The sequence below is a fragment of the Colius striatus genome, chromosome 10 (assembly GCF_028858725.1).
Source record: "Colius striatus isolate bColStr4 chromosome 10, bColStr4.1.hap1, whole genome shotgun sequence".
Lineage (NCBI taxonomy): Eukaryota > Metazoa > Chordata > Aves > Coliiformes > Coliidae > Colius > Colius striatus.
This window is the reverse complement of record NC_084768.1, coordinates 30254408-30817588: the sequence shown is the minus strand read 5'-3', so window position 1 is coordinate 30817588 and position 563181 is coordinate 30254408. Positions and strand designations below refer to the sequence as shown.

The following is a 563181-nucleotide window of genomic DNA, read 5'->3' as shown; positions in this document are numbered from 1 at the left end:
ACACGTGTGTATGGGATAGCCTATCCAGGTGGGAGGTGCATATTAACCCCAGCCTTTGGGTTTCCCCCTTTCACCCCTAGAGCTGGAGGGGCCGGACAGGACGGGGCAGGGAAGGCCGGCGGGCAGGCGGGGAGATGGCGACAGGCGCGGATGTGCGGGACATCCTGGAGCTGGGCGGTGTGGAGTCGGAGAACACGGGCACCATCAACAAAAAGGATATCATCAACTCGGATAAGGTGAGCTGCACTGCCCTGAGGGGCTGCTGCGTGTTTGCTAGGCGCTGCTTGACCTTGCCTGTGGTGTCTGGGATGAATGTTGTGGGAAAAGATGGAGTGAAGTGTGTTCCTGCTGTAGTCTGTTCATTTTTGAGCCTCCTGGGAGCATCAGGAAATGCCTGGAGGGCCAAACTCCTGGGTTCCTGGTGTTCTTGGATAAGTGCACTGTGGCATTTGAGGCAGTATCTGAGCTGGAGATACCGTCCTGGTAGCTGGGCCTGTCACAGGACACTTTCAGCTGTCTCTGAAATTCTCATTTTGTGGAATAAGCGTGAAGTGTGTTTACCATGTAGCCCCTAAACAGATAGCAATCATAGAACACAGTCTGCTTTTAGAAGGAAAAAAGCATTATCTGGCTTGATGGAATGGTAAATGTTTTCAAGGGAGCATTCCTCCTGTAGGGAAGGTGTTGGCTGGGGTTTGAGATGTGTTGCATAGAGGAGCGTGGGGCAAATTAGTAAGCTCTGTTAAGGACGTAGACTATCATTGGCATTCTGGGATGCATCAAGAAGAGCGTGGTCAGCAGGTCGAGGGAGGCTCTGCTCCCCCTCTACTGTCCCACTCAGCTCAAGAGGGACAGGGAACTGCTGGAGAAAGTCCAGCACAGGACCACCAAGATGATCAGGGGATTGGAGCATCTTCCTTTTGAGGAAAGGCTGTGTGAACTGGGGCTCTTTAGTCTGGAGGAGACTGAGAGGGGAATCTCATTAATATTTACAAGGGTGTAAAAGGTGGATATCAGGAGGCTGGGGCATCCCTTTTTTCTGTTGTACCTAGTGACAGGACAGGGGGTAATGGAAAGAAGCTGGAACACAGATAGTTCCATTTAAATATAAGAAAAAACTATTTTACTGTTGAAGTGAAGGACCCCTGGCACAGGCTGCTCAGGGAGGATGTAGAGGCTACATCTCTGGAGATCTTCCAGACCCCCCTGAATGCATTTCTGTGTGACCTGATCTGGGTGGGACCTGCTTTTGCAGGGGTTTTGGACTAGATGATCTCTAAAGGTCCCTTCCAATCCCTGTGTCCCATTCGGTGATTCTATGATCTGCTGTGTCCTGTGTGGTAATATGCTAAGGTGTGTGTTGTTGCCTTCTGTGTTTTATATTTGGGCAAGGTCTTGGCTGTCCTGTGCTTTGCAAGGTGTTTGGAAGGACAATTCACGAGTAGTGATGAGATGTGCAGGTGCTTGGAAATATGCTGCAGGAGGTGAAATTCCCAGGAGCTCTCTGGTACAGAAATAGTCTGATTTGAAATAAAGCCTGTGTATTTATTTGGGAAACAAAACCCAAAACAAACCCAAACATATGCAACCACCCTACCCCTGAAAGTACTTCTGGAATGTGTTTGTCTCTGAAGAGCAGCACAGTGGCTTTATGTCTACCTTGCTGGGGATGGGAAACACAGTATAATTGGTGTAATGGAAAACTGATGAGTTAATTTAAAGGCTGCAATGTTAAAATCCCCAGTTGTCAGCTGTGTTGGTGAATAACGTGTCTGGTGAGCAGCTCCTCGGCTGGATTAGGCCTGCGATGTTGTGCTGCAGAGTGTTGGAGCTGCAAGTTCTTTGACTCAGATGTGTTTGTCTGTTAGCTAGCAGACAGCTGAAGGAGTACTGGTGGCTGCCTTTCGCTATTTTGGAGCAGACAATAAAATGGGTTTCTCCTAAAATGTAATGGAAAGGGAGAGGTGCAGTGAGAGGTTCTGGGAGAAGAGCAGAAATGAGTGAAACGTTGAATTTCTGCAAAGTACAGAAACCAAGTCAAACCAAAGGTATAAGCCATTATCACGTGGAGAGAGCAAAATTGCTAATAACAGTGCAGCTCTTGCTCAGGAAATAGATCTGGTCTCAATTAGGAAAGAATCAGATTGATGTCTTTAAATCACAAGAGAACTGTGAAGTACTTTCCACTCCATTAGTGAGAGAGAATGTTAAAAGAAAAATTACTAGGCATAGAAACATTTAAATCAGCAGGACAAAGTCATTTGTTCTCAAGTCCTAAAATAGCTGGCTGAGCTGATCTCTGGTCTGCTGATATTAACTTTTCATAAATCTGGGAACTTTGGGGGAATTCCAGGAGCCTGTGTTCAAACAGGGTGTGTGGTGACCTGGGGGTAACTGCCTCAGTTGGCTCCCGGGCACAGCGATGGATGTGCTGGGAGAAAGGTGTTTGATTAGGAGTGAAAAGGTGCTGATGTAATTAATGTCTGTCATCAAGTTTTATGGAAAGCAGTTGTAGTCTAAGATGATGTTAGGGCATCACTTTTTTTTGTATCTAATGACAGGACAGGGGGTAATGGAAAGAAGCTGGAACACAAAAAGTTCCACTTAAACAGAAGAAAAAACTTACTTGCTGTTGAGGTGAGGGAGCCCTGGCACAGGCTGCTCAGGGAGGGTGTGGAGGCTCCTTCTCTGGAGGTTTCCATACCTGCCTAGATGTGTTCCTGAGTGACCTGATCTAGGTGGGCCTGCTTTAGCAAGAGGTTGGACTGTATGATCTCTAAAGGTCCCTTCCAACCCGCACCGTTCAGTGTTTCTATGACGGATGTTTGATTTTGTTCTTCAATGGGAATTTTGAATTTACTTGATAAAGGTGGCTAGATTTAATACAATTTATGGTACAGTGTTGTTTTTGTTACTGCCACATAATGTGATTAAAAAGTTGATAGCAATATGGTAAACAAGTACTCTAAAGTAGTGACATGGCTAGTATGTATAAAGATGACACATTGGAGCAAAGGCTCCACATAATAAGTTTGGCCCCCATAAATAAAGTGTCCCTTGATAACATAGCTGTTCCTGTATCTACCTGAATCCAAAGCTCATTACTTTATAAACTTGTATATGTGATATGAGGTGTACTCTTGTCTCAGAAGCCATCAGTTATGACAAGACTTTAGGGGCCTCTGCCTGCACTGATTTCCTAGTGTGAAGAAACTGCATCAAGAAAATTCTTTGCTGTATAAATGGGAGAGTGGAGGTAGGAACAGGGCTTTATTTTTGTAGGTGGTGCCGGTAGTTTTGACATGGGACTTGGTCACAACTGACAACAACTGAAATTGCTGCAGAAAAAAGTGACAAAACCTAAGAGAGGGTGGGAAGACATTTCTTATTATCCTCTCCAAAAGGTAGAGGATTGCTTAATTACATACATTGATCCCTTCACGTGAGGACAGTGCTTACCTAGTTAAAAAAAAAAGGCTTAGTGAACCAGCCCCTGAAAACTACAGCCAGATGTTCAACAACTTGGAATTTATGTGTGTGTTATCAGCAGCAACAAGTGTCTGAGTACTGGTGAGTGCTATCGCTGAAAGTAGGAACATTTTGTCTGTCAGTGTCTTCCACCAGGAACAGGCACTTTCCAGGAGAAATTCAAGGTGTCTAAAAGCAGATAAAAGTGAAAGCCATCACAGGGTGCCAGGTTGTTGTGTAGCTTCATGTTCCCTCGGGGACTGCTACTTCTGAATCTAAAATGCAATTCTTTTGTTTCAGAAAAAATCCAAGAAATCTTCAGAGACATTGACATTTAAGAGGCCAGAAGGAATGCACCGAGAAGTTTATGCACTCCTCTACTCTGACAAAAAGTAAGAGCTTATGGTCATCTGTGCAGGTTGTGGGATAGCCTGGGCTTTTGTGGCAGGGCAGCATCCTCGTGAAACCACGGGCAGTCTTCCCTCCCAGACTGATTCCCTGTTGTCCTTGGCCCATGCTTGTGCCCTTCTCTCTTAGACACTCATGGGCAGTGTCTGTCTTCTCTCGTGTAAAATTGAGGAGCTTGCTCTATGTGGGAGATGAATTGGGTGCAGGCACAATAATCTAGTGCAATCAAGGCAGTGTTCTTACCCTTCTGTGTGTGATTCTTTTATTTGTCACTGGGATTAGCACCTACTTTTATTTCTGCAAAGAGTTCTGCTATAGCCTGTATTTAGCTCGTTATGGAACATGCCCTTGCCTCAGAGGTCTGTTGCACACTTTGCTTTCCAGATGGTTCTGCTCAAACCCATCCGTGCTGTGTGTTCTGCCCTCTGGTGTGGCAAGCATTGCAGTCTGGGAAGGGCAAAACCTGTGACAGAGCTTAGATTCAGGTTTTCCCACCTCAACATTGTGGCAGCAGATGCCACTCCGAATCTGAAATGTCTTTGAGTTTGTCCCAGGCTACTTCTTCCTTCTGTTCAGCCAGTGCTTTTGTCCACCACAGGGATGCACCTCCGCTGCTGCCAAGTGATACAACTCAGGGTTATCGAACAGTCAAAGCAAAACTGGGGTCCAAGAAAGTTCGGCCTTGGAAGTGGATGCCTTTCACCAACCCAGCAAGAAAAGATGGAGCCATGTTTTACCACTGGAGGAGAGCAGCAGAGGAAGGGAAGGACTACCCTTTTGCCAGGTTCAATAAAGTAAGTGGGAGCACTTTCAAGCAAAAGCCTATAAATAGCATCTGGAAAATACCCTTGGGTCAGCTTCTTGAATGTCCAGACAGGAAGTTGGTTCTTTCAACAACTGAAGGCTGAGTTAATTTGGCAATTGCATTTTAACTTGCAGCATGGCCATGTGACCACAGAGTGTGATGTCTCCAAATCATTCAAGCTCAGTGGGCTCAGTATGTGGTCAGAGCTTTGCCAGAACTCCCATGTTTCAGGTGTGCAGTTGCTGATTTGGTGAGGAGGCACTCTGCTGTCTGATTCAGTTCCTAACCGACATCCTCCCACTGATTACAGGCTCTGGGTGGTAAAAGAGTGAGACATTAAAGTCATAAGTCTTGTTATTTTGCTCAATATGAAAAAGATGGCTTGAGCTTGGTGGCCAAAAAGCTGTCTTGCAGCCCCTTGGCCAGATTCCAGCCCAGAGGCTGAGTTACATTGCGCTCCCTCTGAAATTGCTCCTGTGGTATCAGTGCGGTGCAGAACCCTGTTCTTTGCATCTTACAATTGCCACAACGTGTTGTTGTAATCTCCTGCTGTCTTTTGTCCCAGATGTATCTGCTTTGAGTGGTTGGGGCTTTCATGTCTATACACAAAGAAAACTACATCAAGATTTATACTTCAAAGTCAGAACCTCCAAAGTTAGGAAGGAGCAGAGTTAGGGTGCCTCTGTAATGTAATTTAGCCTCCTTCATGATGCAAATCCGAAGAGGGGGAGAAAAGTGTGTGCTGACATGATTCCACAAAAGCTCTGCTTGCGTAGCACTGTGTACAAATTTAAAGTGTTGTAACCCACAGAGCATCAGCTCTAACAAAGCCTGGCTTCCTGCAGAGTTAAGTGGTCGGTTGACCTTATATGTTAGAAGGCTCAAGCTCTGACTGATGCTTTTCCTCTTGCTGGGACATTGGTAAGAGCCTCCTGTGGTATCTCTTCTCTGATGTCTAGGGTGGAAGTCTGAAGCATGACTCACTTAGTCAAGGCACCTACCTAACTGTGAAACTTTGGGAGTGTAATTGTCTCAAAGACTCTACTGCTGTAACAGTTTTTGACTGAGTTCAACCGAGTTTATCAGAGGTGGCCACGCATGGGTGTTGTAATTATACGATTCTCGTTTCCTTAACTTTATCATGTGCCGTGAACTGACAGACAGGAGAGCCTTGAGCGAGGCTGCAACCTTTAGATAGTGGTACAGACCTCTACCATCTGCACAGGCACAATTAAATACTAGTTGGAACAAGTTGTGACCCTTGTGGATCCATGGTTGAGAGGGAAGAAGGCACCAATGAGGAGTTTTGCAGATAATTGTTGAATCAGAGGCTTTTACTTACTTTTCCAGGCTCTTCTGTGAGTCCCTTCTCTCATACTCAATACCTCTGCCCTAGTCTCTTGTTCCCCTTTTCCTCTGCATTCTGTGCTATTGATCTCTCAAGCTCTTTAATCTGATTCCTGCGTCTCTGCCCAGTTGTTTTGCCTTTTCTCTGTGCTTCCAGCCTCCAAAACAAATTCCTTCTCCTCACTGTGAGATCCAAAATGTAAATGTAGGTTTCACAGTGTACACCGAGCCTCAGTCAAGAGTGTGAAATAGGAACATAAAAGCAGGTCCACTGGTGTCAGAGCAAAGGCCTCTCTCAGCCAATATTCTCTTTCTGGCTGCTGTTAGTAAAAGCTTAGAGAAAGAGCACGAGAATGGGGCAAATACAGAATGCATTTTCCTAGTTTTTGGTGGGCTTTGGCTTCAGGATTTCTTAGCTTGGAGTTTGTCTTTAGTAATTCTTGATAAGTATGTTCAGAACAGGAAGCTGCTCTGTGAATACCCCATGGTAATGAGTTCTTCAGATTAATTTTGTGTGATGTGCAAAGGTGCTTTCTTCTGTTCCTTTTAAATTGATGCCTTGGGGTTTCCTTTGGTGCCTCTCAGATCCTGTGTTACATAAGGTAGTAAATTGTCTTTGCTGTGTACTGTGCTTTCCATAATTTGACACACATCTGCTCTTCTGTGCTCTGTCTCACCCTTGTTGTTCCCAAATATCCTTTCTTTTGAAGTGGGTAGACTAGGAGGGAGTGTTTCACTTATGGAAGCATGGCAGGTTTGTACCTTGCCCGTGTTTCTCTTTATTTCCATGATGATTTTTACTACTCAGTTTGTCTTTTCAGCACTACTAGGCATTGTGCTGATGTTTTCACAAAACTGCCTCATGGCTTCAGGATCTTTCCAGAGCAGTTTCAGTTAATTTAAGGCCCATCATTGTGTGTGTTTATGGTGTGAAACGGACTGAGAGGGGTTTTCTGGGCCATTGAATCCTCTTCGTGACCCTTTCAGGTCTTGGACCATCCAGTTGCTTTCATAAACTGATCAAGTTCCATTTAAAAAGCACTTGGATTTTTTTGCCCCTGTGCTTCCTTGGGAGGCTCTTCCAGACTGTCTCTGCTCCATTTCTCATTTCCAGGTTAAATTTTCCATGTTAAATTGGCATTTCTTTGCAAGCTGACTTCTTTGTCCTTATTTCAGTTGTTCTTTTGTTCCTGTGGGTACTCCTCTCACTCCATCTAGCATACTTGAAGCCTGCAGTCAGAATCCCTTTCAGATTTCCTTTCCTTCCAGTCTGCTGTGGGAAGAAAAGCTCCCCACCCCATTACTCATCCTCAGTGCTCTTCTCTGTACTTGTTCTCATTTCAGTTCATCTTTCTTGAGCAGGGGTTAGTAGAATCGTAGTTGGTGTTCCTGCCAAGGTCTTGTTGTGCAACTGAAACCTTGCCAGTGCCTGCTGGAAATCCCTCTCTGAGGGGCATATTTGCATTTTCATGGCTATGTTGCCTTTGCACTATAACGTTTGGCTCAAACTTTCCATCTGATGAGTTCCCACCTTTGTGCCTCTCAGCAGTTCTCACCTGAGCAGCCAGGAGTAGGGCTGAGGATGTTTTGGGAACTGCTCCTTGGGCATCTGCTACCTTTGCTTCCATCCACTGCAGAGGGCTCTGCTGGCTCTTTTCCATATGTGTCTGCCACTCTAGAAAATACCTTTTGTTCATGATGTATGTACCTGGGACATCCTTGCAGTGTCTAGTAGGGTGGCTTTTCTGCTGGTGGGAGTGGTACTTGAAGGTTGAGGTGCAGTGCATCCCCAAGAGATACTCTTCACCTTTAAGCTTCTGTGTCTAAGTGATGGAAGAAGGCCAGGAGACCTAAAGAGGCTGTTATATGGTGGCTCAGAAGTGCTCCTCTGAGCTGTATGGAGTTCATGAGCATGACTTTTCTGGTGTAGGGCTCAGGAAGGCACAGAGGTATTGAAGCATGGGTGCTCCTCACAGGCACAGTTTTCTTGTGGGGACAGGACCTCCTCAGGCTGAGCAAAGTTCCCCTGCAGGAGCGATGGGAGGGGATAAGGGAGGAAAGCACAAGCTTGTTTGCACTTTTGCTTTACCATGTGCTAGGACTTTCCCTAATACACTAAATATTTTTACTGTTCCTTTAGTCCTCATGTGACACACTTGTGTTCTGGATAGAGCCCTTGGCAGTTCCAGGCTTGGGACTGTGGTGTGGGTTTGGCCTTTTAGGCACCTCTGATGATTCAACTGGCTTTTGGCTCTGTGGCTTTGCCAGAGAAAGAGTGGATGAGGAAGGGAGGGACAAAGTTATTATCCAAGTTCATGGCCCTCAATTGTACAGCACCCAGTCTTTCAGATCTTCATGGCACTGTCTGCAGCAGACATGAAAGAAGTGGGCTGTGTACCAAAGCAGAGGCGTGCTGAAGGCTGGGAACTACCACTCCTTGTCTTTCCCGTTCTTCCCATACAGGCAAATGTGTCCCAACCCAAGTGAAGAGTTGACTGTCAGAGCAGTTTATGTCTAGATCCTGGTGCCATCCTATGGGAGGAGTGCAGGGGAGCTGCCTCAGCCTCGGTTTTGCTGTCATATTAGCCTGATAATTTTGAAACCTCTAAGTCAGGATGTGGGTTGCTGACCTCCACTCCTGTCAGCTGCCTGAAACACACTTCGGCCTCCGAGGCAGTAGTTCCTGGTAGGCTCCCAGAACATCACATTTGTGGCCCTGAGATCACACGTTGCTCCTTATCAAGTGCTCTCCCTCCTCCTCATCTTTTCGACTGGGACCCATTCACTGCTCAGGGTCCTGGCAGCCCCCTCCTGTCAGTGTGCTGCCCTTGTTCTCACCTCGGGCATCTCAGCCCCTCCCGCCTGGAGAGAAGGGCATTGCTGCAGGAGAGCTGCCACTGTTTTCTCTGCTTTTTCTCTGCACAGACAGTGCAGGTACCTGTCTACTCAGAGCAGGAGTACCAGATGTATCTCCACGACGACGCGTGGACCAAGGCCGAGACAGACCACCTCTTTGACCTGGCGCGGCGCTTTGATCTGCGCTTCGTGGTGATTCATGACCGCTACGATCACCAGCAGTTCAAGGTGAGTCCCCAGGGCCAAGCTGCTGCCAGCAACCCCCCTGCTACGGCACTGCAAAGACCAAATTACCCTTTATATCAACTTAATTAGGGGAAAATAATGAATTATTGGCAGCAAGGAATATTGAATTTCCAGCACAGGGCGTTGCTGCTTGCTTTGTTTGTAATGAAATCCACTGTGACTTGTGCTCATTCCCTGTTGTGTTTTATTAGCAAGTTACAAGCTTTGACCCTGCCAGGAGAGCAGCTGATTGCTCCTTGAAGATAAGGCAGCTGGGAAGTTTGTTTAGCTGAGTAGGATAGGTGTCCTGGAATCCAGTCTAGGCTCTGGGAGAAGAGTCTGCCAGCAGTCCTTGGGAATTGTGATTTTTCTCTGGTGCTGCTCCTGACCTGTGGTCTGACCTGGTGCAGATTTCTCTCTATTGTGAAGGAGGAACCGTCAGTGGTCTGGAAATCCAGCCTTGGTGTTCTGATCATAAATCTCGTGTAACTGCTGGTTCTACTGCTCCTGGTGACAAGGGTAAATGATATGACTCCTATAGAACAGCTGAGTGCTGGAGGTTTCTGTTGCCTTCTGAAATGTTCACCTGAAGAGCCTGTAGCAAAGTGAAATAACAAGAATCTTCTCATCTGGGCAGCCCAAACACCTTTGGAATCAGGGAGCACAGCTCAGACTCTATATAACGATGGGCAATGAATAGTTGCAGTTGATGCCTCCTTGGTTATGGTTGGAATGGCCATTGTTTGGAGCAGCTCAGGTATGAGGCCTCCTGTGTTTCCTGTTGACAGAGTTTCCTGTTGACAGGTTTTCTCTTCCTATGAGGAGCAGCTGAGGGAGCTGGGGATGTTTAGCCTAGAGCAGAGGAGGCTGAGAGAGGAGACATGATCACTCTCTACCACTAGTGGGGTAGGGGTCGATCTTTTTCCAGTAATGAGTGACAGGACAGGAGGAAATGGGGTCAGGTTGCAATAGGAGAGGTTTAGGTAGGAGATTAGGAAGAACTTTTTTACTGAAAGGGTTATTAGGCATTGGAATGGGCTGCCCAGGAAGGTGGTGGAGTCACCATCCCTTGACATATTTAAAAGACATGCAGCTGAGGTGCTGAGGGACATGGTTTAGTTTAGTGATGGGCCTGGCAGTGTGAAGTTAGTGGCTGGACTCGATGACTTTGAAGGTCTTTTCCAGCTGTAATGATTCTGTGATTCTAATTATCCTTGTATCTGGGAGTGCTTCACTGCTGTATTGTCTCTAACCCTTGGCTCTGTTGTTGGACCCTTTGGTGGCTGTTTTTAAAGCAGTAGCTGTGAACCCATGTTGGTTAATTCATGTGGTTCACTGAGAAACTCCCTCTTCCCTGAGGTTCCACCTGGACTGGCAAAGCTCCCTTCTGATATTCCTCCTGGGCACTGTGTCTTGTACCCTGTTTGACATCCTTCAGCCAGTGGTCCTTAGCTTGCTTCTGTACAAGGTTTTGTTTGGTTCTTCCATAATGATGTTCTCCTGTGATGTCTTCCACAGAAAAGATCAGTGGAGGACTTGAAAGAAAGATACTATCACATCTGTGCCAAGCTGGCTAATGTTCGTGCTGCTCCAGGCACAGACCTGAAAATCCCAGTCTTTGATGCTGGCCATGAGAGGCGAAGGAAGGAACAGCTGGAAAGGCTCTACAATAGGACACCAGAGCAGGTAACTTGGGGAAGAAAGCATCACTGCACCAAAAGATTGATTTATGATAAGTTGAATCAGGAGATGAATTAAATAGGCCAGAGAGTGGAGAAGGGAAAGACTGGACAAGAAAAGAGCAACTCGTAGTTGAGTTGATGACATTTTAAGGGATATAAAAGGAGAATAACTGAGAAATCTGGCCACATAGGAGAGAGGTCTAGGTGAGCAGTTGTGGTCTCTGGTGACTGCCAACACCTCTTTGAGAAGTACAACCCTCTGAATAGAAACAAGCTCTCAGGTAGCTGTCCTTATGAGAGTCCCTGAGTCCCATGGGAAGATGGTTCTGTGAGAGTAAAAATCTTGCCAGAAAATATCAAGGACTGTAAATCTGCATGTTTAGTTTTCATTGAAGTTGTGTAACAGTCTCAGGATACAGAGGTTAAGAAACTGTGTGTGCCCCAAAGGCTGGGGGAGAGCATCCTTTTCTGTTGGTGATTCCCTCTAATGACAGCTTCATACCTGTAGTGACTCTGTGCTTCCCATGTTGACAGCTGTGCAGATACCAGGCATAGTCACTCTAGGTTCTACATGCTATGTCTAGGGGGAGAACTAGCTTTTCACAGCACTGCATTCGTAACTAGAGTGGATTTGGCCTTTTTTACCCCAATCTATCCCCTTGGTCTCTTTGTCTGGACGTGAGATTAATCATTTATGGATTCTGCTGAAGGATGCATCGTGAATGTTGTAATTCAGTACCTGCCAGTTTATAGACTGGCATTGCCATGCGTTCAGGGTAAGACTATAGAGCATAAAGAGCTCTGCAGATCCAAGATATTGGGCAGGGGAGTTTGAAGTCTCTCCTTGCCCAGAGCAGACCTTTTAGCAGTAGATGGCCCTCTTGCCTTGCTCGGCCGCCTCCGCAGCTCTGATTGCCTTTGCGTGCTCTGGTCTGCAGGTGGCAGAAGAAGAATACCTCATCCAAGAGCTCCGCAAGATCGAAACCAGGAAGAAAGAGAGAGAAAAGAGAACCCAAGACCTGCAGAAGCTCATCACAGCTGCTGACACCACCACTGAGCAGAGACGTGCCGAGCGCAAGGCTCCCAAGAAGAAGCTGCCGCAGAAGAAGGAGACAGAGAAGCCTGTAAACATTTGTCTTTTATTTCCTTTCTTTTTCCTTTCCCCCAAGTATGCTCTGGCTGGGTAACACATTTCCTTCAGCAGTCCTACTGGGATCAGGCCACCAGCTCTGTCTGGGCAGAGTAGCTGTTGGCTGCTTTCTGGCAGATGCTTTTTTACATCTTCTGGAAGGCAGATTGATCGAAAGCAGTCATTGTCACAGTCTCTTGTCAGAGTCTCCTGGTGTGCTCTCTGTCTCTCTCCCATTTGAAAAATGATGGTTTAAGTCCTGTTTCCCTTTCCCTACCTGAGAAACGGGATGAAATGTTGCCAGCTATTCATACCTCATGGCAGGGAGAAGCATCTGTCTGTGTCCCTGCTTCTCCCAAGGATATTCTGGTACTGCTGTGCAGAGTTGTCCTACAAACTCATTCTCTTTCACCTACCTTCTTTTTCTAGTCCATGTTTCCCTTTCCTTCCCCACTCCTGGGTCTCAGCAGTATCTCCCCAAGCTCAGTGAATGCCTCTCTCCTGATCCTTACCTGTGATTAGATAAGGATCTGTGGGATCAGATCTGTGGGACTCTTGTGTTCTGAGAGCTATTACTTCTTATTTCTTCCCAAGGTGAGCTAAAGTGTGAGCCCAGAACACCCCTTTCAATTCCCATTTAATGTCACGTCAGTTTCCCTTTCTGCAGGGAGGACAAAGTGCACTGAACTAAATTCAGCACCTTGAGTAGGAAAGGGCTGTTACAAAATCTCAGATGTTTCCAGTGAGTCCCTGGGAATTCCTGTGCCTCCACCCTGTGAACAGAGAACACTTGTGCCATTGTCCTCTGAAAGAAAGGGTTTGTGCAGGGAAGGGAAAGAGGCAGTGAGTGCTGGACAGTTGCTGCTTCATGAAGTGTGCCTAGTGGCCAGCACTTCCTTAAAACATTGTTTTGGCTTCCCCCTTGCCCCTCTATGTAATTAATAGCACTGGACACCTTTTGCATGTGGTAAAGCTCAGCCATGGCTGGCATATCTCGCTCTAAAGAGAGCAGCTTCTCATTCGTGGTGGTGATGGAGAATGGGGCTGGAAAGATGCTGAGGGTGCCAAGGTGAGGAGTCCAGCCCTATATATTACCTGTTGGCTGGTGCCTGTGTGCAGGCACAGAGGGGATAGGCACGCCAGGGTGGGCAGAGAAGCAGTTTCTGTTGTTGCACTGGCGTCATTTCAACCATGACAGAGTCCATTAGGAGTCAATTACCAACTATAGCCGGGAAATGTTAAGAAAAAAATTGCATTTTAACTAAGAATTTGAATCAGGAGCTGCATCAGCATCATTTCAACAAAGGAAAATCATTTACCAAAGAGTCAATTGAGGTTGAAGCGTTTACAGCATGTACAGGCACGCGAGGCAAAAGGACCCATTTAATTGCTTCTGTGCCGAGCGCAGTCGCAGGTATCTCAGCCGAGCCAGTGGTGCTGGTTTACCCTCCTGGCTGTGTCAGGGTGTTCAGTGACAGGCTGGGGGGCAGAACTGGGGCAGTCTGAAAGGCAGCCTTAATCCAAAGGAAATGGAGAGATTGGGTTTTGATTGCAGCCTTCTTTGTCTCTAATAATCCAAGCAGGGAGGCCACGTTCTACCAAAGATCAAAGTGATCCCTACAAGTTCACGAGCCCTGGTGATAGGTTGGTACAGAATAATTTTTCCACCATGGTCCAATTTAGAAATCTCTTCCTGGGACTTTTGTTTATTGGACTTAGCACAGGTAACTGAAAAACAAATGTAGGCCTGGCCATGCAAAGCAGTTTGCAAGGTGCAGCCTCAAAACCGAGAGGTAGGGAAAGCTGGTAGAGATGTGAGAGTCACTGGCAGGGAACTTGAGGAATTGAGTCACTGTCCTTCAGCATCTCTTATGATCTTGTGGCAGCCCAGGTAGTCTCAGCTCTGTCTGTAACAAACGAAGAGCAAGCTGCAGAGGCTCTGCAGAGAAATGTGGGAGCAGCAATGCAAATGCTGTCTCCAGAGAAATGGGGAGGTTTGAGGTGACTCTTCTTTTGGGGAAAAGCATGATTAAGTATCTGTTTTGTAAAGGTTGTGGCGATTCTGAGACTGAACCATGAGTATCACTGACCCCTTCAGGGGACTGTTGAGTGCACAGAGCCACAGCCAGCCTGCTTTAATAATTTAAGAGTTTGCTCACCTTGTGCTTTGCTCAGCGACACAGATTTTTAAGGGATTGCATTTTTTCCCCCCACTTATTGCTCTGCTTAAAATGTGAAGTGGGAAGAAGAAAACCTGTCTAATGTGGACAAATGACAAAACATGTATAAACAGCAGGCCTTCCTGGAGGGGTGCAGTCCTTACATCCTCATTAGTGGGCTCATGCCTGGACAGATGAGAGCTTTCTCAGCTCATTCTTTAGAGGAATTACAGTCAAAAGCCAAGATTTAGGGAAGTCCTGGGCTGTTTTGATCATTGAAATGTGCCTAAGTTAGATAAGGATCATACTGTGCAAATGTGGCTGTGTTAGTGTAGGCAGTACCATTTAGGGTTAGGGTTTATCCTTGTGTGGATGAGTGTAAGGCTCTGTGCAGAGCAGTGCATTTCAGCCAACCAACCAGAAATGTTTGGGCCTCTCAAAGATACTTTGAACTGGGGTATTTTTCTCTCAGTGAATTGCTTGGGATTTTCCCATTGAATGCCATTGCTTGGGATTTTCCTCTTGCCTCAGCTCCGACATGTGGCTGTGGCAGGTGGTTCTCTGTCATAGGAAACAGAGTTTCCCCTTCAGATAGCCTCTGTATGAAATCTTGTGGGTTTTGTGTTTCCTCCATCAACACATCCTGTTTCAATCTCTTTCAGGCTGTTCCTGAGACTGCTGGCATCAAGTTTCCTGACTTCAAATCTGCAGGTGTCACGCTTCGAAGCCAGAGGGTGAGCTGTTGTCCTGGTCCCTTGGGACTACTGTTAATGTCTTTCTGTCTGCCTGCCTGTCTCCTCATTTGTTCTCCTTTTATAGCTAAAGAAAGTCAAGTTCTTGCCTCTAAAATAAGAAAGGAATTCCATAAATGTGGAGACTCAGAAACCTGGAATGCTGGCTCTGTGAAAGCCAGCTCATCTCCTTGCAGGGACACCTGAACTCGCTGGGGTTTGTTACTGATGTGCTTGCTCTGCTCTTAAACACACGGGACAGACCTAATTGGGGCTGTTTAGTCCAAACAGAGCTCCTAGCCAAACCTAAGAGCCCTCAGCGAGCACCCATGTTTGTAGATGAGAGATGCTTTTATGTTGGGATTGTGTCTTGGATAAAAAAAGAGACACACAGAAACTCACACAATTTTTAGCCCTCCAATTTCCATTATCTTCAGAAAATATGCTTGGGAAAAGCCCCTTTGTTCATCCTGTTGCACAGATGCCTGAGAAAAGAACTTTCTTGCTGTTTTATCAGCAAGACTTGACGCCTGTCTCCTACTGACCGGTTTTGGGGTACTAAGTTAAGCTTGCCTGACCTACTGAATGCTTTCAGAGGGGTTTGGACCCTCTGGGCAGTTCCTTGCCCAGCACCTTCACTTGGCATGGTCGTTTTCTAGCTTGCTTTTAAAGGCTGTCTTATGGGATGTTCTTTTGATGTCAGAATAGTTTGAGATCATGCTGGAAACACCCCGGGCCTGTTAACAGGAATGTGTTAGGGATTATGCTGCTTCAAGGCATGCTGTATGTACCCCTGAGTGTCGATGTGCCTCAGCAAGGTCACTGCCGGGGATCCTCTTTACTCTGCCAGTGCCACCATCTGCAGGCAGGTTACCTGTTTGAGTGGGCTACAGCTTTGGGGAACTCACAGGCAAGACCGCAGTGTGTCTGTAAAGATTTAGTGAGACCTTGCAGATGTGTTCTCTGGCACCAAGGTAAATAGAATAACTTGTGGAGATCGATTTGGATTTTGAAAAATAGATGGTTGATATTTTCTCGGGTTTTTACCCGCTCTGGAAGAGAAGCTGGGCAATAACCTATCAGTGATGGAACCATCTGGCAAAGACAGCAGCCTTTTCATGTCCATAATGGGCAGTTCAAGTCCCAGCCTTTGTGAAGATGGGTGTGAAGATGCTTCTCCCTGTTCTCTTTAATGCTCACAAAATGAAATGATAAGCTGAGTCTGATTCAGCAACTTTCAGCCTGCAGTATCCAAGCTCCTGGGATGGCCTAGAGCAACTTTCAATTCTCTGCTTGAAATTTTTAAGGAGATAAATGCTATTGTTAGAAGTACCAGTGCTTTGTGAATTGAAACAGATTGGAAAACACTGATCTAGGTTTAAAAAAACCAACACCTTGTTGCTTGGAAATGTGAAACCTGCCTCCAACCCAGCAAAATGAATTCATTTGTGGCCTTTAGCCAGTCACCTGGCTTCCTTATTCAAGTTTTTAAATCAGGAGCTAATAGGCTCACTTGCTTTGCATATGGGTGATGGGGACAATTAGTGCGTGCTAAGTGGTACAGAGTTGACAATTCATGCTAATCAGAATTGTTTTACCTGTGGGATTTATGTGGCAAATATGCACAACAGTGTTGTGGAATCCATAGGGTGGGAGCCGACAAGGACTAAGTGAGGAACTGGGATGCTGTGTTGGAAACTCATATTCTGGCAATATCCAGCATAAGATGTTTTGCCCTGGGCACATTGGAAAATGATTTCTAAAGGCTTGTGACTTCCAAGCAGTAGTTTCTGTTGCCTGAGGACCTATAGGGTTCCTCACCTAAAGGCTTTTATTGTCCTCCTTTAGTTTGTACTTTACTACCCTGCTTTATGACTTGGTGGTTAGGCAGAGTTGGATTTTTGCACTGAGATCAGGGACTCAACCTCTGTCACATGTGAAAAATGTACCATATCATTCCCCTGGATAATAGCACTTACTCTCTGATTAGAGATAATTTTTTTCCCTAAGGATTTACCATTTAGTCTGAAAACTTGAGTTATTTTTTAGCAATAAGTCCTTGAAGAAAAGTTAGCAACCTGTATTCAACTTAATTTGCTCCCAGTAGTTTTTATGACAACAGTCCTGGCTTTTCAAATTTGCCCCATTGTTAAAGCTTACAAAATCTTTATGCACAGGCTGAATTTGGAGACTTTTCTTCCCCCTTCCCTTCCCACAAGGATTAATGGTCACTTATGGCCATTATTCTTCATAACTGAAAGTTTCTCCTTCGGCAGACACTGAAGAGTAATCTTCTCCAGAGAGTTCCACAAGCTGCCTTCTATCACAATGGCTTCAGTCTCCCATTGTTCTCCCTGGGACTGTGGCCACAGGCAAAGAAGGCCACAGCCTCCCCCTGTCCTTGCTCTGCATGGGGTTTCCCCTCTGCCTCCTGACAGCACAGACTGGGAGTTTCTCTAAGGCAGTAGGAAGCTGGGTATTATAGAGAGCTGCTGCTTAATTCAAGGCAACGTATTGCCTTGGTGCCACTGAGAACAGGAGGCAGCAGCAGATGTTTTGAAGCGGGGGGAGAAAGCCTTTCGTGGGTTTCTTGAAAAGGATTTTTAGCCCTTTGCCTTTGCTGTTAGTGTTATGAAAATAACACCAGAAACCTATTATTAATCCTAAGCATTGCTTCTGGAAAACTTCCTGTTACAGCAGGTCTGCTCAGCTGGGAGGGCAGACAGCCAGAAGCCAGAGGAAATGAGAGATGGGCAAGGAATTTGCACAGGGAAAGGAGAGGAAGAGACTAAAGGGAAAGCAGGAGCTATGAGGCAGGAAAGCTTTACTCATGATCTGCCTGAAGGAAAGGAAAATGGGAGCTGTTGAATCTTTTCCAGGACCCAGACAAACCCACAACAACCACAGTTTGTGATCTAGGCATCATGTTGCTTCTGTAAGGCAGAGCTGAGTTTGGTTTGAATTCACCACAATGTTTCTGTACCGTGTCATCTTCAGCCTTCTTTTCATTTTAACCTTTGTCTCTGACTTGATTGTGTTCAGGGCACTTGACTTTGGCATACTTGAGATCTCTTCAGTGTGTTTTAAGTTGTGGTTATCTTCTCTCTCAGCCTTATCTGCGAATTTTAGCTTAGGATTTCATTAATGTTCTTGAATTGCTGCAACAGTGCTTTTTAAGAAGAAAACTGATGGATGGAAAAGGGTGGATGTTTATCCTAAGTGTTGAGGTAGAAATCTGTGTCCTTGCTCTGTTGTCATCCCTTTGGAAACAAAGGAAGATAATCGATTGTTTCTCATCTGGAAACAAACCAAAACTCTGGGGTGAAAAGGAATTTATAGAGATCTCAGTCTGCAGAAAGGACTTGAGGGGTGCTCCAGCTTCCTTATTCAAAGCTGGCCACCTTCCCTCAGAAAAGGCTTCCAGCCAGCAGCCTGACTCCATCTGCTAACTGGGATCTCCTCGACAGTTTGCCAGTCGGACCAATTAAAAAGGTAGAGGAAGGAAAATTACAAGTACAGCTTTAGTGCTCATTGATTCAAATATTCACACTCACCAGCTTTTAAATATTTACTAGCTTGCTGAGCTTTTTTTTAGCATTGATTAATGAGCAGGAATTTACTGTGGTTGTGGGAGGAATGTGTGTGTTTGTGTGTGTTTTCTGCCCTTATTTTTTTCTTGGAGGGGTGTCAGAGTGCTTTCTACAGCCCAAAGGTGAATGATATTTCTAGAGGAAGATGGGGTTGTGTGGATGTGTTTGGATGTGTTTATTCTCCATATTTGATCTGACCCACAATTAAATGGCCAAGCACGCTGCCTGTTTACTCTGCATCGGAGGCTGTTGGCTCTGTTCCTTCCCCGTCATTAATGCAAACCCAGACCTCCTTGTCTGTGAACATGTGAAACATCTGTCTGTCCTCCTGTGATCAATAGTGTCCCTTCAGAGGTTCGGCTCTGGAATCAGTTCCATAAAATATCAGTTATTTTTATTTGGATTTGATAAATGTAATTACTTGGAGCAATTAATAATTTATTTGTATTGTATTGATTGCGCTCCAAGGCATCCTGACATCAATCTGATGAAGATCAGCACACTCTTATTAGGTAGGAAAGTTTATGTTTCCAGATCTGAGCATCCCATGGTTTAGGTAGCTGAGATGTGCTTGGTGCTTCTGCTAGCAATTTTTCATTAGCAAACTTGTGTCTTTTGCACTCTAGAAGAGAGTGGATGAGAGTAATTTCCATGGGGAGCTTGACAGAGGTGTGGAAGGAAGGAAAGCAGTAGCTTCATTTCTCTGAATAAAAGTTAAAATGATGCAGGCTGGGTGGAATTCATGTTGTGGCACTGCCATCCATTAGTTTCATCACATGCCCGTTCATTAGGGCCAAGAGATTGCTGCTGTGTTTCCTAATCAAAGTCCCTCCTGTAGAGAATGAAATAAGATGAAAATATTGGAGTATTTATTTTTTAAGAGAACAGCAAAGGATGCAAAATCTTGAATGGACTAGAGGTGTCCACAACACTTTCTCTTCCTTGCTTCTCATCCTTAGCTAAACTGAAGGGCAGGTAATGTAAAGTTGCTGAAAGAAAGTAGATCTGTCACCTTTCCCCTGGAGCTGTTGGGTGTGGGAGAACATCTAGACCAAAGCCTTAGTAGGCTCTTGGGTATAAAGAGAGCACTCTGGGTACAGTAATGGAGTCTTTTAAAATAAGTTGTAGTTCTGGAGAGGACAACTCTGTGTTGCTGCTTCTGTTGAATCATCAGGTACCAAATAGTGTCTGTGCAGTACAAGGCCTTGGAGACCTTTTTCTGTCAGTCCTGGACAGATTTGAGAGGCCTTTCCTACCTTTGTGTGCTCACAGTGACACAGTCTTAGGTGTTATTCATCAGGTAATCTAATTGTATGTAACTTGTGCAGAGCACCATAGATATTACTCGTTTCTTTCGTGTGTGTAACCAACGTAATGCTCAGAGTGTGATTTGTCACTGGGGGATTTTGTGTAAGTCCAGTTTCAGTTCAATTATTTAAGAGAAAGGCAACATCCATTCAAGACTAGATGCATGTTTTGCTATAGTTTGTTGGATTTGTGTCTGATCTGAAAGTTTACATAATGTTCTTGTGAAACTGCCCTTTGGAGTTCCCCCTCCTGTGGCCTGTGTTAGGCCTGTGATCACAGCACACTCCTCTGTGCTCTCCTGTTGTTTCAGTCAGATGCAGCTCAGAGGCTGCAGCCGTTCCCTGCAGTCACCTCTCCAGGTCCCCAGCTTGCTTTCTGTGAGAGGCAGGGGTAGGACTACCTGGGAACCTGCAGGTCTCCTAAAGCAGAACACCATAGTGTCACACTGGTAATGTGCTTTAACAGAAAACACCCACCAGTAAAAACGTCCTGTGTGATTCTTTCTTCTGCACCATGTCTGTTTTTCCCTACACAAACACTTCCTTTTGCGTTCATTTTACAGGCCTGTACTATACTTAAAGCCAAATGTATTTAAGGGCAAGAAAACCTCAAGATTGGTAAGTGGTAGATAAACATTTCTCTCCAGAAGACGACTGTCTTCTAAATAGCAGGCAGTCCTGGCAAGGTGTGAATTCTTCTTGCCTTCTCAGGTGTCTCCTTTCTTGTCATAACCTGTATGTCAAAGTGAGAGAGAAAGATAGCTCTTATCAGCCATGCTTTGTGTGGATTCCAAGTCATTCTCATTTTAGGCCACTTGTGCTGGATCAAGCAAACTGTACTCCTTTCCTAGGGGGAAAAGGGTGTGAGACCTTGAAGACCTTGTTACCTCCACTGGTCAAAACCCATTATGCTGATGGGCCCTTGAGGCCTTTGGCTGCTTTGGACAGTATCTCTTAGCTTTTTATTCTTATCTCTATAGCTTGAGTCAGTGCTAGAACTGCATAACGAGGCATTAATGTTTATAAGAGCTGCCACTTTGCTGGCTGCCTGAGCACACTATTCTTCAGGATCTCTCGCCTCCCTCATCCTTGACAAAGCTTTCATGAGGTACATTCCTCTAGTAAATAAAACTGGTTTCATTTACTAGCAGGATCCAAGTACAGAATTTATCGCTTTGCACAATCAGTTTGAGAGTTTGTGAGGTATGTCTTAACTTCAGCCCAAAGGATCCCTGAAATCACCATGTACATAAGTGCCTATAGAAATGTTTTCCTCTTAAAGGACTGGCTTATTTAGCATTATGTCTCATTGATGGAGCAAGCTGATGGTCATCTGCCATCCCAGAGTGCTCACTGTGTTACATACCATAGCAGAGAGGCAGTATGACTCCTTGTTTTTATCCATCCTGAATCTTAGTCTGGCAGATCAGCAGGGACTGACGTAAGATGTGGGGTCCATGGCTGGAAGCTGAGGCAGGGGGAAGGAAGCATGTGTATTGGTTGAAGCAGAGAATGCCTGTGCAATTTCAAACTGTTGTGACTTTTGCATATACCCAGTGCAGTTGTCCCTCTGCCTTCCATTCATTGAAGCACTTTAATTGTGAGCACTTGAGCGCTTCACATTGCCAGAAATGTGCACGTTCGTATCTGAAATTGAATTTCTCTGTTGGGGTTTTTTAAATTCCAGAGATCTAAGGCTGAAGTACTTAACATGGCTCTTTCCTTCCTTGAGTCTTAAAACTGTTCAGGAGTGGAGGCTCCCTGCTCCTGCAGAGTAGAGCCATGCAGGCGGGGGAAGGTTGACCTTCTTTCCCCATCTTAAGCCAGAAAATGCAAAAAAACATTATTCATCTGAAACTTTAGCACTCCTTCCTGGAAACCTGCTAAGCAATTCAGTACTCTAAAGAAGAAAGTGCCTAATGAGAAAGTTTTCTTTGCTGCTGAAATCCACAGAGAAGGTGGTTTTCAATGTCAGTGAGCTGCGTTATGATGCCAAACAACAGCGTTGGTGCATATACTCAGTTTATAGCCTTAAGGACACAGGCCAGATGTGTGGAGTTTTTAGGATTAATGCTTTTAGGACAGTAGTATTGTTTAGGGTTGGGGAAGGTTGAGTTTCACCAGAAGGTTGTCTCAAAATGGAATTAAAATGAGGTGCAGCATGGGGGAGGGCACACGTGGAATACCCAAATAAACAGTGATTCCTTTTAAAGCCCTTGTGTTTTGGTGACAGACCAAACAAAAGGTTTCAGCACAAAAGGGGGATTATTTTTCTTTTTAGAAGTTGTGGACACGAGAAATAGAGCATTTATGAAGAAAAGGATCAATTGAGAGCGGGACATTTAAGATGAGCACGTAGATGTAATCACACAGGGGATGTAGCTGAATCTGTAGGTCCTGCAGACCTCTTCTGTTCCTACTGCAGATCCCCTTAACAGTCTCTACTTGCCAGGTGGTGCTGCTGTAAGACATAACAGGAGACTGTGTTACAAGCTCAGCTATTACTTAGGCTTCATTACTCCTCCAGAATATACTCAAAAACATTTACAACTACGCTTAAAAGTATTAGCATAAATCATGAAAAGCGGATGGCACACAAAAATAAATGAACCGAGCCTGTTTGAGCAGTCTGTATCTTCAGCTATTTCTCACCATGTTTGTTCATTTAATGAATTTTGCCAATTAGCAATTAATTTGCAGTAGGTCTCCTAGTCATTAGTGTAAATTAGCAAGGTTTTGTTGGTGGAATTTAAATAAAAATCCCGTATCTTTCCAAACCTCGAGGGCACTCTGCGGTGAAACCCTCTGTAGAACTGCTTGGGGCTACCCCCAGTCTCTCAGCTCCTCCTGTGAAAGTGCAGTGGATGTTTTGCCCAACTTGGCCAGTCTGTGTGGCCCAACTCCAGAGCAATGCCCTGCTCCTTCAGGGCAGAGCAGAGGGGTTTACTGCTGGTGTGCTCCGTGCCTGTCAGCCAGGTGCATCCCAGGATCAGGCAAGGCTCCTCTCTCCATAGGTAGGCTCTCGTCCTGTGGCTTCATGGTGTTGATTCACACAATTTTCTGTAGCTCTTTATTTATTTTTCTCTTGGTACACACAGTTCATGTGTTTAATGCAGGTTGTTTATAGCAAGGACAAAGGATTACAGTCCTTAAATCAAAAGCGACGTTGGTGTAATTATAAGCGCGGGCTGGTGTTGCAAAGAGGGCTGCAGGGAGAGGCTGTCAGAGGAGAAGAGCATCCAAAATATAGTAACCTCAAAAATCCCAGCTAATCAGTTTTCTGACTGGAGCAATCTGTTTCCCAGGTGTTATTATTATATGGGGACTTTAAAGATAATAAATAACAATAATAGTCTGGTGTAAGGAAGGAAAGAAAAGGGCAAATGCCATTCACCTCGGAAGCCGTGGTGGCTCACTGGTGTTCTCTGAGGAGCATAATTTTCCTCAGGCCCTGCAGATGACTGGATCCATGACAACACCAAGAGCATCCCAGGAGCTGGGGTGTGAGCAGCGAGGTTGTCCTGAGTGTGATGTTACTAATGCAGAGACAGGGCCTGCAGAAAGCACGCAGCCCAGCACACGGGGCTCAGCTGGAGAGCTGCTCTCTGTGCCGTTGGATGGGACCCACGGTCTCTGCTTCATTCCTCAGGGAAAAGGGCAGGTGATACACCACTTCCAGCATTCTGGAGTGTTCTGAACATCTGCTTAAAAGACTGAAACAAAGAAGAGCTTGCTGAAATAAGTTTGGGCTTATGAGAACTGTGGAAGGCATGAAGGCTCCTCTCCCGCAACAAGGCAGCCCGGCTAACGGACCCTGGCTAACAGATTATCAGCAGCATTTGAGTAATAGACTGCTCATTTAGTTTTAATACATTTTGCATAGAGAGCAATCAGCCTTCATCAGTCTTAGAGATGAATTGGCTTAGCCAGCTAAATTCTAAAGATATTAGTCCGACAGCAGCCACATAAATCATAACATTTTCTTAATGATGGTAAAATTAAAATATACTCTTGCTTTGAGAAACCAATGAAGCCTTCCTCTTCGCAGGCCAGATCCTCCTGCCTGAATTAAAAGGAAGCTTAATTGATGTGTTTTTAAACTCTCAGCCCCACTCCTCCAGAGCATCTCCAGTGTTCCTTTCTTTGAAGTTAAAGTGATTTGTCATGCCTCTGCCTGCTCCATCTTCTAATCTTCAGGAGTATCAGTGAAAGCCTTGGCTTGGCATTCATTGACCAGACTCCTGTGGGATGCCAGCAGGACATACTCAACACCAAAGTTGAAGGCTTCGCCAGGTTAATTGTTTGTGTTGCCAGTAGTTCCTTGAGCTAGTGGAAGACTCCCATGAGAAAAGCTTGTGCTCTTCCTCTAAGGAGCAACCCAGTGCCTCCTATCTGTCCACCTAGCCTAGGCATGCATCAGCTTTTCCTGTTTCTTGTCCTTTGTTCCTGAAGCTGGTGTAAAGTCCAGCAGGCTTTTGCCACTGATGTTTAACAGGGAGGGAATCCTGCTGTGTCCCCACACAGGAGGTGCTGGGCTCTTTTAACTCTTTGTGTCTGAAAGTTAAGGATAGCAAAGTCTGACTGGGTCAGCCTACACATCCCCCATCTCAGACAGAGCTGGATACTTCGCCCAATTTGGGTGTTCTGTGCAGAACAGTGCTCTGGACCAAGGCCTCTTGCTCTCAGGAATGTCTTCCCGATGCTTCAGGCCTAACCATTCTGTGTCCTGTGCCAAGTGACCTTTCCTTCCTTGGCATCCCGCTGCTAGCTGCAGCATGGCACCCACCAAACAAATGGAACCATCTCCTGTCCCAGTGCTCTGGGCTGCCTTACCTTAGGGCTCTGCCTTCTCCTGCTGGTTTTCAGCAGGGTGTATGCAGGTAGTCTGTGCAGCAGAGCTCCTGGGAAAACCTACTTCCAGTAAGGTTCTGTTCAAGTTCAGAATCTGGACCAAAGACTTGACTGAAATCCAAATGTCTGATACCTTTGGCAGCCTTTCTTCTGCAAAAACAATCATTTTGGGGTCAACTGTAAAGATTCAGTCTCTGAAGTGTGCAATTCACTGCTTTGCAGAAACCCCAGTTCTAAGCCAAGACCTTCAGGGCATGAAAAGGGATAGAGGTGTCCTCTAGTCCTTGGTGCTGGCTGTGTGCATGAGAGTGGGTTTTCCTTTTTCCCTAGTGTGCCTTTTGGATCCTCTACATCAGATTGGTTTCTTAGAAGTCCTCCCCTGATAGTCCCCTTGATCCCTTGCTGGAGTCTCAGTTGTGCTGGTAACATCTAGCAAAAGGAGTGGGTGCTTCTTAGCGTGTACTGTGGAAGGCCTGCACCTCTGGGGTGCTCAGTGGCATCCCTGCTCTGGTCTCTTGGCTGAAATGATGTGGTGGAGAAGGCAGCTTTTCCCAGCAGGTCCTGCACTGGAGCTGCTGGTGGGACACCTTCAGCCCTGGCAAAGTTAAGGTTAAGGCTTCCACCACTGGGGTATGTCTGTGCAATGCTCCTGCTATCAGAGGAGTTAAGAAGTTCCAGGTGATGTCTCATGTTGTCATTTTTATGTTGGGGCAGTGAACACTGTGAAGGAGACGAGCCTGATTTGGGAGACTGACACTGAGCTGGCTGTTTAGGGGAATTTTAAGCTGTGGCTTGTGGGAAGGTAACCGTGGGACCCTCTGGTGAGCTCACCTCAGAGCCCAGTTTTAAGGGAGTAAGGAATGTCTTTTCCTTTTGGGTTGTTCCCAGCCCAGTGTTGGTTTGGCCCAGGCTGGGGGCCCTGATCAGAGTAGTCTGCAGGATGGCTGCTCTCCTCTCTTAGCTGTTCAGTGGCTTGCTGGGCAGCCTGGGCTGGGGATAGCAATTCCCTGTGAGAGCTGGGCTGGATATGGAGGGACAGCCTGCGACCTTGTGCAGTGAGGTGTTTGCTGCTGCCCCTGCTGAGAATCATTTCTTTCCTGGTCTTGTCTTGTGGCACCGCTGAGGATTGAAAATGTTTTCACTCCTTCTTGGATACACCTGCAGGGCTTGGAAACCTGTTCTTCCTGCCATGTTGTGCCAGCTGTATTTGTGCTGCTTGGAATCTAATAAACGCTTGGTCTGAGCAGCTAGCACTCCTGCTAGAGCCCAAATGAATGCAGAGGAAGGACCCTGCTAAGTGTATGCATTCTTCCTCTCCTGGCTAGCTCCTGTTCCCTTTCATAGCTCACATCTGATGCTTCCTCTCTCACCTAGCCCCTTAGCTCCGATGTAAATGTGTGTTCACACTTCCGCCAGTCAAGTAACTGTGCTCTCTCTGTCTCTCCCCTTTGTTATAAAGCCTGCTCTGTAAATGAATCCCACAGGTCTGGGGCTCAGCAGGTAAAAGGAGAAGTGAGTCTGTTAGCGCATGAGTCTAATCAGGCCGGCTAAAGCGAATAAAGTAGGGCAGCATTGCACATTAGCCGCTGTGTAAATGAGCCCTTTGATGGGCTGGGCACCGCGGGAGAGGGTTTGAAGCCAAGAAGAACTTTTGTTGTTAATTCAGTGACACATGGAAACTGTAAAACAGCGTGTCTTGCACACACACGAGAGAGAAAATAAAAGCCCTCATGACCGGGCTTTTCAATACCTGCCCTCGGACCTAGTCTGAAAACTTTCAGCCCTTGTCTCCCTCTCTTACCACTTGATTTTCCTTTCTCTCCCTTTCTTTTTTTGTTCCCCCTGCACTATAAAAAGAAAAGCTCTCTTGCCTTTTGAACTAGACGGCTGTGAGTGAGGGCTATCTCTGAGCTGTGTGGCTCTGTTACCTTTGTGTTCCAGATGAAACTGCCAAGCTCGGTGGGACAGAAGAAGATTAAAGCCCTGGAGCAGATGCTGATGGAACTCGGAGTAGGTGAGTAAAGGGGGCACGCAAGAGAGAGAGAGAGAGAAAGAGACACACAGAGCTCGCCTTTGTTCTCGAGATGGGCTATTTTTTCCCCTAGTAATACAGCCAGTTTCTTGAATAACAGTATGTGAATGGTTTTTAAAATATTTTATGTGTTTAAAAAAAAGGAGGAGAGACAGAGGGTAAAAGGCAGAACAAGATGCACAGGGGTGGGTTTTTTTTTTTCCCTCCCAGTAGAAAAAAAAACTGTTTTAAAAGAGCCTTTGTTTCTCTCTTGTTTGGGCCTTTTTAACCATCAAGAGAGGCAGCACAGTATTAGGAAGGCAAATCTCAGCCTTGCCGGGAGAGGTACTTCTGAGCGCGTTGGTGACCACGGCACGCGCATTGTTCGGGGCTGCCCTGGCTCCCTTTCAACCTTCCTTTCCTCTTAATTTACTGCTCACCGTGGCAAGTCCAAAATGCGTCTGGGACTGTTCGTCACCCCCCCCTTTATAGGTTGCATGCTGGGTGAAAATCTGGAGCATCTCCGCTGAAAGGCGAGTAAACACACAGCCCTCACTCTTGAACTCCAGTGTCTTAGCAGCAGAAAGAAGGGTTCACTTCACATCTACAATACCCGCTCGTAGGCAGAGGAGAAGTGCAGTCCATGGCTGGCTGCTGCCCTCCGGGCACTGGCTGTGGTTTGCAGGTACTACAGGTCCCAGCACGTAGTGCCCCTTGATTAGACACCTGATGATCCCCTTTCCCCCCACTGTGGCTGGGGGGACTTTTAAAAATAGGAAAAAAAGAAGGAGGAGGGGGAAAAAAAAAAGTGCCTTATTGGTGATTTACAAGAGATTACTGAGCCTGCTCCCAGCACTGACTGCTGTTAACTCTTGGTAGGTTTTTTTGGACCTGTTGGTTTATAGCTTGACGTGTTGTCTCAGAGACTGTGCAGTGCTGGAAGCCTCCTGTGGCTGGTGAAAGTGGCTCAACTGGGGTGGCTTCCTCTTTCTGCTTTAAAACTGATGGAGTTACCATCTTTGCTTGCCAGGGAAGCCTTAGGGAAGTGAGTGATTCTTAGAGCTCACTTTCCACAGGGATAGGGAGGGGTTCCTGACTCCCCGCTCACATGCATCTCGAGGGCTTCCTGGTGCTCCAGCCCTGCGGTGCCTTAGAGTGCAGAAGCACACCTGGGCTTTGTGTCGGTGAACACAGGGAGAGGTCACCTGGGCATCCCTGCGTGCAGGGAGACACTGCTCTATTGTCAGGACAAACATGCAGAGCTTCATCCTTTTGTTCTCCAGAACACGCAGCTCTTCCTGGCTCTGCGTGATGGGCTGCAGCAGAATGCATGGTGTGGGATGTGATCTGCCAGCCCCAGCCACAAGCAGTTCAAGTCTGCATGAAAACGTGTCCGTAACACAGCGGGAGAGCAATTCTCTGCCTCTCCTACCCTGGGAAGAGTAACAGGAGAGGCAAGGGAGCTTGGCCTGTTCACCCCTTGTTGGTGAAAGCGTAGGGAGCAGCAGGAGCTCTTTTGCCCTCTGGAGCAGCGTGGGAGGACTTGTTGCCGAGGCTGAGAGCTCTTTGTGTGACCTGATGGGGTGGCAAGGTTGAGCCATCTGGTCTGAGCTGCATCTCCCACCATCCTTCACTTGATGAGCGCTGGACTTTGCAGGTTCACCCTTAGTCCTTGGCCAGAGGCAAAGGACGGCCTGGAAATGCTGGTCTAAAGTCCTTAGGGATGCTGTTAGCTAATGGTCCATGTGAGGTGAGTCCCAGCGTGTCTGTGGGAGCGGATGGACAGCCGGGACCTCTCCAAGGATCTTCCAGTTGTCCCGTTGTGAGCCTGGGTGTTTAACAGAACCTCCTTTTCCTCCATAGATCTCAACCCTATGCCCACAGAGGAGATTGTGCAGATGTTCAACGAGCTGCGGAGCGACCTGGTGCTGCTGTATGAGCTGAAGCAGGCCTTTGCCAACTGCGAGTACGAGCTGCAGATGTTACGGCACCGCTACGAAGCCCTGGCCAAAGCTGGGAGCATCGGCCCCCTCAGTGCCGAGGGCACTCACCCGGATGGCCAGGCAGGGCTCGGCATCGAGGAGGGCAAGGGAGATGCCAAGGACCAGATCATTGATGTAGTAGGAGCACCACTGACCCCCAACTCGGTGAGAAGGAAGGTTGGGGGGGCAGAACAGGGAGCGCTCAGGTCTCCGACGCAGCTGCCCTGACAGGCGCTGGGGATGCTGCCCTGCTCTCCTCCAGGCGTGCGGTCCGAGGGAGCACAGCACGCCCGTCCCCCCCAGGGCCCAGTGCTGCTCTCTGGGCTTGTCTCCTGTGCTGGACAGTGTTCTTGGTGCTACAGGTGGGGTCAGCAGGGCTTTCTACATCCTGCATGCAGGCAGATGGCTTGACGTGGGTGCCACCATGGACCAAAGCAGCGAGGCTTTGGGTGACGAGAGCTTGCGCTAGGGCAGCAACAGCCACACGCCAGTGCAGCTGCAGGCCTGAGGCATTTTCCTTCTAGAACGCAGCCCCGTAAGGGTCGCTCAGCGGAGGGAAGCGAGTGGGGAAAGCAGCCTTGGGATGACGAGCCGTGACCTGCCCTGAGTCCCTGGCGTCAAGCAGTAGCCCTGCCTGGAGCGGGAGGCTCGGGAAGGGGAGAGGTGTTGAAGAGCAAAGAGGTGGTTTTATGACCCTACTTCCAGTGCCGAGAAAGGCAAGGCGGGCCTAGGGGTTCTTCCACTGCGAGCCCTAGGACAACGTCCTGTGCAGGATGTGCATCACCAGCCTCTCCTCCCCCCACCTCCAGGAGGGCAGGCTGCCCAGCCGAGGGCACGCGCGGGGCTCTGCTGAGGCTGCTTTCCCCTCTGCGCAGTCCCCTGGCACAGCTGAGCTGAGCTGCCTGGTAAAAGCTGCCCCGTCTGCACACCGTGGCATCCCCGACGCCTCAGACATACTGCCCCTGGTAGCGGCACAGACCTTCACTTTCTAAAATGTACAATGTATTGCAGGATATTGAGAACACCTTGTCTGTCAACGGCAGAGGCGACGCGTTAATCTGGACTTGAGTAATGTCCTGTTTGATTGTGACAATATGGAGTCGTAAGGAAGCGTTCCGCTGAGACAGGTTCATGTTTGCAAAGAAGTCTTCTGAATTGTTTTCTTAAAACCCTCCTGCATTATTCAGTCTGAAATCTCACCCCTTCCCTGCGCTCCTTTTCGGGCTGATTCACCCAACGCTCGCTGCTCCTCGAGACTTTGCTTGTTGGGAAGGTGGGAGAGGTGGCGGTGGCGATGGCGGTGGTGGAGGCGGCTGTGGCTGCAGGAAGAGGGAGCCCATGCGTGTTGTTTCTGACCCCATTGTTCCTCAGTGCCACCTCCTGGAGCTGGAAACAAAGGGGTGGGCCCAGGCAGTGCAGAGAGGGTTAAACTGACCTGGTCTCTGACATATTTGAGAGAAATATAATCAAGTTAATTCACTGCAAGGCAAATTCAGTACCTAAAGGGCCCCCATGTTAAATACAGCACTGACCTTTACCGGCTGATTACACAAAGACGACACAATTAGATTAGTCCAAGACAAAAGGTCAAGCACATTCACACTGTGACCATTTTATGCTACCTTTCGAGGGGGGAAGAATTACATCCCAGCTGGAGGGGTATCTTGGAGAGGAGGGGAATGGGACCGCTGTACCACGTTCAGCCTGGCTCAGGTATGTTGGGAGGGTCAGGCAGGGCCCTGCACTGTGCTTGTCCTCAACCTTTCCTATGGCTGTGGGTGAGGTGATGGAGAGAAAGCAGCCTGTGGCCCACAGCCAGCTTTTCCACAGATGGGCCGAGCTGAGTGCGGGCCAGGTGTTGGTGGTGCTCCCTGCCCTGCTCAGTGTGGTGGCCTCTGGAAGACGAGGGGGCTGGGGTTAGCGCTGAGAAGGGGGTGGCTGGGCACTCGCAGTGGGCCCAGGACATAGTGCTGAGGAAGCAACCTGCCTTGGCAAGTGCCCTGCTCTTCCCCCACCCTGCAGCAGCAGAGGTGGCAATATTGACAGTGCAGGTGCTTGGAAGTGGCCTTTCCCTCCCTCCTGCAGCCCTGGCCCTGGGTGCTTCTGGGTGACCCCTTGCCTCTGCCCCTCCCTTGCCGAGGTCCGTCAGCGGTTCAGCCCTGCTGTGCCAGCCTCGCACTCCCCAGTTCAAGTGTGTGCTTTGCCACCGAGATGCTGGAGGCCCTTGGGGGAATCATTTAATCTCCCTGCTTCAAATTCCTCCAAGCTGGAGAATCCCTTTGTGCTGTCTGGCAGTGCTTGTCCATGGCACTCCACACATTGGATTAAGGACGGATTAGTTCAGCTTCCAAACCAGCTGCTCCCCTGAAGCCAGGTTTGTTTCCCTGGAGAGAAGTATCTTGCTCCAGATGTTGGAAGGGGTGAGTGGCAAAGCCAGGAATGAGTCCTGCCTCTTGAGCCCTGTCCTGGGTGCCTGGATTCCTCTCCAGGGATTGGAGCAGATGGGTAAAAGGGACACCAGGGTCCTGAGACACTGTGGTACCATCCCCCTCGGCCAGCAGTGGGGTGGGGGGCACCTCAACCAGGGTGTTTTTGCCCAGGTTAGGAGGGGTGAGAGCCCATGGGGCAGTGGGAAGCCGCCTCATCCTGCCCTGGCTGCCCACCTGCCCTCTCCTCGGGGCCGCAGTGCCCGTCCTGCCCCTGGCAGCCGAGCTGGGATCCCCCCGGTGCCGGCTGCCGCTGACCCCGGGAGGGACTTTACTCAGGGCCTTCGGGAGGTGAAAGGTGAGCCCAACTCGGAACAAATTAGTTCCAAGCAGAAGTTCAGCCAGTTACTCCAGATTGGATCCTTTGATTTCCGCAACTCAGACTCCACTCAGTGATCTGTAATGAGTGACTCTCAGAAATCCTCACATTGCAGCACTTTGTTCCCGAGCTCACAAGTCAGCCCATTAATGGGTAAAGGAAAGGACCTCGAGTCTAAGAAGTCTCGGGTTCAGAGTCAGAATTATTTGACTTTTAAGCTTCCTTTATCTGAACTCCTGCTGACTTCTTGTTTTCTGAGCCTGTTTGAAAGCTAGAAGTTAACATTGTTAAGATCAAACGTTCTCTCTTTCCAGATGGAGTTACAATATCTGTCTTTTATATATATATATTTTAATATATATATAGTGTATATATACCAGGGTGTATATATATTCCTCTCTCTCTTTTTTTTTAATCGTTCTTTCCATTAAAAGAAACTAGACTTGTAGGCTCTTGTAAATTATAATGTAAAACATTTTTTTTAACCAGACAGTCCCCAGTTTTGCCCAAGGCAACTGGAATAGCTGCGCCACGGAAGGCAATAGGAAGGTGATTAATATGAATTTGTGACATACTTGAAAGATGGGTCTTTTGCCATATAAAGATTATCAAACACATGTGCTCTTCCCCATTAATTCCCCAGCCCTCCCAGGAAAGCCACAAAACCCAGCTCCTTTGTTTCCAGGGTGGGGTTTGGGGTGTTTTTTAAACGTACCTTTCGGTTCCCCCTGATTACCACGGGTTGGGTTTTTATAGGGCGTGTGTTGGCGCTGCTGCCTGGCTCCTCTGGCCCTTTTATTTCCCCGTTAATCGCACCCCGCGCAGGCGGCCGTGCCAGGGCCTCTGACAGGATCCGTGTGTGCCTTGTGTTTAACTGTTAGCCCTGCAAATTCCAGCCTGTGTTTGCCCGTGTGCCCGGCGGGACGTGAAGCCGCCTTCCCCGGGGAGGCAGCGGGCAGCGCCGGGCAGGGCGAGCCCTGCCTCCTGCCAGAGAGCTGTCAGCGCTGCCTCCTCCAGCCCCTGCGTGCTTGCAGGCTGGGGCAGCGGCTCTGCAGGCCTCTGGGGACAGGGCAGGGACCTGCCTGCAGTCACCGTGCCGGGGCAGCGTGTCCTGCAGCCACAGGGCTGGGGTGATGCTCCCTGTTTGGTGTGAGTGGCCCTGTCTTTCCTCCAGCTTGATTCAGCTCTGGAACCTCCTTTGTGGAGGGTGAAGGTCTGCAAGGCCTGCTCCTTTAGCTCATGTATATTGGGGTGCGCTGCCCAGGAGAGTGTGGGCAGCAGGTCAAGGGAGGTTCTGCTCTCCCTCTGCTCTGCCCTGGTGAGGCCTCCTCTGGAGTCCTGTGTCCAGTTCTGGGCTCTTCAGCTCAAGAGGGACAGGGAACTGCTGGAGAGAGGCCAGTGCAGGGCCACCAAGATGATCAGGGGGCTGGAGCATCTTCCTGATGAGGAAAGGCTGCAGGAACTGGGGCTGTTTAGTCTGGAGGAGACTGAGGGGGGAACTCAGTGACACTTATAAGTACCTAAAGGATTGATGTCAGGGGGATGGGGGGACACTTTTTTTCTGTAGTGCCCAGTGACAGGACTGGGGGATAATGGACAGGAGCTGGAACACAACAAGTTCCACTTAAACACAAGGAGAAACTGGTTTGGCAGGTGTGTTTTCCATGAGACCTGAGTGCTCCCACCTGCTGTCCCTAGAGAAAGTGAAGGGAGCCGGCCTCCAGCTCCTCCTCTCAACGTGCAGAACCCATGAGGCTCCTGTGCTGAGCGAGGAGGGGGAGCAGAGCTGTTTCCAAGCAGAGCAGTGGGAGCCAGCCCCTGCCCTGCATGGCCCCCAGGCGCCTGCAGCCGGTGCTGGAGAGTGGCCGCGGGGCTGCTTGTGGCTCTGTCCACGGCCATGGCTGCCCCATGCTGCTGCCTACTGTTGGTTCTGCTGGGTTTGGGGTGGCAGAGTCGATTTTTTTAGGGTCCCTCTGATAGAGAAGTTGTGCTGGAGCTGTTGTTAGCCCTGCTGAGCCTGTGTGGAGCGAGGGTGATGGTGTGAGCTGTGTCACCTCCACCCTGGGCACACCAGCTGCTGCTTCCCATCCTGGGAGCCCTTGGTGCCAGTGGCTCTCTCTGAGCCCCCCAGTCACAGAGCAGCAGTGGGATTTGCTGCAACCTTGCTACTTTTGGCGCCACCAGGCCCTACTCTGGGCTGCGAAGCTCCCTCCAGCATCCCACAAGCCCAGCCTCCTGTAACTGCTCTCCTGTGTGCCCCACGTGCCTCGCCAAGGTGCGGGGACATCCCTGCCAGGAAACACTCATCTCACTCACTGTCAGGCCCTGTTCCTCCAGCTGCCCTGCCTCGGGCAGGCAGACACCTCTGGCTTCAGCCCGTAGGGAGAGGGCTCCCTGAGCCCTGCACTCCATATTTTGCATGGCCCCAGAGAGGCTGCGGCGTGGCTGCAGCCAGTGATGCAGCCTGGTTCACGTGCTGCCCGTGTGGGCACCTCTGCCGCTGGCTGTGTGCCCGCTGCCCACCGCAGCCCCTCCACCTGCCTTTCAAGTGTAACGGGCGATCAATCTGCCGTGACAACGTCCTCGAGAGCCGCCTTCTCGCCTGCAGGAGTAAAGGGCAAAGGCCAAGTTCTTAGTTTTCATAGAAAACTAATTGGACGACTCCATTGAAAATAGGTCAATAAAGCTGATCGGGGGCCGCACAGAGGGAACCATTAAACACTCCCCTGACCTTTGCTTGGAGCAAGTGGGCTGGGGCTGCCCCTTCCCTCTGGGAGTTGCCCACTCTGTGCCAGCTGGACGTTGTGTCCCCATCACCCGGCGGCACCAGAGCCGCCCTTTAGTGGTGGCTCCTGCAGGGCTGGGCATGGTTGCTGTGGGGCACTGCCATGCAGGGATGCTCTCACTGCCCTCCGGCGTGCCAAAAGCCACTGGGACACGGTGGTGGCTGTCACCCTGCAGCAGGGAACCCGCACCTCCACCGCCAAAACTGGCCTTTTTGGGGAGCACGGACAGGACATGCTGGGAGGCTGTTCCCTAGGGAGGGCAGCTTGCTGGGAGAGCCTCCTGCTCCATGTATCCAGGCAGCACAGCCCCACCTCTGCCCCCCGGACACACTCACACACGCACGGGCACAGCCCGGGCTCCTTTACCCCCAAACTTTATTCATGTGGCACATTTACAGCAAGGATTGGAATAACTAGACAATGAAAATGCTGGGTTTGCATTATCGGTTGGTTTAACTGGAACACCACACACCATGCAGTCATGTACCGCCAAGTTCAGTGCCTGTATTGCCCTTCTGGCTGCCGTCACCGGCTTCGCTCCAGGCCATGCACGCACGGGCCCGGGCTGCAGCCTCCCTGCAGGTCAGCGCCCGGACCAGGGCTCCATTCAGCAGGGCCCTGGGGCCGGGTGACTCTGTGGGGGGGGGTGGGACACGTGTGCCCTCAGCCCGCCCCACGGCTGCCCCCCAACTGCCCACCCAGCCGGAGGGGATGTGCTCGGCAACTCTCTCAGGCAACAAGCCAGCTGCTGCTGAGCGTCCGCGGGGACCTGCGAGGGGCACGGCCCGGCACACGGCCCGGCACACGGCCCGCGGGCGCCCGGGCGGCCGAGCCTCAGCCGGACGGGGCCGGAGGGGAGCTGGGGGCAGGGGCCTGGGGCGTTTTGCAGCTCCCCTGCTTGGGTTCCTGTGGGCCGGGGGGGCCAGCGCGCGCTGGCACGTCCACCGCCGGCAACGGACGCGGGGCTGCGGGCCGGCCTGTCCCCACGGGAGCTAGAACCGGGGGGCCGGGGCAGGGCTGGGCAGCCCACCCAGCCCCGCATGAGGCACGAGCAGACGGGACGGGGACGGACGGGGCTCCGCACGGACGCTGTCACCTCCCTCCTGCCGCCCGCCCGCCCGCCGGGCCCCCACCCCGCTGAAGGGAGCCCTCGGGGGCCCCGCAGCCCGCGCTGGGGCTGCCAGGGGCTCTGCAGCGGAGAATACAGGCACTTCACCTTGAACATAAAGAGACGGATTGCGTTTGTCACATACAGGAGTCAGAGAGGGGTTAGTGTTTGACTCAAAAAAGGGGAAAAGGCGCTGGGGGGAGAGGCGGAGGGGGCTGGCGGGGAGGGCGAGGGGCCGTCTCGACACTGCTGAGCCTCCGTGAGCGCTGCCCAGGCGCCGGCAACGTGCCAGCCTCGCTGCAGCAGCCGTCGAGGCCTAAAAACATAAAACCAGAGAAAAGAAAGAAGAAGAAGAAGGGAAGGCGGGGACGGCCCATGCCGGGGAGGAGATGAGGGATGCTCTGGCTACAGGGCAGGAGAGGGAGGGATGAGGGCTGGGGGGGGGGAAGGAGGGACACGGGAAATCAGGGAGCCAAAGAAAAAGAACAAACTACGAGTCTAAAATGTGGTGCAAGCGCCCTACGCGGCTGTCCGCTAGCATGGCATAATGTCCGGAGCAGCCCGGAGAGGGAGTCACATCAGGTCTACACAGATTTGCCTTCCCATATATACAACCTCTACTGGAGTTAACAGCTGAAATTGACTTCTTTTTTTTCCTTTCTTTCTTTTTTTTTTTGTTTTCTTAATTATTTTGTGTGTGTGTGTGTGTGTGTGTGTGTGTGTTTTGTGTCGGTTCCTCTGGGCCTCAGTCGCCGTAATTATTTATGATTACTTTTTTTAACGCTGGAGCCCGTCCTCCCCCGCCTCGCCGGCGCCGGGCGCATGCAGCCCTTGCCTGGCTTGCCTTGGGGATCAAAAGGGTTTGGAGGTCTGCTTGAAGATGAAGCCTCTATGGGCCAGTGTCTTCATGATGTTGGCGATGTTCTTACAGTCATCTGTGGAGAGAGCACAGAGATGGCGGGTTAGAGCCATGATCTGGCTGGGATGAGTTGGCCCAGGCTGTGCCTGGAGCTGCACGGCCCCCACGTCCTCATCAGCCCAGACACACTGTCCCAAATGCCTTGCAGGCTCGGGCTGGTGTTATTTACCTGCAACTAAACTCAAGGCACCGTTTGCTAAAATAGAAGCCCGGCTTAAATTGATTCCCGGTGTCTATATTTCATGTTGAAAATTGGCTTGTAAATCCATGTTTTGATCTATGAGGGCCGTCTCCTTAAGAAAAAGCAAGAGTAAATGTGTAATTTCTCCCTTGACAGCACACGGCGCAGAGGCGATCCTTCTTCCCGCTCCCCTCCGTTTCGGGACAGCTCCACTCGTTCCGATTACCACTCTTTCTTCCTCGCCCCACGCCTTGATGTCTCCATTTCATTACCGCCCGCCCATTTATCAAGCTGTTACCGTAAGGGTGACTTTGCCCACTTGCGTGTGGCAGCGGGGCCCGGCTGATCACGGGGAGAGGGTGCCCCGGGAAGGGGACACACACACACACACAGACACACACACGCAAGGCAGTGCCCCCCTCTCCCCGCCGCTGCTGGATGGATGTTGTGGTGGAGGGAAGGCTGCATCATTACTGATGTGTAAATGATAAAGAAGCCTCCACATCCATCTCCCAACTGTAAATCCAGGGAGTGCTTTATAATCAAGCTACAGCGATAATAATGTGAAATTAGGTCTCTCTATCAACGGGAGGAGGCCTTTTAATCACGGCTTAAAGGGTGCAAACGCTGTTTATCATAATTGAACTGTATCCGGGCTAATTGTGGCCATATTTCACTGTCTAGGAGACAGCGGGCTGCCTGCTGACGGTGCCGCGTGCTGGAGTGAGGGCCCCGCGCAGGCGGGCGGCACTGCCCTGCTGCCAGGCGCTGCCTGCGGGCAGGGGGCTGCCGGGCCACCCGCCGCTCTCTGCCAGCCCGGCCTGGCCCTGCGGCGCCCGCTGACCCCCGTGGCAAAGCCGTCACCCAGCGCCCGGCGTCACAGGGGGCTTCCCCCCCATGCGCGGCTCCCCGGCTGATGGCTGGCAGTGGGGGGGGTAACGTCCCCGTCAGAGCCGTGTGACCCACCAGTGCCCCCTCAGCTCCTCTCATGGCAACCCTTCCCCCCGCCCCTGTGCCAGGCTGGGGGAGGGAGGTGGGCAGGAGGAACAGCCTGGTGAAGCAGAGGTGGCCCCGGCCCCCCTGGCCTGCACAGGGACAGAGCTGAGCCCATCTGTGCCTCTGTCCTCTTGGCCGGCCCAGGCAGCAGCCATGGCTCTGGAAGGGCCCTGGGGATGATGCTGTCCTGCCTGGCCAAGCCACGGTGCCAGCTCCCGGGAAAACAGCGTGGGGCCTGCCCCTGGAGCCAGCTTCCAGCAGGACCTAGCAGGGAAACTGACTCAAAAGCCAGGGAGACCGAGGCAGAGGGTATGCAACTGCCTGCGGCCAAAGTACCTCCACCTCACATCCAGCCCTGACCCATTCCCCCCTAAAAAGCAACAGCAAAGCAAACCCTGGCCTCTGAGCTGATCTGAAACCTCAGTCCCAGCCACTCTCCTTCATCACTCCCTAGTACCCGCTGCCCACCTCCCTGCTGCATCGCCATGGGCTGGAGTGGCCACTGGGACTTGGCTATTGCCCCATGTCACCACAGAGAGCCCTCAGGAGTGGCCAAACCGGCCCTGACACCCCATGGCACCTCCTGGGACTCCCGAGCCGATCCTCGAGAAGACCCTCTGAGACCACCACCTGCATCTTGAACCCCACCAGCCATCTCTCCAAAGCCCTGCCGTGCTCTGGCATCGAGTGCCAGCGCTGGGAGCAGCCCTGGGTGCCAAGTTGCCACCTTACACAAGCGGTGGGAGCCCAGTGGGTGGGTGCCACCCATCCACAACATCCACCTCACCATCCCAAACGCTCCCCCTGGCAGCCGGAGCACCGAGCCCGTCGTAAGTCATTTAGTGAGACTCATTCCAAATCAGCGCTAAGGTAAACACGCTTATTATAATTATCCATGTACAAAAAAAATCAACAACAGCAGAACAACTTTCTAATATGCAATTACAGCCATCTATTGATTTTACAATGTAATCCGCTCCGATTGATTTAATAACACAATTATAGGCTGGCTCTCGGGATATTAGAGTGGGAGATTTTCATAAACTCCAAAGCAAAAAACTAAGCGGCTTTTAAAACAACACAGTCAGATGGCTGTTTGGGGAATTATTAGCAATATGAAATCCTCTAAATCTGGCCGTCGTTACCTTGTGAAAGGAATTTCTATTACCAAAATGGCAATTGGCAGCCTACGAGAGCGCAAACAAACGGGATTGCTCTGCTGCTCTGCCCGTGCTTCATCCATCGCAAAGGCGACCACGGGGCAGGGGGCGAGCGGGGTCTGAGGCAGACGGGGGGCGGCCGGGGGAAGCTCTGCCCGCCCCGTGCCCCCGTCCCGGCTCTGCCTGGGGGCCACACAGCCATGGCGGGGCTGCTCTGGCACCCACCAGCCCTGCCCGTCCCACCTGAGCGACCCTGCAGGGGCTGTGGAGGCTGGCAGGGTGCAGAGCCTCCCCATCACCCCGAGCCCGGCTTGCCTCGGTCGCACACACCTCCAGGGGCCGTGGGGGTGGTCCCCAGCCTGGGCAGGGGCTGGTGTGCCAGTGGTGGCCCCATGCCGGCTCGGCTGGGCTCGGCGGGTGCCGCACGCAGGCGCGCCCCGCTCTCCCTGCGCTCGCTCCCTCCATGTATTCCCGACTTTATGGGCACATTTTTCTTGTCAAGCTGACAGGGTTGCTAAGTGGATTTCTCCCTGATATGCGGACGGATTATCACATTACTCCAATGTCCTACACAAACATATTACTTTATATTCAATAGCCCTAATGAATATAAACTGCTTTTTCTTTTTTGGGGGTGGGGGGTAATCTATAGATTTTTAATGAGGGCACTATTAACTCCCTCCTCTTTAAAACAGACTTAGGTGCAGCCTCTCAGTAGAAAATCAATGGTGTTATTGTAGGAATATTGTATATTGATATTGTAATAATAAGATGCAATTGATTTAGGGGTGTTGTGCGGTGTGTGTGAAAGGGGTCAGCCCGGGGTTATCCTGCCTCCTGCAAACGGAGCTCTGCCCTGTCTCCCTGCCCCTCGCCTCGTCCTGCTGCTTCCCAGCAGCGGCCCGTGGCCCAGCAGCAGCCCTGGGATGGCCGGGGTTGAGCTCACCCTGAAGTCTAGGGTCCAACTGCCTCTGGGACCCTCCTCAGCCAAGCTGCCAGCGCAGCAGGAGCCACGTGCTGCCCCGGCTTCCCCTCGCCTCAGCTGCCTGTGCCTCGCTGGGTTTTAACCCTTCTACCCACAGTTTTAGCATCGCTGCAGCATGCCCCAGCCTCTGCCTTTTGCCAAGCTCTCACGGCAGCGACAGCCAAGGATGGCAGCATGTGCGGACACGTGGGGCGGCGGGAGCTCCCTTTTAATTAGGGCTGGAGTTTGCTGCAGTTCGGCACTGCTGCCTGCCCTTGGCCTCCAAGAGGAACGCATGTCCCCAGCGGGCTCCTCCTCTGCCAGGACAGAGGCAGAAAGCCCCCAGCCCACAGTGCCGGGCTCTCCGCCTGGCATGCTCCCTCCCTCCAGCCGCCACTGTGAACGCAGGACAAGCTCAAGGGTTTTGTCAGCAGGATGATGTGCCCATGCTGCAAGAGTGGGCTGGCAGGAGGAGCGGCGCTCGCTCGGGGACAGCATCGCCTCCTCACCTGCTCCAGGCACCGCTGAGGAGGGAAGGGGCCACGTCCCCACGCCGCTGCCCTGATGGCATTTCCCCACTTCCCCACGGGCACGCCGGGCCCCCCTCAATGTGCTCATTTGGAGGCAGCCCCGACGCACCTGTGCTACGGCCGGGAAGACGGATCACCCCCGGCCCGAGCTGAGCAGGTCCATATTTAAACTGTCCCCATGCTTTATGGGCTGTACAAGAACTGATGCTCAGGCGACGAGGGGCCATTTGTCAATGTTCTAATGGCAGATTACTGTTAATGAATAATATCACTGCTGCCTTTGTATAACAGCTCCTTGCAAAGCAGAAACAGGCCCGCGTGGCCACCGCCGCCCTCTGCCTCCCCGCTGCCCACCGGCGGGAGCCCTGCGCAGCCCGGCACCGTGCCGGCGTCCCTGGCAATGGCAAAGGGGAGCACTGGGTGCTGTGTCCCTCCTCGGGAGACTGTGCTGCTCCCTCTCAGTGGGCATGTCAGGAGGGGACAAAGCTGTCACAGGCAAGGAGTGACAGCCCTGTCCCGGCACGTGCAGCCAGGTTCTCGTGGCCACTCGGAGCCGGCAGGGAGCTGTGTCCAGTCCGCGCCCATCCCCACCACGACGCGCCAGGAGAGATGCCTGTCTGCAGCGACAGGGCACAACACATTGCTCCCAGCCCAAAGGGAGCAGTGGGGATGCTGGGGATGGTCCTGCCGGGCTGCTCCCAAACGAATGGCCTCATAATGCAGCGCGGGGCGAGCGGGGGGCTCGGCGTGCCCCGCACAGCCGGCAGGTATATTAGGTGGAGCTGACAGCGACACGCGGAATATTAAGAATAACTTACCTCATTATCTGCAATTACGTTACTGCCACACACCTCATTTCTTCACGAAGAAAGGAAAATTAGTTTTATATTGACTTCATCCCAGTGCCTCCCCTGCCTGCCCCACCGCCGAGCACCCGCACGGGCTCTAGAGAGGGTTTGCACACAGCTCGTACGTGTCCTCCCCCCTACCTGTTGCTGTCCTGGGGGGACGGGATGCTCTGCTCATCCCTCCCCCTGCCCACCGGGCTCAGTGAGGCCTCCCAAATCCAGCTCGTCCTTGCAGGGACGCTGGGGCTGGGAGGCCCTGTCTCCAGCAGCTGCCAGCTCTGCAGGGAGGTGACACTTGCCAGGTGGTTCCAGGAGGCAGCCAGGCAGAGGAGGCGACCTGTCCTGGCACCCAACCCGATGCCCAGGCACCTGCCTCCTCCTGCCTAGGCTGGCCACTGTCACCAATGGGACAGAGGATGCTTCCTCCTGCCCCCTGCGCTGGGCACCGCGCCTCCCTCGCCATGCCCACAGGCAGCCGGACGGGCTGGCACTAGCGATGCTGCGCGGTGGCACCCCGAGACCAGGGCCAGCCCCGCTGCAGCCGGTGGCAGCTGAGGCCGAGCTCTCTCACACCATCCCCAGCAGCTCCCGGAGCCCCAGAGGGTGGCACAGCGTGGCCCTGCTGGCACCCTCGGTTGCTCACCGGCCCCGAGCGACGGGGGAGCCAGCGGCACGCTCGGCATTACGGGGGGAAAAAGCCAATTTCATCTTTATTAGAAGGAGATTTCTCTTTTAGTAATAAGCACACTTCAAATAATTAGCGTGTTTTACGTAATAATGAAATTATGGAAATGCAGGCCACTTATTCAAACAAGTCACCATTACCATATTTTTAAATATTAGACTTAATTAGAGTTTATCACTTCAGAGGAGTACGAGGAGTGGAGATTTTTTTTTCCCCTTTACAGAAAAAAAAAAAATCCTCATAAAGTGTTTATTAAGAGCGGGTAAGAAGGGGATAATGATCTGTTTGGAAATTAAGGCAATCAAACATTTAATGCTCTGCACTCCTGTAGGCAAAAGCATTCAAATGAGTCAATTATACATCCATTATCCAGGCACGATTAAACAAGGCAGGACGGGGAATTTGTCCTCCGCATCATGCGATTGTCGTGAGGACTTATGTCCACTTAAAGGCAGCTAATAAAACACTAAACTTGGGGAAGAAGAGGAAGGGAAGGACTGAGGAAGACAAGGGAAGAGCGGCGGCGGGTCAGCGGGACCGCAGAGGGGCCGAGGGTGGGAGGTGGGGAAGGATGGAGCCGTGTCTGCATCCCAGCCCTTCATAAATCAAAGTAATTAAGTTAACATGAAAATCAACTTCACCATCCCGTTAAATTACAGCATTTGCATATTAGGACTCAAATGAAGTAGGTTGCGGGCGAGGGGGGGGCGGGAGAGGAGGAGGGAGTGGGAGGGGACCAGGGGAGGAGGATGGAGGGGGGACGCACACCAAAAAGGGAACCATTTATTACGGTGAATAACTAATTTCAGAATTTATAGCGCTGGGTTTTCGTTCCCGTGCCATTTATATTACAGACGGAAATTAAGGGGCGGGCAGGAGGCTGGCTGGACATCTTTCTGCGTTATTGCTTGTCTGCCATTTGCAAATCATTATTAATTGTGGCCCGTGTCGCTGGTGCAGCAGGGCAGGGTGCCTGGACAGCCGGAGCAGACACACATATCTCTTCATCAGGACCCCAGCCGCTAGCCCTGGAGAGCCAATTACCCCTCCCTGATTGGTATCAGATAAGGAGGGAATTTTTACAAATTAGGGAATAAATAGAATTTCCACACGTGGAGCAGGGAGGGCTTGAGAGGCAGTAATGAAAAACGATACATCACCATCAGCCAGACAACCCTATTCATACGCCGATGCATTACGCTCACTACTCATAATCCCGGGGAGTGACAGACAGCCGCCGAGCCGAGGGGAGCGCGTCCCGCCGCGGCCCCGCTCCGGGCACGGCCGCCGCACCGCGCCGCTCGCCGGCACGGCTCGGCTCAGCCTGGCACGGCACGGCACGGCACGGCACGGCTCGGCTCAGCTCGAGTCGGCTCGGGTCAGGTCAGCTCGGCTCAGCTCGGCTCGGCTTGGGTCAGCCTGGCACGGCACGGCACGGCACGGCTCGGCTCGGCTCGGGTCAGGTCAGCTCGGCTCGGCTCGGCTCGGCTCGGGTCAGGTCAGCTTGGCTCGGCTCAGCTCTGCCTGGCACAGCACGGCTCGGCTCAGCTCGACTCGGCTCGGGTCAGGTCAGCTCGGCTCGGCTCGGCTCTGCGCAGCGGACAGACCTCCCCCGGCAGCCCTGATGCCCCGGGAGCCCTCCCTGCTCCTTTGGCTATCCCAGTAGGATGAGCCTCCGAACTCGGCTCCGAGGTTCAAGCTGCACCCAGCCTCTGACCCACCTCCTTCAGCCCTGTGGTTAAAACGCCTCTTCCCCTGAAGTATCCAGCCCAAACCGTGCCCCCCAGAAGAGCCTCTCCTCTCTTGGTGGCTCATGGCAGTATCCAGCGATTACAAGATTACCTAACCCCTGGCAAGGATTTGCCTTCTTGTATTCATCCTCGTGGCTCTCAGCTCCACTGCTCTGCCAGCCCTGGGCACTCTCACCTTGTGTCAGGAAGAAGGAGGCAATGCCAGGTCCCACTAGCCACAGGAGCAAAGGATGCTCCTGCACGGCCTTTGGGAATAGGCTGGATGGGGGCACCTCCACCCTGCCAGCAGCCCAGGGCAGACCCCAGAGCCTCCAGGCCGGGGCGGCCACTTTCACAGACCCCAGCGGCTCCCTGTGGCAGAAGAGTCCTTTGCCCTGGGCTGTGTGGAGCTGGCACCCAGCTAGGGGAGCCTGGCACAAGCAAAGAGCAACTCCTGGCAGCGCGGGGACTCGGGAGCGCACTTTGCGCCGCTCTCCCGGGCGCCTCTGTGCCCGTAATTAGCTCTCCCTTATGACAAGCACGTCACCAAACAAAATGCTCGGCAGGAGATCAATCTCGCCTCTAAGTCACGCAGCCTTTAATTTATTCAGCATACAATGTCGCTCCAGCGCTGCCTGCCTGTAATTTATACCGTACACTGTCGTGTATTATTTAACTCGCCCGAGTGTTTTACAGCGCCTCAAAGTCGCCGTGCAAAAGAAAGTCACGGCGGGGCACTGCTGAGGTGCAGGGAGGGTGCCAGATGTCCCCGTGCTCCAGGGCTGCTATGGGACCCTTGGCCTGGCCTGGTGACAAGGTGACGGTGACAAGTTCCTGAAGAAGTTGGTGGCTCGGGAACCCCCTCTCCAGAGCTCTGGGTGGGAATGGGAATGAGAATGGAATGGAGCGGCAGGTGGGTCCCCACAGGAGCCCAGTCAAGGGTAGGCCCCAATGCTGGTGCTTCTGTAGAGGAGGAAAGGATGGCAGCAGTGGGGAGAGGGCAGTAGAAGTGCTGCCTGCTGGGGTTGGGGTGCCCAGGGAGACTCAGTTGGACTGGAGACAGGGCAGAGCTGCTCTCCGTATTCCTGGCTGTGCTGGATGCCAGGGATGGCCAAGCTGGTGCCTGCTCCTGTCTGCAGCATAGATGGGTGGAGGGTCGCTGCCCACCAGCACAGAGGAGCCAGAGCAAAGAGTTTTGAGGGAGGAGGCTGGGAGCCCCAACAAGGTGACTCAGCAGATGCACCAACCTCATCTCATGGACTGAGAGGTCTAGGGGACAGGTGGGAGCCTGGACACTGCTGCAGCCACGCTGCCCAGCCCACAGCCCATCGCCACCACAGCTCTGCCTTTGCCCTGCCACACAGCCAGTACTGTTCCTGACACTGGAGCGGGTCCCTGGGGATCCCAGGGGCCCTGCTGGGAGCAGACAGCTCTGCCAGGGTTCTGAGGCTTCATCCCACAGGCAGGGCACGGGGTCTGCCCCATCTGCCCTTTTCCTGCTGCACGCCCCGGAGCGGGAGGAGGGCCAGAGGGCTGGCAGCTTGCACCGGAACGGATCCTTCCTGGGCTCCCCAGAGGGGCAGATGGCAACAGCAGCCAGACCCTGAGAGCAGGACGGAGTACCTGCCCCAAAACTGGAGTAAGGCCTGGGGCTGGGCTGGGCTGAGCTGATTGCTGCCTATCAGCCGGTGCAGGCACTCTGAGCAGCTCACCTAGAGCTTGCCTTTGGCCGTGCAGCTGGATGGAAGCAGGCAGTGATGTAGAGCTGGATAGCCTCCGCAGGGAAGGTTAAAACCTCTGTTCAGTGTAAAGTTGCCATATCTAAGCACTTATGATCATGATATTTATGGCTAGTTTATTCCAGGCTGTTAAAGGCAGCAGTAGTTATCCACAGATAAAGGGAATTTGGCTCCCCTGACACCTTTTCCCCCCGTGGTGAAGGCATGCCTGGCCGGAGCCCAGCGCTCGTGCTGTGCAGCTCACCCCACAGTCCCTGCCAGAGCCAGTGCTGGGCCAGAAAACATGGCAGGAACGGTGTCTGCCTGGGAGCTGCAGGGACAGATGTGGGAGATGCTTTCTTCCCATCCTTGACTGATGCTGTGAGGGACCGGGAGGTCCCTGGGCTGCAATTCAGCCTTCAGGCCTTCCCGCTGGTCCTCTGCATGCTGCCATGCCTCTGCCAAGCCCTGCTCACAGGGAGAGCTTCTGTAAGGAAGGACAAACCTCTCTGGGGTTTTGCAGGGCATTCTGAGCCCCACCACCCCCACCACCCGGCTGTCAGCTCCGCTCTCTGTCCAGCTCCTGACACCCAGACTCACCACTGGAATTGGGACCCTAATTAGGGAGAGATTTCAAGGGAGAAATGAGAGAGTTGATAAAGCTGAGCTTCTCCTGCCTGTGAGTGACACGAGATGTCAGAGAAAGGAAATAAAAGGCAAGGATGCAATTCCAGTGCCATCGAGAGTGTGTGGCGAGTCCTAATGGAAAGTTCTCCTGCTCTTTAAAGCTTGGTCAGATGGCCTAGTTATTGCTTTAAAAGGACCCAGAATCAAACCGCGGCGCCGCACTCGAAGCCTTCAAATAAAGCGAGCTGTGTTTCTGCAGGTCCAGCGAGGCAGAGGCAGGCGATTACACAGACAAGGGCAGGTCTCTTTATCTTGGAGGGAGACCTACCTATTTTTAAACATTAGCTCCAAATCAGCAGCTCACTTCTTTGTCTCACACAAACCCTCTCTCGCCTTCTGGAGGAGAGATCAAACGCCAGCCCTGCTGCCATTGTTTCTCTCCCAGCGAGATGGATGCGGGACTGTAATCTTCCCACAAAGCCACACGCTTCAAAGGCATCAAAAGTGCTTATTAAAAGTCCTAGGAAACTAATTTAATAACATCCCAAAGGGCTGGAAAAATCAGCACTGGCAGCTCAAAATATAACCCGGTGAGGGAGACAGGCCCCCGTTTGACACGACTGGGTCTGCGGGCAGCCTTGTGCGGAGCCGGGGTGCTCTGGCACGGAGAGCACAGCTGCCCCCTGCCCCACGGTGTGACCACCCAGCCCTGCCCGCCCTGCTGTCCCAGGTACCCTGCCCCACGGCACCACGGCACAGCTTGCCATGGCGGAGGCCACGCCAGAGGCAGCCTCATGGGGTGTGGACTGAGTGCATCTGTCCACCCCGGCTCGGCTCCCCTCGTGGAGCCCAACAGCCCTGCGCTGGCCCAGAGGCAGCATTTCAGGCTGGAAGTAAAAAGCACCAGGCAGCCTTTGCTGGCTGCTGGAGCAGCGGCTCTGTGCATGAGAGGCAGACACACGCCTGACATGGGGCTGACCTGTGGGAGAGCAGCTCAAGGAGAGGGACCTGGGAGTGCTGATTGGTAACAAACCATGAGCCAGCAATGTGCCCTTGTGGCCAAGGCCAATGGCATCCTGAGAAGCATTAAGAAGAGTGTGGGCAGCAGGTCAAGGGACGTTCTCCTCCCCCTTTAGTCTGCCCTAGTGAGGCCACAACTGGAGTCCTGTGTCCAGTTCTGGGCTTCTCAGCTCAAGAGGGACAGGGAACCGCTGGAAAGAGGCCAGTGCAGGGCCACCAAGATGATCAGGGGACTGGAACATCTTTCATATGAGGAAAGGCTGCGGGAACTGGGGCTGTTTAGTCTGGAGGAGGCTGAGGGGGAAACTCAGTGACACTTATAAGTACCTAAAGGGTGGATGTCAGGGGGATGGGGACACTTTTTTCTGTAGTGCCCAGTGACAGGACTGGGTGTAATGGACAGGAGCTGGAACACAACAAGTTCCACCTAAACACAAGGAGAAACTTGTTTGGTGCTGAGGTGAGGGAGCCCTGGCCCAGGCTGCACAGGGAGAGTGTGGAGGCTCCTTCTCTGGAGGTTTCCAAACCCACCTGGGACATGTTCCTGTGTGACCTGATGGAGGGGAATCTGCTTCTGCAGGGGGTTGGACTGGTTGATCCCTAGAGGTCCCGACCATTCTGTGACTCTATGACCCTGTGCTGGGCCTGTGCATGGCACAGATAGGGCTGTCAGCCAGACTGGAAAGCCCTGTCAGAGACACTGGTGTGCTCTGTGTGAGACAGACCTGCACAGGGCCCGCAGGGCTGTGTGCTGACACGTGCCTTTCCACTCACAGACACATGCTCAGAGCTGCAGCAGCACGAGGACCGGGCTTCCCTGAGGCCCCCGAGCCGGGCTCTGCTCCCACCCATGCTGGGCAGCGCGTGGGGCCCTGGGGCCACGTCCTGTCTGAGCGGGACAGGCTCCCACAGAAAGGGGCCTGGGACAGAAATTAACGCTCCAGCCTCCGTCTCCTCCTGCCCATTAGCGGGGCTGTTTTACTCCGGATCATTAAATATGTATATCTTATTACACGCCTTGTTACAGTATTGAGCTCTATTGACTGATAATAAATTCCAAGCATCATCCTGGTCATAAATTTATCTGGAGATGATGAAGACTCAATAATCTAGTCATGCAGATAATATGATAGGGCCTTAAAAAAGATCATTACATTATATGCCAAAATTAAAAGTGAAATACACTTTATTAACACTGTTTCCACACTCGGGGCCATTACTTGTTATATCCCCTCCTGCCCTCCCACCCACCCGCACGCTGTCCCTTGGGTGAGCCAAGGGAGGCGAGACGAGGCAGAGCTCTGCCCTGGCAGAAGGGTACAGGGGGCTTGCAGGCAGCACAGAGGGTCACACGGGGACTTTCTAGCTCGTCCCCAGGGATGTGAGGCCCTGCCTGGCGCAGCACCGCTGCCCTGCCCCTGGGGCAATGGCCTCTCAGCATCTCCAGATGTCTCGACAAGCTCCTGAGCCTGGTGCCTCTCGCTGCCCACAGGCAGCCCTCGGCAGGTCCTGGCCATGGCCATCAGGACTAAGGGCAGCCCTGTCCCCAAAATGCAGAAGGAAGAAGCCACCCCCTGCAGCTTCAGGTCCCCTGGGAAAGCTGCCCGTGCATCAGGGTTAAGCCATCAGCTCCCACCCAGCAGCACCTCTCCTCCCAGTCCCAGCAAGCTGCAGGGTCAGGCTAGGGGGGTCCTGGCTCGTGCCTGGCCATGCTGCAGTGTGGCACAGACAGCTGGAGAGCAGAAATGGGGACACGGGTGTCCCCCCTGAGGCAGGAGAGCTCCTGGCAGCCTCTCAGGGCACCCGTGCCAGTGTCACCCAGCTGCAGCTCAGCGGGACAGTGAGGGCCGGGCAGCTCCCAGACACTGTCCCGGGCGACCGGGGCTCAGCTCCCTCCTCTCGCCGGCCCTTCCAAGCCATTCCTCTCCTTTAATAAGAAGGTCACAGCCATTTAAACTCCTCTGATGAGGGCAGGCGGCTGGTGCCCCTCCTGGATGGCGGGGCCCAGCCTGGCCACGCTCCGGCCTGTGGATCAATGGCACGTGGCAAGTTTAAAGCATCCCCCGGGCCCCCCTTCCCTCCCTCTGCCACTCTCCTCTCCAGACAAGGTGAGGAGCGCCGGGGGGGCCGCGGATCGATGCCGCGACACGGATCGGCTGCCGGGGGGAAAAACCAATCGCGGATCGGATGGAAACCGACTTCTTCTTGTATCTGCCCGGCTCTCGCTGGGATAGATTGGCTGGAGAAATCTGATGGCGAGAGGAGACAAAGGGGGAGGCGATGGGGAGAGGAGGAAAGGGCTGATAATGCTCCTGCCGCGGCTGCTCTAATCTGTGACAGCCTGAGGATTTGCTGAAAACCATTATCACATCGCTCTCCCTTCTCTTGTCCCTGATAAAGCCCCGGCTAATCTGTTTGTTGCAGGTATTGAGCGAATGCATTTAGCGGAGCAAGAGGTGTGTGCTCGCCTCCCCGCCCGCCCGCGCCGAGCAAACGCCTCTCCCCGCACCTCCAGCTCGCCTCTCCCCGCACCTCCAGCTCGCCTCTCCCCGCACCTCCAGCTCGGCTGGCAGCCAAAGGGAGAGCAGAGAGGACAGGGGTGGGTTTGGGTGCAGCCCCGCTGCGGGTGCAGGCTCTGGGCCGTGCCGTGGGCAGAGATGCTGTGCCTGGCATGGGGGAAACATCACCGACCATCCCTGGGGGGGAAGTTCTGGGGAGCTTTTCCCTAGGCATGGCATTTCATCTTCATAACGCAATGGGTGGCGGGCAGAGCGCTGGGGCCAGTGGGCGATGCCGCGGTGCCCCGGCGCATCCCGGCCCGGAGGATCACCGCAGCCACCGGCGCCTGGCCACGATGCCGCGGGCAGCTGGGGGTCTGTGCCACAGGAACTGCTCCCGGAGCCCCCATCCGCCCAAGCCTGTCTGTGCCAGTGCCCTCCCCTTGCGAGAGGCTCTTTCTCTGGGGAGGAGAGATAATTCAGTGGCTGTGAAAGCCCAGACCTGGGGCTCCCGCAGCCGCCTGTTACAAACAGTTCTAGTGGAACATTAATTATAGTAATTTAGCTGTGGAACACTAACTGCAGCCAGTGCAATAGCATTCAGTACATTAGTGGCTATAACCCACTCCTTAAAAAAGACATTTGGCTACTGACAGCTGATAAAATGAGTTGTGAAGCATAACCAAAGGGGGAAAGAAAAGAATTAGAAGCGTGCTGGGAACGAGCTGTGAGGTTGGGAGGGCAAGGGGCAGCACCCCACGGGTGTCAGGGGGCACAGGGGGTGCAGGTGGAGGGGCAGGGGGGCTACAGCAGGCACCGTCCTGGCCGGTGCACGGCACACGGGCCAGTGGGCTCCCCACGCCGCGGGCAGGGCTCGGCGCCTCGGCAGTATGTCAAACAGAAGGACATTTTCTTCTATCTCCCAGCCGCCGCCCCAGGGCACAATCCACCTACATTCAATCTTTACTCCACTACACATGTTTCCTTTCCAGCCTCGGATTATTTTTTATCATCAAATTACCGTGGCGATAAGATGGAGTAGATGTGATAGCGAGCAGAGCGATCGCCCTCCCCTCTTCCCCCTGCTTCCCCGGCATCCCTCCTCCCTCTGCCACCCCCAGCCTCCCAGCTCTGAGCAGGCAGGGGGTTATCCAAATGTCAGGGGGTGAGGAGAGACCCCCCCTGGCAGCTGGATTTGCTGCCTGGGACCAAACCGTGGCTGCCAGGGAGCGCCTGGGTGCAGGCAGGCTGCTAGGTGCCCATCGAGCTGGGCCGGGAGACCTTGCGGGGTGCTCTGCTGCATCATGGACCCCAACAGCAGCTGTGCCACAGCAGCGCTGGAGCCCTGCAGCACTCGGGCTCCCACTGCCCACGATGCCCTGGCTGGGCATGGGAGGTGCCACAGGGAGAGAAGCCAGGGAGAAGTCCTGGCGCAGGGTGGTCAGGCTCCCCTGGCCGTGCCTCCACAATCCCGAGCAGCGCCGCGGGGCCCTGCGCTGATGAATCCTCCCCATCTCCTTGTTTACTCCAGCCTGCAACAAATGAGTCCCTGCCGGTGTGGGGATAGCTCATCCGGAGGAATGCTCTTTCAGGCCTCTCCCTCTAATCCCTATTAATTTAAATAATGCTCGGCCACTCTTCCCAAACTATTTATTATTTATCAGGTTTGTTTATTTGTAGCTAACAGGTAGCGCTCAGCATGCGTCCCCGGCGCACGGACAGGGGCTGTTCATCACACCCGCTCCCCCGCCATCCACCATCCGTCAATTACTCCTGCTTCCTTTAATTAGTAATGAGGACTAATATCTCTGCCTGGGATGGTGGCTGGAGCGGAACTTCCCTCCGGTGCCATCCGAGTAGCACAAGGGAGGGGATGAAAAATAAATACCCTCGCCAGGCTGCTGCTGCCGCTGCTCCCGGAGAAGCAGGGGTGCTTGCCAGCCCCCCATGCACCCCTTCCCAGGCTGGAGGTCTGGTCCCCAGAGTCTCCCCAAGTGCCTCTATACACCAGAGGTTCCCACCCAGCGGGGCAGGAGGGCGATGCCAGCCAGGTCCCAATCCATGGGTGCCCTTTAGCTGTCCGAAACCCCACCGAGCCCAACCTGCTGAGCTCAGGATACAGGCGAGGGGAAGCCTAAATTAAATGCCCATTAGAGCCTCTGGCCTCGCCTGGCAGTCCCGGGGAGCTCTGTATCAGAACATGCCATCCAGAGGCAGCCTAATAGCGAAGGCAGCACATGATATAAATGGAGCCCCTTTGATTTATTGACTGGGAGAAGTTTTTACACGATAGCCCATTAAGACGGACGGCTCTGTTTACAGCCAGGCCATCTAGCTATGGGGACCCTGAACTGGATGGTGTGTTTTGCTATTGCTCTTCAGGCAGACATCTCATTAAGGGGAACAGCATATGGAGCTCTCTGGATCTATACTTCACGAGTCCTGAGGGAGGCTTTTACCATTTTTAATAAGCGGGTAAGGTTAGCAAACCTGCGACGCGGTGACCTCCCCTCCCCGTGCGATGGATCTCCCTGAAACACTGAGTGCTGGACTCACCGGGTGCGCACGGGACTCCATAAATCACCTCCCCGCTGCCGGGCAGGGAAACGGCCTGGGGAGGGCAGCACGGGGGGGCCCGAGCAGCCAACGCCTTCCCCAAACCCGGGTTACAGCATGTGGCTGCGGTGAAGGTGCACGTCGGCCGATGGGGTGCCGGGCAGCACGTGGGTGGCTCAGCCGGCAAAGGTGCTTTGAGGAGACAGCGTTAACACGATAGCCACAGTGCAAGAAACAAAACCCTTGGCTGGCTGTCGAGGGAAGATGATTCTGTATTCAGTAACACGGCTGTTTAGGAGAACAAGTAATCTGTGGCAAAGACCTCTGGCTCTTCTCCAATCTGATAAAGCCGTGCAGCCTACAGGCAAGCTGGCCCCAGAGGGGCTGCTGAGCACGGGGCTGCTGGGGCCAGAGGACGAGCAGGGAGGCATGAACATGGAGCCAGTCACCGAAGGATGGGGCAAGAACACTACAAGAAGCTTGCCTGGGACATCAAAAAAGCAAAAGGGCTTGAGCAAGTTTTAGATGCTCCTGCTCCCGCACCACTCACATCCCCGGGGACAGACACACAGCCTCAAGGGGTAACACGTGCTGTGGGCAGAGCTCCCACCAGCTCCTCCTGGCCTGGGTACGCAGCTGCGTGCCCACCCACTCCCCAACAGCAGCAACCTGGCTCTTGCCCATCAGCCAGCCCTTCAATCGCTGTTTTTCCCTCCTGTGGTACCAGCCAAGCACTGTATCCATCACCAATCATTGCCTTTCAACTTACACACCTGAAATTCACACCACGGCAAAAAACCTGCCAGAAGAACAGGAGACTGAAAACGTGATTGTTTCATCTCTGAGTCCCTGACCCGGCTCTGGTTGGCAAAGAGGGGAGGCAGAAGAGGACAAACAGACAAGCACAGTGGCATATTTGGGTGTCTTTCCAGCAATTCTCTCACAAACAGTCTGAGCATCTTTGAAATGAAATTTTGTAGGCGATTAGCTCACAATGTGAACTTAATTGCTTTTGGTATTTAAAAATCCCCATTAAATTAAATGGCCGAGATATTGAAGCTTCAGCAATGGCTGCTTCCGATGCACAGTAACTACCAGCCTCATTACTGGGAGGCCAATTCCAGCGGCGGGAGGCACAGACCCATGCGACGTGACCGCCGCCGCTCTCCCACTCCCTCCCAGCTCCCAGCCCCTGCGCCACAGGATCATCCACAGCAGTGACAGCGTGGCCCAGGGCACGGCTGGAGCAGCAGCCCAACAGCCTGCTGGGCTTCTGGTTCCCCAAAGCATCCTTGCTGGACCAGACAAGCCCCGTAAGGAGTAATGGAGCAACTTTGGCTTGACAAGAGGAGGGGCTGGAGTGGGACAGTCCTGTGCTGCAGGGCATCCGAGTGACCTCCCTCAAACCGCTTTGGTCCCTGCTCCTTGGGGATCCCGCAGTGCTGGCACTGAGCTCAGTGGGTGTGCAGCTCCTGGGAGTGCCTATTAGGCGATGGGAGCTCAGCTGGTACTATTTCTTATCCCCAGGCAAGTTGCCAAAGCTGGTACCTCCCTGCAACTCGACGCCAGTGCCTCGCTGCCTTCAGTGCCCTGATACAACAAAGCAGCCAGGGCATCGCATTCACCTTACTTTACTTGTTTGTTTAAATTATTTACACTCCTCAGATGCACGGTTGCTCTCCAAAAGGAGCATCCTTTTGGCTGCTGCAGCTTTAAAATGACTTGCATCCATCACTCAATCGCTTTCAGGTCAAACACACGCTCCCAACTTAATGACCACATTTCCGCAGCAACAAATCTGTCACTGCTGTTTGTTTAAAGCCAACAATCTGTAGGAGCACTGTGTGCAAGGATTGAATTAACTCAGCATCTGAATGACTGCAGTGCCAGATCATTCAAATTGCACCTTTCTTAAGATCTTCCAGCTATGTTAATTAATGTTCCTTGGGTGATATGCACCACGCTGCAATGCACAGGGCTGCTGGAGAGAGCAAAGCCTGATCCCTGTGGGGCTGGGGCCGTGGGAGCTGGGTTCCTACCTGTCCCTGCCTCCTGGAGAGGGGAATGTATGTGTTTATGTGTTAGGAGAAGAGAGGGACTGGTGGTTCCCTCTTGCTCTGACACAACCTACCCTGATTTTCCCCCAGGTTTAGTTATTTGGCTGAGATATTCCATGCTGGATGTCTGACTTAAGCTGAGTTTCTTCCCCTGGAAATTCCAGCCTGGACCATTAATACCATCAACAAGAATGAAAACGATGTGGCTATTTCCCTGAAATTGCAGCTACTTCTGTTTGTGGGGTTTGGGCTTTTTTTTAGTGTGCATGCCCAGATGTTTTGAAACAAAGCCTTGAAGTCTGTTGGGAAGTTGATTTTGGGGACAGGGAACGTTTTGGATTTCCCATCAGAATCTCACCAACCTTGGGCAAAGGCAGCTCAGCCTGCAGCCCTGGGGTGGCTCCTGCTCCAGCTGCTGCGAGCCCCTGGCACCCGCTCCAGGCACCTGCACGGATAGCACAGAGCCGGCTCTCCGAGCGCTCGATGACTTCCCCAGGAAGCAGGAGGGAGGAAACTGCTTCATTGAAATGCCTGTGCCAACAAGAGCTGGAGTCGGGGGCAGGAGGAAACGGTGACGTAGGGCTGGTGGTGGTGGAGAGCTGAGATGATGCCAGACAAATAGGGGAAGGGACTGGGACAAGGAAACGAGGACAAAGAGCTGGGACAGACATGGGGAGGCAGACTCAGTCTGACAACATATGCAGAGGAGGAAGAAGGGAGTGGGATCCAGTCCAAAACCAGACCATCCAGGCTGCCATCAGCAGCCTCTGGCTGCTCCAGTCCTTGCCCACCAGCAAGTGCTCAGCCCAATGTCCCTCAACCCAAGCCCCTGGCCACGGTCCCTGTTTGCCAGGGGCATTCACATCTCCATGGAGCAGAACTGGGGTCTGCTGGGGGTCCTAACATGGAGAGCTAGAGCCCTCCCTCAGCCTCCCCTCAGCTCCCTGCAGTTAACTGGGGCACTGCTCTAATCTCTACCTGCCATTGATTTCCATTCAGCTCCAATTTTCTTCTTTGACCTTCTCTCCTCCAGACCCTGGTTGCAAACAGAACACTAATCCTCAAACAGCCCCTTCATTTCTCCCTGTGATATTCCAGCGTGGCCCAGCCCTGGGCTGGGGAAGGCGATGACCAGTGTCAATTGGAGCCTTTATGCTGGTGCACTGGGACAGACACAGCACTGCCTGCGACAGTCTCCACAGGGCACGCTCACCCCAGCTCCAGCATAGACAGGGAAGCAGCCATGCTCTGACACCATCTGAACCACAAGATAAAGGGACTTCAAGGTGGTTTCCTTCAGGACAGTTGCCTTTTTTTTCTAGGAGCCTGTGGGTCCCAGGGAAATGTGGGAGCGCTCCTGACTGTGCCTGAGTCTGGGCTGCACCCATCCTGCTGGAGGGATCTTCTGCCTGCATGAAAACTGATCCCTCTGTGCTGAGCCCCAGCCCTGTGTGGGCTGGGATGCTCCAAAGGCAAGTGGAAGGAGATCAGCTGGCCATGAGCCAGGGGAAGATCTCTCCTTTGCTGTGTCCCTGGGGCCATGGGTTGGGCACAGAGACTGGCAGCGCCTGTCCCCAGCTCCCTGATGCCACTGATGCCCTGTGCCATGATCTGGAAGCGGAGCCAGCCACTCAGAAGCAGTTAAGATCAGGCTGCAGTGTGCTGGTGCAGACAAGAAGAGGAGAGGAGGGTCCTAGGCAGTGCCTGGGAGATGACCCCTGGTGAGAGATGCTACCAGCATGGAGGGGAAGGAGGGAGAAGCTGTCAGGGGGGCATGGGAAAGTCATCATCCCTTAACACCCATTCCTTCCTGGCATCCCAAAATGGGTGGGGAATCTCTGCCAATGTTCCTTTCTCAAGAAAGCCTGGATGCCAGAATTTCAGCCCTCCTGGGTCCCTTCCTTTCCTGGCAGCAATTCACTATGTAAAGAGGCTGGATATTTAAAATTATGCTCAAAGTGGCCACTTTGAAAATCTATATGTCTCTAGGCTCCCTGTACATCATAATGTCAAGCCTGTGAATGGAGGCATCCATCAGAGGCCTCACATCACAGACCTTGGAGCTGTGATAAACACTTGGGAAATGCTCACTGAACCCTGTGTCCCACCACTGCCTTTTGGGGAAGAGATCTGGCCTTTGGGGGGTCCCTGGGGGGGCTCCTCCAGGAGGGGCATCCCTGGCTGGTCAGGAGTCTCTGACCAGAAACAGGGATGGCAGCAGGGTCTGGGTTCTTCCAGTCAGAACCATCCTTGATGATCTTTGCTGTTCCCTAGGAAGGGGAGCTTTCCTCCATCTGGGACTATCCAAAGCATCACCCCATTTCCACACCGGGGAGCTGGCAGCCCCAGATGAGAAAGACCTGGTGCCAGGAGGGTGGTGAGCTGCAGGGACAGGAAGCACCCTTTGAACATCCTCTTGACTCTCAGTCGTCAAATCCTCCTCCCGTGACCTTGTCAGCCCCAGGATCTCCTGTGTTGGAATGACAAAGACCAGCTCAGCATCACAGCAGGGATATTCCCAGCAGGGAAACCAAGGCAGGGAGATGAAACGTCTTCTCCAAGACAGTCAACATCAGAGCTAACAGCCCGCTGGCCCTCGTGCTCGTGGGGGGTTTGCACCACACCCCTCCCAGTGTGGGAACACGAAGCCCCCCACTCTGTGTCACCTCCTGGTGCAGTGGGGCAGGCGCCAAGACGGCCGTGTGAGCCGCGTGAGGCTCTCCCTCCGGCAGCAGCGTGGCGAGAGGACACGCAGGCGCCGCCGCCTCGCCCGGCCTGTTCTTAAAAATTTATTACTCTGTTGCAACATGAAAAATAAGACAGAGAAGTAATCATTAGTATAACTATAACTCCCCCTGCAATAGTCCCACTTGTAAATTGAGATTTACGATTGCAGCTGCCGATATTTGCGAGGCCGGTGCAGGCGGCGGCGGCGCAGCCCAGCCACGGCTGCCCCCACGCACTCACACTTTATCACAATCTGCACAGATTATTGCAATGAATAATACACAACGGGCTGGCAGTGAAGAACTAGTCACGATCAAACGCTTCTGTAAACAACTGAATAAATAATATTGCTCAGCCCCTCTTTAGAGCCCTCGGAGGCCCGGGGAAATCTCACATTACTCAGCAGGAGAGGTAGCGGAGGGCTGGCAGATGCCATGAGGGAGGGACATGGTGACAGATGCCATGAGGGAGGGACTGGTACTTAGCAAGCAGATGGCTCACCCTGCCATGCTTTGGAAAAGAAAAAAAAAAGCCCAAAAAACAGGCTGAGACATTGAAAAGACCTGCTCGTGGTCTCACAGCTTTATGTGCAGCCAAGGAACAACCTGCTCTGACAGACAGACAGATGCAAGCCCAGACACACAGGTATTGCTGTCCCCTCTTCTGCCTAGGAAGGCTTTTCTTCACTTCCAATAGTGAGTTGGCAGCAGGTAAAGAGCAGGTTCAGGCCTGCAGGCAGCCAGTCCCTGTCTGTGGCAGGGATGGGGTGCTTGGGGCTGAGCCCACTGGCAGTAGGACTCCACATGCTCCCTGAAATGTCAATAAGTAATGCAACATGATTGGGGCTGTGCATCAGCAGCTGTAGAAAGGGCATTTCTCACACAGCTTGAAAGGATAAAGTTCATCGCCAGGATGCCTCAAGTTCCCCACTGCTACCACACTGTGCAGCCACAGCCACCAGGTCTGCAGAGACCCCTGCCCAGAGGGCAAGCTAGGGGATCCACCCCTTCTCCAACACACATCAAGCAGAGGTGCTTTATTTACTCTCCAAATGTCTATGCTCAAAATACAGTCAGCAGAGGAGGAGCTAAGGAAGTGTTATAACCCTCCTCAGGCTACAAACCAGCCCTGCAGCAGCTCTCCAACTTTCAGAGCATCATGCTCTCCGTGGGGTGGATTCCAATGCGCCTCTGCCTAGACACCTGCAGGCTGGGAGCATCCCCCTGCACTTGCATCCTGCCTGCTCCAGGACCAGCTCCCAGGGCTCTTCCTTGCTTGCTGCAGACTCTCCCTACAGCCAGGTCCCCAGGAAAGGTGAGAGAAGCAAAGCAGGAAAGTTTGCATCCCTGCATCGGCTTCTCTGCAGCGCCTGGATGTGCAGGAATCAGCTCCAGTTAATCCCCCTTCAGCTTGGCCCGCCCGCTTCATTACCTCCCCTTGATGAGAACCATCAGTGGGGCCTGTATGATTTTGCTAATTAGCCTCACTTCGTTTATCATTTCCATTTTCTCCCAGAGACGCTCGGCTTGCTGGGCGACAGCTTCATCTCCCGCTGAAACAATGCGGCCCCTTCTGTGCCTGTCTCACTTAGCGCTGTCACCGCAGCCATTATGAAATTGGGGTTTCATTTACACACTAATTAAACATTACAGCTTGTTCACAATTACAACATGGGGATGAGGAGGTAACTAATTACTTAAGAAATGAGCTAACATTTATCTGTGATTCCTCCCCCCCAGCCCACCGCCCTCCTCTCCAATCAAGGTTAGAAATTGTTGTTGGCGGGCAGCAGCCCAGCAGGCCCCTGCCCGCCTCTGCCTGGGGGCTGGGCTCAGACCCTGGCTCAAGGACAATCCATCAACCCCTAGTTGAAGCTGGGATGATGGGGGGCCACGGCACTGTGCCCAACGGGACGAGCCATGGTGTTTAGGGACGTATCTGTCCTGGCCAGCTCTGCCTGTCGCTGCGGGCCCAGGGACGGCCCAGCTGGGCTGGTGGCAGGGGCGAGGGGGTCCCTGGGCATCACAGCCCCCTGCACCTCCTGGGATCCTGCTCATTGAGTTAATGCCTGGCTCTGCACAGAGGCCAAGGATGCCAGCGCACCCTCCATGTCCCTGCTGGTGGTCAGCTCGTTCTCTTCTTCAGGGAGGAATTAACACTTAAAGCTGAGAACCATTATAGTAAATAAAGCCGGCCCTTGCCTGGATCAAAAGGCAATGCAAAGTGTGGGCTTGGGACAGACATGTGAGTGAGGAGGTGGGCCCTGGGGAGTAAGTGCTCCCTGAGAGAAAGGGGCAGGGACCCCTTTGTTCATCCCTCGGGGTGGAGTGGCCAGCATGGGCATGCTGGCAGGGCTGGGTGCTGCTGCTGAGCGAGCAACAGCCTCCTTACACAGGGCTGTGGGCCTGGCCTCGCTGCAGCACAGGTACCCAGAGCAGTGGGTGGGCAGCAGAATGAGGAGAAGGGTGACAGCAACCAGGACTGTCTTGGGATGGAGGAGATGATGCATGGTAGCCTTCAAGGCAGCAAGCTGGCTGGTGGGAGAGAGGCTACAGATGCTGGGAATAGTGGTGTGGTGCCTGGACATCGCTGCAGTGCCTGGACATGAGTGTGGTCATTGGACACCGCTGCAGTGCCTGGACACTCGTGTGGTCCCTGGACACTGGTGTGGTGCCTGGACATGGCTGTGGTGCCTGGACACTGCTGCAGGCTCTGGGAAAAGGCAGTGCTGCTGCAAGGCTTCTGAAACGCAAGAGATTCCCCCCATAAACAGCCCTAAGCACTGGAAATGCACTCAGGAAAAAAATGTCTAGTTCAGCACCAGACAATTAAGGTCCTTTTGCAACTCTTAACCTGTGATTTTTGAGACAAAGAATTTGGCCTTGGCATAATTTGAACTGCTAATTGCCTTCCTGATCCCAAGTCAGAGAACTGAGGCAAAGCTGGGTACAGAAAAAAAATCACCTTCCCCGTCTGGGAGAAAATTCAGAGCCGCTCTCCAGGGGAAAGGGGATGCTCTCTGCTTCCCTCTGAGCAGCTTACAAAATAATGATCAGGAAACAGTTAAGCAAAAGGGGGGGTGAACTGGTGGTTTAAAAAAAAAACCCACCCAACCCTCACACCACTTTATAATAATAGTAACAACTCATTGCCATAGTTTTTATCCTTCCTGTCTTTAGCCCACAAAAAAAAAAAGAAACCCTGAGCTAAACTACTGACACTGGCTGGGAGCTTAGAACTGCCGCATCAAACACAGCCCTTGAATCTCCTGAACATAATTGTGCTGCCCTCTAACCTCAACCTTCAATCAGTGCAGTGTAACTATCTCATTTTAGCCTACAGGACACACCCCTCTGCTAACTAGCAGCCATATTCTTCTCATTAGGAGACTGCTCTGGACGGGAGCGTGGAGGCAAAGCCGTTGTCTCTCTTTTTCTCTCCCTCTCTCGGCTGTTCTGTGTGTACTTCTGGAGGGGGAGAGCACTAGCAGAGGGCTTTGTGGGTGCTGGAGATGGTCCAGCTGCCAAGCTCTGAGTACCCTGGGCATGCAAATAAAGCCAACTCGCTGGTTCTGGGTTGGAAAGCGAGACCCCAGGGAAGAGTCCTGAGGTGGCAGTGCCAGGATATGGGTCCCCAGCCCACTGGGGCCAAGCTGAGGGGCGGTGGGCAGGTGGGCTTGTGTGTCTTAGCAACTATGGGCAACCAGCAGCAGCACTGCCATGGTGTGCCATGGAGCTGGCAGGAAAGCGGGGTCAACGTGGGGCTGGGGGCAGCGGGGGGGGTCTGCACAGAGGCAGGCCCTCCCCTGCACATTACAGGCCTATGTGTAGTTAATAGTGAGGCTAGCTCCAGCAGGAGAACTTACCCAGGGCTGGTGGATGTGCTCTCTCACTGGGAGGTTTGCATCATCATAGAATCATAGAATGGTAGGGTTGGAAGGCACCTTTAGAGATCATCTAGTCCAAACTCCCCTGCATGTCACTGGGTAGGGGTTTTCCCATGGCTAAGGATCAGCTTGGTGCCACTGGGGAACGATGCAGGATGGTCCTGTGGCCCATCAGCACATCAGCCCACCCTACTGCCTCTCTGGGCCACCACCTGACCAACAACTACTCTTGAGCTCGTGCTTCACGCCATCCCCTCACAGAGCTGCGAGCATGCAGGGCAGACGTGTCAGACCACAGCACTGGACACAACCTCTGTCCCAGTGGTGTGGACCAGCACACTCGCCTTTAGCAGTGACCATGGACCCTCTCTTCCTGCCTCCTCTGCACATCCTGCACACCTCCAGCACCCAGTTTGGGGCCCGGGATGGGAGTGGCTGCTTGGGCTCCCACTCGGTTTGAAGAACCCCGCTTCCAAGCTGGAGCAGGATCGCTCAGGACTCTCGGGGGCAGAGGGAAACACTGCTGTCCCAGAGCAGTGCCTGCTGTGGGGCTCTGCCATGGGACGGGGAACCAGCCAGATCTCGGGTGGTTAATGGCACAGGCGCCTCTGGGAAGAACCTCACGCCATGGGAGAGAAGAGCAGATCCCCTCCAGGCCCACTGCAGCAACACCACGCTGGGAAAGGGCAGCAGTTTGGCACCCTCCTGCCAGAGACCTTTGCCTTAGGATTTTAAGCTGATAGAGGGGGAACTGCACTGGTTTGTGTAGGGACACAGCACTGGACAGACTTTGGATGTCTCGGTGCCCATGTTCTCCACCCAGCAGCATCCTCCCCAGCCAGGCCTTGTCCCTAGATCCTGAGTTATACCAGCTATTAACACATTCAGAGTTCGTTATCTTAAACAGGCCGCTCAGGACACGGGGCAGCGATCCTTAAACCAATTAATGTGATCCTTTGATTTCAGGGGAGAATGAAGAGGGGACTGTCAGCGCGGCTGCGAGGCAGGAGTCACGGGTCAGAGCCTACCAGCACAGAGGTGCCCGTTAGCTCTTAGGAAGAGGTGGGGGGCGGTGGGCAGCTGCCAGACCTGGCTTCTGTCAGAGCCTTTCTCTGCATCGGCAGCCCTGCCCCAGCGCCGCTTCCCAGGCCCCCGGCAGGGCGAAGGAAAGCAGCACCACGGCACGTGACGGCAGCCTGGGTGCCAAAAAAGCTTCTGCTGTCCCGTGCCCAGCTCGAGGCTGCCAAGAGAGGAGCGGTGATGGCACTGCATCACAGCATTCGTCCCAGCAGAGCAGGCACGTGGTGTGGAGGGGGATCCCCTCTGCTGTGTCAGGGATGGCCACGGTGCCAGCAGTGCTCGGCCTGACGGCCCTGGGCACGCCGGGGTGCCAGGGTCACCATCACCCTGAAGCCAAAAACTTTCTTTCTTTCTTTGCTTGGCCATTTTTTAAAGCAGAAGTTCTCTCAGCAAAGTCTTTCGGGGGAGGTGGAGAGAGAGTAGGAAGCCAAAGAGAACCGTCTTGCTAGTCAAAGCCTTTAACTATTTTTAATATCAGGCAGAGGAGCAGGATTTTGAAATGAAACAGTCGGTGCCTCTTTGATGGGCAAGCTACAGATCTTGAAACAAGGTCCATTCCCTCCTCCTTCACTAACTAACAGCCATATTTCTCTCATTAAAGACAATCTGGACGTATTTTCAAACTTCTTAACAAGGCGATCACCGTAATTTGAGATTTCTATTATCCCTGCTCCTATTACAGCACTCTTTCAAGCACATAGCTTTTTTTTCCCCTTGCTTTCTTTCCCTGACTTTGTCTCTCCCCTCAAACTGCCATCAGTGGTAATGACGTGCAGGAAAAGAATGCCGAGAACCATCACTTCCCCCCTTTCCCCCCTTCTTTTTGGTACTAGGTTGTGTGGGGGTAGCAATGAGGAATAAAATCATAAAGCAAAATGAAGTTTGGTTATCTCTCATCTGGAGTTTGGGTTTTAATCCTCCCAGGAGCGCAAACCAAGCCGACATGGGACCTTATCTCCCCTGTCGATCGTGGATCCCCTCCCCAAAGACCCCCAGCTCCTTCCCCTTCCCAAAGGCTCCTGGCCACAGCCCCCTCCCTGCCCCATTAGTCCTTCACTGGGCTCTGCCAGATGGATGCAATTTGCATAATATCACCGGTGGAGGCTGGCAGATCAACCGGGGTCAGGCTCTGACATCTCCAGCACAGTCTATCTCCAAGTGCTAATTTGGACTGCATTGATCTCTCTTTCTGATTTCTTTGTCATTTACGTCTGCAACGGTTTGACAGGAGATACAGAGACAGACAAGGGGGGGGGGGGGAAGAAGGGGAAGGGGGGGCAAGGAGAGGAGAGAAACAAAGATTGTAGTTACAGATGTCTTTAAGGGAAAAAACAGATTAATCCAAGGACTCCTCTGAGGGTCGCAGCTTTGAAACATCCTAATTATCCTATTCTTATGAATTCCTGTACAGACTTAGAGGGGGGTCTTGTCAGGGAACTCGGGGAATGGAAACTTGTTAAATGATGGTGGAGTCTCTCCGGCTGGCTGCTGCCCCTTCCCTCCTGCACCTTGCAAGGGTCTCTCACCAGGTGAAGCAGGGCAGCTTTAAGTCTGGCATCCCTTGCTGACCCTCCACACCTCTGCCACCGCTCTCCTTAAAGGCAGATCTTCAGTAAAACTTGGGCAGGAGTCTCTCCTCCTCGTAGAAGGGGGCCCACGGTGCTCGCAGCCCCCAGCCCTGTGCTGGTGGGGAGGCCAGAGCTGGGATAACACGGAGACAAGGGCTAACCTGAGAGAGACAGCAGCATCCCTGTGATCCCCTGAGGAGGCAGGTGTGGAAGGGCAGGTTTCGGCACACATTTATGACATTAAAAGACACCTTCCACCAGAGTCTGATGCAGAGCAGGGAAAGCAATCCATGCTCTTAATGTTTATGTTCATCAACAGGAAACTCTTCCCCTCCTCACAGGTAAGGGAAGACATGCTACCGTTGGGCCTCGTCTGGGACACATCATGTGAGACACCAAGGCACCAAAAGAAAATACAGGGAAGTCGAACTGGACAGTGGTTTGCATTGCTGCTTCACACAGAAAAAGCTCTCTAGAAAGTTAATGCTAAGGCCTCTCATCTAACCCACACCTCGCTGTGTCGGAGGATGCATCAGGGTGCATGGGAAGTGCCACTTGTTACAGTGGCAGAACAAGTGCCAGCAAAGATGTTTTACCTGCCCAGCACAAAGTGGGACAGGGCTTGGTCAGTGCAAAGGTTGTTCCAGCGGTGTGGGAGGGGGGATATTTTGCAAGGCTCAGCCACAGGACTGGACAAATAGTGAACAGTGGGATGGGTCAGAGGCAGTGCAAGAGTCTCTAGAGTACTGTTAAGTTCATGTCTGCCTGCTCCTGGGTTTCAGGCTGGATGATTGGTAAGGCATATAGAGCACAAACTATCAGCCTCTCCCCGTGCTTGCAGTATGCCACCAGCAGTTTAGAGTGTATATGAAAAACACATTTAGAAGTTTCTCAAATTGGGCCAGGTGTTGGGCTATCACAGCTAGCCTGGGGGGAAGGGAGGGAAGGACAGCATATCTGCTCTTTTCACCACGAGAGATGGTTCCCACTGCTGGTCCTAAAGCTGGAAGCTGGATGCAAAGGGGTACAGCAGCAGCGGTGTCCAAAGGGTGGCTCCAGGACCACAGCAGCGTTATCCTGCTGGGGGTGAGCCAGGTCTGAGGCTTGAGACAGACCTGCCCTGATCTGCAGCTTGGGCCTCCCAGGCATCACAGCACAGCAAACAGCAAATAATCCAGAAACCCCTCTCCAGTCTTCAGTGTGACATCAGTGCTGCAAACGTAACTGCTTCGAGCCAGAAGAGAGGGGCTCCTGCCTGCCTTCCAGTACAGCCCCGGGGGCGAGTGCTGCACCACATTGCCGCTGCCTGCCCCAGGGCTGGGAGGAGTGTGCTGGCATCCTGACTTTTCTCAGGCAGCTGAAACCCCACAGCCCATCTCACCCTTTCTCAGGGGACCACGAGCCCTCTGGTGAGGGGCAAAGCCTGATGAGCCCATCTCACCCTCCTGGCAGGCAGCGGGGTCGGGCGAGCGCACGTGCCCCCACCCCAGCGGGCGCGCGACCAACTTTAGGCAGGGTAGGACGGAGGGGTGAGTGCAGTCAACACAAACACTCAATCATCCTTCCTTTCTTTCTTCTGTGCCTCCTTTGTTAACTGCAGGAAACAGCTGAAAGACCTTGAGTTTCCCATTGTAGCACGGACGGGAACAGAGCTGCAGTGATCAGAACATACCCCCCGCTGCTCTCAGGAAAAAGGGAGAGCAGAATCCTTTCTAAAAAGGGTTTACGATTAGAAGAGTGTTCTGTCACTCTGGCGCAGTAATCCACTGCGCCACCAAGTCCCTTCAGAGAGATGTCGAAAACTTAAATGACTGAAAGCAAAAGAGCCCTGGCTCAGGTTCCCAGGCAGCCAGACATCCTAATTATCTTTAGATCCACTCCCACATGGAGGGGAGAGAGAACACAAGAGTGGGGGGGGGGGAAAGGAAAAGAAAAGAAAAAGAAAAGAGGGAGGGGGGAAAAAAAGACTGTCACATTGCTTTTTTCTTTTTTTAAAAGCTTGTCTCTGCTCACTGCTTTTCCAGCTGTGACACCTCTCACGGTAGTTAATTAGAATCATGTCACCGCGTTAATGTGCTCTGACTGGACTCTGACAGACGCGCGTCCTCTAACCGGCCGCCCTGGCTGGCCCTGCCTCCCTCCCCACCCCTCCTCGGGGACGTGGGGCCTGCTGCTGGCGTGGGGCCCTGTCCCCGTGGCCCTGAGCCCATCCCCGTGCCCATCCCCTGGTCCTGTGCCCGTCCCCGTGCCGCCCTGGGTGCGGGGCCGCGCTGCTTTGGCCGCGACACCCGGCACGCAGCCGCTCCACCTGTTTGGGATCCGCCTGACCTTTACGAGCGCTAATTCAAAATGACACTGCTCATTTGATGACATTTCTGTTGATTTTTACTTAAGTCTCTTTTAATTATTTAACTCGGAGTCTTTCCCCTTCTGCTTGGGGCTGCTGTGTGTGGGGCAGCGGCCCCGAGGCAGCCCCTGCCCTGCTCTGCAGCAGGGAGCCCAGTGCCCGGCATCCCTTGGCAGAAGGATGGTGTGGTGCAAAAGGCTGTGCTCCTGGGCACAGCATCAGCTGCATGCCACCTCTGCTGAGAAACAAAGAGCCCAAAACGGGGGGTTGCCTGCTCTGGGGGAGCGTGGGTTTCTCCAAGGTGTCTCTCATCCCCTGGGAGGGACAGGGAGGGTGGACCAGTTCAGCCTGCCAGGGCTATGAGTGGAAAAAAACGGAGAGTTGTTTGACAAAATGCTGTCCCCGTGCCCTTGCCCACTTTGCAGAAGAGGCAGGTTGGGCCCCAGAGGTGACTGGGGATCTCACAGATGTCGGAGGGCTGCAGGTTTCCCTGCACCCCCAGGACAGACAGTAAAACTAAAGAGCGGAAAGGAAAGCCAGGAAGAATGAGAGGAAGCTGAAATAAAGCCAGCCAGCTGCCAGGATCATAAGCTGCCAGGACCAAATGCTCCCAACACGTTGCAGTAGGAGGCAAAGCCTCAGCAGCCCCTGCCAAGCTCCCCCAAGGGAAAGCGCCGTCGCTGACAGGCAAAGCCACCCATGATGCCACTGCACTCTGCGAGCGCAGCCCTCACTGCCCTCTCCTTCAATGTCAGTGAGAGGCCTGGGAAGGCAGAGGAGAGGGGAGAGGAGAGGGGAGAGGAGAGGGTGCGGGGAGAGGGCCGTCTCCGCTGGGCATGAGGCACCTCGGCAGCACCGGCCTGGCTCCCTGTGGCGGTGGCAGCTCGAGGTAGTTAATTAGAATCGTGTCACTAAGTAAATGCGCTCTGACTGGACTCTGACAGACGCTCACCTATGACACGGGGGGCCAGGAGACAATCCACATCAAACTACTGCAGTGTGACCCTTTTAACACAAAGAGTAAACTCACTGCGCATCGAGTTGAAGCTCATTAAAACTGTCTACTCTGCGAGCATCCCATTAACCTCACTGTTAAAAACACGCAATTCCTCTTCTTCTTTCTGAGGCCTAATTAATGCTCTGGATCAGGAACAATATCACACGCTAACCTTCCGAGATTTCCAATCAGTAAATGAAAAGAGAGAGACAGAAGCGGGAAGGCTGGCTGGGCTGCTCCCCACACGGGCTGCTGCCCTGCCTGGGCAGGTAGAGCTTTGCCATTTGGCACGGCAGAGCCTTGGCCGGGGAGACTGTGGGCACGGGGAAGCCCCATGCAAAGGCTCACCACTTAGGGGACTTGGTGTGAAACAGCCCAGTGAAGGCAGTGTGTGAAGATAGGCGCTGCTGTAGGACCAGATCTCCTGGTTGCCTGGGGTAGGTGCTGCAGGTTTACTTGCAAGAGACACACTTAACCTCTTTCCTCTCCAAAAAGGAAGAAAAAAAACACCTCAAACCCAGACATTTAGAACTGAATCTAAAATCATCATAACCTGTGTTCTAAAGCCTAAACTTTAAAGATTCAATTAAATTCAATCAGATTCAAAGCAGACGAGTAGCATGGGGTAAGGTGATGTTTTAAAGACAGGCAATGCACTGCAGGTGGAAACAGAGCTGACAAACAAGGAACAAACTTTCCCAGCAGCAGCTGCTGCTTCCCCAGATTTGGAAATTTTTTACTTGTTTGTGTGCATTTTCAGTTCAATAAATGGCTTGTCCAGAGCTGAGAAACAACACAAAACCAAGAAGGTGTTCCTTTTTTCTGTAATCAGGGAAACAAACAAGGACAAGTGCAGAGTCCTGCATCTGGGAAGGAACAACCCCCTGCACCAGCACAGGCTGGGGGTCGAACTGCTGAAGAGCAGCTCTGCAGAGAGAGACCTGGGAGTCCTGATTGATAATAAACTGAACATAAGCCAGCAATGTGCCCTCGTGGCCAAGAGGGCCAATGGCATCCTGGGGGCATCAAGAAGAGTGTGGCCAGCAGGTCAAGGGAGGTTCTTTCCCCCTCTACTCTGCCCTGGTGAGGCCTCATCTGGAGTCCTGTGTCCAGTTCTGGGCTCCTCAGCTCCAGAGGGACAGGGAACTGCTGGAGAGAGTCCAGCACAGGGCCACCAAGATGATCAGGGGGCTGGAACATCTTTCATACAAGTAAAGGCTGCAGGAACTGGGGCTGTTTAGTCTGGAGAAGAGAAGACTGAGGGGTGATCTTATTAACATGTATAAATATCTACATGGTGGCTGTCAGGAGGTTGGGACATCCCTTTTTTCTATAGTAGCCAGCAACAGGACAAGGAGTTAATGGGATGAAGCTGGAATACAAAAAGTTCCACTTCAATATAAGAAGAAACAACTCTTTCCCTGTTCAGGTGAGGGAGCCCTGGCACAGGCTGCCCAGAAGGGTTGTGGAGGCTCTTTCCTTGGAGGCCTTCAAGACCCACCTGGACATGTTCCTATGTGACCTGATCTAGGTGACCCTGCTTCTGCAGGGGGTTTGGACTGGATGATCTCTAAAGGTCCCTTCCAACTCTACCATCCTATGACCCTACAAAACCAACAAACTGAGGTGGGAGAGGATGAGATGTGCTAACTCTAAGGGTGGTTTCCAGAAACACCGCTTCGACTCGCCAATGACTTCTTGTGTTGTTTCCATGCACCAGATGTTTTTAACTAAAAAGTATTCTGAAATGTACTTTGCCTTCTGTATTGAGTACATGAAAAGGAAACAGGATTTTACTAATAAACCCAAATGACTGCTGGGGTGCTTTGGCCTGGCATCTCAGTTTTCATCCGAGAGCATCACAACTCAAATCACGAGTAATAACATATCACCAGCTCCTCGATAACAAATAGTAATCCCCCATTTTTCTAATGCAATAAGTAGCTAAAAAATTAGGCTATGGGTGTAATCATGTTACATAATTAATGAAACTACATGTAGCAAATACATGATGACTAAAAGAACTGAACAGAGTAAACAACTGGGCAGTGGTAAGGAGAACTGCACCTGGCTTGATTGGCGCTGGTCAGAAGAACTTCACCTGTTTAAGGAAAACAGGTGAAAACCAAGAGCAAAAACAGAAAGAAACCATCAGTGACTGAATCCAGGTGTCCTGCTGGCTGATTTACATCCCAGCCACAGACTGGGATCTTGATCTTTCTGATTTGTATCAGTCTTTGAAACTCAGCAGCGACCCCAGCACAAGAACTCGGCTGCAGTAGTGTGGAGCCTGCAAACACTGCTCTTGGTTTGCGAGTGCCAGGACTCTCAATACAAGCTGCAGCTCTGTTTTGTCAAGCAGCACCTCAAACACATGTTTTAAGAACTGTGACATGCACATGTCTGTAAGATGATAACTTCTTGGCAAGACTCAACTTCGTTTTGCTGAGGGCTAAGAAAACAGCAGACAAAATGAAGTTCCTCACCCCAAGACCCTACGGCCCATGCTAGGGTTGACACCCATTTAATCCACGTCTGTGGAGAGAGAGAAGCTGAAGAAAGTTCTCTTTGGTCCTCAGAGCCATATTTACCAACCCAAGAAATGGCAGGAAAGAACAGATTTCACTCCCCCTTTGCTCCTTTCCAATCTCCCAAAGATCTTCTGCATCCACAGTCTCTGAAGTGGCACTTTCCCACCTCTTTATACTGCTTAGCACTTCTCAACAAGCTGAAATATTGACATCTCCTCTCTTTGCTTTTTCCTTCCCAAGAAAACAAGCTCAACAGACTCTTACCCATCCAGGGCAGCTGTATTTGCAATGTATGCAAACACACTTGGCTGCATTTGGTGACACAAACTGCTTTGGTGACACAAACCACTTTACTAACCCCTTGACAAGATTTGCAGCTTGCTTGCTCGTGAGCAGAAACCAGATGAAAGGGGGAATGCCAGCCCTGGCAGCAGCTCACTGCTGCGTGTGCCCAGCTGGATGTCTCAGGGGATGTGGGCCAAGACTGCACCGTGCTCCACCACAGCCCCTCCTGCCCCCAAGCACCAGATGCTCACTCAAGGTGAGGTTCCCACCCAGAGCCCAGCCTTGGCCCTGTAGGGTTTCCAGCACCCTGCACTCCTGGATTTTGAATGAGATGGAGGAGAGGAGATGAACCATGGAGCAGGACTGGACCCAGAGCATGCCAAGGGCAAGGTTTTGGGACAGATATCTGCTGAGCTAGTGAATCAGAGAGCGATTTGAGAACAAAGCAATACGCCCATCAGCAACATTCCTTGCAAAGACAAGTGGCCATCCACTGCAATTCTTCTGTCAGATTTGAAGAGAAACATCCACGTTGCACATCCCTGTGTGAGTGAGCTGAGGGACTGCCAGCATCCTCCCAGAGCACTCCCCACACTGCTGGGAAAGGGGCCGTGTGGGGGTCTCCTGCACGGCATGAAACTGCTGTGGCTGACAAACATGTCGCTTTGCTGCTCCCTCCTCAGCCCTCTTCGGTTTGTGAACTTCTGGATGTCAGTGACCCATAAGGGCCATAAAAATCAGAGGCTGACACTGGTTATATCCAGCCCTGGATATCCCCCTCTCAGCTCCCCAACATCCTTCGACCCTGCTGCACCCCTGGACTGACCATGAACGAGAAGGGAGGCTCTAGACCGCCTGGGAGCACTCCCGGAGCCACAGTCAGTCCTGTCTCACAGCAGGCAGTGAGGTGGGCAGGCAGCATGCTCCACTCTTCTCCACTCTCTCCTTCCAGCAGCAGTCTTTGAGAAGGGGGCACTTATTTGACAGAGTGAGCAGGGCTTTGGCAGCACCAGGGCCTCTTACAGCCAGGGAGAGGAGAGGGCAGCCCCAGGGCAGAGAAAGGGATGGCTCCTCCCAGTCCCGAAGCAGAAGTAGTTGAGGGCAGGAGGAGAAGAGTGGCAAGGACTGCTGGGGTCACAGGGTGACTGTCAGCAATTGGGATGACTGGGCCCAGTCCCAGTGGTCAATACAGAAGGCTGTGGAGGACCAACACTTGTTCCAGGCCACAGAAACAAAGCTGGACCTAAGGAAGCCAGGCCACATATTCAGTGAGGAGCCTCTCCTCAGCCCTTGGCCTGAGGACCTCTTGGGCTGTGACCACAGCCAACACTTGATCCATGCCTAGGACCTGATCAGCCTGGGAAACAAAGTGGCCAGAAGGCCAGGAAGCTGGTGGCCTGAAAACAAGCCAGGCAAGGCACATCTCCAAACACCAGCATCTCCCTGAGCTTTCTCCCAGGAAGGACACTGGGCTACCAAGCCCCAAAGCCAGCAGTCCTGACACCATGGGCAGCAGTTGTGCCTGGATCTAAGCTGGCTGGGAGGAGAAGTTGTTCTGCCCAGCTGTCGTTCAATGAGCTGTGCCTCCAGCTCATTCCTGAGGGCTCAGCCTTGGGTAAAGCTGGGTGCAGCAGGCAGAAGATCCCAGATGCCCAGAGCAGAGCTGTTCTGGACCCAGCCCAAACGGAGCAGCCAGCAGGGCAATACACAGGGCACGTGTGTGCCATTGGCAGTGCCAAGGAGATGAAGACTGTCACACTGCTGGCACGGCATCCTACACAGCACCCTCATAAAACCTCTCAGAAACTGTGTGAGGGGCAGATTTGCCACTGTGACAGAGTGCTGCAAGAAGGGAGCTCAGCTGCTGGCTCTTCCTTCTCCATGAGCAATCTGCTGGTGGCTCACCCTGTGCTAGGGGGAGCTGGGAGTGCTCCTCCACAGAGGGAGCTTGGCAGAAATGAAGAAGTAAAACCCTTCTAAAGGACTGGAATGGGGAGGGACGTGAACAGCTTCTCTCTGAACTCCATCAGACACCTGCACAAGACAACAGCACAGGCAGAAACCAATGGCAGAGAGATGATACTCCAGAGCAGGGGATGCTTTATCAGAGTAAGAGATGACAGCAACAGAGAGCTCTTGCCATAAATAAATGAGGAAAGACGAGGCACAAACTGACTCTGCATCCCCCAGGAGACCCAAGGAAATGCCCAAGCCCCCAGAGCAGGATATGCACACACAACTCCTGCAGTCCCTGCTCCCTCCCTGTGATCCCCCCAACATGGCACACAAGCAAGGCAAATCTGCTTCCAGGCAAGAAAGCAAATTTTAATGCTACCTCTGTCAATAATGCAACCAGATCCATAGTTCAAAAGGAGCTTGCTAATTAAAAGCTGGTGAGCTTTAAATAATTCATCTCCTTAACTTGGATTGATTGGATAGTTTAATGGTTAGAGTCTTGAAACAATATTAAACAGTCTCCTCAAGGCCCAGGTAGCCAGTGACTTTTACAAGTAAATCTTATCTCCTTGCAAACTTTAATGCTCACAAGTCATCATGGATAAAAGGCTGGAAGGCAGAGGGAATACTTGACTGTTGGTCTTCAAGAGGTGACCCAACACCCCAAGAGACAAACAAGACAGGCAAGAACCACACAGCCCTGAGTTGCAGCCCTCCCTACAGCCCAGTAAATCTGAGCTCTTGCCCATCCTGCAACCTGCTGCTGTCCCAGCTCTGTGCTCTCAGTGTTAAGCAGCAGGCACATACACGGCCTCAGTGCCCCGGGCCAGGTCTCTCTCCTCATATCACTTTGATCCCTGGTGTGGAGGAGCTAGGGGCAACATGGAGCTCTGCCACAGTCCATGGGAGTGTCAGTTGTTTTATCTTGGAGCAGGCTGCAGGACCATGAAACTCATCACACGTGTGAGCAAATGGGAGGATGATACAGTTCTCCAGCTGGGACCACACATCTTCACTCTGCAGCGTGTCTCCAGCCAGCTCCCGAGGCTGTGCCGCCTGCCAGAGTCTCCTCTCCAAGGATGAAGGCAGCATCCAGAGCAGCTGGAGGCCTGATCCTTCAGGGCTAGCATCCTGCCCAGCCCAGGGACCCCTGCCCTGCGCCCCAGGCGCCGTGCAAGCCCTGGAGCTGCCCACATATCCCCCCAGCCCCAGCACTGCCAGAGTGGCCGAGGACGGGAGTGGCTCCCCAGCCAGAGGGACAGGCAGGTGTGTTTGGCACACTGGGATGGAGAGCTCATCCTGTGTGCCCATCCTGCCTTGACACATTCTGGTCCTTACCACCAGCCTGAGACTCTGCAGCCCCTTGGCTGTCTCTCAGCAGCCCAGGCTGCAGCAGCCCCGGAGGCGAGGCACGTCCCGCCTGGAGCAGCAGCGGGAAGGGCGCGGGGCGGCATCACTCACCTATCCCGCTGTGAGGCCTCCCTATGTGCTGTAGGTTCAGTCCTTTGTTCATGTCTAAGAGCCCGTTCTTTGGCCAACTCCCCATGGCAAAGCTGTACGCCTGGAAGAGAGAAGCAGAGGGTCAGAATGCTGCACAGCTCACCTGCAGACACAGTTTTGGGAGCACCTCACTGCTGCAGCCAGCCACGCTCGCCCAGGCCTGGCTGCTCCCTGGGTCTGTGTTTGCAGGTCTGCATTTGCTGTCATTGGTGCAGAGTGGTGCATCACCTTTGTAGCAATGCTCCCGGAGCCACCTGCACAAAGCACCCTCACCCTGGCCTGTCCCATCTGATGCTCCCCAGGGCAGAGGTGTCCAGGGCCTGTCCTGAGCCTCAGATAGGTGGCAACCCTTACAAGGTTTATTGGGCACTGTGCTGGGTTGGCATTACTCACGGCCACTCTTGCTGTGCTGGGGTGAGCCAGGGACTGTGACTTCATCCCAAGTGTCTCTGGGTTGCTCCAACATCATCCCCCCGTTCCTGCTTCAGCAAGGATGGGATTGGCAGCAGGACTTACGGGATTTGGAAAGGGGTGACGATGCACAGACTGGCCTGGCCAGCAGTCCCCTTCCCCACTGGCAAGCACAGCCCTCCCTGCCTCCCCTCTCTTGTCCATTCCCAGAGCCCAAATTGCCTTGGGGCTCTCCAGAAACCCTGCTGGTAGCCAGAACTGCTCTTGTCACTGCACAGAGCCCCCAGCCTGGCCGGAGGAAGGCTGCTCCATCCCCACCACATCCCCTGGCAGGGCTCCCAGCAGGAGCGAGGCAGCTGGGAGCCTGAGCAGCACAAAACCCCACCGGACAAGGCAAACGTGAAAGCAGCCGGGCCCGTGTGTCACACACACGGCTGTAATTACAGCCTGACAGCCACGTATCTTCTTCATCTGGAGGAATTAAGCTCAGTGCCGCATTGTGAGCAGTAAGAAGGGCGCATGGGCTTAGCGTCGCTCACGCCGGTGCTATCTCTGCTGCCGTGAGGGCCATTGTCCTCAGATGAGATCAGGTCAATCCAGCAGCCCCTATCTCCCTCCTGCAGCGGGGATCACGGCTAACGGCAGCCGTGACACCCTCCGTGGGCTGCAGACGCTGGGGGAGACGCTCCCTGCAGCAGGAATGAGGCTGAACTGGGAGAGCGGAGCTGAGTGTGCCCCCCTGACCAGCCCACCACCCACCTGCCAGCCACAGGGACCTGCTGCCAGTCCCTCTGCCCCTGCTACCTGCTGCTCTGCCAAGCGTGGGCAGGGCTGGCCCTGCACAGCCCCTGCTGCCAGCAGCCCCCTGGGACCTACAAGGCTTGGGGGAGTTAATTTATTACTGGCCTGCACAACCATTCATGCTGCTTTGTTACTCCTGCCTTAGCAAAACAGAGGGCTCCACAGATAATTAATAGACAGCATTGCTAATCCTGTTGGGAGATGATTAGCAATTAAAACTCCTAATTAAGTCTATGCATAATTCACTGAAATTACACTTTGTGTACACAACAGGGAGGTTTCCTTTGCCTTCAACAAACATGCTCTTGTATCTTCATTGCTGTGGCTGGGATGTGGGCTCGACGGCCGTGGGAAGCTGGGGCTCAGGGTGCAGGATGGGACCCAGCCACCCACCTGCCCCTTGGCCCCGGGGGACAGCTGCAGTGGCTCCCTCTCCTGGGCTCTGTCCAAAAAAGCAAGCCCAGGCACAGCACAGGAAGATCCCGACACTCAGCACCAGCGGGTCCAGGCCCTGGGTTGCCGGCAGTGGGGGACATCCCTGGGGATGGGGTGTCCCGACACGCTTCAAGAGAGGACACATGGGACAGGGAGGGAGCAGAGACAGGCACAAGGCAGGCTCAGAGCACCAGCAGGGCCCAGCAGTGTGTGTCCCAGCCCCAGGGTCTGTACCGGACCCAGCTTCCATCGCCCTTCGCTTCCCTCAGCAAGGTCACTCGGAACAGCCTCGGTACCTGAGCAAACTAGCTAAGCAGCCGGGGTGGAAGTTGGCCTGACCACTGAAGGTCAAGTGTGCACTTATGCATATTCAAAGCTGCCTGCAGGATCGATCGGGTTTTAATTGTTTTTCCTGGGGTTTTGGAAGGAAGTGCCGGGGGCATTGATCAGTCCCAGACGAGGCTGCTCACACTTCGGGGCTGGCAGGGACCGTGGCTTTGCTGCAGGTAGAGGGGAACGCAGGCAGAGATGAAGGCAAGCCAGGGGAGAGGTCGGCCAGCCCTGGCTGGGAGGAGGAGCCGTTGCTGGGCTGTGTTGGAAAAGAAAAGTTTTTTAATTAAAATTGGCGATTCCGAGCCGCCTGCCGGCAGCAGCCACACAATCACAGCCAGGAGCTTTGCTCTTTAATATTTAAAGACAACGTTTAATCTTTAAACAGGAAAGTTCTGCTTCTGACTGTTAAAGCAAGGCAGAAAGTGCTGGGGGCTCCCCGACACGGGGCTCCTCAGCCCGCCGGGGTGGCCCAGCCACCGCTGCTCCCCTGCGACTCTGCCGCTGCTCCAGCCCTGCAGAGCCACAAGCTGCGGCACAGAGCCCGGCCCCTGCAGCACTTAGCCCTGTGATAAAGTCCAAGATGCCCCTGATACACTTGAAAGCCAAAGGATTTTTTAAAAATGCCACAAAATCCTTTCTTGTCCTCTCTGGTTCAATCCTGGGACTGGGTTGCTCCCTTCTGGGTCAGACACTGAAGCAGGGCCAGGACCTCAGGGCATTTTATCTACATTTTAATTGATAAAAAATGTAGGCATCTTTCAAAACAGCCATTTTTAAATGGTTTTGGTCAAAGCTCTGAGTTAGAGACAAACTCCACGCCTCTGATCCGCTAAAACCCACCCAAACAACGCCCAAACACAGTTATTTTCATTCATACCAGCTCCTAGAAAGGTCTCCCTTTTCTCCTGATTTTGTTTGTAATTCTATGAAGGCTACATTTACCTCCCTGCCAATGCTGCTCTGAAGTCAGATGATTATTAATTATATTTATTTACTTATACAATCCCATAGGCATACGCAGCAGTTCACAGACAAATACTGCCCTGGGTCCCTGGTGCAGGGATCTCGAATCAAAGGTAAGCAGATACTCCTGTGATAAATGTGAGCTAACAACAGCAGGAGGTTAGGAACATAATGTGTTTCCATGCATAGAGCCAGCACCATGGATAATCCCCATCTTGTTAAAGGTGCCAGTACGGGGAGGTAAGTCCTCAGCTAACCCATACCTCACATAACCTGCTGAAATCCGAAAACCAGATGTGGGGGAAGACCTGGGGGCAGGGAGATGCTGCGTGTGCAGAATCACAGCATCTGGGGCTGGCTTTATAATAAAGCAAAGAGGGTCAGAGATCATCCTCCTGTTGTAGCAGGTCACCAAACTTCCCAGTGCCCGTGCTGCATCCACCTTGGTTTGAAAAGATCCTGAAACAAGAGCTTCACCTCTTGGTAGTGCTGCGGGTTAAAGACGGTCCGGGAGCGCAGCGAGGGCACGGCAGGGAGGCTGGGCAGTGCCATGGCGCTGCTTGCAGGGGAAGAACATGGGCAGCATTTGCCCAGTTCTTGCAAAAACACCGCCCAGCTTGGCACTGAGTTCATCCCAGCTGCCCTTGCTGCAGTCCCAGTGCAAACCAGTCCCTGTCCCCAGCAACGTCTGGGCTGGTGAGGCGGCAGCATCCACACAGCCGGCTCCCGATGCTCCTCTCCCCGGAGCCTGTTTGGGCTGCACATCGCGGTCTATAAGCAGCACAGCTGCAGAGAAAATGTTCCAGGGGGTCAGAAAATTCCCAGAACTGGAACTTGTCAAGCTGATGTATTGATCTAAGTGGACTGAATAATGCTTCATCATTTATTTATGGGGAAGTGCCCGGCACACTTCACAAAAACTGGTGTTCGGCGGTCACATTAAGGCAAGATTTAACGTCCCACATCATGCAAACAGGGCACCTGGGCAGAGGTCAGGATGCTCACTTCCACGGGGAGCCCCACAAATCCTTCCCGCAGGCGCAGGGGGGGACGGGGCTGGTTCTCACGGAGCTGCTGGAGCTCTGCTAGGGGAAGCTGCCGATGCCGACAGAGCCAGCTCCATTCCCTCCACACACACACCCTTCCACTCGTCCAGCCAGCCCCCAGCCCCTCTGCCATCCACCACAGCTGCTGGCTTTGCACCATCCTGGATGCTTTAGCTGAAGGGCAGGAGGGAAGCGGGGCTGTGTGTTTTGCAACAGCACAAGTGGGTCCACAAACCACGGCAGCAAGATGTACCAGGACCAGCACAGAGCCTCCTGCCCTGCTCAGTCCAGCAACCCTGTCGCTTTTTCAGCTCCCATTGAGAGGATTGAAATGTTTCACTCACTAATTGTAATTTTGATACAGACATCTTTCAGGCAGGGAGGAAGCATCTCCTTTTGGAAAAACCCTCTCAGGAGCCAAGGGGCTCCGTGGTGTGAGAAGATGCTGAAGGGTGGTTACTAAGGGATAAAGAAAGAGTGAGTTTTGCTGAAAGTTGATGTTAAGAGTTTCAAAAAGAAAACGTGTTTTTAAACAGAGAGAAAGCAGCCACGAGATCTCCCCAGCTGCCCTCAGACTGGGCATCAGCTGTGCTCCCCCAGGACCAAGCTGGGCACAGCAACCTGCTGGCTGCAGCTCACCCCCCTGACATTTTGGGAATGGAGGAAACGGCTTCACGGCACCAAACACGCCCTCTTCCCCTTGTCATGTCAGCATCTGCCCAAAACAAGCTTTTTCCTCTGACTCCCCTCATTCTGCTGCTGCCACAATGAGGTGTCAAGGTTTTATATTACTTTGTACTGGGGGAAGAAAAAAAGAGGTCGTGTCTAAGACTAAGGGGGGTTTTAAACACAGCTTGAAATGTTTCCAGTGACACCACTAACGGTAAGGTTTTGGGGCTGGGGGTGTGTTGGAACAGCACCCAAGACACTGGGGACTACAGGGTGGTCCCTTGACATCCCATTTTAACTGCCTGCCACTTCAGGGATGGAAGGTGGATGTTTCCTGCTGGGATTTTTTGCCATGCAAAGTGACATATGGTGAATTTAACACCACTGAGAGCCTGACCCCACTGCCAAATCATGCAATAGCCAGGCTGCTGGATGGGGGCTGGCTGCAAAAAACAGGCAGGTAAGGAATAAGCAGCTTGTCAAGCCTCAGCTGCCAAGGGCAGAGCTCCTGTGCTGCAGGGAAGGCCCAGAGGAAAGGTGGTCGGGCAGGACTGGAGCCGGGAGGGCTCAGCCCCTGCAGTGCTGGAGCCCCACTGCCCTCGAGGGCTGGCGGGAGGCAGGAGCTAAACCAGGTGTAAAACGTGGCCCTTTTAAGCAGTTTAGTCAGAAGTGCTGCAGCATTCACAGCTTTTCAAGTGTTTTTAAATCACTTACAAAAGCAGGATTAAACGATCAGGAATTCCATTTAATAGGACAAATAAAGAAATAACAATCTACTCCATCAGCCCTGTGAAAGGCAGGTTTGATTTAAGGAAAAAAATAAAAAAATAAGTACAAAAGAGGGAGAGAAAAAAGGAAAGGGGGTGGGAAAAAAAAAAGGATAATGTGTGTTTACTCAAGCAAAGAAAAAAATATTTAAGTGATGTAGGGGAGAAGATTGCGGTAACTAGTGAAGAATAACATCGTCTGCTTTGCTGTCAAATCACACAAGAATTTCAGTAATAGATTCTCATTCTGACACTCAATTCAATTCGAAGGTGATCCTGCTTTATCCCAACACATCAAATATTAAACACTCGTATTAGCCAGGGTGCCGTCGCCTTTCCCGGCTTAGAGGCGGCAGGAAGCTTTTCCCCCTACTTTCTCTCACTCGCTATAATATTCTCAATGTTATCTAAACATGCCTTCATACACTGGGGTTCCTTATCAATCCCATTTGGGGAGGGGGGGGGGTTGTACTTAAAACGGTATTAGTTTGGGGGGCTTTTATTATTATTATTTCCAAAAGCTTTTCAATTTGCTGTGGAAAAAGCTTAGGGGGAAAAAAAAAGGCAGAGGGAGGGGAGGCGGTGAGAGAGGGAGCAGGGGAAGTGTAAGAAAGGGAAAAGCAGCCAGCAGCTCTTGTTTGACTGATGCCTTTCAACAAGGGCAGTCTAGCTTGTCAAAGCCCGGGCTCGAGATGAATTGGCATATCTATTCAGCCTGCCTCTGGATGTCATGCAATACAGTTTCATATTCCCAGATAAGGCATGATAAGCAATTGCTGCCCTGACACCAACTCCATCCATCCCTGCCTTTCTGTCCGCGCGTATTACAGACCTGTGCTGTGCCGTTAATAAGAGGCATTTAATTTCTGCAAATGCAGTGGCAAGAGGGGCCTCAAGACTGACCAGGTGCAGCACTGACCCCACTCACGTTTAATTACTCTTTCCTCAGTGAACTGAGCCCCTCAAACACTCCTGAGGAGTGGCACCGGGTGCATGGAAACAACCTCTGCCCAATGCGGCACCCGCTGAAGCCTCGGATTAAACACTTGTGCTAATGATCAAAGGGGTGGGGGGATGAGAACAGAGGGTGTTTGTCCTCTGCCAAAGAAAGCAGCTACTGAGCAGGAGGTGGTTTGGCTGAGGTTTGGACACGGGAGGATGCAGGAGAAGATGCAACCAGTGCCCTTTCCCAGGAACGTCCCTCTTTAGAGCACAAATGCCCCCGAGAGCTGCAGGGGGAAGGAGAGGGGTTGACACACCAAACGTGGGGACCCTATGAACGGGCCTGGTCCTGCTTGGGTGGAAGCAGCTGCTGCCCCTGGAAATTCTTGCCCTTGCCAGCATCCTGCGGTGGGAGGATGAGATCTGGACACAATCCTGCCACGTTGCTGAAAAGGTGCTGGGATCCTGCCTGGAGTTCTGCCCTCTTCACACCAAGGGCATTCGAAGGTGTCTCAGAGAACAGTGCCACACAGCCAGCTTCCCCCGTGTCCTGGATGAGCAGGGAGCCCTCAGCACATGAGCTCCCTCGCCAGCCCTACCCGACCTTGCTGAGCAACCTTTGGCAAGTCCAGCTGGTGCCCACTTCAGTTCGTTTGCTCGTCTCACATCAGACAGTAAATTAAACAAATGGAAAGATGCAGAGTCTATTTTTGGAAAGGTGAGTGCTGGGCACGTGGGAGCTGCCTGGCTCTGCCCACCTCTGGGAAGTGCTTCACAGGGGTGAGGTGCCCCCAGTCCATGGGAGGAGGACAGGGCAAGCATATGGTGTCAGGTAAGACGTAGAGGATGCACCATAACTGCACATGCTTTCTCCATATTCAAATGAGCAGCCCATACCATCAGACCTCTGCCCACAGGAGCAACGCAAAAGGGAAACTGAGGCACATAGTGATCTCATGCCTGGCCCTTCTTCCCACCCAGACACACATCTGAGAAGCTTCGGCCCGCCCTTGTCCTCACAGTACCCCAACTCAAAACACAGCCGTGCAAATTCACTGGCAAAACTCCTCTTACATTCAGGAGGGACAGGATGGACCTTGCAGCCAACCAACAGTCCCTCTCCAGGGTGCACTTGGAGGCCGTGGCCCTGTCGTGCAGCAGGGGAGTGGCCTTGCTGCTGTGCAGGATTAGCACGTGCCCTGGCTTAGACTGCGATAGAAACACGCCAGCGTGCCTGACTCCAGAGTGTCAAAGTGCCAAGCGGTTTAGGCTTCACATTTCCCTGTGTTTGAACAAGAACAGGCTCTGCCTTGCTCCCAGGCTAGGGATTATCCTGGATAAAATGTTCTCGACTGCTGTGTGCTCTGTGGCTGGCGACTCACTGGGTTAATGCTGTGGAGACCTGGGTCCGAGCTCTAGGTTTGGTCACAAGCAAAACAAAGCTACAGGTCTGGGTCCCTGAAGATAGATAGGTCCCTGGGAAATAGAGCTGGGGTGTGGACAAGCCAGCACTGGCCCAAGAGAGGGGACAAGCAGAGCCATAAACTGGCAAGAAAGCAGTGCAGGGATGAGGGGTGCTGGCAGAGACAGAGAGTCTAGGCTTGGGGTCAGGTGGCCGAGCAAAACATTGCAGCAGGAATCCAGAGGTGGAGGCAAAGGGCTGGAGGACACATGCCCAGTACCTTTCCAGGTCTGGCACAAGGGGCTTTGCCTTTGGGCCAGAGGTCATGTCTGTTTGAACAGGGCTGCCTTCTCATGGTGTCCCAGCGTTTCTGGCAGTGCCAGGGCAGGTTACACTGGTGTATGCAATCAGCTTCCAACCAGGCAGACAGCTACAGGGGTGTATCCACACAGTTGATTTACCCCTCCAGCCCTGGAAAGGATGCGCTCACATCCCGTGGTGCTGTCCTCCAGGCACTGCCCCAGCCCTTGTAGGGCCAATTCAAGCAGGGAAGTGGTGCTAAGCCTTTCCCCACCACACAGCAGAGCGGTGGAGCTGGCTACACCACCAAGGAAAGCCTGCAAACACCCTTCACGGATGATTCACCACAGCCACGGCCGCCTCTCCACTCAGGCAAGAACGGACCCGTCCGATTCTGGCTGCTCCTGGGGAAACTGGGAGTTCGGGAACGAGATGCCTCCAACAGTGCTGGAAAACAGGCAAACGCTGGCACTGCCCCAAAACCAGACCCACTGTTGGCCTCTGCATACACAAGGACAAAAGATGCACCACGCTGTAGAGCTGAGCAGTCGGGGCAGCAGTGAGGGGGACACCTCTAGCCCCCCTTGCATTTAGCTGCAGATTAACACTCACCAAAGAGAGCTCCAGGTTTGCCACGTTACATGAGGGTGGGCAACCGTACCCACCCACCACCCCCTTCTCCTCTTTGTACAAACAATGGGTGCAGTGCTCAGACGCTCCCCACAGGCCCCCAAACACGCACCCTTTAATCCAATCCCACGCCTTTCCCGAGCAAAGCCAGCCCAGGCTCACTGTCAGAACCTTCAAGGGGGCATTTTCCCCCCTCAGTTTCTATTTTTACACACGCACACGCTCGCCTCTCCCTCGCTCGCTGTTTAATTTCCGTGTGAGAGGGAAGCAGGTGCCCGTGCTCCCGTGAGCTCTCCCTTCTCTGGGTTTTTTTTTTCCCTTCTTGGATCCTGCCCCATTAGTTTAGTGCCCAGCCATCTGCGACGTCTCCTGTAATGCTGTCCCCCTTGTGTACCAGGGAGCTTTTCCATTAGCGCCTTTAATATTCTGACACCTTAGCACAGGCTGCTATTACATTCAAACACTGATCGCCCTGTGAAATTACATCGCAGGGCTTGCTAAAATGGAATTGTGTATAATCAGGCTCCTCCATGCACTGTCAGTCCCATCACAAATACAACGTAAAGCAGGCTTATGGATGGGCTTAGCAGCTGCTACAAGTGTATTTTTTTTTAATAGATGAAGTATCCCTTATTTAAAGCATTTCCTTAAGAAAAAAAAAAGCCCCACAACACTGAAAGACAAATCAACAGCTGCTGCACTATGTTAACCATACCGCTGGTCTCTTAAAAACATGTTATTTACTAAGGTGGCTATCTGTTTATCTATAACTGTATCAAACAGAGAAGGAGAGCGAGATAAAGATAGTTAAACAGACAACTGAGGAGATATCTGCCACTGGGAAATAATAGCTAAATAAAAAGCACCGTTATTTACTCCAGAGAGGGGAGGAGGGAGAGACAGTGCTGCACGGGCAGCGACACACGGCACAGGGCTGCCGTGGGAGCCTCAGCTGGTATGGGCAGTCCATGGGAGCCCCGGCTGGTATGGGCAGCCCATGGGAGCCCCGGCTGGTATGGGCAGCCCATGGGAGCCCCGGCTTACCCAGCTCCAGCCCGCTCGTGTCTCCGAGATAAATCTAGGGGGAAGTCAAGATAAATCTAGGGGAAAATAAAAAACAGCTTAGGACCCAAGTACTGCACCTTTCTGGGGAGGCTGTGATGCAGGGAAGGTGACAGAGGGCATGAGGGTCATGCTGCTGCCAGGGGCTGGCTTGGCAGGCCAGCTCCCCACCTCCACACGGGCTGAGAGTAGCTTGAGTGAAGGCAGAATTGGCCATGTTGAAGGGTCTGGGTGCATCCCTGCAGGGAAGGATGGTTTCTGCGTGGCCAGCACACAAGGGATCAACTCCCCAGCTCTTCTTTTTAATTCCAGCTAAGGAAGTGACGGACTAGGACAAAGGTATTTCAGGGGGCTGCAGGAAGCAGCAGGGACATGGGCGATGTGTCAGAGAAACGAGCTCCACAGCTCTCCTGCTCTCCTGCTCGGAGTTCAAAACGCTGCCTCTTACCATGCCCTAAAGGTTATTCTGTCTGTCTGCTGTGAAATGCACAGCGCCTGAAGGGAGATTTCCAGAGGCACTGTGACCCTTCCGCTATCTCCTCCGAGGAGCCTCCGCAGGAATGATGAGATTGTAGCTCATTTCCACACACCTTGAAAGAGCCGGGCTGGATCAAACGTGCTGGAAGCAGAAGCAGCACGTCCCTGGGACTCATCCTCGTCTCCTGGCAGGGAGCACGCTCTTGCTGTAACGGGCTGGGAAACCACGTCCACCCCATTGAAACACTGATGCTCTGACATTGCCTTTCATCCTAAACTAGGACAGAAAAAGCCAAAATATTGTCTTGTTTCACTGTGTGGGAACAGTTCTGCTTGGGAACCACAAAGTAAAACGCAGCGACCGAACCGCTGCCCTTTGGAAAGGAGCAATCTATTCCTGTGCGAAACACTCATGTGACATTTTGACTCCAGTTTTCCCAGTGCAAAACAAAGCCATTTGTCCAGAGCAGACACACTGCTCCTTTGCACCGTGCACGGCATGTCTGAGCACACGGTGCCTGGGACATTTTTGGAACTATCTGGGGATGGTTTGTGCTGTGCACAGACGTGTGAGACAGGGGGAGGATGGGACCACGGAGAGTGGAGACCCACAGACAGTTTACCAAGAGAAGAGCATAGGGTAAGTGGTGTACAATTGCATGTGTTCACACTGTAGGTGTAAGACAAGGCAATTCAACCCTCTGGTTCTCACTACCTGGCAGCGTTAAGGTCAGACAACAGCAAAGTGGCAATAAAAGAGGGGTGCTGGGCAGCCAGCAGTTTCATAATCTGTTCCTAAAACCCAGGCCCTGAAGCATGGGAAAGAAACCACTGAGAGATCCTGCAGGACCTGCTCACCACTTCTATGCACTTGCTTGCACATCTCATCACATACATCTCTCCCTCTGCTCATATCCTACAACTCCTTCCACACTCTCCACCTCTACCACACCTTCCTGGGACAAAGCCATGACCTTCCCCAAAACTCACATCTTGGCACGATGCAGAGAAACTGGCCCATACAAGACAGACCAGAGAGAAACATGTGCCCTGCTCCCTCTTACCTCCTTCTCCCAGACAGCAGACTCTCAGGAGCAAACCTCAATCTTTCATATTTGGCCAGCCCAGCAGAGCTGTTGGGGCCTCTGAGTGTTACTGCCCTGCAAGAATCGAATAAAACAAGAGTTTCTCCTCAGCACTGTCACAAGATGTAAAGCTGCTCGGTAAAGCAGCTGGAAAAGCAAGAGAAAGGCAAGAGAATGAAATTGCATGAGGCATCAGGGAGAAGATCAATAAAGATTACGAGGGCAGTGGCCAGGTCCCTTGCCCGCATCAGAGGCTCTCACGGCTGCAGCGAGGGACCACCAAGGAAAGTTAACAAGGCACTGCTGCGCCGCTGCCTGGGGATGATACCTGTCTAATCAAAGGGAGAGTTTACACTGGATCATCTCAGCAGCAGCTCTTCCTCACCATTGTTGACTCAGGCCAGGGTTAAGACGGAGGAGGTTAAAGCAGAGGCGCCTCTAAGAGCTCTGATGGATGCAAACAGCAGTTGAGCAGCAGCGCGGGCCGGCCTGGGCAGCACAGCCCGCCGGGGCTGCAGGACCCAGGCTGCCTGGGCTCCATGGAAGAGCAAACACAAGGAGGTGGTCTGAGGGGCTGGGCAGCATGCCATGAGAGGATCAGTTTGGAGGGGGGTCAGGAAAGCAGGGAATAAAGGGACCTGAGAGGAGGAATGGAAAGATCCTGAGAAGAGATTATTAAAAGAAGCATGGGGGGGATGAACTGCAGCAGCTATGGCCAGGTGGGAGTGGGGGGCAGGGCTGGATACATGGACTGGGAAAGGGAGACCAGCACTGCATTAAGGTGCTGAGAAAGGGACAGAGGAAATCATAATATGGTTGATAAAAATAAAGGGCTTTGGTTCCCCGAGGCTTCAACTCACATCTCCCAGGGGAGCAAAAGACACTTCTGTTGCTCTTTGGTGCCATACTTCACTGACTGAAGCCAGGTTGGGCTCCAGCAAGGACATAGGCAGTGGCCACCTTGTCTTGCAACCAGGCAGCCAAGCTCTCCTTACTGGGCAAGCTGGGATGCTCTGGTTATGGCCTTGAGCTGTGCCCAGTATGGAGAGCCTGGCTGCCTGGTTGCAAGACAGGGTGGTCACTGCCTGTGTCCTTGCTGGAGCCCATCCTTGCTGCAACCACATGGACGTCCCTGGGCCCCACTCCTTGTAGAAGGAGCCATCCTTGCCCTGAGCTGCCAAGGGCCCCATTCAGTGTCTTGGCTGGCCATTCCCTGCCAGTGCACCTGGGAAACACTATTAGGGTTTGCCTAGCTGCTTCCTGCTGTTGACAATACAAGACCTGAGGAGCAGATCCCAGAAGCGTGTGCCCGACATTCAGTGTGGGTAGCAGAGGGACAGCCCCTATGCAGCCACAGCACAGGGACAGAGCTGTGGGGTCATGTAATGCTCATGCCAATCCTCTCAGCATCCTTCAGCTGCCCCGTGAGCCCACATCTGCTGTCTCAGCTCTGCCTATGACTGGTGGGAACAGTAAGGAAGAAATGTCCCCCAGAGAAGTGCTGGTCTGCAGAAGAGGGCTGATGTGTGACGAGGAGGTTCATGGGCTGTCTAAAAAGCACTTAGCCACGGGCTGCCTGGCTTTCCCGTGAGCAGAGCCGTGCCAGGCAGCCCGGCCGCCTCCTCCTGCCAACGTGCCAGCAAAGAAGCGAGCGGCTGGTATGGAACAAGGTGTCCCAATTAGCTCTCCCCTGATCTAATTAGATCTCGGCAGGGAGGATTGAAGCTGGAGAGATGACACGGCTGCCTCCTTGACCAGCCTCTCAACCTTCCCCGCCTGCAGCATTTCATTTTGCAGGTTTTCAGACTCACGGTACCTTTTCTGCCCGGCTCAGCAGAACCCGCCCCGCCTCGAGTCCTGCCGCAGCAAACAGCAATTACGTGTGCACACAAACAGGCGCCCGCCGACCGCGGGCGGCACCCGAGCTCTCTGCTCCCGCGTCGTGTCGGGGACCAGTTGCTAGGGCTGCAAATCGGAGGCGTTTAAGGAGAGAGACGAGGGGCAGCGGGAGGCAGAGCTGCCCAGGAGGCCACGGCAGAGCACGGCGGGTCCCGCTCCCTCCCCGCGCCACCCCAGAGAGCTGGCAAACGAGCTTCAAACCAGCCCGCTCCTTGTAATCGCAGTCAGTGTGTGTGTGTGTTACGCTTGAGTTGATGGCTGGTGTTAAATTCAATGCCTTGAGTATCGATTTCCTCGCACATCCCGGACTTTGTTAAAGGGTTAGCTGTGAACCGAGATCAAAGCGAGGTTAACTCGTTTCTCCTAAGTGGTAAAGCAGACCGCTAGCAAAACCGGGCGCCGGGCCTCCTCCGCAGAGGATGCTCAGTGCGTGTTGTTAGCTACCCCAATTGCCTCGAAAGCCACATCAAGCCACAAAGCTGCATCTAAACTGGGAGGAAAAACGATTCCAACAACTTGCCACGGACCCCCAGGCTATGACGTGCGTGCAATGGGGATGGGAACCGGAGCGCTCCTCCTCCCTGGCCCCTATCCACACCATGGGGAGCTGCTCCCCTCGCCTGGCCACAGGAAAAGTGGGGGAGAGCGAGTCTTTGCCAGCTGCACCCCAAAGAGGCTGACCCCGAGAGGCTCGAGAGAGGGGGAGAGCCTTCCCCAGGAAGACTAGGGTGTCCTGGAGCTACGGGCAGGAGAGGAAGAAAGGACAGGGCTGCTCCCTGAAGGATCACGTGGCAGGGACACAGCTCCCTCACTACTATGACCAGGTGGAGAGGGCACCTTCACTTGAGCTGACACTGTCATCAACACCATCTCAACATGTGTGGCACCTGCTTGGTCCACCTTACTTCCTTCTTGGCTTTCCCTGCCCCACACAAAGCAATTCTGGCACTGATAGCACCAAGATCTGCTGGTTTTGTGAAGGCAGTAAGAGTTAAGTGCACGAATAACATGATGCTAACTGGGTTTTGGCTTTACCTTTGTGATTTTTAAGGGATGGAGGCATGGTAAGAGGTGCAGGAGACAATCTGGAATTGTTACCACTAGTATTAATGAGTGCCTGGAGGCACTGAGCATGAGGCATCCATTTCAGATGAACATCTGTCAACAACAAGAGGTAAAATATCAAAAGTAGCTAAGGTACTTCAGAGTCTAGATTGCACCAGCTTCCCAGGAGGGAAGATGTCACTTTTAAAAACAGGACACTTGGCCTTTAAGTGATCAGGGCACCAGCACTATTTTTCAGCCCGTCTCCTCTACACCAAGAACTATGTAAAGCACAGTCCAGCTTTCCAGCAGCCACGTTGTTCTTCAGCCAGATTCACTCGGTTTCAATGGCACTGTATCTTCCACCCTGGGGTGACAACATGACCGATGCCCATCTCTCTCAGGAGCCAGGCAGTTTCAGCTTTGGCAAATACAGCACACTTTGCCCCTCCACCCATAAAAAACCCCAAAGCAAAGCAACCCAGCAATGCTGGAGGTGTAATCCCCCCTGTCCTGCAGCATGGGTAGGGAAAAGGGTCCCATCACAGTCCGTCTTGGGGGTGCAACCCTCTGTGGGAGCTTTATTCCTGAGCACCTATAGTCACGTTTGACCATGAAATCCTCCTTGTGCTAAACAGGTACTCCCTGACATCTTTTCCCCTCTCCCAAACTCTGCTCTCCCCAGGCAGATGATTTGTTTTAAGTGAAAGGTTTATACCAATGTGCTTAGGGAATATCTGCTCAGTGCCCAGCATACCAAGTGCAGAAGATTTCACTTAAACTCTCAGCATCTGTGTATCTCAACTAAATTAAGCTATTTGCTATAAAAGAGCACAATGACAGTAATGGAATAATAACAGCATTAATAAAACACAACAATCCTCGAATGAGAAGCGGACGCATCAGCTAGCTTCAACCAAGAGAAGAAGGCTATTTTAAAATCACACACAAAAACCATCTGGGGGTGGAGAAAACCAACAAAAGCTCTGAAACTCAGAGGTCAGACTGAAATTATGTTTTTAACCTCAAAAGAAAGATGCTTGCCCAGAGCCTTCCCAGCCAGAGCGCTCCCGCACCAGCTCGAGATGAATTTCCACAGCTCCCAGCAAAACAAGGGCTAATAATGGGCATGCTGGCTCCACAAAGGAGGGGTGGGAGCTCTCTTAGCAGGGAGGACACAGACTCAAAAGCCTAAAACAGCAATGAGCCCTGAAGCATCAGCAAGGTTTGTAACCCAGCTCCTGGGATAGATGCGCTGGAGCAGGGGGTGGTGCTGAGCCAAACGCGTGAGTGCCGAGGCAGCGGCGCAGGGCCAGGTGCTGGCACATTGTTATGCAAACACCCAGATGTCTCAAGCTCACCACGTTGCTATTCCCTTCCTGGATGGAAAAGTTGCCTTCACTCCAGTCACAAATTCTTCCTTGTTCCTTTTGTCTTGGATGAGGTTAAACCGAGCACCTTCAGTTTCAGTCACCTACACACTGTCTTACAGCAATAAAAGAATGCTGGGGACCTGCAGTAGGGTTGGGGACAGGCATATCTTAAGTCCTAATCACACATCTCCTCGTTCCCTCCCTGGAGACTTGGCTCTTGGCGATGATGAGGGCAATAAATGTGCATTAAACATGTCATGCTGTATCCCCAAGGTCTCTACAGCTCTGTCCCGTCCAGGGCAACACCTCAAACTGTCGCTTGCCTTGGGGGGCACTAGGGAGGTAAGTGATGGTTGTTGCCCTGGAAAAGGAGATGGAGGAAAAGGAGACCTCTGTGTTCACCATCAGCTTCTTGCTCACCAGCATGTTGTGAAGGACCAGGAGCACGTTTGTGCCAGCAGCAGGCAGGGTCTCTGTGCTTCTCCTGCAGCACGTTTCTCTAGTCCAAGCCTTGCCCCAGCCCCACAGGCAGGGCGAACAGAGTCCTTTCCCCACCCAGGCTCCGTCTGAGTTGGCTGCCTCTGCAGAGGGTACGTGATAGCTGCCTCCTCTCCTGGCCCTACCTGCCCAGAGCCCACGTGCAGATCCTCCTGAGGATAACACAGCAGAGACAGATGTCACCTCACTGCCATGGAAGGAATCATGACTGGGCAGCTGTCCTGCAGACAAGCTCACTGCTGCCTCCCTGCCCTCCGTGGCACAGCCTGAGCCAAACAAAGGCAGCTCAGCAATCCTTGACTCCAAGAAAGGCGGAATTAGGCAGAAGGTGGGGAGCAGCTGGATGGCTTTCCCACAGCACAATGGGTAACATCTTTGGGTCTACTTGCCTTTTAAAAAGGAGCCAAGAGGGACTAGCAGGTCAGTGGTACAGTGTCCACAGTGCCCAGGCTCACGTGCTGCAAGATGGCTGCAAACCTTCTGGGCTCAGGTCTGTAACACAAGTCCTCCTGCTTGTGCCCTGAACAGACAGTTTCAACTTGGCTGGCCTATCTCCTCCAGTTGATCCACAAGACAGAGCTCCCAACTTGTACTTTTCTAAATTCCTATGGAGAAAAAGCCAAAGCAGCAGTTGCCCCAGAGCTGGACAGGCTGCAGGTCTCTTTGTTTTCATTACAATTTCCAATCCTGATGCCTTTCTTCTTTTTTTTCTTCTTTTTTAGCCATTTCTGCTTGGCCCCCTGGAGGTGCTGCTGTGATTGAATGAAACACGACCCCAGGCTCCAATAAGTGTATTTCAATTACATCTGTCACCATGTGACAATGTAATGATATATCATGTGATATTAAATCCATGGTAATCATATCAGCCATTTTTTTTAATAGTGCACTAATCGCATTATTACATCTCAATAATTAACAACAGAAGGCCTAAAACACCTAGATACAAAGCAGAAAGCTCAGAGGGTCCCCAGCTCCTGCCTGGGAGAAGCCCAGAGGAAAGCAGGACAAGGAGGTGCTGCCAGGTGAGTATGGCAGGATAAGGAGCAAGGGCACAGGGGTCTGACACCAGCGGGGCAGTGTGGAACAGCCAGGCAAGACCAGTCCCAGACTAAAGGAGAAGTGGGTATTTTGGAGCTGGGAAGAGACGCTTTGGTGCATCCTGTCTTGACTAGCATTGCTCCTTTCTCCTCTGCTGCTCCTGCACTGACACTTTTCCTCCAGCAGACCAACTCCTCAGCTCTGAGAAGTGCCTTGCAAAGGTGCTATCCTGCTGCAGACAAGCCCTGCTCATGGCCCAGTGCAGAGGGACGGAGGGTGTCCTGAAAGGGAAGGCCCAGTCCTACCAACACATCCCTACCAGGCTGCTGGAAGAATGACATGACCCCCCTTTTCTCCTTGTACTAGCTAGAGACTAAGTTAAGAGAGCACCTCACCTCACAGAGCTACTGCAAGGCTTGAAGTGACATCAATTTTTGCAGCAAACCAAATCTATCAGCTTAAAACTGAAAACCAGTGAGGATCTTTCAGCAGGAAGGGGCCTCTCTGGGCTGCTGCCTGGGCCCCAAGCTCCCGTCTGCACGCTGGGAGCAAACTGGGGCTGTACTCCAGGGCCTGGCTGACGTACAGCCCAGTCACCCAGTTTGGTGCAAGCAGGCTGCTCCTCCCAGCTCCCAGGTGGATTTTACTCCTTGTAGGATAGGGGTGAAGGTGTCAGGGAGTTCTGGGCAGCAGCAGAGTGCTGGGGTGTGGGTAGTCCCACACCACACCGCCCCTGGCTGTGACAGAGCTTTCTTCCAGTTGCAGCCTGGTCAATCTAGCAGTTTCCACATCACAAGCTGATCTGAAGAGAGCCTCATTACCTGCCTGAAAGTTCCAGCCAAGCACTTAGCTCTTAAAGACAAGATTTAAGAAATATTTGACTGATCATTTCTCTCCTCATTTAGTTTGGCTGCTCTGAACCAATTCAACCTGTGAAGTTGAAATAGCGAGAACGGGAGGGAATGTGTGTGCAGGCAGTCACACCACGCACCACATGCAATGCCCCAGCTCTACCAGCTCTTCCCAAGGTGCCAGATCCTGGCTCAGCCTGATCCACACAGCCTCTCCTGTGCCAGGAGTGCCTTGGGGCACTTCTCAACGCCAGAGGGGAGCCATCTCTTCCTTCTCCCTGTGTGACAGGCATTTAAGGGACCATTAGCTCCCTGGCACCCAGGCAGTACCTTTATGTACGCTTGGAAATGCCAAAAGCAGCATCCTACACATGGGAGTAAAAGACGGAGAGAAGGATGGGCCAGCCAGGATTGACAGCACCACCATCTTCAAGCAAGCCAGGACAGGACAGTCTCATATCCTTCACCTCCTTGCACACCTTCTGCCTGTTCCACTTGCCAGCTCCGCTGTCCCCACAGCCATGCCCTCCCGCCACTTGCCACTCTCCTGTGTGCCCAGTGCTGCCCTGCTCCCTCACCTTGGGGACCAGAGCCTGAGGAGGTGCTGGAGGGGCCTCAGGGAGAAGAAGAAGCTCCCAGGGCTCCCAGGGCCAAAAGGGAGCTGCAGCAGTGAGCAAAGAGATCCTGCTAGTCATTGATGGGTGATGCTGCGCGGTGCAGGCTGGCTGGGTGCCTTGCTGGCCAAGGCAGTGACTGCACTTGGACTTTCCTTCCCCCATCCTTTTTTCTTTTCCTTTCTCTTTTTTTATCCCTTTTAATTTTGCCTCGGAAGCCACGATCCTTTAAAGATGTGCACGTCTCATTAGCTCTACCTTGACAATCATTACCGTTCCTGCAAAGGCAGGAGGAGAGCTCAGCCCGAGCGTGGGGGAGTCCATTACCTTGTAGTTAAAGGGACATTGACAACTCTGAGTTGCCCGTGGTCTGACTACCCCCTCAAAGCAGGGTCCCTCACACACACCACTGTTTCCCCTTCTCTACCAAGAAACATCTCCTGCTCAGCCCAAGCAAGATGCAGCTTTTGTGGTGGCAGATCCTGCACCCACTACCAGACACTTGGTGCTCCCCTGGATGGGCTGTAGAGACAAGTCCCTGCCAGCAGCCCCTGGGGTGAGGGACACTGAAGCACCCAAACCATCTCAACATGTTCACAGCCTTCAAGAAACCACATCTCTCTCTTAAGCAAATGCACACTCCTGGGCTGGACCACAAGATCCAAACCTAGCCATGACAGCAAGCAGCCAGCCTGAAATGCCCACAGCAGAAGCCATAACACAGAGTAGGGTAGGGACCACAGAAGGGCCCTAGGACAGAAGGGCACAGTCCCCATGGAGGCACAACTGCAACAGAAAAGTGAGCTCTGTGACCATGAAACAGCCTCAAAGTGCAATGTAACCTACACCTACAAGCATGGCTCTAGCTTTTCTGGCACTGTAGGGTGCACCATGGATCACCACAGACCCAAGGGTGGGGATGAGGAAGGGTTCAAGCCAGTGAGTGTGCAGTGCAGTGATCCCAGCAAAGGACCTTGCTCAACTAAAGACACTGGTCCAATCAGTCCTGCTTTGCCCATAGCTGGGGGCTGTTACTCTGCCTGGCTGTCCCCAAAGCCTGATTGCTCCTCCTAGGCTTGAAAACAAGGGACTCGACTGAGGTTATGCAAGGGCAGAGACCCCAAAGCAACTTTTGTTGAAACACCTCCTGCCTTCTCCCAGCCCCACAGCGATTTGAAGCAATCCTCAAGGAGGCAAACTTAGCACGGTGCAGTCCTACAGAGACAATCCTGCTCCTCTGTGCCTGGCAGGACGGGAGCTCTGCTGCAGCCACGCTGACTCCTCAGGGCTCCCCGCGAAGGCGCGCCAGGAGGCGCGGATGCACGGAAGGATCCTACCTCCACACAAGGCTGTCCAAGAACTTGACAGGCCTCCGTTTGAAAAAGATGTTGAAAGAAATGATCTCTTTAAGTGCAATGGGAGATATTTGTCTCTGATTTACCCTTGGCTTTTTGCTCTGGTTCAGGTAGGAGCGGTGTGGGATGGCTGGCAGATCTGAGAGCATGGCACGCCCCAGCGGGCAAAGCGAGCAGTGCGGAGGAAGGCGCGAGTCAGTTTGGAGTGCTCCCCATTTATCAAACTCACGCAGCCCGCCAGCAGAGCGAGTCTTTCTATCATTACAGCTCTCAAAATCCGATTCATACCACTAATCCTGCCTTCATTCTCCCAGATTAATAACATCTCTTTCAACCTTCACAGTGTGATAAATAGACAAAGAGAGAACAAAAGGAGAAACAGAAGTGAGAGAAAGAGCCAGAGCAACTCCACATAATAAAGAGAACCAAGAAAGGGGAAAGGGAAAAAAAAAAAGGGAAAAGAAAAGGGAAAGAAAGGAGCCAGCACACTTGACTCTGCCATTTACTTTAGCAGATTCTCCCCAAGAGCTCCCTGCGATCTTTAAAGAATGTAAAACATTGCTCAAAGGAAAGGCTCGTTAGCAACCTTGACCAGCCCAGGTTTGCTGGAAATCTTTTTACTTCCAGCCTCTGCTCAGGTCAGTACTGAAAATGAGTTTGTTGGTTTCTCATCCTGCTCCTCCCCAGCCTCCTGCAGAAGCAAAGCCTCCAGCACACCTTTGCTCTCTCCTTTACTTACACCAGCTTCTCAGAGGGAAACAGGGGGTCTCAGCTGGTGTATGCTCCAGGGGTGCCCTGGCAGCTCAGCAAGCTCAAGATACACTGGCAGAGCAGCAGCAGGCTGGCACAGCAAGAGCTGTCCCAGAAGCCAGGACCATGCACTGAGTTTGGGATGGGAGTGAAGACCAAAACCATGATGGCATCAGAGCAAATGCAGTGCCTCGCACCATCAGTCTGGCCAGAGGGCACCCACGGGGCCAGAGGAAAGAGAAAGCCTGTGTGGACACATGAGTACTGCAATGGGGGTATCCTAAGACCTGGCTTCCCCTCTCGGTCTCCTGCCTTGTCCCCTAGCAGGGAGCTCCCATCCCTGCCCACGTCACACAGCCCAGACCCCCACTTGGGCCACCTGAGTTCTTCTGGTGATGGTTGAGGCTGGAGCCCCCCTGTATACTCATGCAGTGCAGCCGTGCCTGCTCCAAGCAAGGAGGTGGCAGGCACAGGCACCCCCTCCCCAGCACTCCTCTGCTCTGGTTCATTTGGAAACAACTGAGCCCCAGGGAAAGCTGATCCCAAAGCCCAGGATCCCACAAAGCCAATGACACTGGCTCAGGGGTGCATGGATGGAGACATTTAGCCATCTCCCTCCCACAGGCTGTTCAGTGCTGTTCAGCTTCTTTGCTCTGCCACACCGTATTGAACACTCTGTGCAACCTCTGAGTTATTTTGATAATTAAATGTTTACTGGCACATTTTCCCATCCTGCTTCCAGACTTGCCTGATTTCCTTTCCACTGAGTGCCTTCCCTTGGTTCAGTCCTTCCATTGCACACACATCTGCAAAAGGTTTCCTCTGCTCACTCCCGCAACAGGCAACCCCCCTTGCAGCCCATCCCTGTGGGTTCCTGGCAGGTGCTGTGCACCCCAAACAGAACCATGCTAAGCCCAGAGGAACTGTCAGAGTACTGGGCTTTCTGGCCAGGACGATGCTCTATTATGGCTCTGCATTCACAGCCCCTGTGCAGAGGCTGGGCTAGGTTGTGTTTTTTTTCTCTCCTCTTTTACACTGTTCCATATTACTCCAGGCTTTGAAGTACAGAGAAAAGCAACACTCAATGTGTCTATTTTTTTTTTAAAGCTACCTTTATCATAGCAAATCTTTTCCTTCTCTGCTGTGTCGTTGGAGATAGGTATCAAGCAAAAAGAAAGTCTCTTCTTCTAACAATGGATTTCCCTTCCCTTCTGAACTTCAAATAGAAAACTCTTATCTACAGCCACAGTTGACCAGAAGAAGAAAAGAAAAGAAAACAGACATATGAACTGAACCCAGGCTCACTTTCTATTCACTTAAAAAGGCTGTGCTGGGTTCTTCACACGGAGATGCTCTGAACATGTTTATAGCACCTATTTACTCACTTCACTAGCTATCCCCCCACCACAGAAACCCACCTTTTCTCCAGAACAACTCTCCTCTGCTCCATGGATCCTCTGCAATCTTTTCCTTGCTTAGCAAGCTCTGTGTACCTGGGCCATCCAGCAAAACAAAGCCTACACCTGAAGCTAGGGACAGCAAGAGTTCTTCAAACTCAGCTAAAGGTAACAGCAGTGATGCCCCTGGCTCACATAGAGCATCACTTCCCTACAGTGTAAGTATGGGCAGACCTTGCTGGCTGTACTTGCACAAGATGCCTTGCACAGCCCTGGCTGAGACCAAGCTGCCTCAGCTGCCCATGGCCTACCCACACACACACCCTGTACGTTGCCCATGTCATGCTGCTGGTGCCAGGTGGCTCCTCTGGGTGTTTTACGGTCTCCTTTTGAGCCCTCCTCTTGCCTTTGACAGAGCTGTTCCAAGGAGAAGTAACAGAATCATGAAACGACTTCTCCACTTTAGTCCCTGGACACAGCCCTCTCCTGCCCTGGCTTCCTTCCCTCCAGCTGCCTTATGTCTGGAGAGGCACCACCAGGTCCCAGCTCCTGTGACTCACTGAGGTCTAGCTGCTGTCAAACCACCCTCACTGCCTGCCTGGGTAACAGAAATTAACGTGAGCACTGTGCTTACCAGGTCATCTGTCTCCCAAAATCACAATGCCAGGACCAACATATACATAGTAAGAAACCCAAGGAAGCAGACACTACTGCTTTCCCCACCTCCCAGTGTGATGTGTGCTTCTTGAATCATTCTTGCTTTCAGTCTTGACAGACCTGGTCACACAAGCCTTGAGGAGCCTGGCCTTACAGCCCTGGAGCACCTCGTGGCCACAGCCACGGAGCCTCTTTTCTTCCTTACCTTCTCAAACTCATCTTGAGCACAGGCACCAATTTATTCCCAGGAGGCTGCTAGACAGACAAACTGTCCTCCTCACCACACATGGCCTCGTGGGCTGTGCCACCAGAGATGGATACAGCTATTACCACGTGCTGTCCCCCAGCCTGCACGTCAAAGAGACTTGTTGCTGGAACTGGAGCCCGAGTCTCAAATCAATCAGGGTAAAAAGGGCTGGAACCTTTCCAAGTCATTTTCCATTAGAAATAAGTTTCCTTCATCAAAAGCCAAATATTATTCTCATTAGGAGAATCTGGAGCTCCTGGCCAAAGGGAGGATGAATTCCCACCTGAGACACAGCCAGGAATCTTCCCTCTGCAGTCACACATGCAGACAATGTGCAAGCCTGAGCTCTGCCTCATTCAGACCAAACACAGTTTTGGTAACTCTACCTGGCTCCAAAGCAGCCCTCAAGCAGGAGAGCCCAGCCTGCAGCTCCAGCTGTCAAGAGGGCTCTTCTGTGGCCTTCCACAGATCTTTCCAGGCAGCAGCAGCAGCATTCCCTTCATGTTAAACTCCAGAAAAGATCCCAGGGCAATTCCTTCAGGGCAGTCCTGGTGTTGCAGAAGGCTCCTCCCTGTAGAGCTACAATGGGAAGATCCATCAGACAAAGCACCTTCTCTTCGAGCTGTCTGATGACAGATGTTCAGCCAACGGAGCGGTGGGATTGGCAGAGCACCGCAGAAGTGCTTTATAATTCCTGCTCCTCTCCTCCTTCCTCAGCATCTCCCAGGAGAGACACGATGATGGACGGTGACATAACTGACTGTTCCCAATCAAGGTAATGTAAGTAATGACAGCTGACGTGATTCCTGGAACGTGCAGGCGCTGCTGGCCCACGTGCCCTGCCCACCAGCACTGCCACAGCTCCTGGAGGGAGAGGAGACCAAAGCACAGAGGCCTGGCTAGGGGACAGGGGAGCAAGACTCCCAAAACACAGAGGCTGACTCCAGACTAGCTACAAATAACCCACTCCATCAGCCTGCAAACCAAGCAGGAGCCAAGGAGAGGTAGGTGGCATCTATCTCATGGAGCAAACCCCTCCTGGGCTGTGTATGGCACCTGTGCCAGACCTGGACACCACTGTGTCTCCCCCTAGTGTCACCTGGGACTGCAGTACCCCTATTCCTTAGGAAGTGGTTCACGGGGGTCTTCCCTGGCCCCTCAAGTTTTGTCAAGGCTTTTACTCCTCTGGCCTTGCCCCTGCTCCCCACCCCCATCAGCAACTACCTGGAAACAGAATATTAAGTTGATAACCCGGAGCTCACCTCCCCAGGCGGCTGGCACACAGGCAGCACCACGTCACCTGAACCCAAGGCAAGGAGGGTGCAGCAGCCCCAGGTCACACACACAGCTGTACGGTGACTCATGCAGGGAAAGCACTGTGCAAGCTCATAGCTGCAGCCCTCTTCCACAGCCTCCAAATTAGTAGGCAAATTTAACATGCAGAGAAGAGACCGATTAATAACCCAGCATTGACTTAAGAAGACCTTGAATAATACATAGTGCTTGTACATGGAAGGGGAAAAAGTCAAGTCCTTCTGCTTGTCAAGTGCATCCGCCTCCCAAGCACTGACACTCGATGAGAAACCTCCCTGCCAGCCAGACAGAGCTTTAAGCAGCTCTTCAGAAATGCCTTTTGCTAAGATGAATGGCAGGACTTTGTGCCAATTCAGATTGGCATTTGGACAGGTCCAAGGATGGTGTTTTAAATGTGATCAGCACTGCCTGTTAATAAAGTCCCTTTAAACCTGCCAAGCAGAAGAAGTAGTCAAGCATTTGTGGCCCACAATGACGATCCATGCAGATGCCCTGTGTTGGCTACACTGCTGGGTGAGAGAGAGGATTCTGCCACGACGCTGCCCCAACCTCTCCTCCACTCTGTCTGCACTGCAGTCTTCCCAGCAGCTTGGCCATACCCAGGAAAAACAGAGGAAACATTGGCAGAAGCTCAGCTACAGGTGCTGGGCTTCACTGCACAATCATCACAGCAGATGAAGCTATGAACAGACCATTCCCTTCCATGACCTGATTCTGGCTTCTGTGGTTTAATGCTGGTTTTGGTGTGAGACACTGAGCAGTGGTATCAGCATCCCTGTGTGGTGCTGTCTACTTTCCTAAATAAGGATGGCTGGAGAAAAATTCGCTCCCTTTTGGGAATATTCCAAGACAGAACTAGCAGAAAAATGGTGTTTACCTTGACAATAGGCACTATTTTTGTAGAGGAGCTACACACACAATGCCCATTGTGAGAGGGGTGGAGTGCTGCAAAGCACCAGGGATTTGTTTACCATTGGTGGAATATTGTGAGTCTGCAAGGCTTTAATTTTTGAGATGTGGAGAAAAACTGAAGGGCAGAGGCTCCCAACAGCTGGTTGTTCTGACTCCTGTGGCTGAGTGACCCTCTTGTGCAGCCAGCCCCCGAGGATGCTGCACGGGTTTAATGCCTGCAAAGCAACTTGGAAGTGGAAAGCCTCGCCAACAAGTCTTGTGGCTGAAGTCCAGAAGCAGGAAAGATGAGACCTAATTTCTATTCCAATCTCTGATGCAGATTCACAGGAAAATCTTCCAATCTCCCCGTGCCTCAGTCTCCCCACAATAATATCTATTGAGCAATATGAGCCTAAATTAATTCATGTCTTTGAAGAGCTTTATCCATCAAAGGACCATCACTACACAGAACATAAGCTGTGTACAACACAAGGTCAGAAGGCATTTAAGAAAGCAGCCACCCAGTGCAAAACACGAGGGATAACATTTGAGCAGGAAACAAGATTTGTCTTCTTCAGGCATAAATGAGTGCCAGCTAGCAGCAGAGCTCCAAAGGCATACGTTTGAACACCAAAAAGTCTTTCTACAAAGAGAACCAAGAAAAAAAAGAGTGATAAACAGGCTCAATTCTTCAGAGTTTTCCAGAACAGTAAGCCTGGAAACTAAGCCCAAAGAAAAGATCTGTATTATCAACCAAATCCAATCATTCTGATAATAAAGAAGAGACATCCAGACCAGTGCAGAACTATTTCCAGAAAGAAGTTTGTCTCCCTGTCCCTTTCACGCCCTGCAGTGGCTCAATGGAAGAATACTTAAGAAGTTGCAAGTTTGGTCATAATGTGTAAAAAGCCCCTGAAATGCGACATCATTTACTCTTCTGTGGTATTGCTCAGCAGAGCTAATAAATCTTGCATGAGCAGAGCTGATTCTAATTTTCTAATATGAAAAGGCATTTGGATTGAGAGAGAGGGGAAGATAAAAGTGATTGAATCTCCAATAGCCCAGCGTCAGTGACAAGAAACATCCTGCCACGGACCCCAAGGAAGAATGGCTCCCCCTCCTCCCCGAGCCACAGGCACACTCGCCCGCTCGCACATCCAATTCTCCCTGCTTTCTGCTCGCCACGTCTCAGTCTCCCCTATTGACAGGACGTGGTTTTAAACACAGTTACACAAGTTATCATTTCTGCCTTTTGATCAATCTGAATTTTCAGGACAATTACCCTCTTAATCAATGATTGCTATCAGCAGCCCCTTGGATTCTTCACCAAGGCAATCGTGCCGCCGGGGCAGACGGCATGTGCATATGCAATGAAGCTGTGGGGAGGTGCAAGTCCATCTTCCCCTGACGTAGTGGGCAGCTGAAAGGGTGGAGAGCTGTGAAGGCCACTTCAAGGAACACCTGACGTAAAAAATAAGTGGAGGCAATTAAAAGGGACGTTGTGTGAGGTATCTGTGGCACAGGCAGGCTGGGGGGAATCAGGGACCTGCTGAAAACAGCATCGAGTTGAAAAATAAGCCAACGAAAACAACACATTTGCCATCCACTCAGACCATATATTTAAGAGCTATCTATAGCTAACTGCTCCTAATGAGGCTAATGAAGTCCACTTCCAATTAGAGACTGAAACTATTGGAAGGAGGAAAGGTGGAGAGGCAGCTTTTAACAGCCCCTGAAGATGTGGGGCTTGGATGTGGCTTTTCAGTAGTATTTTTTCCATCAGAAATGATTTAAACCCACCACAATGTCCCTAGCATTTACACACACAAAGCAAGCTTCCCACTGCTCCTCCCTGGCAGGAGAATGTGTGCTGGTAATTGATGTTTGCACAGAACCTCTGTTCTTGGAGGATGTGGCTCCTCTGAGGCATCTCTCCCCACCACAGAAACACAGCTCCGGATGTTTAGATGCCACAAGAAACTCCAAAGCACGTGAAGCCCAATGACAGAGGTCGTGGCTTGGCTGGGGGATGAGGCTCAGCATCCCTGCTCTTGCAAGAGTACCACCAGGCCATTGGCAGGTTCCTGCTGCTTGACTTGTGCTTTTGTCACTCCATACGAGGTAGCGTGAAGGAGCACAGGGTTCCCACTTGCACATTGCTCTGTGCTGCTCCCTTGACTACCTTACAGGCTTCCCCTGGGCAGGAGACTCCTTGACATCTCATTTTGTCCAAAAAATAGCCAGATCCAGACACTGTTGTGTCTTTCTGAATAGCTCCAGCAGGCAGAGAGGTTGAGTCCTCCCCCACTCCCTTGGGTGCTGTGTGGGCAGGAGGGGCCTTTGGGACCTGGATGGCAGTGGGGAGATGCTGCTGGAAGGCAGGTGAGCTCCCTCAGGGAAGGCTGTGTGGTGGCAGTGTGGTGGCTTCACCATGCTGACCACCCTGGCAGCAGGCAGCAGTGGCAGTGCCGGGTGAGGATGGTGGGCCAGATGCCTTTGCAGGCTGCTGGCTGGAGGAGCTCTCTGAAAGGCACAGCATTGCACCAGCTATTTGACATGGAGAATTGCTGATCAAAGATATCCCCACTGTGTACTCCAGAGCAATAAAAATAAAAAAAACCCCACAAGAAGAATTCTTTAGGCGGGTAATGGGCATTTTATTCCTTTTTATGACACTAAACATAGGCAGCTGGCATAATTACACCACAATAAAGGCATAATGTGCACCTAGCAGAACAAACTCATACTTTTGATAATTAGGCAGAGCAAACACAGTCTGGGATTCAGTCACACAGCTTCACTGTCTCCTGGATTTGCTGGAGCCCCTGTTCCCACAGCTGGATTTAGCTGGGCCCCGTGGGGAAGGTTGAGCAAGCAGGGCATCACGAGAGCTCTCCTGCACCAAGAGGAACGGCCACGCAGCTCTGCTGGTTAGAGCAGGGTGTAAGGCAGGGAGGCACAGGATGGGTCCATGTGCAGCTCCTGAGAGGCAGCTACAGGATGTCAGTCTCCTCCTGATTGGCACTGATTGACTCCACAGATGAGGCTGCAGCAGAACCAACCCCACGTGGCCTCATGATACATGCCAAAATAGCAAAGGGTGATGCAAGGCACAGGAGACATGCAAAGCTCTTTTGTGTTTGGCAGCTCTGCTGAGGCCAGCTCCAGGAACTGGAAGGGCTTAGTAGAGGCATCGGGACACCTTTCCACAGCATGGACCTTGGCCAAGTGCGGTGGTGGGAGAATGTCCAGAGGGGAGTTGGCTCCTTTACCAAAAAGCAAAGACAGAAGGGAATGTCCCAGGGAGGCTAAAAGATCCCCACCTACAGAAAGGGCTAGCTCCCATAAAGGCTTTATGCTCCCATTACTACTGGTGACCCTGTTAACCTGCAGACCTGCCTCCTCCCAAATACATGGGCAGGCAGCAAGAACGCTCCTCTGGCAGCTGCAGGCATCCAGGCAGGACAGCTCTTCGCTGAGCGAGGAGCACAGCCAAAGTGGAGATCCTAAATGATCTCTAAAATATTAATAGCATCAATCAGAGCCAGGCTGACAGAGGTTACAACACTGGGGGAGTGCAGAGAGCAGGCTTTCCTGAAATTGGCACGAGACTAAACATCCAGAGTTTGTTTAAAAATGCATCTGCAGGACACGTGCAGGAGCAGTGCTGGCAGAACGGCACGCTGAGCTTCCATCTCTGCACCACTGAAACCCGCCGGGGATGCCGAGCACTGCTCGCAGGAGAGAGACCAGCTCAGCCACACTCCCTCCTACGTGGCTTAGTGGAAATTGGTGGCTTTAAGGTATACTGAATGCAGTGCAAAAATGCTGGAGTATCTTGTTTCAAAAAAAGATGAGGGAGGTGGAGGTGATCATCAGCCATGAGTGAGACCTGCATACTCATCTGTGAGTAGGATGCAGAGGAAAATATCCAACAATGTCATCGTGAGCTTCTTCAACACAAGATTCAACAGGGAAGATGCATGTTATCAGAAAATATAAGCACCTTGCCTCCATACCTACTGAGAATGGCACTGCTGAGAACTGGATGGGCACTGAGGAAGCTTGGGAAGGCTGCAGTGCAGTAATCTCGACCATGACTTCAGGAAGGCCGTTTGCTCAAGAGCTTTGATGCCCTATAGAGCTGGCAGCAACATTCCTGTCACAGCAACCAAGGAGAAGATGGTTCTGGTCTGTAGAAGATTCTGCCCAGGCAACTGGGAAAACCAGCCACTGTGAGATAGCCCCTGACTGGGCTCATGCTTAGGAGTGATCAGAGCTGCCCTCCCTAGTAGGCTACAAAATAACTTTATGCCCAGACAGAAAGGACAAAAGATGGGTTGTTTCCTAAACAAAATTAGGTTGTATCTGCAGACTTTCCAGACAGTTCTTAGCAAGCCACTGTGATATACCCAGTCTATAGGCTGCAGGCAAAGAGCTCAAGTAAGAAAACCTGCAAGTGGAGACAGCAAAAGTCAGCATGGGGGAAGGGCAGCAGGAGACTTTTAATCCCAACTCTGAAATCGACTTGCTTGGTAGCCTTGGGGTTCTGAGGGATTTAATTAATTAATTTAATGAGCATGAAGGACTGTAAGTTATTAATATACAAATTCCACTACAGTATCTCCCAGTTCAGCATCTCTTGCTGCTTTATACAGTGCCCATGAGAAGCAAAACCCAAGCCATGGTACGGCCCTGGGCAACAGGGCAGAGGCTGCACATCCACAGCTTCCCAGCTGAGACAGAAGTAGCCAAATCTTATCCCTTTCAGCAGGATAGTGCATCACGCTCAGCTCAGGACACCAGGAACATCTCATAGAAGAAAAGCTCCTGTCACGTGCTGGCAGGCCAACTGCTATCATAAAGCAGCCTGCTGCTGCTGGTGGAGGTGGCAGGCAGTCACTCTTCCTCTTGTAGCCGTGCTGGCTTGGTAGGACGAGGACTAAACCAGTTTATGTTTTAATCCTCAAGACTAGAAAATCTGATTAACCCCTCATCCCTCCCTGGAGAATTACACAGGTCCATTTTCATGCTCCTACATGGAGCTCTCATCTTTTAAACGCAGAGAAAAGAGGACACAGCTCCTGCCCCAGGCACTAGGCAGCTGTGCTGGCACCCACGTAAAGCTCCAGTTGAAGGGCTGGGATGCAGAGATGCTGTGCCCTTCACCTGACCCCCAGGGCTCTGGGCAAGGCCACCTTTCACGCACTGTGCCTTCACCTCCCAGCTCCTCCTGGCCTGGAATGCAGCACACGTTGCAAGATTATTGTAAAACATGCCCTGCCTCTAATCCCTTCTTCTCTTGCCTTGCTCTGGTATTGACTGCAGGGAGCTGTGTCAGGCCTGGGGTCAGGCTCCCCTCTCACAAAACCAGGACACACAGAAGGCTCCAGCCTCTCAGGCTGACCACAGGATGCAGGAGGCATGGGACAACACAGGCTGCCCCACACTTTCACGTAAGCAGGCATGTGAGATTGGAAGCCTCCAGCTTCTGCCAACAGTGCTGGTGTCCTGCAGGCACAGTCCCAGTCCTGTGTGCAGCTGAAATGCCAGACCTGTGCCAGACAGACGCCCGCTTGCTGGGATAGCGAGGGTCTAATTCTGACCATCCTTATGGTTTCCCTGGTTTGCCCCTGGGCTGTCATGCCAAGGGCATTACAAGGCAGGTCTAGATGCAAGCGTGTGGCACATCAGCCATACCGTGGTCATAGTGCATGTACTGTTACTCCCAGCTACAGCAAAGCACCCAGCCAGCAGGTCGCAGTCACACCACAACCAGCCCCACAGCAACTCCTTGCCTGTCCAGACCCCACCGTGGGGACCATCAGGCCACTTCAGCCAGCATAACCTTGACATTGCAGAAAGATTTCTTATCAAAAGCACCAGTTGCTTCGATTGCATTGAGGAACATTTTGCTTGCTTTCAGATGCTCTTTCCAAAGCTTCGTCTTTGACACCTACAGCACACTGCCCCACACCCAGGCAGGACCAGGACAGACAGTGGGGCTCCTTCCCCACCCTGCCAGCAGCGATCAGACGGATGGTGCAGAGGTCTGAGCAGCATGTTTAACCTCAGCAGCAGCAGCACAAGCAGCCAGATGGGAACCAGGAGGCTCCTTGGTGCAGGGGACAGATGTTCAAACCCCCCAGCGAGGGGACCATGGGCACAGCGAGGTGCAGCCGAGCAATATGGCACTCAGCAGGAAGAGCAGCACGCGAAGGCTGAGCAGCTGCCTCTCCGCCTTTCCCCTGCAGGCTGTGGCAATGTGCACGTAGAAGAACCACAAATGCCAACCTGCCTCCAACCACTTGCACAGACAAGGATGTTTTCAGTTAAAAAAAGCACAAAAGCAGCAAATCCTACTCTCTGCTTTGTGTGGTACCTGTAGGCTGCGTGAGGCCAAGGAAGATAATGGTGTTTCTCACTTTCTCTTGAATCGTCACCTTCCTGCCTTATCCAAGAACCCTTTGTACTGTGTGTGGCACCAGGAGGCCCTGGTCTTTGCTGGAGCATGAAGGCACTGCCAAGTAATAAAGGCTGCCTTGGGATTTTCTCAGTACAAACATCCTGATCTAGGCAGAGAGCATCAGAAGAGTGGAGACTCTAAGTGGCACCCAAGGCAGTCCACCATCCCTTCTCATTCTGAGTTGCAGCAATGTGTCCCAAGGAAAGCAGACAGCCTACGTCCAAGTGTAAGGGAGCAGGCAATGTCACAGCAAACCAGGCAGGAAGGGAGAAGTGATGATCCACACTGCCAAGGCAGGATCAGATCCACCCATACCATCCCCACCATATTCTAAACTTTGAAAATCTCAAGAGTTGAAGGTCCCACATCCCTGCCCCCATCCACAGAGACTGCACAGTAACATCCTTGCAGCTGCAGGTACGGATATGACCAAGAGCCATCCACCTCCCCCAAACACCCAGAATCAACTTTTCCATTTCTCTGAGCAGTTTAATTCCTCCAAAAACATTTTCTGCTTAGTCTTCTCTAAGCTGAACATCCCAGATTTCTCAGTCTATTCTTGGAGGTCATATCTTCCAGCTCGGGCTCTTCTTCTTGTTCCCTTCTAGGCTTTCTCCACCTGCCCCAAGTCCTCCCTGAGTGCAGTATGCAAAACTGGTTTGTTCCAAAGACAAAAACTAGGTTCCAAAACACCTTGCCTAGGAGAAGAGGTGAGATTTAACATGGACCTAGCACAATTTCAATATGCATTAGCAAAAGAGTGTAGGAGGAGAATCCCTGATGGTAAAGAAGTGAATCCATGTGCGAGATGCCATGAGAGGAACACGTGCAGGATAGATCCGGGAAGGAAGGACAGAAGGATGGCAGGAAGTTCCAGGAGGAGCTTGCTGTTAACAGGGCCAAAATACTGATATGTGCCCTGTGCATTGGAGTAGCTCTAAATGTCTTCCACACAAGATGACATTGCCACAGGTTGTCTTTACCTACCCAGTAGAGTCTAAACAGCAGTGAGTGAGGAACAGGCGGTGTGTGCCCAGCCCACAGCCTTCTATCAGCTTGGCATGAGTTTGGCAGCAAGAAGGGTGCTCTTCACACAGGTGTGGATTTTATGGCCCAAACAAATTACTACAGTGAAACCAGGAAACTTGGTTACTTTCTGGTGAACCAAGACCAACCCACTGTGGACCACATCTTTCCTGTCTGCTCCCAGAACACACATAAGCTGCACAAAAAACCTGCTCCTATGCTTTTAGGATGCAATAAAACAAAACCTCACCAAAAGCCAAAGGAGAGAGAAACACACAAAACTCTTTGATTTAGGCTAAGATGGACACTGCTCATTTCTGCCCTCCTGGGATGTACATGTATGTTATTGCTCAAGTCATCCAAAACCAGTGAAGCCTCCAGGCTGCATCTAGAGCACCTCTCAGCTGTAGCAAGAGCAGCTCCTGAGACTGCAAGAAAAGGAAATGAAATGCGAGGCTGGGATCATTACTTTGAAACTATAAGCTCGTGCCAGTGAGCCAAAGCCTGTTATATGGACATGGGTTTGTGTCACCCCAGCAGCAGACATCATTCTCCGTCTCCGCTTGCTCAGCTCCCCTCCTCCCAGGACAGCTGGCAGCACAGTCCTCCACAATACTCTGCAAAGCCTAGCCACAGAAAAACTCCCAGGGCCTTGCCCAGCAGGGGAAAGTCATAGGGCTGAGCTACTGCAGAGCAAAATGGACCCTGCTGACTGCTCCACTGGCAAAGCACAAAGTGCCACTTGCAGGGGAGCAAATAGCAGGAGCCCCAAGTTTTCTTCTCTGGGGCACAGAGCCCAGAGGGGAGTGTTGCCTCTTAAAGCCTCCAGTATTCAAAAGGCACTGAATTTTTACCTCGGCTGTCACACAAGATGCTCCTGCACTGCCACCAGCCTGGGCAGCAGCCCCGAGGGAGGCAGACAATCCTGTCTGCCAGCTACTCCCAGGCTTAGGAGGAGGTGGAGGGCAGTGCCCTGAACAACTAGTGACCATGCAGCCCATACATGGTGCCTTTGCTTTATGTGAAAGAGGATACTGAAATCAACCCTGGTGGGTAGTTACTCCACCTTGCATGTACATATTGCAAACTCTCCACACAATTGGTCCATCTGGTTGTAATTTCTAGGAAAACTGAAGCCCATCCTGTATCCCCTTCTAATGAGTCCAGGAGGAGGAAAGGGAAAAGACTGTGAAGAACTTGCAGGCTCTTAGCCTCTCTTCCCAGCACAAGCGTCTCATGTGTCGGTTTTCCTTGGAAATATGGCTTTTTCCTTGTTAAATAAGTAAGGGAGGACAGGTCCCTCTGCAGCAGGACGGAGAGGGCTTGCTCCTTTAAGGCTTCTCCTGGATGCCCTTTCCCTTTGAGACAACTGTCCTCGACTCCCTCCTCATCTCCCTCCCTTTGATTTAAGAGTTCCTCTCCTGGCCCTGACAGTAAGGTATTTCTGTCCCACAGATTATAACTCACTCTGGGCTATTATTCAACTCCCAAGCCCTGGCCCTGCTGCATTTAGTCCAAACATAATATCCTTCATGCATATATTATCTGTCTCCCTATTATCTGGAATCATTTCGGAATTAAATTTCAGTCCTGCAATATTGGCTTGAAGAGCGGCTCGCTTTATGGGCTAGTCAAAGGTTAGAATACCAATCAAAATAACACTGCCGATGCAGAGAGACATTTTAATATTCCAAAACCCGGTAATTGTAAAAGGACATAATATTTTTTCCCTGATTACCCCAAAGGCAACACATGTTAACAAGGCGAGGGAGAGAGTGAAAGAAATCTCAGAGTTCAGACAGCTGCGCGACAGATTTAAAGGAGAAGCGGTGGGCGGCCGCGGCGCCCCAGCCCCCGGCGCAGCAGGGCTGCCCTGCCCGTGCCAGCCGTGCCATCCCTCCTGTCCCCAGCCCCATGGCATCCACACCGCCGAGGGCCAGGAGCCTTGCAGGGTGCTCTCACCACGAGGCAGCCGAGAGGGCAGAGCTGCGCCGAGGCGGGCGGTCAGCAATTATCACAGCAGAGCCAGTGCTGCGATGGGCTGGTCTGACCCGCACAGGCCATGGGGCTGCTACAAAGTCATTCCTGTTTGAACAACACCTGATCTTTTTAGGAAAGAATCTTCCCTTCTGAGCTGGAGAATCCACCATAGCCTTTGGTAAGTGGTTCCAATGGTTAATTAGCCTCACTGTAGAAATCTGCACCTGAATTACCTCGCTTCGGCTTGCAGGCACTACAACTGCTTATGCTGTTGTCTACTAGACCACAACAGCTTCCCAACGTGTTTTGGCTCTCTCATTAGCTGCTTAGGGACTACAGCTGAGTCTCCCTTACCCTTCTCTCTAAATGGCTCCTAGGGTCTTTACAGCAAGTGTTTTCTGTGGGTCTTGCCGTTCTCATCCAGTCTTCCAGAATCCTTTCCAATGCACAGATAGGACTCAGCATCCCATGCCAGTCAAACTGGTCCCAAAGAAAGAAATGATCCCGTCCCTCTGCTCTTACTTACCATCACCTGTTTATAATCCAACAGCAGCTGCCTCCTGGATGCACCACCTGCACACTTTATCAAAAATTACTTATATGCTTTCTTTCAGGGCACTGATAAAAGTGTTAAATGCAAGAGGCCTGAGAAATAGATCCCTGTGGGACCCCAGTAGGAAGACATGCACTCCATGATGATTACCCATTTACAATTAAATGCTAGGAGCTGTCAGTTTGCTCGTTCTTAATCAATGTAATGTGTGCCATGTTGATTTTGTATCACTCTTGTTTCTTAATCAAAATGTCATAAGGTACCAAGTCAAATGCCTTCCAGAAGTATATTACATTGACATGGTTACCTTTATCAACCAAACATGTAGTCTCATAAAAAAAATATCAAGTTAGTTTGAAAAAGATCTAGTTTCCATAAATCCACATTGATTGGCATTATATTACCCTCTTTTCATTCTTTATTAATCAACTATGATATCTGGCTTTTCATTACTTTTTCCAGAATTAATGTCAAGCTGATAGGGCCATAATTACTTCATCGGTCATCCCATTTGCCCTTCTAAATTACTGGTATAACATTAGCTTTCTTCCAGTCCTCCAGAACTTCCCCCATGTTCAAAGACTTATTAACAGTCCAGGGCTTCTCAGTCAGCTCTTTACAACTATGCAAAATGCCAACTGGAAGCTACCACTTTATCAGAAAATTGTGTTGGAACAGCAAACCTCTTGCTCAGCGATATGGCATCCTCTGCCTGTCTGTAAATACAGAGCAAAGTATTTATTAAACACGGTCATTTTGCTGTTACAAGCAATTCTTCCATTTCTTTCCAACTATGAACCAATTGCATTTGCACAGGCACTTCTCTTTCCCAGTCTCCATGGAAAAGATACCTCACTCCTCTGAACCCTAGAGTGACACTTCTTTTGTTTCCTTTCACAACCTCTCCCATTCCTGCCTTCTGAAAGAGACCTTCCAAAGCTGACAGCTCAGGCTTAAGGAGCCCAGGAACACACAGGTCCCACTGAAGGAAGGTGTGATGGGGTCTCACAGCATTCATTCATGCTGCAAATCAGCAAAGCACTGAGCGACTCTTTGCTGTTAGGTGGCAACATCTACCCACGTGCATGATGCTTTTGGCTGCAAGCACTCTGCCTGACAAGTCCTCCATCATTTCTAACCTTACTGGGCATTCAAAATTCCTTACAGGTAATAATAAACAGGCAATTGAGTACAATCACATTAAGTCCTCAAGAAGCTAGAGCTTACTTAAGCAACTTACTTACAAAAGCAACTTCTAGGCGTATGGGTCCAAAATGAAACTATTTCTCAGTTGCATCAATTTCAACATTCTTTGTCAAAAGCACTCAAGATACTTCAGCACCAAGTGCTCCTCCTCCCTCCCCGAAGGCTGAAGGAATTGTTAATTCAGAGGAGAGGCAAAAAGCTGTTAGCAAATCTTTGTTTGTTTAGGATGTGTTTATTTCTAGTTGCCAAATATTAACAAAAACGTCCTATTACATGCTTCCTCTGTCAGATTTCACAATGTGAGTAGGTGACCTTAAAACATTTGTGCATGTGTATTAACAGTTTGCTTCCAGCTAGGAGTATCTACAGATCAATAAAGGCTGGGCCTGGAAAAGGTTGGCTCTGCACACAGTCATGGCACCCCCAGCATGATCATGGTGTGCTCCCCAAGGCTTCGTCAGCTCTGTTTAGTGATGCCCAGAGAAGGAAAGTCTCATCCATCCACACACACCATTCAACTCTTGCCTTGCATATAAACTCTCCCAGACTTCAGGAGGATGTCAAACTCAGGTCAGTTTTCTGTCACTTCTAAAGACATGCTGCCCACAGTGAACAGAAATCCAAGATGGTCACACATGCCAGGAGAGCTGTCCTGAGAAGGGGGAAGCTCTGTGATGGGCATGAAGATTGCATTTTAAAAACAAATTAAATAGAATATCATTTGAAAACCAAAACCTTAGTGGTTACATAAAACACCCCTCTGTTATCTTTTAACTGCATTAACATCTAGAGGAGAAATGGAAGATGGGGATAGTGCATATGGTGGTAAAAATAGCTTCCACAATCCAGTTCTAGAGTCACAAAGCCCTCAAGTGCCTTTCTGCCAGCCCTCTGATGAGTTACGCTGAGCTGGAAGAGGGAACTAAGCAAAGGTATGGCAGAGGTGTTGAGCCAAGAATAACAAAAGGAAGAAGAACTGGAAACACTTATTTGTTCTTTCACACAATGCAAGACCTAGGCCCCTCTGACAGCAGGTTCCAAAACAAAAAGCAAGACCTGCACCTTCACACAACATACGAATAAACACAGTATAATTAATGCAAAATTAAACAGCAAAACTCACTTCTGCAGGATGCTGTAGAAACCTAGAGCACGAGCAGATTCAGACAAGAACATACAAGTTCCTGGTAAACAGACATAGTAAAAACAGTCCCTGGAGGGTGAAGATCCAGCAAGGGACGGACCATTCCGCTACCTCAAGCAGGACCTGGAACAATAAGCCAGAGAGGCTCCTGAAAGAGCAAAGGAGCACAAATGAGAGCTGAGCTTTCTGTTAAAACAAGCACTAATGAATGTAGCCAGGCTACTTGAGGATAGTCTTGGGGCAACAGCTTGGCTGTAGGTCGTTAGCTGCAGCAGTTTTCCTTTTCACATGAATCTTGACCCACAGCCTCCCGTTTTCTGCACGTTTTGGGGTGTTTTTTCCACTGGTGCCCTTCACTCCTGACATGAAGCACTCTGCTATTTATGTCCTGAGCATCCAGCTCCAACGATGTAGCTCAGGTTCTGCACCTCGATCTTAACCCCACAGGGCCTCTGTGGATCAACACGACAGGCACGTAAGGAGAACTGGCAGACGGGATGGTGGCTCTCTATCGAGATGGTTTAGGGGGATAACTCAAATGTTGCAACATTCAAAGCAAGCCTCCTCTGCTTTCTGCTGCCCTCCCACAAGGCTGAGCTAATCGAAGTGAAGAACATGATAAACTCTCTGCCCCAAGTCAGCTCTACACTGACAGTTCACCAGAGATACAAGATCGCTCAGTGACATTAAAAATGTCAGCAAACACGGATCAGGCTTGACGGGAGGGATGCGCTAACAGGCTGGGGGTGCACAGGGCAAGGCAGAACTCCAGCAAACGCGCTCAAGTGCACAGGCAGCTTTTCTCCCTTTGTCCTCCAAACAAAGGTTTTTCACTGTGGCCACCATTGCAGCAGTCAAATGTGGAGCTCAGCACCACCTGCATGGCCAGAGCAGTCCAAAAAGGTTTCCTAGGGCAACATAACAATTAGCAGGGGCTGATTCTCATCTTCAGCTTGCCCAAGAGACAAGTCTTGGATACTCTTGAGGCCTAGAGGCCCAGGGTGCTCACCTCAACTGCTCCTGCAGGACACAACAACAGAAGGAATTTATTGGAGAATGAACTCTGGGAAAGACTGTCTCACCACCTCAGGAAGAGGGACTGAAGAGTTCTGGAGCATCCTGTGCTTCAGCAGGGGCAGCACAGACAAGGACTGTTTTTTCAGGTGATACAAAAGAGGGACAAACGGGAGATGAAGCTGTTTTTGAATGGACAGAAGGAATCTGGAACATACTTTGTTGCTACTGCACAGCACAAAGGTAAACAAACATGTCTGACCCATGCACACACCATTCCATACGTAATCCCACTCTTTGCCTTGTATTTGTACCAGCAGTTCCCTCACTCAGTAGGGTCCAGACAGACAGCCCCTAACAGGGTAGGACAAACAACAGATGCAGGTGGGACCAGTCCTGCAGGAAACTGCTCTGAGTCACACATGCCATTTACACTCACATGAACTGTTTTCTTGACATCTGAAATATCCAAGTCTCTACATTATGCATGACCTAGAAATTAGCACTTTCACACCACCCCCTCCTCAACACCTTCACTTCATGGATCATGTCAGAGGCAGACTCAACCTAGCAGGTATTTCTAAGTCAGAAGGGTGCTGGAGGGAGGGGAAAAGAGGCCACCTGAAGTATGCTTGGGGAAGAGCAGAGGGGTAAGATGCTTATCCAACCTTATTTATCTCATAATGGGAGCTCACTCAAAAGATACTGAGGTCCCATGGGGTCCTGCTGCTTGGCCAGAATTACTTCTCTATATTGGAAATCCTCTCCTGTGAAAGTACACAGGTAGTTCTCCCATGAGCATCCCCAGAGATCGGAACAGGGAATGGCATGGAAAGATCCTCACCTTGAGGTAAGCCCAAGGGGAGACAGCTCTTCAGCCACTGGACAGGACAGGTTCCTCTCTTAAACCTGGGTCACTTCCCAGAGGTGCACAAAGGCCCTGAAACCATCCTGTGTCACAGGGCATCAGACATTAAAGAGTCAGAAAAACTTCAGATTTTTCAGGGATCAGAGGGATTGAAGGAAGATGGACGTTTCTCATCCACATTCCCTCCCCACTTGATATGAAGGGAACTGGAACCTCACTTTCTGAGTAACACATCTGTGGAGGGGAACGAGAAGACACAGGCTCCAACCCACATACTCTCATCCTACGTGCACAGCCTGCAACAGTCCCTCCAGAGAGCTGGCACACGAGTACCTTCCTCTTCCCTTTAGCCCTGTGCTCAGTACTTCACAACCCTCAACTTAGTATCGCAAGATTTGCTGAAGCTCAACACACAAAGACCTGAAGAACAGCCACTTGCCTGGATGGCCACGTTAAGATGAATCCCAGCTCCTAACACACTAAATCCAAGAGCCTTGAACTATGGGAAAGAGCCATAAATCAGTCATCCTGAGACCCAGAGTGGGAGTATGGATAGATCAACCTACTTCTTAGGGAACATCATGGAACACAGAGATTTTAAATGTATGTGTTTATTTTTTAAGACCCCATTATCAATCTGCAGCCATCAACCTGCTGGTTATGTAGCTGCTACCCACTCACTGGAAGTTTAGTGAACTTCAAACGGCGATCATTAATGGTCACTGAACTGCAGAATGCCCCAATGTGCTTTCAGATTTCATTTACCAAGGACCAGCAATCAGCCAAAAGATTTGCTCTGACAGCAGGGAAATACAAGCCCCTTTGACAAGTTCAGCCGGGAATGTGCTGCCAGCATCCCTTGTTAAGTTCATGTTCTACCCTATTTGACGGAACAGATCATGCAAATTGTCCTTCTGCGGCCGCTTCAGCCTGTCACTCACGCTTCCATTTAAAACAACAAACAAATAAAGGAACAAGAGAAAAGCCCACAAGTACAACGAGCTGTTTACAGGCAAATTCCACTTTCTGAGACCCCCTAATTATCAGGAGAAAGTGCAGAAACCCAAATAAAACATTAAATTGGATGGGGGAAGGGAATGTTACTCATCCAAAGGTTTAACCAAGAGAGCCACCCCAGTTTCTCTTGGGAACAGACCCCAGCCTCCCCCTTTCACCCTGCTACTGCTTGTAATCACACTTGTTCTTTTCTTTGCGCTTTGTTTTGTGGCTTATGGCATCACCACACTTTCCTGTGCAGATGGATGCACAGCAGGCTGCTCTTTAACCACCCAGCGAAGGCGTGGAGCAACACGAGGCACCGGCCGGCAAAGTCCAAGGTATTTTGCTTTGCAAACTGACCGCTGGTTTCTTAGGTGGATGTGCTGCTGAGCCAGCTCCCCTTCCCCACAGCACAAAGAGAAATACTGATTTTTATTTGGGATCATTTCCACATGTTTATCAACCAGAATCTGTTCTGAAGGGAACCGAGCTCCTAGGAGCCTTCTACGGCTGCAAAACAAAACAGAGTCAGCAACGCTGGGGCCAAGACAACCTTCAGTGAAGAGGGGCCTCACTGTGTCCCACTATTATGTGGTGACACTGCACTGTGCCTGCCACAATGGGATTCTCCCCAGCTGCAGAACACATCCCATCAAGTACAGTAAGACTCTATTAGAGGAGATACAATAGGGAGCCGGAGGACTTGCTCAGCCCAGATTCCGAGAAAATAACTCATTTCAATGCAAAATAGCTGTAGTTATTAGACACCTCCTTAAAGAGGAAAGGAGAAGGACAAGGGGAGGGGGGCAGAGAGGGAGATGGGGACCATGGCAGTTTGCACAAAAGTACCTTTTTCAGATTAATCCACTGTTTGAAGTAATCAGCAACCGGCAGCCCTAAGTACTGGCATTGTCCTGGTAACCTGTAAGAGAGAAGAGAGAGCAGGGTTGATTCAATCAGTGTCCTGACAACACAAATTCTGTTTTCTTAAGTGCATTTCGTTCTGAGATGGAAGAGACCCTCAAGTCTGCTGTAACATGCTGCACATCAGAAGGACCGCAGCTCTCGGCAAAAAAAATCTTATGAGAGCACAGCTTGGCTGAAGACTTACACACATCCAGCCACATCCAGGCTGCTGGCACCTCTCAGACTGAACATTCTGAACAGGAGCTGTGTGCAAGTGCAGCATGCAGCATTTCACCCACAGTGGCTAGCACAAAAACATGTCTGGAGGACCTGGGCAGTCTTTAGCTAAGCGAAGTCATCACAAACCCTGGCAAAACTATTCTGCTCAGCCAGCAGCTCACAGGGCAGACAGAAAGGGTGACAATTCACCTTTTGAATTTGGCCTTTATGGTTAAAGCACTGAATGAGACATAAGAGAGGGAAGGAGGTACCAGTGCATTCATTTTTTGGGTAGTAGTGCTGCAGGACCAACATTTTAGGGCTAAGAAAGCAGAGGCTGTTTTCCCAGCTGAGCACCAGCAGCCAGAGCTGTGAGCACGTGTGTTTAACCTCTTCCTACAGCGAGCCCCCAGAACAGAGCTCGTGAAAACCAAATGGCACTGGTGAGGGGGACAGCGGGAGCTCAGCATTTGGAAAGCTGTTTCTCCCATGCTGTGCTGACCCCAGTGTGCTGGCAGGGGAGCTGGGATGTGCCCCTCAGACGGGGAGGGCTGAGTGGCAAAGCTGTGCGGCCCCAGCCGAGCCTGTGCAGGGAGATGAGTTATGTGAGTCTTCCCCGGCCAGTTTCATCTGATCAAGAGTAATTGATGGATCTTGTTCATTCACATACTGCTGAGCACGCCTGGGGCACTGGTCACAGGATCTTTAACTGAAGCAAAGGAACATCCCAAATAAATATGTCAACTAAATAAATGACTAAATTAGAGCTGTTTGTGCATGTTAAAAGCCACAACCCCTGAAATCGGCTTTTGCAAACACATGGGGGTTGGGAATCTCACAACTTCCTCAGGCACTTGGGGGCTATAGGAGGAGGTTGTAGGGGAGGAGGGAAGTGCTGCAAGTGCCAGCATCAGCTGCTCAAGCATCCCAACAGACCAGGTCCAGAACAAAGTCTTCTCCTGCTCTCCCTAGAGGAATGGGTGAATAATCCAGACTGGACTTCAGGAGCAAACTCTAGTCAGATGTGTATACACTACTTGGATTTGGGGTGCACCATCAGCACACCATACAAGTACCTGAGTACTCAGCCCAGTTCCAAACCCTTGGTGAACAGGGCACCAGCACCTACAAGCAGTTTCCAAAGTGAAGAGATGAAGGAGGGACACGGATAATCCACTTCCAGATAATATAAGACACAGGGTAGTGCAGTATCAGAGTGGTTTGGTCTCAGTACTGCCTCCATTTCTATGGGAAGAAAAGCAAGGAAGCTGTCAAACATATCCAGGGGAATCTCCTGGGAATGTGTGGCCAGAAGAGCCAGCAAACACCAGGCCCCACCAGTGTACTGGCTTTGTCAACCCTGCTTAGGCTAAGAAAGGGACTTCCTGTGCCAAAACCAAACGACTAGTCCTGAAAAGATGCACATGTCATCATTTAGGAGCTATAATTTAAGTTGTACAAACACGTTTGAATAAGGAGGTCCAGAGGAATTTCTCTGAAAGCAGGAAACCTGTCAAAAGAATGAGCTTGCAAGCAGCAGGGCTGTGGCGATTTGCAGGGTAAGCAATGGGAGTTGACAGCACGGTCTCATCTCAGGCTAATGCCATCGTGCTGAAATAAACCACCTGGAGTCACTCCTTGCAATTGCACAGCCATCACATAAATAGCAGCCTGGGCCAGGCATTTTACAGCCATTACACATATGTCCATGACATCCCGTGCTCACAGACCCAGTCAGCCTCAACTAGCCTGGTAAGAAAGGTCTTTCTCCAGGAAAGCTGCTTTCTACTGGTGTCTAAATCAAAGACATCAGGAAAAGGAACCATCTAAAATAAACGACCAGTCTAAATGTAGACACATGATCAGCTCAGCCTCTCTTACACTGCTCACATGTAGCTAGAGAGGATGATAACAACAGTTAGCAAAAGGTGCGTTACTAAAAGCTGATCTTCTCTCCACCCAAGAGGTTTTTTAACACAGGTCTCAGTCTAGCTCCAGTTAGAGGAATAATTATGAATTCACCTAACATTTGGACAGGGCCCAGAAACAGTGAGTACAGCATTGTTGATGCCAGTCACAGGAACTGACAACTAACCATGCAAGTGCAATGAATGACACCTAAAGTGCTTCCAGCCTTTTGGGACAAAAAGGCCCAGCAAACTAGACAGTCTGGTCCTACACTCACCCTGAGACTGATGGCAGTACGTCCTGGGCACTGGGCAGTGGGTCTTTCATTGGAGAAAATGCTTCAAATAAATGTGTCAACTAAGTAAGTGATGCATTTTTGCAGACAAGTAACAATCCTAGAATCTGCCTGTGAAGCTATCTGACCTCAGGACATTCCCACTTGTGCTCCCCTCATTTTATGTTAGCACCTGAGAGATTTCACCAAGTTTTTCAAGCTCTATAAGACCTCTGTTCATGCTATAACCTGGGTGAGTTGTCAGCAGCACAGACCAAAGCATCAGTCTACACCTCAAGCTGGAAAGTGCAGTCCTGGTGTCCCCAGGCCCTCAGGGATACAGTCACTAAATGTGCTCATCTGTAGCTAAGGATTGCCATATGGTCTAGTCTAGTCTGGGTATGCTAGTGGTCCTAGCACGAGGAGCCAGGTAGCTATGGGAAGGAAAACACTCCTGCAATATCTTTTCCCCAGTTGCAGTGGTCCCTTCATTCATCAAGTCTAGAGACCAGGCAGGAGTTTCTCCAGTATGTTCTCCAGGTTGCAGTGAACAAGGCACATCTGTAGCTGTCTTGGGGAACAGAAGTGCCAGGGCCTGTTTAGCAGGGCCACCACTGAGCAGCTCTTTTAGTATCCATGCTCTTACGCCCAGCACAGCTTCTTGCTCTTGCAAGAGTCAACCTTGCTCACTGGGGGCAGCTTTGCTTGAACAAAAGGCTCAGGATTCAGTCTCCATCCAGCACAGGAGAAGAGAAATGATGCCACATTTCACTGCATGCAACATCCCATGATCCTTCTAGTTTCTGAATGAGGTCTCCCTGCCTGCTCAAACACTGAAGCTCTTTCTCCTTGGGTAGGAATTCAGTTCTAAGAACCACCCTGTCAGCCAAACTCCGTGGCATCGGGTATAACTGCATTTGATAAGGAGAAACTTGAAAATGGCCGTAGGATTTTCCAGCCCCCAACACAGCTCTGGTAAAGTCTGTCCTCACAGCAGCACAGATGAGAGCACACAATCTTTGCCAAAATGCTGGATCCCTCTGGGCAGAAGAGCAAGTGACATCAGGTAGCACACTCTCCTCCACCAGCCAAGCCAGTCCAACTCCTCCTCGAGCTTCGGTCAGCAGTGGCTGCTTTGCACTGTTTTGTCACCCCAAGCTCTGACTTCCATCCACCCCTGCTCCTCCAGTCGGGAGGGTAGATGAGATCTGGTGATGAACAGGATGCAAACAGGAGGCGAGGTGACATGGCTGCATCTCTGCCATTGAAGCTGCCTCTCTCTGAGGCAGCAAGAAGCACACAGCTCGGCGGTGATAAACGGCCTTGCTTTAGTTATCACTTTCCTTAAGTTAAGGAGAGCAGCCTAGTGATGGATGGGCTGGAATTCGGTTATCAGGGAAGGCTGTCAGCCAGAGTTGCCTATCTCCACACACATTTAGCAGGGCGTCATTATGCGATGGCATGGAGTTAAAATATGACCAAGGGTATTGAAAGAAAAAGAACAGGATTAAAAAAAAAAAAAGAAGGCAAATTGAGCAACAATAAAGGAGCACGAGGCAAGAACGTTATCGTTGCACTGACACCTTTTATCTCGGTCTGGTTAGCTAGAGCAGGGCACAAATTGGTCCTTCCTCCACTATTGTATCCTCTTGTACAAACAGAGGCAGATAAAATGTGTCACCAGTGCGATAGCATATCAATTTAACCCTAATTATCTAGGGGGTCAAACTAAGAAATAGGGGTTTCTAATTTCAACAGGTTCCTCCATTCCTGCTCAGAGCCACCACATTAATATGGAAGGGGGAGGGGCGGCTGTAATTGATTTCCGTCACTCAGGTGGTCCTGGCGTATAAAAAATTAATGCTTGATTCTCCCAACTAATCAGAGCTGGTTAACGTCCATCTGCTTCTGGGTTCAGGATGTCAGGAGACAAAGAAATTGGGCCACTTTCTACACACTGGGTGTATTGATATTGAGACAGTTAAAAGAACAAGTCCCTCTACGGGAAAGATAAAGGGACATTAAATCTTGGGTTTTATAGACCTGATCTCAACCTTCCAAAAAATCCATGTCCTGGAGATCTTGTGTTGTGAGAGATGCAGAACATTTTAATTGTGTCCTGGCCAACCCCACTGCGCTGGGCTGCAAAGGAGAAGGCGAGCAGGCAGGCTCCTACCCTGGAAATCCTTTGCTGAAGGAGGGCTGGAAAGCCTGAAGGCAGCTGCCTGGATGCTGCAACACACAACAGCAAGGTGAGAGCTCAAAGAGAGGAGCTGTCATCTCAGCCTTGCAAGGCTGATCAAGGCATCGCTCTAGACCCTGCAGGACAGAGGTGCTGCTCTCTTTTGATGGGGAGTGGGGAGGTGTCTGCCAGGCCAAGAGGAAAGTTTGGGTGCCCTCTGCATCAGAGAAAGCTAGCAAGGTACTAACATGCCTGCTAAAGGACCTGAGATGTTTAAGCAGAGAAACAGCACCATGGCAGGCAAAGCCATATCTGTCTGCTCTGAACCTTGTGTGAGCTGGAGGTGAGCTGGGAATTTAAAGCAGTTTAGGTAAAACCACATCTTTTCAAAGAGGCAGCCCCAGGTTGATACAAGCTTGTTTAAAACATCCCAGTCAATGGGGTTAAATGGCCTGGGGATGCAAAGGGGTGAGATCCTGCTCCAAAGCACTGAGGCTACAAGAGCATACCAGAGAGAGGCAGAAAGTCTGGGTGGTCTTTGTCAAAAACACTGTGCTGGACCAGGAGGGCTCTGACAGTGCAATGACACAATGTCACTATGCCACTCAGCACAAGGAGGCAAGAGCTGAGCAAGCCTCTCTGCATGCTTCTGTCCAAAGTGAAGGACAGAGAGGGATACACCCCCTGCCAGCCCTCTGGCAACTCACTCACATGCTCTTCAGCCCCACAGATCTTCCAAGGAGCCAGGGGAACCTGTTTGTCCTTGCTTCTTGCTGGATGAGCCCTCCCCAGATGACTGCACCCTGCTCTCATCAAGCACACCCATGGCAACATCCCTCTCTGCCCCCATCAGTGCAGGACAAACCACCCCAATATGGCTGTACTTAAATTCAAAAGCAGTAGCTGTGGAAAGACAATACATTTGGAGAGGGTCTGAAAAGCCCAGGGCTTTCACAGAAACAAACCCTGAGACAGGTCCCATCTCCCTCCCTCTTTGCTTTCCTCCACCCTCTCAGTTCTCTCAGCCACCCCCAAACTTGTCACAGCGCAACAAGCCTACAAGCCTCACATCAGCTTTAAATATCAGCATGCGTGAAGCAGGGACAAGAGAGCAGGGAAGTGGGAACAGACAGAGCAAGCCTCCATCGCCTGTCAGGAAACACTAATGAATTTCAACACCAGCAGCCATTGCCTCAGACGGGCTGGCGAGAGGAGGAGATGGAGTTACAGCGAGAAGCCTTTGCAGGAGCAGTCTGCCTTTTTTCAAAGGCCCCTCTGTTAATAAATGTCACTGCCAAGCAGGCTGCAGCAGTCCTTGAGTCGGGATGGGGTGCGTTGAGGGAGAGACAGGCAACTGACAGTGCTCAGGATGCCTGGGCAGCGCAGCCCTTGCTGCTGCTGCTGTGTCCCCAGATAGAAGCCAGGAAAAGGAAGCAGACAGGACATGGCTGTTGGCATGAGGCTGTCTTCCACTAAGGCCCAGTAACCACATTAACAACCTTCACACCTAACACTCTCCCATCCCGTTCACTGGGATGGATGGGGGTTCTACAGGGGTCAGTCCTTGGGATGGGCAGAGGGATGCAGAGATATCCAGAGACACTGCCTGTGTTCCCAGCAGCAGCAAAGGGTTACAGAGCAGCCTTTGCTAACACAAATGCATTCCTGAGGCAGCGCAAGAAGAAGCATCCAGCACAGGGCACCGCATGGCAACCGCACCGATGCACAACATGAAGGTCAATGCAAGTCTTCTTTACAAATGTCAACCTGTCATCTCTGGATATTAATGAGGGCTGACCAGCAGCTAAAATGCATCCATGCTCCATTAGTAATAAGAGAGACACGACGCAGGAGAAGAGCACACACCACGGCATGTAGAGGCACCAGTGGGTCTGCAGGGCCCGGGGAGGTGTGCTGATGCACAAGATAAGTAGGGCCACCCCAGTTGCCCACGAAGGAAAGCAGTAACCACCACACAAACCCCTTCACTGGAGTGTGTGTTATCTTTTTCCATCAATCTTTAATTGGATTAGTGTAATGAGGCCAAAAAACCCAGGCTAAGCATCGAGGCTAATACCTGGCACTTTCAGACCTTCCTTTCTTTTTGTGTGATAGACATTCTGGACACTGTTGCTTTCTCTCTCTACCAGGCATATTCCTGCCTAGGAAGCCTCAAAGGCCAGCTGCAAGCCTTAGCACTTGGGACTCACAGCAACACTGGGTGAAATGCCTCAACACCCATCACCCACTGTATGCTGACAGCTGGATCTCTCTGCTCTCAATTTTTGGTGAGTACTAAGAAATCGTGGAGCATTGGGAGCATCCCCACGCACGCTTTCCAAGCAGCTAGCATGTGAATGGAAAAGGCTGTTACCCCAGCCTGCAACCAGAGCAATGTACACACTAGGAAAATAATTCTGCCACAAAAAAACACACACACAGGGCAAGTGGCTCATTGTGACTTTCCTATCCTGCAAAGCACTGTGTGCCTTCCATTGCCATCAACCTTAATGAAACATGAAGGCATTTAACACCATGTGAGATCTGGCCCTTTTATGGGTATCTGTGTGTCAGTGAGATGCTGGCAGAGATGCTATCTCAACATTAAAAGCAACGCTGTAACACAGCAGGTATTCAGCCTCCAACAGAAGATGTTCATCAACAATTGCACACACATGATGCTACAATAAATCTATGTGCTACTGCTTAACAGCTTCTCTTAAAAAGATTCATAGCTCTATTTACTGGGCCTGATTCTGCTGCTATGCATGTAGGAGTAAATCTGGAGTAACTCTACTTGGAGTTAGCAAGTTGCCAGTGAGAGCAGGATCAGAATTGAGCCCTTTGATTTTTAAATAACTACTTAATTACCATGCAGGAAACCAGAGCTCTCTGACTCCGTGGTTCAGCTGAGGTTAGGAGTGCTGCAGACAGAAGCTTTGCATTCCTCCACACTGAGTCCTCCAGATCACTGAAGGGGTAGAGCAAATGCTCTCACTGGCCCTTCCAGGCAGGGAGGATGACTGAGCAGACTTCTCTTTGACATCAGAAAGGCATGATGCTGCTCCCAAGGAAAGGGAAACTGGCCTCCCCAGTCTTGGGAACCTGACACTGTGGAAAACCCTTAAAACCACATTTCTACACACAGTTTTGCTGTGACAGTCCATCTGCCCACTAAATATGACATATAGCATCGTATGAAGAGAAGCGTACACAGCATCCAATTTGGTACATCTACCACACACATGCTCTCAGTGAAAGTCACTCGTCATGACCAGAGGCTGCAGCAGGTGAGCTTCCAATCTGTCATCAGGAAGAACTCTTCACTGTACAGGTAATAAAGCACTGGAACAGATTAGTGGTGGAATCTCACCCCCTGGAGACATTTAAACTCATCTGGAGAAGACTCTGAGCAACTTGATCTAAGCCTGTAAGTTCTGCTTTGCACAGGGGGATGGATTAGAGATCTCTATTTAAATCATTGCAATCCTCACTGCAGCCAGAGCCTGATTACACAGAGGGCATCCTTTTTCCAGCTGTAGGGCCTCTCAGGAGTCCTTCATACAGACACTAATTTAGTAATCACCTGGCCCTCTGCATACTAGCTGTTTTAAGAGGGAGCTTTCAGACTCCCGCTGAATAGTGTAATTACTAAGGGAATATATCTGATGCAATGGATGCCCCCACAATGTATCATGTCTAAGCCCCCTCGAAACTAAAACATGCAAAAAAACTAGGCTAAAATTAAACATGCTTCTCCTCCCACTGCACAACTCCCATAGCAGAAGTACTTCTCCCCAGGAAACTGGAGCACACCAAGACCTAGAGCAAGGCACTGCTCTAGGTTTGCAAAGACATGTCCTGTCCCCAGTCCTTCCTCAGAGCTGCCATGCGACAGGCAGGAGGAAACCTCGCCTCTTCCATGCCTTGCCTGTCCAGATCATTTAGTGTATAAACTATTCAGGACAAGGGCTTCTCTGCTATGAGTCATAAACTGTTTAGTGCCTAATGGTAAAGCCTATAGACGCTTAACATAATGCAATCATGTCACTTAAGGGCCATTAGTCTCCAGTCTAAACAGCACTTTTCTAGTCACAAAGGGGACCTGCCAAGTCAGGAAGGTAGGATAAGGGATATGGGTGGCCAGTTGGGTCACTGGACTTGCAGACATCCGACGTGAAGCCCCAAGCAGGACGGAGCCCAGACAAACAGCATAGTGTGAGGAAACCATGGCAGCTCTAGCAATCAAAGAGCTTTGTCTTTTGGGATTTCTTGAGCCAGTTGAATCAGCTGAAAGCCCCTGCCTGACAGGTGAAAACCTCTCCATCTCCAGCCACACTGTACTGCCTGCAAGGGGGGTAGGAGCCCCTCACCCACACAGAGGGTCTCCAGCCTCCTGCATCACCTCTCTTCCCACTCACTGAAGCGGATCATTTATGTACAAGAAAATATGTCATCCTGTCTTGCTATGTTGTTTGAATTGCTTTTCTTTCCTGGCACTGTCTCTGCCCTTCTCTGGCATCACATCATCCAGGTCTACCCTCTCAAATGACTTCTGTGATTGCCCCTCCCCACTAAAGTGAAGAGAAAAATCCTATAAGGAGCCAGTGGGACAGAGCTTCAACCCCTCTGATGAGAACACAGCCCAAAACTGCACACACAACAGCTCCCCAGGCTCTCAGCACAGCTCCGCAGCAGCAGGGAGCCTGGCACATTGCATAACAGGGTCTGAGCACAGGTTTCTGTGCAGCTGCAAATTGCATCTGCATGAGGGGAAACAAGTTTGTCTTTTTGTTGTGGGGATGAGACTGCTCCCCACCTCCAAAGTACGAGCTGCCATTAGTATTTGCTTTGCTGGAAAGAAGGAGCAGCGAATTCTCCAGAGCAAAGGACAAGTGCAGCAATTAGGATGCAGGGGCTGCGGGAGCTGTTTAACAGCACGACCTGGAGGTCAGTGCAGCCAACTCCCAGCCCTGCATAAATATTGTATGAGTGGGGGAGAGGGGTTGCTACAGCCACCCTCAGCGCCAGCCCTCCCCCCTCCATCACACTCTGCATCTAGCCAGATACGCCAGCCACATTATTTACAGATGTGACAGTCGGGGAAAATCACTTGAGTAAATAGGGGAATGGGAAAGAGAGAGGGCTGCTCTGTGGAGCAAGTGCATGTGGGCTCCTACCCACACCTTCTGCTCCCCCTCACAGGGTGCTCCTCTGCACGGGTAACTGCCAGGCAGCATGGCCCGTTCTCAAACCCAAGGAAGAAACACCACCAGGAACAAGGAGGGGAAGCTGTGAGCTCCCCTCTCAAAGGTTGCCGAGGGGGTTGATTATCAGTGCTGCTGAAGGACACTGCAGCCAGCAGCTGCCTTCCAGTTTACTATCAGTACCTCTGCTAGACCCTGCCTTTGGAGGGAGCTTTATAGCAATATAATGAGAGGCTGTAGAGAGAGCTTCCTTTCAGACTTTGTGTAGCTCTGCAGAAAGGTCCAACACAGCCACAGCAGAGACTCCCCCCAGCTGCTTTTTTTTTGTCACCAGTCACCTTCTTCACCCATGACCTTTATTCTCAGACCTTTAGTCTGCTCTTTATTCTCTGAAGGATCATCTTCACTTGCAACTCCAGCGACACTGACTGGCATCATCCCATTACATCCTGGAAGGACCTGTCATCCCTCTGCCCATTTTCTTGCTGGAGATGGCCATTGCCTGCACACTTGCCATGATGCTCTACACAAATACAAACCTAGACACTGAAGGCTCACAAAGATAAGAACACAGGCCATTCTTCAACTGTACGAGCAGCCCGTGGATTGCTAAGGACACACAGTTAATAAAAACTACTGCCCTGAGCAGCACACAAGGGCTGCAAGACAGGGAACAGCTTGGATGTGCTTCTGCCCATGACATCCCTCCAGAAATTCCTCTGCTGCTGCTCTGTGGCTGGTTGCTGCATCCAGGGAAGGCAAACGCCTGGTTTTACCACTCTCAGCTTTCCTGAACTTACCATGCAATTAATGGGCTTAATTATTGATGGCAAAGGCAGGGAAAGGAGGAAAGAAAGAAAAAGCCAACAAGAAGGGAATGATGTGGGGGTGGCGGGCGCCAAAGGTCTCCAAAGATCTTCCCTCAGCCTAGAGCAGAGAAGGAGCCCGTAGCTGCTCTGCCGCTCCCACGGCCCTGCTCTAATGCTCCCTGACATGCCTCTGAAGACAGCGAGCTGTTTGCAGTCACCACCGTGATTTGTTAGTAATTATTTTCACAGTGTCACATTGCTGTCACTCTCTTAACAAAGAGACAGGCAGCCTGAGGCTGCCTGCGAGAAAGAACCAGCAGAGAAAAGGAATTGTCAGGCACCCAGGGATCCTCTTTGCTTCCTGGGTTTCACAACCACAGTCCTTACCAGCTTCTGAAGAAACTTCTGAGGAGAAGTGGCAAGTCAGAATCATCTCCCATCCTGGTCACAGCAAGAGGAATTAATTACTTAGCCCCCTCCTAATTTCACCTTACCTGTAAATCCAGTGCAAGACCCAAGTACTTAGAGCCCCTTAAGCCAGCAATTTGCTTCAGGCCTGCAGCAAATGCAAAGAAACTTTGGCAATTGACTTTGAGTGCTCTTCTTGTAAGCTCCTATTTCTTTTCACATGGTCTTGCCCTTAGACTGTGCTTTCCAAGCAAGACAACCCTGGTGACAACCCCCTGCCTAAATCCATCACACTAACACACATTAACCCTCCAGACCAGCCACGTGTGTTCTTGCTACACCAGCCTCGTCAATTCTGACACACTGCTGTGCTCCATGCAACAGTAACATTTCACTTGGCATTTTGCAGTGCCAGGGGACCTGGGCAGTTTCCTCATACCTGAAACACCTGTCTAATGGCTTGCCCTCTCTATTTTCTCACACACAGCATGGTGACTTGACAAGAACCTCTCCTTGAACCACCTTCCATCCATCCATCTCCCACCTGCTGTGCAACCACAGCCACCCACCCCTCAGCTGCCTTGTCAGTCCAAAGGAATCACTCCTTTCCCAGGAAGTGTGAAGCCTGTTTGGGCCCCTAAGGAATAGAAGCTATTTTGGGACCTCAAGTATCACACAATATAAGGATATGGAAATGAAAGACTGGGACACCTGGTCAGCCAGCTCTTACAGTATCCTTGATCTCTACGCAGAAAGCAAGTGGACTTCCTCCAGAGCAATCCCAAGTTTGAACTACTCCCAGTAGCAGTGTTCTTTCTCTGCCTGCTTACTGATGGTGCATGAGGGTCATTCCCTGCAGCTGTGGGGAGACTTGGGTATTAATTCTCTCCCTTGGCATAGGGAGAGTTTGGAAATATTTAAGCCTCATAGTCCAAGCAAAACCCTCCTGCAATTAACTGCATGGAAGAGCACTGACTCAGAGGACAGTTCCTTTTCAGGGGTCCTTTTAATAACCAAGAAATGGCACATACATGCTGTGAAGAATTAGGATCACCATCGGGAAGCTAAATGGTCCATAAAATGTAACAGTTCTCTTTAGAGCTGGGAGCACAGTGAGCTGGAGGAGAGGTCTTGGCAACCTCCCATCAGCTTCCTCCCTCCACCCGGTTTGCAGGGGACACATGTGACTCCAGGCAGGGACAAGGAGATGAACTCAGCCAGTGCCCAGGCACCTCTGGCACACTGGCCAATGGTCAGTGCCAAGACCTGGCTCAACACCAGATGGAAAAACTATAGCAGGGAATTAGAGACAACCAAGAGGCACCTATGGAAGGAAAAGAAAGTGTCCCACAGCATGGGTGCTGAGCAGAAGGGAGGAGAAAGTCCTGCTCAAAGAGAAACAAACTAAGCTGGTGGGACCAAGGTGGGATGAAGTCCTGGGAAGTATGAGCTTCCAACACACAGCCCTGCAAGCACATCACACTGATTCCTCCCTCTTCTTCCCCCAAACTCCTCTATTATGCTCTTTCTTCTAGTACCACCTCCACGTGCCTCATGTAATTACTAACACCTGGTCCAGAGCAATCTCCGAGCACAAGACACCATCTTTGGGGTGCCAGGCTGAAAGCAGAACCCTGGCTAAACACATAGAATAAGGCAACTCCAACATGGAATGGACTCAGCTGAAAAACTCAGTCTGCAGCTCTGGTGTCCTCCTGGGAGTCCTGCACACACCTAGACATCCACTCCTCAGGATACAGAGTCACTGGACAAGGCTCATGAGAATATGCTGGAGGGAAAATACCAGGGATGACCTCAAGATGGCCCAGTAGGTCTTTGCCAGCCAGGAGCTTCAGGAGGAGAGGGACTGAACCCATTCAGGAAAATGGCTCCCAACAGGAAACAAACATGCAAACAAAATAAAATGCTTTCCAGAAAGCTACTGATTCATACAAGGCTTGAATAAAGCAAGTGAAAAGAGAAGGATGCAGCTCCCAGGCTGGCAGTATTTTTCAAGCAGGGCTCTCTAAGCAGAGAAGCCATGAGAGAATCACTCCCAGCCAAGCCACTGGGAGAGCAGCACTGGTGCCAACACACAACTGCTTTGCTTCAGCTGGGAAGCAAGAAGAGCTGGGATCTAAAGAGAGACAGCTGACATTTTAATCTCAACATGAAACACTACAGCTGTCTAACGCTAGAAAAATTAAGCTTTTTGAAGTGATAAAGAAAATTCACCCTTTGAGAAGCTAATCCTAGTTTTCATAGGTGCCACAGAAAGCAAATTTCAGATGCAAAAAGCCCTCCAGTGGTTCATCCTCTGCAGTCCTCAAGTCAGCCAGCTCTTCAGTTCCCCAGGGCACAGGACACTCACGGTGTTCTGTTCAGTTGCTATTCGAGGACTCTCTCGCACAGACCAGGGTGTGCTTTTTACCAAACATCCATTGTAGATCCAATGATTTTGAAACTGTTCTGCCTGAATTCTCTACAGCCCTGGACACAGAATTCACCTGAGAGATTCTTGCTGCAGAAGGAATTACGGTTCCTTACTCTCTGAGCAGATGACACTGAGAGCAATGGCTTGCGTTCAGTTTGGTGTGACTGTTTCCAAACACAGCTTAACAGCTTAAGTTACCCAGGGATGGAAAATCCACCTCCTCCCTTCATTACCCCATCCCAATAGTTCAGTGCTGGAAACAAAGTATTTGATGCAATGTCTCTCTCTCCTTCCCCCTACACTGTCAATTTATTTCAAGTTTCTCCCCTCCTTTTCACACTGTTTCCAAATTCTTTGGTCCTAATTCCCAGGCAGCAGAATCTGTGCTCCCAAGAGTGCATCAGGCATCACAGCTCAATAAATCTGTGGCCACTACAGCCCTGACTATGACAAATGTCTTTGCTATGACATGCCAGACAAGTAGCAGACCTAAAGGTGATAGTCCATTGCACGGTGATCCCTATGCAAAGATTTCGTGTCCAAAGCATAACCCAAAGGCATTCCCAGAGTCACACACACACACAATGTAACTTGCAGAATCTCATGCAACCAACGGATTTCAAACAAAGGCAAGAAAAGGAGACAGCCAGGGGAGCCACTGTAGAAGGATAACAACAGTCAAGTGTTCTATATTCATTTAAAATAAGAGTATACAGAGGGAGAATCTTAAAATCTCGAATTTATTTTGGGTTAAGTGATAGCATTTCCTTTAAAAACAAAAAGCTGGACTGTGGGGTCACAGAAGTGAATGGGGTCAGTGCTACTCCCTGTAAGTACCAGAGAAGAGCATGCTCACAACGCTCCCTTGCTTAGCTTCAGCAAAGCACTTTTGGATGTAATTACATGAACGACTCCATCAGCAAAGCTGACTTGAAAGGTTCCTGACCCTGGATACTCAGTCCTGTCCCTGCATTGCAGTTCACACCACCCTATTCCTTCAGCCAATGTAACACTGTGAAGAGATACACCATAGGCTTGGTCAGCAAAATGATACCCACTAAAAGCAACAAGAAGAAGATAATGCAAAGATCGTCATTGGAAAGGAATTACTTCATTATTTTTAATTACAGACATTATGTTATCTTTCAGTTACCAGCTCTCTCTTGTCACCCTCTGAACATACCTCCTGTCCTGCTGCTGCCCAACCAGCCCTCCCTGTGTCTTCTCCTGCCTTTCCCCATGCCTACTCAAGTGGTCCCACTCACGCCATTCAGTGGCTGTCTGCAATCTTTCTCCCAGGCAGAGGCTACCAATCCCTTCCTGGTCCTGTGATAATGAACAGCACACGCAACGGACACAAACACCACCAAACCTTCTTTGGTCATGCCCCTAAGGCTGATCTCAAATCAAGCCTCCAAGACAGAAAGCTGGAAAGAGCAACTCATGGACACTCACAGTCAGTCTGAGAAGGCAAGCATCTTCCCAGCCTGTGCAACTTGCAAAGAAAGAATTAAAACAGTAAGATAAAATTAAGCAGTGGTATAATTTACTGCTCAGAATTTACTAATATGCAACCTAGGAAGAGCACCAAGGGCTATAAACATTTCAAGGCATTTCCCTGTGTTTTATCACTACATTAGAGAGTACTCGTCTTTTAACACTTATTTAAGAAAATAAAAAACTTGTGAGCAGTAGCTTCCTATAAAGACATAAATTAGCATGTTCTGATCAGCCACAGTAAGTGCAGTACAAGCATCTTCATGTCAAAGATATACAGATCAAAGCCTACGTGTATTTTTTTTGCCTGTATCTTCAATGCATTTGCAGAACGATCCAAAACTGGAAGGAAAAGGATGAAGTGATGCTCTTGACGTTAAGGTGCAGGTCTGAGATTTGGCATGTGTGGCCTCAGCTCCTTCCCCTGCCTCTGCCTGCTGGCACAACCACAGGCACATCACTTAACCTCACTGTATCTCAGCTCTGGAGCTATGAACACACAAGGAAAATGCTCCTTCGGTTGCCAAGAGGAGTTCCCATGGTGCTTAAGAGCAGGCAAACCAGTTCCATACACAGAGGGAGGCAATTTGACATTTCAGAGGAGATAAACCCCACTAAAGAGCTTACAAGGGCTCAGCAGACACCAACTACCCCTTTTTCCACTACACCCCCTCCTTCAGTCAGCAGCTCCCTCAGCCCTTCAGAGGCACATTACCCTCACCACCCAATGCCACATCAATGCAATTTGCTTAATGACTACTGGCAGTTCCAGCCTAGGTACAGGATGAGGACCACGCACTAAAGCAGACTAAGCCAGGTACCTGAACTCATCCCTGGAGCTGTTAAACTTGGAGGACAGCTCCTTGCAACAGGCTATAGGAATCCTCCCACTGAGCGCTCGAAGGTCCGAGGACCGTGTGCCTAACGAGGCTGTATCCCCACTCATATTTTAGCTTGGCAGGTCTGGTGCTCCTTTCATCTTGTGCTTCAGGTAGCTCTCTTTAATTAACAACATTTCTGTGTCGACACAGGGAACTTTCCACCCAGAATGAATGGCCCTCTCTCATTAGAACCACGACTTGTCATGATGTATTCAAGAGCAGGAGTGTGATTCATTCCCTTGTCTGGGAACGAGGGGTGTTGCTGGGGGGTGGGAGGGGGAGAAGAGTCTCTGTAATGAGTGACTGATATTTGCTGAAGTTGATATGCGACTCTGTCGGCTCGAACTGCCTTGTCAGGACAAGCTTTCAGAAAGGTGATGTTCCTACTCAAGAGGTTTTCCTCATTAAAGAAATTGCATCTATAACAAGAGGGAAGGGGAGGGGTGGCAGGAAAGCTGCTGTCTCTCTGACTCCAGCCTGGTTCAGACACACCAAGCACTGAAAGTCAGTTGATCCAACCACAGCCAGTAGAGGATCAGCGCTCTGTTTCTAAGTCCTCTTGCACAATGGGCTCTCTCCAGTGGCAACCAAACCCCTCTGGCAGGGACTCTCCTCCTGACAGTGCATCACACCCATGACAAAGACATGGGTGGCATGGCTGAGGACCTTGACTCATGCTGACCTTTCCTGGGCCCTTCCCAGATGCTTGGTGTCCTTTTCTGGGCGCTCAGCTCTTTGTGACTAGTGCTCCCTTGTCACAAGGACGCCAAACAATTCTATGATCTTCCAAGAACGCTCAAGAGAAATCAAGTCTGTAGCCACCCAGTGCCTCCCTCATTCCCTGAAGAATCCTAAGCCATGCAAAAGCTTTGCAGGTCCTTTAGCAGCTGAGTTTCCACCTTGAATGCTGCAGACTCAGATACTGCTACACACCACGAGCAGACAGCAGTACACTGACGATCACTGTTCCTCTGCTGCTTTTCTTTGAGCTAGGAGTGATACACATACTGCAGCTCCTGGCTTTGACAGGGCTATTTCTCCATCTTGACCTCATATCCACTGTTTATAGGCTGGTAGATTGCTCCTCTTTGTTCCAGTCACTCCCTGCCATCCAGCTTGTTCACCCCACTGTGCCTCCCAGTGCCCTGGCACCTACTAGAAGCTCTCACAGTAGACAGGCCTGTCCAGAAGACACCATGCCCGAGCTCTTCAACAGCACATGCAGACAGAAGCCAAACCAAACGGAACAAGGTTGCATGGTTTCCTACCAAACAGCCAAGCTAAGGACAATGGAGGACTGGAATTCCAAACCACAAGAGACAGTGGGGAAGATGATTGTGGCTTGCTTCACAGGCAGCTGTACAAGCAGCTGTCATTACTAAGGAAGCTGAGAAAAGGAGCAGCAGAGTTAGGAGAGGACCTGCCCCGAATCGCTTGCTCCCTAAGCTAGGAAACACTGCGCTCACCTCATTGTCCTGAATTCCTCTGGAACCCAGAGAGGTTTCTACCAATACCAAGTGTGGACAAGCAGCATCTCCTCCCTTCCCACTGCTCCAGTGACTTCTGTGCCCAGCACGTGGTCTCGTCACAGTGCCAAAGGGCAGCAGCTACAAGGCAAGCCTAGGGAAGCAGAGGGTGTTCTCTGAGGTTCTATCTGCCTGGCTGAGCGGCCTTGTTTCAGCTCTCTGCCTTCCCTCTGTAAAAAGAGATGCTCAGTTCTGCTTTGCTAAACCCTATTTGGCAATGTGTCTAAACACACGCAAACTTAATTAGTTCAGGAGGGAGACTCGGCATTTGCGGTGACGGATAAAAGTAATGGGAAATGAGACAAGTCAGAGCTGGCAGGGACTCCTCACTCAGGCCCCATTCACTGGCACGGAGCTAATCAGATGTGACGCCACACGCTGCGGCACCCAATCGGTGACGGAGCGGAGCGGCGCGATGCGCTGCTCACCGAGCGGCTGCAGCCGGCCTCCCACCACCCATGTGGCTGAAAACACAAAACCTATTTTCTGCTTTGCCCTGGAGATGCTCTGGGATTGAATTCTGGAGTTAAATGGTTTAAAAAAAAATGCTTTTAAAAGGAAGAAGGAGAACTGAACCACTCGCTGCAAACTCGTGGCCAGGAGTGGAGTCTTTGTTTCCAGCTGACTGGTGAGGCACAACCCATGCGAGAGACCACTGCAAATGGCCAGCTGAGTATCTCTGCTCCAGAACTGCATGTCCTGCTGAGGCAGCTCACCCCACAACCCCTACGGCTCACCAGCAACGAGGCTGAGCTTGACTTCTGTTTGCCCACTGCAGAGGGCAGATATCCCCTCGGAGATGTTTAAAACACATGTAGATGATGCGCTGAGGGGCGTGGTTTAGTTTAGAGATGGGCTTGGCAGTGTGAGGTTAGTGGTTGGACACCATCTTAAAGGTTTTTTCCAACCATAATGAGTCTATGAAAAAAACCCACATCCAGAAGGTTGCCCACCCCACATGGACACCAGGTTAGGATGTTATCTGGGAACCTTGTGAAAGCAATGGAAAGATGGGCTTTGAGCAAAGATAACTTTTCTTCACAACCAACATCAGTAGACTGGGCTCTCAGAACAGCAATACAAGAGTAAAGAGCTGAGAAAAGGGAACAGATGAGAAACAGAAGTTTAGCATATCCCTGCAGCTGTCTTTGTGCTGGTCACTAATAAAAGTTTAATTAATGTCTAAAGAGAAATAAGCCTCACTCTTAAAATAAACCAGTAACACAGGAATTGGCAATATATACCAGGTCCAGACGTGGCCCCAGCAGAGGCACAGATTCTGACTCAAAAGCTCACACACCACACCGCTGTCTGGAGCATGGCAAATTTCTCATCTCCACTAGCATTTGTGCTGCTGCTTCGGCCCTCATATCTCATGTCTCACTAATCACACCAAGAAGAGGCAAAGAGCTGCCACTCTACAAAGACCACTCTGCAGGGAAGAACTGATGCTGATTGCTCCCAGGCTGTGCAGTTTATTTAGGCTTCCAACTTGGGGAAACCAATGTCACAGTGAAAACCGAGTAACACTACTAACGAGTTGTGGATGTCAGTTTAGCATTGGATGTGTCAAGCCCATGCTTTACTGGTGTGATAACAACAGGAGTCTTCATCCAGTACTCTGAGGAAACGAAAGGCTGAAGTGAGATTACAGGAATTCAAGTGAATTCGGCACAATGTGACACTGATCTGCAAACACCTTGTCTTAAATGTCTAATTCTTAGAGCTAAATGTCTAATTCTTAGACATTTAGCTCCATTTTTTAAAGCAACATTTTTAGGTTGGTGGTCTAGCTGTTTTCATAACCAAATATGCACATTTATACCGACACTTGCAGATCTCAGTGCAGGTCCCCACCAGATGATGATGATGACCTTAATGTTACTAAAAGTGATGAAGCAAGCCAGACTTGGCTTGGAGTCTCTTTCCAAACATTACTTGGTGATTCACATCCAGTTAATGTGCCAAGATGACAAAGTGTTGCATGTGGAAGTCAGGCAGGGACCATTGCTGGATTTGGGTGTATGGAAACAGAGTTCCATGTATGGGTTCAGAAATATCCCATCTCTTTGGAAAGTGTATTGGATAAAAGGGAGAACATCACAAAACTCCAGTTTAAATCTTTCCTGGGGTTCTGAAAGGATTTGTTCTCTATAGGGAATATCTTAGGCAGTGATCTTGCACTATGCCCAGCACTCACCTGTCTTCTTAAACAACTTTCCACTCCCAATTATGCATAGCAAACAATGATTTCCCTAAGAAACAAAGGCTAGGGACAGTCAGAGGCTCGTAAGGACAAAGACGCACGCACTCCAGGCAACCATGGAGCAATAAAGCCCAGAAAAATCTCCCTCCCCTTCCATACTCACATCACTTTCAAATCCCAGTCTCCACAGGTCACAAAAATGGACTTGACGCTGGGATCTAAGAGGCCTTCCTTCGCCATCCACTCGTCAACCCTCTGAAAAGAAGGCAAGAAAAGAGGATGAGTTTTGCAGAGACAGGCCGAGGCACAACAGTTAAACTCAGATAAGCTGCTTGCAATCAAGAGAGAAGAAAATTGTGATCTTATCCACCCTCTCCCTCTCTCTCTTCTCTCTTTGCTTGCAATCTCAACAACAGCACGTTTGGACCTTTGAAGATTTCTGATAGAAGGCATCAGGCAACCAGAGCAGAGATGATCTTATCAGACACCACAGCCGCTCTGCTCATGGAGGGGTGGAAGTTGTGCAGCGTTAACGGGACGATGGAACTGCACTGTTACCTGGCATTCCTCTTCCACTTTCCCTCTCCCTGTACCGAATGGGCTTGTAGTGAGTTTGTGTCCCATCCAGAAAGGAGAAAACATAGACATCCTGGGGTAGCATTCCTCACCTACAGCATTCCTCCCACGTTCCGACTCATACAGCTCCAACAGGATACAGGAGAGAGGGAGAAATGGAAGAGCTGGGCTCACACAGGCACCATGCAGCAGTAACAAGCAGACACACATCCCTCTCCTCTCTAGGCTGGGAGTCTCTGTCCTCCTTACTGAGGAGGTGCTTTTTCAGGGTACAGTGTGGATTTAAAGTGAATCCACTATTCCTCATCACTTCCCATAGGGACAGACGTTCTGGATCCACTTCAGAAATGGGCCACATTCATCCGAACGATGAACACTCACCTTGAGGATTAAACAGGAGGTACTAACCTAGACTAAAGCCCCTGCAGAGATGCTTATTCCAGACAGAACTAGCAAACGACATGCCCAAAATCTTCTGGTGGCAGGTGACAGGCAATCAGCTGCTATTAACACAGCCTTACTAGCAGCACTTCCAGTGCTTCAGCAAGAGAAATCCCTCCTCTTTTCCCCTGCTTGACACCTTCTGCTCCTGAACAAACCAGCATGCCCCTGAAGCTGCCTGACTCCCAATCTCATTTTCACCCAGAAACATGCTGCTGTACGGACATCTTTTCAGTCAAAAAACCCCACATCTACAGAAATGTTTCCTCACTTTAAGTAGCTCCTGTAGAAACAGAACAAACCATTTCCTGTAATACTCCAACAGCAATGTACATCCACCCATCCAAAGCGGGCTCTCCCTCCTGGGGAAGAAGGCACAGGCATTTGTGTGCTTACAGACATGCACACAGCTACAAGCTCTCTGGAGAGCACCAGGGAGAGCTAGGGGTTTGCATGGATGCAAGACACGGTCACCTTGGCAGAGCACCAGCCTGGGCTCTGTGGCATTGCTGCAGACTCTTTGGCAGAGGATGGCACTTCTTTCTGCAACTCACTGTACAACAGCCCCCTGGAGTAAAGCTTCCCCCAAAGCAGCATCCAGCCTCCCAGCCACACTTCTTCCTCCCTCGGGCTGCCAGGATCTCCCAGCCAGCCCCACACGAGACTCCCAAAGTAGCGTCCAGTCTCCCAGTCACACTTCTGCCTCCCTTGGGCTGCCAGGATCTCCCAGTCAGCCCCACACGAAGTTCCCTGGAATGAGGGACACCAGTGGTAACCTTTCTAAACATCCTGATGTGAGTGCCCATGAAGCACTGTCTCCATGGAGGATTTTAAAGCCTTTAATTTGATTTCCTCAGATAAGCAATTGTTGCAATTATTCTGATTAGGAACAATTAGGTAACACAGCAGTGGAAATCCTGACAGAGACAATGCATCGAACACCAGCCTGCAGCCCAAGCAGGCTCCGCTTGAGGAGGTTTCCTTCACTATTTGACTACCAACAAAAGCTATTGATGGAGAAATACTTCCAAGCTAATTAAGCCCTAAATGCTGTAGGAATACAACATCAAGCAGATGGCATTATTAGGGCTATATCTGCACTTGCATATCCTCTAGATTAGATTGTAGAGGCTTTCTTTTTCTATATTACATGTATTATTGAGTATTTAAATAGGTAGGAAAAAATCATTTCATAAAGTACTGAGGGAGGGGAAAGAAAACGAAGGCAGAAGCTCTTGGAGCAGTGGGCTCCAGCAATGTCTTGGTGCTTTAAAACTGGCTCAAGCAAGAATCGCCTCTTCTCCTGTCTACTGGCAGGAGTTTGGATATCTTGTCAGCACCCTTGACATGAACAGCTGGAGATGACAGATCAATGGTTCAATACTCTCAGCAGCGTGTCAGCAACGTGACAGCAAATGTTATTCTAATGAAGCTGTAATCATAGTCAAATTACGCGGTTCGATTCTCAGCAAGGGGAGGGTGCAGGCAAAGAGATGAAGAGGGGACGGCAGGACCAGAGGTCAGAGTTCAGGAACTAAAGGTTACTCTGCTTACCTCAAGCACTTGCTGGAGGCTTGGCTGCCCATCCACCATGCCTTGAATAATCCCAGTCAGCTGAAATGAGAGACAAACAGAAAGCAGGCATCAGAGTAGCACTCAAAAGATCATTAGAGAGGTCTCCTCTCCTGTCCATCTCGCTGCAACCAAAACGTGCTCCTGTGACCCATATGGATGGACAAGGCTGAGGACCCAGCCACAGCAGAGTGACCCTGGCACCTCCCCAGCCACAGGCAAGGGCACAGCTTCGTCCCAAACACAGAAATGTAGCAGGGCTCCTACCCACACAACAAACCAGGAAATGCTCAGCAGGGCAGGATCCACTGGGGAAGCAGTGGTACCCTCTGTTTCTTGTATTGCCTGATGCTCAAAATGCTGCCCTTTTTCAACATGTATTTCATCAGTTTTGGTGTCTGAGTTACCCAGGCAGTGGGAACTACCAGAGTCTCTAGTCATTTCCATGCTGTCATGGTGAAACCAAAATTGCACAGTGTTAGATGAACAGAATAGGCCACTATTGGTGAGACCCAGAGCCGACCCAGTTGTCCTCCTCTGCACTGGGCAGCCAGCACACAGCTACCCCAGAGTCCATCAGTTTTGAAACTGCATTTAAAACAAACTCAAGGAAACCTGCAGAAGGCTATGTTCCTCCAGAAGCCTGGTCTACTCTGGTTTTCAGGAGTTTCCTTAGGACTGGGTCCTGCCAGCAGATAGTGCTACTGACTGCACCCGGACTGTTTGGCTGCTTAAAGCTAGATACACCCATAAAAAGATGCAGTCCCATGGGCTTCTGCCTGTGTCTGCCCAGGATAGCTTAAGGCACAGAGAAAACAGATCATTTTTCTGTCTGCCTTCCAACTGACAAAACTGTCTTTTAACATATTGAATATTGGAGGTCAGTAGCTTGCCATCAATGCACCCAAGTAATTAAAAAAATCATTATTAAAACAAGTGCACACTACAGGATTTCACTTCATATGGCACTTTCCTGAAGCCACACATCTCACACGTTTTCATAAACCAAAGGTCAGACACAGCCTGGGAGCATGCCCTGCTGCCTGCACACACATCCAAGCCATCAGAAGCCACAGCGTCCAGGGAAGAGGTACTGACAGCCCCCCACCACCCAGGAGTAACTCTTCCACGCAAACCAGCTCAACCTACTCATAAAACATTAGTCCTCTCACAAACCACAGGGCTTTGCTTTATTACATGTGTGGCAACTGAAAGGAGCTCAATGGTTTCCACCTCTCTGTTTCTTTGGCTGCTTGGCTTACAGCCCTGAACTCAGAGAAAGGGGGAGGAAAAAAAAAGAGATTAAACTCCAATTAAACTGTAATTACATTTAATGAATACCAAATACCTGACTCACTGAATAAGCTGTAAGTGGAAAGATTATTTTCTCACAGTAACTTCCATGGAATGGTAATATATACCTTTTAGGGGAAAGTATTTTAATTTTAAGAATGCAGTGTTCCTCTAGGTGAGTTTCTCAAGTTCATCAAGCCATTATGAGGTGGTATTTTAAGGAAGCAGAGGGACACAGACACTCTTTTATATTCCAGAAATAGTTTTTACATTAATCAGTATTTTAGTTAGGTAACAGCTGCTACCTACAGACTTTCCATACTCAGAGAGGCAAATACACACAATTGAGAGATTAACACACATCTCTTCAGAGCAGTTTTAAAGCACACTGGTTTGTCTCTTGCTTTTCCTGCTGTCTTTCTCTCCATGCATTGCCTGGCAGAGGTGGACAGCTCAGCTCACCTAGCGCAAAATACTGGCTCAGCCTCTCAGTGAGCAGCTCAAACCTCTGGAAGTGGCTGAAAGATAAACTTTTCTGAAAGGATCACAGAATCACAGCATAGTTTGGGTTGGAAGAGACCTTTAAAGATCACCCAATACAACATCCCTGCCATAGGCAAGGAAATCTTCCACTAGAATGGGTTACTCAGAGCCCTGTCCAACCTGGCCTTGAATATTTTCAGGGATTGGGCATCTACCACCTCTCCAGGGAACCTGTTCCAGTGTTTAACCACCCTCTTCTTCCTTATATTTAGTCTCAAGTTACCCTCTTAGATTAAAACCATCACCCCTTGTCCTGTCACAACAGCCTCTACAAAAAAGTCTGAACCTCTCTTTCTTATGAGCCCCCTTTAAGTACTGAAAGGCTGCAATAAGGTTTCCCAACCCCAACTCTCAGTTTCTCCTCACAGGAAAGGTGTTCCATTCCCCTGATCATTCTTGTGGCCCTCCTCTGGGCCCACTCCAATAGATCTATGTCTTTCCTGTATTAAGGATGACAGTCAGCTTTTTGGTATCATGGCCAACACTGATGGCAAATGGCTTCTACTGCTGGGCATCTTCAGGTCTGCACCTGCTCAGGGTCGCACCCCTGATGGCCATGGGAAAACAGGGTGAAATGGTCCCACTCACACATTTCCCATCAAGAGGGGATAGAGATAGGTGAGGATGTCCCACCGAGAAGTCACTGCTTGATATTGCCCAAGGCTCCTTTCCCAGCCAGGCCAAACAAAGCACCAACTCATAACACGTAGTCAAGCACACACGCACACGCAAGATTCATGCTGCAGAAATCACACACATGAACGCAAATACCTGCTCCACGGATACACTTCAACACAAGTCAGAGAGTGCTCAGAAGGGACCAGACTCCTACTCTCCCTCCTTTCTGTTACTGGTTTCATTCACCTGTAACACGCAACCTAGTGCCTTGGGTCTCTGCAGCATTATCTGGTCATGCAGCTTTGATAAAGTATAAAAACATAAAACTGCACAATTGTAAAGTTTCACTGGTGATCCCAAGAAGCACACGGTGCTTGGGAACATAAAGAAGCTATAAGGCATTTATCTTTTTGTACTTTTATTGTCTGTTCCTTCAGGAAAAAAAAAATCAATAAAAATTAATCATAAAGAGAGAGCAAAGTACCATGAAAAAGCCTGTACAAGCACCTTCTGTGTAGAGGGAACCTTTCACTTAAACTCCTGGCATGAACTTTCTTGTGCAGACAAACCAGTTGTGTCTTCCAAAAGGGCACAATTAGCTTTATAAACCTAATGACAGCTTTTAACCACTTCCAAGCACTTTCCACCTTCTCTGTCTAAACATTCAGCACACCCCTCACCCCAACTAAGCCTTGTGACTTCTTGTTTTATAGAAACAGGTCAAGAGAAAGGGGACCAGATGAGGACTACAGAGTGGGCCAGCACTGGAAGACGTGCTCCTGGCCACTGGTATGGGGCGTCAGAGGAACCTCCTGTAGCCAGGAGAGAGCAAAGATACAACAAAAGCTAATCAAAGGGAGCTCTTCACTCCTGCAAACACTCCTCCTATACTGTGCTGTCATCAAGAAGGAAGAGGGATGTGAAGGGTACTCCAGACCCAAGGAGTAACATCAAGCACCCCAGTAATCCTCCCACACACAGTCTATACCCAGCAGTCCTACTGCTTCCCAGCAAAGGCAGTGTGTGGAGGGGAGAGGGGAAAGCAGCAGCACAGAAGACAGGCTCCCCTGTAATGTCAACACCACTGCTTTTCCTACAGAGTTTATCTGGGAAACCATCTGTATTTCTACTCCAAGACAGCTTGCTGATTACCTAAGCACTTGTCTCTGGTGTACAATCTGATAATCAGGCCTGGTCTTTCTTTGTAGACAAAGAGGCCAATAAATCTCACCCTTTGTAAGTAGAGGTGCCGAGACAAAGCCCTTTACTGGCATTTAGCAAAATAGGTATTTTTCAGAAAACATAAACCAGCTGAAAGCTGATGGCAGCAGCAATGCAGGAGCTGGACACACAGCACAGCCTACCTGTGTCCCCAGGGTCTCAGGGGAACCTACACCAGCAGCACAGGCCTGACCCTTGTGCCTGCCTAGCAGGAGCCACCAAGCCACAGATCTTTATGTGTCCACTAATGACACCATGAAAAAATGTCTGCAAATACAAAAGGATATTTTTGCAATTGTTTAGTAAGGTCCTAAGTACAACCAACTCACCTGTGGCTCTTAGGGCAGGGTATCAAAGTCAGTCCCAGATGAAGGGCCCAAGGACAAGCCCACTTATCCCTTGTCCTGTTTTCAGATGAGATAGAGCTAATTTTCTCCTAGTAGCTGGTGTGGTGCTGTGTTTTGGATTTAATATAGTGATAACACTGATGTTTTAGTTGCTGTTGAGTAGTGTTTATGCTATATCAAAGACTTTTCAGTTTCACAGGCTTGGACATCAAGGAGGGTCAAAAGCTGCTGGGAGAAAACATGACCAGGACAACCGACCCAAACTAGCCAAAGGGCTATTCCAGACCATAGGATGTCATGCCCAGTACATAAACTGGGAGGATTGGCAGGGAAGGACAGATTGCTGCTCGGGCATCAGTCAGTGAGTGGTGAGCAATCACACTGTGCATCACTTAGTTTCTTTTTTCCTTGGCTTTTACTTCTCTCTCTGTCTCTCTCTTTGTTATATTACTTTTCCATCATAATTATTATTATAATCATATCTTATTTCATTGTAGTTATGAAACTGTTCTTATTTCAACCCATGAGTTTTACTTTTTTCTGATTCTCCTCCCTACCAGCACCATCTCACTCCCTGGACTTCATGGCAGCCCCTGCAACAGGCAGGAGGACTGCCAAGTCAGCAGGCACAAGGGCCATACTCTGCACCAAGCAGCATGGACCAACACAGTGGGAGATCTCCCAGGAGCTGATGGCTTTCAGGCTAGGTTTAAAACCAGCTCCCTAATACACACTGTTAATAACAGAGAACTTGCCAAACCTGGCAAGTTGGACCACTTTGCACCACTGCATTTTACACTATTCATTTTTACTCAACTCTGGACACGAGACATCAGACAGGTCAACAGCAGAGTCTGCAGCACAATACTGCAGCTGGGACACCCATGCCCATCCTGTGGACTCTTGCATGTGCACACCCAGCACACACGGCTTTGCTTGCTTGAGGGCTCCACACAGGAGACACAAACCCACAGAGACACAAAACAGCTGCTCCAGGGTCCTGAGAGCAAGAGAACACAGAGAAACTGTCACTGCCATGCAGGAGCATTAGATGAGCTCAGGATCCAGAGAATCTCAATGTCCTCACAGTGCAGCAGGCTGGAGGCTCCACTTGGCTCAGACAGCTACACCAAGCAAGTCATGCAGACTCTTGTGCAAGAATAGAGCTGCAACCTTTAGCAGTGAGGGGAAGGAAACAAAAGAGCAATTTCCAGAAAAAGGAATGGGAGTTAATGAGTGAGATGACTTGTCTCTAGAATTTACATGACTTGCAAAATGGACATTTTGGGCTCTACTCTAGAAGATGATGTTGATTTTAGCAAACATCAGGTGCAAGCGGTGAGATTTATCACCTTTGTATAAGCATATGACCAGCAGGTCTCTTGGGGATCAGGACAGCCAAAGTAGTCATCCAGCTTTCTAGCATTAAGGTTACAAACCCATTTCCCCTATAACCCTGTGTTTTCACACAGTTATAGCTTTCTGAAAGCCCCTCTCCTGGGAATATTGTTTCTGTGTTTCGTCTTTTTTTGTTGTTGTTAAGTTTAAATAAAATACCCTCAGATGGCTTTGAGTTACAAACGAATTTTTTGAAAGTATTTGCTTTTACAACATGGAAATATGGAAGGGGCTGGTTGGTCCTGGAGGGAACTCCACTTAACATTTTTCATCAAGTTAGTACACACAGGACAAGCACTTCAAGGGCTTAAACCCGCAGTCACGGAGATTGGGGAAAACACAGCATGGTGCTGGTGATCCCAGGGGGAAACAGGGACAGAAGGAAGAATTTGGATACACTGATTCCCACAGTCAGTACTTTAGTCACCGAGATGGACAACATCAAACTAGTGGAGTGACAGGGAAAAAAACCCCAAAGCAAAAGGAATTTAAACTTTGTTTTGATGGTCACAGCAGGGAGGAAGAATGCACTTGCAGAAACAGTTAACTTTCTCTGTTGATAAAAACCTCCAAACTAACCAAACCCCGTCCCCCTTTTCCTTTGAACCCTGAGGGATCACACTTACTGTCTTCATCCTCCCGTCTGTATCTGGGGAAAGGCAGTGACAGGTCGACAGAACCTTCCTCGGCAATGAGAGTAACCAAAGTAACACAAGAGGCCATTTCTTTAGCAACCATTTCAAGTGCCCCACAAGCACAACATCAAAAAGAAAGTCTTAAAAATACAGACATGGGATTCCTACCATTCTGAAGGACTCATCAGATCCCAACAGCCAGGCCCATGGAAGAGTCATTTAGAGCCTCTGAACCATGCAGCCATACACACTTTCTTGCCTTGGACCATGCTCTCTTTGACCTTCCCCACCACAGAACAGCACAGCAAAACCATGAAGAGCTCACAGACAGCCTACAGGATTTTGAGCACTAGCTACCATGACTGCCTTATTTTGTGGTGATCCAGTTAGATGTTCATTAGTCATAAATATACCTTAGTTAACAAATCATAGCTAGATTTAATCCAAAGTGAGGTCTTTATATGCTACTGCAACGACAAAAATGTGATTCCCTGTGTCCTTAACCAAAGACTGGCATGACACATTGCCTGGCAGCCACATTGTGAAGAGGCGACCCCAACCCCTGGTGCAATGGAAACCTGCTTCCCAGGAAGACTCTTGGAGCACCAGGGAACCTTTGCACTTTACCTCTGTACAGAAGGGCGTAAGCTGGGGATGCACCACAGGCTGAACATACATGTGAAAGGTGGATTCGATCTCCATCGTCCTGCCATTCAGCTTCAGGATAGGGAATTCGATGATTTCCTGAATAGGGCAAAAAGAAGAGCAGCTGTTCATTTAAAACAAACAAAAAATGAAGCTCAAAATGATCCTGCCTAGCAAGCTGGCTGTGAAAAGAGGGGCCTCATAGTCCCAAACAAAAACAAGCCCAACACAATGCTCTATGATGCAAGTGGGAGAGTGGTGCTGGAGCACAGAGAAGGATGATGCTGATGCTCACTGCAGCCAGGTCAGGCAGCAAGGAGGTCTCTGTGCTCAGCACTGCAATTGCACACATCACTGCCTAAGTTGAACCTAAGGAAGATGGTCTGGCACCACTGGCACACACTACCCTGGGAACATGGAGAGGTACTTGCAATGGGCTTAGGTCTGCTTAGCAGTGACATCCCAGGGGCTGTGCCCTTCCCAAAATCTGTCCCATCCACTCCACCTTGCCATCCTTTTGGTGGACACCACCAGACAGACAACAGGCACTACTGCATGAAGCACCTCTGCCCAGGAGAGGCTGAGGAGCATTGCTGGTAGCCCCTCCCAAATCCATCCCTATGGGATACAGCACAGCTTCATTTTCCTCTTTGTAGCAAATTTATGCTGATAGGGAAATAAAAACGTTCCTTCATCAGAAGAATGTTGAATTACTTGAATAATCAGCAATCAAAAATTTACATGGACCTGTTAATAAAAAGTTTAACCAAAGCCAGTCACGATGGATTTCTCAATTATTTAAAAATATACATGAAATTAAAAAAGCCAGTCACTGAATAAAAGCGATAAAATCCTTTGTGTTCACCCTTCTCCTTCTCCACTCCCTTTTCTCCTTCCAGTTTAATGTAAGAAGAGAAGTGACAATTTGTTTGGTGTCTTTAAAGAATAATTTGTCTATGTTATTTAATAGAGATGCATGGCACCAAGGTTCTGGAGTGCAAATGAGCCCGCTGAGTGATATCCATGCAACAAGCCTCTCAAATCACTTCTGGAGAGAAACAGAGAGAGGGAGAGAGAATAAAAAAAAATATTGCTTTTTAATATTCAAAAACAGTTTGCAAAATTTAATCAAAGCAGAGCAAAAGCTAACATTTTTACCACTTTGACATTTTTATTAGTGCTTTCATAAATTTTTAAAACATGAATGGAATTAGTTTAACAACAACAAAAAAATGCCTGAAAACATCTGGAAGAGACAAATAAGAAATAATAAAAAAGGAAACGACAAAAAAAAATCTAACTCCTGTGAGTAAAATTAGCATGTGGAAAATGCAGCCACTGCAGAGGAACTAACAGTTTTTGGACCCTGGTTGCAACCTTCACGACCCACAGGCGGAAATTATCTTGAGGTCATCCATATGAGCTGATGACATCACCGCCCAGGCAGAGGGAGGGCAAGAAGCTCGGTGGGTAAATGGAAACAACAAATAATTTAAATAGCCAGGCAAAACCCCCAACTTCCATGGTGGACAGAGGCCATGGCAGCAGCAGAGCAGCTCCCCGGAGCAGCAGGCACAGAGCCCAGAGCTGGGCACGTGGGGAGCACGTGCCGCCGAGATGGAAAGTTAGAAAGAAAACATTAAAATAAAACACAAGTGTTAACAGTGCTGAAGTGCCCAGGTGTAGACACCAAGCACTCAAGCTGCAGAGGACACAGAGCTTAATAATTTCCCCACAGTCAGCTGTGCCACACTCTGCACGTGCTGCGCAGACAAAGGCAGAGCAGAGCAGTGGGTTATATTCTTCCCCACAGCCAAACCACTCCACTGGGAATCACAAAGTTTCCCCAGGAAAGAGACAAAACTCAACCCATGGGCTGGAAGGGGAGGACAGCGAGGCAAAACACCTGAGCATTGCTCAGATTGCCTGTTACGGTGCAGCCAACCTCACCAGCTTCAGCCACCCAGAAGGACCCATGAAAACATGAGAAGCTCAACGTGAGTAACACTGGACACAGCTGATCCTCCCTTCAAAAGAGCTGCCACAGATAGGCTCTGAAAGCAGCAAATTTGTAATCAGGGGGAAAACAGACACAAAGTTTGAAGCTAATGGACTGTGTGTTGTAACAGTGTCAGGCTTAACCCTAGGAAAACACCACCCCATCCTTCAACCCAAGGCTGAGGCAGCCCGTTGCTCCTTAGGTATGCATCCCACCCAGGGAGTGACCATGGGGGCAGAGAAAGAGAAGCATTCCCCCTCCCAGAGAGGGACATGCACCGTCTGGATTTCACAGCAGGGCTGTGTTGCACCGCCCAAGATTGCTCCTAAGGGACCAGAAACGTCCTCAGGGGCCATCAAGTGGCTGGATGCAAAGCCAGACTGAAAGACAGCCCTGCCGCTGATCTGATACACAAAGGCGTCGCTCACTTTCCAGAACCAAAGGCAAAACCACACTTCCAGGAGGGTCGGAACAAGTCAGAGGAAATAAAAAGCTGTATTAAAAAAAAAATGTGGAAAATTTAACAATAGCCAGAATTACTACAGGTCTGTGGGAAGTGAGTGGCCAGGAGCAGAGGTGGAACCCCAGGAGTGACTCGAGCATCTTGAGAGAACGCACAACCACTCTTTTGGGCTTATTTGGTCAGTTTCAGCAAGTGGTAAAGGACTTTTCCCAAAAGGCTGTTTATCTGCATGCTTCCTATAGCAGAGATTTTTCCAGTCTCTGGCAGTGTTTGCTCCACTGGTATCTAAGGCAACAGATACCAGCCCCATGAAATCAGCCCCACTCCTCACTAACGACGTTAGCCAGTCCTGCAATGAAATTTAACCTGTGACACTGCTGTACTTTTCATTTAAACTTTCATTTGGAGAGAAGCAGTGTTTGGAGACCCTGCAGTTTGTCCTGCTAATAAAGACAAGTGTTGGGACCTTTAAAGGTGCCATTCATCTTTTGCCTTTATTAAATTCAATTTTCTTAAGCCCATGATACATCATGAAATTAAGAGTTGACATTCCTGCAGAAACAAAAATATCTATCAAACATAAACAGAAGAGGGGGGAAGAGGCCTCTATTACCAAGAATTTATGGCTTAAAGTTGATCTGCTTCCACTTTTTTTTCTCTCTCTTTTTTTTTTTTACAAGCATATGGTTTGTTTTAGGTATCCAAAATGCTATTACAGATCTAGAATTTCATTAGTAATTATTATGAAATGGTGAGCACTTAGACACACACACACACAACCCCCCAACAGACCGTGATGCAGGAAAGCAGCCGGGCGCTCTCTCATGTTTCACAGCAGCCCAGTGAGCTCAACACATTCAGCTCCATCTCCACTACCAACAACCCTCACTGCTTCTTCCCAGGTGGGAAAGGTGGAGGAGAGCAGCACAAGGGAAGTAAAAGGAGAGGTTCATTGATGCTTTCTTTATCAGAGCCTGATCATCCATAAGCATTACCTTGAGACCCTCACCCATTCCCACTTCCAACACTGCATACACGTTCCAACTTTGGCTGTGATTTGTACCAGAAGCACTTGGGGCTTCTAAGTCTTTTTTTTTCTTTACCCCTCCTCCTCCAGCTTTTCCTTATAGCACAACCAGAAGTTATGGACGTGCTGAAATAATGCTGAGGGTGTCCAGAGGCTGCAAACAGCCGCGAGCTACCAGAAGAACAAATGTACCCATTTGAATTTTGCGAGCATTGCAATTAGGTATTTTATTTAGCACTGCAAAGTAACTTGAAAGGAAATCCAGGATTCGAACCACCAGCAATAAATAAGCAGCATTTTATTTTCCTTTCATTGTCATGAAAAGTTGAACATGTTTTCTGTTGAGAAATTCTGCACGCTGCTCCCAATTACAGGCATTTGCATTTATATTGTTGGAACACAGAGCTTCTAAAATCAATATTAACACGCTTAAAGAAAAAGACATTGGCACCCTGTCCCTCCCCTCAGCTGTGCCCCCAAACACAGTAACAATAGGAATCCACAGAGCCGGAGGCTTACACGGATCCATTACCGGGTCCACTGTCTTCATAACAATCCTGTGTTTATGATTTCACAGTACTTCAAGCAAACATATGTGACAGCTTGTTCAGAATTTTTGCCTCTACCCCTGCCCCTTTCCCCAAAAAAATATTTCCCTCCCCAGAATAGAGGTTCCAGGTGGAAGCTTCCCGTGTGACCTGGCTGTCCCAAGGCGGAGGGCTGAGCAGCAGCAGGAGGCTGCAGGGTAACTGGACTGGCTAGGGACTTCCTTTTAAGGGGGATTTGAAAAATTCATAAGGGCATGTGAAAGCACTGCTATAAACCCAGCCTTTCCTTACCCAATTGTCCTACACAGAACTCCCCTACCTTTAATGTCTGAGTGGGGATGCACAAATTCAGCTGTCTTGATGATCCCGCTAATAAAAGAAACGAAAAAGCACATGACTACACACGCTAAATAATTTCCTGTCAGGGACATATCTCTCCAGTCTGGGGAAGAAAGCACTTGAAGTTACACTAATTCCCACAGAGAAATGTTTTTGCTTACGCTTCTGGATCTGGAGAGCACTAACATCATTACATGAAAAGAATACAGTGTCCAGCAAGAACTTCCTGGCTCTCAAAACCTTTTAATCCAGAAGCCCAAGTACAAAGTGGACCCGGCAGGCTTCAGGACATCGAGTCGTATATTTGAGGAAGACAGTGTGGCCTGTTTGGTTCAAACACTATCAGAGAATAATTTATCCCTTACTCCCACCCCCACGTGAAGAAGTTTAATAAACACAAGAATAAAAGATGCCCATAAAAATCAGAGCTGACTGTTCAAAATGCAATAAAAACAAGCAGAGGCTGTTGAGGGAAAGGGATTTTTTTTTTTTCTGATAAGGAAAAGCATAAAACTTCCTTCCAAAAGACCCTTTTACACCTTCAAAAAACATAAGGGCAGAAGAAGCAAGGGAGTCTCCGTGGAGGGACAGAGCCTTGGCACCAGCTCATTTTGTTCAGGGATGCTTCCCCCCATTGCTCTTAAAAGAAAATAAAAAAAGTCATTTTATGCACAAGGAGCTTATTTCTTAAACAAACACTCGTGTTTTTGATTTACACCACGGGCTGCTCCTAAATAATTTATGGCGGGTTAAATTTATTGCACAGCCCTGGCCGGCTGCAAATTCGAATTGCCAAATAATTAGATTTTAGGGCAATGCTTATAAATTATCCGCCGATTTGTCCGGACTTGTTTGTCAGTTGCTTTGTGCTTCGGGTCATCTTTGGCATTTCACTGTTTGTGTTTTAATTGCTGATTTACACTTTGACAGATGAGAGTTGATGCCTCCAAGACCGGGGAGGGGGCGGGGGGTTGAAGAGCAGGAAGAATCAGAGCTTTTAAAGCCTTGTGATTTTCCTTTTTTTTCCAAGGCAATTAAAATCGAAAAGGGACATAGTAAGGACAGCACTGGCCTACCAGAGCTGCCTCCCCAGTTTCTATCCTCTGCCTTAATTATTATTTTAACCAAAGCCGTTTCCAAGTGAGCAGCCTTGCACTGGCCCTCAGGGGCCGTAACCGAGATGACCTCATAGGTCTTTTCCACACTTCTAAATTTTGATTAAACTAACCAAAACAAGCACTAGAAAGGCAACACCTCTGCAGTGGGGGACAGCAGGACTTCTGCTGACTCAGGGCTATGCTGACTTTCCATAGGATGCCTACCTGTATTTACAATGAGGAGTCTCTCAGTTCTTCTGTCCTGGGCAGGTTACTCTGTGTGCTGATTAACCCTGTCAAAATGTCTTTGGGGAAACAGCTGACCCTGAAATTTCTTTTTCCATCATTGCCTGGCTTCAAGTACACATATGCACACAGTCAAAAATTTCATACATTTAAACAGCTGCCACATCCTGGAAAAACATCCTGGAAGGGAAATACACATCAAAATCAAACCACAAGAGAACTGTCAGGAACATGGGTAAGATGATGTGAAGACAAATTCTGCTGCCTGATCATTGAATATCCAAGGCCTCTTCCTTTCCCTTGCTCTTAGGTGAACCTCACTACCTACCTGCAACACTCAGGCACCGGAGCCCACTGCCAAGGCTGGATTTCCTCAAAGATAACATTTGAGTTGCATTCTGGGTTCTGCACCAGCATCAAATCCAGCTCCTATTTCCCAGTGCTCCCTTACAACTGTGAGGGTGAGGGACCATTTCTCTTTCTTTAATAGAAGCTGAAATTCCCACCTAATCACATGCCTCCAGGAGCCTGAGCTTTAAGAGAGACATCTAGTCCATGCACCTGCCTGAGGGCAGCATCACCTCCCCCTAAATAATTTCTGACTTTGTCTAGGCTGTTTTTACAGACTCCAATAAGAGAGACTCACATGCTCCCCAGGCACTCTATCCTCCTGTTTCATTAGTCTTATCATTGGGAAGTTTTTCCTAATGTCTAATCAGAATTTCCCCTGCTGTTGTTTAAATTCATGACTGCTCTTCCTACCCACAGTGGACTCAGACCAGAACATTGTCTTTCTCATTTTTGCAACAGAAGACCTCACCATACATACCCTTCTCATCACTGCACTGAACACTATCCCACTGCCATGCTGTCTGCACCTGGAGCTGCATTTTGCAGATCCCTGGTCACAGTCACTGTTTCTATTTGGCCCCTCAACAAAATTCTTGATAGCCATTTGCTCCCAGTGTGGTTCCTGCCTCTCACCATCAACAACATCTCACCTTCCAAAACCTACAAAACTATTTTGATCTTTCCAGCTACACCTAGACATCAAGAATGAGGCAGAAGCTTCTTTCTCTTTCCACATCTGGGATGAGTAATATAGACTAGGAGACATCAACACTTCAACTTCTTTCCTCAAGCGCTACTGACAGATACTTAACCACCCAGAAAACGTCCAATGACACAGCCAACAACAATTTAGCTTGACAGTTTGGGAAAAGTTTAGTACTCAAATCAGGTTGAAAACAGTACACATGCATTTCCAAATATTACCTTTCCACTGCAAGATATCTACACAATATCCTTTTTCACATCCACTCCTTTCTAACGTGGGCAACCAGCTGTACAGTCCCTGTTGCAGAATTACCAAATCATTTCAAGACCCAACCTCTTAACCTGATATTGAGCAGCACAAATGATCAATGTCCGCAGCAACACTAAAACATCTGGGATGGGTAGAAAGGGTATGTTACCGTCTGTAAATGAACACCCAGGGTTTTACAGACATCCCAGCTTAGCTGCTGGTGGCAGTGCATTTCTGCCTGGTAGAGAGGAACTAAGTAATGTAAGGAAGGGCTTTTTTTGCCAGCTGACAAGTGCATAGACCAACAAAGACAATGTAGGGATGGCTGCACAGTCAGCTTGGCATAAAGGGGAAGAAAAGCACAAGACTTAGGCATATCCTGTGCTCTACTCACCAAAAGAGCCAAGCTGCACTTTATCAAGAAGGTTTTGTTGGAAATTAAGACAAGACAATCCTAATAAAACAAAGACCATTCCTCAGGAACTACAGCAGCCCGAAGAGCAGTGTCCCCGTGCAGCACTAGACAGATGCCACAGCATGGAACAACGCTGCCTGTTTGTAAAACACCATTCTGGGAGGGATGTGAAATACCCCTCTACCTCAGAGACTGCAAAAGAACAGCAAGCGCAGACTTGACCAACAACCATAGAGGGCCAGACACGTGGCAGGATAAGGGCAGTGAATGTACAAACCTCTAGCACCTGTTCCCTTCCTTTCCCTTCACGTGGGGTGAGCATTTCCAGCGGCACACATTACCCTTGGCAGCAGCTTTACAGAGAGGTGAACCTTTCCGCATCATACAGCACACTTGCACACTCCCGAGCCAGCCTGGATCTTTTCTTTTCAGGGTGACTGCCGCTCAACTACTTTCTGCTGTAACAACAAGTCTACTTAACTTTGCAACTTGTCACCTAAACGATGTGTAATGTTTGCACAGTTAAGGATACAGTGTTCAAACAGCACAGGTGGGGAATTGCACGCCGGGATGCATAACTGATGCGGGGTCTGCGCACGCTGAGAGGGAAAGGGCAACATGACTGATTGCTTTAAAGTAGTCATCTCATCGGCCTGTCAATAACCAGATGAAAGCTAAGCAGGTTGGGTCAGGTTAGGACTGCAGCCACCTGAGTGACTTGGTATTTTAGGCTTGTTGCTATAATAACGCTGGGTTAATAACTTTAAAGAAGAAGCTGCTTTGATTTTATTCTCTTTCTTTTCTTCACACATCAGACGCCTTCCCTGGTGGTCTCATAGTTGTGCTCTCCAGGAAAGTTGGGTTCAGTAACTGTTCATATTCTCTAGCTCATTGAGTTTTAAATAAATACAGCTAATTCTTTTGCCTGAAGCCATAACCCACCCTGTCAGATTCTTACGGGTCACAGCAAGGTTTTCCCCACTTACCGGGAGAATCAGTGAGGTCTCCGAGGCAAAATGCTGTGGAGAATGTAGCTTTTGAGGGTTACACTGCACCTGGTGTCTCAGACCCTGCAGAAGCCCTTCTGAAACACTGCTCTTCTCTCTAAATCCTTTAAAATAAAGCCATTATTCCCCATATTGGTCAAAATCAAGACTTTGCAATAGTCCAATGGAATTACAACGAAGCACATGACACATGGAAAATGTGACTAAAAAGAGAAAGGCATCTCTTTAACTGCAGATGCACCTTGTAGGATGCTAAGCTATGGATATTCACCTGCTCTTCACAAAAGTTTTGTTAGGAGGAACTAGCTACAAGGCCTCAAAAAGCTGTTTCAAAAGACTGTTCAAAAAAACTAACACAAACGAGAAAACTAATCTGAAACAGCTTTTAAATGAAATATTTCTTGCCACTCCAGGAATTTAAAGCATTCTGACATACGAATGGTGTAACAGCCATAATTGCCAAAGAGATGAGAAACATCTATTTTTACTTACTTTTAGCAAAAAAGAAGAGGGGGAAAAAAAGACTTTAAGCCACTCTTACATACAGTTTTTATGGCATTCCTCTAGAAACAACATTGTAAGAAGCTGAACTGAGAACTATGTGTCTAAAACTACACTCCAGCCTAAGCTGCATGAAGACAGGTAATTGCAGATTAATATTCCACTGTAATACTTAGACACAAGAGTACTGAGTTAAAGTTGCCATGGGAAACAAGCCTGAATTTCTTCATTTTTCAGCGATTCACCATCATCCTTAATAAAGGTTTTGGCAGGTGATTTCTAATGCACTGAGCTTAACAGCCACACACACAAACCATGCAAGAAGAAAAGCTGCTACGCAAGGATGTCTAGATAGAATAGGCAGGCACAGGCATATCTCCATTATCCGCCTCTGGGTAGGGTTGTGACAATCTCTGTTACTGTGTGAGCTACCTTCTGCATTCCCATCCTGGCCTTCAGCTAGGATTGCCTTGATACAGACTTCACAGAGCACTTGTTGAAAAGTACACGGAAGATGCCTCACAGCCTGCTTCCGAGCACACCAGTGGTCCCTCCAGAACCTTCTCCTGCCACAGGTTTGTGATTTCAGGGACATATTCCCCCTAGAAAGTCCTCTGAGCCCCCCATGCTGCTCCCAAGGCAGCTTGCCTATACTCTATCTGCTCACCCTGAGTAGGGAGCTCAGCAGGGTCTGCACATCTGTTGCTGCCGCCTAAATTTGGTGGAAATCAACATCCATTCTCATTACAAGGCCAGTCTATAAATCACAGCATCTCAGGAGGAGAGACACAATGAGTTGTCTCTGCCATGGGAACAAAACCACGGCTAGAGCAGTGCAGGAGGAAGAGAGGCAGTGATCATTTCAGCCACTCCAGCTGCACCTGCCTGCGACTCTGAGCCACAACCACAAGACTGATGTTCAGGGGAAAAATGCCTTTAATGCTCTTTTACACTAGCACTCAAGGAAACACAGCCTGAACCTAGTTTAACCTTGTCATGCATGTGTACTTAATATTATCCTACAGGCTCCTGTTTGTTAATGTGCTTTTGCCAGACAGGTAATGTACTATGATCATCCAGACTTGTTTGTACACTTGAAAAACAAATTAGTAACTCAACATATGCTTATTCACAGTCTCAATGTTTACGTTGAAAATGTAAGTGATGTGCTTATTAAGTGATATATTTATTAGTATGTCCAGTTTCATTTGACAGCAAACATAATTAAAGACTTTCCCCAAATATCAAAATGCAGGATAAACAGACTGGAAGTATGTAGGACACAGTAAAGAAAAATACAAAGATATTTTTGTACTTCCAATGTGCTGCTTAAGAAAACAAGAAGAGTGTTGTCTGCAAACAATCTATTCTTCTGTCTTCAACAGTTCACAGAATCACCAAATCTCAAGGGCTGGAAGAGACCTCAAAAGATCATCCAGTCCAACCCCCTGCCAGAGCAGGACCACCCAGAGTAGGACACACAGGAACTTGTCCAGGTGGGTTTTGAATGACCCCAGAGAAGGAGACTCCACAACCTACCTGGGCAGCCTGTTCCAGTGCTTCCTCACCTGAACAGTGAAGAAATTCTTCCTTGTGTTTCTTTGGAACCTCTTCTGTTCCAGCTTGTACCTGTTGCTCCTTGTTCTATCATTGGACATCATTGACAACAGCCCGGCTCCATCCTCCTGACACCTGCCCTTTATGTATTTGTAAACAATGATGAGATCACCCCTCAGTCTCCTCCAAGCTAAAGAGCCCCAGCTCCTTCAGCCTTTCATTATAAGGGAGATGCTCCACTCCCTGAATCATCTCTGTGGCCTGGTGCTGAACTCTCTCCAGCAGCTCCGCGTCCTTCTGGAACTGAGGGGCCAAAAACTCGACACAATATTCCAGGTGTGGTCTCACAAGGGCAGAACAGAGGGGGAGGAGAACCTCTCTGACCTACTGCCCACACCCCTTCTAGTACACCCCAGGATGCCATTGGCCTTCTTGGCCATGAGGGCACATAGTTGGCTCATGCTCATCCTGCTGTTTACCAAGACCCCCAGGTCCCTTTCCCTACACTATTCTCTAACAGTTCATTCCCCAGCCTGTACTGGTACATGGGGATATTCTTTCGCAGATTCTTTACACTTGCCCTGGTTGAATTTCCTCTGAACATTTCATACCTTTCCTTACAGAGAGTTTGGAGGAGGCTAATTTCTAATTCACAACCCGTCATCACATTTGAGTGAATGTGACACTAAAGTCAAGTACCTGAAAACACTGACATGAAAAAAAGCAACTTTATCATTACGAAAATCTCATTTAGCAGGTGTCCTGGCTTCAGATGGGGCAGAGTTAATCTCCCTAGTAGCTGGTACAGTGCTGTGTTTGGGATTTACTGTGAGAGCAATGTTGGTAACACACTGAGGTTTTAGCTGTTGCTCAGCACTGCTTATCCTAAGTCAAGGACTTCCCAGCTTCTTGTGTTCTACTAGCAAGGAGGTGTACAAAGAGCTGGGAGGGAGCATGGCCAGGACAGTTGACTCAAACTAGCCAAAGGGCCATTCCACACTATATGAGATGTCATGCTCAGTATGTAAATTGGGGATAGGGGAGGTGTGTGGGGGGTGGCCAGTGGAAGAGGGGGCCATGGGGTGGGGGGAAAGAAAAAAAATCACTGCTTGGGCATCAGTCTGGGGCTGCTGAGCAATTGCACTGTGCACTACTTGGCTTTCTTGTGTTTTACTTTACTTCCTTGTTATCTTCCTTTTCCTTATTGTTATTACAATTTCATTTTGTGTTTCCATTACTAAACTGCTCTTATCTCAATCCATATGTTTTAATTGTTTTGGTTCTCCTCTCCATCCCACTAGAGGCAGGGAGTGAACGAGCTGCTGCTGGTACTTAAGTCACTGGCTGAGGTTAAACCACACCACAGCATAGCACCTCCTAGGTCCAGCTCCTTCTGCCAGGTCAAGTGTCTCATACTCTCTGAGACCTGCAGGCAGCAGATATGCAAAGCTTGAATTGTATTTGGTTTTCATTTAAGGGGCTTTAACAGATTACAGGAGAGATGAACTTCTTTTGCAGAAGCTTAACTTCAAATTCAGCTTTGAACAGACCTGATCTCTACCTTCAGAATTTTTACATTTAAAAAAATGATTGTTTTTCATCCACTCTGCTGAAGTTCAAGGCAAGGTACTTGGCTTACTGACTGAAAGAGACACAGAGGCACACCCACTCACTGCATTAATAAAATAAGGTTACAGGCAGCCACGGATCTGAGCCTGGGGAGCTCCTTAACACAGTCACTGAAAGCACTGCCCACCATAAACACTGGTATATACAAGGACAACAAGACAAAAGAGCAAGGCTCCCACTTATTAATGCATCTTCTCTTATGTAGCTAAAGCACCATATGTACCTGTTTGTACTGGCTAACACCATATAAAAGAAGCAGGTGCTTACAAACTCTTAGCAGACAGTAAAGGGAAAAAAAGTCAGTGCTAGAGCTGAAAACCAAAGCACACTATCACTGTTGTGGTCCAAGGTCCATCACCTTCCAGGGAATGACAGCTCCCACCTGACCCCACTGGGCTTTGGATCAAATTCCAAAAGCACAAAGTAAGCTTTAAAGAGATGAGGCTGGTCAGCCATAAACATCCCTTACTGCCAACCCCTATGGACCTTTGGTTGGCTAAAATACTACATGACACAACCCGTGCCTCTACTCTTTCAGGTTTTCCCATCTATCCCATCCAGGGCAATGTAGTTAAATCCCCACATTCTTTTCTCTCTGGGACAGTCTCATTATTTATAAATGTATCCAAAAAGCCCATAAAGCTAAGTTGCTGCTTTGTGCACATAGACATGCACTTTGACTTTGGGGCACATCTGATAAAAGCCATCAGAAGCCAGCACTGCAAAGATATTCCTTCTGTGGGTGTAGGGCAGGGAACATGAAAGACCGCACTCAACCCAGAGGTGGTAAAGCAAAAGGCAGCGGCCATGAGGTACTTAGCCAGCAGTGCCAGACACTGCAGGCACGACATGGACAGCTTCCCAGGGGAATACCAGTCCTTGACCCTCCTTGATCCCCATTACAGAGGCCATACCATGAGACCTCGGAGAGAGATCAGGCAGCATGAAAGGGAATGGAAATGAAGGAGTCTTCAGGGCTACCGAATGATCATGAAGGACGTTCCCTGGGATAAAGCCAGTGAGGCTGCCAGTTGCAGAAAGGCACAAGTAAATACAGTGGGAGGGGGAGCAGATGTAGCAGTCCCACACCTTAGTGTGGATAAAAAGATATCTCTTTTCATAATTTCTGATAAGAAGCCAGAATATTTTGAAGAGCAGTTAGTGAGACACGTGAAGTGTACAGCACAGTGGCAAGTGCACTCTATAGGACTTTTAGGCTGAGCTGCCTAAATTTACAACATTGTCAACCCACTTAAAGTAATCTGGATCTCAGCTTAGCTCTGCATGTGCAGCCTCCTTGTCAAAACCCAATGAATTTGAACTTCATTGTGTCTAGACTTCTGTTTTGCAGGTACTGAAGAAAAAAAGATTAGGATTACAGTGAAGAGCAGCATCTGACCATTCCTAGCTCCCAGGTCTGTGCTCAGACAAAACCTCCCAAACCTGTTTGCTATTGCTCTAGTGAAATACCTTGCCCCTAAAAGCTTGCACAAGATATCGCCGAAATACACAGCATAGTTTGCTCATAGTGTCATACAGCCCAGCAGTGAAGAGGACAAAAGCCATGCTGGTCAGCAAAAAGCTATGATGTTGGGGTATCAACTGAAGCCTCATTTTATGAAAGTTACCCAGTTGTAGCAGGCACCTTCAGCTTTTCCAGATACACCGATTCCCATGTAGCAAGAGCCATTTCTTTACTCGTCAAACTAATTTGTTGGCAAAGACATTGAGAGACTGACAGCTCTTTCCACACACAATATGATGCAGACAGACACTGAACACAGCAGACTGGAAAAACAATAGTGAAGAACATCTCCACCTTAAAGGTGCTATCTCACCAACAAAATATATAGCAGATCTGCATTGGCCCAGACCATTACTTTCCTTGGCAAGGACTTGGGGACAAAGCTCCTTAAAACAGTAGTAATCGTATTCCACTCATGCTCCTTTTTACTGCCAGCTGTAAACTAGCACCACATGCATCATGGTTTTGCATCAAAATGTGCACAGACCAAACCCATATCCAAAGGGACAAGGTAGATCCAATTTACAGCTTTGACAGGTCTGTGTACCCGAGGCAGAGCGTGCACAAAATAGCCCAACACCTCACTTGGAGAGCAGTTAAGACCCTGCAAGCAGAACTGGATGCAGAGCCACAGCAGCCTCCCACAAAGAACCAGCAAAAGAGCAAGGAATTTGCTGTCCATTTCTCAAGTAACAGGAGAAGCAGGTGGCACTCACCAAGGCACTCCTGGGGAAAAGGAGTCAAGTTTCATCCTAACTTGCAGCATCCCTTTGACAGGACATACATAAGGGAAACCACTGCTGCACTGGGAGATGAACACTGTACCAAGGGACTTCAGTAATGAGGTACCATGCTGAAAACTACTTTGCCTTTAGCATATTTGAGACAAAGCAAAAGGAAGTTCTTCTGACCCAACGTATATTTTACCCACAAGACCTGTAAGAGGCCAACTGCTTGGCAGAGGAGGGTGAGAAGTCCAAGTTCGATTTAGAGACTCAGAAATTCTGTTGATTACCAATCCAATGTTGGGTTGTTTTCTTCCTTTTTAGCACGGTTTTCTAATTTAAATGGAAAACTTAGGCCCATTCTGCCAACAACTGAAAATGTATTTACTAATATGCTCTATGTTACTATGGAAGAACCGTGCAGAAATACTTCTGTATTTCATCTGGATCTCTGTATGCCTCAAGTGGCAGGGCACTGCAAAAATCTATCTGAAGCTCAACTCTTCTTGTAACATTACACTCCATAGTTAACACACAGGCAAGATAACTTCAGCAACATCGACAGCTCCAAACTACTGTTCCTCTCGACTTGGAAGCATCATTATGTTGCACATATTCAGATCATTCAATTCTTTTCTTAAAGCTGTTGGCTACCAACAGCCTTTTTCCCTGCAGAATGAAAAACAAGGTTGCCACGAGTACTCTGCTAATGCAGGTTGCCAGACAACTATTTTTAGACTCAGGCAGATGACAAGCAAACATGACTTAAAGATGTTTTCAGTAACACACGAATTGTCACTTCTTTTCATTTAATTCCCACTAAGGGTCCTGGCACTGCTCCTGAGAAAGCAAATGACTGGCAAGAGCCCTCGAGGATCAGTAACAGAGAGGTGGGACAAACCAGAGAAATGAAGTAAGCCACCACTGTGCTTTTTCTTCCATCTCTTGGTACCGCAGTAACAATTTGCAAGGAGATAATTAACTGTATCGTCTATTTACCTGAGGATGAATCTGTGGTTTATCACACGTAGCCTCAAAATCCAGCACTAAGAAGTAGTGATATCTCTGTGGAGGGAAGGATGACATTGCTGCCATGGAAGCTCCAAAGCCGTGGGACGCCAGTTTCCTGCTTACGATGGAGCTGTACCCTTTGAGAACACCAGCTGGGAAGAGGGAGCACACAGCTTGTCTTGCCCTTGGAAGTAAGTTTTGGGGAAAATGTGTTGCTCCAGTATGGAAGAGCGCTAGCATTGAACATCCAGAGGCATCTGAAACTGAAGAGAAACTCACGTTACTCATGCACACACACATCTCACCCTTGCTGGTTCTCTTCACTGCCCTCCTCTGACAGGGATTTCCTCTGTGCTTCCCGGTGGAGGTTCCAGCATCACAAACCTGAAATAACACAGTAACCTGCTCTAACCACAACAAATGACATTTGGACTGAGCTCTGGGTGTCCAGAATCACAGGCAACTAGAAATTAACCTCTGCAAACAGCATTAAATTAAGAACTGAGAGACACACAGCAGCCATGGCTCCAGGCACCAGATCACATCCCCCTGCTGAACCTTATCACCGTGGAACACAACACAAACCACTTAAAACACAGCAAATCTGATCTAAAACCCCATTGACATTTCTGAGGAGGCCTTTCATCTTTTCATACACAATGCAACTTCTGATACATGGTAGGAATTAAATACAGCAATACAGATGTCAAAACTACAACCCATCCAAACAGCCTGGCCCTGAAACACCTGTCAGTTGCACTGAAACTTCTCACTTCCGTAACAAATCCACACATCTGGTGGCTGGAAGGAGATTCCCCAGAGAAGTTCTCATTTGTTGCATGTACAATGTTTCTTAGAGATGCAATTCTATTGCTACACTTGATTTCTTACTTCAGGGATCCCTCAGAGGAGTGTATCTGTTCAACAACGAACCCACAGGTGAACTGCAGGGACTGCAGGAACTGTAAAATGCAAGCAGGACTCTACAGGTTACAGCCTCCCTCCCAAAGATTCACATAGCCATCACCTTCTGATGCTTCTTTTTAACAAACAGTGTTTAATACATTACATTGTCCATGCAAGATTACTTGGATTTTCCTCCCTACCCTTTTTCTTTTAAAAGATTGCAGGAAGATCTTGACAGGATTGTTACTGCTCAGTGCAGGTCAGCCTTGGGGTTAACAGATTTATTGAGATGACAGTTCAAGCACAACTCATAGAGGTGTTACATAGCTGAGTACACTGACTCATAGCAAAACAGACCAACAGCAATAACACAATCCTCTTGAACATGGATAAAAGTATCCCCTCTAACTGTCACATGCACACACCTCGCTATGTAGGTGTTTAAATCCATCTCCAAGGTTGGTCCCGCTGTTCATGGATCCGGGCAAGAGCTCCATTGTGCCACACATCACCCACCCACCCACAAGGTCTCTGGGCTCGGCCTCCCCACACTCATGCTCGCTTTCCACTCTGTGGTGGGGGGCTGGAAACACCCAGCATCACACACGGGGTCGACACAGGTGAGGCCAAACAGGGGACCGGTTGCCCACGAACAAAGTTGCTGTTTGCACACAATATGGCATTTGCTCTCTCCTATTTGTTAGTCCGTCAGGTAAATAACGCACGTGCCAAAACACACACTTAATGAGGTAAATAATATGCCTTGAGTAACGGCTAAATCTGTATTTACCTGTGAGACCAGAGAAACTCGGAAGGACCAGATTAGGAGATAATTGCGATTGAGCAGGTTGTGTACTTGGAGTAAACATGCATTTGGTAACCTTCCCTTTCCAAGGCTGTGAGTGAAAAGCAAAAATCAAAGCAGTTGAGATGTTTAAGACGGAGCCAGTGTCCATGCTGTCAATCTCATGGCGTAAATGCATTCCTACTTTGTGACTTTCAGGTTTTGGGGGGGGCTGTTTGCTTTCATAAAGCAGTGTGCCAGGCAGCAGGTACCCAGAAAACTGAAACCTCAAGTTACAAAACTCTAACAAAGAGCCCAACATTGCATTTTTCCTGAAGAGGCTCAGTTCTACCTATTGCTTTTCCATCTACAGCTTTTACTGTCATTAATAAATGCATTACAGCCAAATAGAAGTTAGTTATATTCACTTCTAACCTGCCCCAGATAAGATATATTTAAGGTATACGTGCTTTAAATCTTCAAGCTACCAGCTATGAATCTAAAGGCCTACCACAGCAAATATAATATCTCAGAATAAAGCAGCTTGCAAGTTAGTTGCAGTAAAACCTGGTCTCTAGTCTACTGCATAAAGTAAAATATACAGTTGGAGTGGGGGAGGCAGGCAGGCAGGCTCCAACCCCTATATCAAACACATGCAATAAAACATACATTATCCACCCACACAGAGCAAGATCAGTACCTCTCTAATGTATCTTAACTGGCAAGACTAGGGCATCAGACATGATCTCCACCAATCTTCAGGCTGGCCTGCATCAGGCACGGTGGTGCAGAGGTTCCCAAGGCACCAAGTCCACATGGCAAAGGCAAATTGGCCATCTCAGCAGGGTTCAGGCACGTCACCACCGCTTCAGACCCCAGCAGGTCTGTGTTACACAGGTACTGTGGGACATCAGCACAGGGAATAACAGCCAACATCTAGTGCCTGTTTACACTAACAACTTCTGCAGGTGGTCCATGTCTAATGACAGGATCAGGCTCCCCATCCTAAAAACAGCCTTCCTCCCCATTTTCCCATGTAGCAGAGGGAGGGATGCTCTGAACAAAGGGGCAGGGGTGGGGTACTGCATGTTGATTCACCTACACAGATGGCATACAAATAAGAGCAACCCCACTGCAAAACTGCATCTTCAGCCAAATGAAGTTTTAACTGCATGTTTACCCAGCCACTGCTCTAGGTGCCCTGGGAAGACCTCACATCATCTTCTTTGGCAAGGTCAGAGTGCCTCAGAGCACAAGATAGCTGGTGAGCAAACACACTTTATTAGAAGTCATGTAAAGCATTTATAACAGCTATGACAATGCAAAGCACTAGTAATTATCTCTTTTTTTCCCCCCCAACTGACAACAAGGCAAGCAACACAGCTTCAAAAACGAGAAACCTGCCTCTAACCATATAAATCCACATGTTCAGTGATTCTGTTTCCAAAGCTATGTAAAACACCACAGATATATATTTCTTATGCACACAGGGTCAGATTATAATCTCAGACAGTGCAAGCTGTCACATCTGGCATTCAACCCTACCAGGTTAATATTTCATATTGCACAGCTCCAACTCCTTACACAGATACACATGAAATGTAATGGGACCACAAACTGAGGCTGGACCTCGGGAATTATTTTGACAGATTGTATACAGAGCTAGGAAATGTGATAGCATTTTGCATTTGTAACACCCAATAACAGGGGAAATGGCCACACGTGTGGTGGGTTTGGGCTGGAAGACAAAGTCCACGTTGTGTGACACGTGACATCACTAGCTATAATCAGCAAGGACATCAGCTGCAGGTAACAAGCTCAGGCCAGCCATAGCTCTTGCTTGTTAATTGTCCAAGCACACCATACAGTTTGATCACTAGCAAGTACAGAAAGCCAGGAGAAAGGCAAGTGCCAGTCATGGCCAGCAGCTTGCCATGGACCTCAATGAGCACAAAGCAGAGGAGCTGCACTGGCAGCTCTCTTGCACCCCAGGCTTCCCACTGGGTAAGCTGCTCAGGGGCAACTATGAGCAGGAAGGAACAAAGTGGGCAACTCCTGCCACATGAATAACACCAGTGACAAAAGCGAGCAGGGCATTTCAAGTACTCTCCAGCCTGCAGGACAGCCTCAAAGCCACATACAGAGACGTGCACCACGTGGGCTGCAGAGGATCCACGTTCATCAATGGTGAGACCAATTCACCTACAAACTCGAGCTTAAAGGGCTCTTTGCAGATAACATTAACATTTTTACAAACATATCAAATTAAAAATCACCTGGCAGCAAGAGAAGGTATAACTTCAACAGCTTGCCTTTAAATCAAAACCATTCCCCTTCGCTGTCTGGTTTGATGAGGTGAAGTAAGGAGGGGGCAAGGCAACAGGTCAGGTTGGAAGGGTGATCTAAGAAATGGTATGTTTTACAGAGCCTCCATTTCCACGTTGATGACTTTGTTATGAGGATATGTCCCTCCACTGTGTTAAAAAAAAAATTCAACCACACAAAAAATCCCTACAGTAAAGAACAAGACACTTAAAACTAAAAAATACAAGTTGTTTTTGGGAGTCACACACTTCAGCTTATTCCCTGTGCAAAGCCTGGCCAGGCACAACTGGCCTCCCAACACACAACTGAACTCAAGCCTAGAACAACCAAAACCAATCCAAAATGTAAGTCAGGTTTGTCTTATTTTATTATAGTGTCTTATTTTATTAAATCATAAATATAAAGAGTAAAAAGGCAGGGTAATAAAGATGCTTTTTGTGGAACAGAACTGCATACATTTAGCAACACCTGGAACAGAGTATAACAAAAAATGTGGGACTTCCATTTTGGTAGCTGTTCAAATGCACACTCAGAGGTCAAATGTGAGCCCATATTTCAGCTGTGTGAAGATATAACTGAAGAAAAATAGAGATAACTTTTTTTTTTTTAAGTCAGCCTCAACCTAAACTCAAATATTTCATTGGACAAGCTACAGCCCAAAAATGACAGCACCTGGACACAGTCTGCGAGGCAGGAAACAACACTGAACAAAGCCAGCTTATCCACAGTCACCATCCAAACTTGCAAAAGAAAAAAGAAGTACATGAAGTAAAACAAACAACAAAACACAAAGCTTTTAGAACCATTTTAATAATGTCACATCATTTTAGACAGGTAAACGTGCATCTTCCATTTGTTAACCTCACAGGATCATCCCTTGAGCATGAATCCATTATGCTTCCATGGTTGTACTCACTTCACTTTTGGCAGGGTTTGGCTTCAGCACTGCTAGACAACCAAGCCTGAGTTTCAGCTTTCCCAAAGCATTGCCACAGGATGCCTATATGCTGTCCCACCATTACTCAGCTCAGATACAACTTGGCATCCATTGTTTTGTTTTTACAGCACTCTGCAATCGCACCCAGTCTCTTCCTACTATAGATGAAAAAGTCCCTGTTCTCAAGAACTTACAGTCTAAAATTAGATGCAGTCCAACAAATGAGGGTAACAGCAGAGAAGAATGAGGGTTACAGGAGCAAAGTCAGGAAACTGCTCATCCAGGAGATATGTATGTCTCAGTAGTTCAATTTAAAAAAGAATGATTCACTCTCTATAGGCAGCAGCTTCCCTCTATATGGCCATTGTGGAAGAAAGAAGCAAACATGGAAAGGGTTGACTAAAGAATGGAAGACACTCTTGGGTTAAGGAAGGTTTCTCCTGTTTCTTGAGCTCATTCTTCCTGCTGCGTTCCTTGGCTGATATGTCAAAGGCACCACCAGATATGTCAGAGCACCAGAATCTCTTCCATTGTGACTCCACAGACGCGATGGCTTGTGAGATCACAATGAGCGAGGCCGAAGGCGCTGATTACTTAGGGAAGTGCTTGCTGGGGCTATCGCACCCTACGAGGCTGGGAAACAAACACAGCTCAGTTCACTTGGCAGCACAGTGAAACCAACACAAGACTCCACACTGGCAGGATATGAACCCATCTGAACAGATCGCCCAGAAGCCATCCCAAAGATGAGCAGTATAATTCCACTCCAGTTTTATTAGGCCACCTCCACTAGGCAACCCACTTTCGTCAGCTCCTTGACTGGTCTCCTACGACAGGCTTTGCTGTGTATTTTTAAACCTTCTCCAAGAGTAGCTGTGAAAAAGCAACAGGTCTAAGCTGGAGTCTGAAGAAGTTCCACACAGTAAAGGAGTGGTCACTTTAGAGGAAGCGTAGAGGGAGGAAACAAGAATTAAAACAAAGAAGCAACAACAGAGATGGATACAGCAAAAGGTGGGAAAGCCACAGCCTAAGAGAGGTTCGGTATTAAGGAAAAGTTGCAGATGATCTGACCCAGAATCCTCTAGTCCAGTCTCCCGTCTCTGTGTGGGAGTCGTTTAGAAAATGCACCAGGGGAACACATACAAAATGGAGTTAACCAAGCCAATAGTTCTGGGAGGACAAAGGAGGCAGGCCTGTCCTTCCTGCTCCGTCCTTGCTCTCCTGATGATTACCTTATACCGGCTCCTGAGCTTGTCTGGCCCTTCTATGAGCCAATTCAACCACAGGAACCTATAAAAGGACTAACATAGCAAGACAAAAACACAAAGCAAGCTAGTTTCCTGCTGGTTTAGCTCATGAATCAGCTCAGGGGTAGGCTGTGTGAGGACCAAAGCTCAAAGGAGAGGATGGGCCCACACTGGCAGAAGCAGGAGGGAAATGAGCCACTGGAAGCTGTAGATGGGCTCAGTTGCTCACCAGTTGGACTGGCACAGTGCACCGCAGGATGGGAGAAGGGACCCTGGCAATGGCAGCACAAACACGTAAACTTGAAGTCAGAAAGTCCATTGCACCATCCTGTCTGAACCTCAGGTAATGCTGGCTATAAAGTTTCCACTTCATTACTCCTGAATTGAGCCCAAAGACTTGACCATCTTACAGAAAAGTTTCTGGCCTTTGAATGGCAGCATCAAGTCTGGAGGCTCCTCACTACCTGCAGAGAGCTCATCCCAACGGTCACTCCATTCGCTGGCAAAAAATAACACATCGTAGCTTTCAGGCTTTCTCAGCCCTGGTCTTCAGAGCAAGTTCTGAAATGTATGGCATTTCTAATCAAACCACAGCAGAGCTCCCAGTGCCAGAAGTAAGAGACTTGTAGCTACTACACTTCTAGTCAGTAACAGCTACTGTTGCATATTGGGCTAATTTAGTGGAAAGGAGAAATAGCAGGCCACCCTTTGTTTAATGGAATCTAGCACGCATAATTACTTGATTCTCACACACATGAATGCCACAGTTGTTCCAATCATTTATACAGCTGCACACCTTCGTTATCTGAAAAATGAACTTGAAGGTTAACGCCTGAGAGTGCCAAATGGATCTCAGATGGGATTCAAGGAGACAACACTTGCATTGCTCAACACACTGGTCACTTTTGATCTTCAAATGAACTCCTGAGTGTTAAAAGAAAGTCTGTACTCTGCCAAGCTCTGCCCTAGTAGACAGGCGAATACTCCAAACAGGGCATGGTTTCCACTGGTCTCAGCAAGCCCAGAAAACCAGCCAAGGAAGATGCTGACCCTAATATTCAACCACAGAAAAAAATAACAACTGTAACGAGTACAGCTGAAACTAAAAACAGAACAAAAATAAAAGCTTTTTTTGTTGTTGGGAGTGAAGTATCTTTACCTGCTCAATGTATCTGGAATAAATACAAATTCTCAGTTGGCATTTTGCCAGCAGAGGTGACTTCTCTTTGGGGAGAGAAAAGTTGACAAACAGTACCTAGCAGCAACAGCCAGCATCTCTGCTCTAGGTTACACATCCAGAGCCACAACTAGTCCTCTCCTGGTATATTAGCTGATGTAGAGATATATATATACACACACCATGCTGGTATATGACACTGACACTGTGTGTCTCTGTGATGACAGTTTCCAGCAACAACAAGTGCTTCAGATCCAAGGACAGACTTGTGACAAATGCAGAGCTGCTCAACAGCCTTCATTGTTCCCCTGTGAGTGCAGCCACAGTGGCCTGTCCCACACCATTAACCTAAACTTAACCAGCCCTGCACTCCACAGTCTCATGGCCCTTACTGGAGGTGGCTCCTGGATCCATACAGGGGCGGAGTCAAGTCCAAAAACTTCATGCCTATAACTCTCTTCCAGAACTCCATTTCCAAAATTTAAGGGAGGGGAGGAGGAAATATAGTAACAAAAACTAAAAATCAAGGCCTACCAAAGTTAACAAAGTCAAAACAAGGCAAGTACCAAAACAGCCCTAATCAGGCCTCCTAAAGGAATCAAACTCAAGTTAAGTACCTCTCAATTGCAGAGTGGAAACTTCAGGTCATGTCAGTGTATACTCAATCCAAGGACTTCTTAATTTAGCAGCAAGCATACAAGAATTTTCTTTTTAATGCTGTAATAGGTTTTTTTCTTTTGGATTGTGGTAACACTGAAATCTGCCTGGCTGTATGCACTCACTCTTTGAAAAACAAACCAACCAACCACAAAACTCCCTCCAACACCATCGATGGAGAGCAACCCAAGGTTTGAGATTAACAAGGACCAAAAAAGGGTCACTCTTTGAAACAAGACAAAGCATTTAGTCCCCACTGTAGATTAACAAGAAAACTCGGTTGCAAAGGCCAGAATTCGGTACTTGAAAAGGGAAACAAACGTTTCAAGTTAATTTTCCCCAGCCCACACACTGAAGAGTAGCCAACTGGACATTAACACATCACTGATTTTAATAGTAATTCATTCTTGGAAATAAAAGTTCCAATGCCAACTTTAACAAGTAATGAGCTGCTACAACGTTGCAAAGAGCAACTAAAGGATAAAATAAATTCCAGTTACTGTTAAAAAAAAGATTAAAATCCTCAAACTGTCTAACAGCATCTGATGGGACAAGTACCTTTGAGCTGTACCTGGCCAGAGTCCTGCATACCTCACCCTTCCTGACGCACAGCGCAAGCATTAATCTACCAGAAAAATTGTTGGTTCCTTGCACTGCAGTTAAAAGAATACTGAGTTCTGACTAAGCAGCAGGTGTCAATCCACTCATTTCTGAAACCAAAAGCTCAATAAGGAAAAGAGATAGGTAAAAAAAGTAGTAAAACAAGTGTCAGGCTTCTTAGCAAACAGGCCAGAAACGACCACGTAAACCCACTAGACACAGGACTTGTAAATGACAGAACATAAGGAGTAAATGACAACATCTTTTCATACATCTCAGTTCAGAAGAAACACCTGTAACAGTACAGAGCAAGAAAAGAACCGGAGAAGAAATTCCTGCTGCCAGTCAGGAAACAAGTAAACGGATCTTGCACTTCTAAGCCTTCTTAAGTTTACTTCAGTCTCAAGATCTGAGACAAGTGACCAGTTCAGTATTACAGGAGTTTAAAATAAAATAATAAACCAAACCACTTACTCCCCTATCACCTCCATCTACGAACCTCTGCAACCCAAAAGGTACACGGCCAACCCTTGCTGCTGCCCCTCGCTCACAACCCCTACTCCCCAGGTGGGCAAGTTCTTCTCCCTCCTCCCAACAGCAACTGATTCTACTCCGGCTGGGACCTGGGGGACCGCTGCCACCGCCACCCTCAAGACTTCCACCCCAGGCTGAGCCCAGGGAGCGTCGGGCCCGGTAGCCCCGAGCTCGAGTAGAGTGGAGCCGGGGCTCGGCGTCGAGCAGGCGAGGCGCTGCCACGCAGCCCCAAGCCCTCCCTCCGGCCCGGGGCCACCCCCCTCGCTGTCCTCAACGGCCTCCCCACACCCCCGCCGCCGCCTCGGCCCTGCTCGCAGCCCGGCTCGCCGCCCCGCACCCCCGGGTGGCCAGCCGCCGCCCCTGCGCAGGCCCCGCTGCCGCGGGGGGCCAGGCCGCGCCCCCCCCCCTCTTCTCCAGACCAGGCCTCCACCCCCCGCCCCGGGCCACGGCGGCCCCACGCCTCCGCCAGGCCTGCCGGGCCCCCGCGCCGGCCGGGCCCCGCCGCGGCCGTGCCGCCGCCCGCTGCCCGGCGGCGCCGCGTCCCCCCCCCGCGGCGGAGGCCGCCCGGGCCCGGCCGTCCCCCCCCCCGCCCCGCACACACTCCGCACCACGAGTCCCCAACACCGCCACTCACCTCCGCGCACTCTGACCCCTGACCCCGCTCTGAGCGGCAGCGCCGCCGGCCAACCGCAGCGCCGCCTGCCGCCGCCGGGGGCGGGGCTTCCTCCGCGCCGCGCCCCCTCGCGCAGGCGCGCACGGCGCGGGGCACGCTGGGAGTTGTAGTTAGGCGGTGGCGCCCCGCCTCTGCCCCCCCCCTTCCCCCGCCGCCGCTCTGTGCCCGCGCTTCGCCGCCGCCGCCCCGCCTCGGCTCCAGGCGCCGCCCCGCGCGGGCCCCTCGCTCCGCAGAAGCTCACCTCCCCCCGTCCTCGCAACCCCGTGTGTCTCCTCACACGGGCCATCCCATCGCACCCCCGCTACCACCTGTGCCTCTTCCCCGAAGCCTCCCCTCACAGTGCTCTGCCCGGGCCTCAGCAGATCCTGCCTTTGGCAAACGCGGCCTCAGCTGTACATGTACTGTCGCGCTGGTGCGGAGCTCACGTTGGCTTCACCTGAGGGACACCGCGTCCCCTGTGCGGTGCCAGTGCTGCCTGTGCGGCTGGGCCTCACGCAGGACCCCTGTGTGGGGCCTCCCCTCGCCCCCAGCCCTGGAGAGCTTGATGTTATCCTGCCAGAGGCTCTTCCAGGGACTTTCACCGACAGGAGTTTCACAAAGTCAGGAGTTAGAACTTGATTTATCAGAATTGATCAGGGAACTGAAACATCCTTCTAATGAGGAAAGGCTGCAGGACCTGGGGATGTTCAGCCTGGAGAAGGAGAAAAGACTGAGGGGGGACCTCATTGACACTTGTAAGTACCTAAAGGGTGGGTGTCAGGAGGATGGGGCAACGCTTTTTGTCTTTTGTGCCCAGGACTGGGGGGTAATGGCCATAAGCTGGAACACAAAAAGTTCCACTTAAACACAAGGAAGAACTTGTTTGGTGTGGAGGTGAGAGAGCCCTGGCCCAGGCTGCACAGGGAGGGTGTGGAGGCTTCTTACCTGGAGGTTTCCAAACCCACCTGGACACGTTCCTGTGTGACCTGAGGGAGGGGAATCTGCTTTAGCAGGGGGTTGGACTGGATGATCCCTAGAGGTCCCTTCCAACCCCCAACGTTCTGTGATTCTGTGACAGATAGAACAGATCCAATATCACCATTGATAAATACACTTACTGCAGTAGCACTAATATGTGATAAAAAGGGCAGCAATGCTTATCCTGAGGACTCCTCACCACAAAGCAAAGCAGCACAATCCTTACCAAGAAGGCATTCCTGACTTGGTAGAGAAGGAGGAGGAGGAGGACAGCTCATCAACTGTCTCACCTTGGTCTTCAGTCTCTTTCTCCCTGCTGTGTCTCTCTAAATTAACTTAAGAAGTGATGCAAAAACATTCAAAAGGCTAAAAAGCTCAAAAGCTCTATTTGCCTCTCCTTGGAGACATTTATACCCCAAACTTCTCTGCCCTCTTGTTTCACATGATTTGGGTGGAGAGTTAAAGAACAGCCATATGTTTAGCATGTACCTCTTTTTGCTCATTATCATACTTAGGGATGTCAAAGGGCTGTTAACTTTAACATTAATGTCACGGTTAATGAAGCAATTATCTCAGTCTGGGCACCGTGGCCTTGCTGAAACTGTTCTGAAGTTGGTTTTCTGCTTGATCCTGGGATTTATAGCCAAAGCAGGACTGTCTTGCCTCCACAAGGCTTCCTCCCTTGACTGCTTCTCATGCTGATGTCTCAGTCCTCCACTCAGGTCTGCACAAGAGATAAGCGGGCACTGACGCTTTTAACCCTTCATGTGTGATTCTCACATCATGGCACCACTTCACGTCACTCCTGATCGGGTCAATGCTGTCAGTGCTGATAAGTCCATGTCAGTCTTAACTGTTCCCTGGCAGGGCTGCACCCATAACTGCAGCTGATGCTGACCACTGGTTCCCCCCTCTGTTTGATTTGGATTAAGACAAGGTCAATCCCTTGGGAAAACTGAGACTGTCCTTCCTCCTTCTCACTTGGATAACAGACAGAAGCTTCCAGTTCTTCTATGTTCATGCAGCTCTCTGATCCTAAACGTGTGTCTGGACATTACCCAGCCTCCTCTAGACACCTCTAAACTGTGGCATCTCCACCTCACACATATGGCTGGCACCCTCAGCCAGGATGCTCACATCCTACCTGCAATTATACCTAATCTTTAACCCACTGCCGCGTCCACTACCCTGGGAAAGTAAAGCTGCAATAACAAGCGGACTAGCTGGTGCCATTCTCTGCTTTGCTTCCTTCCTTGCCCCTCACATTAACCCTCAGCTCCGCATTTCAAACCAGCAGCTCCTTTGCACAATCCCTGACACTCCACATGTGTGCAAAGGGCAAACTCAGAGTCACCAACTCTCACAAATAGGGCTGCAAGGGATCCTAGAGATGACCTCACTCGTCCTTTACCCACAGGCAGAAGCAGTCATACCGGTCTGTCATCTTGCTGTCCTCTTCAAATCATCTCTTACACCTTTCTCTGGCTCTGTGCCTTAAAAGATTAGGCAAAGGTAAAGTGCCAGAGTGCAGAGATGGCTGACTACCCCTCCCTGCAAGGCAGGCTGCTTGCGTGTTCCCAGCTGCCTGGCCAGATCTGCCTGCTGCCCCTGCCTTTTAATTGCCTTGCCAATTTTTCAGGCTGGATTTCTCTTTTTGCTCTGTTTGTAAGCAGCCTTGAACTTTGGAGGCCTGAATCATGAAAGTAGCATGTCAGAACTATAAAAATACCAACAGCAAACCATTTAATAATAGAAAGGGTTCCTTTAAGCCCTCTTAGATTTGGCATCTCTCAGCCTCCCACCCACATAAGCAAGGATAATGTGAAGTTTTACTTCTAAGCTTAGCTGTATCACTGTGATTTGTCGAGCCTTTGGTGACTGATGTATGGTTTGCCAGGGGGCCCAGGAGTGTGAATTGAGGGCCTTTGTGCCGCAGTGTTCCTTGAGCAATCTGTCCCTGCCCCTCCTTATCGGGGATGGAAACTGGCTGAGATGTGCTTGAAATTACACTGCAACCCCCAAACCTTGAAATTTCGGGCTCACAACCTGCCTGTGTTTCTAGGAGGATGAAAGACAGAGGAGGCCTTTTCACTGCTGACCTCTGCATCTCACAGTACAAAATATTTTTCTCAGTCTAGACAAACAATGAATGGCTCACAGATGAGCACATGTCCTTTTTTCATTAGCCAAGCCTCGTGCTGTTTCCCAGGTTGTCAGGCAGCACAGCAGGCAGCAGATTTCCTCCTGCCCATTTTTTTGGGGGGGGAGTGGTGTTGTTCAACTCCAGGCAGCAACTAAGCACCGTGCAGCCACTCACTAGCTCCTCACTCATTCCTTTCCTCTGCCCTCAGTGGGATGAGGGAGAACCAAAACCAAGTGAAACTTGTGGGTGGAAATAAGGACAGTTTAATAATTTAAATACAAAATTAAATATAGTAATGATAGTAATAGTGATGGAAATGAAGATAACAGAGAGAGAAATAAAACCCAAGAAAGACAGTTGATGCACAATGCAATTGGTCACTGTGCACTGACTGATGCTCAGCCAGTCCCCAAGCAGCGATTCACCCTTCACAGCCAATTCTCCCCAGTTTATGTACTGGTCATGATGTCATATGGTATGGAATAGCCCTTTGGCCAGTTCAGGTCAGCTGTCCTGGCCATGCTCTCTCCCAGCTCCCTGTGGAAACTGAGAAGTCCTTGACTCAGGATAAACACTATTTAGCAACTAGTAAAACATCAGCGTGTTACCAATATTATATTCATACTAAATCCAAAACACAGCAGTGCACTAGCTACCAAGGAGAGATTTAACTCTGTCCCATCTGAAACCAGGATAGGGGAGGACCTTTTTTTGCATCTGAGCATCTGCAATAACCAGTGACCACATCTTGGCTTCTGCCGGTCTCCATGACCCTTTGTCATAATTGAAGCCAAACCATCAATGAAGCCCCACGCAGCTGCTCACTCCCTCTCTCTTCCCTCTCCTCCCATGGGATGAGGAGGGGAATTGGGAAAGAAAATCAGAACTATAAGAACAAGTGTCATAATTAAACTAAAATATCATAAGAATAATAAAGTATAATTCTTCAGTTAAGGTCTTTATTCTCCAGTAAGAAAAATTAAGTCTAATAACAGTAATTAAGAGAAATGAAACTGAAGAAGGTCAAGTGATGCCCAATGCAGTTGTTCACTACCTGCTGACTGATGGCCGAGAAGTGATCTGCCCCTTATGGCCAACTTCTCCCAGTTTATATACTGGGCATGGTGTGCTACGGTATGGAATAGCCCTTTGGCTAGTTTGGGACAGCTGTCCTGGCCCAGCTTTTTGTGCACACATCAGCTTCCCCCTACCCTGGGTCCACTCACTGTCAGGGCAGGGTGAGAAGCAGAAATGGCCTTGATGCTGTGTGAGCACTGCTCTACAATAACCAAAACACCTCTGTCTTACCAGCATTCTCTTCAGCATAAACCCAAAATATAGCTCTGTAGCAGCTACTAGGAAGAAAATTAACTCTATCTCAGCTGAAACCGTTGTGAGATCCATACAGGTTGTCCTTGCAAGACTGCAGCGTGATAGCCTTCAGCAACTGCACTTTCAAAAAGGTCCTTTTTTCTGTCACAGCTATCAAATGCTGAAGAAGGCACCCAAACCATTTTGAGAAGAGACATGTTTCCTTAAATATTGCCACAGTTTCTGTAGTGTTCATATCTGAGCCTGTCTTAGGTGAGTGTGCATGTCTCAAATGAACACTACAGGCCACTGAAAACGTCACCTACAGATTAATCTGGCTCACTCCAGGCTTCTGGAAAAATGGACGAGGGAGATCAATAGATACTCTGTGGCCTGCCTATCAATGCACATGGCTCTTGTAGCATCTTCACTGGGAACAACTCCTCTCCCCAAGGGACTCAGTCAGTGGCAGAGCTAGGAAATGCAAAGGTGGACAACTGCCACGGGGCCCTGGGCAAGCAACACTGAGAAAATGGCTCATGCAAATAAGGAAAAGTAGCAGAAAGGGCTGATAGTTGCTGATCAGGGTCACCTTATTTATTCCTGGTAGCACAGCCCGTGCCTGCCCTGCTATTCCATTGCCTTAGGATCAATAGAATCAGCCCTCTGTCAGTCCAAGAGAAAGTGAGTGTGCTTCAAGAGCAGCTGTGGTGTCTTAATTGCTTGTCCTACTTTAGAGATTTTGGGATGACTAGAAGCAGCTCAGTGGAAACAGGGTCCATGCTGAGGCCATGTCTGGGCTGTCCTGATTTACACAAAGGGCTATCTCCAAACACTGGCTGGAAAGGGTAGCTCAGAACTTCTATCTCTGCCTTCCTCTCCTTACGTATGGATTCCCTGTGCTGCTGCCAGCAGATGCAGCTGTTTGGTCTGCAATTACCTGTAAGTTTTGTTTGGTTTAAAATACCAATAGTTTCTTAACAAAGCATCATTTCTTTGGGCACAGATGTGCAGCCACCTCTGTGCTGGTGGATGGATGGGGCTTTACAAGAAAGCAGCAAACCAGTGGGGCAGGTAAAGGCAGAAAATACAGAATAAACCCCTCCAACCCCGCAGGGCAGCTCCAGGAGATCCTCTGTATCAATAAAGGGCAGAGCCCATCCTAGCCCAAGGTGAAGTATCTGGGTCAACAGAGAGGAGAAGGGAGGAGAGTCCTAGACACTGCCTGCCTCCCCAGCCCTGCTCCCTGTGCCTCTTTCCCAAGGGCCCGAGGCACAGCTCCTTTAAAAGCAATGGGATTTTTACAGGATTCTGGCACAAAGGAACGTCACCTCGTTTTAAAGGCGACTCCTTTAGTTCTGTTCAGCTGCTTTTGCTGAATGCAACTTTTAAATGTCTTATAATACACATGACAAGTAGCCTTGTATCACTGTTTTCTACTTAACAAGTTAATAACGTGCCAACCCAAATCCTTCAGTTCCTAACGCCACCGGTGGGACTCATTAACCAACGGGAACACATATTTAAGGGAATACTAATATTCACAATGTACATTTTTATATTCACGTTGTCATTCTTGAAACCACAGCTCAGTTCATGTATTCTGTTGAAACATTTGTTTGCAGGGGATTTCTCTGTCCCTTCTCCTCTAAACACACGCACAATCACCAGAGAATCATTCTGGTGAATGATACTAATGACAGCTTGTCATCACGGGAAGCTATTCCTAGCTGTCAATTAAAGGGTGTTTTGAAAGAAAGCAGCTCATTCAACACTGGTGGGAGCAAGTGTGTCTCCTTGTTTGACAGTAACCCCCTTGATGAATTTGGGAGCAGTGGCCGCAGCAGCTCTGTGAGGCCAGGAAGTTTGCAGATGCAGCACAAGGTTCTTTGGTGATGACAGCAGAATGTAAAGGTGCTGATGTCCTCAGCAAAGGAAAGGCAAAAGAGGATTTCAGATCTTGAAAGCAATCCACATGCAGGTGTATAGGTGAGGAAGGCCAGGAAAGGATTCCCATGTGTACTGAGCTGTTCCTCTCCCTCTTGTTATAGAATTTCCCATCCAACATCCCAATACATTTATCAACCTCCATCTTCAAGTATGTTTGTTTACTTGCCCATACTAACATGAACAGAAGGCCTTCTTTGGGTCTTCTCTGCCTGATAGATGGGAAATTTCTTCTAATTCCTTGATTAAATGTATTCACAGTTAGTTCTCACTCCGGCAAAATGGTCCTTTGCTTTAACTTCAATGCTTTTCCTTCCCCCCGATGCACCTATAGGCAGCTCTCAGATCCCAGTCATCTTCATCTTCTTTGTTTTGCTGGGCTAAACCAACCACATTATTCTCACATCTCCTCAACACCTTGGCTTTCCATCTCTCACACCATCTTAGTGGCCCTCTTCTGCACCTGCCCCAGTTTCAATTAAATTGTCTTGAGCACGAGTGCCCAGGCTGGTATGTGATATTCCTGAGCTGGGCTCCAAGGCCTTGTACAATATTTGTCACTTGACCCTATAAATATCATTCATATAAACATGCTTGATTTCTGTATTTCCCCCTTCAACAGGGTGGTCCACTCTCAGGGCTTTCTTGTTTCTTTTATTTTCCTAAGCACTCCTTTCACAGTAATAAAAATGTACAGACTCAGTGGGGATCTGTTTTAACTTCAAATGTGCTGATTCAGTTCAAAAACCATTAATTCAGCCGGAATCGGGGCCGTGGGGTGGAAATCCTTTTCCAGTTAAAACAGAGGTGGGAAGGACAGCCTTTGGCAGGCCAGAAAATAAAGTGCCTTATACAAACGTAGCAGGAGATCAGAAGCTGCCTCTTGACTGGGCTCTGATAACAGAGGACCAGGGAGCAGATCAGGATGGAATGTCTCTGTAGGAGATCTGCTGTAGCTTGGATTTGAGCAAAGCTCTGGAGTTTGATGCACGGGAGCATTTTCTTTCTCTAACCTGTGCTTTGCTGGGTTGGACACGATGGTGCCTGCCCAGACCTCACATTGACTGAACGCTCAAGGTGCTGTACAAAGCTGACCAAACAGGCTGGTCTTGTCTCGAAAAATACCTCTGGTATTCAAGAGCAGAAGAGGATGCAATGAAATGCAAAGCAAACACAAACAGCTGTGCAGCTCGGGCTGCACGCCGCCACAGCTCCCCTCTGCATGGGACTGGTGCAACTGTCCCAGGCACATGGGACTTGGTGCTGGACGTGAAGTTGTCACCAATGTATGTGCTTCAGAAAGCAGAACCACACCTGGGTATGTTGCTTGGGTAAGGAGGGAGGATGGAAAGTGCTCAGTGAACCCAGATTTGCCCCTTACTCCCGCTTTGTGTGTGGGATGAGCAGGAAAAGTACCTCCATGTGTCAGGAAGGTGTCAGCACCAAAGCACCAAATGAAATGACCACTCACCACAGCATTTCCACAAGATGTTTCACAGAAGGAAAACATAGGCTGAACATCAGGAGAAATTTCCTGAGGCTACAAGGCATTGAATTGTGGGACTGCCTTCCAAGAGGAACGGAGGGAACCATGAAAGCACCATAAAACATCCCATCAGTGCCAACCTGATTCCGGTTCAAGGGAGCTGCACTGAATCATCTACCATGCCTTTTCCAGCTCTCACTCCTAAAACTCAGACCCAAGAAGTACAAAGAAAGAAGGACAAATGGTGATGTCAATTTTGCTAAAGAAATACAACCCTTCTCACATCATTGTGTGTCATAAAACCCTTGTGCTCACACTGCAGATTTAATCTTGATATTCCAATGCCATCCGCAAAAAAACTCAGTTTTAACCCTCACAGTTTATATTGTCACTATAAACGCTGGTAAAAAAATATTGTACAGTTGGGTGCAGTTTATTTTTGATATTTTAATGGCTACAGCAAAGCTCCATTGCTAACTAGTAAAAAAAGAAGGTAAAGGAGGAAAAAGTTGCACGTGTTTTACAGCTCTGTCGTCATGGGAAAGCTGGATTTCAAAGGGAGGGCACCAACAGCAGTGCAATGGGACATTTTGAAACATTTTAACCCTTCTTAATGAGACATTTAAAAAAGACCAACCCCAACCCACTTCACCAAAATGTCTTTGCCAGTGTTTTAGCTGAAAGGGTTGCAGTGCATAAAGGGAGGGTTCTGACGCCTGCACAGGCCACCCAACACTTGAGCCGCTGCTCGAGTGTCTTGAACTCAAAGTGTAAATGGAAAAAACATCTAAAATTAAGCGTTTCTCCTGGAGGGACAAATAGCTGATAAAGCAAATCTCCCCATAGGACAAGCACACCTGCTGGAAGGTAGAGACACGTTTTTATGTGTGGGATTTTAACGTGAGATAAAATACTTTTCACGGGCAGTCATATGGAAGACAGCTGGCCAAAAATAATAATAAAGGAATTTGTGTCCCTTGGGAAATTCTGAGCTTTCAAAAAAGAAGCCGTTTGACCTAAGCTGGGACAAAAAGTTTAGCTCTCTGATTTTTGTCATTTAATGACATGTTCCTAAATACAAATAGGGTATTTTTTTCCCACTTTACCACTTTTCCTTTGTTATTACATGATTCTAGAGGTCCAAAGCACCCATTACACCACACTGTTATGTTTCCTTAGGCCGTACATTACATCGACAGGCGTAATCTCCACCCTTTTTTAAGATCCCTGTTAAACCAGCTCAGTTTCTTCATGAAACTGAATATCTGGAAGCACCGAGATCCCTGCCCCAAGCCAGGGAATTGATGGGTTTTGACAGCTTTTTCAAATGTCCTTTTAAAAGATGAATGTAAGAGACCAGAGCAGCTGAGAAGTGCCCAGCACATTCCAAACAAGCCCAGGGAACGTGACTGAAAAACCTGCACTAGCTCTCGAGCTGATGGCTGGCAGGAAAATGGCCTGGCACAAGCCCCATCACCACTAGCAGTTTGATTCTTGCTGTGGGCAGGGAAGCAAAACTTTGCAAAGGAAAATATATTGTACCCAGGGAATGCCTGGCTCTTCCTCACCTCAGGAGACCCCATTTTTTTTGGCCAAACGCTTGAACCAAAAGGGGTAGAGATGTGTAACACAGAAGTAAAACAATACTGTCAGAAGGAAGTGAGGAAAATCCTCATATGAACATTTTGGCCAGTTTCTCAGCAAAAGCTTGGATAACGTTGATACATCCTAGGAAGAGTTTCCAGTTATTCCAATCAGCATTTTCTGGTAGAGAACTGGTCTGCTGGAAAAAAAATTGACCCATTCTACCATGAAATCACTTGTGTCCATTATTTACTTGGACTCAACCGTGATGCTCAGTGCTATACAAAACTTCCTGGATCCCAAAATCCTCTAAACTGCCCTGTAGAAACTAACTAATTACCTGGCTAGCACTAGCTGCTGCTGTTCCAAGTGCCCAGGGGTCAGGTGTTTAGAGTATTTCCTCAATTCCTGGCCAAAGTGTCTCTTTTTACCAACCTTAAGGTCTAAGGTCTTGCCTCTCTCACCAGAAACATGCACCTCCGAAGGACAGCTAAATTCACCAGGAGAGAGGTTCATAGGGTATAGGGGGCTGAGAGTCAGACCCTTGCTCTGACATATCTTCTATCTACACTGCTTTAATTTCCCCATTGTCTCCCCTTCTGTTTATTCTATCTTCTGTCTCTTTCCTCTCCAGTGTTTGGAGACCTTCTTTCCTTTTCCAGCCTCTCTCTTCCTCCCATCGTGCTCCCCACCTCACTCCTTCCTTCCTTCCTTTCTTTCTGCTTTCCTTCCTTCTCAGCTCTCTCCTTGGAATTTCTATTCTCTCTTCCCTTCTCAGTGTTGTCCACCAGGACTTCCCCTTTGTGTCACCAGAGGCACCTAGTTTGCTTAGAGGCAGGGAGGAGAAGGACATGCCATGTTCAGACAAACCTGAGGCGCAGACATCCCCCTTGCCTGGGGACCGGTCAAAGGTCCTGCATCTCCCACTGCTTTAAGGTGCCCACAGGTATTGCCTGTGTGGATTGCTGAGTAAGGATGAGAACACCTAAATGGCTCTGGGAGAAAGCACAAATGGGTCCAAAGGCTGGACACCTTGACCTCTATGCTTACAGGTGTCCCTTCAAACCCCAGAGAAAGAGCCTGTAATAGTGAGCAGAGCAGCCTCATCCAGACCACCTCCTCCTCTGTTGCAGCCCTCAAGGAGCTGAGCTTTGAAACATCAACATTTCCTTTCCCCACCTGCAAAATATGTTGTCTGCCATCAAAAAGCACAACTGAGACCATCAAAATTCATCACATCTGTGAGCCATACTGAAGTTAGAGGCAGCTCCTCCAGCTGAAGAGGCCACTGTAGTAATGTGCTACCTTATCTCTAGTGTCACTGACTTCGGTCTATTTAATTTTCTCGTTGATTTTAATATAGATTTATTGAAAACAACAGTTATCAAAACAAACTGCACTGGCAAATTGGTGTTCGTCTGTAGCTGTACAAGCACCTATAAAGCTGCCAGTGTATGAAATAAATGGTGCTATATGGGAGGTCAGTTATTGCAATAGAAGTTCCCCAAGGATTTGCACTGGGCAGTTTAATATTTTTCTTATTACCCTCTTTTCTTTTCTACTATTTATGCCTCTCTGTTTAAATTTAAAGCATGCAGCCATCTGCCAAGACAAGGCTCTCTGATAAAATAATCTCTGGTAGACCTTTTCACGACTGGGCTTCCCTCAGACTAGCAGCAAATACTGATGTACCCTGTTCAAAAGGCAGCCAAATGGGGACGGGGGGGGGGGGGCAAGTTTTCTTTCCAAAAGGCTTTACTACCTAGGCCAGCTCTCTTTTTCTCCCAGCTTTTGAAAGGGTTTGTCCTTACTTCATGCTCCTTGAAAAAAACCTCACTGATTAAAACCCTGCTTCTTGCTGCATCGTTAAACCTCCATTCAGATTCTGTGTCGGTATCCCCCCTTACACAAAATCATACCTGATGTCTCTGGGCTCATCCCTACACATGGTTCTAAAAAAAAATCAAATCCAATCATAGTCTAAACCCGTTCACCAGAAGAGATAAAAGGGTTTTTGTGCTGATCTCCACATCAGGAGAACACAAATCAAATACCGTAACTGTCAAATGAAGAGACGAGGTGTTTAAATGCCTATAGAAATAGGAGCTCTAATTAGGGAAACATCTATAATGTAACTAATATTATTTACATTAGAGCAATGCTAATCCAGATGAGGGTTAATGTCCCTGCTCCTAAAACATTGCAGTTTAAATAGACAAGAGACAGTGAGAGGATGGAGGGGAGCATCAGCATGCTCATGCCTGCTTGAAGACAAGGGGTGGAGGAGGTAGAGTGAGGCAAAACATACAATAACGAAGATGAGTTTCAATGCAGGCAGAGAAAGCCAGCTACTTGCTCAGCCTCACACAAACTGCCTGGGGGTGGGGTGGTAGAAAATGAATAGAACCCATGGATGACTTGTATGAGTCTTTTACTCACAAAAACATCGCTTGTCAGTGGGCAGTGCTTGAATCTCCCCAAGTCTTGCACTGCACTCTGCAAACATCCAGTTCACTGGGTATGAGCTCTTATTGCTGCTCCACAAAGCCAAGCTGGAAGGTTTTCAGATCAGGCTGTGTCAGGTGGACCTTTGTCTCCATGTAAGAGACAGCAGCCATCATTTAGGGGCTGCAGGGAACAAAGCATCTTGCTTTGGTTGACAGAGAAAGAGTTGAGCTGATAGAGAGCAAGCCAAGCCCTTCTTCCTCTCTATCTCTGGATTGATTCACTGCTCAGCCCATCAACGTGCACTCCAATGCTTAGAATTGAACCTTCTGGCCGTAAAGTCTACTCTCTGGAGGACCTCATCCAGCTTCCCCAGGCCAAAAGCCTCCTCCTTTGTATAAGTTTGTACAAACGGTGGACAAAACATGAACGCAAGTGCTTTGTCCTTTGTCTGCTGTGGTCTCCAGCTCTGGCAGCTGTTTTGCAGCTTCACAGAGGATAAATAAGAGGACATATTCTCCTTCTCCATCCTGCCTACTGTCTCCATCTTGCTGTCTTCTCTGTGTGAAAAGTCAACACTTGTATCTACCAGTCCTTTAGAGACTACCTGAGGTCTTTCCCGCCTGGCCCAGCTACCCCAATACAACGTGGGGTTGGATATGACCTGTTTAAGACCATCTGGCCCAGCTACCCCAATACAACGTGGGGTTGGATATGACCTGTTTAAGACCATCTTCCACTTGGTGTGTATCGCTGAGGTGAACACAGAAAGAGTGTGAGCTTCTATGGCTAAAGCTATTGCAATATCGAATATAGCTCTGATCTCTTCTTAAGGGATCTCAAACAGTTCTCAGCTGCTTCAGAAACTCCCTGTAAAGAATAACAGTCCCACACACCTAAAATGAAACCAAAATCTTCTGCATTTGGAGGGAAAGGATCCACACAGTTTGGCACTGGAGCCAGCAAATTTTCCAAAGCTCTAGTAACAGTTTAGCACAAAGGGAAAGCCAGCAGACAAGAAGCAGAGCAATGACACGTGAATGACACGTGCAGCCCGATTGTCTCCTCTGCTGACAATTGATGCCACCCCTATTACTGGGAAAACACCGTTCCAAAGCGCTCTGCAGCTTATTGCTACAGATAGCCAGTGTTTCTTGCCATGGCTCATGGCTTTTGTGAGCTGGTGTAAAAGGGTTTGCCGGTCCTATGCCCAAGTTTACCGGTGGAGATGGCTGATGCACAGCCACAGCGTGCCTCTCCAAGCTTCTTGTACACTTGGGGATTCTGCAAAGTAGCTACTGTATTATAAATACTCCTCTGGCACAGCTAAAGAGACAATCTTGACTAGAGGAGCTCACTGTTAAACCTCTCCGTTGAAGATGAAATACAGGACAAGAGGGAGTCCCCCAAAAAAAGAGATCTTCTGAACTTGTGCAAGGAGAGCTCGAGGATCCCTGCAGATGCTCCTGTACCATTGAGGAGCCCAAGGCTGAGGTATTTGAGTTAGACAATTTAATCTCACCCTCTCACCAGCACTAGAAGAAGAGCAAGTGGGAAGTCCAGGGAGAGCAGCCCCTGGGCAGTGAGGAGGCGCAGGTGAACACCTCTCAGAGCCTTGGGGCAGACAGGAGAGCACTGAAGCAGTGAATCCAGGCAGGGACCATGAGCAATTCTCTCAAGTAAGGCTCTGCTACAAAAACGTTTGAGAAACAGTCTTAGAGTACTGCCCTTGATTTTGTTAATATTCTTTCTTCACCCTCACTCTCTATTTCCTTTTCTTTTACTCCTGAAGCCAGTCATAAAGAAAGACAAGCAGTTTGCCTCTCCTGGCACTGGAGATGCAACACAGGTATGTGGTTTCACATCTTCCCATTCCTCTTACATCCTCCATCTAGAGTCAAAAGTTCCCTGTAAGGAAACAGCTATGGTGGGTAGGCAGAGCAGGGGATGGGGGGAGAGGAAGGAACAAGAAGAATCGGAGGCTGAGGCAGAGCATCGCCGTGAATCACAGCAATTTCCTCTGATCCTGTTTTATCATTGGGGGTGGGAATGTAAGAGATGCAGAACCTGTGTGAACAAGGTCAAATTAAATCACATTTCCAGGCTGGGGAAATTACTTTTGCCTGCAGCAAGAGAGGTGCACAACACGAATGAAGGAGGGGAGGTTCATGCCACCAGGCATGCTGTATCCAGCTAATGCAAGACAGAGGGAATTTATAATTAGCCCACTGAAACATATCCCTTCAGGATTTCAGTGGAGGGAGGTGGTCACACCAATTGAACATGTAAGAGAATGACCAGCTAAGATCTGATTTCAAATCTATTGCTCCTTATGGAAGACAGCTCATCCTTATCTCAGTGGACATGTGTTTCTCCCTAATGAGATGACATTACTCAACAGGGTCAACTACCTACACACTCTGAAGACATAAGAGAGAGATCCTGAACATCTCCAGGTCAATTCAAACCTGACTCAGCTTCAAGAACATCAATGGGAGAAAGACCTGGATTACTGCTGAAGCTCAAGATTTGCTACAGGAGCAGACAATTTTTTTAGGTCTATTTAACATCTTTTAGACAAGCCCAATGATTGTTTGTCACTGGCACAGCCTTAAGGGAAGGAGAGCTCTGGTATGTATAGGTGGCTTGATGGACTGATGGAAGGGTAGATCAAAAAGAGTCTCCTGAAAACCAGCCTGAGAACCCAGGACTGCAAGAAGTGACCTTTCACACGCTTCATATACAAAAGGGAGGACTCAATAGAGATTGCCACACAGCCTCACTAGCTGTGCATGATGCATTGCAGGCACATGGAAATTGGTGTGTCTGCCATAGCTAACTCACTGTCTCAGTGCCAACAAGGGAAAGTGGGTGAGATGATGTGTGCAGGTGATGGCTCTCAATTCTGAGGTGCCTAATTGGGGGTGTTGTCACTGAATGTTTGTATCCTGAGTATCCCTCATTCTCTTCAATTTTGACTAGGGTAAAAAACATGGGAGTTTAAAGATGGACCAGACCTAGAGCTCACCTAATCCCTGTCTGGGCCCTGCTGGCAGGGACACTGCCAGAAGGTACAGCAGGTGTGCAAGAAACCTTGCAAGGGGAAATGATACTGGCAGGACGAGCCATTCCCTGGACGAGTTTCTTCTTCAAGCTTGCTACTGGTCCATCCTGTAGTGTAAGGATTTATGGCCATCCCAAGGTTTACTGGGTTTATTTGCTGTTAAAATTCAAGCTGTTCTTGTTATCTGAATCATTTTGTGAATTCCAGTAAGTTCTGCCTAATTGATCCCTTGGGGAGGTTGAGGTCCACATGAAAACTGCAGGTGCAATGAGATGTTCCTCCAACAATGGAGACAGGCACCTGGAGGGCTGTGAGATGTGTGGCACTGGGACTAGATGATGGGATGTGGGGCATTGAGACTGGATGGCAGAAAAAGCTAGCTAAAGATGAAGCTGGGCCAAGATAAAGAAGTTTTGAGTGTATCAGTTTCTGAGCAGACTTGAGTCTGACAGAAAGAGAGCTTGTTGCACGCATTTGCCAGCTTTAAATAATTTACTGCCAGAGTAATGTGAGCAGGATTAAAGGACAAGAGAGGAGCCAGAAAAAGGAATGGCAGATGCAGGTGAGAAGTGATTCATGAAAAAGACAAGTAGAAAGAAGACATGTGTTTCTCAGAGGAAGATGGGTGATTTCCCAAGAGGGGAACAGTGAGAACCAGGTGCAAGCTCCTGGGAATCAGCAGCAGGAACCTCTCTCAGCCAGAAACCAAACATTTTCCAAGGTTTTAAGAAGAGATTGTGAAGAAAGTCTCTGAAGCCACATTTGGTGGCTGAGTTAAGGAAGAGCTGGAGCTCTAGAGCACACCACCCTCTCAGAAAGAGAAGAGAGGATCCTGAGGAGGAGTGAGGGTTGGTTGGGTCCATAGCAGCATCCTCCCTTCTGTGAGTACCCCAATGGGTATGTTGGATCCCAAAATCTCTGCTGGAGCACCAGATGTGGCAGAGCAGGGCAGAAGGCAGGCTGCAGGGCATGCATGTGCAGCATGGCAGCAACAGGGACAGGCTTTCCTTGTGCCATGACTGCCGGTGCCATGCTGCTGTGGGACCAGGATGGGAAAGCTCAGCCTGGGAGACCCTGACCTGACCCAAATCCCCTGGGAGAGGCTGAGTAGGCTCTCTCCCCTGCCCTGATGTAGGAGGAGTTTGCTTCACTGGAGAGGAGGTTTTGCACAAAGTCTTCTGTAAAGGGCAGTGGGGAGAGAGAGAGAGAGAGAGATTTCACTCTGCTCTGAACAGAGGTTGGTTTGTTACTTCAGCCTGGATTTTCCCTGCTTCACATCTAACCTCCAACTCCTCTTAAACAGACAGATCAGTCTAGGAGAAGAAGATATTTATTTCTTTGGTTACTGTTATTTTTCCTAGGGAGGAATACCATCTGGTTGGCATGACAACGCTGCTGTGGCCCACCATAAACGCTGGATCGTTAGCACCAAGGCACTGGGCTGTTATGTAGGCCTGGCCATCAGCACAGCTAAGGTGTGTGGGTTTATGGTGCAATCCCATTCGTATGGGAATTACCACAGCAGTCACAGTAGTGAGCACTACAGCTGGTGCTGAGGTCCAGCCTTACACAGGGCTGACTGCAGCCTTTGAAAGAAGGCAGGCACAAAGCATAGGCCTTAAGTCACCTGTGGTGTGTGAGATGGTTAATATCTAATACAGCTTCTTCCCCACAAACATCATAGTAACTCAGCACTTTGAACTCCTAACCAACATCCCTCTGTGTTATGTGGTATCATGAGGAAATGTGTGTGGTACAAGGCACCAGTCTATTTTCTCCTAAGAAAGGCCAGTTCCTATTACTACAGAGCAAGGTGCTCAGCATGGCTCTGAATTAGATCCATGACCTGTATGTTCTTGGGAAACAGCAACTTCTCTTTCTTTTTACTGTAAAGCCCCATTTCAGCTTATATATCTGTAGCAGATATTAATAACAATCATGCTGCACTTGGCTGCTGCAAACTCTGAGTGATGGGAGCAGCCCTAACTCACACAAGTTTCCAATTGATTTTATCTCATGTTAGGCTCTAACTAATCACACCACAGGGCTGCCTTAAAAGCTCACTAGATCTGTCCTGCTCAGGTTTGCTTGTCTGGTTAAAAGGAAAGGTGAGGATTGTTTCCAATGTCCTGCTGAACTGGGGTTCCCCTCCGAGCAGAGGAGCTTCACGTCCCAGGTAGGTGCAGTCCAGTGTCTCTCCAGGCTGTGGCACTGAGTCGGGCTGTGCAGCCTGTGTGGGTCTCAAAAGCAAACTCAAAGCAAACCTCTCTGAAGTACAGTCACAGAAAACACAAAGAAGGAAACGAGAAGAGGAAAATGTTGCCCACCCATGCACTCTCCATGGGCCAAAGCAAGAGCTACGTCTCTGAACTGCTCCAGGACGTGACTCCGGCTTCCCCTGGCTTTTGAAGCACAGTTCAATAGCTTTGCCTTAGTTTTACTTGATCCCATTAATGACAGAAATGACAAACACATATGCTTTGCCTTTATAGCTATTTCACGCTTTGACATGATCCCAGGCAAGTTACCTGTGCTGTCAGTGTGATGGATGGTGCACAGAAGGGGGGTTCGACAGGTGTAGCTCTTGTCACAGGGAAATATTTTTCCACACCATTAGCCTGTGGAACTCCTGGCAACGGGATATTGCTCAGAGAGGGATTCAAAAACCCCTGAAAAATAGAGTGAATGCTTGTGCAGAAAACAAGTGTCCAGTGCTGTAACAGCAAACACTGGAAATAATCAATAGGAGAGGACGTTGCGTGCTGGATGGGTTTAAATCACAAAGCCTCGGCTACGGAGTTTTGGAGAGAAGTTTCCTCAGCAGCAAAGGGTTCCAAAAGTGCCTCGTTTAGGCCTGTGACAATGTGGGTAATGTCACACGTGAGCAGCGATTCTGAAACGGTTGATGACAGTTGCTTGTCAGGCATTTGCCATCTAGTCTACAGCCTCCTTTTTGGAGAGGAACTTCACAAGAAGAGGGTCACACAGGAAACAGCATCACAGGACAATGGTTTATAAAGAATCTCTAGCATTCCTGTGCAAAATCCAGGGCATGGTCTCCACTCTGCTGTAATGATTTGGTGATGAGGAAGATTTAAAGTTATGGCAGTGTCTTGCAGCATGCCCTGAGAAGAAGAACCAGAAGGTTCTCCTTGCTCTCCTGGGTTAGCCAGCAGACTTTGGAAAGGATCTGGGTGATGGTGATGACAATGGTGAAGAAGGGACACATTTATCTGTGGGCCTCAGCAAATTTTTCTAAGCTGAAGAAAATTTTCTCACTACTAGTCCTATGAGTCAGTGAGTCATTTAAAGGACCCTTTTCTCATTCTGGGAGGACTAGTCACTGAGAGGAAGCCAGCTTTAAATTTCAAACTTCTGGCAGATAGTATGATTTCAACCCTGGCCCTGCCAAATTCTTCCTCTGCTAGACAGGGGACTGGCAGCGGGCAGTCACAGATGGCTCGGAAGACGAAGAGTTCCCATATTATCTCCCCTGAGCTATGGGACAAATCTTACCCCGATCACTGGTATGAAGCCCAGATCAGCTGCTAAGACCAGGATAATGCTCCAAAACTCACAAGTCAATCCTCATCTCAGATGTCCTCACTAACAGCATGAGAGAGTGAGACACGGCTGACTGCGGAGGCTTCAAGCTCCTGTCCTCCTGGAGCATAGCCGCCCGCTTATCGACGCTTAAACCAGGGCCACAGCTCTCATAAAACCAGGGGCCAAAGCCGTTTGGCCAGCAGGGACTGTGGCAACTGGTAGCACTTCCCAGGGTCTTCTCCCAGGAGGGGCTGAGGGGTCCTTCTCTCAGCTGCGAGGGCAGGGTGGTAGTGGCACGCTGCTGAGACGCTGGCTGTAGCCAGCAGAGGGCATGGAGATTACACTCGCCAGCAGCCACCCACGCCTCGTGGGAAGCCAGAGCCGCTCGCAAGCCTAATTACGATTAAAAGTTTGGGTTTATCTACTTAATTAACCGTTTCAACTGCTTTCCCCTCCTCCTCTCTTAGCGCGGATAAAAGGCCACAAGGGATGGGCTGGGGCTAGGGGAGGAGGTGAAGGTGCCGGTGACTTCAGGAGGTGGGCTCAGACCTGCAGAATTTCAGCACTTTCTCGGGGTGTCCCTTTTTGGGGAACCAGGAATCACAACAGCCCAGTTCCCAGCCGAGGCAACGCACTGTCAGGGGATGCTGGAGTGCTGCTGGTACACGGGCCATACAGTTTTGCCCCACGCATTCTCTAGTTGCTCTTGTGATTGATCATATTTCTCCATCTTATTTTATGAAACAGCAGCTAGAAGACGTAAGGATGAGGGAGAGGGTCTCTTGTTTTAAGACTCGAGTGTAAGAACCCAGCAGGCTTCCCGTCGAGGCCCTGCTCGTGGTAGAATTTACATGTACGCTCGACTTTATGTATTATTGGTAATCCTATTGAAATCTGTATGCATAAAGTTAAGTGCATCTAATCAACTCTGTCGGCTGAGGATTGTATATATTAATTTAATTTAGACTTCAGTATTGGGAACAGCATTTGCAATGAGAAGGTACAGCCCTGTGATAACCCATAACAATCTCACATTTTGTTTTAATGTTAAGTGAAAAAGGGAGAAAAGAAATGGAGGTGTCCCCTATTGCTCTTCGAGACGAGCAGCACGAGCAAAGTTAAATCAGATGTTCAAAGGTATTTTAGGGTTCAAATTATCCGGGTAGAATATATTTCAGTGGAAATTTTTCCTATGGGCCTCTGTGCGTGTCACAGCTCCACAGTGGTGCAGGAGTCCATGTTTATGGATCCATTTTCAGGATCAAAACCCTCATTACTAATACAGATTAATGGTAATTACAAATATAAATAACTTGAGTGTATCTTCTCATTTTCCTCCGAAGACATTGCTCACAGAAGCTAGCTAAACGCCAGGCTTGTTCCCTGAGTCCAAACTGTATTAAGTTCTTGTGCAATGGTGCAGTAACATAAAGTTAAATAAAGCTGCATTAATGTTTTTTAGAGCCTCAAAACATGGCGCTTGATTCTCAGCTCGCATAAATCGGTCACCGGCACGGGATTCAAACCCTTTCCCTTCCATCCTAAGGAAATGAAATCAGAAAAAAACCCCCATTCGATTGCTTTTTGACTAAGAACAAAAGGAAGATGTTTAAATCTGAGGGATGGTTTTTCACCGTGCTGTAAGCACTGAAAATACGGCCTCATTGTAACAGCACTTTCTTAACCAGAATGGTGCAAATGTGACTGTGAAGCTGGAGCAGAATTGGGCTGTGCCTGTTCACAGGCTGAGTGTTTTCCCCAAGATCCCTGGGAGATAAGGGCTGGTTTTTAATGTGGCTTCCTGAAGTGTGTCAAAGCTCTGATGTTATTTAAAATCTGGCTCATCTAGACAAACCTACAGATTATTTACCAAAGTCCTCAACTGGCTGGTCCCGTCTATGTGGAGCACGCTGCAGAATGAGTGTCTTGGGTATGTGTGTGCTGCCAATGAATTCAGCATCCCCAGGACTCGTGGGTCAGGCCATGTCTGTAAGTGCAGCTGTTTCCAATGAGCTGTGAGAGATGATCAACCCCAAAAATCATACCTCTGGTTAATCAAGAGGTAACTGCAAGACGTTATTCAGGAGCAGAATATATGCACAGTACTGTTTGCCCACAGCTGTGGGAGATTTTTACCTGGAGTATCTAAATACCAGCTTTTACACAAATCTGAAAAGCAGCTCAGGAATGTGAGTCCACATTTACCATTGTGCCACAGCTGCCTGCCTGCCCTGCCAGTCTCCTCACTCACACACAAGGTGTACAGGAAAGCAGCAGTGGAGCAGCTGCCTCGAAGGGGAAGCGTGCTTTTTTGGTTGAGTACCACCAGCCTCTGCATGGCTGAGATGCAGGTCAGAGCAGGAAGTGGAGCTGCTGATGGTTATGTAAAGGGAGAACGAGAAGCTCCTTCACCCAGGTGCTTTCCTGAGTTTAGGAGCTTGATATTCTTTGTTTTATTTTTAAATTGAAGTGTGAAAATAAGAAAGCCTCTTGGTTTTCTTTTTTTTTCCTCATGCTTTTACTACCAAAGACTTTTCCATTCCTGAGGCATGCCATCCTGACTGCACAAGGCCTGTCCCTGAGGTGGTGCAGGCCTTCAGAGACGGGTGACCTTCAGCCTAGCAGAGAAACAGACCCTTTATGGTCTGTACAATGCACCCAATTAAGGCCTGGGGCTATGTTTCTCCCTGTTCCTGTGAACACTTTTATAGGAGCTGGCTCATTCAGCGATCCCATGGACTAACAGACAGAACCAGCCCACACAGTTGAGTGATGCTTACACAAAAGTTGTTGGGTGACACAAGTACATAATCCCTCTTACGCTCTCACACACACATAGAATATAGCTCAAGTGGTTGATGATGCTGATGGAGAGGACTTCTTTTTTCAGTGTATGCCATACAGCATGGTCTTATTTTGAGAAAGCCAGTGCAGAGTTATATGAGAGCCACAAAATGCTGCCCATACTCTGTTTTTTTAAGAACAACCTGAAATTATTCATCAGTTCAAGGAAAAAAACCAAACCAGTTCCCTCTTGGGTGTAATAAATGTCTCTTATCTCAATGCCTGATGCACTTCACCAGAAACAATGAGACAAGTGTTTCATCTGAGCCCCCATCTACAATTGGCTCTTCCATTCCCTACGAGTGGCGATTTTTGGTCGGGACAATCCCAGGGCTGGCTGGGGAGTCGCCTGCAGCCGCGTGCGGATGTGGGAAGGGTCATACAGAGCCGCAACGAGCATCCAGGAAACACGAAATTAGTGATGTGCGTGGAGTAACCCTGGGACTGTGGAGCCCCTAATTTGCTCTCTGACTCTGCTGAGGCTGTCCGAGGCTAATTTAGGGATGTTTATTAGATCTGCCCATTCCTGAGCACCCCTGGGTGCCAGCTGACACAGCGTGGGGTGTGTGGGGGAAGGCTGTTTGCCCGTGGGCATCCCGAAGGGCACGGATGGGATACGGGGCTGCCCCGGGGGGCTGCTGCCGCCCCGGAGACCTCGTTGCAATTCGGGAGGGACCTGCGCGATGGAAAATATGATCTGTACCAGAAGCTAACGGTGGGTGGGTGACTCCGGTGCGGAGGGGCTGGGGGAGAAGCGGCGCCCCGGGAAGGGGAGCAACCCCCTGACGCCCCATTTGGGCAAACTCCGGGGGCTGTGCGGGGTGAGAGCCCGGTCCTGGACTGCATTTCCCATACTGCCCGAGTGCCCTAATGTATGCAGTGCTCAGCCGGGCTCCGTGTGCGAGTGTGTGTGTGTGCGTGTGTGTGTGTGTGTGTGCATGTGTGTGTGCAGCCAGGAGTCCCTCGGAGAGTGGAGGCTCATTCACTGATGAGAGCCGGCACTGAGAGGCAGCACTGCTCCTTCCCTCGCACCCCCGCCGCCTCCCGCTCTGCTACATGCGAGCCGCGGGCGCGCAGCGGGGCCAGCACGCCCGGGACTCCCCTGCTCCCCGCTCACCGCCAGCTCCGCGCAGCCCCCGCCGGCAGCCGCACCGTGAGTACCGGCCACCGGGGCTGCCCGGCCACACGCAAACTTTGCAGGGCAAGTTTCTCTCCCTCCCTCCCCCGCTTCCCTTCCTCCTCCAACCCCCGTGCCCTTTCCCCCTTCCCCCTTCTGCCTCCCCAGCGCCGGGGAAGCCGGGCGGCTCGGCGGCGGCCGGGAGCCGCGCCGGCTGCGGGGAGGGCCGGGTGGGTGGGGATCGGCATGGTAATGCCGAGGGCAAAGGCAGATAAAAGCGGGGGGGGGGGGGGGGGGCCCGCACCCTCGGTGAGCCCTAAGCTGCCCGGATCAACCCCCCCATTGCTTTCCGGGGGACCGGTAGCCACCCGGAGGATCAGGTGCCGGGGACAGCCGCTGCAGCCCGGCTGGGGACGGCGCACGGCGGGGGGGGACCCGGCCGGACCCACAGACCGGCACAGATCCCTCGCTCCGACAGAGATACTATTTTTTAACTATTTTTCTTTTTTGTTGTTGTTTGTTTGCTTGTTTCTTCCCTTGATTGTTTTGGTGGGGCAAGCCGCGGAGTTATTTCCTCGCTGCCCTCCGCTGCGCCCAGGACCTCGCTCCCTCCACGGCCGCTCCGGGCAGCGACAATTTCATTTCCCAGCGGCTGCAAAACAAAAACTTTTTTCTTTTTTTTCAAAGGAAACAAGCAGATCCACACACCCACTCACCCAGGGCTTGCTTCTGTTTGTTTGCTTGTTGTTTGGGGTTTTTTTTCCCCCCCTCAAATACATAAACTAAGGCTTTTATTTTGCAATAAAAGTATCTGCAAAAAAAAACCCGCCCAAAACCAACCCAAACCCGCGAGGGTTTCTGTGCGCTCAACAAACACCGAACAGCCAGTAATTTTATTTACTCCGGAGCTTTCATTTTTGCAGGCGCGCGGTCCCCGCGTGAACTTGAGTTTTAAGCCGTGCCAAAAATGTTCTATCCCCGCTCGAAGACCGAATTATTCTTTAGCTCGTTTTATTGTTGTGTTTAGGTTTGGGGGGTTTTTTTGAAACACCCGTTGTTAAGCCGCCACTTAGCTTAATTGCGGACGAAGCTGAAGTTTGCTCAGCCTCCTGTCCCCTCCTCGGGTCCTTCAGCCCCCAAGGCTCGCCGCCCTTGCCCCCGACCGCTCTCAGGTAGGAGCCCCCCGCCTGGGGCTCACACGCGGCTTCGTTCTGGTTTTATTATTGCAGGGAAAACAAAGGTAGAGAGGCGCTTTAACTTGTCAGCGTTACTCAACGAATGAGCTAAAATTACTCCACGTGTGAACGGCGTAGCTCGGAAAGCCAGAAGAGGTGAAAGCAATTATCCTTGTTTTCGCTTTAGGTCCTTTAGAAAACTTTCTGGATCATCCAGCGATGCGATCGAGAAATCGCAGGATTTTCTTTCTTGTAACCAACAACCCCACAGCTCTAGACCAGGGAAGTCTGTAAATAGGTTGGAAGCATGGAAAATAATTCTTCACCTTCAGATCTAAATACATAAAAACCATCTGGTTGACCACAATGAAATCATTAGGAACTGTCTACTTAGAGAGTTGTGTTGAATGCTTAGCCTTCCACACAGGAAACGTGTATGGTAAGTGATTGTTGCAATAAATCCAAACAACTCCGGTCATCCTCGCGGCTGATGAGCGCCGTGACTTGCGTTTCAGGAGGAGGAAAAAGTGGGGGGAACAAGGCGACCTAAGGGGCTGTGCGGAGCGGGCCGGCGGAGCCCGCTTCTCCCCCTCCCTGCCGGTCAATCGTTCCCGGGGAGGCAGGAGAAGAGCAGCCCCGGCTGCGCCTCAATCACCGCTTCTCGGCGGGACAGCTGGGCCGAGCCGAGCCGAGCCCCGCCGGGCCACAAAACACCTGTTTAATTTGCCGGCGGGGAGCGCGGAGCGGCGGGGCTCGGTGTTAGCGGTAGGCTCTATACCTCGGGGTTCGCCCCCTTCTTGTTTTACTTCGTTTGATTTCGGTTTATCTGACACATTCCCCTCACTTCCAGGCGGGGGAGAGGAACGGGGAGCGGGAAGTGAGGAGCCCGGCGGGTGGCAGCCCCGCTGGTTTCCCTCGCCGGGGCGGGCGCGGCGGCGGGGCCGGGGCCGCCGAGGGGCCCGTGCCCGCCCTGCCCGGGCGAGCCGGGCTTCCCCCGGGGCCGCCGAGGGGCCAGTGCCCGCCCTGCCCGGGCGAGCCGGGCTTCCCCCGGGGCCGCCGAGGGGCTGGTGCCCGCCCTGCCCGGGCGAGCCGGGCTTCCCCCGGGGCCACGCCGGCCGCTATTTTCGTTCGGATTCAAGTTGGGAGCGGGCCCGGGGCGAACCGGCCGGCAGCCCCTTGGTACGTTGTGGTGCTTGGTTTTTTTTCCTTCCCTCGTTTATTTTCCCCCTCTCGCCAAAGCCCCGCCGCTCTCTCCCTCCCTCCCGCCGCTGCGGTGATCACACTCCGCGCCCGGGGGCTTTTATTCTCCCTTTTTCCCCCCCTCTCATTTTCATTTTTTTTTCTTTTCTTTTCTTTTTTTTTTGAATTAAAACCCCACAATTTTTTAACCAGAAGTTTACAGCACAACAAAAGCGGGAGCGCGGTGCGGGGCGAGGGGCCGGGGCCGGGCCGCCCTGCCCGGCGGAGCCGCCCGGGGCCGGAGCCGGTGCTGACCGCTCCGGACGGCTCCTCCGCTCCCCTCTCTCTCCTATTTTTACTGTTTTTCTTTCTTTTCTTTCTTTTCCTTCTCCCCTCAAACCGCTCTGCCCAGCAGCTGCCCGGGTGTGCGGCTGCCGTTGGCATATTTCACGGGTTGGAAAGAGAAAATAAAATTAACAGTTTTTCCTTTGTATCTTAATCCAGTGATGAGAGCTCTCCTTTGTTGGCTTTCGAGCTTGCATTTGTTTTATTTATTATAAGGAAATCCAGTTTGGTTCAAATATATAATCCATTTGAGCACTTAAATCCCCAAACAGCTGGCATTATTTTGTTTTATAATCTTTGGCTTTTCTGCACAGAGCATATTTCTAAATTCCTACTTGACATTTATGGGGAAAAAACTTTTTAATGTAAATGGATATTGTGATTTTTTTTTTTCCTTGGGTATTTCCTAATTTACATGCATCATCAATTTTCCCGGATTTCCTATTGTTTTAATCTTGTGGGGTTTTTTTCCTCCCCATAGCCTGTTAATTAATTTTTTTTTTCCCCCAAGAAAACTTTGTTTCTGGAGGGAAAAAAATGTTAATTTGCCCCATTATTTTAATCTCTGGCATTTGGAAATGGTTGAGAGACCACAAAAATGCAACCTGTTGTAGAAACTGGAGTGGTGTGTTTTATTTATTTTAATCGATAGCAGAGAGTCATAGGAACTCCGAGTAATATTTTTAGTAAGAGGTTTACAGATCTCCTGGCTGTGTATGGGATGTGCATGTGCTCGCCTGTGTGTGTGTGTGTGTGTGTGTTTCAGTGCAGGCTGACTAGCAAGTGGCTTTTACGCTTCTAACCGGTGGTCACTGCTGTTTTCTCCACTTGCTGGGTGTTTGTGATGCCTGCTAAATCCAGCTCTGTCATGGCTTCTCCTACTTTGATCAGACTTTCCTCTTAACTAATTCAGCACAGTGCTACAGCCTCCGTAAGCAGAGAAATCAGACCCGAGCCAGAGATAACTGATTACAACTTGTGCCTTGGTGAGAGATTCTTTTTTCTTTTATGGTTCAGGGCTAGAAGCTGTTGATTCAATTTGTCTTGGTTGGGGCGTGTGGAGCCTTGTTATTAGTACCATACACGATTACACAGGTAATTTGTGTGCACTTTAAGCAGGGTAGCTCTACAACCCAATAGTTATGCACATAGGTAGCCATGAAAAAAATAATGATCAGGAAAATAGAGTTTGTGTTCAGTCTGTCCCTCTAACCTTCATACTTGGTAGACAGTTTATGCAGCTTCCCAGATTGATCTTCACCCCCCCTCCCTCTACTCCTTGTTTAGTTAATTCAACAAAGACTTTTTGCAATCTGTTTGGAGTTTGTCTGATGCCGTGGAAAAGTAGCTGCTGATTTATTTGGTTGCTTTTCGATTTCTGTCTCTAGCCCGTCTTTTCTCCTCCTTTCAGCGGGGATGTCAGCTGTTATTACTTCCTATTGATCCCTTTGCAAAGTGAGAAGTGAACTAAAATTAATGTCAATTCCACTGCTCGGATCAATAGCTGGAGTTATTTTAATCTGGATTTGCACGAGGTGCTAAATTAAAAAAAATCAGCATAGAGGCAGAAAAGTAGCAGTTGCTCACCCCACCTGTGCCCACCGCCTTCCCAGCACCCAGACCTTCCCTTCAGCTCCTTACCCCCACAATCCATATTTTTTTAATTAAGAAGGCCAGTTAGTTTTCTTATTTTTGGGTTCTGTATTTAAACCTGTGACACTTTGACATTGGGAGTGTATTAACGATAGATTTTCATAATGACTGGCCCCGCCGCAGCCTGATCTGTCCGTGTTGCTGGGGGTGGGGAGGTGCTGGGCAAGAAGGGAGCAAGCAAGAACGAAAAAGGAAGTGGGAGCTGAGGGGGGGAAAAAAAAAAAGAAACCACCTGAAATTTGGCTGGCTGAGATATTGTAACATGTTGATTTATTCCCGGCGTAATGAAGTTTGCAAACGAATAAACGGCCGTGGTGATTCACAGGATCCTCCAGGAGCGTCAAGTGTTGCGGCCAGATTACTAATTTATGAAATACGTTTAACGTAATGGGGTGATAGCACAAGTAAGAATGGAAAAGGAGGCTGAGGTGGTTGGGTGGGGTTTTTTTTTCCCTAGAAATCCGTGTTCTCCTGTGATTGCTCAGCTTCGCTCCCCTGTTAATGATTGTTTATTTCTGCGGGCGCTGACTTATTCGCCTGCTTCTCTGTAGATACGTAACCGTGTGTGTCTGTGTGTATGTATTTACATGATTGCATAAACCTCTAGCAGCTCCAAGTTTGCCTGTGGCTGCAGTTTTTAGACCTCCAGCTCTTGACCAGCCTCGTGTGGAGCAGTGGGGTGAGAGTACCAGGGACTGCAGCGCTGACCAGGATGCCCTTGGCATCCCTCCTTTCTCCCTCTTCCCCTCACTCTCAGTGGTGAGAACTCGATGGGAAAGTTATTTAACAGATTTGCTCTCTTCCAAATTTTAATGTGAGATACATAATCTGATAATTTAGCAATGATGTCTGTAAGGATGGGCGCCAAATGAGGAAGCAGAGAGATGATGTCCACTCGTCTTCACAGTTAATACCAGTCAGTGGAGAGGCTGGGTACAGGATGGCAGAGAGGAAACGTTGTCACTGTGAGCTGCATTAAAGCCACAGACTGAATTTCATACACTTTGTTAACCTAGGCTCCCTCATTCACGGAGTACAAAAGGCACTCCATTAGGGAGACACTCTTTCACTAAGTTTTATTTGAGATGTTTGACCCTCTGGATTTAAGAGGCACAATTTGTAACAGCTTTTTATTATTATATGATTTTTCTGGCCCTTTGAGCTCCAGCAGCTAGTATATTGTTTCAAAGTTATAGTCCTTGTATTTTAAGCTGGGTTGTGGGGCCTGAATGGCAGGCAGCGGAAGCTTAAAAGAAAAGACATGAGATTGATTGGGGGAGAAAATCACACCACAAAAAGCCAGAGTGAAATGGGGGAGATACGAAAAGGAGTGTCTTCCCTTCTTTCAGCCTGGGAGGAGGTTGTGGCCGGCTGGGTGGCTGCAGCCAACCTAGGAGACTCAGCAAGATGCGAGGCAGAAATTTTGTTAACATTTTCCTCTAAATGTTAATGGCACATCCAGGGCAGTTTACAAATCTACTTAAGAGTGAGTGCATTAGGAACTAAAATTACTGATCCATTCTCTCTTGTCCCCGACACGAAAGGCAGACTCTTGCAGAGATCAGATGGCAGAAGCACCCATTATGATTTTAAACATCGTTGGAGACGCCAGGCACTTTACTGGGGGAAGTCTCTTTGGCTAACAGGACCGTGTGTGCACGCGTGGGTGTTTGTGTGTTACAGACAGGCGTCCCTATGCAGCCACGTTCCCACATTCCAACGGGGTGTGTGTAAAAGTATCCGATGGTATCGAGCACTGTGTGTGCAAGAACTCATCTAGCTATACGTACACTGTAAGAATGAGAGAAAGGGCATGTCTGTTGCGTGCGTCGCAGGCATCGTGTACAGTGTAACTGTGTAGGGTGGCTCATTTGGGTAACTATGCACAATAGATATTTCACTGTTGCACCACCCCAAGCGAATGGCAGCGTGCGTCTGCGTGGGCTTGCTGAAGTTGATGGTGATTATATGTGTTTGCCTCTTTTGTCACATAAAATTCCAATTATAATTTGGAGTTGCTATTTTAATTTCAGAGCGAACCTTGTTTATTAGTGGGTTATTAAATTTGCACATTATTACGTTTGGTTTGCCTTTCATTCATCTGTACTGGATGACACCCTTTAACCTGGAGGGCCAGAGCTCATTCCAGTAGTGTGTGAAGTTGTCTATTGATTTTCTTGAATGAGAACAGCGGTGCGGCTCCGGCCGGTGGGTTGTAACACAAGTGGCCACCCTGCTGCTGGAGCGTTCCAGGGAGATGAGCACAGAAACTTAACTAGTTGTCTTTCCTTTTTCTGTTTCTTTGCAGTGTTTGGAGGGTGATGATGCCCCAGTAATTCTCCCCTCTCCGTCCCCCGGCATCGCTTCGCTTTCCTTCCAGGGAAGATCGTTCCGCCTGTGATCCTGCTGAGGAAAGAGACTCCGATGGACTTACACCGGGCAGCGTTCAAGATGGAGAACTCACCCTATCTCCCCAACCCGCTGGCCTCCCCAGCGCTGATGGTTCTCGCCTCCACCGCTGAAGCCAGCCGTGATGCTTCCATTCCCTGCCAGCAGCCGAGGCCTTTTGGTGTCCCCGTGTCAGCAGACAAGGACGTGCATATTCCCTTTACCAATGGCTCATATACTTTTGCCTCCATGTATCACCGGCAAGGCGCGGTGCCGGGAGCCTTCGCCAACCGTGAATTTCCTCCCTCTTTGCTTCACCTCCACCCCCAGTTTGCACCCCCCAACCTGGACTGCACCCCGATCAGCATGTTGAATCACAGTGGCGTTGGGGCTTTCCGCCCCTTTGCGTCTACCGAAGACCGGGAGAGCTACCAGTCAGCCTTTACCCCGGCCAAGCGCCTGAAAAACTGCCATGACACTGACTCACCCCATCTGCGCTTCTCGGACGCTGATGGGAAGGAGTATGAGTTTGGCACGCAGCTCCCCTCCAGCTCCCCCGGCTCACTCAAAGTTGACGATACGGGGAAGAAGATCTTTGCTGTTTCTGGCCTCATTTCTGACCGGGAGACGTCGTCCAGTCCCGAAGACCGAAGTGACAGATGTAAGTACCTCCATTTACTTGTTGGTTCTTCTTTAGTTGCGCCCGGTTGAGATATTCAACAGGTGATTGTCCCACGGTGCTGTGGCTCTTGCTGAAGGCAGAGGAAAACCAGCCTTTCCTGCCTGCTAAGCTCAGCCACGCACTATTGCCTTGTCTCTTCTGAGTGGACACAGATTTTGGGGCAAGATGCTCTTGAAGGAAGTTTGTCTTCCAGCACACAGCTGGAGAGACAATGTTGACTGTACAGAAAGCTGTCTGTGCTCCGGTGTGAGGCTATAGATGCTGGTACATACACGTGTGTAAACAGGGATGCAGCTGGAGTGTGTAGCCAGAAACTTTTCACAGAGCTTGCAGCAAACACGTATCCCCTGCTTCTTCAGGCATTTCTTTCTGACCTTTTCTTCATGCACACTGTTCTTGTAGCAAATGCATCACCTTCAGGAATCGTGCCTCAGGTTAGGATAAAAGTACCTTTTCCTCTGGTTAACTTGCAAATGTTTCTGTCCACCAAGCTCCCTCTTTGAGACATAAATCAGTTCAGTAAGCTGTTGTACCATGTGCTGTCTCTGAACGCCTTCCCCTCTTTGGTGCCTGTTGAAAGGTGATGTGCTCTTTTGAACATTGGTGGTTGGAAACACGCGCTCGTGACTCTTGACTACTTGCTTCCCCCCCATCCCCCCAACCCCTTGGGGTGTTGCCCACGTGGAGGGGCAGAGCTGTCCTCTGGGAAGGGCAGACTTCCACATTTGCTGAGATGGGAGGTGACCCCCGACGGGGAGTGGTCTGGGGACAGCAGAGTGTGGTACCTCGAAGAAGAGCGACAACTTATGATTAGAGTTTTACCTAAAACCCTGATGTGTAGACCAAAGAGCGAGTGGTTTGCTTTTCACGTGGACTCCTTTGTTCTGTTGAATTTTCTTCCTGGAAAGCAATCTTATTATTGTTGTTATTATCATTGATATATATTTTTTCCAACAAAAACCTTCTGCACTGTTTCCTCCTCTCCCTTTCAGACGTGATTTTTCTTCTCCCCTTTATGATGCCGAGGAGAGTAATAGAGACATTGTGGCTCGCTCTCCCCTGTCGGCACTGCTTCCTCAGGCTGTCTCCTTGAATTAGGCACTGTGCTAACTTACCGGTGCTAAAAGGCATCTGCCTAAACCCAGCGTACCTTTTCAATAAAAGTCATCATAAAACCAACCTGCCTTGTAAATCCATCGCTCTTTGGTTTTGAAATATGCTGCGAGTGTCTTTTATGCCGGCGTTTGCGAGGGTAGGATGATTCCCACCAAAGGCAGAAGCCGTGTATTCTTTGCACTACGAAGGCGATCTCTTTATCTGTCTCCCCCCTCTCCTTCTGATCCACCCCTGACTGTGCTACTTTTTTGTGCCATAAAAGCTCCTTCCGTTGTTTAGCATCTCCTCTCCCTTCTTTTTTGGGTCTGTAGAGGAAAGGGCTGTAGGTAGGAGCGCGTATGGATGTGTAAGGATAATTCTAATTATCCTGCAGGGGGGGAGAGGCAGGTGAGACAGCAAAGCTTAGAGACGTCTTTGTCGATGCTCTTTCCCTTATCGATATAACCTGTCTGTGGAAATGAAGCTTGCTCGAAAGCACGCTCCGGGAGATAGCGGCGGAGGAGCAGGTCCGCTGGCTAAATGAATTTAGAGCGTGTCAGCTGCTATGGATCTCACTAGCAAAATCCTGTCAGATACCCCAGTCAAAGAAGTAAATCTGTTAAATGAATTAGACCGTGTGTAGCGCAGCTGCGGACAGACAGACGTGTCCACATCCACCGCCGTGCCTTGCCTTTGCCTTCAGCTGGATGAGGGGCTTCTGCTTCCTGGGAGCAGTCGGGGCTCCCTGTGCTGCCAGCACTGTGGTGGAGGACTTGGGGAATGGAAGCAGAATAAAAACTTTGAGGGCAGCTTGGCAAACTTGGGCAGGAGTGGAAAGCGTTTTGGTTTATTGTTTGTCTTACTCATATTGTTAATTTCTTTAAGATGCTTCAGCTACACGGCAAATGCAGCATCCCTGGTATTTAATCAGCATTCAAATTCTTCTGTAACTCCCAGGACTGTGTACATTAAAGGTGTCTGTGGGCTCTGTATCATATTCCCATCACATATAGATCCTGCACCATGGAAACTTCGCTCCATTAACGCAGCGAGTTTATTTGACGTGTGCACACACACGCATGGGTGTGTTTGCTGGAGGCTGGGAGAGCGGGTGGCGCAGCTTTTTAGAGGATCCTTATGATCTTTGATGATGACCATTAAAAAAGAAAGTCTTCCTCGATGAGGAATTCCAGAGATCACAGTTTGCTGTAGACCCGTGATCCTGCATTGACACTTGCTTGCATCTATTTGGAGCTTCTATATAAATGCATAGTTTTTTGAGGGGGGAGGTTGTCTCTTGTTATTGGCCCCTGAGGAGTTTTGTGGATTCCTCGTGTAACTGACAGATATAAATAACCCTTTGTAAAAGCTGCCTGCTTGAGCTCCTGATGGAGATTCTGTTGCAGGTAGGTGGCTGTAGATTCTAGGCAAAAACGCAATCAGGCTTTTGTACAAGAGTGAGCAAAAACTGTATCATTTCCTTAGATCAGCAACACCTTTATGTGCCTAACGGGTGCTTTTCAGATTCACAGAGCTCAATCTTTCAGTTGTGTTTTTTTTGGATTCCTGGAAGGGTTTGTGTTATATGGAAAGTGAATTATTGTGATTGCACTGCAAATTCTTCTGTACCACTGCACAAGAACCTTTGGTTTTTTTGAATAGCTCATTAAAATGTTTATTTTATCCCAAAGCTTAAATGGAGATGTTCTAAGAAATGTGCTTTGTTTAAAAAAAAAAAAGAGAGAGAACAGAATTAAATGTCTTAGTTTTAATTTTCCTGAAAAATAGGTTTACACTTGAGAGACTTTGCAGCAGAATGAGCATCCCAAGTCATGCATTTTCAACTCAAGGAGTGTTTGGAGGTTGCTTTATTTAGACCAAAGTCTCATCCTCTTTGCACCATTGAAGGAGACTCACAGAAATCAGTGAAACTACTTGGGATCCGTGCTGATGTGACCCAGACTAGCACCTGGCCCTGTAAGATACACTTCTGTGCAGAGATGACGTTGGAGTTTTGGGGTTTTTCCTTACTTTTAAAACAGAGTGTTGCTTGCCAGTGGTGCCTCTACCTGTGCAGCCCATGAAGGGTGAGCATCTCCTTTGGAGTGCATCTGATTGGGATTGTGCTCCTTGTAACTCAGCAAATTGGGCTGAGGTGTCTGTGTTTGGCCAAGTTGTCTCTTGCTGTAAAATGCAGGTACTCAGGACACGTGGAACGAGGGAGCGTACAGAGAGCACGCAGGAAAGCAAAGCCTTTCCATGGAGAAGCAGACGTCATGTGTACTGGATGGGCCTGTTCTCTTAGGTGCTTGCTGAGAAAAACAATGTCATTTGTTAGAGTTTGGGGGCTTCTTGTAAAGCATGTGTTAAAGACACTGGGAGACATATTTTACGGGTTTCCTTTAATAAGCGTACAATAGTTGAGATTCTTAGAAGGAGTGGAAATAAATGGCACGTTCCTTTCTGCAAAAGACATCTATAGCCCTGTTTTAAAATCAGAAAAAAACCAAAAGATCCCTGGTTTTCCTCTATTCTTCTAAGAAAATCTGTCCCAGTTGCCTTCTGTTTCCAGTCCTCGTGGCACTGCTTTCTCACAGAGTGACAGGCAGGGTTCTGTGCTGAAGCCGGGGTCTCTTGGCAAAGAGCTGGACCTTGTCAGAGTGGACACCTCTGTCCACTGTCCCAGCCTTTCTGGGACCACGGAAGAGAGTTTTCTGTTGCTGCTTGGTCTTCATTATGTGTTGTCTGTGACTTCTTGTGGAGGAGCATACCCTGATGTTCCAAGGTGACTTCCTACATCCTGACTGCTGTCTCTCCTAGCTTCAGCTTCCCTGCTATGCTGGTGGTTCCTGGTATGCCCTGGGGATGAGCCATTGAGTTGATGAGCACACTGCCATCCTTTCTCATCTCTTGGGACTGGTGGGTAAAGTATGTGTGGGGTGTTTATTAATATTGTTTTGATTATTATGTTTTATAATCATATTTAGCCTTGGTTATGTAGCTGCAGTCAGTTTGTCCTGCAACCCGTTTGTCTCCTGGAAGAGAGGCTGGGCGCCAAGTTAATGAGCTCTTTGTTCCACTTTTGGGTTTTAAAGAACATCTCTAGCATGGAGTTAGTTTCGCCTTTGAAACAACTGGTTTGGTACCGGTCAAATGTAAATCGCACTTCAGGTGGTAAGCATCAGGGCTATGATGACCCCAGGTGAATCCCTGAATAACATAACAGATTTAATAAAATAACAGACCAAGGACTGTCTCTGCAGTCACTCACCTGGTCAGACATGTGTTTTAGGCTTTGTCTTTATGGGCTGGGACATGCGTAGAGAATTGTATGTGTACATATGTACATGTGCTGTGGGGAAGAAGGTTTATCTTATACTCTGGGGCAGAACAATGAGTTGAAGGGACAGTGCACATGTACACACACATCCATTGCTCACAACTCTTCCTGCTGGGATGTATCACTTCTAAGGCCAGTAAAATTTGGGGTTTAAAGTGAAGCGACGCTTTGTTTCTAATAAATAATCATCCGTGACCATGGGAAATGGCGAGCTTCACATCACTTCTGAAATGGTGAAATCCAGTGGAACGTTTGCTTTCCCTCGTGCAGTGCCCTGCCTGATGTAGGAGAGAAGGAGCAAGAGTGGATTTTCTGAAGGGATGGGCGGGCAGATGGACAGTGGCACAGACAAAGGCCACACGTCCATCCCTGTCGCCCCGTCCCCGTGGAGCTTGGTGTGCTGTGTGGCCCGAGGCCTCAGAGGAGGCAGCAATCGCCTCCTTTTCCCGCTTTTCTGGCAACAACCTTCCCGCTCTCTCTGCAAACTGTTGCCGAGACTCTTTTCCGTGCTGTTTGGCTTAATTGTCTTGTCGGGATAAAGAAATGTTTGAACAGTTAAAGTGGGGAAGGGCTGGATGGGAGCAGGCCCTGCCGGCTGCGGGGCCATCTGGCCTGCCTTGGATCTGCTGGTCTCCAGTTTATATTTCTCTTTCTGTTATTTGGGGCTATCTGGTGCTCTCGGAATACCTAATCACCATGGTGAGAGGAGGGCCGGGGCTGTCTCCCCCCGCCACCCCCTCCGGCCTCCCCTTCCCATCAATTGTCATGCAGAGCCGGGCCGGGTGGCTGTTCTGCTCACAGCCCTCATTTGCTGTCCTCGCCGGGCTCTCGGCAGAAGGATGGCTTTTAATTGATCGTTTGAGGGGGAGGGTTGGGGCTGTTTACTCCTCCAAAATGTTTCCCTGCGCAGCCGCTGCCATCCAGCCAGCTTTCACGTCGCCTCAGTCATGCCAGTGATGCCTCACCCCCTTTTTCTCCCTTTTTGGACTCCTTGGGAGTTGGCGTCGAGGCTTGTAACCGCCATCCTCGGAGTGCTGAGCAACATCTATGTGTTGTATTTACCCATCCCGTGCTGGAGAAATGGACATGGCCACAGTAAATATTTATGGCTCCTCTTTTGCCTTATGTGCCTGGATGAGGGTATTTATCGTGCAATTGCAGGGCAAACTCCCCATCTTGCTCGATATTTCCCATCAAAACCACAGCCCCAAAAACACCGGCCAAACCTCTTTTTTCGAGAAGGATTTAATCACATTACATCTCCAGCCCCATCGATCAGGCTGGCCTGCTGTCACAGAATTGTGGGAGGAGAGGTGAAGGCAGACTCCATGGCTGCCATGGCGGATTGGGACCAGGAATCTTGACCCTGGGCATGGCTCAGAGCCACCGTTTCCTGATCCCTAACAGGGAAATAGTGACACCCCCCTCACGGCAGCGTGGGCTGCTTTGATATCTTCTGACAGAAGACACTAGGCAAGGGCAAAGTATGAGTATTATTAATATAGTACAGTTAGTAGAATATTATGAACTATTATAAATCATTGCAGCTAAACTACAGTTATTAAAGGAAATGACCAAAGTGCACTTTGCGAGCCAGGATCTCTGACAGTTAAAACATTGTTTTATTATTTTACTTGCTAACTTGCAAAATTCAAGAGTTAGCAACAGTTTCCTGGTTGATCAGTGATGATTGCCTAAGTAATGGAGAGAAGCAAGGGGAGACAGGACTATGTCTCTGGGGGGAGGGAGAGAAAAAGCATTGACGCCTCTGAGATTATTTTTTTTCCCCCTTTGATAATTTGAAGGCATCAAAGGAAAGGGACATACTCAGGCATGGGCCTAATCCTGCTCTGCAGGAGTCAAAGTGTTCCAGGCAACATGGTCTTAGAGTTTCTGGAATTCCACCTTGGAAAAAACAAAAGTGAAAGTGTTTGTGAATTGTTGCTGGTTGTTATTTGTTTGATGTCATTTAGACAAATCCCATTAAATGCTAGCAGCAGATTCATTTTACCCTTTTTGTTTGCCTTCCAAGGAGCAGAAAACAGACATAATTATGTTTTACGTGAGACTGTAAGATTTCCTCTCATCTCTTCTTCCTTTTTTTTTCCCCTGCAGCTATAAAATAAATTCCATTTGTACATACATAGTGTTAGACCGAGGTAAATAACTGTCATCTAAAATCTGTCTAACCTTAATCTGCATCAGGAGCATTACAGAGAACTGTACCCATTTGTATAATATTAAGCTTTATTTTTATTATGAATTTCTAATGCAAATTCCTAGTAGGGGCAAAGTTGTTTTCTTTTAATACCATATTCCACGCAAAGCAGCCATTGAAAGCAAATTGTGATGATTTTTATCCTGCAGTTCGTGTCACTGGTGGTCTTTGATCACGTCAGTTTGCTTGATAGCCTGTGAATTTTTCACTTCTCCTCTTCGGGATGGAATAGCAGATTTGGGGACTTCTGAGGATGTTTTTTCAGCTATGCAGAGCAATTGAAATTCGTCAGGAACAGTGGATTTCTATTTGGGGAATTTAATGTGGGATTGGATTCCTATACAGCATCCTCTGAAAAAGGGCATCTATGGGGGTTTTTTTTTGTAGATCTACACCTAGAATCTGTAAACCTGTTTTTCTCTCCTTTTATGCAACCTTGCTCTTTGCCTGCTGGGCTCTGCTCGCCTGAGAGATCCCTGTGTACATGAACTCACAGGTTACAGACATTCAGGGCAAATTCATAACCCTGAATTACTTTTTCTTTACATCTTATTGCTAAAGTATTTTCCTGTTGCTGTTGAGGTATGGGATATGTGTTGGCCAGATTGGCAGTCCTTCTCTGGGACCTAGCCTGAAGGAGTACTGTGAGGGTTGCTACTGTGTCTGTACTCTTATTCTTTGCCTTGTCTTTTTAAAACATGGATGGTGGTTATGATAAGCCTGGTGTTCTTCTTCAGCCATCCTTTTTGCCTTTCCTTTTGAACACTTGCTGGCATCTTGAATTGCAGCAGCATCCTGAGACAGAGAAGAAGGGGGAAAGTAATATTAGGAAGGAGTGAGGCAAAGAGAGATTTATCATCTTAAACACAGATAATGTAGGGAGGGACTTCTAGTGGCACTGAAACTCCTTGTTGAGGTGTAGGACACTTCCATTGTATTTTTCCTCACTTGGGACATTGTTTCTAATCAATATTGCTTTGAAATCTTCCTTTTTTTTTTTGGTAACTTAAGGCTGAGATCTGCTTTCTCACTAGATTACAGGGCAAGAATGTGATTTGTACTTTTCCTTGCAAATACTGGGCTGTTCCATTGTGGGAAGAGGAAGGCACTGAGTGTCCCTGGATACCCCTAAAAGGAAGAGCTGGAAAATGTGTCCTTGCTTTTCTACAGCAGTACCTATTCTTACTATTCTTTTAATTTGGGAGGACTCAAGAGCTTTCACATGTGAGCTTTTTGCTGGTACAGTCCTGCAGCCCTGCCTCTGCTTTGCAAATCAGTGCTGCTGCAGTCCTGAGCAGGGTGTGAGGGCAGGAGGACACATCCAGCTGTGATGCTGGGCTCACTGGCAAAGCTGTGTTACCCAGCCTGGGCTCCTTCCTTGGCAGGCAGGTGGAGTGCTTTGCACCTCTCCTATGAAAACTAAAAGAGAAAGCACAGGGGTGTCAGGCAACGTAAAGCCTCCTGTGACAGCTTTGTCATACGCAGTAGGTGGTGTAGACAAACCAGAAAGTAAAACTCAAGGGACAGCCCCGATGGATCCCATTTCTTTCTGCTGGGTTTTTTATACTTTGTTTCAAACTATTTCAATGAAAACCAACTCAACCTTTTAATCTGATTTTGATATTGCTTCTTTGCACTTTGGGAAACAACTTGCCAAGCCATTTAGTATGTGAAACTGTCTATCTTGTAACGTCCCTCCCTGTAAGAAGGGAGAGGATATTAATCCCTCATCCCAGAGAGTCTGCTTTGCAGTTGTGCTGGGATGGGAGAAGACCTGGTACCAGATTACTGCCCTTTCCTCCTTCCAATATTGAAGGAATTTATGAGTTTTCTGTCCTAGACCTCTTTAAGGGGAGACTCCACACAATTCCCTGCCAGGAGCTCCTGCTCAAGCACCCATGTGTGCCAGAGGCGATGGAAGGGTGTTTGTGAGGAGTGGGGAGGAGGGCTCGTGGGGCCGAATGGCATCCTGGGTGCTGTACCTTGGGCTGGGTGAGCGAAAGCCTTATCAGATTGGCCTGGCTGAGCCACAGCAGAGCTACCCCACACCCAGGCCAACCTTTGGCCCATGCAGGCTTGAGGGAACCTTGTCTCCTTCTCAGTTTGCAGTGTGAAGGATCCTGTGAGGTCCTGGTGGATGAAGATGGGTGTAAAGTGCCACCTTGGGTGCAGCTGTCAGTGCAAGGTCAGAGGGATTCAGGCCAAGCACTGTAGTACCATGGAGGGGGCCAAAGAAGCCGGTTTCCTTCTCTCATTTGTTCTCCTCCTTGCAATCCAGTCTTACTTCCCAATATCGACACCATAGGCTGGAGGTGAACCTTCAGCAAAGTCCTTAGCCAGGGACAGCTTTTCCCTCCTGAGCACTTGTCTTCAGCCTCCTTGAGGAGGTAGTTTGACCACTGGCCTTTTTTTTTTCACTGGGGAGATGAAGAAGCAATCAGTGACCTGGGTAACCCTGTGTGGAGCACGAGCTGAGGAACTTAACGGCCACAATCAAAAAGTTGCCATCTTGAGTGGATTAATACATCAGGAGGTGCCCCTCAGGCGAAGGGGCAAATGAGCAGCTAAACTCCTACAGCCCTGCTGCTTCACCCTTGGTTTTTGCACTTTGCTTAGTGCATAGCCCTGTGCAGGACTGCTGGTGCTGCTCCTACAGTCTCTGCTCACTGGAGGCTTGTTGCCACTGCCTGTGCTGTTGCTTCCTTTCTGCGTGTTTGGGTTCACACGTGAAAGCATCACTTTCCAAGAGTTGTTCTGGTTACAGAAGAGTTGTGGTGACCAGCAGCCTGCGTTCACCCAAGATGTGGGGCTAATGTGTCCAGAGAAGCTGTGTTGGAGGCACCTGGAGATTCAGTAATGGTGGAAGCAGGGAGTCCTGCAGATCAGGAGTCAAACGTTGGTAAGCTCTGATGAGGTCTTTGGGAAACTGTGAAGTAGAAAGGTGCTACAAGTTATTTCTGCCTTAATTTGGCCAATGTATTGTGTCCAGTCCTGTGTTGGGTCCAGGACTGAAATGTGATGATATTTGGATCAGGACTGGTATATCCTGGAAAATGTAAGCTGTGAGAGTTTGCAGCTCTCTGTCTCCATTAGCCAGAAGTAATGTTCCCTCTCATTATTTTCCCCTCTTAAAGTGAAAACAACACATTAACTGTGGAAACAGGGAGGATTGTGTTAGAGCAAGACAGAGCTGGGCTGAGAGAACTCGAACTGGCCTCACTTGCACATAATGAGATGTGGTTCTGGAGCTTGGGAAAGGTGTGTATGGCAGGGTCTGGATCAGGCCTCAGATTTTACGACACATCTCATGGAAGAAGGGGCCTTAAACTAAGAAAATGCTTTACTTTTGGTCATTCCTTCAGGAACACTGTGAGGATCCAAGTCTGCCTTCCAGTACAGGCATCTACCAGCTGGATGCCCACCCCAGGGAGCAGGAATTGAATGCCCCGGGGAAGGTTGTGGTGTCAATGAGAAACATCTGGGAGCTGTGTTCTACCAGGTGTTGCCAGTTGTCTGGATTGTTATCTGCACCTGGGCAAAGAAGCAAAGGAAATCCCTGGGTGGTGTGATGGGTTTTGCAGACCCTGGGAGGAGAAGGCAGTTAGACACCACTTGCTGATAGTCTCTGTGCTGTGTACTCAGATGGCTCACTGGCGTTTGGGTGATCTGGGACCCGCAGGTTTTTGCAGCTGAGGAAATGTGTCGTCAGTTCATCACGTAGTGCTTATTTTGCTTTTGTTGCACATGCCTAGCTTGACTGGTGTGGGGTTATTGGAGATGAAGGGCACATTTATTGGCAGAGCTGAGCATGCCTTCTCCTCACAGCCACGCAGAGCAGGAAGAGGGAAGGGCTGCCTGGGCAAAGCCCTGAGCGTAGGTTGTGCTTGTGCTATGGACTCTATTGACCTTGGACAAGCAGAGTAATTTCTCATCGCTGTCTTTAAAGCAGGGCTGAGGATTTTCTCCTCGGCTCTATGCTGAGGGTGGCTGTGCTCACATTTTGAAGGCTTTCCTGTCCTAGGGCAGTGGTTATAAATGTGGCACCTGGGTGGTTACAGCAGAATTGAAAAGGCTGCATGGGGGGAGGGATGAAGCAAGCCTGGTTTAACAAACATTCTCTTTGGGCTTTTAGTCTGAAGAAACAGTTGCCAGATATTATTGTTTTTTCCTTATGAAACTTGGATGACCAGCCAAAAGCAGTGGCTAGGAGCAGGAGAGAAAGACGAGCTGGGGGAAAAATTTGGAGTAAGGTAGATAAAAGTGAGAGATAAAAGAAATAATGCAGGGAAGGATGAGTAATCGACATTCTTGGAGTGGAAGCACAGGCTCTGGCTTCCTTCCTGAGCAGTAAAATAAAATTAAAGAAAAAAAAAAAAGAAGCCTTTAGAACAACAAAACTCTGGACGCTCTGGTTTCCTTCCTGACCGGCCCAGCCTCGTGGTGTTTCGATGAGTCCTCATTGGCAACCAGGGCTGGTCTAAAGGCCAAAGGCAGAAAGACTGGGGGGGAAGGGAAAGGGATTTAACTCTTTGAGCTCTGCTGGAAAACCAGAGATGATCTGCTTCGCCTGGGTACCTTTTGTCGTGGCTGGAGCGTGAATGGGTGCTCGCTGTGGCTCTGAGACGTGCTCAGTCCATCTGCCTGGGTGCTCAGTCGTAGTCAGATGTTATAAACCCAAGGTGATCACTTTCAATCCTTGCTAATATAACTCCCTGGACAGTGCATGATACATCATGAAACAAGCACAGCACTGAGCAGCATGAGACTGGACTGGCAGGTCTTAGTGGGAAGCCCTTGACGCATTGCCGTTGCTGTCTCAGGGATGCTCGTTTCGCTCATAGCATCCAGTTTACAACAAAGTGCTGATCCAATGTCTTTGGTTAGCATGCTTCCCAGCTGGGAAGGGGCTGCTGGGTGCAAGAGAGCCTGTCGTGCCCCAGGAGGCTGTGGGCAGCTTGCAAGGAGCCAGGAGCATGCGAGGGGAGGCTGTGTGTGTGCTAGACAGGTTGAATGGCTTGGGCAAAGCTTGTTTTGCAACTAACTCTCTGAGGCTCGCCGCTCTCTGCGGGGTTCCCCTGTCTGAAAGGTCGAAGCTACTTCTTAATTCTCAGCAGCTGACAAAATATTTATTTTCAGGTACTTAAAATATTATAATTTGAAGTGGAGTCCAGGGCCCTGGCTGGAGCTGAGCTTTTGTACTAACAGCTTCAGTGAAATGCCTTTTTCCCCCTACAACTTGCCAACAAATGCTTGGAAAATAATTGTGGGACAGTCATCCCTTTAGTGAACAGATCAAGAAGATTTGAGACTTGCCAGAGACTTTCAAAGGACAGGCCAAAGGTTCAAGTTGTTGCCAGTTCTATTTGTCTTAGCCTTTATACTTACTTTTGTGTCATTAATTTCATCAAATGTCTGTGGGTAAAAGGCACCCAGCGGGCTGCTGCTTTCGCTGAGCTCTCTGGGTGTGCTTGGACACCTTTCAGGAAATAAACCCACCTTTTTGTCTAGGGAGAGAGATTAATCCCATGGCAGCAGCATCAGCAAGAGGCTTACCCACCAGCATGCTTGTGATGACCTGACATGGAGAGGGCTGCCCTGGGGAGCAGGGCCCTGAGCTGCCCTGTCCTTTCTACAGCCCTTTTCAAGCAGGTTGTGCAGAGAGGTGTGCATATGAATGATGCTCCTTCAGTGGTACCATTCTCTATAGAGACCTACAGAAATAAAGAGCCATGCTTGGGTTTTGTGGCAGTTACTGAAATAAGGGCTCAGCAAGAAAGGAGCAGAGGCTGGACAGAGGGGTGCCCAATTCCCTGGGTCCTATTTCTAGCCCTGCTCTTGGGATCCACAGGAAAATCCCGTGTTTTGGGGGATACTGACAGGTCTTTGTGTTGATTTTGGTAGGCAGGGCATCTCTGTTGAGCTCTTTGCAAGAGTAACAACTCTGTTGGCACTGTAGCCTCCTGGGGACCGTGCAGCAAAAAACAGAGGTAGCAGGCAGAAGGCTGTTTTCTCAGCAGGATCCCCAAGGCAGACCTTCCCTGCCAGTCTCTTGTGCCACAAACCTCTTTTCTCGGTGCTCCCATTGCTGCCTGCATCCTGACAGCTGCTTTCCTACCCTTTCTGCCCCAGTGCAGCCAGCCAAGCACGTTAATTTTTCGGCAGAAGTGTTGTAATAATTAGGCAGCTCGTCGGAGGGTTTAGCAGTACTTAACCAGATGTGAAAAGACTCGTCCCATGGTCCCTGCTCTCTTGCTGGGCTCCAGCCAGCTGCCTTTTCCCGCCTGCTCAGGTTGCCTAGAAAGGGCTGTGGGAGATCTCCCCGCTACCCTGGCTTCTCTTGCCTCTCTTCTTATGCTAAACACTCATTTGTAAAGGAGAAGGAGGAAGGGTGGAAATCCTTGGGCTGTTTGGGAGAAGAGCAGCAAAGAATTAAAAGCAGACACCTGCAGAGCTCAGACTTGGGACCTCCACTATTAACTCTTCCCTAGGCTGATGGCCCATCTTTTGGTGCCTGAGTGGTGGCATGCAAAGACTGGAGCAGATGCTGGTGCTATCCAGGGCTCTCGATGGCTCCTGATTATATAGAATCTCCATCAAGTTACATACATAAAAATAATGAGGTTTTATATACAGATATAAAATCTCCATCTCCCCTGCCTTAGTTTCCCTCCCTATGGGGAGGATGCTGTTTCCTTGCCCACTGTGCTCTGTAAGCATTTATACCCAAGGCAGTATTATCACTAAGGTGGTTATAAAACGAGGTCCTAGTAAACTGTATTGTCTGCCTAATCCATATTAATGGGAAAAACTGTTGGAGGCAGGATATTGGCCTGGATGGCCCTTGGACTGAGTCATTCTGACAATTCTTACGTTTCTAGGGGAAAGTTTTATAAGTACACACTGGCATCATATATTATGTTAAAAAAAATCTATATGCAACCTGTGAGTTTATTGTTATAGAGAGAAAAGACGAGTTAAATCAGCAGGACCAAGGGAGCAGACAAGATATAAAAGCCATACTCTATTATGCTAGAACTTATTAAAAATCCCAACACATCTTTGTGTGTGTGTGTTGTGTAAATGGTCAATTCTTTTCCATGTTCTGAGTTTCTTAATGTGTGTCAGGTGCCATAATAGTAGCGTGGGCTCAGTTGCAAACACGATGTGTGTTTTATTGTGAGCATTACACTGCATAGCAGAGTAAGGCTGTTGAATATTGCAGTCAGTTACATGCAGCTGTAAATGGGAGCTACCTGCTGTTCTGTACACAGCCGACTGCATATTTATTGGTAAATACCAGTCGAGGTAAAATAAAAATAAACCGAAGTTGTATTAAAGACTTCAAGGTTTAAAGCTAGTTTGCACAAAGCTGCCAAGATCCCACCTCGGGGATGGCCTTGCATTTTCTGACATTAAGTGTTTTCCCTCTGATTTTTCTAGCTCTGTGCGTTTGAAAGCCTCTGCTGAACTCCTCCTGCTCGTCAGCTGGTGGAATAATTCATGTGTGTTTCAGAGCGGGGTAAAGATTTGGTTTGGGGCTGGCGAAACCTCGGGTCGGCTTCTTTCCTGGTGTAGCTCTGGCTGAACGTATGGGAGGAGCTCTGATGGGTGAAACGCTGAGGGCTCGCGGTGATGTGCACCCGCGGGAGCAGGAGCATCGCACCCGGGGCGCAGGAGCATCGCACCCGCCGGAGCACGTCGCGCTCGGAGCCGCGGGCGGCCGGTGCCTGCAGCGGGAGGGATGGGCTAGGGGTGGGAAGCGAGCCCCACGTTTGCCGAGCAACCTGCAGTTCTTTCCGACTGACAGACGCCTATCCGGAGATGCAGGGCAGAGCGTGGGCTCCAAAATGAGCAATGGCTTCTGAAATACCCGAGTGTTTAACCTAGAGGGAGCTCTCTTACATGAAGAACGAGACCATCGGCACCGTCCGCCTGAACAGCTTTTAGCTTGTGTTACCTGCAGCAAACTTGTGCCTCCTGCATCCTCGGCTTGTGCTTCTGGGTACCACGTTTCCCAGGGCTGATGTTTCCCAGGTCAGGGAAGTCCTGTGGGTAACTTCTGCTCTCCCAGCTGTGCAGGGGCCAGAGCAGGAGCTTTGCTCGCTCTTTTGGAGGTTGCTTGCTGTGGAAGTTGATGGAGATGTCTTGTGATAGCATTTCTACTATTTTCCCTGCTCTCGGTAGCACCGTCACACCTCACAGATGAGTGATGGCTGTTGGGGTGCCACCGACCTGCTTCCTCTCTGCTAGGAGGAGGAAGGGCTCCTCAGTGAGGAATGGGCTTTTGTTGGCTGCTGAGGGTGTTGTTAACAGGCTGATTCACTAAGGATATTTATGTGCTGGTCCAGGGTGGCTCAATTGCTCCCTTTGGGTCTCTCCTTTTAAATGACTTCATAAACCTTTGTCTCCCTCAGGGCAGATCTAGCTGCCTGAATGCAAAGCCATGATGGTTTTGGGTTAGATGAACAGGTATTTCTCTTCTAGGAAGCTGGGAGATGCTGGAGATGATACAGATAGATGATGCAAGGGTGCTTCCCTGGTGCACAGACAGATCCAGCTCCAACCTGGTGTGAGTCCTTCAAATTCTGCAGGTCCTGTTTCTGGTGGGTGCCTCTCAGGGCAGCCTGTCTCTGGACATGGCAAGCTTCAGGTCAGGAAAGGTCTTCAGACAGGCTGGATCAATGGGCTGAGGCCAATCACATAAGATTCAACAAGGCCAAGTGCTGGGTCACAACAACCAGGCAATGCTGAACATGAGCCAGCAGTGTGGCCAAGAAGGCCAAGGGCATCCTGGCTTGTAGCTGAAACAGTGGGACCAGCAGGGCCAAGGAAGTGATTGTCCCCTTGTTCTCATCACTGATGAGGCTGTACCTCAAATACTGTGCTCAGTTCACTGTGTTCAGTTCTGGGCTTCTCACTACAAGAAGGACATTGAGGTGTTGGAGTGTGTCCAGAGATGGGCAACGGAGCTGAGGAAGGGTCTGGAGAACAAGTTTGATGAGGAGTAGCTGAGAAAGCTGGGGATGTTCAGCCTGGAGAAGAGGAGGTTGAGAGGAGACATGATCACTCTCTACAACTGCCTCAAGTAATGAATGATAGAACATGAGGAAATGGGTTCACGTTGCACCGGGGAAGGTTTAAGTTGGACATTAGGAACAACTTTTTTGCTAAGAGGGACATGGTTTAGTTTAGTGATGGGCTTGGCAGTGTGAGGCTAATGGTTGGATTCAATGACCTTAAAGGTCTTTTCCATCTCTGATGGTTCTGTGAGCACATCAGTGAGAGGCCTGAATGAGCTGACAGGCAGGTTGTAGCCTTGTGTACCCACTGCAACAGGGCAGAGGGGATGTGTCTCTGCAGAGGCATCGATTGTATCTCTGCACCTCCAGGCAACCCACCCATTTAACAGGGTGAAAGAGAAACTTGCTGAAGTACTGGGGCAGAGGTCTAAGAGAGGTGATTGAGAAGGAGAAAGCAGGACAGTGCAATCCTTTCATGGGTCCAGAAAGCTCCTATACGGGAACAGTGGACCCAAAGGAACAGCTTCATGATACTTGGATCAAGCTGGAGGGATTGAGAGGGGTGATAATGCCCTGTTCCTCCATCCCATCCCTTAGCAGCCTGGGTCCTGGTGGTGGGGATGTGTCAGGAGGTGGGGTAGACACCCCTACTGCTGAAGGGCTAGTTCTGTTTTTGCTGGAGAGACCTAGTCTGCCCAGGGCAGCTGCCCTGATGCCCCAGGTGTAAAAAGAACCACTCCAAAAAGCATAAAAGGGAGGTTCTTCCAGCGTGGATGTAAGTGCAGAGAGCATGGCTGGAGGAAGCCAGGAGCTGAAATCCAGCTTTCCCAGCATCAGCCCAACCTCTTTTTGAGGCCTTCCTAAGCTGCTTGGCACTGTGTTTGTCTGCCTTCCCATTCTAACTTAAGAGGCATACAGTCCAAGGGATGAGGACAGGGGTGCTCCTCTCCTTTTTGCAGCCTCTGTCTTAAGGGTTTCTTGTAAAATGCTGGGCAGGGGCGTGGGGTGGAGGAGGAGGGCAGGATCCTTTCCCCTCTTTCCACGCTGCTTGTAGAGAGCCATGATTTTGTCAGGGGCGCAGCTCCTCCAACAGGCAGCCCTGGGAGAGATGCCATGCAGTAGTGCCACTGTCCCTTGGATGCTTCCCTACTCTCTAGGCAAGGGCTGATGTAGTTAATATTTTGTCTTGTTCATCCCCCACTGACCTGCTCTCCCCCTCCCCAGCAACATGGACCTACTGACAGCTTGGAAGGAGGATGAGGAAGCTCAGGTACAGAAAACAGAGAGGCAAGAGTCTTTTGCAGGAGAAAGCAAAGAGATTCTGGCAGGGTCTCTCCACAGAGGTTTTATAGTGGAGTTCATGGAGAACTGAATTCAGCTTTCAAATACCTTGCCCCTGGCATGCCAGCTTGGGGGGATCCTTCTGCAGCCTCACTGGCTGCTGGCTGGGCTGCTTTAAAAGAGGGCAGCAAAGAGGCCACACTTGGAAGGAAACTGAGGACAGATGGAGTAGGACAGTACACACTTTCCTGTGGGTGGCATTCTTTTTGTTGGGGTTTTTGTTTTGCTGTTGTTTTTGAACAAAGGAGTTTGGGGAAGGAAAGGGCATGTGTGAGGATAAGGAGCTGAATGGGGAAGGTGCTTGGAAATGGAGAACTAAAGCACCTTTTTCATCTAATGTTTAAAGAAAATCTTTGCAGTGACTTTTCTGTGCCTTCAGTTTGTAATGTGGTCTGTGTTCTATAGAGTGGGCAATAACCAGTATGAGCAGCAGAGGCAGGAGAAGTTACTTTGATTCAGGCTCTCAGTTTACCTTGAAAAACACAAGAGGAATGCAGATGGGATTGGAATAAACACTTTTCCTGGGGACAATTTCTCTCTGTGTCCAGGTGATGGCCATTCCTTCCCCCATCTTGCTGTCCTTGCTTTGCTAGCTAGCAAATCACACCTGAGCCTTCTGAGTTGGCATGAGGAGATTCTGGAAAGTGACTAATTGCATGGATATTGCCTTTGGACTTCTCATGTGGTTAGGGGATGCTGCAGGAGACAAGAGCAGGATGAGTAAGCACACCTGGCTTTGGGGTCTCAGCAAATGTTTCTGCACATTAATTAGTGCCCAGGTCTCACCTCATCCCGTTCCTGCCTTCAACAGGAAGAAGCTACACAGTTGAGTACAACTCTTAGGAAATTCAACTCTGTGAGGGCCTGTTCAAGTGTGGAGAGAAAAATCAATGCATCACTGTAATGGTTAGCTTTAAAGAAGTCTGTTAACTCCAGGAAGCAATGAGAGAGCTCAATGTGCTGTCCTTCAGGACTGCTTCCCAAGTACTAGGGTGGCAGACCAGCCCTTGTGAATCCTGAAGTAGCAGCTATTAGACATAAACTCTTGAAGCAAGAGGTCTAGATGCCCAAATTGTGCATTTTAAAATGATGCTAGTGTTTGTTTGATGATTGTATGGTGGCTGTGGGTGCAGACTGGGTTGTGGTGGTTGTCTGAAGTGCATTACCTTGGGCTCAACTGTGTTGGAGAATGCTGCTTCCCAAGCTGTGCTGCTCGAGGAGGAGAGTCCCAGTCCTGCCCTCCCCATATGCGATGGGCAGCCTGAATCCTTGCAGTGAGCAGGGCAACCACAATCCAGACTGTGATTGCTGATCATGAAGGGACTGCAGCATTGTGGCACCACTCACACCAGCACCTTGGTGAAATGTTTGATACACCAGCTACAAATGTCTCCATGCAGCAGAAATGCAGGTCCAAAATCTGCTGTCTGGGGACCTGGCTATAGCAGCCTTTTGTTCTCCACCAAGTTTCTTGAGGATGGGTTACCTGTGGGTCTCTGGTCTTTGCTCAACACAAGCAGCCCTCTTTATGTGTTTGACCTTGTACAGAAAGTTGGTTTTATTTTTGTAAGCCCCCAGGGAAGGGAAGTGGCTCCCCCAGGAGCAGAGCAGGTCCTGTGTCCTGTGCAGGGTGCTGTGAGGTAGCTTTAGGGGTGCTGGTTTCTCATCAGCAATTCCCACCAGTCATCAGCTGTTTGGAGTTAAATACTTTGAACCCTGAGGAATTCCCGAGAATCTCTAAGTGTTAAGAAAATCTGGCAGTTCTGAATTGTTACCTCCTGTGATCTTCCCCTTCTCTTTACCCTCTTCACCTTCACCAGTCAGGAGAGAGCATGAGCCCAAGATGCTGCAGATATACAAAACCAGGTTGATTTATGTTAAATGAATTTGCAGTGCTCCATGTTGTCACCAGTGACTGTCTCACTGTTCATGACATGGGGATGAGAAACAAACCACTTTTCTGTCCCAGGAGACACTGCCTTTATACCTAAAGATATGAACAGTGCAGAGAGAACCAGGAGCAGCCACTTGCAGGGGAAATGGAAAGGACTTAATACCCACAGCTTGCAAAACCAGGGCAGCTCAGGGCATTGGGGCTGAGTGCTGGAGCCTCAGAAGTGGTGAGAGTCCCAGTAGGAAATGGGAGCAGGGATGAAATGAGAGCAGGGGCAGAGATTGCTGTTGCAGCCTGAGATTGTTTTCAGAAACAATCCTGGACCTTCAGTGGCTCAAAGAAAGCATCAGGAGTCCTACATGTACCTGTTGTGTGTCTCTGGTAAAACTGTACTCTCTAAATGAGGAGACAGGTAGCAGACGGTGAGCCTGCCCTGGATGTGTGGAGAAGGGTGAGCAGGAGAAGAAAAAGGTTTCTTCTCCCTCTATAGCTAGTCTGACTTAGAGCAGTTTCTGAGTTAGCACTGACCCTTACCTCCAGCACAGAGGGCTCAGGACTGGCTGCACAGCCATGCTCTGCCCAGCCTGGCGCTGGGGAACAAGGGAAGCTTGCAGTTCTCTGCCTGAATGTGGGTGTCATTGGCTGTGTCATGCTCTGGCCGTGCTCTGCCCAGGGTCCAGGTGGCTTAGGGCAGGGGAGTGAGGATGCCACTGGCTGCTGCCTGATACCTGGTGACCTCTTTGGGCCCTTTTGTGACCCCCAGTAGGTCGTGACCTGCACTCAAAGCACCGCTTAGGGTTAAGGGTGGCTGGTGAGGGCATGGGCAGTGAAACCCAGCCCATGGAGAGGAGGACCAGGGCTCAGGCATTTTCAGCAAATGCATTTTGAAAAGCCTCCCTTTCTCCATATAGATGTGTTTTCAGCTCTTACCTAGTCTTTAAACTTTAAAGGGTCCTTGCTTGGTAAGTCAAGAGAGATGGCTTGCAAACTTTGGGCTTGATTTAAACAAAGGTGGCAGCATTTTAAAGCTAACTCCTTCTCCTGCTTCCCTACAATAAATCCAGGTAAGGTCTGCTGCGTGCTGGCTTAATGCTCCAGTTTAAAGAGATCATTTTGTCCAAAGCCACCCTTCTGGAGGAGCCTGTAATTAGCAATTAAAGCATAAAAAAATATTTCCATCGAGTGACTCCTAAATAAATGCATGTCAGGGCTGATCAGAGTTGGTTTATTTCCATGTGTGTTTTCCTTCCTTCTCTTTTTGTATAACTTACAGCCCTGTAAATGCTCAGCAGCTGTTAATATGATTCTGTCGATACGTTTACCATGGTGATTTGGCTATATTTGGCGAGCGTGTGAAGAAATCACTCACTGGTTAGAAGGAGGAAAGACAAGCTGTCGATATCAAGGGAGAAATGCTAATAACCCCGGTGACAAATCATTCCTGGGAATCTCAAAGGGTTAAAAAAAAAAGGAAAGCAGCAGCACTTCCCAGGGAGAGGAACCTTGGCAAGTGAAGGTGACTCATCCGGAGCTGCAGACACCAGCTGTCATCTCCAGCTCCTCCTGTGCTTAATCACTTCACTTTTCTAAAGAAATATTTTGTTCTAATTCAAACAGACCTGGCCTTGTTTGTTTTTTATGAATTATTTACTGGTGAGGAGAACCTCTTGAGGTATCCATCTTCACTCAGAAATCAGTGGGCTCTCAGAGCTTGCTGCAGCACTTTAAAGCGCTCAGTCCGTGCCGTGAGGAACCTTTCTTTTCTTTTTGTTCTTCAATAAAACCCAACCCACTTAAATCCACAATAAACCCCAGAAAGTCGTTTCTGGCATTTGGATCGGTGCTGGGGAGAATGCATGAAGACTTTGTCTTCTTCTAGACAACTGTGCTCACAGGTGTGGGATGATGATGCTGAGACCGTCACCAGTTTCCCAGCAGGGAGGTGGAGATGTGTCCCCATACCTAACTTGTCCCTAGCAAACATGCAGTCATCGTGCACGAAACAACTACATGAGGTGCTTGTGTGTGCTACTGACCCTCACTCTGAGCACTGACACCCTCCACCTCTGGGTGACGGTTCTGTTACTTAATAAACCCACAACCAAATTGCACCTGGCTGCTCCTGACTTCTGCTCTTTGCACGTTTCTAGCTCTTCCAGTGGCATGCGAGGAGCTTGTATGATGTTCTGCAGTCCCACAAGGTCTGATCCAGCAGCCGTGGAAGTAAATAAATGGAAAAATTTGCACTGACTGGACTGGGCATCAGATTAGTCCCTAAATGTTAGCTGATCTGCTTTGGGGTTATGACAGACAAATATTGCCCCAAGGTTACTGCTACAGGAATAATCGATCTACCTGTCTTGGGTATGCCTAGGCTGCCTATCATCACTGTAATATCTGAGTGAGAGTTACCTCCCAGGAAGGCTGTGACTGACCAAATAAGTTGCCTTTTCTTTCTGTAGTCTGAGCTCAGAGAGTGCAATTTTCAGCATAGTTAAGATCATTTCTATTTGGCACTTATCTGCTTCACAGGATATTGCTACTTGACTGTGATGTCCTTATTACCTACTTCTTATATTTCATTTAGAATTCCTTTTTTTTAAAAGAGATATATGTTTTTGACTGAACAAATAACGTGATCTGTAAATAAACAGCTTGGTTCTCAAAACAATTTAGACAGACAGAGTGTCTTGAGTGTGATTCAGCTTGAGTGGTGTAAGTCCCATGCTTATACAAGCTTCAAAATGACAGGAAAGATAATCCCATCAGGCAGCCTGTAAAACAGAGCAAGCCTGGAGAGGGGTTTTCTTGTATACAATTACACTCGGAGACGCAGGATGAGAAGGAAGAGGATTCGGGACCGGGAGAGGCTTGAAAGAGGCAGCATCTAGTTGTGTGGTAGCCACTTATTTGCACTAGGGCTCCTTCCTGCAAGCCACTGCAGCCTTTGAAAGCTGGAAAGCAGCTCTGGTGCCCCACCAACACCTTTGGGTTTGGCCAAAGGGCTCTGCAGCGACACGGGTGTATTGCAGACCTGCGGGGAGTGCGACTGGAGCGTGCTGTGGCGTGCAGCCTTTTCTCCGTCTCAGGGGTTGCCTGCAATGGGGCATATTTTAACCTCGTTTCAGGGCTGCTCTTGTGTGAACCAGAAGCCTGCAGCCTGCCAGCTGCCCCTGAACACAAGAGACAAAAGTGCCCAAAAGTCTCCTTTGTGCCTCGTTTCTGTTTGGAGAATGGGAACATCCCGTGGAAAACAGGATGCATGAAAGCGATGCCTTTACCAAAGTCAACAATGTATTTGCATTTGATTCCTCACTTTTTCCCCCTCCCTTGTTTTTCCTTGCAGAAGACCCTTTAAGTAACACATTTTTTAAGGGGCACTTTTGACACTCAAGCCTCTTGTTCCTGCCTCCTTCCACCCCCTCCTCCCTCTATCTGCTCTCTCTTGGCCCATCCTGGGGCAAAAATAAGATGTCTGGGGTAAGAAGTTTGTGCCATGTTTATTAGTGATGTTTAAGTTAGCAGAATTGAGACTTCTTTGGGATTTTTGCCACTGGCTATGAACTCTGGGATCCCCTTGTTTACAAAGCAGTGACTGGTGGAAGGCACAAGATCTGACAACTGAGGTTCACTTCTGAGCCAGTTTCTCGTGTTTTTTCTCACGTGAAAAGTTCCTGACTCCGTGTTGATTTTCCTGAGATCATGTTTATTTAAATCAGGATAATAATCTTCCAAATATACCCTAAAATTATATAGCCATATAAATCCTGTCATAATATATTCAGTAAAACTGTCAGGTGATCATTCTTAATGTAAAATGAGACCTTTTCATTTTCAGCCAGTCAGTTAGCACTAAATTAACTCCTTGGAACAGGCTCAGAGCCATTCATTTGTGTAAATACCCCAGTTATTTATTGAATGTACAGCACTGCTGTCTGTCTTAGGGGTGGGAGCAAGGGGCTCCTGTCCTATCCCAGCTCTGACATGGGCCGATTAGGATGCTTGAGAACTTCAGTAACACCTACGCAAACGTTTGTCTCGCTTTTAATCTCGGCTCGACCATGAGCTGTTTCCCAAGGCTGTGTTCAAGCTGTGGGCTAGCCCACAAGCAGGATGCCTGATCCATTGCTCAGGCAGCAGCCCAGCAGCAGGAATTGTCCCACACTGTCTTGAGCTCTCAGGGGTGTGGGCAGGAATCTGTGTCTTGGAATGCAGCTGAGGATGCTCTGCCAGTGGGCTCCTTGGAAGAGGGCTCTGACCAGTTGGACTGGCTCTGTCCCCCTTGGTCACCTCACCCCGGAGCACCTTTTCTAAATCATTACTTTTCCCAAGCCTTTTGATTGCTAACCGTGCCCGGTTTTCTAAACCTCCATTCAGAAAGTGGTCTGGGCACATCAGGACCTCCATCTCCTCCTCGTGGGATGGAAAAGTACTAGCCAATGTGGGAGAGTTTGCTGTGGGGTTCACCAGACATGGCCATTTGGAAGGAGCAGTGCTGAAGTCCCAGAAGGGCTGTCACTGAGATAAAGACCCTCAAAGAGCTTCATCTTATCATCCAATAGGGCATGTTTTTGGAGCGCCTGCTCTATTGCAGCCTCCTATCTGTCCCCAGAGAGGTCAGAACCCCTCCTTGACTCCTCGACGTCCCTCCTCAGGCTGCCAGGCAAGCAGGAATGGTCAGCAGATGTCCGTCCTAGAGTCTGCCACAAAACAAGATGGAAATTGATGTGCTGCTTGCAGGGGATCCCCTGGAGGACTCGGATGTCTTATCAGCACACACCGTTTAGATGTCCAGTCCCACGAGCAGGAGGGAGAGGTGAGCTGCTTTCCCTGCGCCCCAGAGAAGATGACAGAATTTCTTCCAGAGATGCCCTGGCATCCAGCCCACAGCCTGGCAAGCACAAGCTCAGTCAGGTTCAGGGAAACACCTTCCTCCTCCTGGACCTGAAGCTTGCCAAACACAAAAGCTAAATGAAAATAAACAAATCAATGAATCAAATCCTGACTGTCCGGAACCAGGCTGAAAGGAGACATACTCATCCTGCTCTTGTGGGAGATCAAATTCACCACACAGATCAAAGAAAGAAAAGGAAAAGCTCTTCAAAAGTCAGGAAACAAAATCGCCTTGGCCTTCCTTTAAAGAAGGAAAGTTACAGGACCTGCAGCCTAAGAGAACCAGAGGAGAAAACATCAAAGAAAAGCTCTTAGTCATGTGTGGCTCTGTGAAAGGTCAGGTCTGCCAGGTACTAGATGTCCAGTTTGAGTGGGCAAACTTCAGCTCCCAAAGAGCATTCTCTTACCCTGCCTATAAGGAGCTTTGCATCCTCTCCCCACCTTGAAAAAAGGAGGAAAACTGAGTAAGGGAAAAGGCTGCCAGGTTTATTTATATACAGTTTTGCAGAACACGGAGGGCTGTTTCTCATTTCTTCTTGTTGATGCCCATTTGAGCTATAGCCTCCCTAAAACAAGGACATTGAGGGTGGTCAGATCAGTCCTTAGGATGATGGAAAAGAATACCACCCTCATTTGGAAGAGGATGTATTAGGGACACTGCAGGTGGAGCAGGAGGAAGGTGTACCAACTGCAGATAAGGCAAGAAGTTTGGAGCTTAAAGTGAAGCCTTTCTGTCAGCTGTTGTTTTCTAGCACGGGGATGACAAAGCAATGCCATAGGCTGTCTAGGGAGTGGGGAGCACTGGGAGGTTTCAGGAGATAATTATCAGAACCATTTCAGGAACGTGTTAAATTTAGCTGTTTCTGCTTTTGGCCAGAAAGAAGCAGATAATCTCTTATTCACCTTTCCACTTCTGCATGATTTTGTGGTTCTTCAGGGATCAGGTTCTGACTGTTGTGCAGAAGGCAAAGGTGGGGAGCATTGAGTGCTCCCTTAGAAATGCACTCCAGTTTCTGTGGGAGCTCAATACTGAGGTAACGTGTTGGATGGGGAGATGCTTTAATATACAAGCAGGTAAAAGTGTAGGATTAGCAGCTGGCAGCAAAAATGGTTCCATGTAAGTTTATGGTCAATCAAAAACAGGGAGAAAGCAGTTCCTCTCACCAGAAGAAAAAGAACGAGTATGCTAAGGGGAAAAGTGTGGACAAATTGTGCAAGGACTGGAGTCAGGGAGTGCAGCTGGAGACATGGTCCTTATATCTTTCAAGTCTAGTGGGGTTACCTGCCCAGAGGACTCACGAAATCAAAGCTGTTGTGTATAGGTGCCTGAGGAAGACCATCCATTCATAGGTACCCAGGTCTCGGCAGAGAGGACGCCAGGTTGCTGAAGTATTTTATCTCTGTTTTCTTCATCTGGCTGACCCAGGGAGATTTCAATGCCTAAATGGGCTTTTGTGTAGTTTGTTTTAGTTTAGTATGACATTGTTTAGTGTTTAAAGGTTACCTGAGTTACAAATTTTACTGCTGTATTGATTGACTGGTCTTTTCTGCCTTGCTGCTGAAGATGAGAAAGAATTGAGAAAAATGTTCTCAGTTTCCCCACCAAACTGGAATACTCTGCCCTACAGATGGCTGGTAGCTTCCTTCTGGCATTTTCTTCTGCTACCATCTTGTGTGTGCAAACATGCACACAAAGCATGGGCTTCCTGCAGTATTGCATGATACGCCTGGAACATTTGCACATTGCTTTATATTTCTGCTGATGCAACTTCTGCTTCTGGATATGTGCAGCAAGGTTTGAAAAAAGCCACCAGTGACCAGTATGATCGTTTTGAGCAAGATATTTGTGTGGAAAAAGAAAGTCAGAGATCACAGGAGGATGCTCTGCTTTACTGTAGCCTAAGCGTGGCCTCGCCAGCACTACTGCTGCAGAGAGCAGAGTTAGGAGCAAACGTGTAGTAGACACACCATGTACATTCATCCACTGGAATGTGTTGCACTTTGAGGGGGCTGCTATGCACTGAAGGCTGTGGATGTGTCTACCTGGACTTTAGTCAGGCCTTTGACACAGTCTCCCAAAGCATCCTGCTGGGGAAACTGGCTGCCCGTGGCTTGGATGGACCTGCTCTGAGACGGGTGGGAAACTGGCTGGATGGCTGGACCTGGAGAGCTGTGGTAATGGAGTTAAATCCAGTTGGCAGCCAGTCACCAGTGGTATTCCCCAGGGCTCAGTGCTGGGGCTTATTCTATTTGACATCTTTATCAACTGTATGGATGAGGGGATCAAGTGCACTCTCAGTAATTGTGCAGATGACACCAAGCTGTGCGGGAGCGTAGATCTGCTTCAGGGCAGGAAGGCTCTTCAGAGAGGCCTGGACAGGCTGTATCAATGGGCTGAGGCTAATCACATGAGGTTCAACAAGGCCGAGTGTTGGGTCCTGCACTTGGCCCACAACAAGCCCAGGCAATGCTACAGGCTTGAGGCAGAGGGGCTGGAAAGCTGCCAGGCAGAGGGACCTGGGGGTTTTAATTGACAGCAGCTGAACATGAGCCAGCAGTGTGCCCAGGTGGCCAAGAAGCCCAAGGGCTTGTATCTGGCTTGTATCTGAAACAGTGGGACCAGCAGGGCCAAGGAAGTGATTGTCCCCCTGTTCTCATCACTGATGAGGCAGCATCTCAAATACTGTGTTCAGTTCTGGGCCACTCACTACAAGAAGGGCATTGAGGTGTTGGAGCGTGTCCAGAGATGGGCAACGGAGCTGAGGAAGGGTCTGGAGAACAGGTCTGATGAGAAGCAGCTGAGGGAGTTGGGGATGTTTAGCCTAGAGAATGCTGAAGGAAGGCATGATCACCCTCTACAACTACTTGAAAGTAATGAATGATAGGACAAGGGGAAATTGGCTCAAGTTGTACCAGGGGAGGTTTAGATTGGAAACTAGGAAGAGCTTTTTCACTGAAGATTGTTAGAACCTGGCACTGTGTGCCCAGGGAAGTGGTGGAGTCTCTATCCCTGAAAATAATTAAAAGACACATAGGTGAGGTGCTGAGGGACATGGGTTAGTGATGGGCTTGGCAGTGTGAGGCGAGTAGTTGGACCTGATGTTTTTAAAAAGTCTTTTCCAATGAGTTTGTGATTCTATGAATCTGTGACAGCAACAGGTGCAGATCTGGTCCTTTTCTACTCTTGGAATGAGGGAAGGGTTCCTGGCTTAGCAGTGGGCATGTGTGATCGTGCCAAGGAGGATGTGTTGGTCCCACAAAGCATGGCTAGGATGCTGCTGTCATATCTCCACTGACACCTTTGCTGTGTTTATTGATATCTGCATTCCTCCATTTTAGTGCTCTAGCAATGGCAATAATAAACAGCACCATAACAGCACCCTATGGGCATCTCTGTCTCTGTGCTGCAAGGTGCTGCTCGAGTACTTGTGCTGCAGAGCATCCTCAGACTGGAGCTGGTTTGAAGGCCTCCGGAACCTCCAGAGGCTGCAGTTCAGGGAGGCAGGTGGGCAGCAGGCATGAAGTTCTGCCTCTCGTCTTTCACTCTATCCACAGAGTGCTGGAAAGCACAAGTTCTGTTGAGATTAAGTTATAATTTAAGGCAGTGAACATGTGCTCAGCTGGCAGCTATAAAGATTCAAATCATAAAGTTTTACAGTGGAACGGTTTCTGTAAAAGCATCATTAGAAAGGGGGAATCGTGCCTTTAATTCTTACGACTTATGGGGCTGCCTGGTTTGTTTTGGTTTTACTGGTGCTTGATGTGACATGGGGTGGGGTCCCAACCCCATCTTTCCATTTAAAGTCAGATCTTTCTTCTCCAGGGCCCTGCTGTTCTGGTGACTTGATGAGGACTGGAGACGGTGCAGAGTTTTCTGTGTTCGCCCCATCCATGGGCGAGTTTTAGGGCCTCTAATGACTATCAGGGAGAAAGATGATGGGGTGTGTGCTGTGTAGTCATGCTATGGAGTCTGGGGAAATCCAGGCTGAGACACAAGTATCTTCAGCATGCTGTAAATGCCTAGTCAAATTGTCAGTGTAGGATTTGGGTTGGGTTAGTCAATCTGAGGCCTGTGAAGCTGTTGAATATCCTTCCAAAGGATGGATTGGCTTCCTTGTTCTTTCAGACTTTGAAACCAAGCTAGGCCTACTCATGTGCCATGACACTGGTTGGCATCCAAAAGGAAGGACTGCCACATATTGCTTCAAGTTTTTGCACCATGTAGGGTAGTGTTCTCCATCTAACACGTCAGTGCTCTGGTAGTGTTGGAGTGGAGACCCAATTGTTTTCAGCAAGCGAGGGCTCCCAGGTCTGGGCTTTGGAAGCGGTCTGACACAGATGGTGAAAATCTGCAGCTTCTGCGTGGAAGGAGAATGAATTAAAACACAATATGAATAACACAGTCAATACAGCAGCCATGAGTTGTTTATTTTTATGTTAAATTCAATGCATTTTTGTCACCCTCATATTTTGAGTGATCAATAGGCCAAAGATGATCATATTAACAATACTCAGTTGCATTGTAGAAGCAGGGGGAAGTGGGAGGTTTTGGCAGCTGGATAGACACGTCAGGGGTTTTCGTGCCCTCTTTGGGACACGTGGAGAGCAGTTTGAGATTATGAGTAAGCATCATAGATACACATATTTGCTGAAAGATCAGCAGTGAAATTGTTAACAGTATTCCCATTTCAAAGGCTATCTCCAGCTCCCAGAATTAGTACCCCACTGGGGTGAGTTGACTACAGCAGACCTTGCCGTGTGGTTAAGGCAAGACCTTTACAGCGGGAGGAACACGCTGCTCGTGTGATTACATTTGGTTCATCTTTCAGTTTTATTTATCAATTAAAGCACAGGGACTTAATGGAAATGAAGACTGGTTGTGCAGGTGGTGACTGTGTAATATTTAGGGCTTTGACCCCAGGTGGAGGGCTGTGTTCTGCTGAGCTTTGCAGCTGGACTGCCGTTACAGGGCTTGCCTGGGTGAAACCGAGAGGGGAATTTAGCTCAGCTGTAAGTCATCTGGGTTTGGAATGGGGGAGTTTTATGGTCTCAAGTCTTGGGATTTTATGCGATTCTGACAAAGAGCTGGAATAGGGCACGGGGAGATAGGCCCTTCCCAGACTTCATCTGCAAAATGGAGGAGCAGACGGTTAGCCGAGGTGCTGTCAGTATCTTATGGACGGAAAGAAGGCATTTAATCTGTTCCGCCGGGTGGTGGAAGTGACTTCCCAGCCTCAACCAGCAGCTGGCGGCTGGCAATATTGCCTTTAAAGCTGAGTGTCATGGGATTAGATTGAGTCTTGTGGCATTATGGCCAAGTCTTGTTCTGCTTTAGAATCCTCCCTTTTGCCGAGCCCATAGATCAGCTCGGCTCAGGCTGTGCGGTGGCAGTAACCCGGCATTATTGAACCTGTCCTCCTCGCTCTCCCAGGCAGTCACACGTGCGTCTGGCCAGATTTGCAGGACTCAGCAACGGACAGCCCAGGCCCCACTTGCTCAGAGGAGCAGATCGATAACAGAGGCGGGTGATAGATGAGGAGAGTTAGGGATGGATAATCTGCTGAATTTACATGACCCAGGGTGGTCCAGGGGAGGCTGCGGCTTTGCTGGGAGACTTTCAATAGGAGACAGAAGTTGCCTTAGTTTCCAGCTGCTGACTGCATTTTAAAAAACATTGCAGGGTCTGTTTGGGTGGGTGGAGGAAACTGCCAACTGTGAGCAGAAAATAAAAAGCTGCATGTCCGCCGCCTGCCTCCAGGGCTGCAACCCCCGGGCCCCGAGCCGAGCTGGCGCTGCGGGTGAGGGACCGTGCCGTGCCATCCACCCCTCTGCCCCTCCTGGCGGGCTCCAGCCCATGATGGGGTTTCAGGGAAGAAGGAATGGGCAGGATATGCTTTGAGGTATCCTACAGATCCGTGTTGGGTATTCCGTGTTAAACCGGCCATGCTGGGTCGGTCGGTAAGAAAGAGGCGGTTTCACTCCCAGAGCTCTGTGTTTCCAGGAGCTGGCTAACAAACACATCATGAAAAACAAGCAGCAGAAGGCAGAAAAGAGATGCAAAAAGTTGTAGTTTTAAATAATACTAATTTTAACAAGATTCCAGCTTTCCAATCGTATTGATACCGAATAGTGGAGTTTTAGGCCTTAATCCTATAAGATGCTGCTAAATGCCTTCTGCCATGAGAACAGAGCATATGCCAGCTGTTGGCTTTTGGGGAGGAAATTTCCCTTGAATTGAGGCTGCCCTGTAACTGTTTACAGTGGTGTCTTCCTTTTGTCTTCTTTCGTTTGATCTTTCGCAGAAGCATCTGGTCTGGCCTTTGCTGGAGACACCACACTGGGCTGGAAGAACCACAGGTCACTTCTTCTGCCCACAAGTGACAGCTCTGGTGCCCATAAAACTATAACCATCCTGCTGGCTGGAGTGAGCTGCCGGCAGACCAACACACTTTGATTTGAGTGGTTCAGGTTTCTCTATAATGTGTCTGTGTCATTTGATCTCACATTCGGGTTTTTTTTGGTAAGAAACAATTTTTACAAAACCTCAAGGAAAAAAAAACCCACCCCAAAACAACCCACAAACAAACAGTACATCTTGGAGCTCAGGTATTGCAGTGCTCAGCTTTTTCACACAGCTTGGAAAGATAAGGCACTGCAGAGCAACTGGAAGCAAAAGTGAGGACAGGAAAGCTGTTTTTCAATATGCAGACTGATAAAAGGGCCCAAATTTCTGATAGTGGAAAGTCAAATAGGATTTTCCTGTTTTTTCTCGGTACAGCAATCACAGAAGTTTGTGAAAAAAGATTGAAACTATAGAGATTGTTTTAAAAAATATAAGCGTGGTTTTAATCAGAGTATTTTTCATTATTCTTTAGCTGAATTAGACTCTGATCTCACAGTTAGGTCTATTTTGGATGCAGCTGATTGAGAATTATTTTACTCCCTCTGATTCCAGGAGGCTTTTGTTGCCCATAGAGCCTTTTCATCTACATTCAGAGTTGATGTCTTGGCATGAAATGGTCTTCTTCTTGAAGATGCCTTTCCACAGGTCAAGAGAGCATTGGTGGGCCTGGGACACAACTTTGCTTGTGTTTACTGTTTTGCTGGATATTGTAAGCAATCACCAGCAGACCATGGCTGACAAATGGTGGGTTTCATGCCAAAGATCATACACTGCCAGAAGGAGTTCTGACTGAGGGCTTCGGAGAGTCTTCACACCGAGAAAAAATTGCTGTTCTAATGCAAAAATACCTTAAAGGGACTGATTTTAAAGGCTTTTTCCCTTCCTTCCTTCCTTCCTTCCTTCCTTCCTTCCTTCCTTCCTTCCTTCCTTCCTTCCTTCCTTCCTTCCTTCCTTCCTTCCTTCCTTCCTTCCTTCCTTCCTTCCTTCCTTCCTTCCTTTCCTTCCTCCCTCCCTCTCTTCCTCCCTGCATATTGATAAATATGAGTAAATGGCTCAGGGTTTGGCCCTAAGGCAGACTATCCTGCTCTGCACCATGGTGTGGTGTGTGCTGACAGGCTGTGGGGATGGGAAGCTCTTGGCTGGAGGTGCCCTGTGACTCTGTAAATCATCTCTTTGGGTAGCTACGCTGGGTGCTGCAGCATCCCCAGTGAGGCCACAGCTTGGTGATTGAAAGGAACATCCTGGGGATGTAAACTGAGCTGAGCAGGTGTAAAGGAGTTTACAGCACAGCAGTGGTACCCAGGGGTACTCATAGAACGGTCTTGGTAAAACGTGTGCCCTCCAAACAAAGCAACTGTGTCGCTACCAAAGCTCTCTGTAGGCAAGGCCTATATCCAGTTTCTCTTCAGCACTCTTGGCTGCCTCTGCCTTCTCCCAAGGAAGAAGAAGGAGCAGTGCTGGGAGCCCAGCGTGGGTGCCTAGGTCTGTACTGGTGAGTGTGGGGAGCAGCCCTGCAGTGACAGACCTGCTCGTGCCACAGCAAACACGTATTTCATTAGTGTTGGTGGCAGCTTTGAGGAGGAATGGGCTGTTCTACTGCACAAGTTGTATTTCAGGAAGTTTTGAAAAAGCAAAACTTTGTGTTTCAATCAATTCTGTGTAGCAGTGAGATGAGACGCTGTCACACATCGACCTGCTCTCTGTGCATGTAACGTAGGTGCGCATTGGCACATCCATACCCAAGCACAGCATGCGTGTCTTCTATAAAATCACAGGTGTGCACATATCTGGACACAGGTACACACACCCAGACTGGAGCCTTTGCACATCTGTGTTTATTGAATGGGCTTAATACAGGGCAAAGTTCCCTTTGCTTTGTACTTCCTGACATTTCGGGGAGAAAAATCTCCTGCCTCAGCCTGGGTAAAATAACTGAGCGAATAACTTAAAGGAAAGAAAAAATACCCAGGATTGCTCCAGTTAAGGAATTACCCTGCCTTGCCTGTGCAATAAAGCTCTTCTCCCTCCCTCCCTGTCAGTCCTGTGGCACCCTCCCTGCTCTGTGTTTTAATTCTGGTCTCTAATCTCAGGCGCTCCTGTGATAAATTAATTGTAATGATAGAGGCCCCAGTTACGAGGTCTGCACCGTTTGCTTGTAATCTGAGCGACAGGTTTAGGGCCTGCTTTATTTAAGATGCGAGGGTAATTACATGGGAGTTAGCATATGCAGGCAGGGAGATATGATTCATTCTCCCAGCGACGGCCATGACACAGCTGTTTGTCGGATAAAATAGAGGAACCGTGTTGTTACAAAATGTTCCCCTTATTATACCTCATTAAAAACAAGGCTGCGATAAGTCAGACCTGGCAATGAATAAAATGTATTGCCCCCTGTAAAAGCTGATAGGAGAGAAAGAGGGTCTTCCAAGCAGCCTCAGGTCATTTATTTATTTTTTGTTCTCTTTCACGCTCCCTCTTCTTTCTTTCCCTCTGGTTTTCTGCCTTGCACTGGCTGCGGAGAAAAGAAAAGGCATGTTTTCTCTTGCTTTCTCTCCTTTCTTTTCTTCTTTCTTCCTTTCTTTGAACCTGCCTATGCCCTCCCCTTCAGGGAGCAATCACAGATAAGGCAGAGTCGGGCCAGCAGCAATTAGCAAAGCCTTTTGCGGGGAACAAAAGAGGAGATTTGTTCCCATCGGCCTAACACGAGTTGTGCGGCTTCACCTTGCCTGAATGCAACAGGCTGAGAGAGATGGGAAGCTCCCCTTTAGCCCTGGGGCCCGGGCTTTCCCAGGCAGGTTGTTTAAAAAGATATATAGTAAAAATTCCAAAAGGAAAAGATGTTTTTCCTTTTCTCTCCCCTTTTTTCACAATAACCTGAGAAGCGTGAGGGGATCCTTGTCAAATCTTTCCCCCCCCATCTCTGAGAAAACAAGGCAAGCTTAAACAACAACAGCCAAAAGTGGAGGAGAAAGCCACAAATGACTTCTGAGAGCCCCATCAGGGTGAGATGTATAGAAAGAGTCCCTCTGAACTGGCGTGCTGGAGCAGATGCATAAATCCATCGCCTCTGAGAGTGCCTGGGCATGGGAGTTCAAAGGATGGCTTTCACTCTTTCACCGGCGTTTGTTTCTTTGCACACACTTTAAGCTGTCAGACTTTGCGGGTTGCAAGCATTCCTGCTCATTTTATTTATTGTTTTGGAGCCCTCAGGATACAACGTTGGCTTTTCTTTGATTGCTCGTTTAATTATTATTATTACTATTCTTATTCAGGGTAAAATAAAGCAGTTTTAAAGCAGCAGGAGCAGTAAGAGGTCTCACCCGCTCTGGAGAGCCGTCATTTGGGTGAGGGGCAGCGACCAACTTGAGGAAAGCTGGAGGCAGGCAGCTGTGGCCTTTTGGAGCTGTTTGTATGGGCTGCATTAAACCAAATGACGTGTGTCTTGGTTTTTCTAACATTTTTTTTTGAACTCTGATCAATACGTTCAGCTGCCTCTTCTCAGACCATTTGCTTCTCTCTTGCGTATGTTGCTCTTTTCTCCCCACAATAGCTGAGATGAATGAATAAGGCTGATTGATAGATTGGCTGGTTTATTTTTAACTTAAGCCATTGAGGGGGATTTATAAAAGCATCATAATTTCTCTCTGGATGGATATTTAAGTTATAAATACTGTAACATTTGACTAACAAGATATTGAGCTGCGTTTGATTTTAAAATTAGATTCGATATCTTAGAAGCAACTTTTTGAAGTACCAGATGCAGAAAATCAGCCACTTTTAGGTCTGTTCCCTTGGGAATAGGTCGTGTCTGTAAAAATGCATGTCTCGTTTGCATCCAAAACATCAGATTTTTGGAAGGGCAGGTCATTGTTTGCCTGGGTTATCGTCGCCCACATAGCCAGGGGCAAGTGTTCGCAGAGGGCTCAGGAGTGACACTGACAGCAGAAGGTATTGCTTTAGCAGGGAGGTTAGACCAGATGATCTCTAGAAGTCCCTTCCAACCCCTACCATTCTCTGGCTCTGTTGCAGTACCACAGGCTATCACCATGCTATTCAACCCACTAGGGACTTAGAGCCAGTGTCCTGGGTAAAGAACATCAGATCACAGGGTGTAACTTGTGTTGGTGTCCCATTGCTGCTCCTGGCAGCCTGTAGGGGCTCTCCCATGCCAGCCTGTAGAGGCACAAGTACTGCAAGGTCTTGCTTCTGTCTGATGGTGGAATTTTAATGGGAAAAGTGATTTCTGGGTTAGGGGCAGTGTCAGCTCGTGGCAGGAATGGTAGTACCGGTGTCATGGAGCTGCTGGGCTCTACAAGCCCATTTTGGCTGTGGAGAGGTCAGTGTTGTGCACTTGTGAAGAGCCTGTCGTGCTCACATCACCTCACTCCTAAGACATGGGATGTAAGAATGAGGAGGCCTCTCAAGACAAAATGTCTCATGAAGAAGTGCCCTAACACATCACTGCAGCATTGCCATGGATGGCATTAGTGCTGCAAGTGTGGGGATGAGACCAGTTCATTTTGAAGGCTGATGTTGGAAGGTTGGGGTAAAAGAGAGTGCAGCATAAGCAGTTTTTAGTGAATCGCTGGGTTAACCACACCTTCCCAGACTGGCTAGATGGTCCCCTTGCCTCCTCTTCCCACTTCTGTATTGATCCTCTGCACCAGTTCTCCTTTCTGAGTAGATCTTGTTTACAGAGATGTAATGAAGTGTCTGATTTCCAAATAAAATCCAAAACAAGCAGGAGTAATGGTTCACAGATTCAACCACTCCCACACTGGTAATTTACTAAAATTAAAACTTAATTAAGCCAGACTCACTCAAAGGTTTTGCATAATTTAGTAGTCTGTCTTGGATAGCCAAGGAGCTGTACAGGCAGGCAGCTGAGTCAGGAGCCCAGTCTGTCATCTAGCTCTGGAGTCAGAGCTGTTACTTGGCACTTTGAACACCTACTTCTTTTCACCCTTAAAAATCTCAGAGCAGCTTAAAGGATTGAGGTGGAATCACTGCCTTCCTTTTACTGACGGGGAAAATGAGGTCCGGGGAAAAGCAGCAACTGCCCAGGTTGGTGCTGTGAGTAGTAGCAGAGGAGAACCTGATGTCTGCGCTCCCTCACCTCTGTTCAGTCACCACATCAGCCACTCTCAGGATTTGTTTTTAAATGCATTATCACACAGTAGCAGAATCTGAACTAGGACATGTTTCTGCAGAGGGATGCAACTTGACATTGGGGGAGTGTATCACCTTTGAGCACAGGACTACTTAGTGTCACTCAGGCATGACAGCTTGGGAGTGTGTGCAGCCAGGTCACGGTGATGGCACCTGTATCATTGGCTACTATGGATTAGGGCTTCTTTGCAGGTTGAGCATGGGGCAGGGAAGACAGCTGCTTCCAAAGACCTTAAAATTTAGGGAGAGGAGACAGGCAGCAGGAGCTGTATCGAAGGGAAAATGAAAAGGCTCGAGCTGTATTGAAGGGAAAATTAAAAGGCTCAAGCTGTCTCAACAGAGCAGCAGCAGCAAAGGTGCTGGGGAGAATGTAGAGGCAAAGACTGATTCAGTGGCCTGCTGTTAGTGTGTGTTAGGCTGTGTCTCCCCTTTCCAAGAGGTGCCCTGGGAGAACCTGCCTTTGGACTGGGAAGAAACCTTTGTACCCACAGTTGCTTGATCTCTATTCCTTAAAGAGAAATGACAAGTTTTGTCCCCGGATCCTCTGCTGCTTCTGAGAAAGCTTTAGAGAGACTTGGTGGTGGAAGTGCCAAGCCCTCTTTCCACCCCTTTGAAATGACATTGGTGGCAGTGTTGATGTGAGAGGTTATCCCAGAAACGCTGGTGGCTTAGTCAATGTAGTTTTGCTCTTCTACTGGCTGCAGGGTACCCAAGGGCATAAGACACACGTGAGCACCTCTTTGGGCATTACAGCCTCTCTGTCTCAGTTGTCCCACTGGCCACACGGAGCCAATTGATGGGGACTGCCCAGGTGGGTCAGCACCAGGAGGCTTTGAAGCCCCATAGGGCTATAAGAGTGTTGCTGCTTTTCTAAAGCCTCTGAGAGATGCTGCCTTGGCTGCAAGGGTTGGATGAGCTCGTGGAGCTGGCTTCCTATGCAACCAGGCGTGAGCTGGTCTTACAGAGCAGATATCTCTGTGAGGGGAAAACTAAGGGAGGGAAACAGAGAGCAACAGTTTAGCTGAAGATGCACAGAGGGTTTGAAATGCCTCCCCCAAAGGGAAGGGACCTGCAGGACTCAGTGTCTGGACCATCAGCACTCAATGGGACACCCAGCACTGGTATGGAGGGGAGGGACATCAGCTAGTGGCGAGGTTAAGGATCACCCAGAAGATGCCGGCTCAAGAGAAGGGGGGATAGCAACAAAAGCCGGGGGTGGCAGTGGTGTAAAACCAAAGGGCAGCCCTCCCCTCCCTCCTCGCCCCATACAAATCCACGGGTGGGGGGGGGGGGGGCGGGGAGCTTGGAGAGGCAGGTGAGTAAATCACGCCGGCCGGCTCCATCGCGGCCGGGCTGCTCTTTGTGAGCCGCACAAAGGCCGGGAGTGTTTTACTTTCGGTGCGTGCGGGTGTGTTGTGGCGCGGGGCCCCCCCGGGCCGGGGCGAGCAGGGCCGGGAGCGGGGAGCAGGGCCCCCGCGGGGCTGGGTGCCCCTTGTCGCTGGCCCGAACCCGCCCCGGCCAGACAATGCCGAGGGTGGGCTGGGGGAGGCTTTTGTCTCCCTTGTTTTATACACTCTCTTTTCAAGGTGGGGAGGAGGGAAAAGGGGCTGAAAAAGTTTTTGAATTTCAATCAGGTTTGGCTTTGAAAGCCTTTGGCTTTTGTTGCGGGGAGAGGAGGGGAGGTTTACATTTCAGCTGAGCCTGGTGGATGGGCACTGGGGAGGCGAGGGGGGAGGCAGTCACTTTAATGACATCAGTTTGGCTTTGGGGCTAGGAGTCCGACAAAAATAAAAGTGTCATCCCAGAGGCTGCTTGTTTGGCAGGCACATGGAGAGGGTGCGCGCGGGATGGTGCGGCCGCTGCTTTCCCAGCGGCTCCCCGACGGGCACGTTCATCTGCGATGCCGGGTGTGAGACACAAGCCTGCCTGAATGGCTTGTCCCCGAGAAGCACCGGCCACCCCTGCCTAGCTTGTCCCCCCCACCTCGTGGCAGCTTTGACTTGCGTAAGCTGGTGAAGAATGGACCCACCCATGCCTAGAAATCCGCCTCCTCCCTCCCTTCCCACCCCTTCTCCCCTTTTCTGAGAGGTGTAATGGAGCAGATCTTACAGGGAGCAGCTGCCTCTGTCCCCGTGTCTGCCTGCCCCGTGCTCTGCTTTCTAACCTCGGGGTGAAAGGGGGGCATGGGCTGCCTGGTGCTCCCCAAGATGTCAGATGGGGGTCTGCTCTCCCCATGCAGTGCCACAGCTGCCACCGCAGTGCAGGCTTTGGGAAGGCTTGTTCAGCCTCGGTTGGGTGCCAGGCAATTTCCAGCCTCACAGCACCATGATAAGGTGAGGGCAGCACACCGAGACCTCCATCAGCCAGCTCACGTCCCTCTGCACCCCTCAAACCCTCCCCTGGTGCAGAGGCAACAGGGGATTACCCTCCCTGCATGGGCAGCCTTGGCCAGGGAGAGGTCTGGGGGAGAGGAACATCACTCACTGCAGCTTGTCATCATCTGCAGTAATGTGTGCTCCTTGCACGTGGCTCTTGTGCCCCATCTGCCCAGCAGCAGAGGGGACCTGTACCACCTTCCATGGTTGTATCAGAGGGTGCAGATGGCCCTTCCTCTTTTGTGTGTGGCCACATTCGACTCTTCCATTCAGCTGCAGAAGAGCTTATTTTCCTTTGTTTTGATTAGACTTAAGAAAAAACACAAACCTGCACTTCCAAGAGCAGATCCCAGTTCTCCTAACGTGTGCTGTTTGGATGCACACCTCCAATGTTAAAAATCTTGGTTGCTGCAGTTCTCAGCGGGACAGATTTGGAGTAAAAGATGTAGAAGAGGTCATGAAAAGAGAAGGAACGTGGTTTCACGTTATTATTTTCTATTTTCGAGAGAAATCATAAATTCTAGATCACAGGTCCCAATTTTTAGGTCATGGAAAGTGTGGGACATTCCTGGTTTAAAGAAAATAAAGCCAGCAACCTTTGGGGTTTGATGAGGAACGTGTCACGTTCCAGAGGTGACTTTGCAGCCCATCTGTGCTGCCGGACTGGTGTGAGCATGGCAGTGAAGTAAATTCTTCCTCTTGTGCATCCTTCAGAAGCAGCACAGCAATGGCATGAGAGGGTGTCAAGAGCAGGTCTTAGCTCTTATAAATGGAGATGTCTCATATAACAAAAATACAAAGAAACCATCTCTGTTCCTCAGAAGTCAGCAGATCCAGAGCTTCAGTCCTGCCCCAGGGGCAGCACCTCTTCCCAAGCCTTATTTCAATATAATTTGAGGGGAATTTCCACTACACAAAGAACGGTTTGAAACGAGACTCACTGAATCTCGAATCTCTCTTTTAAAGATATTTGAGTCTATTCACAAATCCAGGCAGCCAAATGAAACCCCAGAGGATAAGAGTCACCGGCAGCTCCACCGCTACCGGCAATCGATCACGCAGTGGCTGTGCGAGGGTACGGTCTGCACAGGCCAAGGTGTGCTTTTATCTTTCCATATTGAGTTTGTACTTTTCTAGGAATACTTTACCTTTGCCCCTGAGCAGTACTTACTGGGTAAAAACACACAATAGAAATCATATTTATTAGAGTCATTTTGTCATGTGCCCTTTCTGCCTGATATGGAGTTTTCTTCATCCTTAAAACAATATCAAAATTCGTATTGATTGCCTTGACAGAAATGAAGTGGCTTCTCAGCATCAGTGGGTTGCTTGGTGAGGAGGCACACGATCAAGTTTTTCCTGTTTCCAGCCTCTAATGTAAGCACAGCCCCTTCAGTTGGTGTCTGGTAGGGAGGTTTCCATGTTCACCACCATCTCTACTGAGCCATAAGGAAATCAGTCAGAAGAAAAAAGTGTTGGTGGACAGGGAAGACTCACCAACACCTTCAGGAACATCACTGTGACTCAAAGGCATACCTGCAAAGAAAGCAGTCTAACCCTTGTGTCAGGGAGGCAATGCTGGCAACCGCAGGTTCTTTGTATCCCTCACCACTAGGAATGTTGGAAATGACCCGAGGTTCAGGGCAAGACAGCATACAGTGACCTGCTTTCTGTCCCTGTGTCTGTCACCACTTGTAGAACTGTAGAGAGTAGGGGCTGCTGTACCACTGCAGAGCAAGTCCCTGGGGGTGCTGACACAAAGCTGGTGTGACTCTGGGGGGCAAAGCACAGGCTGCAGAAGGTGAGCAGCGTGGTGCGGCCGAACACACGTGCAGCCAGGGCACGACCCAGTGTTGCTGAAAAAAAGGGAGGTTGGCAAGAGAGGGAGGGCTTCAAAGGAGCAACAGGTTTGGGGGAAAGCAGCTAGACCTTGAAAATGGAAATGCTGAGATGTTTGTGCATAAAGCTAGTCATTAGGGCCTTGAGGGCAGATGTTGGCTCTTGGTGGGGCTGTGAGGAGGTGAGAGATGGGGGTTGAGGAGGATATACTGCATTCAGCTCAGCTGTGGCCATGGGAACTCCTGCCATGCCCCATGTTTACATTCATATTTGATTTTTATCTATTTCCCTCTCAAATAACGAGAGATGGGACTGGATGTCTCCTTGTAGGGGACTCACTTTCTGGCCTCAGTTACGCCCTCCAAACCTGCAGGAGCTCCTGGCTCCATCAGCCTTACGCTGGGATTTACACCAGCGTGGTGGAGCTCAGAATCTGGTCCTGCCACCCCTCCTTCTTCTTGTAGGAACTGTTTTGGTTTGTGGCTTGCCCATGAGCCCCATGCAGCTCTGCTTTGCTTTTCTCTTCTTTGAAAAAAACCCTCCAGTCTAGTTTTTCATCTTTGACGGATGCCAGGGCCTGAGGTGTCATTCCAAAATAAAAATGCATCTTCCCTTCCCCAGGTCCAGTGAAGTTGTTTTCCCCTGCCTCCTGCAGCACAGGTTAAGCCAGTGCCAGCTCTGGTCTCGGGAGATTCCCTGCAACCCCCACTTGCCTCGCTCCGTCGCCGGCAGCTTTTTCATTATTTATTTAATGTCTTGTACCGTAAATAATGGTGACTTTATGGTTATTAGGAACGGGTTAAGGTACATGCGGGCAGCACCAGGCTGCCTTCAAAAGGAACAGGCCCGGCATAAAATGTTGCGATAATTGCTTTACTGCTGAGTGCTTGGTCTTTATTTTGTGTCCGATTTGTCTCTTAAGCCAGCGTAACATTCTCCCCGCTGCAGGAGAATGCAGAGAGCAAATTGAAGGTCTGAGCGTGAACAATGCAACATGGTGCACTGCTGGGTTTTTCTTTTCTTTCCTCTTTCTTCGTTCCTCTCTCGACCTCCCTCCAGTCATCTCTGCTCCCCCTCCCCCTCCAGCCTCCTCTCCCTCTCAGCCGCTCCGGCTCTTCCACCTCTCGGCACCCTGTACCCAGCAGGTGAGGTGGGAGGTGGGAAGCTGCCAGGTCCTCTTCAGAACCAAAGAAAAAAAATATAGCAGTGGAAAGTACCTTCTTACACGAAGCCAGGCGTGTCCTTCAGCCTGAAATCCCAAGCACATGTCCCAACCCATGAATACTGCTGGCTTTCCTGTAGCACCAAGGGTAAAGACACCCATGCATGCAGCAGCTGAGGATGCTCCTGGGCGCTGGCAGCTGCCCATAGCGCCGTGAGTGCCGAGGGGGACGCAGCAGGGAGCAGGTCATGGAGGCAGGTGTGCTTTTAAAACACAGCTCCCAAGGTGCTGAGGCCTGGTGGGTGTTTGTCTCCTGCCATACATGATAATTGCTTTGTTAGGAGTAATTAAACATGGATTTGCAATCCTTCTAAGGTGAGCTTCCCTTTCCTTCCTCATGATCATGAAAGGCAACTGTGGGTGCACTGCAGACAATGAGGGAGCAGAGGGGCTGTGGTGGGTGCATCAGTCATCCCAAGGCCCTGACGGCTGCCCTGGTAGCTGACCCATCTCCTTTCCTACCCGTACGCTCCTTCCTGGTGTTGAAGCCATCTGAGTTGCTTTCCTCTGAGATGTATTTTTGGTAGAGGGGGAAAAGCTGAGTGCCAGCCTGGTTCCTGTGTGGCACTGCATGTCTGTGCTGGGCTGCTCCTGTGACCTTGACCGAGCTGGACCTCAGTGATCTGGGCTGTGAAATGGCACCATTGCTCCCAGTCTGCCTGATTATGAGTATCTGGTTTAACAGCCATTCAGAAAGTGCTATACCAGAGGGACAGAGGTCTGCCACAGACTGCCCTGTCTCTCCTCTGTCCAGAGGCTGGTGGAAACAAAGGTTGCAGTTTCTCATCTAATCTCTGGTTGTAGAAAAAAAATCATTGCTTATTGACATGGCCCCGTGAACTCCTCTGGAGTGTCTGGATCTCCGTGCTGGAGAAACCTCCTCTGGCCGGGAAGTCAGCAATTTCCTTGTGCAGAGTGTGCTGGCATGAGGGGACGGGGCAGTGGGGAGCTGGCCTGGTGCAGAGCAGGTGGACAGCCCTTTCTCCATGCCTTGCTAGCAGTGTTGGCACCAAGGCAATATTTGTTTTACTAGTGGGAAACTGTGAAAAGGGAGTTGACTGCAAAGGAGCCCAGAGCCTTCTCCTGGATGCCCAGCCAGGAGTCTTCTGAGATGTTCAGAATCTCTCCTACCTGGGTCTTTGTGGTTTGGTCTTTCTATGTGGTACAGAATATGCAGCTAAACATATCCCCTCAGACAGATGTCATCTCTGAAAAGGCTTTGGTTTGAATTTTGCTCAGGAGTTAAGGTTTGGCTGTTGTCCCAAGGTGCCCATCTGAGAAGCTGGTACGTGCAAAAATTCAACTTTTTGCCTTGCCCTCTCTTCCTGCCTTAGCTAGAGACATGGTGCTTGCAGGGAATTAAAAATGAGAGAGTTTTACCTTCCCTGGGCCTCTGGAAAATAACTTGATTAGCAGAGCAAATTATTACACAAAAGAAGGGGCTTCTTTTTCTTTGCAAGGATCCAGGAGTTATTTCAATCAGAAAGTGCTAATCATCAATTTAAGCTTAAGAATCAATGGGTTGTAGCCGTGGCAAAAGCCAAATCAATGCTGAAAATCTGACCCATGGATAGGTTTGGTCCCCTTTCTCACACTCCCCACCTGCCTTCCTTCCCCCTCCCCTTGTCCCTTAGAGCAGTGACCGAGTAATTAATAAGGCATAAGGAGAAATAAGAACGAATTGGGCTGAGGGAGAGAAGGATGAGCAGGAGGAAGGATTTGCTCTGTGTATCTGAACAGCTTTAATTAGCTGTTTCTTAGTCTCTTTGGTTTGGTTGCTTGTTAGGGTAATCCAGTTAAAGAGCTGCCTTTTATCTCCGTTAGACTTTTCTCAGCAGAGAGGGATGGGTGAGTTTCTCTGGAGCACGGGGTGGTGCGGGTGGGAGCCCAGGCCACCCCAAACCCCAAACGCAATTGTTCCTACAGGGCTGCCGCCTTTAAAAACAACTAAAACAAGCCAGCTCCAGTGCAGCCCTCCAGCTAGCCACGAAAGTCAGTGGTAAAATGGCCAATGTGCTTCTCTGGGCTTAATGTGTCCTGTTTTCTGACCCCGAAACGTTTTCTTTATGAAAGGATCAAGTTGGGAGCATTGTCCCAGCGCCTTGAAAAGAGCTGCACAGAATGCTCTTTTGTGTTAAGTTGCCTTTTTTTTCCTTTCTCTCTCTCTCTCCTTTTTTTTTTTTGAGCCACTGCCTGCTGTGTTTTTTTCCTCCCCCTCCCTTCTGCACGATGGGGGGAGAGGCTGGGACGGACAGTGATACAGACAGAGACTGTCTTGATGAACCATCTGTGCCACAGTGTAATCCAGTGGAGCTGAAAAATTAAACAGCATTTTCAATTAACTTTCTCTCTCTGGCTCTTTTTTTTTTCTTGTTCTTCTTCTTTGGGAGAAGTTTTATTTTAACCCCTTGGAAGCCATTGGGGGGGTGGAGGTGGGATATCAGATGCAGCAGCAGCAAAGGCAGGGCACATGTAAAAACACACACCTGGGCTCAGGACAGTGTCCGTGAAGCCCAGCATCCTGTCTGGGGCAGGACACACTGCCTGAGATAGGGGATGATTTTGGAAGGCATGTAATTTTGGAATAAATGGGCCACAGGGGAACTTTTCCTTACTCAGTTGAAGGAGTGTGTACTCCTTTAAAAAGAGACAATGGCCGTTTTTGTTTATTCTTGTTGATACTGACCTAGGATGTTTTCATTAGCCAGTTTAAGTGGGGGTTTCTCTCTTTGGTTGCAGCCTCAGTGCAAGAAGTCCCAGGGGTTAACTCTCCATTGTCTATATCTGTGGCCTTTTTATCAATTGTAAGGGGGTTTCACCATTCATCTTCACTTCTTCATTTAATTTCCTCCTTACTTTACCCAAGGAAAAGTGTACTAGGTGTTATTTTATCAAAACTACTCCTCTTCCTCTCCCTGTTTTGTCTGTGTCTTTTGTGACCATTTGCACTCGCCCTCTACAAAAAAAAGATGTTTTGGGAAACGGTTGTTCCTGACCTTGGGAGCTGGCTGTGGTTCATGTGAAGGAAGGCTCCTGTTTGCAGCAGAGGTGTAGAGGCTGGGGTGGGATGCAGTGCTCCTGATGCTGATACACGCCTGTGACTCCTGGATTGTGGTCACTGTGACTTTTTGGTGGAGAATCCTGCCTTTTTTCCCTTTGGTGACTCTAGCTGTCCTCGGTGTTCGCTTGGGAGCTCCTCTGTCAAGGCATTTAGAAAGCAATTGCCATCTAGCCATTTGAGCTGAGGCACTTGGACAATTCCCAGGGAGAAGAGAGTATTTGCCTTTGCAGGAGGCTCCCTTTGTTGTGTGTGTTAAATCCTGGTCATCTGAGCACAGTATTTAGTTCTGGAACACTTTCCAGCGATTTGCCTGATACTGAAGCAGGGTTTTGCTCCTCTCTAATCCTCATGGTCATCCTGTGGCCTCTTTGAGAAACATTACCAATGGTTTGCCCTCCAGTCCTCTGGCTTAGTGGTTGCAATAATCCTTGTACTATTTTGCTCTTATAAGCTCCTAAGTACTCCCAGTGCTTCAGAAGGCAGATGAACCTCATTGGCACTTTATTTTGAAGGAGAAATGAAGCATGAGGAAGCAAAGGGACTCACCAGAAGTATCAAGAGGTGACCAGCATCATGGCTGAGTCTGGTCCATGATTGAAAGTCCAGGCTGTCTCTTGTTTCTGGTGGAGTTTTGCTGCTGGAGGCGAGGAGGATGTCCAGCCCTATCATTCCCACATCCTCTCACTAGTTTCTCCCCTGGGCCTGGGAATTTGGACTCTTGTAACCTATGTGTTGTGCACACACACAGGTGGAAGCACCCAGGCCCCTACTCCTCCAGCTCATCTCTTGCCTCCCCCTTGAAGCAATTCAGCAACCTTCCTGAGCCCTCCCAGCTGCACATCCTCCTCTTCCTCCACCTTCCTGCTCAGTAAGCTTTCTTCTCCCACACTTGCAGCACAGCAGCAGCAACTTTTCCCCATCAGTGACCTCAGGGAAAGACCTACAAGGATGGCCCCATGCTGGTTTCCCCTTCCAGTGCTTGCACTGGGAGCATGGAGCTGGCAGAGGGGTAAGCACAGAGCCTGTGCCCAGTCTTTGTCCTTGGCTGTTGAACATTCCAAGTCTCCATCCACAGCCATGTTGGCTGGAGGCTAGGGAAGGAAAACCTTTGCTTCCTATCAGAGCAAATCCAGGCTGTCCCTGGACCCAGACTGCTCTGCCCCACTCTGCAAAAGCTAGGACAAGGGTGCTGTGGGCTACAGGAAAGGTATAGCTTCACTTCAGCCTTTGCATCTCTGCCTCAGACCTGTTTCACACAGTTGGGCAAGACCCAGCAAAGCACAAAAAAATCTCTGCCCCCCAGCTAGTGTTCCCAGCCCACTAACTTCTGCAGGCAGGAGGGGAGGTCACTGAGGCATGCAGGTTTCTCCAAGCCCACCACTGCAGCTGGAGCTTGTCACTCCTCAGGCTAGCAGACAAGCAGGGAGAGCTGCCACTTGCAGCAGCACCCCCGTGCCCACTCACCGTGCCCCCTCGCAGGGGTCCGTCCCCAGCCCGCAGCCCCCTGGGGAGAGCAGCCCCTGGGGCTCCCCCTCCACGCGGGCAGCCTCCCAGTTACCAGGGGCTGCTGCTGGCATGACAGGGGGGAAGAATACTCAGCAAATTGCTTTGCTGCACATCTTAAAGCAGCCCTTGATTTGATTTAAACAAAAACAAAAGGGGGCTTGGTGGAAAGCAGGGCGATTGGCGGGCGCAGGCCCTCTTCTGTGTCTCGCACACACAGGCTCACATAAGTGACAGCTCAGTGGGCCGCTGTTGAGGGCTTTCATTGCACTGGCTCAGCCTTTCGATGGGGAAAGCCAAAGTGTCTGTCACTGTGTGTCCCTCCCGGCCCCCCCACGCCTTTTCTTTTGCTGTTCCCTTTTCTTTCCCCTCCCTCTCTCTGCAGAGGAATGGGCGAGACCTTTGCATTCAAAGGGAGGATGGCTCTGTGAGGTCTCACCGAGGGTGGAAATCGCTTTAGCAGAGATGATGTTTCTTTGTTTAGGGGCAAATTGTGCCCCTTTCTGCGGCTCCAGTATTGCCAGATGCTGTCATCTGCAGGGGGTCCCCAGAGAGGGGTGCGGGAGCCACGAGGGGAGAGGAAGGACTCCAGGAGGAGAGCTGCTGGTTTTATCACTTTTCAGTGGGAGGCAGGCACACAAGGGGGAACGGGGAAAGGTTTGGAAGATGTGTGGTGGGTGTGTGGGGAACTGCGTGTGAGTGGGGGCACAGGGAAGAAGCGCAGCTGGGTGGAAAGGCCCGTGTGCTCCTCCCTCGCATCTTGGGGCTGTGAGGTCCGTGTGGTTGCTGAGCAGTGGCTCTCTGTGGACGCTTTGGTCTGTGTTTCTGCTGCTATTTGATACTGTATCAGATTCCTGTGCCGCTTCTACCTCCAGCCTTGACCAAAATGGAGCCGTAGGACTGAATTAACTGGTGCTGAGGGAGATGGATTGGGTATTGCATTTCAGTGCCTCTAGTCGTTCATTTGATTGGAGCCGTTCTGACCACATCCAGCTCTCGCAGCAAGCTGGAATAGATGCATCCCCTGGCTTTCACATGAACCTCACACAAAATGTAGGGTAGTGGGATCAAGAAAAAGCAATGAACGGCATCAGGGAAGACACAGGTTGCTTGGACACATGGCAATGGGTGTGAGGGGGGAGAGCATCTTGATGCAATCAGCACCCACTGCATTTTGTGCCTGAGTGCTGAACATACAGGCAACTGCAGACATCCCAAGGGAGAAGCAGGACTTGGGAGCACCAGCAGAACTTTTGAGGACATGCCTAGTAGCCCTCTTGTGACGTCCAAGCATATAGTCTTGTCCAGCTATGGCTGAGTGTGAATGTTTGGGATGATACATTCTCCCGAGCCCCTGGACCAGGGCCATTCTTCCTTTGGCAAGTGAACAGCCCCCTCAAGCACCTGTCCCCTTCCTGAGCTGACACCTTTGCTGAGCTCAGGTCCCAGATGTTTTCATTAGGGGCTCTTGCAGACTCTCATTCCTGAGGCCCCAGAGCATGGTTGTCTCAGCCCTCCACATCGGGTCACTTTTCTTGCCATGATCCTGCAGCCTCTGCCTGGAAGGCAGCAGATGTCAGGTCTATGTGTGTCGAAGGATGCATTTCTAGGCTCGATGGTTGGCGTTTGGAAGCAGACAGGGTGGTTGCTTTAGCAGATCGCTGTAACCTGTGGCTTGAAGAGTGTGATGTGGAACATGAATTTTGGCATGTGTGCTGCTCCCAACAGTCTTTCTCTGTTTCTGTATTCCTAGTGGCAGGGTCAGGCTTACCACTGCCCTGCTTTGGCAGAGTGGAAGGGAAGCAAGTATCTTATCCCAGTGAGGGATAAGGAGAGCAATTGGCTTGGGTGATCCCACAGAGTCCTCCTGCCAGCCCTGGTTTCACACGCCTCAGCTGTGCCTGAGCACTTCCCGTCACTCCTTTTGGCAACCTCACAGTTAAAAACTTTACCAGTTTCTTTCTGTCTCCTTTTCCCTTCCTTCCTTTTCAGAGTTGACAGGGGCAAAATAAAGGCTTTATTTTTTTTTAAACAATTTTGTTCCTTCTGGGAGTGATGGAGCGAGAGTGAGTGAAGATTATAGCTCTGTGTGCCGGAGACCTTCATAATGGGGGGAGAAACAGTGACATAATGGGAACCTAATGGCAGTAATTGGCCCTGGTTTTGACAGGGCCTATATCACAGCTCAGGAAAAAAAGAGATGTTTAAAGTAAAAATTTACACAAAATTATACGGTTTGGGGGGTGAAAACGGCTGTTTGGTTTTTATCTCTCTTTTTTCCCATTCCCCTGGGGACGTTGCCTCGTGCTGTGTTTGTGTCTGTGTGCGTTTTCGTGTCCATCACTTAATCAAAGTCAGAATGCGGGTCCCTGAACAAGGGAGCCCTCCACTCGGCGCCTGGGTTGTTAAAGCACTGGGTCAGATGCTGAAAGCTGGTGCTGCTCAAGTCTCCTTCAGGAGATGTGGGATGGGGAGGGGGGCTGAGATTTCTCTGAGGCTCAGCTGCGCCAAAGTGGGTGCCACAGGAAAGTGAGGAGCACAGCAGGGTGCAGAAGGTGGAGCGGCAAAGAGGGGTTGTGGGCAGAGGTACCTGTATCTCCCTGCTGTCCACGCTACCAAGCAAGATCACTTCTACCTTTCCCCACCTCCCCTTGTAGGGCCTGTGGGAGCCCATGCATGCAGAGGATGGGGAAAAGGATGTAAATCCACTGAGCCAGAGAAAGGGCAGCACCATGACTGAGGGCTGCACTGCCATCCCCTTAGTCCCCAGCACACCACCTTTAACTGTATCCAGAGGGAAGAGCTCCACCACATCTCACCCATGCTCAGACCCTATGAACTTCTCTCCTTGAATGCAGCCACAGCTCTCCCAGCCTTAGTCAGCTTCTTGACCATCTCCCAGGATCCTTGTTCTTGCTGTGCTCCAGATGATCTCTGCCTCTCTTCTGCACTGCAGTCCCAGGGGACATCATCCTTGCTTCAACATGGCTATGTCAGCACCGGTCAGAGTAAAACACCCCTCCAAGCTCTGATGCCTTTGCAGGCCTGGACCACACTGCATGTTTTGTGTTGCCATATCACAGTGCAAGCTGAGGTCCAGCTTGATGTCCCCTATCATCACTCAGGTCTTCCTTGCTGCTGCAGCTTCCCTCACACATTTTCTTCCCTGAGGCATGCCAGTCAGCTTGTTTTCACTTGGAATAGTGAAAGCTTGTACACTCTGTAGGATTGCACTCTGAAGGCCCTTAGACAGAAAGCAACCACAGTCTTGGAGGTATGACCACAAACAGAAGCTTGGGAGTGTGGAACCATGAGTCTTTGTGTCTATCTGTGCCATTTTATGTACACTGCTTGGGACAGGGACTCAAGCTTGTACCAGACCCTCAAAAAAAGCTGTGTGTATTGGAGTGTAAGTGTGCTTACCTCAGGCACGGTTGTCACAGCTCAGTGACAAATTGCATCACTGCAATTTGGATCACAGAGCTATCCTAGAACATACTTTGATGTTTCTGGAGTGCATTGAGTTACAAACTCCTCTGTCTTCAAGCCGCAGTTAGTTCAAAATGCTGCTGGCCTTATGGACAAAAAAGGTATTGAACTGGGACATGTGTCTCATGTTGGCTTGTTGGTGGAAAGTGTCTCTATTCTTTCCCTCTCTCTTGGCTCTAGGACCTTCAAATGTGTCCAGTAAATAAACTCGAGGCTTGCTATGTCCATTACCAGGTAGAAGTTGGACAGTACTCTTCAAGGTCGGTAGCCCAAGGAGGCAGATTGGATGGATGTACATTTATCCCATGGGAGTGGCCAAAGGGAGCTTGTACAGATGCCTTGCCCCCATTCTGACCAAAAGAAAACCAGTAGATTTGCAGTAGTTCCGTTTGAAAGAGACAAGGAGCTTAAAGGAGGATCTCGCAGTGAAGATGCCTGAGGGCTGTTGTTACACCTCTGTGTTAAGGGATCAATAGTCATTTGGACCAGACTGAGCAGAGAAATGACTGATGTCAGAAATGCCATTGCCCGTGCAGCTGGGTGGGAAGTGGTGTGCCATGGTCTGGGAGGGTGACCTGGGCTCTCTGGGCACTTGCTGACCCTGGGTGGCCCACTCTGGTGTGATGTTTTAGGAATAAGTAAGCGCATCTCTCCTCTAAGCTACAAGCAGTTGTCTGTCCTTTAACCCGGGCAGTAGTGGGGTTGTGGCCACAATATAGCAGCTCTGTGCTTACCCACCAACCCCACACAGATCACCTACTGCTGTAATCTGCCTAGAGAGGGACGTCCCTTGGCCCTTGTTTCTGCAGCCATCTCACACTCCCCACCATCTCCCAGGGGAGACAGGGAATATGCTTAACTCCAGTTTAGGGATGGGAATGCAAAGTCTGAACGCCTGTGCTGCTGGCTGGCTGTGGGGAAGGGAAGTCCTTTTGACACTAGATGCTGAGCACAGCCATAACTCTTCCCTGCGTTTGCTTTAATTTACTCTGGGGTGCCTTTCTGCCCACCCCACCGTGGAGCTCGTGTGTGTGACTCTGTGTGCTTATGTGCACGCACCTGACTGACCTTAAACAAGTGTGCAAAACTCGTTTGCCTTCCCGGCTCAAAGGCAGCAGAGCTGCTGGGGACCTTGGGGGCAGGGGGAAGGCAACATCTGTTCAAAACCAAACAGTGCCTCCTGCTAAATGGCCTAGAAAGCTCCTGCGAGCGGGGTCCTGGGTGGAGATTCCAAGGCTGGGAATGTTTTGTCTGGAGGAGCTGGGATCGGAGGTGGGTGTCCGTGGGGGCTCCCACATCCTGAGAATGAGCCACATCTGGGGAAGTCGTTTGGCTGGTGCTGATGATTCCCCAAGCGCTCTTGGCTTTAATGACTCGTGATGCCGCAAGAAGTGGCCCTGTAATGGCCATTCCATGCTTGGCCAAGGGCCGTGTGCTGTGCCCTCACAGCAGAGTGTTTTCTCATTCTCACTGGGGACCAGCACCTTCTGGTCTCCAACTGCCCCCAGGCAGGGCCACCTGGAGACCCCAGAGCCTTTGGGAAGGATCTGGGGGATTTGCAGGTTGCAGTAAGGTGTGCTTCTGCTGGCCATCCAGGTGTGTTTGTTCTGGCTCTGCTGTACCCATCACTAGTGCTTGGGCCTACGTGAGGTGGGTTCAGAGGTGCCACTGCTGTCTAAGTCTGAACAGGGACCTGCTGCTTGTAATGAGAGGGACAAGAGGAGCACTCTGACCCAGGGGCAAGAGGAGCACTCTGACCCTGTAACAATAGTCCCAGCTGTTTCACTGCCCAGGAGCTGGGTTTTCTGTGAGGATGCTATGTTGTGTCGCTCATAGAAGGGGTGGCCAAGCCCCAGAACACCAACACTAGGATTGCCTGCTGAAACTTGAATGGGACCAAGCACCTTCCAAGCACGGCCCTGCACTTGCAACCCTTCTTACTGTGCAGCTGAGAGACAATGCTGGCATTTGTCTCCCATGTCCCAGACAAACTGCCACAGCCCTCCACTCAGAAAAGTTCCTGCTTTGGACCTTGCACCCTTCATACAAATTACAGAGACTCTAGCAGTCCTATCAGCCCAGCATCTGGCCAGACCTGTCCCTTTGGCCATTTTCAGCTCTGTTCTGAATTGCTTTGGGACTTGTCCTGCTGGGAAGCAAACTAGAGATTTGTATAATCCATCACCTTCCTTACAATGGTGAGTGGAGCTCAGTACTCCAGCAAGGGTTTTAAGTACTCTGCAGTTGGCAGTTTGGGGTTAATTCCCTTCCAGCCCTTGCCCTGCTCACTGATAGACCTTAGTTTAAATCCCCTGCCCGCATGGCAAATCTAAGGCAAAGTTTCCTTGACTGAAAGTTGCCTCCCGCTGACTTGGTGGTGTGCAGTAGCTTCTCTGCTTCTCTGCTGTCCCGGTATCATCATTAGTCCTCCATGGGAGGATTTTGGTGGGCCTCAACCCAGTTTCTGGTGCCACCTGCACTTAGTGACAGGGACGCTGCTCTGCTTCCCGTTTTCAGCCTTGGCACAGAAGCTGAAGCCCAAGAGGGGCCAAGGAGAGTGAAACTGGCACCATGCAAAGTGTGCATCCTGGCCCTCTCATCCTGCAGCCTCTGCAATTGCTGCTGATCCCACCAGATGCTTGGGGTTATCAGTGGGCTGCCCCTGCCACACGGCCTCGTAGCAGAGTACCACGGCTAAGGACCCATTAGTCTTTTTGTGTGCAGACAACGTTCCCCACGCTCCAGCTGTGGTGAAGACGGATAGAGGGACAAGGTCATTGCCCAGTGGCTCCTCTGGTGCCATGGACGTTCTCTTTGGCTGCACTGGTTTGAGGGTCTGCCGCAGTCTGCTCCCACCATTGCTGTCTCAGCAGTGTCCAGATCTGACTATTTCTGGAAGACAGACTTGATACTGTCCCACTCTTCCTCCCCTCCTGCCCCTAGCGTGGGCAACTTCCCTTTGATGCTCTCCTGCTCAGACCCTGGATGAAGATGTGTTTTCAGGCCAAACGCAAAGCCCATGGCAGCAGCAGCAATGACACTCGGGTAGGGGCTGAGGCTGCTGGCAGTGCCCGGCTGCTGCTCGGCTCCGGGCTGTGGCATCCGGTACCGCATCCTGGCAGGAGCCCGTGCGCCGTGCGGCTGGGGAGCAGGGAATTCCCTCCCCCTGCCCGCCTCCCGCAGCCAGCGCTCATAAAGCCGCAGGTGTGGGATGTTTGTTATTTAGTCTACAGCCTGGTATGTGACAGTTTCTTTTCTACTCGGAGTGGTTTCAGATAATTAGTACATTACGATTCCCCCACCTTGAGTGGGGGAGAGAGGAGGGGGCAGCCCACCCTCAGACTACTTGTAATTTCACATCCTGTGTTTTATGGACCTGAACTGTTCGGGGCGGGGAGTTGGATGGGGGGGGATCAGAGAGCAAACACTGAGTCCTTCCCCCACCTTCACCATCAACCAAACCCTGGGGTTGTTAGTGTGGACAAATGTTATTTCGCAGAGTTGCAGCCAACTTAATTCAGAGATGTTTGTTTGCAGCTGGTTTTTTTTCCCCCTTTTGAGGGTTTTTCCCCTCCCCTTTTAATGCTTGAATGCCTTAAAAAGGGAAGAATGAAAACCAAGATGCTCTTCCCCCCCCCGCCCGCCTGTCCGTGTTCCCCTCTCTTCCTTTTTATTACGCGCTTATCGCTTCTTTCCCTCCTGCTTTTGAAATTGATTTCCTTTCCTTTCTCCCCTATTCAGGGCCTAAACGCTGAATGTTCGATATTTCATTTGAGGCCGCTAATCGCATTACCACCCTTGACGTTTTACAGATATCATATTATGGGCGCAAATTTGGCAAATTATTAGCGTTGTAATGTATAGCTTGTCAAAGGTATTTAAGACACTAAGAGCCCTGGGCTTATCGGGGTTAGCAGAGAGCTCTCGTTGAGCTTTTGAAATGCAGAGAGCCGGTTATAAAACACACTGTGACTCTCTTTTCAGCTTGTAAAAAAGAAAAAAAAAGAGTTCGAAAGAGAGAGAGAGAAAGGAGAGGGGGGGGGGAAATATCATCTGTCTATCAGGGGCTTCCAGGGCTGATAACAAGCAAAATTCTTCTCTGTGGGTTTCACTGGAAATGTGAGAAGCTTTTAAAACATTTCACAAGCTGTCTGGGAAAGAGGAAAAAATCTTTATTGAAAGGATGTAGCAATCTTTTTACAGAAGTCTGTTTATCTCCCGGGAACAAGCTGTAAGTAGGAGTTTCCCTCCCGGTCACCAGAGGGGTTTGGGGAAGGAGAGCGGGTCCTCTGGTGCTCCTGTGCTATTCCGTACGGGGACTCTTTGGGCCAGTCGGGGATGCTGGAGGCAGGGGATGGGTCCCAGCAGCCCTCCCTCACCCTGCTGGGCCAAGATGCTTGTTGCCACATCCCGTTAAGAGGTGGAGGTGAGGGGCCGATGCTGCCAGGCCACAAGATTGAGGGTCCAAGGAAGCCCCTTCCCTGCTGCCCCAGCGCAGCTCAAGGGCAGGCAGAACAGAACAGAGACAATGCTGTCATTTACTCAGCAACTCTCTCCCAAAGGAAGGTGTTTCCTCTCTGATCAGTTTATTAAAATGGTTTTAAGTCCTTTTAAAGCCCTGTGGGGGATTTGTGCCTTCCCTTGGTGTGGAGATGCAAGCGTGTGTGTTTTCCCCTCTCTTTTCAGGCAGAGGGAGGAGGGGGCATGGCAGCGCTGGGTCACATTTTGCTCCCAATATTGTGATGCTAACAAGCTGTGGAGTTCGTCAAGGCGAAGCAGGGCTCCGGCAGGACTGGGGAGGGGGTGACAGGGTTGGCGTGATTCACTCCCCGCTGGCAGCAGAATGGATATCATGCGTCTTATTACAGAGTTAGACAGACAGAGCCCCACCACTGAGAGCTGTCAGTCCTGCCTCCGCTTCACAAAAACAAGCCATAAATAAGCAAATGCCTCGCAGCAAGGGGGCTTGTGTGTGTGCGTGTGAGAGAGAGAGAGAGTGTGTATGAAAGAGGGAGAATGGCTTCGTGTGGAATACCCCGGGCGGGGGGGGGGGGGGGCTGCATTTGTAACCCCTGTTTGTAAGAGGCAGAATGGGTGGGATTTATACCGCTGGGATTCCATGGAAGAGAACGCGTGTCTTCATATTGCCTTGCTTGTTTGGAAACATAACCTTGTGCACACCAGACAGCACACACCTGGGTGAAAGCATGCCAGCACAGTGTAAGCACATTCACAGCAGTTTGTGTTTGCGAAGCTATGCTGGCAGAAGAGATCACTGGGGGAGTTCTTGTAGAGATGTTTCTCTGGGAGGACACAGTGGGATGCTGAGGTTTGCAGAAGCTTTAAAAGTACCTGTTGCATACACATGTGGCCTGGCTGCAACGCACACAGGCTGCGAAGAGGCAGAACAGTGAGTTCAGGGAGGTGTTGTGCTCTTCTGAGCACAGAGCACCTCTGAAAGGAGCTGAGCATGGAGATGGGTTGTGTGCAGGCAGGCATCAGGTGCCCATCAGATTCGGCAAGTTCTGCCAGCACCTGTGAAAGTAGGAGGACAAGCAGCCCTCAAGGACAGGGAGCCTGCCTGTCATAGCCTTTCGAAGAGAACATCAGTGAAGCCTGTGCTCCTGCACCTGCTCTGGGAAGGCTGCAGCATTGCTATGTCACCCACACCTCCTGGGCTGAGGCAAGGGCTGGCACATGTTGCCCTGTCTCTGTTGATGGGCACAGCAGGTTTTCCTGTCAGCCCCATCTATCCCTCTTCTGTGGTGGGTGCTCTACCACCCACCTCCTCCCAGCAGCTTTCAGCCTCTTCTCATTTTGTGGTGCTTCAGGGGGCTTTCCAGTGGAGATGTAGAGCCCACATGCAGAGCACTATTTGATCCTCAGTTTGCTTTTCTTGTTTAGCATTGCTGGGTATCTGAGAGGTAGTCCATGGACCTTGAGGGGCCACAGACCACAGGCCGCAAATCACTACATTCAGCCTACATCTGTCAAAGAGTTTTGTAACTGCCCCCGTGCCTGTAGGAGGACAAGGGATGCTGTCCTCTGATCAACTGGTTAAAGCAGTGAACCGCCTGATTTTAATGATTTTCGCTGCAATACAGAGCTGCTCAGCACCTCTGTGCCATGCAGCAAGTTCTGGGGCGGTGCTAAAGGCTGTAAGGGAGTCAGCCACAGGGCAGGCAGCAGTGCACAGACCTGAGTGATGCTGGGCACTGTTGATTCTTACAGGCCCTCAGAGCAGTGGTGGGAAGGAGAAGACACAGCAAGATTTGGGAAAGGTTTCTGGGTTGGATTTGGCTCCTCTGAGGAGTTTGCCTCGTTGCAGGCAAATGTGCCAGGGAAGCCTTTTCTGTGAGCTACTTTTCTGTCTCGTATGACTGACCGTGGCCCTTGTACCTTAAAAGAGGGCAGTAGGAAAAAGACACCTCCCTGTCCTCAGTTGTTTTCTGTTGGGTTGAAGTCCATCCTTAGGGCTTTGGTCTTGTTTCCCTAATGAACAGAAGTTTGTTTGCTTTGAGCGTGGAGCCCTGGGCTCTCTTTCCCTCTCAGCCTCCTAAGGATGCAGCATTCACCCCCTCTCTCATATGAAATGGCGCATCGGTAAGTGCTACTTAAGAAAACACATGTTCTCCCCCTTGAAAGCAGCCCCCCCACTCCCCCCTCACACCAACACCTTTCTTTATTCGACCCAAACCTCACCAAGGGGAATTTGCAACAACTGCGGTGATAAATCCGCCCGCAGATAATTGGCAAGAAAACAACACTTGTGCAGTATATAACGTTTTATGGTTGTTTCATGTACTTTATTATAATACTAATGAGCAGTTATATATCAGGAGCTAACTGCACGCCGGATTAGCTTGTTAGCATGATATGAAACGGCAGAGCAAATAGTCCAGTCCTCCTCACCCACACACCCTCCCCCTACCTCTCCTTCCCATTTGCACTGAGTAATTAGTATGCAAATTAGACCCCGGGACCACACAAGTTCTAGTATATTACAAGGGCTTTATTATGCTCTTGTGAGTAGATGATGGAAGCGGCCCATGACAGTGTTTATCTCACTACCTCTCTCTTTTTCTCTCTCACATACATTGGCAAAGAGCAAACACACACTGAGCTGGGCCCCGTACCATTATGGCTCCCTGAAGATGCCACAAGCTTGCCTTTATCCCGACAACTGGAGTTAAGAGCCTCCTCTGGAAACACCATAACAATGATGTTAATAATAATAATAACCCTGATGATGATGGTGATGCTAAGAGCAGCCTTGGCTCTGGCAGTCATGGTGATGATTGCAGGAGCAAGGAGAAAGAGCAGAGCGAGACAGAATGAGCTCTTTGTCACCTGGGTCATGCTGCGGAGGAGCAGGAGTTGGCCTGTGTTTCCAACCCTGCTTTCTTGTAGCACAGGATTATGGTGTGTTAACTGCTGGTGGTGTGTGATGCTCAGAGCGAAGCATCTTCATAGTCTTTGATGATTTCCAAGCTATTGAGAGATAGATCTCAGCTGAAGTTTGCTTCTAGGTTCCTTTCCTCTTCCTCTCTTTTTTGTTTGTTTTTCTGTATACCATATTTCTTGTCCACCTTTCTCTTTTTCCTGTTATTTCTCACTGAGGTGGTCTGCCTCTTCTCACCGTTCATCTGATGATGGACAGACATCCCTGAACATAGGCACTTTCTATTTAAACTAGGCCATAAGACACCAGCAGCATCCTCTGTCTCTCCTGCCAGCATGACTCAGATGTGCACCCAGGCACAGATCTCCATGGGCCACTGGTGCTGTGCTGGGGCATTGAACATGGTGCCATGGGGCTATACTCCTGTCCATAGCAGCTGAACCCACCAGTTTGGGTGTCCATCACTCTGTGGAGGTACTAGTCATAATTTCTTGTTGTCATAACCGGGGCGATGCCAAGCTGGTCACCTGAGTGTGAATGCAGTCTCATTCCCACCCCCTCACTCAGTCTGCTCTCTTGTCTCCAGGTCTGAGACCTGATGTGTGGCTTAGTTGGGGGGGTTACTCCTTGGCTTGAAGCAATGAGTAATAAGGAGCTGGTAAGGGTGAAGGAATGGGAGGAATCTCAGTGAAACCTCAGCCCCACTTGGACTCTTGTGGCATGCAGTCACCTCCACAAGTGTGTTGAGCTCCATCTCAGAAACAAGCAGGTTTTTGCCCAGAGGCTTTCTATTAGAAAGTGCTGGCTGTGAAGCTCTTGGGCTTTTCCCAAAAGAAGACACTGTGTTGGGAGGCCATGCACTTTGTGGAAATGCAGCATCTTGTGGTTGTTGTTATGCTTCTGAGGGTGTCTTGGACTTCACGAAGGTGCAGGGGAAATAGACGATGGGCCTGGAATGGGGGCAGAAAGACTTGGATCAGCACCAGGGGCCACGGGGCAGGGCAAATGTGGCAGGCATCAGGTGTTAAATCATCTTCAGGGAGCTGCCTTTTGCCCATCTTCCTTGTGGAAGGACTTCCTTGTGGGTTTTGCTGCCAGCATTCACCTTGCTTGGTTCCCATTGACATCCAGCTTTTTCTCACCTTGAGAGCTGACCATCCCGATTGTTCTCTGTTCTGGAGGGACAAAGAGAAAGGGATAACCAGAGGGGTGGTTTCCTTTCCATGGGAGGCATCTTCTCATGGCTTAACGCTAAAGAACTTTTGTGCAAAAGGAGAGAGATCCTGAAATCCCAGAGCAAAAAAAAAAATTGGCCACATTTGTCCTGAGCACAAGCAAGGGGAGGGGTGGGGGTTGGGGGGGGGAAGAAATCTGTAGAGGCGGCAGTTTTTGTAAAGCGCTGAAGTGCCCCACACATCACGCCCTGACAGGCCCTGATGTTAGCTCCCGGAATGGATCACAGGAGACTCATTAGAAAAAACAAATATTATCACACGCTGAAATGATTTATGGAGAAAAATGAAAAATTTGGTGTTGTTGCGTCCTCGCTCTCTCGCTCTCCTCTGCTTTCGCTCAGGGAAGTTATTTATGGCAGCGGGCCCTTAACAAGAGAAAGGCAAAGCGCTGAGCCGCTCGCTCCTGCAAACTGCCTGCATTTGATTTTTATTAGCGAGTTAAAACTTCCTTCTTTTCACCTCCCCCCTTCCCCTCGCACGCCTTTATTATCCCAGACTAACTGAAATGCATTTTAATGCCTACTACTTGTGCTTTTAATAGTGATCCTATCGCCACCCCAGCAGCAAATAAAGTGACATTGACAGGGGGAGGAAGGCCTGACAGACAGCCGGGCAGACAGGAAGGAGTTACAGGCCCACGTGTGCTCCCTTCTCGTCTGCTCGGCGCCGGTACCTTCCCAGTAACCGGAGAGGCGTTTTATTGTCAGAGCAGCAAATGCACATGAAGCCCCAGTCACAGATATACTTGCAGCCCCAGCAGCGAGCCGCCTGCGAGGCTGGGGAGTGCGCGGTGCCCTGGGTGCTCATGTCCCTGTGGAAGTGGGGGGCCTTTTGCCTCCCACCCGTGACAAGGGGAAACGTCGAGCTTCCCCCAAGCTTCACAAGCGTCCCTGCAGCTTCCCAAGCGGAGTCCTCAGCTCCAGTCCTTGGGCCAGAGTGTTCCTTGCCATGGCCTAGATGGGAAAGTGAAGCAGGGGCTGATGTCTTTCTCCTCCAGGACACAGCCTGGCCTCTGGACCCAACTGGTCCAAATCACCACCCTTGGCCGTGCCCAGAGGGATAACCCTGGTAGAGGGCAAAGCCACTGGGCATCCCAAGCCTGGATGCTGGCAAGGTTTGTCCGAGCCGGCAGGCACCAGCCTCCGAGCTTCCATCCCATACACTCGGTTGCTAAGTGCCCTCAGGGCCACAGTGGCTATGCCAGGCTTGGGTTCCTCCCCTGAAACTCTCTGGGTGGCTGGACGGCCCTGTTCTCCCCCTGAACAAGCATGCCCGAGGCATCCCGATAATCTTTCCGGAGCGATAGTTATCGCCTGGCCTTTCCCTCTGCTCCCTCTTTGTGTGGGGCTTTCCACGTGAGCCCAGCCCGGGGGACCTCCCGGCCCCGGCCGTGCCCTCGATGGCCACCTCCCCGGTGGTGGCTGGATGTTTCTAGGGAGCTGCAGACGGGTTAATGCCCACTGACACCTGCAGCTCCTCGACTGGTGCTGCTGGCCGGGGTGGGGGGAGGCGCACGGTGGGGGGTTCGTTGGTGGCGTTATTATGAAGAGCTCAGCAGGCCTGGGGCCTTCCATTGTCCAAGTGGCAAATAAATAAATAGAAGAAAGCAAGTCTTCCCTATGGCTCAGCGACGGGAGGTTAACAGCTGGACATGACATGACAAATTGGGCGGGTTTTTTATCCTTCAAGGGCTGATCCCAGCAGCTGAGGGGGAGGGAGCGGGGAGAGCAGCTGAAGAAGAGGAAAGGGAGAAATCAGCTGGGTGAGGGTCCCATCGCCTTGTGGAGGGGCTTTGTCCCGGGCCGGCTGCCTTCCCTTCCTGCCAAGCCAGGTCCCCGGGATGAGCCTGTCTCTAGGATGTTGTGGTGGGATTATGCTCCAGGAGGGAATCCCCAGCACCTAAAGCTTGAATTAACCCTGCGCACCTGATTCCTACCCTGGCAGGTCCCTGCAGCCAGCCCCCATCTCATGTCCCCCCCTCCTGGCAGGGCTCCACTCCAAAATCAGGCAGCACAGCGCCTTTTAACGGCCAATAAAACCCGGAATTCTCCAGCAGGAAAAGAAGGGAAATTAATCAAATCGTGGATCTGCTGTGAATTACGCACTCACCTCCCATCTGCCCGTTCAGCCAGCTCACCTTCCCCTCCCTGCCTGCAGCCCCTTTGGCTTGCTGCAGGAGGGAGCCTTTATGGCTGCGCCTGGAGCCCTTGCCATTTGTCCTGAGCTTAATAGAAAATGTGTTAAACATACAGGAAATAGCCCAAATGTTACCAAGGGGTCTAGTTTGCCTGATTTGTTTCTCCTTTCGGGAGTGGCAGGGAGTGGTTGGTTTCATTTGGAAATTGTGGGGTGTAATGACAGTCGGTCTTGTCTCTAAGATGGTCGGCACTTCATGCAAACCTCTGCTCAGATGGTGTCCTGTCTGAGTGTGCTGCTGGTGACAGTGATGCCAGTCACACTGAATACTAGCCCTGGCCCTTCTCTGAACTGGAGTTTGTTTGAGGTTTCTCCTCAGACCTTTCCACCAAATCCTTCCTCTCTCCAAAGGGCTGCCACACTGCATATCCCCCATGTAGGGGTCTGCGGGCCCCTCACTATGCTTTGCTGTCTGTCCCTGTCCCAGCACATGGGCACCTTGACCCTCCCTGATTTCATGGCTTATATTCCCACCCTTGTGCTTCCCAGAACCTGACAGGGCCACGATGCACCCAGAGGGACTGCTGCAGCAATTTTGACAGCCTCCCTGTGCAAGCACTGTGCTGTCCAGAATTGCTCTGCAGCCCTTTCTGTAGAGTCTCTCAGCATTATGTTGACTTGCTGAGTGTTTTGGGAGGGCAGGAGCGTGCTCTGTGAAGACTGCGATAGCGCGCCACAGTTAAGGGACCTCATCTCACTGAGATTCAGGTTGCACTGAGTTCCTGCCACTGCAGGGATGTGGCAAGGGAGGAGCTCCTTGCTGTCTCCTGTCTCAGCCAATGTGCCTGAGACCCAAGGATGGTCCTCTAAAACAGCAAACATAACCCAGGCTGCCCAGCAGAGATAGCCTGGCTTTTTTTTCTGTATGGTGGACACCAGTGGAGCCGTTGCCGTGACTGTGGGGTGGACAGACCCAAGGGAGCTGGAGCCATGGTGGGTGGTCAGGAGGGAGACTCTATAAACCCCATCAATCTCCTCCTCTTGCTCCCATACATCTGCTTGCAAAGGGAGGGGGAGGCCATAACCTGGCTATCCGCTCACCATTGGCGCTTTGGGAGGTGGAAGGGGGGGGAAGGGGGGAAACGCCAGCCCCGATCCCTTGGCAACTGCGGGCTGAAATATTAACTGGAAGAATGTGCCCAAGACTTGGCCCCCACGCTGGCCTGCTCCAGCACTGCCTCCTGGGGGGCACAGGGAGGGGGCAGCCTGTTTGCACAGCCCAAGTGTCAACTAATTAATAGGAGTTTATAGGAACATTTCCTGGGCAGCTGGCTCAGGAGTGGTGGAGGAAGTGCCCCCAAGTTTCCTGAATCCCAGCTGTGCCCCAGTGCTCTTCTCCACATCTTGGAGGGACACTAGCTGCTTTGATTTACTCTGGGGTCTGTGTAGCTGTAGCAGCCTCAGCTGGTCACTGCATTGCCCCTGCCTGCGCCACCACCACCATGCAAGGGGGTGCCCATGGCTTCTTCTGGAGACCACTTCGTTGCATGGACACACTTTCCAGGGCTTTCATGTGCCTGTTGAATCACTCAAGTGAGTGAACTCGATAAGTGTCCTACAGCAGTTTACTGAGCACCCATGCTCAATTGAGGAGCAGTGACTTTCCCATCATGCTCCCTGTGCTCCAGGGCTCAGGTGTGGACGAGGCTGTTTTCTCAAATAACAGGAATCACACTTCCTGGGAAGTGAATATGCTCCCAACACTGTATCTGCTGGATGGTCCCTTCAGGTTGCATGTGCCACTTCCTCATGTCTTGTGCTCAGACTGTGCAGACATCGGTGACAGCTCTTGCTTTTACATCTCTCACAATGCATGATGTTGTTCCTCAGGGTCAGCTTCCCTCCTGTGCTTCAGTTGGTTCTGGTGGAGGGATCTCACAGGGGCAGTCAGGATGGATCTGCCCTGGGGTAGGGGCATGAGCTGAGGGAGCACTCTGGGGTGCTGGGTAGCCCTGCAGACCCCACCACAGAGAGCATGCCTGGAAACCCTTCCTCTGAGCATCCCTTGAATTTAGGGCCTACCTGGCTGTGATTTTTGAACAAACCAATAAATGAAGTGTAATAACCAAAACGGTGATTGTTTTCCTCGCAGTAGCTGTGGAAATCTCTCCCAGGGGAGCACAGAGCTGCCAGCCTCTGGTTTTAGATCACAATCTCACTAACCTTCCTGTCCCCTGGGCAATAGTTTGCTGCTGCTACCCTCAGAGCTAGGCTCTATTTATTATATATACTGGCCTCTGTGTTTGGCGGTGTGTTCGTAGAGCCTGATTGAGCTGTAAGGAAAAGTGCACTCGAGGGGAAGGAGGAGACAAATACCTGGTTTGGCCTGCCCTAAATATGGGCTTATAACCTCTGTGGGTGCTGCCAAAGGGTTTGAAGTCATCATCCAGACACAGCCTCAACCACACAAAGCTGTTCCTTGATAGCTGTCCTCTGCAGGGGGTCATCCTGCCCTTGTCACCACCCCTGAGGAGACCAAAGGGCTGCAGGAGTGTGGCAGAACCTGAACATATCTCTCTGAGCTGGGGGGCTTGCCCTTTGCATGGATCTGCAAAGCCGAGCTCAGAGAAATCGAGATCACTGACCATGCAGGTGCAGCTTGGAGCAGCCAGAAGATGTTGAGCAGCCTCAACATGGCTGGAAACGCTGAGTCCAGAGCCTGTGAGGTGTTGCAGCCATCAGGTGCCAACAAAGTGTCTTGTAATGATGGAGATTACATACTGCACCAAAATCATCTGCAGGTATCCACCTTCAGATGATGGATGGTCAGGTCACTATAGGGAGTATAGTGCTCTGATCTCCTGCCAGTGCAAGTCTGTGGCACAGGGCTCGCAGAAACCTAGTCAGGGTGACAGAGATTAGCAGGCACTGTTATCTCATGCTGTCCAATGTCACTTTCACATGCTGGAGACCTTTAGAGTTACTGAGCTGCAGGAAAAGGATCCATAAGTCTCTGCAGGGGAGTTATATGGTTGTCCAGACAAAATCCTGGCCAAAGAAAGAAGGAGTTTTCTACCAGGTTGCTATACTAGCTTGTGTGTATTGCACAAGTGCACACAAACCTGCCCAGCAGTGCTCAGTTCTGTGTCACAAGTCCTGTATCGCACAACTCTGGGAGCAAATCTTCTCTACCAGTGTCAGTGGCCATCTGGTATGGATGGCTGTGGGTCAGGACACTGCTGCTGCTCAATTCAGTAAGCGGCCCAGCAGAGCCTTAACTGGGCATTTCCATTCCACTTTGCCCAGTTTAACTGGTTTGATGCAAGTATGAGCTGAGGCTGTGATAGAACATGACAAGAGACAAGATAGATGAGTCCTTGTTACCTGCTGGGGAATGGCATGGCCCAGGAAACCTCCAAAAGACAAGCAAAACACAGTTCTACACTCCCAAACCCCACTGTGAGTTGAGTGTTGTCTGTAAATTCCTCTATACTCTGGAAGCATTTACTCCTGGATCAGGGCTTGGTGTTTCAGATCCATCCTCAGACCTGGTAGGGCTGGCAGCAGGGATGCACTCCAGCACACAACATGTCTGGCAGTTACTGGGCTCTTCGGCATTGCCCTGCTTGTCTTGCTGAGCTTTTTACTGCAATGCCTGAGGTAGGTGAGAGCCCAGGACAGATTGATGTGGGAACTGGCAGACTGAGAATGGCAAGGCTGCCCCAGCCACTCAAGAGGAGGCACGATGGTACAGCACAAACATAATTATTCTTCATTGGGGTAACAGAGAGCTATAAGATCTTTCATTTTCCAGGAATCTGCCCCCTCCCCCTACTTTTAGCTTTCCTATATAATATTCCATGCTGTAGCCTATAAATGCTGCTCTGAGCCCACAGCCTGATTGAATTTGGAAGCCTTTGTTTACAGATGTCTGGCTGTACAGGGGTATTTATTGAATTTTCCATGAAATGTTGCTCCTCTAATGCTGTAAAGCACAAGCTGCCCACATCAGAGGAGCTGCGTGTTAACGGATCGGGTTACGCAAAGATGCATCGCTCTCCCTCGCCATCCTTTCCCTTGCAAGGGGAGGAAGGTGGGTGCTGGAGTCCATGCATAGCAGGGCTTTTCAGGGGACTCTCACCCTTGAGAAGAGGAGGACTGGCTGTCCTGAGCCCTAGATCTGGATGGCAGCAATTCCAGCCACATGCAATGCAGCCTGGCTAGTCCTGAGGGCAGAGCAACTTGCTGCAGGTCACAGCAGCAGCCAGGTCTGCTGGCAGGACTGGAGGTGGGTCTGACTTTGGGCTGTTACAATTACTGCAGGGTCTGAAGAGACCTTGATGGCAGGCAGATGTCCTCAGGGCTTTTTCACACCTTCCTTTGAGGCTTGCAATGTCGGGGTGCAGTCAAAATAGTGGATAATTTATTAAGAGGCTTCTGTCGCTGTGTAACCAGGGTCCATCTTTCCTTGCTGGTACCCCAAAAGGAGAAGACTATTATCAGCAAAAGAAATGAGATTTTCTTCCTGGGAGACCCTTATGGAACCCCTGGAGCATCCTCTGACCTCTGTATGTCATTTTTAACCTCTGTGTTGAAAGGGAAATTGTGGGAGAGCCTGAGCTGTGGAGGACACATCTGGGACCTGCCGTTCTTGCAGTGGTAGCTGGAGGAATGTGTCTTCCTTCCTCATGGGGGAAAGTACAAAACCATCTTGCAAAACTCTGGGTCAGGAGCCCCAGGATCTCTGATGTAAAATAAATGATTCTCGGGAGAGAGCATGTGTTCACCATGTTAGAAAAACAAGCCCCCTGCAAACAGCACATACCAAACTCTGCCCAGAGGAAGGGACTTCAAGGGTGGACGGAGGGAGCAGTCCGAGCATCAGAGCACAGCCTGCCCCCCTCTCTCAGGCTGGGTCTTCACACTGGTCCGAGGAGGAGGTAGGAGGGATGGAGGCTTGTTTTCTCAGATTTGATTGGTTTATTTATCCTTGGTCCAGGCTCCCATCTGGTCCAACTTCAAACAGGGGCTGCCGCGAAGTGTGGAAGCCACCAAGAGAGATTCTGCAAACAACAGTTGTGCAAAGTATATAAATATTTCTGAACATAAAAATGACTGTGTCTGAGAAGGGATCAGTTTGGGCTGGGATGGAGGGTTCCCCGTCCTGCTTGAGATAAGTCCTAGAGGGTGGCTGGAGCAAGGAGAAATATGTGCTTATGTGCAGTTTACATGTACATGTGCAAGGGCAGAACCAGTCCTGCTGAGTGCCTCTACTGCCAGAGGCTGTAAGGCAAGGAGAGGACAATGGGAAAGTCTGTCTGTCTGCTCCTGATTTAGTAGTCACTGTAAATATGTCCACTGCTTTGAGGGGCCAGAATTGCATTTGGGGGTTGAGACTCATTGGAAAATCCAGCACGGTCTGTCTTAACCTCCAAAAAGTAGCAGCTGCACGTGAAAAGTTTGGTGCAGCTGCTGGATGTGAACTTTTAATAGAAGACATGGGGAAAATGCACTTCTGTTAGCAATGGCCTTTTGTACTGTTTGAACAGCAGTGCATGCCTGGGCCGGGATCCTTGTGCATCCCAGAGCGATGCAGCCGGTGGCTTCAGAACTAGCTGATGGATTGTAAATGAGATCAGCTCACAGATTACAGTTGGGATGGCATCCCTTCAGGGAAAAAGGCAATGGCTGCTGTTATGCCTGACCTATGCCTATGTCTGCGTTGTGATGCTGAAGAGGTCCCTGAAGCCATGCTAAGGAATTCGTAGCTGGTACTACAGTGGAGGGAACTGCTACAAATAAGGGCAAAGAAATAGTGCCAGGGAAGGAAGAACAGTGAATGTTAGGTGGGGGACACTCAGGTGTAAGAATGGCACATGGCATTCCCAGATGGGTGTTTCAGTATTCACATAAGGGTCTTTCCTTGTGCAAGGCAATGTGAATTTCTGCCTGAGATAAGGAGAGGGACAAGGAGGACACAGCCACCTCTGTGGACTCATTGCCACCTTTGGAAACATAAATGTATCGGGTCTTGTGGGGTTCACCAGGAGCATGCCAGCCCTACACAGGGCATGGTCCACACTGCAGCTGTCCTGGGGCTCAGTTGCCCATTGACCTCTGTCCACAGAGCTTGGAGATAAACCACATGGGAGAAATCCCACCAGACTAGTTGTTCTCAGATTAGGCAAAGAACCCAAAAGCAGTCTTTTTCTTGAGTTTGGTGCCAGTTAGGGGGGAACTGAGTAGTTTCAAATCAGTGGATGTAAATCTGAGTGATTTACATTCCCAGGATTTAGAGGTTTTAGTCTCCAACTTTGAGGTATCTCTTAGCGTCAGCACACTCAGATGTCTGTAGGCAGCAGCTTGTATCTGTCCCTCCCTCAGAGAGTGCCAGGCACTCTCAATAAAGTGTGGTAGGACCTGACTGCTAACCATGGACAGAATGGCCTTATGCCTGAGTGACAGGATGGCTAAATGCTGCCCCTTCCTGTGCTACAGAGTTGCCTAATTTGTGTCCTCAATCTTGCTTCAAGAGGACCATGGTAGCCACAGACTGGTGGCATGAACTCAGCCAAGGGAAGAAAAGCAACTCTACCCAGGCTTGTTTTTTATCACAACTGCATCGGGCAACAGAATCAGCAGCCAGGCAAAGCCAGAAGACCCCTTAGGAGCAGAGGTGGGATGCTGAGATTCCCTCTTTGCCTGTTTTTCTCTTAGCAAGGACCAGGATCAGCCCCGCTTGAGCTCCAAAACCTGCCATCCTATGGCACTGGGCTGCCTCTCTGGGAGCTACAGCTCTCCTGCCCTGCGAGCATCGCTGGCTTCCCACACTGAGGCTCCCTAACAGGCTCTTCTTCCAGTGCTGCTGACCTGGAGGACAGGGACAAAGCCCTGGGGAAATCTGCCAGGAAGATTTCATGGTCAGACTCAGTTGAGCTGGCCAGTCTGAGATGCAGGGAGTCTAAAAAACATCCTGGCCACGTGAAGCCCAGCCTGAGCCCCGGCCCGGCCTCCAGCAGCAGCCCTCAGTTAAACCTGATCCCTTGCTTTAAGGGCCTGCCTGGCACTTAGTGGAGACTGTAAATAGCGATTTATAAACGATCTTCACGCCGATTCCTCGGCCGCTGCCCAGACATCAAAGTCTATAATTCACGCCCTCCCGCGTCCTGAGCCTCGCAAAAGCAGAGCCTTTGATGTGAGCCTCCCCCTCCGCTACCTGTGCGCGGGGCCCAGGCCCGGCTGGGCTGTGGGCATGTGCGCCGCTTGCTGCGAGGCGCCAGGCCCGCTCCGCCAGGCATTTTATAAGGTGTCTGCTGTCACTCAGCCTATTCCTGAGCCCGTTATCCCCTTTGGCGGGGACAGCTGTGAAACAATGGGAATGAACCGGGTTGGTGGGGGGTGGAGATTGCTGGGGGCAGCGTCCAGAAAGCACCTGGTCTCTCCTCCCCCCTCCCCCTTCCCCTCAGCACCTGCAAATTAATGGAAACTTCTCCTTCCAATAGTGCTGCTTGTGCTTTTTAACAAGTCCGACTGTGTGCTCTGAGGGCTAGAAGCCAGCCTTGCTTCTTGGGGTGGAGACAGCTCCCAGGACCCATGCACCAGCCCTGCTGATCCCAGGGCAGGGGCAAGCGCTGGTGCAAGAGTTGCAGGGTGTAGATGGGTCATGATTGTGCCTAAGGTGAGGCTAAGGGGTTTCCTGGCACTGCAAACCTTGACTCTTTGACACAGCCTCCCAAGAGGGAATAAGGAGAACGCAAATGCCTGGCTAGTTGTAAGATGAAGCTGGATCCATTATGGGAAGTGATACTGGTGACAGCCCCTTAGGGCTCCTCCACCTGCCTAAACTCACAAACTGCTCGTAGTGTGCAGCCATCCTCAAGGCTGACTTGACAGCCCACTGCCCTCTCTAGTCATAGTGGGACAGAGTTTAGCTTTATCCTTTTTAAGAGCTAGCTTGGGATGCTCTTCCCATTTTCCCTGACCTCCATCAGTTCTCCTGAGGCAGCAGTGTACTGTATGGGTGCATGAGCCCTTCTTCTGTGCTGCACTCACCTTTCCATCTCCTCTGTTATCTTCTGAAACCTTAAGCTGGATGTCTCTCCTCTTTTCTGCAAGACAGTTTGCTGTCCCTCGTACATGTGAAACTGCAAAATGAAGGTATCATGCTGTTATCAGGCTGAGGTCTGGGTGAGCTTTGTGGGGCAGGTGTCTCTGGGCACAGCTCACCAGCTTGGCAATCTCTTCCTCTTTCTTCTGCCTCTTTCTGCCTCTGTGTTTTAGCCCCTTGGGCTATGGAGAGTACTTTCAAGATGTGAAACTAGTGCAGGCTCTGGGGAAGGCACATGCCCCTGGTCACATCCCTTTTAAACTAAATGATCCTTCGAGCACAACATACTTGGCTGTTGTACCAAAGAGCTGTGAGAGAGAGAGAGAAGGGTTAGGTCTATACCCCTGCTCACCTTCATCTCTGCCAGTTCAGCCCCTTGTTCCCCACATGAGGGCCTGCAGGGTTAGGCTGCAGAGCTGGGAATAAGTCGCATGTAAAGCCCAAATTAAAGTCTGCCCATAAAGAAAAAAAAGGCTGCCTGGTGTGGTGCAAAATACTGTGTCTTACAAGCCAGACACTGCAACATTGATAGAGGCCTTTGGGGTGTTGGGAGGATTTCAATGTGTTTTGCAGCTGGAAAGCTTGTGGATTTATTTATTTTATTTTATTTTAAGTGAATGTCTGTAGAAATGTATTGAGAGTGCTACAGGCTGGCAAGTGGTGAAGAAAGGGCATGAATCATGTCACTTGGCTCTGTATTTAATCATATCAAACTGGTTTGGTTCTCCAGCAAGTCAACATATATTATCTGTGTAAAAAAGGCATTTTACAGGACTGGGAGTCTAAATATCATTTATAAATATTTAATTCTACAAGTGATCTTTGCAAAAGAAGGATAGCTCTTCATTATCATACCTGTGTCTATTGAAATATCACCATTATTTATCATCCACTGTTGGTGCAGTGTCCCGCCTGGGACTAGAAGAGTGATTTTGTACTGGAGGCCACTGCGGAGCTGGTCCCATCTTTCTCCCCACATGAGGTACTGTTTGAAATGGGAGACATAGCCCTGGCCTGGGGCCCCCTCTGCTTTGGACCCTGACCACATCAGTCCAGCAGCAGGAAAGTGACCCCGCAGAGGTGCTCAGGGACCCAGTGCCTAAGCTCAGGGCAGCCACAAAGCTCCTTCTTAGCCTAAGCAACCAGCGCTGCCAAAACTCTCTGTGTCTATCAGAGAGCTTTTGTGGAGTGCTCATCACCCATCTTGCTGTGGAAGTGTCCTGCTCTGCCACAGTCTGATTCCTCTTACAGTTGCCAAAGTGAACCATAAAGCAGCAGTGGCCACCCTTTTCATTCTGTCCCCATCCCTGTGGCTTTCTGCCTGTTTAATCTCTCTGACATTCAGCCCAGCTTTGCCCTGCTATGTTTTGACTCCTGACAAGCCTTTCAATTTGCTCTCCTCTCTGAAGAGCTGAGAAGCCATTGATAGCTCTCCCCCTGAATTATTGAACCTCAGTGTTGGGTTTCAGGCCCCAGGGAGCAGCCATGCACATGCAGGGCTCTGAGGCAAGCCATTGATCTGCAGGGCTCAGGTTCAGCCTGCTGCTGGCATACGCCTGTCCCTGGGTCCCCAGGCTGTCCTGGCTCCCTGCATGTGTGGCTTCTTCCTCTGCCATGGGAGGAGACCCCCATCTTTTAGGGCTGGGGCTCTAAAAGATGCCACTTCTGGATTATGCATCCTGCACCATCGTTTGACGGGGATGAGAGGAGACAGACTTGTTCCTGGCCAGCTTCACATTCATGATGGGCCTGACAGCTCAGGAGCCTTGAGCTCTAGGTACCTCTCTGTCCCCTCCAGTGAACCAGAACAGTATTGTTGAGGTAGCAGAGGTGTGTGAAGCATCAAGAACTTCTGTGGGAGCAGAAGGTCAGGAAGGGACGAGAGATTACAATTTCATAGACTCACAGAGTGGTAGGGGTTGGAAGGGACCCCTAGAGCTCATCCCGTCCGACCCCCTGCTAAACCAGGTTCCCCTTCATCAGGTCACACAGGAACGTGTCCAGGTGGGTTTGGAAACCTCCAGAGGAGCCTCCACACCCTCCCTGGGCAGCCTGGGCCAGGGCTCCCTCACCTCAACAGCAAAGAAGTTTCTCTGCATGTTCAAGTGGAACTTTCTGTGTTCCAGCTTGTGCCCTCTTGTCCTGTCACTGAGCACTACAGAAAATGACTTTCCTCATCCTCTCAACACCTAAGTGTTGATAAGGTTCCCTCTCAAGTCTTCTCTTCTCCAGGCTAAACAGCTAAAACTCTGGTTAGAGTACAGGAACCTTTGACTTTATACTTCTTGGAGAAACAAACCTCCTTGGAGAAGACACGGTGACAGAGGGTATCTCATTTAAACCCCACTGGCGTCTTGCCCCATCTACCAAGGGTTTTGCTCCTGTCACTGCTGCAAGAGCTGCTCAGAAAACAGATACCCACTCACACAGTAAATACCCTTGATGGTGTTGTACCCTGTTGGGAATTGTTTTCCAAAGACCGTGGGAATGTGTGTTGGCAGGCTACAGAAAACCAATAGCATTTTTCAGCATGTTTTCAAGAGGAACATCTTTCATCCCCTTTTGTCACTGCCAGACTTACAGCCACGGCACTGTGAAAGGGAGCAGGGAGCAGGTATTGCTCACACCAACCTAGGTCACCATGCATGTCCCCTGGCACTGCTGGGACAGCTGTCTTCTCCATCCCTCCCTTACCCACTGAGGGCATTTTTAACCCCTGGCTGCTCCATGATCCTTTTCCCAGAGGCTGACAGGATGCAGAGGCAAAGCAGGAGCCAGCCTGGGAGCCAGAGTGCAAATGCATTTGAGTAGGGAGGGAAGAGGAAGGGCAAGTGTGGATTTTATTAAGTGATAACACATCTTCAAATCAGATTATGGGAAATTTTCGGGGGCACCACAGCATTGATTGGCTGGGGCAGAGTTGGCGAGGCTGTGTGGGAGCACGTCAGAGCGTGTGCAATCGGATCCCTTCCATTAGCCTGATCAATAGGCACCGCGTGGGGGAGTGGACGGGAGTGTGGACAAAACTGCGTAAAGGTATACGTGAAAGCCAAGAAATCACATTACTGCCAAGGAATCTGAGCACAACACGGGTAACCCTTTCACCCCAGCACCCAGGGCAGGGATAACATTAACCCTTTCAGGACAGCCCTCTGGCTCCGCTGCTGGATCAGGAGATGACTGAGTCGTGGCTTGGTGTGGTGTTAGGAAGAAGTGAGGCACCACTTCCCGGTGCCTGGCTTGCTGGAGGCCAGGTGTGTTTCTTTGTCTGTGATGGCACATGCTCTCATGTGCATCAGATGTGTTCAGGCAGTGGGAAGTTGAGAAACTTGTGCATGGTGTCCCTTCCAGCAGTGTCCCCACTGCTCTTCACAGTGGAGTGCTTCTGGCATGCTGTGAAAGTGCGGTGGTATCAAATGCTTCACCCCTGTGATGCACAAGATCTGCAGGCCAGGTCTTCCTCCATTGCTTCTACACCAGTAATTTTCTGTGCAGCCTCAGGACACTAGGAGCTATGGGCCTTTTGTCATCGCCTGCAGCATCCCCAGGCAGACCCGGGTGTACCCAGTTGAAGGCAGCCTAATGGCAGTGTGGGAGATGCAGGAAGGAAAGAGAAACACCTCCCTTGGGACAAATCTGGGCAGGGGAGAATGTCTGAAAGGGAGAAAGGTAGAGAGTGAACATGAAAGAAATAAAAAATATAGCTATAAAATCTTCTTCTCTGCTCCTTACAGTCCTAAGAATATGTAGTAACACGGGACAGACCTCACTGAGCCCATCTCCATCACACCTCACATTCGGGATTTCTGAACAAAAATATGTCAGAAAGCTCAAATGCCACTGCAGGGGCCTTCCCACTCTCACCCACAGTGTGGTCCAGAGCCTTAGGACTTCATGTCTCTCCACCAAGCCCCACTTATCACATTTCCAGGCCCTCCCTAGCCTTGCCTGCCTTCCCAGTCCTGTTTTGACACTTCTAATTAGCAGACATTTAACACCTTGTTTTGCTTGGGCTCTGCCTTCAGCCAGACAACACATAGATGGCCTTTGACTTCTCCCCTGACCCCGGCTAACCTGGCAGCGCAGCTCTCTTGGCATCACTCTGAACACATCCTGTCCAATTTCCTCCGGGTGCCCTCTGCCCCTTGGTCCCCATGGCCCTCCCCAGCTGTGATGGGGCGAGGGCACGGCGAGATGCAGCGCGCGGCCTTTCCCTTCGTAAGCGCTTTCTTCAACATGATTTAAAGCACTGAGGCAAGGGGGAAAAAAAAAGAAAAGACCTGTAATAAAGTCAGCACTCTGCTTATTAAGGGGAAAAGGCTGTGCTTTACTTACACTAACATTAATTAGATAGATATATAGGGAGCAAAGAGGCCTCGAGAAGATTTATACAGAGGCTCTGAAGATGGATGTGAGGACTGACAGACAGCGGCTCCCATAGAGTGCCAGGAACACGGTGCCTGGGGAGTGGTGATGGGGAGCCAAAGGGGCAGGGGTCTCGAGGGTGCTTCAGTGCAGCAAGTGTGAGGGCAGAGGGGGATGTTGGGACCTGCCAAAAACACCTGAGGGTGTCATAAAGCTGGAAGCAGATGCAGATGGGGAATGTCAGGGAGGTTTCTGAGAGCATCCTCGGAGATGAGCGTGTCTCCCTCTCCTGTTCCCCTCTGCGGTACCTTCAGACAGGGGTAGTGGCAGCTGAGGTGTTTTGACCAATAGTTTGTCTTTCATGCTCCAGAAACCTGTAGTCTCTTGAATGCCATTACCAAACTGAGAGCTCAAAGCTGTTTATGTTCTGTGTCTGGGAAGGTGATTACAAGCAGTGGGTCCAGCAGGGACAGCCAAGCCCATGCATTACATATGCTCCATGTTTTTCACCATCCTTCCTCCTTTTTCATCTGTCACCCTGTGGAGAGCAGAACTCTTCACAGTCCTGTCCCACCAATGCTTCTCTAAGGACAAGTCTGAACGTGCCCTGTAATACCTTTGCAACTGCTAAACTTTCTGCTTTGCCAGGACAGTTGGCATCCTTGAGCTTTCTTCTCTCTCCTCTAAGCACTTCTTTTACCTGCAAGGACAAGACCTGACTTAAGCAGGAGAAGAATCTTAACTATGTGTCATTGCAGATCCAGTGGAAGGGTCTCATCCTAGGACTGCCAGGCACTTGCACCCTAGTGAGAGACTTTGGAGAGCTGGCTGTCTCCTGAAACCTTTCTTCTCCTCCGCTTTACACAGGAGCTTCCACACAGGGAAGAGCCCAGAGGCTGCTTGGGGAGGCTGTGACAGAGGTGGGAGTTCAGCTGAGGTCTCTTTGATCTGTAGCCTCGTTCTTCACCAGGGCTTGTAAAAGGGTTGTGGCTGCTGCTGACAAGCAGAGGGTGAAGGCTCTGGGGATTTTATTTGCAATTGCTCCAGCAGGTCCTTGCCTGTGTCTGTGAGCTGCATCACAGCCACTCGTCACCGTGTCCTCCTTTCACTTTCTGATCTTGATTTCTCCATCCTGCCCAGGCAGTGCCCCCTCCCCTCTTTCCCTTAGCCTGGGTTAAATATAGCAGCTAACTTTGGTGGTGATTAGTAATAAAATTTTAACAAGCATCCATATGAACGTCTTTCTGTCACTTTTATGAGGCCATTTACAGCAGGGAGATATAAGAGCACCTTAAATCTCCCCCTAACAGGAGGGGTCATGTCAGAAGGGTGAGAAGCAGAAGGCCCAGTGTCCCATGTCACTTGGCTGTTGGTGCTGTAAGTTCTCCTGTCCCCACAACGGGACGGATGCTCCCCTTTGTGCAGATGTTACTGGCTCAGCCAGTCGCTTTCTGGACCAGCAGGTGAAAAACCACAGGGAATGTTGTGGGCTGCTGTGCCCTTAGAAGCTGCCCATCTGCAGAGGAGCATGGCACAGGGATGGTGCTGGAGCTGGGCATGGCAGTGCGAGGTTAGCTCCTGTCCCGTGGCAGTGCTGAGGTGTTGCACTTAGACAAATAAACCCTCTTAGGAAGATGTTCCATCAACCCTTTTCCATTCGCCTCCCAAGTGTGCTAGCTGCAAAACAGAGAATGGTTCCTGCTGCTTTACCCAAGCCTAAATTTGGGGCCTGGCTTTACCCTGACACTGTCTACCTTTTAAAAGAAAGGCTCATAAAAGCCATACACCCTTCCTTATTTCTGACCCATTTGGCTACACACCAAGGGCAGGGACTGCTCCTGCTTCCAGCATTGCAGATCTCCCCTGCCCTCAGCCAACGTCACTCCTGGCATCAGTGGGAACAGGATTGAGTCCCTGGTTGGCAATATATGTGTGAGCAGCTGGAGGGATCCTTTCCAAGAGCACGATAGGAGGAATAAGCCTTTGTGTTTCCTATGTGGTTGCGTGTCCCAGCTCTGCTCCTGTCTGTAGGCTTAATTTGTGAGCAGTGATATCTGAAAACTTTCTGCCTCTGGTTTTGCTCAGAGTGGCTAGGACAGGCCCCCAGGTTCGGCCAGGCTCTGGGCTGATCACCAGGGACAAACACAGTTTCCGGAGCACCGATCCAGCCAACAAATTCAGTGGGTGAGGCTGCACAGGGTTTTGCTGGGTGGTGGTGTTTCACAGTGTGAAGCTGAGAGCTCCTTCTGCCCCAGGGAAGAAGCAGCAGCAAATTCACACACCTACTGATGCCCAGAGGAGAGCAGAGGGGATCAGGGATGGGGAGATGTGCTCTGCCTTCCCCAGGGTCACAAGACCCTTTGGGTTTATGGCAAAGCCCAAAATAGAGCCTCTCTGTCCTGACAGCCACCAAACCACAGGGCTTCACAACTGCTGTGCGACACTCCTTTTGTGTGGGCGCCCTGCTTCCTGTGCCAGGAGCACTGATGGAGTACAGCTTCACCAAGGCTTTTCATACTAAGAAAAAAGGCCAAGGCTTGTGGTCTGAGTTTGGGACGGAAGCTGAGGCTCGTTCCTTTTTCTAGTTTTGTTTCTTCAAAAAAAGGAAACACACCTTTGAACAGTGAAATCAGAAAATAAGGAAGCAAAAACGTGTCCAAAATGAGGGTTTGTTTGTCGTGAGCAATGCCTGGTCCCTACCAGAGCAACCTGCAGCCTCTTCACAAGTTTTGCAGGAAGAGATACTTTTAAAACATACATAACTGGTTTTCCAACCTCATATATGCTCCCCAAGTGCTAACTTGTGCGAGGCAAGTATCACCCATGCCGAGTCACGGGAGGAGATGTGGGGAACAGACCCCTTGTTCCAGGTCTAGAACTAGTATTCTATTTCACTGTTGCAAACCTGTGGCTTTCCGAGGAGGTGAGACAGAGCTGTCAGCATCCAGCAGCCTGGCAGGGCGGGCAGCAGGGCTGTGCAAACTCCTCTCAGTAAAAACAACCAGCGTGGCCAATGATAAATGTTAAGAGGAAAAGATGGGTATAGATTCTTTTGATTTTCTGGTGAGGAGGGCAGAAGTGCACAGGTTGGCTGTGTCAGGCTGCTTTTTTGCTCAGAGAAGGTGACTTTCCCAGGCTTGAACATTTCATTCTGAAGCCCCTTGCAGTTAGTGTCCCCTCTGATTTTGACCGAGGGGGAAAGTGATTCTGCAGTGCCGCTGTTTCCTCTGAGCAGTGAGGCTGTGTGAGTCAGCAGCCCTAGCAGCCAGCTTCCCAAGGACTGCTCCCTGTACCATTCACAGGGCTGCAGGATGAGGCGGGGGTAGAGCACAGGACAGCTGCTGACAGCTTGTGTGAGATGAGGTCGAGGCTGCTGGCAGGGCAAGATGATGCTGGCACTGCCTGCGCTTGGCAGCAGCAGAGGGATGACCCTCCTTCTTGCTCCCACGCCGCTCTGTTGAGTTTCCCTTGGAGCCCAGGCTCACCCTGGACTGGTATTTGGGATTTTTTCCTGATCACTTCCCTCGGTCAGATGAGACATCTGTATCCCTGGGAGCAGGAGGGACCTGGTGCTCCCTCAGTGCATCTCTTCATGTTGCTACTGAGAGAACCTTGGTACTCCAGCAGACCTTAGTGAGCCAGGATGGCCCACACGTCCTCAGTGCTGTAAATAACATTCTCCATCCTCTGCACGTGCACGTGCTCCCATCCCAAAGCCACATGTTCACCATGCGTGTCAGGGCAGTCACTGATAACAGTTGGGATCCTGGGATCACCAAAGTGACCTGTCTGCAGAGGTGAGCTGCCTGAGCTTGCCAGAAGAAGGTGCCTTGAGGCCCCTGGAAGGATGGGATGCAGGGGATGGTGCTGGGGAGTGGGGAGCAGAGGGCAGTGGCTGGCAGCCTCCATGGGCAGTGGTGTGTGGGGCTAGCCCTGCTCTGTGGGGTTAGAGCCTGCTCTGGCAGAAGGTCAAAAAGGCAAAGTTTCTTGGGAGGTGAATTATCAGTGGGAGCAATATCAGCAGGTCAAGCACATCGGTGCTGGGGTAATACAGTTAAGGTGCAGAGCCTTGGAGGGAGCCCAGCCGAGGAGTGCAGCATTAAAGCAATGAGCCCAGCTTAATCTGCCCCAAGTGAGGGCAGTGGGGTCTTTAATATTGTGTCAGGCTCGCAGGCCCTTGTTGGCGGGTTATTCTTCACGGCAGCTAATGCCACTGGGCTAACTGAATTAGCCCCTCCTTGCGCGGGGTGAGCGTGGGGTTGCCGGGAGGGCGATCATGCCTCGCAGCTGCAGGGAAAGCGAGTGATGGCCTGGAAATTCAATCAGGTGAGGAGCCGCCACCATCCCCAAAGGACAGGGAACAGCCAAATTGGGGAGGAGAGCCCGGGACGGGGATGCCAGTGGCTGGCTCCATGCTGGCCCTAGGCAGAGTGCCCTCTGGGCATTGCTCTCTGCTCTGGCTGGCATGAAAGTGCTGCCCTGCAGCCTGCTGCTCCGCATCCATCAGCCATCCAGGCATGCCTCGGTGGAAAGCCCATCTGTGCTCACCGCTGGCTGCAGTATTCCCTCGTGCATCCCTAGGGAACTGCAGCCTGGGGACGTGCTGGGACATCCCCAGAGTCCAGCCTCCAGCACACTTGCAACATTTCTGTTTGATCAGTCAAAGGTTGGCCAGTGAGAGACAGCGAGACCCCCTGGGTCTTTCTCCTGGCTTTGCTACTGGGACAAGATGATCCCCTAACAAGCTGAGTGACTGTACAATCCTCTTTGTAAAGACCTGTGGGACACGCAGGCAAGGAGGATGGTTAAGGGGCTGGGTACAGCAGTGGCTCATCATTCCCAGGAGTCATTGTCTGTCCTTCAGGTTAAGGAAAGATGAAAATCTGAACCTCACAGGCGCTTGCTTGTTGTCCTCCAAACCTGCCCCTGCCTTTTCTCTTTCCCAGCCTCAGCAATTGCTTTTTCCATCACATCTAACTGAAAGCACAGTCCCAGTGAATACTGCAGCACGTCCTGAGTGGGCAACGGTGTCCATACCCACCGCTGCCTGGATAGCACTGAATCTGACAGAGATCACTGTGTGCCAGGGGCTCAGGCCAGCCTGCACCTCAAGGGCAGGAGGATGCTGTGGTCTCGGGAGCATGGGACAGCAGCCCCATAGCACAGGGCTGCTCCCCTCTGTGGGGCACAGCTCCTACACCCAACCCCGTCACCCCTGCCCTGGCTGAAGCTGCTGCTCCTTCGTCCCTGCCGCAGGGCTGATGCAGCCCTCTTTCCTTTCCCAGGTGCCCCTTTGATCTTCAAACCTGACCCATCTCCCTCCACCCCCTCTTCCCTCACATTGTTATAAATGGAGGCTTTGGCTGCCTTTAAATAGTCATATCTATCAGACAAGCTCATGTCAGCCATAAATTCTACAGTAATGATGATTTTCTAAGTGGGTCGACCAGAGCTATTTCCGCTTCAGCCTCAAGTTACTGCACACGTCCCCTCCCAGGGGCCAGCAGCCTCATTTGTTGTCCCCCTAATTGTCATTTCTCCCATACACACTTGGGCAGAGGCTGGAAGGAAAACTGGCCTGGCCGCTGGCCCCAAGCTGGGGCTCCTCTCTGCTCCCACTGGCCCCTCTTGATTTCTCCAGCTGGGAGAGGGCTTTAGAGGAGGAGAGAGGGCTGGAAGGGCAAGCCAGCACCGACTGCCTCTAATGCAGGCAGAGGGAATGGCCACAGAAACCCATCATGCGGATGCCCTTAGCTCTTGCCGCTCTCACCCACTTCCCCGGCTACACGAAATCGGCCCCGCCATGTGAAAGCTGTAATTGCAGGTAATCCCCCTGCCCTGCACATGGTTTGAGTTTGGCAGAGCAGGAATGTGAAAGGGAGAGGGGGAATTAGTGCCCAGACATGCTGCAGGGCCAACATCTGCACGAGTCATCAGTGCACATCTGGCTGTAGCAGCCTGCGCTCGTAGCCCAGACGGTCACTTTTTAGCCCATTGGATCTGTCTAAAGCTCCCACTAAGGGCAGGACATGGGCACCACAGGACTGGAAACCTTAGGCTGATAAATTACTCCTTTCACCTGATGTTGCTTCTGATGTTGTGGGGCACTAACACAGACTCGGTGTGCCTTAGTTGTTCCCTTTGTAAACTAGATTAAGGCTACCAGGAGCAGACTATAGGACATCGTCAGCTCTTCTGGAGAGGAGAGTGACTGTGGCACCCTCTTCCAGGTTTGCCTAAGGCTGGCACTGTTTTGCAGCATCCTCCAGTGAGCTGACGGAGCAAAGGAGCCAATTTCTGCAAAGGAGCTGATTGGGATCAATGAGTTCCTGCCTACGTTTTGCTTTACTTGAGCTTAGTCTCAGAGCCAGCAAGCTTTCTGCAAAAATCCTCCCTTGAGGTTCAGTCCTGCCAGCCTGAGCTTTTCTTGGTACAGAGCTCCCAGTGCAAAGTGGAGGATTTCAAATCTGCCTTGCAGGGTCTGGCCTGTGCAGAGAGAAGGAAGTGAGGATGGGGAAAGTGGGACTCGCAAGCTGTCAGTACCAGAGGGTCTTTGTTGCTTCCAGGTGCTATGAGCCTCAGTTGATCTGCTTATACTGGCTAGGGATGGAAAGTGTCCATCACACAGACTAGATGTACCCTTGGTAATTCCCTTAATTTCCCCAGTGTGCCTGGCAAGCTAGTCCTGCACCCTGGGAAGGCAGCTGGGACCCAGGAGGATGCAGAAAGGGCTGAGGAAATGAGGGGGCTCAGGGCATGGAGAGAGGCTGAGGTCTTGGTGAAGGGAGGCTGTTATGTTCTACACCTGGTTTCTGTGGTTAGGCTTAATCTGATCTTCTGGTGAGAGGTGGGACAAGAATGAGGAAGGTTAGAGAGAAAGACAGGCAAGTGGTTGAAGATCCACCCACTGCCATGCTCTGGGATGAGGGTTAACCCCAGGGAGCACTCTGGCAGTGCCTCATCCCTGAGGTAGCCAACCCTGCTCTGTCTCCTTGGTAGAAAAGACCTGCTGAACCTTCTCATCCCGACCCTTTGCCTCTGGGAATGTGCATGGTCAGGCTGTAAATCCTTGCTGCCAGTGAGCTGCCCCATATCAGGGAGGAGATGCTGAGGGGGGCTTTAAACAGCAGGCATGAGGGTTACGTCTCATCTCAAATATGACTGAGGGCCACACTGTAAGGAGCCTACTCAGGGCTGACCCAAGAGCAAAAGCATCTTCTGTTCAGTCACTTACACCCCTCCCTGCTCTCCCAGCCCTGAGGAAAGCAGCCTGATCTCTCTCAGCAAGCAGGCAGACACAACCTCCTCCACAGGCAGGCAGCTTCCCAGATAACCTCCAGCTTTCTGAGGGCAGTGAGGGTGTCAGAGGCATTGTCTCTTTGGAAATTAATTTTCCTGTCGATTTCCTTATTTCTCTTAATTGATGAGGGGCAAGTCTTAGGCGTGTTGCCAGCGGCACCAGCCACAGCCTCCCGTAGGTATCGGTGGAGCCAAAAACACTAGCGCCGAGGGCTGGGGAGTGTAATGAACTCTCAGAGGACTCGTTGCAGCTCAGCCCGGGCTCTAGATTAGCTGAGGAATCATCTGGCCCAGCTATTAACTGTCCCATTTAACATCATAAATTATTAACCTAATTTTGAGGAGGGTGGGTGACAGATCACGCTGATTTTGTCAGCTTTTCTGCAGCCTCTCGCACAAGCTGCCAGTGTGGGGTAAACTGCAGGCAGGGTCTGCGGTCAGAGCCTCCAGAGAAGGAGAGAGATGGGCAGCACAGCCCAGCTGCTGACAGAAGGACCAACCCTGCCTCCTCTTCCAGCCCAGTGCTCAGGGAGAGCCCAAGCAGAGGGAATCCTCCAGTGGAAATGGGGGATATAAGAGCTGCCCCCAGGAATGAGCAAACCCCCTCCCCCCTTTACACCCCTGTACCCATGTGTGGAACATCTGCACCCATGTGCCTGGATGCCTGAAACCTCTGCCCCTTGCTGGCTACCAGTATGTGCTGCCCAGCCTTGGTGCCAGCCATTACCAGAGACACTTTTTAGCTTGTTTAAGCAGCTATCAGGATGCGCTCAGTTTGTACTGCGAAGGCCTGGGGATCAGGAGGTTTTCCTTCCTATGCCTGTTGTAGACTAGAGATCATTCAAAAAGCTTCTTTTCTAGAAAAAGAAATTAAGTTTTCCATAAACCAGAGAGGAAAGTGGATTCTTTGGTATAAAAGTTTCAAACCATTCAGAGGTTTCTTTCCAGCTGACTGAAGTGTAATGAAAATTTAAGGGACGCCGCCTTTCCTTTCCCTTCTATCTTTCTTTGAGAGATGCATGCAGGAAGAAGGGGCTGAGAATTGCACTCAAACCAGCATTTATTTTAATTGAGTGGAAAAATTTTGAAGTCATTTGGTCTGTTGAAAAACCCATACAAACCTGAAGGAGAGCAAGCTCTGAAATCCTTGTAAAACGCCTCTTTCATTCTGGCATCACTCAAAGGACTTTTTGTTTCCCCGGGAGCAGCTGTGCTGCTGGGTGCTGCCAGTCTGTGGTGTGTGAGGGCACAGCCCCAGGCTGGCCATGAGCCTCTCCCTGTGTTGTGTCCCATGAAGGGGTGGCATTTGGGAGCCAGCATAAACCCCTAGACCTATTCACCTTCGCTTTGAAGCTGCGAGAGGTTCAGCAGCTGTAGGACCAAACCTCACTCTCTGCCATGCATTTCCCTGGCTGGGACTAGGATCATAGAATCACAGAATGGTAGGGTTGGAAGGGACCTTTAGAGATCATCTAGTACAATCCCTCTGCAGAAGCAGGGTCACCTAGATCAGGTCACATAGGAACGTGTCCAGGTGGGTCTTGAAGCCATCCAGGGAAGGAGCTTCCAAAACCCCTCTGGGCAGCCTGTGCCAGGGCTCCCTCACCTCAACAGGGAAAGAGTTTCTTCTTATGTTTAAATGGAACTTTTTGTGTTCCAGCTTCATCCCATCACCCCTTGTCCTGTTGCTGGCTACTATAGAAAAAAGGGATGTCCCAACCTCCTGACACCCACCCTTTAGATATTTGTAAATGTTAATAAGATCTCCCCTCAGTCTCCTCTTCTCCAGACTAAACAGCCTCAGTTCCTGCAGCCTTTCCTCGTATGAAAGATGTTCCAGTCCCCTGATTGTCTTGGTGTCCCTGCACTGGACTCTCTCCAGCAGTTCCCTGTCCCTCTTGAGCTGAGGAGCCCAGAACTGGACACAGGACTCCAGATGAGGCCTCAGCAGGTCAGAGCAGAGAGGAAGAAGAACCTCCCTTGACCTGCTGCCCACACTCTTCTTGATGCACCCCAGACTGCCATTGGCCTTCTTGGCCACGAGGGCACATTGCTGGCTCATGTTTATCAATCAGGACTCCCAGGTCTCTCTCTGCAGAGCTGCTCTTCAGCAGTTCAACTCCCAGCCTGTACTGGATAGTACAGCAAGCAGCATTGCTGATAAAACAAATCTCAAAATACCCCAACAAATGAGTGCCTCTGGTTGTAGTGAGATGGAAAGGTGTCAGAGTTTGCATTAAAATGACAAGAGCCTGTGCCACTAACAAGCTCAACCTCGAATACCCACCTACTCATCAAACGTGCCTGTAGCTCCCAGTGTGCTTACCGCCTCTCTTTCCCTTAGACTGTGAAATGATAAGTCCTGAACTTTCAGACCCACAGCACTGATCCTCTTGTACTAACCTTGCTTGATGTGAGGCTTTGCACACCTACAGAACAGCGAAAGTGCAAGGAAACCACCTTCAGCAGGGGCCCGAGGCTCGCGGTGCACACACGGCACAGCCCCGCGCAGGACTGACGCTCAGCACACGATAGAAAATACAGTGCCCTGCCATCAAACATGCACTGCTAGTCTATATATTTTGCAATCCCCTTAAAGATTTTTTTCCTTTAAACCCCTCACCCCAGCTCCCTCCCCATTCCACCCCCTCCCCAAAAAATTATTATAAAGAATTATTGCCATTAGTACGTCTTTCCCAGTGAAAGGAGAAAATCGCCTCATTCATAATTTATACCCTCAATTACTATTAATAAAGAAATATTTCAGCAGAAAATCGCCTGGGAAAATTACACGTAACATTGCATTAACATTCTATTTGAACATTTTCATCACATTTGTTATAGAGTTAATAAGAGGGATATGCTCCCCTGACTTCTTCATGAAATTATGGGCTGCCTATGATAGTTTAATCTTTTAGACTTTATATAATATATTCACTTTACTAATTGAGCTATCCAAGGAGCAGTTAGGGATGTTCTTAAACGTGGAAGACAAAGTAATCAGGGCCGTGACTTCCTGATGAGAAGATCTCCTTCCGGAGATGAGGAGCCGCACGTGTGAGGAGCGCACACGTACGTGTGTGTGTGCCGGTGTGCCACTCCACGAGCCCTTGCCTTAATGCCCTGCCTCTGCCTGGAAGTGAGCGTGAATGAAAGGTGGAGGTGATTTTCAGGCTGGCAAAACGTTCCCCAGAAGCACTGCTTGTGTTTCAGGTTGAAAGGGGGGGTCTGGTGAGCTTGAGCCAGCGATTGATGTTGGAATGAGAAGCGCCCAGCGTGGGGAGGTTCTCGGTAGCAGTATGCTGTGTAGAGAAGCCTTTATGCTCAAATTCACTCCCACTCACAGTCGTGCACATACTGTCTCCAAAACTCTGGGCAAAGAGCTGATCTGGGGTGTACAATCCCTCTTCTGTTCTCCCTGGAGCTTCTCCTTTACCAGTGAGTGCAATCTGGAGCACATGGTACAGAAAGGCTTTGCCCTGCACAGGGTACAAGCAGACCCAAAACTGGGCCAGAGGCAAGAAGTGAAGTAGGTGTGAGCAGTGAGGGATAAGGAGGCATTTGGAAGATGCTCACTACTGAGGTGCACCATGATGGTGGCACCATGGGCATCATTCTGGACCATTCACTTGTCTCCAAAACACTTGAGCAACAAGAAAGCCTTGGTAGCTCGCCCTTCTGCTCCTGCAACCAGGGGCCTCATGCAGCAACTAGGACTTTGGTTCAGACTTAGCTGAACTCTTTCTTGCACAGAGGCAGTGTCAGGCACCAGGATTTGAGCCTCTCATCTAGTTTGGGAACTGAATCCAAGTTAAGGTCTCTCTGCAAGATCCTCCTTTCTCCTCCCTTAGCACAGGATGTGACCCAGAGCTCTTGGTTTCAAGCAATAGGCTTCCCGAGGCCACAGCAGGCAGTGGTTTGAAACAGGACTATGTGGAAGAGGGCTGCATGGTCAGCATGTCAGGAGGTTGCTCACTCATTAAGCCTAAGTACATGCAGCTAAGAGCAGGTGCAAAGAGGGATCCATCACTGCTGAGCAATGGCCCTGCCATGGGGGATGAAGGAGAATCTCTGTTAGCTGCCCCTGACAAGAGAGACTGAGGGAGAGCACAGGACCAGCTGCTTTGTTCCACATCCACAGAGCATTAGTGTCCCCTCTGTGGCTGCTACAACTGGGCAGGGAAAGGATGGCAAGGCAGGAGGTAGCACACAGGCTTGTAAGTGGGGATTTGCAGTCACCCCTGAAACCGTTCCTGATTCCCAGCCTCTGCAAACTGGTGGCAAATGCTGACAGCAAGCCAAAGGGTTAATCAAAAGCTTTCACACATTGGGATTCATTAACTGGGACTCATTAAACTGCAACTAAAAGCCCGGATGTTGCCAACTGAGCCCTGCTGAAGGCAGCTCCTGTGGGTGAGGCAGTCTGGAACCACAGGAGACCCCCATGCTGGGCTCCTCCCCTGCCTGGCAGACCATGGCTGGTACGTCCCACCAGGGCTGGGAATCGGTGTGAGGAGGGTAGGCACCCCTCCAGCACCTTTCCAATGTTTCAATAGCTGTTCACAATGCCATCAACCCACTGGGCTTGGCCAGGCTCAGCCCTTCAGAGCCCTGGTGTGCTGGCAGGAAGAGGGGGCCGCTCTGCTGCCAGCTCTGTCCTTGCAGCCCATGTGAGCCCCTCTGTGAGACAGAGATGAGTGTGCACAGCCTGAACTCCCAGCCCTTCTCTGAAATGTGAGGGGTGGGGAGCAGAGCACCCACACATGGTTGCACAAGCTGTGCAGCTCCATCAGTGTTTTCACGGTGGGACGTGGTTGTCCCCAGCGGTCTCTCAGGAAATGTGCCGTATTCTTCTTGCTGAGCTTGCAGCAAAGGTTTTTCTGGGTGATGATGTGGCAACAGCCAGCACTGATGGAGGCTGTGGCCACCAGTGAGCCATGCTGGGTAAGCAGCAGCCCACACAAGCCTACATCTTCCTCTCACCTCCTGAACGTGCAGGGGGCCACAAGTCACCATGTGTGCAAACACATGAGGAGTGCAGGTTGCTGGGCACCTTTCCAGGGAACAACATGGGCAGCCTGGGCACAGCAGAGGCCGAGGAAGGTGAAGCATGGACTGTCCACCCTGGGGATGGCCACTGCCTGGTCCTGGGCAGGATGGGCCATGCTGTAAACAGGACAAGGCTTGTAAACAGGGCTCCAGCTGGGATAAATTTAGCCCGTTGGTGTTGCAGCCCCAGCGCGGCAGGACACGGTGTCAGGACATTGTCGAGAGGAGACAGGGAGAAAGAAGCTGAATAAACAAACACAGCTTGTCCCTTTTTTTTTTTCTTTGTCCCAGCGTTGTTATTTCAGCAGGACAATTGCCCTGCAGATTGAGGGAACAGGCTGGAGTTCAAGTGAATTTGGCCTCCAGTGCCTCCCTTTTTACATTGTGTTTTCACATGACAACGTACCCTGGCATACATAGGGAGAGTCTGGACCTCTGTGTGTGTGTGTGTGTGGATAACTCCCTGTACATCTCTTGGCTGCCTGACAGGGATACAGGCTTCTTCGAAGCACAAGTGAGGCCGAGTAACTTGGCATTGACTGTCATGCAGGACTTTGTTTTCTCCACCTGCACAGCCTGGACCAACACCCACGTGTGTCCAGGAGCACACGTGCAAGGTGATCTGTGCTCCATGTGCACTTGTGTGGGCCTTGGTGGGCAGAGCAGCCCTGGAGATGCTGCAGAGGTGAAAGTCTTTGCAAGACTTTAGAAATGGGGATCAGGACTCCTGAGGAGTTTTTTTCTCCCTAGTTCTGTCGTGGGCTTTGGACAAGTCCTATTCCCTTGACGAAATCATCTGCGAGCTCGGGAGCAAAGGAGCTGGATCTTTGCTGTCAGTCCTTCTCTATGAGGCCCTAACTCTTTTCTAAAGGCCATGTTTAGAGCCAGCCTAATTTTCATGTCTTAATTTTATTTTTCTCACATCCCTCTCTGACACACACATGCACACACACTTCTATTGGAAAAACGATTTTAATACCCATGGCACATTGTCCTGGTGTGATATAAAATCCAATGACATGTGGCATTTGGAAAAGGTCACTTCTCCCATCAGGATTCATTATCCTACCTCAGCCTGGGAAGCCAAGGGGTCGCCCCTCCTCTGCGGACCCTTTGCCCCTTCCCCAGCTGCAGTGGGTGAGCAGGGAGAGGGGATGAGGTGGCCATGCTGAGGACTTTGGTGGCGTCAGGGCAGTCCCTGCAGTGAGCACTCTGTTTTGCAGGCTGCTCTCCCTGCTCTTCTTCATACCTTCATTTTCCCATCTGCCACAGGGCAAGAGGAGTTGCAGGGCCACGCTGCAGGGAGGGTTTGGTCTGCAAAGCCATCTCCGGTGGGTGCTGGGGGCTCAGTCTGGCCTTCACCACCTCCCCTGCACACTGCTCCCTCTCTGTTCCCTTCTGAGCAGGAGCTGGCTCTTGTGGTGCTGTCATTCTGCACGGTTGCAGAAGGGAAATGCTCCCCTTCCCCGTTTCACTTGTTCAATTTTTTGGCTGGCTTGGTTGGGAAGGGCCCTTCCGTGTCGGTGCTCGCCACCTCCTAGGCAGAACTGAGAAGAGAAAGCAGGGGGGACATGGGACACCCAGCTCAGAGCCAGGTTCTCCCCAAAGCAGGGTGTCCCTGGCTGCCCTGTGTCCCCCAACCTCTGGGGTAGAGCAGCAGTACCCAGAAAGCTGAGGTCAGCAGTGCTGAAGGGATTCTGCCCTGACACTTGTCTCTTGTCTGTCTCTTGTCTCTTGTCCCTGCCTTGTCTCACAGGGCAGTACTGTGGGCTAGAAAAGGGTCCCTGATGCACGCTACAGGTGAGGGACAGCAGGTCAGGAGGGTGGCTGCTCACAGCAGGGCAGGAGTGACAAGCTGCCCTGGGCTGCTTGAATGGTTTTGCCTTTCTTTGCACTTGTTTCTGCTCAGGCTTCCCAAGGACCATCTTTGTCCAAGTATATCCACGTTCCCAAGGTGTTTCCAGCCCAACTTGGAGCTGGAACTTCTTCTTGTTCCCTGGAAAGGCAGAAGGGTGCAGGAGGGCCAGTTCTGCTGTGGAGGCTGCCTTGGGGGTTCTCAAGGGATGCAGTCCCTTGCAGGGCAGGGTGTGGGCTGTTCCCCAGCGAGTCATCCCATGGGCAGCGGCCAAGACTTCTCCATTTTGTCACAAACTGCCTTGGAGCACCTTGGGCAAGTCATTCACCTCCATAACCCCATTTACCATCCACAGGAGAGGGGAGGGGTGAGGGTGGGTGCACTGAGCAGGCAGTGGGCTGGGGGCTGCAGGAAGGGCAGGAGGTGGGGAGGGGGAGCTGTTGTTCCTAGTAGGGGAGGATTATTTTTGCAGCAGGGAGTGAGGTTTGATGCCTGCTGAAGATGACTTCTCAGAGTGCTGAAGGGTGATGGTTAGTGTAGCCCCTTCCTACCGTATAAACACCAATGAGTTATGGCTACCCCAGCCTCTAATTATGCAGTCAGCCCCAAATAGGCTGTGTCTAACGAGGCTGACAGACTAATATCTCAAGAGCCCTTAATGCGTTATCATCTCTTGCTGTATGACCTCATATTTATAACTGCTCTGGTGGGAGGTTGAGAAATGTCCTTCTCTTCCCCCAGCCCCCTCCCCAACTTTCCCCCCCTCCCGCCCTCCCCCGGAGCAGCAGCTCTTCTGCCTCATCTGTTAGGATCAGGAGGAGAGAGGCGACTTCTCTCCATCCATCACGAGCGGAGTTTGCGCTATTAGATGATTAAAGACATTTTTTATAATATTTGGAAGAGGCTTTGAAATCTCTCTCCAACAGCCTGATTAATGCCTGCTTAACCCTCTCCTGGCTGCAACGGGGTGCGGAGGAGCCGGGCGGATGCCAGGTCCCCGGACATCTCGGCGGTCGCCCAGCCGTTGGGCACCCCGAGCCCTGACAAGGTGTGATTCATGAGTGGGGGGCACCTGCAGGAAGCTCTGGTCTCCAGGCAGTTCCTAACGCACCGGGGACTTGGTGGTTTCTGAGGCTGCAACGGCCAGGAGGCAGGAGGAAGCGGCGCCTGCCCCCTCCCCAGCACTTACACAAGAGGCCCCCGGGGCTGTGCTGGTCTGGGTCCGCAAGCCACACCGTCCCACGCCGATGCTGTGGGTTTTAAGGGCGGGCAGGGAGAGAGAGTGAGCAGCCTGAGCCTGTTCCCCGCTGTCCCGAGCTGCTCAGCTCTTTGCTTTCCTCATTTCCCCTGCTTTTTCCTCTGCTTCTTTGGATGGTTTGCTCTCAGAGGCAAGTCTTCCCCTACCCCCCCAAAAAATTGTAGGGTCATCTAGATGCTCCAGTAGGATCCACCTTCTGGATGTTTCATCCTGTCTCAGAGTTTGCCATAAAGACCCATGGGGCTGGTGGACATGTTCATGCTCAAATTTGTGTCTGCATGGTCCGGTACCTGCCAAAGGGCAAATCACTGATGTTTGCTGGTGTTGGTTCCCGTGGGGGAGTGGAAGTTTGGCCTCGGATGGGGGAAGGATGCCCACCTCCTTTGATCACAGGCACAATGTTTCATAATCTCAATTTCTTGTCAATTGATTGCCAGATAGAAGCGACAACCAAGGAGGGCCCCAGGCGTCTGCAACTGCCACTCATCGTATGATTTTAACTCTCCCCCTCTGTAAGTTTGCATTATTTTCTTCTTCTTGTTGTTGTTATCTAAAGAAACTTCCCCTCCCTCCCCCTCCAGAAAAACCTACAAACCCCAACGCCCTTGTCAATTTGTTACTCGATGTGCAAATAGCTGAGAAGGGTTAATGCATGATTAATAGGTGTTTTATTAAAATGGTTAATCTGTCACTGTAGAGTCCGAAAGATCAATAGATTTCTTATAATCACGGCTTAAAATCATCTTTAGCACCACTGCTTATGGGCTTAAGACCCTGGGCAAGATGCTTAGGGGATCTGGGAGTCTCCTGTTAACTCTTTCCAAACCTTCTGCCGTCTCCCACAGACAGAGAAAAGCCAGCACGGGGCTGCAAGTACTGTCACGGTTCCCATCCTCCTCGTTATTTATGGGTGTTAAAAATTGTCACACCTGAGCGCCAGAAAAGGGAAATGGAAAGAGGGAGAAACTGGGAATGCAGCTGGATAAATGCTCTTTGTTACCACAGTCAGCAGCACCCGAGCAGAGCGAGGCAGGGGCATGGCTGGGCTGGCTCCATCCCTTAGTTCCCTTGCAAAGCAGCAAGTGTTGGCTGAGCACTCCCCAGAGCAGCCCTGCTGCTTTGGCTGGAGTGAAGCTGGGAGGTTCCATCCTTGCACAGCGAGGAAACCGCATGCCTGCTGTGAGGCAGGGTGTTGGGTGGCAAGGGAGGACCAGCCAAATGCCACCTGAGTCCCCTCCTTGTCCTCAGCCCCAGAAGCTGCTTTCCTGGCAGCTGGATGATGTTGCATCTGGTTGACCCAACCCTTTGGGGTGCCTGGTCCAAGCTACTGTTGGATAACTTCAGTGACCCCGTGACAAATGCCAGAGATGCCGAGCTGACCCCCGGCGCGAAGCGTCTGCGGGAGGAGATGCTGTTTAGACAGGCTGCCATGGGAGCAGCTGAGGCAGTGCAGGCCAGGGGAGCTCAGCCCCCTCGCTGCCCCCACACGGCACAGGAGGGATCCTGAGCTCGTTCTGGGAGTCTGTGGTGGAGCCTGAACAGCAATATGGGGTTGCCACAGGAGCATGAGGCAGGGCGGCTGAAAATGAGAGCCTTGGCTACGGACGTTGCTGAGCCAGCGGTGACAGGGACACAAACCTGCTGCCTGCAGGAGCAGAGCAGATGTTGGTGTGCTGGAACCAGTGCTGGCAGCCCCAAGATGCATGTGTGTAGGATGGGCAGACTTTTGCACAGCTTGGCACCACGAGCCTGCCCAAGGCTGGAAGCTGTTGGGAGCTGGTGCTCTCCAATAATTTGGCCATGCGGTCCCCTTCCCTCACCTCCTCACCCTGCATGGGGGCTCAGCCCCACTCTGCACTGGGCTCTGCTCCCTGCCTGACCCCTCAGCCCATGCCAGACAGCTGGCCTCAAACCAAAGCTGAGGTAAAATGAAGGCAAGTTCATACCATTACTCTCCTCTCCTCTTCCCTGCCTGCCTGCACTCGTCCTGCTTCAGGCTGTCTGGAATAACTCCTGCCTGGCAAGAAATCCCATGTCTGCCCCATCCAGCTGGCGTGGGGGTCCCAGCCTGCCAGGAGGGTATCACTGCCTCCACCTCCCAGCCCCACCAGTGCTGAGCATGGGGCTGGGCAGAGATTTTCCAGACCCCCTGGGTCCAGCCCCTCCATCCCTGCCTCATTGCTTATTTCTGGGCCATTATGTTCGACAGTGAGAATTTGTTCCTGTCCAGAGCAGATCCCCGGACAGTCTCAAACCTCTGAGGATTTATCATCCTGAGCTTTTGTTTGTGGGTCTCCAGGACCCTCTGCCCCACAGACAAGCCCAGATGCTCCTCTTGTCTCCTCCTTGGAGCCTGCTGCCCCCCAGGAGCGCTGACCCCTCTCTTCCTCCATGGATGCTCAGGCATGCAGGCTCCCCCACACCTCAGTCACACAGCAAAGGCCACTGCTGAGGGCAGTGATGGCTGTGGAAGGTGATGGCTGTGGCTCCTCTGTTTTAGGGCTGCCAAGGGATGCAGCCCAAGGCAGGGCATGCTGAGCTCTCAGCAGAGAAATCCCTTGGGATCCTTAGGTCCCATTTATCCTGCCCTGGGACTGGTGGCAGCGGAGCCTGGGCTTGTCCCCTTGCAGCCCCCAAACTGCCTCCCTGCTCACAGCCATGCTCCACAGCAGCTGAGCAGCTGGGAGAGCTGGGCAGAAGTGAGGTGTGAGCCCTCCTCACTCGTCTCAGGGGTCAGCACTGACATCCCCTCCTGTCTAACAGAGCTGGAACATCATCAGCCACCGGTGCCGAGCGACAGCAGGGTGGCAGAGGGTGGTGCAGGTGACAGCACCAACAGCTGCACTCTCCATCTGAGCAGATGTTCTGCTGCCCCACGGTCACAGCACTGAGGATTTGGGGTCACTCTCAACAGGTTCAGGTCTGTCAGGCTGCGGTTGCATTTCCAAATGGCCACCGCTGCTGCTTTAGATGGATGCCCCGTGTGCCACCAGCCCCCTGCTCACATCTCCTGTCCCTAAGGCCACCGTGCTGGTGACAGGCAGCCACTCTGCAAGCCAGTGGGGTGTGATGGGGCAGGAAAGGGCTGCAGGGGCTGGTTCACCAACACACCGCCTCACAGCCCCATTCCCTCCCTGGCCGCCCACATTCCTCTGCAGCGGAGGCAGGAATGGAGGGGGGGAAACCCAACCTTTGGCACGTTTATTGACACTCCCTGAGTTCATACTGTGACTCTACAATCTTTCCCTGAGATTATTAAGAATTAATTGATCACTTTTATATTCCCCCCGATACCCAGTGCTGCTTCCCGACAGGCGGCAGGAGGAGGGAAGGGAGACTGGAGGAGGGCGGGATGTGTGTAAAAAAACACACTGATAAATGTTAATTACTCTTTTACAGCCCTTGTCAAATTCCAAAGCAAGTCGTAAATTCATTAAACTCTAACGGATTAAGCACATGCAGCTTATTTAGTCACCATAAACAAGATCATTTGGATGTTGATTTTCCCCTTTTTATTGCTGCAGCAGAAAAGGGGAAAAAAATCAGATGAGGGAAGCAGTTGGTGATTACCAGGGAGTCAGAAAAGTTTGGATTTATTTCATATCTGGTTTTCTTGTGCTGTGGCAGCTCTCTGTTAGCACATCAGGCTTCAGGTTGTGTCTGGGCAGCATCTTGCCAGGGAGCGTGGCCTTCCCAGGGGCCACGTCCATGCCCCAAGTGCTGAGTCGGCATGAGCAGCCCTGGGATGGAGGGGCTGTGCTGCACAAAGGGTCCTCTCCATGCCTCAGGGCTTCCTTCTTACTACTGAGGCTCTTAAGACCCAAGTGAGGTCTGGATGAGCAGAGATGGGATGCTCAAAGCCATTTTGGTGGTGGTTTTGGGCTGGGCTGGCTGCTCTAGACCCCACAGTGCTGGGAGGTCTCCAAGGGGAGGTTGTCTCCTGCGAGGCTCAGCCGGGCCCGTGGGATGCAGGGGTCTGCCCTCAGCCACTCCACAAGGGATTGTGCAAACACAGCCAGCTTTAAAGCAGCTCTGCACATTCTGGGACCTTTCAGCTCATGAAAGTGCCGTTCTCCAGGCTGCTGGCTGTGCCCAAGGGAGACGTGTCCCCAAACAAGCCCAGCCAGGAGAGAGGAGGCAGGGAAGGGATGCCATGCTGGCGGGGATGTGGCCGACCCTCTCACTGAGCTTGCATGTGTTAATAATCCAGGCTGACCTCCTGAGCTGTGGGAACAGGGGAAGGAGAATGAGAGGGGGGTCATGGAGATTAATTAATACTCAGGGCTCTAATTACGAGTTTCTTCAACACTGGGCTTCTAATGAGGAACAGGCGCTGAGGCAGCCTTGAGTCTCACTGCCCCCAAGCTGGCCCTGCTGAGACATCTCCTGCCTCCTTGCAGAGGTGGTTTTACTGGGCAAGGGACAGGAGTTAGCCCCTGGCCACCAGTATCTCACTGCAGCTCTGGGCTATGTGGCCAAGGAGTTTCCACACTGCTGTGTAATCCCCATCTGTGCCTTGGGCTGAGCACCAGAAACCTGCTGCCATCCCCACACACTCAGCTGCCTGCCTCAGTCCAGTACCCAGGCGTGGGATGAGAGGAGAAGGTGGCCCGGGGGGCTGATAGGTGCCACAGCCTGGCCCTGTGCATTGGGGGGTGCTCCCCAGGTCCAGTGCTAGCAGGAGCCCTGGCACTGCTGGCTCTGCTAATACTGGTTAGCTGTTTCCAACTGAGTGGCTCGTGGCCTGCAGTGCTGGTCCTGGGACACCGCTGTGCTCCCCCAGCATCTCCTGGCCTCCGGTGAGACTGTGCACATGAGGAGCTGCAGGCAGCCATGCACTGCAGGCAGCAGAGGGAACTCTAAACACCTCACTGGAGCTTGCTGCCTGGCTCCTGCCAGAAAAATTTAGAGCTTTTACTTCAGAGTCCTCAGGAGCACTTCATCTAAAGGCTACTGCCCTCCTCCAGCCCCATGTGAGCCCATCTCTGGAATGGGTACAACCCAGGAGGGTCTGAGCCACAGGTACATAGGTATCCAAGCTGGCCCTACTCCCCTCTGCATTTGCATCTTGCGGGGCAGGGAGAAGGAGAGCAGCCACTGAAAGTCTCAAATAGGACAGTGAGGAGGTGCAGGATGCAGAGCCCTATTCCCAGCAAGTCCTGACACAGCAGGTACAACCTGCACAGAGAAGTGCCAGCAGAAGCATCCCTGCCCTCCAGACCTCCGCTGCATGGAGGTGCCCTCCTGATATCAACCTGGGCTTCTGAGTGCAGACGGGGCACCCAGGGGTTAATGGAAGGAGCGTATCCCATGCTAAGCAGTAGCTAACAGCCACCAGCTAATAACTTTATGGCTTCAAAGCAGGGCATTTATCATGCTGAAGTTTGTTTATGCACTAGTTATATGGTGCATTATACCAGCCCTGTGTTTGGCTGATAAATTCTCCGTGACAAGCGAGGCTACCAATGGGGACTCACCGAGTCCAAAAGACCAGTAGCTTTTTCCTGAACTCTGCTTTCCGAGATAAGGTTGTTGTTTCCCTCTTTTGTTTTGTAAGGAGGAAAGGAAAAAAATGCCACAACCTGTAAACTTCAAAGAAAAAAAAAAAAGAAGAGAAGAGGTAGATGTTTTGTTCAGGAGAAGTTGCCTGATGCTGTGGATCCCCCTCGGGGGAAGAGGAGAGTGTCCTGGTCCTAGCAAGGACCCGGCAGGATGTGTGTGAGGAACCCTGTGCTGGCAAATGATGCGTGTGGGTCTGTGCTGGGAGCTTGTTACACATGCTCTCAGTGCCCACACTGAGAGCTCGTCTACCTTCAGGGAGGGCATTTTTTTGGTGTGTTAGAAGTGTTAGAGGGCACTCTGGCAACCCTCTAGTTCTGCCTGATGTTTCTAAAGTGAGCCGTAACCGCAGCGTTGGTCGTCACTTTGAGGTTGTGCGTGTGTGCAATTTGCTGCTGAGGGTAGCACAGCTGCTGCCTTCACCTGTACCCCCTCACTCTGGGTGAAATTGCTTCAATCTTACTAATAATAATGACCTTTCTGGCTTGCTGTATCACAGGAGCCAAACCCACTTTGCAAACATTAACAAACTCGGCCTCCCAACTCCATGCAAAGATGATGGATCAGGATTATTTTTCCTGCTGGGGCAAAAAGCAAGGAGCCTGGTCTGAACCTAACCAGAGAAGCAGCCTTTGCTCTCAGCAGTAGACCTCACACTGCTCCACTTCAGGCTTTCATGGGTCTCAGTTGTGGAGCAAGACGTGGGGCTGCCTGGCCGGTAGGATGCAGCAGGACAGACCCTGATGCCAGGACCTGCCTCTGAGGTGGTTTGTGTGTCTTTGCTTTGCCAGGGAGTGAGACCCGCACTGACGGATGCTGGGGGGGAGCTTTGGGATGTGCCAGCTCAGCATGGCCCTTTCCCAATGGGGCCATGCTCATGGCCACAGTGCTTGTCCCTCTGCTCCGCTGTGGCAAGTTGAAAGCCCTCCACCGTAGTCCAGTGTTTGGGGGCAGATGCCCAGCCAGCAGGCGTGCGAGTGCTCACCTCCCTTCATGCCAACGTGCTTGCTCGGCGCATCTGCAGGTGCTCCGTGGCGAGGGGCTCTCAGCCCGTTCCCCGTGTGCATGTCTGGGTGTGTGTGCATAGACGTGGATTCATTAGTGCAGCGCCTGCATCTCCACCTCCGTCTGCTGCGTTAGGACCCCTCCACGGCTGCCCTTTCGCGTGGGCATCCCGTGCAGCGTGTGTCCTGGCCTGTGCCTCTGCATCTGCTCAGCCGGCACATCCCTGGCCACGTACCTGTACGGGCAGGCAGGGGCCGCGGCGGAGCCGCATCGGTGGCAGCGGCAGTGGCCCCCGCAGGCTGTAAATACTGGCAGCGTGGCGGGGAGGTTGAGCGGTTTATGGCTCAAGGTCAGGCCCATGAATCATAAAAAGGTGTCGGAAGGAGCATTAACTCCTAGGCTTCACATGGTCTCTGTGTGGTTTCAGGCGGGGCCCCGGAGGCAGTGATTAAAGGGTGCACCTTCCCCTTTCAGTTTTACGGTAAAAGGAAAGCAGTAAATTAGAAGCCCACAGGCTGGAGCAGGCTGGGTCCCGCCAGCGCAACGGCTCAGCCAGAACCTGCCGTGCACCCCGAGACCCCGCCGCCGGCTCTGCAACCCCCACATGCAGCCCCTTCCTGTGGCAGCCCCTTCCCCAGGGGCAGGGACAGGAGCAGGGCCCAACCTTGTGCTGGACAGGCAGCCACATTCATGGTGGATACACCACTCCATCTCTGCTCAGCCCATGGTCAGGGTACATCCTTCCATCCCTGCCCAGCCCATGGTCAGGGTACATCCTTCCGTCTCTGCTCAGCCCATGGCTCAGGGTACATCTTTCCATTCCTGCCCAGCCCATGGTCAGGGTACATCCTTCCATTCCTGCCCAGCCTGTGGCTCAGGGTACATCCTTCCGTCTCTGCTCAGCCCATGGCTCAGGGTACATCCTTCCATCCCTGCCCAGCCCATGGCTCAGGGTACATCCTTCCATCTCTGCTCAGCCAATGGCTCAGGGTACATCCTTCCATCCCTGCCCAGCCCATGGTCAGGGTACATCCTTCCATCCCTGCCCAGACCATGGCTCAGGGTACATCCTTCTGTCTCTGCTCAGCCCATGGCTCAGGGTACATCCTTCCATCCCTACCCAGCCCATGGCTCAGGGTACATCCTTCCATCCCTGCCCAGCCCATGGTCAGGGTACATCCTTCCATCCCTGCCCAGACCATGGCTCAGGGTACATCCTTCTGTCTCTGCTCAGCCCATGGCTCAGGGTATATCCTTCCATCCCTGCCCAGCCCATGGTCAGGGTACATCCTTCCATCCTTGCTCAGCCCATGGCTCAGGGTACATCCTTCCATCCCTACCCAGGCCATGGCTCAGGGTACATCCTTCCATCCCTGCCCAGCCCATGGCTCAGGGTACATCCTTCCATCCCTGCCCAGCCCATGGCTCTGTGCAGCTGGAGGTGCTCAGCCCCTCTCACCCACACAGCAGCAACACCTTTTGCTCTGCACCTTTTTACAACTCCAGCTACAATTCAAGTAATAAAATGTTTTGAATCTGGATAGATACAATTAACGTTTAATGCCCATGTTTTCTTGTGCATTGTCAGGACTGTTAAGAGCTGAGTATTGACTGGAAAGGAGAGGCAGATGTTTCTGCTGCCAAGGTGGGATTGCCACGGCAGAGGCAGAAAGCCCTGATAATGGTCAGGTCCCTGCCCCGCATCTGGACCTCAGGACAGTGAGCTGGGGCTGGGGAGAGCTGAGGCAGTGTCCAGCACTGCAGGGCTGTCCCTGGCCACGTGAGGCAGGGAGGAAGGGATGAAGGCTGCTTGTAAGTTCCTGCTTTTTCCTACTGCTCAGCTAGATGTATCCTCCAGAGCTGCAGCCTCATGGCCAGCACTTGGGCATAGGGCATTGCTAGAAGTTTCATCTTGCCAAAAACCTATCTCCCAGAGAAGGGCTTTCAGGAATGGAGAGGTGGATTCACCCTGCCCCTTCCTCATCCCAACAGCAATGTCATCTCCCTGAGCCTGACCCAGCTGCCAGCTGCCCTGGCATCCCTGGCTCGTCCCACTGCTGCCTGCCAGGCTGCCAAGCAGGCCATGTGGTACAAGCAATAGCATCTTCTCCAAGCTGCTGCTGCTGCAACCAGCCCTGATAAGGTGCCGTGCAAAGGGCCAGGGTGGGTTTGGCCATTGCCAAGCTGATTTCCCCCAGCTCCCGCCAGCTTGGTAGGGCTGCTTACCCTCCTGGCCGGCCTTCGGGACCTGCGGGCTGCAGGTCAGGCTGCCACCGCCTGCCTGGTACCTGCAATAGCAAGGGCCTGGAGACAGGCAGGGGGCTGGACGCTGCACATCTGCCTGGGGACACCACACATCTGCTCGGGGACACTGCAGATACCACAGCCCTTCTGGCTCCTGGCAGCCGGCGAGGAGCCTGGGGCTGGGGAGAATGAAAAGTCCAGGCACATGCTGTGCCCTTGTCCCTGGGCTGGGGAGGCGTGGAAGGGAGCCTGGTAGCTTGCTGGGAAGGAAAATACTTCTCCTTCCCCTTAAGAAAAAACCCAGTGCTTTCTCCCCTGGGGAATGGCATCGCAGAGCCCTGGAATTGACGGGGCTGCCAGCGCTGATGGATGGTGCCGGCGGAGGGAGCAAAGCGGGTCAGCAGAGCAGAAACCAGCAGGCACAAAGAGAGAGCATCCCTGCTCACCAAGGCAGGCGGTGACAGCCTGTGCCGGGGCTGGGCCCACAACAGCCCCCTCTCTGTTGGGCTGGAGAGGAGGCACAGCTGAGGTGCCCGGGGTGCCATCCAGCGCTGCCCCCGGCCTCACCCCAACGGCACCCGCTGACAAGAAGCGCCTTTCTCTGTCTCTGCACAAGCCCTGATTGTTCGGACACTTTCCCTGCTTCTGCTCTTCCCAGAGGCTGTTCTGGGAGGAAAGGGAGGACTTGGAACATCTGCAGAGCCAGAGCTGCTGTGGCTTCAAGGTTTCTAAAGGGGCTCCTTGGGCAGCTCCAAACCAGGACATCGTGGTCCCTCTTGGCACCTCTGCTGCGTGAGCCCACAACCCTCCCGTGCCTCAGTTTCCCCACCAGTGGGTGAGATCCTGCTCTGCCTTTGCAAGTGTGCTGCAAAGAGCAGATGCATGCACTTGAGACAAGGCACCCCCAAGAGCTGGGGAGCTGCAGTGCCAACTGCCCACGGCAGCCTCGGCACAGGCAGCTATGCTGTCGGCTTCTCTGCAGGCTGATGGGAAGAACAAAGCTTGTGTAAATGGTGGAGGTGGTGGCTGAAGGGGGAGATTGAGAGACCAGGCAGCTGTGCTAAGTCAGCCCTAACCTCACTGAAACTTGTGTGCAGTCTCAGCTTCCTCATGTGAGACACTCAGACATCCTCCCAGCAGGAGGGGGGACAGCAGCTTGCGGTGATGCTGGGGGGATGCCGACTGTTGTGTTGTGACCAGGGCTCACATACAGCCTGGGAACCCCTGGCTCAGCTGGTGGGAAGTGTGTCCTCTCCAAGCACTGTCCCCATCAGGCACACATGGAAGGGCAGGATCTGTCCTCATCATGCATGAGTGAGTGGCAGGATTGGTGGAGAAGAGGTCACAGAGGAGACAAGCCACACTCAGCTGTAGAAAGAGACAGCTTTTTGAAGGGCTGGAGTAAAACAAGGGTGCAGTGGGACTCAGGCTTGGCATCCAGGACAGTAGGCTGCTCCCCATCTTCCCTGTGAGGTCAGCAGGACCTTCTCCTTTCTTCCCCCAAGGAGAACAAGCTCCTGTCCCAACTGGGAGGCCCTTTGCACAGCGCCCCCCTGGATGAAGGCTCCCAGTGTGCAGGGATGCAACACTGCATTGCCCCTCCTGCAGCCTGGAGACACAGAGCATGCCTCCCAGCAGACTGTGGCTGGAAGGAGCCCAAGAGTCCTGGCTCCTGTCCCATGCTCTGCCTGCAGCAGGAGGATATGCCTGGAGCTGGTGGGCAGGAGGGACATATCTCCAGAGAGATCTGAACCCTGAGCTGTTGTCTCTGCTCTCCAACAAGCCACGTTGCCGAGCCTTTTACAGCACTGACCGCTGCTCTAGCAGCAGTGGGGAGGAGGAGTGTGGGGAAGGGGCTCAGCTTCAAATCGATGCTGAGCACTGTGATAAGAATCTCTTATCACCCTTGTCATTGTAATGGCTGGGACTGAAATGCTGGGCTGAGTAAGGGCCAGATTTCTGCAGTGCTGAGGTGAGGAGGAGACAGGTCGCAGCAGGGAGACAGCAGTGGCTCTGGGATGAGGTCTCAGCTCTTCAAGCACCTCCTTGCTCTCACCAGCGATGGCCAGAACCAGCTTTTCCTGCCTTTCTCCGCCTTGGGGCTACCTCATCTCCTTCTCCTGTTCCTTAGAAGGAAGAGGAGCTCCCAGTGATTCTGGAGCATGGGTGAAATGCAGTGAAAGAGCAGGTCCTGCAGATCCAGACCATGTGTAGTGATGAGGGGCACACACAGAGGAGCAACTCAGAGACTTGAACATTGCTAAGAGAGACTGGGAGTGAATGGAAGATATGGGAAGCATCCAGTTCCCATCTTTTCAGCCCCTTCTTACCCCACCCCAGGCCACGCTCAGCCCCAGCCCTTTGGGGAGGGGTAGGAGCAAGACAGGCACACAGAAGCCAGTGGAGCAGACAGGGATCTTGAGGGAGCTTCCAAGCCTGTCCAAAAAAGCTGTCCAAAAGCAGCTTTTCCAATGGGTAAGGAAAGGGAGATGGTAAGCTTATATGCTCTGGGTAGTATTGGACCAGACAGTGGCAGCATGGAGTGTCCTCAGCTGTAAGGACGTTCCCCCAGAGCCCTGCAGCATGCTCTGCCTTCAACCACTCGTGCTTCTCCCCTGTGCTTTATTAACAACTGTTGATTGTGATTCCAAGGTCATCTGGCCATGGAGAGATGCAGATAAAATCTAAGGTTGCTGTAGCCTCCTGCCTCTCCGAACCCACCAATCTCCCTGTCTATCTATGAGATCTCTCCTCCTGCTAAGCTTTCCTCCAGCAGACAAGCCCAGGAAGGTTAAACAGGGTCCTGTAGCAAGGCCATTACCTTGTCCTCATCTGATAACCATGCAGCTGGGGGATGTGTTAGCCTTCTGCTTGCCCCATTCCCCTTTGCCATAGCTGTGTGGGATGTCTTGCTACCAGATGGGGATCGCCCAGCAGGGACAGCAATGCTGAGGAGGGCAGCGCTGCTCCAAAAGCCTTTCTGAGGGTCTGTGGCTGCTTGGGAGGTTTTGCTGCTGGCAAAGATCCCATCAGCCTCCCAGCACAGGGTGCCCTGCCACGGGGGTTTCTGGCCAGGATGAGGTAGCCTGGTGCTCTGCAGAGCTGGGGACTCGCTCAGCAGGGGCTGTATCAAGCCTGGCAACGGTTCTGCTACAGGGGACAACTCTGAAGCTACAGACTGGTTTTCCCTACCATGAATCAGCCCCAGGTTTCATGGCTGTTCCCAGCTTGGTGGCCAGGGAGCAGGAGGGCAGAGATACTGATGTGGTGCCATCCAGCTCACCACACCAGAGAGGCACCTGGGGACCCGCCTGTTTAATTCCAGGAGCAGAAATGTCAGCTTGAGAGAAATTGACCCCACTGGAGGATTTATGCATTTCTCCTTCCCTCTGCCTCCTGCCAGGGGCTGCACTAAGATCCCACACTGCACAGTCATCTCGCTAAAGCCGAGGGGGGCTTAGTGCTTAAATGGTTTTCATGCCGCCGCGGAGTTTAGTGCTTGTCAACGAGTCTGAGGTCTCGCTGAACAGCCTTGACAAAGAGAGCAGCAGGGAGATGGGGACAACAGGCACAAGTGCTGGGTCTCCAAACCACCGTGCATACATGGCAACACCACACACCCAGCTCCACCCATCCCCTGCAGCACAGACACAAATTTGGCTGTCCCGTGCTCCGGTGAGAGGTGTGTTTGGCCCAGCTCTATGTTTAAACTTCATAGAAACACTTGCATTAAACCTCACAAATGTGAATAAGCAGAGCTCACCCACGGTTTGTAAGCTTTTGTAAGCTTTTGCAGGAATAGATAGGTATTCTGAGCTCTATATTCCTCAGGCTGCTTTCAGTACAGGGGTGAGCCCAAAGCCAGCAGGGCTGAGTGCTGTTGCAGTAACGTGCTGGCTCTGCAGATGGGGATAGCAGAGCTCAGAAACCAAACCCTGCTCCAGATGCCACTTTAAAAGCTTGTCCTGCCTGAGGAGGCTGAGGAAGGCACCCTCACCTGCTCCTGCACTCCTGCCTGCCCTGTCAGGAGGAGAAGACCTTGAACTCATCTCCCTTGCTTTTGAGGAACTGGATTTTCCAGAGTGAATTTGCTTGAGCATGGGATAGATCACTCCAAGTATGGGACACGGATCAGCGAGGGTGCAGAGCTGAGAGGCACATGGAGCAGGTGAGCCAGCAGTGCCACAGTCTGCAGGCCACTTGTCCCATGGTCCCCCAGGAAGCCATCCCACAGCTTGGTGGCAGCATGGGGAGCAGGGGGGCACATGTGGCAGGGCAGGCAGCAATAGCAGCCCCCCAGACACCCGCTCCCGGGGAAACTGCTGCCACCGGTGGGTCACCCAAGTCAAGCGTTTGAGCAGGGTTGGGAGGAGAGCTGGGTAGTTTTATGGGCAGTAATAGTATTTACAGCCCTGCCGGCTGAGGCACTGATCCAGGGGGAAGAAAGCCCTCTCCCCAGACAAAAAAAAACCCAAACCAGATTGCAACACTCTCCTGCCTGCAGCCTTCCCAAGGGCAGGATCAGCCCCAGCCTTTTTTTGAAGCATCCTTGGTTGACCAATATGTTGTGAACCTGTGGGTTGGTGCCACCTGGCACAGGCAGCACTCCTGTGCTGATGAGCCTGGTGTAAACTCACACATCTCCACGGAGTAAGTCCTCCATTTTCACAGGCAGTGCTAGAGATTTGGTTTCTTCACCCCACTCCTTGGCTGTGCCCTGCCATCCGCAGTAACCACCTTCCTTGGCAGCCACATGCACACCCCACATTGTTTTCCCATCACCTGCCACAGACCCCGTGTGTTTTCATTTAGTTGACATAGGGGTAAACTGTAAAACATGTGTCTGCTTCCCAAGGAGAGGGTAAAAAAATGACTCCAACAGCTTGGTCCAGTTAACAGCTTAAGCTCTTGACTCCATGGTCGGCTTCTCAGGGACTTTGTTTCATGCTCTGCATTAATGGGTCCCCTTCTCTGGCTGGACCAAGGTGTGCCTCTGGGGAGGGGGAAGGATATCTAAGGGCAAGGATCCCTGCTCAGGGAGTGTAGTGGGGCCTCGCTGTCCCCAAGAGCAGGGAGGCAGGAGCACTTTCCACCCCACCCTCTGTGGGCTCCTCCCAAGCACAGCTCCCCATCCATCCCATACATTTACCTAACGCTAATGAGACGTATTGATTGGAATGATGGGATTTGTAAAGGTCGCAGGGTTAAAGTACATAAAACCAGCCTTTCTGGAGCTGCAATATCAGGGCCGATGGGTCTGGTGGGAGAGATTAAAGGCCTCGTGCTGCAAGAATGGAGAGAGCTGACAGCAATTACATTTCAGATGTGTGCATAGTTATAACCCCCCACTCCGCAAGATAGGCAACCACGTCCCCACCACTGCAGAGCTGGTCCCCACCCCCCACCCCACCATCTCCTTGTTGAAAGCAGGATTTCAACAAAGCAAAGCAGGGAATGAAAGAAGGAGAGAAAGGGGGAAAAGACTGGAGATCCCTTTGAAGAGGTGGTGCCCATCCCCATCCCTGCAGCTGGGCTCGTGTCCCTGGTTTGGGATTCCTAGCTGAGTTGTTATGGCATCACCGTGCTAAAATCCCACTGGTGGAATGTAAACTCTGAAAACACTGCAGTCCCTTTTCTTAGGGCAGGACTCCCACTACTGGTAATGAGTTGGCAGGTCACAAGAGCTCTGCCTGTCCCCTGGAAAGGTTCAGGCTTGAGAGCTGGGAGTCCATATCCCCAGAACCACAAATGCGGTTCGCTGGAGGTTTGTCCCAGGTCAGGGGTAACAGGTCTTGTTGTAGGAGGCAAATAGATCCAGACATCAGTTTTTCTAGAGGTGTTTGTCAGGCACATCTAGGGCTGCCTGGGAGCTTAGTCCCTCTGGGCTCTGCCCACCAAAGATTTCTCCTGGAGCCTCAAGGGCATCCCAGCTCTAGTAGAGTCATCTCAGCCCACCATCCCTCTTTGCAGGCCCCTCTCTGCACCAGGCTTGTTTCTTGGTCTAAAACAGAGAATTAAATGCACAGCCAGGGCGGTTGTGCCACCTGAATGTTATGTGCTTCCATTTAACACTGCGGGCTGCTGAGATGGAGTGGAATAAACACGTGCCTCAGTGGCTTTCCTGGGTCTCCAGAGGGAGCAAGTGGACAGAGACACGAGCTAGGCTGAGGGGGGTGCTCATCTTAGGGAAGGATTAGTGTCAGCTGTATTACTACCCATAAAAACAGCTAAATTAGCTCCATGACCAAGCTTCCAAGCTCAGCTCCAGACAGGAGAAAGCCCAGCTCAAGGGCCTTTCAGCCTCAGCTCATCTTGACTTCACCCCACCCGCTGTACCTCTCATGGCAGGGTTAACACCAGAGGCACCTGGAACTCAGTAAACCCAGCTCCATCTGGCATCACACCAAGCCAAGAACATGAGCAGGTGCTGCACTTCCCCAGGGGTGAATCCTGAGATGCAGCCCACCAGGGAAAAGGAGCCACTTGCCATGCAAGGAAGAGGCACATTGCTCTCCTGTAATTATAGCTGTCTCAGGCTTAGAGCCTTTCCCTGGTGACAATGCAGGGCTTAGCACACGGCATGAAGTACCAGTGATCTTAACAGCCCCTGCAGAGCAGTTCTGCACAGCAGCTCTCCTCTGCTGCCCATCCACACATACTGGAGCTTTAAATTCTCCCCCAGGGCCCTGCCAAGGTGTCTGCACCGGGAAGCAGGAGCATCCCCCAGCACTGAGGCTCACCATCACTCTCAGGCACTCACCCATCTACCTCGGTCTTTATTTATCCCTCCCACACAATCTCTTTCCCTCTCTCAGATGGTAATGAGTGGTTTGCACTGGGAACTAAATGAAGTTGATTGCCCACTGGTGTCTGCCATTAGTGGTAATTAGTTAAAACATCAGAGTATAAACAGTAAATTGGCTCTAATAATTAATACTAGCACTCAAGCATATGAGAGACACAGAGACTGGGAGAGAAGCAGCAGCAAGCTTGTAAAATCAGCTGGGGCTGCTTTAATTAAAAAAGAAGGAATGTAAGTTACACAGTATTGGAAAAAGGACAAAAGCCATCAGGATCTTACTCGTTAGGAGCATGGTGGTGTCTCCCCTGGAGTGCAGCAGAGCTGAGGGCTTGCCTCGAGCCTCAGGCACTTGCTGCAAGGCGCAGAACCTGTGATGCAGGGGTGGCTGGGACACCACTTGTGTGATGAGTTTTGGCCTTCCCACCAGTCTCCTGAGGCAACAGGGAGCACCATAACATGTGGATCTGCTCCTGCAGATGGTAGATGGGTGGGATGATGCCATAGGATTTTCCAGGGGAGATCTCTTTGGATCAGAGGAGCTGGCTCATTTGGCTGGTCTCTGCCTAATAAAGACACCATCCTCTTTCCTTGGATGGTGAGTTCGGCCTGAGGTGTCCTTTGGGAAGGGGGAGCCAGCACAGGGTGGGTGAATCCTGCTGGGGAAGGCTGAGTTTACTCTTAGAACAACGATTTTTTTCCCCACAGGTTTTGCCAACCTGCATCCACCCACTTCTTCCAGCCACCCTCTTCCCCTTGCTCACCTTCTGCTCCTCCCAGCCAGCCTCTGCTGGGGATTTCCCACAGCCCTGCCCCAGCAGAAAGCCCTCTGCTCCTTCCCCCCTGAGTGCCTGCAGCACTCCAGCTTAAAAACAATAGCAGTCCTTAAAAAATACAGCGTCAAGCAGCAACGCTCAGGTGCAGGGGTGCTGCTGAGCACCCGGGGCTGGCGGGGAGGGGGTGCAGCACAGCTCTCCCCATGAGGGCAGGCGTCCTGGCCGTGCCCCTCGCAGCCCCCGGCTCGGGCTGAGGTGGCGGAGGAGGGGGAGGCTGTATGGACATCGCTATTAATCATCCCCCCGTGCGTTAACCATGCTAATGTCCTAAGTGACAATAGCCCATCTCAGCTCATGATTTAGGGTCTGTGAACGGAAGCCGGGCTCCTGGGAGTAAATGCGTGAATCCTCCGCTGGTACTAAACCTTCTAATAAATCTAACGCACACCAAAAAGCCCTGGGCACTAAATCCCAGAATCCGGTAATTGAAACCCTTACAGCTCTCAGGGAAAAAAAAAGGTAACCAGTGAGTGGAAACGAGTGTATGTTTTTGCAGAATATACATCCTATCTGCACCTGATTATCTCCAGCAGAGACAAAGGAAACCTGGGCCCTCCTCGTAAAGCGCCTCGTTCCAGACTTAAAATTACACCTTTGAAAATAAGAGCCAAGCTTCCTTGTGCTGCAGGGGCTGATTGCTGTGCTCTGCACACCCGAGTGGGCAGCAACGAGGAGCGGTGGCTCCAGGCTGCGTCCCGCCGCTGCCCCGGCATTGACAAACGCCACCAGGACTGTGGTGGCCCGTCCGTCTGCTGCCTCGGGCTGTAGCGCTGTGGTGTCACGGGGGTCAGTGTGCTGGGGACAGACCCCAACCTAGCCTAGCTCATGCATGCCTTTGCAGCAGGCTGTTAGGACCAGCAGAGGAGCGTCCCTGAGCTGTCACTGCTTTGCAAGTCTCAGGGGCAGAGGAAGGGCAAGGTGTTCCCATGGGGCTCAGCATCCCAGCCGAGGTGGGGTGGTACAGGACAGGGTGGGTGAAGGTTTTCCCCTACCAACTGGCTCTTTGTTGGAGGGAACAGCTGGACAAGCAGAAGTACGTGTGTGAGGCTGACCCTCACCTCTGTGACCCTCACCTTTGCAGGCACAAGCGTGTTGGTGCTGCGGCAGCGATGAATCCAGCACCTTTCCCATGGCTCGTGTGTTGCTGGTAGCCAATGCTGAGGGTGTTTATTGTTTTGTTTACTTGAAAAAAGATCACTGTGGTGGTTTATTCTGCTTTTAATCTCTCTTACAGACCACTTTGTAATGCCTTGGCAGGGGACTTAATAAATACAGTCTTTTGGATAATGAATGGGGATGATACAGGCAAGCTCAGGGGAGGTTGCAGAGGAGAGATGCTGTCACCTGGCCGAGTTTGGAGGCAGGAGGACCATGCCTGCCCTGGGCTCGACTTTCCAGGTCTCACAGCCCCAGCTGGTGGCCAGGACACAGGCATTGCCCAGCTCTTTCCTGGGTCATCATCCTTCCTGGTGTGAAGAGGGCTGAGGGTGGCAGGGAGAGGGCAGATGCCCATGTCCCGCCTGGCAGTAACCACGAGCCTGTCACTCCCCGGGGCTGGAGGGTGCCCTGCTCCCCAGGGACCTGGCAGCCACCCTGTGCATGCCACAGCACCAATTCATGCAGCGCTTCTGCACACTGCCTTTCTACCAGGAGAGATCCTGGGGCAGTGGAACCATCCCCTCGGGGACAACCACGGGATTTCCATCGCCTCTCCCCTTCCTCCCGGGGGGAGCCTGAGCACCCTCATTTCTCAGGTCAGCGCTTGGCTAATGGTCTATTAATTTGTTCAATTGTCCCCTGTGAGGCAAACTCCATTTCTGCCCGAGATTCCTCCTTGGCTGTCGACACGGTGATGGATAGGATGAGTGGCTGTCACCGCCGGCGCCCGCTCGCCACGCGGGCACCCGCGCCGGCCCGATCCCACCACCTCACACCCAGGGTTCTGTCTCTGGCAATGAGAAACGACAGAAAGACTTAAGGACAAATAAGGTTTACAAACCCAATTTAAAATGATTACGGGAGGCCCCGGCTGCAGATGGGCCCAAGCTGATTCGCGGCCGCAATCAAATCGAATTTCCTTATCGTTGTATTATTTTAGGGCGTTATCTGGGCCCATAATACAGTTATAAATTCAATTTCATCTGCGAGCGTTCATTGTTTACTGTCTCCTGTTTGCCTGGGAAAATGTAAACACTTGGCAGCCTTCGACTGCAAAATTAATTTCTGGTGGAAAACTGGAAAGGGGAGAAAAAAGTGGAAAGTGCCAAAAAAGTCAACAACAACAGCAACAAAAGAGAGAGAGACAAGAGGAAAGATGGTGACAGAAGCGCCGCTGGGATGGCAGGGGGTGGATGGGGCCGGGTACCTGGGCAGCAGCGTTGGCTCTCGCCTCTCCTCCACGCTGCCAAGTTTCTCCCCTGTGCAAAAGGAGCAAAAAAAACCCCAACTCAGTGACCTACTGGGGCTGCCAAGGGAAAGTTGAAGGTCTCCCATTAATTCCAGACTAAAAATGACAAATTCATCTTCTACGACAATTAAATGAAGTCAGTAATTGATGCTAATTGATCTTCAGCTGAGAGGGCTCTTACTGCTTTGCTGTGCTCTCCCCATGCTCTGGCACTTTCCCCCCTTCCCTCTCCTCCTCCCCGCAGCCCCTCATCGTGGGGACATCCCCCAGGCCTGCCCAGCCCAGTGCATCTCCTATGGCCACTCATTCTTGCATTTTGCATTTGTTTTCTTCTCTGTTGTTTTATTTCCCCCCCGTTTTTTTTTGGAGGCAGGTACCAGGCCTGGCTGTGTTAGCGACAAAGGATTTATAGCCTACAGCTGTGTAGGTTTCCACTTAATTTTTATAAGCCCAGCATAAGAGCCAGCGGGGGGTAAAGCACACTTGGATTTTCTCTACTTAAAATATTACAATGTTAGCACTTTTGCTTGAGCCCTGACAAGGGGCCGCTGGGGGGGTTGGGGTGTGTGTGTGTGTGTGTTTGAGGGGGTTTTTCTTCTGTGTTGTTTTTTGGTGTGGGGTGGGGTTTTTTCTTTCCCTTTTTTTTTTATGAGAGCCCTTTAATCTCAAGCCAATATGTCAAAATCAAATTAAGCCTTGGAAGGGGAGAGGGCTCGGCGTGCCAAGCTTGCTCGCTGGGTTGTAAATGTACAATCGTTTCTGGGGGCTGTTATTAAAGCGAGGTGACTGCTGCCCATTAAGGGACCCTGACGTCACGTCCTCCAGCCGCGCTCGGGAAGCGGCACCGGCGGGATGGGGACGGGACTCGGCTGTGCGGTGGCCATGGGGACAGGAGGGACTCGCTCTGGCCCCTGCACCAGAGCAGAGGGAGGTTGCCACCAGCCTTGGTGTGAATGGGCTGAGTGATGACCCCAGCAAAGGAAGCCTGAGGGACTCCCTGGGGACACGGGATGTGCTTCCACGCAGAAAAGCGGGTTGAGACCCCCCACTGAAACCTGCTGGGGCTTGCAGCAGGGCCTGGGTTTTGGAGGTAGGAGAGTTTGCTCAGCTAGGACTTTGCCTGGCTCTTCTGGTGAAGCAAAAGGGGAAAGTCACAGGCCTTTTTCAGTTTTCTGCTGAAAAAGCCCCTGTTTTCTTTGGCTGAGAAGCCCATTTCTTGCCCAAGCAAAAACCTTTCAGCATGGTGGTGGTGCCAGCTGAAAAGTGCCCTGCAGAGCTCCCTGCAAGGTGTAGGGTACCGTCATCTTTCTGATCTGATTGATTATCTCTTGATACCTTTGCCAAGACATGATTAGGAGCAGAGAAGGAAAGCCTTGTCCCTAGTGGCTACTGAACCTCCCTGATGTAGAGGCAGGACTTGGGGTGCTCTGCTGTTGGGTACATGCTCTACAGGGCAGTCTTGGGTCATTTTCAGGGGGTCTTAGCCATGTCAGGATGCTGCCATCAGTGCTGTGATGAGTATTTTAAATCCACATTTCTGCTGAGCTTCACTGCAAGCAGAGTAACAGCAACACTAAAGTATCACCGTCCTTCACTCAAGATGGTTTATATTTAACCACTGTGCTGATATCTGATGTATTTAGACTGTGCAGGTCTCTAAGGTGGTCACTTACCACCTTCTAATCTACGCAGTGGAACTGAGACAGGCTGGAGAAGCAAGAGGGTGTGTTGGCATGCTGAGATCTGCTCACCACCTTCCTCTGTCTGACCTGACCAGCTCCTACAGATGCTGAGGCGGGTGATCCCTCCTCCATATCCCCAAATCCCTGCTGGCAGTGCATCCAGATGGGCAGCTTTGCAGCTCGCTGGGAGCTGACTGGGGCTGGATGCTGCAGTCCCAGCAACGTTACCATCAGCACTGGAGCTGTCCTGGGTGGGCATATGAGCTCATTAGGACTGAGCTGAGAGACATTAAGCATGCTGCTGTGGGCAGCATGTCAGACCCTGGGGTGGGCAGTTCTCTGCATCAGCTGGATGATGTGATGGAGAAGCCTACGTGCCCTTGACAGGTTGCTTTTGCTGGTCTTGCTGGGTCGCTGCTGGGAAGCAATAGCATGAGTAGTTCTGTTCTCTGCTCTTTATGGGTCCCACTAAACCCTGTGTAATATACTGTAAATAAAGTTTATAGCTGAAATCGGTGTTTTACAGGGGAAAACCAAAGTCCAGCTGCAGAGCTACAAACAAATGCACTGTATGCAAAGGGGAGACAGCACTGGTGCCTCCCGATGAGCCCCTACCCATTTCTTGGGTACATTTCCCTGGGTCTTAGGGAGAGTGTAGCTCACACCAGCTGGGTCCAGCATTGGATGTGCTCATCACCTGCACGTGGCTCCCAGCTCTCTTAGTGCCTCTTCCTCATCAACATTTGAGACCAAAAGTCATTTGCAAAGTGAAAACAACTGACTTTCTGCAAGTCACACAGGTGTCGTGGTTCCAGGCCAGGGGTTAACGAAGCCCCACGCAGCTGCTCACTCCCCCAGGCTCCCCACACCTCTCCTAGGATGGGGAGGGGAACTGGAAAAGGAAATCAGAACTCGTGGGTTAAGAACAAGAGTAATAACTGAGCTAAACTAGACTAAGAACAAGTGTAATAACTGAACTAAACTAAAGTAACAGTAAGAAGTATAATAGTAGTAATGAAGAGAAACAAAACGAAAGAAGGGCAAGCGCTGCCCAACGCAATTACTCACCACCTTGTGCCCAAGCAATGATCTGCCCTTCCTACCAACAACCCCCCATTTCCATACTGGGCATGGTGTCCTATGGTATGGACTAGCCCTTTGGCTAGTTTGGGGCAGCTGTCCTGGCCATGCTCCCTTCCAGCTTCTTGTGCATACACCAGCCTCCCCCCACCCCCAGGTCACTCACTGTCAGGACAGGGTGAGGAGCAGAAATGGCCTTGATGCTGTGTGAGCAGTGCTCCACAATAACCAAAACATCCCCTTGCTATCAATCTTCAGCATAAACCCAAAATACAGCCCTGTAGCAGCTACAAAGAAGAAAATTGACCGTCTCAGCCGAAACCAGGGCAGCAGGGAATCAGCAGCAAGGGCAGAGGTAGAGATGACATCTGGGGAAACTGGGGCGTGGAGTTGGGCTTCAGGGTCATGTAACAAGGCTCTGGCAGAACCAAGAGGAAGGCCATGAGTCCCATTCCACCTTCCTTGCACCTCTGCTGTTGGTGCCTGGCACAGTGTGCAGGGACTCAACCCTGCTTGTGAGGCTGTGGAAACCCCAAAGTGCCAGAGATACCAAAGAGACCCTCCTCAGCCCTTTTCCTGCAGCTGGAGTGGCCGGTGGGCAGGGCCGTGCCTGTGAGAGCACTCCAGCTTTGCTCAGTGCTTCCCAGCCGTGCTGCACTCGCTGTTTTCCGGGAACCAAGCAGTCTGAGCAGAGATAAATAAGTGATACAGACATCCCTGCACTAAACACACATGACGTGCTCCCTCCTGCTTCCCCCCCACACACACACCCCCCAACCCCCACGCACACAGTTCTATTAATCCTGACAAATTATGACGTACAGACGTGTAATGCAAACTGATTCATCATACATTCAAATCTGCTGTGCGGGAGCAGCGGGAGGGCAGAGGCAGACAAGTGTATTACACGGATAATGTATTTGACGTATTAATAAAACCAGCCGCATTGCTCAATCTGGAGATGGGGGGGGGATGCCGATACATCATGACAGATCACATATTGATGGAATCCAGATGTTGGGAATCATAGTCTTGGGGCCTTTCTTGTATTGACTAAAGGTAAAAAATGCAGGCTGTCAGCACATTAAATCTCTGCTCTGCTCACGGAGGCTGAGGGAGTGATTATTTCTTTCTGGAGGACGAGGAAATTGCTCCCCACATCCCCTGTCCCGTTAGCTCAGCCATTTGCAACAGAGGTTTGGGGAAAGATTTTTGACCCTTCCTGCTATTTGGTTGCCTATCAATTGCAACAACGAGCCGCAGCACACGTTAATACAGTCCCATCAGCTTGAAATCCTTCTGTCAGACCTTCAACTGGTGAAATCAGCATCAAAGTGATCCCCACAGAGCTCCTGGCCTTGACATTTCAGGCAGTGAACAGCCAAAACCGATCTCCTTGGCTTTACCAGCGATGCTGCTACTTCCCATGTTCTGCTCCTCTTGGACAGAGATGCTGTTCGGCTCCATCTCCCTTTTTACCCTTGTTCTGAGCACGTCGTGAGTGGCTGGAGTGAGTGTTACCTTTATACTCACATATATCTGCATGTGTGTGTCCCTGAGGTATTTTTCAGGGAAAGGTATTGTGTTACTCACACTTTCATGGGTAAAGGTCACTGTGCCAATAACAATTCCAACTTTTACCTTACTGAGTCCTTTTCAATTGAAATCATCTTGTTTCGGGTCTGTTTGGATTGGATAATTTACAAGGGCTGTTTGAATTCTTGAAGCCTAACTGGCTTTGGCTTGTGTTATCTGTTGGGGTACACAAATATGTGAATGCACTGGCTTGGCTTTGTGCTCCTCCGCCCTTTTCCTCGAGCATCTTCTTGCAGTCGGCTAAACATGCTGCTCAGTGTGTGGCCAGCACAGCAGGATGAAATGACGCTGAGAAGATGACAGAGCTTTATGCTAATGCCCTTTCCATTGGTTATTGCCATCCTGGAGAAGGTTCTCTGCTCTGTATTTCGGGGCCCTACCCCTTCAAGCTGGCATTGATTGCAAAGGGGAGTGACCAGGAGGTGGCTGGGATATAAGCCGTCGTTGCCTGGGAAGGGAGAGCAGCTCCAAGGAGTGGTGTGGGTTTCAAAAGTAATGAGCTTGCAGCACAAAGGGAGGGATGTTTGAGCATTAGGAAGAGTTTAAACGATCAGGGCACAGTTTCCCTGCATTCAGACCACTGGGATTTATATACAGGAGCCTACAGAACTGTTACATAGGCTCAGAGGAACCTATAGGTTCCTCTATAGGAACTATGGAACCACATATATATAACTCTATACATAATATGCAAGTAGTGTGCTGCATAGAACTAATATATAGGAACCTATAGAACTGTTTGTATGGCACTTTTATTCCCTATCAGAATGAATCAAAAAGCAGGAATTAAGAAATTTAGGGAAATGCAAAAGCAGCCGTTGGTATCTCGGTGTTTTCCCCGGGGGAGCCCAGGTGGGTGCGTGCCGTAGGGCTGTGCTGGCAGGGGCAGGTCTCTGGGGCACAGAGGTGCAGATGTGCAGGGCATCGTTAGCCCTGGCATCTATAGTCCCTGCCAGAGCACTCGTGAAATCCCCTGCTCAAACTGGAAATGGCCCAAACTGGAAATACGCTGATTAGGCTCACTGAGCCCCCCAGAACAGATCCCCAGCATCCCCGGCAGGCTGGCAGCAAGGCAGGGTTTGCCGGGCGGGTGCAAACCTGCCCAGCACTCTGGGGTCGGGGCTCCCACCGCTGTCCCCCTGCGAGCCTGCGGCCTCTCCAGCGAGCTCGGGCGACTGCACGGGGAAGCGGCGCTGCCCAGCGACGGCGGCTGCCCCGCTCGCCAGCCCCCGGGTGAGCGAGACCCGGCCGGCCCCGGCTCGGAGCGCGCACGGCGGTGCCGCTGCCCCGCGCTCCATCCCTCTCGAGTCGCGGCTCACCCGCACCGTGCAGGGCTTTCAGAAAGGAGGACTCGAGTCCCTCGGAGCCCCAAAGTGCTTTTAAAACTCTTTTCTGTAACCTCTGGGAGCCGTTTCCTTGCATGTGAAATGGAGACAATAAACACCTGGGATGAAAGGGCGGCTTTTCTCAGCTGAGATAAAGGGGTTTGCTCTTTCCCCGCCCCTCGTTCGGCACAAGCCGCCGGGGCTGGAGGCTGAACTGCTGGCAGGGAGAGCGCACCGACCCCCGAAAGTGGTAAGGTCGTTTTTCAAGTTGGAGAAAAGCAGCTTAGAGGAAATATAAATCGCAGTGAGTGAGCAGGGCTTGAAAGCAGGGAGGGCTCCTCAGATGGGGAGCCGGGGAAAATGATGGAGGGAACGTAAGAATGACAAAGCATGTCGTTCCAGTGGAGTGCAAGACGATTTGCTTTAGCTCATTAAATACTGCAATAAAATATTAATAGTTATTGTCCCTCTATTTTTTGTAATTATCCTTGCAAAGAAGGATCTGCTGCAAGTCACTAATGTATTCCCAGCAGCGGGTTGCTTTTTAATACGGCAGTGGCAGTCAGGGGTGAGGAGGGGGGGAATGAAAGCGTTTATGTGTGGCCAGAAAATACTTGTATGATCAGGGTCATTAAGGAACTGGTGCTGTCTACAGAGAGAGAGAGACACGAGGAGGGAAGAGGAGGAGATGTGAGGAGAGGAAGAAGGTGCCGGTCAACCTGGGAGCACTTGAGAAGGGATGAGATTTAGACAGGCTTGTGCTCAGGTGCTTTAGAGATAGACCAGGTACATGGAAAGTAGACCTCAGGGTGCTGTGTGTTGTGCCAGGAAAGCTCTCTTTCATCACAGCCCTCTGCGAGGCAGTCCTGTGCCACTGCCTTGCAGTACTCCTGCTCTTGTGCCTGTCCCACCTGGCTTTCCTGGGTCTGTCCTCACTCTGGCCAAGTGGCATAACTTGCATTGTCACCTCCAGGTTCCTCTGTGCAGTTTTTAAAATGCTGAAAACTCTCCCTCCAGAGATTCTCCTCCTGCTCAAGTGCAGTTGCATCCAAGGGGGCTGTCACCCTTCCCTTAGCATCACAGCTATGCCCCTCTGCTGTGGCTTCTGGGCTGCAAAGAGCAGGTGAGGGGCTGCTGTCAGTAACTGCTGCTTTGGTGCCAGGGCTCAGCAAGCCCACGACCAAGAGGGTTGGAGGTGTGATGAGGTGCCACCTCACAGCCTTGTCTTGTCCACACCACACCCCTGCCAGCTCTTCTTGAACTTTAGTATCTCTCAGAGGTCAAAGGATCCTTTCCCAAGAGTTTTGCCTGAGTGAGCACCCTATGAAGCAGTCCCCAGGGTGGCTGGGGACCCAGATGATGACTGGTGAGTCAGACAGCATCTGTCTGGCCAAGAGGTAGATACACAGGGGCCTCACTAGATCCAGAGATTTGTCCCAGTAGAAGCTGGAGGACATCAGCCTCTCCCATCCTGCTGCCTCCCTACTCCTGGTGCATACCTGACCCAGGAGCAGGGACGTGCCTGACAGATTCATCTCTTCATCTCCCTTGTGGTGCCAACCAAGTGGTTGCTGGCATATGATGTGGCATCACACCAAAACAAGCAAAAATGATGTTGTCACCATGACAGGCTCCAGCAGAAAGCTTAAACAAGTGAGGTGGGATGTCTCCTGACAGAAGCAAGGAGCCCCTCTAAGGCTTAAGGTTTTTGCAGCAGCACCAACATCTGTGGTCTGGCCAAGATGAGATCTCACTCTGCTTCCTCCAGCCCTGGTTTCTCACTGTGTGAGTAAAGTGGGATGCAGAGAGGTGTTTTGCTGAGCACAGCTGAAGCTATCAGCTTACCTAAGGCATGAGATGGGAGCTGGGGCTTTTCCATGGTGCCCAGGGTACGTGAGCAAAGGCTGAGACGTAGCAAAGCACTCCTGGTGCGTGAGACCAACCTTGCAATCGCTGTGATGTGGCTTGGAAAGTCTTGGCCAGAGGAGACAGAAAACGCTCAGCCATCAGAGGAGGAAGGAGCAGGGATCTCACTAGAGCACCTGCCCTGAGGCTGGGAAAGCCCAGGAAGGCAATGGAGCAGTAACTTGTGGGCTGCAGCAGCAGGGCCTCGTCTGGTGATCTGCCCGTGCATCCAGGCGAGCTGAGGGCAGGGCAGCCATGTCTGTGATGCTGCCGCCAGGACAGGGATGCTCCTGCTTCTCTTGCCAGAGAAGGGAGGTGGGCTCCAGCCCCATTCAGATCCCATCAGCCGACCCTCGGAAGAGAAACGGTGCTGACAGGTATCTAAGCGAGGCAGAATTAAGGGAAATGATAATAAATGTAGATGGTCAGGCAGGGGAATGAAATGATCCATCTTTTGCATGTTAGTCAAGAGGTGCTCGCAGGCTCCCCCCTCCCCGCTCCCATTCAATCAGGGCCTGTCAGACCTCCAGCAGGCTGGCATTTTTGTGAAGAATCTCTCGGCTAAAAATTGTTGTCATTCCTATTTCCTTGTTATCAGTCGGCGGCACCTCAGCGGAGCCCAGAGATTAACGCCGAATCGCCGGGCGAGCATCCATTCCCGAGGAGCCCTATCCATTACGCCGAGCTCGGCGGGTCCCTCCCGCCTCACCTCCCACATTCATCATCTTTAACGCTGACAGCCCGGCGCAGGCCTTTCAAATTTATCTCGCCGCGTCCCGGGCAGGCTCTATCCGTCAAACTGCGCGAGAGGGAGCGAGCGGAGCGCCGTCGCCTCTCCCCTCTTCGTCGGGGAAAGGGGAGGAAGGGGGGGAACAACCTGCCCGTGTGAGGGACTCGGTAAAAGATTGGTCCGAGATACACAATTAATCATGGCTCGCATCAATTTGCTTGATTTACTCCCCGGAGGGAGAAGGGGCGTAAACACGGCGTGTGCAGAGGCAGTGTGGAAACATAATGTGTCTGTCTATAGGAAAAACATTAACACATCATCCCCGTTGTGGGTGATTGATGGGGGAACGGGAGAGGGACAGCCCGGAGCTGGCAGGGTGACAGAGAGCCAGGAGCTTGCCAGAGAGACGGACCCAATGGAGATGAACCTCAGGGGCCACCGGTCAGGGCAGGCACCTGGCACATCTCACCTGCTTCGTGCTTCCCTCCCCGTGCTCTCCCCGCAGCCGGCCCGGGTGGATTGCCCTGCACCGAGGCCGGGAGGGAGGTGGAAAGGGGAGCTGGGGTATAGATGTATGAAATGCCAGGGTACAGATGTGTGAAATGTCTATCTTCAAGGTGATGCAGAATCCAAAGCAAAACTGTTTCAGCACACGACGTTTTCCAAGGCATGTCCTTCTCTGCCTTTCCTTCACTGAACTCCTCCTGAAAATAAGTTCTTGTGCCTGTCCCTGGGAGCGGGTGCATTTCAGGGTGAGATCCAAATGCACAGAGTGTGCTCGCGAAGCTCTCTGGTAGCCTTCAGGGTGGGAGATGCCGTAGCAGTGAAAGATGCTGTTATTATTAGATCCCAAGCACTGGGTTGTGCCATCCCTTGATGGCTCCAGCGGAGAGAAGAGGCTGACTTTTATGGAGAAAGTTACTGCTGTATTTACAATCCAAACCTCCTCGTAACCAGCCGCAGGGTGGAGGAGGAAATGCGGAGAGAGTGTGTGATGATTTAATGTGTCCTTCTTGTATGCCTTTCAGCTAAGGAGCCTCCTCCCTCCTTCACCAAGCCGCACTCCTGCGGGCTCTGGCTCAGTGATCACACCCACATGAACAAGGGGAGCGGGAGGAGAGGTTTAAGCAAGGTCACAAGTGGAGAGCAGGAAGCTAAAGACTCGTGTCCCAGACTTGCATGTTCTTTGGTAAAGCTGTAGTGGAAATAAATGGTACACAGACCTCAACAGGCCAGGCACAGCATTTGTCACTGGCTTTCAGGGAGATTATAGTACCTGTCTGACCAGCCATCAGTATTTGTGGCTACTCTTGTTTCCAGTCCATAGAGTATGAATTAAAAGCTGAGAACTAGCAGCTCAGCCAGGGGCTGCTCCCACCCACAGGAAAATTCCCTCCCTGTGATGTGCAGCATCAGCCCCTGCCCACACACCCGAAGCACCCTGTGCTTTGCCCTCCTTGGAGTATGTACATGCTGTCCTTAAAGCACCTGTGCTGAGGTCAGGCAGGATCAGGTCCGTGACCCACAATTCTGGGGTTGCTTGTGGTTTAAATTTATGTGGTTTCACATAGTTTTGTTCTCCTTTGATTTAGTTCCATCTGAAGAGGGTTTTTGTTTCGCCTTATCTTGTGGAAATTACTCATAATTTTGTAGTGGCTGTTTAATATATATATATATATATATATATATATATATCTATATATATGTATATGCTGAGTTTTACAGCCCGTTTTTATCACCTTTTTATTATCTCGGGTCAAAAGCTTTACTGGGTTGCATTCAGGGAATTATGCAAACTAAGAGAAAATACCATAGCAAAACTATAGATTTTCTCATTAAACTCTGCTTGGACATGTAGTTATTGTAGTAAAACTCTAGTAACTATTACAGGCCCTAATATAAAATTATAGTTTGACACCTCAGCGTGATTGGCCTTGCACTGCAGTTAAATTAACCCTTCCCATTCCTTGCCTGCTCAGACTAAAGGCTCTTGCTGGAAGCTGGCAAGCCAGGGTGGCTGCACAGGGGAGCTCAGCCTGGGATTCCTCCACTGCAGTACCCGTAACGCCTCCATGATGTGCAGTTTCAGAGCAGCTTTGTCTGAGCTGTCAAAAATTTCGCTCTAGCAAGCGTTTGGAGAGACAGTAACGCTCAGACAAGGGAGGATCCCTCAACTCCAGGTGGACAAAGTCCAGTGAGGAAGAAAGAGGTTGCTGGAGTTTGCAGCACCCCAGAAATGTCTTAGTTCCCACCACCCAAAGTCTGTAATTCTCCCTGTTCCGTGTGCGGTGGATTTAAGGAGCGATAAGCGTATTCAGCGGCTTAATTATCTCAGACCAGATTTTCTTCTCAATTACACTCAAGTGAATCTGAAATGATTCATTTGGATGGTGTTGGTCTACCCTTGTAAAAAGTGAAATCAGAGACAATGCCATGGGTGCATTTTAGGAGATCTCCATGCCCCTGTCAGTGATGCTGCAGCCATGGTGGGAGGTTCTGGGGACGGGCTGATGCAGTGGCAGGGAGCTGTGTTTAAAACAACTTGGATGGTCTGTCGGGGATGGGGACTATTTCCTTCTGATTGTCTGATTAACATTTTAAAGCCATGTTGATAATAACCTGGGGTAGCGTGACAGTTCAGCAACTTCATTCGAGGGAAACACTTAATCATATTTATTATGTAAACACAGCTTGCCATGCCCCCATTAAATTATTAATAGTACCATTAACATATTTACATATAAATCTTATAGCAATTGATGGAAATGGCTTCAAGAACCTTGCCTTAGCTCCCTTTTTGTAATGGATTCTCTCTTGCAAATACCCATTTATTAAAGAGGCAAAATATTAATTTTTTGTTAAACCTTCGTGTCAAAAATGTCACCTTTGCAGTTTTCCAAATTGCCATTTATGCAAAACCTACTGACTTGGTATTTTCCTGCCTTAAAAAATGGCCTGTTTAAAAACATTGCTTGGGTAAGAGCAATTAAAGAGAACAAGAGTAAAGATCTTTCAGTGATCTGGAGGGGTTTTTTTGCATTTTCCTTAGTGTTCAAGTTGATAAGCTGAACACCACAAATACTGGGGAGGTTGGGGGAGTGTTGTTCCATCACTCCTGGAGGTACCCTAAAACAGCCCCAATCCTTCTGCTGGCGGTTAACCTCTGATCAAAACACACATGGTTGCTATATATTTGCAAAAGCTATTTGCTGTTACTTGGGAGCTGCACTAATTTACTTCGGGCTGGAGTCATCCCAGTTCGAGCTGATCACCCTAATGGGATACATTCCCCAGCTACACATTGGAGATGCTGGACCAGGTTCCCAGAGAGATGCTGCTGTCCCAGGGAGTTCCCAGGAGAGAGTATAAGGCAGAAGGGATTCAGTTTGCAGGTACAGTGGTTGGCACCAAGGGCTCAGTGACTCCTCTCTTTTTTTTTCCCCTGTATTTTCTGTGAAAAGAGGTGAAGTCTCCTTTCAAAACAGCAGTGAGAAACTAAGGGAAATACATGGCACATGGCAGGGAAGAAAGGAAAAGTAGAGAGTACAAAGACAGGATTTACCTGAAAGGATAAAGAGGATGGAGTGTAGGTTAGTTCTTCTTCCATTTCCTCTCCAAATTCTACCTCTTTCCTAACCAGCCCAGCCCTTACTAATAACTCTAATTAGGGTGTGTACTGCAGTTCCTTAATGCCTTCCAGGTAGGGGCAATCCCAGGGTGATTCATTCTCAGGATTACAAATGTTCACAACTTTATCATAATACTCAGGGTTTTGGGGTGTTTTTGCTCCTTAAAGTTTCAGTCCCTGCAATCAAGTAATGATACAAAAATCTCAGTTTTCCTTTAAGTAGAACAAAAGGCATTCTTTGAGCCCTGCAATCAGGGCAGAAAGCTTGAGCACATGCCCATGAGCCTGGTCTTTAAAGCATAGAGACCGGGAGGCAGAGATAATTTAGGTTGAAAGAAACCTCGTGAGGTCGCCGTGCACCTAATTTCTGGGGCATCTCATACTTAACCGGCAGTTTCCATTAGCATTTTTAGTAATAAGATTAATAAAACATAGCTGACAGTTTGGTGTGAACTATATACACTGTGCATCTCCACTCTGTGAGGTATAAATCTCTGCTGAAAACCCGGCTGTCCCGTCCTCCTCTGGCACACCCAGCTGCGATGGCAGACATCCCACCCCGGCAGCTCTGAGCCAAGTAGAGGGGGTGAAAACCAGTTTGCTGGGAAGGAGCCATAAGTGCCTGAACTGAGACGTGCTGGGAACCCAGCACAAGACTCCCATCTCAGATCCACTCAGGATGCAGGACCTTGGCAAGTCCCCTTCCACACCTCCCTCCTCCCCATCTGAATTTGGGGCTCAATAAGGCACTCTCTGGAGAAGTATTTCAGAATTAGCCCTTATTACGGTAATGCAGAAGGCAGGGAGGTAGCATTGCAAAGGATGGGTTTTTCCCCTTTCTCAATTAAACAGAAGTTCTCCTAAGCTGCTGTGCTCAGCCCTCGTGTGTGCTGTTACAAGTGTCTCTAAAAAAGCTCTGATTTTTCAAGCAATTTCTCACGAAACAGGCACTTTCAGAAAAATCATAAGAAAGCAATCGTTTCAAATTGGTCATTTGGGACTCAAATTACTAATCTAATACATTTTTTATTGAGGGTTCCTGAAAGGTACCATAAAACACAGTCTGTGAAGCTGCCCAAACTTGCCAACCTCCCAGTGTGACAAATCGAACCCAACAATCCACTTTGCAGCTCAGGTTTAGGGCTCGCGAAGCCACCAAAGAAATAGCAGCATTTATATTTCTCCATCAATAGTGCCTATCTGGTCAGATTTTTAAATTCCCTGGGGTGTTTTGTTGATTATTCTTTTTCTCTTTGCCAGTGCTGGATTTTTTTGTGTCCGTGTCCAAGCTGTAATGCTGATATTGAGGATATTTTTGGGGGGGAAGGGAGGGGCTTGACCTGGAATCTGCTGCTGAGCGTCGGCTCTGGTGCTGCTGGGAGGAGCGAGTGGGAGGACAAAAGTTGAGTCAGGCAAGGAGAGGGCTGGGAGATAGGAACTGACTTTTTTATTATTGATATTATTTTTATTATTTATAGTCTTTTATTATTTTGTTTTATTATTTATCATGTTATTTATGTTCTTCTTGAGGCCCCTATAGCAACAGAACACTGCACACTGTCCCTGTCCCATTGAGCTTGAGGGCTGAACAGAGAAGAGAGACAAAATATAAGAAAGGCAATTTCTTTCCAGAAAGAAGGGCTCAAAGTATGGGAAAATTGGTGAGATGGAACAGGCAGTCTCTGGTCCTGAGTCCCTGTGTCACGTTAAGGCCACAAGACCACACTTGGCAGCTGTTTTTTGGGCAATAAAGGTAATACTGACCCGCTTCCCAGGGCCACCTCATGGTGGTGACACATCAGCCTCCCCACACACAAGGCACTAATCAAATACAAGTTAATTATTATTATGGCAGATGATGAGGGACAGCTGAGTGGTGCCTTGGGGTAGCACAAAAAAAACAAGGCCTCTCTGATCAGGTTTAATAAAATCCAAACTAAAACTCCATGGGTTGACAGCCAGTTCCTTTCTGAAGACAGAGAGGCAGCACCCAGTGAGGAAAGTCAAGCAGCGTGAGGCCAACATCGGCTCAGCTTGCCAAGAGCCCAACCAAAACTGCTTTTCCCCTTGAATATCTGGTGGTAGTTTTTCTTCTGCAAGTTCTAGCAGTCAGGAGCAAGGCAGAAATGTATTTTTGGGGAAGATTTTTAGCAGTACCTGCTTCTTGCTCTAGCTGGAACAAGAGGGTGAAGAGGGAAGGAGCAGGGCAGCCTGAGAGAGACATGGAAAGCTGCTGGTTGTCAGGTAGAGATGGGGATGAACATCTCGGGAAGAGAGGTGGTACTTCTGCTGCAGCTCAGCACCCTCGATTGGGCTTACAGGGCCAGGGAGGCACTGACACTCTTGGCTCAGTCCCAGCACCTCAGTCTGAATTTCACCCTTTGAGAGGAGCCACAGGCCCCGTGTGGACAGGGAGAGGAGCCTTCCCCACAAATCCCACTGTACCTGGTCTGCCCCTCACCTTGCAGCCCCCCGTGTCCTCTGGCTGTGCAGCTCCCTTGGCTCTGTGAGCAGCAAGATGCCCATGCATTTCCATCAGAGGGGCTGCATCATCCCTGGGGCTGCATTTCCCAAGCTCAACCCTGCCTTTTGCCTGTGCAGCTGCATGTTAGACTGCACAGAGCAGCTTGACCCCCTTGAAAGGTGCACACACCAGCCTGCTCTGCCCCTGTCCCCACCGGGCAGGGGAGCCACCGGCAGCGGTCGCTTGCAGAGGAATGGGGAGGTGTCAGGCCACCATATCAGCCTGAAGTCCCCGTGCAGAGATACATGAGGCCCACAGCAGGTTGGAGGCATCTCTCCTCATTCTGCTGAGCTGCAGGTGTAGCTCTGACAACCCCTTGATTCCTCCCACCACCCTTCTTTTATCTCCCTCCAGCCGCTCAAGGGCTTCGCAGGGTGTGCACACTCCATCTCCTCTTTGCTTTCATTCTTGGAGCCTCTCCCCTGCCGGGGCCATTCCCCGCTCTGCCATGGGCCATGGCCGCCTGCCACGGTGCAGCCTCCCCAGGACGGTGTCTGATGAGCTGTTTGCTTTAGCTGGAGCGAAGAGGCGGCCGCGGGGCGGGAGCAGCGGGCGGCCGTGACGGCACGTCTCCCGGCCCGCCGCTCGACAGACTTGGATGCCGAGAGGCGCGGAGGTGCCAAGTGCTGATCTGGCTTTCGCGCTGTTGAGGTCCATGAAGTTGCTTTGGATTTACACCCGTGGAAGCTGGATGGGAACTTGGCCCAAGGTCTCAGGGCTGTCGTAAAGCTGGAGGAGCTTTCAGACCCACCGCCAGGCCTGTAATTGGGGTGAAGGATGCAGTGGAGGAGAGTAAAGGTGAGGGTTGGGGCAAGGGGAAGGCAGTCCTGGTCTTCTTGGCCTCCTAGGGAAAATGTGATGGCTACAGCAGCTGCAACCATTGTGGGAGGCAACAGTAAGGGTCTGGCCGCATCAGGACCCAGAAACAGGGAGAAAGAAGGACTTTCAATCCCCTCCCCACGCTCTTCTATGTCCCCTCCACCTGGCAAAGGTGCATTTCCTTGTAAATCAGCCGAAACACCCCAGGGCAGGGGGATGAGGATGTCCCTGTCCCCACAAGCTGTGCCTGTGCAGGTCAGGACTGCGAAACACCAGATCTCTGTAGCAGATTAAGAGACTGAAGCATTAGGATACGTCCCTGCCTTGTGCTGAGCATCCCTCTCTGGGGAGGGAAGGCTCTCAGGGCAGATTTCACCTTGTGCAAAGGGGTCAGCGAAAGACTCGCGCGCCACTTAAATCCCACTTAAGCACTTTGCACTGGGGTGAAATTAACTCTCTGCGCAGAACAAGCCATCAAGAAAAACTGATCTAAAAATCTACGCTGGGCCACAGCCGAGCCACACTTCTATTAGCAGGTAAAAAAATGTTTCCCATCCTTAGAGTTAAATGAGCCAATAGTTCAATCAAGGAGCGAAAAGCAGCAATAGAGACGAGGATGCTGAGCGCCTCAGGTATTGGCAATCTATGCGAGGAATCACAATAAGCAAGACTCGTCTGTTCTGTCTCTGTTTAGCAGCAGTGTTATTCAACAACCTATTTGCAAATGCCATCTCCCAAAGTCCTTTCCCCCCGCCCCCCGTTAAAGTTGGAGAGATAATAGGGCGATTACAGTGCAATAAGCTAAACGCAATCCATTAGTGGCATCACGGCCCGTTTTAGATCTTAAACAAAAAAAAAGAGAGAGAAATCAAAGCTGTTTAAGTTTCCTTATTATGCACGTTAAAGGCAGGCAGCAGGGTCTGATCAAAGACAACACCACCCCTGCGCTCCTTCTGCCCACCTCCTGTCCCTGCTTCTTGTCCCCCCTCTATTCATTAGTGGTCACAGCTGTGCAGTCAGCCAATTACTTGGGAATAATAAGTACATTTTGCAGTAAATTAAATATTAATTAGTCTTTGGCGGGTTGTTAGGGGATTTTTTTTCCTTATTTCCGTCCCTCCAACTGAAAATGGTGGAAGGGATGTGGCACTGCCATCACCTGTGTTGGCACGTGGGTGACCGGGGGGAGGTTCTCCTCTGGCCCTCTGCTTGGTCTCATCCAGGGTGGCTTGCAGTGAGGTCTTTCCTGCTCTTCTGAGACAGTTCATTGCTGCTGGGCGAGGATTTGTAAACCCATCACCAGCTCTGGCATCATCTTCTTTTCCCTACCCAAGCACATCCCGTCTCTGCCCGGGTACCCCTCCTGCACACTTGGGCGCTTGTCTCTCCAGGGCAGGGCAGCATTGCTGATTGCCTGTGATGTGCCTGTGAGAGTGGTTTGGAGGTAGCAAATAAGTCTGTGTGGAGTTTTCCTGGCCATGGGAAGGGGCTGCTCCATGGGACTTGGTTGGCTGATGCAACACTCTCCCCAGAAGTGCCAGCAGGAGGATGCTGCCTGGTCCCCTGGATGTGCCTGCGAAGCCTTGTCCTGCCCTGCCACTGCACAGCCGGACCCAGCTCACACAGTGCACATTGTGCCAGGGGACAAGGAAGAAGAGTAGGGATGGGCAGAAGAGGCTGACTGAAGAGCAGCTGTTGTGCAACCCAGCCCACTCCTGGCCAAATCAAGTTGTCCCTTTTCTGGTGGCAGACCCCAGATGGGGTGATCTTCTGATCTCCTGGCCAGCGACTGCAGGGACTGCGTGACCGCGTCTGGTTTTGCCTATTCCTGGAGAGGTCAAACCACCTTGATCAAGTGCAGACCCTGGGGAAGAAGCCCTGCAGAGTGTGGTCAGGTGAAGCCCAGACCAGATCCCAAGCATGCATCTGCTGGGAAGGGCAGCTCCTTAAACTGAGCCAGGTGGGCTAGTTTTGATGTTGTCAGCCCATCAGCATATATTAAGCTTTAAAGAATGAATGCAATGGGAAAGTAGATGAAAAGAGTAACTAAGCTCTGCATAGGAGGGATGACAGTTTGACATGGAGGGAAGACTTGTCCTTGCTCTGGAGCTCCCCAGGAGCATGGGAGACCCTGGGAGCCATCAGCAGCCAGGACAGGAGAGGAAGATGCTCTGGTCGCTGGCCCATTTACTGATGGTTAATTCTGGTTGGAGCTGCTGTCCTTGTCACCTGGGCTGTGCCTCCTTGAAGTGCAGCATCACCTTTTCTCCCTATGGCCAGACAGGAGCCCGGAAACAAGATAAGGTCTCAGCATCCCACCAACCACCTATCCTTCTTCCCTGGCACTGATGTCAGTGTGAGCAGAAGAGAGAGCTTTCCATAGTCTCTGTCCTTACTAACCCATTACTGAGAGTTTCTAGGGCAGGAATGAGCTACTTTGGCAAAGCCAGAGTGATCTCTGCCTGTTAGCAGATGCCAAACTAAAAGGTCCCACTCATCCAGCTCTTGGATTTACACTTTCCTAACAGCTCTGCAGGCTGCCTTGTGATGCACCATGCACCAGCTCGCCCCTCGGTGCTCTTGAGTGCAATTAAGTTGTGGGTTTTTTTTTTTAAATGCAGTTTGACACTATGCAGGTTAGGTTTGTATTTTATTTACAGCTTTTACTTGGGGACCAATAAAACCCCAGCTGGCTAATGTGAGATCTAAAACTTGCATCTCACTCTTTGCCTTGGATATCATTCTATGGTAAACTATTTATTTGCGTTTCATCTTGTACGAGCTCCTCTTTCCATGCTGAGAAGCCGAGAGCTCCAGGGGCTCTTTGAAGACTATTTGCTATAGGATAGCAACTGGAATTCTCTTTAAACATCCGTGCCTGCTTTGTCCTACAACTGGCCCCTTGGTGTCAACACACAGTTTTGTGCAAGTTTCCTGTGCAAAGCTAACATTTGCCAGCTCCCCTGGCAATTGCACTTCCAGATCCCTCTTGTTCAAGCATATCCCATCGTTTATTCTCGCAAGCACAAGCAGCAGTCGCTCCACGTGCCAAATTAGAGGCAGCCTCAAGGCCTCTTTAAAAAGGAAGATGGGAGGGGGTTATGGAACACAAAAAGTGCCATTTAAACATAAGAAAACTGTTTTACTTTGAGGGTGAGGGAGCCCTGGCACAGGTTGCCAGGGGAGGCTGTGGAGTCTCCCTCTCTGGAGGGTTTCAAGACCCACCTGGACATGTTCCTATGCAACCTGATCTAGGTGAACCTGCTTCTGCAGGTGGGTTGGACCAGATAATCTCTAAAGGTCCCTTCCAACCCCTACCATTCTGTGATCTTATGATTGTCTGAGTGCCTGCTGTGCTGCTGGGGCGGGAGGAGTGTGCTGCGTGAGCCACGCAGCGGGTCAAAATGCCCCCCATTGGCATTGCAGGTAAGTGGTCCCCCAGTCTCTGAGCCTTCGAGTTCTCCTCATGCAATTAAAATGCAACAAAGTCTTCCTGGAAAGGGTTATTCACCAGCAGGGTGAGGCACACACATGTAAAACCCCAGCGCCTTTCAGCGTCGGGCAGTCAGACATCCCCACCTCTGAGCCTCCCCTGGCCACTGACCCTGGCGTGCCGGCGGAGCACATGTGAAGGGTGAGGTGGCACCAGGCAAGTGACACAAATCACGCTAAAAACGCCAAATAGCTGCTTTTTCATGCATTCACAACCCCGAGGGTCGTGCTCTTGCCATAAAAAAGGAGATGAACCCCGGCGAGATGGGAGCGATGTTCCCAAGGATGCCTCTGGGAGGGAAAGATCAAGAACCGATGCTCGTAATGGCCTCGGCTGCTGAAACAGTCAAAATAATAATGGAGTGGGGAGGGTGCTGGAAGGGGCAGATGCAGCTGGGGGAGCCGTGTGATGAGTGCCCATCATCTGCCGGTGCATCTGCCCGCTGACACCCCCATGTGTCCGTTCTCCCTGCGATGATGCAGGTCTTCGGTGCCAATATCCAGCCCCCTTTTAAATCCCAGCGGAGATTTCCATTTTGTGGGTGGAAATGGCCAGAACCAGCTCTAGGAAGACACAGAAAGGAAAATGTTTTCTTTCTCTTCAGTGTTATTTTTTCACTGCCTCTATTTTCCTTTCTGCCTTTCCTTTGCCATCTCACAGCTCTCTAAATTCACGGGAGCTCTTCCTCAAGGTGAAATGAAGGCTCCAAGCTGCGTTTGGTGGTGCTGGGGAGGAGGGGGGGGACGACGAGAGGGTCAGGGAGGGTTAAGCAGGGAGGGGGCAGTGCAACAAGGCGGCCTGATCTAGTGATTAAACAAAGGGATTCAGCCAACATGTGTAAAATTAAGTGATCAAGAGTTGATTACAGAGTGCATTGATTGTGTACTGATGGATTAAACAGAGTCGTGCTCGGGATGTGATTTCCCGAGCCGGGCACGGTGAGCGCAGGCAATTGACGTGTTGGCCAGAAGGACCCGCTTCTCCCAATCCCTGGCTTTTATACATTCTCCAGATAAATCTGCAGAGAGGCCCGTGGAATTATAATCGATTATCCATTTCTCAAAGTCACTTAAGGGCCCTGAGCTACAAGCTAAAGTGCCGGTGCTGCGAAGAGGCATTGGGTATGCGCCGGCATGTGCAGGTGCTGGCGCGAGGGGAAAATGTGGCAATGACCCTGCGTGCTGCAAGCTGATGAATCTATTTTCTTGTAGGAAATAGTTTTGACAGTTCAATATCTGTGTTTTCGATATGTGCCCCACACACCCCCAAGGGAGGAGAGGAGAGGAGGTGGAAAGTGGAGGGGGGGGAAGGGAGTGGGTGGGAGGCAGGGAAAGACTCTACCCCATCACCCCTTTGAATTACAGGCGTATCAGTATATCACCAACTTAACAGGCTGCCCTCCAAGTCAAGGGCATGGGAGCAGTGTAGCTGCCTCTGAGGATCTGCTGTGGGGGCTGGAGTCTCTCTCAGGGCGTCTCGCTGGGCTGTAGAGGGGCTCACAGCAAGCCCCCGGCCTGCTGGCACTGGAGTGGTCTCCAGGCTCTCGTTTCACTGCCAATGGTGAAGGCAGAGTCCTGTTTCCAGGCTGATCCTGTCTCTCAGGGTACAGCCAGAGGAGCAAGAGGATGGGGTGTGCAAGTGCTGAGCAGCTGCAGTCTGGTGCAGGATTGTCCTGCAGGTTTTGCAGGGAGCTGGGAAGGGCGGCTGTACGATGGAATGAGGTCAGGAAGGGAAAGCCCCTTCAGTCCCTGTGCAGGGCTGTCGCTCCCTCTCATGACTGCATCCCGGTTTCTGGTATGCATGAAGCAATCTGGGTATGATGCAGACCACAAAAGTGCCTAGGACATCAGACCCTAGCTTTCTCATGGGCTTCCAGCCAGAGACAGGGATGTTCTAGTGAAACTCCCACCTTCTCTAGTTCCCACTGCTGTTATTCCTTGGCAGATAAAGAAGGCATTTTGTTCCAGGTTTTTACATCCCAGGAGCTGATGCAGCGCATGGATAATCAAGGCATATGCTTTGTCAGTGCAGCTACACAGCTCGTCCTCTCCTTCCTCTCCCACCAGGCCAGCAGGAACTTGAGGGACTGGTTCAACAAGGGACAAAAAGTGACCCCTGTAACAGCCAACAGGGCCAGAGGTCAGGCCTGCTGGTCAACCAGCTGCCAGCCCTGGATGTACAGTCTCCTGCAAGCCCAGGGGCTGAGGAGGAGAGATGATGAAGAGGCAGAACCATTCCCTACACTCTGTTCAGCTCTGGTGTCTCCTGCCTGGCTGCTTGCCTGCTAGGAAGTGTGCTGGGTCCCAGTGCCTCATTTTGCAAACCCCACTGAGAAAGGGCTGTCTGTGGGCCACGGAGTTTGCAGGATTGTGGGCATAGTCCATGGGCACTGGCTCTGGCTGGTTTGTCCACAGCTTGACCAGTCTGGCTTCATGGTATGACAAGAACTGTGGGATGAAGGGCAGCTCAACGATGTCAGGGGAAGAAGTGCATCGTGCTCCAGGCTGGAGAGACACAGCTGTAGGATTCCCCCAGGAGCATTTCTGCCACGCCGTGTTGGCTGAAGCCAGGGACCCCTCTGACGCTTGGGAGACCCAACTGCTCCTCAGGAATTATGTTTTGGAGATGAGGCAGTGGGTTGTGGGAGGCTCCACTTTCACTGCCAGGGCAGCAGATGGGTGGCAAAGGGAAGGTCCATCTCTGTGGTTCTGACCTTACCCAGACTTCAACAGAGAAGCTTGAGCAGACAAGGGATCATCTCTCTGACCCTGGTCTCCGCTGTCCTGCTTTGGGCCGTCTCCAGCCCAGTGCAGGCTGCAGCTGGGCACTAACGTGCTTCCTGGGGGAAGCGGGCATGGGCAGCCTGCCTGGCCAGGAGCCATGGGGGAGGAGGCCAGGGCTGGAGGCAGTGCAGCTCCTTGGCTTGCTCTTGGCCTTTCTCTGTGTTGCTCTTGTGAAGCCCAGGGAAACATTCCTTCTCTGCTCCACGGAGCTGTGCTGAGCCCAGGAGAAGCGTTGTGGGGAGCCGGGACCACAGCCTGTCCCAGTCCTCCTCTGCCCCTCTCCCTTCCAGATCCCTGTCACACTCTCCCTTTCCACCTCTCCCGGCGGCCTGCGGCCCTCTCATCGAGGATTCATTGTCTTGTCAGCCTCTAGTTAGCCGGCATGCGTGCGAATCATAAATTACCCCGCCCGGGCCTCTGCTATGCTTCAGCACAGACAAAAAAATTGCACTCCATCACCGTGTCTCCCGGCTTTTAGTGGTATTGATCAATGCTGCTCCCTTCCCACCCCCCCCCTTTTCATTTTAACCGAGCCGGTTAAGTGCAGTATCTTATTTTGTGCTGGGACAAATGAAAAGAATATTAGCAAGGGCTGAAATATATCTCTTTTTTATCTCTCTGCTACTTTTTTATTGAATCTTTCTGAGTAGGTGGCTTTCCGCAGGATGACAGCCTCATGACAGGCTCCTCATTAGAGCCGAGACAGTAATTGTGATGCATTTCCCTGCGCGGCCTTTTCACTTCTCTCCCCCTCCTCCTGCCTTTCCTCCTCTCTCCTTTTCCCCTGATTTGTAAAGTGATTGGATGTACAGACTCACTCAGTTTCTTAAATTATTGCCCAGCTCGATCCATCTTCCTCTGCCCCGTGCTGGGCAGCCATGATCTCCGTGGATGGAGAGCCAGGGCCAGGATCACGCGCAGTGGAGTCTGATGCTGAGTGGGGCTCCTCACCTCTCCTCACCTCCCCTCGCTGCCACCCGCCATGAGGAAACTGGTACCAGACCTGATGGGACGTGCAGCAGGCTCTGAAGTGCCCAGGGTACTCTTTGACCACCCATTTTTAGTGGGTGACCCATAGGATCGCCCCAGCTGGTGTTAGCTGCATGGCAGCAGCACTGCACCAGTTTACACCAGTCCTCTCCAGTATCCAGGTTTCCTGGAGAGGCAGCTACAAGAGCAACTCTCTTCTTTGGACAGAAATCAATATTGTAGCAAGCTTTTCTGCCTCAAATCCCTGCATAGTTTTTAGCCTCAGGAGTAGCAGGTGTATTTTCTATGCTGCTTGGCAGCCTGCACACCTTAGCAGGGATCATCGCTGGGGATCAGGTTTTTGTCAAGGATGCAGGGGGCTGAGTTCATCTCTTCACTGTGCCTGCAGTTTAAACATGAGGTTGTGGAGATCCCTCTGTGTTCTATATGTCCCAGCTGTATAAAACTGGCTGGCACCCACCCCTGTGCCCCTCTCTGCTAGATTCAAGGCAGTAGCGGCCTCATGCCATGCCCAGCACAACCTAGGCCCAGCTTCTGCTGGTGTCTTGCAGCAGCTTTACGATGATTCCTCAGTGATTTGGATGCACTTGCTGCAGGGTGGGGTGTTTGCAGAGTTGGGTCATGCTCTGGATGCAGTTCCAGCCAGATGCTGTGCCCAACCACAGCACATGAACCTGGAGTCGCCTCACTGCTCATCGCTGTCCCTGGTGCCTGGCTCTCCACCAGCCTGTGACGAGGAAGTGCAGGGGAGGCCAGATCCAGTGTATGTGGTCCTGTGTGTAAGCTGAGGTCTGTACCACACTCAGATGAAGTCTGCATTCCACCCAGCCAAGGTCTGCACCCCACAGCCAGCCAGAAGCCCGAGGGAGGAGAAGGGCCTGCTGGAAGGTGCGGGACATGCCCTGACATGAAGCCATTGCACAGGTTTTTGAGGGCCACATACCTTTTGGCCCCAGTCAAAACCAGCAGTATCCAAGGCAGCGTTTGGCAGGCGGGATGCAGCCCCATGGGAACGGCACTGGGAGCACACCAGTAAATAACAGGGAGATGGGAGAGTGAGGAGCAATGTTATTCCTGCCTCCTCACTTTATTACCAAATACTTTTTGCCTCTGCTGTTATTCCGGGCTGCTCTGCACTGACCCATGAACCATCTCTCGTCCCACCATTGTCATCCTCCCCGTGGCTGCCACTTACTGTCAGGGCTCTGCAAGGCTCATCGGCTGCGGCGTGGGCTCGCCGGGAGAAGAGCGTGTGCTTGGCTATTTCCAAGCTAATATGAGGCTTTCTTTGAATTATTGTTTTTTGAGCTGGAAGGAGAGGAGGCTTGTCACACGAGATATCTGCTATCAGTACACAAATAACAGCAAGCCCATCATCGAATGGAAAATAATCGCGTCGGAAGCCGAGTTGCGGGGGAGCCGGGAGGGGTTATTACAGGCGCTGGCGGTGGCAGTGCTGTCAAGAGCCTGTGTCAGCACTTCCATTACCACCCACCTGGTTTCTGCACGGCCCCCGAAGCGACGCGAGGGGCTGCAGGGCCCCGGCGACGGGTCATTTCTATTCAGAAGAGTTTCAGATCAACTGGCTTTGATTGAGTTTAAATGATGGAGTGTTTAAGAGGGAGAGAGAGGAAATAGGAGGGCGAGATGGAGGGAGGCGTCTCAGAGGAGGGGGAGTTTGGTACTCAGACAAGTGGAAAATAGTTTGAGATGGGAGAAATCAGGAGTTGGAGAGAAGAGCTGATCATCCCAGGGGCAAGTTTCAGATGGCTGCAAGGAAGGAGAGCATGGGGAGAGGATGATCCGAAACTTGGGCAGATGCTTGGGTCTGTTCAACAAAGGGCTGCATCCCCAGCAGGGAACATGCCCCCATCAGTGCTCCCTACCTGTTGCCACTGCCTGTGCCACCCACAGTGGCACAGGAAGACACCTGGGAAGAGACCTGCCGGTGCAACAAGCCGTCAGTGAACCTGAGCAGTTGAATTACTAGCAACTTATTTAATTCCTTTGGCAACTTGCTGAGCTCCTGGGAAGAGTGGGCCCTCACACCTTGTAAACTTTTCTCATTCAGAGTGACTTGGGAGCATCATTTACCCCGTGCCACAGAGTGACAAGGGGCTGTCATTGAAGTTGGCAGGCTGGATCCCTTTTTATCTCACGTAAATGTTCTCCAGAACATCATTTCCCATTCTGCTACTGACAGGGAAAGCTCTCCCTTCCAAGTGACCCATCCTGGCCTGCAAACACATCACTGGGCTGTCAGCCCTCCATTCTGGGTCACAGGGTGAGAGCAGGGACAGCTTCATGCCTTGACACCTATTCAGTGCCAGGACAGCATCCTGAGCCCACCTCCCGTTAGCAGTTGCTTCACAGTCAATCAAGCAGAGGACTCAGAGGAGTTGTGTTGGATCCCTATGGGTGCAGATGAGGGCAGGATCTGGCCCTCAGTCCCCATTTGGATCAGGAGGGTTGGATTCCATCCCTGCCTGGGCTGGGATCCGTTGGCAGGTGCCCTCCAAAGCAGCCCATGGACAAATTCCTCTGTGCAGGGGTGCGTCTGTGCATCGAGCCCTCAGCTTCCAGAGCAGGAAATATTCGGTTTCAACACTTGGAGTTCAACATTTCCGCGGAGCCCAGGAGACGGTGCAAACAGCAGGAGCGCCGGGGCTCTGCCTTTTCATCTCTCTGGCACCGGCGAGCGGGGGGTCGGCAGAGGGGGAAGCACAGCAGAGCCGAGGAGGGTAAACACTGGAGCTGAGCCTACCGAGTAACCAGAGAGCCAAGGGGAGAGAGAGGGGCAAGGAAAACAAAAACACACCTGCCAAAAAGCCAAAGCCTGAAAAGAACCATTCAGGGTCTCCAAGGAGTGAGTTTGGCACAGGGCAGGGAGGGAAGAGCGGGGAGCACTCCCGACATGAGGCCAGCCCACCTGGGAACACAGACCGCTCATTTTGTCCTGGACAAATCAATGCCCTCTACTCCCTCGTGGGGGGTAAACACCTACACCCCAGCACCCTTTGTCCCTGCTCCAGAGAGGAGATGCATCTCCCTTCACTTTTGCATTCACAAACAAAACCCAAGGACTGGCAATGCCCATCCTTTCCCTCCCCACAGCCCTCCCTCCCACGCCACGGAGCTGGGTACCGCTGCCCAGTGTGCAACACGGCAGCGTGGGCATGTGCCAGGCTCCGGGGCATGCTGGGGATGCAGATGCTGCTGATTTGGGGAGACGTGTGCCCCTGGCAGCCTCTGTGGCACTACAGGCATGCAACAGACCTGGGGAGGCTTGCGTAGGTGTCCTGCTGGCACGGGAGATGATCACTCCCTTCTGCCTGTCACTCGCACTTAGCCCTAACCAAAAAGCATGGTTGTCAGCCCCTTGGGCCAGGGGCTGGGGCTCCTGGTGTCTCCTGCTTTGAAATCTGTACATCAGGGACTTGGCTGCATGTCTCAGTCCCTGTTGTCCTACTCCTCTGGAAGCCCTAGTTTCAGTGCAAGCACCAGCCTCCTGCACTCACTGGAGCAAGGGGATCTTCCCTGGCTGTCACAGGGATGCGGGGTGACAGCTGTCATGTCCTTCCTTGGTATGAATTCGTTACTGTGTCGTTAGTGTAGCTGGTGGGTAAGGCCATCACTGCTCATTTCTCCTGCTGGCTTGGGCTGGGGTTGGGAGTGGCCACAGAGGCAGCAAGGCTCCTTCCCATGGCCTGAGATCCCTCCCTTGTTGCCCTGGGTGTTGAGATCTAAAGTCATCTCTACTTAGGAACACTCAGGGCCCTGGAAGAGCCCTGAAGAACAAAGCAGAGAGTGAGGATCTGGGTATGAAAGAGGTTAGAAAAGCCACCTGTCTGGTGCAACAGAGTTGGACCCCAGCTACGCCTCCTGGTCCGAGGCAGTCCATCCCAGCACTGTGGTCCAGGGCACTCCATCACCTCCTCCTGCAAACAAACACCCCTGAGCTCCCCAGAGGGCAGAGTCCCAGGGCTGCTCCACCACCAGTTCACCCTCTGGGACTGCCAGGAGCATGGCTGCCCCAGCAGCCCAAGCTGTGGGTGGCAGCAGGGGGGCTGGCAGGCCCCATGGCATGGCCTGGGCCAGGAGTGGGGCTGTGGGGCGGAGGGCAGCCTGTTTACCCATCCATCTGCACACCCACAGCGGGGATCCAGCAGGATTTCCCGTCCACTCAAAGGCTGCCTGTTTATTTTGGGAGGGAGACTCAGACGGCTCCATTGTTTTGCTGTGAAGTTGGGGTTATAAATAGCAGGTGGTCGGGGACACTCCTGGGCTATTTTGGGCCCCCACTACACAAAAGTGGAAAAGCTCCAAGAGGAAGGTGGAATTACTGAAATGCCAACCTTTCCCGCAAAGGTCAGCGGGAGCTGGTTGTTTGGGTTTGGGTGGGTTCTGGGCACTATTTAAACATGAAGGACAGAGGAGAGAGGAAGATATTCCCAGTTGCATGGGATGCACGCTATGCCCTTGCCAGCAGAAGGGTGGTAGAGATGAGGAGATGAGGTGCCTGGGCACCAGAGCTGTCAGGAGCACCTCAAGTCCAGAGGAGAAACTGGATGGGTTTCCCCACTGGCTCTGGAAATGGAAGAGTTCCCAGTGGATGGGAAGTTAGGGGATGCCTCATAGCACTGGACCACCCAGACTTGCCCCTTATGCCTCAATTTCCCTCACCTCTTCTAGGGAGGCTGAAGAAAAGGGTGGGTAATGTCCCAGCAACAAGCCCCGCTCCTGCCAGGCACGTAAGCTGTGTCCTGGAAGGCAAGGATGAGCCAAGGTGACTCTCACTTATTTCAGAACCTTCCTCTCGTTAAATGCCTGCACCAGGCAGTTATACAGTGAGCAGCAGGGACCCAGTAAAGCCACTCACACCAATGTTTTATACTTGGAGAAGGTCTATTCCTTTAATGGGGATTCATTTAACTGGGCTCTGCCATCGTTAGGAGCCATAAAACGGCACCTTTTGGCTCCTGATTGGAAGGCCACGGCGCACACAGCCCTCTCGTATCCAGCGCCGGCTGCTTTATTGTGCATTACTGCCTCTCACTTGGATTTAACCAATTTGATCCATGTCTAATACATAAATAAATAATCCAGCAGGAGGGTTCACGTTAGATGACAACAGGCAGCTATAAAGCATGTTTCTCCCCGCTGGAGCCATCTGAGCCGGGCTCCGCACGCCCTCTCATGAGCAGAGCTGCTAATACAGCTGGGAGAGGGGGGCCTGGAGACCCGCAGGCTTCCCTGTTTTATTGAAACTTCATTGTTTGCTTTAGAGTTTTATTTCATGTTAAATAGATGCTGTATATTCCTTACAGAGGGGGCAATAAAGTTTCTGAGCTGGAGGAAATACAAGTATTTCAAAGGTGTGTGTCAAGATGATGGCGCAGCACTTTTCTTTCTGTAGTGCCCAGTGACAGGACATGGGGTAATGGACAAAAGCTGGAACCAAAAAAGTTCCACTTAAGGAAAAACTTCTTTGCTGTTGAGGTGAGGGAGCCCTGGCACAGGCTGCCCAGGGAAGGTGTGGAGGCTCCTTCTCTGGAGGCTTCCAAACCCACCTGGACATGTTCCTGTGTGATCTGATCTAGGCAGACCTGCTTGAGTGGGGGGGGTTTGGACTGGATGATCTTTAGAGATCCCTTTCAACCCTCACCATTCTATGGTTCTATGAAATTGGCTTTGGAGCAGGGAGTGAGCCAGGTCATCGGGAGTGAGTGGTGGGGGGGATTTGGTGTGAGAAAGGTGTGAGGCAGCACTCTGCTTCCAGAGTGGCCCCAGTGGCTCGGCCCAGCTTGGGATTGGAATCCACAGGCACCACTAAATCTCACTCAGGGGTGTTGCAGCTTCAGGGGGTTGGCGGCTTGGGTGGCTGTGGGGTCCAGAGCTGCTGCAGTGCTGGTGGTGTGGTGCAGGTTAGGGGTCCCATCCCAGCTTGGAGACAAGATGACCAATCCCTATGTTGAGCATCCAGACCTGCTCCCCGCCATCTGCAGCCCACCACTGCGGGGTCTCCTCTACCTCCCAGCTCTTGTGTGTCCACAAAGAATTGCACTGTCCTTCAGAGGGATCATGCTGACTCACCCCACTTTCAGGAATGCTGAGGAGGATGAAGATGGATCTTCTTAATCCACTGCTATTAGTTAATTGAAACAGTGGGTAGTGCTGTGTCATCTGTCAGCCCCAAGTCACACCAGCTGCACCTCAAACTGGGGAAGCTGGGGTTGCACAGGGTTGCTCCCAAAAGGGTTGCTATGCTGCCTGTAAGACTGGAGGGCCCATCACTGGGGATGGGAGGCCAGTCCGTGGGGCAGGGAGAGAAATGGGGCTACACCAGGAGAAAATCCCCCACGTTCAGACCTCAGCTAGGATGGGGAGTGGGGTAGAGTGCAGGTGATGCTGATAGCAGCCGATCAGAGCTAAAGCTTTCTCCTCTCTTTTCCTCTCTGCAGGCAAAAAGAAAACGACTTTGTTTGACAGCCAGGCTCCGATCTGCCCCATCTGCCAGGTCCTCCTTCGCCCCGGGGAGTTGCAAGAGCACATGGAGCAGGAGCTGGAGAAGCTCACCCAACTGAACATCAGGTAAGCAGCTCCCTGGGGTTTGCCAGCATCCCTGGTTAGCCAGGCACCTGTAGATGGCCAAGGAGATGGTGGTCCCCACAACTAGCAGATACGAGAGATTTAGTGTTAGCCAGAAGGGCAGAAACACTTCCCTGGAGTCCACTGCAATGGTAAAGCCAGGCAGAAATGCCTCCCTGAAGGCACAGGCATCCCTTTCCTCGGGGACCTGTGTTTGGGTGAGACACTGTCACGTTGCTCACGTCCCATGATGGCGCATGCCTGCAGCAACGTGCACTTCCCCTCAGCTGCCTTCAGCTCTCTTCTGCTTTCCCCTGCAAAGTTCCCTATTAAAATATATAAAAAAAAAGAAATTAAAAATTGCATTTTAACTGCCAGCAGTTATTTAGGAAATGGCTGCAGCCAAGGGTTGGCAGATCCCTGCCCCTGCCTTAATAAAACTCAGCAGCCTTGGAAAAGAGCATGTTTATTTCAATTATTAATGAATTCCCCGGTCATTAAAAGGTGAGGAAAGGAATCAAACTGCCGACTAGAAGCAAAGTTACGTCACCAGGTAGTAGGAGAAGAGTGGGGGTGAGTGTGTCTGTGTGTGTGTGTGTGCCAGGGCGAGGAGATGCCCGTGGCTGTGCACAGGGCACAGGATGCAGAGTTCATCCCTGCCCAGGTTGGATGGTCTTTGTAATTGACCGATAGCTATTGCAGATGAACGGAGAAGAAAGGAGCTGTAGCTAGAGAAAGAGATACCTCCTCTAATGGGTCTGGGATGAGATCTCCCAAATTTGACACCTCCAGCCTTGGGCTGAGACCCACACTCCCACCCCACACTGCACAGGGAGATGGAGGGGGGAGGGTAGAAACAGGCAGCCCATTTATCCCCCGCGACACCCAGTCCCCTTGCGAGCGTAATTTATGGTGTAATTTGGGCTGCATCCAACTTAATAAAGGGCCACTGCAAATTAGTGAACAGGTTTAAATGAACAGAAGCAATTAGTGCTCGGAGGAGCCCATCAAAGAAGTTGGGCCAATATCAGAGTGAAACTGAAACCGCAAGCCAGGAGTGGAGGCTGGCTGGCGCGAGGCGGTGATGGGAAGGTGACGTTTAATGGGAAGGGAAAGGAAACCCTAAATCATAAAGCATGACAAGGGCCATTGTGGGCCAGCTGACAAATGAAAAAGAATGGCATTATTCCTTTAAATAACAGCAGCAGTTAGAGAGGAGACAGCTCTCCCCGGCTTGCCCTCGCTTCCCTGGCCCGCTCCGCTCGGCCACGCAGGCGGCGGGGGAGAATCAGAGGTCTTTATTAATTATTAAATAACGACTCCCTCCCGCAGCATGATAGATAACGTTCAATCTAGTCGATGGATTCGGGCGATGGAGACTAATCTGTACCACAGCAGCTCCGCACAGGGTCAGCGTCGATGCCGGGGAGCGGCGGCACACAGGCGGGCCGGGTCGGCGGGGTGGCTGGGCCTAGCGGGTGGCCCCGTCTCCCATTCCCTCACCTTTCCCGCCTGGAGAAGCCGGGAGCAAGAACACATCAACAAGAGGGAGAGAGAAACTAATAATGATCTCAAATAACCCAATAAACATAAAAATAAAATGTAGGCCCATAAACGTGACGGGCACCGGCAGCCCTGGCCGCTCCCTGCCAATACCGGCTTGTTACCCAAATGGCTGAGCAGCTGTTACTTATCAGTGTGATGAGGAGAAGCAAACCAGGGGGCTGCTTTCCAAGGGCTTTTTCTTTTTTTCTTTTTTAATTTAAAGAGGATGCAGCCAATCATGGCTTGTGCTGTTAAGTTTTAATAAACCTTAATGATTTGCAACAAAATCATAAATTTCCAGCGCTCGGGGTTAGGACGGCAGATCTCCTCCTGCCTGCTGAGCCTGGAGCACCGGAGACTTGGCTCGTGCTGCATCAGCTCCCACCACGGCACCGGGGCTCCCTGTGTGCAGTGTGGTCGTGGGGCTGTGTGCAGGGTGAGGGGCAAACTGGGAGGAGAGGAGAGGAGAGGAGAGGAGAGGAGAGGAGAGGAGAGGAGAGGAGAGGAGAGGAGAGGAGAGGAGAGGAGAGGAGAGGAGAGGAGAGGAGAGGAGAGGAGAGGAGAGGAGAGGGTGGTGGAGAAGTGAGGTGAAAGGCCTGCCCTGTGCCATCGCCTCTGCTAGTCGTTGGGTGCTCATGTGGGCTTTCAGGCAACACTGGAGCACAGAGCTCAGCATCGCTTGGAGGAGTACAGAGGATAGCAAGGAGGAAAAGGGATTCGTCCAGATGGTCAGATGAGCTTCTTAGGGCTGAGATACAAGATAGTTGTAGGGATACCTGAAGATGTAGGGATACGTGTTCCTATGTGACCTTATTGAGGTGGACCTGCTTTAGCAGGGGTATTGGACTGGATGATCTCTAGAGGTCCCTTCCAACCCCTGCCGTTCTATGATGGTCTCAGCTCACCAGGAGCCTGGGGTTGCATCCCAGCCACACCAATGCCCCCCTTGCTCAGCTGGCAAGGATGGAGTTTGCTACCCTCCAGGGACAGTGGCAGAGCTTCTCCACAAGCAATGCCAGTGTGACCCTCCCAGCCTCAGGGCAGGGGCATCTCAAGGTCTACCCAGCTGGAGCATTGTGTGATGAGGCAGGAGGGCCCATGCTGAGCCCTATCTGTGATAAAGGGCTGTGTGTGCCCAGGTGATGAACACCGGTCATTTTTACCAGTGAACATCACTCAGGAAGACCCAACCCTGGGGCAGAGGCAAGCTTTCCCTTGCCAAAGTGGATTTGAGTGGGAATGAGGGAGCTGAGTTTCAAGCTCTGCTGCCTTCTTGGTGCATCCTATCTCCCAAAGCACAGGGAGAGACCTGCCTGTGCTGGCCCCACGGCTCCTCCACCCTGTGTGGGTCCATCCGAGCCCCATGCACAGCTCTGCACGGCAAGGCAAGGCTCTCTGAATGCAAATTTCATTTCTGAGCCACTGGCGCTGTTTCAAGAGCCGGCAGCCTCCGAGCCCTTCTCGGTGTTACATATGTAACAGCCTCATTGAACTTGACATGTCAAATTCAGGCCATTTGTGCAAAATCTCCCTTTAATAATACCGTTTCATTTCGCTCAAATGAGACTTGAATGCATGTAAAATGGAAAAGGATATTTAAGCGCTAACATTAGGCAGATGTCTTGCCAGAGGCCGATTGAATATATGAGATTTTGAAGTGCTTAACACGTTTTCGGTGCTCCCTCTTAGAATATGTCACCTGGCTTTCTTTTTTCTCCCCCTCCTTTCGTTCTTTTCCCCCCTCTTTTAAAGTGAAGGGTATAAATTGAAGGAAAACAAAACTACAAGCCTTGGGTTTATGAGGTTTAACTCTTGCCAGGCAAGACTGTTGGTATTCTTCTTCCAAAGAGAAATTGCCTCGTAGCTCACCTTCAATGAGCACAAGCACAAAGCAATGGAGAGTGGGAGGTGGGTGTCCACACAGGATGCTCTCCTTGCTCTGCATCTACAGCTCAGAGAGCAAAAGGTGCTGATCCCCCACTGAGCAGCTGAGTGCCACCAAGGTAAAAATAAGCAATAATAACAGCAACCCTCTGTGTATGCTGCTGCCCTGTGCCCCAGCCAGGCTGGTCGCTGCAGCATGCGTGAACGCTTCTGGCTCGTGTGCATGAAGCTGATCTGTTCACTAGATTCAGGTCTCCTGTCCTCACTTGATTTATATTCACCTGGTTAACACCTCATCCATGTTAAAGGCTTGCAATAAAGCACACTGAAATGGGAGACTCTTTCCAGAGCTCTCAGTGGCCCCATCTCCGAGCTTCAACTGGTGCTTTGGTTGCAGGTGCATTTCCCCAGCCCAAGGCCAGTGCAGTGTCAGGGAGCAGCACCCACGGGTGTCCCTCAGGACAGGCACACACACACACACATCCCCATGTGTATACAAGTGCTCGTGTCACTCTCTGCCTGTGTCACTCTCTGCCTGTGCCCCTGAGGGTAAATATGATGAGTAGAGGTGGTGGTGTACAGGGAGACCCTTAAACCCTGCCCACTGCTCCCCAAGTGGTGATGGAGATCAGCAACCTGCTGATGATGGGGAAGCCTGGGCGGAAAAGGGACAGGTTTGGGGCTGTGGTTTGATTTTGGGGTGGGAGAAAAGATGAGTTTGAGGATAGAGAGGAGTAAAGGAGGCGGTAGGGCCTGTGGAGCCCACCTCAGCTGACGCTCCCCAATGGGAGAACTTTCTAGACTTTGGGGAAGAGGCATTATTGGCCATTTGTAAAATCTTAGGACCTAACATTACAAATACTTCAGTTGCTGATCAAGCACCTGAAGGTTGAGAATATGCCTTTGGGTGCAGTGGTTTTAATAACATGATGCTCTGTTCTTGAATATGCATCACTCTTTAAAACACTTCTTTGGAAGGGGGCATTTTTGCCTCCCTGTGTGACAGCTAGCAGATTCTCCCCTGAACTACCAGCAGCAAACCTATGCTTCAGAGCTGTGATTTCACCTCCTCAAAAGGACAAAGTCTATCTTTATAGCTGAGGAATGGTCCAGAGGGTGGAGCACTGAGTTGGACCGTGCCAGTTCTGTTCCTGCTTTTGCAGCTGAAGGATGATGTGAGCTCAGACAGGGCTACCTCAGCTTCTTCCCCTTATTTAAAGGGATTTCTAAGCTTGGTAGCTGTAACCAGCAGCATCCTCATGCCATGTTGTAATATTACCTGTGCCTGTGCTGTGGCATCCCAGGGCTGGGCAGGTGGTGCAGCAGCCGCCTGGGATGCTCGGTGGGTGCCTCTGGGGATGGATGTGCTTGAGTGGGAGGATGGGGGATGATACTGTTCTCACAATGCCCCACGGTTGTGCAAGCTCTCTCTTTCACATTTCCTCCTCTCTTTCCTCTGCATTGAGTACTTAATCTGAGTCCATTTGTAATCTAAAGCCTGTGTCTACCTGTTGGCTGTCCCCAGCCTGGGCTAGCAGCTCTCGTTGCTCCTTGGCACTGTGCTGGGAGGGTGGTGGGGACACATCCCTGTGCACCCAACCTCTCAGGAGCTCCTGATTCCCTCTAATGACCTGTTCTGGTGTGTCTGGGAAAAATGTTGCGTCTGATTATGAGGCATTTCCCAGAACACAGAGGGCACTGTAGTCTCTCACCTTGGTGCAAACGGAAAGTGCTGTGGGCTGTTTTCTGGTGACCTCAAAGATGCTGTTGCAAAGTGGGAACCAAAGAGTGTCAGGCAAAGGAGAGCAGAGCAAGTGCAGCAGGAAGGCCTGTTTCAAAGCAGCTGAAGTGAATCCCTCATCCAGAGGGATTTAGCTCAGCTCTTGGAGCCAGCTTTGATTCATGTCACAGGAAAAGAGCCAACAATGGGACTGTGGTGCTCCAGCTCCTGTAGCAGCTCTTGATGCACCTCTGCCCAGGCTTAAATCTTCCTTCAGCATCCCTCTGAAGGTTCCTCTCCTTCATTTGCACATGTTCTCTTCTCCTTTCACTATTCTTAATCCTCCCTCCCCTGGCAGCCTGGGTGAAAGCAGAACATGCTGCCATGGTTCCTGATGCTGCACTGAGCATCCTCACCCAGCAACGAGGGGACTTCATCTCAAGGTTTCTGTATGCAGAGAGGCACAGTCCTCGGGGAACAGAGGCAGCTCCAGGCTCGGTGGGATAAGGAACAGGAGGAAACTGGTGATATAGCTAAAACATAAAGGCTGTGAGACTTTGGGAGACAGCCTGGTTGCTCCAGGCAGAGTCACTGTCCTTGGGAGATGTCTCTAGGCATCTGGAGATGCATCTTGGATTTCACATCCTTTCATAGGTTCATTTTCCAGCGTTTCATGGTCTTTCTAACTAAAATCATCCCACTCAAACCATCCAGAGTCTGCACTGGAGACCCCTGCTGATGGCCAAGGAAAGAAGCACACCATCCCTGTGGTCCCTGCGTGCCTGAAGGATACGGGCTTTCCATGTTACTCTTGGTCAGGATAAGGACCCAAAGCAAGTTATGAGATGTGGCTTATAACGCTTTCCTGTGCAGGGAACCCTGTGTTTAACCACAACTGCTCCTTGCAGTGCCCTAGGCAAGGGTTTGCTTCGTTTCAGGGAGATCTGCAGACCACTGGGCTGTCTCCAAGGGCCCTTGGAGGAGACCTTCCTGGGTCTGGCGTGGGTGCCTGCTCTGGGGAGGGCGAGCTGCTGTGCTGCCAGGCCCAGCAGGATAAATAGAGTGTGTAAAACCCGAATTAGCTCTGTTGTCATGTGTCACATCAGGGTCATGGCTCTCGCCTCAGGTCTCCTCAATTTATGCCTCAGGACTTTAACTTGACAGCCAGGTACTTCCCCAGACTTGTGCAGCAAGCTCTGCAGGTCCCTCAGCCTCTGAATGAGCGAGATTAGAGATGCTCTTGGTGAGAAGGGTTTTTTTTCCCTTCCTTGAATGCAGTAGACAGCTGCATGAGCTTCAGAGCGCACAAGTAGCCCTGGCCAACAAGTGAGATTGCAACCAGGGAAAAGCAAGCACTTCAACCTCCTGCTCCTCAACTTCTTTTTTTCCTTCTTTCTTTTTCCCCTCCTGCCATCTTCTCCTTTTCCTTTCTTCCCTTTCTCCCCCTCTTCTTCCCCCTCCCTCCCTCTTCTCCCTCCCCACCCTCCCCCCTCCCCCGGTATCAAGGCGACATCTCCAAGCCAAGTACTTTTAATTTCGCCCGTGGCCCTTGCTGACACGGTGGATATGCACAGCAAGTTAAATTCCCGCCTGATCAATAAAGCAGAAGCAGTGTGTCCGACTGGTCGATATTTTTTTATCTGTCTTCAGCCCAGTCCTGCTGATGACAGCCCCCTGCGCTTCAGCAAAGGCACTCAAGGGCATCAGGCTTTGGCAACACAGCTCTTTTGATTTTTTTTTTTTTTCATGTTATTTAAATGAAAAAGAGGGGAGGAAAAAAAAAAAAGAAGAGGCAGATGCCTAAAAGAAAGAGGGGAAGGAAAAAAGTTCACAGAGTTTGGCCTTTGCTTAATAACGTTTTATGATTTATCTTAATTTTTAATTGAAAAAAATTTGCGAATTAATTGATTTCTGGGACTTGCCAATTAACATTGTAATTGGGTGCGTGATAAATTTCGAGGGAGCATCATTTTTCTCCCTCTCCCCCTTGTCACCGAGGAGGGGAATGGCGAGGGCAGCTGCTTCTTCTCCCTTCATCCTCCCGCTCCTCGCCGAGGTGCCGCTGCCCTCCTCCCCCCTTCCCACTGTATCTTAAAGAAGGAACAAGAAAGCTAATAAAGTCGTGTTATTAGAGTCTCGACAGAGGTGACCCCTCAAGGCATAAATCCTGGCCAGGGAGGTGGTGGGGACAGGTACTATTAAGTGCCTGACAGTGCTTTGCAAGGCGGGATGGGGTACCTGCCCTGCAGCACCCACTCTCCAGGCCATGGGGAAGGCAGACGGCTCAAGGCTCTTTCCCAGAGGGCTCTGGCACCCCTCAAGGCGTTTTAACCAAGCAGTTGCTTACCTGTGATGTTTCCTGAGTGGATGCAATCCTCTACCCAATGCCCAGCTGCCCCAGGGAGATGCTCAACCATGGCACCAGCACCCAGTACCCAGAGAATCACATCCTGCAGCGCATGGAGCGTCTGGGGTTTGTCCCACAGCAAACATCCCCCAGCAAAACTGAGCTGCTGGAGCAGACTGGTGCTTGGGAGCTGCTCTGGGGACACACAAGGGGTCATTTTCATCCTGCTCTGCCCCAAGCCCCCCGAGCAGCAGGCTCTGCCCCACAGCAGCAGCTGGGCATCTCATGCCACACCATGGCAGAGGTGCTCGGCGTGAGACCTCAGCTTCGAGGTTATGAGTGTCCCAATTCAGGCATGGACTCGTCTCCAGGTGTGTGGGATGTGGCATCACCTGAAGCTTTCTCCAGCAATGTGACTCCTGTTGGATTTAAACAGTCTGTCACTGGAGAAAGCTGCCTGGAAGTGTCAGCTTCTCAATGAGACTTCAGCAGGGCACAGGGCCACCTGCCACCACGAGGCAGCTAACAGAGTCCTTGTGTGGGGTGTGGAGAAGTGGGTGAGCTGGCTCCTGTTAAAGTGAGAGAGGAGATGGTGGCAGGCTGGGACAAGGAGGGAGAAGAAGCCACACCTGGGGGGGTGGCTGAGATGCAGAGTGGGGATACCAAGTGAATAAAAGAGGTGAAGAATGCCAGCCTGGGTGGAGGGTCCCAGCCTTCCATAGCAGAGCCACCGCGCTCGGCACAGCCAGGACACCAGCCCAGCTCTGTGTCTGCCAGTGGCAGGGAACCAGGGGGGAATGGAGGGAAATTTATGAGCAGGGGAGTCTGTTTATTATCTAGCAAATGTGGTGCTGCTGATACCGTGGATTTATCCTCTTTTATCCCCCCTCTGATTTGTGTCCCTGCCCCCTGCTGTGGCAGATTAATCACGAGCAGAAAGGGAAGAGAGACCCTCCGGCTTCCTCCCGTACGCTCAGAGGGTGGCAATGACAGCAGCCTGGACCCTTCATCCATGGCTTCTCCAGAGGAGAGAGCATGAGCCATGCAGCTGACAGTCCTGCTCAGAGATGCCCCTTTCCTCATCCCAAGGCAGACCCCAGGGGAAGCAGAGGCTGTTGCACATAATCCATGGGTGAGGGTACTTCTCACAGGCCAAGGGCTTCCAGGGTAGTACAGAAGGTGACAAAATCATGCATCCCCTCACTCACACAGTGCTCTGAAAGTGCTATGAACACTCCTTGGAGTGCATTGAGACCTGCCATACCCACAGCCCATTCCCTGCTGCCAGGACATGGGTTTGGGAGCTCGGAGGGCAAAGCTTTCCTCTGCCACTGAGTCTCAGGGCAGTGGGAGGCCTGGGATGGGATGCATGGAAAACTAAGGGCGAGAAATAAATCTTGGGTCAGTTATTTGCCCTGCAGCAATGCCTGCCTTGTGCAGAGCCTCTTCTGGAGTGCCACAGGAGCTGGGAATAATTAAACAGCCGTTATAGCCGTGGTAGCAAAGAGCCCCCCAGATCAATCTAATGCGCGACCTTTCCCTCCGACTTTTTATTTTTCTGGCGACCTCCTTTTCTAATAGCAGGAGAGAAATTAAACAACCCTCTCACCTCCATCTCCTGCTTCATCCCAGACACATGGACTGTCACGTCCTCGCCCCAAAAGCTGTCACCCGCACTGAGCAAGGCTCCCAGCAGGGGCTGATGAAGAAAAACCCATCAGGGGAGAAGGAGCTGAGGTGTGAATGGAACGGAGCAAATAAGGGAGTTTAGCATGGTCAGGTCATGCCACAGTGTTTTATGATCCTGTTTCAGCTTCATTTCTTTGGGGGAGACACATGGCTGCCCTGGGGGCTTAGTTTTGTCACAGCTGACCGTGTTGGGCATCGAGGTCTTGAAAATACTGACTGGAGGAGCATTTGGGAAGCACTTCTGGGACTGGAGGTGCAGCTTCTAGTCATGACTCCGGTCTCTTTGGCAAATCTTGCCACCATTCAGCCCCTTTCGCTATCACGAGATGCAGCAGATCTTCCAAGCAGGAAGATCCTGGAGCAGGAGCCAGAGCAGGTTAAAAAACCCAGTGTGCTGCAGATCACAGCTGGCACGCCGGGGGCCGTCACCTGCAGCCAGGTGAGAATCACAGCATCTTAAATACACTTTTTTACATATATCGACCAAAAAACCAAGCTCCCATTTCCTTATTTAGGTTTCAAGTGACACTTCTACTTCTTTAACCTGCCATTCACAAAAATCCAATCCCCTCTTTACCCAGCAACTGCTTATTTACAGCTGGCGCTGCGTCGTCGCTCTGCTGCCAGGGCTCCCATCCCACACACACTTGTTCAAGCTGGGAGTCCTGCAGCTAAAAATCAATTGTTACCACTGGAGGGTTTTTTTCCTTTTTTTATTTCTTTGGTAAGAAATACATCACTTGGCTGCAGCTTGTGCAAACCTTTTGGCTTTGCAAGGTCTCGTGTGGGAGCTGCATGTGTTGCTGGCTGGTGCCTGTTCAATCCAGAGGGCTGCTGAGAGTTTTTCTGTGGAAGAGTTACAGAGCTATAAGGCACCAGCTGTGTGGCAGCATCCCTCTTACCACCTCTTTAAGCCTCTTCTGGCTGCAATGTCATTAAGGGATGAACACAAACAACTGTAGTTGCTCAAGCTCAAGGAACTTCCTCTCTTGCAGTTGTTATTAATTATGTGTGGTGAGTGCTGCCGGGAGGTGGCTGCTGAGCCAGGTACTGAGCTCAGCCCTTCCTTGATGGATGCTCATTATAAGCCTTGCCTTGCCCTGGGTGAGGGCTCTGCAGAAATCTCATTTGAACATGCTTGGGGAGCCTGAGTGGTTGTGGTGGGCTGAAGTGGAGGACAGGAGCTGTTTCTGGCCTTATTGTTGCTGCACTGAGACTTCAGGCAAGTCCCATCGCTGTTCTGTGCTCAGATTTCCCCTTTAAGTATGTCTCTCTTTCTCTTGGTCTTCATTTAAGCTGTAGCTATAACTGCAAGAGAGCTTTCCAAGCCTTGCTTGGGGATGCAGTGGTGGTGCCCAGTCAGCGTGTGTGCAGCAATATGCACAGAGCAGAAAGGCTCCTGCCCCTGCTTCCCTGGGGCAGCTTCCTGGCATGGGGCTCCTGCCTGGGCTGGGAGGTCAGTGAGAGCCCTGTACCAAGCTGGGCTGTGGTCCTCTGCCTGGCAGCTGATGATCCATCTCCCATGGGGAAAAGAGCTTCTGCTTGTCTCCTGGCTTGAGTACCCAGAAGAGTTCTCTTTTGGAGGAAAGCTCAGATTCCTACAACAGCCTGCAAGAGCAAAGGCTTAAAGGAGAAGGACAAGCACCACTTTGCTGGCAGTAAAACACAATCAGATAACTTCAGCTCAGGGCCTGGGTGGCAGCAGCGTCCATTCATGGGGATGATAAGAGATTGTTGCTTCCATGTTGCTCTTCTATTTTCTGCTATGGCAAGTACACCTCAAAAGGCAGGATTATGATTTTAAAAATGCGTTTGAAGGTCATTGTGTGCAACAGCAGCCATGGCAGGGGTAGAGAAACTCCAAGACTGTGGGTAAGGAGGGCACACATCTGTCATGCTGAGCTGCCCTGTGCCCTTTGGGACATCAGGACTGAAGCACTGGGGCTGAACCGTCCCTTGAGGCTCACTCAGAGAGATGCCAGGGGACTCCTAGGTGCAGCTGGGGATGCTCCTAACCAAATCCCTGCCTAGAGTTAAAAGAGATCTGCATGTGTTGTAGCCTGTGTCGTAGTTTCATGGTGGAGGGCCTTGCTGAGACTAAATACTCCTCTTAAAGCTGATATGCAGAGGAGCAATGGGTCACCACGCAGTGCCCTGGGGCACATGGGGACCTGACCATGCAGCCCTCTGTGATGCAGCTGCAGGGCTGGGCAGAGCCCTCCAGCAGCACCAGAGCAGGGACCTTATTTAGTCCCCACAGAGGTGCAGGGCACCTGAACACTTGGGGATACATGAATGCATGGCCAGAACTGGTGTCTCAGCCCCAAGAAAGGGAAGCAGAGAGGAAGCAGTCTCCTATCACTCGGAAATGCAAAGTTCCTGGGAGGAAGAGAGAGAGGAGGAGGCTGCCCAAATCGCTGGGTCTTTCCAGGGTGTTTCTTGTCTTCTTTGGTACTTTAAGGGGGCTGCCTAAAAGGGAAAGAAGTTGTTTTGCTGTAATGAACTAGATAAACAATTCCCCAAATAGATTAAAACTAACTGTAACTTATAAAAGTGGGTAGTAATTATATTTTATTAGCTAGCAAAACACCATTTTTTTACTTCGTAGGATAATTCTGTGTAAATCACCTTAATTAGAAGTGTCAGACGAGCCTGTGAATATCCTACTTAGTAACTAATTTCCTATGTACAGGTTATAATTTAAAACACATGGATCACTCGCTGAGTGGAAATATGCTAGCCATGAAATAATGTGGGGAGTGTTGGGGTTATTACTATGTAAATGTGTAATCATTTCAGACCACTGCAGCCTGGCTGGGTGATTAAAGAGAATCTCCAAGGTCTCTAAAGATTGTGCTCTCTGCAAGGGCCTAGAGCGAAAAAACTTTAAAAGGCACCGAAAAGTGTTTGAACTTTAAAGGTCTTGATTTCCCTTTTACCATTTTTAATTTGTCTGCAGTGTTTATGGAGGGGAAGGTCTCTCTTTGCTGACGGCCTTTCGATTCTCAGCCCGCTGCCAGCATCCTTAAGAGATGCAGGGGGCTGCAGCTGCTGGAGTTCGGGGGGTTGTTTAGTGGGATAGAGGAAAGTTCACTTAAACTGCAAGCTCTTTGGACTTGGATGACCAAGGCTTGTGCACCTTCCCAACCCATCTCTGGAGATAAATACAAACAAATTGCAAACTCTTCGTAGCAACAGAGTGGGGCTAAATTGCAAGGAGGGAGGTGGCTCTTAATAATCCTCCAAATGAAGAAGAAAATAAACCCTGCCAAGTTATCTAAGTCAGTTCCCTTCCTTATCAAGCCTCTGCTGTTGGGACTGGCCTTTCAGCTAACCAGAGAAACTCCCAACCTGAAAACTGCTGTTTCCTGGCTCTAGAGCCGTTTCTGGGAGGAATTAATGAGATTCTTCCTCTTTCCCTTGAAAAGGAATAATTTTAAACACCTTTAACAAGAAAAGTGAGGAAATGAGTTGCTGGGGTTCTTTAACCTGGTGTTTGGATTATTAAAAGGGGGGGGGGGGGGAAAGGTAGTTTTGCACTTTGGGCAATGGAGAAATTCCAGGTAGGGCTGGAGATGGGGAACGGGTGGCAATCTTCCCTTCCCATCACATGCATATGGGCACAGGCTGGAGGTGGTACCAGGGCTGAATCTGAGTGGGCAGCGGGGACTGACCATGCTCTGTGGCACTTAGTGAAAGCAAGGAGGGCAAAGCTGGGGGGACAAGGCACAGGGCGAGTGCTTGGGGGCAGCAAGCATCCAGCAGTGCGTTGCCCTGAGGGAAGGGGGGCTGTGAGGGAGGCGATGTCTAGGAGCTGCAGCGTTTGGGGTGACCTGATGGCGATGGATAACTGCATGTTTGCCCCCATTTCAGGGTGGGCGATGTCACTGAGAGAGGAGGGAGGCCGTAGCCCCAGGAGAAAACACCTTTCTCCATCCCTGCTCATTTCATAACACCCAGCCATCTGCCAAATCAAGGCAGATTAAAGCCAGCCAAATTCAATTTCTCCCCGCTGCCACTGCAGCTCGGCATCTGGGGCTAAAGTGTCCCCGACAAAGCGAACATGACAGGCACATTGCTTTTTTGTCACATCTAGTACCGTGTTGATCTTCTAAAAGTCTCATAAAAATTTATTGATGTCTCCCATATTGCTGTGATTGAGAAGAAAGGAGCAGGGGTGTGCGGAGCCGGGCGCGTGCGCGCGGGCGAGCGTGTGTGTGTGCGTGTGTATATTAATGTTTCTGAAGTAGATCTGATTTGATATGTCTTGTTCTATTGTCAGCATCTGTTTAGCGAGGCTTTTTAATACTTTCTGGCTGCCGATCACTCATCCTTAGCCTGGGATGCAGGCTTGCATACAAATTTTGTTATTAAACACAATTCCATCCCCCCCTCCCCTTCCCCAACCTCCGCCTCCCCCTCACTAACCTCCCCCCTCCACCCACCCACCCATCCATCATCTCCCTGGGGCTATGGGGAGCTGGGAGCCAGCCACCCCACCGGCTTGCACTTACAAGCTCAGGCACCGGGCTTGGCAACATATTTCAAGAGCCTTTTGCCTGCTGCAGGTGCTTTGCATTGACAAATCGAATCATGGGGAAATAATTTATTTCCTAATGCTGTTTGCAGCATGTTAGCAGGAGAATTTACATGAGAGAGATTACTTTAATAACCAAAAAATTACAGTGCAGGCCTCCCCGCCATGTCGGCTTTGATATGTAATTGTTTCAAGTTTAACCTGTCTGGAGGGGGGAAGGTGTTATTAAATCTACAGCAGCTCCCGCTGGCGAGGGCAGGCGAGGAGGAGCACCATGGCGGGGACCTCCTTCCCTGCTAAATGGGGAACAAGCTGAATTAACAAATCACCACAGCCTCCGGCAGAGCTGCTGCCTCCACAGCACAGCTGGAGCTCAGGGGATCTTCTTTCCTTCGCTCTTATGCCAATTTAATCGCCTTCTTTTTCCTTCCCTCCCTTTTTTTTTTTCCTATTGTGCCCGACCCTACGCAGGGATCGTCACCTCCGCTCCCCTCTCCTCAGCTTCCTACTCTGTGCCCTGGCAGCCTTGCTCCTCGCTCTCCCCCAGGACTGGGAAAGGGTCTGTGCAAGCTCCCAAGGAGGGGGAGAGTCGGGATTTGACTCTGCATCGTGGATCTGGGTTTGGGGGGTTCCTCTCATAGGAGTATTTTATTCCAGATGGAGAAATAGTTGGTGCTGCCCTCCTTTCTGTGCCGCTCCAGTCAGGGTGAGGAGGTGGTTCTTGGTCTGGGGAAGGGGAGCCGTGTGTTTTGCTATTTGACCTTATGAGATCCCCCAAAGCACTCCCATCCTTGCCCACTACAACAGTTTTGTGAGTCTGACCCTGTTCTCTTCTCTCTTGGCAGCAAGAGCTCCATCCTGAAGGATGCCATGGCAGCAGGTACCCCCAAGGTAAGTCAACACAACCTGGCAATTTTTTTGTCCCCTCTCAAGGACCTCTTACACCTCTTTACACCTCCTTGCCTTCCAAGCCCCTTCCCTGACCTGTTCTTCAGTGTCCCCCAGTAAGGTGGCTGCACCTTAAGGAGTGGACAGCACTGGGGGAGCTGCTTACCCCATCCACCCCTGGGCTGGAGCAAACAAGTCCCCACACCAGGCTCTCTCATTCCCCACGCAGCTGAGGGACAGTGTAGCTGAAGGATCCAGCAGGCTCCAGGACTCCAGATTGTGTCTAATGACAGCTAATGAGAGCTGATCACACGCAGGCTGAGCTCAGCATGGGAAATCATGTGCCTAGAGCGAGAGCCATATGCCAGCTTTGGAAGAGGGGAGTGGGACTGCCTCTGGGGAGCGAAGCACACCCGAGGAGGAGCAGCCTAAATCACTAAAAGACCTGATTTCAGCTGTATCGCCCTCCACAGGGCACACCTCCCTTCCCCTTGGCTCAGAGTGCAAAACCACAAAATGCAGGGAGCATCATGGCATCATTGCAAAGGGCATCATCTACTAATTACTGTTAGCTGGACTTTATAGGATCCAGCAGTGGGAAAGATCAGAGCTTGGGCAGGCAAGTGGGTGGCAGGGAGCACTGCAGGGCAACTGGAAATTGCACAGCCTCTGAAAAACTGCTGTGCAAGGCGGGCAAAAACGAGTGGTTCAGGCTCTCCTACACTTCTGGTGACACAGTCCAAGGCAGAGAGGCCCCTGGCTCCCAGGGAAACACAGGACATCTCTCACAGGAGGTGTCTTTGTGCTTGGATCAACTTCAGATCTCGTTCTCCCTTTTATTTCTGGAGGATCTGGGTCATTCTGGGCACTTGGTGTCAGAAATGGAGACTGACATTTGAGCTCCAGGTTTTTCCCTTGGGGCCGGGTGTCTTGCCAAGCCCATCAACACCTTGTCTGCCTCACCAAGTGATGGGCTAAAGAGCCACCACACTGACCTGAGTTCCTGGCAGGTAGGGACATCTCACAAGTAAACCCAACAATTTCCCAAACCCTCCAAGGGAAAATAAAGATCAGAGTCATACTCTGTGGTGCTCCACACTTCTGGCATTCCCATCTCCGTGCCCTGTCCGGGGAGAAGAGTGGAGACCGGTTTCTCCCACGAAGAACGAGCAGAGCAGGAAGCAGTCCCCAAACCCACCTGCCACTGATAATCCACAGAGCGTGAGGCTGCTTTGGGATGCCTCAAAGGAGCCAGAAAGAGCACTTCTGAAATGAAAGCAGCTGGCCTCTGCAAGCTCCCCTTTCCCTCCTTGTCAGATCCAAGTGTAGATAACTCAATGTTCCCAAACACATGGCCTGAGAGGGAGAAGGACAGCTAGGAAGACAGATTAGCTGTTTGGAGGGAAACACAGTGAGTGACTGACAGAGACCAGATAAAGAAGAAGGTCCATCTCATGGCAAGGCCGGGCTTTTGAAGTTTCCATTGACAAAGAATCCCATTTGCCTTGAGCGAGGGGATTAAACTGAGACTGGAGCGTCATTCTATGTAAAAGAGATCAATCGTCCCCTGTCACCACATGGATCTTTTCCCTTTGCCCGTCACGTCTGGGGCTAAGAACATTAACTTCAAGAAGGCAGGAGAGCACAGAGGGAGAGGGTGAAATCAGGAAATCTTTCATTCCTGTCTCAGAGAGCTTGAAAGCCTCTCAGCCCAGGAGGATTCATTATTTCTAGGTGGCTTTTGCTGGGAGACAAGTCCTGTGTGGCATGGGAAAGCACAGCGCTGTCACCTTCACCTGAGCTTGGTAATAAAGACTCCTTTGTAACCAGGAGGGATTGAGGAGGAGAGTGATGAGGAGATGAAGGCTGCTTTTTCCCTTTGTGTGCATTGAGTGTTTGCAACATGAGATGGGAATAGCACATTGGGAAGTGAAGTCCCTCCAAGGAGGTCCTGCTGAGGACAAAGACTGTGTCTCTGGGCCACCATTAACAGGCAGAGGGATGGGGGACAGACTCCAAGAGTGCACTTGCAACCCATGCCTAGGCACACAGGCACTGCTGGAGCTCTGCCAGGCACCTCCTGAGAGGAGCTGGGACACAGATCCCAGCCTGGGCACCAGTAAGAAAGGGTTGTGAGGACTGACAGAATGTTTCCTGGTGCCTCCTTCTACTGGTGCCAATAAAAAGGCCAGCAGCTCAGCAGCAGGAGAAAGGGGCTGCACTCCCCATCCCTCAGGAGCAGCATGGCCAGGGATGGGCTGGTTCCACTCAGGGACATGGGGACTGGGCTGGAGTGCAGGCTGGCTTCAGTTACTTTTGTGATCAACGGTGGCTTTAAGGCCACTTTAGGACACGTTTAGGATCTACTTAGGACCTTTGCAGAGAGCATTGCTCTTTCTGTGCTGGCCCAAGGCTCTTCCTGGGATGTAACTGGGGGCAGGGATTTTAACTCCCCCATGCTATGTCTCCTGGCTCTGCTCCCATCCCTTCCCTACAGCTGCCCCAGCAAAGGTCTCTCCTGGCAGTAAAAGCCCAGATGTAAACACAACACTCCTCGCTGGCCGCTTTCCTGCCCCTGAAGAGCTGTCACTCACTGCACTGGGTCAATTTTCATGGCAATATGTCAAAGAAAATCCAATCACTCAACATGGGATGTGATGAATGTAAGATTATTGTATCAGGGTCTTCTATTATCAGAGCTGAGGGAGGCAGTGAGGCTGAGTGAAGGCTGCAAGCTGAGGGGCTCCAGCCAACGTGTCTCCTCCATGCCTGGGCACCCTCTTTGTGAAGGCAGCTCAAGGGGCAATGCTGAGCCTCATGTAGCAACATACAATTCCCCTGGGCATTGTTCCTGGGATTCAGGTTCTCCCCTTGCCTTTCTTCTCTTACCTTGGCTGCCTCTTGCAAGGGATTGTGCAGGAGAGGAGGATGCGTTGCATTGAATCCACATTGGGGAAGTATATGAGCAGCCTAATTCTGACTTCCCACTCTTTCTTGAGCAGCTAGTGGTAACTCTGGAAATCACATTCCCAGGTCCTCCTGGCTAACTAAGAGCACTTCTTGGTCACTTACTTCCTGGTTGGCCCATGGCTGTCTCCCCTGGGATATCCCACCATCTAGGTGGGATATGATCTCTGTCCAAAGTGATCTCAATCCTCAGATTTCAGGGTAGTAGCTGCAGACTGTTTCCTGTCACTTAACAGATGAATTTATGTCCCCTGTGAAAGGACAGAAGGGACCACTGAATGGGGAGAGGCTGAGCTCCATGGAGCATCAGAGCTCTTGCAGTGGGTTCAGCATTCATTTTCCACTCCTGCTTCACAGAATCATAGAATCATTTCAGTTGGAAAAGACCTTTAAGATCATCAAGCCCAGTCACTCACCTTACACTGTCAAGCCCATCACTAACCCATGTCCCTCAGCACCTCAGCTACACAGGTGTATCAACATCTCCAGGGATAACTCCATCACCTCCCTGGGCAGCCTGTGCCGATGTTTAACAATCCTCTCAGTGAAAAAGTTCTTCCTAATCTCCAATCTAAACCTTCCCTGGTGCAACTTGAAGCTGTTTCCTCTTTTCCTATCATTCATTACTTGGGAGAAGAGACCAAGTCCCACCTTCTACAACCTTCTTTAGAGGTAGAGAGATATCTGCCCTTTTGAGGTAGTTGTAGAGGGTGATCATGTCTCCCCTCAGCCTCCTCTTCTCTAGGCTAAACACCCCCAGCTTGCTCAGCCGTTCCTCATATGACTTTTTTCTCCAGACCTTTCACCAGCCCTGTTCCCTGTTTCTGGACACGCTTCAGCACCTCAATGACTTTCAAACACATGACTATAAATTGCCTTTCCCACTAACATTCCAGTCTGTGCACTGGCTCTTGCTGCAAGCTAACACTAACATCAGGGTCCAGGAACAAAATCCCCTGTGTGCACCCATCAGCTGCTTGCAGCTGGTTTGTTTAGGTGTGCACTCAGCTCCTCAGAGGGTGCCCACGGGTAGACAGCCAGCACACTGCTCCGAGACCTCCAGCACAGCTGGGAACCGAGCCACAACGCTGGAGCCCTTTGGTTCCCCCACCCACCTCAGTGATTTTATAGCTTCACCAAGCAGTTTGAGAGAGAATTACAGCATCTAGAGGGAAATTTGACCACTAAAGCCCTCCAAGGAAAAAGAGCTTTGAAGCAAGCAAGATTTGGAGCCTTAAACCTTGACAGAATGTCTGTATTAAGCCGTTCCCAGCTGCCTCGCTTGAGATGAAATTTCTAGCACAATCATTTACCTTCTCTGTATCATGTCTGGTGGTAGGAACAGGAGATGGGTGTCAGGGCCCTGGAGTTTTAACTCCTTCTCTTGTGTCACTGATTCACTGGAATCAGTGCCTCCTCCCTCTGTAACTGTGCTTTACAAGGAAAGATTAAAAAGCTATTATAGCAAAGCTATGGTCAAGCTGGGAACATGAAAACATCCCACAGATATGCAAAGGAGGGGAAATTACGTAGAGTGAGTGTCAGCTGGCCATACTCCCTGCCAGTTCAGGGTGATGAATACCAGAGCTACTCCAAAAAAAATCTCTGCTAGGTTTTATTCTGTAAAACAAATTACCCCATGAACAAACAAATCCCCTCATTCCCTAGGGCCAAACAGCTGTGCCCTCCCATTAGGCTGGGGAAAACCGCTGTGCTGGGCAGGAGAGGCAGAAAAGGATGTGGTCACAGAGGGGAGCTGGACAGGCTGGCAGAGCCCAGCACACCTTGGCCAGAGTTCTTTTCCCCTCCATGCCCAGTGGAATACGCTGACAGGCAGTTCTGCTGGAACGGGCCCCTTTCCCCATGGTGTAGCTGGTGTCTCACCCAAGAGGACCCAGAGCTGGATTACAATCCCAGGTGTGACAGCAACACGTACTGAAACAAATCGGTAGCTCACATTTCTGTAACCTTATTCTTCTTGTGGACCACTGGAATCTTTCAGTGAAGGCCAGAAGCTGCTGATTCCATTATTTCTGTTCACTGTTAACACTCTTCTCATATTTAAGCCTTTCATCCCCAGCTCCATCCCACCTTTATCTCCACCAGCTAAAAGCCACTAGATAATTTTACCTCTAACTTTCCCAGGAGCAAATGTGGACCCTCCGAAAGCTTCTAGGAAACTCAGCTCTAATAGTAGCATCTTTGTGTCAGAGATCTTCCAGCAACAACATAAAAAATTGCTGGCAGAGTTAAGGGGGAAAATCGCAGCAAGGCCTGGTATCACTCATTGCTTTCGGGTTACAGTTCCCAAGTGATAACAGCTATTAGCAACACTTTGATGGCTTCCCTACCGTGGAGGGGAGGGCAGGAGACAGAAAACATGTCAAGCCATCACCTCCATGTTAAGTGATAAGTACCTATTTAGATGGCAGAGTTAAAGCTGAATGTATCAAGCAGGGAATACTTCCATGCCAAAATAACAAAAATAAGTAAAAATACAAATAAGAGCCATAGAGAGACACAAAAAGCAGGGTTAGGGTATTTGTTCTGCTGACAGTAGCTGTGATGGATTGTTTAGGAAAAATAGACTCCCTGTGTTTTTCCAGCGCTATCAGAAAGCAGGAGTCCAGCACTTTAATGCTCTCAAACGACTGGCCTTGAGAGGCAGCAGAATGTCAGCGGCACCGGCTGGGCTCTGCGGGCGCTGACTGACACCAGCCCCGGCAACCGGCGTCGGCGGGCACAAGCGGGTACAGCCGTACATCCAGACACGACTCTTCCCCTGTGGCACGGCACAGCTGGGCTCCACGGGGTGGGAAGGAAACGCCAAGCAGGGAGGGGCAGGAGGAAGGAGGGAGTACAGGGCTCGGCCAAGATTGATTGCCTCGTTGCCATTAAGAAAAAAATTAGCCGGTGGCGGCTATCATATTAAAGGGTGAAGAAGCTGTGAATTATTTTCTTAAAGATCTTATCACTTACAATGATAATTTTACCTTCCAAAAGGCCACTTTTAATGAGGCAAGCCAGGCAAAAAGTCATGATTTAATGCCAGATTTTTTTTCCCAAACACATTTTACTGCTTTTTTGTCCATGTTTAAAAAGCGACGGTGACCTTTTTTTATTTAGCTTGCCCCAGGTGTAATGCTCAGGCTGATCCTCTCAGGGTTTATAACCTCTGCAGAGAGTGCCTTTACCCAGTGGAGAGATGATTTAAAGGGGAGGGAGAAATACGAGGCTGCATGGCCGCTTGCACAAGGCCCTTGCTCCGTCTTTGATACTGGGAGCAGCGGTTTGCGAGAGGAGACGGGATCCAGAGAGGGAGGAGGGTGTTTCCACCCCAATAGCCCCTCTCAGATGCACCTTGAAGAGGAGTTGGGCTGAATTGGCAACCAGCTTTCACAGAGGAAAAAGGGACATCTTGGTATCAAGGCTTGTTCTCACTATGCCGAAGCAGCTGTTCCTCGAGGCAGGGAGCATCTCCACATAGCTGTACAGCACGCCTATCTGCACACAGAGCACCCAGCACTGCCTTTTTTGGGGTGGGATGCCAGACTTTGGGTCTGCTCTGCAGCATGGACATGCACGAGGGCTGGGAGGATGCATTTAAAGCTGCCTTTGCCCTCCACAACCATCTTCCCAGATGCCAGCTGAGACAAATGGGGATCATAGCGCTGCCCCTTCCCTGCTTGTCAAGACCTGGTGGGAGTGAGCAGTGTGGGTGCAAGGGGCAGCAAATCCTTGACTTGGCATGCTACAGCCAAGCATCCTCACCTCTTAGCCATTGGAAAACAACTCAGACATGACAATTTGGGATAAAAGAGGCTGCCTTGGGATGTCAAAGAGGCTGGCCTAATGCAGAAATGAAAGTCACCCTGATGGCAAGTGCATTTCCCAACCCCTTAGCCCCTGAGCCTGCCTCTCCTGCCTGCCCCCATGGCTGCCTGAAAGGCAAAGTGTGGCACAGCACACAGAAAAGAGAAAAACAAATGAAGTCAAGTTTCCTGAGAGTGAAGGGGAAGTGTGACTTGGCATCTCTAACGCTGTGTTTAACATGCCAGCGAGGTATTTAGAATTGAAGTGCTTGCACACAATTTAAAAATAGACAGTTTATTAATCTAAACTGCAAGTGTATGTAGAAGAGGCCCCGAGATTGACATCTTTGGGATTAGTTTAGCCCTGCGTTTTTCCAGAGGTCATCGCCATGGTGCTCAGGAGGTTTGTGGAATAAATGGGGCCGGCGTTCTTCCCGGGACCACACGCTAAAAACTAATACATAACGTTTAATTTACTGTCTCCATAGCTAGCCCAACCATTTTTCACATAATAATATTGGATTAGAGCTACCAGAAGCTGAGGGGGGAGCTGGAGGCGGGGTGGGTTTGTCTGTCTGTCGCCAAGGAATGGGGAGATGGGTATTTTTTCCCCTTCTCTAGAATACATTGGAAGACAAAACAGATTTAACCCTCCCAGCTCCAGGGTGCTTGGTTTATTAGAGGACAGGAAGGGCATTAACACTGCTGCAATCAGAACTGTTGTTCTGTCATGTCTGAAGGCTTTGAGCCCCTGTTCCTCTGTTTTATAGGACATGTGCAATCCTCCTTCAAAAGTGGTCCTTGTTCTCTGTTTAGAAAACAGAGAAACTAAACAACAGCAGGAGCAGGAGGTCTGCGCTCTGCAGAAATTGTGGTGATTTCACATAGCTATCAGAGGGCTCCTCCTGAAATGAACGAGCTGCTCACCAAAACCCTTCACCAGCTGGGTTCAGCCAACATATGAGGCCAAAGAACCCGCTTGCTCTGCCCATCTTTTCCCTGGGAAGCAGTGGTTGGTCTCTTGGGGCTGTCCCCTCCAAGTGCACCCAGTCCTGCAGGTTCCCACTGACCCTTCCAGTGCCTGGCGCTGAGGAGCGTGCCAGCCCTGAGATGTGGCCAGCACAACCTTCAGCGTTGGCAGGATGGACCATGCTCAGGGAGATAGCTCAGCACCCAGCAGATGGTTTCCCCATTACCCCTTTCACAGAATCTCAAGGGCTGGAAGGGAACTCGAAAGCTCATCCAGTCCAACCCCTCTGCCAGAGCAGGGCCACCCAGAGTAGGGCACACAGGAACTCGTCCAGGTGGGTTTGGGATGTCTCCAGAGAAGGAGACTCCACAGCCCATCGGAACAGCCCCTTACAGTGCTCCCTCCAGTGCATCCTCACAGTGAAGAAGTTTTTCCTTATGTTTCTTTGGAACCTCTTCTGTTCCAGCTTGTATCTGTTGCCCCTTGTCCTGTCATTGGCCATCACTGAGAACAGCCTGGCCTCAGCCTCCTGACACCCACCCTTAATGTATTTGTAAACATTAATGAGGTGACCCCTCAGTCTCCTCTTCTCCAAGCTAAAGAGCCCCAGCTCCCTCAGCCTTTCATCATAAGGGAGATCTCTGGCTGATAGAGCCATGCTTCATGGCAGAGGCTTGCAGTGCTGACAGGGCTCCAGCTCTTGCCTTTGTACCAAAGCCGGCAGCTCGTGCCTGTGAGGTTGAACCCAGCATCCCAAATCCCTCCTCCCTGCCTGCATCCTGAGCCTGCCCTCCCTCTGTGCCCACGCCAGCTGCGCTGCTGTGCTTTTCTCTCCAGGAGAGCTGTCCAAGCAAGGGAGATCACATCCTGCTGACTGAACCCATTTGTATGCTGAGTCATTTTTCCACTTGCTCATATCTTTCCAAAAAATGCACATTTTTTCACCTTTCATTTCAGCCCAGAGGCAAATGTTTCTGGAATACTTGCCTTCCTCCAAGGTATTATGCTTTTTAATAATGTTGTCACCACACTTGACCTGTCCAATTCAGATGATATCTACACTTCCCTTTGCAAACATACACATCTCCAAGCAGTCATTTATTGTCGAATCCTGCCAGCTGATTCTCAGAAACCAACATCTGGAAAGGTGCATTTCCAGTGTACATTTTTTGTTTACAACATATTGGGCTATATTTAGCCTATTTTAGCTAATTTAGATTTTCAATTAGAATGTTAAATGGCATTTTCCCCTCCAACTCTTCTAATAATAAAGCTCACTCACAACTTGGTGTACGTTTTGTTGGATGCTGTCACACTCCCGCAGTAATTTTCCCACTGGAGTTCACTGTGTGTAGAATTTAGACTTACCTACTATTGACTTGAAGTTTATCAGTGATTTCTTGGGTCTCAAATATCACTGATCTTTTTAACCTTCTAAAAGGCTCTCTCTTTTTTTTCCACCGTGCTACTTATTAAAATAAATAGCATCATTACAGGGGGAAGAGGCAGTTGTGCTGCAAAGGTGCTGAGAGCTTTAGCACAGTTGACAAAGCTATTGAGAGATCTAGTGGCACTTAGGGGTGGAGGAGGGCACGTAAGCACTGCTCCACGTCAGCCATGGGGATTTCTGGTGTGGTCCTCATGCAGCATTTCCAGCAGGGACTGACTCTGCCCCCTCAAAACCACCATCCCTTTGTTGCCTGATGCATTTGCACTTTGTTAGACCCTGCAGCTCCGTCCACTTCATGGGGCAGGGCCCCACGGGAAGAGCCGAGCCAGCCCCTCAGCCCAGCAGATGTTCTCCATGGCTCTGAGGACAGCTTAGCGAGGGGCAGGGATCTCACAGCATGAATTTCTCCTTTCTCTTGCAGTCAATTTTGTTGTCGGCCTCAATCAAGCGGGAAGGAGATTCTCCGACAGCATCACCCCACTCCTCAGATGACATCCATCACTCGGACAGATACCAGGTAAGCAAGCGGATGCCGGCGCTGGTCTCAGGCAAGGAGCCAGCTCACCCCAGTGCCTGCAGCATTCTGTGTGTGAGAGCCTGGCTGCAGCACTCGGTCCCTCACAGGGCTACAAAGGTATGCTTTGTCTGCAGGGTCCTCCCAGCTCCAACTTTAAGCTGTGCAAAACTGCTTTAAATCTTTGCAGAGTTTTCTGCTGCATAGTAGTCACCATTTTGGTTGTTGCCATGGCTATGTTTGTCATTACCCCGTGCCACCGAGACACTTTCAGAGCGGTGATTTTTCTGTGAAACAATGCATGATATCAGCCTGCAGCAGGCCAAAATCCTCCATTTCGCTGGTGTGCCGCTGCCCAGCAAACTGACTTGTGACTCCCATCTGAAACAAAAATGGTTTTGGACCAGCCACAGTTTTATAAAACACCCTCTGCCCAGAGGAGCAGCAAGTCTTGACTTGTAACACAATGAGTAAAAGTGGAGGGAGATGGAGTGAGAAGAGAAAGGCAGCAGCACAAGAGCAGAGTGCAGCTTTGCTTATTGTAAGTCTGTCTGTATTTTGAGGACAAGACTTGACTCCAGCTCAAAACACATCCAAACCGTTTGGCTGCAAGCCTGCGCTCAGCCACTGCCTTCAAGTAAGCTCTGAAAGGCAGCAGATAAATCAGTGGTGGTCTTCAGCACAGCATCAAGTGTGTCTCTGTCTGCAGTGTGGATGGGCAGGGTGGGTCGTGGCTGCCCCAATGTGGCACAAGCTCATCACCCTGTATCCTGTGACACTATCCAATGCCAGGCAGACGGTCAGGTCTTCCTGCATCAGCCATTTTGGTGTGCCAGGTCTGTGTTTGGATCTGCAGAGGGAGAGGCTGATGACCAGTGCTGGGGCTCTTAACTGAGCAGCCCCAGTTAATTTGTTCCCTATTATTCTGTCCTCTGTCCTATTTATTGGTTATATTATCAAACACGGACCAGACTCTCCGTTGTTTGCTACATAGTCCCAAGCAGCCTTCAGTTATAACTTGGTGTCACATCACAGTCACTTTGCTCTCCTATGAATGATGAGACCTGGTGCAAAGTAAGAGAACCGAAACTCTGCAGAAGATACAGAAATGCCTGATTCAGGTAATCCTGCTCTCCCCCCTGCCTCTTGATTAAAGCTAATAAATAAATCATGTTCTTTCCGAAAGGGCACAGAGGAGACTTTTGCTGTGCCTCCCTTTGTTGGAGAACATCCTTCTCTTCCCACTCGAGATTTCAGTCTCTGTGAAATTGGTGGTCCCTTGCAGTCCTCCCTTCCTATAAATTTTTATTATGTCCTACTTCAGGACAAATACTCTCAGCAGAAGCCTCCTCTATGTGCTGAGCCTAGCTAGTCTCTAATGTGTTTTAAGTTTGTGAGTGTATTTTATGGAGTGTTGCAGCCCTTAATGCAAATGTGTAATGGGAGTTGTAAGTCGGCACTGCAGGGAGAGAAGACCTCTGGGGCCTGATTTTCATTTAGGCTTGTGCTGGCTGCGTTATGCTGCTCTAGCAGCGTAAAGGGACCACAGAGTGGGTGCCAGCGTTGTGTAAAGCCTTAATAAAGCCACAGTACGGATGAGAATTCAGTCTTCCTGGCTTATGGAGCAAAATGCTCAGGCAGCAGAGCAGAAGGCTCTCATGGTGCTGACTTTAAGGGGTGCAAAATTTAGCCTTCCATGTGCAGAGGTGTGGTGGAATGGTGAATATCCCTTGTGTTACCCGTGCTCTAATCATGCCTATACACTGTGTTAGTAACAAGCTAGAACACGGGTTATTGGCGTATATAGGATGTCAGAATTCCTGTGGCTCCAGTTCTTTGTCCTCATGCTCATTTACCATGAGGATATGTAGGGAGGAAGGAGATTTATGAACAGGAGTGCTGCAGGCACAGGAGTCTCACACAGCGCTTGGATTGGTCCCCATGCTGAGGGAGCTGCAAGTGAGGCACTGGCGTGGCTCTGGGACATGGGGAGAGGGGATCCCCTCACCTCCCCTTTGCCAAGGCCGGTTGCTACAGCTCAGGATGTGGACACTGATTTGACCAAGGTGGTGGCAGCTGGACCTTGGTGGTGAGTGATCCTCTGAGATACAGTATGTCCTGTCAGTTTGGGCTTTTTCCTATACTCTAAGTAAAAATAAGGCCATTTTAGTTAGATTTAGATACAACCCTGAATCCTCAGTGGAAAAAAACAATGGCAAATTATAAGTCATTCACTGGACTGCAAAGATAACATTTCAGGCTCAGAGGGAGACCACCATGCGTAGGTCAGCTGAGCCCACAGAATATTTATGGCTGAATAACTGAAAGCTTAAAACCCGTGTCCAGGAAAGGCTCACCTCCCTCCACCTGAGTTCAGCAGAGAGTGTGCCTCCTGAAAGACAGCTTAATTAATCATAAAACTAACCATCAGCAGCTTTGATTTTGTAAGTAAGCACATGTATGAAAATACAGCTGCATTTCAGCTTGCAGGCAGAGCTGGGATGTACAGTGCAGATCAGCACTGCACAAAGCTTACCAGCCAGCACATGAACTTGCTGAATGCCCATCATCTGATACAGCAAAACATATCAGGGTGGCTTGTTTGGGGATTTTTTTCTTCTCTCTGAAGAAGGAACAATGTCAGGTGCAAGCAAAAACCCAAAATGTAGGTTTTATTCCGAGAAACAAAGTCTGGGAAGTCTGCAGCAGTGTGGGTACAAAAAGGATCTGTGTGTATAGGAGCCTGTGCTGCCCAGCTTTGAGCCTCTAGCTCTGTCCTCAGGCTGGTCCACTGGAGCCATCCTCCAGCACAACTGTGGAGCAGATGTGGGAAAGAAATACAGGTTTCATTTCCCAGGTTTACTGAAATGCAGAAAGGAAAATATTACAATGATAGAACGGTGGGGGTTGGAAGGGACCTCTAGAGATCATCCAGTCTGACGGCCTGCTAAAGCAGGTTCCCCTTAATCAAGTCACACCGGCACACATCCAGGTGGGTTTGGAAACCTCCAGAGAAGGAGCCTCCACACCCTCCCTGGGCAGCCTGTGCCAGGGCTCCCTCACCTCAGCACCAAACCAGTTTCTCCTTGTGTTTAAGTGGAACCTTCTGTGTTCCAGCTCCTGTCCATTACCCCCAGTCCTGTCACTGGGCACTACAGAAAAAAAGTGTCACTCTATCCTCCTGACATCCACCCTTTAGATACTTGTGTCACTGAGTTCCCCCCTCCATCTCCTCCAGACTAAACAGCCCCAGTTCCCGCAGCCTTTCCTTGTATGAAAGACGTTCCAGTCCCCTGAGCATCTTGGTGACCCTGCACTGGGCTCTCTCCAGCAGTTCCCTGTCCCTCTTGAGCTGAGGAGCCCAGAACTGGACACAGGACTCCAGATGAGGCCTCACCAGGGCAGAGTAGAGGGGGAGCAGAACCTCCCTTGACCTGCTGCCTGCACTCTTCTTGATGCATCCCAGGCTTTCTTAGCCACAAGGGCACATTGCTGGCTCATGGTTAATTTGCTGGAGCCCTTGCAGGTGCCTCTCCCGCAGGTCACCCCCATCCCATGCTGGTGCGTGGGGTTGTTCCTCCCCAGGTGCAGGTGCCCTGCAGCCCTCAGTCCCCAGCTGGGCAAAGGATGTCGGACTCTTTGCCCTGGTGCCTGATTGGCCAGCACTTTGGGTTACAGTTGGGCCCAGGGTCCTATCGGGCCTGTGCTGTTGGGCCTAAAAGTGTGCTCAATCCCAATTGGGCAAAGAAACTTGCTTTCGCTTCGTCCTGGGCTCTGATTGGACATCTGCCCCTCAGAGCCAGTTGCCCCAGGCCCTCATTGGTCACGTGCCCTTGAGCGCCAATGGTTCCTGATTTATGATTGGCCAGACACTCTTGGCCCCCAGATACTCCCGGCCTCCGATTGGCCAGGCGCCGCCGGTTTCAGCGGGCCCTGCGCCCTGATTGGCCGGGGCTCGCCGGCCCCTGCTGCCGCCTGTCGGTTGCCATGGGAACTCCCTCCTCTCCCCGCCGGTTTCCTGGTGAACTTTCACCCTCTCGGCAGCGGGTCACATGACCGGGGCCAACATGGCGGCGGCCGCTGGGGGCTGATCGGCGGCGCCTGCCGGGCCGGGCCGCGCCGCGCTGTATCCGCCCGCATCCCGGGCAGCGCCGGGGGCTCGGCCCCGGGGCCTGCCGCCCCGCTGCCCCGCCGCCCGCCCGCGGCTATGCAGAGCAGCAGGAGGGGGCCCGGCGGCGGGGGCCGGGAAGAGGTGGGTGCGCGGGGGGTTGAGGCGGGGGCGGCAGGCCCGGGGCCGGTGCGTTATCCCGGTGATGTGCGGGGCGGGGGGGGAGGCCCGGGCCGGGCTTTGTTTATCGACGATGGGGCGAGTTGTTTACATCCGGCACCCGCGGGCCCTGACACTTCTCCGCTCTTATCTTCCCCTATGCAGACCTTCCTGCGGGTGCGAGCGAACCGGCAGACGCGGCTGAACGGTGAGTGCGGTCCCGCGCGGCGCCCCCGGCCCGTCCCCGCCCCGCCGGGCTCCTCTCGCGCAGCGCCCTCCCCGCGAAACTCCCCCGGAAAAGTTGGATCGAGTTGTGTGACCGACCCCCAGCTCCCTTAGGCCGGGAGCCGCGACCTGCGTGGCCGGGGCCTCGCCGCGGAGCCGGTGGGGCGCGGGATGAAACCCAGCGCCTTCATCCCCAGCGTCCTGCGGGAAGCAATTCCCGCCGCGGGGATCCCGCCCCCGGGTTGCTCAGCAGGCCCCGTTTGCCGTGTTCTGGATTCCGGGGCCAGGCGGCTGTGCTTTCGCGGCTCACATGGCAGATCCGTGCAGTAAACTTTTAAACCAGCAGTCTGAGCCTCCGCGCAGCTGACGTCATGGTTGGAGGTTTTTTTTCTTCCTCTCTCAAACCCACAGGTGCCGGTGCATTGCTTTTGTTCTCGTATTTCCGGGTGTTCTTAACAATAAGTAAAGAAGTCTTTCCAGCAGAAAGTGTCTTGGTATTAAAAAAAACCTACTCAGAGATCACTTTATTTCAGAAAGTCTGTGTAAATCAGAAAATAAGCTGACAGTATAGGGGTTGGGGGTTTTTTGAGCTGAAGAAGTCCCCGAAGCTCAGAGAAATCAGAATTTCTTATTGAAACAGCAATAACATTCTGACATCTCATTTTTGTGCTGCTCATTCTGGTCTCATAGATACCATTTAGTTGAGGTTTGGTTGGTTGGGCTGTCAGGAGGCCTGTTAGTTTTGAGCGTCCTGCTGTGATAGTTTGAGATGACACCAGCAACGAAGTGCTGGTTCCACTTAATTTGGAAGAAGATAAAGATAGTTTAACAAAATGTTTTCGAGGACACTGATAGCAAAGCAGTTAGCTTGAACTTGAAGTGCTACCTGTTTAGCACATTCTTAAGCAAACAGAAGTGTTATTAAGTTACTGACCTCGCATCTTTGATGTTGTACTTAACTGGATTCAGAGCTAGCTCAGAGGTTTAAAATACCAGCCTTGAGGGCCAGAAACCTCTGAACTCTTGCTAGTCTGTTAGGTCATACAACAAAGAGATGAGTTGCCTTGCATCAGTCACAAGAAGCTGCTGGGGGGTGTGTTATCACGAGATGAGTGCAGTGAGCTGCCGGTGCTTGCAGGTAGAGCCTTTTCCTGACACACAGGCTTCAGATGGTGGAAGTGCACTGAGGTGTTGCTCTGCACTGACTTGTTTTGTGTGACAGAGGTCTCTGGAGTCAGTGATGTCAAACTGTTTCTTTATCATTTTTGGATAGCTGGGGCTAAGCTCTCACTTTACACCTTTTTTCAGGCCAGCAATGTGCAGTCACCTTATTTTAATTAAACAAAAGCCTGAGAGAGGCTTGTGAGGTTCTTGGTGCTGTGGAGTCCTTCAGTACGAGTCAAACCTCTTGGTGACAGTATGCTTTTCTGAACTGCCTCAGTAGTGCTTTATGCTTTTTGACTTTAGACCAAAGCAGGGCGGCAGCACAATCTGTGCAGGCTACAATCTAGGAACTCTTCTTGGGCCCTGTTCTTGGGTGGTTTTCTGATCACTAATAGTCCCAGAACATAACCTGTAATGGTACCTGTGTCACTCCTGTGTTGTTTGATTAGTATCCAGACAGGTAGTCGAGTAGGTTAAACTGCTTCTTTCTAAGTATGGGACTTTATATTTGTGACCACTGAACTCTTGCTTCCTCCTTGGGTTTTGGGGTTTTTTTTCAACTTTTCGGGTTTTTTTCAACTTTCTTGTTTCCTCCTCCATGTTTGTTTGCTCTAAAATAACTTTGTGGAATTCATAAGCTTTGCCACTTTGATGTTAAAGAGTTACTGAAGCAATATTGCTCCAGATTTGAGTGCTTTGGGGGGAAAACAAGTGCTTATTTGTCTATATCTTGTGTTTTAATGAGCTTCTAATCAATCACAACTTTATAGCTTGCTCTGTGAGCATGATTTACTTGTCCCCGTTAATTTATGTTGACAGAAGTTGTGTAGGACTTGTCCAAAGATGTCTGGCTTTCTGTTTCGTATTCATACTTATTTAGGATAATCCTGTCTGCCAAAGAAAAATCTATTTCACTTGCTTTTGTTATGGTTTAAGTGTACTTTTCAGTATTGTTTATCTTAGTCAAGCTTCTTACCAGCTGAGTTCCAGAGCCACTTCTGAAAAATCCTCCCATAAAAAGGGACCCACAGTATTTGCCCTTCTCCCACATAGTCCTTGACTCAAATCCCAGCTGCTCAGGCTTTTTGTTCCCCGAGCCCTGTCAGATCTCCTCGATGTTTTCCACCCTGTTGCGGTCACTCAGAAAGTGCAACAAGAGCTAGGGAAAGAGAGGGAGGTGACTTCTGTGAGCTGCTGTTGGCCTGGCTGCAGTGAGATTAGGTCCTAATAGTTCCATGCTTCACAGGTACCTGACGGTCCAGAATTTTAATTCTGTGAGTCAACCCTTTGACTTAAATTGGACTGTAAGTAAGGTGAATGCATTTGCAAGCTCTGGAGCAGAAGATTAATGTTCTGTCTGTTAGACTCTCGGTTGAGTGTTTGTATCTGAACTTGCCTGTCAGCCCCAGTGAGTTAATCTCACACCTCTCACCTGTGCTAAACTCACTTTGCAGAGGTTGTGTCCTTGTGAACCTGGGAGGATGAGGTGCTGGTTCCTGGCGAACCCGTGTGATAAAGAAACCGTTTCTTTCATTTACCTTATTTCCACTGTTGCCAAACTGGAAACTTTAAGCCACCCAGTAAATTGATGCTTATGGAGTTTAGCAGTGCAGAGCAGGTTAGGTAGTCATTCAAAAGGAGAGGCACAAAGTTGTGGGTTAGCTTATCAGAACATGAATTCAGCAGGTTAAGTGTGTGCCAGCCTCAGAGAATAGTGTCAGGCTGAAGGTTGCTGAAAATCACCTGTGTGGAAGTTTGCCCATGCAGATGTGAAAGCCCCACTGAGACACTTCTGTTAATTTGGCCCTTAATGTTCTTTCCTGGGCAGATGAGCAGCAAATTGTACATAAGGTCTGAAACAGGTTCATTCTTCTCCATCTGTTTTCTCACTTTAGCTTGTTCTTGGGATGGCTTTTTGTACTCTGCCATTGCTGCCTTTGTTCCCTTGGATCAGATGCTCTTGGATATGCTGACCATCCACAGAAGGGTTTTGTGACAAATCTCCACAAAAATAGGTACAACTGCTCTAGCAGGTTTGCAGAGAGCAGGCACTAGTGTCTTGTGCTTGAATATCTGTAATTCAATTTCAAGGTATTTGCATAGTTGGCATTTCCAGTTTGAGTTGTAAAATAGATCCTCAGAGAGCTCCTTTTGCAGTTGCCTGAGAAGCTGGTTCCTGTTTTGGCAGTGCCCATGAGCCTGCCTCTCTGGACAGATCCCCGTGGAGGTGGGTCACCGTGTAGTTTGTTGTTGAACCACCAGCAGCATGTCGTGCGCTTTTGTAGAGGATGGGTGGGGGAGGAGTAAAGCTAGATGATTTTCACTGGAAAGGAGACAAAAATGTATCCACTTAATTTGATTGGCCTGCCATTGCAGGAGCTGCTAATGATGTCTGCATGAGGCTCAGGGGACCACTCAAACTGGTGGAGGGAATCATAAGAGATATTGCTAGTAACTTAATCATCTTCTTTGATGCTGCGGTAGAGGTTTGTGTAGTGTCCACTGCTAGATGCTATGTGAGAGCACTTCTGAGGTAATTAATGCCCTGTCCTGAAGGTGAATTTTTGCTTGGAGAGCAGAGAACCGGTGAAAACTAAAATCCATTAGCTTTTCTCTCAGGGATTTTTGCCGGGCTAGAGAATAACATGATCTTTAGGCATTGATAAGGTTTAGCTTTGATGGGTTGAGCCCGTTGTGAGAGAAGATCCTCTATCTCTTCTGCCCATAAAGCAGCTGTGGTGGACTGGCCCCTTCTCACCCATGGGAAGGCAGGGGCTGGTGTACCCTCACCACCAGAGACTTTGTCAAGTGCAATTTGGCTCCTCCGCTAGTGCAAGCAGCCTCTCACCTTGAGTAGTTCCAAAAGACCCCATATTAGGAAAGGGAAGAGCAGCTTCCTTAACCAGCACAGCTCCTAAGTTAAATGAGAGGTTGTAACTGGGATCCTGGCCCTTGCAGAGAGTCTCGATTCTTGCTTACCTCCATGTGCTATGATGACTTTTAAACTCCCTGAGTGCCTGATGCTTTAGTGTAACCTGAGGGAGAACACGCACATGCAGCAGGAACAGTGTGTAGGGTAATGTACGTCTCTTAAAAGTGAGGCCTCAAAGGTGCTGGAAGTGCTCTGATGGACTAATAATAATTATTAATGCTAATAAAAATTAGCGACCTCCTCACTTCCTGACAGAAGGCTGGAATAATAACTACAGAGGCTTTGTTCAGTCACAGGTAAGAGTGGGTCAGCCTTGTGCCAAAGTCTCCTTCCCTGAGCTGTATCCTCTTCATGCGTCCAGTACACCACTGGCTGCCTTTTTATCTTCCTGAATTATGAGAGGGAATAGCTTTTCTTTTCTTTTTCTCTCCCCCTCTGCCATGCTCCTGCAACAGGAGCGAGGGGGAGAGGGATTAGTGAGCTAATTAGAAATGATCGCATCTATCAACACTAATTAACAATCCTGTGGTCTCACTTGCGTGTTCTTTTGAGCTGCTCCCCTTCGGGACAGCACCACAATCACCTCCTGCCTTTGGGGCCTCTCTGTCCATTCTGTGCTGATTGGAAGTGAAGGCCAGGCTGCGTGGCGTGTCGGGCAGGGACAGCCCTGCTGGGACGTGCTCTCTGGGCTGCAGCATTCCCTTTCAGCTTCTGCTGTCACCACGGGCACCCTGAGTCTCTGTGGGCACAATGCTGCTGCTAATGACCACAGAACGAAAATGGCAGGGGGATTTGTTTTCAACACCTTTTTCTTCCAGTGGCTTTTTCACTTGTGGCACCAGAACTTAAAGGGCCGCTTCTCAGCAAAGCTAAATGAGCCAAGATAAAGGGCTGCCTGCTGAGTCTTGCGTGGAGCTAGAGCAGAGTGAAGTTCTGTTCCCAACTCTGCACTAACATTTCAACACAAGTCAAGTGTTTGTTCTGGTAAAATGGTCCCAAGAATTTATCCATGCAAGACCTAAAACAAGTTGTCTTCCTTTTATTACAGTTACAGTGCACAGACTGGAGCATAGCAGTAAGAAAGTTAGGAGTGCTAATAAACTTGCCAGGCAAACTGATCTAGCTGAATTCACTGGACTCAGGAGTCCTACCAGAAAAATTAAACTGCTCCTTTCCTGCATGTCCCTGTGCAAAAACAGGATGAGGTGAGAGAAAATGTGTCTGTGATCAGGATAGAGGAGGTTTTGTTCCTGTGTTTTTCGGTGGTCAGATAGGTGTTTTCTGGAGAATGCTCAAGTTGTGTCTGGTTTGTGCTGGCTCTGCAGAGCTAGTGAGGCAAGGAAAGAGCATCCTGAACCTGTGCAAAAGAGCCATACTGGAGGATAGAGGAATTCACTAAACTAGAACTTCAGAAGTGTCTCATGCTCTGAATTACAAACCCAAAATAGTGGCTTAACTCTGTTTCTGTAACAGGACTGGATGATGCTGAAGGGGGAGGAGGGTTAGCGTTTGGGGGTTCAGGAAGGAAAGAGAAAAGACGAAAACCATGCTGGAAGTCATTGTTTTATTTAAAAGTGGGACATAATTCATCTGGGCACAATGAAATTTGCAATAACACTTCATGATTGCTTCTGTATTGAGTGGAAGTCAAGTGGTTTATGTTCTGGAGCAGAAGCTGGCAGTATAGGTAAACCAATAGATTTAAGCAGACAAATTAGAAAAGGAACTATTCAAATAGGCCTCTGGAATTACTGAAGTACCTGAAGTGTGTGGAGAGGCAGGTGTGACACTGTCAGTGTGGTGTACCCAACACAAGAGAGGGCTGTGGAGCTTCAGCCAGTAGAAGTTGGACAAATGATGAAAGTGTTGTGCATTTACCTGAGAGACTCCGTTGTTCAAAGTGCCAAATATCAAAACCACTCTTGGTCTCAATTTGCTGTCTCTTATTCTAGGAGTGTTACATTTGCAGAATCCTTTTTATGATGCCAGGAGGGGAGTTCTATTTTGCAGGGAGTTTTCCCACAAATCTGTCTCATTCAGAGAGGAAAACCAATGCCCAGGGAATAATTTGATGTCGTCTTATTCCTACAATATCAGAGTGTGTCCTAATTCTGGATTGTGGGAAAGTGTATCCTAACCCTGAGAGTCCTGAGTTCCCCAGGGAAGCCAACAAGAAAGCCTTGACAGAGGCCTGTGTTGGTGTGTTCAGCTGAAACTTGATACTTCACTCGGTGATGTGTGTGCACTAAACCCACACACTTCAGAAAACAAACTTTCCTGTACCTAGTCTGTCTCTTCCTGGCATTCCAGCAGCTTTCTCTGACTCTTTGGCTGCAGGAAGCTGTTGATCCCACAGTATTTAGGCATGAAGGCTTTCAGAGCACACCTCAGTGCTCACAATGTCAGTAACAATTTCTGGCCAACACCGCTTTTTGGTGTCATCTCATTATCCCATGGGCTTTCCTTGGGCTTTTCCTTGCCTCACACTCAGAATTTTGACCTTCTGTATTAATTAAACAGCAACTGTCCTGCAGCCAGTGATTGAGTTCTTCAGTAATACCTGCCTAAAGCCATCATAATAAAGGACAGAAGTTCTTTTTAATGCAAATGATTTGATTCCAGATGTTTTGATCACATTAAACGATGGCTCAAATTAACCAGATTGAATTAAGCAACAGGCTATCGTGGCTGCTTTTTCTAATCACCGTTATTCCTCACGTTTGTTTCCCAGAGCATCCCCTCCAGAAGGCAGTATAGCCTCCAGTTTTCCTCTCCATGAAAAAAGTGACATAAAAACAAGAGAGCCAGAAGCAATCTAACATGGGTGCTGCCTTTTTCACAGCAAAGATCTTACCTCTCCATACATTTTGCCTGATACTAAGATGTTACTCTGACTTGTTTGAGATGTTCTGAGAAGGGATTATTCAGGGTGTACAGGAGGCTTTGTGGTCCTGGAGGTGACTCTTATGTACCTTGTCTAGGGCTTTTTAGGTGCTACATCAGCATTCTGAGGTTTCAGTGAGTTCTTGTGTAGGGAATGGAGGTATTAATGGATGGGTCGAAGGCAAAATCCAGCATAGGATTCAGTGACTCGATCACTCAACTTTGAAAACAATTTCAGGCTTCCAAGAGAAAGTGTGTAACCATTTGAATAACTTATCTAGGGATGTGTAGCAGATATTCCCTCTCCTAGTTATTAAATCATGAGCAGCTGCCTCCTTGAAACCATACCGTACTCAGCCACCTGGAAACTGAGTAACAGTCTCTACTGTTTACAGAGGTCAGAATAGGGAATTGCAGCGGGGTTGTCTGGTGTGAAATCTTACCATTTCTGCCAAAGGTTTATTATTTGAAGCTGAGAAAACAGAAAAGTGGATCTGCAAACTTGACATGTCTTCCTTTTTGTTTTGTTTTCTTTCCCTGGTTTCTCCATGCAGCTCGGATTGGAAAAATGAAACGGAGGAAGCAAGATGAAGGGCAGGTATGTCCCCTCTGCAGCCGGCCTCTGTCAGGATCCGAGGAGGAGATGAGTAGGCATGTGGAACAATGCCTTGCAAAGGTAGAGGCGCAGCAGGCTCGCCATTCCCTTCTCCCTACTCCCAGCTTTGTCTGCGGTTGACCTGATACGGGGCAAAAACTAACATTGCTGAGCTTGCAGGCAATGCTAACTGTCTCCCTAAGATCTGTAGTTATTGCTCTTTGTCTTGGAAGGTGGATTCTTCTGAATTTTTAACCTGTGTTGCATTAGTAACTTTTTGACTTCAAGCACCCTTTCACTGTTACTGAAGTCTAAGTTACACACTGTAAAGGTAGAGCTATGAAGTTGATGAATCCTTTGGTGGGACTTCATGTTTCCTATGTAGCACAGCAGGAAGAGTCCTTTCTGATCTCTGCCTTTGACAACATTAGAGTTATTTTTGGGGGGGTTCTTTTGTAACAGGTTGGTATTTATAAATGTTGCATGACTGTCTTAACTCCAGTAAGTGCACTTGAGCAGAATAGTTCTCTTGCTGTTCATCCCAGACAGCAAGGAAGGAGGAGGAACAAGCCCTAGGGGGAAGACAAGAGTTGTGTCACAAGGTTTTCTGTGCTTGTTTCTTAGGAAAAGCCCACAGTAGAGATGTTAAAAAATTCACTCTTGTTGCCTCAAGAGATGTAAAGAGAGGTGTCTTTTGATCCAAGTGCCCCAAAAGATGTGCTCTAGAAGAACATTGCTGCTGGGGACCAAAGGAAGCTGTAGTTTACATGATAGAGGAATTGTGCATGCAAGGCAGGGGAATGCATGTTGAAATGCACAGCAGCATTGTTGTAGCAGCAAGAGCTTAAATTTCCCTGTGTGAAAATGATGAACCTTGCAACTTGTTTTGATCTTAAGGTTGTAAAGTTCTTCCAGCACTCATTTACTTCTAGATATAGATCACTAGGAATGTGGGGGTGGGAGTAGATATCCACTTTATACTTAGGCTGGACTGTTCCCAGGACAGCTTTCTTCTCCATCCCACTGTGAGATATTTAACCCCAAAGAACTATTTCATGCATCTCAACTCCCTGCTCCGCTTTACCCTGTGCAGAGAGAAGGTTCATGCATGACTGAGGATGACTCTGTGGACATCGAGAACGAGAATGGCAACCGCTTTGAAGAGTACGAGTGGTGCGGGCAGAAGAGGATACGGGCCACTACTCTCCTGGAGGGAGGATTTCGAGGTGCGCCAGTGTTTCGGGGGGGCCTTGTAAATCATTCTGCTGTGAAAGCTGATCATTGCTTATCTTTAAAGGGAGGGACCTGGAGATTTGCCTTTCACAAAGGGTGGGACCTTCAGCCTTTGCCAGAATGTAAAGTTGTTTTCAACTCTCTGCCTCTCTTGAGTGGTGAGAGTCAAAATTTGTGCAGACCTTGAACAAAAGCACGGTGTTATTTCTTGCTGGAGAAGTGTGGCTGAAGAGGGAAAGAGTAGGAATGGGTAAAATGAGGAGATCATTTAGGGAAAATAGCTTCTGATATGTTACACGTAGTAAGAAATACATGGAAATGTGTGAAGAGAGGGAAATAGAAATGAAATTGTAAAACTTCCCAGCCTGGAGTGACGAAAGCTGGTGTATCAGCCTCTGGTGATGTATGGAAGGTGACAGCTAAGTCGCTTTAGCACCTGCATAAAATATTAAAGGGCCAGTTGTGCATTTATCACTCCATCCCTTTTAAGGTTGATAAATGAGAATCCAGGAACCTGCTCAACACCTCTAGCACTGAAAGCCCTTAGGGCTCCCAGACAAACACATTTTATTTTTCCTCCTTCTTTTGCTCCTTCCCTAGTGATGGGGAAAATCAGTTACTGAGGAGAGAGTGAGTTATGGCAAAATTTGACCTCTCGTGAGCTTTATTGGTGAATGTAATTTTAGCTAGAAACCTGGCCCCTTTCTTACACTCAGCCCTTTGGCCTCGAAGAGGAGGATTTACTAAACTGTTCGTTGGCTTGAACCTCTGGCACTAAGAGTCTCTCGCATGCCTAACGAGAGGAGGAATGCTGGCTCCTTCGTTCAATAAAGAGGATGGGATGTGATCTCTTCCTGTATCAGCTTGGATTTTAATTTAAAATATCTCAAGGGGAAAGGCTACTACATATAAGGGAGTTGGACTTGAAAGCCAGCCGTGTGCTCAGTGACAGCCTGGCACTGCTGATCTGCTCTTGCCTTCCTGTGAAATTAAATTGTAGCTGGGTTGTAGTGGAGCAGATGATCAGGAGCACAGAGATGAAGGAGCAGCTTCTTTGGGTTTTAAAGGCTACCCAGTGAAGCTCACACTGTCATTTCCTCTATTCATAGCTTTACATACCTTAACTTTTTTTATGCCCACGTGGAGGGTTGTGTCTGCACACAATTTCAAGTAAAGGACTGATGAGACCATGCAGAGCCTTAAACTGTATTTATGTAGTATAGTCAGTAGAATCTGTAGCAAGGAAGCACTGGATGTCTGGATGCCTCTGTTGTTACTGCTAAGTCCTGATTAGCAAAAGCTACTCAGTTCACTTCTGCCCTTTTTTGTGCATGCGTGGTTTCTTTCTTCTCCCCCACCAAACACCTGAGTTTGAAGAGAGAACAGTCTTCTGCTACCTTTGATGTGGACATTGTGCTGTCCTCACCTGGTTAACATTCCCAGTTGGCTTTGAGTTAACTAATTGAAGTGTGATCTGAGCCTTTCATATTGCTTCAGTCCTATGGAGACCCTCTTTCAAATGAGGCTTCAGGTAGACAAAATGCATGTAATTAATATTATTAGGCTACGCGAATGCAAAGTATTTGTTTCTTGTTGCATTTTCTTCCCTATTTTAAGGAATTCTCAAATGGGTTGACAATTGATGTGTGTAATGCAACGAGAAGTCAGACAGATTCTAGCATCAGTCAGGACTGCACCCTCTGCTCGGTGACTGCACACGCGTGGACTCATACTTCTGTATTTTATACTTGCCTCCATCAAGAAGTATGAGGCCTACTTCTTGGATTTTTGAAACCTCCATGACACCTTCAGGAGTGTTCAGCTCCATGAACAGATCCAGCAAAGGATATGAAGGCTGGGAGAAGAGTAGAGAACAGCTAGATGAGGTTCTAAAACCCTCCATAATTATCCTAATAAGGAAGGCTTTTGGATTAGACCCTTTCCTTTCGTGGCACTGGATAAAAGGTGTCTCCAGATGAGCCTGCAAGCACAGGAGCTTCTCTGTAGCACTTGTGTTGAGGAACAGTCTCCCTGTGCAGCTTTTGGTGGCAGAACCACTGCTGAGGAAATGACCTCACCTGAGCAGCTGGCAGATCCCTCACAAATGCGGTTCTTTCTCCCTGCCCTTCCTCCTCTGCAGCACACAACTGCTGACACCTGGATTCAACAGCCACCATGCTCCTCTAGAGAGAAGCCTTCTTCCCTAAACAGAGGAGCTCTTTGCCACCTAGTATTTTGAGACAACCAAGTAATATCTGCAGGGTACCTCCCTACTGTACACAAGAAGTTTCTGAAAATTTGGGAAGCCAAAGCAAAGCTGGAATGATCTCCCATAGTCGTCTGATTGTGTTTCTTTTTGAGCAAGTTGTACCTTTTTCCTGCTCTCTTTTGTGGTTCTCTTACGGTCCCTGGCTGCTGGCACTGAGAGGTCTCCATTAGTCAGACCTGCTTTGTGCATTCCCAGTCTTTTCCCTTTCTCTGCCAGTGTTGGCTCTTGCCTTGTTTTAGGGACAGAATTCTTAATGTACAGCCCTGAAGTACAGCACATTTTGGGAATGCTTTCCAATGCTTAAAACTGCTTTGTCTGGAGTTGGCAAGGCCTTCGTTAACCCCCGTCACCCGAGGCTCTGCGCTTGGCTCTGTTCCCTTTGCTGAGAAGTAGCAGCGATGTGGAAATCGAAGGCCTTTTATAATGCCAGACAGCCTTTGCCAGGCTGGAGGGATGTCACCAGTGTCTAAAGAGATGACATGGGGAAATACATAAAACCGGAGGGGAAAAGAGATGTCCGTGTGTCTCATTAATTTTGGTTTTAATGGTGTGTTGCTTTGGGGAGATGTCACAGCTGGGTGAAGGGAGAGCAGGACACCGTAGTGCATGAGTCGGTCAGACCGTTGGGCAGCGTTACAGAAGTGACTCAAACATAACATGAGTCCTGACTGCTTCTTTTTATCATTTTTGGTTAATGGACAAAGTTCACATCACTCTCATGGTGAGGAATAATCTTTGCTAATTATATGAAAGATCCTGCCAGGTTTTAGGCTGGGTAAGGTTGGGAGATCTTGCAGTTTTTCTTCTTGAAAACAGAAGGGTCAGCGAAATGAACAGCCCAGCTCAGATTTTCTGGAGGATGGTCTAATACTTAAGAGCAATCACAAGCTGAAACTCTCACCTGGGTGGTTCTCAGGATGCCACTTTCTTGTTTCCAAAGCTCTTGCAGGGAAGTCTTGCTCCTCTCAGGGGGCTGTCTTGGAAGGTGGAAATTCTTTGTCTTATGTTACAACTGCACTACACAGTGAGGTCCAGTGCAGCACAGCCTAAGCACACCTTCCTGCCCACCATGGCTTGGTAGACTTGAGGCAGCAGGTGGTAAGAAACGGAGATGGCAGCAAGTAGGAGTATGAGAAGCCTGGAGATGGGTGTGTTGTCTCTTAAGCTGTTGGGTTTGGTGAAGGCATTCTGTCAGGGACTGTTTGGTACTTCTACATGTCCTCCTGGCTTCTTAAAACATCATTTGCTGTCACTTACTTTGCTTACGCAGAACTGGAAGAATGAAGAGAGTAAATGAAGATTATTGACAGTTATATAGGATTTGGAACCACTTTGTTTCATCAGAGGTCCTGCTTGAAGTGTGGGTTTGTAGTAGGAGAGTTCTGGCTTCTGTTTGGGATAGGTGCAGAAGGCTACCAGCATGAAATACCAAGCACTGTTTAAATCAAGCTTGTGCTTCAAAGTGAAAAGCTATACAGATGTAATAATCAAATATTTCCCTGTCTCAGTGCAATGTCACAAGGGTAACATTTTTCTTGAAGTACCTGCACGTTCAGTAACCAGCTCTCCCCATGTCTCTGAATCATCCTTCTCCAAAGCTCTTTGTTGCAGGGCTTTATTTCATGCCATCTTTGTCTAATGAGTTTCTGTGTTTAGGAAGCCAACAAGGCCTCGCAAGTGAAAGAATCAAGTGGCTCCCTCTCCAATAGGTTTTTTTTCTTCAACGCTCAACATATTTGTAGCAATTCTTCTGTTCCCCTTCAGAAGGGATGCGCCTTACCCTCAGTGTTTACACTGTAAGGTTATCCCTTTAAAGAATTCCTAAGGGAAGTTCAAAAGGGTTTTTTTTTCTTTGAAAGATTCAGTGTCTCTTTTTGTGTGTATGTCTCTTACTTGAAAGAAGGGAAAGGGGGGGGGGGGGGGAGGAGTGGAGAAAAAAGTGCTTTATCTGAAAAGAATCACATCAGCTTCGCACTGATAGAAGCCGCTGTCATCTCTTAAACGGCTTAGCGCAGTCAAAAGGCAAGAGGACTTAAAACAGTGTCTTACACAGGGATCGATGGGTGGAACACATAACTCGCAACTGCAGAGAAAAAGCAGCGCAGGGAGAGAGATAACGGTAATGATTGCATTGAGGGAAGCTTGAGGGAGGCTTGTCCTTTGTAACACAGCTTCAAAGGTGTCTGGACCGGTGCCTAAGCAAACTGTCCTGTGAAGTTGCAGCCTCTGTAGGTCTGGGGAAGGCGGGGGGATGCTTGATGCTTGCACCCTTCTGTTTCCTAGCAGATGGGACAAAGATTAGTAAATGCCAGGTTAGTGGCTCCCTTCTGCTGCTTCAGATCTGAGGAGAGGATTTTGTCACTTGGTCTCTCGCCCTCCGTTCCAGGAAGGCAGCTTGTCCAGCAGAGGGGAAGGAGGCGAGCGGCGGACGGGGCGGTTGGGGAGATGGGCTGAGGGGACGGGATGTCAGTTTATCGATCGCACCTCAGTCAGGAGAGCTGCAGGCACAGCGCTCCGAGCACGAGCGGCAGCGTGCTTAATGTGATTGAAAGGCAGTTAAAATGGCGGTGACCTTTTCAGGGGGAATTAGATTGCCTGCCAAGAGTGGTTAGAGGGAGTGATAACGCCAGCTTGAGGAAGCTGTCCAGTCTGCTTCAAAGGGAGAGAGACAGAGACAAGGAAAGCAAGCGAGCAGCAAGTACCATTTAAAGCATGAACCGCACCGTCTGATAGAACAGAGATTGCTGTCCTCTTTGGATATGAAAGAATTGAAGAATTGTAGCCAAGTTCTCTCCACCCACCCTGTCCTCCTCTTCTCCCCTCCAGCTCCCCCACCAAAAAACCTTCCTTCGGTCACAGTAGCAGACTAGTCACCACTGCTCTTCTGGCTTTCTTTTCATTCAGCAGATCAGTTGCATCAAAAATAACTCAGAAAAAAAGAGAGAGGCTTTGAAAATGTTAAAATGGTAAGCAGGGCATTTTCAGGGAGGGATACTTTCCAAGAAAGATCAACATAACAAGGATCTGTCTGATAGATTGCAATACTCTTGAAGGAGGAGAAACGCATGGGGATTACTTAACTCTGAAGTTTCTCTTTGTTTTTCCATGCTGCCTTCCTCCCAAGCTAGCAAAGGGCTTGTATCTGTTCGTTAATGTCTTATCAAGGGAAAAGAACAGCGTGGCTTACTGTATGGATAGAGGGACTTGATAAAGCCTTAATAAGCTGTAACAAACTGCAGTTATCCTTGGGTGCCCATTTGCATTGGATCTCCTGTCATGTGCAATTAGGGCAGCTGCCTGGAAAGTGAGACTATATTAGAATGTCTAAAAGTTTCTGGGAGGTGGCTGCAGAGCCACTGTTGGCTTTCTGTCTCTACAGAGTCAAGGTGTGCTTCAGTTTGGGCAGCAAATGTGGTAGGCCAGCCTCTGTCCAGCATGGGTTAGTTGGCCAAGAACACACACTGAGACAGTAGCTGTGAGGTCCTAAATACGTGTGACATCAGAAGCATGCTCTCAAGTGTGAGATCCTGTCCTCAGAATCTGAGTAGATGTTATTCAGTTCTCCTGCCTCAACAGCAGGTGTTTGTGAGCACAGCGACTTTGCTTGTGTCTGGTAACTGCCTGGCAGAAAGCTCCAAATAGAGGGAGGAAAACTCAGTTGCGCTTCTCAGTGCAATTTCATGAGCATCAAACTCTACAACAAAACTCTGCAAAGTCTATGTTTGACATGGATGTGAAAACTGAAGCATGGAGGAGCCTCTTCTCTCTTGTTACAGCAGCAAAGCTGGCAACAGAGCTTAAAAATCTTGCTCTAGAATCTCACCTAGTAGCCAACTGTGCCCTCTTTTTCAGATAAAATATAATGAGGCATGCAGGAAAGCTTCAGGAGTCAAGGAGACTTTCCATTTTTCCATGTCAGGAGGCTCAGGCTGCATTTCAATTCATAGTAGTAAGAGAGTCTAAACTGATCTGCTCAAATTCAGCAAAAGCGTTTGAGCTGAACGGTGAAAGAGAGACTTCTCCTGAGAGACTGTGTGGGAAACAGAAGATGTCGCTGGCACATTTAGGCCTTTTGGAAGAATGGTCTAGTAAGTAGAATCGTCTTCCCCTGTTTCTGTGTAGGGGAGTCAGAATTCATTCATTTTACCCTGGCAGGCTAAAGCAAACTTTGGCTTGGATGCAAGAGCAGTCTTTGGTAAAGAGTATAGGGAATCTTTGCCATAATGAAATTCTTCATCTTCCTCCCACTTAGCAAGAGCTCAGTTCAGTGCCTTTCTCTGTCACGTTTCCAGTGTCAGCATCCCTCATTGCTTAGTCTTCAAGATGAATGCATCTCTGCAACTGAGCATCCTTCCCAGCCTCTCGGTCTTGGTATTTGAGCCTTCTGGTATTTGATTTCACACCTTCCGCTAGTTACTTCTACCTGTTTTAAGCTTCCAAGTGGGCAAGATGTATAAATCTCTCAAGTGCTTATTCTATGCCTTATCTCCCCTTTAGAGAGCTGCCGAGTCCCAGGGCACTCATATGCCTTACCTCAGCCCACGTGTAAAATGATGGTAAGGCTGGTAATCCCTCCGTTGCTGAAGGATGGTACGTTGTACTGGTCTGATGGAGTAGCCCAACCACTCCTTCATGTTTGTACCTCTCCCCTGTGAGAGCAAGTATTTGTCCATAAGGTAATACCTGACCTAAAAATGCTAACAGGTCTGTTTGCATGGTGTTACATACAATAATCAGGCTGTAACTGACTATTTCTCAATGGCTTGTGTCCTCGTGTAGAATTTGAGGGATTCGGTGGCTAACAGATGTCTCTTGGATATTTTGCTGTATGTTAGTAGTTGGCTTTGGTGAAGGGAGAAAAACAGATGAGAAAAGTATATGATTTTTAAAAGAGCAAAAGTTGAAAATTCCTACCTTAGGTACAAACATCAGCATGACCCACCCTGTAACTGGTGCTTAGTATCACGTGTGTTTAAAGTTCGTGCAATGCTTCAAGGAGCAGCGTTTCCTTTGTTTTGGAACACAATGCAATTAGCGGGACTCAGCAAAGTAAAAACCACTTTGACTGAAAAAAAAATGGTGCTTATAGGAGTTAAAAGTCCTGATTGTTGACAGTACATTTTCGTTAGCTTGGATGCATGCAAAAATGTAAGAACCTAATTTTTCTGCTCAACCTGCCAGAACACGTTAGCTGAAAGGAGCACAATCAACTAAAGCTCACTGTTTGATTTACATAATGCTGACAGCCACTCTAACCAGGGAAAGGTCTTGTTTTGGGACGTTGGTTTTTTTCTTGGGGAGAAGAGGAATTCTGTCTGTTTCACAGTATTATGTATGGTACTTGGGGGAGAAAAAGGGACGTCTGTCAGCCGGCAGCAGGAGGGAGGAAACAAATTAATTAAAAAGGAAACAGAAAACGCAGTTGTAACAGTGTTAAAATTGTCAGGGAGAGAGAAAGGGAGCAGACAGAGCACCTGAAGCTGCTCAATTTCTTGAAATTTACTGGGTTTCAAGTTGACAGCATCCCTTTAAACTTCAGTTTTCCTAGATCTCAGACACACAACGTAAGATCTTCCAGTCCCATCTGCTGCACTTGCTTAGCTGCTCTCAGCAATCCATTTTTCTAGTGGTCTGTGTGCTCTGGGTTTGAAGGCCTCAGCCTTTCAGATAGTCATTTGATTATTTTTTTTTCCCAAGTGTCTGCAGTTTTGCCAGAAGTGCAACCTGCTACTTGGACACTCAGGTCAAACTTCAGCCTTAAGCACACAGTAGTTGATTGACATGGTTTTAATAGCATTTTAGAATACAGTTGTTAAGTCAGGGGCGGTGAGATATATATGGGGATTTTTTTTTTCCTCAAGGAAAAAGGGAGCGTGGGTCTCAATGGCTCTGAACAGCTCCTGTCTCTGCGCGGCGTCTCTTGCGCTCGGTGGTGAAACGCATTATCGAGTGGTGCCCGGAAAGTGGCTAACTGCGTTTGACACACGCCAACTCCCTGCCTCCACACTGGATAATTGCATTGTCAACTGTTCAGCAAAGTGGCAGGTGACACTGCAGCCGGATTGATTGTCCTAGTATGGAGGCTCCCAAGACTGTCAGCCACCCAATCGATAGGGTTTACACAAGACACCGTGACTGCATCTGTAACTAATTTCACTTTGAACCTCGCAAGATGTGGCTGTCCCTGTTTCCTGGCCTCTCTTCTTTGCTTGCATCCTCTTCCTGGATGAGGAAGTGGCTTTTCCACTGAAAGCCCAGCTTTATTTCTTGTTTTAGAGCTGGAAGTGAAGAAATCAATGGTGTGTTTTGTGGTTTCAGAGTTGAGGGCATTACAGCACATGGCTAACTAGCAGCTCCAGTTTTGCAATCAATAGACTGATCAATTGATTAAATTAGCACTGATTTTTCTTTCTTCTTTCCAGCCTAGAAAAGAATTAGTTTGGGGGAAGAACATATGGGTTTGGCCTGTGAAATTTAGCCCTTGGTTTTCCCAGTCCTTGGCTGCTTTTCTTCCACAGATACAATCTGTGTGTTCATCATTATTTAAAGCAAACTGCATCGAGCCCTGCCGCTGGCAGCAGCCCACTGTAAGCCAGGGTGTCACTTTCAGCTGTTCACCAGCCTTGCTGCTTCATGCTCGGCTGCCTTAGAAAAGTCATCCTCCAAGCTCTGCTGTGCTGCTTTATTATTGGCAAAGTTGCGACATTCCTGTGATCCCTGTCAGTGGTGCTTATTGATCCAGTGATGTGAATCTGCTTAGTGATTCAAGATTACTTTAATTCTCCCTCTTCCTTTTTTGTTTGTTTCCACCCTCTCCTCAGGGGAACAAAAGCTTTCAGATCCACCTTTCCCTGACTGTGGAAAACCAGCCGTAGCTGCAAAGACTGTGACTGTTGCTGCTGCTTTTGTGCTTCAGCTCTGGGTTTTGAAGAGCAACCTTTGAGACAGACGTGAGACCGTTCTCACCTTAGTGCCTCACACCAGCGTGGGTTGGTGCAGGAAGCAGCAGTGCCTGAACAGCCACACCAGATCAGACCTTTGGCCCAACTACATTTCCCCCTCTGCAGCTGCAATGGGTTACAGAGAGGCACAAAAGAAATCTCTGGAATACTCCTGGGCACTGTGAGGGGTGGGGAAACCTCTTCCCCGAGCCTTGCAGCAGCTGGCTCTTACCCTGTACAGCAGAGCTTGCCTGCCCTTTGTTCAGCACGGTGCTGCAAAATGATGTTAATGGTCATAAAATTATATGGCCCTTTCTCTAAAGGCAGCTGTTTCTCTGATCTGTTAGCAAAGATCACTGTAAGCATCCAAGACTGCTGGTAAGCAGTCAGGTCTCTGGCAGCCCATTTGTGCCTCTGTGGGAGCTAATAGACGGCATCAGATGGATGCATCCGCTCTTTCAGGTGTACGCTGTAATGACACAGTTGGGTGTCAGTTTCCCAGGTAAATCACTGTTTCGCTTGAAATGGATCTGGCTCCAGAGAAATGAAACCCTCGTCCTGCAAGCAGCTTTTCATGGCCTCTCAACCTCATTTTTCCTGCAACAGGCTGGGAAAGTCATCGGAAGAACTATTCTATCCCTGTTTGTCCTAGGGAAAAATGGGGGAACAATTTCACCGTCAAAAATGCAGCTTGGGGAAGTGTTACAGATCAGCACAAAGACTGCTGTTCGGTATGGCCTCGTCTCTACATTCCTCTTCTTTTCAAGAATCTCTAATGGCTTTCTCTCTCTTCCTGAATGCCTTTTAAAATAAAATGGCATCCGTGCCACCTTCTCCTAGCACTAGTTTGGGATACTTCAGCAGCTGATGAAATAAACCAAATTTAGAGCCATTCTCCGCAAGTGTGTGTGAGGCCTGGCCGTGTGTCTGCATAAACTACTTTTATTGCCTTCATTGTTTTTACTCTCCGAGAAGCCAAAGAGTGACATTTCGTTAAGAAAAGAGTGCATGTGCTGGAAAGGGAGGTTGTGCAGAAAGGGGCTGCTGCAAGGAGTGTAATTAGCAACGGCTGCGCTGCTGGAGATTTTACGGGAGGCTTTTTTTTCTTCCTTCTTGAACACATGTAAATTACCTGTAAGCAGAATGAATGCCTCTTCTCAGCCAAAACAGGCCCTAGTAGAGTTGCATACCCCTGAGCTGGATTTGGATGTAGACCCACTTCTCCAATTTACACAAAATTCTGAATTTCTGTCATATTTCCAACATAGATTTGACAGCCTCCCCCATTCCTTCGGGACCAAACGCGAGAAACCTGTTACACAGATGGGTTTGATCCTCTTCATGAAAAGCACCTGTAGCTGCATTCATAGTGGTGGTGCACATAGTAACACATCTTAGTTTTGTCCCCTCAGTCTTCTTTGGAGAGGCAATTTAACGTATCCATAACAACTGGACCCCAAAACAGACTTATCTGCCCAGATGAGAGAGCAAAGATGGAGGACAGTAGGTCTGTGCTTTCCTACCTGTGCTGATGAAATTTGTCTGTGTCTGTTTGGGTTGACATTGGTCTGGTGGTCTTAACCTCTCTACTCAAGACTGCAGCTCTCCATGTGAGCTCGTGGCTGTACACAGGAGGCCGTGCTGCCGACACCTGAAGCAGCATATGTTGTCATTTTGACCATCTGCCACTGAATGTGATGGAGAAAAGGAGGGGCTTGAACGTGAGGCCCTTTTATCTGTTCTGTGAGTCTGCTTATATATCATGTTAATGACTCTCGATCTTAGCTTGAGCCACCATTCACTGGAGGGATGTTGAGATGAGCGGTCATCAGGGGAATTGCACAAAGGAAGTGAGAAGCAGTGCAGAGGTCAGAGAGGATGCTTAGGCATAGTGGACAGCTTAGGAAGGGGTAGGGAAAGGATTTCAGATGAGATTTGTCTCCAGCCATTATTAATAGACACATGGAAGGAAGCAGGAAGTGTTTTCCAGCGTCCTTCAAGCTCAACTGATTACTGAAGCCTGCCACGGCTTGCAGCCTGGGGCTGGTGAAGGCACACAGGAATTTTGTTGTCTGCTTCTCAGACATCTGAGTCGGTATTTCTGAAACATTGTTGCTTGTGTAGAGTACCTGCATTTTTCTGCAACTCCCTTGAATCAGTGCTCAGGCAGAGTGCTCTGAGGCCAGCCCCAAGCTGTGTACACAGTGCTGGAGGGTGGCGGGCGCTCTAGGTAAGTGATCTTGATAGGTACACTCTGATTGATGGGGGAGTTTGTCTCCCAAACTGTCACAAGGTTTATAGAGGTGCCACTCAATACCAGTGCTGGAATTGCTTGTCAGAGCACCTGGCTACAAGAGCAATGGGGATTGGAGACAGAGCTGTAACTTTGTTTTTTCTCTGCTTAATGGCCCCAGCGCCTGACCTGCCTGCTCACTCCTGTTTGTCTGGACCTTAAGGAGGCAGCTGGGATTAAGACTGTCACGAAGGTTGTGCTGCTTTAGCATCGAGAGGCTAATTGTGTTGGGGCTGGCAGCATATGACAAGCACTTGCCTCCTACCCAATGCATAGCGAGAGCAAAAAATTCTTCATCAAGGAAGGGGAAAGATACAGGAGAGTTTTGGTTTGTTCTTTTTTCATCTGTTAAAAAAAAGGCATTTTCAAATTCACGTGTGCAATTAGGTTCCTCAAGTCTTGGGTGTCTCTCCTTGTGAGAGTCACAGCTGTTTTGTGAACAGCAGGTCGTGTCCCTTGTGAATTCCCAGGTCAAACTCACAACTTAACATTCAGTTGTCGGGTTTCACTTTATTAACACGTTGGGATAAAGTTCTGGTCCCGGGCATTGACCTCTGGCTAGCAGCACTGGCGGTAGAGGTCTGCAGGGTGGCTGATGGCCATGAATTAATGTGCGACCTTCAAAAGGCAAACCTTGCTGGTGGAACCCTTCCCGGTCCCCAGGGCATGCTACTGAATTGCAAATCACCCAAGGGTAGGGGTAGAGGATCTTCTGGAAGCTCCTGCTCTCTAGTAAGTCCAAAACAATGCTGTTGCAAAGGCCATTTTATTCTGCTTGACACCCTCTGCACTCCATTTCACGTTTTCCTTGCTCCTGGATGGCCACACTGCCAGCAGGAGCTGGAAGTTGTTAGCCTTCTTTACACTTAGGCTGAGTTAGTGAGAAGCAGGTGTGATCCTATCGGACCTTCCTTTCGTTTAGTGGTCCTCTTAATCCATTTATAACAGCACTTGTCCAGAAATCTGGTTTGAATGAGCCTGAGATGAATGAATAATGTCAAGCAGTTCAGACATCAAATATTTGAACAGCTGCGTGGGTGTTTTCACTGGCTTTGTGCATGGAAGCAACCCCAGGAAGTTAGACAAGGAGGTTCAGGTCGAAATTACAGCACCAAACACCAGCCTGCCATAACCAGCCTCAAAATCCATGGCTGCCACCATGAAAGGGCATTGGCACGTCAGTGATGGGCCCTTCACTCCACAGGTGATGAGGGACCGAGCTTTGCATCTTCTTCTTCTGTATTCCCTTGGGTGCACTACTGGGTTTAGGGACATTTTGATTCACAGCAGAAAGAAGTTTTGTGGATTTTGCCTTTCATTTTGTTTTTAAAGCAGTCTCTGAAGTCTTAAAACCAACAGCACAGCTTATATTGAGAGTCCTTTCTGGTTACATGGAGGTTACTTTGTTTAGCACAGGGTTTCTGAATCGGGTTTCTTTTACTGTGTTGCAGTGGATTGCATACAATGTTTAAAAAAAATCCACGTTTGGTGAAAATCTGAGGATTGAATCACTTTATTGCTGTTTCATTTAGGCTCTGGCCTGGGAGTCCTTGTTTGATCAGTAAAGAAAATCTGCCCTTTTCCTGCCCCTCATTTTAACCTGTGAACTTCTCTGCTATGCCCTCCTCTCTACTGAAATGCTGCATCAGATCATCTCAGTGTGCACCAGTGAGAACATGTACTGTTCAAACCCTTCCTCTGTACCCTCCCTGTGTCAGGAGGATAGTGCTCTGTTGGGAATGCAGGGTTTCCTATTATAGAGCTGGATTCAGCAAAAGGTCTGTGGAGTATTTTCCTTACAGATTTAAAGGGATTTTCTTAAGTACAAAGGTTTTGAGAGCAAGGACACCGGGATTCTGAAGTCAAAGTGCCTTAATATTTGTAAATTGTATTGCAGTAAGCAGATCTTCCTTTCTTAAGCTCTAACCATAAACCACTACTTGGCTTGTGTCACGTGGAATAAAATTGAGAGAAAGGTGCATGTTTGCTGTGTGCTTGGCATCTTGCAGAGAGAAGGACAGAGGTACATGCCACGTGTGTTTACTCTTTTGGACACATTTCCTCCCTGCCCCAAGGCCAAGTATTCATAGTTTGGCCACCATCCAGTTTTCCTCCAAGAATGGCCAAGTCACAGCTCCAGCTTTACGTGATTTGTGCTTCCCACAGCTACAAGAAAGACGAAGATCTGTGTGTCTCAGGTTTATGGCCTTTGAGAAGTGATGGGCTAAAGTAATGCCAGATGCAGGAGATGGTGTTACTGCAGGTTAAATGCCATACCTGTAAATTACCACCCCAATGCCCACCATGACTTCCAAGGCAGCTTTGAAAGACTGTCCAGTTCTTTGACAGGTCTCTTTCACGCCTCTAAATTTTCTTTTAAACCTTGTGATGAACTGAAGGATTCAAGATTTACTAGATGAGCTGTTGCAGCAAGAACAGGCAGGTCATAACATGTGTTGGCTAGGAGTGTGCAGCCAGGATATGAAACACGTGGCATGGGGATGGGACTGCTGGAAGAGGGCTGCCCCAGTGCCAGCTGCAGGGCATGGCTCCTGCAGCACCTGTCACAAGCAGCGAGTGCTGCATTGACAATGCTGGTTGTGTTACTCCTACTGAAGATAAAGGCTGGCAATTACTTTGGAGTAAAAGGTAGTTTATGCTTCTAGGGAAAGGTTAGTCTTAAAATCGTTATCATGCTACAGTTATCACTCATTAAGGACCTTCTTTATATTCAGGGAAGAGAAATATCAAATCCATATAAACAAATTTTATTGGGGGCTTAATGAATCAGCGAGAGCATCCGTTCCTAGAGAGCGACAGTAAAGAGCTGTCTGCATAGTGTCCTTGGAAATGAGACCTTTACCTTGCCCTACTCTCTGCTCAGATGGAGACTATTAGAAATACAGCTCACTCTTCTGTGCTGGGAAAGTGCAAGTTTGCTGCTGACAGCACAAGCTTGCGTAAGTATGCTGGGGGTGAACAGACTTGGGCATCTGTAGCACTCAAAGGGCTGTCCCTAACTCTTGGGCATGTTCTCATTCTTCAGACATGCACTGTGTATTCAGTGTTGCTACATTAATTTTAACCCATCTTCTGCCCTTAGAAACATGTTTACAGTGCAGAAATGCACCATTTTGGTGGCATTTATACAGCGCCAAGACTACCTCAACCTTACTGTTTCAGTATTTGCCAGTGGGATATGCTCTGTGGTCTAGCCACAGACTCTACTGAAAGCAGCCAGAGTGAACCACTTTTTTATGTAGCTTTTGTCTCCAAACAGCTTAGATCTGCTGCACAGTTGAGCACAAATGAGAATCTTGCACCACTCTGGGATTCAGGAGATCTTTGCTTGATTTCTAACCTTGTGGGAGAGAGTGTGTCCAGTGTTAGATCACATAAAGAGTAAATATATTAATTGCTTATTTTCCATTAATAAACCTCAGGCAGTACGTATGTTGTGAAGGTTCATTATTGTAGGTACCTGCATGTAGATTGGGGTAAAAGAAGCCTGCAGTCTCGGGTGTAACTCTTTACTCTCACTTCCTGCAGGAACTGAGACTGGTCTTGTGCCTGATCCACCCTTGTTGGAAGCAGAGGACTCTTGTTGACTTGCACTGGAATTTGCTCACATAGAAATTCTTGTAAAGGGCTGTTAATGGCTGTGGCATCTGATCTTTCCTAGAAAGCAGTTTGCCTTTCTTAAACATTTTCTATTTGTAAAAGTATAAGCCATGAGCAAACGCATTTAACAAAAAAAAAGCTGTTTCTAGTTGTGTTTTAGCCTCTGCCTGCCCTCTACACCTGAAGTAAGGACTAGTTCAGGAGGACCCTCTGGCTTTCTCTTACCTACTAGCAGTCTAGTTTTTATGTTAACCACTTCTGTGCAAAAACAGTTTTCTTTATTTTCCTCCCATTTTTTTTCTGCCTTTGAGAGAGACACTTCCAGTGCCTTCAACTTTCACATAAGTCATGTGGAGAGTAAAAGTTCAAGAACGTTTCATTTTCAGTGTCAAGGGACATTTTCCAATACAAAATGCAGCATCCATTCCCCTGAGTGTTTTCTGTGCAGTGTTCAGAAAGTTGTCCTTGTGCAATCGTTGCAGATGGTACATTTTGTGAAGCTGTTAAGAGTAAAAGACAGCCTGCAGACTGGTGCTGTTACACCATCCATCCTTAGGAGATCTCTTTCACTTCATCTCCCATTCAAATGCTCATCTACATGTTTTATTTTCTTCCAGGTTCTGGGTTTATCATGTGCAGTGGCAAGGAGAATCCAGACAGTGATGCTGACCTCGATGTGGATGGGGATGACACACTTGAATATGGGAAACCACAGTATCGTTTTTGAAAGGCTCTTACTGAGGGGAACCTGGAGTTTTGTCTTCAGCTAGCTTTCATACAGCCCTACCCCGGGTAGGGCTGTATGAAAGTGTAGTGTAGTATATCTGTATGAAAGTGTAGTGTAGTGTATCTACCACTACCCTGGGTAGTGGTAGATAGCCCATATCCAGCCCTGCTGGAAATGACACCAGCTTCCCCAGTGCCTGTGTTATTTGACATCCCGAGTTGTTGCCTTTTGAGATCCTTCTATTGATGTAGCACTACTTCAGACCCAGTTGGTGAAGTCTGGAAGAGACATTGGAGAAGATCAAAGTTAATGTTTCTCTGTTCTGTTTCATAAGCAATCTCGTCTCCATCCAGATTTCTTCCGTGAGGATAGGTTTTCCCTCTTCATGGGTAGGAATTGAGTTTGTTTTCCACAAGACACCCCCCTCTGTTTTCAGACAGTTCATGATAGTCTTAGGGAACTTCTCCATTTTGAAGCCAGACTTTTCAGACACAGCTCTGGGAGACCTGTGGGCAGAGTAACAGCCATCAATAGTGGTTCCTGCAGGGGTATTGGGCAGACATCTACTTGTCTGTGATGAAGGGGACGGTATAACTATCAAATTTAATTTTACTGAAATCTATACCAGCTTCTAAGACTGAAGCCCTAACCCTTAGCTGGTAAAGGGTCTCTGTACCTCAAACAGAAATAGTGGAATTGTGCAAGTTAGGCTTGCAGAGGTTGAGTTGGTTTTCCCTTCTAAGAGACTCTGGCATCATGTTGCTCTCAAAACACTTCAGTTTCTTTCCACCTAGAACAAAACTAACCCTGAATTTAAAAGCAAGACCCTCCATGGATACCAGCCCCTCTTTTTTTGAGGTTTTCTCAATTGGAATGAATTTGTTGTATATCCCAGATAGTATGCTGACCATCTCAAAAGCCTTCCCACTGTCTGCAGCGAGACTGTGCCTTCCTTAACAGCATGTGCTCAGGTACACGGAGGCAGACGTTATCCCTTGCACTGGGGAAGAGCCAGGCGAAGCCAAAGAGAGGGAGGCACTCCGAGGTGCTGTTTTAAAGTAAGTACTGTGCCTTTCCAAATTGCTTCCATTACTTTGGGGGAATCTCAGTGTGTGCAAAATACTAGTTCTCTGCAGCTTCATAAAGCCTCCCTGCACACTTTAACCACCCCGCTGCCCAACCAGTGCTATCTTTTCCCTGAAAAGTGCTGGACAGAAGGGGAATTCTGACAATGAAGAAACTGGTGTACTAAGGCCTTATGCATCATCTTGCTTTGCAATGAAATACAGCCTCTTAGTAGTAGTATAACATGATGCTACACGAGACTTGTTCAGCACGTTATGAGTCTGGCAGCCAGGATATGATTTCTCTGCATCCCATTATGTATTGTGAGGCACACTACCTAATCCTTCTGTATTCATCTCTGGGGTTGGGGCAGGATGTATGCTCTGCCTACATACATATGTGGAGAATGTCAGCAGCCAGCATTCAGGGCACTTGGGGAAGAATTTCAGGCAAATAAAATGAGTCTTAACAGGGAGCTAGGATTGCTTTCTAAGCCCTCTGCCCTGCATAAAACAGGGCTTAAATTACCCCTCTGTCTCTTTCACTGGGTGATCCTGGGAGGTCAAGGTTGAAGGGATTGATAGAGCAGTGAAATGAAGTTTTCTCACTGCTTAGCCTGTCACAAACACTAGTTCAAAATTAGGTTCCACTCCATAGAAAAGTGGCATTTGCCACACTGGATCCAAACCATTGGGCTGTTTGATACTTTGCTAACCATGCTAGTCCATAGGCAGGGTCTCAAAGATGCTGAAGCTCCTTCACAGCCAGGACAGTGGTACTGTAGCAGGAGGGTACCATGGTGTCCCTTATCAGTGGCTGTGGATGTATAGTGCTTGGTGAGGTGACTGAAGACCTGAGGCCAGGAGTTCTTTCGACTCACACCTAAAGCGTTGTTTCGTTGTTTGGGCAAGGTCCTTGTATGTCTCCTGGATATGTTTGCCCATCTCTAGAACAGGAGAGGTGATGTTGCTTGTAAAAGCACTTTGAAATTCTGTCAAGTTTCTGTAGGGATCCAGTAGTGCAACTGATGCCATGAAGCATGAGCTTATGTTACCTTTTGAGTGCAACTGTCTTAGCACATAGAGCTAAAATGTTATGCAGTCACAGGGGTGCAGCCTGCTCAGAAAATTCCTTTCTGTCACAGTCTCTGTAACTGGCTTGCAAGAGAATGGACAAGGTTAGGAGTTGTCTGTGCTTCAGTTCTGCTGCTCTTCAAATGGGAAAATGGAAAAGATGGGGCTTATGAAGGTGTAAAGTTATTCCTAAAGGGAGAAGCTATCACAACACAGAGGATTTCTGTTTGTAAGGTTTTTGTCTTTGAAATTGTGTATTCAAAAGTGAGCCTTAGGTCACTTTGAATCCCAGACCTTCAGTCAGCACCACAACCCCCATGTGGTTCAGCAGAGGTCGTAGCTGAAAGTGCATGTTGGGAGAACACTGGTGGAAAGGTGGCCTAGCACAAAAACAGCTCCTGCAGCAGGCCAGCTACTCACCTTTTGAAGCCTAGGCTGATATATAGAAGTATTGAGAGAGAAGTGGTGGGTGGAAGAGGGAGCTTTTCCTGAGCAGCAAAATTTTCCATTTTCAGCCTTCAGCATTCTGCCCTTTTCTGTTTCAGTGGTGGCACACCTAGTACCCGAATAACACCGGAGTTTTCCAAGTGGGCCAGCGACGGTGAGTGTTGAACTTGCAAATTAGTTATCTAATATGCTACAGGACGGCAGGTGGCTATTCCCTGTCTTCCGATTGCCAGTAATTAGGCAAATGGTAGTTAGAAATGCTTTTGCACAGTGCCAGCAGGTATGAATGCATGTACAATCACACTGTCTTTTTTGAAACTGTACAGCACAATTAACTGTAGTCAGTGGCAACCAGGAGAGTTCACAAAAACGCAGCCTTAACATGTATGGTGGTAAGAGGTAGGAGTGGATTGACTTCTGGTTGTGTCACTAAAAGACAAAACTGCTTTATCATAGAGGGAGCCATCAAAGCTCGACTGTGTGATGGTGATGTTCAGCTCCTGAGGTTTAAACTACACAGGCATATGTTGCTTGGGTTTTCTTCAGCTGCTTTCTTATCATCTTCCCTTGTTTAGAAGAATATACTAGAGACTTGAATCATGATGTGTTGGCTAGCTGACCTGTGTATTGCAAGAAAAGCCTGCAGCTCCAAAGTCTGTACTGTTAGAGTGGGAACTCTAGGATCTGTCCTACATCATGACCTGTAGTTGAGACTGAATATGAAATTGTACCTTTGCATGCATGATCTGAAAGCTCATAGCATTAGCCAAGGAGACATGTTAAACCCTTTCAGCTGCTGTGGTTTTTTATTTAATGCCAGCAGCACTGGAAGTGTAAGCAGCAACCTACTGGAAATATGAGAATAATAAAACCTGGCGCTTTCCAGCTGTAGATGACAAATCCATTTCCAGAGCTGGACAGTGCTGCTTCAGCTCCCTTAGGAAGGGAGCTGCCTTAGGAAGGGAGCTGAAGCTCAGCGACCTGAAGAGGCTTGTCCCAATGATTTTGTTCCCTGTTCTGTTACTGTAATGCTTTGGGCGTTTGATTCCCAGCCTTGAAAGTACCTATGAGACATAACTGCACGCGAGTGGGATGGGGGTGGGTAAGACCAGTTTTGCCAAGGGCATGATGGTTAAATGAAGAACATAGGATACCTATCACAGGAATTTTCTTCTGCAGGACAGGCAATCACATTTATTTTCTGTGATGTAAGAGCACTCGCTTATAGGTGTGTTCAGCTTCAGTAACTGCAGCCACAGAGGTGATGAGGGAGCAGCCCTCATGGCACTTGCTGTGAGCTGTTTTCTTCATACCTTTTGCCTGAAGGGTACTGAACCTGCACCCCAGGGGCTGACCTTAGGACAGTTTATCTGGCTTATCTCCAACTGGTAGCTCACACCCCCCTCCAGTCCTGGGAGGAGCCATGGGACTGTTAGTACTAAAAGAGCCATCAGCAGACTGTTCTGGTATAGTTTTTTTCTGCCTGTCTGTCTCTGAAGGGTCTCAGAAAAAGGGAGAAGCTGAGAGCAAGTTCTGGGTTGGGTGGTTTTGCTCCAGTCCCAGTTTTCTAGAAGTACACTTTGGCACAGCAGCCACATAAAACCTTTCAAAATTAAATGCTGGCTTAAACAGCTGGTACATCTGTGAAGGTCAGTTGACATGAAGTGGGGAGAGGGTAGAGGTTGTATCTTCAGCCCCAAATCACAGAAGCATGCTGTCCCCAGAGAGGACATCGCTGCCAGACAGGGACACGTAGCGTAGGTCTCTCTCTTTCTGAGAATCAGTATGAAAATGACTCATCAGGGTCCTCTGCTTCTAAGACTGTAACTTGGTCAGACTATTTCATTACAATAATCAAATGTTCTCTTACTAATTTGTCTGTTCTTTCCTCAACAGAAATGCCCTCAACGAGTAATGGTGAAAGCAGTAAACAGGAGACCATGCAGAAGACCTGTAAGAACAGTGACATTGAAAAGTGAGTGGAAAGTGGATAGATTTCATTTTTCTTATTTCAAGGAACCATGGTGTCCCATCTGATGTTCCCAGGAGCAGTGCTAGTCTAAGGGTAGGCACATTTGAAGCTTTTGCCACTCAGAAGGGAAGTTGTGCTCCAGCACAAAGCCTGAGCTGGGAGCTATTGATGTCCTGACTTGCCACTGCTGTGTCCACAGAGGGACCGTGGGGAGTTTTCCCGCAGACATGTGTGTGGGCAGGTACCCAGTAACAAAGAATTCAGCACACCTTGCAAAGGACTTCACTGCAAATTCCCTTCCTTTAAAATATGCAAATAGCTCTACCTGTACTTTCCACTGTATTGTAGTTATGGTGAGTTTTCAGATACATTGTGTGGTACATAACAGCCTAGAATAGAGCTGGGACTTTGGATAGGAGGTGAGGATTCAAACTCACTTTATCCTGACAAAAGCAATTGGTTTGTCAAACTGTACTTTCATTTTTTCTGATCCACTCACAAGATTTCTGCTATTAATGTGTCATGGGATCCTGCTTCTACTAGAGAAGTTGCCTTATCATTGCATCTTGGTTTTTGAGGGCAAACATGGTGTCTATTCTATTTTCTATGGTACCTGTATATTCACCCTCCATCTCTACAGCAAAAGGGAGTTCCAGCAGCTTCAAAACTTGGCAGAAGCTTTACTGAGAGAATTTCTGTTCCCTTAAGATTCAGATTTCACCTTTGTATGGTTGCTAAGGGAAATAATGTCTCAGTGTCTGAATTTTTACTTGCAGCCTTTCCAGCTGATTAAGAAGTTTAAGTCCTAGTGTTTGAATATACAGCGGTGCAGAGGCTCCTGTCCGTCTCATTTCCTGTCCCTTTCTGCCACTGAATATGCTGCAGCCTAGCTCGGGAAAGAAACAAATAGTTTTGTGTGCAGTATGTCTTTGAGTAACAACCTCTGTCCTCAGCCTCCTTCCACACGCTGCTAGAGTGACTTACTGCTCAGGCAGATTTGGCAGTCCAAGCCTGAAACTATAGGCTCTCCACTGCTGACATGGACTGTGACAATTGGGGTGGAGCAGTGTTGTAAATTGATCATTGACAGAAAATGTTGCCCCAAGACCAAGTGAGAGACAAAGCAGTTTGAATGGAGTGGAAGCAATGAAGTAGTTGTGGGTTTTAAACAGATGGCATTTACATTTTGGGAATGAGGCCCATTGATAACTTGGGATGGAGAAAAAATGTGGTAGTAGCGTTGAGCTGACTTCAGGGAAAGTTGTGGGGTTTTTTTAATGTAGTTTGTTCACCCTTTGTCTTGACTTGGGAGGTGTGTCACTGTCACATTTTGGGATCTCTGTTCAGGCAGCCTGGCAAAGCATATGCTCACAGTCAGGGGTTAACTGGGGGAACCCCACACTGCAGAGTAAACTTCTAATCCTGCTTTGCTGTCTCGGCACTTTCCTTTTTACAAGGCTTTTTATTAGCATGTCCCAAAAGTGGGCTGTCTGCTATTTGATACTTCTCAGTGAGGAGACTTTGGCCAAGCACCACTGAGTTTGGGAGCTCCCAGGTCAGTGCAGAAACAGATTTGTCCTTCGAGTGAGCCAACCATTGCATGCTGTCTGGTAGCATGGCCTCATCCCTTCTGTCCTAATCTGTCAGCCGCTGCCCGGCTTCCCTTTGGGCCTCCTGCCTGTCAGTCCCACAGCCCTGTGCCCTCCCACATCCACTCCTATTGAAAATCTTTAAACTGCAGGAGCTGAAAGGATTTGACATTTTCCAGAACACTTGAGCTCAAGTGATAAAATTGACATAGCTTTAATAATCTGATCAAAGAGGCTTTAGCCAGCACCTTTTGAAGGATCCCAGAATCCTTTCCAAACAACTCTGGTGCTAATGCTGCTGTGAAGTGGGGGAGTGTGTGTGTGTCTCTGTGTGTGTCTCTGTGTGTGTGTGTGCACATGCAGGTCTGTGCACTCACACCTCACTCTGCAGTAACCTTGTCCAGTAACCTGACTAAGGCTCCAGTTCTGCAAAAGATGTGAAAAGTTAGCAAAACCCAATAGAAATGACAGGAAGAGCCTTTCTTGCTGAGTCTTCCCAATAATGTTGATTGAAGTAGCAGGTAGAGCTTTTATTTTAAGGTGCTTTATGTCACTGAGTTTCAGAAACCAAGATGATGTTTCAGGTGGAGAACTCTTAGCTGCCTTTTTTTTTCCTCCTCCTTTCCTTTGAGATTCATGTGTGATAAATAGTTTCTGTCCTGCCATTTAAGGAGTCTTGAATGCTCTGTGTGCTTGTCTCTGCAGAGGGGTTCTGTTAAATTAATTGATAACAGGGATCAGAGGTAGAAGCCTACAGAAAAGGAGGGGGGAGGGTTTCACACTGACTGGCTGCTTCCCACTCTGCTAAGCCATGATATATGGCGACCCAGCCCAACAGGCTAAATTGATTCATCTCTAGTTCCTGTTTCTTAATCTGGAGCTAAATTGGTTTCATTTTTCTTGTTTTGGGTGGTGCTTACAGGAAGTTTTTGGCAGCATCACCTTACTCCATTGTTTGTAACTTTAATTTTTGCCTTTAAATCTGAGTGTTATTGATTGGCATGTTAAACCCTGTGTAGCACCTGATTAGCATTTTTGAAATTGTCCAGCAGCACATGGCTTACCACCTGTGTCAGCCGTGCTCTCCGGTCAGAGCAGTGGCTAACAGAGTTAGCAGCGATCCACACATCGATCCTTCGCTCGTAAGAATGACGTTCCTTCCCCCTCCCCTCCTCCAAAAGCGAGTCCAGCCAAGGAGAGCGGTGTGGTTTTGTTTGGTTGGGTTTTAATCCCTTAATACTGGCCAGCAAGCTGTCCTCCTTTTGGCACTCAGCTCAAGCTCTGTGCTCAGGCAGGTTAATTGAATCTAAACTTTGTGGAAGAATCTCTTGTATGTAGAACAACTAGATAGGCTTTGGAGAAGTATTTGTTTTCCCACTCCTTGTGCCATGCCAGGTCATCAATAGCTTGGGCAGGTTGACCTCATCTGTGTGGTGTTGAACTTTAGGTGGCAGACATGTAATGAGAGACATGGTGATGGTCCCACCTCTCCTTCCCAGCACTGTGGGATGTCTCGGCCCTGCTGAGCTTTTTCTCGTGTCATCTATGTGAGGTGTCTGGGAGACACCCTGGGGTTGGTAAAGGCTCATGGAGAGAGGCAAAGGACAGTCACACCATCTGAGTTCTCCCTGTCTGCTGAAGACCCCAGCCGCCACGTTCACTGCGGCTGAGGTCTTCAGCTGACAGGCATTGCTCAAGCCAGCGTGACACTCCTTTAGCTCAGCTCAAGATGCAGCTTTGCTCAGAAAGAGCAGAGGGCCCCTAATTGCTCAGGCATCCTCCCCGACTCCTCCGCCCTCACCGTGCTCTCAGCACAAGTACTGTCGAGCTGCAAAAAGCACCTTCCCTACACAAAGTCTTCCTCCCGAGGTGCAGCCTGCAAGGGTCTGGTGCCATTTTGAAACCGAGGTTCCCCGGGGTTAAAAGCCAGCATCTTAATTCAGAGTGCCAATGTTCAATTTTGCTTTCTGCCACCAGACTAGATTGCAGGCCAGCGAGAGAGTCTGGGTTAGTGGCCCACTGGGTCACCTCCCATTTGTTTTCCTCAATTTTGTGTTGTCATAAATTCATTCCAGCCCGTTGTGGTTGATCAGTTTATCTCCGCCGGGGCAGGGAGCGCTGCGAGCATGATATATGGCACAGAGCATTGTAGCCAGCCTCTCCATGAATCACTCCAGCTGTTTGGTGTCAGCCCCAAAGCAAACAGGACCCGGCCGCTGAGCGTTGACTACGATGAGCTCAGTATGGGAAGAGACATGACGTATGAATGTTTATTTAATAATTCTCTAATATTTCCAGCGGAGTGTGGCTGCGCCTTCTGAGGGGGGGGCGGGGGTGAAGGAACGGGGGAGGTTGAAGAGGGAAACTCTAATCTGTTGGGGTGGGTCATAAATCAGGCAGACAACATCATTAATCAGGGATGGGACAGAAGTGGAAGGAGGTGGGACTGGAGCTGCCATCCTCGGTGGGAAGGGGACTGTGCTCTTTTTTTTTTCTGTAAAACAAATCTTGTTTGTGATTCCGCTTGGCCCCGGCCACACCACCTGCATAACAGCAAACCCGGACACAGGGCTGTGGAAGTGAGTGTGCTACCTCCACTGTAAGCCTTGTGAGACAAGCCTGCCAAGCATTAAATCCCTTTATAATTATCTTCTTTATATAACACTTCATGCTCATCATGCTTCATTGGATGAGACGCTCCTTGGGTTAAAAAGAGGGGTTTAGAGACAAAAAGCGATTGTTATTTGTTTTATTTTTCCTGTCTTCTCTTTCTTCCCCTTCCCCTCCTTCCCACCTGACCTCTTTCCTGTTCCAAAAGCATCTGCTCCAGAGGGGCTCTGGCACAGCAGCACTGGGAGGGAGCATCACTTAAAATGAAACAAAGTTTAGGTTGGAGTCCTCGTACAAAGAGTCAAGCGTGTGAGAGCAGTCAGGGAGGCAGCAGTGTCAGTCACGGGGACCCTGCTCCTGGGCAGACAGGTTGAGATGGGAGCAGAGTGGCTGTGAAGCCAGAGGATTAGCAGAGGCTTGAAAGGGAAGGAGCCACGCTTAAGCTGGTGCATCAGAGGGAAGCAGAAGCTGCTGTGAATTCACACCAGAGGATAAGCATTCGCCAGCCCTTCTCCACAGTGTCACACCATTAATAGGCTTTGGTGGGAGACAAGAACATTGTAGCAGAGACAGAATTAAAAACTTGAGTCATTAATGAAATAACCCTTTGTGCTCTAAAAGAGACCATGATGCTGCTCAGTCCAGTTCTAGATGAGACCATGTAGACTTGAGACAGCATCCAGGAAGCTGAAGGGAAACGTGGGATTGACAAAGCCATGCTGAGAAAGCACTGCTGGTCTGTGCTGCCTGTGTCCAGGTTTTTATCTTTATTAGGTTTTAGTCCTTCCTTTCAGTAATTCAGTAGTATGTAAAATGTGCTTGTAGTGGGTACTGGGGTTCAGTGTTGAAGGGGTGCAGAGGTAGGTCCTCTGATTCCTTGTCAAGTGAGACTTTGACGTTACTTCATCCTCTGTGTTCTAGTGGTGGAGAGCAGAGTTCTGAGCTGCGTTTCGTTTTTTCTACTCCTTTTTTTAACTGTTCAGCACAACTGGGCTCAAATATTTTTACCACCACACCAACTGAAATTGTATCACTGTGGTGGTTCATCACAGTCCAGCGGTCAGCAAAGCTCAGTGAGACGGGCTGACCACGAGCTCAGACCTAGGGGAAGGCGGTATCTCCGTTTACTGCAGCTGTATCCAGAGGTTTGGTCTAATTCTCGTGCCTTGGGCAGCTTTTGTGCATGTTGACATCTTCATGTAGGGGGGACTCTTAATGTCTGTTGAACCTGTGGTGGTTTACAGCTGAAACGTCTGCAAACCCGGGCTTCAGGGGCAGTAGCATTCCTGTCCCGTAACTGGTGAAGACCCCAGGAAGGAATTTTGCCCCTGTGCTGGGGGCACAGTTTAGATATCTGGCCATTTGTGTCTCTTTGCCTGACCCTTCTTTTCTTGGGCTTTTTTTCCTTTTCTTTCTTTTTTTTCCCCTTAGTTTCAGAAATGCTGTTAACTTTAATTTGTGGAGTTGCTTCCTGGGAATGAAAAATCGATGGGGGGCTATCGCAGTGTGAAATTCGACTGTCACTATTGAGCTATAGAGTTAGCAAGATGTCTTAGAAGGTAAAAAATAAATCGTGGCCCAGCAAGTGCTCAGCTGTGCTATTTCAAAGGGGATATGAGGCTGATGGTCCGTTAGAGGGTACTTCAGTTAGATGGATGATGATTCCCTGTGAAATATTGGAGTTATTCCATAGGTAAGAGAAACTTTACCTTATAAAACACAAGCAGCTGCCTTCTAGCAGACGAATTCTTGCCCTTAGATGTGTGAGCAGCTTGTCAGAGAGAGGACTCGTCCCTAAAATTACCCTGTTGTGTTTAACAATGTCTCTGATGAAGCATTGTAGATCCTGCTGTGTTGCTTCTGAAACTGTTTAGAGGATGTGTCTGTTTATTCACCTCCCTTACCTCCACTGAATGAATGAAGAGGCAGGGACTGACTTATTTTTTTTAGGAAATGTTTGTGTGGTGCTCAGATGCTCTCAAGAGAAAAGTAACTGTTATTTCTACATAGGCTGTATTCCCTCTTGGGATGGAAACGTTTCTTGGAAGAGCAGAGGAGGGGTCGTGTTGTGCCCCATCAGCTGCCAGTTTGCTGTTGCTGCTGTGCCTCTGGGGAAGGGCAACCCTGGCTGGCTGGGCCTGGCAGTGATGGGGCCACTGCTTTCTTTGGCACTTGCTGACTGTTGTGGCAGGACTCAGCAAGTGTTTGTGCTCTGCCAGCTGCTGGATGACAGCAGCATGATTGTCATTATAGCAATCGGTCACTTATGCATTTCTTAGGCTATAGTTTGTAAGTATTAATATGAAATAGTACCAAAAAACCACCCCAGGTTGGTTGTATTATTTCTCACTAAACCATGTCTGGGACAACTGTAGAGTCTGTAATTATTTCTTTTACACTTGCACACACAGTTGCAGTGCTGCTGAGGGGAACTTACTGCTGCAGGAAGGAGTGTTAAGCCGCATTTAGCTGGAGCTTGGTAAAGACTTCACAAAGAATATAACAACTAAAGAGTTTAATGACAGAAGAATTCATTGTCCTTTCATATCCCCTCCACCTCTGTAACACAGAACCCAGCAGTGCCTTTACAGAGACAGTGTAATAGCAAGTAACTAACTAATGTATCACAGAAACTTAAGAGTTGGAAGGGACCTCAAAAGATCATTCAGTCCAACCTCCCTGGCCATGCAGGTCCGGCTAGAGCAGGTCACACAGGAACTCATCCAGGTGGGTTTATGAGTGTGTCCAGAGAAGGAAACTCCACACCCCATCTGGGCAGCCCCTTCTAGTGCTCCCTGACAGTGAGGTAGTTTTTCCTTATGTTCCAGCTTGCACCCATTGTCTCTTGTCCTGTCATTGGACATCACTGAGAACAGCCTGGCTCCATCCTCCTGACACCTACCTTTTACCTATTTGTAAGCATTAATGAGATCACCCCTCAGTCAGTGTTGATGCTTGTCCTGACTTTTTTTGTTCTCCTCCACTGTGGATACTTCATCCTAGTTTTCCATTCTCTCTTCCTTTTTGATGTTTTCTGCCCACAAAAAGCTTCTCTCTCCCACTCGGTTGCATAAGCATTCCTGCTTTTCCCTCAAATAGCGAGCTCATGACCCGTCCTTCCTCTGCATTGCAGGTTTCCTCTTCCAGCTCTGGGACCACAGTTGGTTATGCAATACTAATGTGCCATGGCCTCCTTTAATAGCCTCAAGTTTCTTTTTGAAGGCACAATTACCTTAAATGATGTTAATTCTGATCCTTTCTTTCCCCGTAAAGGAAACAGCAACAGTGTAGAACTTCTAGGGCGGCGGCAGTTGTAGGAAGCTGCCTGGAGGATGTGTTATCGCGCTGCCCTTGTGTACCTCCAATCAACAGTCATGAATGGAAGTTCTGGAAAGCATATCACCTCCACAGTAAAGCCCTTAAAAGGCTGGAGATGAGTCCAAGTGCTGCTGTAGTAGCATAGATACTTCCTGTTTATTTCGGCCGTTTGGATGCGGGCCACAGGAGTAGAAGGCATTTCATTGTGCACAGAGGCTGGCCGTGAGGCAAGGCTCTGTGTCCAACCTTCTAAATGTCTTTCAGCCCCAGGAATTTGCTATTCCTCTTTCACTGCAGGGATATTTTATAATTTTGTGCCCTGATCGTCCAACCAAAGCTACCAATAATCCCAGACCACCTCCAGGCAACAGTAAGATGATGGGTTGCAGCTGCCATAAGTCTTCCAGTAGAAAAATATACCTGCCTAGCTATACATGGAGCCTGGTCATAATCCAAACATATTTACTTGTGGATAGAGGCAAGTTTCAGTAGGCTGGAACCTCTAACCCGTGTGCCTCAGCAGGGAGAGGAGCTGCATTTTCCATTTCCACTGCCTGGCTTTTGTGTTAAGATAGAGACCATGACACAGCTTGACAGATCTGTTAGGAATACAATTGGAATCACCAGGATAAAAGATACATAGGAAGAGTGAACTGAGATATTAACACACGAGATGCATGATTATGATGATGTAATGAGGTTCAACAAGGACAAGTGCAGAGTCCTGCATCTGGGAAGGAACAACCCCCTGCACCAGCACAGGCTGGGGGTCCAACTGCTGGAGAGCAGCTCTGCAGAGAGAGACCTGGGAGTCCTGATTGATAATACGCTAAATATGAGCCAGCAATGTGCCCTCGTGGCCAAGAGGGCCAATGGCATCCTGGGGTGCATCAAGAAGAGTGTGGGCAGCAGGTCAAGGGAGGTTCTGCTCCCCCTCTACTCTGCCCTGGTGAGGCCTCATCTGGAGTCCTGTGTCCAGTTCTGGGCTCCTCAGTTCAAGAGGGACAGGGAAGTGCTGGAGAGAGTCCAGCACAGGGCCACAAAGATGGTCAGGGAAATAGAGCATCTTTCATATGAGCAAAGGCTGCAGGAACTGGGACTGTTTCATCTGGAGGAGACTGAGGGAAGATCTTACTAACATTTATAAATATCTAAAGGATGGGTGTCAGGAGGTTGGGACATCCCTTTTTTCTATAGTAGCCAGCAACAGGACAAGGGATGATGGGATGAAACTGGAACACAAAAAGTTCCACTTAAATATAAGAAACAACTCTTTCCCTGTTGAGGTGAGGGAGCCCTGGCACAGGCTGCCCAGAGGGGTTGTGGAGGCTCCTTCCTTGGAGGACTTCAAGAACCACCTGGACATGTTCCTATGTGACCTGATCTAGGTGACCCTGCTTCTGCAGAGGGATTGGACTAGATGATCTCTAAAGGTCCCTTCCAACCCCCACCATTCTATGATTACTTCTATTTGGGAACTTTATTTAGAGAATCATTTTCTGACTCAACTGTGCTTCCTCAACAAAACCTCACTGCAGCAAAATACTTTCCCATTAGCGTGGCTTTTTCCTTTATCACCAAAGCTGCTCCAGTAAAGCAATGGGATTGCATTTATTTTCTCTTTGGAACGGGGGACACAGTCTCTAAATCGAAATCAGAATGACCCATGCATTCTTTCTCCCAGCTTTCATGTCGAACCATAATTGCTCAAATGGCACATTTAAAATTTTGGCGCAAGCTCAGCCTTTCACCAGCCGCCTCTTTAAATCAGTCCCAGCGGCCAGCGGGTACTGCGGAGCCCTACAAATGCAGCTAAACATGCTGACTCTGAGGCTCCTTCTATTCTGAATGATCAGCGGTGCCATCTGTCTCTGTTTTGCTTTGAGCTGGGCACATGTGTCCCAGTGAAACACGGGCCAAGAAAAAAGAGAGAGAGAGAAAGAGCCAGTGCCTGAATTTACTTCCCGCTTCTGTAAAGACATTGTTGGGTTCTGTGTTACAGAGGCGGGGGAGATATGAAAGCATAATGAATACTTCTGTCATTAAATTCTTCAGGGAATCTTTACCCAAGTTGCTACTAAACGTGGCTTAAAATGCCTTCTTGCAGCAGTAAGCTCCCCTCAGTGGCATCGCAACGGTGCATGCAAGTGGAAGAGAAATAATTCCTCGGCGAGGGGGGAAAAAAAAAGAGACAACACTTTTGGTTTGCATCAAGATGAAATTAGTCAGAAGCAAACTCTGAATTTGGCAAGCAGATGCCAGTATTAACAAGTTGTGCAAGCAAGTATAAAATAGAGGCGCTCATGACGGAGGGAGCCTCTGCGGTGTGTGTGTGTCTATGTCTGTGTGTGTCTATCTGTGTGTGTATGTGTGTGTGTGTGTGTGTGTATGTGTGCCCTTGCACGCTCCCTGCTCCAAATTCACAACTTAGAACACGGAAATTAGAATGGAGAACATTGCATTATTCATAGCTTGGCAACCAGAAGCCAGGGCACTTTGCCAAAACAAACTATTCTCTATAATTACAGGTGAAGCAACATTCTTTAATATCTTACAATACAAAAACATACATTAATCAAGGAAAGAGGGCTTTTTGTGTTGTGTTTTTTTTTTCCTAGAGGACAATAAATTAGCATCTTTGCCAATTTCTTCAATACATGTGACAGTGTTTTATAGGATTATAAGTCAGCCTTTTTAAAGGAGGTTAGTCTAAAAACAAATAAACCCAATAAATGAGATTTTTAGCTAAATAAAGGGGAAGCCAACTCCTAAAACATTGATATCTTGCCAGAAGATTTGATTTTAGCACTGGCACCCTCACAGGCCGAGGGTCTAAACTTCACTTGGTGTGGTTTGACACAGTTCTACTGCAAACAGCTTCGCTAGGCGGTTTGCTACTTGGGGATCTGGCCCTTTCTGCTGTAGCCAGCTCATCTAGTGAAATAAAATCGCAGTGCATCCTGCCAGGCTGGTAGCCCACATGTTCTGGGGTGATTCACAGTCAGTCTGCCACCAGTGCCTGACACTGGGCTTCTTTCAGAGACTTAACATACTGAAAATGCTTGATCTCTGTTTCCTTTTAAAGCCACCTGTGGTTTTTCTTTTACTTACCGACCAGTTTAAATGTTTTGCTTGTTTGTGTGTGTGTGTCTCCCACTCATTCAGAGGTGCTCACCCACCTCTGCCAGAGTAAACGCCCTGTATTGGTGGCTATAGCACTCATTGCAGGTGAAGTTGCATTGAAAGTGAGGGCAGATTATTTCACCAGGTTGAAAAACAGGAGTAGCTGTTGTCCTAGAAAACTTCAGGTTGTTTTTACTTAGTGTTTGAAACTCAGATAGTGAGGGAGTTGTGCTGAAGACAACCAGGAGAGCCAAGATAGAATCATCCTGCAGTGCCAAAAGCGTCACAGCAGCCCTTCACAGCATGTTACAGGCTAATAAAACACGGCTCTCTTCTCTGAAAAAGTTGCCCTCTCACCCAAACATAAATTGGCTGTGAGGGAAGACTTGCAATTAAATGATTGTGCACTGATGTTGGGGTCATTTTTTAGATCATTTTATCAAGTCTTAAAGATTTGTGCCCCACAAAGTGAGGACTGCAGTAGGCTTTCTCTTCTACAGCGTAGTAGTGGTTATGATAATTGTCATCTGCAGCCGTGGTTTCTCTGCTCCTGGGATCTTTCTTTAGCTTGCCTCTGCCTTCAAAGCATCGACCAGTCTGTTTCTAATATTTATGATATGTAAGCTGCGAGCGACCTGACCTCTGCCCCTGGCACAGGGAAACGGCACCTGTGTCCTGCTGGGATCAGGTTCTCCACCTCGGACAGGGGAAGATAAAGGCTTTGTTTAAAAACAGAGCCGTGGCTCTGGGGTTTGTCAGTGGCACTGTACCTTTTCCTCTCTGCTACTTTGTGTTTACAAGCATGTGAAAACAAAAAAAATTAAATGTATGGGGAAGAGAGAAGAAGGTCAGAATATCAAGTGTCAAAAGTAGCCCATGAAATTTTATGGGTGGTGTGTTTAATCAGTGCTAAGCGGTTTTTACAAGGTACATACAAACAGTGGAACTGTAAAAATTTATGGAATGCTGTGTACAGTGTGGCCATTTATGAAGAAAGGAAAATTTATATCCAGTTGAAATAAACCAAAGGGGGATGTTTTATGGAGACTCCTCAACAGCAGGGTACATCGAGCGAGGGCTGGGTAAGTGGAGGATGGGGTATTCGCAGGGGCCTACTGATCTTGGAGGTGTTTTTCCGCTGCTTCATCAGCCAAGAGTTTGCATCTTTCTGTGGCTCTCAAGTCGTCAGGATGCTGGATGCAGGGATGGTACAGTATTCTGGGTTTTTTCTGTACAATGGAAAGGAAACACTAGTGAACAGCTGCTACTGGTATCTCTGGTATAAGACTCATGCTCTTGGGCTCGTTCCAGTCCAACAGTTCCTTGAGCAGCCCTTAATATCCAGCTGGGAAGGGTTAACTGAAGCCAATCACTTTTGACATCAGCATTTTTGATGTTGTTGTTTCCTTTTTGGTCCAGTATTTTGTTGATGATAAAGCACAGACTTAGTCAATTGAGAGATTCCAGAGCTGCAGAATCAGAGATAATTTAATTAACGGAATTGCTTGTGATTGCCCACTGGGACAGCGGGTAGGAATTGCTCGATTTAATTTGGAGAAACAAAGATCACATGCATGCTAATGTTTGACAAATAACCAGCATTTAGGTTGAAGTTTTTTTGCAAAGGCAGGGGCAGCGGGAGGCGAGCAGCTGATTCCCAAGGGAGATTTCCCAGGAGGCCGATTGCTGAGTAACAACTCAAAGCTACAGATAGGTCCTTTTTCCTCTTTTGTGGCATTTTGTGTCCTCCTCTTGGCCTTTTACCTGAACAAAACACAGGGTTTCTTTTCAAAGGAAGAAAGTTTGCTCTTATTTTCAGTGCTCTGTGGAAATGCTTTGAAAAACATACATAGGGCACAAAGGTTGGAAACTATCACGTGCCGTCTGCCAGTCTCATAGGCTCTCTCCCTGGTACCCAGTGTCCTCCACTGTGACTGCCATGCTGGGGAAGAGTTATCCACAAAGTCAGACAGGGGTGCAAGCTGCTTCAGTGAGGAGCCTTCCCTTTGTGTTTTTACTCTTGTTTAGAGGTTCTTGCTCAGACCTCCTTTGTTTGTGATGATGTAGGTCCAGGAGGAGCAGAGTGTGGATGGGTCCTCTTGATACATCCTCAGCCTGGGAGGACAGTGTGGGTATCAGCAAGATCACTCACACCGGTGTGGTTGGAGAGCAGCAGCTCTGGGGCTGAGGCATTGCTCAGAGCAGCGGCTGTGCTCAGCAGCTCACTCCAAGGCTGAGAACTGACGTAACCTACACACATCACACCCATTACAAAAGCCCTTCCACGTCCAGCGTGAGGTCAAGACACAGTGGGGCGAGCAGGACTCTGGAAGCTCATCCCTCTTTCCTGTAATTCCCTCTCCCTTCCTTGGCAGGGTAGCTTGTACACAGCCTTGCCCTCTCCGTGGAGCTTGGCTTTCTGACCCTGGCCTTAACCTGTAAAAGTACTGCCCAAGCTGCGCCCAGCTGTGTCCAGGCAAGCGCACACGAGGAGTGCACGCAAGAGGGAAGCCTGAGGGAGTTCCCAGGGTTGCTGCCGCAGGAAGAGTTGCTCCTAAGTGATGCTTATCTTCAGGGTACAAGCAGCAGGTTGACGGTAAAATGTCACTAAATGGAATGGCATGTGTCCCAAGTGTGCTGGCCACTACAGGAGCCAGACACATGGGAAGTGACTCTTGTCTTTATTCCATCCCTGGAGATAGTTCCAGTTTCCTTTATTTACTAATGTTCTCCCTGTTTCCCTTGACCTCATTTCCTCTGGCTTTTCGGAAACAACCATGCAATTATCGCTCACTTTGGGTTGACCCTTGGCCGCCACGTCCTTGGTTGCTGCTGCTCCAAGAGGCTTTCCTGAAATCTCAAGTGCCAAATACTCACTTGTGGCCAAAACCTCTCTCTCATGAGATAGGAGCTGCATCTTCAGCGCCACACTGTGCGTGAGGATTTGCCCTGAGAGCTCACTTGCCAGGGAGAGCAGGGACTTTAAAGTCTGTCACAGCTGAGCTTTGATCAGCGCTGGGAGATACTGCAGTGGCTAAAGCTCCCTCTCTTACCAATGCACCCCAGTCTTGTTAATAAATGTATATTTAACAATGTCTGGAGCGTATGAAGTGATAATAACTAAATCAATACCTCCCACATTGATTGTCCAGGATCCCTACAGCGTGACGCACGCAGCGGTGCGGTAATTTTCCAGCTAACTAGCACCCTGATCTACAGCCCTCCTATTGATTGTCCATTGTATCAGGCAGCCTCTGAGCATTATTGCTTATACCTCTATTCAGCCTCCTTTTCTGATTCATTCGTTTATTACTGGACAGGTGCGATTATCTCAGAGACTCTCCGAAATGGGCCGATGGGGGTCAGCCATTTAGACTTCTATAAACAAGCCATTTTCTATCTCCTTGAGTTGTTGCAGTGGCAAATTTTCCCTTCTCAAGCTTTGACCGTTACTGGGCTGTGACTGGGGGTGAATTGGCCTTTGCTTGGATCTGCTCAAGGAGTCAGCTTTTCGCTTTCCTTGCTGAGTCACCCACCCTTCAGAGGAGAATGGGTAGCTCTGCAGACAGTAAGAAGAGAGCTGAACGAGGATTGAGGTTCTGCTTGCCCTCTGCTTTGGACACTCTCTGCCTTTACATCTCCAATGCCCTTATGCACGCAGGAAGGTGAAATACAGATCCCAGAAAGTCAAATTCAGCTGCAACCTTCATCCAGCATCAGCTTGCTGGTGGGCCAGTCTGGAAGGGAAACAGTTTTCTCATCTGACAATAATCTTCAAGCTCTAAATAAATAATTCTGTTTCATCCCTGGACAAAACTAACACCTTTCTAGACTTTCTTTGAAAACACTAACAACTCTTCCCTGAGGGTGAGAGCCCGAGCTGGGATATGATAATAATTCATCCCAATCAGGAGGAGCAAGCGGCTGTTTCACGGTGGGGGGCACTGGCTGCTACTTGAAGTTCTTTCATTTTACTCCAAAGAGTATTTATCAAAACCAAGACTTGAATCCACAGCGTTGCTGTCCCCAGGCAGTCCTCACTCACCAGGCTGTCATGGGATGTGTGTTTCTTTGCCTTTTTTTTCTTCAGTTTTAAAACTGATACCATTTGATAGCAACTGTCATTTGCAGTGAATGTCCTCAGCTGCTGCAGAGAGCATCTCACTGTGCAAAGGCTGGAGTGAAGCTGGAGGAGCTTTGTAACACTGATACTTAACCAAATGCACTTTTGTATCTCCAGTTTCTTCTGAAGTGTCTTAATTACAAAAAAGTCACTCAAGATCTTTCCAACTAGCTCTTGTTTCCAGAGCCTTGGGAAAAGCCGGCAGAATCACTTAATGGGAGATAGCTCAGGTCCCTCGCCGTGTGCTGGCAACGAGTGACTAACGGGCAAAGGAGCAAGTGTGTGCGTGCAGCGGGAGTGCTGAGGTTGCAGCTCACTTTATTGGTTGTAGTAATTCCACTGGACCCATGTTTTAGCCACTTGTTGATGAATCATCCTCTAAAAAGGTAGAACACGTAGGTGCCACTGTGGGTCATATTGCCATTGATGCAGCTTCTGGTGGTGAGGTATTCTCCAGCTTCTTCTGAGCTGAAGTCTGCTTGGACAGGCCTAAAATTCACTGACATACATGAAAATTGCTGGTATGTTTGTTCACAAGAGTGAAAGCTGTTAATGTCATTGCAGTGCTCGAAACCTTTTCTAGGGAGTGTTTGAGGGCCCCTCTTCATATCTGCACTGTACAGAAGTGGGATTTTGCAGCATGCTGGAGTGACACATCCTTGTCTACGATGCTCCCTGCATCTCATTTGCTAAGCACTGCTGTCTGCCCTTGCTTTTAGGTTGGCAAGTTGCTCTTTTCACCAGCGTTGCGGAACCATGAAAATACACTTGCCTGCCCTCAGCACAGTGCCTTTGTGACAAAAGAGATAATGCTGCCCATCAAAAATGACCCTAGGAAATGGGAAAGCAGAGATTGTAAAGCTGCTTTTATAGCCACCCTGTTGGCACAGTGTCCGTTGCTTTTGATTTCTCCTTTGTTTTTCAGGATTAGAACCCAAAACACTAGAGGTTTATTCAGTACAAAAACATTGTGTTGATCCTGTGTAATGAGCTGATTCTGTGTTTCACAAGGTTGATGGCCATTCTCTTAAGGGGAAGAGCAGCATGTATTCCCCACCAAAAGTTACCTCACCAGCTTTAGGACAACACACAGAACTTTGTCCAAAGCATTTGATTGTAAGGAATCTTTTAATCACTATAGCGTAAGGAATCTCTTAAGGGGTCAAGAAAAGAGGCAAAAATAAAACACAGAACAACGGGGAAGAAAAAAAACAAGCAAAAAATTGTGTTCTTTAGTTGTCAGTGTCTCACACAAACTTGCTCTGTATGAAGTTGGCAGCCCCAGCCTTGTTGTCTTCTTTCACGACTGTGTTTGCAAGCGTTTAGAGGACACCTCAAGGAGTTCACCTTGGCCTTTCCAGGACTTCTTTTCCCCCCCAAGTTGGATGTATTAGTTTGAGTGTCGTCATTTCCCATGTGGTACCCGTGGTGGGATCCTCCTTCCCCCAAACTCTTAATAATCTTGTGTGCTCAGTGATGCTCACTCTCCATCATCTTTTGCAGAATTACAGAAGACTCTGCAGTGACAACATTTGAAGCGTTAAAGGCTCGTGTCCGTGAGTTAGAAAGGCAGCTTTCCCGTGGGGACCGCTATAAATGTCTCATTTGCATGGTGAGTAGCACTCCACTTGTGGTAATGAATCAGAAATGTCTCGGTAGCTTTGCCCAGGAGGGGAGAAGCTTTTCTCCTTTTTTGGATGGAGCAGGGGGACTCATCTTTGCCCCTATACACTACTTGCCCTCCCAAATGAAGGTGCTGGCTCTTTTTAGCAGTTGCAATGTCTGTATGCATCGCATTGTTCCACTGGTATCAGTGACTGTCCATCCGTATTGAGGGGCAGGAAAGCCTCAACTTCAGAAGACTTGCTGTGGAAAACTCCCAGAAACCAGCCATCCTCTTCCTGCATGTGCAGTTACATACCTAGGAGTGAACAGAATCTGTCATCTGAGCCCCCCTATAGTATTTGGGAACAGGAATGCTGCCTGCCTTGAACGTTTAAAAGTTGTCAATGTCCTGCTTTCTCTGTGGTGGTGCGCTGGTCTTCTTAAAGAAGGGCAGCAGCTCCCTCTGATGGTGTGAGCCTGCAAAGCTTTGCATCTCCTGTTAAATTTTTATTCTGCTGATTGAAAGAAAAAATCCTGCTTGGCAGGGGGCTCCTTCTGCAACTTCATCTTCTTGCGTGGTGCCCTCCCACCCCCAGCTCATGACTTGTAAGCATCAGGGTGCAGACCCTGTCTCTCATCCCAGGGTGGAGATGACAGCTGGCTGCCAATTTCCAGAGGTTTATTAGCAATGGTAGAAAACACTCAAGAGAAGGCACGTCTGCTGAAATAGCAGCAGCATCCTTGGCATGTAGTTAAGCTGTTCCTGCGGAGCTAAGAGTTGTGATAAGGGTTAATCTTGCCCTGTCACTGGTTTTTGTATGATCTGGTGACCTTTCTCGTGAGAATAATGGTAGGTGGCTGCAGCAACTTCACATGCTCTTGTGATAACTGTGCTGAGACAGGTCACCACTTGAGTGGATTGTGGGCTTCCAACAGGAGTTCTGGGAAGCCAGAAAAATGGACTGCAGGAGACTTTCTGCCTCTACTACACAAACATTGCAAAAACACAAACTTACATATTACACAAACCTAATTCCTTGTAATACAAATACAAGGCAATGCTGCCCACAAAGAAAGGCTTTGTGATGGGGTTGGGAGCAAAGAATCAGTAGATCCTTGCTGTGGAAATAACCTCTTTACTTCTTCTCCCCAGGACTCCTACACAATGCCCCTGACTTCCATCCAGTGCTGGCATGTGCACTGTGAAGAGTGCTGGCTGCGGACTCTGGTGAGGCTCTTGGCTATTTCTTGTTAATTTATAGGCTTATTTCTTGATTTATAGGCTTTTTGCCCTCTTCTGGGATGCTTGATTTTAAATCACCACAAGGAAAAGTGCTTTTTGCTTTATTTTAAACAATCTGAGTGCTGTGCATGCAGACTTCCCAAGCCTTGCTGTTTAACACCCCACTCTGGCTCTGACTTGAGGGAGTTTCGTTGCAGTCATCACAACCAAAGTGCAGTCCAGCCCCTCCCCTGCTCCGCTGCTGCTGTGGGGACAGCCATTGCTCACCTAAGTGCTCTGTGCCGGGGACAGCCCTGCCTTGCAGTAATTTCCTGTGGGGCATCCATGCAGAGAGGTAAAGCTGGGAGAACAGAGACCAAATTAAGAGATTTCGTGGAATGGGAAGCTTCTGAGAAAGCTAATGCTCCCCTGAAGCAAAGGGAAACGTCTTGAGGAGAGAGGAAATGGAAGGGAGCTTTTATGAATCTGAATCTGTCTTGTTCAAATTATCTGAAGTAGCACTCTGCAGTTTTCAAGCATGTGCCATTCTGTTTGGAAGGTTGAGGGCTGCCTTAAACATGGAATAAGTGACCCAGGGCAGTGGTAATTTATACACGTATTAAGGGACGTCAGGTTAAAATTTAAGGTGTTATTAAATAAAGTGTTTGTTTTACTTTCCTGTGTTAAAACTGTGGGCTTTATAATCAGCCTTTAATGTCCCCTGTGCAGCTGATTTTCAAGCTTGTTGAGGAGTGGAAAATAGTTGTGTTTTCTAGTTCTCCAGTTATAAAGATGATACAGTGTCGGGTTGCAGAAAATGTATGGGAATGCCACTCCTAAAAGCTGTCCCTGTAAGGCATTGCAAAATCTACTTTATAGAACATGTTGTGTGCTTGGAATTACGATTAAGCTGATCATGCTCCTTTAAATCCTGCCTTTTAAAACTCTTATTCAAAAAAAGTTACCAGGATGGTGAAGTGCCTGTGGGCTTGAGTACTAATAGCAACTCAATAACTTGGCTATCCCTTGGGCTGTATTTTATAGCTCTTCAGCTACACCACGTCACTATTTAGGTTATACAAGCTTTTGTAAACATTTTAGCAGCATGTTATAAAAGACACATATGTGGGTATGTAGCTGTGAGGTGTGTGGATGAGCGTCTGCTCTGCCACCTTTGCTAAGCGGGGAGTGGTCTCGTCCTTCAGCAGCACTACAAGCAGAGGAGAAAACATTCCTTTCTTTTTCATTATCTTTACTCTGAAGTCTTTGTCCTCACCTCTTCCCAGCAGCCTCTAGTCATCCTCTAAATCTGTGGCACAGCTTTTAGGCTCAGCTCTTAGGCTAAGTTGTTCTTAGTTCAACTTCAGCCAGACCCTTTTGTTTCACGTGCAGCGGTCACGCTGCTCACGAGATCAGGGAAACCCCACTCCACATGCTCGAGGGTTGGCATTTACCCTTGCACAGGGGAGAGTGATCTACCCCCTAGAATTCTGTGAGGAAAGCGGGCACGGAGCTGGCTGTGTGCTACCCACACGTGGCCTTTCTGCTGACCACGCAGGCGGGATAAGAGTAGAGTCCAACAAAGATGTCGTATTAGGACTTGGCACTTGCGTAGGGGAAGCAATTAATAAGTGGCTACTCATGTGTTCCCCATGCCTCTCCCTGCAGCCCCCAATTTATTAAAGCAGGCCTTTTCACAAGGCATGCTTGCACTCCCTCTCCTGTCTCAAAAAAACTCTCCCAGCCTGTGTTCGCATGTTTCTTAATGTAACCATTAAAATGTAGCCCGAAGACAGCAATAAAAACCCTGGAACGCCTTGGTGCTTTTGTGTCTTGATCAAAGTCAATGTGTGTAATCTCGTTAAGACTGCCCTCCTTCCCCCCTCCTTTTTTATGAATTTAATGGCATACAGCAGCTGGGCTCAGTGTTTAATGCTCACCAACCTGCATTGTTCTAATTAAGGTATCTCCTTTTATTTCGGGCACAAAAGAGACTCTTGTGTTTTTTTAACAAGCGAGGAGCTGTGGGATAGTGTGTGTAATAATCGGTGCCGTTACCTTTCCCTGGGTATAAAGCTGGCTCCCCGGCGGGGCGGGAGCGGGGAGCCTGCGCGTGCAGCACACATGGAAAGACTTGGCCGGGGGAGAGGGGCAACATTTTTCTTCTGTTGTGCAATAAACAATTTGTTGGAGTTAATAGGAGTTGGGGCGGGTGGGTTGTGTCGGGCTTCCGGCCCCTTTTGAACATTCTGGAGATCTGCCATCCCTGCTGGTGAAAAATCCCTTTTCCCCTGTGTGCCTGTGGTTTATGTGCCCAGCTGAGATCTAATATTAAATTATAGTGTGAGTGTGTCTGGGGGAGAGAGAGAGGGAGCACCGTGTGTTGAACAAGGCCCGGAGTGCCTGGAAGCACTTCTAAACCTCTGCAGGGTACTGAAGTCAGGGTGAAATTTGATGCTCACGTCTGTCTGTGGGCCAGAGGAGGAGGTGAAGTGGTTTTTAAAAGGTTTAAGGTTTAAACATTTTCTAGGATTCGCTGCTGCAGTGATCTGAGCATCTCCAGTATCCTCTGACTGGATCTTTAAAGCACTTGAGCTTTCTGAATATACACTTTTTTTGGATTTCTGGCTCTTGACGTCCAGTTCCAACATAACTGCTCTGTAGCTAAGGGAGAAGGGCAGATGTTTGTAACCACCAACTCTGCAAATGGTTGCTGGACTCTCTAGCTTAAGCACTGTTATACTGGAGCTCAGTGCATCCAGCTGGCTCCAGGTTCCAGGCATGAAACAGTCACCAGACCAGACTCCATCTTTGTCTCCTGTTGCTGTGCTGGATTAAAGTGAAGGAAAGGCAGGGGTTGAAGAAAGGGACCCTGGAGCTGGCTGAAGAAAATGGAGATCATGGTGCTCACTGAGTTAGCCAGTGCCCACAGAAGCTGCTCCATCTGATGGTCCTCCTCAGAGTGGCCATGGAGAAAGGGTGGAACCATCACTTCACTCAGCATCAAGAAAGACATGATCAGCCAAGTGGTTTCCTCTCCTCCCACTTGCTCTGTGAGGGCTGCAGTCCAGGGGCCACGGGCTAAAGGTGTGCTGTACGCCGTGGGCAGATCTGTGGTTGGAGGCACAACAGGAGTGGAGACAGGGAGAGAGATATAAGAACTCTCCTGGGAAGAGAGTTCTCATAATAGATTTGCGATCTGCTGCAGGGCTTGGCTGGGAAGGTTTGGAGCCTCCATCTTTGGAGGTCTGTGAGAACAGGTTTGATGCATGTCTGTTAGTAGTAGTTCAGGTTGAGGTGACCTTGCCAGGGGAGTGGGTCGATGTGTTCTTGGTATCCCTCTGAGCTGCAGCTCTGTGCTCTCCCAAACCCTGGTGTCTTTCTTCATGAAGTTAATGGAGTTGAAAGCTGAGTCAGGCTGTTGTTGCCGGTGATGGAGCTGTTGGTGAGTGCAGGGGCTGAAAGAGGACAGGTTTCTTTGAGCAGGTGCAGTTTGCTGAGTTTCCCCCACCACTTGTACAGCCAGATCAAACTTTTTCTACATGTATTTGCTGACCACGGGCTTGTGCTTGCTTATCTTGAGCTTATTTGAAAATGACAACTGCAAGAGCAGGACAAAATCTCTTATAAAAAGCCTCCTTCATCACAGAATCTGCTTCCAGGGGATCCATCAATAGATATGTGTGCTCTGCCACTGACACATTAAATCTTTGGTAGATTACACTGTGAGCAATCCTTCTGGGTGATACCTTAGTGCTTCCAGCAACAAAGGGACCTCCGGAGTCAGCAGCTGCCCAAGGATGATGGGCTTGTTCCTGTCTGCCATGAGGTTGCCCATTTGTTTAACATCTATCAGTTTTGGCCTCCAACAGCCTGTTGGGGGTAAGCTCCACACTTTGAGGAGGCTCTGTCAAAAAGGACACTCTCCTGGTTGCTTTAACCACAGCCAGAGGGAGCCCACGGCAGGGGTGAACGGCTGCTCCCCTGGGAACTGGCACTTGCAGAGAAGAAGCTGACGCTTCCCGTGGAGGTGTGGGTGGGAGAAGGGACTGTTGCCTTGATTAAGGACTAGGAGGTCTTGGAGGTTCTTCCTCAAAAAGAGGCAAGCTTTGAGCCCAGGTTTGGCAGCAGCACCGTTGCAGGCCAGGCTGCTCCGTGTGTGTGTGTCTCCATTCTCTGTGCCTGGTAGCGTATTCTGCTTGGAAATTCCCCTTTTTTTTTCAGACCCACAGGACAGCAGGAAGTGCCTAAACCTTTCCTTTTGAGTTTTCTTGCCTTAGCCAATTTATAGCAGACGGCACACCATTTTTTATTTTTTAAGAGGCAACTTTAAGACAAAAAGCTCCAATCCTTCCTGGCACCATGCGAGCCCTAACGACTTCTCAACATCCCAGCTCTTGTTAATGTCTTTTTCAACCTACTACCTCAAGTGATTAGCCTGTATTGTGGATCAATCACTTGCCAAATTTTAATTAAGAAAGGAGGAGAAAAAATAAACTCCATCCTGGTTCCAGCCTCTTTTTCTTTGCTTTGTAACAGCCCTGGAGCAAACTTCTTGCAGCAGAGTTTTATAAACCCCTCAAAACTGGGGTTTATAATGGAAAAGCTGAGGTGGCCTTTACTCTAGCACACACAGCTATAACACATCAAGGCTTTTCCATGAAGCTATGATGAAAGGAGCAGAAGGACCTGGGAAAAAAAAAACAGAAAAGCAAGAAAGAACTGGCCGACAGGTGGGACTTATTATTCCACAGCATTTTTATTTAAAGGGAAAAGTTTAGTAACCCCAGCTGGCAGGTGAGCGGTGGGGGAGCAAACGCTTTTTCATTGTGCCTGTGCCAGCATGTCTGTGTGTACAAGCTCATGTGTGCCTCTCCACAAGAGAGGAGAGAGCTTAAATGGTAGCGCCAATAAATGTTGTACACCTCCACCGAAAAGGCAGATGCAAGGAACAGGGTTCTAAGCAATTGCAGTCTAAAAAGGAGAAAGAAAATCTGGGTTTAACACACGTGCTTGTGTGTGCAGAGGATGACAGGTTTATTTTTAAAAGGAAAAAGAGAAAGAGAAAGGTTTCCCCAAGGGTCCAAAGTCATTATTTTTGCTTGAACTGTTTAATACCAAGCGTAAGTAGAAGAGAGACCCAGAGACCTGGGCCTGGTGTGCTCAGCCGCTCAGGCTGGGCTGCCCAGGGTCCCTGAGGCATGGCTGTGCCCTCCCTCCAGTGTACCCGGCCTTCAGGGCTTGGGATGAGCTGCTCTTCATGAGGGCAGGGGAAGCAACAGCCACTGCTGCCCTAAATCAGTCCGCCATCACATAGCTTTTGCAGAAAATGGGTCAAGCTACACGTTCTGCCTTCCAGTGTGGTGAGAGATTGGCTGTGGCTGCCCACATGCAGCTCTCTCAGCCTTAGCTAGGAGCATGAGTCCTCCTAAAGCCATCAGTGTGTGGGGCTGAAAGCAGATCTCCGAGACAGGGAGCCTGGGCTCTGGCAGGATAAATCCACCCATCTCCCCTCTCCCTGTGGTGTGATGGCTTTGCAGACCTGACCTTGCTTTGGCACGGAAGAGAGGAGGAAAGCTGCATGCCAGTTTAATCAGTCTTGTTCTTCCATCCTGTGGGCTGAGTGAGGAGGACTTGGAACACAAGTCTAATGAGCAGCTGAGGGAACTGGGGGTGTTTAGTCTGGAGAGGAGGAGGCTGAGGGGAGACACAAGCACTCTCTGCAACTACCTGACAGGAGAGTGTAGTGAGGTGGGGATTGGTCTCTTTTCCCATGTAACGAGGGATAGGACAAGAGGAAACGGCCTGAAGTTACACCAGGGGAGGTTTAGATTGGACATTAGGAAGAACTTCTTCCCTGAGAGGGTTATCACACACTATCCCAGGCTGCCCAGGGAGGTGGTGGAGTCCCCATCGCTGGAGATACTGCAAAGACACCCAGCTGAGGTGCTGAGGGACATGGGTTAGTGATGGGCTCAGCAGTGTGAGGTGAGGGTTGGACTTGATGCTCTTAAAGGTCTTTTCCAACCAGATGATTCTATGATTTGTGCCAATAGCAAGCAGCAGTGCAGCCTTTGGAGAGCCCTGGGCAAAGGAGCTTTCCAGGGATCCATCCTTCCAAAATTTCCCACGTTGGGCTGTCTAGTCTGTGTTAGTGAGGTTGCCCTGGCCAGGGGTCACACACATCTGCCCTCAGCTGTCCCAGCCCGCCTCCAGATCCCAGAACGGAGCACAAGACACACAACAGCGAGGTGACAGTGACTCTGACGTTTGCTTTAGCAAAAACAGACCCGAGGGGGTTCAGTTGCTCCTCCCACACCCCTGCAGGCAACCATGTGCAACTTCAGCACAGCTAGAACGGCAGAAGAGCTGCTGAAATGCTGTTCAGCGTTACACAGGAGCACTGAGGAATCGCAGGACATGGTTTTAGGTGGCAGCAAGCACCTTCCTTCATCCTTTGCCCCAGACTAAAGGCAGGCTGAGGCACTGGATGGGTCAGGGGACTGCTCTTGCAGGAGGTGCCTCTCCCTGGCATTATCCAGGGAGGCAGAAGCTGGTGCTGTAGTCAGGGGGCTGCCTCACAGCAGAACCATCTTTCTGTCATTTTTCCCATCAACTGTCTGTCACATCTGCCAGTCTAATGATGACTGGCTTAGGTTGACCCCGATTCTGAGGCTTACTAACACCCTGTTGCTGTCAGGCTGGGTGACAGATGGCACATCAGTCCTTGTTCTATTTCACGTAGCGTTCGTGTCAGCTGCCCATTGCCTCACCCCAGCCCACATCACAGTTGGCTGGTTTCAGCTCACCTTGGCAGAACAGGCTCACCTCTGGGAGCTGGGGGAGGATGGGATGAGGGTTTCTTTCATGCCAGCAGCTGGGGGCTTTTGCAGGGTCCCCTGATATGCCTCCCTGAAAGGGATGATCCAACCCCACCATGAACCAGTTCAGTTGTCCCAGCTGAAAACTTGTTCTAGCTGGGTTGGTTTTCTCCCTGCTCAGTGACCTGAATGGGCTCATGGAGGGCTACAGAAGAGAAGCAGAAACGAGCAGATCTGCCTGACAGTGTGACAGGGGGCTCAGGCTGATCTACCTGCAGAGCCTCCTTTCCCTGGAGACACAGCTTGGTGCAGGGTTTCAGCCCCTGGGCAACTGCTGCCCACCCAGCTGCCTCCTGCCAGGGACTGGAGGGGACAAGGCTGGCAGGGTGGGCAAGAAGAGCACTGGGGCTCCCCGTTACCACAACTTGTGCCTGCTGCTGGCCCTGCCTGAAGGGGACAGGGGTACATGGCCCTGTTGCTGTTGCCCCCCACTCTTATGCTGCTCATCTCGAGATCCCAAGCCAGGGGCAGGGTCAGGGGGGTTGTCCTTCTCTGTCTCACACTGTTGGTCTGGTCTGCCGGTTGCAGGGTGCCAAGAAGCTCTGTCCCCAGTGCAACACCATCACGTCTCCCGGAGACCTTCGACGCATCTATTTATGAAGGACCCAGCGGGAGGGCAGGACCCAGCTACTCGGCTCAGCTCATCACACCAAGGGGGAGAAGAATGACAGCAACAACAACGAGACAAAAAACAAAACAAGACATTTTGAAATGTAAAGAATAAGAAATAAACCAGAGACTCCACAGCCATGGACTCGAGGACACAGGAGCAGCGGGGAGCCTGGGCTCCCGGGCCCCGCGTGCTGAGGTCTCCTTCAGCACCTGCAGCGGGCAAAAACCAAACCCTTTGTTGTGAAGCCCCCTTTTTTAAAACCAGTATTCCCCATGCACCGTTCCCTGGAGCTGGCTTTGCATCGTGGACGGCTCGTTGAGCCTTCCTTTGGACTGTGCTCTTGACCACTCTGCCCCCAGGAGACTGGGGAAGGGACCCCTTGACAGAAAGATGTTAAATAACCCGTAACTTGTGTTCTTTGTTCAGTTGGTTTTGTTTGGGTTTCATTTGCTTTCCATTTGGGCTTCGGTTTGGTTCTGTTTTGGTTCTTTGTGGTGTTCTAGTGATAAAAAAAAAAGAAAACAAACAAAAACAAACACACACCCACCCCCCCAGGCAGAAATGAAGCACATGTAATATAGATTATATATGTTTACAATGTTGTGTATAAATGGGATAGACTCAAACATTACATACTAATAAGTTTCCCTTTGGTTTTGGGTTTGGTTTTTTGTTGTTTTGGGTTGTATTTTTTTTAAAGAAGATTAAAGAAAAACGAGCAGAGAACATTAAACCCATATTTTTCTTGGTTCAGCAAAGTTTTGGCATTAAAGTCATTAGTTTAAAAAAAAAAACAAAGTATATATATACATATATATAATATAAATGGTTTAATGTTCTGTGGTGTATATTTCCTCATTCAGATATGAAGTTAACAGCTTTTAGTAATGGCTGTAGCGTTGCCCATAACTTACAGAACTTATGGGGAGTAGAGGAGGTGGATTTTTGTCATTAGTTGTAGCTAATGGGGCTATTTATAATAGAATCGTTATCCCTGGAAAGACACGGCTTTTAACTCCTCGCCAGGGGACGGGGCAGGGTGGGGGGATCTGGCTCAGCGTCCCCTTTGCCTTTCCCAGCAGGGGAAGGGGCAAACGGTGCGGAGCTGGAGGGAGGCATCGGGCCAGAGCGCTGCCCTCGCCACCTCCCGGCCACAGCCCCCTGCCCCGTGTTGCTTTCCATCAGCCGCTGGGGATGCTGGAGCTGCTCCTGCTGCCCGGCCAGGACGGTGGGCCCGGGGAGGGGTGGCCCTCAGGCCCCGCAGAGCCGGCCGTGCCCTGGCTGGCTCCCCCAGCTCCTGCAGCCTGCGTTCGGGCCACAGGCGCAGAGCCCGGCCGACCCTGGGGCTGCCCACGGGCCGTGCCCTGCAGAGCTGCTTCCAGCTGCAGCTCCTCACACGCAGCCCCTCGTGCTCGGGCCTGTCTCCCGTATCCTCAGCCTTAACCAAAGCTGCCATCTGGCCTGGTTGGTTTTTTGTTGTGTTTTTTGTTTTCAGGACCCAAGATGCTGTTGTGTTTCCCGGGGCACAGGCCCCGTGTGCTGGCCGCCCACAGCCCTGCCCCGGGCAGCCGCCGCTGCCAGCTCCCCGAAGACGGAAGGCGGGGAGGTGGGGAAGCTCGTCTCCCCCTGCCCCTGCAGGGTCTTTCCAAGTAGATCCCATCTGGCAGCACAACGTGGCTGTAGCGGTTTGTCTGGAAACAGACACGGAGAGAGGTTTGGAGCTGGGCTGGAGAGGTGGTGGGGAGCCCGGGTGCCTGTGGGGTGATGATTCCACCACCACTTCTCTGCCCTGAACTTGATGCTGTTTTGCTGAGAGCAGCTGCTGGCCTCAGCATCTCCTTTCAGAAGGATCCCACTGCACCCAAGAACAAAAAAAACCCCAAACCAGATTGAAGGAGCTCTATTTTATAAGCATCTTGGCAAAAGATGACAATTCTTAATTGAGAGTTTCCTGGATCTCCAAGCTCATGGCAGCTTCTGAGACCAGAGAGCCACAGCCTCCTCTGCTCGGGGACATATCCCTGCCAAGCTTCTGGGGACCAGAGGAAGCTGAGGCATCCCAGGAGGGTCCCACAGCAGGCAGCTGTTCCTGCTGGGTGACCCCCTGGCCAGCAGCACCCAGGCAGGGGCAGGGCAGGCACACACAACTTGGGTCTGAATTTGCAAAGGGGAATAATCTGGGGCATGGCTGGGCTGTGCTGTGCTGTGTGTATCCCCCAGCCAGGGCTGCACTACCCCACTGCCAGCGCCGGGATCTTGGAGATGCATTTGAAGAGGGTGCAGTGGGTGGGTTGGAGAGGCAGCTGGGCAGGGGGAGAGGACAGGACACTCCAGCAGCAGCACAGCTCTTCCTTGGGAATAGGCCCCGGGAGGGAGCCAGGTTTTCTGGCAGCTGTTGTGGACCAGCCGTGTGCTCTATGTATTTACATGTAAAACCATATGTAACTAGTCCTTGGTTCTTTGTTTTGGGGGTTACTTTTTGTTCTCTTTCTTTTTGGTTTAATTGTAAAGCCATCCCCTGTTTTCAACGGGGGGGCTGCAGGGCTGGGGAGAGAGGCAGCCCGGTTTCTAGCAGGCATCCGCCGCCTCCCCTCTTCGGAAATGAGTTTCAGTGTTTTTAAGAAGCAGCAGCAGCAGCAAAAGGAAAGAGTGGAAATCTTGGAGTTACGTATCTTTGCCCAAAGAATCCCAGTTGCACAAAGCGCTATTCCGGTGTGTCGATGATTGTGTGTCGGTGTATATTATACAAAGAGGTACTTGTCGCTCCCGTTTGTAAACTACATTTGACATTAATTAAACAAGTATAAATCTTCTCGGCTGCTCTCTGCCTTTCTGTGTTTCCCTTTGCAGGCGAGAGGCAGCGGAGGACACTCTGCACCACCCACGCCACAGCCTCTGGGTGCAGGTGATGTCCCAAAGGGGAACCCCCTTTTCTATTTGAGGTGCAGAAACGTGTGAGGAGACGATGGGACGGGACCCTCACCAGCCCCATCTCTAGCCCACCACTGATGGGGGCTGCTCCCTCGTCATTTCCTCCCCGCCCCATAGCGCCGGGAGGGCAAGGGCGAAGGGCACACCTCGGGGGACATCCCATCACGTCTGTTGGGGCAGGAGACGCTCAGCCCCAACAGATCTATAGCGGCTGCATTAGGGGCCACCGGCGCGGGGTTGGGTTACCCGCGGCAACGGGGAGTGGGAGGCTGCCGGGGCTGGCGGGAGGAGCTCGGGTTCCCCCCGGGCCTGGGGCTGGCGCCGACGCTTTTTGGTTTACAAACATTTCACAGACCGGTCGATGGGGTGTTTTTAAAGCCCTCCCCACGGCTGAGACCCCCCCCCCCCGGGATGGGGTGCTGGGGAGGGGTCTGCGGGCTCGGGGGGACAGCGAGGGTATCGGTGACCTCTTTCGGTCTGTGGTGGCACGGACGGGGAAAGGAGTGGGTTTGGAGACTTTTTTGGTTTGCTGCTCACAGGGCATCTCGGCCGCTTTCCCTGCACTTTCAGCACGGAGGAGGCCCGAGGCCAGGGTGAGGGGCAGGGACCTTCCCTCCCCCCCCTCCACCCACCTCGCAGAGCAGGCTGCTAATATTTTATTTAAAACATCTTTAGGAAGCAGAGGGCTGTGATGTATCGGATGTATTGAGAAAATGCTAATGTGTAATAGCGTGTGTCAGGGGCCTCGTTCATCACCCCCGAACCGCCTTCTGGGGGATCCATATCTAATTAACAGTAATGAATGAGGGAGCCCACCTAATGACAGCGCGCCAGTTTGTTATGGAAATGAGGCAATCCCATTAGGCAAAACACTTAATTAAACAAACTGCTGGGAGTGGAGGCGGAGCAGGATGGGCACGGGGCCCTTTGGGGGACCAGGGCGGGGAGGGAGGCTCTGGTACTCTGCCCCCCACATGCCAAGTTGGGGGCACAGAGCCTGCAGCAGCCCCATAGAGCTGGGTGCCTACGGTCAGTCCCAGCAGCAGCAGGCTGAGGGAGCCAAGAGGGACCCACTGAGGGGGTCTCAGACAGGGTGGGGGCAGTGGGGAGGTTCTCATCCTCCCCCTCTTCTCTCCTGCATGTCGATGGGCACAGAGGCAGCAGAGGCCAAACACAGATTTCCAATCGAATGTGTGTACTTGGCTCCTGCTCTATTGACACTGAAGCAAGAAGGGCTCAAGGTTAATTCCTTATCAATACCCTATTGTCAGCTCATTCATCACTCTGGGAGGGCAAGGGCTGCCCAAGCTCTCCCTGCACCAAACCCCACGGGTTTGGGAGGGTGAGCAAAGGATGCCAGGAACACCTCTGCCCACCCCAGCCCTGCCTGGCCAGCCTGTCTCTGGCCAGCAGCCCTCCGGTGGGCTTGCAGCCATGGGAGGGTATGGAGACGAGGGAATGGGGGCTCAAGTTCAAAGGGAAGGGGATGGGAGGATGCTGGGCAGGCAGAGCGAGCAGCTGCCCACTGAGCCCCTGCCTCCCTTGCCCATGCCCTGGACTGGGTGCAGGAGCTGTGGACAGGGTGTGCATGGGGGGGGGGGTGTCTCATAGAAGCTGTGGCCCCCGTGTGCTGTCCTGTTTCCTAAGTGCCCCCAGGTCCCAGCCCTGTTGCAGAGGGTCATGCCTTCCCACAGAGGAGTGCTAAGTTCAGCTGCCTCCCCAGGGCTGGGGGATACAGGGAACTCCACAGTCACGATGTGTGGGCTTTCCAGAAGTTAGACCGTGGTCTCTCTAACCACAGTATTGCACACAGATTTACCTGAAAACTAGGCAGCCTTCTCTAGGTGATGGGAAGTGGTGTGACCTGTCCTGCCGACACGGGAAGGGCAGCAAAGCTATTTCTGTCATTAGACTTTCGTTTGTCATGTTTGGTTACAGCTGGGATGTAGTGTGACTTCCAGGGGCGGCAGCTCTGGGGCCAGAGGCTGTTACCCATCAGCTCAAAACCTCTGCTTCCCAGCACCGGAGTTTGTTCTCGCTGGTCTTTCTCCTTGCCTGGGAAAAGACTCTTCTGCGGGAGATCCTCTCGGGTGGGCAGAAGCGCTGGGCCGAGCCGCACTGCCGGGATGCTCCAACGCGTGAGCCCTGGCTGGGCCGGGTCCGCCCCGCAGCCGCTCCCGGTGCCAGCAGCAGCCCCGCACCCTCCGGCCCCGGCACGCATCGCCCTCACCGCGAAATAAGCGGCTTTGTTTTGTCTCCTGTGTAGGTCCCTCCCGTGGCACCGCCGCTGCCCGGCGAGAGGAGGCAGCAGGGAGGAGCGTGCGGGCAGACAAGGCTCCCTCCCAGGAAACACGCACCAACGGCTCTGGGGGCTGAGGAAAGGTTGTCTCGTGGCCCCGGGCATCCTCCTCTTCATTTCACCCCCCACTGCGCCACTGGCCCCCTCTGGGCTCCCAGGCAGCGATGGCCAGTGCCACATCCCACCCCCCAGCCGCGAGGCAAGCTCAGGGAACACTGCATCTTCCCTCCCAAAGGGCACATCTGTGGTACCTCTCCCATAACTCATCTCAGAGATTTACTTGGATTTGTCAAGATATCCCAACCTTTGGCTTCCAGTGTTCAGGCTGATGCTCTTCAGAAACACGGATTGCAACCAAACTGTGACAGTTCAGCAAGGATTAAGGGTTTGAGGCTGGGCTTTCTAACATCCAGTAGTGCTTGGATCAGGTCTTGGCTGTGTGCCTTCAGGCTCCAAGTTATTAACCTTCTGTTTCAAGTAACAAGCAACAGAAATGAAGAGGGCAGAAAGGGAGGGGTGAGCACATATGCTGTATGGGAGAGGGCAATATTTCAAACAATGCACTTAACACACTGCTCATAATCGTTAGAACTTGCTGGGATGTGGAAAACAAAACCCACCCAGAAGCCTGGTGCTGATGACTTCCTCTGTAAATCACTGGCTTGCTGGAGCTGGCCCCTGCGCTTGGAGGGGAGTGTGTGCTCATTAGCCTTAAGTGGCAAATCACTTTTGCAGCAGTGGAAACGCCCCTGAGCCGGTCGCTGGAAAGCAGGGAGGTGGAGCAGAGCTGCACCGAGTTTGGGGCGCAGCAGCCCAGTGCTGGGGGATGGAAGGTGCAGCTGACACACCTGAGACTCTTCCTGGAGGGATGGGCGGTGGAACAGGGCGCTGAGCTGCTGCTCCCACCCGCCACAGCCTGCACCGACCCGCTGCCTTAAAGCAGAGGTGCTCAGTGCCCACAGCGGTGAGCAGGAGCAGCACACTCCCAGCCCAGCACCACCCCTTTTGTTCCGAGGCGTGGCTTATGGAGTATTTAACCCTGCTGTAAATACCGAACCCCTGGAAACCAGCACGAGGGCAAGTACTAGGTAAGTAACCTTCTTCACCTCTGCTCCCTACGAGTTTTCACGGTGCCACAAACAGCCTGGGTGCTCACAAGACACTGCTCAGTTTCACTATAAACAATTGGATGACAAATCAGGCCCCTTTTCAGTCAATTCTCCCCTATCCTGTACAGCTCCATCCACCCTTTAAAACCCTGCCCAGCACAGGGTTATAGGCTGATACTACCCCGTGCTTCCCCTTCTGTGAGGTGTTACAGTTTATTAGTGACAGAACAAGAGGAAACAGCCTCAAATTGCCCCAGGGGAGGCTTAGGCTGGGTTTTAGGAAAGAATTTCTTCCCCAAAAGAAGTGCTTGCGCAGGCTACCCAGGAAGGTGGTGGAGTCACCATCCCTGGAGGTGTTTAAAAGCTGCACAAATGTTGCACTGAGGGACAGGGTTTAGTGGTGGACATGGCAGTGCTGGATTAACAGTTGGAATGATCTCAAAGGTCTTTTCCACCCTAAATGATTTTATGGTTCTTGTTTTAAACTCCTCTGTGACTTTAGTGCTTCCCAAGAGACCTCCCTCTCTGTGTTTTGATTCAGGACAGCAACTGCTTTATGACCAAGGGTGGGCAAGACAAGCAGAGCAGCCCCCAGGCAGCAAACACCTGTAAAAAATCCTTGTGCTTTTTGTGCTTCTGCCTCTTGAGGGCAGCCCCTTGTTCAAGCAGGCCCCTAACACAGCCCTCCCCAGCCTGCTCCTGGCAATCTGTCTGGGCATTGTGAGTCGGCTAATCCTATCCATCACATTATTAATTAGCTTGCAATGCTGTGTTATGGCATAATCATATTAATCTTTCTTCCTGATTCCCTCCCAAAGAAAAACAACAAAACCCAAACATGGTTGGTGCAACAAGCTCCTTTTTCACTGGGTGGAAGGAAACAATTTCTTGTATTACCAGCACAGACAGCAAAGACTGATCATCTGAAGAGAACATCACCAGGAAAAACAGCAAGTGTCATGGTCATTTGTGGGCTGGAAGTGATTTAAGAGACACCCAGTATAAATCATAGCTCTAAGAGACAGGGGTTTTTTTCTCTGCAGTTCCACCTTTCTGCTTCTGAGGTCTTTGGGGTTACAGCTGTGCTGCTTTCCCTGTGCCTCAAGATGCACACCACAGGCTGCAATAAACGAGCAGTTCTCCAAGGAAGCAAAATCACCCAGGAGAACACACAAAAGACCGGAAGGAAGAGAAAACAAAACACAAGACACATTCAAAAAGATTAACTTAAACCTTTTGGTTGAAGGACATAAAAGTTGTCATAAATATTTGAGCTCCCAACCAAGGATCAAAGCTTTGACTGCTCTTCAATGGAAGCGGATGCCAGGCTGGTCATACTGCCCTGTGCACACCTTTGCCACTTGGTTTCTGGGCCTGACCTCCAGGAAGGAGGGTAACAAGAGCTGGGATGCACCAAGAGAAAAGTCCTGCAGAACTGCTTCTGTTTGCTCACTGCAAGATAAAAGAGCAGAGAGGGGAAAAAAACAAACCAAACCAAACCAAGGCACGGAAGAGCTGTATTGCGAATCAGTACGAGGCAACAGAACAGAGACACCGGACACAGGGACAAGGAGACAACATGGACAGCAGAGAACAACAGGAGACAGGAAGAAACAACTAACACTCTGTGTGAAATTAGGGTCTGTGACACCTTGGTAAAGCACATCAGCTCCAACCATGCTAGGATTTCACCTGCAGTACTTTAAATTAATCCCTATCTACTTTCTACTACAACATGGAGGCTTTTTTTGAACCATCTACAAGTCTGAGAAATCCAAAAGTGCTAAGAAGCCTCTAATTTCCTCCCTTCAGAGACACCAGGGTGAAGGGGGTAACATTTCCCACCCCAGCCAGCAAAGCAGAGGTCGTCACACCACTAAGGAGGCGAGCCCCTGACACAGTCAGACAAGAAGGTGGTACAGAGGTGTCTGTAATGGGTGGGATACAGCCGCATGTGGCTGACGTGAGCCGAATCCACGAAGTCTACGGCCTTGACGGGGACCCCGAGCTGCTGCCGGGCCTCAGCCATGTGCTTCACATCACCAGCCTTGATGATGGCATCAGCCTGGGAGTAGAGGTAGAGCTCAGGCCAGCGTGAGGGTGCACTCAGCAGGGCATCGTAGTGGCTCTCGTGGAGGAAGCGGGTCAAGGGGTACAGCAGGATCCGCAGCGCCACGGCCGAGGTCGTGAAAGCCAGGAAGAGGAAATACCTGAGCAGCACGTTTGTGGATGCCAAGACAGCTGCCAAGGCACGAAGGGCCCCTCTCAAGTTTCTTCTGCCAGGGGCACTATCAAAAATGGCACCTGCTACTCTGAGGTTCTTAAAAGGCTGGTGAGCGTGAAGCGCCTCGAGGATGTAACGGTACAGCATGACCCCACCGTTGCTGAAGACGTGGAACAGAACCGGTCTGTTTGCAATGCTGTAGTCAAAGAGCAGCTCCAGAAGTTGCCTGGCTGGGGTCTGCAGGGATCTGATGCCAAAGGTCTCTGAGAAGAATATCATCCTCCATGAAGCCGTGTAGCGGATGACGCTGCAGCCCTGCAAAGGAGGGAGGGAGACCCCAGGCAATGTTTAGGCTGTGCTGTGCATTACATGGAGCAGGCAAGTACCAGCACAAACAATGGGAAAACTTGGGACAGGTTTCTAACAGAACCCATGGGGCCAAAAGGAAGTCTTTAGTGTCAGGAGCAAGGCACCAGTGTGAAGGAGATCACACGAATCACAACAGCACACGGTACGACGAAAAGGTCTCTTCAGTAGCAGAGACCCTTTTAAACCTTGTGCTAACTGGAACAGCCCCTGAGGATACTGCCACTAAAGCTTTTATGGGTGCCAGTGTCCAGGACAGACAGTCTGCACCCAGGAAGAGAAAACTTGATGCACAACGCCTTCAGTATCAGCTATTTTGCTAAGAAGGGCCATCCCTGGTACACATCTAGTTCATGATGTTGAAACAGATGGAACCAGAGGAGGAACTTCTTGTCCCTGGGTATTACTTGTTTGCAGCTGTGTCTGAGCCCCACCCACAACCAACAGTGACACCATTTCCGAAACGCTCCAGCTGTGCAAACGAAGAGCACCGTGCCAGGGACTCACGAGGCCTCAGCAGCTGCCTTTACGGCTAAAGCTTTACATTTAGGAGCAGTTTGGGAAAGGGATCTTGGAGGAGTTTCTAAATAGAGCAGACAGAAAAGACCTAAAGCATTTATGAATGTAGTTGTCTTGCCTAAACTCACTGATGCTACACAGTGCCAAACACAAGGCAAAGCCACCGAGGCAGCCCTCCCACCCCGAACACTGAACGGGGAAGAAGGTGGTATCAAGTTCTTCAGTCAAAGTCTTCTACACTGTCTCACTGTGGTTGCAGCCACTTCCTCATGAGGTAGATAAGAAAACCCTTTCTCTCCTTTCCCATCCCTGTCATCTTTCTGACAGCAATGTATTTCAAAAGAGCTGGCATGCTGCTGTGCAACCTGCTCCTCGTCTGCTCAGCGGCATCTCCAAGTCACAACAGTCACTTAACAGCTAATTCCTCACTGCAACAGGCCAATCCATGACTCTTGCACTGGATTAAACAGCAGACTTGTTAATGTACAAACTCTGTCATCTGTAGCTGAAACAGATTTGGATAAACACAAGATCCCTCTGTGCCAACAACAAAGTGTAATGTTTCAGTATTAGAAAGGAAAACATCATCACTTAGGGAACAATCAGTCAGTTCAAGCCTCTCCAGGAAGCAGGTATGAGCTGACTGTCAGAGAGTGCCACAGATGGGATAAAATAAATTTGGGTTACAACATTTAGATGAATCATCCTCACAGGAAGGAAAAGCCAAAGGAAGGACAGATGCTGAGGTGCTCTGTCCGTCCTCAGCATGGCCTCACCAAGGCTGTGCTCTGGCCTGTGGGCAAGCAGTAAACACGTAATCTTCAAGCATGTTCACCTATTTGGAAAGCTGCACAGTTCACGTCATTCCTGACTAACCTCATAACATTAAAAGTCTTAAAATACTCCAGTGAGTTGGCCAAACTGCAGAAAGCTTCTCCAAGGAAATATTTCTCCTCTCAGCTGCACACACAGAGGTGACATCAGCAGCTGCTGGATAAGGCTGCCCGAGCTCCGAGAGACATGGGCCTTTCAGTGACAAGTGTCTCATCGCTCACTCCCAACGACTCTTCAGACTGTGAGAGGCTTCAGAATGGTTTTACCAACGTGCAAAAAGCAAAACCGTAAACGTAAGGACAGAAACAAGCCACTCACTTTCTGACTGTAGATGGCGCTGTACTTGGCCAGGTACTTGTCCTGGCAGCCCGCCCATCCGAGCAGGATGACCACAGGCTGCCCGTCGCCGCGCCCTGTCTCTGTACCGCTCCCTGAAACAAACCGCAACACTTTCAGTAACCGTCCTCCAGTCTGCTAGCACCTGAACTTATGCCAACTGGCTCGGTTACCAAAGTTTAAAGGTAGCAGTGACGCGGGTATCAGCTGGACTCCGCAGCCTGCAGCGGCCACTGCCTCATCCCACTTGGGCTGCGCGGGACTGCAGCTTTCAGTCCCTGCAGCTCCCCAAAGCTCTCCGCTGCAGGGACAGACCCCTGCCTCCCGCGGAGGGGAAGGGGCAGCGTCCCGCCCCGCCCGTCCCGCCTCGCCCCGCCTCGCCCCGTCCCGTCCCGTCCCGTCCCGCCCCGTCCCGTCCCGTCCTCCAGCAACCAGCCGCCACCGGCTACAGCACGAGCGTCTTCACGGCTCCCCGCCCCCGCCGTACCCTGCCGGGCCCGGTGCCGCCGCCACCGCCGGGGGTCCCCCAGGCGCGGCGCCCCGCTCTCCGCCCTCACGCAGCCCCCGGTGCCGCCGCTCCGCCCCGCTCGGTACCGCACCCGGCGCCAGCTCCACCGCCGCCTCCAACCTCACGGCGCCCATGGCCACGCTCCCCCGGCCCTTCCGTCTCTCCGCCGGAAGCTCCACCCCCCGCCCCTCTTCCAGCCAATGGGAAGGAAAAGCGCGCCTCCCGCCTTCCCCCTGGCCCCGCCCCCTCTCCCCTCCACTTCCTTAGCAACGCGCCCTTAGCACCCGGCGCTGCGCGGGACTCCCCGCCCACAGGAGAAGGAAACTGGCTCAGCCATTGGGCCGCAGGAGCGGAACGACGGGTGGTGATTGGCTGCAGCGAGCTGTCAGTCATTCCGCGGGTATCCGCCCCCCCGGGGAGGTGAGGGGCTGAGGCGGGGGTCGCAGTGAGACGGACGGTGGGGCCTGGGCTGAGCTCGGCGTCAGAGGGACAGGGGGACAGGGTGGGCGTGGGGGCTGTGGTTGGGTCAAGGAGTCAGGTGCAGAGGCCGCAGTGGGCGCTAGGGTCAGGGATATGAGGGTCTGCAGGGCCTGGGGCGGGGATTGGGGTGTGGGGGAGAACAGGGCCTGTGGCTGGGCTGGGTCAGGGCTGGTGGGAGGGTTGGGCCCGGGGCAGGGAGTGTGGAGGCTGCCCTGGATTAGCGGGGAGAGGGGCTGGGAGGGATGCAGGGCGCAGAGCAGGGCCTGGCTGCGGTGCCTGGTGTGCAAGGGGTAGGGTTGGGGATAACGGTGAGGCAGCAATGTAGGTGAGAGACGGGCAGTGGGGCTGTGAGCTGGGTAGAAGGCATTGGGGTACACTGAGGAAGGTGCGTTGTGTGCAAGGAGGGTTGTGGGGGGCTGGAGGTATGCCAAGAGAGGGTGAAACTTGCAAGGGAAACAGAAGCTTTTAAGTTTTGCTTGAGATGGGGCACAACTCTGATGTTACAAAGTGCAAAGGTAACACCACATGACCATCACTTCCATGAGTCTGTGACCATCAGTGCCTGTGACTTCACACTGAGTCTGACATGGCACCAGTCAGTCTGCCTTTTGATCTCAGTCTGGTGATTTTGATGCCGTGAAGAAGCCAGTCAGGACTCAATAGCCAATGAGACTATTAAGCAGGGATTCTTTATTGCAGTGCTGGGGAACACGGGGGATTTCTCCACCAAACCGTGCCCCCCTCAGCCTTTGGATTTTCAGCTTATATTTACAACAAGCATGAATTTTCATCACATCTCCAGGAAAGGGCCCACCCACAGTCCTGTCTTGGTCCACCCAAGTTACACCTCTGTCTTGATTCTTTCGGTGTCCTCTTGCTTCCTTCAGTGGTCATTAGGGATCGCTGTTGGATTAAGATCCAATCTTTCCTTGCGATGTATCTTTATTCCTGGGTCCTTGGGCAGGATGAAAACTGGCCTTAAAACCTCTGCCATCCCAGACAACAGTTTTGTTTAGGGCTAGGCAGGCCTTGTAGTTATCAGTGGTGTACAATGTCCAAATGTTCAAGTGAAGAACTACCATAAGAGCTTTGCCATAACAGCTTTGTTTAGGTACATACCAGCCTTGAAACTATCAGTGCTAAGCAATAGTTGTGTTACAAGAAACAGCTGTGTCTTTCTAACAGCTCTGTGGGCTTACAAGACTGGCAGTTTCATAAAACTATATGTGTGATTTTCTAACTAATATTGTAAGTTTTAATAAGCAAGCTTCCATAACCTAAACTCACCTATCTACCTATGAATCAATTTAGCAGCACTCTGGACATAAAGAACTGCTGAGTTGCCAGAGGGCAGTTCCTAAATCACTTGTGTTTTTCTTGGCAGGCATAAAGCACTGCCCTGACCCAGCCTTGTTTTGATTATTAGGTCCAATGGACTGAGGTGGCAGGCCAGCACTGTTGAGAGCTGGGTTTGAAGCCAACCAACAGGAGTTATGTGCTGATGCTAGCACAGACAAATGACTCAGGCAAGTCATTTAACTTCCCTGTGTCTGTTCCTATATGTAAGCTGATCACAATACCAGTATTCATGTGCATTTTCAGGGTGCTTTGCAATGTTGACTGAAAGACTACTGTGTCAGCAGATACTGTTACTGTAGAATCTGAGGACAGATACCTCACAAGCCTCATGTGGCCATGGTTTCGAACTCTTCTCTCTTTTTTTGCCATTGATTCATAGGCAAGCCCTTTGTGTCACTAAAATCCTCACGTCCAGAGGCTGCTGCTGGTAGTTCTGAATAGTGTATGGGGGGTGTAACTGCAGCTTTATAATAAAAGCAGGATACTTTTATTATACATTATACCACCAGCATCTTCAACATAAATATGGAAACGTTAATTTAGAACCAATTTGGGGATGTTTCAGACTGTAAAGTTCTTTTAACTAGATCTCTGTTGAAGACAGAAGAGCACTTTATGGGACTGTAAATTTCGTGCAAACAGTCTCTGTGAAATACAGATTCCCCCTCCACACTGGCTGTTCTCTCAATATCAATCATATGCCTTGCAAGTAACGTTTCACAAATATTCTGTAAATCACAGGAAAACGCTTGCAATAATGTGAAATATGACTTTCACTTGACTGTTTCACCAGAGGCCCCTCACAGGCCATTCTCCTGTCAGCACTAACATTTGTTATGGCTAATAACATTTTCAATCACAACTATTTTGGGAAAATGGATTTATTTTAAACCTGCTTCCCTGCAAAGGAGATCCTGACAATGCTCTGCCAAGGACACAGGCTCCTTACAGGGCACAGACCGTTAATTCCATCGTGAAATTTCATCTCACCTCAGTTCTCAAACGTCATTTCTTAGACAGCCTTTTGAAGACTTTGTTTCTTTTCAGGCAGTGAGGTGTATGTTCACCTCCTGCTCATTGTTTTCAGGTTGGTTCAGATTATAGCAATGGGAAGGTAATTTTGAGCAGGTTTCTTAGGGATGTTCTGGAACTGACTTGGAATTTTCCTCCAGATTTCTAGGAGAAAAGGGTTAAGATCTTTGTAACTAGTCATCTTGGGGACTTGGATTACATTGAAAGAAAGCTCTTATTCTGAAACCCCAGATTTTTAAACTCTTTTTCTCTTAAACCACACTTTAAATAAAACCTAAAGTGGTGTTTTTCTTGGAAGTCCAAGACAGGGCATGAATTCCTTCCATATCACAGGGCACGCTGATACAACTTGGTGGAGGACACACACCTGTGTACACCTGTGTTACTGCAGCTGACCCTGACCTTGTCCCTCTTTCTGCATCTCTTATGTGTAGGTTTAACTGCAAAGCTCCTTGAGATTGGTGAGTGTCTTAAAGCCAAATCCATCCACGTCCGCTGGAATTCTCACCTCCCTGAACAAACGGAGAGCTTCATCCTCTGACATTTCATCTCCCTACCAAGTGCACCTTCAGGTTTGTCAAGCTGTAAGAGGGAATATCATACTGAGCCAAAAGTGTGCCAAAGGAATCTGGCAAAACACAGGTTGCTTTATTTAACACCTGTGTGAAGGGACGGAAGGAAGTGCGGGATGTTTCTGGAGCTTCTCTCTTCTTGCCTGTCACTGTTAGCATTTCAGGATTTCTTAGACTGTTTAACTTTATGCCAAAGAAATTCAATATGGAGAAAAAAGAAAACCTGAACAAATGTCTTTCATGCCAAAGAGTCCCAAAGTGCTGTTGTGCTGCCAAAGCCAAACACATCTTCCTGGCATGGACGTGGGCCCAGTCCAAATGACTGTCACTCCACCACGTGAGTGAGGCCATGCTGTGCTGCCGTGCTAACAGGCACTTACAGCCCCCTTGACCCTGTCACTCCCCATAAATCCATACCTATTTGTGCTCTCATTTCACCCTATTTATTCTCTGGCAGGTCAGATATGAGATGCAGTGTTCATATCATGAGGCTAGTGAGAAACTAAGGCTGGGTTAATGGGTAACATCAAAATGACTTTATTAAGAGAGCGGAGAAGAGAGCTCCTGTGGTGAAGCCACCTGCCCTGGAAAATAATCTCAAGTCTGTCACAGAATCATTGTGCAGCTTCAGAGATACCAGAAACTCTCCTTTTGCCTCAGTTTTCCTATCTGTGAAATGGCTATAAAGGATAATGAGATCCAATTAATGTCTAGTAAGTGCTTTAATATTATTTGCCAGAGACATTAAATGTGATCCTGATGGTAATTCCTCAATACAGACTTTTTCTATCCTCAAAGCTCTTTTTTAACTTCTTTCTCACTTTCCCCTAGGCAGAAGAGACCATGACTTCTGTCAAAGAGCAGGAAGCCATCAGGAAGCTCATGGGTTTCTTGCAGGAATGGGATCATGCCCACCAAGCTGCTCGAAGCTGCATCCTGGACAACTTCATTAAAAGCAACATTGGCAAGACAGAACCAGCACTGGAGCTGGAGTTCTCCCAGGGAGCCAGCTTGTTTCTGGCTCGCCTGACAGCATGGCTCAGGATGACGTATCTGGTTCCTTGGCCAGCTGGAGGTGGCCTGTGGTAGTGGGAGGGAGAGGGAGGGAAAAGTTCTCTACCCAAAAATGTAAAGAATGAGATTCTCTATGGAGACATCCATATCCAGACATGTTCTGCAGGGTTAGAAAGAAATGGCTGTCTAAAGATGAGACTGAAGGGCAAGTCATGTAACCCATCTCTCAGGGACCTAAAATTAGTGGGGTTCTTCTCATATTGAGATGAGTGTGCTGCCTCTGCTCACCTGTGAGAGGAAGGGCCATGCTCTCTCGCAAAGAGAGTACCCAGTTCAGACCTCCACACTGCTAAAGGCAGCCCCTGGGAGACCACATTGCTCTGTAAATCTCTCCTTAGCCTTGTCACCCAGCTACATGTACAGCACATGCCTTGCCAAGCTCCTCAAGGCCATTGGCATCTTCCTGTCTGCTGCAAGTGGGTGAGTATAGAGTGTCACCGTGCGAGAGGTGCTGTGGGGAGGGCACCCAGGGGGGTGGAGAAGGGGAGGAGACAGAGAAAACAGCAAGTCTTTGGCTGGTCTTGGGAGAGCTGTGGAAGCATTTCAGGCAAGGCAAGCCCCCGTGATGCTTGTGGTAAGAATTTCAGATGCTTTCAAAACCAAATCCACTCCTTATACCCGTCTCCAGAGCCACCAGATCACTGACACAATGTGGAAGGAGAGTCTGGGTGCAGAAGAGACAGGGCTTTCTGTGCCCGTGGATCAATGCCTGAAGTGAGCATGGGGTTAAACAGGAGCTGGTGATCTGCTGTGAGCCTCTGCTGCCACACTCCAGGCTGAGTCTGGAGTGGGCACTGGGCACGTACCACGGCCAGGCAGGAGGCGGTGGCTCCCAGGAGCTGACCAAGGGAGATGGGCTCCAAGGCAGGTGACACTTTTGGCTTTGCTTCCCCTGCCCTTGCAGACACAGATACCTTCTTGAGTTTCTGGAGGTTGGAGGCATCTCCATTCTCCTGCAAATACCGGGGCTGAACCACCTGAAAGAAGAGGACAAAAGGGAGTCTATAAAGCTGCTACAGGTCGTCGCAGATGCTGGCAGGAAGTACAAGGAGCTCATTTGTGCCAGCTCCAGTAGGCAGCGCGTCCAGCCATCGCGTTTGTCCCTGATCCAAGAGAGCTGTCCCTGCCCTCTGGCCGTCGAAGCCGCTCGGCATGCTGAGCCACCCGCTTCGCTCCACCTGCAGATGGCAGACTGCTGCAGCGTCTCTCCCACTGGAAGGAGTTCGGAGTCTCAGCTACTGAGCAGTTGCATTTCACCCCTTCTCTCGGTTTTTAATGAGCTCGCTCCCGACAGTCATTTATTTTGATGTGATGCTGTTGTTCTGCTGCTTGCAACTGCTCTGGTTAAAACCACAAAAGAGTTTCCATTCTTACCTGTGGCATTCACCTACTGCAAACTGTCCCAGGCTTCCCCTCGGGGTGGGAGGGTGGTGAGGCTCCTGGCTTTTGAAAGAGCATTACAATGGGGTGGCTGTCCAATTTGATTTTTCTCCTGGGCAGTGGAAGCCACTGTTAGTTGTTCTGTAGTTGGGATGATGTAGTCAGAGGCAATGTCAGAGAGCTGAGAGAATGTTGCCAGCTGCCAGTGGTTCCTGACAAGGACAAAGAGGTTTTTTTCCTCAGCTTCTGTTCTTCATGTCACACCTCAAGTGGGATGTGGAGCCGGGTTTTCTCAGGGGTGAAACAGCTGAGATGGGTGACCCAGACTGGTCCAGGCACGTGAGCTGACGTCTCTTTCCCTGCACAGGGGTGCAATCCCTCGCTGAGTTCTTGGCCACTTCCAGCTCAGCAGAAGCTCAAGAAGATGTGCAGGTTCTGCTGGACTCTTTGGGCCATGGCAATCCCAAGTACCAGAGCCAAGTCTACAAAAGCCTTGTTGCTGTGGTGCCGTGCGCCTGCCCCCGAGCCCAGCAGCTGGCCCTGCAGACGCTGCGGGTCATGCAGATGGGTTGTGGGTCTCGCAAAGGGCAGCATTAACTTCCACGGCTGTCCTTGTCTCCTTAGCATTGGGGGCTGCATAGGGCAGCCCCTGTGCCTGGAAGGGGACAGCCTGGAGTGCTATGTGAAGACTGTCACTCTGGCTTTTCCCCCCCGAGCCCGTCTCTGTACCTGTGGAGCTGGTGCTGGGCGTGCTGTGCACCTGGAGGTCCAGCACGAAGGTAGGACCTCGGCGCTGAGGCTGGCTGTCTCCAGGCGCGGGCAAGGCTGGCGGGGCCTGGGGATGGAGGTCAGGGAACGAGAGGAACCAGCCCAAGCGGCTGCGGGGCCCGTGGTGCCACGACGGGGCCGGGCGGGCTGCGGCCGCGCTCCGCACTGAGGGCGCTGGCCGCCTCATTAGCATACGCTCATTAGTAGTCACACCATTTGCATACCCAGGGTGCCGTGCGGCGCGGCCCCGGTAACGCCGTCCGCCGCTGCCGCTCCCGGGGGCTGCGGACCCCGGCGTGGGGCTGCGACCGTGTGCGCCCACGGGGCCGGGTCCAAGACGGGGCTGGGGCCGCGGGCAGAGGGCGCGGCGCAGGTCACCGTGTCCGCGGCAGCGACAGCCGCAGGTCGGCACGTTTGGGGGCCAAAGATACAGTATACTCTGGTTTCTCTTCATATCGCATAAATCTTTCGCCTTTTACTAAAGATTTCCGTGGAGAGGAACAGGCACGAGTGTCGAGTAATTTTTTGAGGCTCCATTTCGGTGGAGCTACCACTTTTCTGGTGAAAAACAGACTGATGTCAGCGTAGCTGCGGAGGTTTGGTGGCAATAGCATTACGCTGCAGGAGGAGGTTGCTCAGCACGCCTACAGCTGCTTAAGTGCCTAAGCGTGGTCAGACACCAGCGGGAGGTTGTGCTGCCCCTCCTGCCGGCCGGCCACGCACCGGAGCCGCTGCCTACCGGCGCTTCGAGCTCCGGGAGAAGCGGTTAGCTGGAGACTTGCCCCGGGCGCGGTGGGCCCGGCCCCTCGGCACTCTTCCCGGCGCTCCAGGCCCGCCGGGCCGCCAGTGTGGCGCGGCGAGCACCGCGAGGCGAGCCAGTGACAGAGCTCAGCGCAGAGCCATGCGCCCGGCAGCCTCTGCCCTCGCCACCGAGCTCCGGGCCGCGGCGGCGCAAGCGGCAGGCGCAGCCTCCCGGCCGATCCTCCGTCTTTGCGCGGCCTCGCCCCTGCAGACAACGTGACCCGATCCCGCGCTGTCCGCCAGCTGCCCCGACCCTCCGACCCGTGCAGGCCCCGCCCCGCGGTCGCTGTGGTGGTGCCGGGGGCGGGCCGGGTATTAGCATGGAGCTGCTCGGCAGGCTCCCGCCAGCGTACCCAGGCTGCCGAGCGCGGGGCGCCGCGCCGGGCCGCCAGCCGCCGCCGCTCCGAGCCCCCCGCCGCCAGCCCCGGGCCGCGCCGGCAGTGTCGGCAGCGTGGCGGGCCGCTGCCGGGCCGGGTGACGCGGCAGGAGGCAGGAGAGACGTCGCCGTGTTCTAAGGGGCTGCGGCCGTGAGTGGGTAGATGTGCACGGAAGAATGTCGGCATACTGTGGTTTCTCTTCAGATCGCATAAATCTTTCGCCTTTTACTAAAGATTTCCGTGGAGAGGAACAGGCACGAGTGTCGAGTAATTTTTTGAGGCTCCATTTCGGTGGAGCTATTCTATTAACGGTGAAAAACAGATGGATAAGGGACGTGTTGTGCATCGGGTGTTCTCGCGGCACAGCGCGGTGTGGTGTTCAGTGCGGGTCCAGAGCGGCTGTGTTTGCTGCGGGACCGGCCGATGCGGAGCTGCCTCCGTCCCTGGTGCACCTCTGCGCCGCCGCCTTGTTAGTCCGAGTCTCATTAGGATGTGCGTCAGTGCCCTGTGTCTCATTAGCACGTACCTTATTGGGACGTGCCTCATTAGCGTGTCGCTCATTAGCATGCGGCTGCTTTGCATGGCCAGGGTGCACCGCGGCTCCATCCCAGCCGCGCCGATCCCCGCCGGTGCCGCCCGGCCGTCGGTGTTCGCAGGGTTCGCGCCCCGCGGCGAGGCCGGACCGGAGCCGCGGGGCCGGGCGCGGGCGGGCGGGCGGCGCTGCTCGCCCTGAGCTGTGCGGCGTGGGGCGGGCGGGCAGCGCGCCGGGGGCGGGCACAAGGCCATACTCTGGTTTCTCTTCATATCGCATAAATCTTTCGCCTTTTACTAAAGATTTCCGTGGAGAGGAACAGGCACGAGTGTCGAGTAATTTTTTGAGGCTCCATTTCGGTGGAGCTGCTTTTTACCTAGTGAAAAACAGAATTGAACAGTTTAACGTTATATGTGGTTGTTTTCCCGAATGTGCTCGGGTTCTTGGGGCTGACAGCTTTCCTGTTTTTCTCGCCCTGCAGTTACTGAAGGCTCTCATGCCCCGGCGGGTCCGGTCATCGCTGCTGAAGGGCCTGGTTGCACTACTGTCACCAGCTGGGAGGAAAGTATTTACCCTCTGCTGCACGACCGACAAAGGTAACAGAGCTGCTCAAGGCCAGGGCATGCAGCAGGGGTTTCTCCCAAGGTCCCTCGTTATCTGCAGGGCTAAGTCCTTGCCCTGACTTGTTGGGGAGCAGGCACCCCAGCCAAGGCTGCCTGGCCACCAGAGTCCTGCTGAGGGCTGCTGGGCAGCATCATGAGCAATTCCAGCCATGGATGTTTCCTCCCCTGACTCCACAGAGCAGGAGCCTGTGCTGTGGGCATCACTGACAGGCACACAGATCCCTGCAGGGTGCTACATATGATACATAGCCACAGAGTTTCCCTCGGGCATGTTTCCCGAATAACCCTTGTCTCTTTTCATGCTAGCAGTGGAACTCTACTTCCTCACCCTTCTAATGTCTTGAAACTACTTCAAAGCATCATTCTCACCTTCCTAATGTTCCTCATGCAGGCCCGACCACGCATTGCCTGAGAGAGCCCATGCTGGTGTATATTCAGCAAGCAGCAGCTGCAAAAGCTGTCGGGTGCTGGTGCCTATAATGAATGTTATGGAGTTAGCAGTAGCAGAAAAGGAAAGGAATGCCTATGTGATAGCAAGCTTGAGCAAGGGGAAAACCACAACTGCAGATTGTGACAGAAACAAGGTCAAAGCAAGAAGACAGGACAGAGCATTAACCTAAGCATTGTTAGAAGACTGAATAGAGCATTCAATTTAGCATTGTGTGATTGCTTGCACCTGACTAACAAATTGTAACATGTAACTAACAATAGGATAAAGTTAAGTAAATGGAAGGTGAGCATAACCATAGTCTGGTGTGAGAGAAAACTAACTGAAGGCCAAACAGATGGGGTGATGTTTTAAGCACAATAAGGATGGTGTTTTTACACAATGAGGTTGGTGTTGAAGTTGTTACAGAAATGAAACTTTGAGGCCTTCTGCACAGCGTGTGATCCTCAGTGTTAACTGCTTGCCATGAGTTGTAGCACGTACACAGCATTTGGAAAGCTATATAAGTGATGATTATGTGACAATAAAATGGAGCTGATGCACATCATATTGGTGTCTGGTCACTCCCGTCTCACACAACAAAGAAGAGCTCCTGCACAATGGAAAAGAAACCCTGCAGTCAGGTAAGAAACTCTGGAGCAAAATTTATAGAGGCATAAAAGAGACTTGAGAGAAGTGGCTTCAAGTGGGAAATGCCTGGGACATGTTCTCTCCAGGCAGCATTCACCTCTGGCACTGCTCTCTGGCTGAGTACCCCAGCTCTGCTGGCTCCTGTGCAGGACTCTTTAACTTCAGCCACCTGATGGAAGAACTCTACTGCTTATGATTGACTGCAGAGTCCTTAAGGCGATTCAGGCGTTTTGTGCCACAATCCGTTCCGTGTGAATTTCCTGTAGTGTGCACAAGATGGTGCTATCGGAACGCGTTTCCTGCAAAAGCAGCTGCCGTGGTTTGGCCCAGCCAGCACAGCAGCACCGCGACAGTCTCTGGCTCCGTGCCCTCATTCACCCCCACCCTTGTTAGGATGGCAGAGGCCCCATAGAAATGGGAGTAAAAAGATAAGCAAGGTTGTTGTGGATGGAGACAAGGGCAGGGAGGGCTCGCTGCCAATTATGGTTCTGGGCAAAACAGACTCCAGTACTCAGAGAGGAAAGTAGGAAAGTTTATTCTACAAGAAACAGAATGGAATAAAAGCAAAAAGGGAGTAGGATGATGAGAAAATTACAGCCAGCACTTTAAGATCTCCCTCCCCCATCCCTCCTTTCTTCCCGGGCCCAGCTCACTGCTCCCCATATGTCTACCTCCTCCCCCTCAACAGCTCAGGGGGGCAGGGAGTGGGGGATGTGGTCAGTCTCTCACAGATGGGCTCTGCTGCTTCTGTCTTCTCAGATGAGGATGACTCCTGGCATTCTTCCCCTGCTCCAACACGGGGTTCCTCCCCTGGGACACAGTCCTTAACGAACTTCTCTGGTGGGGGTTGTTCCCAGCAGCTGTGGCTTCTGCCCATACAGGGTCCCTCACACGGGACACGGTCCTTGGTGAGTATCTCTGATGTGGATTCTTTGCCACGGTTGCAGTTTCTGCAGATAGAGTCCCTCTCTCGGGACAAGGCCTCTTCTGGGCATAAGTTTAATGAGCTGCTTTGTCGTGGGTTCCTCCCCACAGTTACAGCTGTGGATGTTGGGTCCCTTCCTTGGCACCCGGCCTCCTCTGGCCATAGTCACTGTCCCTACCTCGGGGCCTTTAATGAAGTGAATCACTGCCCCTGGACTGGTTTGTTGTGTGCATCTTCACTCAGGCAGGATCTCTCTCCTTGCAGCATGTTAGCCAAGGAGTCAGCAGAAGTGGCTGAAGAGCTGATCCAGCTGCAAGTGGTGCGTGGCCTGATGGTTGCTGTGGGGAACCTGGACCATGTGGCCAGCCAGCACCATGCCAGCATCTCCCTGGAGGTCAGTGTGGTGGTACATGGTATGGGGGCACCTCTCAGAGCACAGAAATGCAGGGGTTGTTTCCTAAGCATGGCAGACAGGCTGAGCCACAAAGGGAAGAGAGACACTTCCTTCAGGAAAGAGCTGTATTTCCCCTCCTGTCTGCCTCCCTCCTGCCACCCACCACAAATAGGCTGCTGGGAAGCCAACGTTGGCCCTCACGCTGTGGGTAGCATGCCCAGGCAGAGCTAAGAAGCTAACCAAGGCCATTTGCCTGGAGCAGGACAGCAGCACGGAATTCTGAGCAAGCTTTTCTGTCCTGCTAGTGCTGGGTAAAGAGTGTTGGTCTGGCTCAGCACTGCTTTGCCTGTGTAACAGCCCCAGGGAAGGACCATGCTGTTAGTCAGTGGGAAGGGCTGAAAGAGTGAGGGTAGAGAACCAGACTGCTCCGGGGCACAAAGAGGGTTTACAAACCCCCTCTTGTCACTGAAGATGGGAAGTGGCACTGAGGGGAGGGCAGGGGGGAACAAAGTGCCACTCAAGCAGGGACCCACAGGTTCCTCTTGGTGTGTTTATGAAGTGCCAGCAGTAGCACTGGCACTGAAGGAGGTGGCCCAGGGCCTGAGTGGTGTGTGACACAGGCTCCACAGGTGGAGCCACATCAGCCATGCACATCTACCATCTACACACACTCTCATTCTTTCTCCACAGCCACCACCTCTCTGTTCTCTTGCAGTATTTTGTTCACGCGTTTCCCTGTGTGGAGGAGTGCATGAGGAAGGCACCAGGAGACACACTGTTCAAGGACTGCATGGTAAACATGCCTCCCTGCTGGGGTGTGAGGGGCCCAAGGACCTCAGTCTGTTTTGCAGGGACAGTAGGGACTTAAATGAGAGCCCAGAAATAAACTAAGACCCCCTTTAAGAAGTTTTCACCTCCAGTCTCGGTATTCAGGAAGAGAAGGCCCAAGTCAGAGCAAAAAAGTCTCTCAAGCTCCTGCTCCTTCTGTGACAGCAGGATTTTGATGTTGGCAAATGTGATTCGTTTGAGCTGTATAAAACCCCCAAGAATGGTACCTAACACCGAAGTATGGAGGAGCTGTCCCCCGTTTTCCCAGCACTGCATGATAAAGCCTGCTTGTCTGCATTCCTCTGTAGATAAGTTTTTCGTGATTGCAGATCCATCAGCACAGTCCCTCCTGATTTTTAGCTCCTGAGGTGGGTAGACAGATTAATAAGCAATGGGAAGGTGGAACAAAGAAGGGGCAACATTTTGTTCCTTGCCCCTGGACCCACTCACCTCAAGACCTGGGAAAGGCTGGAGAATCCAACTGTAGTAACATCTGAAGCAGAACAGGGCAGCTGTGCTCACCCCAGCTCAGTAGGGCAGAACAGCCCTCAGATTCTGGCTGTGCCATCTTAGTATGATGCCAGCAAGGCCTGGGTGTGAGGCAGCTCTGACAGTTCCAAGATCCTCAGAGCACTCAGCCCCACTGCTCCCAGGACTGTTGATCACTAGAGGCCCTCAGTGGGGGTTGAAGTATCCCTGGCTTTAGCTGCACATCCATGTCCCATTACAGTGCTAACTCTCTTGTTGCCTCTTCCAGGACAGTCCTGAGACCTGGTATACAAAAATGGACCCAGTCCAGGGTGCAGAACTGGCCTCCAATACAGTGGACATCCCCCAAGCCAGGGCCAGGCTGCAGTACTCAGGAGGTGGGTACAGAGCTGAAGGCACAGTCACTTAAATTACACCCTTTACTTCTGGGGGAGAAGGCAGCTCAGGAAGCAGGCGACCAGGGTGGGGATCTGGGGAAAAGGGACTGGCAGCAGAAAGATCCTTTTGTAGTCTGATGTTTGTATAGCTGCATCCTTTGTTGCTGGACCCAGAGCTCACAGGGCTGGTTTGTCCTTTCAGAGATAGACCCTGGAGAGATCTGAACAAATAGGAAAGAGAGCAGCAGCACATGCCTCTCCCTCTTCCCTTCCCAGAGGATGGGTTGTAGGGGGGCAGGAGGCCCCTTGTGTCACACAAGGGCCATGGCAGCACCTTCGCTGCACCTCAGCCATGGGTCAGCTTAGCCCTTCTGCCCTCAAATAGAGAGTGGTGGGGTCCTGAACACATTTCTTATGTGACATGTTAGCATTAGAAATACATGTGGGGGAAAAAAAAGTGAACTGAGAGCCTGGGGGGAGCTGCAAAGCCCAAGAAAACTCCAGTGGTACAGAGGAACATCACAGGGCTCTTCCTACTTCCCCAGTATCACATGGAGCCTTGCTCAGGTGCAGGGTAGGTACCCTCTAAACCAGTTTCCCCCTTGCTAGGCAACTTCCCCTCAGCAGGATCTCAAAATTAAGAGACAACATTCACTTTGAGTGAGTTTGAGGGAGACATTACAAGTGTCAACACTTCAAAAAGAAACTTCAGAGATCCCCCTCTGTCTACAGCAGCAGCTGGCCCTTGGGAGCTGTAAGACTGCCAAAGTCAGCAAGAAATACATGATAGAGAAGAGAATCAACATTTATTTATCAAACTTCTTAAAATACAGATTTTTTTTACAAGTACACATAGTCCCTTCTTTTGTAGAAAAAGCCAGACTTGCCACAGATGTGCAACAGTTCAAGCACATGTGGAAGAGGTGTAGGTACACTAGAAAGCTCTCTCTGTGTGTCTGGTCCAATCACAGCCTGCCATTGCCACTAGCAAAGGGCCAGATGGTAGACACAGCTCTGGGTCCTCCTCCCCAAGCCTTGCAGGGGTGTTTCCAGCACTGAAAACCCCCACAGTGGGCCTTGAGGACAGAGGGGCCACAGTGTTCACTGCTCTCAGCACATGTCACCCACACACCTTCTAGAAGAATTAAAACAGTGACACAACCAACCAGACACGACACAAGAGGAGACTGCTTGTGCACCAGGTTTTGAGCTGTATTTACTTCAGCCTCAGGTGCTTGTTGGCTTCTTCCCCCAGTTGCATGGCAGCTGCCAGGGCATCCACAGCTTCTGTAAAGGAAGACAGGAGTGACAGATGTGGTGACTGACCTGGAAGCTGAGCTCCCCAGTCTCACTGTCCCTCTCAGCAGAGCTCTGCAAGTGCCACCCAGGGAAGAATCATGGTTTAACCCATGAGCAACTAAGCAGCAGGCAGCCACTCACACACTCCTGTCCTCCCAGTGGTGTGGGGAGCAGGAAAAAAGTAAACCCCATGGCTTAGGATAGAAACAGTTTAGTAACTCAAATGAAATATAATAAACGATAAAGATAATAGCAATGAAAAGGGAGGTAAGAGAGAAATAAAACTGAAGAAAAGCCAAATGCTGCACAATGCAACTGCTCCCCACTCACTGACTGGTGCCTGAGCTGTGATTCACCCTTCTCAACCAACTCCCCCAGTTCTTGTACTGGACAGGACATCCTATGGCATGGAACAGCCTTTAGGCTAGTTCAGATCAGCTGTCCTGGCCATGCTCCCTCCCAGCTCTTTGTACACCTCCTTGCTAGTAGAACACAAGAAGCTGGGAAGTCCTTGACTTAGGATAAGCAGTGCTGAGCAACAGCTAAAACCTCAGTGTGTTACCAACATTGCTCTCACAGTAAATCCCAAACACAGCACTGTACCAGCTACTAGGGAGAAAATTAACTCCATCCCAGCCAAAACTAGGACACCTGCCTGGCCCCATAGAGACCTTCAGCTGTATTTGTTCATTTCTACTCATTCAACAGTTTCAAGCCTGCAGTTGATGAATGAAATGCCACGAATCTGACCATGCCAGAGAGCCAGATTTCCTTGGCTTGTAAGGCAGAGGGTAGCAGGGCATTTGCTACCTTCCATCCAGCCCTATGCAGTGAATAGAGGGATACAGCTATTGGGCTGCATTTGAGCTGGAAGGACAGTCAGGGCTGTGGAAGACAGACATTACTACATCAGCTTAACAGTTTGCTTTGATGCCACAATTTCCAGCTTCATAAAACCTCAAACCCTTGACCCTTTTGGGGTGAAGGCTGTGCCAGCTATAATGGCTGAAGTGGCAATCAATGGCCCAGTTATGGTAGCAGTGGCAGACAAGTATTAGTTACCAGTGTAGCTTCCCCCTGCCAGCTGGGGGGGAAGTTGTGTACCTGGTGTCAGCCAAGCCCACGTACCTCTCTTGCTGCCCCTCCACCACTGGTGCAACCAGCACGAGGGCAGGCAGCGCTCAGGGAGCAGGCAGCAGGCTGCCATCCTCCTGCAGAGCTGGCAAGTCTCCTCACTGGCTCAGAACTGAACAGTCAGAGGGATTTTGATGCACATTAATCACTGTCTACACTAAGGCAAAAGCATGCCAAACAGTGCTGGCAGATGTGGCACCTCAGCATATGCCTGGAAGATGCTTGTTGTAAGTGGATGGGTGTTAAGGTCAGATATCCATGAAAACAGGAGTGGAAACTGCAGGCACATCAGTTTATCAAAGTCTGGGGTTTTTTTTTGGCCAAGGCAAAAGGTAAACTGTAGCACTTAACTAGCCAAACTGACTGCAGTTTGTGTCTTCTGTTGATGTTCTGCTCAAACAAAGGCAGTTTTGTATGGCAGTGCAAAGCAAGTAGAAGTTATAGGCAAAATTTTACTTTGGAAAGTGCAGACAGCAGGAGATTTTTGATCTGTCCTGAGGAAAAAGTGATCCAAACCATAACCTATGCCAAAGAACTGGGTGTCCAAATCCCCTCAGGTGTGCTATGCTACTTTCAGGTCTTTGATGAGTGACAGTGCTAGTCAGAGACAGGCAGTAACATACCTTTGACACTAAGCCAGTTCTTGATGCTTTCTTCTACCAACTGCTTAGCTCCGCTCACAAGGGTCTCGAGGTCATAGTCCACTCGCTCCCTCATTCCCAAGATGTAGTCAACTTCAGATATCTGTTTCTGTATTTACAGGGATAACAGAGATGAGAAATTGCCTTTCTGGGAATTCAATTAGTTTCTTCAAATCTGCCACACCAATCAAGAGAGCCCAGCTTCTGCAAGCACACCAGCCAGTGCTCCTTAGCAGCTCGCAGAGGTTGCTAGTTCTAGGGGAAGGGGGACCAGCTGGCCATAAGCAGGGAAACACCCCAGTTTAACCAGCTGGGCAGGAAACCACTGGTTGGCACTGAGGAAAAAGTACCATCAAGTGTAGATCAGTACAGCCCCCAGCCTGCCCAGCAGCACTTGGCTCAAGGAAGGCAAGCTGCCATCGACACGGCAAAGGCAGCCCAAGCAGACCTCACCCCTTCCACATACCTGTCTCACATCTCTAAGTTGTTCTACAAACTTCTCCTCCAGGCTGTCAATCTGAGTTATCACCTCTAAGTCGAGCATTTGGATAGAGCCATCTTCCTCCTCAATCTTGGAGAGCTGCAAGAAACAGTCAATTAAGAGCAGGAAGTTGTCGCCAGCTTTGAGATCCATTCAGCCCACCACACACACTTACATTGTATTGAAGTTCTGAGCCTTCTCCACTGGTCTCTGCTTCCTTGTTCTCAGTTTCCACCTCCATCTGGTTCTCTGCTTTGACAGATCCATGAGGGCTGAGCTCTTTCACTCTACAACAAGAGTTGTTTGTCACTCACACTCTTCTTCCAGTAGTTTCTGGGCTGCAGTGTCCCAAAACAGCCACTGCAGTCCATTTGTGCTACGCAAGAAACATTCAGCTACACTTAAGTTGCACATTACCACCCCCAGCACAAACTCACATGGGCAGAAACCCTGGAGAGCTGTGGGAAGGAAAGCTGAGAGATGTTTGTCTCCTTTCCCAATCTTGGGCCTCTCCTGGATAGAACTCTGCAAGTACACAACACTAATTTCCAGCAACCCCTTTCACAGGAGCTGCCTTCCACATGTCAGCTTGATCTGTCATGAGCAACTAAGAGTTATGTGGAAAGAAAACTAATAAGGCTGCTTTTTTGTAGAGATCCCCTGTGCCAGCATAGGTCTACAAGGATAAAAGCTGATGCCATGGTACTGGAGGTAGATGTCACATACCAGCTGGGCATTTAATTCCAGTTACTAGTGTCTACTTCATATTTGCAGTGAGTTTCAGCCTCTTGCCCCTTTGGACATCCTAAGAAGCCAATGGGCCCAACTCAAGTCTAGAATCTCACTGAAGCACATTACATCAGATGTTGCACTTATCCTGTACTTGCAGGTGAGCAGGAATGACTGTCCACCACAAGAAAAAAGCAGCAGCTTCAATCCAGAACCAAATCTGTGTTCCTGAAGGCTTAGGACAAGAATTCCCATACAGCCTTTCAGAATGGAATGCTTCCCAGGAAGGAGCCCAGCAGCACCTTATGAAATGAATGAAGGAAACCTACCAAGTCTGAGACGTGCAAGTGTCATCTTGTTCACACATGACAAAAGTCAGTTGCCTTTTTACTGGCAGCTCACCAGACAGGTGGAGAGGCATGTGAAGCAGAGACCAAGAGGCACTTACTGCTCTGTCACCAAGGCTCCAAGTATCAAAAACTCCCAGAGACTGAGGCTCAGTACCTGCAGGTACCCAAGGTCAACCCCAGGACACTCAAAACACACTCTCCACCATCTTAGAGGCCTTTATGTTCCCCACACCCTTCAGATTTCACCCAAGGTCTCCAAGGTGCCCTATCCTGTTAGTTAATACTGATGCCCATCAAGAACACCAAGTGCTTTGTATCATCTGTAGGGGTGAGCCAGGGACACATTCTTAGCACACCACTTTCACATGGGACCCAGAGCACCCCAGAAACAGGGCTTTATCCAATCTCTGTCTTGCACAAGGAACATCCAGGTTAGTTTGCTCCTAACAAGCAACCTCCTAATTGTCATTATAACCAATAACAAGAGAACTTCAGATTCCAAAGGTCAGAACAAAAGCAGCCAAAACAGCTTTAGCAGCAAGACTAGAATCCCCAGGTGAGAAGGGCCATTACCTGTCAGCGTATCTCAGCGTGTTTAAGGTGTACTCACAGGAACTCATGCCTGGAGAAATCATTGCTATCTGCAAACAGAACAGAATACCTCAGTGACTCCCACACCTGACTCTTGCTCACGTTAATGCCCTTTCAGATCTCACCAGGCAGCTGCAACACATTAGAGCAAAGGGGCAGACAGAGTTGAGACATTGTCAGATGCACTTTTCTAAAAAGAAAAGTGTGGGACATGCCAGTGGCCATGTCCAGCCTTCCTATGGCCAGTGTCCACCCACTGTGCTGCACCTTCCACAGGAAGCAGAGCCCTCAGAGCACACCAAGCTCAGCTCTCCCTGTACCAGAGAGACTTCTGCAGCCCTGCTTCTGTTGGGGCTGGTGAAAGCTCAGTAGTTTTTGATCTCCATCACCATGGGTGAAGGGAAGAGAACAGAAGCTGACTTCAAAGTGCCCTCACTCTAGAGTATGCAGCTACTTGGTCACATTGCAGAGCCCATGAGCAGTGTACATGTTTGTGCCACGTGCACACTCACCATACAAGTCCTTGAGTTTGATCCTATGAAAGAGTCTCTCAGCACTTGGGTCAGCTTGCTCTCCCGGAAAGGAGTGTGGGATTTGTTCTGTCCTAAAGCTCGGATACATTCCTAAGGAAATAAAAGGTCTCATGAATGCAATATCTGCATCTCATCTCAGCTTGCAGAGCTGTTTATCAACCATCAATTGCTGGTAAACCCAACAGGCTGGAGAATGGTCATCTCCACTGCTCTGTAAGTACTTCATAGCATTTTAAATACACTCCAGGCATCTGACAGCTGGTAGATGCATTATATGTAAAAAAGACAACTTGAATGGTGCTTGAAATGGCTGTACCAGATTCTGGCCTGAGAAGAGTGCACTGCTTTCCTGAAGACATTCTAAGTGGAAGCACAAGCCACTGTCAGGGTTGTTAACATACTGAACTAGGATCTTTGCACTGGAAAGAAACAGAGCAGATGACCCCAGAGGTGAACAGAACCCATGTGCTTATTAGCACCCTTTTCTCTCAGAGCTCACCTTCAAAGCCAGCAAGCTCTTATTGATTTCTGCCCCTTCCATTCGTGTCTGCCGATCAGCATTAGCTGTGTCTGCACCTCTCTCATTTCCTGCCAGATCCACCAAGGAAAACTTGCCCAGCAGTTTCCCTCTGCAGCGCAGCAGGATTTGGAAGCAGGCGTGTGAGCGCGAAGAGCTGGTGTTGGCAAACGTCTGCCCAGATGTCCTACAGCAGAGAGGCAAGTGAGCCTTGGCACGGTCACAGCAGATACAACAGGGCCCAGCAGCACTAGACAACACCTGCAGCTGTTCAGTTGAGTTGTTTAACCTCCCCAGTTCTCTCATACGTTAAATACCTCAAGTTTGCACGAGCTGTGGAATTACCTGTGATAAAGCACAGGACTGCTGTGAGAAAGATGAACCTGTGCCCCAGTTGTAAAAGTTTAAGGCTGTTTAATCTGCCTGGCTACACAGGGATGCTTCTGACTGCTAATGCCTTACAAGCATTTGGAGCTGGCAGACATACCCTTCAGCACTGCATCTCCCTGCCTCAGAGCAGCCCACATATCATTCTCCTAATGTATCTGCCATTACCCAGTAAGCTCAGCCAAGCTCCCTACTGAACAGCATTAGCTGTGCTAGCTACCCCAAATTCCCTTCTCCAGCCACACCAACCCGGCACTTCACCTCTGCTGTGCAGCTGCACCTGCCCCAGCACTGCAGGACACAGCTGGAGTTCTACAAGTTACCATAAGCCTTCCTGGGAACTTGACTATCATTTATTCCCTGGGAAGGCTGGCAGGTTCACTGACTCATCTGCATCCCTACTGCTGGGGGAAAGGGAAGGAGGCTGTTCTGAAGGCAGGAGTCCAAATTGTTAAACAGCTCTTGGCTGAACTGTCAGCCAAAAAAAAGCAGTAGTGCTAAATGAGCTTTCAGGATGTGCATATCTGCATGTGCAGGGTAATAGAGAAGCCAAGGTGTTCTCATTTGCCTAGTCGTGTCTCCATAGTGGTTGCAACTTCACTGAGGCATTTAAGATTTGGTAATACAGATTTTCATCTCTTAAATAAAGAAACCAGTATGACAGCAGAGTTGCCCCAACCACAGCCTTCCTGCTGGGATGAGGAGCCAAGCCCTCAGCTGCCCCCTGGCACCTGTTCTCAAGGATTCTTTAGACAAGATCCTTGAATGACATGCAGCATTGTTGCCATTGGAATAGCTCATCCACGCTGCAGTTAAGCCAAAGCATTTTTGCAGCTGTAAGTTGGTGCCAGCTGCTCTCCCTTGACCTTAGGAGCCCACAGGGAGCTACTTGTCCTCCTGTAAACTAGCTGCTACTTCTAGAAGGCAGCTAGACTGCTCAGTTTAGCTGTGGCACCATGGCAGCCATCTACCCATGTGATTATTTCCATATAAACCATGAACTCTGCCCTTCTCTATGGAAGCAGGCTAAACCCATCCCTGCTGTAGCCCTTTATCCTGTAATCAGCTTGTATTCATGCAGAGGTGCTGCTCACTGCCTGCCTATTAGTGGGAACAGTAGGTCTCGAAGCACCAGCTGCAGACATGATGTGTTTTTTCTAGACATGTAGATACACCAAGACATGACTCCTTATTAATTTTAAGGCACCAAACCTGTAGGCACTGCCCATCTCAATCATTTTGGTGACATCCTCAGCACAGGCAACTTGTCTTTCTTGGAGACCAACAACCTGGACCTGCTGCTTGCCATCCTCCAGAACTCGTAGCTTTGCCTTCTTGTTCAAGAGATCAAACACCTGTATTCAGGCAACAAGATTGGGGCAAATCCAAACAAAGTCTCCTTTAAGTATTTTGCATTGTCTTTCTAGAAAGCTAGAAAGCAACAGCAACTTCAACACAGCCTTCCAACCCAATTCCAAGGACAGCAAGAACAACAGACTATACAGAACTACAGAAACTGGTACATTTCATTCAGCTACTTCCAAAACATTCAGCCAAGTCAGGTCAAGATTTAGAAAAACAAAGAGTCTTACCTTGCCATTGTATATTTCAAAGAAAGTTACATAGACTTCCAGGTGCCGATTCTTGTACCTGGGCTGGTTTAGAAGGAGGAAGACATCTTGGGCTGGTGAGGAAAGGCAGAAATGTAGTTAACTAAGATGTTCTTCTTGCTACTTGGTCTGCTTTCAAATGTTGTGCAGCCATAACGCAGTGTCTAGCAGCTGAATAACAATCATCCTAAACAAAGGCTGATGCAACAGTTAGTGCTGTGTTAACATGTGGAGAACAGCTTCAGCAGCTGCTTCATCCAGGGACTGAAATCACAGGGGATAAGGAAGTGACTTCTAATGCCACCTGCCAACTGCAGCCCTTGCCATCCCAGGGGATCATTTTGAACAGGCCTGAAAGAGGCATGTGTTTGTGTTTCAAGTGCTGCTTGTGGGAAGCATAGGAAATACACATCCCTCAGCATCTGCATTGCTGCAGTTTGGAGACAGGATACCAGATTAGTCAACCCAGTGCAGCTTTTCACAATTAGGCTTTAGGCTTGGAGCTGAAAAGCAAAGATTTTTCCTTCAGGGCTGGTCACAACTTATTTTCAGCGACTAGCACACAGTTACTTGCTTCAGCTGCCTTACTGCAGACCAGTTTCACAATATGTCTTTCTAAAGGAAGGCAGAGGAGGTCAGGATTTGTGGTGCTTTCTAGTCAGTCTATCAAGGAGGGGCTTCTAAGCATCTGTTTTCTAAAATCATTTTGGATATGTTAAGGTGTTTGCATCTAATGCTAACAGGAAGAAACTGCATACATTCACATGCTTTCTATCAAAACCAGGTAGGATTGTGTTGCATTTGAGTCAGGTATTTTCAGACACCATCCCTGGTCTGAGGCAAAAGCAAAGCAGAAGAATCAAAATGGTTCAGCACAGCAAATGCCAAGGTAGAAAATATGCCATATCTTAACCTCAAAACCAAGTATCTTCTGGTGAGTTAAGTGTGGATTGAGAAACTTACAGGCTGGATGGGAAATGTTTTGTGAAACATGAAAAAGCAATCATACCTCCAGCAACAAATACCATTACTTGTTACCGAAAACACAAATACTTCATGTATCTTTTACTGGAAACACCTTAAACAACCACACTACTCCTGATCTTATCTAGGTAAGAAAAACAAGTACTAACTTAATTTTGCTATCAAAAGAATGACCAACTTACATGCAAAAGCATAGATTCCCTTTGAAGCATTCGGTGCTCTCCCAGAGAAATCTCCACCCATAGTCTGTGAAGGAAAAAGGCCAGAAGGTCAAGGTGTGGTACAGACAAGTCAGGCTCCCTGTTGATAGCCCCAAGAACACGCTAGGAAGTTACCATCTATACGTGTGGATGTCAGTGGGATGATTCGAACACGGTGCAATTCGGGATAAAAATCAGTTTGCTGCTTCCCTATCAGTTCAGAGAGCAGATCTAGACTATGCAAAACAGCAGGTGAATGCCTGTGAGGCTCTGCAGCACAGAGGCAAAGCAGTTGTTCCTTCAAGAGGAAATACACTGCCTCGACAGTGCAACCAAAGAGCCTCTGGTCAGAGGGAACAAAGCGTCATTTTTTTAGGACATGGGCTGAGTAACATTTTCACTGCTACTTGCAGAAGCTCATGTGTGATACCAAAACACAGACAATATCTAACTCCTTTGACCAAGGCACCTTTAATCCCAACAAAGTCTTCAGTTGGTGCTATCCTGGTGACTTGCTCTACCACTTTTAAATGATTGACTCTGATGTAAAACAGCTCAGTCCCATGGCACATGCTCAATCTACCTGAATTTAACAGGCAGCACTCCTGTCTCAAGGCACAGCTATTGTCCTCACACTAGTTCTGCACTTTCTGCAAGCAAAGTAACTTCATTGTCTACACTTTTAGTGCCTTACAGTTGTATTCCTGTAATGATGCTGAGGTGAGCAGGTTTGTCTGCCCATTCCAGTGAGCACAGCCCACTCTTATTGGCCCAGCCTATGTCCAAACTTTTAAAACTTGCCAAATTTCCTTCTGGATTAATGGAAGAGATCTACAGCTCACTGCATAGCACTAAGGATAGGAGATCCTAGTTGAAAAACCTGCCTCTAAGATTGGAATGACAGTAACTGTCTGATCACTCAAACTTGCCCGCTAACCTAGCCTAGTCCAGATCCCTGTGGTTTGAGGCAAAGGCTTCTCACAGAACAAGACAGCAGATTTCACTCCTCTAGCATCCTGTGAGAGAGGAGGGTTTCCCACTGTCTTTCCAAAAGAAAAGAAGTTACAAAGACAACATAGTTGTTGATAATTTAGAGTGGACAACCTTGGAGGCAGAAAACACAATCTTCATGTCTCTTGAAACTGCAACAAGTAGCCTGAAAGGAGTAGTTGGTGAACACACTGATTTGCCCACTTCATAAGCAACACCAGATCACTTCAGTACTTATGTGCAAAAAAAGGCTTGTTCTTTTACAACCTCTGAAGCCTTTGGAATGCCTCCAAGCTCAAAACAAAGGTACAAACAACAGCCTTTGTCTCAAATGGAGGCTAATATACCCACTTTGCAGACTGGAGGTAAGTGTTAGTCATGGCTACACTGCTAACATGTCAGGACATCCTAAGTCTTTAAAAAGCCAGGTGGGAAGGACTTCAGTGATATTTTACTCAAAGGAAACCCATTAATATGGAAAACTACAGAAAAAGAAGATCAACAACTGGCAATATAGTGGCTTTAAGACAATAAACCCAAGATCCAAACTCCATATACAACCCTATTCGTTATCAACATCAAGGAGCTGTAAAATACTTTAGGTAAAGCTAGAAAATTTGAGACTGGAGCAAGAAACTTACGTGGGTCTTGCCACTGCCTGTCTGGCCATAGGCAAAGCATGTCGCCCTCCCACCCTCAAAGATGGTCTCTACGAGAGGTCTGGCAGTGAACCTGGATGTTCAGAAGGTAAAAGACAGTTAAGGCAAGTATTTCACATCTTGCTTCATTAGTTTTCCTTAAAAAGGGAAATAAAAGCAAGTCCTTTGGAAATCAGCAAGGGTTTGCCAAAAATAAGCTTTAGACTTCTCAGTCGTTTGGTTTCCTTCAAAAATGATTTTAACATTTCAGGTGGCAGTTTCTTTCCCTCCTTTTATCTTGACAGTTGCTCCCAGTGAGCAGAAGGCATTACCTGTACACCATTTCGTTAGAAGAGAATTCATCAAATGAAAAGTCAAATCTAAACGCTTGGGTTTCCAAGTATTTTGTGAGGTCCAGTTTCTGCTTTGGCTCGTGCACCAGCAAGACACACTTGCTTGGAACAGTGATCACATCACACTCCTTTTTCAGAAGTTCTGTTGACAGAAAAGACCCTCAGTTGTAACAAGGATAACCAACATCAAACTGCTGCCAGAGAGCTGCCTTGTCAGCACACTCACCTTGTTTATTGAGAGGGCGCTTCCTCACACAGACACAAATCTTATGTTCTTCTGGCTAGAAGTATGAAAGCAAGTAATAATTATTTCCCAATCACAATCACACCTACTTAGTTATTACTGAAAGAGAGTCCATGCTCCCTCACATCTACTTTTCTGGATGCTGGTCAGAGTTGCCTCTGCTACTGATCAGACCTGCTGAAGCAGGGATGTAAGTCTTGAAGTCCATTCAGTGCAAAAGAAACACTACAAACAAACACTGTGTAGGGTGCTCCAGCATGTTGGGTGGAAATGCTGCTATGCTACACAATATTTGGGGCACTTTCTGTATCAAAATCAGTAAAAAGTTCAATCCTTGGCCAGCTTCCCAGCAATAGCTGTGATTAAGTACTGCAACTATGGTCAAATTTAGGCAAACCACTATTCTCATTTGACCTGGAGCTCTTGATGGATGCAGCAAGTTCAGCTCTTCGTGCAGCACAGCTACACAACGTCAGTTGAGTGTCAGAACATGCTTATTCCATTGGGTGCGGCAGAAAGCAGGTGACAAACTCTTCTTCTGTCACACAGCGACATGGACACAAGCAGCTGGTTCTCAGCCCCATGGGATGCAGGCAAACAACCCATCTGGTGTTCTAACAGAGTTCCTAGTTTGAACTTCAGTGCTGCACCATAACAAAGCTTTTGGTGGACAAGGACTACTCTTTGTCAGGTATTAAGCAACACTTCCTCCATAATTGCCAAAGGGCCTCAGCTGAGCCTGGTCTTTCTAGTTTTTGAACTCTACTTTTGCCCCTCTGCTTTTTGGCATAGTTTAAGGTTACTTCCTATACAACTTACATATGATAATACTTCCTGTTATAGGGCAGCAGTCTGTTTTATCTGATACCCATACCTACAAGCAGTTCACCTACTATGCAGTAGGCTCTGAAAAACACCAATGTCCCCACATCAATCATTGCACCTGCAACATGTCCAAGTGCAAGCTCTTTGCTAGTGACATATGCAAAGCAACACAAGGCAGGTTAGTCCCAAAGAGGGGAGGGAAGTGACCTCACACATGTCACCAAATGCCTCAAGATCAGAATAGGCTCAGAGGATTGTCAAGGTGCAGTGATGCACCAAATTGCTCACATGCTAAAATCTTCAGTGCAAAATAAAGAAGTCTGTGTACAGACTGCAGTCAGCAGCCTCAGTAATTACTTACAGGATCAGTTAAAGATATTGGCTGGCAGTCTAAAGTTGCTCTGAATTCCTCAATCATCCGTGCAAACTCCCAGTTTGGACAGCTGCTGTCAAACTCCTGCATGGGAAAACCATGGATGGGAAGGTAATTAACGTGTTACAGCCAAAAAGCCTCAGAGCCTACTAAACAAGCAGCTGTACGCAGTCAGAAACATTTCACAAGGTTCAGAATTTTCTGCAGCTAGAGTTAGTCCATCCTTATGTACACCTTCACAAGAACAAAGCCTGGTTTGGTCTCAGCTACTGTGATACCCTGCCCTATAGAATTGCCCCTCCCTGGTGTATTGCAGAGTACTCCACCTGTGCACGTTTTGTCCTGACTTCGCTGTTTTGAGCTCTCTTTTCTTCTCTCTTGTTTTTCATTTTCTCCATCTCTTTCACAATGTTAGATCTTCTCTGAACTAGATAAAGTAAGAACATTTCCTTGGATTAAATTTTCATACTAGTTTTTAAGCCCAATACAGACATTAAGACTTTTCCAGGTGGCTGATAGAGTGGCTTGCACAGGAAACAATCCTCTTTGGAAAGATAGTAATGAATTTCACAACACTTCCTTCCCAAACCAGAACCACCTACCACAGAAACTGTTTAGGAAGTCACACTAGCACTCTAAAGCAGAGGCAGCATTTCTGAGGTGATACTGCAGGAACAGAATGGCATAGTTGGAACAAAAATACTCCAGATATTCAGCCTTACTGCCAAAACCAACTTTTCAAAGCAGCAATCCCAGAGTGATGCACTGCTGCCTGGTGAGTCCTTTCTTACTCACAGCTCTCTGGTACCTTGGTTCATGGGCAAGCTCGTCCTAGCAGCATGCAGATGATCCTGTGCACTCTCGTTTCCATTTGGCAGTGCAGCTTCTGAAGCACAGCTTGGCCTGCTAGCCCAGTTGCAGCCAGCTGCAGGAAGAAGCCAGACCAAACACAGTAATTAGATCCCAAAGATCAACAGTAATGTTGTAATTGGTAAAGCCTCATGGACCACAGACATTCCTCAACTGTGATCCTGGGGCAGGAGTGAGAACTGGCTCAAATCTGTGGCAAGTCTGCAAATATGAATTTTAATCCTTCACCCATCACCAACTTTCACTCCAAGACACAAATCAAGACAACACCACCTAGACGAGAAATTCGTATCAAGCCTCTTATTTCAAGGTCTTTGCAGAACGTAATACACAAGGCATGCCCTCAGCTCTTCACAGGTCAGTCTAGCAAAGATAAATAACTAGAATTTCATCATTCAACTGGGCTGAAGTTCTTGCTTTACTCCACCAGTGTCACTACAACTCCTACCAGTATACTTACAGAGCTTGTTGTCAGCAGTATCAAGTCACTTCCCGCTCTAGCCCTGTGACTGTCACCTTATGCTGTTAAGCAGATACCATATCCACCCATCCACATACAATTCCAGCTCTCTGGCTGGCTAATGAAGCATATAATTATATAACAACATTGTTTCCAAAGTCCTTGGAGAGCCCCTTCAGGAAGGAGCCCTGGATATTTACATAGTGGCAGATCTCTAGGCCTCTCTTGTTTCATGTATGAAGGAGTAGAGGATGCTCATCCCTCTGGGATTTGCAGTTTACCTAATTAAACGGATACAAAGCATCTTGCATCACAGTAAGAATTCACCAGGTTTTCTCCACTCACCAGGAACCAACAAATTGTTTCTAGTCTGTGTAGCACAGGGATCCAATCTTATCTCATTTTCCTGGAGGTCACACCGAGGTTCTATGACAGCACATATCCTGGACCGCCCAAGAAAAGCTTTGGCAAGAAGGAATTCAAGGTCAGCTTCACACTTCAGACATTCAGACTATTTGGAAGTAATCAAGTGCTCACAAAGTGCTGGACAAGATGTGGATCCTTCTCTGGATCTCTGATTCATTAGCAAAGTGCAGGACAAAGCAATGCAGGTGGGTGAAAAGTGACCATGAAATGGACCACTACAGAAATCAGTTCACCCCAGATTTGCACTTCCAGATACCACTAAGGAAACACTCATATGGCAGTTCCAGAACCTTAATATTTAGGAAGGAGGAAGTTACAAGCCAGGGAACTGGGCAGTCTTCTCAAGCTTCACAGGAGCTAACTGCAGACAGCAGAACTGGCCACAAGTTCTGGGCAGCATCACACCCACCATGACAGCACCTGCACACAGAGTGTGTGGTGTGCAGCAGTAGCTTGGAAACAGCTCTGCAGTTGTCTACCCAGCTCCATTAACTGACCTGCCTTGAGGCAGTCACGACTTTACCATGTCATTTTACTTGGCAATTCACAAAATTTATAAGGAGTTTTCCATATTGAAGGGAGAACAGGATACTCTAGTACAAAACAACTTCTCACAAAGCTTCTTAGACTACTCCCGCCTCTCTGACGCAAGGGAAATTGTACTGTTGTCTTCTGGTACCAGCTTCCCTGCTTTGCACCACATAGAACAAGCAGCCAGACAAGACCAGGTGTTTTGTTTACAGCTCAGCTGGATGAAAAAGGACAAGTTCTGGCTAACTATACACTGAAGAGAACCATTATATTAGCAACCCTTCAACCTCAGCATGTTACCAATAGACCTGTAATGTTGGCACTTGCAATTCAAAAGGCCAAAAGTCACCTAATAAGCTAGAAGAAGGCAGAAAACATGAGAGTTTTCTAACTCTTCACACCTCAAAAAAAAACAATCCCTTCACAATCCCACACTTTGATATCTCTTATCTTCCCTTCTGGCTTTTTGTTCAAAACATTGTGCCAACACACAATCAGGGAACTGCAGCACAGCAGCTGCCACTTTGGCTGCCTGGCCTGAAGCATCTCCAAGAATAAAGTCATAGTTCTTGTCTAGGGGGACTGTTTGAAGAGAACACATCCATTTGTCACCACTAGTTTGTTCTTGCTCTTTCCACACTCATTTTGACACTTTTAACCTTAATAACTGCCACCTACCTTTTGTGGTTTGTGGCATTTGCAAAACTCCATATGAAACTTCATCGCTCCCTGCCACATTAACTGCCTAGTGACATTTAAAGCACTATCAAGGAATAATGCTGCAGAAAAGGGCAACATGTCAACAAACCCCATCTCACAGGAACAGGGCAACAAAGTTTCTGCACTTAGGAGTCCAAAACCTTGGTCTGAGACAGTATGCTCTTCAATAAATTGCTTGAGGGAGCAGCCTTATGATGCATTAATGTAGAATATTATGGCTACAGTGACAGACCACCACTGTTTCACAGGGCTACAGCAGAGAAAAGAACATTTTCTCACCTTTAGGGGGAGCTGGGATTCTTGAAAGGGTTGTTCTACGTGTCTGTTTCTGGAAAACAAAGAATGCTGTAAGCTGCAAACACATAGCACAGCATTTCAACAACAACAACATTGCTATGACAAGGATTTCTAACCAAACTCTAAGACAGAAAAGACAAGTTAGAGACCTCAAACTTTAAGACTGAGGGAATTATTTATAACAAGACCTATACTGTTGACACTTTAAGGAAAGACTAAATCACTTTAAAGCACTTACCTGTAGAGTTACATTCTCTTGCACAGGAAGGTTCTCTTTCATGTCTGCAACAGGTGGCTCTTCTGATAACTCAGGATTTATTTTTATTACATCCTCAATCCCAACCTACAAGAGCAAAGGCAGGATTTTAGAGAGTGAAATACTGCTGCTACCACTTATAGCTTTTTCCCTTTTTTTAAACCTTGGCTTTCAGTACAGGCAAACAAATCTGCCCCACTGCCTGCCAAACATTAAAACTACCTGGAAGGGCAAGACAGTAGTTCATATTCCATTTGAGTAGTCTTGTATGTGCAAATATCCTAGAAGAAATGTGCTAGTTAAGCCATTTACCCTCATCTGCCAAACACCACGCAGCTCTGCAGGTGCCATAGAGCACATTTAGCATCAACTGCTTTAATCTCTTACTGCTAATCTCAGTAAATCTCAGCTTCTCTGCGACTTGAGCACTAGGAGGGCATTAAGTGTCTGCTGTTGTGACTGCACTTACTGAAATAAACTTCAAGAGCTGCTTAGGCTTTAGGAAACAAACGATTCAGCATTTAATCCCCAAGTCAGTTCACTTGCATTTTCACTCGCTATTGTAAGAGATTTCACCTAGGGCCAGCTGCCTGAAGTCATAATCCTGTCTGCACTTCATCCTGCAGTGCCCTGGCACAGGCAGCCAAGGGCAGGGGGTGGGACAGGGGTCAGGCAGCCACAGGCAGGCTCAAGCACTAAAGGCAGCAACTCTACCAAGTCAATTTTTCTAACCCTAACAGAGGGCTGGAAAGCAGATGAGGTTGAAAGCACATGTACACAAAAAACTCTAGTATTGCAGCAGCTTGCACTGGAAGTTACCTAAGAATGCAATGAAAGCATCCTTATAGGGAGCTGTTGCATTCCCAAATAACTTTTAAATTACTTGAATAAGAGTCAATCAAAAGGGCAAAAATCAAGCAGGTGAACCTCTGTGAAGTGTAGAGATACCACATTCTAATGTCAAGAGAATGAATCTATCAAATTTCATGTATAATGAGTCTGTAAGTATGTAATGGTAAAGTAAATTATCTCAGAAACATGTATATGTGGTCAGGATAATATGAAGTGTACATATGTCACATTTATAGGAAACTGATGGATCTTGAAGTATCTTCAAAAAAAACTTGACATCATAACACCTACATGTACCATGGCCAGCAATTCTACCTGAGCCTGCACATTTAAATAGCCTAAGAACCAGTTTTAATGAACCAACCAACAGCAACTTTAACATTTTAACTGAACTCCAGCATATCTGTTTCCAGAGAAACCACCAGGTCAGGCATGTTTGCTCAGTTACCAAAGGAGATTTTTAAAGTGTCAAGAACTCAGATGCATTGACCTCAAATGCCCCAGACTCTTCCACATCTCATCTCACACTGTATTTGCAACAGCATAGAGATTCAGGAAACCAAACTAAGCCCTTCTAACGGGGCCTTTGTTAGCAGCACCTGAAGTCTTAAACAAAGCCTGAAAGCCATCGCCAGAGACATGAAAAGCCTATAGAGTGGGGAAGCCTGAGACTCAGGGGCCCTCAAACCTAGGGGCAGGCAGCACGGGGAGCCTGACACCCGCTTGCTCACTCTGAAAGGGTAGGAGCCCCGGTTTGGTACAGCTCTGCCTTATCTTACCTTCATACATTTATGTCATTACTTGAACTACAACATTAAAATAAGCACAGAATCAGCTGCAACATCATAGAGGTGGGTAACAGAGCTGTGGTTGGGATGTGCCTGACAAACTCTTGGCTTCCCGAGGCGCGCACCCAACCAAGGCCTACGAGGGAGGGAAAGGGGTGGGGAAACGACCTCCCTTCGCTGGGGACTATGGGAACACAGGGCCAGCACTCACCTCCTTGCCCTTAACGGAGACGTCTTCTACCCACTCCACAGTCACGGAAGACCGGTCCGCCTTCACCGTCTTCACTATCGCCTTGTGTATCATACCTGGAAGAGGCCAGCATTGAGCCTCAGGCCGCCGTGGGGCCGGGAACCTCCGCGGCGCCGCCCCACAGCAGCTGAGGAACCCAGCGAGCATCCCGCTCCCCTCCGCACAGCCCTCACCATTGCTCCGCTGGATATTAACGAGGACGCCGGGGCAGATATGGTGGTAGACGCGAGAGTCCATGTCGCGGCAGGAGGAGAGGAGCCGTCTCACACCCGCTGCGCTTAGTCCCGTCCGGCCGTGTAACCGAAGCTGAGCAACCGCCGCGGATTTAAACCCGGCGTGCCGCGGGGCCTACCGGGAAAAGAGGGTGGGAGCGGGGGGAAACACTACAACTGCGCATGCTCTGCGCAGGACGACGGCGCGCAGGAGACCTCTGAGGAAGAAGGGAATGCCGGGAGATGTAGTTCGGGGCAGCGGCGCGCATGCCCAGTGCATCCCCACTTGCCGCAGGGTGAGCAGTCTGTTTGAAAGGAGAAGGAACTCCGCGACCGCCGAGGTAGCGGGTCGGAAGCACAGCATCACTCTGTTTTTCACTAAGTAAAGAGTAGCTCCACCGAAATGGAGCCTCAAAAAATTACTCGACACTCGTGCCTGTTCCTCTCCACGGAAATCTTTAGTAAAAGGCGAAAGATTTATGCGATATGAAGAGAAACCAGAGTATGCCCCTGTGCCCGCCCCCGGCGCGCTGCCCGCCCGCCCCACGCCGCACAGCTCAGGGCGAGCAGCGCCGTCCGCCCGGCCCCGCGCGGCCCCGCGGCTCCGGTCCGGCCTCGCCGCGGGGCGCGAACCCTGCGAACACCGACGGCCGGGCGGCACCGGCACCGGCGGGGATCGGCGCGGCTGGGATGGAGCCGCGGTGCACCCTGGCCATGCAAAGCAGCCGCATGCTAATGAGCGACGTGCCAATGACGCGTGTGCCACTGAGGGGCCGGCTAATGTCACACGTAAAGGAAGCGGGGTGCGAGCAGCCAGCCCGAGCTCAGCTCACTCCCCCCGGGCGCGCCGGTGCCTCGGCAGCTCTGCTGCACCCGCATCCCCACGGCGCTGCCGGCTCCCTGTGATAGCTCAACCTCCCTCGGCAACGGAGCATCCGCAGACGCGGTGGAAAAAGGGTGGGATTAGAAGAGCAAAGAGGAGAAACTCGTGGGTTTAAATATAAGGAGTTTAAAGCAGAACGACACTAATGACGGGCTGCGTGGAAGTGAGGCAAAATAGGGCCGCGCGAGGACAACAAGCACCTAAGCGGGTACAAACACGACATCCCTACTCGCCCCCGACCGTGCAGAGGCCGTCGGCCCTTGCGCCGCATGCACAAAGACGCACAGACACAGCGCACTGCGACGTAAACAACCCCACTCATCACAGCTCTGTTTTTCACCAGGTAAAAAGTAGCTCCACCAAAATGGAGCCTCAAAAAATTATTCGACACTCGTGCCTGTTCCTCTCCACGGAAATCTTTAGTAAAAGGCGAAAGATTTATGCGATCTGAAGAGAAACCAGAGTATGCGGCTGCTGCCGCTCCCAAACGTCCCGGCCCGCAGCTGTCGCTCTGTCGCACACGGCGATCCACGCCGCTCCCGCCGCTCCCGCCGCTCCGGGCCGGCCCCAGGCGGCGCACGTGAAGGTGCTCCCGCGCACAGCTCCGCGGCCCGGTGAGCGGCGGCGGCGGCGGAGGACGCGTTACCGGGGCCGTGCCGCCGTGCCGCGGGGCACTCTGGGTATGCAAATGAGATGAATACTAATAAGATGTATGCCAATGAGGCGACCTTGGTCCGCTCTCTGCCTGCCTCCCGGGCGGGCGGGCTGGAGCCCGGGGCTGCTGACACCCGCCGAGGCTCAGCCCCGCCGCCGCCGCCCCCGGCCGCCATCGCCCCCCCCCGCCGCCGCCGCCGCCCCCGGCCGCCATCGCCCCCCGCCGCCGCCGTGTCGCTAGGCAACAGCACGCGGTCCGCCCTGGCGGCGCGGTGACGTCATCAGCTCGCGAGAGCTCTCCGCGCCAAACCGCCCCGTGAGGCCCCGCCCCGCCTCTTTGCGCCAGGGCCGCATCATGGGTGAGTAGGGTTGCTGTGGGCCCGGACGCCATCCGCCGCCATCCGCTCGCTGCGCCTCCGCTGCGCGCCCCTGCCCCTTACTGGGTGACAGCGCAGGGTGCTGCCGGCATCCTCGCTCCGCCATTAGGGGCGGCCGCGACGGCGCCGAGTCGCTGGCGGGGGAAGGGTGTCCAGGCCCAACATGGCGACACGGGGGAGGGTGATGATGGCGGTGTGTGCGGACGGCCTGGCCTTGCCGTGCCTTCCAGCCGTTCCCGAACGCTGGGCTCGCCCTCGGCGTTTTCTGCAGGGAATCCTGCGAATGAGGTGGGACGGCTTTTTTCTGGTGACTCAGCAGGACGGATGGGGTGGCAGTGGCCTTGTGAGACTTGGCTGGTCGCTGGGGCCTTTTGGGAGACCTGGGAGGTGGGGTATGCCGGGGGGATAGGCCTTGTGTCTAGCCCTGCTGGAAACAAGGTGGTCGAGGTGGATCTGAGTATCAGTGATGAAACTTCTCTGACTGCTGCATAAGGCTGAGTGCACTGTGCGGATATCAACCTTGGAGAACTGAGGACTCAGAGCTCTGCCCTGCCATGGCCAGGTAGGCTCAGTGCCAACCTCTAACCACGCTGCTCCTCATACAGGTATCTCCAGGGACAACTGGCATAAGCGACGCAAGACTGGGGGCAAGAGGAAGCCCTACCACAAGAAGAGAAAGTATGAGTTGGGGCGACCTCCTGCTAACACCAAGGTGGGTGGTTTGGAGAGGGTGGTCAGTAGTTGTGTTTTCAAACTAGATGCTGCTTATGTGCTGTTAGAGGCTTAAATATATGCTGTGTTTTGTGAATAGTTAAATATCTGTCACTGCTTCTCTAAAAGGTATTTTTCCTCTAAGCGTGCAGAAAACAGCGATTGGGGTTTTTGGCAGTAAGAGGCAATTGGAATGATGACATTTTCACCTTAGGTAGATACAACAGACCGTTCTGGTCCTTTACAGTATCTGCCAGTGCTGGGTTTTGTCATAGTTACACTGACCATGTTGCCTTTGAGCTTAGGAATTGTCAGGCTGCTGCAGGAGCTGTGCAGTGTTTCCAGCAGCACCGACTCTCTGGTGTTTGTTTCTCACTGTAGATTGGCCCACGCCGGATTCACACAGTGAGGGTTCGTGGTGGAAATAAGAAGTACCGTGCCCTTCGGTTGGATGTTGGCAACTTCTCCTGGGGATCGGAATGTGAGCACGTCGTAAGCCTGATGCGTTGGAAGGGAAAAGCCTTTTACAGCTCTGCTGATTCCTAGTGCTGCTTCAGAGTTAGAGGGATGATGCAGGCATGGACTTTTAGGCTGGGGTTGGACATGAATGGAGCTTGCAGTGCTGGTTCTGAAGGAGCATACATTGTGATGATAACTTTGACCTTATGTGGCCTTAGGAGACTTGGATGTCTGCTAGGTTCACAGTGATTGGAGTGTCATAGTTACCCTGAGTGATATGCTGACATTACCTTTTACTGAGGGAGAACTACAGGTACATATAACCTAAATATGGGTAGTTCTTCATGACTGCAACTTTTTAGTGATTGAACGCTTACTGAGAGCTACGTGATGCTGTACAAGAGAGTAAGGTATTGAGGGTTTTGTCCAGGGACCATGCCTGCTCAGAAGAATCCTTAGCACATGCAGTGTGCTTCATACTCCTCCACTAAGGAAAAGTGGGAAGCACAGAAGTGAGACGGGAGTTTGTAGTGTTTACCCTGAGCAATGTGAGTTTTCTCTGAAAAATCACACAACTTGAACCTGGGCCTGTTCTCTGTTAATTCAACTGAACAATCAAATCCAGCAGCTAAGATTGAATGCCTCAGGTGAGTCTTGAAGGGTGAAAACAGCATCTCCCCCTCTTGATTTACCCATAAAAAATGTTTTCTGGTATGTGTTGCAGAACAGTCCCCTTCAGCATGGCTTAATTCAGTAACTTTAGGGAGTGCATACAAGATTGAGCCCTGGGTGCAACGTTAGTGGGCATCTTCCAGTCCAGAAGTTTATTTTTGAGCCTTATTTGTGATGAGTTCAGCAAAGCCACAGATCCCAGGTTTTCACCAGAGATGAATCATGTTTGTCCTAGCAGCAGAAAGTTGGACTGATGAAAATCAGATGTATCTCTTAGTTAAATTAAACAGAGTGCTGGGGGACATCTGATGGTGTGATGAGTGTGAGGTGCTGTGGGCTGTATTCTCAGCTGTCAGATCACTGTGGGTTTGAATCATACTCTTTCTTTTGGAAGGCTGCACTCGCAAGACCAGGATCATCGATGTCGTCTACAACGCCTCCAACAACGAGCTGGTGCGGACCAAGACCCTGGTGAAGAACTGCATCGTGCTGGTGGACAGCACCCCGTACCGGCAGTGGTATGAAGCCCACTATGCCCTGCCCCTCGGACGCAAGAAGGGGGCTAAACTGGTATGTCTGACCTTATCACTGTCATTGGGACTCCCTGCACGGAGTACAGGCTGGCTAGGGGCAGTGAGCCATCAGGAGAGGTTGATACCTGCCAGAACAGGGCAGAGGCCCCAGCAGGGATAACATTGGCTGGTTGGGCTGCATTCCTGTGAGCTCCCAGGATAGGTCTGAGTCTACTGATGAAGCGTTGAGTACCACCAAGCTCTCTCTGAGGCATCTCACCCCTTTGTGCACAAGGACCTGCCTGTTGATCTCTGTGGTCTTCTAATGATGATACCTTTGTCCAGTTCTGCTACTGAAGGGAGAGCGATGACACCGTAAGATGCTGAGGAAGACTTTGCAGGTTGGGCCTTTGTGCTGGGGAGCGATTGCTGTGAGGAGCCTGGTTGCTAATTGAACTCCAGCATGTTTTTTAAGTGTTTTGAAACTGTTCAGACCTATTGCCTTTAGTTTTAAGATCCAAACAACAAGCTACTGGAAGATATTGAAACCCCAATGTGTAGCACTCGGCTTAAGGTCGTCTCCTTGCATTCAAAGCAAAGCAGTGTGAACTGAGCACTGTGTGCCTGGACTTGTACCACATCTGAGTGCTCTCCTTAGCTCTGGAGAGGGAAAGGGTGATCACTTTTGTTTTTCTGAGGAGGAGTCTGACCAAGGAAGCCTTTGCAGTTTGTTGGGCAGGGAGCAGCCCTGCCTGGGGCACTGTGCTTTGTTTTCGGTTGCATTTCTTGGCCTCAAAAGTGAACCACAGCACCTGGATCTGTGGTATTTGTACCTCATGAAGGTGTGACCTGGGCAATACAGTGCTGAGAATACCAGGGTCTCCTTGATGTTAGTGAAGAGCATGTGCACTAGCAGAAGGTGGCTGTATGCTTAACCTTGTGGCCTTGTTTTTAGACTCCCGAGGAGGAGGAAATCTTGAACAAGAAACGTTCCAAGAAGATCCAGAAGAAATATGATGAGCGAAAGAAGTTTGCCAAGATAGCAAATATTCTTGAGGAGCAGTTCCAGCAAGGAAAGCTACTTGGTGAGTCCCTGGGAAGGAAGCTGGGGCACAAACAGGGTGCCAGAGCAAATGAAAGTGTTGGTCTTGGAATGGTTTGAAGTTCATCTCACTGTGATAAAGCTAACTGCAGGGTGAGTGTTAGCTTCCTGCAGGAGTGTTTCTGCATCTTAAAGGGAACTTTTACCTTCCCTGGAGATACCCCACTTGTGGCAGGAAGGGAGAATATATCTCTGGAGCTTGAATTGGTACATGTCCCAGACAGGCTTCTGGGGTTGATCATTCCTGATTGGCCTTGGAGAAAAATAATGGGGCTCAAGCCTTGCAAAAGGAGCAAAGACCCGTGGGCTGCACTGTGTGTCAGGAAAATGACCTACAGACGTGTCACAGGTTTGACCAGTTCCAAGCTCTGGCAAATAGTTGAGTGTTCTGAAGTCTTCTGGTGATGAGACCTTTGTCCAGTTCTGCTACTGAATTTGAGCGATGACAGTTTGGAGATCTGAAGAGGACTTCATCAGGGCCTCAGCCCAGCAGAGCAGGTTCAAGAGCACAGTACCTTAGGGGGATGTGCTGAAGGCAGCACACAGACTGGTGTGTCTCTTCCTGTCAGTTACTCCTCTGTGCTTTTGCAGGGCAGTTGTCTGTGTAGTGGGGTAGTGAGCTACTAAGATATCTGTAACTGGATGACTTCTCCTTGCAGCCTGCATTGCCTCCAGACCTGGACAGTGTGGCCGAGCCGACGGCTACGTGTTGGAGGGCAAGGAATTGGAGTTCTACTTGAGGAAGATCAAGGCCAGAAAAGGCAAATGAATCAAAACTATTCTGCTGAGACAACGAATAAAACCCAAGAGTCTATTCCAGTGAGAGGCTCCAGTGTACTCATTTGTGCATGCAGGGTGAGGGGGTTTGTGTAGCTGCTCCTGCCTGTAAGGTGTGATTGAAGAAGGATCTCCTGGAATCCCCAAGTACTTTTGTGTCTCCAGGCAAGCTCTGACCACACATGCTCTCAGCTAGAACAGCTCCCTGGGTTCTAGGACAGTGATTTAGTGGGTATGATGGGACAAAACTTGGCTCGTGTGCAGAGCTTCCAGTACTGGAACTCTGTGAGCAGGAAGAGAGTGCAAATGTCCACCTCCAGTTGTGCACGTCTCCCTTCTCCTGTGATGTTGGATCTGCACATGCTGCATTTGGGATCTGGGAGTGAGGTCTGGGGAAGGGGCCACTGCTGTCTCAGGAGAAGGCTGTCCAGGGAACAGTCTGCAGCTGCAGCACTCTGTTTAATCTTGAGCTCTGCACTTGTGATAAGTGGCTGAAAACTTGTTCCTCAACCTTTTGCCTGTGCAGCTGGTGCCTTGTGTCTCGTCTCCTGCCTGCTCATGCTGGAATCCTCCTGTTGAGGCCAGGGACCCCTTTTCTCATCGCTTGGTGCTTCCTGCTGGGTGGCACAGCCAGGGTGTCTTGCCTGAGCTGGGCTGCACTGCTCAATGACCAGCTGGTCCTGCCCTGACCTCCTTGGTCTCATACCAGTGCAAGATCAATTCCTTCTAGCAGAAGGGCCAGGCTTTTGCCATGGTCTGTCCCTTTCGAAGGCGGGGTACAAGCTTTGGCTTCCTTCCCCTCACTTGTGAGGAGGTTGAAAAGCTGAGGTGAACTGGAGGTTTTGGGGCAAGAGGTGATGTTCCTTGGGGCTCCTGATGCTGCTGTGACAGCTCTGCAGCCAGGTGCCACATGCTTTGTGCAGACATTGGGGTGAAGCTGGGAGCTCAGCAGAGGGCTGGTCCCATGGCTGCGACACCAGGCCAGACTGGTAGATCTCGTGCCTGCTGAGTGGGGACACTGTGCACTTGGAACCAGTGTTGGGTGAGACCTGTAGGGATCATCGAGTCCAACTCCCTACTCCTCTCAGCACCACCTAAAGCTAAACTACATGACTGAGACTGTTGTCCAGATGTTGCTTGTCCTTGGCCAGATTTGGTGTCTCTCTGAGCCTGTTCCAGTGAGTGCCACCTTCAGTGAGGAGGGGTGCAGGCAGCTACCTCTTCTGAATTCTCACTGACACCCCATTTATCTGTAGGAGCACTCTGGTGCTAGCCAGGCTACCCTCAGCCCCAGCTTCACAATGATTAGCTCTGAAGGCAGCAATATATGATCATTTTGCCCCAAGCAGAGCTGTGATGAGACCCATGTGTGGTACTTCAACTCTGTGGAGAAGGACCTGGGAGTCCTGGTTGGTAGCAGACTAAACATGAGCCAGCAGTGTGCCCTTGTGGCCAAGGCCAATGGCATCCTGGGGTGCAGCAGGTTGAGGGAGGTTCTCCCTCCCCTCTGCTCTGCCCTAGTGAGGCCTCACCTGGAGTCCTATGTCTAGTTCTGGGCTCCCCTGCTCAAGAGAGAACTGCTGGAGAGAGGTCAGTGAAGGGACAGGAGCATCTTATGAGGAAAGGCTGCAGGACCTGGGGCTGTCCATTGTGAAGAAGACTGAGGGGGGAACTCGTTAACACAAGTGTTGAAAAGGTCGATGTTAGGGAGTGGAGTGGCACTTTTTTTTCTGTGGTGCCCAGTGACAGGTCTGGGGATTATGGACATGAGCTGGAACACAAAAACACAAGGGAAAACTCCTTTGCTGTTGAGGTGAGGGAGCCCTGGCCCAGGCTGCCCAGGGAGGGTGTGGAGGCTCCTTCTCGGGAGGTTTCCAAACCCACCTGGACATGTTCCTGTGTGACCTGATGGAGAGGAACCTGCTGTAGAAGGGGCTTGGGCTGGATGAGCTCTAGAGATCCCTTCCAACCCCCATGATTCTCAGGTTCTATGAAGATGTCACTGCCCCACAAAGACCTGTGCAGGGTGGTTTTGCTAATTTTTGTCTCTAGTGCCCTGGCCCAGCTCCTGTGTGTGGCAGCAGAAGGTGCCAGTGGGCTTGGGTGCCTTGGGCAGTGTAGGTTCATCCAGCCTCCCTGGGAGGGAGCTGAGGGTCTGTCTGTGCTGCAGATGCAGAGACTCAGAAATCAGTTCCTGTTACCTGGATGGCTGCAGCAGGGCAGTTGTGCCATGGTGAGCAGTGTTGGTGCTGCCTCGCAGTTTGAGTCTGCCGACAGCCATGCCCAGCTGGGTACAGGTGGCTTCTGGCATGGCTGGCAGAAGCACCCGGGCTGGGCAGGACGTTGACACAAGCACATTCCATCTCCATAGTGATCTGGGGTAAACTTTCCCTGCTCTGCAGCAGCTCCTGCTTTCCAGAGGGGTGGGGCTGCGGTGATAAATGGCCCTTGGGAGGGAAGGGATGCGTCATGGCCGCTTCCTCTGAGGGGGTTCTCTCCCGTCACCCTCCACAGAATGCAAACAGGATTTGGGGTGTTTCCTTTGTCCAGATGGAGAATCTGAGGCCTACAGAGCAAGTGGCAGCCTGGTGTCAGAGCAGGAGCTGTAAGAGCAGCCCCTGATGAGCAGGATTATCATCAACACACGCTGCTTATAAAGTTACTCCTCTGAAATAAAAGCCCGTGGGAATGGCAGTGGCAGCTCCTGCCCACTGGAGCCACACTGAAGGTGTGACGTGGGAATGGAGCAGTGGCAGCTGGCCAGGGGGATGTGTCCTTTCTCAGAGGTGAGACACTGAGCAGTGACGCCAGGCTGCTTGTGGAGGCTGCTGATCCTGCCATGGGGAGCAGACACACGGAGAGACAGGGCTGGTGGGCCAAGGTGCAGCCCTGCATCCTTGTGTGGGAATCTGTTTTGGACAAGAGCCTGTGTGGCCAGGAGCAGGGCTGGGGGCTGGCAGGAAGGACACAGGTCCCACTGTCGGGGCAGGGATGTCTCTGTGCCCCAATTGCAGCACCCTCACCCCATGTCAGCCCAGCGCAGGACCCACCTGCAGGTTCCTGTCTATCAGCTTGTTGGTCTCAGTGCCACAGCCCTTGGCTGTCTCAGTGGGAATGCAAGGCTCTCCAGGCGAAACTACAGCCTCTGGAGGTGAGCTCTGAGCAGGGGGGTGTGGGGCTTTTTGGGGGTGAACGTCTATGCAATGTGGGGCAGTTTGGAGCAGGGATAATTACAAGGATCCCCAGCCCCCAGTGCACCCCACCTGGTGATGGGGACACGTGTGACCCCCAACTCTCAAGCCATTGCCCCCAGGGCTCAGCTCCCCACCTGCTTCCACCACATGGTCCATGCTGGAGAAGCACTTGTGCACCCTGCAGCCAAGGTCTGTGCAGCCAAGCCCTCCCTGTGATGGACTGGGGGCTGTCAGAGGCAGGGAACTCCGGGCCCACCACACCTTCCTGCAACCAGAGATTGCAGGTGCCAGAGCCAGGGACACAGGGAATGGTTTGGGTTGTTTCCCTTTGTAGTCACAGAAGCTGAATTAAGGCTCCATGAGAGGGAAGGGAAAGGATGGAGGATGGCATTGCTCCTGGCAGCCATGGGAATGACATCCCAAGCTGCACGGGCAGAGCCAGCACCCACGGAGGGCTGGGGGATATTTCTGGAGCATGGGTGAAAAATAATGCTGGTTGCTGTCCAGGTCCTTGCTGCCAGCAGAGCTGCAGCCCCTGGGGATGGCTGCTGGGGCCCTGCCTGTCCTGCCTCAGGATTCTGGCAGCTCCGTGTTCCCAGGGAGAACCTGAGGATGGCATGAGCTGGGTCACGCCGGGGTGCCCTGGCAGGGGGTGAAGGAGGGATATTAAAGGCTGGCACTGGGCCACGTTCCCAGGGCCTGGGAGAGGGCGGGAAGGGACAAATTCCAGCAGGACATAAACCAGTGGGAAAAGTCTGTGAGTGACAGGCATGCAGGGAGATCATCCCATCCTTGTCCTTGACCAACGCTGGGACCCGGACCGAGCGCGGCTGGGGCTGGGGCTGGGCTGAGTGCTGCTGGGACCGGGCTGAGTGGGGCTGGGGCTGGGGCTGGGCTGAGTGCTGCTGGGACCGGGCTGAGTGGGGCTGGGGCTGGGGCTGGGCTGAGCGCTGCTGGGACCGGGCTGAGTGCTGCTGGGACTGGGCTGCTGGAGCAGGAAGCGGCGCTTCCTTCGCCGCCGGAGCCCCGCGTCCTGCCCTGCCCGGCTCCCTCCCTTCCTGCCCAGGCACAGCGCCCGCTCTAGGCCCACAGCGGGGCGGCTGCTGGGGCTTCCAGCCTGGGAACCATCTCCCAGGGCAGTGTTTACAGCAGGTTGACAGCTTTCCTGGCTGGGCTGTAAACCATGGTGCAGGGCAGAGGCTGTGCTCGCCCCCAGCTAGTGCCCAGCTCTGCTCTGCCAGGCTGGCACAGCGGCCTCGGGGCTGCTGGTGAGACTGATGGCGGGGCATCACCAAGGGCATGGGAGGGGAGCTGGGGTAGGAGAGAACCTCCCCCATCCCAGTACTCCCCAACATCACATCAGTCGACTCCTCACCACCCCAAACCACACACACGCAGGGTTGGAGCCACACTGCCAGGAGTAAAATGATTTATTTCTTCCTGAGAGCTGATTCCTACAAGGCCTGGCAGCACATGGGGCAGGGAAGGCTGCCAGGGGCCCCTCCAGTGCCTTCCTGTGTGCCTGTGCACCTCACACACCCACTCACACCCACCCCCAGAGCCCCTGCACACACGTTTGCACACACACTTGTGCACCAGCTGTTTCAAGCCTGTAGGACATGGCAGGATGTAGGGCAGGCAGCAGGCAGGGGCACCCCAAGCTCCCCCTCCAAGTCCAGAGCACATCATGTGCACATGGCACACTCCACATATCACACAGGCAGCTCCAGCCCCGTTTCACATCCCCAGACCCTGTTCTGTGTGGGCTGGGGAGCAGCAGGTCTGTGCCAGATGCCAGGGAGAATGGAAGGGTGGTGGGTCTGGCTGATGGGTCTGGCACACACAGTGTTGTCACCTAGAGCCCAAAATCAGCCCTCACCTCCTCTCCATGTCCTTCCTTGGGCACTGCCAGCCCAGATATCCCCCAACACCACCAGCATGCGGCAGAGTCCCCAGTGCCTGCAGCACCCTTCCACCTCCTGCAGCATGTGGCAAGCGAGGGGTGCAGGTGGCAGCTCAAGGGAAGGGATGGGACTTTGGGGGTGTAGCTTTGCAAACAGGCACTGTAAGCCATGGCAGGACAGCTTGTGCCCCTCCTGCTCGGACAGCTTTTGCTACTGCCTGGTCCCTGCCACCTTTGTGGTGTGTCCCAGGCACAGCCAGAGTCCTGCCATCAGTGCAGGTCAATGTTCTCATACTCCAGGTTGTCAGAGTCCTCCAGCTCGATGCCAGGAACCAAGTTGTAATAGTTGGTTGATTGACTCATGTAGATCTTCTCCCGGTCAGCAGAGTCCTTCAGGACTTGGCTCACGCTGACGGTGTCCACCTCTGGCTCGCTGCCACCCGGCTCCTCTGCCCTCAGTGCCAGGGTGTCCTGCTGCCCGTCATGGGTTGGCAACTGCGAACTGCTGGGGGATCCCACTTGGATCTCCACCTCCTCATAGAGGTCCCTGCCACTCTCCAGCAGGTCCGTGGAGGGCTGGAGCAGGACCTGGCTCCCCATCAGCACTTTCTTCTCGGTATCAGAAGGGATGGCAGGCAGCTCGTAGGGGACATAGTGGTGGGGCTCCGCAGGCGCTGGCACGTTGCCCCTCTCCGCCACGGCAGGGTGGCTCTGGGACCTGCTCTGAAGGCTGTAGTTGGTCTTTCTCTTCTGCCTGCAGAAGCACCAAGTGATGCTGGCGAGGATGAGGAGAGGGGGCAGGCAGATGAAGAGGGCAGTGAGGCTGTGCGAGTGGCACAGCTCATCCCGGGGGATGCTCTGGAGGTCCACGCCGCGGTATCGCTCCGGTGTGTGGCAGATAACCTCAGCAGCCACGCTGGGCCAACCCTCCAGGTTGCTAAGCAAAGAGCAGCTGCAGTCCCAACTGTTGTTGGAGAGCTGGAGCTGCAGCAGAGATGGCTTCAGGAGGCTGGCGGGAAGGATGGTCAGGGCATTGAAGCCCAGGTAGACCTCCTGGACTTGGGTCGATGCTTTCAGGAAGGACTTGGGCAGCTCCTGGAGCTGGTTGCTGTCCAGGTAAAGGACCCTCAAATTAGGAGCATCTTCTAGAAAGCTTCCAGGAAGACTTTCCAGCAGGTTGTGACTCAAGTGCAAGATCTCCAAGGCAGGGGGGGCTCCCTGTGCATTGCTGATATCCGTGATGCTGCAGTGTGAGAGGTAGAGCTCCCGCAGCCCCCGCACCCCTACCAGTGTGCCCCAGTCCAGGTGGGTGATGTTGGAGCTGGTGAAGTTGAGGCAGCAGCTCTCGGGGAGCGGAGCCTCACGGAAGGCCTGGAAGTCCATGGGCTCAGTGCAGTTGCAGCTTTGCAGCGCTGGGTCGATGGCAAGGCCGGCAGAGAGCAGAAGGCAGCCCCAGAGGGGCACGGTCCCCAGCCCAGCGCCTGCGGGAGAGCAGAGGGGACGGTGACACCCCCGCGTGAACAACTCTCGCCCTCCCTACGCTCCATCCCGGCTCAGGGAACGCACCCGCGCCCCGCCGCCCCCTCGGACCCGCCGCGGGCTGTCTCACACCCGACGGTCTCGCCGAGTGCCCGCGGGCACCGAGCGACCCCCGGGGCCGCGCTCTGCACCCCCCAAGCTCCCCCCTCCGCCCCCGAGCTGCCGCGCCCGGCCTCACCTCCGTCCGCACGCCCCATCCTCCGGGGCCGCTCCGCGCTCCCCGCCGGCTCCGCCCCGCCGCCGCCGCCCCGGCCCCGGCCCCGGCCGCGACCCGCCCCGCGCCCGCTGCACCCCTCCCGCGGGACGTGCTCCCTGCTGTGCCCCGTCAGCCGCGAGCCCTCCGGCCACGCTGTGTCACCCCCCAAAACACGCTTTTTCCCAGTCCCCCCACTTCAATCCACCCTCCTCTGCGTGATCTCCCCAAAAAACCATGTCCCCTCCAGCCTTGCATCCTCTCCTCGTCCTTCACCTCTCAGCAGCAATATCCCTTCCCAGCTCCCCCCAGCATGCACCTGCTTTGTCCCCCCACAAGTCATATACCCCTCCAGCCCCCTCCATACTCCAGCATCAGCCCCTGGAGATGGGCCAGGCTGTGCTCTGCTCCTTCCTGGCATGAGGAAAGGACTCTGCCCAGGCGGTCCCCGCCTCCATGCGCGGTGCTGCTCCCAGCCCCACTGGGGAGAGGATGCTGAGTGGGCATGCTTGTAGGATCAGGAACAAAAGGGCCAGCTCCTCCATCACTGGACCCCATACAGCTTCCTTCCATCCCACACACATCCCAGGCTAGGAAGGAGGAGCAGAGTCAGACAGGAGCACTACAGCCCACAGAAGCAGCAGTGCTGGAGATGGGAGCTGTTTCCACACCCTCAGAGCACATGTGCGCCCACTGCAGCAGGAACCGGGTAAACCGGGGCACACAGTGAGGTACCCGCAGTGCTGTGCTTTGGTGCTGGTGGGAGGTGGGTGAGATGGGCCCCAGCCTGAGTGTGTGTTCAGTGCTGGGGCCCTGGGGGGTGATGGCACGGGGAAAGCTCTGGCAGCTGCTCTTCAGCCCGGCTTGGGAGGCAGAGTGCTGGGACCTCTCTACGTGATGTGTACCTGGGGTGCCTCAGAGGCCTGGCAGCTCAGCAACACAGTAATTAAAGTGCTGGGCTGTTTCAGGCTTCCTTGGGCTGCCTGTGCTGTCCTGAGAGATGCCTTTGAGAAGGCACCAGGATTTCTTCCCTTGATTTCTCCTCTCACTGACACCTCGGGTGCTGCTCTCATGTCATGCTGCTCAGGGACACTCCAGCCCACAGTGGGAGAGCAGCAGCTCCCCTTTGCACAACCTATTGTCTACAAAGGAGGTTTTGACAGTGGGACCTGCCCCATCCTGCTGTGGGCATTGTCTCCTGAGCAGCGGGTTTGGGGTGCTGGCAGCTCATAGCAGCAACAAGCCCTGTGTCAGGGATTTCTGATGGAGAGCAGGGATGGGAGAGGATGGAGTAGGAAGGGAAAAAGGGCCAGGGTTGGGACGCAGGAAAGGGCCCATCATGGGAAGGGAGGTGTTGGAAGTGCACTGGCCTGGGGGGATAAGAGTTGTCTCCTGGGGTGCCCTGGACACCATCACGCAGCCCCAAGCTGGCACCCAAGGGCCAGAGCTTGCTGACCCCCTGCTTGGGTTAAAGCCACCCCACTCTGGGGCAGCAGCTGAGCCATAAGTCTCAGTGCAGGAAATTTCAGAGGGCTCCCTGAGTCTCCCAGGTCCAGTTCCTGCCTCTCAGAGGGTACCTTCCAGCCCCGGCAGTTTACATACCACCCCACATCCAAGTGCTTCCTTAATCCAAAGGGATCCTTGTCCTTTTATCTCTCCCTCCAGACAGCCTTGCCCAGACCTGCAACTTCCCTTCTGCACATCCCCAGCCAGCACACACACCTGGGGAGGGTTGGATTCTGCAGAGAGCCCAGCACAGGGCCACCAAGACGATCAGGGGACTGGAACATCTTTCATACGAGGAAAGGCTGTGGGACCTGGGGCTGTTTAGTCTGGAGGAGACTGAGGCGAGATCTTATTGACATTTACAAATATCTAAAGGGTGGGTGTCAGGAGGTTGGGACATCCCTTTTTTCTATAGTAGCCAGCAACAGGGACAAGGGGTGATGGGATGAAGCTGGAACACAAAAAGTTCCACTTCAATATAAGAAGAAACTCTTTCCCTGTTCAGGTGAGGGAGCCCTGGCACAGGCTGCCCAGAGGGGTTGTGGAGGCTCCTTCCTTGAAGGTCTTCAAGACCCACCTGGACATGTTCCTGTGTGACCTGATCTAGGTGACCCTGCTTCTGCAGGGGGGTTGGTCTAGATGATTTCTAAAGGTCCCTTTCAACCCCTACCATTCTGTGATTCCATTCTATGATTCCAAATACTGTGAGGGTGGGAAGACCCTGGGGAAGACCAGGCCAGGTTTGAGTATCGTGGAGGACTGAGATCCCACAGCCTCTCTGGGCTCCTCGAATATTTTACCATGCTCACAGGGGAAAAAAACCCCATCAACAAACCGAAAGTTTCCTAAGATCTGAATGGAATTTCCCTTGATGTAACTTATATCGGGTGCCTGTCCTGGTTTTGCTGGACACCTCCCCAAAAAGCCTGCCTCTCTTTTCCTGTAGGTCCATCTAAATAGCTGCAGGCAGCCGGGGCTCACCCCAGAGGGTCCCTTTCCCCAAGCCGGGCAGATCGTTGCTGTTCAACCTCGTTTCCTCCGGCCGCCCCAGCCCGGCGACGGGAAACCCCCGGCTGCGATGCTCCGCATCGATGCTCTGCATCACCCTGGACCCGAGCTGCAGGTGGCGGGGGAGCTGCTCCCGGGCTCCAGCCCTCTTGGAAAGGAGGTGCAGATGTGGTCTGGCTGTGCCTCCAAGCCCAGAGCCAGCGGGAAGCGGGAGCAGAGCTGCTTGCTCTCAGCCCTAGCTGTGCCTCTTCGGGGCATCCGAGAGCAAACCCCATTGTCGGCCGTCCTGTGTCCCGCCCCGCCCCCGGCAGGTCCCCGGGACCTCCCCGCACCCCTGAGTGCCTCCACCCCCGCGTTGCCTCCAGACGCTGACTCAGCTCTGCCCGGGGAGCTCCCGGCAGCTTCGAGCCGGGGCCTCCATCGGAAAACCAGCGCTGCCCCGTGATGCCTCCCGCACCCCGCGGAGCCCCGGCGCAAACACGCAGCATTCCCTCAAGGGCCAGAAGCCTCCCCGCCTCCTCATGGGGCGTGTTTGCACATATTTTCCTCTTCAAAAGCTGTAAACCTGAAAAAAACCAGGCGGATCCGGCTCGTTTCCTTCCTCCCTGCAGGAGGGTTTGCTCAACTTTCCTGCAGAAAGAAAAGGGGGGTTAATTCCCCCCACGGGGGATGTGCTGTGAAGCGCAGGGCTGTTTGGCTGGGAGTACTCGTGAAAAAGCTTCAACATATTTAGGAGGAGCCTAAGCATCAGTGACCAGAGCTCCGAGCTGCCCAGGGGAAGCAGAGGTGGAATGCAAAGTGGGGAAACTGAGGCACGGAATGTGCGCACAGTCACGCTGCGTGCAGCAGGGGAAGGGCAGCAGGATCTGCGTTTCAGGGCCTCTCACAGTGCTGCCGCTCCAGGAGAGCTACGGGTGCGCTCGGAGAGGGAGCTCTGCGCGTCCCGGGAGAGAGGGAAGGGAGCTGCGCAGGAGTGTGTGCGTGGTCTCGGTGTGTCTGTGGGGGGTCCCTGCCCGCCTCTGGGCGTTTCGGTGTGTAGGAGGAACACGCACCTTCGGGGCAAGCCCAGCGCCGGGCTGTGTGTCCGAGCGGGCTCTGTGCGATGGAGGCAGCAGACCCTCGGCTGGGCTCCCTGCGGCTCGCGACCGGCAGAGGGGCGCCCCGCGCGCTGCTGTTCCGTGCTGCGGTCGCTTTAAGGGCCGCCCGGGGGCGGGGCTCGGCGGGTGACGTCAGCGCGGCCGCGGATAAAGGCGGCGGGATTCCCGCGGCGCCAGCGGCGGCGCGCGGCGCGGGGGCCACGTGCGCGGGGCCGGCGCTCGGCGGATCGGCCCCGGGCGGCCCCGAACAGCCTTTCTTCTCTTCATCATCCTCCTCCCGCGCCCGCCATGGAGCCCGCCGGCCTCTTCCCACCCGCCTGCCTCCCCGCGCAGCCCGCGCCCGCCCCGGCGCCCACGCCTCGCCCGCCCGAGACCACCCGCATCATCACCGACCCGGTCTCCGGCCGCTCCTACTGCAAGGGCCGCCTCCTGGGAAAGGTACCGGGAAATTGTGGGGGGAGACGCCAGCCGGGGTGTGCGCCGGCTTGAGCGGGGCTGGGAGCTGATCGCCCCCCTCCTCTCGCCTTCCCGGGGTGGCCCGCGGCTGGATGCGGCCCCTCGGCTGCCGCACGCCGCCCCCGCCCTCCCCGCCTCTCCCGGCGGGCCCGCAGCAGCGCTGGAAGCCGTGAATCACCCGGGCTGGCCGCCTGCCTCGCCGGCTATCGGAGACGCATCGGTTTCGGGGCGCCCGGCGGGTTGTGCGTGGGCCGGCGGGTGCCCCGGTTCCCAGGAGCACGGCTCGCACCGCTCCGCCACACGCAACTTTCCTCCCGCCGCCAGCGGCGTGTGTGGGAGGCGGGTGCCGGTTCCCAGCCCGGCCTGGGCCGGCTCGGCAGCTGAGTGTGCAGATTGGAGGCTGACTGACATCATGGCAGGAAAAACCTGTCTCCGTGGGGCTGCCTTTCGGTGACCTCTGCTCCCCGTGCTCCCTGCCTTGTGCAGGACTTTCCACGTTGATCTGTCATGTGGAAAGATGCAATCCGGCCACGGTGGGAGGAAAAACGCCCTGGAGGCTTTACAGGAACTATGTAAAGAAAATCCCTGGTTGAGAGCATCATAGTTCAGATCTTAGTGGGCGACACAACGGGAGGGAGCGTGTGACGCTCGCTGGGCTGTGCTGCGACGAAATGGAGGAGGAGGCTGATAAGCAGGCAGGGGAGAAGAGCTGTCTCTCGCCCATCCATAACCACCTCTTCCCTTACAGGGTGGGTTTGCACGATGCTATGAAATGACAGACCTCTCCAGCAACAAGACCTATGCCGTGAAGGTCATTCCTCACAGCCGAGTGGCTAAACCCCACCAGCGGGAGAAGGTGGGTGCTGGAGGGATGCTGGGCTGGTGGGGTGCAGCTGGTGCCTGGTGCTCACCTGCGGCTGCTGCTCCCTTTCAGATCACCAATGAGATCGAGCTGCATCGGGACTTGCACCACAAGCATATTGTCAAGTTCTCCCACTACTTTGAGGACACAGAAAGCATCTACATCTTCCTGGAGCACTGCAGTAGGAAGGTGAGTGCAGGTGTGGCCTTCTTGTCAAAGGATCTCCTAAACAGAGCTGTAACTGGTTGGAGCAGGCCTTATCTGACGTGCTTTGTTAGCATTCCCCTTCTCCTGGGCTGCCTTGCTGCTCTGGCCTGCCCTCTGAGCTCAGCCGTAAGCTGTGTGGTTTATCCTGGCACTGGGAACAGCACCGGCTGCTTGCCTGCCCTTCTAGGGACTCCCCTTGTGTTGGCAGCTCCTGGTTGGGCCACCGTAATAAATCCAGTGGTTCCCCTGGCTCTACTGATCAACCTCAGCCTCGTGTGTGGAATCTGAGGTCATGGTTGTGGAAGGATTATTTGTGGATGCGCAACTTCTGGAAGAACTGGCTTTGATCCTGGCTACCTGTTGCCTAGTCAGCAGGGCTGCCTGTTCTCTCTGCCTGCCATCATCACCAAGCTGCCTTCTCTCTCTCTGCAGTCTCTGGCCCACATCTGGAAGGCCCGCCACACTCTGCTGGAGCCTGAAGTGCGCTATTACCTCAAACAGATCATCTCAGGCTTGAAATACCTTCACCTCAAGGGCATCCTGCACAGAGACCTCAAGCTTGGTGGGTGCTGTGGTTGGGGCAGGGTGCTGCGTGGGGACCGAGCTGCTCCCGAGGGACTTGTGGTGATGCATCGCTCCTGACTTGCAGGCAACTTCTTCATCAATGAGAACATGGAGCTGAAAGTGGGGGACTTTGGGCTGGCTGCTTGCCAGGATATCTCTGACCAGAAGAAAAAGTAAGTTTGAGGTTTATTTCAGAGCCCTCTGAGGTTTCACTCTTCCTCCTGTGGTTTCCCAGGAGAGTGGAGGGATGAGTGGCCCCTCCTGGCCTGGGGAGGTGAAGTGTTTGGGGCCAGTTCCTGGGGTGGAGGAGCGATTCTTGCCCCAGCTGCAGGCAAGACAAGGGGGCTGGGAGCTTGGGGCTTTGTGGCTGCTTCAGGAGCCATTTCGCAGCCGTTGGGGAGAACAATGTGCTGACTGTGGCTATTGTGCTTGCCCGGCTGCCCTGCCGGCTGTGCAGCCTGGACACAAAGGCTCTGTTGCTCCCCAGCTCTAGGACAAGCTCTTCGCAATGGCTCCCCAGGAGCAGCTGCTCCTGGTCCCTGAGAGCTGGAGAGGAGGGAGTCTGTATGGAGCTCCTTGTAGATAGAGGGGGGGGAGGGGGCTTTGGGCCACAAAGAGTAAAATGGAGTGGGGAGGACAAGCTGCAAGATAAATCCCAGCACTTGGAGGCAGGGAGGTTGTCTGAAAGGGAAGCAGAGCATGCAGTGACCTAGTGCTCTGTCTTACAGGACAATATGTGGGACCCCCAACTACCTGGCCCCAGAGGTGCTGCTGAGGCAAGGCCACGGACCAGAATCAGATGTGTGGTCTCTGGGCTGTGTCATGTAAGTCTCCTGTGCTGGTGGCTGGGGAGGGGGCTGGGGCAGCCCTGCCAATGCAGAGCAGGGGAGAGCTGGGCTCTGGAGCAGCCCCATGAGGAAGTCCTCTTGTTCTCTGCTTCCTGACTTAGCAGTGGCTGCTAGGGGGCAGGGGGAGGGGGTGACTGGATCCTACCAAGCTCTGCTTTGGAGTGCATGCTTCCAGCCATCCTGGGATGTCACTTGGCGGGGCTGCCCCAGTGGAAGCTGCAGACTCAACCGCTCTGTGAGCCCATAAACAATGGGAGAGCTGGGTGGCTCGGCTGTGTATGTTGGGATCTCCTCTAGCCCCTCTCCCAGTTGCTACCTGTTGGCTTCCTGCTCAGCTTTCCACTCTGGCGGCCACACAGGGGTGGGAGCAGTGGTGGCAGAGGATGGCCTCTGCCTGCCAGCCCTCACCTCTTCCCCAAAGCCCCTTGCTTGTTGCTCTATAAACAGTTGCTAGGAGGAAGCGTGGCCGGATGTGAAGTGGTGCTCCTGGACAGGTGTGGCCGGCCACATGCCAATAACTTCCTTGCTTTAAGTGCTGCTGAGTCACAAGCCTGGCAGGGATGATGTGACAGTGGCACGCGTGTCCCCTCCCAGGTACACCCTGCTGTGTGGGAACCCTCCCTTTGAGACCTCTGACCTCAAGGAGACCTATAGGTGTATCAAGCAGGTGGAGTATACTCTCCCTGCCTTCCTCTCCCTGCCCGCCAAACACCTCATTGCTGGCATCCTCAGACGCAACCCTCAGGACCGCCTCACCCTTGAGGAGATCTTGGACCACGAGTTCTTCAAGGTGAGTGGGTGGGAGTCTGACTGTGACCCTGCTCTGGGTGGGATGAAGCTTTTTGGGTTGTGCAGGGGTACTGTCCTTGGAGCCCAAGTCTCAGTCCTTCGAAGGAAGCAGCTGCTGTCCTGCCAGAATTCCAGCCAGGGGAACCGAGGGATCCAGTGTGCTCTTGCTGCCTTGTCCCTATAAGCACGGGCTGTTTCCTTGTGGAGTTGAGGCTTGATGGAAATGCAAGCTGACTGTCAGGAGGGCTGTGAATGACTGCAGTCAGTCTAGGGCAGCTGCTCTTCCTGGAGCACGTGGGCTGTGAAAACTAAACCAAACCTCTGCCTTGACCTCTCTGCAGGGCTACACACCTGAAAAGCTCCCTCCCAGCAGCTGTGTGATGGCTCCAGAGCTGAGTCCTCCCAACCCAGCCAAGAGTCTGTTTGCTAAAGTCACCAAGACACTTTTTGGGAAGAAGAAACCCAAGGGAGGTGAGTCTGTGCACTTGCTCTGGAGCCTCTGGGTGACCCTTCCTCCAGGGACACGCGAGTTCCATCTCCTGATGAGTCTTCATGGACCCCCCCTTGTCCAGGCTAGCTCAGCCTGGGCTTGCCCCTGCCCTTCTGGCACTGGTGGCCTGGCATGGGTGTGTGACTGGAGAGCAGATGCTGTGCTGCAACCCACAAGGGCAGTTCCTCCTGGAAGCCCTGTTTGCATGAGAATTGGGAAGTGAAAGTGGGAGGCAACTGTCTGATGCTATCCTCATCATCATGGGAGCAGATAAGGGAGAGCTGAGCTACTGGGAGGGGTGGCCCAGATGTCCCGTCCCCCCCTCCCCCGCCGCGTGCTCATTGCTTGCTGTCGCTTCAGTCAAGAAGGGTTCTTTGGAGGACAAGGATGACATCTCCAAGCTTGTCACTGGGCTGATGAAGACCTCAATCTGCAGGCAGATGAGCTATAAAACCATGGAAGGGAATGAGGTGAGAACATCCCCAAGCCCATGCCTGCCCCTCCTCTGGGCAGTGGGCAGGATGGTGATAAAGCCAGGTCCCTCTGCAGGCCCCGGTGTTGTGCCGCAGCGCCAGCTCCAGCCCTGTGGAGACAGTGATGGAAGAGACATTTCACAAGTCTGCGTCTCCCTCCATCCGGGGCACGATGGCCAGCAGCTGTGAGGGTGAGCAATACCTGCTCAGGCCACCCCAAGCCTGCCCTGAGCTTCCTGTCGTGCCGTGGCTGATAGCGGGGCTGGCTGACTCAGCCTGTCATCTTCTCTCTGCAGCCTTTGAAGACTGCATCACCGCCTCTGCCATCATCGAGTCAGCTGTCCGGCTCCTGCGGACCTGCCTCTCCTCCATGCCCCCAGGTAAACCAGTCAGACTGCTCTGGGATGGGACATGTTGCTGTGCATCCCCTTCCCTCTGGGATGAAGGCATGGCTGCTATTTGAGGAACCTTAAATGCTGTCAGAGCCTGCTGTGTAGGGTCTGATCTCCCTAGGGAAGTGAGGTGGGAAGGGGCTGCTTGACTGCACTGCTCACTCCCTTCTCTTTTCCACCAGTGGAGAAAAACCCAGCTTCCCTGGCCCGCCATGAGCACTTTGTCTGGGTGAGTAAGTGGGTGGATTACTCCAACAAATATGGCTTTGGCTACCAGCTCTCCAACCGCAGCATCGGGGTCCTCTTCAACAACGGCACACACATGGCGCTTTCCCCCAACCACAGGTAAGAGGTGGCTTATGTTTCTGGGGAAGCCCCTCAGCTGGGAAGGGGCAAGGGGGAGGCTGTCCTGGGGAGCCCCAAAGCTCATGGTCTGCTTCCTCCCAGGACGGTACATTACAGCCCAACCAACAGCAAACACCTTGTGTTCTCTGTGGCCGCCATCCCCGAGCAGTTGCAGGGACAGATGAGTGTCTTGCACTATTTTGCATCCTACATGGAGCAGCATCTCCTGAAGGTGAGTGCTTGGGCCTTGGAATGGGCTGGGATCAGGGGTAGGTTGGCTGTTGGATCATGACTTGACCATACTGCTTTGGGGTTGTGAGACTCCTGGCTCATAGGCTGTGGCCAGATGGACACGCAGAGTTGTGGCCTGGGAGTGGGGACACCACTGGGGCTGTGCCCAGGTTTGGCTATGTATGTACTGGTGGCAGGGGCCAATGGCTTATGCAAATGCTTCTCTCCAAGGGAGGTGACCTGCCCAGCATTGATGACTTTGGGCAGCCAGCCCTGCTCCTCCTGCAGTGGGTGAAGACTGACCAAGCCTTGCTCATGCTCTTCAGCAACGGCACCCTCCAGGTACGTGGGGGGCACAATGGAGATGCCTGTGGGCAGGAGGCCAGCTGGGGACTCCTGTCCTGTGTTATCACAGGATTGTAGAATCATTTTGGCTGTAAAAGACCTTTAAGATTATGAAGTCTAAGCACTTGCCTCACACTGCCAAGCCCATCACTAACCCATGTCCCTCAGCACCTCAGCTACATGGCTTTGCAATATCTCCAGGGATGGGGACTCCACCACCTCCCTGGGAAGCCCGGGACAGTGCTTAACAACCCTCTAAGTAAAGTTCTTCCTGATCTCCAATCTAAACCTCCCCTAGCACAACCTGAGGCCATTTCCTCTTGTCATTCCTTACTGGGGAGAAGAGACTGACCCCTGCCTCACTACAACCTGCTGCCAGGTAGCTATAGAGGGTGATCATGTCTCCCCTCAGCCTCCTCCAGGCGAAACACCCCCAGCTCCCTCAGCTGCTTCTCATCAGACTTGTACTGCAGACCCTCCTCCAGCTTCACTGCCCATCTCTTGGACACACTCCAGCACCTCAGTGTCCTTGCAGTGAGGGGCCCAAAACTGAACACAGTTTTTGAGGTATAGCCTGACCAGTGCAGAGTACAGGGGGATAATCTCTTCTCTGGTCCCACTGGCTACACTATTTCGGATACAAGTGTGTTAGATCTTGTCTGCCACAATCCAAATGCAAGCTGTGAAAACAACTGGAGGTGCCAGATACTGCTCCAGTGCTTGGAGCTGCTGTTGACAGCTTGCCCAGCCTGTGGGGCTGCGATGCTTTGGCCAGCCTCTTCCACCTGCCCTGCTTTGGGGCATGGAGCAGGTGATGCTCCTGGGCAGGTTGGAGAGGAGGAATGAGCTGAGGCAGGAAGTGTGGCTCCATCTTGCCTGCTAAATTGCTGTGGGAAGTGTGGGTTAAATGAAGCCAAACCTGTCTCTTAGGTGAACTTCTACAATGACCACACTAAGGTGATCATTAGCAAGCCTGACCACTCCTGCCTTGTCACCTACATCAACCGGGAGCGCAACTCCTACACCTACAAGCTGTGCAGTATCCAGGAGCTGGGCTGCTCTCCTGAGCTCCACCACCGCCTCAGATACATCCTCAAGCTCCTCCAAGAAAGAACTGAGGCCTAGTGTGGAACCTCGAGGACCCCTCTCTGGATGTAGAGACTTCCCTGTGCCCCTCCCATGGGATGGGAGGCACGTTGTGGTGCTGATTGCCCATCTGGGCATCTTGTATGCTGGTGCTCAGTTAGACTTTGGACTGAGCTGTGGATGGGGTTACAGCAGCAGATCTGGATATCCCTGCTGCTCTCTGGCTCTGGGCAATTGCTATCTTCCTGCTGGCAGCTCCTGCTCTGGTTATGCTGGTCTTGGTGGAGTGGACTGGTCTTGGTGGAGTGGGAGGTGGTGGGTGAGTGCCCTGCAGCCAAGTTTGGGGCCAGCTGTGCCTTGTACATGGCCTGGTGCTCCAGCCTGCCCTGGCTGGCAGCTGCCTGCAATGGGACCTTGGATTGTCCTCCCCAAGGTGATGCACAGAGCCTCTGCATGGCCTGGAGGTGACCAGCATAGCTTTGATTTCAAGACTTGGCTGCTGTGGGGCAAGGGAAACTTCCCCAGAGTGGACAGGGGTGAAGGGTGCTGCCTGCCCTGCCAGGAGCTGTGTAGTCTGGTGTGTGCCATTCCACAACTGCTACACTAAGGTGGGGGCTGTGCTGGGCCCAACTATGCCATTTGCTCCCAAATTGTGAATTGTCTGGTACAAGTTGAGGTTTGATAAAGGGAGGGGATGGGATCTGAGGACTTGCTTGGGGAAGCCCTCAGCTTGTTGGGACCCAGGGAGGTTTCCTGTTTCAAGGCAGTCTCTGCCATGTGGGACTATTTATATGTCTTATTTATATGGAATTATTTATTTTCCTGTAGATCTATCCATGTGCAGCTGCCCTGTCCCTGAGTCACCTCAATAAAAACTTATTTGTGTAAGGGCAAACTTGTGTCTCCCTAGCTTGGAGCTGGGGTCACAAAAGGGCTTCAGCTTCCCCATCATCCTTGATCCAAGACTGTCCTGCCTACCAGGCATGACTCTCCCTGCCCTTCACCCTGGCTGTTGCTGGTGGACCAAGTCAGGGAGGCAAGATGCGAGTGAGGAAATGCAAGATGCAAGGCCCTGCAAGGCAGCCAGGTCCTGTGCACCTGGGCTAGCGAGTCCCAGAGCTGGCCCAGAGGACAGGGTGGCTCAGAGGCCACACTCTCAAGAACTGTGGTGTGGTGGTTTAAACCCAGCTGGCAGCAACCAGACTAGGAGAATCCAGAAGAAAAGGCAGAACTTTGCAGGTTGAGATCAGGACAATTTAATAGAACAACATGATGAGACAACCAAAAGCCATAACAACAGCAAAGGAATACAGAAAACAACCTTATATACCGAGGATCCTTCTGGAGCGTTCCGAAGCAATGCTCTCTGCTGGAACGGGCTGCTGCTTCAGGTCCTCAGGATGATGTGTCTTGAGTATGTCCCTGTCAGGTTGGATGTAAATGCAGACATTAATGGGGCAAGAAAACAACAAGTACAGGCCCATAGTGAGGGAGAGAACAGGGAAGAGGTTCAGCGTAGTCACTTCTGCAGGTAGTCCTGCATGGAACAAGGGGTTGGACTGGATAGTCCTTCTGTGTCTCTTGTAACTTGAGAGAACTCTCTGATCCTGGGATTCTGTGGGCTGTCACTGGCTGCTGCCACCGTACAGGGACATGGGGAGCAACCAGCATGCACATCACGGGGCTGTGGGTACCCTGCCAGCACGTGGGACCCTCCTCTTGGGACGTGGGCACCCGTGGGGCACCTCATAGCCATTGATGCCTGTTCTCTCCTGCCTCAGCTCCCTCCCCGCAGGGACAGCACTACTCACTTGCTCCGAATAGTGAAGGACATTGTGAACTTTTTCGATCCCTTCTTCCTCATGTGCTGATCCGGGAGATGTTTCCGGTGCAGGCGGCAGATCTGCCTCAGGTACCTGAGCATCCAGCAGCAAAATGTGCAGCGTGAGGAGAAGTGGCCCCTTCCCCCACAGAATGTGGCCATGGCAGATCTGTCCTTCTTTCCCCTTCCATGGAAGTGACAGGACCGAGGCCACAGTGTCCTTGGCAGGGCCTGGTGGGCCTGAGAAGTGTCCTGCTGGGCTTCTCTTTCTTGACGAGTCCTCTTGCCTCGCAGCACTGTTCCGCGCAGCACGTTGGGCTGAGGAATCCTCTGGCCGCACCGAGCACAAGGGCGTTTCTGCCCTGCAGCTTGGGACTGACCTTGATTGCTCTCTTGTCCCTTCCTTCTCTTCATATCTCTCCAGAGTACAAATATAACCCAGGTCACGCAGATCAGCCACGTGGTTTTCAAGGCACTGAAAAGAAGCCAGGTCCCGTCCACCTGGGCAAGGTAGTCCCAAATCTGGCCCACAGGATGGTACAGGTCAGAGGTCACATCCTCAAAAGTAGTGGACAGTTGTTCCAGGCTCTCCGAAGCGACGTTCATCATGGATCTGACCCAGCTGCAGAGGCTGGAAATGCCAAAGCTTCCGGGCCATTTGTCAGCTGCACTGTCTGCAGGGTCAGGTTCCTGCTTCACGTGTTCAGGAAGGTTAAACTTTTTAATGTAGAGATTTATCGGAAACAGACATGCCATGAAGAGACCCACACTGAAGGGGAAAAATGGGATGAGTGTCATGGTGGTCTCTCCTGAGGGAAAAAGCCTGGATACACAAGGTGGCTTGGGCTGTCCCTCTGAGCAGAGCTCAGGCAGCAATCACCAGACCCGAGCTCTGGCTCTGGCGACTGAGCTGCTCAGGGCTGCTTATATGCCAAGTTGTAGGCTGGTGTCAGGAGAGAATCAGTGATGTCACAAAGCCTTTCCCCACCCACCCAATAGGCGATGGAGGCTGAGATGGGCAGGGGAGAAACTGTCCTGGCCCCATTCTCAGCACCGTCTCAGCACCAGGTACCCAGGAATGCAAACCCCACTCGTGCCCTCCTGCTGCAGCTCCAGATGGACAGGACCTGGCTGCTTTGCAGGGCCTTGCAAATCATGTGGCTGATCTGCTTGATTTAGATTGCACTTGACCCCTGGAGAATAGTGAAGGAAGGAACAGGGGAGCAATCAAGATCAGTCCCACAGAAAAGTTCCCTTTTAGGTAGCAGTGAAGCACAGCGGACCACATCCCCCATTCCCTTTGGCAGACACGCTCTCTGCTGGAATGAGTAGCTGTTTCAGCTCTTGAGGAAGGTTGAACTTGTTTATTTGTGTGTCATGTCAATGTGGAACTTTAAGCCAGTGGCTCCCATTACCATAAACATGTGGATGTTAAGAGGGAACAGACACTGCAGAAATGCAGGCTGAGCTGGAGAAATGGGACACGCTTACAACTAAGGTGGCTGACAGCAGGAGGGTCTTTGCATTTCCTAGTGCCAAGCATTGTTTACAATAACCTCAGGGGCTGAGGTGTGAAGGCATCTCTGCAGGTCAGTGTGTCCAAGCCTCGGCCCAGGCAGGGCTAAGCTTTGTGTCCAAACCATGAGTGCATTTTTGGCTGTCCTCTTAACGTGGGCTGCCACTTTGCCCTCGTGAGGATTTTGAGCAGAGCCGTGTCCTGCCTGCCACACACAGCTTGGCTGGAGCTCTGGGCACAGCTCCTTCTGGCTGCTGAGTTCAGGGCACAGCCCAAAGCCTGTGGCAGGCTTCAAAATCCACCTCGATGCGCCCTCCCCTCCCCGTCTCAGCCTCCAGCGCGGGTTGGGCGGGTGGGGAAAGGCTTTGTGACATCACTGATTCTCTCCTGACACCAGCCCAGGACTTGGCATATAAGCAGCTCTGGGCAGCTCAGACGCCAGAGCCACCGCTCGGGCCTGGTGGTCGCTGCCTGAGCTCTGCTCAGAGGGACAGCCCAAGCTACCTCATGTATCCAGGCTTTTTCCCTCAGGGGAGACCACCATGAAACTTGTGTGGAGTCTCTTCTCATTTTTCCCTCTCGGCTTATTTTTATTCAGAGTGACTCTGTTCCCTCTTGATTTCCACATTTTCATCCTACCTGACACGGACCTAGACAAGTTCAACCTTCCTGAAGAGCTGAAACAGCATCTTGTTCGAGGAGAGAGCGAGGCTGCCAACGAGCCTGGAATCATTGGCCTTCTCAATCCCTTCCGCTGGTTTGGATACAGGCTAATTGTGTTCTTGGACAAGCCACCCTTTGATATTGAGAGCTTTACCACCAATTCCACAGGCAGCACTGGTCTGTGTGGATCCAGGAAGAACATCATTTGTGAGGGCCTGAAACTACTGTTCACTGTTTTCAACAGTGTGGACTCCAATAGGTCCTTTTCTCTGGGGCTCCTTTGGGACTCCCTTGCCCAGGAGGACAGGATCAATCTGCTTTATAGGGCCTTGCAAATCATGTGGCTGATCTGCTTGATTTGGATTGCACTTGACCTCTTGGGAAGACTGAAGAGAAGGATGGGACAAGGGAGCAATGAAGATCAGTCCCACAGGAACGAAGCGTGTTGTGGGGAGCAGGGAAGCACAATGGCCTCGGCACACCATGAGAGTTTCTCTGCCTCTTCCTCAGGCAAGCGCCAAGCTGCACGGCGGAAACCCTCCAGCAGGCACCGGGGGAAGAAGCGGGCCTGACAGAGATTTCAGGGCACAGCCCAAAGCCCGTGGCAGGCTTCAAAATCCACCTCGATGCGCCCTCCCCTCCCCGTCTCAGCCTCCAGCGCCGGTTGGGTGGGTGGGGAAAGGCTTTGTAACATCACTGATTCTCTCCTGACACCAGCCCGGGACTTGGCATATAAGCAGCTCTGGGCAGCTCAGACGCCAGAGCCACCGCTCGGGCATGTTCGTGTTAGTTGTATTAAATTGTCCTGGTCTCAATCTGCAAAGTTCTGCCTTTTCCTCTGCAATCTCTTGGTTTGGTTGCTGCCAGATGGATTTAAACCACCACACCACAGTTTTTGAGAGTGTGGCCTCTGAGCCACCCTGTCCTCTGGGCCAGCTCTGGGACTGACTCGCTAGCCCAGGTGCACAGGACCTGGCTGCCTTGCAGGGCCCTGCAAACCTTGTGGCTGAGCTGCATGACTCTGCTTCTGTGACTATGGGTCCCTCCCACGGGCCTCCTCTGGCCACAATTACTGCCCCTGACACAGGGTCTTTCACACCATATCCCTGTGCTGGCTTAGCTGGAAAAGCAGACAGAGCAGGAGTGAAAGGGGCTGTCCAGGGCCTGGGAAACAAGGGGTTACAGACACTGTGGCACAGATCAGCCCCGGAGTGCTGCAGTGTCACATAGCAACACCTCACACTCCAGGAGCACAATGGGTTTGGCCCTGCTCACTGCAGACTTTCAACTTGCAGGACTAGGGTTGGGCCTGGGCAATGCAGAGCACAGAGAAGTCCCCTGGATTTACCCGGGTAGGGCAGCAGTGAGGCTAGGGGTAAGTGTGGGCCCAGATGCAGGCAGGAGGGCTGGGGAGGCTGGAGGAGAAGGAGCCACTTGACCGTGCCAGAGAAAGGCTGGGGATGGGAGAGCAGAGAGCTGGATGCACTATCTGGGGCTGTCCTGCATCAGCCCCAGCTGGCCGAGGCTGTTGGGGACGAGGTGCTGGAGAATGGAAGGCGGCTGCCAAGGTCCCCCCAGTCGTCTGCATCCAGCCCTGCAGGGATCCATGTGCTAGGAGGCCTGGGATTTGTAGGGGGTGGGGAAAAGCAAAGCAGAGAGGATTTTGTCCCACAAAGCAGGGTTCAATACCCAGTGTGCATAAGCCAGTCTACACACAGAGTCAACGTATGGCTCTAGTGCATATCTGTGCAGAGGTGGGTTTGAGGTGGTAGCCCACAAAGCTGGCACACCAACAGTACCTCTTGTGCTGTATTTATACAGCAAAGCATTAGCATACTCTGTATTCTAATCCATATGCATTGTTATTCTATTTAGGGATTGGTTAGCAGTCCTTTGCCTGGCATGTAAATGGGTACATTGCTCCGTTCATTTCTTCCACCGCCTTGTTGTGTGTCTAGGGTATGAATTGAGCAGGTGGGCGGTGAGTCAGTGGTCGCAATCTCCCCACCACCTTTGCCTTTCCCCCAGTTACTGAGGATGTTTGATGATTTCATGCTAATTGGGCACCATCCAGCTTTTGGAACTTCTGAGGCAGGAGGTTCCATCCCTATCAGGCTCTATCCTCTTGAACAATATACTCCTGAAGGATACAGAGCAGTCAGCCATTGACTCAGCTATCAGTTCCGTGAAGATACTGACTTATGCCCATCCCAACCTAAATAGTACTACCACATCCCCCTCTTCTAACTGCCAGAGCCTATTTGCAAAGACACTTGGATCCTTGTCCTTGCTTAAAGGAAAATTTCATTCCATAAGGTACGTCACGGTGGTGGGATAGAGAAGCTGGAGGACACCTCAGCACCTCTCGACACTCAGAGCTACGAGCCACCACTCCTTTCAGACCATCCATATGGCCGAGGAGCAACTCTCAGACATGGCCCTGCCAGCCAAGGTGATGGCTGCAGACAACACTGAAGGCCTTCCACACCAGTCCACCCGCCGCAGCTCCCAGCCTCCAGCCGCGGCACGGGGCACTGAGGAGGGCAAACCCCTACTCCTGCCCTCGCGCCGCAGCTCCATCCTCAGCACGCTGCCCGCGCCCTTGCCCAGCCGCCGCAGCTCGCTCGGGGCAGCCCCAGGGGGCAGGCGCTCCTCCATCGGGCCGTGGATGCTCCACAGCCGCGTGAGCTTCTCCGGGCTCCCCCTTTTCCAGCCCATCCTCAAAACCCGCCTTGAAAACACTTATAGGATGGGGCCGGACACAGGCTGCAAGTTCAAAGTGGGGCAGGTGCAGCGGGTGCTGGAGGAGGCCCTGGCCAGTGCTCTGGAGAGCACGGTCTACAGTCCCCAGGGCAGTGCCCGTCTGGCCCAGAGCCTGGCCGAGCTGCTGCAGGGCCAGGCCAAGGAGGTGGTGCCACCCCGCTACAAGCTGGTCTGCCATGTGCTGCTGGGCCAGCGGGGCCAGCAGAGTCTGCTGGTGGCCAGCCGGGCACTGTGGGACCCCAAGAGCGACAGCTTTGCCTCCGCCACCTTCTCCAGTGCTTCCCTCTTTGCTGTGGCCACAGTGCATTGGGTCTACTTTGAGTAGCACCTGCCTCTCCCTCCAGCCAGCCCTGGAGAACTGCTTGTAGAGCAGCTGAAACAAAACAAGCAAGCAATAAAGCTGTGCCTTACACCCAAAGTCTTTGGCCATGGTGTGTGCAGGGAGCAAGGTGTGGCTGCACGTGACTGCTCTGATGTCCACTCCAGCCCCCAGCCTGGGCTCCTGGGCCGTTACCAATGTTCTCAGGGTCACTGGGCAGCTTCCTTGGGAACTCAGGATTGATTTTCATCCTGAACCTGAACTATCATATGGAACTGAGAAGCCCAACGCTTCCAGGCTCCTCAGCAGCCTCGCTTTCTGCTGGAACAAGTTCTGCTTCAGCTCTTCAGGAAGGCTGAAGCAGAACAGTGCCCATCTGGCCCAGACCTGGCCGAGCTGCTGCAGGGCCAGGCCAAGGAGGTGGTGCCACCCCACGACAAGCTGCTCTGCCACGTGCTGCTGGGCCAGCGGGGCCAGCAGAGTCTGCTGGTGGCCAGCCAAGCACTGTGGGACCCCGAGAGCGACAGCTTTGCCTCTGTCACCTTCTCCAATGCTTCCCTCTTTGCTGTGGCCACAGGGCAAGGCTTCTCAGCCAAGGCCGCTGTGCTTCACTGCTACCCAAAAAGTGAACTTTTCTGTGGGACTGATCTTGATTGCTCCCCTGTTCCTTCCTTCACTATTCTCCAGGGGTCAAGTGCAATCTAAATCAAGCAGATCAGCCACATGATTTGCAAGGCCCTGCAAAGCAGCCAGGTCCTGTCCATCTGGAGCTGCAGCAGGAGGGCACGAGTGGGGTTTGCATTCCTGGGTACCTGGTGCTGAGACGGTGCTGAGAATGGGGCCAGGACAGTTTCTCCCCTGCCTGTCTCAGCCTCCATCGCCTATTGGGTGGGTGGGGAAAGGCTTTGTGACATCACTGATTCTCTCCTGACACCAGCCTACAACTTGGCATATAAGCAGCCCTGAGCAGCTCAGACGCCAGAGCCAGAGCTCGGGTCTGGTGATTGCTGCCTGAGCTCTGCTCAGAGGGACAGCCCAAGCCACCTTGTGTATCCAGGCTTTTTCCCTCAGGAGAGACCACCATGACACTCATCCCATTTTTCCCCTTCAGTGTGGGTCTCTTCATGGCATGTCTGTTTCCGATAAATCTCTACATTAAAAAGTTTAACCTTCCTGAACACGTGAAGCAGCAACCTGACCCTGCAGACAGTGCAGCTGACGAATGGCCCGGAAGCTTTGGCATTTCCAGCCTCTGCAGCTGGGTCAGATCCATGATGAACGTCGCTTCGGAGAGCCTGGAACAACTGTCCACTACTTTTGAGGATGTGACCTCTGACCTGTACCATCCTGTGGGCCAGATTTGGGACTACCTTGCCCAGGTGGACGGGACCTGGCTTCTTTTCAGTGCCTTGAAAACCACGTGGCTGATCTGCGTGACCTGGGTTATATTTGTACTCTGGAGAGATATGAAGAGAAGGAAGGGACAAGAGAGCAATCAAGGTCAGTCCCAAGCTGCAGGGCAGAAACGCCCTTGTGCTCGGTGCGGCCAGAGGATTCCTCAGCCCAACGTGCTGCGCGGAACAGTGCTGCGAGGCAAGAGGACTCGTCAAGGAAGAGAAGCCCAGCAGGACACTTCTCAGGCCCACCAGGCCCTGCCAAGGACACTGTGGCCTCGGTCCTGTCACTTCCATGGAAGGGGCAAGAAGGACAGATCTGCCATGGCCACGTTCTGTGGGGGAAGGGGCCACTTCTCCTCACGCTGCACATTTTGCTGCTGGATGCTCAGGTACCTGAGGCAGATCTGCCGCCTGCACCGGAAACATCTCCCGGATCAGCACATGAGGAAGAAGGGATCGAAAAAGTTCACAATGTCCTTCACTATTCGGAGCAAGTGAGTAGTGCTGTCCCTGCGGGGAGGGAGCTGAGGCAGGAGAGAACAGGCATCAATGGCCGTGAGGTGCCCCACGGGTGCCCACGTCCCAAGAGGAGGGTCCCACGTGCTGGCAGGGTACCCACAGCCCCGTGATGTGCATGCTGGTTGCTCCCCATGTCCCTGTACGGTGGCAGCAGCCAGTGCCAGCCCACAGAATCCCAGGATCAGAGAGTTCTCTCAAGTTACAAGAGACACAGAAGGATTATCCAGTCCAACCCCTTGTTCCATGCAGGACTACCTGCAGAAGTGACTACGCTGAACCTCTTCCCTGTTCTCTCCCTCACTATGGGCCTGTACTTGTTGTTTTCTTGCCCCATTAATGTCTGCATTTACATCCAACCTGACAGGGACATACTCAAGACACATCATCGTGAGGACCTGAAGCAGCAGCCCGTTCCAGCAGAGAGCATTGCTTCGGAACGCTCCAGAAGGATCCTCGGTATATAAGGTTGTTTTCTGTATTCCTTTGCTGTTGTTATGGCTTTTGGTTGTCTCATCGTGTTGATCTATTAAATTGTCCTGATCTCAACCTGCAAAGTTCTGCCTTTTCCTCTGCAATCTCTTGGTTTGGTTGCTGCCAGATGGATTTAAACCACCACACCACAGTTTTTGAGAGTTTGGCCTCTGGGCCAGCTCTGGGACTTGCTAGCCCAGGTGCACAGGACCTGGCTGCCTTGCAGGGCCCTGCAAACCTCATGGCTGCTCTGCGTGACTCGGAGGGCACCTGGCTTCTGGAGAGAAAGCCAGAGCCAGAGCACCAGAGCATGGGGAGACCACCATGAAACTTGTGTGGAATCTCTTCTCATTTCTCCCTCTCGGCTTATTTTTATTCAGAGTGACTCTGTTCCCTCTTCATTTCCACATTTTCATCCTACCTGACACGGACACAGACAAGTTCAACCTTCCTGAAGAGCTGAAGCACCTGGAAGCATTGGCCTTCTCAGACCCCTCCGATTGTTTGGGTACAAGATAACAATCTATCCTGAGTTCCTGGAGAAGTCGCCCGCTGATGTTGACAGTATTGTCATCAAGAGGCCCGGGAGCAATGGTCTGTGCAGATCCAGGGCAAACTTCGGTAGTCAACTTTTCTCTCTTTTCAACATCACGGCCTCAGACAGGGCCTCTCGTCTGAGCCTGCTTCGGGACTTCCTTGACCAGGTGGACGGGACCCAGCTACTTAACGGGATCATGTGGCTGCACTGCTTTATTTGGCTTGCACGTGTCCTCTGGAGAAGAGTCAAGGGAGGAGCACGCAAGGATCAGTCCCACAGGAACGAATCTCCTTGTGGGGAGCAGGGAACCACAGTGACCGAAGGCGAGAAGCCTGGCGATGAAAGAAGCGAAGACAGTGTGGGCGAGGAAGATGCAGCAGGCTCCGAGAGTTCCTCTGCCTCTTCCTCAGGCACGTGCCAAGCTGCAGGGCTGAAGCCCTGAGGAAGCTGGCCTGCCAGGGGTTCCTTCAGTCCAACGTGCTGCCTGGAGCAGTCCTGCTAGCGAGAAGGACTTGTCAAGGGACTGAAGCCCAGCAGGACAATTCTCAGAGCCTCCAGCCCCTCCCCGACGTTACCTAGAATTAGTAGCTGATCATCAGTGTGAGATGCATGCATTAGTGGAAGATGGAGCTTAGATACAACAGAATTGTTAGCCAGGATAAAGTTTCGCATTATTAGCTCAAGGTGTGTGTGAGAATGTATTTATTGCTTTGATGTATCCCCCTTGGTTCCTCCTTGAGCCTTGGCCAAGCTTCAGGTGGCATCTCAATGGAGAGTGAAACCAGATGTTTCCGCAGGTGAAGTTAGGTAAGATCATTTATTCAACCATACAAAAAGCTGGGCCCTCTTGCAGCAGCTTTGGAGACCCCACCCTGGAATGGATGCACTGCATAGGAAGCTCCCAACTGCTGGGACAGGCTCTCCAAAGCCTTGCTGCAACAGGGGCTCCCCAGCAACTGTGGGTCTGGATTACGGCAATTAGGACAACTGGTGATGTATCCTTCTGTTCTCATGTAGTAATGATGAGCTGCATGACCTTGCTTATGCTCTTTGCTGCTTAGAAATAGTGTTATAGGCTTAGAGTTGTAACTGAAAGCATTATCTTCTTTTCTGTAACGTTTTCAAGTAGATAGTGAAATAAAATTAACCTTTGCATTGGCATCTGTGTCCTCTCGGTTGCCCGACCTCATTTGGCAAAGCATTCACTGGCATCACGAACAGAACTTGAACAAAATGCTGCTTCTGAAATCTAAATGTAGTAACTGGGCGCTGTCTGAAAAGCCCCCCCTTATAGTTCACTGGCTCTTGAGGGGGCTAAGGTCAGAGGACCATGCAAGCAATGGGAACACTGGCTGAAAGAAGTCTTCTCCAGGCTGAGCAGCCCCAGGTCCCACAGCCTTTCATTGTAAGAAAGATCTTCCAGTTCCAGACATCGAAAAATGTTGAGAGGATCCTTCACTATGTGGAGCAAGTGAGTAGTGCTGTCCCTGCAGGGAGGGAGCTGAGGCAGGAGAGAACAAGCATCGTGGCTGTGAGGTGCCCCATGGGTGCCCACATCCCAAGAGGAGGATCCCACGTGCTGGGAGAATTCTCTCAAGTTACAAGAGACACAGAAGGATTATCCAGTCCAACTCCTTGTTCCATGCAGAACCACTTGCAGAAGTGACTATGGCTGAATCTCTTCCCTGTTCTCTCCCTCACCATGGGCCTGTACTTGTTGTTTTCTTGCCTCAGTAATGTCTGCATTTACATCCAACCTGACAGAGACATAGTCAAGACACATCTTCCTGAAGACCTGAAGCAGCAGCCCATTCCAGCAGAGAGCATTGCTATGGAACGCTCCAGAAGTAGTGCCCTTCATTGACCCAGGATGCACGTCCTGGGGGCTCGCGTTCTCCTGACCCCAACAATTGACATACATGTTTTACTTAATAGCCCTTTAAAACTTACTAACAGATGGGTAGTCCTGACATCTACTAAGAAATCTATACCTGTGGTCCCCAGCTTTACAGGAACAGGGGGATCAGATGGGGATATGCTGATATTCTTCTCTGGTCCCTTTCATTTGGTGTCAGATGTCCCTGCACAACCAGGTTATCATCTGATCCTGGCCCCTCTTGTCCTGAAGATTCAGCAAATAACTTTTCTTTCTGTATGCATTCATATTTCCAGTGTCCTTTCCTGCAAACATCGATTAGGACCCCCAAGGGTACGGTTCAGAAGTTAACATTCTCAACCTTCCCACCATCCTTAACCCATTTTTTTCACATTCTGTGGAGCAATCATTTTTCTTTCTTTTCCCTTTAACACTTTCTGTGTTCCAGAAGCATAAAGTAAATCAACATCCACAACCCCATCCCGCTTGTCCATCCTTCTAGAAAACAGCATATGAAACAGTTTGTGTTGGCATCATCCTCTGGATCAAAATCAGATGAAGTTTAGAAGGAGATTTACCGTGAGCCTTTTCCTGCTAAAGCACTACATAAATGAATGGTTTCTCCTAAGCAATCTTTGTTTGATTGTCTACAGTATAGAACAGGTCAGCACCTCCTATCTCCAGAGTTCCCAGGTGAACTCAGACAGTACTGGCAGTTGGATGTTTGGAGACAAAAGTGTCCGATGTCCAACTGCATCTGCTGCCAAGTCATTATCAACATTCTGAAGGGTTGTTCCTCCATACCTCCACAAAGCCTGTTGCAATCTCCCCCAGTAGTTGCTGGGGTGTTCCTCTAGCTTCTCTCTCAATTTCTGTACTTTAGTTCCATTTCTCTCTTTGCAAACTTTAATCACACATATCAGATTTCTAACTGCGGTTTGACAAATTATCTCTGTCTGTTTGTAGTAATCCCAGTGAGAATCAGCTTGAGGCCACACAGTCCCATTTCCCCCTGTCTATAGGGTTAATGCTTGCAGTTATCTTTCTCTCTGGATGGTTAGCACCGAGGCAAGTTTGTATCCTAAACATTCAAAAATAATGACACACATGACTCATCTTTTCCGTACCTTGGACACTGGTTTCCTTACACATTTAACAGTAGAAGTGGGGGTTAAAACGTTTCATATGCACTCACACACTTGCTGTAAGCGTGTTTCTTCACTGCAAGGGTGACAAAGCACTGGAACAGGCTGCCCAGATGGATTTGTAGAGTCTCTTTCTCTGGAGACATTCAAAACCCACCTGGACAAGTTCCTGTGTGATCTGCTCTAGATGGTCCTGCTCTGGCAGGGGGGTTGGACTGGATGGTCTTTTGAGGTCCTTTCTAATTCTTAAGATTCTGTGAAAATATTTCACCCAGGCGCACATTGGCTGTAAAAACAGTAAGGACAGCAGAGGAGAAGGTGGTGCAGAGATTGGCTCTGCAAGAACCTTCAGTTCAATTACAATTACTGCAGCTAAAATTCTTCCTTGACATTTTCATATTCGATCTTGAGCATCTCTTTTCTGGCCATTTTATGTCTATTTATTCCATTAGATACGAAAAACTCATGCGTTAAGGATTTTCGTGTTATAAAGGTTTACTCTTGCTCCTTTAAGTGCTGGACAGTCTTCTGACACACAAAACAGCATTAATTGCAATACAGCCTTTTATTTTTACTCTTCTTCTCATTTAGCACTTAAATTCCAACTTAAGGTTTAAAATCTACCTGGCCACTCTTAAAGAAAAGTACATGCTTCAAGGAAAATTCTATTCTATAAGGTACATCAAGATGGTGGGATGGACAGAGCTGCCATGGCCACGGTCTGTGGGGGAAGGGGCTCCTTGTCACGCTGCACATTTTGCTGCTGGATGCTCAGGTACCTGAGGCAGATCTGCCGCCTGCACCGGAAACATCTCCCGGATCAGCACATGAGGAAGAAGGGATCGAAAAAGTTCACAATGTCCTTCACTATCCGGAGCAAGTGAGTAGTGCTGTCCCTGCGGGGAGGGAGCTGAGGCAGGAGAGAACAGGCATCCGTGGCTGTGAGGTGCCCCACGGGTGCCCCACGTCCCAAGAGGAGGGTCCCACGTGCTGACAGGGTACCCACAGCCCCGTAAGGTTCTTATAAGCTTTGGCTTGTGCAATTCCCTCTTTTAAACAGAAGTAACTGCGGCTATAGATTTGAGAAAAGGAGCTGCGCTCAGCCTGGGACAACTGTTGCTCTGCTTAGCTTGAGGGAAGGCCATAGTAGTCTCTTGTGAAAGCACATGTGACTGCTCTGGTCTATAATGCCACTGGAAAAGCTTTCAACATCTGGGACCCATAGTGCATTTGATCAGCATCAACCTCTGCCCCCAACCCCAGCCCTACTCCATGCTTACTGCTCTTTAATTACCACTTTACCTAGTTCAAGCCTCTGGTCAGATGAAAATTCACAGGCAGCTGTACTCAAAGTTCTCGAGAATAAGGGCAGCAACACTTCCCACAGCCAAGATCAGGGTCATCGGTGTCAGCTTTCTCACTTCTCCAATTCAGCTCCCAGCTGAACTTGGAGCACAGTGGCCCACCAGTAAACATCTACTGAGGCCTTCAGGAGCCCGGTGGAGGCACCCAAGGGTCACGCTTACGACTAAGGTGGCCGACAGCAGGAGGGTCTTTGCATTTCCTAGTGCCAAGCATTGTTTACAATAACCTCAGGGGCTGAGGTGTGAAGGCATCTCTGCAGGTCAGTGTGTCCAAGCCTCGGCCCAGGCAGGGCTAAGCTTTGTGTCCAAACCATGAGTGCATTTTTGGCTGTCCTCTTAACGTGGGCTGCCACTTTGCCCTCATGAGGATTTTGAGCAGAGCCGTGTCCTGCCTGCCACACACAGCTTGGCTGGAGCTCTGGGCACAGCTCCTTCTGGCTGCTGAGTTCAGGGCACAGCCCAAAGCCCGTGGCAGGCTTCAAAATCCGGCTCGATGCGCCCTCCCCTCCCCAACTCAGCCTCCAGCGCCGGTTGGGCGGGTGGGGAAAGGCTTTGTGACATCACTGATTCTCTCCTGACACCAGCCCGGGACTTGGCATATAAGCAGCTCTGGGCAGCTCAGACGCCAGAGCCACCGCTCGGGCCTGGTGGTCGCTGCCTGAGCTCTGCTCAGAGGGACAGCCCAACCTCGCTCCTCCAGACATTTTACCTCGGGAGAGACCACAATGGTACTCATCTCATTTTTCCCCCTCACCTTCAGTTTCATCACATTCCCTCTGTTCACCATTAATATATACGTGAAGTTTAACATTTTCATCCAACCTGACACGGACACAGACAAGTTCTTCCTTCCTGAAGGCCAGAATCAGCAACTCCATCCAGCAGAGAGCAAGGCTGCTGAAGCACCTGGAAGCATTGGCCTTCTCAGACCCCTCCGATTGTTTGGGTACAAGATAACAATCTATCCTGAGTTCCTGGAGAAGTCGCCCGCTGATGTTGACAGTATTGTCATGAAGAGGCCCAGGAGCAATGGTCTGGGCGGATCCAGGGCAAACTTCGGTAGTCAACTTTTCTCTCTTTTCAACATCACGGCCTCAGACAGGGCCTCTCGTCTGAGCCTGCTTCGGGACTTCCTTGACCAGGTGGACGGGACCCAGCTACTTGACGGGATCATGTGGCTGCACTGCTTTATTTGGCTTGCACGTGTCCTCTGGAGAGGAGTCAAGGGAGGAGCACGCAAGGATCAGTCCCACAGGAACGAATCTCCTTGTGGGGAGCAGGGAACCACAGTGACCGAAGGCGAGAAGCCTGGCGATGAAAGAAGCGAAGACAGTGTGGGCGAGGAAGATGCAGCAGGCTCCGAGAGTTCCTCTGCCTCTTCCTCAGGCACGTGTCAAGCTGCAGGGCTGAAGCCCTGAGGAAGCTGGCCTGCCAGGGGTTCCTTCAGTCCAACGTGCTGCCTGGAGCAGTCCTGCTAGCGAGAAGGACTTGTCAAGGGACTGAAGCCCAGCAGGACAATTCTCAGAGCCTCAAGCCCCTCCTAGAATTAGTAGCTGATAATCAATGTGAGATGCATGCCTTAGTGAAAGATGGAGCTTAGACACAACAGAATTGTTAGCCAGGATAAAGTTTCACATCATTAGCGAGGGATGTAGCTCAAGGTGTGTTGTGAGAATGTATTTATTGCTTTGATGTTAATATTCAGCAGTTGCCCTGGGGCAATGGCCAGGCTACTCCATACCACGCTGATGGCATGATCAGTAAGTATATAAGGTTGTTTTCTGTATTCCTTTGCTGTTGTTATGGCTTTCGATTGTCTCGTCGTGTTGTTCTATTAAATTTTCCTGATCTCAACCTGCAAAGTTCTGCCTTTTCCTCTGCATTCTCTTGGTTTGGTTGCTGCCAGATGGATTTAAACCACCATACCACAGTTTTTAAGAGTGTGGCCTCTGGGCCAGCTCTGGGACTGACTCGCTAGCCCAGGTGCACAGGACCTGGCTGCCTTGCAGGGCCCTGCAAACCTCGTGGCTGCTCTGCGTGACTCGGAGGGCACCTGGCTTCTGGAGAGGTGTGAAGAGACCCCAGGGACTGGTGAGCAATCAAGATAAATCCCAGAGGAAGCAACCAGGCTCCCAGACATTACAAGCCCAAACCCAGCAGTGCCTGTAGCTCCATACTGGAATGGGGAAGTTTATGTCCATTGAAGGAAAAGTGGAAGGAACCTTCTTAGTCCTTACAGACCACTCCATAGCTGTAGAATCCTTGATACACTACCCTCACGTGAAGAAAGCCCTGCAGGAGGAGTAGATCTCTGCAGAAGCGGCATCATTGACATTGAAACTCTTTCAGTGAACTGGAACTGGGATTCTGAGGAACTGCACATTAGGCTGGGCTGCATACAAAGCCTGGTACCTTGGTACTTTTAAGAATAGTCCTCACACTTTTGCAGGGATATTAGTGTAAATACACACATTTTAGAATAAGAAAGTGTCCTGGTTTAGCAAGGAGCAGTTTTGCTTGGTAACAGGGAGAGCGGGTTGCAGTGAAGAAAGGCTTTCTGGTATCATTGATTGTCTCCTGACATCAGCACAGGTCGTTGCACATCAGCAGCCCTGGGCAGCTCAGATGCCAGAGCCAGAGCTCAGGCCTGGTGGTCGCTGCCTGAGCTCTGCTCAGAGGGACAGCCCAAGCTACCTCGTGTATCCAGGCTTTTTCCCTCAGGGGAGACCACCATGAAACTTGTGTGGAATCTCTTCTCATTTCTCCCTCTCGGCTTATTTTTATTCAGAGTGACTCTGTTCCCTCTTCATTTCCACATTTTCATCCTACCTGACACGGACCTAGGCAAGTTCAACCTTCCTGAAGAGCTGAAACAGCATCTTGTTCGAGGAGAGAGCGAGGCTGCCAACGAGCCTGGAATCATTGGCCTTCGCAATCCCTTCTGCTGGTTTGGATACAGGCTAATTGTGTTCTTGGAGAAGCCACCCTTTGATATTGAGAGCATTACCACCAATTCCACAGGCAGCACTGGTCTGTGTGGATCCAGGAAGAACATCATTTGTGAGGGCCTGAAACTACTGTTCACTGTTTTCAACAGTGTGGACTCCAATAGGTCCTTTTCTCTGCTTTAGGGTCTGCTTTGGGACTCCCTTGCCCAGGAGGACAGGATCTATCTGCTTTATAGGGCCTTGCAAATCATGTGGCTGATCTGCTTGATTTGGATTGCACTTGACCTCTTGGGAAGACTGAAGAGAAGGATGGGACAAGGGAGCAATGAAGATCAATCCCACAGGAACGAAGCGTGTTGTGGGGAGCAGGGAAGCACAATGGCCTCGGCACACCATGAGAGTTTCTCTGCCTCTTCCTCAGGCAAGCGCCAAGCTGCACGGCGGAAACCCTCCAGCAGGCACCGGGGGAAGAAGCGGGCCTGACAGAGATTTCAGGGCACAGCCCAAAGCCCGTGGCAGGCTTCAAAATCCGTCTCGATGCGCCCTCCCCTCCCCAACTCAGCCTCCAGCGCCGGTTGGGCGGGTGGGGAAAGGCTTTGTGACATCACTGATTCTCTCCTGACACCAGCCCGGGACTTGGCATATAAGCAGCTCTGGGCAGCTCAGACGCCAGAGCCACCGCTCGGGCCTGGTGGTCGCTGCCTGAGCTCTGCTCAGAGGGACAGCCCAACCTCGCTCCTCCAGACATTTTACCTCGGGAGAGACCACAATGGTACTCATCTCATTTTTCCCCCTCACCTTCAGTTTCATCACATTCCCTCTGTTCACCATTAATATCTACACGAAGTTTAACGGTTTCATCCAACCTGACACGGACACAGACAAGTTCTTCCTTCCTGAAGGCCAGAATCAGCAACTCCATCCAGCAGAGAGCAAGGCTGCTGAAGCACCTGGAAGCATTGGCCTTCTCAGACCCCTCCGATTGTTTGGGTACAAGACAACAATCAATCCTGAGTTCCTGGAGAAGTCGCCCGCTGATGTTGACAGTATTGTCATGAAGAGGCCCGGGAGCAATGGTCTGGGCGGATCCAGGGCAAACTTCGGTAGTCAACTTTTCTCTCTTTTCAACATCACGGCCTCAGACAGGGCCTCTCGTCTGAGCCTGCTTCGGGACTTCCTTGACCAGGTGGACGGGACCCAGCTGCTTGACGGGATCATGGGGCTGCACTGCTTTATTTGGCTTGCACGTGTCCTCTGGAGAAGAGTCAAGGGAGGAGCACGCAAGGATCAGTCCCACAGGAACGAATCTCCTTGTGGGGAGCAGGGAACCACAGTGACCGAAGGCGAGAAGCCTGGCGATGAAAGAAGCGAAGACAGTGTGGGCGAGGAAGATGCAGCAGGCTCCGAGAGTTCCTCTGCCTCTTCCTCAGGCACGTGTCAAGCTGCAGGGCTGAAGCCCTGAGGAAGCTGGCCTGCCAGGGGTTCCTTCAGTCCAACGTGCTGCCTGGAGCAGTCCTGCTAGCGAGAAGGACTTGTCAAGGGACTGAAGCCCAGCAGGACAATTCTCAGAGCCTCAAGCCCCTCCCCAACGTTACCTAGAATTAGTAGCTGATAATCAATGTGAGATGCATGCCTTAGTGAAAGATGGAGCTTAGATACAAGAGAATTGTTAGCCATGATAAAGTTTCACATCATTAGCAAGGGATGTAGCTCAAGGTGTGTGAGAATGTATTTATTGCTTTGATGTTAATATTCAGCAGTTGCCCTGGGGCAATGGCCAGGCTACTCCATACCACGCTGATGGCATGATCAGTATATAAGGTTGTTTTCTGTATTCCTTTGCTGTTGTTATGGCTTTTGGTTGTCTCGTCGTGTTAGTTCTATTAAATTGTCCTGATCTCAACCTGCAAAGTTCTGCCTTTTCTTCTGGATTCTCCTAGTCTGGTTGCTGCCAGCTGGGTTTAAACCACCATACAGTCCCCAGGGCAGTGCTCATCTGGCCCAGAGCCTGGCCGAGCTGCTGCAGGGCCAGGCCAAGGAGGTGGTGCCACCCCGCTACAAGCTGGTCTGCCATATGCTGCTGGGCCAGCGGGGCCAGCAGAGTCTGCTGGTGGCCAGCCGGGCACTGTGGGACCCCAAGAGCGACAGCTTTGCCTCCGCCACCTTCTCCAATGCTTCCCTCTTTGCTGTGGCCACAGTGCATTGGGTCTACTTTGAGTAACGCCTGCCTCTCCCTCCAGCCAGCCCTGGAGAACTGCTTGTAGAGCAGCTGAAACAAAACAAGCAAGCAATAAAGCTGTGCCTTACACCCAAAGTCTTTGGCCATGGTGTGTGCAGGGAGCAAGGTGTGGCTGCACGTGACTGCTCTGATGTCCACTCCAGCCCCCAGCCTGGGCTCCTGGGCCGTTACCAATGTTCTCAGGGTCACTGGGCAGCTTCCTTGGGAACTCAGGATTGATTTTCATCCTGAACCTGAACTATCATATGGAACTGAGAAGCCCAACGCTTCCAGGCTCCTCAGCAGCCTCGCTTTCTGCTGGAACAAGTTCTGCTTCAGCTCTTCAGGAAGGCTGAAGCAGAACAGTGCCCATCTGGCCCAGACCTGGTCGAGCTGCTGCAGGGCCAGGCCAAGGAGGTGGTGCCACCCCACGACAAGCTGCTCTGCCACGTGCTGCTGGGCCAGCGGGGCCAGCAGAGTCTGCTGGTGGCCAGCCAAGCACTGTGGGACCCCGAGAGCGACAGCTTTGCCTCTGTCACCTTCTCCAATGCTTCCCTCTTTGCTGTGGCCACAGGGCAAGGCTTCTCAGCCAAGGCCGCTGTGCTTCACTGCTACCCAAAAAGTGAACTTTTCTGTGGGACTGATCTTGATTGCTCCCCTGTTCCTTCCTTCACTATTCTCCAGGGGTCAAGTGCAATCTAAATCAAGCAGATCAGCCACATGATTTGCAAGGCCCTGCAAAGCAGCCAGGTCCTGTCCATCTGGAGCTGCAGCAGGAGGGCACGAGTGGGGTTTGCATTCCTGGGTACCTGGTGCTGAGACGGTGCTGAGAATGGGGCCAGGACAGTTTCTCCCCTGCCTGTCTCAGCCTCCATCGCCTATTGGGTGGGTGGGGAAAGGCTTTGTGACATCACTGATTCTCTCCTGACACCAGCCTACAACTTGGCATATAAGCAGCCCTGAGCAGCTCAGACGCCAGAGCCAGAGCTCGGGTCTGGTGATTGCTGCCTGAGCTCTGCTCAGAGGGACAGCCCAAGCCACCTTGTGTATCCAGGCTTTTTCCCTCAGGAGAGACCACCATGACACTCATCCCATTTTTCCCCTTCAGTGTGGGTCTCTTCATGGCATGTCTGTTTCCGATAAATCTCTACATTAAAAAGTTTAACCTTCCTGAACACGTGAAGCAGCAACCTGACCCTGCAGACAGTGCAGCTGACGAATGGCCCGGAAGCTTTGGCATTTCCAGCCTCTGCAGCTGGGTCAGATCCATGATGAACGTCGCTTCGGAGAGCCTGGAACAACTGTCCACTACTTTTGAGGATGTGACCTCTGACCTGTACCATCCTGTGGGCCAGATTTGGGACTACCTTGCCCAGGTGGACGGGACCTGGCTTCTTTCCAGTGCCTTGAAAACCACGTGGCTGATCTGCGTGACCTGGGTTATATTTGTACTCTGGAGAGATATGAAGAGAAGGAAGGGACAAGAGAGCAATCAAGGTCAGTCCCAAGCTGCAGGGCAGAAACGCCCTTGTGCTCGGTGCGGCCAGAGGATTCCTCAGCCCAACGTGCTGCGCGGAACAGTGCTGCGAGGCAAGAGGACTCGTCAAGGAAGAGAAGCCCAGCAGGACACTTCTCAGGCCCACCAGGCCCTGCCAAGGACACTGTGGCCTCGGTCCTGTCACTTCCATGGAAGGGGCAAGAAGGACAGATCTGCCATGGCCACGTTCTGTGGGGGAAGGGGCCACTTCTCCTCACGCTGCACATTTTGCTGCTGGATGCTCAGGTACCTGAGGCAGATCTGCCGCCTGCACCGGAAACATCTCCCGGATCAGCACATGAGGAAGAAGGGATCGAAAAAGTTCACAATGTCCTTCACTATCCGGAGCAAGTGAGTAGTGCTGTCCCTGCGGGGAGGGAGCTGAGGCAGGAGAGAACAGGCATCAATGGCTATGAGGTGCCCCACGGGTGCCCACGTCCCAAGAGGAGGGTCCCACGTGCTGGCAGGGTACCCACAGCCCCGTGATGTGCATGCTGGTTGCTCCCCATGTCCCTGTACGGTGGCAGCAGCCAGTGCCAGCCCACAGAATCCCAGGATCAGAGAGTTCTCTCAAGTTACAAGAGACACAGAAGGATTATCCAGTCCAATTCCTTGTTCCATGCAGGACTACCTGCAGAAGTGACTACGCTGAACCTCTTCCCTGTTCTCTCCCTCACTATGGGCCTGTACTTGTTGTTTTCTTGCCCCATTAATGTCTGCATTTACATCCAACCTGACAGGGACATACTCAAGACACATCATCGTGAGGACCTGAAGCAGCAGCCCGTTCCAGCAGAGAGCATTGCTTCGGAACGCTCCAGAAGGATCCTCGGTATATAAGGTTGTTTTCTGTATTCCTTTGCTGTTGTTATGGCTTTTGGTTGTCTCATCGTGTTGATCTATTAAATTGTCCTGATCTCAACCTGCAAAGTTCTGCCTTTTCTTCTGCATTCTCCTAGTCTGGTTGCTGCCAGCTGGGTTTAAACCACCACACCACAGTTCTTGAGAGTGTGGCCTCTGAGCCACCCTGTCCTCTGGGCCAGCTCTGGGACTCGCTAGCCCAGGTGCACAGGACCTGGCTGCCTTGCAGGGCCCTGCAAACGTCGTGGCTGCTCTGCTTGACTCGGAGGGCACCTGGCTTCTGGAGAGAAAGCCAGAGCCAGAGCTTGGGCCTGGTGGTCGCTGCCTGAGATCTGGTGAGGGAATCATTGGCCTTCTCAATCCCTTCCGCTGGTTTGGATACAGGCTAATTGTGTTCTTGGAGAAGCCACCCTTTGATATTGAGAGCATTACCACCAATTCCACAGGCAGCACTGGTCTGTGTGGATCCAGGAAGAACATCATTTGTGAGGGCCTGAAACTACTGTTCACTGTTTTCAACAGTGTGGACTCCAATAGGTCCTTTTCTCTGGGGCTCCTTTGGGACTCCCTTGCCCAGGAGGACAGGATCTATCTGCTTTATAGGGCCTTGCAAATCATGTGGCCGATCTGCTTGATTTGGATTGCACTTGACCTCTTGGGAAGACTGAAGAGAAGGATGGGACAAGGGAGCAATGAAGATCAGTCCCACAGGAACGAAGCGTGTTGTGGGGAGCAGGGAAGCACAATGGCCTCGGCACACCATGAGAGTTTCTCTGCCTCTTCCTCAGGCAAGCGCCAAGCTGCACGGCTGAAACCCTCCAGCAGGCACCGGGGGAAGAAGCGGGCCTGACAGAGATTTCAGGGCACAGCCCAAAGCCCGTGGCAGGCTTCAAAATCCATCTCGATGCGCCCTCCCCTCCCCAACTCAGCCTCCAGCGCCGGTTGGGCGGGTGGGGAAAGGCTTTGTGACATCACTGATTCTCTCCTGACACCAGCCCGGGACTTGGCATATAAGCAGCTCTGGGCAGCTCAGACGCCAGAGCCACCGCTCGGGCCTGGTGGTCGCTGCCTGAGCTCTGCTCAGAGGGACAGCCCAACCTCGCTCCTCCAGACATTTTACCTCGGGAGAGACCACAATGGTACTCATCTCATTTTTCCCCCTCACCTTCAGTTTCATCACATTCCCTCTGTTCACCATTAATATCTACACGAAGTTTAACGGTTTCATCCAACCTGACACGGACACAGACAAGTTCTTCCTTCCTGAAGGCCAGAATCAGCAACTCCATCCAGCAGAGAGCAAGGCTGCTGAAGCACCTGGAAGCATTGGCCTTCTCAGACCCCTCCGATTGTTTGGGTACAAGACAACAATCAATCCTGAGTTCCTGGAGAAGTCGCCCGCTGATGTTGACAGTATTGTCATGAAGAGGCCCGGGAGCAATGGTCTGGGCGGATCCAGGGCAAACTTCGGTAGTCAACTTTTCTCTCTTTTCAACATCACGGCCTCAGACAGGGCCTCTCGTCTGAGCCTGCTTCGGGACTTCCTTGACCAGGTGGACGGGACCCAGCTGCTTGACGGGATCATGGGGCTGCACTGCTTTATTTGGCTTGCACGTGTCCTCTGGAGAAGAGTCAAGGGAGGAGCACGCAAGGATCAGTCCCACAGGAACGAATCTCCTTGTGGGGAGCAGGGAACCACAGTGACCGAAGGCGAGAAGCCTGGCGATGAAAGAAGCGAAGACAGTGTGGGCGAGGAAGATGCAGCAGGCTCCGAGAGTTCCTCTGCCTCTTCCTCAGGCACGTGTCAAGCTGCAGGGCTGAAGCCCTGAGGAAGCTGGCCTGCCAGGGGTTCCTTCAGTCCAACGTGCTGCCTGGAGCAGTCCTGCTAGCGAGAAGGACTTGTCAAGGGACTGAAGCCCAGCAGGACAATTCTCAGAGCCTCAAGCCCCTCCCCAACGTTACCTAGAATTAGTAGCTGATAATCAATGTGAGATGCATGCCTTAGTGAAAGATGGAGCTTAGATACAAGAGAATTGTTAGCCATGATAAAGTTTCACATCATTAGCAAGGGATGTAGCTCAAGGTGTGTGAGAATGTATTTATTGCTTTGATGTTAATATTCAGCAGTTGCCCTGGGGCAATGGCCAGGCTACTCCATACCACGCTGATGGCATGATCAGTATATAAGGTTGTTTTCTGTATTCCTTTGCTGTTGTTATGGCTTTTGGTTGTCTCGTCGTGTTAGTTCTATTAAATTGTCCTGATCTCAACCTGCAAAGTTCTGCCTTTTCTTCTGGATTCTCCTAGTCTGGTTGCTGCCAGCTGGGTTTAAACCACCATACAGTCCCCAGGGCAGTGCTCATCTGGCCCAGAGCCTGGCCGAGCTGCTGCAGGGCCAGGCCAAGGAGGTGGTGCCACCCCGCTACAAGCTGGTCTGCCATGTGCTGCTGGGCCAGCGGGGCCAGCAGAGTCTGCTGGTGGCCAGCCGGGCACTGTGGGACCCCAAGAGCGACAGCTTTGCCTCCGCCACTTTCTCCAATGCTTCCCTCTTTGCTGTGGCCACAGTGCATTGGGTCTACTTTGAGTAACGCCTGCCTCTCCCTCCAGCCAGCCCTGGAGAACTGCTTGTAGAGCAGCTGAAACAAAACAAGCAAGCAATAAAGCTGTGCCTTACACCCAAAGTCTTTGGCCATGGTGTGTGCAGGGAGCAAGGTGTGGCTGCACGTGACTGCTCTGATGTCCACTCCAGCCCCCAGCCTGGGCTCCTGGGCCGTTACCAATGTTCTCAGGGTCACTGGGCAGCTTCCTTGGGAACTCAGGATTGATTTTCATCCTGAACCTGAACTATCATATGGAACTGAGAAGCCCAACGCTTCCAGGCTCCTCAGCAGCCTCGCTTTCTGCTGGAACAAGTTCTGCTTCAGCTCTTCAGGAAGGCTGAAGCAGAACAGTGCCCATCTGGCCCAGACCTGGCCGAGCTGCTGCAGGGCCAGGCCAAGGAGGTGGTGCCACCCCACGACAAGCTGCTCTGCCACGTGCTGCTGGGCCAGCGGGGCCAGCAGAGTCTACTGGTGGCCAGCCAAGCACTGTGGGACCCCGAGAGCGACAGCTTTGCCTCTGTCACCTTCTCCAATGCTTCCCTCTTTGCTGTGGCCACAGGGCAAGGCTTCTCAGCCAAGGCCGCTGTGCTTCACTGCTACCCAAAAAGTGAACTTTTCTGTGGGACTGATCTTGATTGCTCCCCTGTTCCTTCCTTCACTATTCTCCAGGGGTCAAGTGCAATCTAAATCAAGCAGATCAGCCACATGATTTGCAAGGCCCTGCAAAGCAGCCAGGTCCTGTCCATCTGGAGCTGCAGCAGGAGGGCACGAGTGGGGTTTGCATTCCTGGGTACCTGGTGCTGAGACGGTGCTGAGAATGGGGCCAGGACAGTTTCTCCCCTGCCTGTCTCAGCCTCCATCGCCTATTGGGTGGGTGGGGAAAGGCTTTGTGACATCACTGATTCTCTCCTGACACCAGCCTACAACTTGGCATATAAGCAGCCCTGAGCAGCTCAGACGCCAGAGCCAGAGCTCGGGTCTGGTGATTGCTGCCTGAGCTCTGCTCAGAGGGACAGCCCAAGCCACCTTGTGTATCCAGGCTTTTTCCCTCAGGAGAGACCACCATGACACTCATCCCATTTTTCCCCTTCAGTGTGGGTCTCTTCATGGCATGTCTGTTTCCGATAAATCTCTACATTAAAAAGTTTAACCTTCCTGAACACGTGAAGCAGCAACCTGACCCTGCAGACAGTGCAGCTGACGAATGGCCCGGAAGCTTTGGCATTTCCAGCCTCTGCAGCTGGGTCAGATCCATGATGAACGTCGCTTCGGAGAGCCTGGAACAACTGTCCACTACTTTTGAGGATGTGACCTCTGACCTGTACCATCCTGTGGGCCAGATTTGGGACTACCTTGCCCAGGTGGACGGGACCTGGCTTCTTTTCAGTGCCTTGAAAACCACGTGGCTGATCTGCGTGACCTGGGTTATATTTGTACTCTGGAGAGATATGAAGAGAAGGAAGGGACAAGAGAGCAATCAAGGTCAGTCCCAAGCTGCAGGGCAGAAACGCCCTTGTGCTCGGTGCGGCCAGAGGATTCCTCAGCCCAACGTGCTGCGCGGAACAGTGCTGCGAGGCAAGAGGACTCGTCAAGGAAGAGAAGCCCAGCAGGACACTTCTCAGGCCCACCAGGCCCTGCCAAGGACACTGTGGCCTCGGTCCTGTCACTTCCATGGAAGGGGCAAGAAGGACAGATCTGCCATGGCCACGTTCTGTGGGGGAAGGGGCCACTTCTCCTCACGCTGCACATTTTGCTGCTGGATGCTCAGGTACCTGAGGCAGATCTGCCGCCTGCACCGGAAACATCTCCCGGATCAGCACATGAGGAAGAAGGGATCGAAAAAGTTCACAATGTCCTTCACTATCCGGAGCAAGTGAGTAGTGCTGTCCCTGCGGGGAGGGAGCTGAGGCAGGAGAGAACAGGCATCAATGGCCGTGAGGTGCCCCACGGGTGCCCACGTCCCAAGAGGAGGGTCCCACGTGCTGGCAGGGTACCCACAGCCCCGTGATGTGCATGCTGGTTGCTCCCCATGTCCCTGTACGGTGGCAGCAGCCAGTGCCAGCCCACAGAATCCCAGGATCAGAGAGTTCTCTCAAGTTACAAGAGACACAGAAGGATTATCCAGTCCAACTCCTTGTTCCATGCAGGACTACCTGCAGAAGTGACTACGCTGAACCTCTTCCCTGTTCTCTCCCTCACTATGGGCCTGTACTTGTTGTTTTCTTGCCCCATTAATGTCTGCATTTACATCCAACCTGACAGGGACATACTCAAGACACATCATCGTGAGGACCTGAAGCAGCAGCCCGTTCCAGCAGAGAGCATTGCTTCGGAACGCTCCAGAAGGATCCTCGGTATATAAGGTTGTTTTCTGTATTCCTTTGCTGTTGTTATGGCTTTTGGTTGTCTCATCGTGTTGATCTATTAAATTGTCCTGATCTCAACCTGCAAAGTTCTGCCTTTTCTTCTGCATTCTCCTAGTCTGGTTGCTGCCAGCTGGGTTTAAACCACCACACCACAGTTCTTGAGAGTGTGGCCTCTGAGCCACCCTGTCCTCTGGGCCAGCTCTGGGACTCGCTAGCCCAGGTGCACAGGACCTGGCTGCCTTGCAGGGCCCTGCAAACGTCGTGGCTGCTCTGCTTGACTCGGAGGGCACCTGGCTTCTGGAGAGAAAGCCAGAGCCAGAGCTTGGGCCTGGTGGTCGCTGCCTGAGATCTGGTGAGGGAATCATTGGCCTTCTCAATCCCTTCCGCTGGTTTGGATACAGGCTAATTGTGTTCTTGGAGAAGCCACCCTTTGATATTGAGAGCATTACCACCAATTCCACAGGCAGCACTGGTCTGTGTGGATCCAGGAAGAACATCATTTGTGAGGGCCTGAAACTACTGTTCACTGTTTTCAACAGTGTGGACTCCAATAGGTCCTTTTCTCTGGGGCTCCTTTGGGACTCCCTTGCCCAGGAGGACAGGATCTATCTGCTTTATAGGGCCTTGCAAATCATGTGGCCGATCTGCTTGATTTGGATTGCACTTGACCTCTTGGGAAGACTGAAGAGAAGGATGGGACAAGGGAGCAATGAAGATCAGTCCCACAGGAACGAAGCGTGTTGTGGGGAGCAGGGAAGCACAATGGCCTCGGCACACCATGAGAGTTTCTCTGCCTCTTCCTCAGGCAAGCGCCAAGCTGCACGGCTGAAACCCTCCAGCAGGCACCGGGGGAAGAAGCGGGCCTGACAGAGATTTCAGGGCACAGCCCAAAGCCCGTGGCAGGCTTCAAAATCCGGCTCGATGCGCCCTCCCCTCCCCAACTCAGCCTCCAGCGCCGGTTGGGCGGGTGGGGAAAGGCTTTGTGACATCACTGATTCTCTCCTGACACCAGCCCGGGACTTGGCATATAAGCAGCTCTGGGCAGCTCAGACGCCAGAGCCACCGCTCGGGCCTGGTGGTCGCTGCCTGAGCTCTGCTCAGAGGGACAGCCCAACCTCGCTCCTCCAGACATTTTACCTCGGGAGAGACCACAATGGTACTCATCTCATTTTTCCCCCTCACCTTCAGTTTCATCACATTCCCTCTGTTCACCATTAATATCTACACGAAGTTTAACGGTTTCATCCAACCTGACACGGACACAGACAAGTTCTTCCTTCCTGAAGGCCCCAATCAGCAACTCCATCCAGCAGAGAGCAAGGCTGCTGAAGCACCTGGAAGCATTGGCCTTCTCAGACCCCTCCGATTGTTTGGGTACAAGACAACAATCAATCCTGAGTTCCTGGAGAAGTCGCCCGCTGATGTTGACAGTATTGTCATGAAGAGGCCCGGGAGCAATGGTCTGGGCGGATCCAGGGCAAACTTCGGTAGTCAACTTTTCTCTCTTTTCAACATCACGGCCTCAGACAGGGCCTCTCGTCTGAGCCTGCTTCGGGACTTCCTTGACCAGGTGGACGGGACCCAGCTGCTTGACGGGATCATGGGGCTGCACTGCTTTATTTGGCTTGCACGTGTCCTCTGGAGAAGAGTCAAGGGAGGAGCACGCAAGGATCAGTCCCACAGGAACGAATCTCCTTGTGGGGAGCAGGGAACCACAGTGACCGAAGGCGAGAAGCCTGGCGATGAAAGAAGCGAAGACAGTGTGGGCGAGGAAGATGCAGCAGGCTCCGAGAGTTCCTCTGCCTCTTCCTCAGGCACGTGTCAAGCTGCAGGGCTGAAGCCCTGAGGAAGCTGGCCTGCCAGGGGTTCCTTCAGTCCAACGTGCTGCCTGGAGCAGTCCTGCTAGCGAGAAGGACTTGTCAAGGGACTGAAGCCCAGCAGGACAATTCTCAGAGCCTCAAGCCCCTCCCCAACGTTACCTAGAATTAGTAGCTGATAATCAATGTGAGATGCATGCCTTAGTGAAAGATGGAGCTTAGATACAAGAGAATTGTTAGCCATGATAAAGTTTCACATCATTAGCAAGGGATGTAGCTCAAGGTGTGTGAGAATGTATTTATTGCTTTGATGTTAATATTCAGCAGTTGCCCTGGGGCAATGGCCAGGCTACTCCATACCACGCTGATGGCATGATCAGTATATAAGGTTGTTTTCTGTATTCCTTTGCTGTTGTTATGGCTTTTGGTTGTCTCGTCGTGTTAGTTCTATTAAATTGTCCTGATCTCAACCTGCAAAGTTCTGCCTTTTCTTCTGGATTCTCCTAGTCTGGTTGCTGCCAGCTGGGTTTAAACCACCATACAGTCCCCAGGGCAGTGCTCATCTGGCCCAGAGCCTGGCCGAGCTGCTGCAGGGCCAGGCCAAGGAGGTGGTGCCACCCCGCTACAAGCTGGTCTGCCATGTGCTGCTGGGCCAGCGGGGCCAGCAGAGTCTGCTGGTGGCCAGCCGGGCACTGTGGGACCCCAAGAGCGACAGCTTTGCCTCCGCCACCTTCTCCAATGCTTCCCTCTTTGCTGTGGCCACAGTGCATTGGGTCTACTTTGAGTAACGCCTGCCTCTCCCTCCAGCCAGCCCTGGAGAACTGCTTGTAGAGCAGCTGAAACAAAACAAGCAAGCAATAAAGCTGTGCCTTACACCCAAAGTCTTTGGCCATGGTGTGTGCAGGGAGCAAGGTGTGGCTGCACGTGACTGCTCTGATGTCCACTCCAGCCCCCAGCCTGGGCTCCTGGGCCGTTACCAATGTTCTCAGGGTCACTGGGCAGCTTCCTTGGGAACTCAGGATTGATTTTCATCCTGAACCTGAACTATCATATGGAACTGAGAAGCCCAACGCTTCCAGGCTCCTCAGCAGCCTCGCTTTCTGCTGGAACAAGTTCTGCTTCAGCTCTTCAGGAAGGCTGAAGCAGAACAGTGCCCATCTGGCCCAGACCTGGCCGAGCTGCTGCAGGGCCAGGCCAAGGAGGTGGTGCCACCCCACGACAAGCTGCTCTGCCACGTGCTGCTGGGCCAGCGGGGCCAGCAGAGTCTACTGGTGGCCAGCCAAGCACTGTGGGACCCCGAGAGCGACAGCTTTGCCTCTGTCACCTTCTCCAATGCTTCCCTCTTTGCTGTGGCCACAGGGCAAGGCTTCTCAGCCAAGGCCGCTGTGCTTCACTGCTACCCAAAAAGTGAACTTTTCTGTGGGACTGATCTTGATTGCTCCCCTGTTCCTTCCTTCACTATTCTCCAGGGGTCAAGTGCAATCTAAATCAAGCAGATCAGCCACATGATTTGCAAGGCCCTGCAAAGCAGCCAGGTCCTGTCCATCTGGAGCTGCAGCAGGAGGGCACGAGTGGGGTTTGCATTCCTGGGTACCTGGTGCTGAGACGGTGCTGAGAATGGGGCCAGGACAGTTTCTCCCCTGCCTGTCTCAGCCTCCATCGCCTATTGGGTGGGTGGGGAAAGGCTTTGTGACATCACTGATTCTCTCCTGACACCAGCCTACAACTTGGCATATAAGCAGCCCTGAGCAGCTCAGACGCCAGAGCCAGAGCTCGGGTCTGGTGATTGCTGCCTGAGCTCTGCTCAGAGGGACAGCCCAAGCCACCTTGTGTATCCAGGCTTTTTCCCTCAGGAGAGACCACCATGACACTCATCCCATTTTTCCCCTTCAGTGTGGGTCTCTTCATGGCATGTCTGTTTCCGATAAATCTCTACATTAAAAAGTTTAACCTTCCTGAACACGTGAAGCAGCAACCTGACCCTGCAGACAGTGCAGCTGACGAATGGCCCGGAAGCTTTGGCATTTCCAGCCTCTGCAGCTGGGTCAGATCCATGATGAACGTCGCTTCGGAGAGCCTGGAACAACTGTCCACTACTTTTGAGGATGTGACCTCTGACCTGTACCATCCTGTGGGCCAGATTTGGGACTACCTTGCCCAGGTGGACGGGACCTGGCTTCTTTTCAGTGCCTTGAAAACCACGTGGCTGATCTGCGTGACCTGGGTTATATTTGTACTCTGGAGAGATATGAAGAGAAGGAAGGGACAAGAGAGCAATCAAGGTCAGTCCCAAGCTGCAGGGCAGAAACGCCCTTGTGCTCGGTGCGGCCAGAGGATTCCTCAGCCCAACGTGCTGCGCGGAACAGTGCTGCGAGGCAAGAGGACTCGTCAAGGAAGAGAAGCCCAGCAGGACACTTCTCAGGCCCACCAGGCCCTGCCAAGGACACTGTGGCCTCGGTCCTGTCACTTCCATGGAAGGGGCAAGAAGGACAGATCTGCCATGGCCACGTTCTGTGGGGGAAGGGGCCACTTCTCCTCACGCTGCACATTTTGCTGCTGGATGCTCAGGTACCTGAGGCAGATCTGCCGCCTGCACCGGAAACATCTCCCGGATCAGCACATGAGGAAGAAGGGATCGAAAAAGTTCACAATGTCCTTCACTATCCGGAGCAAGTGAGTAGTGCTGTCCCTGTGGGGAGGGAGCTGAGGCAGGAGAGAACTGGCATCAATGGCTATGAGGTGCCCCACGGGTGCCCACGTCCCAAGAGGAGGGTCCCACGTGCTGGCAGGGTACCCACAGCCCCGTGATGTGCATGCTGGTTGCTCCCCATGTCCCTGTACGGTGGCAGCAGCCAGTGCCAGCCCACAGAATCCCAGGATCAGAGAGTTCTCTCAAGTTACAAGAGACACAGAAGGATTATCCAGTCCAATTCCTTGTTCCATGCAGGACTACCTGCAGAAGTGACTACGCTGAACCTCTTCCCTGTTCTCTCCCTCACTATGGGCCTGTACTTGTTGTTTTCTTGCCCCATTAATGTCTGCATTTACATCCAACCTGACAGGGACATACTCAAGACACATCATCGTGAGGACCTGAAGCAGCAGCCCGTTCCAGCAGAGAGCATTGCTTCGGAACGCTCCAGAAGGATCCTCGGTATATAAGGTTGTTTTCTGTATTCCTTTGCTGTTGTTATGGCTTTTGGTTGTCTCATCGTGTTGATCTATTAAATTGTCCTGATCTCAACCTGCAAAGTTCTGCCTTTTCTTCTGCATTCTCCTAGTCTGGTTGCTGCCAGCTGGGTTTAAACCACCACACCACAGTTCTTGAGAGTGTGGCCTCTGAGCCACCCTGTCCTCTGGGCCAGCTCTGGGACTCGCTAGCCCAGGTGCACAGGACCTGGCTGCCTTGCAGGGCCCTGCAAACGTCGTGGCTGCTCTGCTTGACTCGGAGGGCACCTGGCTTCTGGAGAGAAAGCCAGAGCCAGAGCTTGGGCCTGGTGGTCGCTGCCTGAGATCTGGTGAGGGAATCATTGGCCTTCTCAATCCCTTCCGCTGGTTTGGATACAGGCTAATTGTGTTCTTGGAGAAGCCACCCTTTGATATTGAGAGCATTACCACCAATTCCACAGGCAGCACTGGTCTGTGTGGATCCAGGAAGAACATCATTTGTGAGGGCCTGAAACTACTGTTCACTGTTTTCAACAGTGTGGACTCCAATAGGTCCTTTTCTCTGGGGCTCCTTTGGGATTCCCTTGCCCAGGAGGACAGGATCTATCTGCTTTATAGGGCCTTGCAAATCATGTGGCTGATCTGCTTGATTTGGATTGCACTTGACCTCTTGGGAAGACTGAAGAGAAGGATGGGACAAGGGAGCAATGAAGATCAGTCCCACAGGAACGAAGCGTGTTGTGGGGAGCAGGGAAGCACAATGGCCTCGGCACACCATGAGAGTTTCTCTGCCTCTTCCTCAGGCAAGCGCCAAGCTGCACGGCTGAAACCCTCCAGCAGGCACCGGGGGAAGAAGCGGGCCTGACAGAGATTTCAGGGCACAGCCCAAAGCCCGTGGCAGGCTTCAAAATCCGGCTCGATGCGCCCTCCCCTCCCCAACTCAGCCTCCAGCGCCGGTTGGGCGGGTGGGGAAAGGCTTTGTGACATCACTGATTCTCTCCTGACACCAGCCCGGGACTTGGCATATAAGCAGCTCTGGGCAGCTCAGACGCCAGAGCCACCGCTCGGGCCTGGTGGTCGCTGCCTGAGCTCTGCTCAGAGGGACAGCCCAACCTCGCTCCTCCAGACATTTTACCTCGGGAGAGACCACAATGGTACTCATCTCATTTTTCCCCCTCATCTTCAGTTTCATCACATTCCCTCTGTTCACCATTAATATCTACACGAAGTTTAACGGTTTCATCCAACCTGACACGGACACAGACAAGTTCTTCCTTCCTGAAGGCCCCAATCAGCAACTCCATCCAGCAGAGAGCAAGGCTGCTGAAGCACCTGGAAGCATTGGCCTTCTCAGACCCCTCCGATTGTTTGGGTACAAGACAACAATCAATCCTGAGTTCCTGGAGAAGTCGCCCGCTGATGTTGACAGTATTGTCATGAAGAGGCCCGGGAGCAATGGTCTGGGCGGATCCAGGGCAAACTTCGGTAGTCAACTTTTCTCTCTTTTCAACATCACGGCCTCAGACAGGGCCTCTCGTCTGAGCCTGCTTCGGGACTTCCTTGACCAGGTGGACGGGACCCAGCTGCTTGACGGGACCATGGGGCTGCACTGCTTTATTTGGCTTGCACGTGTCCTCTGGAGAAGAGTCAAGGGAGGAGCACGCAAGGATCAGTCCCACAGGAACGAATCTCCTTGTGGGGAGCAGGGAACCACAGTGACCGAAGGCGAGAAGCCTGGCGATGAAAGAAGCGAAGACAGTGTGGGCGAGGAAGATGCAGCAGGCTCCGAGAGTTCCTCTGCCTCTTCCTCAGGCACGTGCCAAGCTGCAGGGCTGAAGCCCTGAGGAAGCTGGCCTGCCAGGGGTTCCTTCAGTCCAACGTGCTGCCTGGAGCAGTCCTGCTAGCGAGAAGGACTTGTCAAGGGACTGAAGCCCAGCAGGACAATTCTCAGAGCCTCAAGCCCCTCCCCAACATTACCTAGAATTAGTAGCTGATCATCAGTGTGACATGCATGTGTTAGTGAAAGATGGAGCTTAGATACAAGAGAATTGTTAGCCAGGATAAAGTTTCACATCATTAGCGAGGGATGTAGCTCAAGGTGTGTGAGAATGTATTTATTGCTTTGATGTTAATATTCAGCAGTTGCCCTGGGGCAATGGCCAGGCTACTCCATACCACGCTGATGGCATGATCAGTAAGTATATAAGGTTGTTTTCTGTATTCCTTTGCTGTTGTTATGGCTTTCGATTGTCTCGTCGTGTTGTTCTATTAAATTGTCCTGATCTCAACCTGCAAAGTTCTGCCTTTTCCTCTGCATTCTCTTGGTTTGGTTGCTGCCAGATGGATTTAAACCACCATACCACAGTTTTTAAGAGTGTGGCCTCTGGGCCAGCTCTGGGACTTACTCGCTAGCCCAGGTGCACAGGACCTGGCTGCCTTGCAGGGCCCTGCAAACCTCGTGGCTGCTCTGCGTGACTCGGAGGGCACCTAGCTTCTGGAGAGGTGTGAAGAGACCCCAGGGACTGGTGAGCAATCAAGATAAATCCCAGAGGAAGCAACCAGGCTCCCAGACATTACAAGCCCAAACCCAGCAGTGCCTGTAGCTCCATACTGGAATGGGGAAGTTTATGTCCATTGAAGGAAAAGTGGAAGGAACCTTCTTAGTCCTTACAGACCACTCCATAGCTGTAGAATCCTTGATACACTACCCTCACGTGAAGAAAGCCCTGCAGGAGGAGTAGATCTCTGCAGAAGCGGCATCATTGACATTGAAACTCTTTCAGTGAACTGGAACTGGGATTCTGAGGAACTGCACATTAGGCTGGGCTGCATACAAAGCCTGGTACCTTGGTACTTTTAAGAATAGTCCTCACACTTTTGCAGGGATATTAGTGTAAATACACACATTTTAGAATAAGAAAGTGTCCTGGTTTAGCAAGGAGCAGTTTTGCTTGGTAACAGGGAGAGCGGGTTGCAGTGAAGAAAGGCTTTCTGGTATCATTGATTGTCTCCTGACATCAGCACAGGTCGTTGCACATCAGCAGCCCTGGGCAGCTCAGATGCCAGAGCCAGAGCTCAGGCCTGGTGGTCGCTGCCTGAGCTCTGCTCAGAGGGACAGCCCAAGCTACCTCGTGTATCCAGGCTTTTTCCCTCAGGGGAGACCACCATGAAACTTGTGTGGAATCTCTTCTCATTTCTCCCTCTCGGCTTATTTTTATTCAGAGTGACTCTGTTCCCTCTTCATTTCCACATTTTCATCCTACCTGACACGGACCTAGGCAAGTTCAACCTTCCTGAAGAGCTGAAACAGCATCTTGTTCGAGGAGAGAGCGAGGCTGCCAACGAGCCTGGAATCATTGGCCTTCGCAATCCCTTCTGCTGGTTTGGATACAGGCTAATTGTGTTCTTGGACAAGCCACCCTTTGATATTGAGAGCATTACCACCAATTCCACAGGCAGCACTGGTCTGTGTGGATCCAGGAAGAACATCATTTGTGAGGGCCTGAAACTACTGTTCACTGTTTTCAACAGTGTGGACTCCAATAGGTCCTTTTCTCTGCTTTAGGGTCTGCTTTGGGACTCCCTTGCCCAGGAGGACAGGATCTATCTGCTTTATAGGGCCTTGCAAATCATGTGGCTGATCTGCTTGATTTGGATTGCACTTGACCTCTTGGGAAGACTGAAGAGAAGGATGGGACAAGGGAGCAATGAAGATCAGTCCCACAGGAACGAAGCGTGTTGTGGGGAGCAGGGAAGCACAATGGCCTCGGCACACCATGAGAGTTTCTCTGCCTCTTCCTCAGGCAAGCGCCAAGCTGCACGGCTGAAACCCTCCAGCAGGCACCGGGGGAAGAAGCGGGCCTGACAGAGATTTCAGGGCACAGCCCAAAGCCCGTGGCAGGCTTCAAAATCCGGCTCGATGCGCCCTCCCCTCCCCAACTCAGCCTCCAGCGCCGGTTGGGCGGGTGGGGAAAGGCTTTGTGACATCACTGATTCTCTCCTGACACCAGCCCGGGACTTGGCATATAAGCAGCTCTGGGCAGCTCAGACGCCAGAGCCACCGCTCGGGCCTGGTGGTCGCTGCCTGAGCTCTGCTCAGAGGGACAGCCCAACCTCGCTCCTCCAGACATTTTACCTCGGGAGAGACCACAATGGTACTCATCTCATTTTTCCCCCTCACCTTCAGTTTCATCACATTCCCTCTGTTCACCATTAATATCTACACGAAGTTTAACGGTTTCATCCAACCTGACACGGACACAGACAAGTTCTTCCTTCCTGAAGGCCCCAATCAGCAACTCCATCCAGCAGAGAGCAAGGCTGCTGAAGCACCTGGAAGCATTGGCCTTCTCAGACCCCTCCGATTGTTTGGGTACAAGACAACAATCAATCCTGAGTTCCTGGAGAAGTCGCCCGCTGATGTTGACAGTATTGTCATGAAGAGGCCCGGGAGCAATGGTCTGGGCGGATCCAGGGCAAACTTCGGTAGTCAACTTTTCTCTCTTTTCAACATCACGGCCTCAGACAGGGCCTCTCGTCTGAGCCTGCTTCGGGACTTCCTTGACCAGGTGGACGGGACCCAGCTGCTTGACGGGATCATGGGGCTGCACTGCTTTATTTGGCTTGCACGTGTCCTCTGGAGAAGAGTCAAGGGAGGAGCACGCAAGGATCAGTCCCACAGGAACGAATCTCCTTGTGGGGAGCAGGGAACCACAGTGACCGAAGGCGAGAAGCCTGGCGATGAAAGAAGCGAAGACAGTGTGGGCGAGGAAGATGCAGCAGGCTCCGAGAGTTCCTCTGCCTCTTCCTCAGGCACGTGCCAAGCTGCAGGGCTGAAGCCCTGAGGAAGCTGGCCTGCCAGGGGTTCCTTCAGTCCAACGTGCTGCCTGGAGCAGTCCTGCTAGCGAGAAGGACTTGTCAAGGGACTGAAGCCCAGCAGGACAATTCTCAGAGCCTCAAGCCCCTCCCCAACGTTACCTAGAATTAGTAGCTGATAATCAATGTGAGATGCATGCCTTAGTGAAAGATGGAGCTTAGATACAACAGAATTGTTAGCCAGGATAACGTTTTGCATTATTAGCTCAAGGTGTGTGTGAGAATGCATTTATTGCTTTGATGTATCCCCCTTGGTTCCTCCTTGAGCCTTGGCCAAGCTTCAGGTGGCATCTCAATGGAGAGTGAAACCAGATGTTTCCGCAGGTGAAGTTAGGTAAGATCGTTTATTCAACCATACAAAAAGCTGGGCCCTCTTGCAGCAGCTTTGGAGACCCCACCCTGGAATGGATGCACTGCGTAGGATGCTCCCAACTGCTGGGACAGACAGGCTCTCCAAAGCCTTGCTGCAACAGGGGCTCCCCAGCAACTGTGGGTCTGGATTACGGCAATTAGGACAACTGGTGATGTATCCTTCTGTTCTCATGTAGTAATGATGAGCTGCATGACCTTGCTTATGCTCTTTGCTGCTTAGAAATAGTGTTATAGGCTTAGAGTTGTAACTGAAAGCATTATCTTCTTTTCTGTAATGTTTTCAAGTAGATAGTGAAATAAAATTAACCTTTGCATTGGCATCTGTGTCCTCTCGGTTGCCCGACCTCATTTGGCAAAGCATTCACTGGCATCACGGACAGAACTTGAACAAAATGCTGCTTCTGAAATCTAAATGTAGTAACTGGGCGCTGTCTGAAAAGCCCCCCCTTATAGTTCACTGGCTCTTGAGGGGGCTAAGGTCAGAGGACCATGCAAGCAATGGGAACACTGGCTGAAAGAAGTCTTCTCCAGGCTGAGCAGCCCCAGGTGCTGCAGCCTTCCATCTTAAGAATGACTTTCCAGTGCTTTGATCACCTTGGTAGCCCTGTGCTGTCGGCAGGGGGGCACGTGGAGGGGGCTCCCCGGCGGCCCCACGGTGGAGTTGATCTGGAGGCGATGGCGGGGGCCGCGGGGAGCCCATGGACGAGCCGATCACCGCAACGGGGAGCACAGCGCCGTCACGGCCCAGCTCAGCACCGCGGTGAGGTGGGGAAGGGGGGGCGGGAGTGCCGCGGGCCCGCCCGGAGGCGGACTCGGCGCTCAGGGGTGAGCTGGACGGGCCCCGGATGTCGCGGCCGCCGTCGTCCCTCCGTCGCCGCGAGGGGCCGTTACGGGCCGGCGGCACCGCTGGCCGTTGGTGCTCCCTCAGCACCCGCCGCGCCGCTGCGGCTGAAGGGGCCACCCTTGGTCCTTACAGACCACTCCCTAGTGGTCTCTCCAGCGGTGGCTCTGTTGTCTGAGCTGCCCATGTGCCAAGTCACGCGAGACTTGGAAACAGCCTCCCTTAGTTCCTTCCTTTCTTACTGTAAAATGTGTGTATTTACACTAATATCCCAGCAGAAGTATGAGAAGCATTCTTAAAGCAGCAAGGGTTTGCATACAGCCAAGCCTAATGTGCAATTCCACAGAATGCCAGATCTTCTACTCCTGCAGGGCTTTCTTCACGTGAGGGTAGTGTATCAAGGATTCCACAGCTACGGAGTGGTCTGTAAGGACTAAGAAGGTTCCTTCCACTTTTCCTTCAACGGACGTAAACTTCCCCATTCCAGTATGGAGCTACAGGCACTGCTGGGTTTGGTAAGCCTGGGCTGTCATGTCAATGTGTCTTTGTCTGGTTTGGCTGTTGAGCTATTTGAGGAAAGTGGAGACAGCTTTTGTGTTTCTGTTTATAGCCTATCACTATCTAGTGCTGGCAGCTGGACCGCTCTCCTTCAGGGTACTGTTGGCTGTGGGCCTTGCTCCTCCCTCTCCCTGTTAAGATGGGTCTCTCTGTGGGGACTCCTCCAGCATCCCCATCCAGGGACACTTGGAGTTAGACAGGCTTAACATAAAGAGGACAAAGGGGATGGCACAGCACTTGGGTTGGGCTTGAGTGAAGCTGGTTATGCTTTTTTCTGCCTGTGATCACTTGTGTCCTGAGCAGACGTGAGAGCTGCAGGGAGCATTGGCAGGTGAAGCAGCTTTTGCTGTTTCAGGAGGCAGATCTCTCTGCTGGGCTGGAGTCTGTCGCACTGCTGGTGCTGGGGACCCATCCACACCCAGAGGCTTTCCCCTGAGGCCATGCATGTGCAGGCAGGGGTGATATTTGTGCATTTGTTGCATTTTCCGAAAGGCCAGCTGCCCGTTCCCTTCACCTCCATCTGCCCATCCCCTGTAGCAAAGCCACGGGCTGGTGGGGGAAGCGAGTCCCCGTGCCAGGGGTACTGGGGCCGTGCCACGACCTGCAGCAAGGGACGCCACATGAAGGCAGATGCAGCCGGGCCGCCCAGCTCTGTTCCCAGCCCGCAGACCGCTTTGGCACCCAGGGTGCGCTTCACCGCTTGTAGCCCCACCTCTCCCTCCCGCTGCCTCCCCGGCTTCTTCAACCCAGTGCTGCGTGCCAGGTTTCCCTAGCAATGAGCCGTGTCACGTCGTACAGCACAGCTTCCTCCCTGCAGCCTCTCCAGACCGGCCTGCCTGGCCCCGGCCTCCCGCGTTCGTCCCGCCTCCCACCCGCCTCCGTCCCGCCGCCGCCACCGCCCTCTCGCCGCCAGCCCATGGCCGGACCCTGCGCAGCGCGGCTGCAGGGCGAGGCGGCCGCCTTCACCTCCGCCCTCCGCACCCTGGTCAACAACCCCCAGTTCAGGTGAGGGGCCGGGGGGGCTTCCGCCCAGCCGTGCTGAAGCCCCCAGCGCCTGGTCCGTGTTGCCTTCCCGCAGCGCCGAGCCCTGCCGCGGGGGTGTGGGTCGCAGTGCGATGTGGGGAGCCCCGGGCTGGGGAAGGCACGGCTTGTGCGTGCCCTGGGGCATCGTGCACGGCTTTTCTCCACCGCAGCAGGACCCCAGGGACATCCTCCTGGGGCAGCCGCTGCCTCTCCTCGGGAAGGATGGTCCCTGGGTGCACCCAGACCTGCTCCATCCCCAGGCATGGTGCCAGTGGGGCAAGGCACCCAAGCTAAACTGTGTGCTGGGACTTCTGCCCTTGGCAGGAGTGGGGGTACTGCTGCCATCCCCCACTGCTTGGCTCCTTTCTTCCAGTGCAGCTTCACTGGGGCTTTCCTTCAACATCTCCAACCATGTGGTGACTGACACCAGCCCCTGGCAGATGGGTGGCAGCCCAGATGCACCCCTGCAGCCCCTGGCATCCTTGCCACCTCGTCCCCAAGCAGGAACTGGAGACAGAGAGCTGCTGGCTCGGCCACCCCCTACCTAGCACCTCCCTGCCTGGCAGCTGGCTGGCTGTGTGCTTTCCAGGCATGACACAAATGCCAGTGCTATCCAAGGAAATCCCTGTCCCTCAAGAAATTCTGGTCACTCAGAAGAGAAATCCCAGTGAAAACTCCCCAACCACAGTGGAGAAGTGGCTGCCAGTGCCAGGCCATCCCCAGACCTTATCCTGCTACTCACAGCTTGCATCCCGCAGACCCTGCAGCCTTCATTCTGCACCCTGCAACCTGAAATCCGCACTTTGCATCCATCACCTTCAGCCTGCATCCTTTATCCTGCACCTTTCCTTCTACAACCTGCACCTCACATGCTACATCCTTCCTTCTGCATCTCCCATCCTGCAGCCTTCATCCTGCACCCATCCTGAATCCTGCTCTTATCTCTGGTGGGCACATCCATCTCCATAGGACACACTGAGGGTTGGGCCATGGATTTGTGCACAGCCTTATGGCAGCTTGAGTTTTGGTGGCATGTCATCTGCTCTTTCCCCTGCTGAGATGGAGGAAGAGGGGATGGATGGGCTATGGCTGTATGGTGCACACAGGCTGGAGACTCCCTGCCCTTTGCTTGCTCCTCTTTCCCTGATCTTACTTCCTTTTCCTGAGGTCTTGGGGTTGGGGAATTGTGCTGGGAGGCTGTGGGGTGGAGCCTGTGCTCCACTGAGCCTGGGGACAGGCCTGGGGAGGGCCAGTGCCAGCCCCACCAGCAGCGATACTGGAGGCTTCACATCCCTGAGCCTCTGAGTCAGTTCCCGTGAGTCAGGGAGGCCAGGCCTGATGGCTGCCATACCTTCCCTGTCTCTATTGTAACAAAAGAGAAAGCCACTTTCTCCAGCTGTCCCTGGCCTTTCTCTGCCCTGCTCTGTGCCAGAACCCACGGCTGTGCTTTCCAGAGGCCCCATCTTGCTCGCCCTGCCCGTGTTGTTCAGACAGGTGCAAGGAGCCACCAGCAAGACCCCTCTGTGCTTCTGCTGGGAAAAGCCCCTGGATTAAAACTAAAGGGCACTGCCTCTCTGGGATGTGCACCCAGCCAGTGTGCCCTGTGCCAGCCCCAGGGCCCGTCATGCCCCATCCCTCAGGGCCCACTCTGCTCCGCAGTGACGTGACGTTCGTGGTGGGCCGGGAGCAGCGGCGGGTGTTTGCGCACCGCTGTGTGCTGGCCTGCCGCTGCCAGGCTTTCCGGGGCATGCTCTGCCGGGCGCCAGCGGGCACCGAGGACCCCCCCAACAGCGACCCACCACAGGGCCCCTTCGTCCTGGGCAACGTGCAACCCGAGGTCTTCCTGGCTGTCATTGAGTTCCTCTACACCAACAGCGTCACCCTCAACAGCCACATCGTGAGTGGGGATTGGGGCTGGTGGGGCCATGGGAAGGACAAGGCGAGGGGGTTGTAGGACTAGGGAGTGTTTTGCAGCTCCTGGGGTGCTGGAGTGGAAGGGATGCTCTGCATGTGTGTCTAGAGCACCCTGTCCCACTTGTGTCTGTCCCAGCCTTGGGACAGCTGGCTATGCACACGTTGGATGCTGGGAATGGGGACACCAGAGCAGGACACCTTCACAGAATCATAGAGATCTAGAGCTTATCCAGTCCAACCCCCTGCTAAAGCAGGTTCCCCTCAATCAGGCCACACAACGTGTCCAGAAGGGTTTGGAAACCTCCAGAAAACCTTCATATTCTCCTACCTGACAGCTCCTTCCCCCCCATGCCCCACCTGAGAGCTCCCACAGAGGCGGGACACGTGTCCTTTGCCCCTGGGCTGCCATGGCCTTGCCTGCTCATGTTCACAAGGTCTTTCTTGTCTGCAGGCGCTGGAGGTGCTGACCTCATCAGTGGAGTACGGCCTGCAAGACCTGTGCGAGGTATGGCCCTGCTTAGACTGAGGCTAGGGGTCTCTGAGTGCCCCTCTGCTGAGGGGCACCTCAAGATGGTCCCTGCATGGCTAGCGACTAGAGGTGGCTCCAAGGACGGCACTGTGGTGCATCACCCAGGTCCATCAGAGACGCAGCCCCTGCTGCTTGATCCTGGAGGATCTCTCTGGTGGGATCCCCCTTGAAGGGGGTGCAACACCATCGGGGAGCCCCACATGTGCTGGGGAATCCCAGGGAAGAGCATGAGGCCTCACATCTCCCACACAGCAAAGGGCAGCAGGAAAGCCCCTATGCCATCACCCCTTCAGTTGCCCGGCAGGATGGTGCCATGGGAAAGAACAGCACCCCAGGCAGCAGGGCAGGATGGTGCCATGGGGAAAGCACAGCACCCTAAGTCACGGTGCTGCCAAGGTGAGGGGCTGCTTCAGGCAGGAAGGGTTTGGGAAAGCAGCAGGGAGCAAAAAGAGGAGACAGGAGCTGCACGAGGAGGCAGCAGGCAGCTGGACTGGCGCAGCGTTGGGGAAGGCACGTGGGCCACGTCATCAGAGCGATTCCTGAATTACAGCCGGGTGATGGCGTGACCCACCACCTCATGCCCCCGGACTTCCCCTCCCTCCGTCCCTCCCTCCTCTCCTCCCTCCGTCCCTCCCTCGCTCGCCCCGTGCCTCGCACCGCGCTGGGTGAGGCGGTGGTTCGTGTGTGCTGGTGCAGGACCTGCTCTGGCCCCAGATGTGGCGCGGGGCTGTCAAACAGCTGGCTGGGAAGGGAAGAGGCATAAAGGGGTGTTGCAAAAAAGGGGGAACGTGGTGACCCGGTCACACGATTCGCAAATTCCCCCTCAGGGGCTTGCAGTGGAGAGAGCCATAGGGATAGGAGGGGAAGGGGGCTGACCAAGGACAGCCGGGGAAGCCCGCGGCTCTGTCCCCAGCTGCAGGGTGACCTCACATCCCTCCTGCCAGTGACTCACGGCCCTTCTGCTCCAGCTGACAGCTTCTCCCTGAACATCACATCCCCTTGGGTTTGCTGCGGTCTCTGACCCCTTTGTGTGGGAGGCAGATGAGATGGGCAGGAGGGATGTCCTGCTCCTTAACAGACGAGCCCACCTGGCTGCATCCCGCCTGCATCGCCTGTGTGTGACGTCCCCCGGGGCTGTCCCCAGGGCAGGACATGGCTGGTGGCTGTGGCCAGGGTTAGGTGACACACCTAGGGCTATGAGCTTTGTCACAGCAAGCTCAGTCCTTGGCTGAATCTTTGCCTGGGCTGCAAGGCCTGATCCCACAGCCCATCACTCCTTAGGGGATGGAGATGCCTCCACCCCATGCCCCAAGTTCCATATCCCATGTTCTGGAGGCCAGGGGATGCTGAGAGTGGCAGGGCAGGATGGCAGGGCTGGGATCTCGCTTTGCCCACCCTCTCCCAATCTGTCTTCCAGCTCTGCGTCAAGTTCATCAAGGACACGCTAAGTGTGGAACAGGTCTGTGAGGCCCTGCAGGTGAGTGTGACCTCAGTGGAGTCACAGAGGGTTAAAAATTATCCATCTGATTTTGGTGCAGGAGCTGGCCTGACCTTCCTGCTCTCAGCTCTAAGATGAGGCAGGTTTTCCAACTTAATTCTGGCCCCTGCCCACCCTGAGAGTTCCTGGGCACATTGTACTAAGGCTGCAAGGGACAGCAAAGTCACCACAGCCTGGCAGGGAAGTACCCTCAGGCTATCCTGAGCAGGACTGACCAGAGCTCCCCAGTGCCAGGACCTTGCTGTCATCTGCAGGAAACTGGGAGGCACTGGGTTTCTTGCAGCTCACGTGGTTTTGAGGCCAATCCTGGAAACCCTGCTGAGGTTAGGAAACCTAAAAATAGCCTTGGGGAAATCCCAGTGGCCCTGCCACACTGCTTGGTGGGACCAAGGTTGCTCCCTGGAGAAGGGAAATTGTTCCATCTCCTACAAGCTGAAGTGGAGCTTTTGGGGCAAGATGATGGCCCTAGAGCACAGAAGCTCTTGCCGGACTTGGTGCCAGACCACTGCAGCATAAACAGAGCTAAAAGTGGAGGAAACAAACAGAAAACCCTAAAACCCCAGAACAAAACAAACCTGAAGAAAACATCTCGCCTTCCCTCCCGGCTTGCGTCAAGGCCAGTCTCCTGCTGTGGTGGAGGGGAGGTGATGGTCACCCCGTCTGTGCTGGTCCTAAGTACCCCTCCGGGTAGGGGCTGTGTTTGGGGAAGGGCAGGAACCTGTCCCCTTTGTGCTCAGATGGACAGCAAGACCAGCATCACTGAGTATGATGAGAGCACCACCGGCAGTCTGGAGCACACGTAGCGGGGGTGCTTCAAGCTGACTCTGTGCCCACACAAGGAGCACTGGGGACAAGTGGCCCCATGTCCCTGAGGCCTTGTGAGAGCAACACTGAGGCTCCTCACCCCCCTGGGCTGGGTGACATCCCGAACAGCAGTGGGAAATCAGGTGCTTCCTGCTGGCGACAAGGGCTGGGTGGCCTGGCTGGGTGGTAGAGCTGTGAGACCTTTTGCAGTGGGACAGGCTAAGAACGGAGGGGACTTTGGTGCCCATTCCCTACACTCACACCGTGGCACGCACACACACGGATGCTTGCCTCACCTGGGTCCTGAGAGTGCCCCTGTCTCTGCTGGGCTTTGACGGGGGAAGATCCCTTCTATCCCAGCCCCCTCACAGATGTCTGTGCTCTGCAACAGGCTGCGGTGACCTACAGACAAGCAGACCTCCAGCAGCACTGCCTGGCCTTCATCGAGGACTGCACTGCGGTACGGACTGCGGGCGATGGGCAGGGATGGCACACGGGGTACCCCAGGGCATGGGCAGCACTGGGGCACGTGGCTGGGGGCCACAGCATCATGAGGCAGGGGAGCAGGGCACCTAAGAATGGGGTGGCTGGGGGCTGGAAAGGGAACAAATGTATTTTGGGGGAGAAGATGGCTGGGGAGTACTGGGGTGCCAGGGCATGGGGTGTCTGGGTGAGGGCATGCTGGAGTGCGAGGCAGGGACGGTGTCAGGATGGGTTCAATGGCTCACGCAGGTGGGAGGTGAGGGGCTGGTGTGGGGTGCTGGTGCCAGCCCCCCGGTGCTGCGGTGTGCTGGCAGGCAGTGGTGCAGACACGGGGCTTCCACGAGCTGTCTGACGTGGTACTGGCGCGGGTGCTGCGCAGCGACCGCCTGACCGTGGACGAGCCGGACCTGGTGCAGGCTGTGCGGGAGTGGGCACACGTCAGCTCCGTGAGTGCAACACGCGGTGACAGGGAGCGGGGGTCCCGGCTGGTCCCCCTGGCACAGCCACGCAGGGGTGCTTGGATTCCCACCAGCCCAGGCAGGGAACCCAGGTGCCCCGTCCCTGAGCAGTGTGATGGGCACAGAGGCTGCTTCACTGCCCCAAACATCCCCTGGTGCCCAGGCCATCGCCAGCCCCATCCCTCCTATCCCCCTGGCCCACAGGCCGTCCTGGAGCGCCCGGTGCCCGAGGTGGCCTCCCTGCCCGTGCAGGAGCTGCGCCTGCCCTTGCTGGCACCCAGTGAGCTGGTGACACTGGAGAGCCACAACCAGCGGGATCTGCTTATCCCGGTGAGCCGCTGCCTCCTCGCAGGGTGCCCGGCCTCACCTCTGGGGCTGGAGGATGCTGCAAGGCCGGCTTTGCTGGGGGGGGAACCACGCTACTGATACCCCCATCCCTCTCCCCATGCCCACAGGTGGAGAGCATCGCGGCAGCTTGGCGGGCCCACGCCCTGAGGAAGGGCAGCGGGGTGCCCTCCCGCCTGTGCCAGCCCCGGCGCGGGACACGGCCCCGCGACCACCACCGGCTCCTGGACCCAAACACCAAGTAGGGAGCCCGGGTAGCGCTGGTGCCCCTCAACGCAGGGCTGGCTGCGGGGCTGCTGCGGCAAGAGCATCAACAAAGTGCCCACGCCGCAGCTTTGGGGTCGGGGCAAGATGCCCAAGTGGTGATGGGGAGCGGGCTGGTGCGTGGAGCTGGGTGCGAGGACACCCGGGCACCGCGGTCCCGCACGCAGCCCGGCTGCCGCGCTCCCTGCGGGACAGGGACACGGGGCGAGCTTCCCCTTCCAATCGCGCCGCCGGGCGCCGTGCCGAGGCCCTGCGCCGGGGCCGTGCTGCCCTCCCCCGGCAGCGGGGCCGTGCTGCAGCAGCGGCCGGGACAGCGGCACAGCCGCCCCGCCGCCGCGATGGGGAAGGGGCTGAGGATGGGCGACCCCGGCATCCCTGCACCGACGCCAGGGACAGCCTCCCAAGCCCTCATAGCCCCGTGTGCACTCTTAGACCTCTCTCCACAGCGTGTTTTCCCCCCTCTCACCATCCACTGTATGTGCACGCACAGCTGGGTCTGTCTCAAAGCATTCCCTCCCACCCCAGCTGTGCCCCCCAGGAGAAAGGGCTGGACACGGCAGGTAATTTATATATAATATATATATTTACTCTTTAAAAATAAACCTTCGGTCCCCACTACCACCTGTACAAACTACAAAAATAAACCTTTGCTCTCTTTGATATAAATAACTTAGATGGCGTGTTGGGGGTGGGGGAGGGGACCTGCCCGCCGTGCCCACGCCTGGCATGGGGACAGGGGTCCCCGGGGCCACCCCAGCTCAGCGGCAGTGTCTGGGGGGAGCCGGGGCTGCGGGCACGGCGAACACGGCTGGAGTTAAAGTGCTGGGTAAGGGCACGGCCAGTGCCCGGGATGGGGCCGGGGATGGGGCTGGGGGACAGGGCTTGGCCTCAAGGGCAGCCCCGTTGCATGGGGACATGGGGAGAAAGACGCTTTCCCGGTGAGATGTGCCCAGCAGCTCACCTGTGTGAGTGAGCACTGCCCTGTGCACCAGCACGTGCCGTCACCAGGGCAGAGCAACACGTGTGGCACAAGGGGCCGCGACAAACGACCCCCCTCCCCCCCACAAAAACCCTGCCTGTGTAGCGGGAGCAACAGGCTCCCTAACTCTGCCGCGGCACGTCCTTGATCTCCAGCCCTCCTGTGTTCACCAGTGGGGAAACTGAGGCAGGGAGCAGCTGTCAGAAGGGGTGAGCTGCCCGTGGCCACCCAGCACCCTGTGAAGCAGGGGCATGAACCTGGGGGTCTGTGCCCCCACCCCAGGCTCCCCACTGCCTCTGGCAGGCAGCCCTGCAGCGGCAAAGGGTCTGCCCCCTCCCTGCCTGCACCCTGGGCAGCGGGTGAGGCCATAGGCTGAGAAATAAATCTTTTAAAATAAGCTTAAAAATATATATCTCTCTATAGATAGTTTCCCTTTGCAATAAATAAAGGGGGAAGGAGGTTGCCTGCCCCAGGCCTTGCCCACGGCATCCCAGGGCATAGGTGGCTCTGGGGCGGCCCCCTTATTGGGATGGGGGGGCATTAAGGCACCCTGTTGGGGCACCCCAGATCATGGCCCGGGTGGGGGTTGTCCCAGGAGGAGGTGTGGGGGGACAGGCAGTGACCCCGCAGGTAGGGAGCTGGCAGGGCACCAAGCCCACCTTGCCAGCAGCTCCAGAAACAGAGGGGGTGAGGGGGTTAGTGCTTCCATTTCTGGGAGGAGGCGACAAGCCCGGAGCAGTGTAACCCCAAACCCTGGGTGAGGGGATGTGGCACCATCGGCACAGCCCCAGGTGGGGCACACTTGGGCACGGCGTGACCTGCACACAGCTTGCATAGAAGTGCCAGCCTGCCCTGCCCAGCCCCTTTCTGGTGGGTGTCGGCGGGGGAGGCCAGTCCTCCTTGGCCGAGACCAGAGTGGGCATCGCCGCTCCAGCGATTAGCAGCACGACGCGGGTGACCCCGCTCTGCACCCTCCTGTGCCCGCCGGGTGCTGGGGAGATGCTCTGCTGGGAGAGAGAACGGGGCATGGGTCAGCCAGCTTCCTCCAAACCCACCCTGCACCCCTCGCCACCGCCTCTGAGCCCCAGGGCCGGGTGCCCGTGTCCCCAGGCTCACCTAGCGCCGGGCTCCCGCCGCACGCCGTCCCAGGCTCTGCATCTCAAAGGTGTCGGGTATGGTGGCGCCGGGCACGCCGGGCTCCTCCAGGCAGTCCTGCTCTCCGCCGGCAAAGCTGGGGTAGGAGCCAGGCAGCGTGGGGTGCAGGGCCACCGTGACCGACGCGGTGGCTGTGACGGTGGTGTAGGTGCCGGCGGGACCGTGCAGGTGGGTGCTGTAGGCGGGCAGGGCTGCGGGGGGCGCCACCCGGGTGCCCGGCGGACATGGCTGCGGGTAGTCTCGGGGCGGTGCGGGGCACGGCTCCACAAAGGGCAGTGGGGGTGCAGGCTGCGAGCCGGGGGCCTCCTTTTTCCCCTGGGCTTCTGGGCTGTCCTTGTAGGGCTTCAGCACCTGGAGCGGAGGTTTGGAGCATGAGGGCCCCCAGCCACGCTGAGCACCCCCCTGGTCACCCCACCAGCAGCAGCCCAGCAGCCCCCATCCCCTGGCTCTACCCGTGACCCTCTCCCAGGGGATGCGGCAGAGCCGGCGAAGCCACGGCTGGCAGAGACACTCACTGTGATGTGGGGGAAGCTGGGGTCCTTGCCAGCCTCCAGCAGGATGTGCGCCGGGGCGGGGGGCACGATGAAGGGTCCCCGGGAGCTGCCTGGCCCCAAACCCTCCACGTAACGCTCAGTGTCCGAGGGGTCAGGGAAGGTTGCGGGCCAGGCTGGGGCACGGCGGACGTACAGCCCCCCAGGACCCAGACATGGGGGCACCGTCTCTGACGTGGGCAGGTGGGGGCTGTTATCCACCGGGGAGGCCTGGGGGGAGAAGGGACAGCGTCAGAGGGATCAGGGACACACAGGGATGGAGGGGTGTGGGGCAGCAGGGAGGATGGGGGATGCAAGGGTGGGGTGAGGGCTGTGTGGGGTGAGGGAGACAGAGCATGAAGCAGGGATGGGGTCAAATGGGTCAGGGAGGGGTTGGAGAGTCAAGTGTGGGGTGAGGCAGGAATGGGGTAAAGCAAGTATAGCGCAAGGATATGGGGCAGGGAAAGGATGGGGTAAAGTACAGATGGAACGGGTTGAGGGGCTGAGGTGGGCACAAAGCAGGGTCGGGACTGGACAAGGCAAGGATGGGTATAGGGTGAAGGGGGGACAGGGCAAGGGGCAACAGAGGTGGGTACAGGGTTGGGGAGGAACAGGAAGAGGTGGGATGGGAGCCTTGTACCTCAGGGGGTGGCCCAATGACAGAGAGCAGGACTGGCAGCAGCACCAGCCCGTTGAGCAGCCCCAGCAGCGTCAGGATGGTGAGCACTGCAAAGAAGTACCTGAGGGGGCACAGGCAGAGCGGGTAAGTGGACACAGCCACCATGGACCCCGTCCCACCCCAAACACGGCTTCCCATGCCACACACCCCAGACCCCCACCATCTCCCCATCCTCCATACAGCACAGGCTGGGTACCCCCAGCAAGACACATCCTTGGCAGCTGCCCCACATCTCCCCTGCCAGCCAGGGGGCTGCCATGCTCACCAGCCCCCATGGCCAAAAGATTTTCTGGGGTGTCCCTCCGGTACTTACCTCATGATGAAGTCAAACTCGGAGCCAGCCAACATGAGGACGCCCAGGAGGGTGGAGACAGCACCGTCCATCACGGGGGCAAAGGTGTGCTCCAGCGCTGCGGCCGAGCGCACGTTCCTGCTCCCCGCAGCCGTCAGGAAGCCCTGCATGGGATGGGGAGTGTCACATGGGGCTCATCCCTGGCTGCCACCCACGGCTTGGCCACCCAAGGCGGTGAGGGAGATGGGGAGTAGGAAGTGGGGTGCCCCGAGGCTGGGCAGGGGGCTGCCTGTGCTCACCAGGGCCACGTGGATGGTGAACTCCACACCGATGCCCACCGAGGCGATGAGGATGACCACGGGGATGGCGCTCAGCTTGATGCCCATCAGCCCCATGATGCCAAACAGCTCCACTGCCATCATGGCCAGGATGGAGACCTGAGGGGGTGGTGGGGTCAGTGAGGGGTGGCTCTGACCAGCCATCTCCTCTGCTTCTCCACCCAGCATGCCCAATCCTACTCTCCATATAGGGCAGCCTCACCCCATTGCCACAGCTCCCTATTTGAGTTGTCCGTCTGTTCCACCTGCGGGGGACGGCCATCACTCACCTCTGCGTGACGTCTCCAAACCCTGGCCCACTACACACGTTCTCCTCATAAAGGGTGTCCCTGGCCCCGTCCCCCACTCACCGCCACCTCCATGTGGGTGTTCCCTCACCCTCTTCTACACAGATGTCCCCTCCATAAGTTCCCTTCATAAGCAACATCCCTGATCCCTCCATATGGGTGTCCTCCAGCCGCTGCCACCTCCATGAGGGCGTCCCTTCCACCCAGGGTGCCCCTGGCCAGCCCGTCCACATGAAGCAAGTACCCAGGGCCACCCAGCAGGACGGGAGCAGGGCTGGATGTCCCCGTCCCCACACACCGGGAGGGCAGCCCAGCCGCCCACCCCGCAGCGCCCAGGCCTCGGGGTGCATACTCACGATGATGCCGGCCGTCCAGGGGTTGAGGAGCAGCAGGGCACAGACGAGGAAGGTGCAGGCCAGCAGGATGCTGATGGCCAGCAGGAACCAGTGTCGCAGGCCGATGTACTGCTCCCAGAAGAGGAAGGGGTAGCCGCTGGGGTAGCTCAGCACACCGTGGCGCTGGGCGGCCTCCCGGCAGATGGCCCGCACGCTCTCAATCGCCTCCACGAAGTCAGCCGTGCGACGCAGCCCGCTCAGGTAGAAAGGGAACTGGGCGAACTCCAGCGGCTGGGCTGCCGGGACTGGGGAGGGGAGCACAGGCAGCGTGGGGTTAAGGGCAGTGCAGGGGTGTGGGCAGCAATGGGGGGTGGGCAGCGCTGGGGCACGTCAGCCAGAGTGCAGCCTGATGCCTGTCTGGGTATCACAGGGCTGGGGAGCACGCCTGGAGCAGACTAGGGGCAAAGAGATGGTTTCTCTGCCAGAAGGATGCCTGTGGGTAGGGGGCCATGCAGAGCGGGGGTTTCTCTACAGCAGGAATGGAAGGGTTTCTTTGTGGCAAGGTGCTCGTGGGCTGGAGCAGGGGTGCGTGTCTGCGTGCCAAAGGCACAGGGAGAGCGGAGTGGGGTGCTCAGGGTGTGGGGTGCAGGGGGCCCGAGTGTGGGGCATGGGGAAGCAGGACAGCTTCTCTACAAGAGAATGCTGCTGGGACCAGGGATGTGGGGAGGCTCTTGTCAGGGGTATGCTTGCAGGGCAGGAAAGGTGCAGGGAGTGGGGCACTCCCCAGGGGCACGCCGGGGGGCAGGAGGGGACCAAGGGGGAGCGTACCACGCTCACTCACTTCGCAGGTTCTCGCCCGTGGTGTCGTACTTGTCGTGGATCCACTCAGGTGGCGGGGGGTAGAAGTTGGCCTGGGAGGCAGCAAAGCCCAGGGGGTCGTTGCTGGCCCACACCGTCAGGCAGATGTAGAAGGTGTCAGGGGGGATGATGCCGTTCTCGTCCACCAGCCGCCGCGTGGTCAGCTAAGGGGAGAGAGCAGGAGTGGTCTGAGCTGGGCACAGCATCGTCTCCAGCCCCAGGCTGCCCCAGGCCTGTCCCACCACGCACCTGGTTGAAATTGAAGGGCTCCTTCTTGTTGCCGGTCTGGATTAGGAGCTTGTACGCCAGCGCCCCGTCCTCGGAGCCGTTGCGGTAGCTGTCGTGGGTGATGCGCCCGGCTTGCCAGTCCCTGTCGAAGGTGGCCTGGAGCCCTGGGGACACAGAGCTGGGGGTGAGCATCCCTTGGGGCACACCACCCTGCACGGCCTCCCGTGTGCCCTGGAGAGTGTGGCGTCACGGGACAGGCACGGAGAAACCCCAGGGCTCGGCTTGGCAGGGACACCACGGGACCAGCCTCCCCAGGGAAGGCACCTCCAGGCCAGAGGGGAGGGTGTGGGCTGGGGAAAGGGTCCTTGGGCAGGGGACGGCACACAGGAGAGGGACGTTCCTCACCTCGCAGCCAGTCCTGGAAGTAATGGAGCCACATCTTGGGCAGGTCACGGTTGCCCTCCCGCACCACGTACTTGACGGTGCTGAAGGCCTGGTGGAGGCTGAGCAGGGCGGCTTGGGCGCCTGGGTAGTGGAAGCCACCCTTGGTGACGATGAACATGTTGTAGAAGGAGAAGTACTTGAACTGGGCCGAGATGAAGGCGTGCGCCTTGGTGTCCCGCGGCACGATGTCCGTCAGGTACAGCCCGTCGTGCACCATGGTGGTGCCGTAGAGGCTCAGCCCCAGCAGCGCCAGGAACAACACCACCACCACCGCCTGCGGGGATGGGGGGGCGGGTCAGGCAGGGGTCCCTGCCACCCCCTTCCCCGCCTCGCGTGGCACCGCCAGCACCGTCCCCACCTCACCTTGGTCCGCGTGCGCAGGAGGAGCGGGGCGTACTTCTCCCGGGCGAAGTCAGCCAGGCTCCAGCGGCAGAAGGGCAGGGGCACGCACTCCCTCCTGCCCTTGGCCTCATCCAGCTGGGCCAGCAGGTCCCGAGTGGAGCTGGATGGGGCGAACACCTGCGAGCCCAAGGGGTCGGCGGTGGGGGGCAGGAGCACGGCGGGCGAGGTGCACACCTGGGAGGTGGGCGGCAGGACGGTGACGACGTGGTGGCCCGAGGGGTCGCAGCGGGTGAAGGCTTGCACCGTGGTGGTGATCTGGGTGCTGGTGGCCACGCCGGGGTGACCATAGGGGGACGGGTGGCAGGCATGGTTGTCGTTGGCGTCGGCGAGCTCCTGGGGTTGGATCTGGATGACCCGCGAGGAGCAAGGGCTGTGGGGAGAGAGGAGAGGACAAGAGGGGGATTGAGGAGAAGATACTGAGGGAGAGCAGCAGTCACGCCACGCTTTTGGTGGGGGACCTGTGGGGTCAGTCCCAAGCTGGCCAGCCCAGTGCTGGTACCTGTAGAAGCAGCAGAGGATGTCGAGCCGGCGCTTCTCTCGGCGGTGCAGGTCCAGGCTCAGGATGGCGGGGAAGACAAACAGCACCATGGCGAAGTTGAACACAACCACCACGGCAGCCTGCAGGCAAGGGGAGGGGACGTGTCACAGTGGGGTCTGGCCGTCCCTTCCTGCCCTCCCCAGACAGGGTCCCTGGCCCTACCTGGAGGGAGAAGGCACGCAGGGCAGGGATGGGCACCAGGGCTGCCATGAAGAAGGCGATCATGTTGCTGACAGAGGTGAGAGCCACGCTGGTCCCTGTGCGCTTCAGGCACTCGCCCGTCCGCTCCTGTGGGGACAGAGGGAGGAGGCGATGAGAGGGGCCGTGGGGAGGTGGCAGAGGACCGGGGGGCCCTTGGACAGGGCTCGGTGCTCACCTTGAAGGGGATGTGCTGGCCAGTCTCGGTGAAGGCGTGAGCCAAGAGGAACATGTCATCCACACCGATGCCAAGGGCCAGGAAGGGCAGAACCTGTCAGAGAGCGGCTGGTGTTGGTGTGGGGACATGGCCACCATGTGGGAGGGTACACGGCCACCCCACAGCTCCCAGAGCCCCACCAGCTCTGCACTACCTGGCTCTTCCTCCAGTACATACCTGGGTGGTGGCTGCGTTGAAGGAGATGCCCAGCAGCGAGCAAAGCCCCAGGCCAGAGGCCACGGACAGAGCCACAAGTAGGACCCCGGCCAGGCCCACAGCCCCCTGGGACTTGGAGCAGTCCCAGCGCAGCATGGTGACGCAGGCGTAGGCCAGCTGGAAGAGCACAGCGGGTTAGCAGGGAGGGGAGGGAGAGGGAGGGAGGCGGGGAGGGACGGCAGGGGACGGGGAGAGGGGCACACGCACCATGAGGAGGTAGCCCCCGGCCACCCGGATGGCACTGACGTCGGAGAAGGACTTCATGATGTCATTGAGCGTGGTGGTGGAGAAAGCGTGGACGCTCTGCGTGGCGTTGGGCGGGATGGAGTCCTGCGCCAGCTGCCAGAGGTGCACCCCATCAGAGGAGGCAGGACTAGCCCCCAGCTCCCCAGTGAATCCCCCCCTCAGCCACCCAGGGAGTCAGCATCACTGCTGAGGGTCCCTAGGGACCCACCAGACCACAAGGGAGCTGTACCAGGACCTGTGGCCACGTGAAAACCTGGGTGCAGGGGGATGCCGCGCAAAGCCTCACCCCTGCCCAGCCCCACGCTGAGGTTGTTCCCTCTGCCCACCTCCACGAATTTCCTCTGCCAGGCTTCCAAGATGGCAGCTGCCTTCTCCTCGCTCCAGCTGATGTCGTGGATCTCGTAGTCATCCTTGAAGTGCTCGAAGAGCTGCCGGGGGCTCATGAGGAGGAACATGGTCTGCAGGGCCTCGGCGCTGGGGGACAGGCACGCACCTCGCTGGGACCGGCTGCAGCGTCCCAGGATGCAGGAATGGGTCCATCCCCCACCCCACAGCTCCCAGCCCCACCGCAGGACCCAGGCACTCCCAACACATCCCGTCCCCTTGCTCGGAAGCACTGCCCCACTTTACCAAGCCCCATATGCTCCCCAGCCCCACAGCCTCTCTTGCAGCCAGGGCAGGTTCCCGTGGGCACAGAATGAGGATAGAGGAACCCCTTCCCAACCCGTCCCGGGGGCCAGTGCTGTGGCTGAGCCCCCGTGCCGTGCCTGGGGACACCCGCACCGCAGCGGCTCTCACCGTAGCAGCTTGCCCTGGGAGTCTTTGGTCGTGCCACCTAGAATCAGCTCCTGCTGCCAGCGCATGAACTTCCTGGAGAAGCCATGGCAGCCCCCGGAGAGCTCGGCTGGGATGTCAGGGCTCTGTGGGCAGAGGGAAGGCATCAGAGCTGTGGGGCAGGCAGGAGAGCAGCGAGCCCCCACACCCCTCCTAGCTCCCATGGGCTGTGACCTACCTGTTGGCTCTGCTTGTTGGGGGCACTGGAGGGGCACTGGGGGTCCCGGGGGTCCAGGCAGGGCCGCTCCATGTAAGCCTGTCCCACCTCTGCCTTGTCCAGCAGCTCTTTGAAGCCTTCCAGAGACGTGAACTGCCCCAGCTCCTCCATCAGCTGCAGAGGGTCCAGATTGCTCCACTGGATGTCCGGGCGGCCCCTGGGGAGGGAGAGAGCAGGGCTGGGGTGATGTGGGATGCCGAACCCAGGCGGTAGCACCACCACCACCCCTCCCCATGGGCCCCGGGGTCACCCTCGAAGGACGCAGAGGGGCAGCCTCTCGGTCCCCAGTGCAGCCCCCGCTCCCTGCTGGGGCTGCCTGCAGCAGCATCCCCGTGCCCTGTGCAGCGCAGCGGGCCGTGCCCGAGTCAAGTAGCGTGCCTGATCCTGTTAGGCTGGGACAAAGCCGGGGGGAGCCGGCCCCACCGCCCGGCCCCGCTTTGTGCGAGCAGTCAGGCCGATTACTGCCCGCGGGCTAACATCTTGATAGAGGGAAGCAGGCAGGCCAGGGCTCCTGGCAGCCCCTGCAGCCCTGCCTTGCCATCTTCCCCCAGGCTGGAGGTTTAGGGGCTCAGCACAGGGTCTGGGGGCTCAGGGCAGTGCTGGGAGCTGGCCACAGACCAGGCCCTTGGAGATCCAGTGGGACCCCATGGGATTTGGGTGCATGGGCAAAGGGGCTTTTCCACTGCCTGCAGAAGCTCTGTTGCCTCCATCCCAGCCCATGTGCCGGGGGCCAGCTCCCAGCCTCGCTCAAGCTTCTTTCCTAAGACAGAAAGGACACACAAAAAAAAGCCAATAACCCAGCCCAGTGCTCCAAAGAGGGGAAGAAAAAGCCCCAAGCAAGTGTGGGCTCTGGGGAGAAATGCAGCCTAATAATTCATGAAGGCTGGCTGGGCCAGAGCCGGCCACTCAGGATTCCCACATACCAACCCAAGCTGCCGCTGCTTCCAAAGAGAGCCCCTTTTATCTGCTTTCCCTTGCTTCACTGAGCCAGGGCAAATCCTTTTGTCTTTCCATAGATTGCTGCTCTTTGTTCTCCCAGCTCCCGCCCTGTTCACCCCTCCCTCAGCCTTAAAAAGGGGGACGAGTTGCCATGGGCTGGCCGGTGCTCAGCTCAGCCGGGGTGCCCGAGGGGCACCTGCTCGCCCAGCAGCAAGGAGCCACGGGTCCCAGGGCTGCTGTGGGTGCCACGCTGCCTGCCATGCACCCCAGCACCAGGCCACTGCCCACCCTGGCCAACGATGCTACCAACATCAAGGGGGATCACTTGGCACAGCCACCCCTGGTCTTCTCGCTCCCAGCTGCTCCCCAGGCTGCAATGGGGGAGGACCTGAGGTCTTAGGGGGGAAAGCCAGAACCCCCAGTCCTGGCTGGAGATGCTGCAGCCCCTTCCCCCTCCTCTCATCCAGAAGCAGCCTGAATAAGGCCACTATTTCATCTGTTTAGCAAGGGGCAGCTTTCAGAGCAGCATTAGCATGAGAAAGCATTGGGCTGCGTTTGCTGACAATACACAAGCCCCCCCCCGGCACTCTGGACAAACACACGTAAACAGAAGGAATGTGGGGGGGGGAGGCTCCTCCCACCCAGTCCGGGGTCCCCAGCCCCACCGCGGAGGTGTGGGGAGATGGTCACCCACCACCCACCCTGGAGGCTCTGGGGCTCAGCAGTCTGGGGGTCTCCTCGCCATCATGGCACCCACAAAGTGTGGGTGTGAGGGGAGAAGCCCCCAGGGACCTGCCTGCAGCCCCTGTCCCTGCTTCCCAGTCCCTGGGTGAGGGCATGGCATGGCAAGGGTGGGCATGCCCCTGCCACTGAGGCCAGGTGGAGGAGGACAGGGACCTGTCCCCGGTCAGTTGGCTCACCAGGACAAGCCACGGTGGTGGAACCATCCTGAGGCCGAGCAGACCAAGCAGCAGCACCGAGGGACATTGTGGCAACAGGGCTAAGCTGCATGCAGAGGTCAAGCACGGCCCCTTGGCAGCCCCCCCACACCCTGTGTCAGCACCCCCCAGACTCACGGGAGATAGGCTGAGCCTCCCTGCAGCTTGGAGCCTTCCCAGAAGCAGTCCAGTGGCGTCAGGATCACACAGGGGAACAGCTTCTCTATCATCTGCAGGAGGAGATGTAAAGAGTAATGAGGGATGGATCAGGCCCTCCTTTTCCTCCCCAGCCAGCCGTTGGGCTGCCCAAACCTGCACCCTCCCACATGAAGCGTGCAGTGCTTGGGGCTGGCAAGCCCCGACCCCATTGCACCCCATCTAGTGCCTGTTTCATGGGGGCTCCTGGGGGTCCGTCCGTGCCCAGCACTCACCCTCTCGATCATGCCGTTCTCAATGATGGGGACACCCGACTTGTAGCAGATCTTGTTCAAATCCCATGATCTGGAAAAGCAGAAGGAGGAGCTGAGGATGGGCATCATCCCGCTGGGGACGTGGCAAGGGGTGTGGGGGGACACACGCACAGGACATCGTGGGGGTCCCCGTCCCCCCCATCCGGAGCCGGACTCACTTTCCGTACAGCGAGACTTGGACTTTGCTGGCGGCCAAGGCCGCCTCGAGGTGGAGCTGGAGGGCCTCCTGCGTCAGGATGTTCTCCCCGTCCCTCTTTGGGGTCTGGATCAACATCTGGGAGGTGTAGACCGACTCCTCGCCCAGCTTCTCCTTGGTGTAGCGCAGCTCCTGGCTCACCCGGCTGCCCGCTGCAGAAGGGGATCGCCACGTGCCCTGTCAGTGCCAAGGCTGGCAGAGCCCCCTATCCCACCAACCTGTCCTGCCCACGGCGATGCCCAGGGAAGGGGCAAGCAGCAGCGAGGCCCCGCAGCATCAAATGATGCCACATCAACCCGGCGGAGTTTCTTGCCACGGGGTTCCACAACGGCTGCGCACCCAGAGGACTCAAGCTGGGAGCACTCCCCCCCTTGCCCCCAACACAGGTACTTCCAGGCCCAGAGCAGCTCAAGGGCTTTGCTTTGCCCAGAAAAAACCCCACAGCTGGTGCAGAGGACGGGGCTCATTGCAACGAGCGGAACCGGAGACACCTCACGTCATCATCCCCCCGCCCAAGCTGCTCCCTGGCACCTCCAGGTGAGCAGCATTCCAGCCAGGGAAGGGCTGTAGGCAGAGGCAGGCACCCCCAAGCCCCGCAGGTGCAGGCTGTCCCGGGAGGGGCTGGGGGACAGTGGATGGGCACGGTGCGGGGGAGCTCCGTGGGACCACCCCTGGGGCAGGGGGGGCTGCTCCAGCGCGGTGGGGCTGGGCTTGCCAGGAGAAGCTGCCACCACCGTTTGCAGATGGTAGAGAACTGGCTGAGCTCAGACCCTGCCTGGCCTTCTGCGTGGCGCAGCACCGACCCGGGGCCATCCGACCCCCTCCCCACCAGACGCGGGGCTGCCATCGCCCCTGCACAGCAAAGGAAGGACGGCACAGCCGCAGCAGGGTGGGAGGCTGATCCCAACACCTCCCCAAGTAAAGCACCCCACTGCCCTGCTCCCAGCCTGCTGCCTGGGGGAGGGGGATGCTGCACGCAGCCCCCAGCGCAGTGCCACCCACGAGGGCTACCCCAGGGTGCCTGGCCTCGGGCAGCGCTGCTGGCAGGAGGGTCCTGCCCAGCCCTGGCTGCTGGGGAAGGGGGGGGAGGGGGGGTCAGGCTTGATCTGTGCTGGGACGCTCCCTCGGCGAGAGGCGGGGACCCCGGCGGGCCTGGCCCCCCGCCAGCGCCGAGGAGGCCAGAGCAGACCGCAAATAAGGAGCAGAATCTTCCCTTTTAATGACTTATTATATGGGTTGGTGTTCTTTTGGGTGGGTTGGGTTTTTTTTTTCCCCTCTTCCCCTGCTTTTTGGGAATGAGGAGGGGGAAGTGTCTTTATTGTTCCTGGCTGGGCTGGGGAGCAGCTGGTGTCCATCAGATGCCAGTGAGGATGGAGGTTGTGCCAGGGCCAGGGATGTTGGAGGGACACACACACACACACACACACACACACGCACAGTCGTGGCCTTTGTGGGTCAGAAGGGACGGTAGTGCCTGGGGCAAGGAGACCAGCACACAGGGAGGGTGGATGGGTGTCCCGGTGGCAGGGGGGAGGGATGGGGCAGGCCAGGCTGGGAGGTCAGGCAGGAGGTATGCCGAGCTGCTCTGATCTCAGCCGCACCACCCACGCCGAGCCCAGGCGGGTGGTGGGACACGGTGACGGGAGGAGAGGGGAGGGGGGTGCCCAGCGCCGTCACCGCTGCTCCCGGGGGACACATCCTGCTGCCCCCCACCGCCACCTCCGCCCCGCACGGCCGCAGGAGCCGCACATCTGCGGGCAGGGAGTGGGATGGGACAGGGACTGGGGGAGGGGGAGTCCCCCAAAAATTAAAGAAGAAAGAGGGAAAAAAAAAAAAAGGGGGAGAGAGAGAGAAAATAAAAAGCCGTCCCTTGTAATTAGTGTTAATTTGGAACAGGGCACTGCGAGCCGTCAGAAAGCTTCAAAGGCCGTGAGGAAGCCTCAAATTCCAACACCCTAATTAACCAAAGAGCAACATGAAAAGACAAGGCAGCGCACACAGGGCTGCCAAGGACACTTCAAACGGGCGCGCGCCCGCGGCCGGCTGGGCCCCGGGACGGGGCGAGACGCCCCACGCAGCCCCCCGGCCCGGGGAGGGGGCTGGGGAGGCACCCCGATACCAACAATGAGCACATTAATGAGGAACTGTATGTAAATTCTTTTTCTTTCTTGCTTTCTTTTTTTTTCCCCTCTTTTACTCCAATTAACAAAGGGAGCCCTTGGCTTTTTCATGCAAAGGGCCCTCTGGTTCCAATCAGGCGCCCGGTCCTGCTTATTAACAGCCCACTCTGCTTCCCAGCAGGTTTTGGCTTCACCCGCCTCCCAGACCCTCACACTAGACAAAGTGACCCCCGGGCCCCCCCAAAGCCCCACGGAGGGGCCCGAGGGCAGGCAAGTCCCCAGAGACAGCCGTGCCTTGAGCAAGCACCCGCCCTGGGGTGGGCATTGCTCTGGATACCGCTGCCTGGGGGCTTCAGAGGGTGCAAACATACAGCAGCATGGGCTGGAAGGTGGATGGGATCCCCCCCTTGCCCACTCCGCACCCTGAACACAGGGGGGAGCTGTGCAGCGGGCTCCCTGGGTGCCCAAGCGGGGAAGGGGGCTGGTGTCCCCAGCAGGGAGGGTGGCTGCGTGTGCAGCTGCCTCCCTCCCGCAGGCCACACCAGGGGAGCCCTCCACGTAATTACAGCATCTGCTGCAAAATTACAGAGCGGGGCGGGAGTCTCCCTGCCCCCTTCCTGGCCACCCTGCCTCAGCTACACCCCTCCAACCACCACTGCTCCCCAAACCCGCCTGGCGCAGGTCCCACCGCCGTGGCCTCGGTCCTGCAGACGCCTCTCCCTTGCCCAGTGGGACTGGCTTGGGGCCTCAGCTGCCCTGGTGAGTGCAGGGACCACAGCACCCCCTGCCCAGTGCCAGCCCCCCAACACCCTCCAGCAATGAGAGGAGAAAAGGCTTTCTCCTGCTCCCAGGTAGGAGAGACCTCCAGCCCTCCCTACGCAGGAAGGGGTCTGACCCAAGCTCACCCCACATGCCCCTAGAGGCTGCCAGCAGCCCCGGGACCCAGCTCCGAGGGTTTGGGGTCAGAGGAGCCCATGCTGGGTCCTGCAGCTCCCGGTGCAGCTGCAAGCCCCTCCGGCACAGGGCCCACCCCAGAGCAGCTACCCTGACAGGGCAGCAAGGGTACGTCCCACCACGCTTACAGGGGTCACGGAGTGTGCAAACCCTACAGCAGCCCTGTCCTCACGTGCCCAGGCAGCGCTGGGAGGGCAGTGGGTCGGGGCAGGCAGCCAGTCCCACACTGAGCCCTGCCTGGCACGGGAGGTGCTGGGGGCCTCACCGGGGCACCCGTGTCCCTCCCAGATGGACGCTGCTGCAAGGACCACTCCGTGTCCCCCTGTGTGTGCAGGATGTTGGCAGCAGCAGTGCCACCGCTCTGCAGAAGGGACCTGGGCACTGCTGGCAGCTGTCACCACCACCGCTTGGGTGACCCGAGTGGGACAGGGCGGCAAAGAGGGAGCATGCCTGAGCACAAGTGCTTGCTTGGCCTCCAAAAACCAGTCTTCCTGCTCGGTGTAATGGGGCTATGGGATGCAGTGACAAGTGTGGTGCATCCTTGACTCAGCTTCTACACGGGGGATGCCGCAGCTCTGTCCCAGAGCCTATCCAGCCCTGCCTCTGGCTCCAGCCATGTCCCTCACCAAGAGAGGAGCTGGAGGCAGTACGTGTGGGGGTCGTCCTATGGGGAGCAGTCCCCTTTCCACAGCACAACATCCCCCTGCCAGGGCTTGAAAACCCTGCTTAAGCCCACAGCTGGGAGAGGGGCACGGTCACGTGGAGATCCCCTGCAAAAAGCCCTCCCTGCTGCAGCCAGGGAGGCAAACACCATGCTGTAGAGCCATCCCTCTGGCAGACGTGCCCGCCCCTGGGCAATTAAGACAGGGGCATCACCGACCTGGCAGCATCCTCCTGTGCACCGTGCATCCCGCATCCCGGCGGGGGGATCCCGCCCCGCGCAGCCCCCGGTCGCCGCTTCCCCGTGCCGAGCGCTGCGCAAGCCGGAGGCCACCTTCAAAGTGTTGTGGGGCGGATTAGCTGGATTAGGGAGGCAGTGAAAGGACCCATGCTGCTCCGGAGGAAGTCTCGCCCAGGGCACGCTGAAAGAGCCATTTTTACCTGTCCCGGCCGCTACCGCCGGCTTCGCCAAAAGCCCCGCGGGCCCCGTCCTGTCAAAACACGTCCTCGCGGCCCCATTCACCCCACAGCGCTGGGCCGGCCCTGGGGAAGAGGGGGGTCGGGGGGTGGCAGATGGGTGTCCCCAGCTGTGGGTTCGCCGGAGGGGCTGCCAGCGCCCAGCTGAGCCCCCAGGGCCGGCACGAGAGGGGGATGGCTTCAGAAAGCCAGCGGTGGAGGGGCTGGAAGGGCCGCTTCGGGGGCAGCTCCCCAGCTCCAGCCAAGACCCTTTTTTGTTTAACAGTGAAGCTAAATTAATGTCGTTATTAGCTCAAATATGGGGGCAGCGGTTCCCAGCACGGGGGTGGGGTGGGCAGGCTGAAGCCCTCACAGCCCCGCACGGAGGGGACGGCGCGACCCCCGAAAAAGAGGGGAGGAAAAAAAAGGGGTGGGGGGGAGAAAGAGGAGATTCAGTTGGGAACTATTCACCGCTAAGACTCCTGTCAGCATTGACATAAATTTCCACTGGTGTTGGCATTTAGGCATTTGCCATTTCCATATGTATAGGGCTGCCTGTACTAATTATGCTAATCACCCCCTCTGTTGGCTGCTGTGAAAAATGGCCACATTAGGCACTCCACTGCTTGCTAATGTCACTTAATGTGTGGTTGAAACATACATTCATCCCCCTCTGAATGGTGAAATTTTTCCACATTGCTGGCTTCATTCAGGCAAGAAATGAATTTTTTGAACTCAGACCACTTTTCCAGGCCCGAGGGAGAGGCAGATAATAAAACCCTCTTCTCGGGCCCTGGCGCTGCCCCCTCCCAGTCACCAAATAACACTTAAAACGAGGGGGGAAAAAAAAAAGAAAGAGTCCCTTCCCTAAGCCCGTGGATATGTCTAAGTTTAAAACCAAAAAACAACACTGAAAAATACTCACAAAAATCCCCCCACTTTCCAGGAAACAAAATACATCTATATATATAAGTTGAGAAGCAAAACAAACTGGGTAGAGGCAGATAAGCCACAGCCATCTGTAAAGAGTCTCCCAGTCTCTTTGGGTTAATTAGCAAAATTTTCCAGCCCGAAAAAAAAAAGCTGACCGAGCTGTCAAGGAAGGGAAAAGGAAAAGCAAGAGGTTTCACGCTCGTCTCCTGAAGAGAAATAAAGGCAAACTGCCTGCCCCCCATCTTCAGAATGGTGAGGGGCTGCTGGGTGAGCCCGCCCCTCCTGCCCAGAGAAGAAAGGTCCTTTTGGAGCCAGCTGGGGCTGTGAGGGAGAAGGTGCTTTGGAGCAGAGGGCAAAGTCAGGCAGGAGGACTTGGGAATAACGGGGACCTCGGCACTCCATGGCAGCAATGCCCCAGCTGCCCCTCGCTCTGAGCCCCCAAGGATGAGGGCATGGAGTCCCCAAGGGTGTCCAGACCCTGAAAGCAGAGAAGACTGCAGGGTCTCAGAGGAAAAAAAATCCCCTCGGGCTGGGCATGAGGGTCCCCAGAGCAGTGCTGCAGACCCTGAGCTGCCCCTTCCCTCCTCATGAGGCAATACCAGTGTCACTGCACCCCAAGAGGAGCAGGGACCCGTTCTGGATGCCCATCTGGGGATGGAGGAGGGACGTGGCAGTCCAGGAGCTACTCCCTGGGCTCAAGGCCAGTTCACAGTAGATCCCAGGAGGACGAGCTGCCATCACAGCCCCCTGTGGGGCTGGTACCAGCCCCACACAGCCCCCCAAACTCACACCACGTCTTTGCCTGCTCCTTTTTCAGCCCCTGCACCATCGTCTCACCCCACAAAACCCAGCCTCCAGCAGCAACAAGACCACCCACCTCTCCCCCTGTGCCCACCCAGGAATGGCCACAGCACCCCACTCCCCCCAACAGCTGCTGCCCCAAACTCCCCCGTGGGTCCCGCCGCACACAGTGGGGACAGAGGCTGGGAAGAGAGGCCACACAGACAGTCTCCCCAGGGCAGAGGCAGGGTGGGGAGGGTGTTCAGTCCCCATCCTGGGCTTTCTCTTGTGGCTTTCCCATTCCTGATACTCCTCTATCTGCAAAGATGGAGCCAGACACGCTCTCCTCTCCCGCTTGCCCCTGCCGTGGGGAATCCTTGCCCTGGCTGCTGGGGAGGGCACGCTCTGCGCCAAGTCCTGTTGCAGACAGCAGCTATTGCCAAGGGGGTTAGGGGTGTCTCAGCCTCACGCCCCAAGCTGGGAATAAGGCAGCAAATTCCTCTCTCCCCGTTCACCCCACCGGCACACCTGGGGTGTCGCTGACCCCTCCTGGAAAGGGACGGGGTGTTCTCCGGGGAGACTCGGCAGCTCTCGGAGCACGATGGCTGCGCGGGGTGCTCGGCTGTTCCAGTTAGGAATTAACCCGGCCTTCCTTTGAACCAGCCCTCGGTGCTATAAATCAGGCAGAGCCATTCACCACCCAGGACTCTGCCTGCCCGGAGCTCGCCGCCCCGGCCCCTCGGCCCTACAGACACCCTGGGAGAGCCGGGAACAGCTGCCAGGTGTCTCGAGGTAACTCAACACTCACCGCTAGCCGGGATTTCAAAGCCTTCGAGGGGCTAATTGCTTCGGAGGAGCCTAATTGAACATTTCCACAGTCGAGGCCAATTTATGGGGTGACACGGCCTCCTTCCATCTCCCAAACAGAGGTGTGGGTCAGGGATACCCTCCGGACGCCCTAAGCCCACAGGGCAGAGGACAAACCAGCCCCCCCACCAAGTTGGGACAGGAGACCGGGCGCTTTCCCACGGTAGCCAAGGTCGCAGCCCAGGCTCGGGGGGACCCGTCAAGAGACTTGCCATCAGCATGGTCCCAATGCTGACCCCAGCCTCGGGGCCAAGGTAGGGCTGCCCAGCCCATTTCCCTGGCAGAGGGCCCACACAACAGCACAATGCCCCCATGGGAAGCAGCTACCTTCCTCCTGGGCCTGCCAGGTTCCCAGCTCCAGCACAGGGTCAATGCTCTGCTCCTGGCAGGCTGGGACCTCACCTGGGTGAGACAGTGAGCAAAACCAGCCCACATCCCTCAGCCTGTCCAGGCAGAGGCCAGTGATGGGGTACACACCAGGTTCAGGGAGTTATGAAAGGCTTCCAAGAACCCCAAACAACCCTGCCTCTGAGCTGGGACCTACTGGCCTAGGATGATGGGGCCAAGACTCCCTGCACATATGCCCTGCCCCTTTGACACCCCACACTGCTGCCTCAGGGCTGGGATAGATCATGGTTCTGCGTCCACGTCCCAGATGATACCCAGAGAGGGCAGGAGCTGGGGTTCACTGGCACCCTAAGGATCCCAAAACTTTGCAGCCAAGCTGACAAGGCATCACATCTGCCATCCTGGGGCAAAAGCTGCGCTGCCTCAACCTGGCACAGCAGTACCAGGCTCACCACAGAGGCATGCATGTAGCAGCCACTCTACCACACACCTGGGGACAGAAGAAAGCGGTGGCTGACAAAAAAACAAACCAGCTTCAAGTGCTCAGGATACGGCTACACTACCTGGGAAATTATGTCTGCTCCCTAGGGGCAGCCCAGGCCCACAACAATGCACATCCCCACACCAGCAGCACAGGCTCCAAAGATGCAGAAGTGGAAGCCAGTGGAGAGGCAAAGACCCTCAGAGGGTTATGAGGAAGGGAGGCAGCACCACAGCCGATACAAGAGACCGAAAGAGCTGCTGCAAATCTTCCTTCCATATCCTGACCCACAAATGCCTGTCAAGCATCCAGCAGGGCTGAAACCACCCTGGCCACATCATACTTGGTGGTTGCAGGTAGTGCCAATGCCTGAAGACAGCCTCCACAAGCACACCGGGGCCATGCCACACAGGAGCAATGCATGGAGGGGTCTGCCCCAAGTGTACACTCCCAGGGGAAAAGCTCTACCTGGAAGGCCAAGGGGATGCCCCAGGCAGCACCCTAGCATCACACACCATCTCCACCCCCAGAGCAGGGGCTATGTGCCTGGGAAGGGGCAGGACTCCACAGGTCAGCAGTGTTTAATCAGGGCATTAAAAAAAATATCCATCTCCTGATGCCAAAGAAGATGCCCCAGACATAAGAGAGAGAGAGAGTTCCTCAGAGAGGCCCCCAGGACCTACATTACAGCCACAGCACACGCAAACAGCTCCCACCAGTCCCTCCTGGCTGTACCCACACGAGCAGGGAAGCACAGTGGAGCACAGGGCGTGTGTGCAAGGAGCAGAGGGTTTCTGGGCACTTCCCAGGCTCAGCCCCAGCCCCATCGCACTCTCCACACTGATGCGCCCCAAGGCCCGTTCCCCCAGAAAGGGAACAACCACAGCAACTTCCCTGGCTGTGGTCACACAAAACACTGACTCCTTGCAACCCCAAAAGCACAATAAAAAAATCCAATGGAGCCAGAGCCCCGACCCGAAGCAAGGGAACCACGGGGCGAGCACGTCCCTCCTCCAGCAGACCAGGAGGTATCACTGGATTTCTCTGCTACGTGTTGCAGAGGAAAAGGATGATGGAGATGAAATGTGGGGCAGGGGGACAAGCACCCGTGGGGAGCGGGGAGCAGGTGAGGGAGCCAGGCATTCCTGGGCTGGGGTGCGTGTGTGCATCTGTGTGTGAGCAGCCAGGGAGCACAGGGCTTTTTTTTTTTTTTAAGTTAAAAAAAAAAAAAGGGGGTGGGAGAGCAAAGTTGCTTCTATTGTTGAACCAAATCCAAGAGTAGCTGAGGACCACACAGGGAGCGGGGCGTGGGGGAGGAGGCAGCGCTCCCGCACAAAGATGGCTGACACCCCTCCGCTGAGCAACATCTGCCCCTGCACAGCACCCCGCCGGGGACCCCAGCCTGGGAGACACCCCCCTCAGCCAGGGCCTGGCAGGGATGGGGGGGGGGATGCGTGTGCCACGCGGGGTGCTGGCCCCCACCTCCCCGCAACCCCCAAAGCGGGATTGAGGCAGAGGGAAGGCGAAGCCCAGCAGCGGGGAGCGGAGCTACGGGGAGAGAAAAATCCACGCCGCAGTTATTAATAACAAAGGAGCGAGATCGGCCGTTTCCACTCGGAAACGGGGATTTGCTCCTGCCTGACCCCGCCTGCTCCTCCGGCCTCGCCGCGCCGGGGTCCGGAGCCGCGACCGGCAGCCTCGCGGCTCCGGCTCTGCACCGGTACGGGGCCGCGACCGCCGCGGAGGCTCTTCCCGCGGGGAACCGGGCCCGTCGGCCAGAGAGCCCACGCGTGGAGCCCCGCGCGTTCAGCCACACGTGTCTGCCCGGCCGGGGAACGCCACCGCTCCTTTGCGTGGGGACCCCGCCGCGACACGCGTGGGGAGGGGACGGGGTGTCGCACCGCAACTCAGCGCCGCACGCCCGCGCAACACCGGACCTCCGCTCGCGGGACGCTCGGCGGCATCACCTTCCCCCTCCTCCCGCCCTGTCACCTGCCTCCGGGCCGTGCCCGCACCTCCGTGCCCCGCGGGGTGTGGGTTACAGACACGGACACAAAGCCGCACGGCCGGGAGCGGGACCGTTCCCACGGGCGGCCGAGCCCGTGGGGCCGCGCTTACCTTCCACCCAGAGGTGCTCGATGTCGGTCTCGATGGAGGCCACCCGCAGCCCCACGGCCAGCGCCCCGAACACCAGCAGCCCCACGAACAGCACCTTCCCGCAGTGCCGCTGGATCCGGCAGCCCAGGGCGAAGAGCAGCGCCTGGAAGTGGGCCCGCAGCCACAGCGGGGCCCTTCGGCCCACGGCCCTGCCCTGCGTGGGGAGAGGGGCGAGGGTCAGGCTGGGAGCGCGTCAGGCGGAACCCGTTACGGGAAGGATCCCGCAGCGAGGCGGGATGCCCGCGGCAGCCACGCTCCGGGGGCTACGGACCCTCCGGCACCCGCGATGCTGCGGGCTCGCAGCCGGCGAGAGAGAGGGTCCCCGACACGGAGGGAACCCGCACCCGCTCCTCCCGCCCTTTCCCGGTTGCTCTGCGCTCCCCGAGCACCCCCAACCCCCCCGCCCCTCCTCCCGCGGAGAGCGGGCGACGGTCGCCCCTTACCTCGGGCAGCGGCTTGCGGCGGGCGGCGCGGAGCGGCGGCGGCGCGGAGCGGGGGGGCTCGGCCGGCATGGCGGGGCGAGTGGCGGGGCTAGGCACCCCCCCCCCCGTTATGTGGGGCCGAGCGCCGCGGCCCCCATACGCGCGGCGGGGCCGGTGCCGGTGCTGCGCGGGGCCGGTGCGAAGGGCTGTGTGCCGCCGGCCGCCCGCCGCGCCTCTAAAGGGGAGGCGGGGGCGGGGGGCGCCGGGGCCGCGCGCCGCCGCTCCCATTGGCCGCCGCCGCCGCCGCGGCAGCGCCCATCGCCGCTGCTAGGCAACCGCGCGCCCGCCGCCGGCGGCCACACACGGCGGCACCCCCTCCCCGCACGGCCCGGCCCGGCCCGGGCCCGCCGCGGGGGGGAGCGCGGCGGCGGCGGCGGCGGCGGCCCCGTCCGGCCCGGCCCTCCCGTCCCGTCCCGTCCCGTCCCCGCCCGCGGGCAGTGGCACCCCCGCCCCGGGGCTGCCGCCCTCAGCAGCGCCCCCCCCCCACACACACCCCCGTGGATGGACGGGACGCCCCCACCTCGGGGGGCACCCCCGAGCTGTCACCCGCTGTAGCCGCCACAGCTAAAGGCAGGCAGCCCCCCGAGGACGGGCATCCCCCCGGTGTGGGCATCCTTCTCCCACAGTTCCCCCACGGGGATGGGCAGCCCCATAGGGTGCCCCAAGGGTTGGACATCCCCCCCTCAAGGGTATCCCAAGGGCAGGGAGTGCTCCGGCAGCCTCTCCTGGAGGATGGGCACCCCCGCCATAGCTTCCCTTCTTACCCCTCTCATAGCTGCCCCATAGCAGTGATGGGTTGACCTTCTCCTGTAGCCACCCCAAGGGCCAAATATCCTCTCAAGGGTCAGGCCTTCCCAAGGGCCAGGCAGTCCTCCTATGGGCTAGATATCCCCCCATGTCCACCCCCCAAGAGCTGGGCAGCCCCCCAATAGCTATCCCAAGGGACAGGCAGCCCCCTCCCAGAGGCTGCGAGTCTCCCCTCAAACCAGCCCAAGGGATGGGCATCCCCTCTTCAAGGGCCAGCTGTCCTATACCCCAAAGGACCAAGTATCCCTCCACCTAAATGCCTTTTCCCAAGAACAAACCATCCCTCCACTCAAGAGCGGGGTGTCCCCTGACAGCAGTGCTCGTTTCCCTCTGCAAGGACCAGATATACCCCCAGGCCCATGGTGGGGGGCAGGAAGACCCTCTTGAGTGTGCCCACAAGTGCTGTCCCATCTCCTGCCATGTGGAAGCAAGCCCAGCACCCCAGGGCTGGAGGCAGGGCAGCACAGGGCTCCCCATCCATGGGGCAGGGGGCTGGAAAAGGGGCAAGGGGTAAACGCTGCCAATAATTTATGGGGTAATTGGGATTATTTCTCTGCTCATTTCACACCCTTCTCAAATCTGTATTGGACAGACCTGGGGGGTCTCCCACTGGGAACTGCAGGAGCTGCTGAGGGCGTGCAGGGGCGCCAGTAAACCCGAACGGAGCAGCAACCCTCCCACTCCTCACACCCCCACCTCTGCTGCCCACCCTGGGCCCCTGGGGCAAAGACAGCGATGCTCATCCTGCCATCTCCTCACTAGCCAAAAATGGGCGAAACCCTAATCGATACCCTAACTGGGTTCCTGGGGTGGCTCCTCCACACCCCAAAGTCATGTGTCCCCCCAGTCCATCCCACTGCCTCCTCAGCAGCACATAAAGGGTTTCTCCCTCGTCAGTCCACAGGCCCCGTAGCATCTGGCGTGTCCCCAAAATCAGAAGGGAAACGGCTATTCAGCACTTCTGCTGCCTGATGGCTATTAACAGCTCCACCATTACTCTTCCTCGGTGGACCTGCACTACTGCTGGGCAGCTGCTGCTTTTTGACAGCTTCATTTTAAAAACTAAGCTGTCCTCCTCCTCCCCAGCACCACCAGTTCCCCCGGCCCACGTTCCTCATCCGCTTCCTACCTGTCACCATTGGTTTCCACCTGGGCTTCTCCCACCACTGCCCTGCAGACAGGGAAACGGCATCAATGGCCTTGGAAAAGTCAAGGAGCCCACAGAGTCTGCCGGGGATGGGGCTGAGCTGGACTTGCCCCATCTTGGGGCACCAAAGGTTTCCTTGGGCCTGGGCTCCTGGTGCTGCAGGAGCCACTCCCTCGACCCTGTCCCAGCTCAGCCACGCCAGGACCAGGCTCCCGTGCCACAGCAGCACCACGCGAGACTGGCTGTGGTGCTGCCAGGATCACCCCCGGCACCCCTGCCTGCTCTGCTCCGTGCTCCCCCTCTGCCTTCACGCTCCCCAGGGACCACCTTTAGCCCCCCCAAGGCCCCACATGGCCCCGGCAAGCACCTCACGGCAGGGTGACTTGCGAGAGGGTGTAGGGCTTGGCAGGAAGGCAGCCGGTGTGGGGACCCCAAGCTTTGCAGGGTGGGGTGACAACCCCAGCGACAGGGTCAGATCCTGGCACGCCAACCAGGATTGAAAACCCAACTGGAAAATGCCCAAGGGCAGGCTCGACCCGCCCTGATGCCGCAGTGATGGGCTCCCAGGCAGCGGCTCTGCTCTCAGCCGGGGCTTTTGGGTCTGCTGGGAGGACTCTTATTTCCCCCCAGAGGCACCCGGGAGGGGACCTGGAGCCCCACAGGCCTCGGGGGAGCGGGATGGGGAGCGGGGAATCAGCTCGTGCGCAGCGAGGCTTCGCCTGCCGCTTCTTGCTGACCGGCTGTTTTATATCAAGGCAGGAGTGGGGATTTGCTCTTCTAGATGGTATTTTAATGGGCAGGCAGGCAGCTGGAGCCTGGGAGAAGCCTGCTTTACATTGTTTGGGGTTGTAACAAATAAATTCAATTAAAGGCAAATGGCTCTGTGCAGCCCCCACCCTGCGCAGTGTCTCTGCAGCACCAGTGTCTGCGAGAGCTGCGGGTGTGAGGCGGGAACTGGGGCTTTGCCCCCGCACCAGGGCTGCCCGGAGGCTCTGCCCACCCTTGCCCCTCAGCCCCACTGCAGGAAGATGCTGGGGTGAGCTGCTGGGATGCAGCAGGAGCTGGGGAGCGCGGTGTGCCGCACCCTCCCAGCACCCGGAGCGGGGACGGCGTGGCCAGGGAGTCCACCCTGTCCCCTGTCCCTGTACTGCGCGTCCCACCCCGGCGAGCAAAGGGGATGGGAAAATGCCCGCGGGCAGGAGCCGTGCCACAGCCGGCACTCCTCGGGGACAGGCAGCTCGGGACAACGGCCTCGATGAGCCGCGGCATCCTCCAGGCAAGCGGAGGCCGGGCAGGGGCTGGGGTGTGGAGCCGGGCTCTGCACGGCTGCCATGCAGCCCCAGAGCCCCGCGGCCAGGGGGGAAAGCGGAGGGGACTTGGCAGGGACGTGCCAGAGCCTCGTCACACTGTAAACAGCCACCGCCGCAGCAGCAACTCCTCTGCCGGGAGGGAGCCAGCGCTGGGCGTTTGTTAGTTGGAAACCAGATGGTGCTCTCCCAGGCACCAGCACAGCCTGCACGGCCACGGGCCTCAGCCACGAGCAGGCTCCCAGGGACCCCGGGGCTGCGCAGCACCCAGCGCTGGGAGCCCTGCGGGGTGGCTGTAGAGTTGGGGGTGCAGGGAGGGCCCCCTGCATGGGGGGAGATGTCGGGGTGTCCCTTGCCCTGTTGCTTCCCCTCACCAACACCCAGTGTGTCCCAAGGGATGCTGTGTCCCAGAGGATGGAGAAAGGAGACAGCATCTGCCAGAGGGGATTAGAGACGGAGCACTGACATCCCTTAAACCCCCCACGCACCTCTGCGTGCTGCACGGTGCCTTAGTTTGCCAGCACCTCCCCAACAGCAGGAAGATGAAGGTAGGGGAGAGAGAGGCTGATCCCCAAGTCAGTGAGTCCATCTGGTTCCCCCAGCCAGAGCTGAAATAGCAGGGAAGCCATAAAGGCTTATCCCCGAGGCCAGGGAAAGACCTGAGGAGGGTGCAGATGGCTCCCTGCCACATCCCACCTGGGGTAATTCTCCGTGGGACATGGCACAGTGGACACGGCCAGTGAGCCCCGTCCCAACACCACCAGTAGGACCCAGAGGTCTGGGCTCTTCCAGGAGCCAGGTGCACCGAGGGGCATGGATGGACCCTCCCCAGCCCTGGGATTTTTGGGGGAGGTTGCAGCAAGCAAACAGACAGGGCTGGGGAGGGCCTGGGGGAGTGGGGTGAGGATGGCACCTCCAGCAGCCGTTGGGGGGGGTCCTGTAGTGTTTACAGAGCTTAAAAATTGCCTAAGCCCCGCAAGGCCACGGCGCACAATAGTGTGTGGACGTGGTGACACCGGCCGTCCCCACACCACCTTGGAAGACAGAGGGGCCTGCCACCCACCGCCAGCACCGGGATTAATTATGATAATGTAGTTCTTTCCCTCTTTGTCACCCTAATGAATGGGCCCCTTTAGGATTTTAAGGCCTTTGTTTGGTGCCTCTTTACTGTGGTATTGTAGGATGGGGACTAGCAGGTGGCAGGTCCCCAAACAGCCCCTTTTGTCTCCTTTGGGGGCTGTTTTGTGGTGGGGTTGGGGAGGGGGATGCGTGGATGTGGGGAGCGGGGTGGGGGGGGGGGGGGAGCTGCAAGGGGGCTCCTGGATGGAACCACAGCACTCGCCCCACGGCTTTGGGGCCATGGCACCCCATGCTGTGCATCGTGACATCCGGGACCGCTGGGTCTGGCCGTGCCCCGAGCCACCCACACCCGGCCCGCTTGGTGGGTAGATGCTGGGAGCCACCGTCTGAGCCCCTGCCTTGATCTTTTACTGCCTGGGGAAATCAATTACCCAGCAGAAAAGTCCCTAAATCCCACCATAAAACCTGTTTAGCAGCCGCCGTGGCGATTGCCAGGCCCTGGGCAAACCTCACCCACTGCCAGCAAGAAGCTGGGAGTGATTGGCTGCAGGGAGGGTGGGTTTGTTGCTGCTGGGGAAAGGAAGATTGGGCTGTGCCTGCAGCTGCACAGTCCTGAGAAGTGGATGGGGGCTTCCCAGGGGTCCTTGCTGTGCTCAGACCCCCACAACTCACTTCCCCTCGGCACCAGCCCATTCTCATCTGCATGGCCTGGGCATGGGAGCAGCTGGGGATGTGCCAGCACTGGGGACAGCACTGGGGTCTCGGGGTGGACAGATGAGGTGGCACAGAAGCACAGGGAGCAGGGAAAAGGCAGGGCATAGGGGCACCTGGATGGCAATGCCCTGTGCCAGCTTGGGTCTGTGCACCCCATGGCAGGGCCATTGGCCGTGCTCAGCAAGGACCCTGTGCCACCGTGGCGGTGATGATGGAGCCCTCGCTCCCCTTCAAACACACACAGGCTTCTTTAATGCCACAGGGACAATGCCAGCGTGAGGCTGACACATCTGGGGAGGGTCGACATGTCTCTGCAGGCAGGGCAGGAAGATGCCTTCAGGAGGCCCAGGGGCACCAGAGGCACAGGATGGTTCTCCCTGGGGACGCCGCCGAATCCCTGTCACTGGGGATCCCTCTGCCCTGTGATACTTTCCACAAGGCACCAGGCACCACGATCGGTCCCTGTGTAGGGAAGCGGGGCTCTGTGGGGAGCAGCTGGGGATGCACCCGTGCTGGGGATGGCACTGGGGACCAGGGCTGGACAGATGAGGTGGCACAGAACTCTGCACAGGGAGCAAGGGAGAAGGGGGCATACCCTGAGCAGGCACCGCTGGGGCGGGACGGGGGGGGCTGCAAACTGGTGAGCAGCAGCAGCAGGGTGGTAAAATGGTGACAAGTAATTGGTGTCCCGGCCAGTCCTTTCATGCTGACGCCGTTTTATGGGTGAGGAAATTGCTTGTGAGTCAGGAACACAGGAGACAAATTTAGGAAGTGCTCTCTGAATGTGCCGGGGTCAGGCGCCGAGGCCGAGCGCTTGAAACCTGGGTGGCCTCAGCGCTCGCCCCGCAGCCCCCCCTCCCTCCTTCCCCCCCCTCCAGCCCCAGCTCCTCGGCATGGGAAAGCAGACCTTTTATCTTATCACTGTTCTTCCGCCGCCTCGGCCTCCCCCGCGCAGCCCCCTCCCACCGCAGACACAATGCCCACGGCGGGCAGCCCGCGGAGGGCCATGCTTGGCGTGGAGGGGGGCAGCTGCTCCCCCTCACCTCCATCCCTACAGCCCTCACCTTCCCGGGATCCCCTGGTCGCCCCGCATCGCCTCGCCCCGTGGCCGCCGCTGCGGCCCCTCGGGCTAACACGGCGCCGCAGGGCCAGGGGCTGCGGTGTCCCTCCTCGGGGCCGTTCCCCAAGTCCTGTCACACCTCAGGGAGCGGGTCCATCTTTTAGTTCATTTGCCAGGGTTTTAACTGGGAGGAAAGGCTGTGTCCCCACTGAAAGGCAGCCGAGGGCTACCTTGAGCCCCCATCCCCGAACATGCAGCACCGGGCGGTTTGGGCGTATTTTCCTTGATTGCTGGCCAAGCCCTCGCTCTCTTGCACTCTCTCCCTCTCTCTCCTACAAAGCAGCATGTTTCTCATTTTCTGTAGGTTTAACTCCAAATTAATTTGTAAGTGATCTAGGTTTCTTGTTCCCCCCCCCCCCCCCCCCGAAAGATACCTAATAGCGGGAGGTGGTGGGAGGGGGGAGCTCCTGCCAACTGAAACGTCCCAGCGGGGTGAAGGAAAAGCAGGAAAAAGAAACCCGGGAACTGTGACCCCTGGTGGGTATTTAACAAGGTGTCAGGGTGAGGGATTTTTGGAGCTAGCTAAGTGGATGTGACACCGGCCTCGCGGGTCGGGACGGGGTGTGGGGGATGCTCCCGCCGCTGCTCAGGCTGCTGCTGCCGCCAGGTCTCATCCCGACCCGGCCTCGGAGGGTAACGGGAGCGGGGAGGGATGGCCGGCACCGCACGGCCTGTGCTGGCGGGCGCTGTGAGGAAAGCCCCGCGGTGGGGACAGGCCGTGCTTGGGGATGGGGTGAGCCACCCCCCAGCACGGGCTGCTGGAGATGTCGCCTCGCGGGGGGGACCGAGGCCAGAAGCAGCGGCGCCTGCGAGGAGGCCGCGGAGGCCCCGCGGGGTGGGGGTCCCGGTGGGCAGCGGGAGGGGCCGGCCGGCAGCCGCTTGTCCCCGTCCCCGCCGCATGGGAAGCGGGCACAGTTTAATTGGGCGGGCGGCCGCTCGGCGGGGCCGGCTGCTGGCAGGCGGACACAAGCTCTTTTGTCTCCGCTCTCGCTGCCGGCACTGGCTGGGGCTGGCAGGGTCCGGAGCGGTTCAGCCACCACCGAGAGCCGAGCTCGCCACCGGGGCAAGCGGCCAAACCCGCCCCGGCTCCCCGGGCTGTCACAGACCTTCTCTGCACGCGAGGGAGTGCCCAGGTGGCCGTCGAGGCTTCCCAGCTGATTAGGGGTTTGCAGACTTGCAGCAGTCCTCAGCAAAGAGCCCTGCAGCCCGCCCCGTGCCCCCTTCTTGCCAGGAGAGCCATCGGGAGCAGGAGAGCCCCTTGTCGTCCCCAGCAGCCAGGGCTCCCCAGGGCTCCTGGGGGACTGGTGGCATGGCTGGGGACCTGGGGCAGCAAGGGTGTGAAAGCACCCAGGCTGTTGCCCTCCAAGGCAGGATCTGCCAAGGAGGGAACTGCAGCAAAAGTAGCTGCTGCGTTTGGATAATGGTTCCTCTGGCATTCCCTATCCCTCAGCTCTGCTCTGATCCCCTCTGCAGCATGGGGACACCGGCCAGGGAGCTGTGCATCTCCCCACATCCCCAGCACCATCCTGGCATGGTGCTTCTCCAGTGCCTCAGGTTGTGTCCGTGAGAGTGGACAGTGGGCAGGGTTGGTGCTGACTGGGGACAAAGGGATTGATCCCCACCATGTGCATCCTTCACCTTCCTGGTTTCCCTGGGGGCAGCACATAAAGGAGCACAGGAGCCTCCTCTGCCAGATCTCCTTTGGCATGGTGGGGAAGAGGAATTATGAAGGTTGGGAAGGACATAGTGGGAGCAGGAGCCATGCCCAGGTGATGGGGGAGATGGCCTGGCCACTGCCCGCAGGGACCCATCCCTCCTCGTTGAGCAGCCCCAGCCCCTCAGACTGCGGAAGCAGAGTTGGAGCCGCTGGGTGTGTTGAATCATCAGCTGTGGATCAGTGGTGGCCATGAGCAGAGCACGGCCAGATCCCTTCCTCCTGGTGCCAATCATCCCTCTTTGCAGAAAGACCTGAGCAGAGGCAGGCACTGCTGTTGCTCAACAACCCAGCAAGGTCCCAACTCCTTCCCAGGGCTCCTGGGAGCAGCTGGGTGACGAAGCTGACCCAAAGAGCAGGCAAGGTGACTGGGCTTGGCTGCCCGTGTATCCCGACCCATCACCGGGGGATTCCCAGCTCTCTGTGCCCAGGAGCATGGCTGGGTGCTCTGGGGAGACCTCTGTGCTGGGGTGAAAATCAGAGGGAAAGGACAGCAGGACCTTTACCCATCGTCCCTCTCCAAGGTGCCCGTTGCCACCGTCGGCACGGCCGGTCGGTTGCTCCTCAGCGTCCTCCCCAGTCCTCCCGGTGCCCCGGGTGCAGGTGTTGGCCGGTGGTCCCAGGGGACTGCGGTCGTGCCTTCCCTGCCTGGGGCGACCCACATCCCGCCGTGGGGTTAAACTCCCCAAGGAAAGGAGGCAGGAAGATAGGAAAAACAATCACAAGAATTTGTTTCATGCTGCCCGGATCCCTCCCCACACGCAGCAGTGTTTTTGGACGGCCAATTTATAATCAGCAGTGTGGAATGTTGTAAATTAAATATTTTTAAACAACTTTGCTCTCTCTCTGGTTAAACATTTCAGAGATCGCTCTTTCTTGTCTGTCTCTTGCTGGGTGGTCCCTCCATTCGCCCGTACATCTTCCTCAAACACAATTAACCATTTAGATGTTGCACAAAGGAATAGCTTATGCATACAACACCAGTCGCTCGCTGCCCCGGCGCTGGGGGAGGGAGGCAAATGAGAAGGCAGCTTCTTTTATTTTCTGCTAAAAACAAAAACAAGAAAATCCCTTTTTCCTTCCCAAACTATCTCATTTTTTCCTTGAATTGCAAAGGCACCGATCCAAGCTCATCAGCTGTCTTGGTGCTCAGTCCAACAATCCCCTTGCATCCCCCCCCTCCTCCCCAGCTCCCCGCCCTGAAATCCAACATTAGCATTTTAAAAGCCTTAAACATACACGTTTATTTAGACTCAAGCTCTCCCAAGCTCTCCTTTTCCATATTTATACACACACACACACGTATTTTAACGTATATAAAATGTCTGTCTATAGGGCCTGGAAGGAAGTTCTCGTCTGCTGGCCCGTCTGGGAGGCAGAGGCGTGGCTGTGGACCTTGGCTCCCGGGAGATGGAGTGCAAACTGACAGGAGCCAGGAAGCGGCCACCGGGCTGTGAGCCAGTGGCCTCCGCGGGCCAGGGGCTGCAGGGGAGCTTCAGGGGCTTTCCTGGGTGCTGCACCCTGCGAGGGAAGCTCCACATCCCCCAGTTAACCCTGCAGGTTGGTTGAGCCAGAAGGGTGCCGGGTCCTGTGCTCCCACCGTGGCGCTGGGGAAGGGGGCTGGGATGGGGCATGGTGGACACCTTGTAGTGGCAGGGGAGCCAGCCCCAGTTGCCCTTTACAGCTGGTGACCAAAGGCCACAGGAATGGCTGTGTGTGACAGGAGGGTGGCACTGATGGCCACTGCTGTGCCGTGGGACACAGGGAGCAGACTCACTGTGCAATCATGCCAGTGCTGCTGGCACAGGCAATCCCTCCACGAGCCTCACCTGAGGCCTGACCTAACCCAGCCCCTGGCAAGACAGTGGGGTTGGGCCAAGCAAAGCACCTCCTGAAACCTGCAGGGTTTTAGAAGGAAAGTTCTGGTCAAGAAGGTCACACCAGAAAGCCCAAAGGATGGGCAGGGGATGGTGACAACCACCTTTTCCAGGCAGGCAGAGGAAGGAGAGTGAGGTGTGGAGCCAGCAAGAGCAACACAGCTCTGCATGGTAAACCCTGGGGTCTGGAGGCAGCAAATGACGTGACTCCTCACGATAGCCAGCTCCAAGGGGTTCAGGAGAGTCCTATGGCCAGGGCTGCACACACAGCGTTAGCTTGATCACTGCTACGGGAGCCAGCTCTGCAGACCTGAGGCCACGTGACCTCTCAGCCTGGCATTCCTCTCCCCTTCCTCCCCACATGCCAAAAAAGTGTCCCAAAAGCAAGATCAAAGCCTGGTGCAAAGGAGGTTTCGTGTCCCTTTGAGTGCAGCCGGAGTGGGAAGCCCCCTGTCCCTGGGAAGGGCTGGCTGCTCACCCCCCAGCCCGGCTCTGCGCCAAGGCTGTGGGGAATATGGGAGCCATCCGCCTCGGTCTGACTGCACAAGGGATCAGATGAGCTGCTGCTACCTGAAAGATCCCAACAGTCACCTACAAAAGCTGAAGGAGGAGAAGGGCTGAGGAGGAGAGCCATGGCTCTGGGTATCTGCAGCCACCCAACAAACGCTCTGCCCAAATCTGTGTCTTGCAAACGGGCTTGGCTGCACACAGCCCTGGAAGGCGCTCGGGGCAGAGCTGCTGCAGGTGGTACCCAGCCCTCATAGGAGCCAGAGCTTTGGATGCCCCTCTCACAGTGTGCTAAGGGTGCAGGACCCATGGGATGAAGTGCAGGCCAGGTGTGGGCACAGGCTGCCGCTGGGCTCTGCGCCCACACCGACCTGCTGCCCTGGTCAAGGAAAAAGCCTTTGAGGAGCTGCTGGCAGGAGGCTGCTCAGGGAAACCTGGGAGGCAGAGGTGCTGTCAGCTGGGGACCTCACTGGGCATCACCACCAGCCTCTGTGCTTTACCACGTGCAGATGCTGCGTGAGACACTGCCCTTCTTTCTCACATCAGCTGTACCCCTGCCAAGGAAGTGTTGAGGACAAGACTGTCCAGAAGGCGACAGTGTCTACAGAGACGGGAAATTCCATCTTTTCAGGTGCCTCGGTGCTGACAGCCCCGTGAGTGGCACGGGCTCTAATGCTCAGCTGCCTGGGGGGTGACAGAACAGGAAGGTGAGGAGACTTAAATGCTACCTGAGAGGCGACTCCCTCCTCAAAGCTGGCGAGCAGCCTGTACCAGTCACACCTTCCCGAGGGGGTCTGTACGACCCAAGACCAAACCAGCTCACCTCCAAACCCACCTGGGAACAGAACTTCACATCCTCAGCTGCCTCCCTGACTTTCTTGCAGACTGTAACAGTTTACCACACTGGGGTTTGTGAAGTGGCCTGACTTTACACGAGGTGCCCAGCTGCGGATGGCAGCGGCGGGGAGGCCGGGCAGGGTGGGGAAGGGTTAACCTCCCAGTGCCCGCCCTGGGATTCCTGAAGGCTCCATTATCCCGAATAATTTTTCGTAATTACTGCCACACACGTAGACTACATCAAGAGTGAATCTTCACTTTGATAATTTGTGCCGCGAAATCTCACTTTGGGATCTACTTTTATCTCACACCAAACACCTGCAGGTCGTAAAAGGCAAAAAAGGAAAAGAAAACGCCTCAAATCCAGGTTTTCAAGTGTCAGAGAACACTAAATTAATGCTAAATTCTAACCCACAGAGCAAAGAGCCCCCCACCCACTTCTTAAATTAGCTAAACAAAAGGACCCAGACTTTAACGTGTAATTAAGGCACAAGGAGGCAAAGCTGTAGCTGTTAAGTAGGGGGGGTGAGGACTTTGCAGAAGGTGGGTCCTACAAATGGGGAGGGAGAAGACTTTATGTTTAAGCAGAAGGACCGGGAGTCAAAGTCCCCACGGATGTCTCTGGGCTTTGCCACAGCCTCCTGGTAAAATGCAAAGCCAGGTAATTACACCCCACTGTTGGGTCTGTTTCTGCACACCCAAAATGGATGTGCCTGGCTCCCTTGCCGCACACAGAGAAGAGAGCTCTCTTTAATTAACCTTTGTAAAGCCTCTGCCATCCTTGGAGAGAAAAGGCTCCATACCTGAGGAACATGTTTGCCCAGATTTGCAAGGCTCCAGCACAACGTCGGAGCTGAGCTGCAGCGTCCTCCTTCCTCCTGCAGCTTGTCAGAGGCCTCGAAGCTCATCCCTACCCATACTCGCCATTCCAATCCGGTCCTCCAGAGGAAGGGTTTTGTTTATGAAACTTGGGGAATGTCTGGATTATAATCTCTCTCCTGTCAAATTAGTTGGGAAGTGGGAATTTTCCTTGGGGGACGCCGCTGCCCGTGAAACACACGTTTAAAATTTATCACTGGGGTTAATGAAACGTCATCCCAGCCAGTTGCTGTAAGCACCTCTGGATGACAAACTGCCAGGGGCAGATAAACGTCCAGTTGAATCCCACTAGATCCTAATAAACAGCTGTTAGGTAGGGAGTTGTGTCCAATTTATAAACGTTATGGAACAGCTTGTGTTTCAATCCTGTCCAGGTGCTTTACAATCCTGGCACGGCCCCTGACCACAGGCCTATGTGCTTTACATTAGCGCGCTCGGCTCATCTCACAGACGTAGGTATAGTCATC

General features: G+C 51.5%; 12 protein-coding genes and 10 non-coding genes across 38 annotated transcripts in view; 15 read left to right on the top strand and 7 right to left on the bottom strand.

Moving 5' to 3' along the window:
* Window positions 1-29720, top strand: part of DMAP1 (DNA methyltransferase 1 associated protein 1) — a 30771-nt gene extending 1051 nt beyond the window's left edge. For 3 of the 4 annotated variants that reach the window (XM_062003894.1, XM_062003895.1, XM_062003896.1), the window contains exons 2-10: window positions 81-236; window positions 3769-3860; window positions 4475-4670; window positions 8954-9112; window positions 10628-10795; window positions 11730-11915; window positions 14742-14813; window positions 26500-26572; window positions 28433-29720. In XM_062003894.1, the coding sequence (XP_061859878.1) occupies window positions 135-236; window positions 3769-3860; window positions 4475-4670; window positions 8954-9112; window positions 10628-10795; window positions 11730-11915; window positions 14742-14813; window positions 26500-26572; window positions 28433-28779 (1395 nt within the window). In that variant the 5' untranslated portion in view covers window positions 81-134 and the 3' untranslated portion in view covers window positions 28780-29720. Of the gene's footprint in view, window positions 1-80; window positions 237-3768; window positions 3861-4474; window positions 4671-8953; window positions 9113-10627; window positions 10796-11729; window positions 11916-14741; window positions 14814-26499; window positions 26573-28432 lie in introns of those variants that run through there. The other variant, XM_010201335.2, reaches the window with a different exon arrangement.
* Window positions 29721-34489: 4769 nt separating this feature from the next.
* Window positions 34490-168148, bottom strand: ERI3 (ERI1 exoribonuclease family member 3). 3 transcript variants are annotated; one of them, XM_062004009.1, is made up of 7 exons: window positions 168069-168148; window positions 158256-158530; window positions 142855-142971; window positions 136155-136214; window positions 133747-133838; window positions 113976-114048; window positions 83941-84014 (listed from the first exon to the last, which is right to left on the bottom strand). In XM_062004009.1, exons 2-7 carry the CDS (start codon window positions 158505-158507, stop codon window positions 83964-83966), a joined length of 645 nt encoding a protein of 214 aa, XP_061859993.1. In that variant the 5' UTR covers window positions 158508-158530; window positions 168069-168148; the 3' UTR covers window positions 83941-83963. The 3 variants fall into 3 exon arrangements, with proteins under 3 accessions (XP_061859995.1, XP_061859993.1, XP_061859994.1); XM_062004010.1 differs by lacking the exon at window positions 83941-84014 and adding an exon at window positions 96156-96244; XM_062004011.1 differs by lacking the exons at window positions 83941-84014; window positions 158256-158530; window positions 168069-168148 and adding exons at window positions 34490-36185; window positions 72578-72677 and having other exon boundaries at window positions 142904-142968.
* Window positions 168149-190412: 22264 nt separating this feature from the next.
* On the top strand, window positions 190413-419461 carry RNF220 (ring finger protein 220). 7 transcript variants are annotated; one of them, XM_062003562.1, is made up of 16 exons: window positions 190413-190587; window positions 197212-197952; window positions 285979-286053; window positions 333408-333537; window positions 348102-348147; window positions 357765-357860; window positions 362290-362332; window positions 369883-370004; window positions 371017-371149; window positions 386898-386994; window positions 387979-388065; window positions 389691-389746; window positions 391489-391567; window positions 407831-407939; window positions 409086-409160; window positions 416564-419461. In XM_062003562.1, the coding sequence occupies exons 2-16, from the start codon at window positions 197328-197330 to the stop codon at window positions 416633-416635; spliced, it is 1845 nt and encodes a 614-aa protein (XP_061859546.1). In that variant the 5' UTR covers window positions 190413-190587; window positions 197212-197327; the 3' UTR covers window positions 416636-419461. The 7 variants fall into 7 exon arrangements, with proteins under 7 accessions (XP_061859546.1, XP_061859548.1, XP_061859543.1 ...); XM_062003564.1 differs by lacking the exon at window positions 190413-190587 and adding an exon at window positions 192234-192491 and having other exon boundaries at window positions 369883-369926; XM_062003559.1 differs by lacking the exon at window positions 190413-190587 and adding an exon at window positions 192235-192491.
* Window positions 419462-423828: 4367 nt separating this feature from the next.
* Window positions 423829-427932, bottom strand: TMEM53 (transmembrane protein 53). 3 transcript variants are annotated; one of them, XM_062003826.1, is made up of 3 exons: window positions 427866-427932; window positions 427249-427361; window positions 423829-425526 (listed from the first exon to the last, which is right to left on the bottom strand). In XM_062003826.1, the coding sequence occupies exons 1-3, from the start codon at window positions 427906-427908 to the stop codon at window positions 424864-424866; spliced, it is 819 nt and encodes a 272-aa protein (XP_061859810.1). In that variant the 5' UTR covers window positions 427909-427932; the 3' UTR covers window positions 423829-424863. The 3 variants fall into 3 exon arrangements, with proteins under 3 accessions (XP_061859810.1, XP_061859812.1, XP_061859811.1); XM_062003828.1 differs by lacking the exon at window positions 427866-427932 and adding an exon at window positions 427754-427833; XM_062003827.1 differs by lacking the exon at window positions 427249-427361 and having other exon boundaries at window positions 427866-427910.
* A 3278-nt stretch (window positions 427933-431210) lies between these two features.
* ARMH1 (armadillo like helical domain containing 1) lies at window positions 431211-440895 on the top strand. The gene is made up of 14 exons (XM_062004367.1): window positions 431211-431217; window positions 432049-432266; window positions 432643-432711; window positions 433196-433362; window positions 434039-434242; window positions 434388-434518; window positions 434668-434843; window positions 435354-435767; window positions 436137-436293; window positions 436631-436745; window positions 437164-437236; window positions 439040-439169; window positions 439885-439962; window positions 440755-440895. The coding sequence occupies exons 2-14, from the start codon at window positions 432061-432063 to the stop codon at window positions 440893-440895; spliced, it is 2061 nt and encodes a 686-aa protein (XP_061860351.1). The 5' UTR covers window positions 431211-431217; window positions 432049-432060.
* On the top strand, window positions 434874-434988 carry LOC133626330 (U5 spliceosomal RNA). Its single transcript, XR_009819418.1, has one exon. It is a non-coding gene; the product is annotated as a U5 spliceosomal RNA (small nuclear RNA).
* LOC133626331 (U5 spliceosomal RNA) lies at window positions 435802-435916 on the top strand. The gene has a single exon (XR_009819419.1). It is a non-coding gene; the product is annotated as a U5 spliceosomal RNA (small nuclear RNA).
* Window positions 436402-436516, top strand: LOC133626329 (U5 spliceosomal RNA). Its single transcript, XR_009819417.1, has one exon. It is a non-coding gene; the product is annotated as a U5 spliceosomal RNA (small nuclear RNA).
* A 757-nt stretch (window positions 440896-441652) lies between the features above and the next one.
* On the bottom strand, window positions 441653-459474 carry KIF2C (kinesin family member 2C). Of its 2 annotated transcripts, XM_062003670.1 has the most exons (21): window positions 459366-459474; window positions 459154-459248; window positions 457285-457389; window positions 457029-457077; window positions 455418-455534; window positions 454551-454667; window positions 454069-454169; window positions 453731-453826; window positions 452527-452581; window positions 452280-452442; window positions 451951-452041; window positions 450302-450365; window positions 449118-449209; window positions 448738-448880; window positions 447121-447325; window positions 446601-446711; window positions 446071-446138; window positions 444594-444705; window positions 444404-444517; window positions 443920-444046; window positions 441653-442150 (listed from the first exon to the last, which is right to left on the bottom strand). In XM_062003670.1, exons 1-21 carry the CDS (start codon window positions 459427-459429, stop codon window positions 442080-442082), a joined length of 2160 nt encoding a protein of 719 aa, XP_061859654.1. In that variant the 5' UTR covers window positions 459430-459474; the 3' UTR covers window positions 441653-442079. The 2 variants fall into 2 exon arrangements, with proteins under 2 accessions (XP_061859654.1, XP_061859655.1); XM_062003671.1 differs by lacking the exon at window positions 455418-455534.
* Window positions 459475-459795: 321 nt separating this feature from the next.
* Window positions 459796-459910, bottom strand: LOC133626322 (U5 spliceosomal RNA). Its single transcript, XR_009819410.1, has one exon. It is a non-coding gene; the product is annotated as a U5 spliceosomal RNA (small nuclear RNA).
* Window positions 459911-460639: 729 nt separating this feature from the next.
* On the bottom strand, window positions 460640-460754 carry LOC133626311 (U5 spliceosomal RNA). The gene has a single exon (XR_009819399.1). It is a non-coding gene; the product is annotated as a U5 spliceosomal RNA (small nuclear RNA).
* Window positions 460755-461196: 442 nt separating this feature from the next.
* On the top strand, window positions 461197-465593 carry RPS8 (ribosomal protein S8). Its single transcript, XM_062004008.1, has 6 exons — window positions 461197-461300; window positions 461924-462030; window positions 462411-462510; window positions 463555-463730; window positions 464628-464757; window positions 465434-465593. Exons 1-6 carry the CDS (start codon window positions 461297-461299, stop codon window positions 465541-465543), a joined length of 627 nt encoding a protein of 208 aa, XP_061859992.1. The 5' UTR covers window positions 461197-461296; the 3' UTR covers window positions 465544-465593.
* Window positions 461773-461857, top strand: LOC133626316 (small nucleolar RNA SNORD55/SNORD39). Its single transcript, XR_009819404.1, has one exon. It is a non-coding gene; the product is annotated as a small nucleolar RNA SNORD55/SNORD39 (small nucleolar RNA).
* On the top strand, window positions 462216-462319 carry LOC133626319 (small nucleolar RNA SNORD46). The gene has a single exon (XR_009819407.1). It is a non-coding gene; the product is annotated as a small nucleolar RNA SNORD46 (small nucleolar RNA).
* On the top strand, window positions 463992-464064 carry LOC133626317 (small nucleolar RNA SNORD38). The gene has a single exon (XR_009819405.1). It is a non-coding gene; the product is annotated as a small nucleolar RNA SNORD38 (small nucleolar RNA).
* LOC133626318 (small nucleolar RNA SNORD38) lies at window positions 465170-465241 on the top strand. Its single transcript, XR_009819406.1, has one exon. It is a non-coding gene; the product is annotated as a small nucleolar RNA SNORD38 (small nucleolar RNA).
* A 612-nt stretch (window positions 465594-466205) lies between the features above and the next one.
* On the top strand, window positions 466206-466335 carry LOC133626327 (small nucleolar RNA SNORA35). Its single transcript, XR_009819415.1, has one exon. It is a non-coding gene; the product is annotated as a small nucleolar RNA SNORA35 (small nucleolar RNA).
* A 3829-nt stretch (window positions 466336-470164) lies between these two features.
* LOC133626280 (SLIT and NTRK-like protein 6) lies at window positions 470165-472903 on the bottom strand. 2 transcript variants are annotated; one of them, XM_062004086.1, is made up of 2 exons: window positions 472748-472903; window positions 470165-472129 (listed from the first exon to the last, which is right to left on the bottom strand). In XM_062004086.1, exon 2 carries the CDS (start codon window positions 472029-472031, stop codon window positions 470919-470921), a length of 1113 nt encoding a protein of 370 aa, XP_061860070.1. In that variant the 5' UTR covers window positions 472032-472129; window positions 472748-472903; the 3' UTR covers window positions 470165-470918. The 2 variants fall into 2 exon arrangements, with proteins under 2 accessions (XP_061860070.1, XP_061860069.1); XM_062004085.1 differs by lacking the exon at window positions 472748-472903 and adding an exon at window positions 472366-472416.
* Window positions 472904-476188: 3285 nt separating this feature from the next.
* On the top strand, window positions 476189-483963 carry PLK3 (polo like kinase 3). Of its 2 annotated transcripts, none has more exons than XM_062004084.1 (15): window positions 476189-476429; window positions 477196-477303; window positions 477382-477498; window positions 477949-478078; window positions 478166-478253; window positions 478809-478904; window positions 479523-479718; window positions 480059-480188; window positions 480568-480677; window positions 480757-480871; window positions 480977-481060; window positions 481255-481417; window positions 481520-481649; window positions 481880-481990; window positions 482924-483963. In XM_062004084.1, the coding sequence occupies exons 1-15, from the start codon at window positions 476280-476282 to the stop codon at window positions 483116-483118; spliced, it is 1923 nt and encodes a 640-aa protein (XP_061860068.1). In that variant the 5' UTR covers window positions 476189-476279; the 3' UTR covers window positions 483119-483963. The 2 variants fall into 2 exon arrangements, with proteins under 2 accessions (XP_061860068.1, XP_061860067.1); XM_062004083.1 differs by having other exon boundaries at window positions 480745-480871.
* Window positions 483964-489490: 5527 nt separating this feature from the next.
* DYNLT4 (dynein light chain Tctex-type 4) lies at window positions 489491-490168 on the top strand. Its single transcript, XM_062004254.1, has one exon. The coding sequence runs from the start codon at window positions 489491-489493 to the stop codon at window positions 490166-490168; it is 678 nt and encodes a 225-aa protein (XP_061860238.1).
* Window positions 490169-521337: 31169 nt separating this feature from the next.
* Window positions 521338-529608, top strand: BTBD19 (BTB domain containing 19). Its single transcript, XM_062003805.1, has 9 exons — window positions 521338-521590; window positions 522451-522638; window positions 524316-524553; window positions 525022-525075; window positions 526517-526576; window positions 527793-527861; window positions 528199-528330; window positions 528547-528672; window positions 528798-529608. The coding sequence occupies exons 1-9, from the start codon at window positions 521564-521566 to the stop codon at window positions 528930-528932; spliced, it is 1029 nt and encodes a 342-aa protein (XP_061859789.1). The 5' UTR covers window positions 521338-521563; the 3' UTR covers window positions 528933-529608.
* On the bottom strand, window positions 529545-550984 carry PTCH2 (patched 2). Its single transcript, XM_062003804.1, is given in 25 exon segments — window positions 529545-530934; window positions 531047-531436; window positions 531601-531846; window positions 532256-532355; window positions 532608-532750; window positions 532886-533023; window positions 533568-533851; window positions 534388-534568; window positions 534654-534796; window positions 535038-535350; window positions 535440-535848; window positions 535978-536096; window positions 536179-536304; window positions 536393-536485; window positions 536609-536764; window positions 536855-536986; window positions 537220-537367; window positions 537692-537813; window positions 537906-538101; window positions 539960-540051; window positions 540253-540322; window positions 540450-540639; window positions 550205-550397; window positions 550687-550936; window positions 550938-550984. Coding segments are annotated over 24 exon segments (4281 nt in total). The 3' UTR covers window positions 529545-530934.
* Window positions 550985-563181: the final 12197 nt, after the last annotated feature.

Coding starts and splice junctions, on each gene's coding strand:
- ERI3 (XM_062004009.1), bottom strand. CDS start 158,507: ATGCTAGCGCTCTTCCATACTGGAGCAACACATTTTCCCCAAAACTTA. Junction 142,972..158,255: donor AACCACAGATTCATCCTCAG/GTAAATAGACGA, acceptor TGCCCTATTCAG/GAAATCATCGAATTCCCTAT. Junction 84,015..113,975: donor AGTGGATTAATCTGAAAAAG/GTACTTTTGTGC, acceptor CGATTCTTGCAG/GGCAGTAACACTCAGAGGCC.
- RNF220 (XM_062003562.1), top strand. CDS start 197,328: ATGGACTTACACCGGGCAGCGTTCAAGATGGAGAACTCACCCTATCTC. Junction 386,995..387,978: donor CTTGAATATGGGAAACCACA/GTATCGTTTTTG, acceptor GCATGTGCTCAG/GTACACGGAGGCAGACGTTA. Junction 409,161..416,563: donor AGTGCTGGCTGCGGACTCTG/GTGAGGCTCTTG, acceptor TGCCGGTTGCAG/GGTGCCAAGAAGCTCTGTCC.
- TMEM53 (XM_062003826.1), bottom strand. CDS start 427,908: ATGGGCGCCGTGAGGTTGGAGGCGGCGGTGGAGCTGGCGCCGG. Junction 427,362..427,865: donor GGCGGTGGAGCTGGCGCCGG/GTGCGGTACCGA, acceptor GGTTTGTTTCAG/GGAGCGGTACAGAGACAGGG. Junction 425,527..427,248: donor GCGCCATCTACAGTCAGAAA/GTGAGTGGCTTG, acceptor CCTCCTTTGCAG/GGCTGCAGCGTCATCCGCTA.
- ARMH1 (XM_062004367.1), top strand. CDS start 432,061: ATGACTTCTGTCAAAGAGCAGGAAGCCATCAGGAAGCTCATGGGTTTC. Junction 433,363..434,038: donor GCTCATTTGTGCCAGCTCCA/GTAGGCAGCGCG, acceptor TTCCCTGCACAG/GGGTGCAATCCCTCGCTGAG. Junction 435,768..436,136: donor TGTTCTAAGGGGCTGCGGCC/GTGAGTGGGTAG, acceptor GTGTCTCATTAG/CACGTACCTTATTGGGACGT.
- KIF2C (XM_062003670.1), bottom strand. CDS start 459,429: ATGGACTCTCGCGTCTACCACCATATCTGCCCCGGCGTCCTCGTTAAT. Junction 452,582..453,730: donor CAATATCTTTAACTGATCCT/GTAAGTAATTAC, acceptor TCATACTTCTAG/CCAGAAGAACATAAGATTTG. Junction 444,518..444,593: donor GCTCAGAACTTCAATACAAT/GTAAGTGTGTGT, acceptor TGTTTCTTGCAG/CTCTCCAAGATTGAGGAGGA.
- RPS8 (XM_062004008.1), top strand. Junction 462,511..463,554: donor CTTCTCCTGGGGATCGGAAT/GTGAGCACGTCG, acceptor TTCTTTTGGAAG/GCTGCACTCGCAAGACCAGG. Junction 464,758..465,433: donor CCAGCAAGGAAAGCTACTTG/GTGAGTCCCTGG, acceptor TTCTCCTTGCAG/CCTGCATTGCCTCCAGACCT.
- PLK3 (XM_062004083.1), top strand. CDS start 476,280: ATGGAGCCCGCCGGCCTCTTCCCACCCGCCTGCCTCCCCGCGCAGCCC. Junction 478,254..478,808: donor ATCTCTGACCAGAAGAAAAA/GTAAGTTTGAGG, acceptor TCTGTCTTACAG/GACAATATGTGGGACCCCCA. Junction 480,872..480,976: donor GATGGCCAGCAGCTGTGAGG/GTGAGCAATACC, acceptor TTCTCTCTGCAG/CCTTTGAAGACTGCATCACC.
- DYNLT4 (XM_062004254.1), top strand. CDS start 489,491: ATGGCCGAGGAGCAACTCTCAGACATGGCCCTGCCAGCCAAGGTGATG.
- BTBD19 (XM_062003805.1), top strand. CDS start 521,564: ATGGAGCTACAGGCACTGCTGGGTTTG. Junction 522,639..524,315: donor GTCAACAACCCCCAGTTCAG/GTGAGGGGCCGG, acceptor TCTGCTCCGCAG/TGACGTGACGTTCGTGGTGG. Junction 525,076..526,516: donor GCCTGCAAGACCTGTGCGAG/GTATGGCCCTGC, acceptor TCTGTCTTCCAG/CTCTGCGTCAAGTTCATCAA.